This window comes from Lathamus discolor, chromosome 3, assembly GCF_037157495.1.
Source record: "Lathamus discolor isolate bLatDis1 chromosome 3, bLatDis1.hap1, whole genome shotgun sequence".
NCBI classification, from domain to species: domain Eukaryota; kingdom Metazoa; phylum Chordata; class Aves; order Psittaciformes; family Psittacidae; genus Lathamus; species Lathamus discolor.
The window spans coordinates 138,314,265-138,760,629 of record NC_088886.1 but is presented as its reverse complement, the minus strand read 5'-3'; the positions used below and the strand labels follow the sequence as shown (position 1 = coordinate 138,760,629).

The 446,365-nt window shown below is 45.0% G+C and overlaps 2 protein-coding genes across 9 annotated transcripts; one reads left to right on the top strand and one right to left on the bottom strand.

Annotated features, from left to right (window-relative positions):
* Positions 1-13,146: 13,146 nt before the first annotated feature.
* Positions 13,147-276,747, top strand: SH3PXD2A (SH3 and PX domains 2A). 5 transcript variants are annotated; one of them, XM_065672178.1, is made up of 15 exons: positions 13,147-13,302; positions 56,912-56,992; positions 86,484-86,559; positions 117,970-118,046; positions 128,102-128,193; positions 180,137-180,165; positions 195,223-195,270; positions 203,967-204,098; positions 238,959-239,072; positions 243,541-243,624; positions 253,744-253,861; positions 259,241-259,575; positions 260,434-260,483; positions 262,913-263,032; positions 263,165-276,747. In XM_065672178.1, the coding sequence occupies exons 1-15, from the start codon at positions 13,231-13,233 to the stop codon at positions 265,058-265,060; spliced, it is 3,324 nt and encodes a 1,107-aa protein (XP_065528250.1). In that variant the 5' UTR covers positions 13,147-13,230; the 3' UTR covers positions 265,061-276,747. The 5 variants fall into 5 exon arrangements, with proteins under 5 accessions (XP_065528250.1, XP_065528251.1, XP_065528252.1 ...); XM_065672179.1 differs by lacking the exon at positions 195,223-195,270; XM_065672180.1 differs by lacking the exon at positions 243,541-243,624.
* Positions 276,748-279,496: 2,749 nt separating this feature from the next.
* NEURL1 (neuralized E3 ubiquitin protein ligase 1) lies at positions 279,497-444,466 on the bottom strand. 4 transcript variants are annotated; one of them, XM_065672174.1, is made up of 6 exons: positions 444,237-444,466; positions 349,011-349,252; positions 341,886-342,207; positions 299,726-300,406; positions 283,668-283,787; positions 279,497-282,361 (listed from the first exon to the last, which is right to left on the bottom strand). In XM_065672174.1, the coding sequence occupies exons 1-6, from the start codon at positions 444,319-444,321 to the stop codon at positions 282,120-282,122; spliced, it is 1,692 nt and encodes a 563-aa protein (XP_065528246.1). In that variant the 5' UTR covers positions 444,322-444,466; the 3' UTR covers positions 279,497-282,119. The 4 variants fall into 4 exon arrangements, with proteins under 4 accessions (XP_065528246.1, XP_065528249.1, XP_065528247.1 ...); XM_065672177.1 differs by lacking the exon at positions 444,237-444,466 and adding an exon at positions 374,955-374,976; XM_065672175.1 differs by lacking the exon at positions 444,237-444,466 and adding an exon at positions 374,385-374,533.
* Between the last annotated feature and the right edge of the window lie 1,899 nt (positions 444,467-446,365).

Sequence of the window (446,365 nt, the reverse complement as noted above, 5' to 3'; positions counted from 1 at the left end):
TCTTGTGGCCAAGAAGGCAAATGGCATCTTAGGGTGCATTAGAAAGGGAGTGGTTAGTAGGTCAAGAGAGGTTCTCCTCCCCCTCTACTCAGCCTTGGTGAGGCCGCATCTGGAATATTGCGTCCGGTTCTGGGCCCCTCTGTTCAAGAAGGACAGGGAATTGCTTGAAGGAGTCCAGCGCAGAGCCACAAAGATGATTAAGGGAGTGGAACATCTCCCTTATGAGGAGAGGCTGAGGGAGCTGGGTCTCTTTAGCTTGCAAAAGAGGAGACTGAGGGGTGACCTCATCAATGTTTACAAATATGTGAAGGGGAGGTGTCAGGATGATGGAGCTAGGCTTTTTTCAGTGATATCCAGTGATAGGACAAGGGGCAATGGGTGTAAACTGGAGCATAGGAAGTTCCACGTTAACATCAGGAAGAACTTCTTTACTGTAAGAGTGACAGAGCACTGGAACAGGCTGCCCAGGGGGGTTGTGGAGTCTCCTACACTGGAGATATTCAAGGCCCGCCTGGACAAGTTCCTGTGTGATGTACTGTAGGTTACCCTGCTCTTGCAGGGGGGTTGGACTAGATGATCTTTTTAGGTCCCTTCCAACCCTTGGGATTCTGTGATTCTGTGATTCTGTGATTTATCCTTAGAGAGGGCTTGCTGCTGCAGGGGCTTGTCTGTTCAATTAATCTGTTTAATAGTGTGGAGGTGAGACCTTTAACTTGAAAAGAGAAGAAAGGATTGAATGTATCCTTCCTCTTTCCTCTGCACCTTCCCTGGAACAGTTGAAATAGCAGACTCCCAGGAGGCAGATGTAGTGGTAAAGCCCTATAAGGATTGACATAGCAGGGAAAAATAAACCATAGGCATGAGGAAAGCCAGTGAGTAGCCCCATGTGTGCCAGGTCTCTGGTTTGTTGTTATATTATATGCCTCATTCCAAGCTCTGGCTGCAGTGAGATATAGACTAAGAGAAAGGCATGACAAAATATTTGGCATTTGCATTCAGAGGCCTGTGGAAAACTCTGTCCTTAAAGAGATGGTGTGTTTGTTCATAGTGGAAAATGATGTATGAATCATTCTTTTGCTGTAAATTCCCTTCTTGCTGCAGGGCTCCATAATTTGTTTCCCTGCAGGCTGTCCTGCTCCCAGCACTGCTGCACTGGTTCGAGTTGAGTACCTGTTAGTCAGATCTTAATATGGGCCTGAACAGGTGCTGAAAGGATGTACTTGTGCAGGAGGAAATGAAAGAGAAGATGATTAATAAAGAATTGTAGAAGTCTTCTCTCCTCTTTGACTGCCTGTCCCATGTCTCTAGAAATAAGTGAAAGAAGTCCAGATTCAGAGTGAAGTGGTACTGAGGGGAATTGCAGCTTGAATTTGTGCCTCCAAAAGGTCTGGTTGGCCAGAGGGAAGGTTTGTTTTTCAGATTACTGATCAGTTTGAAGTGATGCTTAAAAACAAAGGCCATCTATGAAGCATTTTGGAATTTGATTCCTAAATTCATACTCACTTTGGGAGTTAACCATATGCTATTGCTTGATCATGTACAAGTCACCTACTTGACATGAGTTCAGGGATTTTTTTAAAGGAAAGTATGCAGTGTCTTGGGCATACAGAAGAACGTGGCATCTAATTTAAGAGACTGGCTTGGCCATTTCCTTGAAATGTTCTGTGTTAACAGAAGCTGATTTTGCTGGGTAAGGGTTAAAAGAACACTGCTGGCTCAGTGGGAAAGGTGATCTGCTCTCCTGGGTTAGAAGAAAGACTGACCCTGGTTCTCCTGAGGGTGTCAGCCAAGTGTGTGGGCTGAATGAGTTTGCTAAGTATTGGAGGAAGGATAGTCTGGGGATCATGTTGCTCTTTAGGGTCTCCTTAAAATAAATTCATACCAAAATAGGATTACATCTTTGTCCTCTGCAGCTTGTATAGTCATACACACAGCTTCTAATGGGTTCTGCTGCATCCAAGTTTAATGCTGCGCTTCCTGGGTTTTAGATGTCTTTCTGTGCGTAAAGTCTGCCTAAAACTCCATGCTACCTATTTTCTATGCATTGAAGATTCATGAAAGTGTCTTCCCTCTCTCTCCTGTCCCTGTTGCACTTTAAAAGCAGCTGTGAAGCCTCAGAGATGAAGTGAGAGGAACTTGCCTGTGGAAAGATGGATAGTCACTCTTGAAAGAACCTGTCCTTGGGGTTTTTAAGTTGGTCCTTGCTGGCAATGCTGGACTCATGTGATGGAGGGTGCATTCTGTTGGAGATTGCTCCCCAGGAACAGAAAAAAAGGGGATTTTTCTCACTTGAGTTAGCTCAGGGCAGCAATATGAATGAACACAAGGGAGCCTACAGTTTTTACAAGACCAAAAGGTTAAGGCAAAATTAGTGGAGGAGTCTAGATTTAAGTTACAGAAATTCTAATTCTGAATAACTGTACGGAATAGTTGTACCTTAAGTTTGCATGCTTTATTTTTTCCATGGTAGCCACCCAACAGAGACTAACACTCTGGTTGGGCCTGTTCCCTCTCTTGTACATACGAGGAATAGCATATGCATGTGCGTGCACAGAATTACCCAGGCTAGCTGAGCACAGAGCTCACTGTAGGTTGATTTACCCATTTACTCAGTATCTCTACAGTATGCTTCTGTGACAGCAGTCTAGACATATACCCGTATTGGTATAAGTCACCTTTATGTAAGTCTAACTACACACACTAGGGCTTTTACTGCTAATAAACTGTCTCTCTGTTTAAAGATCATATCCTTAACCAGGAGAGTCATATCATGCACACTGTGAAAACTCTGACCACACCTACAAAATATTGTGTGGAGTATACAGTGAAAGCACACTTTCTTGTTTTGTTTAGTTTGAAAACTTTGTTAGGCAATGCAGTTATTAGTGCTTTACTGAAGGGCTTTGAAGGTGGCACTCTAGTTTAAAATTGACAAGTGAGAATTCATGTTGTAGGACTGCTTCATGGCCAGTTTCAGTTTCCATAGAAACAGTTATGGCAGTAAAAGGCAGGTAAGTAAAATGGAGTTTTTAAAAGCAGTCAGCAGTTTTGTTACTTTAAAAAGGTATGTTTCCATAGAAATGCAGCACCTGAGAACAAAAGCTGCCAAAGAACCTCAATATTCTATTCTAGCAAAAGGCAAGGCGAGTGCTTTTCTGGTGAGGAAGCGAACTCTACCTTCAGTCCCCACCATCTGCTTAGGTGAGAGAAGAAATGAGGTGGTTCATGCCTCAGTTTAGCCCTTTTGTAAATAGGGAGTAATCCAGCTCCCTGTGTAGGTATAAGCCTCAACTTTTTTTAATGTTAGTCATTAAAAGCTCTTGAGATCTGTTGATGTGACCTGTTAAAGAATATCTCTGTGTGGGAGAGGGTGAACAGATATATGCTGGAGTGGGGCTTAGTTCTAATCCAAGCCTCACTTTTGCTAATAGCTTTATCTTTCTCCACCTCATTTTCCATGCATATTACTTGTCCTGGCTTGTCTTTCTGCTCTCCAGGTCCAATGAAGCAATGATGGTCTCCCTAGTTTTATTTGTATCCAGTATTTTTCCTGGAATCCTATTCCCCCCTTAGGACTTCTTAAAAATATAAATCCAGGTAAATAAGTCTTGGGTCGTCTCGTTCTCAAATCTTTGGATTGTAAATCTGTACCTCTGGGGTGTGTATTTTACACAAGCTAACTGAGAAATGAAGCTTTTCTTTCAAAGTAATAAATGACAAATGTAAAGATCAGCTGCCTGACTGAAAGCTGTTATTTTGTGGATCTGTGCACGCTTGTGTATTCCAGTGATGAACACCATAAATAGGAGTTTGTAGTTCTTCATTCAGAATGAAAATTCATCAACAAGCATTCAGTGAGGCGTGGAGCCACATGAAGAATTATGAGACAGAGTACTGAAAATCTGCTTGTCAGAGAAATGCTGTTTCGTTTACTTTGGGAGTAAGCCGATCCTGTGGGGAAAAGATGTGCCTAGCAAAGATTTGTATCTTTATACTTACTTCTAAATGGGAAAGGAGCAAGTTCAGACCCCATGGGCAACCTGAAGTTTGAAACTTCCTGTCAGTGCAGCACTATGTTCTTTATTGCCATCTTTCACCGCAGTCGCCAGCCCTCCTGCCCCAACCCTACAGCCCAGCGAGCAAGCAACAGTTCAGCTGCAAAGATAAAAGAATAGTTGTAATAATTGGTTACCGTCCTCCAGGAGCCCCGGCACGACAGAAACATTTTTGTGGATGCTTGTTGGCAGCAGGGAAATGCTGAGCCAGGGATCTTGGGTTTCATTCCCAGCAATGTGCCCTGTCAGGCACAGAGGCTTTCTCCCTAATTTCTTCCATCTATTTCTGCTCTCCACTCTCTCCCCTAACCGTCGTTTCTCAGTCCCTTCATTTCATTCACAGTCTCATTGTTCATCTCTGTATCACAGATCCTTGCCAAACCTCCTTCCTCTCTACTTTGTTCCCTTTTTCTTTCCTAACTCAAATATCCCAGTCAGCATCTGGCAATTGGAAGTTTCACTCTAATCCCCTTGCCTAACTGACCTGGCACTGTTCACAGTCTGTTCTGATTCCAGCAGATTATGCATCGCTTCTTGTCTAGGCACTAGAAGAGGCAGATAATGACTTTACTCTAGAGCTTTCTTCCTCATGTAGTTTGGAGCAGGAAAGAGTTGCAATTTCAGGAAAAGAACACTTTTTCCAGCCCACCCTCACAAAGACCCAGTGGTCCCCTCAACGATTCCAGGGGTTTTCTTGCAGGTATCTGAGTGCAAAATAAATGTACTTGCCCAAACCTAAGTAAGCACAAGTCATGCACAAGACAGAAGCTAGCTGTTTCTCCCTGCTGCTTTCACATCCTGGCAGATTTCATTGCAGACATGATCTGTAAAGTTGATGTGGACTTTTAGTTTGTCTACCAATTAGCATGTCTCCTTTTTTTCTGAGAAAGTGTGATTTTTTTACTTTAATGGTGTTATACTTTAATGGGATTATAGTGTGTGTCTGGACATTTGGCAACTTCTGTCCCACCACCTGAAGTGACTTTGTAGTCTGGCTAGTTAACAGGGGTGAAGGACCCTGAGCTGTTAGAGTCTTTAGAAAATGGATGCACTGATAGAAGAGGGAAGCCCAAATTCGTACCTCCATTAAGGGGAAGGAAGAAACTCAGTCACGTCACTGGAGAAGCCACACAAAAGACAGTCCCAAGAAACCCGTTTTCATAACCAGTAACTTCAGCTGTCACCAAGAAGCGCTTGCTCTGACTGCTCTTTTAAGAAATGACTGGACTGTTTTTCCTGAAGCTTACTCGTAGGTAACATCCCAAGTTTCCCATTCACGATAGGAAACTTCAAATCAAGTCATTAAAACCTGGTACAGTATTTACATCAGGGTACAAAGTTGAGTAACCAGTTGTTAGGGATGCCACCAGCGCATTACTACCGATATCTTTTAAATGTGCCACAGGGGCTACACTAACCTAGTCACAGTAATTTACAAGCTGAAACCAGCCCAGATTAACAAGTCTGCCTGAGCATAACATAACCTGGAATTTGCTTGTGAAAGAAATAACCTAAAGGAACAATTTTCCGCAAGTGTTGAACCACTGAACAGTGTGGTGCCAATTAACCTGGCACAACATGTCCTACAGCTCTTGTTTTAGCTTGCTTTTTGTTATTGATTGGAAGAATGAATGCAGCTCCCCAACCTGCTAGGACTGGAGCTCTCTGCCACCTTTGCCTGCAATGAACAAGCTGTGACTCTACAAGCATGTAGGCCAAAATGTCTGCTTTTCTTGCTTGAGAGCTGCAGGAGTGGCTGCAACTAGGCCACTGCTTCTGTAGGTTTGGCCTGAGATGCCTGTTCTTTGTTCTTCTTTCTAAGTTCCCCAAGTTAAAAGTAAAACGGACAGGAAACTCATCTCATGTCTGCTGTGAACAAGGTGAGATAAATTGTTAATGGATGTCACGCCATACTAACCAATGTGATTAAATGAAGCCAAGTTTTGACCTGAAATGCTTGTGGCTCCTCCCAGGAGTGGAGACCTCATCCAAATATATAATGCTGTTTGGAAATAAGAGGGAGGAATCCATTCCCTCAAATGTCTTCCCCAACAACAGGGTCATGTAAGCCTTGCAGGCTTGCCTGATTCTAACGTGCTTTTCTTGGCCAGGTACAAAGGTGGTAGGGAAATAAAAAGGGTGCTTGGAGTTGAGTTTTTCTCCTGTTGCCACAATTTAAGTCATTCACATTGAGAGTGGAGGAGTTGTCCTTGCATGCATGTAAAACTAAACTCTTCTTTGCTGTAATGTCCACAAAAAGGCCCAGAGCTGTAACAAGCCAGGTGGTGCTCTGAAACTACTGCCTACAGCTGCTGACTGCTAGTGTCTCGTTGTTTTCCTTCCTCACCTTGTCTTTTTCTACCCAGTAAAAACACTTAATTTCTTGTTTGGAGTAGTTATAGTCTCTCTCTTTGTCCTTCTGTGAGTGCAGTGATCCAGGACAAACGTTACGAGAGCAAACTGATACAGAGAGGAGTTTTTGTTGGAACTCTGAATGTAGGAAAGGATGAGAAATACAGAGGAAGCTGAAGGAGGAGGATTTAGCGCAAGGATGTTTGAAATTAGTCCCATTGGAAAAGGCTAAAGCAGTAATTGCCTAACAATGCTTTAGACATCTGTTTCAGGACAGGCAGCAGGTGTTGCATGTAATGAAAGCAAGTGCTTGTACTATTTTACTTTCTGCAATTAGAAAGCAGGGGAGGAAATGAGGGCAGGAAAAAAATGGAGTAAGAGAACATTTACCATAAACAGCTGGACAAATTTATACAGAGCACAGTAATATTTATATGCTCTTCCTCTGCCTTCCTTTAACAGTTCCTCTGTTCTGCAGGGTATTTTGCCCTTTCTATTAAAGACCAGTGCCTTGGATGCTCAAAGTTAGATGATAAAGAGCTGGCCTTTGAGCTCTTTTGTCTTTGAGGATGAAAATGTTCAAGATAATGTAACTGTCAATAGCCCAAATGCTGATTCTAACTGATGGAAACAGTTCTGAAGGAGCAGCTGCCCTTGTCTTGTAAGTGGTCTCTGTGCGCCTCTGTCACCAGATCAGTGGCTGAGAAAGACTCCTATTAATGAAATGGCCTTTAGGGTTGCATCCCTGGTGCTGTGTGGCCATAGCTTAACACATGCTTAGAATCATAGAATCATAGAATAGTTAGGGTTGGAAAGGCCTCAAGATCATCTAGTTCCAACCCCCCTGCCATGGGCAGGGACACCTCACACTAAACCATCCCACACAAGGCTTCATCCAACCTGGCCTTGAACACCGCCAGGGATGGAGCACTCACAACCTCCCTGGGCAACCGATTCCAGTGTCTCACCACCCTAACAGGAAAGAATTTCCTCCTTATATCCAATCTAAACTTCCCCTGTTTAAGTTTTAACCCATTACCCCTTGTCCTGTCACTACAGTCCCTGACGAAGAGTCCCACCCCAGCATCCCTATAGGCCCCCTTCAGGTACTGGAAGGCTGCTATGAGGTCCCCACGCAGCCTTCTCTTCTCCAGGCTGAACAGCCCCAACTTCCTCAGCCTGTCTTCATACGGGAGGTGCTCCAGTCCCCTGATCATCCTCATGGCCTCCTCTGGACTTGTTCCAGCAGTTCCATGTCCTTTTTATGTTGAGGACACCAGAACTGCACACAATACTCCAGGTGAGGAGTGCTTGGATGCTTGGATCCAAATGAATGGATGGGATTATGTGGATGGTGTGTACGCTGCCCCAGAATGAAAAGCACACCTGTACCTGCTAGAGAAACTGTCGTCCCACTTTCCAAATGATGTTTTCTGGTTTGGAATGATCTCATTTGTTTTTCCAAGCAATAAACATCTTTCATTTTTCCAAACATCTCCACTACTGCCCTGCGAAGTCTAACTTGAGAATACTGTTTGTGTGTACCCGTGGGATGACATTGCTGCTGAGGAGGTCCAAAAGTGCTCCCCCTAAAGAAGTCTCTCTGCTGGGAAAACCACTTGGCTTTTGCATGAAGGTAACTTTAATAAATAAATAAATACAAAATAATCAATGCACTCCACTGCTGAGTGGTAGAGGTTGCATGTTACAGGTTTCCCCTTATAGTGTCAAGCTTGTGGTTTTGTCGTCTATGGTTTAACAGCGGTTCCATGGTTCATAAGGTTTTATTGATGCATTTTTATCATTCACAGTTCATCCATCAAAAGGTCTCTGGTTTGGATATTGGCAGATAAACTCTTCTACCTTCTCCAGGGGATGTGCAGCCAAATAAAATTACTGCTTGCTTTCAGAATGGGTTGAATAAGTAAAAACAGTGAACAAGGAAATTCAGGTTTTAAAAGGGCTTGGTGGAAAATTTAGATCTGTTAATGCTGAGGCCTCGGTGTCTGAGTATATACTTAGAGGTAACATGGGAGAGAACATGAAGACTGCTTCTTCCTAGACTGACTTCATTTGTAACAAGCCTGCATTTTCAATAATGGATTGCCAAGTGGCTTTTTGCAGAGGGTGAGGCAGAAGCCAGTCTCAAAATGTGCTATTTTGAGAACAGTGAGAGCAACTGAAGTCAGAGATAGCATCCAGGAAGAAACGTGGGGAATCCCAGTCCAAACCTGTGATCAGTTTGATAAACTTCAGCAGTCTCAAACGTAAGCCTGACATGTATGTAACACATAAAGACAAGAGTGGTTTGGGCTTGCTTTGTTTCATTATTTTAACCATGTCAATGGGTATCTACAAAGCCTTCATGACAATGGAAAAATACAAGGTGTATGCGGGCGAAAAACAGTCTGCAATTTGCTGCTACTATCTTAAACAGAGCGTGCAGCGCACATACTGAGGTTGGAAATCCTTCATCCACAATTGGCAAGGAAGGACTGAAAAATAACATTAGTCATGAAAGTGTTAAATTGTAAGATAGCCGCTTCAAGAAGGGCATAATCTATAATTTAAGTCATGAGGGTAAAGCAGCTCTTTCATAATGTAAGTGAAAGCTGTTATGCCGTTGGGAAAGCATGTACAGTTCTATCAGGGGGAACAATTATTTTCCTTTTCCCATTATCCTGAATTGCACATAGGGGCTGCTACAGCAGCACTCTGATGAGGAGGCTGGGGGGAAAGGGGTACACTACTGTGCTTGGGGGGCTGCTCTGCCAGGACTGCTGCTGGTTTCTTCAGCTTCTTTTTCCCTAAACTGGGCCTATTTATCTCCAGAGTGAAGTTCATTTGAAAAGCAGAAATCTCTCAAGAAGATGAAATGCAATTGGCTTTTAAAACATAGGAGAAAAAGATTGCATCGTGCTTTGTGTTTCAGAGTTTGAGATTTGAATGCCAGACAGACTCTGCTATTCTTGTCACTCCTATCAAAAGACATGTACATTGAAACCCTGAAGTGGAAGGACTGCATGGAAAGCAGCCCTTTTAAGAAGCTGAGGTTTTGTAAGTACAGACGCTGAGATGGGAGTGTAACAAAGGCTCTGTGTTGTGGCGTTGCACATCAGAGCCAAAAAAACCCCTAAGGGGCACATCTCTAGTACTACGTCTAGCAGATTATGCATGCAGCTCTAGTCGCCAGTAATGAGTTGTGTGGCTAATCTGTCATGCACAGCACTGCAGCACTCCCGTTTCCCCCACAGGACTGGACTGAGCCTATGAGGCACTTTGCTTCCCCTCCAGGTGCTGAGCACCGTTAGAGCCTCTCCTGGCTAGTGGGACAGGAAAACACTGGGTTCAACCTGGCTGCCCAGCCAGAAAGAGAAGATTGTAGATAAGAAATAAACCTCATCTTTAACAACAGCTCCAGCCACAACAGGCAGGGCTGTTAGACCATAGGATGGTTAATATTCATAGGGGGTTACTTATCTACGGTGATATACCATGAATTAATAAGCAGCATTAGAAGTGGCCTTAATGGAGCACAGAAAAGCCTGCCCTTTGTTTTATTTTCTCACTGATTTTGTGACCCAAGTGTTTTCAATTTACAACCCAAATGCTTATTTACAAAACATTTGCAGCATGACAAAATCCTCATGAAATATGAAAGCTCGAGTCATGCTCCAGCTCTGAGGCTGTTGTGCACACATTCTGTCACGCATCGGCTTTTGCTGTAATTGGAGCACAGGCTGGGTGGCTGGGCTATAGCTGTAGTAGATCTGTGAGGCTAATGTGATTACCTGCTTGGTCAAAAAAACCCACCCTTTTTGCCCAAATAACCCACTTAGCAAATAAGGAGATTTAAAAAAAAAAAAAAAAAAGCTTTTTGAAATAGCTGGTTTCATCAGAAATCTGATTTTCCCAGGGTGTTCTCAGGTGAATTTTATCAGAACATAAGTCCGTAAAGGTGAATTATTAAATCAGCTTTAATATTGATGTTAAGATATGTATTAAATTTGATAATAAGGGCAGTGATTTTACCATGTAATGACAGGACTTCAGTAATAGACACTTTAAGAGAAAGATATAAATACTGGGAGATTTAGGATTTAAATCCCTACAGTTAGTTAGTTTCCTACAGATTCACAGAGCCTCAGCCTGTGTCTTTATGGTCCGTGTCAGGTACAGGCTCTTGGGCATATGGGGTCGCTCACAGACCAAGCCTGCTGTGCTTGGCTGTGTACTCCGGCTGTCTTTCGTCCAGCCCCAGCAGCCGGAGCCCGGCTCTCCAGCACAAGGCTGGGAAGCGCTGTCAGCTTCGTTTTCCCAGCTGCTGCCTAAAAGAGGAGCAGATTTTCCCAAGCCTGCAGCATAATAAGGGGTTTCAGTTATGTTTCTGTCAGTCTTGCAATAGTCTGGGGTTGGACTCCCACTAGCCGGGGTGTTGTACATATTTTAAAAGAACAATCCATGCCCCTAGCAACATATGTTTTTCCTATGTAGATGGAGGGATGCAGCAAACAAACGACGAGAGCATAAGGTGGCGATGAGCACAAACCCATCAGATGATGGAGGAGGAGGAGGGGAGCTGGAGCTGTACAAGGGCTTCACAGCTGGAGAAGGTCACCTGGAGTGGTGGAGAATTGAGTTATTCTGAATAGAGGAAAGGTAAACCATGGAGCAGATGTCGTGGAAGGATGGGGTGGGCACCAGGGGAGCACAAAACCCAAAGCATCAGGCTCAGGTTCCACTGAAAATAGCAGCTCCTTCCTTACGAGAGCAGATGAGAACACCACCAGTAAAAAGATGCCAATTAGTAAGAATGTCAGGAAGGATGGGGCAGGGTGTGCGGAGAATGATGTATTTGCTCTCTTTCGCTCACAATGACATGTTTTGAAAGCTGTTTTAAAACAAACCCTGAGTGTTTTTAATGATGGATGGGACCCTTTATTGTTTTTTGGACAGGGTGATAGGAGAAAGGCATGGAATGTGTGATGTCTATTGATAACGGCTCACGGGGAAGGGGCACCCAAGACCACTGGCCACGCCAGGCATATTTTATCAATGGGTTATTTGAATATTTACATTTTCAAGGAAGGATCTTCTTTGGTTCCTCCGCACACCAGGGACTTCTTGGCCAGTCTAAACAGTAAAGGTTTCTAATGTAAATAATTGCTCCGCTGCCTTGTGTCATGCAGGAGGGTTAGGTTAGAGATGGGAAGTCTCTCAAGAGGAGGAAAGAAGGTGTTGTGAAGAAGAAAAGCCTGAAAAGTGACCCCAAAGGTGGGCACATCAGCTTTTCCCCCTCTGTCACCCTCCCCATTACCAAAAGTCTGTTGCACGTATACCTGGGCACATCCTACAGTTGGACACCAGGAACTCTGCATTTCATGTCACTTTACTAGTGTGTGTGCTCTAGCAAGCTGAGCAGCAAGGAGAAGGCAGGCTTCGAGCATGTACATCCCTGGTATTAAGCAGTACGAACCTGCTTCCCACCTGGCAGCAGGCAGTTATACCTGCAGTTACTTATGGTGTTATCATTGTGAAGTTCCCCTCCTTTCTGAAAGGGGATCTTCCCTCCTCGCTGAGCAGGACCCAGCGCAGGATGGGACAGCTCTCTCGGCTCCCCGGTTTGCCTGTGCGCTGATGGGGCTGCTGCTGGTTTTCCTTCTGTTTTTCAGGCTGTTTGTGGAAACCAGCTATGGTTTGAAACCAACCGCTTTCAGATGTCAGCCTTTGGGCTCAAAGATCTAAAGCTTTGTGACTCTGGTGTGTCTCTCATGCTCATTGCTGCAGGGCCAATAGCGCTTGTAAAAGTTGTGATTCAGAAACTGTGCCTGTAATGAAACCAGATTGCGACCAACCGTCCCCACAGTAAATATGGGGCTTTTCTTGCCGGGAGCTGGGACCTTTCTGCGCTCCTACACTAGCAGGGCCAGAGCTGTCAGCAGCACTCTGGAAGCTTAGTGGAAACTCTGCATGGGCTGCTGCTGAAGAGCTTCAGAGGCATGAGAGATCTTAGCAATGTCAGTTAATTTGATGAATAGCTAATGAATGTCTTGAAACAAGCTGAAGGCTGGAAGATCCCATGTAAGTTTTCGCTTCTGATGTAACTTCCAAATAACCATATCAAAAGCAATGATGCATTATTGGGGAAAAACCCAGCACAACAAAACTGAACTTTCTAGGGCAAACTCTTCTGGAAGTGTGACTGGGGAACGGGTTATCACTCATGAATGGTATCGCTGGCATGAGTCTGTGTGACCTTCCTGCAGCTTTGTTCCTGCTGCGGCCCCATGGCCAGGGCAGTGTGGATCTCCCCAGGCAGTGGCCAGCCTTGAGCTGCCAGCTGCAGCCTGGCGCGCTGCACCCCCGGCTCCGCTCTCTTTCTGACCTTGTCCATCCCCTCGGGCCGGGTGTCCTGGACACTGCGGCGATGGAGGCCTCCGGAGGCCCCTGTGCTGTGCCCGGGGCCGTGCCGGGGGTCTCAGCAGGGCGCGGAGCCTGCTCCGCCGCCACCGGAGGGCAGCCCGCGCCCCCCGCACACGGGCGCGGTGGCTCCCGCTCCCCTCGCGGGCTGTCCCGGGGGCGGGCCCTGCTGCCGGGCCCTGCCCTCCCGCCGCCCTGGCCGCGCAGCCGGAGGGAGCGGAGCCGCCGCCGAGAGAGGGGGGGGCCGCGGCGCGGGGCGGAGCCGGCACCGGGGCATCCTCCCTGCCTGCCTCCCTCCGGCCCGCCCGGCGCGCCGGCCGGCATCGCCGCGGCGGGCAGCGCGGCGGAGGGTGCTGCCAGCTGCGGCGGGGAGCGGCGGAGCCGCGCCGCGGGGTGCGCGAAGATGCTGTCCTACAGCGTGCTGGACGCCAACGTGGTGGACGTGGAGAAGCGGAGGAACCCCTCGAAGCACTACGTGAGTGGCGCTGGGGCCCGGCCGAGCCCCCGTTCTGCTGCGGGGCGCGGCGCACGTGTGCGGGAGGCGGGCAGGGTCGGGATGGGGACGGGCGCGGAGCGGTGCCCGGAGCGCGGGGCCGTCCCCGACCGGACCTTGGCGAGGCACCCGCCTCGGCTGTAGCCCAGCAGCCCGTTTGCCCCCGTGGGTGAGGCAGCCGCGGGGCTCCGGGCTGCCATAGAAATGCAGCCCTTCTTCCTTGTCCCTCTTCATCCCGTTCGGCGGTTGGCTTTTTATGGTGTTCTCATTTTGAAGTTCCCCTCCCTTCTGAAGGGGGATCTTCCCTCCTTGCTCGGCAGGACCCAGCGCAGGATGGGACAGGTCTCTCGGCCCCGCGGTTTGCCTCCGTCCTGACCGTGGCACGGCAGAGTGGGGAGCGGAGCAAGCCTCTGCAGCTTGTGGGGTCAGTGAGCCGGAGGTGCTGAATGCTTCTTCCCTAGTTTTCTCCCATAAGTTACATTAAGGCAGATTTTGAGGGGGCTCGGTTTGCATGGTTATCTAGTCAGACTCAGCTTTTGGGATCTCTTTCATCTCTGTTTTGCCTTGCTCCTCTCACACCTTACTGCCAATGGCAGTAAGAGGATTTTTAACAACCTTCCCAGGCTCCAGTATTGCAGGGTGTCATGTAGAAGTGTCTTTGCCTGCAGGAGTTTGCAGCATACGGTGGAGTAGCTTTTGCCTGTCTGCATAAGCAGAGAGGGAATGTTTCGTTTCTGGGTTTTAGTTACACCGAATCCTTTAACTCTTTGCTCAAAATGCAGTTTGCATTTTAATACGTGGAAGGCTGGGTTTTGTGTTTAGGGACAGTAAATCATCTAGCTTTGGTAAGGTAGCGCCTGACGGGGTACTGTGGCTGGTGCGAAATCACTCTGAGTGTCCTGTGTTCCCTGGCATTGCGAGTCTGCCAGGTTTCTTCGGAGCCTGCTTGAAAGATAAGGCTGAAGACTGGACATAAAGCTTTGCATTAGTACTTCGTATCGCTGGGCTTTTTCCTCTAGAGCTTACACCGTAACCCGGTTCAAGGCTAGAGGGCACTATGTTGCTGAGAGATGCTGCTTTGTAGATGTAAAGCTGCAGCTTTCATCTCCCTTAGAATTAAGCATCTTGTGCCCGGTTCAGAGGAGTGGAAGTTTTAGGTCTTGTGTCCTCTCAGGCTGCCAGCTGGACCTGTGTGTTCAGGATATTTATTGCTCATTCACTGCTTCCAGGCTGCTTTAGCCTTTGCAAGCTGCTGATGTGAATTGTGGCTGACACCACCCCAGGCTGTTCTCTCACCTGAAAGGTGGCTGCAGTTCAGCATCAGGGAGATATATCTGCCAAGCACAAAGATACACAAAAGAGCTGGTAGCGATACCTTCCTTATCACCAAAAGAAATTGACATTGTTGATTTCTTATTTGTTGGAAAAAAAACGGAAAACATAGGATTTAAACCTTGTATTTACAGTTTTGAAAGGAAATATTTTTTGTGCTTGCGTGCAGAAACATCTCTGTATTTTCTTGATGATGACTGTCGTTGCAGTTTAATAACAGTAGCCTGAATTGTTCTAAGAAGCTCTCTTTAACATTTCTAGCGGAAAATCTACTTCTTCCTCTTCACCCTTCGCTCCATATACCTTTTCTAATACTGTCTTCTGCACAACAGTTCCATGTCCCTGTGTGTCCAGTTCTTAGCCAAAAATATCACAGATTGGTGATTAGTGTTGTGGCTGCCTTTTCCCCGCTCCATCTCTGACTGTACAGTATTTGGGTCTTGGTTCACAAATAAGCACTGGAGTAATTCAGTTAAAAATAATAGTCATCCATGTCCTTGTGAATCTCTTTCTTTCAGATGAGTGAATTAGCCCACAGGTCCAAAAGTCTTGGACACTTTTTGTTTCCTAGGTTGCAGTTTGCAGTGTGCTGCAGCCTTTGCCTTTCATCTGACTATGGTGGAGTAACTCACAGAGGGTGGACTTGTGCTGTCGAAGAATTTAATTCCCTGGGTCTGATCCGTGGATCGTTGTTAGTTTGGTTCTGTGCTCTTCTTTAACATTGTCGTGGTTTAAACCCAACCACAAACCTCGTCCACTCACTCCCCCCCCTTCTTGCCCTCCCCCTGCTTCTGGAGGGACGGAGAGGAGAATCAAAAAGAATGCAACTCCCACGGGTTGAGATAAGAACAGTTTAGTAACTAAGGTATAACATAGATCACTACTGCTACCACCAATAATAATAATGCTAAAGGAAATAACAAGAGGAAAGAATACAACACCTCAACACCAGCTGACCAATAACTCACCCCACTCCCCCCAGCCAAGCACCGACCGATACCTCCTCCAACCCTGCAGTCCCTCTACCCCTTCCGGGTCCCTCCAAGTTACATCCTGGGCATGACGTGCTGTGGTATGGAATACCTCTTTGGTCAGTTTGGGTCAGGTGTCCTGTCTCTGCTCCCTCCCAGCCTCCCCTCCTCCCTGGCAGAGCATGGGGCTCAGAAAGTCCTTGGCCACACCAAACATTCGAGCGGCAACTGAAAACATCGGCGTTATCACCACTGTTCCAAGGCCAAAAGATCAAAACACAACACTGTACTAGCTCCTAAGAAGGAGAAAAATGACTGCTGCTGCTCAACCCAGGACAAACATGAAACAACTATTTCCTTCTGAAATGAAGATAAACATGACTTGGGATTTAATTCTCTCCATCGCTAGCGGATAGTTTGGGAGAGTGTAAAGCCTAGTGCGCTCTGCCTTATGTGGCTCTGTAATACCAGAAAGCCTTTCTACCTTCAACATCCGTAAGCCCCCTCATGCCATGCCTCAAGGCCATGTAGCACATGCCTTGGCATCCGATTGGTGATGTTCTTCTCTGGTGGATGGTGACATAGGTATTGCAGGCATTTTAATGTAACTCCCTTTCTTTTTAGTTGTAATCTTTCAAGGCAGTAGTGGAGCCTGGAGAGATGAGGGCAAGTCTTAGGTATTGTGGGCATGTGGAGAGAGCTAAATGCGAGCCAGCACATGAGCCCCTGCATTGCTTGGCCTAGATGCCAGGAATCATTCCCTGGAGCAGATGTCTTTCATGATCTCAGCATAGCTTATGTGGCTTCGACTCGGGAAAGTAGAAGAAGATGGCTTTGCATGTCCTCTGCCATGATCCTGGTGTGTGAAACTTCTAAAGAGATTAATGCCTCACTGGAAGATTTGTAGTGCTTTGCACATGGGACGAGATTAAAATCTTGGATCCAGCTCTATTTGATAGGAGCCCAGCCAGCTCTCTTCCCCATTCCCCTTGGAAATCACTACTAGGGAAGGAATCTGCACTGCCTCCCTCTGCATCGCTGTCAGCAACTGGACAGCACAAGGCCCCCCAGTTGGCTGGGCACCCTGGATGGCAGCGTGTGAAAGGATGAACAGAAGGTTGGATCCATAACCACATGCCTCTTATATGGGATATCAGTAATATAAGCTCCTGGTGCTCTTACAGCTTTTGACTTTCCAAATTAATTTCCCATTCTTTCTTCACACTGACGGTCTTTTAAAAATTGATTGATGTTTGATAATACTTAAAAAATGTTAAATCTCCTTGCTTTCCCCCCTTCCTTTTTCTTTTAACAAGAACAATGTCAGGAAGGTGAAGTCTGGGTTTGTTGGAAAGACCCTTGATGCAACAGGGGTCATACACTGGCTGAGCAATGCTGTGGTGAAGCTGGGTGGATTAGGATGTTGCAGTTAATGGTTGAAGGTGTCAGTTAATCATTCTGAAGAGAAAAAGCTGGTAACAAAATCCAAATCCCTTTTCCGGCCCCTGCTAAGTTTATAAGTCTCTTCTCTGGGTTGTTGAAGTTTCATCTGTTTATGGGGTGGCTTCACTGGCTTTTAGTCTGAAATTGCGATTGTCTGGTTTAGATATGAAATGATCCCAAACTAGAAATGCATTCTCTATTTAAAAAGCCCCACTGTTGATGCTTGCCTCCCTTAACCATCCATCAAGGAGCTAAAACAAGACATCCTCCCTTCTCCTCTCTGTTGCCAGCTTATCTTTAGGCAGATATCTTACCCTTTACCCAAATGCCTAACTCTTTTAGAAGCCCTGCAGGGAGCCTCTGCCTACCAGATGTGCTTGATCCTGCGCTCAGGGAGGTGAGAGGAGGTTAGCACCTTCACCTGTTCACAGCTTTGCAGGGTTTGGCTGATGGCAGAAGTTTGTTGGAAACCAAATGAATGAGATCCCCCACCCTCTTCCCTGACCACTTGCTTTTGCGCAGAGGACTGAGCAGTTACTGATGAGCATTATCCCCCTAGGCGTTTATATGCTTGAGGTAGTTTCTGAGGTCTCTAAGTGTGCTTATGTTATCCCAAGGATACATTGGTACAGATTTCCTCTTCCAGCACTTCTCTACCCCTGTTGCAGTTAGGCTTTGTGTGGTTTTCAGCTTTGTATAGCATGGAGGGAAGGTAAAACACTGTTGTTTTACAACTGGCTGCCCTATCTCTTTCCAGTTGGAGTGAGTGCATTGCTGATTTTAGTCATCTGAGATCACAGAATCGTTTAGGTTGGAAAAGACCCTTAATATCATAAAGTCTGAGATGCCTGCATGCTGTTCCAGTTCCTTCCCTGGGTAATTGTGTCCTAATGCCATCTCTGAATGTCTCAAGGTTGCTCTTGTCGGACTCTCTCTGCTGCATGAATATGGTTGCTAAGCTCCTTGGGGCACTGACATCACTGAACTGTAAGGAAATGAGTCCTGTGTTGGGTCTTAGCACTGCTCCCCAGAGCACCTGAGTGTGCTTGTCATAAGTGACCTGTTGAAGAACATCATCATGCTTTGAACAAAAACCTTATACTGCTAGGGCCAAGCTCTGTTCCTTGTGTCTTACCTGCTCCTGCTTACTGCTTAGGCTCAAGCGTGACTCCGATGTTACCAGGCATCCTCACGGCTTTGTTTCTATTTGCTGCAAACTGCTGGTTATAAAAAAGCCATCACTGACAAGGAGGGTCTGGACATGTCATGGATTTAGTGACAAGGATCTTTGTTCCTATGTTGGTCCCTCGTTGCTACCATGGGAGAAGGAGCTGGGTTCCCCCTGCTTGGATCATCAAATGGGTTGTCCAGCGTGGCCCTGCCAGAAGGTCTGAGTTGAGGAGCTCCATATGCCACTTGTGCTAGCAGTACCAGGAGCTCATGGGTAAGGATGGCTTAGCCTGGGTTTGTTTGACCCTTTCAGTTGGCAGAGCTGGAGCCCGTGAGCCAGATCTCTTCCAGAGTGGACAGGATGTGACATACTTGAAGCTCACATGGCTTGTGGCCTGTGGGTAGAGCTCAGTAAGGGACCTGATGTGGATCAGAAGGCAGTGTTAGATGGGCAGATGGAGTACCTATTTAGGTCTTATGAACCATTTTCTGTTCTCCCTTTTCCCCCATCAAGACACCCTGTGTGGCTTTCCTTCCAGGGGCCATGATCCAGCTTGGCTCACCAGTCTGCATTGTTAATTATTATTTTTTCTACTATTATCTTTGCCTGGGGTGCTGGGAAAGAGCCAGAAAATGAGCAGGCTGCTCTGTGATTTCATCGTTCCTCAAAACTGAACTTCCATACATTGGTAAGGGTTAGGTCAAAGGTGGCTGTGATTCTCTGTGTGCAGAGCAGAGGAGAGCTCAGGAGGCAGCATATTTGGGTAAAACATTCCCTCTCCCTTGCAGTGGCTTTCTCTGTATGTAGACCACCATCCTGCTGCGGTAGATGGATGTCTTTAAGGTTAATTTTCACTCCTCTGCCTGTTCTAGATGCAAATCTTATGCTTTTGCAGACTACCAAATTTTCATTGTTTTTAATGTCTGATGAAACATGTCAGGAGAAGTCCATATTTCTGAAATCCCTGGAAGCTGTGCATAGACAATTCTGTGCAGATTGGTTCAGCCCTTTTCCCTTCTCCCAGATGGCCAGAGGAGCAGGGACAGCAGGAGGTATAGATCAGACCTTGCCAGTGCAAAGCTGCTGCACCCACTCGTACTCAGAGGACTTATCCCTTCCTTATCACTGTAACCAGCTCTTGATGGAAATGTTGCTTCTTGAAGTGAAATTCTCTCCTAACAGCAGAGGTTTTAGTTTCCGTGCCCTGTTGGGTTTTTTTTTTTTACTTTAAGGGCACCATTCTTTTCTGAGGCCAAAATAACATCCATGTTTTTTCTGTTCACTGCCTTGAGACATTCGCTTTCTTCCTTTTCTCAGTGTGCACTTAGCCTTTCAGTGCCATACCTTTACCTGATTCTCTCTCTTGGAGGTTTTTCACATGTTCCCTTATCTTTCAGAAGTGCCCAAGAGAGACAGTCCTTTGAGCTCGTTCAGAGCAGGTTTGCAAAGTAGATCAGACACTTTAGGCATCTACCTACTTTTCATAATGCACCGCCTGGATCTTACTGCTCTCTAACTCAAGGCTTCTTCAGCAGGCAGCAGGGCAGCCCAGCAGATTAAGAAGCACTCTCAGTTCTTTCTTCCAACAGAGTTGTGGGTTGGGTACATTGAGCCAAGAGTCGGTAGTATCTAAACTCAACAGTTTGCAAAGTAAATGGCTGTCCCCAGCCTTAGGAATAAATTAAACACCAATAGAGAAAAGCAAGTTGTCCTGATTTGTTGTAGTCAGGGCAGAATGAAAGAACGCAGGAGACTACATCCCGGCAGGCTGCCTACTGGCTCTTCTGGGGTTGAGTCTGCAGTGTGCCGGGAGGGCAGCCAAAAGAAAGCTCAAAGAAAAGCTTTTAGCAGGCCCGTGAGCTGGGGGCAACAGCTCCAAAAGCCTCCAAGTTCTATTTTAAAAGTGATGAAGATGCTGCTATTGACTTTCACCGGGACTTAGTTACCAGGGAGATGATGTCCTAAGAGACATCATAAATGCTTTCAGCCGCTGCATGCTGTGGGTGACCTCTGGCTTCGTAAGAGCCCTGAGTAGGGTGGTGGGTGGTAGGGCCCACTAGTACAACACAGCTTGATGGATTGTAGTCACAATTACACCAGCCTGAGTTAAAAGGAAGAGGAATGGAGAGATCAAATCACACCCTTTTCCCAAAAAGGGTGACTGGAGAGAAATGAACAGACATCCTAAGGAAGCAAGTGATGGAATAGGAAATGGAGCCCAGACTTCCTGCCTCCCAGAGCAGCCCTTAGAGAGATGGGCAGCTCAAAGGTATTGCCCTCCTCCTGTCCTTGTGAGGAAGGGAATATACCAGTACTCCCACTGGGGAGATGAGGCAAAGAGAGAGATTAAGTGGTTGGCCCGAGGCCACTCATGAAGCGCGTGGCAGCATTTTCTATTCTTTGCTTTGGCTTCTAAAGCGGTCTTGCAATTTATCTGATAAGCGTACACAGCCTGAAAAATACTACTCTTGCATTCTGTCATTGTCTTCCTCAAACCCCATTTCCCATTATATATGGATTAAACAGGAAGAGGGATTCAGTGTGACCCTACCTGAGGCAGGAGGTGACGTACAAGCTCTCTAATTTAGTCATTTGGGAGGAAACAGCTGGGCTTTCTAATGCGAGATGATTTTCTCTTTTTTTTGATCTTCCTTTTTCATGCCGTATCCTCTTAATCTGTGCCTGCTCACACAAAGGGAGCTGGTCCCCAGTAACCACAGAGAAGAGCAGGATCATTAGAGCGGGCTGACAGCTTCGTGCGTCAGCCCTATGGCATTGTGAAGCTGAATGCTTTCTTGTAGCAAGACCTGACACCACCTCGCCTGGAGCGTGCTGTGTAAATATTACATGAAGAAGGCAGCGAGCCGCACAGTAGCGTTCTGTTTGAAGCTGGTGGTGTCTGCTGCTTAATCAGGTAGTGTCAAAACCAAATACAGTCAAGTCAACGGAAAAAAAACCTCCCTGGGCCTTGTCTCACACCTCTAGACAGAAGCTTTATTGAAAGTTTTACTGAGAAGCTTGTAATTACTATGGGTTTTAATATAGTGCATCTCCCTTTTTCTTTACTTTAAAAGCAAAACCATGTTCTGCATCATCTCTTTGTTATTCTCTTTTAGGCAGGGACATCATCACACTTGGAGAGGGGGGAAAGCAAAAGGAAACCAGGTGGATTTCTTCACATGGAAAGACTTTAAAGTGGAACATCTTGCAACCTAGTTAGATTCTTCCCACTTAAGCTTACTCGTTCTTTGAACCACCTTCTAGGTGAATATATAAGAATAATCTAGTCAGTCTTTCAAACATTTCAAATGCGAATTCATTATGTGTCAGTAATATGGTATACTCATTGCATGTGTTTATAAACATGGGTGTCTCTTTGAATGCATAAGAGCCTTTATTACAAAGCAAGGATGCTTTTGGACTAAAATATGTGCAAACAGACTTGGAAGATGGTCTCTGCACTGAGCTGTGAAGACAAGCCATGGCGCATGCATAGAGGCGCGGGGGGGACAGTGAGACAATATCAACTAGCTGTGCAGGTAATTGTCTCAACATAACCCAAACTACTGCCTGGTGGTCATTTAGGCATCATTGCGAAAAAGGATGATCTCATAACACTTTTTAAATTGCACTGGGGTGAAGGTAGAGCAGAGAGAAGTTTTATTTTTTGTAGCACCTGTAAGTTCTTGAAAGTGCTGGTGTTCACTGGTGCTCTTGTGCTTGGGATGACCTTTGTGACAATTATAGAGATTCTCTTCTTGATTGTGTTGAGCTATTGATTTCAGCAAAGCTACTTCTTATTGCAGTTTTTATAAGAGGAGCTCAACGTGTACGTAAGTAACTAAATCCTTACACTGGGAGCATTCTACTTTCATGGGCAGAATACACATCCCCAAATCTGTGTTTTCAACAGAACTTCACATACTGCACTAGTACGCTGCAGTGTATTCTTAATTGGTCTTAATAGTGACTGACTACTCTGCACAGGATCTGGATGTACCATAGCTTCACAATATACTGCTATGTGATAACATTCATTATAATTCAGCTTCTTTTTTTTGGTATGGTAGACTCTTGGGTGAAATAAAAGGTTTGTAGAATGTAAGCGTCCATAAATATGTGTGTGTGATCTCATACATACTGTGCTTGAAACCCATGTTTCAAACACATATGACTTACATATGTTGCCAGCACTGTCTTTCTGACCAGTAGGCTATGTTCTGTTTTTCCTATAACCACACTGGCTAAACACAGTGGTGCACCAGGCTCCTGTACTCTCAACAGTCAGCAGCATGGTTTTGTAGGTTTGATGCAAACTTTGCCTGGAAAACATCCTTATCTATGTTCACAGGGAGAAACATACCAAAACTCTCCTAACCATAGCTGTGTAAACAAGAGTTTCACACTACCATAGAATAGAATCATAGAATAGTATCATAGAATAGTTAGGGTTGGAAAGGACCTCAAGATCATCTAGTTCCAACCCCCCTCCATGGGCAGGGACACCCCACACCAAACCATGCCACCCAAGGCTTCGTCTAACCTGGCCTTGAACACCACCAGGGATGGAGCATTCACAACCTCACTGGGCAGCCCATTCCAGTGCCTCATGCTGTCTACTTTACAGAAGTCTTCCATAGCTGCCCCTGAGATACTGGAAGCCTGATTCTCCACTGTCCAGGATATGCTTGTAAATGCAAACTTTAATGCATACAGTTCATAAATCATCCAGAAATCAAAAGGAGCGTGACCAGCAGGTCGAAGGAGGTGATCCTGCCCCTCTACTCTGCTCTTGTGAGACCTCACCTGGAGCACTGTGTGCAGTTCTGGTGTCCTCAACATAAAAGGGACATGGAACTGCTGGAACAAGTCCAGAGGAGGGCCACGAGGATGATCAGGGGACTGGAGCACCTCCCGTATGAAGACAGGCTGAGGAAGTTGGGGCTGTTCAGCCTGGAGAAGAAAAGGCTGCGTGGAGACCTCATAGCAGCCTTCCAGTATCTGAAGGGGGCCTATAGGGATGCTGGGGAGGGACTCTTTGTCAGGGACTGTAGTGACAGGACAAGGGGTAACGTGTTCAAACTTAAACAGGGGAAGTTTAGATTGGATATAAGGAGGAAATTCTTTCCTGTTAGGGTGGTGAGGCACTGGAATGGGTTGCCCAGGGAGGTTGTGAATGCTCCATCCCTGGCAGTGTTCAAGGCCAGGTTGGATGAAGCCTTGTGTTGGATGGTTTAGTGAGAGGTGTCCCTGTCCATGGCAGGGGGTTGGAACTAGATGATCTTGAGGTCCTTTCCAACCCTAACCATTCTATGATTCTATGATTCTATGATTCTATGATCTAATGTCCAGTGCATTACACACAAGACATAGTGTGGCATGTTAGAAGAGTTTGTGTGTCCTCTACTGGTGGTGTGGCTTTGGGTCGCTTGTTTAACCTTTCAGGGTTGACAAAGCCAACAGGATTTACTCACCTTTTATAAAGTGTAAAGATGCTTGTGTTACCTAAGGGCTGACTGCTTTGAAACCTCCACGTTTTGGCCATGTTCCTCTACCAGCAGGTCCACCCCTGGGACCAGCACTTGCCTAATGGCAAGGTCATTGTGTTATCTGGAAATGGGAGTCAGACTGTTGCTTACCTAATAGTTACTAATACCAGTACTACATGGTAATGAATGGGATGACATAAAAGCTACATTCCCCTCTGAGGAAACGTACATTTAGGATGCCAGCCATGCTTGCTGGCTGTGAGCCTGTTCCTCTAGGGCATTCCTTCCCATCTTGGAGTCCCAGCACCTGTGGAGCTGTTTGAGGTGAAGCATTGAGTAAGGGAGCAAGCCCCTCAGCAGTAGGCTGCTAGCTGCTGCTGTCTGATCTCTCTCTGGTATCTCTGTATTCCCTGTCAGGAAAGCTCACCAGCAGAGGTGAAATATTCTTGCCAGGCGTTCTTGTATCCTTGGGGGGTGATGCAACAGGAGCATCTGAATTACCATTTTCCTAACTGTGATGATGAGATTTTTTTAACGGCTCCCATTCAATGAGGTTTTCCTACCTCTTGGTTCAGACTGTTTTATTGTTATTTACAAATCAACCCATACACTATGGGTAGAAGGTTATTCCTGATTTTCCGCTGTCCGGCAGATGGCAAGCCCAGACTGGACCCCTGCAGCTCCAAGCGAAATACCGAGAGTCAGTTTTAAATGTCTTTCCATTCCCTGCCCTGCGGGTGCTTTGCTGCACTATCTCTGAGCTCGGTTTATGTCCTTTGCTTGAAAATGTGGCAAACTGACACCTGCCTCATCTCAAGCAGCCTGAGCTGAGGGTTGTTCATGGGTAGATGCCCCAAGAGGCCGCTGAGCTCTGGGTCTTCAGCAGAAGCAGGGCAGCTGGCACAGCCCCCGCTAGTGCGTAAGTGGGAGGCCTGCAGTTTCCCAGGGCTGTCACTCCAGCGACTTTCTCCAGCATTAAAATCACTTAGAATTTAAAAACAAACAAACAAGGATATGTGAAGTATTTTCCTGGAAGAAAGCCACGAAGAGCAGGTTTAAGTGCATCTCCCTCCTCCCATCTCCCAAACATGTCACAGGAAGAAGGACTGGAGTTCAGTGTTTTCCTAAGTGGGATTAAAACAGGCTTTGGAGCTGGCTTCTGGGACAGGGCAGAGGAAAAGCAGGAGTAGGAGGGGAGTTGTGTGTGTGTGTGTGTGTGTTTTATGTATTAGGCAAAGCTGCCATAATCCTTGAACCAGCACTGGTGGTAATATCTCTTTTTACTAACACAAGAGCTGCTCATTTTCTGTTCATAACAAAAGATCAGAGCTGCTGGCGGAAGTAGAGAAGAATAAAAGGTGACACATTCAAGAGGAACATCTATACTGGTTTTCCATGTACCAAGGGGTAGCAATCTTGTATCCTCTGCATTTTACAAGCCCTGGACATCCTTAACAAGTTCCTTCCTTTCCCTGAATCCGCAGAAGTTTTCCTTTAATGCTTCAGCAGAGGGCATTTTGTAAAGACAACAGATGATATTGTACTCAAAGGGAATCCAGTGCGGTAGCCAGCTTCTGAAATACTCTCACTTGAGGCGTACGGAGGAGTCTTCTGCCTGTTATTGCTCAAGAACAGATTTTCTGTTTCATCTTTTGCTGCTGTCTTTGTAACAGTGTCTGTCAGAAATCTGGACTGGGTTTGGGAAGCAGCTTTCCACCTGTTTTTGAGCTGGGCAGCTGTAGCTTGCATTTAATCCTTTAATACAGACATCCCTGATTTGTAAAGATAAGTATAAATAGCTCAGTTTAAACTAAAAATATGTTCGACTCATAGAATAGTTAGGGTTGGAAAGGACCTTAAGATCATCCAGTTCCAACCCCCCTGCCAGGGGCAGGGACACCTCACACTAAACCATGGCACCCAAGGCTCTGTCCTACCTGGCCTTGAACACTGCCAGGGATGGAGCATTCACAGCTTCCCTGGGCAACCCATTCCAGTGCCTCACCACCCTCACAGTAAAGAACTTCCTCCTTATATCTAACCTGAACTATGCACGTTTAAGTTTTAACCCGTTACCCCTTGTCCTGTCACTACAGTCCCTAATGAAGAGTCCCTCCCCAGCATCCTTATAGGCCCCCTTCAGATATTGGAAGGCTGCTATGAGGTCTAAGATGTTAAGTGAATGGATGGTCTAAGATGTTAAGTGAATATGTCATGGGTAACTACCCTTGGATATTGCAGTAGACATGATCTGGGCAGGAGAGTCCATCAATCTGTCTTTAGACCTCTCTCTGCCCTCTTGACATCTTTTCGTATAGTGCTAGTGGCACTGAGAGTTGCAGCATGTACTGGTGTGCAACAGGCACTGCTGTCTTGGAGGGAGTCTCTTTCTTGGAAGAACTGAGGCTCAGACCCAAGTGAGCAGGACCTGAGGATGCACAGCCTGGGAATGGGAGCAAGGCATTGCTTCTCAGCATGGTTATGGCAGTTTTGGGATTTCAGCTGGTCCTTTCAGCTGTCAGTAATGCTGCGTATCTGTGTGCTGTGGTGTTGGCCAAAGGAGCATTGGGATTACTGTTGTACAGAATTCCTCTATTCTTGAGCTGGGGGAGCATGCAGGTATTTGATAGGAGCTGGGGTTTTGATGTGAGGCTTTGTGTGTGCATGCATGTGTTTTGCTTCTGTTTTAACTTCTGTGCTGCTCTGCATTTGGGCAAGAAGAGGGCACAGTCAAAGAAATAGGATGAAAAGCAGAGGTTTGTAAAGGATCTTTAGGTTCCATTGGAGCTGATGCCACAGTCGTGGCCAGATCCTGTGAATACTCCTTTCTTCTCTCTTCTTTCTTTTATTTTGGTTTTCTCCCTTCTGACAAGCTCTAATCTTACCCACAGCATGGGGTTATTTCCCATTGTCGTAATTCTGGAATTCTAGGTGATCTTCCAAATGTAGTAAGGCTGGACTGGAGAGCATCCTCTGGGCAATCAGCAGAGCCTTTCTCTGGCTTTTGGGGTTCTGTAGAAGGACTGGGAGTACAGCCCTAATATGCTTACTTCAGCTTTTGCGCCTGAGGAGTGGTGTCACAAAGCTTTCCCTGTGTGCTGAGGGCTTTGTGGGGCTCTGCCTACCATGTTATCATATAGAGATGCTAAGCCATCAGGTCTCTAGCTCATGTGATTAGTAGAGTGAAAGTGTTCTCTACCAGGCACTGACATTTATGGGAGTCCGCTTGTCCTTGCTTTGGGATCTTGTTCGCGAGGAGCTAAAACTTGTTTGCCATTGTCTTGCTCTATGTGAGAAGTATTGGCTGGGTTATGATAAAGACTTGAATTCAGACCAGGGTGAGGGTGCAACTGGCTACATGATTTAGGTCACAGGAGACTTGAAAACATCCTAAGGATTCAAACACAGAAATGATACCCTCTGTTTCTGTTTGTAGAAAGGTAGAGACTTCGGTTAGTACTAGCACAGGACTGACAGGCCAAGCCTGATCAAATGTGTGTTTTATCTGCCAGCACCCTGTCTTAACTGGCCCCGATCAGTCTTCTGCATCAGGTTAACCTGAGCTATAGCAGATCTAGGTCAAACACCTATTTCTGAAAGGCCAACGTGTTGTCTTCACTGTATATTGTGACAGGAAGGGTTAAACAGATGGTGGTGATGGCAAAGAGCTTGCTTTAGGCAGTAACACAGCAGTAAATGCTGAGATGACATGGGAAAGCTCTTTAGCTGACGTCCTTGCGAGCATCTCAGTGACATCAAACTCCTGGACCTTTTCCAGGCGAGTTTGGCCTTGCCCCAGTGACAATAGATGTTAATCTGTTGGCTTGTCAAAAAGTACGTGTTAGTGGTTTTTTTACAGACCCATTTCCAACCCTCAGATTTCCCTGCTAGTAAACACAGCATTATGTCATTGTTTTGCCAGGAGCCAAGCACTGAAGCCAACTTTACAGTGCTGTTGTCAGCAAATGTCCACTCACTTTGGGGCTTTATTCGAGTTCCCAGGCATTTTCTTCCTACTGTTGCCTGTGTTCTGATCTCTGTGTCCATCAAAAGCCTGTGGATGCTGTATGGGAAAGGTGTAGGGTCTAGCAGTTGTGGCTAGCGCTTTCCAACCTATTTGTCTTAGATGGAGCTGTACCTGTTTAGCAAAGATGCTTTGGTTTGTAAAGTTTCATCTTCTGGTGACTTTAGCCAAGACAAGCTCTTGGATTCATGAGTTCAGACAAGGCAAAACAAGGTGAAGGGATTTGCAGCCCAGCCTTGCTTCTCATTGATGATATAATAGGCAACTCATAGCAGGGGCAATACCCCACCCTCTATAGCTCCTGTTTGTTTCAAAACCCAATAGCTGAGTTCATATTAAAGACTGGTTGTCAAATTGCTAACATTATAAATGAACTTCCTTAGCTTTCAGAAACAACACTCACCACAGATGATTTAAAGCCACTTAGAACATTCTTGTAACTGTTGTTCCTTGTTTTGCTTCTAGGCTTACTTCCATCTGTCTCCTTGAAGGATATGAAACTGAAGATTTATAAAGTTACTCAGTGGTTTAGAGCTAATCTGCTTAAAACAAACAGGCCTCTCATCCCCAGCTCTAGTTGGTCTTTCTGGGGCTGGCAACAACCCAATCCGTCTCATACTGAGACCTATCTGAAGTGATATCCTAAATCAGACTAAAGTAGTCTAGTCTAAAGTCTAGAAGCAGAAGAAAGAGGAGAGAGATGCTCATTTGAATGCAGATCCTGAATTCTTCTGATCCATGCACAGATAGATGATGGAAAGGAACAGGCTCAGCCTCTTGGCAATGGTGCAGGAATCACGACATTCTTGGGTACGAGGTAGAATAAAATGTGTTTTCTCCACTGTGCGATTAAGCTGTTTCACCTTGCTGAAAAGTGATGGGAAAGCTGAAGGTAAAAATGGTTCAGAAAAAAAACTGACAAATTTCTAGGGACAAGACTGACTGCTGTTAAACACAGCTGTCAAGATATGTGGTTGGGTCAGGAAGTCTGTCATCTACCGATTGCTAAAGACTAAGCACACTGTGCTCTCTGTGTTACTATTAAGCACTGACCATCTAGCCTCATTAACAACAGGGTGAGGAGCTATGATAAAACTTTCTGGGCTAGTCTGAGTCTTCTGATGCTTTCCCACATGTGTCCCTGCCCATGGCAGAGGGCTTGGAACTAGATGATTTTAAGGTCCTTCCCAACCCAAACCATTCTATGATTTTATGATTTAGGGGCTAGTGTTGCACATCAGGCCCTTGGCACATCGTTTTCTTCTTCCCAGCCTTAGGCCAAATGGCAGTTTATAAAGATATGATGTATTCTGTGATTAATCCATATTCAGACTTTGCACTTACGTAATACCTTTCAACAATGGGTCCCCCAACCCTGGGCATCAGCACCTCTGCAAGGCAGGCAGAGCAGACAGGTGGAGCATCCTGTTTGCAGCAGTATATCTCTGGCAGAAGTGCCTTCTGGGAGCTGTCGCAACATTAGGGAATAATTTGGGCTCGTGGAAACAAGCTTTTCTTTTATGGCTGAAAGTACTGCGAGTGCATCAGGAGACTGTAGAACACAGACCTGGGACAGACTTAGGTGTGTACGCATATTGCATTCCTACCTATGAACCTTCAGAGTGGTTGGGTTGGCTTGGTGGGAAGCTTAGAACCTCTGATGGTTAGTGGCTTCCAGTGTAGACTAATTTTATTCACAAGCATTCTGTTTGTTCTCACACCAGCATTGTCCTTTTGCATAAACACATAGAATCATAGAATTCTATATAGAACATCTCCACTCGCAGTTTGGCTTGACCTTCTGTCCCACTTCTCTCCACCATTTTGGGGAGAGTGATTGTGTCCCTTCTCAGCCTTCATTCTGCTGAGCTGCTTTAGCCTCCTTGTGTGGAAGAGGCCACTCTCCAAGGTGCATAGCAAGCAGGTCTCCCCACACCACACTTTTTTCAGTCATTGCATACTGCATACAAGTATGCCCAGGAACTGACAACAGTTCAGTCTGGGTAACTTCAAGCATGTAGTGGGTTAATTTGCGCTGCTGGGTACAGCCTTGCCCATGTTGGCAGGGGCCAGATGCAGCCACCTGGGAACAAGTTTGACCTCAATGAGATGATGTGCCAGGTGTAGTCAGGTACCATTTGGAAGAGACAAGCTCCTGGGTCTGGCCTGTCCCTGAGCTGTGTGAGCATGAAAGAGAGTGCTTGATGGAGAATAACTTGTGGTTCTTTCATGGTTTCATTTACTTCCCTTCAGGGAGTTTCAGAGCTAGTCCCAAAGCCTTGCAAGTGACACTCCACTTGTAAAAGTAGAGAAGAGAAAATGTGGCTGATTATGTTCCCACGTTAGCTTTAATGAGGGTAATTTTAAGCAGATGGTGTGTATTTAATGTTCTGAAGGCACAGATGAACTACTTTTCAGCAGGTCTTGGGAATGGAGTGGGAGAGACGAAGGCATCGTTTTAGTGGGCAGCAATTTGCCCAGATTGATGCTTGGCAGGATTGAAAGCACTTGGGTGAAGCCCTCTCATTTGGACAACCTCTGCTTGTTCTGCTTGGTTGAGAGGAGAGGTTTCTGTTTGAGCTTCAACAACAGTAAATAATTCCAGATTGATGCTGTGGAAGCGTGCTGGCTTTGTGAAGGGAGGACAAGGGGGGAGCCAAACAAAACAAGAGTTTCTCAGTGCCTGGGGAAGAGAGCCAGGGTCACATTTGGAGCCTGTAGTGTTGGCAGACACAGAAATGACGTGCCACATCATACGTGCGTGTATCGGTGGAGATAGCTAGGGTGATTATCAGCAAGCTTCTTTGTAGATTGGTTTGTGATGCTGATGATACGAAACTGATGCTGGGAAATTTCAGACAAACATCCTCTTTTCAGCTTCCATATCTGCTCTTTTTTAATGTTCTTGGCATTTGCCTTTGGGGTAAGGAAGAGGCCATCACAACCCCTGGGATTTCAATCCCCATGAGTCCAAGTTGTGTGATTATAGATCTGCTGCCATTAAAATCAGCGTCACTTGGAGTTGTCCCTTTACAAAGCTGGGAGTGACTCTGCTCCAAAGCACTGAGTTCCTCGTCCAAAGCCATCCTTGACCCTGGGTGTTCGGCCAGCCCTCCTCCTGGCTGGTGCCTCTCCATCCTTCTCTGCTGGGGAGCATTCTCAGGATCTGTCGTGGAGATTGTTCACTGTCCTCAGTGCCAGTTTTTACACCTATTGTAGGGCTGATTTGTTATCAGTGAACTCAGAAGGCTGTGGGATGGCTGCAGCTTACTTCATCAAAGCAGTCTAAGACTCATTTGCCCTTCAGATGTTTAGCTGTCTTAGAGGCTGATTTCTTTGGGAGACCCAAGAGGGAAGCACAGTGCCTTATGCTTTAAAGCAGTAGTTTTCACACTGAGATTTGTGGCTTGTTCCAGAAGCACTGGTAAAAGTAACAACTGGCAGTAGGTTTGCTTTTCTTAGGCTTGAATTCACTGTTCAGGGGGTGAAAAACGTGCAGAGGCCACTTGTTAAAATTCAGTATATTTGCACTTTTCCACAAGCATCAATGAAACTACAGAAGCACCTTGGAGTATGTACTTACTGTGAAAGTACCAACAATAGGTAGCAGTGAAGGGGGATCAGGAGGGAAACTATTAAAGTCTTTAATGTGATTTGCTAGAGGTAAAACCAGAAGGTTGCAAGCCATCTTTCTGGATGGAGTGAGACATTTGCGTGCAGATAGCAATGGTTGTTCAGTGGCAGGTCCTCTCTAAAGCTTCTGTAGAGGGTTCATGTGTAGAAAGGCTAAAAGACACGTGGTGGGGAAGAGCCAGAGCTGACGGCTACTGAGAACACAGTGATGCTTTATGCTTCCAGCTAACTGCTGCTCTGAGACTCATGAAAACCTCATACACAGCTGGTGAAACCTCTGTGCAGTCCTGCTAGGAGAATGATACAGACCTGTCTTGGGCAGGGGGCATGTAAGACGGGAGGAACCTGGTACAACTTGCCTGTTGTCACTGAGCACATCAGTGATGAACTTAGGCGAGAGTGGCCCTGAGATAATGGATTCGGGGTTTGCTTAGGGTTTTGGGGGACCTGTCTGAGACTGTTTTCTCAGGAGGTGGTGAATACCTGTGTGTTGGAAACTGTTCCTGGGAGTTTTAAGCTGCCTACCCGCAACATCTCTTCTGCTAGTCTTAGCCAGTATCAGATGTGGCCCTGCTTTTCCAGCCCTGCTCTAACTGCCTGAACATGTTCTGGGGCAAGTACAAGGATTATCCGTAGTACTCTCCAGTCATTCCTGAACACACTGAAGAGCACATCATTTTAGCTGCCAGCCTGTGGGACTGGGGTTGGCACTCCCAACCGACCAGTCAGGAGACAAGGACACACATGTCCTGGGCAGTTGCACAGCTGGGACCTTTCAGTGTAAAATGGGCCATGTTGTATTAGATGCCATTACAAGCATTTGGGGCAAGTAGGCAATGCCTGTCTCCCTCCAGCCGCCCAGAGATGCTGTGCCCATGAAGGCATGGAAACCAAGTGTAAAGTGGTGAGGCGGACGACATTAGTGATAAAGTGCCTGACATACTGGGCCCGTTTCCCGAGGCCATGTTTTACCTCCTTGGCAGATGGGGATTAGCAGGAGGAGTTGGGATGGGGACGTTGCCAGCAGCTGTCACTTACTTTAAAGAAAGAGAAGCTAACATTCAACAGGGTAACTCTGGCTGTAACATACTTACTAGGCTTGCTAGATTGTACTAAAGGCGGTTAATATACGTAACAATTGCATGAAGGTGGTTAAGATTAAGAACATTTATTGCAAAACTGTTCTCTCTGCAGTCTTTTCTCGCAGGAGTGCACAGTTAAGGAAAACCACCAATTGAGTCTCAGTGATTGACTCTGCTGTGTCTGGATTCCTGCTCGTGTCCATGGGGGGTTGCTGGGCATTGGAACTGAGGTTCCTCATGGTTGAGCAGTGAGCTGTAATAGCGATTTTGACTCCACACACTCAGCACTGATCTTGCAAAGAGATGTGATTGCCAAAATTACGGGGGCAGGAGTCGGTCTCCCTTTGATCTCAGTTAAAATCTCATGGGCAATTTACTGCGACTTAATAAGTAACAGTGCCTGAGTAGTGGGGTGCTCACTGCCTGCACACTCACAGTCGGCTCAGATACATGGTACAGCAAACTTGCTTTCTTTGCGGCGAAACTGAGACAAATGGGCTGGCAGTGCAGGTCAAGGTTTATGCAAGGTTACCATGTATTAACTAATGCATATAAGAAGGTAAATAATAGCCCTTTGGTAGTGTATCTGATCAATCTGTTACATGACGTCGTGAGCTGTCTGAAATGGCTTCAGCAATTGGGTGCTTTCGGTTGCATCTCTTCAATGTGGTTTAGTGTTTGCTCAACATGAAATGATTTGTCTGGTGAGTTGAGGGTGAATCAAAGGTCTCTTTTGCAATCCCTGCTGCTCCACTGGGTTTCCTTGGGGAAGATCTTTTCATTTCTGCCCTGGTTTAATTGATCCTTGTCAAGAAACATGTTAATGATGACTCTGGCTGCCATGGAGTGCTATGGATTTGCCAGCAGAAGAGTCTGTTATCACAACTTGAGATGCCTCCCACTCTCAAATTACAGCTCCTAATTTGTTTTATTTTGAGAGTGTTTGTATTTCAACAATCTGTGGGGTTATTATCCTGCGTTTGTTGCTGTACTCCGTAAGAGCTTTCCTTCATGCTGGAAGGAGGAGGAACAGGATATAAATACTATTATCATCACTGTTGTTGAAAACTGGCCAAATTTCCACACACCAAGTGTCTCAGTCTTATTTAGAGACACAGTAAAACTCCAAAGGATGCCCTGAAACTCCTCTTCCCTAGCAAAATACATTGTTAGCTCACTGGAGATGTCATATTCTGATAAAAATGAACTTTTAACTCAGGATTCAGCCGCATCTTTAGCATTCTCCAGGTAGCACAGACTGATGCTGATAAAAGTGACCTGGGCTGTACAGCAATGGGGAAAAGATGTACGTGTAGGGGGCAAGAAACTAAAGTCTCTGGAGCAACTGTTCCACAAACCTTTGCAGAACGCGCTGGCTCGGTCTCTCCGGGGCTCTCAGCTGGCCTTGCAGCTGCGATGGCTCCTTCAGCACATCCTGATGCCTCAGCAGCTCAGCTGTCAGGGTTCAGCACCAAGGCAAAGCAATGCTCCTTGCTGGCTCTGGGAACGTAAGGGGCTGTCCCAGCAGCACAGCTCAGTCTATTTTTATTCTTGGACACTGGCTGGATACAATTCTGCTCCATGCAGTGCTAAATTAGAGGATGGAACTATGGCCGAAGGGTGTATGTGTCTCTTCTGCTCCCTGTGAGGAAGACTGCAGAGGGTAGCGGCCTTTTCTTCTCCCCATTCTTCTGAGGACAGGATGAGCGGTGCTTTATCCTTTCTCCCACTGGCTCGTCTGGCACGTCTTAATGCTGGTCCCAGCCTTTCTCCACTCTTTGTAGCTCACTGGAGGAAGGATGAGTAGAGCATGGGAGCCCAGTGTCACTGGGGCAGGAAGCTGGGCTGGCTTTTGGGCTGCCCTTAGTCTGTGTCTGTCTCTGCAGCATCCTTAAGTGGGATAGAAAGCCATGACAGTCCTGCCCCTCTGTATGGCAGTAAGGCACCCAGCAAGGGCCCCTTGCCCTGCAGCACCAAAGCAATGGCTGTGAAGGACCTTCTGTGCAGTTTCGTCGGTGTGTGAGCTGTTTCCTTTGTCCCAGTCCTCCCCAGCTTGTTTCAGACATGTCTGTGCCCTGGGGAGGATTGGTCCAAGGGTCCTGCCTCCAGACATGGTGCTGCTGATGCACCTTAACCCCTTAATTTTGTTGTTCTAGTTCAGTCTCAATTAAACTTGTCATTTGTTGAGAGCAGTTGGGCTTTTGAAGGGAGGTGTTGCTGTCCTTTCACGTGTGTTGCTGGTATGAGTGACTCCAGGCTGTTGCTGCATATCTAGGAGCATGGTATATATCCTTTTTCTATGGCAGCTTCTGCCAGAGGACCAGATGGGTCTCAGAGCCAGTCAGGCTCCTGCTGTGTAGTGTGACAGTGGTGCTGAGCCAGGGGCAGCTGCCACTGAAAGCAGCCTTGGTCCTCCTCCTTGAGCCCTCTTTGCTTTGGCTCTTCTCTGAGACCATGGTTAGCCAATTCAGGGAGCAAAAAATGTCCCACATTCTTTCCTTTTTTGGAAGAGAAGCTTCCCTTTCAGTCAGTGGAAGCCCAGGGCTGTGCTCAGGGATGCTATCCTGTGTAGGGGTAAAGTGTCATCTCTTCCAGCTGCTCCTGGCCAGAGGTCACATCCTCCAGCAGATCCGATGGCTGGCACCCTCCCTTCTCCCATACCAGCAGGGATTTGCTAGAGCCCACTTCCTAGTGGGATTTTTCTCATCTGGATTTGCAGGCGACAGCACACCTGGTCCTTCTGGCATATGTGAGGTGATGGTAACCACTGGAGGGAAGGGCTAGCGACAGGCGATGGTGAGTGGTTGCCAGCTGCCTCCTACATCTGCTCTGCTGCAGCTCAAAGCGTGTCTGACCTCAGCCGGGCAGTGGTTGCGCCTCCGACTCGCCAGTCTCCATGACACACACGATGTTCAAAGTGCTTTTGCATATAGGAAGTAGTTTAATCATGGTTTTGTTCCCTGTTTCAGCAAATCCAACCAGAGTCTGCATTGTTAAGTGTAAATGTCACACAGGCAAATATAATAACATCTGGTTTAAAGTGAAAAGAGTGAGGAAATGGGTGTTGTGGTTAAAATAAAGTCTGCATCCTGAAGTCACTCCTCCGCAGCTAGGTTTTGTTTAGATAGACTGGATGTAACCTGTAATGTCAAGACTCAGCCTGTACACAGAGAATTAGAGCAAAGGCTGAGTGTTTGCCATAGCCCTGAACTTTCTGCCCAGGTCATAAACATTTTGGAGGCATTTTTCGTGTCTCTGGACATCCCTTTAGTAAGCTCTCCTCCACAGTTCACTGGGCTTTACTCTGGTGTGCAGCCCAATGGTGATACTCTTATTGACCTTCAAATTATGATTTAGACCATTAAGATAAATTGGGCCATGGCCCATCTTGGATGGAGCCCATTTATCAAGGAAAGAGCTCCTGACTGCAGGGAGCCGTGGCCAGCTGCTTCTCGAAGAATTTGATGCCATGTTCGTGTAGCTGGGGCATCCTCCAGCTTTTCCTGCTGCTGTGGGGCAGTGCAAAGGAGCATACACCTATATTTTCTTATAGGTTGCTGTGACTCTTACAAACCCCCACCCTGTTCCTGCCAGCTTTCAGAACTGTGTGCTTGCTCCAGATTGCTGGTTATCTCTGGTGTCTGTGGGAAGCAGAGAGGGTGTTTGACTGTGTATGTTATACAAGAGTAGATACGTTGTCACACTGTACAAAGGTTTAACGTCATCTTCATATGGCCTAGAAATTTTAACTTTTAGAACTAAAAGGGGAAACAAGTGAACTTAACTTTTATGCCTTTAGGGCAAGAAAGTTTTGGGTGCTTTTATCTTTCTTACTAGAAACCATTTTATTTCACTTTAAAGGATTCTAAGTACGTACACCGACTACATATTTATCATTTAGATAGAGGTCTTGCACTTCCCTGCAGGCCTCTTAAACTCAGTGTTAGCTTGCAAACACAATATATGAAACCCTATCAATGCAGCCTATCAAGATAACTAAATATTATGGATGGAGCAAAATATTTCCCTTTCATTATGAAAATAAGTGTTCTCTGCAGTGTTACGCTTCAAGTGTGTTGTTCAAAAGATGTGATCAAGACATCAAAGAGAAGAAAGTTATTAAGATAGCAGGAACTGAACCAGCTGCCTTTCTGTTGGTAATTAAAAGACGGTCTCATGCATTGCCCTGCTGAAATTGCGAGCTTTTTTTTATCCCCCAGGAGCTGTGTTCTGAAGTGGGACTCATTTTACCACTTTTAAAATGAGCTGTTTAATTTTACAGTCGGAATAGGACTTAGCAAGAAGCAAGAGTCAACTTCAGACCTGTGCTATAATGTGGCTCATTAGTACTCAGAACAATTTAAAGGGTCAATACTATTTTCTCCTCTGTTTTGGATGGGAGGAGATGACAAGTTCCTCACAAAAACTCCCTATTGAGGAGGGGTGAAAGCAGTCAGAGGCTCTGGCCCACTCTGTGGTGGTACTCAGCGTAGCTGCAATGCAAAGGTGTCTTGGATCCACTTCTTTATAAACTTGCATCTTCTGAGTTGTACCTGCTACGTCCTCCATAGCCGTGGTCCAAGAGGTAAGATGGGAAAGTAAGTGCAAGCCCTGCATGGGCAGTAATTCAGTGCATCTGTCAAATCTGGGGGTCTCTGCCTTGGCACGCCTGTGTGACCTGAAGCAGCTCTTTGGACTCTTGTGTATCTATCTCACTTCATGAATGCTTAATGTGAAAAGCTGTAGAAAAGATCAGAAAAGACTGACTGCTTTCAGTTGTGCTCTTAGTAAAGAAAGTGGGTCTTGGCCATGACACCACTTTGTGTCCGTGTCTCTGAGCTGGCTGTAGCCCTGGGTTTGGGCAGCTGGGTCAGCACAGGGCTTGGTGTATTTACTTGATTTCTCACCTGGATGTTGCGGTTTACACTGCAGTATCTACCCAGCCCCTTTGAGGCCAGCTTGTCTCTGAGCTGTGTCGGACTGCCTGTCCCCCTGCCGTGTCATTGGGATGTTACGGTCCTGCTTCTGGGAGCAAACTTCTGTGCTCAAAGCTTGCAGTTGGACAGGCAACCCAAAATATATTGTCTTTTCCTTCTCTGCAGTTTGGTCAGCTATGGACACATGAAACTGGCTCAGAAACAATCTCTTTGGTTTATTAATGTCCCCTTTTAAAATAGAAGCATCATCATCTCCAGGCAGCAGGAAGAACAACCTGAGGATGAGTTGGCATGGAAGCTCTTGTCTCCTCTGCAATTTCAGCCCCTTAAAGTGAGGGATGTTTAAACTGGGGCTTCAATGAGAGCAGTTTATGAGGGGAAAAAGCTATGGTGAAATATCTCTCATAGAGACTTAAGTGGCTGGAGCCACATGTTGCAGAAGCCTTGGGGTTTACTAGATATAAGGTATATTCTGGGGTAAGGATGCGCCTCCGTTTTGCAGGCTGGTCAGACCTGTGCTCTTCGTGACGATATCTGTTGAGGTTTCAGATGAGGGAGAAGGTCAAAACCACTCTGAAAAAACTCCTTTTATTTTGAACTGTGCTATCAGACAAGCCGTATCTGGAAACACAGAAACCGTTGCGTGCGCTGTTTGTGTCAGGTTGTTAATTTATTCCTGGCAAAGTTCCTCTTTGGGTTTTCTGGTTTTGTGCAAAGGCACAGTATAACCCTGTCATCTGTCACAGAGAAGCATTGCGTCAGAGGGAGCGTGATACTGTATGCTGCGCTTCAAGTATAGCCCCAGTCAAGCCTTGGGGGTCAGATGATGTCAGGGAGGAGAGAAGACAACACTGTTAGCTGTTTAAAAACCTGATTAAAGTGGCAGATGGAGCAGAAGAAAAACCTGTGTGGGAGCTGAGGCTGCTGGAATGAGCTGGAAATTTGGCTTCTTCAGTCAGAATTACGGCTTGCAAGGAGCAGAGTCCTGAAGTGATTTTTGATGCCATGTCACTGTGTTTTGGGGCTGAGCTGCAGCCCCAGATCCATTAAGCCTTGATGGAGAGAGGTGTGTGGGAGTAGAGCGAGCTCTGCAATTTGCAGGATGCAAGCTCTTGGGCAGCTTGTGTGAGGTAGGGTCAGAGCTTAGGGGCACCAGTGACCGGGTGGACAGCTCGAACAGGAGGAGCAGGCTTTTCTCTTTCTATTCACAGTCGTTCCCTCCCTCAGTGCTTTTTTCCAACTATAATTGTGTTGTTAAGTGCAAATTGGTCACAGTGAGGTACTTGTCAAAACCTCCATTGTGCACAACATAGCCCCCAAACAGTCCTTAATTCTGATTGTGAGAAAGCTCCTGCATGCAGCTAAAAACACCCTGGTGTGAAAAACGTGTATTGTTAACTCCCATTTCAGTGAAATAACAAAGCTGAAGAACTGCCATTGCAGTTCACCTTCAGTCAACACTAGTACCTTAAAACCCCCACGTTTTCTACATCTTCTGGAGTCAAATGCTGCATCTTGTGCAGGAACTCAGAGCACTGTTGAGAAATACCGAATGCAACAAATAAGTCATTTTACTTAGTTTAAAAAAATATTTTGGGAGGAAATCACTCCCAGTTTTGATCAGCCTTGCCATAGAAAAGAAGAAATTATCTCTATGTGTAACATAAAAGGGAGCTTAACCAACGGCCAAAATAACCAAGCCAAGGGAACATCCAGTGTTTAAAACAAACAGCCCGAGCTCTAACCTTCTCTCTGATCTTTTCTATTAAAATTCACCCTTGGAGACTGTTCGTTAGGGAGGCCGCCTCTCTCCTTGGATAAAAGAGGCTTTTAGCTGAAAGTAAGGTCTGCATGGGCACTCTTGCTCTGCAGCCATGCAGAAGAGGGCTGCAACGGCAGGAGGTGGCACCATGTCCTGCTGGAGCTGTTCAGCACTGGCCAAGCAGCAGGGGACATGCCGCCATCCACCAGTGTCCTCGTCCGTCTCCCTGACTCACGTGCCCGTCATTGTGCCCGTCATTGCTGCCTCCTGACTTATCAGGACGAGGGTCACAGAGGCAGAGTGCAGGTACCCACAGGGTGAGAAGGTGTCTGTGATGGTTTCTAATTCCAGGCATTTCAGCTTAGAGCTACCGCAAACCCTTTGTGCTCTGAGCTGCAGCAGTGGCAGTGAGTAGCATCCCAGTTGTGTCTCAGCTTGTAACCCAGTAGTGACCACGCTGGCTCCCACGTGGCTAGCTCAGGGTCTCTGCTGCCAGTGGTCACTGAAGCAGTTCCCATAGGCGATGCTGTTGTTGGGATCTCCTGGTCTGCCATGGGAGGTGCTTTCTCAATGAACAGTTTCTGATGCAGCACGAAAGGACACCTTAGTCTTTCTTAATCTCTGCTGCCTTCAGCCCAAGTTGGCTGATTCCTTATACCGACTCTGTCATTAGCCCTCTTGGTTATAACTTGAAGTCTATCCAGAAGGGAGCCCTTCTCCCGGTGCTTGCAAGCTCCAGCCTGCAAGCACGTTATACTCATGGTCATACTCATGGTAGTGCCTAACGTAGGGATGTTTGGAAATAGGCTGCTGCTGTGGGGAGCAGTTGTGCCAGGGGCAGCGGGGGGACTGAAATAGTGACAAGGGAAGGGCTTGGATGGGTGCTCCTCTGGGTGATGTATGTGACTTGAGGCAGCTGCAGACGCTGTTGGTACTTCTTGGTGGAAAGGGTTTAGAGGTTTTGCACTAAGCCCTTCCCACCTGAATGAGCTGAAGGAGGAATCTGGCTTATAAGTTTCAGGCATGACTGCTGTCTGTGTAGAAACCAAACGTGTTTTACGTGCCTGTGATCAGAGGATCCTGTTCAGACCTCTATCATGCTATTCACTTCAGCCTGGTTGCTAATCCTGGCACTGGGTTTGACCCTTAAGCTTTTTGTTTTTATCATGTGCTTTGATACGGTCGTAAAAATACTGACTGGCTGGCAGGGCTCCAGGGCATGGCTTTAGGTTCTAGCAACTGCGAAACGAACGTGCTTAAAGTGGTTTTATGCTTCAGAATAGTGCCCTGGTGTCGGCCCCCCCGCCAGATTATTTTAAAGCTCATGTTCCCTGTTCTGGGGGCATCTCTGTTGCTCTCTGCATGTTGTGCAGAGCAGGTTCCTCCTAGGATTTTCATACACCCAGGTTTTGCCCTGGGACTTCAAACCTGGGTGTATGAAAACACAAAACTTAAGTGAAAATACTGCCTCAGGCTTCCTGGGAGAGGAGATGGAGTAGGAGGTGGATTAGGACCTAGGAGGCCCTCTTTCCCCCGTGATGCTGAAGCCTGTGCTGCTCTCCCTATCAGGCGTGACTAGGGTTTGAACTTCCTGAAACATTTGATACTGGGGTATCCCATCCCCATTGGGCTGGGAGACCATGCGTGTCTGTGCCTGCACACGCAGGGAGATGAGAAGTGTTTTAAGAGAAAACCCTTGTGTGCGACTGAGCTGCTGGCCCCCCGTGCCAGGTGGGTCAACGGGCTTTTTATATCCCATGGGATTTAAGTGTGCCACAAAAAGGCTCTGGTGAGTGTATTCCACTGCTGGGAGGTGCAGCACTGGTTGAGTGGGGTGCACTGCTATGCTGCTGTGTATCAGCAATGTGCCCTCTTTAATACAGGTCTGTATTAATTTCAATGTTATCTGAAAGATTATTAATTTAAGTGTAAATGTGCCCTTGATACTTGCTTCTCCCTTCATTTCTTTGAACAACTGTCTCCAACTTCTGAATTTTGGTCTCTCATCCAAGGTGCCCCTAGAATGGATTCTATCTGAGTTTAACCATATGGTGCTATTTCCATATGGGCTAGAGTATCAGACTCCCAGATACTGCATCCAGATTCTACGTCCAAATTATGCCTCCAGCTGCTGCTGCAGGGAACATACTTTGTTTGCTTCATATAGGGAAATTACAGCTACTGCTCTTTCTCATTCCTGTGAAGGGTAACTTCTTCCTTGCAGAGAGGCAGCGCACCCTATAAGACTGTACTTGTTTATGTCAAAGTGGAGAGACAGGAGTTACTACTCTTTGAAGGCAAGTACCAAAAGAGAGCATCTTTTCAAGGCCAAGGTAGGACATAAAAGTTGAAGCAGGCATTATTAATCCTGGGAATATATCATGCCCTACTGTAGGCAGCTCCCCAGCACGCTCTGGATAGCCTTCTGCTTGTTCTGCTGTCCAGTCTCAGCACGAGGAGCTGGGCTGGAGACCCCAGTCCTGGCCCTTTATAGAGCAGCATATAAACAGCTCCTGGGCAGGGACTGCACTGGATTCTGCTTGTGGTGTCTAATTTGTTCCAAGTGCTGCTAATAATTAGGGAAATAAAATGATTAGTTAGAAAAGGAATTCAGTTTATTGGGAGCGTGTTCCAGGAGGGTTTTATAGCTCTGAAATAGTAACTTGCCAATCAAATAAGTATTGCAGAGTGAAGAGGAACACAGTAGCCAGCTTGGCAGTCAGTAGGAGAGCACTGCCTTGCAGCTCATGGCTCAAAATAAACTTGGTGTGAAAATGCCCTATTTTATAGACATGGAGCTTTTTTGGTTCTAGGGAAAAAAGTAAATCTTGCCTACAGAACCTTTTTTGTTCTGTCTTGTGCCCAGCAAGATCAAGTTTACCTGGATCTTGCTGGGTGCTTAAACCACGACGCATTCCCGAGGGATATTTGTGAATTCCCTCTGCATTGCACCTCGTAGCTTAATGGATCTTTAAGACCTAAGAACAAGGGAACAGAACTCTTTGGAAGTTGTTGTTGCTGGTTTCCCTGGGATGAGGGAGAGCCCAAGCCTTGCATGCCAGATGTGCTTTCAAGGGGAAAAAGAACAAAGTCACATGGCTGGTGTATTATTTGGATAGTTTTTTAATGTCACACCTTGATGGAGTCTGAGGTTATTAACTGGGGGATTGACTCTCAATATTGTGGCCAGATGCAGCAGCTGGCTGAGCTCCCCAGCTTCAGGGCTCACTTTTAAATCATGCTTCGATAATTTACCCTGTCAAGGAGATTTGCAGTTCAGTGGTGTTTTGGAGTCAGGTTTGGGGCTAAGGAGGGTTCTTGTGTCAGCAAGAAGACAGTCGGGTCTGCAGTTGGCCTGGCAGGTGTTTCCAAGTGGGCCAGTGGACCTGTTGAGTGGTCAGGTATGCACGTGGGAATTGGTACCCCTCTGCCATAGGTTTGCTGATCTCCTGAACAAACCTCCAGCCTCCTTTGCTTGTCATAGAATGGTCTGGGTTGGAAAGGACCTGGAGATCATCTAGTTCCAACCCAACCTTCCACTAGACCATGTTGCTCAAGGTCCTGTCCCACTCCTTAAACCCATGAGACAGAAATTGGACTATTCAGCTAGAAGAGGTGTGACATCTTTTCTATTTTCTGTATTTTTGCATACAGGATTGCTCACTGTGATAGTGATTTGCTGACTTGGAGAGCTGGTGACACGTTTGCTGGCTGTAGCTCTTTGTGGGTGCGAGTTAAGAGACACGGCAGTTGACAGACCAAAGCCATGTGGCAGCCTCTCCAAGGAGTCCTGGCTGCTGAGTGACTGCAATCAAGACCTGGCTTTCTCGCCACTGTGATGGGGTTGCTTCAGAGCATCCCCTGGGCTGCAGAACTGGCAATGTGGCAACCACAGCTAGTGTGGTTTAACAAGGGTTGGAAATGTGTGGAGTGCTGCAGCTGTGGCAAGAACCGAGCCAATCTGGAGAGGATTCAGTCATCTCCAGCTGAAACTTGGCAGGATGTAACTGATGTGTGAAATGAGGGTGTTGGAGCAATTCATGTGTGCTGGAGTTGGGGAGATGTTGGGCTGGAGGGCTCCTGCTCATCTGTGCAAGGCTGGAAGAGTGTTGTCATACTGGTCAGTCAGGGTTGCAGACAGACTACATGGGCCTGTTTTGGGAAAGCCCAAAATTATGGTGGAAGGATGATAGTTACCAAGAGTCAGGATTTTCAACACAGCCCGCAAATCAACAGTTGCACAAGTCCAAGGGACAAAGTGACAAAGATGACCTTGACAGTCGCAGACTGCAAGTCAGCAGCGGTTAAGTGTAGGCTTAAATCCCATTGAAATCTCTGGAATTCAGGCCCTTTCTTGAAGTGCAGCATGTCTGTCAGTGCCCTGGCAGGCTGAGCCTCCAAGGGGTCACTGTTGTCATCTCTGCAGACCATTCAGTGTGTGCCCTACGCTTTCTAGGAAGATTTCCTGTCCTGAAGAGTCCATGGGACCAAAGCAAAATGCTTATCGTCTCAGTATTGAGAATAGGGATGGTTGCTGGGGAGACCTTTTGTGGCCATGGAGAACTGGGAACATCAAGCCACCATCTCATGATCAGGTGAGACTTGCCTCCGTGTTCACAAGCCACGAGGAGCTTTTTGGCTGTCTTTGTGTTGCTGGTGGAGAAGCCTCACAGGCAGCTGGGGAAGCAGAAATTGCCTTCTCTGGAGTACAGACAGCATGGGTCTCAGGGTGCAGGCCTGGGTTTTGCTCTTGCCTGTCCCACCCAGGGTGATCCTGGGCTTGCTGGAGAATGCTGATGGGAGCAGTGGTTTTGCCCTGTGGTCAGCTATGTCTCAGGGTTAGTGGTTATCCTCCACTAAAACTATCGGTCAGTTCTCCAGCTGGCCTCCTTTGCTTACCCTCAAGAGCAATTTGGCTGGTTAACAGAGAGGAGAGACTGTGGGAGCTTAATGGTCTGTCTGTGGAGCCTGGGCCCGTGGCTTTGTCGTGTGGGAGAGCTCTTGCTTTCATTTTGTCTGACTTTGTCTCCTCCCTCAGGTGAGAGCAGCCATGGTGGCTGTATCAGCTTCGTGTGTCTTGCGGGAGAATTCCTCCCTGCTTGCTGCTTCCAGTGGGATTTGGTTGACCTGGGAGCAGATCCCTACCCCAGATCTTTTCGGGTTTTGTGTGTTTTATTTTACCTTGGAAGCTATCCCGTTGGCCTCCAGAGTGATGGATCGTCCCATCACTGCACCCAGGAGTGTCCAGGATGTCCATTCCTTCTACCTGAGACAGACTAGGGCAGATCCTGGAGCAAGTGGCCTGGTGGCATTGCTGAGGGCAGACCCTCTGCATCTGCTGGTGTGTGGGCAAGGGTTTATTTTACGTGGGATCTCCGTGTGGAGAGCCAGCTCATATTAGTTGGCTGCAAATGGAGTTGGGCCCATAGAGATTGTGGTGCTTGAAGCTGGAGACCTTCCTTTGCACCTGGCCTTGATTTGCACTGCAGCCCATCTACTCTTGGTACATGGAGGTGGATGGAAGGGGAGGCACTCTGCTAGAGCACAGAATGCTGTGGCTCTTACCATAGCCTGCTGATAGCACCTGATTGTGAATAGGGTGATTTTACTTCTGTCTTTGTGTTGTCCCAAAGCAAGAGTGGTTTATATTTGAACAGTATTAATTTAATCTTATTGAAGCCTTAGGAAATGGCACAGTGGGCCAAGCCCTGCTAGTTTTGCTCATGTTTCACAGGGCTGAGGAGAGTGAGATTTGATCCTCTTTGGATGTATCTCTACTGAAAGGGTGGTTGTGGGAAAGAGAAAAGAGGCAGGGGAATTACAACACTGGAAAAAGAATCCTAGCTCTGCCCTGAACCGTTTGGCAGTAAGACACTGCAGGGCGTGAGTTATGGTGCTGTAATTCACACCTCATGCGTTCTGTGGCATTCAGCCGACTGCTCCATGCCCTGCACATGCAGTGTGAGAGATTTTGGTTCAGCTTGCCCCTGGCTGGCTCAGCCCTCAAGTGGAGATGCCTGCATGAGGATGGCTGCAGGACTTGGCTCTTCCTCCACTGCTGTATATTCCCTTTGGCAAAAAAGCTGTGGCTGTTCAGGGCGGACTTTGCATCTCCCTAATCCAGCCTGACTTTCGTGTATCCTTACCTGTAAGCAGATCCCTGGTCCTAGCAAAAAATGAAGGACATGTTAAGTACTATAGAAGCTGCATATTCTCTGTTGTGTCAGCACTGCTCCTGCTGGGATCATGGGCAGTAAGGGTTGGTACCTGGGAGCAGCAAGCGAGTTTTGAAGTCTGAAGTGGGTCAAGAAGTTGTTGAGCACATCCATCTTTATCTCAATCTTCTGTTTCAAATCTGCTCTGTAAGAGTGAACACAGGGAAAGGATTTTCAGATCAGGTCATTATTAATGAAAGGCTTGGCAGGAGATGCATTCATCCTGCAGCTCACTTCAGGGATGGAGCGCCCTTGGCTGGGACAAAAATTGGTGCTTGCTTCTCTGTCTCTCAGGATGCCTGCAGGGTGGCAGAACGTTTGTGCCCTTCACCGAACTGACTGTCCATCCCGTCATCCCCATCGTATGCCGGTGCCTGGGGGTGAGCTGGCAAAGCAGCTGCATGTTGAGAGCTCTACTCTGAAGCTGGCAGCCGAGCCAAGTCAAAGAGGAAGCATCTCTTAAAAGATGCCTGTTCTTTTCCCAAACTCCATGAGCACAAGTTCCTGTCCTGCCCAATGTCACTAAATGCATGAGGTGACTCTGATCCATGCTGTGCCTATGTGGGCTGTTGGTGCGCTGGCAGCCAGGCCTGGCCTGCTGTCAGGATGCTGTTTCATACTATTGTCTTTGCATATCTGCTCTATGGTAAATTATAGTAGTGCCTCCAGCTCCTTCTTGTGTTAGCACTTCATAAATTGGAATTTTAAATTGCTCTGGGGCCCCATGTTACAAACTTTGCATCCTCTGAATGAGGGTTGGAGTCAAATCCCCATTTTTTAAAAGGGTTTGCCATTTGAAAGTGTTCTGTTGCTAGCACTTGGACCAAGTGGCTGTGACAGAGGCATATGGTGCTCAGAAGTCCCACCAAGTAGAACGGCCACATCCAAGTGATGCTGTGCCCTGCAAAGATGTGGGACTCTTTGGTGTGAGTGTGGCTGACCCTGCCAACCTGCCTTGCATGCACCATGCACTGACAGTGCTGCATCATGGAGGAGACAGAGGTCAGCGTCAATTTGGGCATCTCTGTGCCATGTAGACTTTTTCTTACTGTATGTGCATCTACCTCACCTTCAACCTTGTAGACAGAGGACGAGGCAGCTCCAGAGACAGATGTCTACTCTAGCTGTGTACCTGGAGAAGGATCTGAGATGGGTAGCTTTGACCAGTTTGTGAGCCTGACTTTGGAATGAATAAAACTAGGACTTCTTGCCCAAATCCTGCCGAGCAAATTCCTGCTGTCCCCAGTCACTGTATTGGAAGTATGTATTGCAGTTCTTGAAAGTCTGCTGTTACAGACAGTAATTTTTCTGGGCTTTTGGTGGTCACTTAAGCAGATTTAATAGAGTTTCTGTCTGCTGAACATTAATAATTGCCTTTAAGTGGCTAAGAGTAGGAGAATATTGAGGCTAGGTTTGTTTATTGTTCCAAGTCACTCTAAACCCTGAATTTGACAGAAATATAAATGCATGCAGTCATTTTGCTGATTCATACCTTATTACTGGTTTTGATAGAATGTATAATATAGATATAGCCCTAAAAGGCTTATTTCTAAGGTGACACATGCTGACTTGCAGCCACACACTCTCCTTCCAAAAATGAGCAACTCCCAGGGTATGTGTGGCTTGTGGCTGGGTTGTGGTAGGTAAACAAGAAGGAATTAGTGTAGTCTCCATCACCGCCTTCCATGACAGCTTGGGCAGACAGTGCTCTACCAAAGAGCAGTGCGTGTCTCGAAAGGGGACATGGGAGTTTTTTACAGAGGGATGCTGTGTGATCCCTAGGGATGTTGTTCTTTTCTGCACCAAAAGGGTCCAGCTGAATATATTTTCCTACCACAGGATCCCTATATTTGCAGGTTTTAAAGGGGAAGTGATGTTTTGAGCAGAAATGCCCATAGCACAGTATTGCTCCAGGCTGAAGAAGCATTTCTTCTGTATCCCTGTATCCCAGCAGGGCAGAGCAATGTGTGCCCATCTGCAGAACCCACAGCCCAGTGAGCTGACTTAACTCAGTCTGGAAACCAGTGAGGATGGCCATTTGTGTCTGTGTGTGGCCCAGGCTGCAAATTGCGGAGTTGAAGAGGGATGGGTTTTATGCTGACCGTGATGGTCCTGCACATCTGGGGTGGGAGAGGGTGTTCCTGCAAGCAGGAAGACAGGAAGCCAAGCGTGGGAAAAGGAGGGGAAAGGAGGATGACTGTTAGAAGAGTGGGAGGGGAGGAAGGGGCAGAGACAATAGTTCAACTTAGCAAAGAGGCAGTGATTGAGGGTGCGAGGATTTGGCAGAGTATCTTCCCGAAAACCCTGAAGTTCCACAGGAAGAAGGTAATTTTGTGTTTAATTCAGTGCCGTGCCCTGATGGGAGGGAATCTGCTCTGTGCACAGGAGTCTTGCATCACTTTTCCTGCCTGGGCCGGAAGCACAGCAGGGAATAAGGAGGGTGCTCTATGTTTGCCTCCTCCTTGGTATTTCACAGTGCAATTCAGGTGTTCTTTGCAAGCCCAGGACACAAAATCACTTTCTTCTTTCACTTTTCTCCCCACAAGAAACACGGATTTCTATGACGCCTTAAATCAAAAGTGAAAGATACTTTTTCCAGTGACTTCAGCATTGCATCTTCCTGGGGTTGGGGAAAGTTGTTCTCTTCTTTCCAAGAGTTGGTTTCATGTTGTCAGGATTGTCCTGTAAAGAACATCCAAATACATTCAGTCTTATGTATATATGGCCATGCAGTATAGTTGCATGTTTGCTGAGTGGTGTTTTGAGGATAGGTCTGGTTTGCAGTCACAACTCGTAGCATTCTGCAATATAATGCAAATCCTCATCTGTCAGCATGTTAAGCTGGCAGTTCTGTGATGCTTTGCTGGTTGATCTGTTTGATTTCACCTCAAGTTTTATCCTTAAGTCGTGCATGAAAAATGTGATTGCACAAACTGTATAAAAGTTAGAAGAGTTTTTCAGAGTTGTTTTGTGTCAGGGGCTGTAGATCACACCTGAAGTACTGTGCGCCTCAGCTCTGGCTTTGTGAATCCGAGGGTCTCCCGGTTTACATGAACTTTTTATTTCCCTCTACTCAAAATGAGAAGAAAACAAATTTATCCTTCTATTCTATGGCAAAATCCCAGGAGAATTTCCATTATTTGGACTAAGAATGTCCCAGAGCTTTGTCATTGTTCTGGAAGGGCCTGGAGGAGTTTTGCTCCCTTTCCCAGGCCCTTGCTTTGCTTTTCCAACACTGCATCTGGGGGTCATATGGAAGGTTACAAATCAAAGCCGGAAGATGTGCATGCTAATATAAACTACATGCAAGTGTTGGTGCAGAGCAGAAATCCCCAACACGAGAAGCCGAAGGGGAGGCTGGGATTTAGCAGTGCCTCTGTGTGATTGTAACACTGACTGCACAGGGAGCTTGTGTCATTTGTGGAAGTAGAGCCACATGCCTACAGTGTGCAAAAATCTGCCCTGTGCCTGTACATAAGCCAATGTCAGCGATATCATGGTGTGCTCTGTCTTCATGTGGCTACAAGCTGTGGGTGTTCTAGCACTGTATACAAGCTCCATCATTGGGGAAAAAGCACCAGTACAGCCCTGCTGGTACAATGCAGATGGGTCCTAGTTCTCAGAGCAGAAAGAAAGGTACTTGGAGAGATCTCACACAGGCATAAATACCTCTGTGCAAAGATGTGTGAGATTTGGTGTCAGCTGAAACTTACTTGAAGACTTTGAAATTCAAGGCTCTATTTTTTGATTCTTCTTCTACCAAGACATTCTCTTAGTTTGGCATCCTCATGAAACACCAACCACCTGCTGGGGGAGAAAGACCTGAGCACTGTCTATACAGTTTAGAAATCAGGTGGCATCCAGATTTAAGAGCCATTAAGCTGAAAACTTTTCACCTTGAAGTGCAGCTGGATTATTTTGGGTTCCTTGCCATAGACAGCCTCTTTTAGACCTAGAGAAGGGTATTTGAGAAGGCCACGAGGGAGCCAGGTTTCAGAGAGAACCTGTGTGATCGTGTTTCCGTTTTGTGTTTGTCACTCTACTATTCTAATGCTCTGTAGGCTTAGATGTGTTTTCTAATCATCTGTCAACTCTCAAATGGCAGAAACACAGTCCTGTGGCTATTCTCCTTCACAAGTATTTCCATCATAAATGGAAAGTAAATGCAGGTAGACAGAACCATTGGAAACAGAAATACAAGTCCAAGTTGTACTGGGGTCAGATGCTCTCCCTCCCTCATGCATGTATTGAAATCTAATGGGTGGATGTTGTCCACTTCCCTTGTCTGCTAATTCCTTGCAGGGAAGCTGCGAGGAGCTGGGAGGTGGTAGCAGGGAAATGACCCGTGTCTTACTAGTCCTGTTTCTTATTCTCTTTCTATAAGCTCCCCTTATTGAATGTTGGAGATAAGATGGGAGCCTTGACAGGTCTTTGATGTGACCCAGGATATCAGTTAAAAGACAGAGCCCTGCTAATGCAACACAGATATTGCATGTCTGCAAGAATTAGACACATCATTCTCTGCTCACACGTCCCTAAGAATGAAGTCAAATGAAGCAATCAAACAAGCTTAGCAAGAGGCTCGGAGGTGGTTTGTAACCAAGCTGTGGAGCTCCCAGCCGTTCCAGTTCTGCAGCTCTCTGGTCAACTTAATGTCTCAAATTATGGGTGCAAATTCCACTTTTTACCTTCTCATGCCTGTCATAGCCATGCAAATGACCATGCAAAGAAGTGTAGCAGGGAGGTTTTTCCCCTCTTGGCTTATTGCTCTGATTGTGTGGGACTTCTTCGCATCTTCTTAGCAGGAAGGTACTGGGAAGGCCTGAAGTCAGTGCTTAAAATCCCAAGTTGGCAAATGCCAAAAGCGTGAAGGGTAAAGAAGAGACTAAGTAGAAATTTGAACCTATGGGCTTTGAAACCTCATCCGTGTATAAGAAATATGGGAGGCTGAGTACTGGCTTGCTGTCCTGTGTAAACACCGTGAGCTGGATTCATCATTCAGACACAACCCTGTTACTTGTCTGGTCCTCACCCCTGAAGCTAGGAAACCAGCAAAATCATCTAGCCAGGTGCCTCCATACTCAAATGAGCTCCTCTTCCTGTGTTCCCAGGGATGTCTGCTGGCTGGCTGGCTTGGAGCAGTTGTTTGTTATTCTCATTTGTGTTTAAATACCAGGATTTGGCAAAGAGAAATGGATTTCATCCTAGTTAATGCTCCACCAGGAGGAAGGCCTGTGCCCTTATAGGATGGAGTAGTGGTGGGATTTTCTAAGCTGGAAAGGACCCAGCTTGAATCTCACAGTATGACTGAGTTCAGAGCTGGAAATGAGTTTATTTTTCTTGTGTACAGAATAGATTTGATGTGACGTGGCTGTAAAGAGAAGTGGCATTAATCCTCTTGCGTTGCTGTTCAGAGCTGAAACAAGATCCACAAAAGCAAGCAGTGAAGGAAGGAAAACTCTCCTTCCTCCCACCCTGTATGCTTAATGAGATTGTAAATTAGCTTGCAAATCTTGATGCAAACTGGAATTGCTGTGTCCTGCTTAATTTGCCAGTGTGGTGACTGCTCACAGATGAGAATTGGCAAGCTCTGGGGCTGTCCAATTCGTTCCCTCCCAGCATACTATAACTCTGCTTTGCTTCCAAAACTTAGGTACGTGTCCATAAGACCCATGGGCTGCTTTGGCTTTTTCTCAGTTACATTTCTCCTGTTGGTAATGGAAACACGAGCTGGGCAGAGAGATGTCCATGAAACCATGTGTGCTTCATGAAAAAGCCAGACGCTCTGCACCTGCGTGCAGCCTGCATCAGCGCTTGTGCTGGGGACTGCTCTAAGGCACCCTGCCATGGGCAGCAATCACCCTGCAAGAAGCTTTCCTGTTCAGGGCTGCTTGGGTTTCACGTTTCTTCCGAGCCTCATCTCTGTTTCTTAGCTCAATCTTCAAATTCCTGGTGCGAGAACAGCTCCAGACTGGGGCTGAAAATAGCTCTTCCTTGGCAGTGTCCCGGCTGAGCTGTGGTCCCTTGGAGACCGTTGTGCTGAAAGGTGACCTCATCCGGTGGTGGATTCGCCATGGGCTCAGGGCTGAGGGTCTGACTTCATCTCTGTGGGAATTTCTCAGGTCTCACAGTGCTTTTCAGGGCCTTCTGGATGCTGTGAGCTGGGCAGGGAGCCCACGCTGTGCTCACCGGGTCCTGTGTCAAACGTGATCCAAGCCGAGTGAAGGCACAGGTGGTGGGTGCAGAAGAGCTTACATTCTCCATGTCTTTTCCTGGAGCACTTTTCTCTCCCTGCTGCCACTCTAGGTCTTGTATAGGGCAGGAATTGAGGACACTGAGGACCCTCCCACTTGGGAAAACCTGGCCAGTATCTTCTGGAGTGGAAGAAGGAACCTAAAATCAAGCTACCTTCTGAAAAGTGAGCAGCTTTGTTGCCTTGACCTCATGGGTACCAGAAGTGCCGTCTCTAGGCTGTTATCACTGCAAATCTGGGTCTGGGCCAGCAGTGATTTGTGCTCATCAGCACATCTTTGACATTAAAATGGTTATGCAAACTAGATTGGTGCAATGCCTGTACCCTGGTAATTTAGGGCAAAGAGGTATGTTGAATTCATGGAGGGCTGCTGCAGTTAGAGCTGTTAGAGCTGTGAATGCCACCAGCTAAATCAACCTGCTGAAGGTGCTGCAAGCCTTGTGGGAGTTGGACTGAGTTTGATAGAAGCAGACCAGGAGCCTCCACATGCTGAGCTGTGCTGGTGAAGTTTCCAGCTCACAGGTGGTGATAGCATCTGAATATAGGAGGTGAGGAGTGCTCTTTCCAACTCTGTCATGACGCACTGAGGACAAACATCCAACACCTAAATATGAGACTTTGACGAAGCTGACGTTCTCCAGGATAAAAGGGACTGTTGTGATGGCATCTGCATACAAATTGCACCATAGCGTTGTTTTTTTGCATTCATGAAACCTTTCTAATAGCTGGTATTTACTGTAATTACTTATTAAAGGTTAACAGCACCCTCTCTTATGTGTGCAGGGATATTTCTAGTCTCTGTTCTTCAATCTTGTCTTTGCCAATAGCTCGTGTATTTGTGGATGTTCTTATCGTGGTCTCATCACACTGCTCATTTCAGGCACTTATCTTCCACTCCAGCTCATCTGGCTGTAGGAAACAAACCATTAGTCTCTAAAAAGCCAATTGAAAACCTGGTCACATGGGAATAACCTGAACTTTTTTACCTCTGGGGTTTGTGCCAGCTGGACCTGGATATTTTCCATTGGAAACAAGACATTCAATGATAAAGTCGTGCCCAATGACATTTGAGTGAATGCTTTTTGTAGTAGGAAGTCATCTCCCCTCATCGCTTGGTGTAGGCAGTAAAGGGAGAGCAATAACTTCAGTCTGCAGTAAATTTTCTGCTCTGTGATGGGTAAAATGGAAGTTTCCCAGAGCTAGAATTAAACACTAATTAGCAGCTGATAAAATCCCCCTCACATCCTGCACTTTCTTTAATGCAGCATGAATATTAAGAGCTGCTTATCAAGCTTAGTTCCTGATTAATATTCTCCAGTTTGTACAGGCCTGCTTCTTGCTTCTCTGAAGAAGGATCGATTTTCATATGCATAATAGACTAAAAAATGGTTGGATTTGTGAAATTAAAAGTTGAACTTTATTAGAGGCTGGAACACCCGGTAATTGTGCAGTGAGTTGTTTGTAATTTGCACTTCAATTAGTATTTATTTTTAAGGACTTCTGTTTGTTCAGGAATTTTGAGGGGAAGCCTTTGAATAGTGGCTGTGTTTGACTCCTTTAAGGCCATGATCACGGCATATACAGAAGGCAGATCTCTTTTACCTGAAGGAATTAATTATTGTAGTAATTCTTAATTTGCAGTCACGATTCCATGTGAATGTACAGTACAGTGCAGTGCATGTACTGACTGTAGGAAAACACGGTCCTTACAGCGTACTTGCAAGAAGAGCTTGCTCCAAGACATGTGAGATGCTTTGATTTTTGTCTTCTATCAAGTGCTGAGACCGGGGACTGTTGTGGGCAGGACCAGCTGCGTGCTGGAGCTGTGGCTTCTGTAGCTCGGTTCTAGGGAGCTGCTGGATGCCACAGAAAGCCCTCCCTTGGCCCTGCAGGCAATGATGCTGGGCCAGCGGGTGTTCAGGGCTTTTGAGCGTGGGACGGCTGTCCGTATTTATCTGATATTTCCTGCTGCCTCCCTGTCCCGTTGCGTTTGCATGACCTCGGGCTCCCCCAGGACCGCTTTTCCCATTCTCCCCTGGGACATCATTGATCGCTTTCACAGTGACCCTTTTAAGATCTGAGCAAAAAAATGACGAGGTAAGCTGATGTAATGCTTGCTGCTCACGGAGAGGTTATGGGTCTGACTAAGGCAGCAGAAGAGAATAATCACCAAACTCTGATCTCTGAGGGAGAGAAATGTGACACCGAAGTCTTTTGAAACCTCTAGACCTTGCTTTTAAAGTGTGGCATTTTTCAGATCTTTTTCAAGCTAACGGTTATTCCCCATCGTTTTAAATGGTGGATGTCAAGAAGCGATTTGATTTACGCGAGGAAGCAAAGAAAATCAATAGCCATTTCAGATTTTGCACCTGCAACCCACCAAGTACATTTTGAGCCCATTAGTTTCTTGCTTCACAGAGCTCCGGGTTATGATTAAAGGCTTTTCTTGCTCCTGCTATGATCTTCCCATGAAATAAAAAGTCAGTGCATCTGCATGCTGCCCAATTCATCACTTGCTAAGCTTGAAGACACCTAAGGCTCAAAAGTATCTAATTGCTGTTTTGAATGTGCAGCAAAATCCTGGCTTGACTGAAGTCAGTGCCAGCTTTATTCCTGCAGAGCCTGGATTTCAGAGCTGGGGTCCTTTTCCAGTCCAGCACCCTGTGCCAAACACATCCAGCCTCTTGACCAGAGCATGCCTTTGTACCCAGCTCTGCCCAGTCTCATGTGATGGGGGTGTTGTGTCACTCACTGCACCACTGGATGATTTTGGACTCTTAAAGCAGGATTAACTCCTGTCTGGACTAGGTCCCGATCTGCCACACTTGCAGGCTGTTAAAATCTGGGGGGATACACAGTTTTTGTGGGTACTGAAGAGTAGCATGGGGAAGCCTGCAGTGCCACGAAAATCAGAAAGCCTGGAGCCTGTGGCATATGTGTTTTGTTTCTAGCTTCTTGGAGAAAAAAACTGCATTATTAAAGAAAAAACCCAGCCTTTATTTGCATGTACAATATGTTTCTCCTATCCCTGTCTTGTCCCCTTTGTGAGAACCCAGGGCCAGAATTACAGTATCTGAAGTTGCTTTTGGATCCCAGTCAGCTCCCATCTGTCATGATCTGTTTTTAATCGAATGGGTTTTCCATCTGAAAGTAGCTGTTGGATGGAGAATGAGTAGAAATATTTGTGTTGTGAATTAGCTCAGAGTGAAGCTACAAGCTATTTTTTTTTCCCCTTCACAACAAACACATGGAAAAATATTCTTCAGTGTAGTGCGGCTGGCCTGAAAATTGGCAACAGCAGCTTCCTTCCCAGGCTCCGACCCCTCTGCCTTGTCTGCATGGACAGGGTCTTCAAAGGGGACCTGAAATCTTCATCTTACACAATCTTATCTCCCATCTATGTCACGCTTGTGTGTATGTGCACTGTGGGAGGGAGGTGGAGTGGCTCACTTTTCCAGGAGAAATGTAAACCACAGCAGAGGGATAACCTGGGTTTGCTGAGAGATGAGTTCTCACCACTATGCTTTTCTTTGTCAGCCTCGATTGTCTCTGTTTGGTGGGAGCAGCAGGTCGGTTTGATACGGTAACTGACTCAAATTCAGGATCTTAGTCCTTAACCTCACTGCTCTAGGAAAGGTCCCAGATCTCCTTAACAGCCTGTGCTCAGTAGGTCTGGTTCCCTAATGCCATGAAACTGAGCTGCAGTAGATGGGGAGCCTAGGGACTGAATATGGTCTAATACGCATGGAGGAAAGCGAGGCTGTAGGACCTCTGTGGTTTCCAGGACATCAGATTACACCTCTCTCCTACTGGGAAGGAGGAAAAAATCCCTCAGCAGTCCTTGGAAAGGCATTGTTAAGCCTGTTCTTCAACATCCCTCCAGGGGTTTTCATATGGTACCCTTTATCATTAAAAGCAGAGAAGCAATTACCCTGCATCAGTGTCATGGAAGATGGGCCAGTGTCCTTGGGGAGATGGAGAGGAAGGTGAAACTTATCCATCCCCCTGTGCTAGAGACAGAGAGCTTCGCTTCTGCATCTGTGGCAAAAGGGAGAGTTACTGCAGCACTGGTGCTGACGGAGGAGGGATGCTTTCCTGTTTCTTATGTCAGATCCTTGTCTTGCTCCTTGTGAAATCTGGAGATAGCTTTAAAGACCCAGGAGCTAGCCTAGCTGTGATTTCCGTTAGATTTGCATTGCGTAGTCACCCACACTGACTTTGTCCTGTGTTTGCTGAAGTTGTGTGTATCTGTCACCCAGGCAGAAGGGCCAGCATTTGCCCTGAGTGTATGAGAGAGTAGCATCTGGCTCGTTTTTACCTTCTTTTTCTTTTTTTTTTTTTTTTTTTTTTTTTTGTTTTTGGTTTTTTTTTTTTTTTTGTTATGTTTTGAGGAACTTTTGCCTAAAGGAAACACTTGTGGTTTATATGTGTCTGTGTGTGCATGCACATGCATATTTTTATCATCTTTTTATCACAGCTTCTGACAAAACAGCGTTTCTGTAAGATGATGGTTTTTGGGGATGGAGCAGGGCTGTACAAGGCAAATCCTGGGCTTGTTCTAGGCTTTTGTTTTTACTTCCCCTGATGTAACAAAACAGTGCCACTCGTGCTGACCTGGTTTACATCACCTTCAAATCAGTCTGATAGGTGCCAAAGGTGCTGAGTGGTATGACGTGGCTCAGCCAGGGCTGTGTGCTCTGGGGTTGAGTGTTGTCATACCTGTATGGATGTGTGTAAGCAGCTGTGTTGCACAGCTGTAATCCGACAACCCCCCAGGTGCTGAGTTCCGTTTGACTTTCCTTGTTTCACCTAGGAAGGGCCGTAGGCACATCTCCATATACAAGGAAAACCTGGAGTACGGGAAGGGAGATCAGCAGCTTGTGGTGGGCTGTTGCTTCAGGGATGGAATTGTTCTCCCAGCCATGCCTGCAGCAGGTCCTGGGACCCTCCAGATGGGCAGAGGTAGAGACCAGAGTGTGCTACCAGGGAGCAGTGAATGTGCCATCACTCCAAGCTTTAATCCCAGGGAGAGCAAAATCAGTGGGAGCTGGGGATGGGGATGGTGAGAGAACACTGGGTGCTCTCTCAAGACCTCTGCTCAAGGCTGCAACAGGGCAATGGCTTTAATTCAGTCTAGTGCTGCACCCAGGGTTATTTTCCTCATTGTGAGCAGGAGCAGGCAGTGAGATGTGGAATTAACCTAAGCTGACTGTTCAGCCTTTGTATGTACCCTGTGTTTCATGGCCCACGCTGACTTGTGTTTTCTTTTCCCTGAACAGGTCTATATCATCAACGTAACATGGTCTGACCTGACTTCCCAGATCATCTACCGGAGATACAGCAAGTTCTTTGACCTGCAGGTAAGTCTGTCTTGTCTAACATAAAATATTACTTCCACTCCCTTCTAGTCGCGTTTCCAGCTGGGTTAATAGTGCCTTTAAATAAAGCTTTGTGTGTGTTTGGTCTGTTACATGTCATGATCTTGAAACTTTTCAGACTGTGTCCTTGTAGGGTGTAAGATAAGTGGGTGGTATGCTCACAGCAAGTAACTCGCACTGTAAAGACGTTTAAAGCTGACATTTTCATGAATGGTTCCCATTGAAGAGGGGATCTAATTTTAAATACTTCAGATGCACTTAGAACAGAAAGAGAGCTACATTCTGGGCCCCCAGAAACTACTTACCCAAATCACTGAGAACAACAGAGCTTTTGCATACTCCCACAGCAGTTCGGTAATGGAGATGGTAGTGGAAACCTTCCAGACTCTCCTCCTAATCGTCTACCCAGCCAGCTGGTGTCCTGGCTCCTGCTGCTTTGTACAGCTCCTTTGCTGTATTCTGTGCCTGTATATTTAGATTTCATCGAAAGCTTTCTTGCTGGATAGCTGCTGACCAAAGTCTGAAGCCAGGAAATAGGAAAAGTCCAAATTATAAACTTGCAGTGTGAGCATCTTCATTTCTGGTCCTGCTTCCAGTCACCTGCATGGGTATGGAGAGCTTTCTGGCTCAGGACTATTTAGCAATAATCCATGTTCATTGATACCTTTGTATCATCATACCACTGTAGGCAGAAAAGCTGTAATTGCCTGGGGTGAAAACAAAAGCTGTGGTTTGACAAACTCCTGAACTTTGGGGGGAGTGTTGATTTTGGGCTGAAGATGGTGTTCGGAGCTGGGCTGTGGTTAAGTATCAAGTGAGTCCTCACAGCCAGTGTTAAGGATGTACACAGCTGACTGGGCTGTGTCTTGGGAAATAGCATTAAGCCTTTTTGCCATGATAAATTAGGGAAAACAGAGTTCTTCCCTTGGATAGCTGATCTGAGATATCTTAAAGAGTCTTACTTTCATCACTGCTCCCCTTTATGTGTCATTTCTGATACTTGAACATCTGAAGTCTCTAGCCTGTTCTGCAATCTGCATCGGTTATGGCCTCCTGGCTTTTCTGGTAGGAAACGGGACCATTTCTGTGGCCAGTCCTGATTTCTGTGTTTGCTGTGGGGCTGGAAGACAAAGGAGAGATGCTTCTCTTATGCCCCTCTCCACTTCTTACTGGGCTGAAGTGCCAGACCTTCCAGTCCTACTGCTGTGCAGACTAAATCAGTGTCTGATATACCTGCTAAAGTTGCACAGCATCCTAATCACACACGGTTGTTGTCAGCATGCAGATTGTGGCCAAAGCAGTTTCTTTCTCTCTTCTTTTTCTTTTTGCCCCAGTTCTGTTTTCATGTATATGTTCTTCTGGGTCTCCTGGCCTTTCCTGGTAGGTTTGAAAAGTTCCCATCAAGCATGGAGTTATCAATGGGGTTAGTGTGTTGGACAGGAAATGATGTCTCAATCAGGGAGTGAGTCCTGAAAGGTCCCATTGATAAGTGCAAGGGGGCCTAGCGCCAGTGGAAAACTCTCGCTTGCACAACGCTTCTCCCCCCACGAGAAAATACGACAAGAAAGTAACAAAATTCCCTTCCTTAACCCTTTTCTGTCCCAGGAATCTCTGTCAGGGCTACCACTACATTAGCAGAGACAGCCCTCTGCAATAACCTCTTCAGCTCTTGCAGCTTTAGGTGCACAGGTAGTGTAACTGAGCTCTTCACCTGGGATTTCTATGGCCTTGTCGTGTCTCTGTAAGCATCTCGCTGTGGCAATCTGTGCCTCAGTTTCCCAGCTGTAAGATGGGGACAAGGCCCTGTGTGCTGAGGCTGCAAATTTGCTCCAGATTAGGGGTGATCTGTTCTTTAAAGATTTTTTGATGTAACCTAGCACTGGTTGGACCTGGGTTTTGTGACCTGATATGATGCATGGTAAAGTGGCCTTAGCAAAATCAATCTACTTTGGTAGTATCCCTGCTTCTCCCTATGTGTCCCTCACAGCAGAAAATCAAGCAAGCACTCAGTGAGTGATGCTCAGCCGATTCACAGGCACCACTCTTGTCCAAAACAGCTGGAGTCTGCAGGTCCCTGCCAGCTCCACTCATCCCATTGTGCCCACGACAGAGCTGCACTTCAGGGCTTCCAAAGCCTGCACGTGTCTCATTTGCTTTTGACTCGAAGTGGAGGAACAAGGGCGGACTTGTAATGACTTAATCAGGGCTTCAGTGCCTGGTGTTGATAGTGACACTGGATAGGACCCACGGGGAAACGCGAGGGGGCTGCCCTAGCTGCCCAGAGGCAGCTGGGGAGGAACACAGATAATTAATTTCACTACTGCAATTTCATGTTTCTTTAAAAGAGAGCCCACCCTGCCCCGAACGGTTCTGTCTGTGGGAAATGGCTCAGTGGTTTTGAGAGCCCTTCCATTACAAGATGCTGGGGTTTCTGAAACACTTCCTAGCAAATCCTCTTAGGCACTGCAGTCGGTAAGAGGCTGCTCTGTCCTAAGGATTCAAATCCCAGAAGCGTTTGGTTGTGCTGTTTCAGCAGTACACATGCTTGAACTGGGAGTGAGGTTGCTTTCAAGATGAGTAATGGGGCAGCGAGACTAGACATACCGTGGGGTTTCGAAGCTGGAGTTTGCCCCATGAAGGCATGAGAAGTACAGCAAACAGAACCCAATGCAACAAGCCTAAGCTTAATGCCAGCCCTGTGCTTCTTCAGTGAGGGTTAGAGATCTAAAAGTACGGGCTTAAATTAAATCAGGATGCTGCTGCATCATTTAATAGTGCAATCAAGTCACGTCTGCTGCTGCAAATGGGTCAAATGATGGCAACAGAAGAGATGTGGGTGCCAGTGTCTCAGTAAATAGGATTGAAGGAATTGAATTAACTCTGCATAGATTAAAGCACTACAATAAATTGCTTGTCAAGTCCACTTATCTGTTGTCTGTCAGCCTAGGGAGGCATTTGCACCTGAGCACCCCATGGGGTCAAAGCCATCTCCTAATGTAATACTTTAAGTGTTGCTTTCTTGTGCACTTGTCCACAGTGCAGAACGGGGGAGTATGAGGAGCCCATCACTAGGAGAGCAATGTGGGCATCATCTGTGGGTACTGCTGAGCCTCATGACAGGCTGGTGGCTCACTGAGGCATGTTCCCTAGATGCCATTTGAGGTCTTCCATCATCGCTGATGGGTTTGCTGGTGGTGGTAGTAGAATCCCTGCCCTGAGCTGGGCAGTTCAGCAGTGCTGCTGTTGTCCCCAGAGGAGCTGAGAAAGAACACATTGGGATAGCAGGGATAACTTCTGGTGTTTCCACTCTGCAGTAAAAGGCATCTACAGATGTAAGTCCCATATTTTTCTTTCTGGAAAGTGCCTTTGGAGGCACTTAACCCTTTTCTCCCTCAAGAATATCTGTATTCACAGTTGAGCATGTGCGTAAGGTGGAGAAGGGTGGGGATGCAGCCAGCTCACCCTCCCAGTGGCTATGATGGGCTGGAAAGCAACAACAAAGTTTGCAGCTTGCAGTATGAAGGGTGGCTCTTTCCCCACTCCCACTTGCTCAGCTTCCACAAGCTCGCTTGGGCTTTTACAGATATTATGAGCCCAGGTGGTTGCTGCCCCTCGCTGCTGAAAAGCCCTCTCCCCAGCGAAGTGAACAGGGAAAATGTGAGCAAGGGTCAGTGCCTGGTGTCTTAGTTTGAATCACCATTGGCTCATCTTCTGCGTTTTATGCAGCAACTCCAGAAGTTCTGGTCGAGTTTCGTGCTTGTGTTATCTGGTGCCTGGAGTCAGAGTATGAACAGTGCCACAGCCTTGGCAGAGGGACCAAACCCTACGCTCAGATGCCAGCTCCTCCACTGCTCCCATGAGGATGGCTGGGTCTCTGTGTGTGGAGCTGTAGGAGGATCCTTTCTCAAAACAGCAAATACAGCTTTCTCCAAGGCAAAACACAGCAGCTGGCTGTAGCAGCGTGCCATAATCCCACGTTGTGTTTCTGACTGCATGAGAGGCAAACGATGTCCCCACTGGAGCTGCCGCGGCAGGAATGTTAGGTAGGCAGATCCCCGTCTCTGTGCACAATGACCCACGCAGACATTTTGGCTGCAAGGAAACATCTGAAATGTCACAATTTTGGAAAGGCAAATAAACAATGCTCTGTTCAAGCATTTGCTTCACGTATCGGTTAGCAAAAAGCTATCTGCTGCTGGGGTGTGCTGATCTAAGCAGGTTTTCTTCAAAGTGGGACAGAAAGAGGAACTCACTAGCAGCCAATTAGAACATGAAAAATAAAGAAGATCAAGAATTTTATTAGGGAGTGGAAAGAGATGTAAGTTGTTTTCAGGCTGATGATAAAACATCAAGAGCTTCATTTGTTATTGCTGGGGTCATCCTGATTGTTTATAGTGCTGTAATGGAGTAACTGAGCATTGAAGGGGATATTAAACAAAAGTGGTGCTATAAAGAACAGGAATTGCAGTCTGTATCGCTGCTTTTCTTGCTCAGACTGGGATTCGTCTGAATGCTGCCATTGCATATACCTCTGTACATACATCCCTTTCTCTGTTATCCCAAGCTGTATCAAGTATTGTAATGTCCACTCTTATTTGCGGTCAGGTGGTCGTAACTCTGCCTCATGCCTGAGCACCCTGTATTTCACTGGGTTGCTATGATTTGAGAAACAGGACCTTGGTGGCTCGAGGATGCAGGCTTTCTGGGGCAGAGCAAAGGGGGAATCAGTGCAGGGTACTTGCAGGATAGGTGTCTGCGGTTCTGATGGACCGATGCGATTCTTAGGGACTGTAGTGATAGAACAAAGGGTAATGGGTCCCCTTAAACAGGGAAGATTTAGATTAGATCTAAGGAAGAAATTCTTTACAGTGAGTGTGGTGAGGCACTGGAACAGGTTGCTCAAGGAAGTTGTGGGAGCTACATCCCTGGCAGTGTTCAGGGCCAGGCCGGATGGGGCTTTGAGCAACCTGGTCTACTGGAAGGTGTCCCTGCCCATGGCAGGGGGGTTGGAACTGGATGGTCTTAAGCTTCTTTACAACCCAAACCATTCTATGATTCTATACCTTTTGTATATTCACTCCATTAGTTAATTTTGGTTAGATACCCAAGTGGAGACTGTAGTCCTAAACCTGGTGGTCCATTGCAGTCTGACTTGGAAATTACTGTTTTTGTAGGACCTATATTATGTTGTAAGGTTGTTTCTTTTAGCTCTGCAGGAGCAGTGAATAGACAAGCTCAAGCATGTGTTACATTTATCAGTGGTGAAGAGTTGGGTAAGAATGCAACAGGGCAAGTGTCCTGCATTTGCAAATGCTTACCCCTAACCCTCAACCTAGTAAGCCTTTATAGCCAGATGAGTAGAGTCACTGCCTGGTCTCCTCAGCCATCCACAGCAGTGGGGTCACTCTGCATTGCATGATGCTCTCCTTCATAGGTGCTGCCCCACGTTTAGCTCCTGGCACTGTGGGAAGGGAAGGGAAGGAAGGCTGTTGATGTGGCTCCGGGCGTGATGCAGCTTGCCCCTCTTGCAGCGTGGGAGGTTTGTGTTAAAAGATTCTCAGCCTCTGATGGGCACAGGGAGTGTTTCTGTTGAGCTACGTGAGGGTGCGTATGGAAACAGGCAGGAAAACTGGAGGAGAAGGTGGGGTTGAGTAGGGCAGGGGAAGAGGTGGGGAGGAGCAGCATGACAGAGGGTTGTTGCATCAAGCTGTGGTGCAAGTGCACAGTGAAAAGGGGCAGAAAGGGAAGAAGGGAAGATTTTACTTACGGGCGTTGGTCCCACTGGGCTGCGTTGACAGCAGGGGGTCTGGTCTGCAGTCAAAGCACGTGCTTCCCTCTGCTCTGGGCTGTGCGGGCCTTGGCCAGGATGGTCTGGGTTGCAAAGATCAAATTTCTCCTGCTCCCATTCCCTCAGTGTGTGATGCTGAGCCTCAGCATCCTGCCCCAGCCATGGACGTTGGCTGTGAAATCCTTCTCCAGACCAGGGACCTGGCTCCATATCTGACTTGTGAGGTTCAACCCCAGGGCTTGGCTTCAGGGCAGTCCCTGGTAGTCACAGGACTGCAGGGATGGAGTTACTCCAGCAGTTGAGATGTAGGGTTTGGTTTGAAAACAGCTTCCTTAAGAGCAAGACTGAAACTGAAACAAGCCTGGGAAAATTCAGAGGAAATCTTAACATGGCTCTGTCAACATGTCTGTTCCCAAAGGTCAGCGCTGGGTCCTTGGGGAGGAATGGCACGTCCTTCCTACTGAGTAAACAGGGCCACTTGTCTGCTGCCGCTATCCCAGGCTGTGATCCCAGCGTGCGGAGAGGCCACAGTGGCAAGGCTTGCAGGTGATGCAGGAAAAGAGGATTCTAGGAGGAGCCCTGAGCCAGCTGTGAGGGCTGACCATGCCTCCCATGTCTCCAGCTGTGCTGGAGCACCCTGTGCTTGCAAGCCTCGGCATGCAGGATGCCTGCCCTCAGAAAAACAGCCCAGCAGCAAGCTTGCCAGTAACAGGGCTTGCTGGGGGAACTGAGATGCCTCGGGTGGGGAGCCGGGGAAATGAATAACTGATACGGTTATTGAACTGGGAATGGTTTCTCCAGCTGATTTAAAGGCTATTTGAATACTCTTTGTCCTTCTAGGCCTCAGTTAGTGCCTTAGGATACCAGCTGGCTTGGGGGAGTATCTTTGTCTTCAGTGAATAAATGGAACTGTTTATAATTCTTATTTCCATCATTTTTAAAATGTTGGCTTGGTAAAACAATCTGTTCAGCTTCCAGTGTTTGTTTCTAAAAGACTTTACATGTCAGACAAAGACAAGGGCTGTGATGGGGAAATTGCAAGGTGCCTGCCAAGCTACAATAGAGGCCACATTCAATGAACGTGGCAAATAACCTGCAGTCGAGAAAATGACCCAGCCTTTGGAAACCCTCTCCTTCTTACTTCTGCACTTGAGTGCTATTGATGTTGGAAGGGACCTTAAAGATCATCTAGTTCCAATCCCCTGCCATGCTCTAGATGAGGTGGCAATGAGGTTTTGGGGCTCTGGTTGGGTGGTTGTCCTGACTCTACTGTGAACAGTAATCTCTGGAAGCTGCATCTTTTGAGTATTGTGTCCTTCTCTGTTCCTTTGCTGTACCAAACCATGAGCATGGACCCCGCCATGGCATCAGTGACTGTGATGAATGCTGTCTGTTGTAATTGCACCACATAGATATTGTTCTGTACAATGCTGATAATCTCCTGGATGTCAACAAGTCCTTATTTCGCTGGTGTTCATGTCCTGTGTGTCAATCAGTAGTATTGAAAAGTTTCATCACACCATCAAGAAGCTTTCACCAGATCTGACCCAGGTTAAATGCTAATTCACTTCTAAGGTCTTAAAGGAGCATGACATTAAGTGGCATGCTGCTCTAAAGATGAGTTGTCTTCTCCATCCTCATGATCTCCTCATGTGCTGTGCTGCAACAATCTGAGCTGCTCTAAAGGGGCTACACAATTAATGATCTGCTCTGACTGCTGAAGGGAATTCACTGTCTCTGCTGACTTCCTGCCTTTTGCAGCCCCTGAGCAGAAGTTCAACACTGGTAGATCTCTGTTAGCATTGAATTTATAACTGTTCTTTAGGCAGGCTCCTCATCCTAGAAGTAAAACAAAGTTTAATTAAGCTATGGGCTGTATATGTAGTTGAACAAATGAGTGGGGTTTGGTTTGGTTTTGGGTTTTTTTTTTTTGTTTTGGAAGCATCACAAAGACACAAAGAGGTTGTTCACTTCTTTATTGCATCCTTTTAACTGTACATGATCTTCTATGATATGCTATTCCTCCACCTTCTTAGGAGGCATCTTCCTTATTCCATATTCATTGATAGTATTTTTGGACTAAGAAATTCTCTGTGGATATTATTTGGAAGCTATAAACAAGTTGCTTTACCTGCTTTTTACATGCATGCATTTTTAATGAATTATTTAGGAAGAGTTTAACTTGGGTGGGTTTGTCCAACACAAGAATCTCGAGGGAGTGCTGCAGAGCTGTACTGGATAGCGTATTTCTCAGTGGATGAATTCACATTGTCTGGAGTAGGAACCCGATTTTTAAAGGCTTAAAGCCACACCTCTGTTGAAACAGGAAGGTTAGATAATCTTGTAGTATCGGATACTCTGCATCCACCACTTGAACTACACAAGCTTGCTACCTGCAAAGATCCTTCAGGAATCCTTGAGGTATATCAGACTCCATTTATGGGCCTCTAGTAAGCACAGAAAGCAGTGGGATTGGTCAAAAGGGTTGTTTACTGTGAATTATTCCCTTGCTTTCTAGAGCTTTGGTTTGTGTAAGTTGTTCATGTTATCACTACCTGTCACTGACATGGACGCTGTCCACAGTGGGGACCCTGCAATGTGGGAAAGGCTCTCCTGGGTACAGCCACAAAGAGGAAAAGGAACAAGTTCTCCCAAAAGAACCAAGTCAATTTACTGCACATCAGATGAGGATTCAGACCTGTTTTCATAGCTGTTGGCTGCTTTTCATGTTAAAGATCAAATGCATCGGGAACATGAGTCCGTGCAAGGATGTGGTGCTAATGGAGGTCTAAAAACGCCTGAAATTTCCAAAAATTCTGAACCATGATGGAAAACTTTGGTATAGGGCCCGGGCCTGCTGGTTTTGTGCCTGAATGGTATCTCATAGAGGGGATTATGCAGAAACATGGTAAAACTGGGCTGAAAGTCTGTCTTCAGCGCAGTATGTCAAGGATCAATATATTATACCTCCTGTGTAATCCCTCCTCCATCTCTATTATTCTGGTGTTGGAAGGTCTTGTCATAGCCCATTAGGTCTCCATAGCAGGATTTAAAGCTCAGCCTTGGGAGGAGCCCACTTGTTTGTTAACCTTGTTCCAGGTTTTGTTTGCTGGAACAATAAAACACAGGAGGGCAGCTATGCTGTGGGACTGGCCCCGGCCAAAGCTACTGCACTGGGGCTGCTCTCGCACAGCAGTGAATTCTCCAAGTGCCGCTTTATTGGTGTATTTCCTCTTTTCGCAGAGATCAAGATCAGCCTTTTTATTTTCTTCTGGAATATCTGTGTGAAAATCACATTCCTCGGCAGGATTGTTTCATGGCCTTTCTTCCCCAAAGCACCCCAGCCCTAAAAGTTCAGTGGTGACAGTTCCACCCCCTCCACCGTTTCGCCGCTCTCCCCTAATCGCACTCAGCTTTCAATTATTTATACTGCCGGAAAATCGCACGGGGTTCGCACCCCCAGCCCCGGAACACAATTCCACTTTTGTGCCGGGAATACAATCCTTCACTTTCATTAAGTGTGCAGAGACTGAGATGAGAAGTGCCTGTTGTGCTCGCATCCCTTGGCTCGCGATGAGAGGAGTTGGTTGTTTTCGCAAACGTCCTAAATAGCCCTGCAAGGGTTATGGGGAGTTTATTTACATTATTGCATATGAGTGCAAATAGAAAGTTGCCCAGCCGTAATGGAAAGGTTATGCAGGGCTCTGTCAGGGCTCTTTTCCCTGCCACCTCACCCCTCCTGGCTTTCTGCTCCTACAGGCTCAGATGTGGGAAGGCTGTGTTTGGAAGGAGCCGTAGCTCTTAGTGCTGTTACACCAGGGTTGGCTTACAGGACACACAAAAGCATCAAATGGCATTTCTTCTGCTGTGGACTGTGTATAGTCATGCCTGCCATAGGAAAGGCTCCTGATCAGGCTCACACCAGCCTGATTTATCAGCGTTGGATGCTATTTGCTTCTTCCCCTTAGCACCTGAATAACTGACCTTCTCTGCAGAAGCAGTGTACAGAGTGTGAAGATGGGAGTTTGTTTCCTGCCTTATTCCCTTCTTCTCCTTTTCTGCAGTCAGGGCAGTTTCATGTCTCGTGCAAACACAAATATTCCCACTGCAGGACTGTCTTTTGCAATTTCCCCTTTCCCTCCTTCAGGGGAAGCATCAGTGACTCTCCAGTGAAGTGGTCAGGGCAGCAAAACCCACAGAGGAGCCACACTGCTGAGCAGATGAGTGGTGAAGTCACGCAGAAAGCAGGAATACTGGTGCTCTGGGGAAGCACAGCTTCAGGCATAGTCATTCCTGGGTGCCTTGTTTGAACAACACCCAGCCAGGGGGGCTTTGCTCTCTGCCTTTTGCTTTTCCTTTAAAAGGAGAGATCTGGTCTATAGGATCTGTGCAGGAAAGGAAGAATTTGAACGCTTACAACATGGAAGATCCTTTGGCTTTGCCCTTCATGGAGCATTTACCTGTACAATTGCCTGTAGCCATAGCTTTCTGAAGCTTCCCCATTCAAGTGGGGAAGCATCTCCATGGCAGAAGTTAGCATTTGCTCTTCCCTGCCTATGCCCAAAAGTGCTGCAGGGTTGATGGTGTGGTATGTGTGTGAGAGAAGGGTGCCCTGGAAGCATGACATGAGTGTGTTTCTGACCCACAGTGTTCCCAGGTCCAAACCCCAAGAGTTTTACTCAGAGTAGGAGCCACAGGTACATAGCAGTAGGTCTACTGTCCAGGCCTGTGGCTGCAGCTGTCCCTAATGGTGCAAGCTTGGACATGGGACTTGTTCAAGTGCAGCTGGAACCTTGGGAGGATACAAAGGCAACAGAGCAGGGAGTTGCAGTCCAGTGAAGGAGGTTCGTGCTTTGGAGCAGAGTGAGTTGCTGACAAATTCTTGATGGGCAGAAGCTGTGAACAGTCTCACAAGGGACTCAGCAGAGACTCAGAGAAGCATCCCTGTTTAAGTGTTTAAGATAAGTTCTGTAAACCTACAGTGCAAGCAGAGCTCTCTATCAAAGCCATTCGTGAGGCATCAGTGTGGATGCAGAGATGTCTCTGATTCACCAGGTGCAGTCAAGAGCAGATCCTAATCGGTTAGTGGTGTTCTTGCAAACTGAGTTAATGTGGGAGCCATGCACCTGGCTCTTGGTGCATTTGGGTTTTAAGTGTGTGTTAAGAAAACCAGTGGGACTTGCTGAGCTGCTGCCTTCAGCCAGGTGTTTTGAGAGAGGTGAAGGACAACCAAGAAAACACTGTGTGAGAAAGAGGAAGATGCCAAATGGAAAGGAATTAGAAAGCAAATCAGAAAGGGACCAAGTAAAATAACACGGAAAAAATTCTTTTGAAGGATTAAAGGGAGTTTAATGATTGAAGTTTTGCCTTATAGTGGGTGTATCTTATCCACCTTATCTTATTTCACTGGCATTTCTTTCTATCTGGCTAGTCTCTGGCTTTTTACAGCCCGGTAAATTGGGATGTTCTGGCCTCTCTACAGTCTGAGGAGCTTTAAAATCTTAGTTAAGGCTTGTCCTGGTCACTACAGTGACGTGCTGCTGCTACTTGAACAAAACTGGTACGTGTGTCTTCCTGGTGAAGAATGTATGTTGTGGGCTGGCACGTGGTGAACACCTATGTACCTGTAGGAAGTCTAGGTTGTCTTGTAGTTTTTGGTGTGTTGGTGGCTGCTCGTGCAGCTTTGCAAAGACCTCTGTAGCCATGTGCAATGCTCGTCGTACTGCTGTGGTGAGGGTTAAAGGGTGCCGGTCTCTGATTAATATTTGAAGTTTCAGGAGGTGGCAGAGACTTGTTTGCTGTTGGGACCTGGGAGTAGGGCAGACGGAGCAGTCAGGGGCGGTCCGCTCCACAAAGGTGGTCCCTGGCTATTCTTAGGCAAAGGGAGAAGTTTGCATGAAGTGTTTCCAGGGTGGGGAGAAGCCCTGCAAAGTTTCAGGTCTGTTCTGGATGTGGGACAGCCCTGGGTTATACAGCTGAGCAGGGGTGTGCTGTGGGCTGCAGGGCTGGAAGTTCCTGCCTGTTGCAGTTAAGAAACCTCATGTCAAATCCTGTTCCACTCTTAGGTCAAAATATATTTCACTGCCTTAGTGTGGAGATGGTTTTTTTGTGTAATGAGGAGCTGGGAGTCTGTGGTGTGGAACAAGGAGTGGGGAGCTGCTGGTGTGGCAGGAAGATTATCTGGAAATATCCACCCATGAAATGGGGGCTATAATCAGCCCTTCTGGAGAAAGTTTATTCGTTAATGTTTGTAAAATCCTTTGAAGTCTTCAACTGGGAGTTTTTTAACAGAGCCAAATGTTAGTTGTATTACAGTGGCTAACCCAGACCTTAATGACCGTGTTCCCTCCCCTCTGCCTGAGCCCCCAGCTATTTCTAATGGGGTTTGGTGAAGAAGTGAAACATCAGCAGAGTGACCAAAGAGAAGTGAACTGCTCAGCAGAAATATAAATAGTGCTTTTCTTTCTTGGGATTATGTCCTGGTCCCATGGACTTTTGCTGCCAGGAGTGCAATGTGTAGAAGGGATGAGGAGTTCATTTCTAGGCTTGTACCATGTTATCCCAGTTTGTAACTAGTTTAGGGTCCTCTTGCATTAGTACTCACCGGTGCCTTTTGGTGATTAAAGCCATCTCAGTTTGTCTTGATGGGAAGTCACGATAGTGAGACTGGCATGCTGGGGGGGGAAGGGAGCCTTAGCTGTCAGTGGGGTGCATGGCAAGCAGTGGTGAAACAATGAGGCCCTAGAGCTGGTTTGATGAGTGCTCAGCTCTGGCTTCCTGTAAGTGTCCTTTGTTCTGTGCCCATCCGTTTCCTACAGCATTCCGTATCCCTTATCAGTAACAGAATAGCATTTGCCTTTTGATTTGCTTGATTTCTGGTGTCAGGACATGAGTCTTGGTGATGGCGGTGGTGGCAGCAAGGGTCATTTTCTTTCACATGAAGGAAGTGGGGTGGATTCAGCCTGTGCTGTGTCCCCACAGTACCTGTGGATGGAATCGCAGCATGGATGGAGGCAAGCAGGTAAATGGGTGCACCAGGAGTCGTGGTGTAAGGATCCATCCCAAAGAGTGAGCTGCTATTACAAAATCAGTCTCCAGGCTTGCACCCATGTGCTCTGCGTGGCAACTGGGAACATCTCATTAGTGTGGCCTGAAGTGTCATGTGTTCGGACATGGCCGATAACATTCCCTGCGAGCTCTGACACACTGGTTCATTGTGCATCCATTCTCTGGCCTTGCCCAGGGTTAGGCTGGGATGGCTTCTGCCTTGGGGACTGCATTGCTAATCATTGCCTGAAGATCTGGGGTGCCCATACATGCCTTGGTGTGAAGAAGGCTGCTCTGTGTTGCCATAGAATCATAGAATCAACTAGGTTGGAAAAGACCTTTAAGATCGTCAAGTCCAACCATTGCCCCAGGACTGCCAAGACCAGCATTAAACCACGTTACCAGGGGCCTATGGTTTTTGAACACTTCCATTGGAATGGCACGGGGCAGTCTGTTCCAATGCCTGATCACCCTTTTGGGGAAGACATTTTTCCTAATATCCAATCTAAACCTCTCCTGGTGCAGCTTGACGTTGTTTCCTCTTGCCCTATCACTTGTTACCTGGGAGAAGAGATCGGTCACCCCATGATGGGTCCCAACTGGGTGAGAACAGAGATGTCTCCAGCTGAGAGGCAGTGTGCTATGTTGCATGAACCCTGTAGCAAGGATGGCAGGAAGGTGGCTTGGTAAAGCAGAGAGGAGCCAGCATCTTTGCCAGAAGACCTGGTGTTCCTAGTGACCCATCCTTCGAAAGCTCCTCATGGAGCTCGCAGCCAAAGACCAACCCACCCCTTTCCTCTAATCTCATCTTTTCTCTTGGAGTCCGGTCCCTGGAAAGATGTAGCTCTCCAAGAAGACATTCCAGGGGGGTTTAATCACTGCTCTCACTGCAGCCCTGCTGTGCTTGTGGTCTGAGCACCTGCTGTTTCATTTAATGAGCAACAAATGGGAGGTGTGGGCCGGGGGAAGAGAGCAGCACCCTGGTGAAGTATTTGCTGCGATGTAATGTGTTTTATTTTGGGTTCGGAATGGAGGCCATGAGGAACATTTTCCAGAGGGCTCCATAAACCACCTCCGTTCACAGGGTGATTATTTGAGGAGGGAGGGGAGCGTGGATTTAAATCGGTGCCACTAATTTCTGCAAACAACCACATTATTTTTAATTCATACTCCAGACTCCCTCCACCCATGGCTTGATGTTAGGAGCTGTGGATTTTCCACATCGTACCCAAGTCCCTCTATAAAAGAAAGCCCTTTACACATGTATGTTTAAAATTTGATGTCAGATACATCAGGCTCTCAAGTAAGTAACTCTTTAGAATGGAAAACTAATTCTTTCCTTCCCTCATGGCGACCTGTTAATGTATTTGTGTTTCAGTAGCGCATACCAGCTCAGAGCAGGGGTAGGTCTTTCTGGTGTTAAGGACTGGAAAATGCATGGAAAAGCTGCAAATCGTGATGAATATTAAATCGAAAGGAATATTCCCTTTGTTCACCATGATTAGTTAAGCTTGGGAGCTCTCTGTTGAGCTGAAAGCATTACACTGCTAGCAGCACTTTAGTGATGTGGGGAAGGGAGATGGGAACAACTGGGGTGGGATTTCAGTATCAAGGCACTTGTGCTGGACACTGACTGGTGTCCCTGCCCTTGGGAGATGAGTAGCAGCCAGAGCTTCCTGAAGGAAAGGTTACAGTCACAGTTTACATGTGCTCCAGCCTGCTAGCACTGGGGGCTGTTTTCCTCCACGGGGGTGGCAAGTTTAAAAGCCATCTCTTGTCCGTCTGCATTTGGTGCAAACTGCAATTCGTGGTCTAAAGACACATAAGGTTTATTGGCCTTCTATCTTATTTTCTTAGGATGGTTGAAGCACCATGAGGGCTGCAAGGAAGAACACAGTGGGGTTTTTTCATCCTGCCCTGGCTAAAGCAGAAAAGCTGGGGTTTAGAGATCTGGGCTTTGGATTTCGTGTTCTGCAAAAGTTTTCATCTCCCATGGATTTTGAGAGGATAAATTCATCCATGCCCATCAGGTGCTTGGATGCAGAGGTGTCTGGGGTTGTGTCGAGAACTCAGACTGATCGTTTTGTTCTCATGTGGAGTTTTAAATTCAGTCCTGGGAATTGGGTTTTGGTCCAAGGACAGTAAAAGTTCACGGAAAATTCTCATCTTGTGAGATTGTCATAATCTTGAACTCCAGAAATATGGAAATTTGTGCTGCATGCCCATCCTACAGGCCTTCAGCATTAGAATGGGGTGTTTCATTTGGAAGGGGCCTACAGTGATCATCTAGTCCAGGTGCCTGACTACTTCAGGGCTGACCAGAAGTTAAAGTGTGTTATTAATGGCATTGTCCAAATGCCTCTTAAATGCTTGACCACCTCTCTAGGAAGCCCGTATGAGTGTTTGAGCACCCTTTTGATAAAGAATATAAGCCAACTTGTTGTTATTCTTTGCCTATGCAATCCTGGTGTGCTCACTGCTGTCAGTGGCACTGTAATAGCCTCTGTGATTGAATCTGGAAGCAATATCTCAAAGGACACATTCAGCTTCAGGATATAAAGTTTAGAGTTCTTTTTCCACCTTTGACATTTGATAGATGCTTTTAAATAGATGAGATACTGTTACAGTGTCAGCCCATCTGTCATTGGAAGCATTGATGTTTGAATCATAGTCTTCTGCTTGGTTTTAACAGAAAGGCAAGTGAAGCTGTCTGGTGGTTTGCCTTGTTGCACACCTCAGTATGGCTAAGAAGGGGAATTTATTTTTGTTTCCAAGCTTCTGTTGTATTTGCACTGTTTAGTGCTGTTCAGTCCCACATCCAGGCAAGAGGGTTGCCTGCCGAGGCTGCTTTTGCCACCTGTAGTGGAGAGCAGCCCCTTTGCTTGCCCCTTCACCTGCTGGTGCTTGCTTTCGAAACATGAGCATCTTCCTCCAGCTTCAAATCCTTCTCCATGCTGATACTAATCTGCAAGGTTCAAAGCAGGGGTGAGATTTCAAAGCCCCCTTAACCATATTAGATCAGCAGTGTGACACTCAGGCCGTGTTGAAAGCCAATGTTGAAGCACATATAATCACATCTCTGCAGCTGTTGGAGCAGGGAAAATTTCTCCTGAGTTCTGTTTCTGTTTTCCTTAAGCTGCTCTCAGGTTTTCCTCCTGGCTCTAGTACGATGTTCTCCTGCATCTGACCTCATGGAGAGATGTGCTCCAGCCCCAGATGAAGGCCTAGAAACAATTGTCTGCACCTGGCAATGGAAAATAGGTTATTTCTGCATTTGCGTGTGTGTCGGGTAGTGTAATTTATTTGTTCAGTTACTCGAGCCCAAGTTTCCCCCCAAAGGAAGCCCTAATTAAGCGAGATAACTTTGCATCTGGGCTGCTGGCTGAGCAGATCACTGTGCTTGCATGCTTGGTGGTCACAGGTGTGCTAGTTGCTGCCTTCCCTGTCCCCATTTGTTGAGAGAAGTTAGCAGTAACTGTATTTCCATGAGGCATGGGTCTTACTGGAAGATGGAAGATGGGCTGTTCTGTGCTCTGAAGTAGCTTGTCTTACCCTCAGCAGTGTATATATGTGGAACTGAAGTTTAGAAGTTGCTTGTGTCCTTGTAGAAAGCAGCTGATGTGTCAGTCCTCATCCCACATCCTCCTTACTTCACTTCTTTCTTGGGATCCTTTTTTTTAAAAAAGAAAAATGAAAGAACTGCAGTTTTAGGGCTAGGTTCTGCAGATGGCTGGTGTGCCAATCCGCTAAAGAAGCTGTATCCTGATGCTTTTCAGCCTTAATGCTGAGGTGGTAAAGGCTAATCACATCCCTACAGAGCACACCAGGATCATGCGGGCTCATAAAACTAGCAGCCAGGTCTAGGTACTGCAGTGCCATCAGACAGCTTGGTTGCTGCTTGCAAGGGAATTACAGGGTCTGGATGTGGCCTTAATCAATTTGATTCATGTTACTGTGTTCCTGGATGCCTTCTGTGACAAAGCATCATCAATTGTTTTGGGGGAAGCGTCCCTGAAATATTAATTCCCTGCCCAAGCCAGGGGCTAGGGCAGAAGAGAGCTGCGTGGTACCTGCAGCTTATTGGTTAGACTTGGACTTTCAACACATCTGCAAAGATGTTTCCACATTCAAGGCATCCTTCTGATGTCTCTTTATTGTGGCCTTGTGTGATGAAGAGGACAACAGAATAGACATGCACAAACCCACAAAGAGGGTGAGAAATAGCCCTGATGCCTACACAGTGTCCAGCAGGGTCAAGGCAAGATGACTGTCATGCTTGTTTGTCCTACCTGTCTGCTCCATTGCACTCCTAGAGCTGGTCACAAGACATGGGGAGGCATAGAAATCTTCATCCTCACTGGTCTTGTCCCGGACAGACATCAGCCTGGCCACAAAAGCAGCTTGTAGGTCACCTTCTCCTCAGAAAGCCCCTCAGAAATGTTTGGGAAGGAGCTGCTGGATGGGATGAGTTATTAGGGTTGGCTATTCTCTGCAGTTTGCCCTCCCTTTTCTTGCATCACCCAAGCACGCCTGCATCATATAATCAGTGTGTATCCTTCACCTGGCTACAGTGGATTGCATGTGTGGCCAGGCAGGCTGGAGAAAACTGTTTTTGTTTTATGACAGAATATGTGTCCAGTGATGTGCAAACAGTCCCTGGTGAAACGCCTCTCCTCGTGTCATTGAAAGAGCATCTGCCAGAGGAGAGCAGGCATGGATGCTTGCTGGAAAGTTGACATGTAGGCAGCTGCCTATGAAGCAAGGGGTGGTAGTGTGCAGCCCATGTGGCTTAAAGCTCAGGAAGCCACTGTCCTGATGGGGATGTGAGAGTCATCTCCTGCACAGACACAGCAGCTCTGGTGTTAAAGGCAGTGCCATGCTCCCTGGCACGCAGCAGGTAGCAGCATACCCGTTATCTCCTGTGCCTGGTCCCAGTGTCCATGGTCCCACTGTCACGCCTTGCCAATGCCACCAGACAGAGATACAGGCTGGAAACCTTCTGATGGCAGGATGGAGCTGGAAGGAGCCCCTCTCCTCCTGGATGCAGGCGCCTGTCTCCATGTGCTGTTTGTCCCTTGCAACTTGTAGCAGTTTTATCATCTGCAAGTTTGGAAAAGTCAGAGCCCCAACAGTATTTCTTGACAATGTGCCTGCGCCACTTGAAAGCTACTGAGATTGAAAAGGACCAAAACCCCCCCCACCCTTGTCAAAGACCTCCATCGATGCTTTTAATGCCCTGCCAAACATTACATGTGATTAGTTGGTATAATACACAGAATACCATCTGGTCTACAAGCGGCGCGTCCAGGGATGGATGATTATTATCTGAATGAAACCCCTGGAGTACCGCACGAGCATGCAGAGCTTAACGTGGAGGCCCTGTAAACACTCACTGTGCCCACCCTGCTCCGAGCAGCACATGCACAGCCGCCGTGGCCGCCATCCAAACCCATCTACTTTCCCAGGGTTTGCTTTCGTTCTCAATTAAATTAGCAAAGCTCCTCAGGCAGACTTGTGCTTACGAAAACAAGGTTTCAGTCCCAGCCTCCCTTCTTAGGGGGCTGGGTTGGGTTTATCCTTCAGGACGTGTTGTCTCTCCTTTCAGTGCATTCTTGCATCATGGTGTGGTCCATCTGCATGGTCCTTTGGGACAGCTGTGCGCATCCCCGGGATCCTTCCTCTGGACATGAGCTTTAAGGACTCAGATGTTGCCCAAATCCCTCTTTTCTTTTTTAAAGAGAGGACGATGTCCATGCTGCATGTCAGGGCAGTGATTGGAAGGCACTGGCATGGCTTTGAGCGTCCATGCTGCATATCAGGATAGTGATTGGAAGGCACTAGCGTGCGTCTGAGTGCCCAGCTAAGGTGCTGTGTGATGTGGTTGTGCTAGCGACGGCTTTTTTGATACCCATAGACTTTGTCTCACCTACCCAGAAATAAATCTGCAGAGAGAAACCAGTCCTCGAGGTGTCATTGCAATAGGCACTGGTAAGGACAGATTGCTGCAAGCCTAAGTTTGTTGCTATATTCTAGCATGTAAATACTTCCCTCCCTCCTTTGCAAGCCCAAGCAGGCAACCATGGCTTAGAGGCTGTCCTTCCTGTGCACTGAGCGCCTCTGCCATCCTAACATGTCAGATGAGCATCCTGGGCAGATGTTGGCATCCGAGGCTGAGCAGTGCCCGAGCCCAAGGACCCACACTAGTGCTGGGAGAGTAAAGGCTGGCAGCTGGCTTTGGATTGTTGGAACCCCCTCTCCTGCTGGCTGCTTTCTTGCTTACCTCTCTCGAGGCCCAGAGCAGGATATCTGTTACACATGCAGCTCTGTCTGCCTGCTTGGGCAGTGGGATTTGTTGTCTGTACTCCTTTCTAAATCCCCCCAAAGACAGGCGACACGTGTTTGGAACCAGATATGCAGGCAAAACATCTCAGCGTTTGGAGGTAGAGAAAGAGGGAGAAAAGAAGACAAAGGAGTCTCCTCCCAGCATGGAGTTGAAACCTGTGGTTATGTTGTGCTTGGCACAGTTTCTTCATTGTACTGAGCTGGGCGGTCGCTCTCCCCCGTCACCCCAGAGCTACAAGCAGTGTCCTATGGAGATGAGTAGATACCATTTCAGATGGAGTTTCTGAAGTAAGATGTGCCATTGTGTTTGGAGCTATTGTTTCTGTTTTCAATATTGAAGTTACTCGTGGTTTCCAGGGGACAATATATCATGCAGAGCTAACATGCTGTAGAGAAAATGTAGATTATGAAAACAGAGGGATTAAGTTTCATACGTTTATTTGGAGCTGAAGTCTCATCTCTCTCATAGTAGTGCAAGCAGGGGAGTTGCCTTGCACTCTCACAAAACTACCAATTTAACTAAGGGTTTATTTTTACCAGTTTAACTAAGGGTGTATTTTTAAGCAGGTTTATTTAAAACTGTGGTCACCAGTGTGTGAGCAGCAGAGGTTTCTAAGGATGGAAGATCAGCGCGCATCCAATGTATAAATTGGGTTTCAGAGCGTTCCTGTGCCAGGCTTTGCACTGGTTCAGACAAATCGGGTTGTAAAGGTGGGGTCTGGCTGGCTGGATAGTCCCTGCCTGAAACACCAATGAGTCACCAGTTACACTTTATGAGAGGGGAGTAAAGGAAGGGTGAAAGAGGGCATTGCATGACATATGTGATTCTCCAGCCTTTGGCAATATTGCTTTATGGGAATGGGCAGACCTGAGAGGAGTCACACTGGCACATGAGGGGACCCTTAAATATAGAACCAGGCCTCCCCCTTGCAAGATACTAGCCTAAATCTGTGATGTGGAGCAGGTCAGGAGTTTGTTCCCTGGATAACCTGACAGCACTGGACAAAAGAGACTGTAGCAAAAACAGACCTGCAAATTCTGCTGATCTTAATATTTGGTTCATGGTTTTTCTAAGAGCAAGTATGTAACTAATAGCAGCACCCTGCTAATGGCTCTGTGCTGCTTTTAGGATGCAAGCTCCAGCACCTTGCTTGCAACTTCAGTGCAGTGTTCACCCCTGCTGCCAGGGGTTCCCTAAGGACTGGAGGGTTTGAAGCCCTGCATCTCCCACCAACTCATCCAGCCCTTGTGCTAAGCCAAGCTGTTCCTGCCTGATGAATGGTCTCTCCTGGTAGGATTTAGGCACTTGCAGGCCTTTGGACCCAAGTATCAGTGGGGCTACACTGTATTTCAATTGCTGGCTTGAAAAGGTTGAAATTAATGGATGGAAAGTAAGTATTTTTCACAATTCCCAGGTGATGTGGGAGGTGGTGATTAATGGAAGTGACCTTGATGCTCTGCTCCCCTTCACTGAAGCTCTTAGAGTTGTTATCATATTTTAAAATGGGACCTTTGCTCTGGCAGCACTTTTAGATGTAGCTCTGTTGCTGCCTGGAGGCCAGTGTTATAGGAGAGCTTGGTCCTGCTCCTGTTAATGTCCAAGGGCAATTATCACTATCACTGCATTGTTTGTCACTAGAGGATGTTGGTCTCTTGCTGCTTATGTGCAGTCTGTAAGAACGCTTTAAGGCCTGTGATTTTTGTAGTGATAAAAAGGATATAAGGAAAGATGCTCTTCTGCTGACATCAGCCCTTCTTCTCAGCCAGGACTTTTGCTGGGACCTACAGTGAGCCTCTTTGGACGCCTGGGCTGGCTCTGGATATGCCAGCTATGGAAAAAAGGCATAATGCTTGCACCCCATCATAAAATTATAAGCCTTCCTCAGAACCTAATTGACCTGATGGGGCATGGCATCAGCATCACTCTGACATCTCTGCACAACCCTGCTGTGCCACGTAACTGCAGCATTCATCTCTCTGCGCCTTTCTGAAACAGGCATTACAGGCATTAGGGTATGGCCTTATTTCCCAGGGATGCTGTCAGGACAAATCCACTGTAGACACTGGAGTAACAAGGGACATATAATCACCACGGATAGATGGAAAAGTATGAAGCAGCCTTTGTCCAAGCATCTTCCAGTGTGGTTAAGTCGGATGAGGCCGGTCTAATTTAGCTCTGGGAAAGAAAATGCTTCTGGCAGGAGGCATCAATAGCTGCTCTGTGAAAGGACAGTGTGGGCTTTCTGAGAAGCTCTTGAGATGCACCAAGTGCCTCTGTCATCCCAAAGCAGCACCTCCGAATGTTTTGCCAGTCTGTGTTAGCCACAAACGCTGGGCTCGTTCTGCAGAGCCTTTAGAGAAAGCTGCATTTCTGTATGAAAAACACCAAACGTCTCGACTGGGAAACTGCATTCCCTCTTTTGATGGATCATGTTGGGGAAATACCCCCAGTCTCTGCTCCCCCCCTTTCTACTCCCCTGGCTGTTTTAGTTGGATGCTGAGAGGTTTGTAAGATTTCCAAGATTTCTGGTGGAAATTTTCAGACCTGAGGAAGGCATTTTCCCTTTGGGGATTACACCATGCTGTAAACGTCTGTTCCCTTTACTTTATATGCATTTTCCTGCTTTTGTTTGACTTTCTCACGGATTGCACTATATTTAATTCAGAACATATCCTATAATGCTGTAATTGTCGGGCATGTCAGCCAGTTATCCGGGTGGGTTTTGCTTTCATTCTTTTTTTTTCTTTCAAAATAAAAGGGAAGCCAGTTGCTGCTGCTTCTCAGAGACTGAATTAATGCACTTCTCTTGCATGCTGTGGCATCGTGTAACACCACGAGAGAGGTAGTGTCACTGGCTGCCTGATATAATTATTCCTGCTGCACTGTGGAACTTGTTACTGCTTTAGGAAGAGATGGGGTTTCACCTCCTTCTGCTGTGTAAGGTGTCAGTTCTACATGTGAGCAGTTAACAGATGGGCTGTACTGTGCTCAGTCTGTTCCATGCCCTCACCCAAAGATCTCCAAGTCTTTTGTGAACTTCAGCTAACTGATATTGTGCTCAGGAGCAGCTCTGTTCTGGCTAGTTGTGAAGAGGTAGGAGTTAGGCAGGCATCCTTCTGTATTGCGTCTGTGAGGGTGAACTGGTTCATTGTTCCTGTGAGAGGGTGAAGCAGAGGAGGAATAAAAACAAGCTCAGTTCAACCCACATCTAGAGAAAATTCTCCAAGAGCTGTGTCCCGCAGAGGGATCTGCCCCAAGGACAGCAGTTCTGTTCCCTGTCGTGCATGTCCATCTCAGCAGGTATGGTCCTGGGCTGGAGTAAATCAGGTCCTTCCCCTTATGTCATGGATGCTCCACTGCTTAACCTTAGCAGAAAAACCCATCCTGAAATCACACCATCGAAGAAGTGATCTCTAGACCAGCTTATAGGAAGTGAATCTCTGGAGATGTGCTGTCATGTTCTCCACTCTCTTGCTTGGTTTCACCTGTTGAAATTTAAATGTTGATATATTACCTAATAGCATGAGATTCATGTGCTGGAAATGGTGGGTAACCATCTTCCTTAAGTGCAAGACCCCTTTGGATGCTCTGGTTAACCAGGATTTGGAATACGTTACAGATGAACAAGCCCACAAATGGGAGGAAAAGCATTTCTGAAAACCACCGGTAATACTTCTTCCATTTGTTTTTGTCCTGCTGATTTTAGATGAATATTGTTCCTCTGAATTCAGCCTGACTCCTGCTCAGGGCATTTGATGGCTTTTCATTAAATCTCATGCCAACTTCCTGAGATTCGCCATGCATTTTGCAGATGCAAAAGCAGACAGGACCAGAGAGCTTTCTCCATGAGGACGTTCCGGCAGATGACAGAATTCAACCCAGTTCTAGCCTTTCACTTCCTTCAGATCACACTATGTATAACTCAAAATATAGCTGATGATGCTGTAATCATCAGTCACGTCAGGGAGCAGCACAGCTGGTATTCAGCTTCAAATGAAAGGAAATTGCTGCTGCTCCTCAGGGTTTTAATTAATAAGCCTTCTATTCTGGTATCTTACCTCCCCTTCTCATCTAAGCTTGCATTACGTGCATCAGAGACTTTCAACCTACTCTGATTTGCAGGTGCCCTGAACCTCTCCTGCTGAGGGTGTGAGTTCCATCATCACTAGTTTCAGATCCCTGGCAGTACCTTTGCTTTTCTTGCAGTTTCTTTGGTCCCTGAGCTGTATGCATACAATCCCATGTGTGTACAGATGCCTCCTCTCCTCTGCCCCATCGCTCCGCTATAGCCCCTCTCTCCTCCTTGGGACTCAAAGCTCAGATCAGCCTCATGAGAAGGGATCACAGGGCTGGAATCACCATCTGCCCAAAGCATAACTGTCCTCATGTACTTTACCTTTCAGGTCCAAGTACCTTTATTATCAGCTTGCTTCATCTGTAATGAAAAATGAATTTTCTAGTGAGCACTTGGAAAATGGGGAGCTAATATGCCTCTTGGCATTCAGTCTAGGAAATGTTGTAGCCTTAGGACCACTTGGGTGACCGAGAGTAAGGTGACAAATTCAGGGAGTTTCTGTGCGCACCTTGACCAAAATCTGCTGCTCTCAGTCTCTTGGTTGTGGTTTGATTTTCATCCTCTGTTTCCCTGGGGCACAAGCAAATTAGACAATGCAGAGTGGGAGTGAGGTCTCTTCTCTCTCTCTCTGCAGAAGGTCAAGAGTCCTGTGTCCCTTTGCAGCAGTGGATGTTGCTTCGCTTGCCAAAGTAAAGGGTTTGGATGAAAGTCATCCTCAGGGTCCTTGTATGTTAAAACAAATCTCCCATGATTTCAGTGCCGACCTCCTGTAGGGCTTTGATTTTTATCTGTGCACATGGCAAACCTACATCCACTTGAAAAGGAACCAGACAGATATGCACACTGATAAGAGATTATGTGGGTGTCATAATTTGCTTATTTTAAGAGGTGTGGAGAACTTCACTCTTCTGACTGGGGGAGAGTTAAAGCTGCCGAGAGGAAGGAAGGGGAGGAACTAACAGCTCAGCAGGAAGCTTCAGCTAGAGTCTGTGGTGTTAGGCATAGGTGGAGGTTAGGTAACTGTTGCAGTGGGTTAATTTTAGGGAGTTAGATTTAGTCACAGACTTGCAAAACCTGGAGACCAAACTGGAAACAAAGCTCCTGCTGGCAAATGCCACAGGATCAGGTCCTATGTTCTTGTCCCCTGCATTGGTTGGCTTACAGCAGGGTAAAAGCCTCTCTTGCAAAAGAGGACTGGCTCCTTAGTCTCAGATACTGTAAGTCCTTATATCTGAAACATAAAACAATGTTTTGTGAAAATAAATAAAATGTAGTAAGTAAATAATTGTCAGGAAGATGCTTGGCTTCTCATCCCCAGAGATGCTATTTGTAGCATCTCAAGGGGTGCTTGTTTTTCATTTAGATTGTTAATCAGGTGATACCATTGCAAATCAGAGAGGGGCTGAATCTTATCTTCACAGCAGAACATACGTGACGTGACTGCAGATGCCATCAGCTGTGATTGCTGAGCCCAAATGGTCCTTGTGTGCAGGAGCATCTCTTTCTTTGTGGCATTGTCTCATTCTTAGGTAAAGGTGAGCCAAAGCAGAAGGGATGAAAAGGAAGATGCCCAGGGAGCTGGTGGAGTCACCATCCCTGGAGGTATTTAAAAGATGTGTAGATGTGGCACTTAAGGGCATGGTTTAGTGGTGGACTTGGCAGTGTTAGGTTCATGGTTGGGCCAGATGATCTTAAAGGTCCTTTCCAACCTAAATGATTCTGTGAACTAACAGCTCAGCTGTAAGTGAGGACACTGGCTACACCTCTTGTTTCCCATTTGTACATGTGGGGCAGCATCCAGAACTCCCTATGTTAATATCAAAAGGTGAGGGTTGATACCACTGAAATATTCCTATTCCATTCTTGCAGGTCAAGTGATTTCATGGTTATGTGCAGTTACTAAGGAGTGGAGTCGGCTAGTGCTCTTAGCCTGCTCTTATTTTAATGAGCAGCAACTCACAAGCAATTCCCTTGATTTTTAATGGGATTAATTGCATGATCATTTACTGACCCCTGTAAGCAAGTCATAACGTGGACCAACAAAGTTTATAGCAGACCTAAATGAGTTCAGCACATAAACAAGAAGGAAGTTGTTTGGAGCAGAAGGCAGGACTCCATGCAGAACTTACGCAGGAAAGCTGTTGACAAACCCAGAGCAGTTTGGAAAGACAAAGCCTGGGGAGGTGATTTTTGCAGTGACTAATTTGTGGACGTGTATCTATTATGGCAGCAGCAGGAGGTGGGATGTGTTTGTCCAGCCTGACTCCAGACATGCTGCCCAAATGGGCGGGAAGCTCACTTCCCGGTTTCCATATACCCTCCCTGTTTCCAAACGGATCCCCCACCCTGTGACGCAGTGACATGGCAATGGATTTCTTTCTGCTCATCACACTGCTCATACAACTGGAGGCTTTCCTGTGGTGGGATTCACTTGCTTGTAAGCAGATGAACCGAGTATGAGCTTCCCCAGGTTTGCCTAAATGTATTGCCCACTTGTGATTTCTTGCCTGCCCAAAGCCAGCTACAACCCTAGCTCCATCCTCCTGGACTGTGCATGGAGACTTTCCTTCTTTCCCTTCATGCTGGGATGGTTTCACTCTAGGTGATGGGATGACTCTCTCAAGTAGCAAATCTTGTCCTTAACGTAATTGTCATATTCAACATATAAGCAACAACTTGTGGAGACTGCCATGTCTGAACAGAATAACTTGGGGCGTTAAGTGAAGGATTTTTTTTCCACCTTTCATATGTATATTTGCAATAATAACAATGATAATTTCTGTTAATGGAAAAGCATTTGTCACAGACTGAAGAGTTTTTGACTTTAGGATGCTCTGCAGACATCTATTTAAGCAAACTGAAAATCTGTTTATTGCTCTTTGGCTGTTCCCGTGTAGGGAAAGTGCTGTGACTACCAGGAGGAGCTTCTGTGGTTCAGCCCTTATCTACATCCATTCCTTTCTGCTCTGTTTATCTCCATGGTTAGTGTCTCCTCTTATCCAAGCTAGGCTGAGTGGGGCTTAGGATACCACATCAACCCTGGGAGATTTCAGATGTTTCATTCAGACCTATTCCTGTTTTTTTCTCCTCCTCTGCATCTATCTCTTCCTCATTTTCTGCTTTGCATCCTTCTCCGTGGAAGAGAGGATGCAGAGTCCTGCTTTTCTAGGGTTTAGGTCTAACTTGCACTGCTTTTGAATGTCAGAACTGGGTGCAGGGAAGTGCTGGGAAAGGCTCCATGCTTGTGCTGCTCTTTGTTCGGCTTTAATATCATGAGAGGTTTCCTGCGCTGCAAAGTTGAAGGGCAGTCATCACATTCCAGTCTGTGTTGCAGGTTCTCCCTGCCATTAGTACTCATCCGTATAGATGCTGTCATGCTGGGAGTGCTTTTTTAGGTGTCAATGAGAACAGCCAGACACAGAGGCAGGGGTTTAACTGCTGGGCCTCAGTTATGTCCTTCCTCTGGTCCTTTTTAGGATCTGTTGGGTTTCCCATAGCACGCCTGAAATTGAGCCGGTAGATTCCTCCAAAACGTCCAGCACAGCTGCCCAAAACCAGCCTCTTGCTGGGGCAGCAGAAATGCCAAACCCAACTTGTTGGTCCAGGGGTTATCCCACAAGCCAGCAGCAAGCGTTCTCTGGAGTCAGGGGCTTGAAGAAGGACTGTCACACTCCTCCATGGGTACCCAACCTTGCATGGCCTTTTAGAGAAGCACCAACTTCACACCTTGTCTTCAGTTTTGCACAAACATGTGCATGTTGCCCACTGGAATATTGTCTTATATACCAAATATGAGAAATCTTCCATGCTTTCCAGGGACTTGGCACTGGGACAGGCTGTATCTCCATCAGTTGCATTGGTGACCTCCTGAATGCCTCTGCCTCCCCCCAGCTCCCTGACATCCAGACCCTCCCAGCCAGAGGCAAGAGCCAGCATGGAAAGTGTAATCTAGGAAAGCTTAGCCAAACTCTTCCAGCTGCAGTTTATTGTATCTATTTTGCTGATATCCACCCTTTAGATAAATAACACTAAGTTATACACGTTGTGACTCTCTTGATGTGGTTAAAAAGGCTTGTATTAGCCAAGCTAATCTAACTCCAAGAATAACCATGGGAATTTGACTGTACCTGTTCCAAGCTTGAATTAGTCACTGTGTAGTAAAGTGAGAATTGCCTTCCTGGCTAAAAGTGTAGCAACAGCAAAACTTCAAGTCGATCGGTGGGGATTCCTTCCCCCTCTTTTTTTCTTTTCCCTTTGAACAACGCTCCTGCCCATGCCTGACCTCAGGCACCTGGAGCTCTACCTCCGAGAAAACAAATTTTCCCATTTTCAATAAAACCCATGTCTCTGTTGGCAGAAAAGTGAGTTAGGTAACAATCCGCAAAGCCACGCTCTATTTATTTACCAGGCTGACTCCCTGATGGGGAAACGTGGGATCTTTTAACTTGTTCTGCTGCACAGATGTTCCTTCTACTCCTGAGCTTCCTCTTGATCTTCGGTTTGCTGTAACATATGGTGAAAACGCTGGAGATGTTGCGGTGTGGTTGAAGAGAAGGATCCTGTGTGCTTAAAACAAAAACAGTAAAAAAAACCCTGTTTTTTCCCCCATGTTAGCACAAACATTTTTTTTAAAGGAAATCTGTTGAGCTGGCAAAACCTCTGTTAACTCACACACCCTCACTGCTGGACAGGTAGCATTGGTGAGCCCCCACACCTGCAGTTTTAGCTGCCCCTTTAGGTGTTTGTATTGAGCTGTAGATCCAGTTCAGGTGAGGAGATAGGGATCCTGCAAGGTCAAGCAGCAGGACTGCTTGCTTTCCTTCCTTACCCTTCACAGAGGGCCTGGTTGACAGACATCTCTCCTGGACTATTGGAAGCGGGTCACTGTGCTGGCAAGAGATTTGGAGCTCTCCCAGCACAAGGGAGCCGGGGCTGCTGTGTAGGATCAGCAGGGACATAGAACATTGCATCATACATCGAAACATGGGAGAAAATTAAATAGAATATGAACATTTGAGTATTTATCTTGGTAGCACCATGGGGTGAATAACAGTTAAAGAATGCAGCGGGTAAATGTGAGGGGTGAGAGGCTCTGTCAGTTTTCAGGCTGGGGACAGTCTCTCTTGGACAGGTCCATGAAGGTGCCAATGGAGCAGCTTCTTTCCTTCCCGGCTGAGGCTGTGTGTGGCTTTTCAGCTGGTGTTCAGCCTCAGTGGCACTGGTCACTCTGGGCTCAACACCCATAGACAAATTATAGGGCTCATTTAGGAACATCAGGTCAGCATACTGCTTCCCTAGGCTTGCTTCCATAGAAAGTTACTGGTGGTCAGCAAGCTGCTCCCCTGTGCATGCTGACCATAAGCCATCAATACCCCTTTTGAGTTCCTTAGGTTGAAGGCTGATTGCAGTTCTGTGGTACAACAGAATCCTGAGCCTAGTCCGCCATGTTAGAAACAGATGGCTGTGGTGGTCAGGGTTTAGGAGCTGGTGGGGTAAGATCTTAGCTGATGGGGGCAAAACTCTGTCCATAACCATGCTTTGAAGGCTGCTTGTCATGAGCTGACAGCACACCCACCTTGAGCTTTGCTTTCTGGCCATTCCTATTGGTAGCATTCTCTCGGATGCTCTGCTCTCCTTCCTCCTTGCTTCCTTTCTCTGCTGCTGTCTCCGTGTAGGGACTGCAGTGGGAAGATCCTTCCAAAACTCCCATCTCCCTCCGTGGGGAAGCAGGAGTGCTCTGACAGACCAGGGCAGTGGGCAGTGCCTTGCCAGCAAGAGGGCAGAGCAGGTATTTTATTAAACACACGTTAATCTATCTGCTTGGACAGCATGTTTAGCCAGGTGGGTGGCCTGTCACACGGACAGGTGAAAACTGTGTCTCCACCAATGTGGGCAGGCTGTGGATTAGAGGCAAGGCGTGTGTTCTGTAACGAAGAATGAGAGCCTAATTTTAGAACAGCGGTGAGGCCAGGCTCGGATGTCTGCCTGGGCCCTGTCCCAGCTCCTCTGTGCTGCCAGAAACTTGCCCTCCCTTTCTTTGGAGTGAACTGTATCGTACCTTTTAATGTACAGACTCCCCCGCAACGAGGCAGAGTGTTTCCTGCAGTTGCTTTGCTTTGCTAATCATCTTTTGAACCACACACAGACCAAGAGATCCCCTGGTCCCTACACAGCCAGTCCATGTTTTCCCCCTAAGACCTTTCCTCTTTTTCCTTTGCAGATGCAGCTTCTGGACAAGTTCCCTATTGAAGGAGGCCAGAAAGATCCCAAGCAGAGGATCATCCCTTTTCTACCAGGTAATGCTGTGGGGAAAGCCTTAAATAAGATGTGTGAGAGCAGCTGGGGACTACAGTTCCCCAGCCACAGTCTCTAGTACTTTTTGCAACCACTCTCACAAATGCCTTTTCCCTGGGAGCTCGTATATAAAGCCTTGTGATACCAGACCTCCACCTCCTCCTAAAATAACTGGCATGGTGTTTAGGGCTCCCAGGGGATCTTGCATCAGCTGTTGAGGTTCAGGTTAGATCCTGCCCTGCCACACAAAGGGATTCAATGGTTTCTGGGGGGTGACAGGCTGGCAGCCCCCCCAATCTGAGCTTGGGCTGCCAATTTAAGGCCACTGGAGACCAGAGACACTGTCAGTTTTGTTTCTTAATGCTGTGGCTCTGCAGGTATTGTAACTGTACAATAAGGAATGAATAATCAGAGTTGCCACTGGGATATAAAGGGAACTGTAAGAAGGTTAAATGCAAACAGGGATTTCTGCAGTGTTGGCCAGAAAGATAAGTAAACATCTCTTTGGCCTGAGCCACTGTCTCTCTGACAGCTTTCAGAGAGGGCCTGGACATGATGGATATCCTCTCCTCAGGGTAACGGCTCACACTTCCACACAGCTTCTTCCAGCAGTGACTGCAGGGATGGCATGGGGGAGATGAGCCAGACCACAGCATGCTCTTGGAAATGCACACTCGGGCCAGCTCTCTATTGTCTGACTGCACGGTTCTGGCTGTTGGTTTGAAGTTTGGCTCGCTGTGCTGCCTGCCAGAATAAGTGGAGTATTTTCAGCCTCTGAAAAGGTTTCTTCTGTCTTTAACTATAAAAAGGAGATCCCAGCTCTTCCCCAAAGGTCTGTAAAGAGAAGCTGGGACGGGAGGGCTTAGTCCTCTCCAGGAGCGTGCTGCGGTCCCCAACACTGTTTGCAGGCAGAGCAGCTGCTCCAGATGTGTGTTGAGCACAGCTCTAGGGCTAGCAGGGAAGCAGGGACTTGGAAAGCAGCAGCACAGATACGTGACACAAGCATTGGAGCCACAATAGGGCAGCCTAGCAGCTTCCACAGGCCTTCTGGAAGGCAGCCCCAGGACTGGGGTTCGCTCTCTGCAATGCCCTATGCTGCATCCAGACTCTCTGCAGACAGGGAGAGGTGGTGTTGGCCTCCATTTCCAACCTGGCATGAGGAGAATGGTCCAAGCATGAACTCTCTTTCCAGCTGTGCCACCAACAGACTCACAGACACGTCACTTTGTGAAACTTCTGTATGATGAGGATGGATAGTGCTGGTCTGCCTTTCTTGCATTTTGAGATTGTTGAAAAGCACAATACAGGGGTACAGACAGCTTTAGGTGAGGTGCTGTGGGAACATTTCTGTCTGCAGGTGATGGTTGTTCCTTCTGGATTGACCATTGATGGCCCATTTCTTTTACTTTGTCCTAGAAAAAATGCAGTCTGAACGCAAGTGACTGATGCTCAGCCTGTGTGCAGTTCTTAGTGATGGATGTCCTGCTACATGGGTGGGTGATGCTTGCAGAGGATGAGATACATCCCATATGCCCATTACAACACTTCCTACCCCTCCCACCCTCCAACAGCATGAGGGAGATGGCATTGCTGCATATCCGTGAGGGGAAGAATTATATCTGGAAAACATTTGGGTTGACTTAGTATCCCAAAGAGAGAAGCTGCCAGAAGAGAATAGACCTCAGCTGTATTTAATTTAGAATTTTTGTGATGTACGTCCTACTTTTGATATCGAATCTCTGCCTTTCTCTTGGTGAACCACTGAAAAGCCCATGTTGCTTTACCCGGGAACAAGGTGACTCAGCTGAATGTCAAACAATGTCAAAGTCTGTTAAATAAACTAGCTGCCATAATTAGAATCCGCATGGCATTTCTGCAGCTGGAACCGTGGATCCCTGAAACGAATACCTAGCTATAGGCTGAGGATTAAAAACCAGCAGGGCAGATGTTTGTACTTAAATCCTACTTTTATGAAAATGTTATGATTTTGCTTGCTTATTATGGGCCTGATTCAGCCAAGCTGGAGTGACTGCATGCTGGGTTCTGAGTGCCTGGGGTTTGCCTGTGCCACTGTCAGGGTAGGGCAATTTCCCTGCATCAGGTCTGGTTTAGGAAGCTGACTGATGCCAGCCTGTGTCTCTTGCTTGTCGGCAATGCTGTGGTGCTCTCCTGAAATGAAAGCATGCACAATCAGCTGTGCATCTGGAGCAAGAGGCTGACCTGTCCAGATCCTGTTGCTTGGCCACAGTCATGCTATGTCTCAGCTTACTCCGTACAAAGCAGGGAAGGTGGTGCATGCATGATTTATGAGGAAAACGAAAGGTGTCCCACTGCCCTGTTCTGCCCCCAGCTGTACATCTCTCTTCCTTCCACTGTACGAACAAATTCTAAATCCCCTGGGTACTAGAAAGTGGTTTGGTGCAGGTTTCATCCCACCCTGGTGCAGATGGCTGCTGCTTTTCTGACCTGTTACATACTGGCAGTGATTTCTGCTTTACACACAGACGATAGCTCTCTTTGCACTCACCACTGCTGGTTTTGGGTGGTTTTATGGTTGCAAACTACTGGGCAAGGTGCCTCCCTGTTGGGTCAATCAAGGCTAAGTATTTGACTGTGTTGGAAGCCTTTTACCTGTAAAAAACAAGGGGAGTGTAACAGTTCAGTGCCCTGCAAGGAGAGACCATTCTGGGCTCAACAGCCGGAAAGCACAGTTTTCTTTCCTCTAGATACCTTTATCTTATCTTTAGCAATTTCTTTTCCCTGCTTACACAAGTATGGACTTTACAGCGCCACGAAGAGGAGCAAGGAAATAAGCAGTGTCAGATAATCCTGTAAAAGATACGCTGTGGATAACTTTGTAGTTTTGCTTACCTTTCTGAGGGTCAATCCCCTGCAATTTTTCTGCGAACCTCTTTTACTCTACCGTACCAAGAAGGCAAATCTGATATTTTCCCTCCTCTTTCCTCATTTTATCTTTTTTCCCCATGAGTTTTCCTTCCTTCTCTCTGATTTCTCTTTTTACTGTTGGAGAAGTTTGCATCGGGGAAGGTGAGGCAGAAGAAAACCATGTAAGAAACCATGTTTGTGGGATGGCCAGAGAGCATTTTTGTAGTTGGTGGTATGAAATTTTGGGTTTGAAGGATGGAGGGAGACTGTGGAAGAGTTAGAACAAAACTGGATGCAAAGCCGCCTTTCTAGACTAAAGATGGCACAGTGACTAACTGTGAGAAGACACAGATGAAAATGCTGTTTGGCTGTATCAGTGTGGCTTTTGGTTGAGCCCATTTGCAATGCACTGATTTCTCCATCACCTCTCCTGCTGCACATCTGAAGAGCAACCTTTGGAGTGTGGATTTGAAGCTTTGTTGATGCAGATACTGAAGTATTTGACAAGGAAGGAGCAGAGAGAAGAGGTTATAGATTTGCATTCCCTGTTTCAGGAATATTGGGGTAATTAATGAAGGAGCTTCAGCTGGAAGGAAAAGACTGGTCTGCTGAGCTTCTGGAGGACAGGGTGGCAAATACAAATGGCAGAGACAGGGCAATGCAGCTCTGGGATTAACAGTTCTGCAGTGGTTGACCCAGGACTCAAGGGCTTGCATTGTTTTTCGTTTCTTTTGGCACTACGTGGAAGAGCCATCTGGAGACAAAGCTGAAGTTGGAGGGGTGTCAGCGCTTCTTGCTCCTCTGTGTCTTCCGAAGTGTAGCCGTGGGGAAGACACGCTGCACAGAATGAAATCCTCCCATTTGCTGGCTACTGGGCTGCAGATCCCTGCTGTGGAGAGGGGCTTGGGCTTTCCACGGCACAGAGGGCTGGGCATTGATGGTGACAGCCCCCTGCACTTTCTACCCAGGTTCCAGCTTGGTCCCTGCCTGGACTTGAAACAATTTTGAGCCCTGCTGGAAAAACCAGGAGGTTTTTGCATAGTTCTGGAAGGGGAAAATCCTCGCAGGGTGCCTGCTCTGCAGCTTCCCTGCTGCCTGGAGAGGGAGACATCCCGCTTGAGGAGACTGCTTTGTTTGCCTGATTTTCTTTACCCTAGGGAAGCTGCGTCCTGTCCCAGGGGAACCAGGGAGTAGGTGCAGGCTGCCCTACTGGCTTGGTTAGGCAACTGCAGAAGCAACAGACCAGCCGGGCTCCAGGCCCTTCCTCCAGCACCTGAGAGCCTCTGCCAGAGAGGCACCTTCTCTCTTCCTTTCTTTTCCACTTGGATTTTTCAGCTCCCTTGATTAGGGCAAGGGAAGGGGAAACCATCCCTTTCAGGGTGCATGCTGCCAGTGGGGCTTGGTGGCTGTGTCCCAGGGCACTGGAAGGATGCCAGCATGGTGGATGAGATGTCAACCAGGCGTTGTCTGGACCTGCTGAGCCCTGGTGACCTGCTTTCCCCCAGGAAGAGAAATGCCCCGGCACCATCTCAAAGGGGTCACTGGAGCTTTCTCCTTAGCCCCAAGGCAGCAGGAACATGTGGCGCCTGCTGAGGCATTTTAAGGACTGTCAGCACATACAGGGTGGCAGGATGATCCCTGCAGGTTTGGCCCTGCTTTGCTCCTGAGCTGTGGTGCATGGTTCATGCCAGCACCAGCGGGTGGGGAGCAGGGTGAGCTGCTCCGTGCCGGGCTGCCTAATGTCTGCAGGGCCAGCCGCTCCTCCTGCCCTGTTCCCCCAGCAGAGCAGGAGCCGGGAGCGTGAGCCCCAGCCCAGCCTCATCCCATGTGTGAGTCAGGACGGCTGCGGGAAGGGAGAGGTGCAGTCGCAGAGGGCGCGGGAGGCCACCCAGCACCGCCCAGATACCTGGGGCTGGCCGGGGGTGCCGGCAGGCGGGGAGCACTGGCAGGAGCCTCCCCATTTTGCACAATGCAGGAGAATGGGGAATAATCTCTCCCCAGCACCAGCCGGGACGTTCCTTGCCTCCGCTCCTGCCACTGCAGTGGGGAAGGAGATCTGCCGATGAACTGCATCCCAGGTGGATATCTCTGCTTTGTGGTTTCGGTTTGGGGTACTGGGTGTCGTCGTGTCCCCCCCCCCCCTTCCCTTTCCAATGCTGTTGGGGAAGAGGAAGCTGAGGAGAAAGGCTTGAGCAGGTTTGCAACAGCAGGATTCTATCCATGGTGATGAGAGCAGCTTTTTTCCCCTCTCTGTTGTGTATATTCCAGCTTTGCTCCTTTTGTTTTGCTGGAACAGCATTTTGTTCAGAGCTCTTGGGTGGTTAAACTTGCGCTGAAGCAGAGATGATGGGTTCATCTGGAGCAGCAGCACCGTGGTGACCTTCAGATGCAGTGCTTCCTGTTCCACCTGTGTAAATCGAGACCAGGATCAGCAAAATTGGGATGTGGCCATGTGCAGCTTTGTCAAAGGCGCTGCGTTACAGCAGTGGTCAGGGCATGTGAGGTGTTTTCAACAACTGCTCTTCCCACCTCTTATAGGCTGTTTTCCCCTTTGGAAAGGTGGTTGCTGGCTGGGCATTTAAAAGGAAACGCATTCCCTCTCCTGATTTTTAGCTGGATTTTTATGTGCAGAACTATGTTTAATTTCAAGCTTGTTCTCCATTTTTTACTCTCCTCTCCTGCAGCTCTGTGAGCCGGGGCAACAAGGTGTTAGTAAGTGATTTTAATCTTTCTTTGGAGTCATTTTCAACCTACACGGAAATGAAGTGTTGCAGCAGTTCAGAGCCAGTCAAAAAGTAGCTTAAAGGTTAAAAAAAGCCAAAAGGAAGGAACTTTTTATCTTGAACCCAGTCATATCTTGCCTTTTAGATTAAAATATGAATTAAGTTATTTTAAACGTGTTCCTTTAATGCGCAGGGGGAGTCTCGCAGGCATAATAGGAGCACACACACAGTCTCAGATGTCTGATTTGCTGAGCCTTACCTGCGTAACACAAGTAATCAGGATACGCTGCTGTGCTAGCCTGAGTGTGAGGCAGCAAACTTTCTCACATGGAGAAAGAGGGGCTCTGCTCCTCCTCTCCTTCCACCCACCTGCAGTAAATCAGTGTTACAGTTTCCTATGGCCAACTCCAAGGAGATGTGGGGGTTTAGGGAGGTGACCCATGGCACTGTGGCATGGGATGCTGGGGGTTTGACCACAGCTTTAGAGGGCTACTCCATAATGCAATACCATTTCCCTTTAATATACATATTTTTAGTTTTCCTGCCTGTTCTTTGGAAAGGGAGAGTGCCTCCAGGTCGAAAATGAACTTAGATTTGAGCCAGGGTAGTGTGTTAGCAAGACGGCTAACAGGTCCTTGGCTTGTTTCCACTCCAGCTTATTTAAGACTTGGGTGATGCTGAGCTTCTGGCGAGCTGCTCTTCAGCAGCTCCTATTGTTTGAGAAAGCATTTTCTATTGTTTCTTTCTATTTTCTGCCTTGCTAGCAGAGCTATTGCGGAAAATTCATCTCCTGTCTCTTACAAGAGGAGAATGGATTTCCTGTCGGCTCCGGGCTTGAAGGGAAAGCAGGGGCTGCCGGGAGGAAGTGGCTGTTCCTCGCTGGGCAGCAGGGGGATTGATGATTTTGAGGGGGCCAGGCCTATTTTTTTCTTCAGGCTCCATGGAGATATTTTTAGGGTTTAAGTCTTTTCTATTTGAAAGACGAAGTCATCCAGTGTGAGGTCAGAGGATGCCCTTAGGCTGCTTCCTATTGAAGAAGCTGCAGAAAAGGCAGCCACCAGCAGCTGCCGGCTTTCAGAGCTGCCCACAGAGGAAGGGGCTGTAATGAGTCCTGTGTAATGGAGTGCAGGGGGGCTTTTGGCTTTGCATGCTGAGCCTGTACTGCAGGCGTCATCAGGTCTTCTGGAGGTCTTTGGTCATTAACAGGGCATGAGTCAAAGGCCTGATTTCATTACGTAAGGAAGAAAAAGGGGGAAAAAAACTCCTAATGCTGACATCTGCCCAAGTACCTGGTCCTATTCCCTCTCTTTCAGTCTCTTCTGAGTCTTTTCTCAGTGTAAGATCTAGAATCCACTCTCTGGCAGCTGAAACAAGAGGCTGGAGTAGGAAAAACCTATAGAACAGTGTTCCGGGCCTTATACCTGTTCTTCTGACAGAGGTCAAGAGCTGCTATTTTGTTCAACCAGAAACCACCTCTGGGCAGAAATCAGCATATGCAGAACATGACGTGCCTCTCATTAGACCATTTGATGAGAGTTTTGTAATGATCAAGCCACAGTTTCAAGGGAAGACAAAGACTGGAAAGAGGGTTTGGTCTGGGTTTGCTTGAAGGCAGAGCTAATGGGGGTTATTTATTTTTGTTTCAGTGCTGGATACAAGACCGGGGAGGCCAGGGCAGGTTTTCGGTTCGGTGTGGCTGCTTGGGCTCCTTGGGGAAATATACAGACGTTTTTGCTCAGAAATTAGTTGGATTTTGATTCTTGTTTTTAAAGGCAATAAATAAACACGATTATAGACTTGAAAAGCGGAGCTGCGCCGGGCCCGCCGTTTCCTCAGGCTCCAGATGAGTGTGCCCTCTACTACTATAATTACTTCTTAAAAATAACCCTGCAAGTCTGTAATCTCAAGTGGGTGGTATGCAGCAAGTCTGAGAGCATTCTGCATTCAGCCCACAGGCTGGGGAGAGGGTGGCCTTATATAAGGGTTTGCTTGTCTTCATTTCTGGGTTGAAATCTGACTTTTTCCCACAATCCATCAACAAATGGCCCATATAATGAAAGTGCTTTTTAACACGGGAGTCAAGCTTGCCAGGGCCGCGGATGGCTTTGCAGCCCCACAGGCTGGAGATATTCCCTCTGGATGTTACTTCTCTGCCTGATCTGGTCTCTGTTGTATTCAGATTTAAGCTGCCTGAGCAATAGAGGAGAGCAGAGCCCAGCTGAGATTCACAGCTAAGTAATAGTCTAAACCTCTGCTTGAATCTGTTTTCAGCACACTTTGCCTTTTGGCTGGGCCAGCTGATTTATTTATACACTCACATGCTTAAAATAGGTTGGGATTACTTTTTTCCTGTGGATTGGAAACAGTGAACCTGGGAATTTGCTGCTCAATCACAAGTGATTTCTCCTATTTTGTTCTATCTATCTATTAAGCTTTTGGTGGGCTGATGTTCTGAGGTGTAGTGTGTTTGCAGACCTCCCTGCTCCACAGTGCAGCTATTTTCAGGCTCTCATGAGCGCCTTTGTCCTTACTCATAAGAGAATCTTTATACTCAGGAGCAGAGTGAGAGAATACTGTGGGTAGGGTTTTGCCAAACTGAATCTATTTCCACTATAATGGAATATCCCATGGCAGTGTCTGCCCCCCTGTGTTTTAGGGTTTTTTTTTTTTTTGTAGAGTTTTTGTCCTGTTTAATGGGAAAGCTGAGGTGGAGAGAGGGAAATAACATGGGAATTAGAAAGAGGAAACCAAAGGTAGGAAGATGAGGAAAAGAAAGTAGGTCCTAGAAGTGGGAAATTCAATCCTCTTGAGCTTCTCCCATTCAGAGAGGTGCTAATACAGGCCCCAGGCTTGTACTCAGGATGGAAGTAATTAATGTTTGCTCTCAAATTTCCTTGGGTCTGAAGTTAAGCACTTTCACCATGTCACTTTCTATCAGGGTTTTGCCACCTCTAAGTAAAGAGCAGAAAATTACATTCCTTCTTCTTTCACGTCCTGAGCATCGTCAAGTTCAGACTGGCAGGTTACTTCTTGTATTTGGGGCTCAGAACAGCATAGGGATGACACAGACTAAGCAAAATATTTACAGTCTGGTTTGGCCCTTGATGGGGTTTTATTGCAGGTGTTGAGGCTGTGGGCAGACTTCAGCTTTTCACTGAGTGCACTATTAGATGTGATTCCCATCAAACTTCTAAATCTTCTGCCAACTCTTTCCACTGAACACAGGATAGCTTAGGTACCCTCTCAGGCAAGCAGTAAAGCCATCAGATGGGAGTACAGGGTAAAGGCATTTGTACCTGTTCCCAGTAGGCAGTGTCGTCACTGTTGGTCTATTTAAATCACTAGATGTGGAGAGCAGGAGGGAAATTATTCCTGTCTTAATCCCGTCTCCTCCAAAACAGAGCAATGCAGAATTGTGTGTTTAGCAGATTTCCTTTTGGGAAGAGAAGTCTCCTATAGATAATCCTTTTAGCAACATCTTCAGTGAACAAGGCTTTGTCCAAAGAACAAAGAAGTCGTTGCAAGCTTGAAATCTGCCTGGATATCCTGAGCGCACTCGTGGCTGCGTGCAGGCAGGAAGCTGTGCTGGGATGTTTGCTCTGAAGTGGCATAAACAGAGTGTTGGGTCTCCCGGGATCCTTATCTGACTGTGGACCAGGGACCTCTAAGCTGCAGCAATGAGGACTACCATAATCGTGCAGCTCTGTGCCCACGTCCCTGACTGTCCCATCTTCCCTCTGGCCCAATCCATCCTCTGAAGATCCGGGGTGGATGGAGGTGCTGGCAGCAGAGATGAGCAGTGCAGCCACGGTAGACCCAGCACACGCGGGTGTTAAGCTGCCAGCCAGCGGGGAACTCATTTCCTGCACAATTATGAAAACAGCTGATCTGTGACATTTTAAGAAGGGGGAGAAAACACAGGGCAGGGGAAGGAAGGCCCTGGCTACATAAATATTTACTTTTGCACAATGCCTCAGCTACCCCCTTCTCCCAGGGGCTGGGGGAAGAAGGTACGTGGTGACAGGGGATGGAAGAGCCACCAGTGGGTTGCCTGCAGCTGGAAGAAGCACGCTCTCCACAAGCATAAGCTCCTCTGCTGGAGTGTGATACTGCCCTGCTTGCCCCTCTGCTCCCTGCTGCATCCCACAGCCAGGGATGTGCTGCTGGACCAAGCCAAGCTAATGAGGTACCCTTCCTAGTGAGGTATATCCCTGCTCCTTCCCAGAGGGCAGGCTTGGGAAGAGGGGTGGGGAAATGAAGGCACAAAGCTTTCCAGGGTCAGATGAGGTGTCAGGATCTGGGGACTGCAGCATTTCATGTGGTGGCACCACCACGTTGCATGCCCACTACCAGCCAGAGCTGGAGCAGATGTGAGCCAGGTTGTGTGCAGGCACTTGCCAGACCTGATTGAAAAAGGGCCCTTGAACACAGGTCAAAACAAGACCCTCGGAGACAGTGAAAAGATTTTCTTTCGCTCATGGCATTGTTCACCCTGATGTAATCCCAGGTTTCAATTTCTTTCCCTCACCATAGACAAAACCATTATTTTTCCCAGCCCTGCCAAAGACAGGGTGAATTGACATGCTCTGGTCTATAAATGCTGCTCAGTTGTCCTTTCATTAGCCCTCCTCAGCTGGGGTGGCTGCTGCAGTGCAGTGTAGCTGCTGTGTACATATGACACAGTACCTGACTGCTGAGGCAGCTCTACAGTCCCTCCCACGTGTACTCAGCGGGTGGTTGAGGGAAGGCTGTGGTGTGCTTTGCCTGAGGTCCAATTAGGCCATGCTTGTAGCCAGGCTTGCACTGTCCAAGCCATGTTTCTGCAGTACAGAGGTCTATGATGTGTCAATGTGGGGTAGCTTGTACGTAAGAAGATGCAGTGGGTCCCAGTAATAGTGACACTGATCCACTGGTGGGTCTCAGCATATTCTGATTTCCCGGTGGTGTCTATGAAACCAGAAGAGTTGGATTAAGTGGGACTCAGAGATTTGTTGCGTGTGAATGGTTGATGTGGTGACAGAGGTACCTCCAGAGTGTTCCCCTCTACCCTTTTTGTCAAGGAAATACCGGCTAAGCCCACTCCCTACAACATGCACCATCACTTTGGGAATAAACACAAGGGATTTGTGTTGTGGGTTAATTCTGCTGCTGGAAATCAAACCCCATCTGTGGTCAGATGGCATCTTTTTTTCTTGGAAAGGGACCAAGGTTAAGAAGCCAAGGAAGGCAGGTTAGTTAAAATATGTGAAAGGCTGTTGGGTGTAAGTAAAGTCTATAAATAAAAGCCTTTTAACTTGGGAAAGAACTTTAGAGTGATATGATCAGGTTCAATTTAGTCCAAATATTGCTTTATGCCATTAAGCTGTTATCAAGTTTTGGTTCAATTGCAATAGTTTTATGGCTTCGGTGCAGTGGGAACAGTTGCAGCCTTTATGCGAGTAAAGCATTTCCCCTGAAACGTTTGCAGTGAAGACTGCTGTATTGTACAGGAATCTGGGAGTGAAACTGCCTGGAAACAAATAGCGGGGAAGGGGACCTTCTCTAGCTCTTTTCTTTCTTCATTCCAGAGTAGCTACACAATCTAAGGAGTTACATTGTGAACAATAGGGGGATTTAAATGTGGTTTACTTTTGCATCCTTGTTAATGAATCCACAAACTTAGTAATAGAAGCTGAACATTTTTACTTATTTCCTCTTAAGCTGCAAGCATGTCTGATTCAGCAGTGTCTTGAGATGATTTGTCAGGATGAGAAAATAAGTCACATCACTCTTCCTCTTGGGATTAATAGGGAACTACAATAATCCTGTATCCATAATATTATTTCAGTTGAGTTTGCACAATTGCCTGGAAATGGTTATACTCGATGCAATACTTTGTAATGATGATGCTTCATGCTTTGAAGTTAGGTTAATTCATGTCATAGTGTCAGATCTGCACAAATAATAAAACAGTTCCACGCACACACAGTTTTTCTTAACTAGCCCTCATTTTATGACCCAAGTTTTCGATTAGGGGGGAGTGGATTTTGATGCTGTTTCTGAAGCACCAGCACGGCCAGAAAAGTCTCATCTCACATTTGGTCTATTTACATATCTGTGGCTGTGGGCTGAGGAAGATCCTGATGTTTCTAAGGAGTCTTACTGTATGCATGCTTGTGCTCAAAGCTCTGCTGCAGAGCATGAGTAATTCCACCAGAATCACTGTAGCTGACCCCTCTGTGAGCCAAGGTTTTCCACATACATCTGGACCCTTATTCCTGGCTTACATTAGAGAAAGCGAGAGAAATCAGGCCCCCGTAATTACTTACAAGCTGTGAGCTGAGCACGTATGTAAATATTTTCAGGGTCACAACTTAGCTCTTTATTTTTAATATACTTTGTTATTAGTAATCGGTTTTGAAGAGATTGAAAATCCCACCCAAAAGTTTCTGTGCTGCTCAGCCTTGACCTCTGCTCCCGGTGGTATCATTGGATTTACTGTTGACTTCAGCAGGAGCAGTCTCAGCGAGTCTGAGGGCTTTTGAAAACCCTTTTGCTGTGTTTTTCTGTATAAAGCCCATCACTGTAGCTGCCAGATTATATGACACTAGGGTTTAAAATGACTTAAGAATGAAGTCAAACTGATAAGAAGGCTGAGATGTAATAAAGCAAAGTAAATTTGCCTTGTTTCTAAGACAAAGTGACTTTCACAAGGTTTTCATTTTCTCTCGCCCAAGTGGAAAAACAACTGAGTTTGGTTCATTCTGTATGTGCATGCTCCTGTGGGGTACCAGAGTTGACATCCTGCACCCAGCACCATGTGTGGGCTTACTTTGGGCATGTGGGAGCAGCGGAGGGGGGCCAGGGCCCACTTAGGGAGTTCAGGTTCAGTTTCTCTCTGTTCCCCAGCCGTAGTGTGCCATCTTGGGTATCATCAGTCAAGCCCATGTTTAGTCAGTAGTTGTGCCCAAGACTTGTCCCTAGTTTACCCATTGCCAGAGGTGCTTCACAAGTAGGGAACAGAAGATCTGAGGACTCAGGTGGGATATAAATGGTCCAGGTCTACACCCAGACTTTCTGCACTTCCTTTATTGGGGTACAAAGAGAGACAAACTAGAATTGCTGTATCTCCCTGTAATATTAAAAGAATAAATCCATAAACACTATGTGTCACTCAAATACTGCAGCATCAAAGACCTTCTGTAATTACGTGTGCCCGATTGGTGCCTTTATTGCTGTGCTTAAAGCCTCCATGCTCACATCTGTTTGCAGATGTCCTCTGGAGCAGGGTGGTCTCTTGCTGTAACAGTGATGATAAATACTTTGCTCTTATGGATTAGATTATTCCTCACAAGTTGTTCTCTGTTTCACTGGAGGTCAGCTATACTCATCATCTGTTAGGATTTTTTCCCCTGGGCCCCACTTTGTTTTTGGTAATTAGACCAGATCCTTTGTGCCATGGTGTGAGCAGATAGGAGTGTTCCTCCAGGCAGCCGTGAAGACAAACACGTGCAGGAAAGGGTGTTGTATCTCTCTGTGGCTTTCTGCTCCTCTTCTCCCATTGTCAGCTCCCTGTGCATGATGCTCGCTCCATGAGGTGGTTGTCTCCTCTCCATACCATGCATCCCCCGATTCACCTCATCTTGAAAAGAGTCCAGATCTTATAATCCTCTGGTAAGCCCTAAAACTGGAAGTATTTTTGTGTTTGTTTCCCTCTTTCTGTTTTATTTTCATAAGCCTATAGATTTCTCTTAAAGGTTTCTAGGCTGGGAGACTGCTATTCATCCACTTTTAATTAAAGCAATATAGGGAATTAGGCCTTTCACAGGGGTGGTGCTAGTGATGGCTGTGAGTGTTTTTGTTAGTTTTCCTCCCTTCTGAACAAATGCTTGGAAGTGTGAGTTGCAGCTTAAGCTTTTTAATTACAGGGGAGTAAAATTACTACACTATGGCGAAGTGATTTCTTTGCAAAGGATAAACTGTTTCTTGGCTGCTGCTGCGTGCAGTAGCATAACTAAGAGAGGATGTCATCCTCAGAGGACAGGAGGGTGGTGGGTGCAAGGGGGGAATGTGAAATTGGGCATCAAAGGGCTGAGGTGGTTGGTGGGGCAGCATGGGGTGATCTCTGGCTTTCGCAGTACAGAGTGAAGGAGGGGAGGTGGAGGGAGCCCGGTCCCTCCTCCTGGCAGTGCCCAGCTGTTTCCCACAAGAGTCTGGTTTGGATCAGGCTGCCCAAGGCATAGTTTCTCTTGATGTTGGTACCATGCTGAAAGAGCATTGGGTTGAGCGCAATCAGGGAGAGCGAAGTACTGCTCTGCCCAGGCGATTTACGGTCTCTCCCATTTTGTCCTACTTCAAAGCAATGCTCTGGGACTCATAAAACACAGCCTCATGCAAACAAGAAGCTGGTGCAGACAGGGTGTAGGAACCTCCCATTTGCATATGGGGATCACAGACTGGACTTTTTCTGCATCTTGGGGAAAGCAGTGAAAGCCTCCTTCCCAAGAATGTGAAGGATCTCGAGAGCAGGTCTCAGGCTGACCCAGGGAAGCAGCTGGCTTTTCCGCCTGGAGTGTTCAAATTATTTGAGGATAGTTTTACAGTGTGAAAGGCTCCAGCAGGAAATTTTCAGAAGAGCTCGAGTGTCGTCTGACCCCGGCTCCTGTTTTCTGAAGTGCTGGTGTGTTCCTGGCGTGTGTTTGTTGTGTGTTTGGAAATTTGACTTCTGTTTCAAATTGGTTCGCTATTTTAACACAATGGAAGGAAAGCTATTAGCCTCAGTGTCAAGAGCATCAGTATGCTTGCAGGAAAACCTGTATTTACCCGTAGGTCCTTGGGGAGAGGGGATAATCCTCTTCAGTCTCATTAACCACCGTCTCTTCCTTCTGTCCTTCTTGCACGTAGCTTTTTTCCGGCACAAGGACACAACTTCTCCAGCTTCCTCAGCCCCAGGAGCCGCATACAGGTTTTTGTAGTGCTGCGGAGTAGCCAACATGGGTGTTTGTGCCCCATTCTGAAGTCCTTTAAGTCCATCTCAATGACAGCACATTATGAAGGGACTGTCCTCTCCACACTCTTTTCTTCACTCATCTATAGCCTGAACCAGTTTGTTGTCCCCCAGAAGCTCACTGGTGCTGCATATGTTTTTAATCCTGTGGCATAGCCAGGCTGGGTTCTCACTGGCAGCAGCAAGACATTGTCTCCGATGTCACGCAGTTTGGTTCTGATCTGTGCTAGTCCCAGGGCCAGACTCTGCTTTCATAAATGGTTTCATTTGGAAACGTGTGCTTCCCTTTCTGCAGTGTTTCCCCATTGCAACACCTAGAAAGGGCCAAGAAAGAATTTTTCTTGTCACTGTTTGTGATGCCTGGGGTTCCTTGGGGGCTCTGGGTTTATCCTGTAGTTTGTTACTAATGCAGGTTTCCTGGCGGTTATGAGATGGTCTAAAGCAACCTGACTTGTTGAGCTGACTCAGAAGTGGCCCTCCTGAATCACTGCCCGGGAGCTGAGCTGTCTGGAGAGTTGACTGCAGGGGGATTGATCTGCTTGTCATTAAAACCAAACTGATCTGCATGCCTTCAGAAACATCAGAAATAAGTTAAATCCTTTGTTCTGTGAGTGTTTCCAAAAAGGTTATTTCCCTTTTGTCCTCTTTTGCCCTTCCCTTGTGCCCTCTTTGTCAAGTGCTAGTTATTTAATTAAACTATCTGAAATGCATCTGGCTTGTCCTCTTGGCACATGAACATAAATTAATAAAGTGTCAGTTAAAATAAATAATCTGGAAAAGCATCATCCAAAGAAAAATTAAACCCAACAAACAACCCTCCTCCCAAACCCACCATCTGCTGAACCACAAAAGAAACACCTGCGAAAAAGGCTTATCTAGTACTTGTCCTGGGTAAATAACACGAAAAAGAAGGTACTTGAAGGCAGATTTGTGTATTGACTCAGAGTGATTTTAATTATCTGCTTGAGATTCAGATGGCTCTTCTTTCAGAGAAGAGAAAAAAAGAAGATTGGAAAGTGCATACTTAGGAAATGATGAAGATGTGTGTGTAAGCTACAGCCTGGCACAGCACCAGTGAATGAAAAAGTCCTTTTAATTCCCCTACACACTGGCTAAGGTCTTTACCAAGTTGTCAGGCTCATTGCTCATGGTCCTTTGCCCCTTGTTGGTCTTCTCCTCACTCTCCCCCTTCCTTATCATGTCAGGTTCACCACAGAGAGCAAAGTCATTGCAACTAGTCGTTACTTGAGTGTGTGCTAAGGTAGATTTACTGCAGTCATGGGCTTCGACTAGGTGAAAGGGAGAAACACAGTCATAAATCAGATCTAAACTTTTAGTCATGTCCTAAATACACTGAATGTGCATCCTTCTTGTTCTGTAGTGCACTGGAGAGGTGATTTTGGATTTGGGCTGCTGGAGGAGATGAGGAATCTCCATCTTTGGAGGTCAATAACTACAGGTTATACAGACTTCTTCAGTAGTGCCATAGGTAGAGTTGTGCCATGAATCAGGGTAATGGATTTGCTGGTCTGTTGAGCTTCCTTTCAGTGCTGTATTTATGTGATTTGGTTATTTGGAGCCATACCATGAAAAGATTGTGATGAAGATTAATTGGACATGAAGGGTCAGTAGTTTGTGGTTGTAAAATCTCGACCTCAAAAAGAAGAATCTTAGTCTACCCAGTAGTAGAAACTTCTCAAGAGCTGATGTTTTCCTAAACTACTCCAGTTTTTTAATCCAAACCCCATGATTTCTGGACAACACCCCTCTGATTTGTAAGTGGCACAAACATAATTCTTGACAGCATAACACCAGTCCCTCAGTTGAATGTGCTCTTTGAAGTGTACATGTATGAATATTGCATTCAGAAGGTCTCATGTCACAGAGCAATCATTGTAGCAGTTGCAAGAAATACTTTTTATTTCCTCCTCTGTCTGTAAGGGAAAACCCAGTCTTTCAAATGAATTTGCAACATCATAGTTTTATGTAACACAGTAAGTAATACTCACTTGTGCATCTTGCAAGAGGATTGCAGTGGAAAGCTCTGCTGCACGGTGTGGGCTGTTGGATGCCTGAGGAATTTCTTTGCTGGGTTCCACTGGTCCTGCTACCTTTCTCTCCCCATCCCTTCATACACAGGACTTTCCCAGTGCCTGAATCTTACCCAGCGTTGCTGTGGCAAGTGCATCATCACCAAGCTGCTGCACAGTCAGCCTTTAATGCTGTGTGTTTCAGTCAGACAGTTTTGAGGTATGACCTGGATTTTGGTTTGCACAGGTGCCCTGTGTTAATTCAGGCACCTTTCTGCTGTGTATTAACCTGTTCAAAAGCCACAGTGGAACTGAGCATTTTGATAGTGAGCAAATTAATCTCAGGGACTGTCTTGTGTTTGAAGAGTGTCTGGTACAGTGAGTTTCTGCTCTGGGAATAGAAGTATTTTGGAAAACATCATCAGGTTCCTTGTAGAAGGACCACTCCTCTCCAGCCATCTCCCCATGCCCTCACACCGCTGGTTGGGAAGTGGCATTTGCACTGTGCTGTGAGAAGGGACCCACTCTTTCTTACCCTGCCCGGGGAAAAAGTGAGGGCTTATTCTGCTCAAATCAATATAGAAAAATATTGTGTGGGGTGAGGCTGAATTCCATCCAAACATAAATAGGGTAGCATGCCCCAGAATATCTTTTCAGTCTAATTCTTGCTCAGCAGTTGAATGTCCCAAGTACCAATAAAGTCACTGACTAATGAACATTACTCAGTTCCTTTGGGTGCTTGGCTAGGGGCACTCATAGTTTCCAGTCATACGATTACTCCTTTTTACTTTAAGCCATCCTGTTTTCCTTTAGTCTTTCAGCCTTAAAGAAACATTGAGCAACTCTGTGTTCTGCTTCTTAATGGCCAAGTCAAGGGATCTCAGAGACGCAGATCTTGCTGGGCTCCTTTCCTGCTACCTGGAAAGACCTTCTTTATCTTTGGTGCCAGCTGAAGTGTTAGTGTTCTGGTTTATTTTCCCTCACCCTTTCTGAGTCTCTCTTTCTTGCCCCTTTTCCACTGGAACTGGGAACAAAATTGGGAGTTTCTGAGACCTGTGTCTCTGAGATACGCAGTGGGGATGAATCAGCACCAGGACATGCGCTCTGCACACTGGATATTTGACGAAGAGAGAAGAAAGGATTAAAGTCCAAACCTGAACTGACATTTGGCAAATTATCTCAGTAAATCCTTAGGGAAGGTTAGCCCCAATTTCTGGACAGTTCATTCTTGAGTACCTGTGGGAAAACAGCCAGCTTCCAGATGACTCATTAGCCTGGCACATGGGGAGCCCTCAATTCTATTCTTTGTGGTCTCTTACCTGGAGGAATAAATGGCTGCACTGTGCATCTGAATGAGACCTCTGAGTCCTTGAGCAGTCACTGCTACCTTGGTGTGTGTCATTCACGACTGCAGCATGGCCCCAGTGCTTAGTGACCTTCAGCATCCTGCCACATCTCCAGGACTCATGCCTGGTGGTGTGTCTTTGGATGAGCAATGGCTCTGCTGAGAGGTCTTGCACCCCTGTACCAAGTGAAGCTGCTGGTGATGCGATTTCAAGTACTCAAACATTGCCTTAGCTAAATTCACTCCTGTTATACCCCCAAGATATAGGTACACATCAAGGGCAGGCCCATGAATGTTTTAGGTCATTGTGCAGCCCAGGAACTTGTTTCACACCTTCACATCAGTACGTGGGTCTTGGAAATGGTGGTTGGGCTGTGCTGGCAAGTGCAGTCCTGAGCAAAGCCAGATCAGCTCTTTAACCTGGCCTAGCTCTGGGTAATCAGTGTAGGTCCTCTGGTGGGGAGAGATGCGTGGCCTGCTTCCTAAATCTGACCTGAGTATTTCTTTTTCATAGAAGTAACACCAAAGTACACTCAGACTATACAGAAGCTGCAGTTGAAATTTACTGGGTGGCAGAGTCTGCAGTAATCTACAGTATCTGACATATGGCACAATTCAATTTTGTGGCTATGCTACGCTGACTTTTCTGACTTATTCCATTGTGGGCATTGCATAAAAGTATCACCCATCGGTGAAATATCTCCATCTTTGGAGTCTAGCACAGTGAATTTTGGCCGGCAACACTACACCTCAGATTATGAGTAGGGATAAAGAAGAATCCCACATCCAATTGACCATGGCAAATCCAATTCAAACTGCAAAGGGATATTTTTCCTCCCATTAGGCAGAATGTGATTAATTTCCCATGTGGAAAATTGTTCAGGACAGACATGCTCATAAATTATGGCATGAGAGATCCTATTACTACAAGCTCCATCAAAACCTACTGTGCCTCCCAAAATAGCAATAAGAAGATAATTATATTAACAGCCTTTCTTGGTATTTGATGTATGACTGACATAGGCAGTAAGCTTATTTTCAACCAGATTGGGGCCTTCATTTAAGGATGGATGCTTTGGCATTTGTGGACATTAACAGTAATCCTTGTTTTCTGACAATTAAAAGTGTTACAGGAATGTTTTTAAAATATGGAATTGAAAGTCAATAGGTGCAAATGAGCCCAAATGATGCATCCGCTGGGGATGAGGACTTGAAAACTTAGTATCCTAAAAGAAACATGGTTCTACCAGCAAGGATTCTTGAAGGATCTGTTCTGAAATCTGTGCTGTTCAATCCAGGATCTGCCAAGGAGGGTGTTAGTGGTATAATTAACTTAGCTGATCACAAAATTGACTTAGGATAGTCAAATTTGGAGCTGACTGCAAAACGTTGGAGGAGGATCTCATGATATTGATGGTAAGAAGGCAGTTTGGTGTTGGAAAGCACAAAGCATTGCTGGGAGGTAGGGGGAAGGACCATTGCAATCTAGAAAGGAGATTTCAGTAAGGATTCTAAAGATGTTTCTGTTCAACAGTGAGCAGCAGTCAGAAAGCCAAAGGTGGTGTTAGAAAGAATTAGGCAAAGAATGGGGAACAAAAGCCAGAGCTTCAGCTGTGAAAATCTGCTATTTCCCCATGTAATGAATACAGTGTGCAGGTCTGGTTGTGGCCTCTCAGAAAGGGTATGCAATAAACTAAGGTGCTGAGGAGGATGACAGAGAGGGTTACAGAGGTGAACTGGCTTCTGTATGAAGGGAATAGATAGACTAAAAGCCTTCCGTCTGGAACAAAGGTGATGATTGGGATGATGGGACAAGAGCAGAAGTTTGTGAAACCTCAATGAATTTGAGTGAGGAGACCACGATTATTTTATTTCTCAGAATGCAAAAAACAGGTGCAGGCTGTAAAATTTGGGAGGTGAGCTTAAAGTGAACGAAAGTAAGTATGTCATCACACGTTGTGTGATTAAATAATGACATTAATTTACAGAGAACTCTATAGGATCCACAGTGGGCTTGCAAACGCAGTTTCTAGAGGAGGTCCTGTAGGATGGAGCCAGCACTGTTTGCTAAAAGCTGTTTTCTAGTTCTGGAAAAGTCTAACCACTGATGTGCAGGAATGGGGAGTGTGTGTCAGGGAAAGGATCCATTACTCATGTCCTGTTCCTGAATTTCTTGCCTACCTTTTTCTCGCCACTCTTCTAGACAGGGGAGCTGGACTACAGGGATCTTTGACCTAACCAAAGGTGACACTCTTTCATTACTGCAACAAAGTGGACTAAATCTCCTGTCCCTTTTTAGTGTTATAACTACCAGTGAAGTTGCAATCTTGAATTGGAGCAGCTAAACCCATAGATGGTGATCCTCCATCTAGAAGTGGTGGAGATGGCATCTGTCCATTCTTGGCCTTCTACTTGGAGACCACAAGTCTGCAGGCTGGACCACCTCAGAGGGGTTATCTGAGGTACCCAATAGTGGGACTTTGTACCTCCGTCCAGCCCTTCGTAGCACTGCACTCCAGGACACAAAGACAAACAGCTTTTGGGGAGCTGCCATTCCTGTGTGGTGGCACAGGGAGAGAAAGACCAGTTTGTTTGGGGGGGGGTGGATTTTGTTAGCAGCCAGTCCCGTTTGGCGGCTCAGTGTCTCCGTGGCTTCAAATGCAATTAATCAGGGCCCGAAAGGGTAATTATCAGCTCACATTCCTAATTCAGATTTCTGTGCCTATTCATGTTACTGTTTTTTCTTTAATTTAGCAATAAAGTTGGGGTTATTTTCATGTTTTTATGCTGCTGGCCCAGCCATCCTTATTAAAAATAAAAAATAACAAAACATTAGTTTGCAGTCCACATTTTTTTTCTTCTCCCTGGGAAATGAAAAGGCCATATTAACTGTGAAAGGGAAACGAAAGCGTGCATAGGCCTAGGATTCTGCTGTCACCTTGGCTAAATGCACTTTTCCTTTCATGGGGTGAGTAATTGCTTAGAACATTAATCCCTGAAAGAGGCTTTTTATTTTGCAGTAGGTGAAGCTGTTGACATCTGACAGTGTTGTTTCCTCCTTTGATCAGACATTGGCACCTTTCTGAACCCAAAAGAAGGTGGGCCTGGAAAGCTGGGGATGCTCAGCACCCTCCGCCTTGAACTCCAGGGCAGCAGCTCTGTCCTTTGGGATACTCTTGCACCCTTAACGCCGCACTCATTTGCACACTGAGGAACCAAGAGAAGCTTTTCAGGGAGATTGTCCTCAGCTGTCTTCTGGCATCAGCAGGTACCGCTGGTGCCAAATCGCATGTGAGTGTAGTTTGGATTAAGTGGCCTAAGCTGGAAATGGCTGAAGCACTCACACATGGAAAAGCTGGATGCGAAGGAGACTGCTTATCTGATAAGTAATTATAAAGTAATTTTCCTGCTTCTGTGCATCAGCTGAGCTGTGGTAACTGCTGGTGTGAGTGCTCTTAGGTCTGCAGACAAGGTGGAGCAATGTGAGTGAGGTTTGCTGTCCCTGGGAGACTGAGTGACTGGATACTGGCTCATGTTGGTGCAGGCTACTTGTGCCCACATGGATCACTGTGTCCAAAGGATGGGTTAGCCATGCATCCATCAGCTCAGAAGAGGTAGTAGGGGTGGCTTCACAGTCAAGAGTTAATGAAGAGGTGTTGCTGGGTGGCCTGGCCACAGATGTGACCCAAAGGCTGTTTCATCAGGTGATGCAGTGTGGTGGATTGAGCTTGGCTGGATGCCTGGTGTCCACCAAGCTGCTCTATCACTCCCCTCCTCAGCGGGACAGGGAGGGAGAAAATAAGATGACAAAAAATGCCATGGATTAAAGTAAAGGCAGTTTAATAAAAGCAGAGGTTGCACATGGAAGCAAAGGAAACAAAAATAGTTATTCTCTGCTTCCCATCAGCAGGAGATGCTTGGCCACTTCCTGAGGAGCAGAGCTTCAGTACGCATAGCTGTTGCTCTGAAAGAGAAATGCTGTAAATAAGAAATGTCCTTCTCCTTTCTCTTAGCTTTTATTGCTGAGCAGACGTCATATAGCATGGAATATCCCTTTGGTCAGTTTAGGTCAGCTGTCCTGGCTGTGTCCCCTCCCAAGATCTTGCCCACCCCCAGCCTACTGGTAAGAAGAAAATGTTGGAGAGTTGATACTGTAGAGCACTGCTCAGCAGAAGCCAAAGCACTGGTGTGTTACCACCACCTTTCTACCTACCAGTACAAAGTACAGTACTATGAGGGCTGCTATGGGGAAAATTAACTCCATCTCAGCCAGACCCAATACATGTGGCCAGATCACACACCGCAGCTGGATTATTGCACTTCAAGCAAAGAGGAGTCAGGGAAAGGGGTCCAGGTCTGTCTTTGGAGTCAGTGCAGGGAGGTGCAAACATGACTGCACTGATCAGTCCCCTAACAAGCTGGAAATAAAAGTACCCATCTCTCTTCTCCTGTAATGCACAGAAATCAGTATTCCCTGTCTTAAAGCACATGCTCATGTGCTTTGAAATCAACAGTAGCTTTATCGGGGATCAGAGCAGGCAGAGAGAAAATCCCTACCAGAGATTGTCATTAATGACACAAAAAGGTAAGACCTACTAAAACGACCTGTCTGGAACCAGAGAAGGATGCCTGTGGTTTCAGATGGTGTAGAGATGTCTTGTCCTGCAGAGGACCTTCCTGACTCAGAGCCTGGCCAGCTTCAGTCTGATGGTTATTCAACCGCTTGTTTTGTGCTTATCACCTGCTGACGATTTAGCTTAAAACTAGTGAGAGGTTTTGCTTGGAGGGCTCCAGGAGAGCACTTCCATTTGGAAAAAGAGGACAGTGCTCTGTTTTGCAAAGCACAGGGAAATCTGAACACTGCTCTCTGAAACCCTAGGTGGTGAGTTCCAGCCTCTGACAAGCACAGACACCCAGTTATGTTTGCCACCACCCTGTTTGTTTAATTTTTGTGTTAATTGGTGCCTTCAAATACTGCTCTGAGGAGCAGCGTCCCTGCCAATCTGACTGCTGGATTTCACCTCCTGTAATGTGGGACCTGTGTACCTGGCAGACCTAATCAAGGCCTTCCACAAGACAGAGTTTTGCCTCATTTGTGGCACAAATTGAGCATTTGTTTTTGATTAGAATTAATGTTTGAACAGAAAGATTTTCTGGCCCCAGATGCCAAGGTAGATGTATTTTGATTCCTCATGTGATCTACAGAGCAATCTAGGGACTGGCTTTATTGCTTTCATTAGTGTATGCTCATTTTGTGACCTCATGAAGCCAACTTTGCATCCCAACCCTTCAATTTCTACCTGCAATGATCCTGCAAGAGTATATGCCATAGCACCACATTATTGCATGGCCTACCTCCTAGTAATAATAACTTTGATCTACGTGGTGTGAGCACAAATACTATTTCATTCACAGCTTCAGTTCTCAACCAGCTTAAGGGTGGAGTGTCCCAAGCAGTGTTATTATCAGGCAGGCCAAAGGATGTGGCTAGGTCCTTACTGTGCTTTTCCAGCGTAGTTTGGCAAGGGTGCGGTGCAAATCCATCTCCTTCCAGTGACCTTGCTGGAAGGTTTTCGACCCCAGTGGTTGTAGCTCAAAGGCTCCCTGTTGGTGAGGCTGGCGCTGGCCCAGTGTCTGTGAGGTCGTGTCTCAGGCTTAGTGTCACACCAGCACGTGCTTACTGAGAAGTCTCATAAGAGCTTATGTGCAAAACAGTGAAAATGTTTTAATAGGCTCAATTTGTTAAGGCTCCTGCTTTAAAAGATTGAGGCGGGACCATATGGTCCTTCCCTGAGGGTCCATACTACTGTCAGTAGAAAGACTCCTATTGACTTCAACAGACCCCAGTGAGCAAGGTGGTGCTTGATGTGTTTTTGGAAAGAGCAGAGGAAGAGTTTAGTTAGTGTAGCTACACAAGTATGGTCTTACCCTTCAGGAAGAACATTTTCTATGGTTAAGGTGGCACAAAGGCATTTGAAAAGCTCTTGCCTTTTCTCACTCTGTGGTCAGGAGCTGGAGTAGCTCACATGATACCAAGCATGTTCACCAGCAAATGTGTCATACAGACAGGGGCTGCTGTTTCTGACTCGTTGGATCAACATGCAGTGATCCACATCCTTCCCACACTGGCCAGGAAATAAAAGTTACTCTTGAACATAGCTCTACAGACTGTCTTGTGGACCACGAGTGATTTGGAAACCAGAGGTCAGGAGCCACTAAGTACATAGGTGATAATAAGACAGTGGCATCAGCTGATACAGGAGGAAAACCAAGTGTTTCAGCACTGAGACATAGTGGTTGATGTATCTCTGATCAGTTCAGTATAGGGTCCAGATAGTTTGATTGTTAAGCTCTGATGCTTCTGTATGTTAGATGACTTGGTCCTGGCGTTCTGGAAATGGATCTTTTTGGAAGATGTTTGGAACAAAACACAGGGTGCAGTGGATGTGAAATTATGCATACTCTTACCTTAGGGGAGAAGTATGCATAGGCAAGGGTGATGCCTTGGATCTGCATGTCTTTCTGTGTCTTTTGCTGCCAGCATAGCAAAGACTGTATGCAAAGAGGGGGACACTCCTGCATCATCTGTGTGAGGAAGCCCTGCTGTTTCCTAAGGCAGCATTTCTTGGACGGTTTGAAAATGTGACCCCTTTTTGGCTCCTCATCTCTGTGGGACTCGGAATTATCATCAGGTCAGTTCCTCCAGGTGAGGATGTGCCAGTTGCTGGTGTTGCTGGCTGCAGGTATAAATACCATTCTTCCTCTTCCCTTAGGCAGACTGACTGCTTTCTGCAATTAAAAGCAGTTGGTTATTTGCAGTCTAATACAGCACTTGGAACCAGTAATTACAAATGAGTTCACTTTCCATGTTGGAGAAGCTGAGCTCTGTAGTTCAAGGAGGCACCAGTTTCACTGCCGAAATTGAAGACTTTACTCGCTGACTCAACAGTCCCAACATTTTGCAAGCACTCACAGACCAGGAAGTTCAGTTTTAAGGGATCCAGGGACTTGTGCTCACACTGAGATCCTCTTGTGTGGGGTAGGTGCTTTACTGTGCTGTACTCTGGTGGTAAAGTTGGTTTAAGCAAGCTGATGGATCTGTTCAGGTTCACTGGTGCATATAGACCAAAGCACAGAGAGCTGCACCACAGTAAGAAAATTGAAAGGATGATTTTGTAGCATTTTTCCTGCCCTTCCCAGGCCAAACACTGCATAATTTGCCTATACCATGATTCCTGCCTTGCTTTGGAGAGGTGGGAGATTTGCAGCTGGGGCAGCTGAGGAGATTAGAGGAGCAATCGGTTGTTTGAGTGATAGCAGCAGGACATAGAACAACATCAAGTAGCTCTTGGCTTACACAAAATACTATACAAACAGTAACAGAGCTGTTAGCTTGAGACCCCATGGCCCCCATCTGTCACTCCCGAATTTCAGCATCAGTGCTCAGGGATTTTCTCCTTCTTCCAGCTGTGCCTGGTGCTTGAATTCCCAAAGTCTGTACTGGCAAAGCTGTCCTAGAGCTGATGCAGTTGTCCCTGGATGATAATAGACACTTCTACAGACAGAGCAAAGCAGCCAGGTTCAGAGGTAGGAGCTCTTTCCTGGTAGGGAATACTGCTTCGCCTCTTGCCTGTCTTTGGTTTCCCCTTGTAATTATTCACATCAGAGCACATTCTCCTTGTCGGTTCTAATGGAGGAAGGTTTCTCTTCCTGGTGATATTCTACACAAGCCATGTTACTTCCTATGCTTTATTGTTTCTTGGTGATTTTCTTTAACGTTGCAACTTATGCACATTAAAAACAGGATCCAAGAAGGACAACCTCCCCAGCATCCCCTGTATCTCAGGGCAGTGTTGTTATTGCATGTGTTGGCTTTCCTGGCTGCTCCATCTGTCTCCATCACCTCTTGTCACCTTCCATAGTAATTCCTGCTGATTAGCAAAAGCCATTATCAACTGAGGTTCTTTGGCAGCCAAGTTCAGCCAACAGTTCTGACTCTGTCACGAGTTTCTACTTATTAAAAACGTCCTTCCCCCTCCCACCAGTGGAAACACTATGAATCATTTCCCTCCCCTTTCTTTGTTAGGAGCAAATGCCATCAGTGTTAGGACCCTGGCACTGGCTTTCTGACCCCAGGAAATCATGGATGAAAACAATCCATGGAAACTGGGATCCCCAGTAAGACATTATTTTGTAAGGAACACACCTCTTTCTTGGCCACTGTCAGATTGCCATCTCATTGAAAATCACACGCACTCCCACGAGAAACATCGAATTGCTCTTCTATCCTATAGTGTTGTGCTGTAAATCATCGATTTTACACTGCAAAGTCAGCAGTGCTTATTTAAATGCTCTGTTTGGGAGTTGTGTGACAGATGCCTGGGAGTTTCGGGCAGCAGGGAGGTAGGTGGATGTCACCACTTACAGGCATTGAGGGGAATTTGTGTCATATCTGATCGCACATCTGTGCTTCTTCAGTGTATGAAAATAGTGACAGCTGTGTGTAAGGAGGAGAAGCCTTTATAAAAATACTTGAGCAGCAAAATGGTTTTAGTTACACTGGAAGATGCTGCATAACCCAAGAGGAGAACCTGTAGCTGCATGAGGGATAAATTCTTTACTCCTTTTACCAATGCAACCCCAGTGTAACTGCAAAGAGTCTGACCTCCTCTCATAAGCAGACTCAGTATCTGAGAAGTTGATCTCGTTGTACACATTTGTTGGCAACTTATACACAGACCTAGTACCTCTCAGGTTCTCACGTAAAAAGAGAGAACCAAGAGCACAGTAACAAGAGCAACATGAAGAGGCAGAAACAGGAGCTTTCCTTGTTCCTAGGAGACAGCTGACTGACAGAGCCCCTGCAGCTGGAGCTTCTGCAGTCAGAGGCAGCACATGTCTCTTTTAAACATAAATCAGATGAGACGTTACAGTACTTTTAATGCACCCATTACTCTTCAAGCTGCCTGCTGTTGAATACTTATCATATGGCTTGCTTTGTGCACTGCTTTCTGAAGCGCAGTGATGGTACTTAAAGATTAAATGTGAACATGCATTTGTCCATCACCCCTTTGGCAGTGGGTTTGGGCTCTTCCTAACCTTCAACAGATGTTCCTTGCATGAAGCAGCTGGTGTCCTTAGACCAATCCGTCACTCAGACATCCCTTGAAAAGAAAGTCAAGCTCAGCAATCAGAGAGTACGAGCAAGAGGTGGATCTGTTCTCTGGTAAATTTGGAAAGGAGCTAACCAGGAATTTTGCTGCCTTCCTCTTGCCCCTGCCATAGCTCCCATTCACTGCCTGGCTTCAGAGAGCAGCAAAGCTGGCAGCTTGGGGCTGAGCCACTGGCACATTCATGGGAATATCATGAAGACATCTCTAGAAGGTCCTGAGGCCTAGATATGCAACAGCTCTCCTTGGCAGTGAAAGGTATAATTATGAGATTTGCTTTAGAGGCTTTCTTAGAGCTTACAAATCACCCATGTATGGCAGTAGCTGCTGTGATGGCTGGCATCTGCTGTGATTGTAGAGTCTGTATAGGATATGTCCCCCTCCCTTGAAGAGAAAGGACTGGATTCTCCTGCTGGGCATCCCGCTGGGGACTTCTAGTGCTACTCTGCCTGGTCACATCTTGCCTCCAGACTGTGTTCCACAGTGCCATGAAGCCCACCAGGAGCTGAGTTTCTTCCCTGCGTGAGTGGTCCTTGACCATTACAAAGCATTAGGCTATGGACCCTTCCTGGTGTGTTCAGTACAGACCTATAGGCTAAGGGGAGGACCAGGCATGTTGGGATGCTTTTAAACCTGTTTGCTCCTAGGATCCATGCACTCGTTAAAATCTGTGCTGCTCTTAAGTATGAGGTTATATTAGGAATAAAGTGATATGCAGAGGATGCCTTTAAGAATCAGCAGCTGCCCTATAGACAGTCTCCTGCATAGCTTTATTCTTCCCACTTTGTGCACCCGCTGTGTATCTGAGGAAACTCAAGTCTTGTGGGAGAAGAGGTGTGTGGTCGCAGAATTAAAGACTACATATATATATATACACAGAGAGATGAAGGGATGATTTAAGATGTCCCCTACAATGCTAAGCCTGATACTTTGCCTCTTATCCAGATTAATTTCCTAGGAATAATATTTTCTTTAAAGAAAAAAGGATAAAAATAAATACTGTTATCCTGCATTAGCAGCAGGGCTGGAGCCCTGTGTCTTTCTCACGTCTCTCCTTCCAAGTGCTGCTGTCCTCGCAGTCCTTCCTAACATATACCAGGCTGCTCTTGGCCTGGTCTGAGCCTGGCACATCAGCGAATGAAATATTTTGCACAAGGCAGCATCATCCCACGTAGCCTACAGCTTCCTAACTGAGTCCCACACAGACTTCCCGATCTCTTCCTAGCTGGGCTGGAGCATGGTTAGAAAGCTGACCGTCCTGTAAAACAGGAGCATAGTGCCCGAAGAGGCTTAAAAAAGCTGCAGTAAAATTCAGGAGAGCCTCATTAGGCAAAGCTTTCTGTTAATGGGGTCTGTGTCCAGTGCGCCCACTTGGAGAGCAATGTGTCTCTTGGGTTACCTTACTTTTTCAGTCCCATGAGACCTCTCCTCCTTTCAGAGGAAGACCAATAGAAATGAGGGAAACTAAGAAAGCAGTAATAACTCATACTGGGTCTGCAGTGGTTCCTGCTGGTCAGTCGTGATGGTTTTGGCCAAGCTGCTGTCAGCATAGTCACGCTTCCCAGAAAAGGGGAGAAGCTGAACATTTGGGAAGTTGTTCTTCCCTAGAGGTACTTCGGTACTCCTGGCAATGAGACTCCTCTGTCTTTGTGAGGGGGTTCCTCCTTGCTGCCCACCAGAGCTGGATGTGCTTGCGGAGTGTCCCTGTTTTGGTTCTTGCTTTTTTCTCTGCTGACTGCTACTCCTCAGTGCTCCAAACTGCTCAGCCTTCTCCAGATCTCCGTTTTGAATGCCATAATGGGCTGGGCAGCTACAGATCTTTCCCACAGCCCTCGTCGAGCCTTTTCCAGCTTCCAGTAACAGAGGGGAAATCTTCCCTTTTCTGAAGGGATAAAAATGGAACCACCTTCTGGGCTTTGCTTCATCCTAACAGCACATTCATCCTGATATTTTCCATCTCCATGTAAGGACTGAAATAAGACTCATCATATCCTGGGGTCTTTTTTGTACTTTGTGTTTAATATAACATTCTTTGTTATTAGTTTTAGGAAAGCTGAAATGCGTTTACAGGAGATCTTTAATGTGTTTAAGTCTTTGGTTCCTTTATGTTTTTATATGGTCACAGGTTCAACTTTCGACTCATGGCTTGAACTGAAAACAGGAAAGCCAGAAAGTGAGAATGGTTCCAAAATGCTGCTTTCTCTTTGCAGTATATTTATAAAAGTTGCAAAGAAATACCAAGGTCTCCCACACCAGCATGTCTGGAGCACTGAGAAAGTGCTTCAGAAAGTCTTTTCTCTCCAGCTACCCTCACGCCTCTTGCCCCACAAAAAGCAGCTTACTGCAGATATACAATTACAAGTGCAGTGTGATCCTGGAGGCTGTCAGAAGGAAGAAGAAATGATTGGAAGTGCATTTACCAGACAGAGAAGCAGGAAAGCAGCAATGGTTTGGTGTGTCCAAAGTGGGTCAGTGCAAGGCAATGGGAACGCTGCTTCCCTTCTCCATCAGCTATTGACCTAATTGCTCAAGCTCAGAACATCTCAGACACTTATTGAAGATTTCCCTTGTTTTCTGTGACCGTGTGGCACCACATCCTACAGGGATGGCTCATCACCAGCTTTGTAATGAGATAACCACGGGGAACCCAGGGAGATACATTTATGGCACTGGGAAATGGCTTTACCTCGCAGGACAAACTGTTTTGCTGCCAGAATTGGGAATGGAGATAAACTACTTTGTTCTGTCTGAAACAAAAGGTTTTATCACCTTCCAAATTAGCAGCTATGGAGGAAAAGGCAACCAAAAGGGACAGAGTCTGGAAGGGTTTAGAGCCTCTGCTACTGGACTGTTAAAGGCTGCCATTTCATTAACCTCTCAGCTCATGTAATCACAACAAAATCAAAGCCACATATTCAGATTTTGCTTCTGATTTCATTTCCTAGTCCATTTTCTTATCCTGTGATCTATGGATGAGTATCGTATTTGCCTGTTGGCAGAAGTTTGGAGCAGGGAGCGATATATATGTCAGTGGTTTTCTTACGCAGACATTTTATGGACTAAATAATGCTGGCAGATACTGTTTTCTTCCACCACAAGAGAACATATAATTTATTTCTGCCTTATTACGTTGAAAGAAATACAGCGCAAAAGAAAAAGGGAAGAAACCACCAAAAAAGGATATGAAGACATAACCCCTTCTAGCCAAAAAAATACCAACTCTATGACATCCTTGTGTGGGGCGAAATTCAGCTTCTAGATTATTTTGATAAACTTTGTTACAATCAGTTTCACACAAAACCCAGCCGCTTGTTTAATCTTAACTGCTTGCAGAAATGTCACCCAGTAAGGACACTGAGGTCATTGGGTTTTCTTCCTTTCAAAAAAAGAGAGTTTGTTTATTTTCCTTCTGTTATTTGGTTTCCCTCTCTAGATTTATAAGGGCTCTGCCACCAACAGCCTTGTATTTGCTCATGAGCTGGCTGTGTGGTTTGTCTGCCTGCAAGAGCAGGAGCATCCGCAGTGGGAGGCAGCTGAGCGGGCAGGCATGGGGTGCAGACAGAGCCTGCATCCCACCCCAGCGATGCTCCCTGCACTGCCAGCATGGATGTGCCAGAACAGCCTCAAAGTAAAAGGGACTCGTAACGTAGTATCAATCCATTCCAGGAAAATGCCATCACTGAAAAGGAGCCAGATTTGCGCTATCTAGAGGATGAAATCAAAAGCCTCCCACTAGCCTGTGAGTCACTGTGGTCCCCTTTCAGCAGCTCACACAAACAGGATTTTGGTGGCAGTCAGTGAGGTTTCACAGAGCTGCTGTGCCTCTGGCAGTTGTTGGCCATGTGCTGCATCTCCTGTGCAAACTTAAGACCAGCAACATCCAGCTGCAAGAGATGCCATGCATGCCTCTTTTATAACTGTTGTCCAGCATCCGTCCCCTGCGTGCCCTTGCAGTGTGTTTGTGTGCAGTTTATTCCTAGGGCAGGAGTAGATCTGCTACTCACACCTCTTCCCAATGTGCTGCACTGTCTGTCTCATAGCAATGCGGGGCTACAGTCACACAAAGCTGCTGCTCTGTGAGCCTCTCCAGTACCAGGACTCCTCCGTTGGGACCATAACAAGGTTGCAGAGCTCAGCCACCAGCACTGCCGAGAGACATGATTAGAGCCAGGGATGAAACCCTGTTTGCTGACCATCTGCATGGTGCTGTTGTGTTATCCCACATGGCAGGCAATGCCTCTAACCCTCCTTTTTCATCTGTTCCCTCCTCAGGCAAGATCCTGTTCCGGAGGAGCCATGTCCGAGATGTAGCTGTGAAAAGGCTGAAGCCCATCGACGAGTACTGCAGGGTAAGAGCTCTGGGGGAGCATCTCACACCCCATCAGCACTGGACTTTCCCTTACGGATACTTCTGAGAGTTTCATCTGTATCGTGTCCATCATAAGGAATAAGGTCTTTCCCAAACACCACCAAAACTAAGAGAGCAGGTGAAAACAGGCCATTGTTTGCTCCCAGGGTCCTTGGGGCATCTTCCCCTGCAAACTTTATGCCTCATTTAATCAGTCAGACTAAGTCTCATCTGCCCTAAGTTAGTTCTACATCAGCCTTGTTGAATGCAGGAGTTGATCAGGCAGAGAGGCACAACTAAGATGGTGCTTTCTTCTGTTCCCTGCCTCTGTGTCCCCCAGTGCTGCATGAGGGACAGTGCAGGCTGGCTCAGCCCTGTGGGGACTGGTGGCTTCCAGGAGTGTTTCTCCTGGTGAGTGAAAGCCTGGAGGTTTACTTCAGGACCGAGGAGCACAGCCGTGCTGAGAAGGTTAGGTCACCTCATCTTCCCTTTCTAGTTTGGAGTTTACGGTTTGATAAGAACGCTCTGACAGTAGATTAAAAGTAATTTCTAAGCAAGGCAGATACCCTTTTCTGTAGAGGCATCGAACGCGTCAGTCAGCGCATAATTTAAACCCCAGACTTCCTCTCTTATTTCCCATGGGCTTTTCTTTCCGTTTTTAGAAAGGCAGAGGAGCAGGTGGAGGGGAAAAAAATACATTCCCAAGAACTTCTCCAGTCAGACATTTGCTCACCCCAAATTGGGAGCAGATCACCGAAGTGCCCGAGGCGTGCTGGGGCAGCCGGGCGGGGTGGGGGGGTGAAACCCATGCCATCTGCACCCCCCAGGCGAGGAAGCTGCGGTTAAAGTCTTATCTCATGAGATCAGGCTTTCTTGTGCGACAATTAACGCACTGTCTTCCTGCCGGCGGCCCAGCATCCCTCTCTCAAATATGCGGGGTCTCACTGTGTCCCCAGCCGCCCTCCTTCAGACAGGAACCACCGGCGACGCGCGCAGTGAGGGCTGATGTCAGGGTTCACCCAGCAGATGCGTGGTTGGGAACACGGTGACTTGTGCAGGGGGCAGCTCCTTCTGTGGGACCCCATTGTCTGCACCCCAGACAGACCCGACCTGACCCTGCGGGGTCCACTGGCTCCCCAGCCGTCACCACCAAGGGGTACGTTGTGGTGTCGGTGCTGGCACATTTGTTGACACCGTGGCACTGTGATTGCCACCCCCCTCCTCGCTTCCTTTTTTCTCTTCTGGAGAAGGCTGGCTCTGTTCATAGAATCGTAGAATGGCTTCACTGTGCTTCAGATGAGTCGGGGCAGATCTGCCGCTGCTGCCCAGCTCAGAGAGATGGCTGGGTGCTTCCCCAAAGCGAAGCTGTTTACTTAACCTATTTATTAATAGGCACTGCTTTTCTGAGCATAGACCCAGCCGTGTTGGGTTAGCCCTGTTTCCCCCAGCACAGTGTTTCCTGTCTCAAGCAGTAGCCACAGCAGTGCCGGGACCTCTCCAGAATATTATCACAGCTTCCAGTGAATTCTGTCTTAGGAGTTTCTTGTGCCTGATACAGTGCTTTTTTATTTCATGTGCAGTTTACTGTAATTTGTCTTTAGTTTGCCTTTGTACTTCACAGTAGAAGATCATAGAGTTTTAGAATGGTTTGGGTTGGAAAGGACCATAAGATTATCTAGTTCCAAGCCCCCTGCCATGGGCAGGGACACCTCACACTAGACCAGGTTGCTCAAGGCCCTGTCCAACATGGCCTTGAACACTGACAGAGATGTTTAAATCTGGATGGCATTGGAGTTTGAGACTTGTAGTCACCGAAAAGTTGGACCAGGCATTGCATCTTATGTCCGAGTGCTTCGAGAGGGCTGCATCCTCCATTGTGTCTTTCTGCATGGGGCGCCAGGTCTTTAAGGAAAAAGGCCGGGGCTAATTCATCCATCCCCTGGGATGTATCTTGATGTAGTGTGTATGAACATGGTTGTGTGTGAACAGCCTGGGCTGCAGGTAGGTCAGTGCTTGGCTAGTGCTGGGCAGTAAAGTAATGCCAAGCTTTTTTACCATTCCCTGCATTTGACTCTAAACCCATGCCCAGACATTTACTGTGTCCATTGTGGATGGTAGGCAAGCCTGTGCCCCCTCTTCAATAACAGTATAGAAGTAGCTATGATGTCCTGGCTGTCATCAGATTCAGTTATGGGCTGATTTCTTCCCCTTCTGCTACAGCTCCCTTCTAAGTACAGAGAGTAAATGAAGATGGTAGTTGGTAACGCCATTGTCTGGCATGGGGTGTTCCCAGTCATTCTTAAATCCCACAGCACACAGTCGGCACCCTGCGCAAATAATAAACAGAGGGAGCTGAAAGTCGCAGCTCATGCCTCTTCTAAGTGTTCACATTTTATTAGGGTAACTTTTTCTTTTGAAGGTTTATGGTTCATCCAATTTACATTTATTCAAAGAGTAATTGTCCTGTGCTGTTGCTGTTCCAAACCTGGCCCAGGATATGAAAGTCCACAAGACTGAGAATAGTTATGTAAATCAGGCACTGGACTTCAAAGGTACAACTAATGCAGGGAAACAGCTTGTAGAAGGAGATCTTGGTGAAGTCAGTGGTAGATCTGTTACTGACCTTCAGCAGGGAAAGGATTTCATCTCTGGAGCTTAGCAGGGGCTTAAAATTCAGAAAAGCTTTCTTGCTACCTTCACTGAAAGTCACCACTTAGAGGGATTCTGGGAACATGGCCTTTGTAACCTTGCTGTAATCTTTCCATCCCAGATGTAGTTAACCAGGAATGACAGCAAGCTGTGAACTGGGAACAGAAAATTAGGTGGTGACTCTGAACCAGAGTGGCGTCACTTCGCCAGCCTGAGCTAGATACAAGTTCTCTCTCTATTCAGCTGTTAACTACAGTGGGAATCTGGGTGACTTGCTAGCTTGTGACCGCATGATAACTTTTGGAATGCTGAAGTGCAGTGCAGTGAATCCCCTCTTGGTGTAAGAGGGATTTTTAATTTCTTTTGGCTAATAAAATAATATTACTCATTACTGTTTCCCACTTTGTAGCAGCCACTTTTGCATGCGCTTGACTTGAGAGTGGGACCACTCTGAAAACGCTATCTGTTTTCTGCATTTCTTCCTCTGGCCAGTGGATATTTTGACCCTTTAGGGAACTGTATACAACTGTAGAGCAAGAGCATAGTTTTGACAAGTTCAGTCCTGTTTCTACAGCAGAAGGGTGCAAAGCTCATGTCCCATGCTAGTTCTAAAATGGGTAGGCAGGCAACATGCTTGATTTTGAAAAATTTAGGGAATTATGCTGGAATGATGTGGGTGAAGCTGATGGAGAAAATGTGACGGGGGATAATAGAATGAATAAATGAGACAATGGACCTCTGTCCACTGGAATCTGTGAGGAAGCAGAGGAGGGAGGCAGGTTCAGATGCAAAGCTCATAGTAATTTTTTTGTCAGATGAGGGTTCTCCATCCATTTCACCCTCCCTGGAAAGACAAAGCACAGATGGGCCCTGGCAAATAGCGGCGCAAATGCTCGACCATTTGTTGTTTAGTTTTTGCAGGCTGTCTCTGACAGAGCACGGTGATTTGCACGGCTGAGAAGCAGGTCTGACTTCTGCTGTTTGTGGTGTTGGTTCCTGCACCGGGCACAGAAGCAGTGACAGGCAGAGAGTTTGTGGTGATGCTTGGCAGTAAAGGGAGGTCTGCAGAATGTTCTTTATCAGGGCTGTGAGCCCTCTGGACCTTACAGTATGGGCCTCCAAACTCCTCACACTTGGGCGATTCTTCATTGCATTGTACCAGCTTAGAGAAATAACATCACAGAGGTAGTCAGGCCAGTGTTTTTTTTCAGGCCACAAGAAACTTTGAAGTTGCAATGAAAAACAGAGGAGTGGGGGACAGAGGGGAAGATTTCCAGGACTTTTCCCATCTGTAAACATGAAAGTGCAGTCTGGATGCTCTTACCAGTAACCTGAGTGAGTTACCAAACAAACTGTGTTTTGCCAGTAAATGTGTGCAGCCCACTGGAGTTGGTATCTCTGGATGATTTCCCTCTTAGCTGTAGGCTTGGAATTAGTTTAGTGTGACTTAAGGTCTTCTGGGCTCATTGGGCCTGGTTTTCTGAGTTTGTTTAGGGGTTTTTGCCAATGTAAAAGAAAGAGCGGCTTCATAGCCTGCCCTTGCCAGGGGCATTTTATTTATTAAGCTTTTGATTTCTCAAACACACCTCTGGTGTGTGTTTGTCCAGTATATATCGTCCTGTGTTCAAGAAAGACCTCTCATGTCGGTGGTTCACAAAACCACTGCGCTGCCTTTACACAGCCCTCTGGGAAGACTCGGGCCAGCATTTGCAGACTTGCATCTTTGTGTGCATTGGTCCTAATTGAAAGAAGCATCTTTGTGCATGGAAGTTCTTAAGATGTGAAGCCCCATTGTCATAAACACCTGGATTTGTGACATGCCTTCATGCTGTCCTGACTGGAGGTGGCTTTAATTAGAAACTTATGGGATTTCCTATAGTGACTCTGGACTACCCAAATGCACATCACCTAAATAAAAATTAGAGGAGCAAGTCACATCAGTGCCAGGAAATACTGGTCACTTTTATTAGTGTTCAGAACTTGAGAGACCATACTTCAAAACCATAATTACCTCCCTCTTGGTTTCTTAGCCCTGCCTCTCTTTCAAGTTTTAATTCTTGAACTTGTCAAGACAGATGCATAGACATTTCTCTCTATCCACTGTACACCTCAGCTAGTGTTGATTGAAGATGGAGTAATAGTCCTGGTCAAGAATGAAAGAGTTGAAGTGGAAAACTTTCAAACTTTAGTTTTTTAATCTACATTTCAGAATCCTGATGCATTTAGACCAGCTGCAGTAATGAGAGTTAATTATTTGCAACACCCTTCTCAGCACCTGGAATAGAGCCGTGCTTTCCATTCACCTATGGTCCTTCCATTGCAAAGCCCATCTGCGTCCCACATATTTCCAAAGCTCTGCGCCCTCTTTTCTTCCTCCCCTCCCCTCTTTACTTATTCCTGTATCTCCCCACTTCTTTTCCAGTCTGAGTCACCACCATGCACTCGTCACCTCTCTGACTGTCAGTGTTTGCCATCCAACCTCCACGCTTCAGGTGCTATGAGTTCAAGCTTAGAGGTATTTGAGGCTCACAACAGAACAGGAAAGTGTTTTCACATAGATGAAACAATTTATTTCTCTGTTCTCAGAAATTTACTTTAATTGCACCTTCCCCCTTGCTGGACTCATGACCATTCCCAAACATCTGGCACTAATCATGATTAATGTTAATGAAAGCAATAAACAATTGAGAGCAGGATATTTCATGTGAAAAGTCAGGGAGTCATAACCACGCGGTACTATCAGCTGGCTCTGGGTATTTGTGTGCAGAGCTGGGATTAACCCCAGTGCACATTAGTGATTTAAAAGCTATGCATCTGAACTGCCTCAACAGGCTGTGGGGAGACACAATCAATGATTCACCCCATCCAGAGCTAGACGTCCATGGTGGGGTAGACTAAGCACCCCCTGAAGGTGCTGATCTTTCTCTAGCAATTATACAAGTTGATAGACAAGTGTGACCAGTCTCTCATTTTAGACACATATAGGTCAATAGGATGAATAGTATTCCGTGTGTATATACACGCATGCCTACATACACGCTGTATATCACAGAATCTTTAGGGATAGAAGGGACCTCTGGAGATCATCCAGTCCAACTCCCTGTTTCAAGGCAGGGCCAACAAGAGCAGGTTACACAGGAACACATCCAGGCAGGTTTTGAATGTCTCCAGACAACCAGAATGTCTCCACAACCGCTGTGGGCAGCCTGTTCCAGTGCTCTGCCACCCTCAACGTAAAGAAGTTCTTCCTCATGAAGGGGTGAAACTTCTCATGTTTTAGTTTATGAGCATTGCTCCTTGTCCTGTCACTGGGCACTGCTGAAAAGAGTCTGGAACCATTCTCCTGGCACCCACCTTTGAGATATTTGTATGCACTGATGAGCTCCCCATCTCAGTTTTCTTTTCTCAGGACTATTTAATAGGCCCAGCTCCTACAGTCTCTCCTCATAAGAGAGATGCTCCAGACCCCAGACCATCCTTGTGGCCCTCTGCTGGTCCCTCTCCAGTAGCTCCTCGTCGTTCTTGTATTGTGGAGCCCAGAACTGAACACAGATCTCTACATATGTATGTCTGTGCACCTGGTTTTTATCAATGTGTCTGCATAGATGCAGCACACAGCACTCGGTGCATCGTTGCAAGTGCCTGAGTGGTTTTACACCCATGTGCGTGTATTCCATGAAGCCTTTGAGCTGTAATATAGTGCATGGATCTGTTTCCAGTCCATGTAAACTTAAGCAATGGGTGCTCTGTTTGCTTCAAGAGGTGTGTGTGGCATGCAGCAGCCTGTCTGAGGATGAGCTGGCGCTGTGCGAGCAGCCAGCCATGCCCATCACCAAGGGCTGCCTGCTTGTGCTCTGCCTGACATTAAAGCTTTTCAATAGCCTTTTGAATCATCCACTCTGTGAGACTGTCTGAAACCTCTCATATAGAGAGACAGACATCGTTGCAGGCTGAAATGACACATAAAAGCCTATCCCCTAGGAAGTGCACAAGGTCTGAGCAGCGCATGTCCGCCTTTGCATGCTGAGTGAGGAAAACATGCTATTACTGATAGTACTTGACAGTTGTGCAAGGCTGAAGTCTGCTCACTGGCACTTTTTATCTCTCACCTTTCCTGTGCAAATTCCTTGCTGTCTCTGGATGCGTGCTGTTTGTAACTGTGTGCATTTACCTCTGGTTTCCACATCCCAGGAAGAATGTCATTTCCCTGTCCTTTCCACCCTCTTACCATCTGTTTCCCTCTTTTTCTTCACCCATCTTTCCTTGACCCTGCAGTCTTTCCATCAGGCTGATGTAGTTCTGCCCTGCACCCGTCTTGCTGGAAATACCAGAAGTGTGTGTTTTCCCCTTGCAGAGTGTCAGCAGTGTCCCTCGTCTCCTCAATGCACTTTTTGTTCCCCTTGCTGGAATCGCGTTGGACTTGGCTTGCTCCTGGGTGGATGTTGTGTGTTTGCTGAAGAGACGTTTGTTTCTCAAAACAGCATTGCTGCTCCCTGCCACTGTCCAAAGTCAATAGACTGGCTGTGCCTGGTTTTACACCCTCGTTTGAACTCTCTTACCCTTTTTTTTCAGTGTTTTTTACCCCTTTTTAGGGTTTTGTTCTTTAACAAAAACAAGTTAAAGACTTTACACCTGAGCCTCCCCAAAAAGCATGCAATGGCAAGTTACTACCTGGTGGATTTCATTCCACCTCTGTGCACAGGGCTGAAAATTGCAGCATTTCAGAAGGTGATTCAGAAGCTGGAGAGCCAGCCCTGCCCCAGGGTGGGAAGGTGGATGGTTGGGTGTGGAAATGACTTTGGCTGATTTTGATCCACTGCCTGCGAAAGCCTGGAGTCACCGAGGTGCTTTTCAGTTATCCCCCTTTGGCCCAGCAGGACCGCAGTGCTCCTGGAGATTTCCAGGCAGCAGAGCAATGATTCAGGCGGGTTTGGATTTCCTAAAGCTTCCCTTTATTTAGAAACACAAATCTCCAGGGCAGCTTGGTAGTATTTGTGTTCCTCCATCACTGAAAACCCACTCCATACTCCAGTTCAGTATTGACATCTGTATCCTGGTTTTTGGGAAGGGTGAATACCTCTGACCTGTGGGGAAGTGGTAACTCTTTGAGAAGGCGTCTGATGTCCAGGACCCCCTGTGATAGGTATAACTTGGGTATTTGTGTTTTTCTAGTAATGATACGTATCATTTGCTGTGCTTGCTCTTGCCCCATTTGACTGCACAAGTTCAAGCCCTTTGAGATTTCAAAACACACTGTAGATATTAAATATCTGAGCCTCATAACCTTTCTGCAGATTAGGTAAGTGTTATTGCTCAGCACTGTAAATGGGTAACTGAAGATACATCCCTGATGAATTTGACAGAAAGAGGTTAAGTAGCCTGCCCAAGCAGAGAAGGGTGTTAGTAATAAAGCCATCACTAAATCTCAGCCCCATCCACTGTTGGTTAGCATTGCTTCTCTATGTCTGTCTCCTGCTTGAGACACAGATGAATAAAACATGCTGTAATGTTGTCTATGTCCTTGTTTTCCTGTGCTGGCGAGGTATTTCTCTTTCAATGTGCTGTGATTGTTGCTATTCCTGGGTGGTTCTTGACTTCCCAGCGTTAGTCCTAATTTACCAGCTGCGTTTATGCATGAGGAATAAGGAAGGACAGAGAGCTCACACCTTTGTTATGCTTTCAGGCAAGATTGAGTAGATACCAGTGGCAACCAGGGCATTCTTCATTCAAATTAGAGAGCTTGAGTTTTCCAGCTCTTATGTTTCATCCTCTGTTAGTGCAGCAAGCAGTAGTGTTCTGTACACATGCCCCAGCACTTGGGCACACTGAGTTGTTGCCTGGCTTCTGCATCTGATGCTGCTTCCTTATTGCAATTTATCTTTTTCTGCTCTGTAGTGCATTTCCATGTGACCAAAGGCCAGGGCCTCATTCTTCACACACCTGCTGATATTAAACGGATTTTCCTCATGTTTTTATAACATCCCTCAGACAGGGAAAGAGAGCTGTAGGTATGGAAGCACTTGGCTTTGATTTTCAGGCCACCTCAAAACAAGACCGCATCATCAAATACTGGCCACGTGCAGTTTCAGGGGAGGAATTTTTAATTTTTCAGCTCTTTTCCTTCACATCCCCAAGCAGGAATGGTCTAGGAAACAAATCTGGCCACTTCTAAAGCCTGGTTAAAAACAGCCGTGAGGGTAACCAGCTGCCCTGTCCTGCTTTCATGCTTTGGCTGGACTTTCTGGTGTGTCTGACCAAGATCAGTCAGATGTCTCCTGGGTTAGTATAACCAGTTCACCCTAATGTACGTACATTTAGCTCTGGTTTCTCATCCATCTTTCAATTACCAGAAGAGCCAGACAATCTCATTTTGTCAAACAGGTTTACAGCACCTCTAAGAAGCTTGGTCTATGTTTAAACTGTGGCCTATTTTCAGTGTAACTTAGCACAGGAGAAGGTGAACTCCAGCCTCTTTTCCTCTCCTACTGATCATTTCTGGAGGCAATTTCATGTCCCATCTCTTTGGGCTGGGAACAGCTCTGGCTTCTGTTGGCACCAGCTCTAGAATCTGGACAGCAGTTTCATAGCACATTTCTACCTTTTGAAGGTTTTTGAAGTCTTGCTTTCCAGTGTGCTTCAGCATAATGTAGTTGCTTCCCAAATTGTACTTATTGCTGAATGCAGCAAGTGCTGCATACCTGTGCCTTGCAGAGTACATGGACAGTTAGCCAAGATATGCTGTGAAATTGTCTTCAGATAGAACGCAAAAGTGCCCTCTCTGTGATTTTGGTGGTGTTTGGGTGTTTTTCCTTTCAGACATTTAATGAAACTTCCTTTCCTGTTAGCTTCAGAGCAAACTGTTGTTTGATTTGGGATTGTTTGGGGTTTTTTTAACAAGCTCCACTTTTTGTGTTGACAGTGCTTAATGGAAAGCTTTATGGAGCACATTAATCTGTTGTATTAGTTGGTGTTGAGTCCATTGGTTTTCATTGCTTGAATTTGTGTGCTTTGATGTAAAGCTTGTAAGCCCTAACCACGTTGTTTGAGGTGTTGTTCAAACACATGGCACGGAGACTGTCCCAGCCACAGAGCACTTACCTGCTCATTGTTACGGTTTTACACATGTAGACCAAACTCTCCTCTTGTACACATGGCAAAAAAATTACGCTAGCTGAGTCTAAGAACCAATCCTTGTCTCAATTCATTTCATCCAACTTGACATTTGCAGCTGAGACATGCTATTTCCCTTCTTCTCAAGTAAGTAGCCAGATGTGATGCTTCCCTTTTGTATTCCTTTGCCGCCATCAGGACTGTTTTGCCTTCTCTTCCTTGGTAGTTTAGATGTTTGAGGCCATGTTTTGAACTTGACAGTTCTAAGTGCTTCTCCCTCCTTGTTACATTTTGCAGGCATTGGTCCGTCTTCCTCCTCACATTTCACAGTGTGATGAAGTCTTCAGGTTCTTCGAGGCTCGACCAGAAGACCTTAACCCTCCAAAGGAGTAAGTGTTGTGATGGATTCCCAATGCTGTTCGGTTCATTTTGACAAGCTGAAAAGGTCATTCATTTGTTTTTATTACTGCTGTAGGTGTGGGAACAGATTTTGTAGCTTTCAAGCAGTACCTAGAAAATGCCCAGCAATTACATACAACTGCGTTGGGTGTGTGGAGGACAGGGGAGTCAAGCAACCCTCAGACATGATTTTCAGCCATCCTCCACCCACCTTTGCATTGTTTCTTGCTGATGGTTCTAATGGGGGAACCTCCCCTGGCTTGTGGGTTTTACCTGATAATTATCACCAAAGAGTCGTTTAGTTCTCAAAAGCATTGGCTCAGCAGCAGGGGGAAATCCTGCCAGTAAGCACTTGGCTCATAATTACCAGCTGCTTCTGTAACCTCACTGCTGCCCAGAGATACTTAGTTATCTGAAGGGAGCAAGATTGTGGTCCAGATCCAAGGTTGTCCCTGGAGAGTCTGTTCTTCCTCAGCAGGAAGCCAAGAAAAGGCTGGGAGAAGTGTTCCCATTGAACACCAAACAGAATCGTAGCCTTTACCTTGGAGCAGACAGACTGATTCATGCTGATGCAGTCAGGGTTCAGGAACTAATTTAGCCAGGGAAGGCATTGGCAGGAGGGTATTTACAAGCAACCGCGTTGCCTCGCCTGAGATTTCCTTTTCTCCTTCGTAGCAAACAGGATATATTTTATTGTGCTCCGCAATAAGAGTTTGACTTGGTCCCATTGTGTTTTGTGCTGCTTTGTTGCACAATTTGAAACTTGGTTACAGGCTGTGTTACTGTAATTTGCTTTCTCCAGTGTTGGCACAGCCCGTTGGGCAAGGGGAAATGGATGTAAACCTTTTGGGGTTTGGCCACTTCGCTGCACGCAAACCTGTAGTTAGCGGAAAGATCTGTATTGGCTTCAGCTATCTGTTCCTGTGCTGGTGGAGGGGAGAGGACCTCGCTGTTTGACTTCCAGACTTTGCCTTGTGCACATACGTGATTTTATACCAGGGGATGTATTAGCATTTGTGCTAAAGAAAACATTGCTAGTACAGCTGAGAGCAAAGTCTTTTGGGTTTGGTGGATTGGGTTTTTTTGAATGAGAAAAGCAGTTTTTGAATCAGAGGTCAGGGAAAAAAAGCTGGGTTTTTTATTGTGTAGCCAGCCTTGTTTTAGAAAAATGTCCAGAGTAAATAAATACAGTTGTATGTTCATTGTTAAACACATACCACAAACTTCAAAACCATTGCGGCAGCATATGGCTATACCTGCTGACTATCACAGTTTCCATTTAGGGTCTGTAAGAAGGTCTGCAAACGTTGCTTGATCGCACAACACCTCTGTGATGCAAGGAGATGTTCCCTTGTGCCGGGCAGAAACAGGCACTCAGAAGAGGCCTGAGGTTCCCAGGGTTATGGAAGAGCTCCCCTGGGGGATCTCAACTGGACATTACAAGTCTGCCTTAAACACTGTCTAAGACTTGTACTTGATTTCTGTACTGATATGGACCCTATGGCATTATGCCTGAGTAAAATAAGAGTCAGGACTGGACATCTGCAAGGCAGGGAACAGGGACCAAGGCACATCCCTAGGCTGGCACTAGCCATTATGGCTTTCTTTCTCTTTACCCTCCTACAAGTCATTGGGGGCCTTTTGTTGAGCTCCCTGTTCAACAACCTTGCAGCAGCTTTCAAGTTATCCATTTGCTCCCCCTCGCCCCGGAAAAACAAAAAAGACTAAATGTGCTCAGCCCAAGCCTTGCATCTTATTCCAACCTAGTAATAAGTGTGATTTATTTCCCTGGAAAATGTAGAGCAATAACCTGATTAAATCTCACTTCACTAATGTCTGCAAGACATTAATCTAGAACGGTTTAAACAAATCCTACCTCGTCTTCTGTAAGCAAACAGATCTTAGGGAAGGTGTCTAAGGTTTCTGCTGGGAGCGCTTCACAAAAGATGTATTGTTGAAGCTGAAGATTAGGCTCTACAAAAAGGTGATGTAAATGCCAACAGAAACATCTTAGTGTTTTTCTTCTGTGAGCTGAGGGGGAAGGGAGGAGATCTGGGGCTCACTGCACCACTGTGTAGGGTCTGGGGAAAGGACACCTCCAGGGCGATTCTCAGCCTCAGCAGTCGCTGCAGGAAGGAGTATGATCAGCCAGAGAAATCCCCAGTTTATTCCCTCATTTTGCTACTCTGCCAAGCCCCTACAGAAGCAGTGAGCTAATGGTGCTCAAGCCCTATGCGTTCAGTCTTTCCTGGACCTCATGGTCCATCTCACTGGGAGTGGTAGGAGTGTAGCCTGGAACAACATCTAGACTACCCTAATTATTGTATCTATTTCTACAGCTGCTTCTTTTAGCCCTCAGTGGAGAGATGGCTTATATATTGCTATATCAGAATAGACATGGCATTCAGTTGGTTGGGTCAAAGCAAGGGACTCAGCCACTGAGGGATGGCAGAATGGAGTTGCTTGTGCTCCTTCATGTCTTTCTCTGTGCACAATGGGATGGTCTTTAGTTTCATGATCACCTGCTCTGTTTTTCTGCAGTAGCTCAGCCTTTTAAGACAAAGCCTGACCTAGAGTTTAATTAACTAATTTTCAGGAGGCATTAATTAACTAATTCCATGGGCATCTGGGTTGTTGAGCCGAGAGAGTCCATTGAGTTATTGCATGTCTGCAGAGCAGTGACTGAGCACGTGCTTCCAGCCAGAAAAACGTGGAAGCTTAAACTTTTGGGGAGGAGACACGGAGTCTGGTTTACCTTGCAGTGGATGTGCAGAGAGGTATCCATGCCCTTAATGGCTGAGCCATGACTCACAAGGATGCGCTTGCATTAATTCGGGTACGAAGCTGCGCCCTTCACTTCTGGTCCTATTGTCCTAAAGAAGCCAACATTTTCCTGTAGTCCCTTAGGCACTTTTACAGATGTGTTCCCAGCTTCTTCCTTATAACTCTTCATCTACCCTACTCTTGCCTGCTCTCTGCTTCTGTGTACCGTCCTCTCTGGGTTATGCTGTGTTTGGCTTGCAGGCTGCTCCCTACAGGGTCATTTCCTGCTGCTGCTGTGCTCCTATTGCCTGCAGTGCTGAGCAGCATGCAATCCAGCTGTAATAAAAGCTGGGCTTTCCCAACACGGTTATAATCCAGCCAATTTGTTTGGTTGGATTCTCAGCTTAGGTTTTCGGTTTCCTGTTTTGGTGATGGTCCAAGCCTTCGAGTCCTGTGACAATTGGCAGAAGGTATTCCTTTCAGCTCCATTAAGCCTCTTCTGGGTACAGCAGTTTACAGGCAGATAGCTGGAGAGATATCTCAAGAAATCACAGTGTTTGAACTAGCTGATGGTCTCCTCTGAGTCTGCTTCTGCTAGTAGAGCTAGCTCCAGGTCAGACAGCTCCCAGCAGCAGGTTTCCTTCATGCTGAATTAGAGGACTATAGCGGGACACAAAACCTCGCTGTGGGATAGTCTGGGATCTCTCTTGGACCATTTCACATGGTGAAATTGTGGCCTTTGCAACATGTTGGAAGCACTGATGGACAAGGCAGGGCTTGGAGCTCCAGTGCCAGTGTTCCCAGGGCAGCTGCTTCTGCTGCTCTTGCTGTGCTCAGCTGGTTAACTGCAGAGAAATCAAGTTTCAAGCCATCAGCTCTGGTACAGGAGGAGCAGTTTTCAACTGCTTAGTTTTGTAATATGTGGAATTTTATTCAAAATATACATTCAATAGATACATTGAGCAAATGCCAATATATATGTGTATAAGCAAATCATAGAAAAATGGCTGGGCTTATGTCATTTACCATGCCCATGTAAGACCAGATCCTGCTTGCTATGGGAAAAGATGCTGTGAGGTAAGAAGGAAGTGCACTTTTAGTTATCCATTATTCTAAGTTAAAACACCATGTCACTGAAAGCCATTCATTTACTGGGTACTTCTGTTAATAATTATAATTACTGATAACTAAGCCAGAGGTGGATTAATTTCAGACTTCTGCTGGGGATTTAAATTCAAGGCTGAGGTCGGGCCAGGGCTCATAATCAACAAACAAACCCATTTTTTTAATGTTTCTTTTTTACTAGAAATAACATTAATTCCCAAAGAGTGGGATTAATCAATTAGACATTGCACATGGTCTGCTGCTTTTAGAGCTTTTTTGCAGTCAGGTTCAAAATATCACAGCCAGACCACTCGTGGGAGTTTGCTTTTCCTTTCTGAGTCTGGATCCAGTCTAAAAAGCAGATCAAAAGCCAAGGATTCAGTTCTCCAGTACTCACCCTGCAGAAACTCATGCAGGCTCGGAAAAGACTTCTGTTTAAACCACCACTTATTATATATTAACGACTAAATTTAAATCAGTTCTCAATATCAAAGAGTATATTTGCTGTAAGAATATTAAAGCGATGTTCAAAGAATATGCAAATCCAGGAAAACTAGGGAATTTATTAGGTATATGACATAAAATTATGAGGGATGATGCAGAGAACAGACTTAATGCTGAGGGTGCCTATACTGAAAAACAGAAATGCTTTGTTGTGGTTTGTAGCCATGAGCTTTACTGATCATATCTCTATTGCATAAATACTGGTGTAACACTCCGATACTCAGACGCCAGGCAGCCACGGTAGAATGGAAGCTGGATTCTCCCTTTACTCTTCATGTACTACAAATTTCTTATAAGGAAACTGGAAAGAAGTTGCAAGGGTAATGCAGGGGCCATCTTAAGGAAGCATGTTTTAGTTTCTGAGTAAACCAGAGCTGGAGCACACCTAGTACACTTTTTTCTATCCATAAGCATGACTGTACTTACATAAGATTATTTCTGTTTCCTAAATATCCCTGTGATAACAATCCAATTACCTATTAGTAGAGAAGGAAAAATTTTCATCTGTAAAATACTGTATTTATTCTGTTTTGTTTGAAATTATGCAATTATTTTATCTTCTCTTTCTCCCCTTACATTTCTTTTCTATTTCGTCCCATTAGAATTGTGTTTCCCAACACACTTGATAGTTGAGTCTCTGAGCAGATGTGCTATGGAGAAAGCTTTCGTTCTTTTTTTTGTAGTTGCTCTTTCTTACAGGACTTAACTGTACAGATAGTTTTCATGTCCTTGAGGACTGTGGTCAGCACCATTTTATGGCAGTCATTGTTACAGTCTGCACTAGCCAGTGGTATGCCCCTGCTTGAGCAGGGAGGTTGGGCTAGATGACCTCCAGTGGTCCCTTCCAGGCTCAACCATTCTGTGATTCTATATTGTGACTGCTCAATGCATACATTTGATTAGGGAAATTCATTCCACCTGAAAGATGTAGAAAAGAAATTAATTTCCCTAAGGACAGAAAACCAAAGAAAAGATGGAAGTTTTATTTTTATGTGATTTATCAGCTGGGAATTAAATTGCAAAGCACAGAGCAGGAAAAGCTCTGAATAAAATGGTGGCCGGATAAGGCAGTTAAGACCCACTGTTCTGAAGGGAAGAAGAAGTTAATGTTTTCAAAGAATGACTGAATCACCTTCACTGGGATTTGGGTAGCAAAGCATGCAACAACCTGTTAGGGCTGTGTATGCCAAGAGCCTTGCTTGGCTACTCCTAATTAGTCATCCAGCTCCCACTGATTCCAGTGGGAATTAGGTACCAGGGCTCTTTGAGCAGCTGAGTGTAGCAGAGCACCTGTGTTTAGTTTTTCAAATGTGCTTGGTTTAGGGATCTATTTACTAGAAATATTTGGCCTCAGCACCTAAATTTGTCATGAAAATGGGGTCTTGGCTTCTAAATAGCAGGAAGTGCTTCACAGCATCCTGCTTATAGTGTGGGACTGTTACAAATCTGTGGCGGAGAGGTCAGGCAGCCTTGTGCCCCAGAAGTAGAGTAGCGAAGTGTGGCTGATTCCTGGTTGTGCCCCCTCTGACCTGGAGAGCAGGACCTTAGTTTCTGGGACCCAGCTGTTGTCAGACGGGGCTCTAGGTACCCCAACAGTGTAGGCTGCCTTTCGTCAATGCCTATTAATCCCTTCTTTGAGAAGTTCTCACTTGGAGATTGTTATCTTCGTCAGGGACTGTAGTGACAGGACAAGGGGTAACGGGTTAAAACTTAAACAGGGGAAGTTTAGATTGGATATAAGGAGGAAATTCTTTCCTGTTAGGGTGGTGAGACACTGGAATCGGTTGCCCAGGGAGGTTGTGAGTGCTCCATCCCCGACAGTGTTCAAGGCCAGGTTGGATGAAGCCTTGGGTGGGATGGTTTAGTGTGAGGTGTCCTGTCCATGGCAGGGGGGCTGGAACTGGATGATCTTGAGGTCCTTTCCAACCCTAACTATTCTATGATTCTATGATTCTATGATTCTATGATCTCAAATAAACTAAGGCAATTCAGGGATGGAGGAGACTCTAGGAATGGACAAAAGGAAATAACAGATGCATTATTTGTTATCTTCTTTACTTTCACATGGGACTTTCCATTTTGTTTGCAACCTATGAATGATTTGGGCTGGAATATCAAATTGACAATATTGAAATTTGCTGCTGGTTGCAGCATCGGTGATACCAGCAAATAACTCAGCCTTCCTGAGAGAATATTTGAATCTTTTAGCTACTCATCCAGAAAATGAAAGAAGAAATTCTATATAGATAAATATCAAACAATAAACCAGGGGGAACAGAAAGCACATTAAATGAAATAGGTTCAGCAACCACACAAAAAAGTTGCAGAAGAATGGCAGTTGGAACAGCATACGTTACTGCTGTTACTGTACAGCAAGAGGTTTTATTCCTTGCCTTGAATATCACATTTAGGTTTGCTTTGTGTCTGCCTGTGAAAGGACACGGTGCTGAAAGAAACAAAGATAGTTTAATGTACTGACAGTCAGCACCGGCAGCCAAGTGCACAGAAATAGCTTTTGCCTGGATTGGTTATGAACATGCTGCAGGGTCTAAAAGCAGCGTGCTGTCATGGGCACAAGATGGATTAAGAATAACCAGACGTATCCAAAATCCATCAGAATGTGACTTGAGATCAGAGCTTTGCTGACATGTGGCTCCATAAGCAGTGGCACTGGGCACGGCCGTGTTAGGGCTAAACACAACTATGGTGTCAGTGCTAGACAAAGGTTACTCTTTATGAGCACAAATTCAAGACATTGTTTTTTCTTTCTCTGTAGAAGAGTTGGGACTGAAGAGGTACTTTGAAATGTGGAGGTGTTGCCTTGAGAAAAACTAAATGCCAGGCCCTGCTGGCTCAAGGGCCTTTTTCCTGTCCAGTTTTGTTCATATCCTAAAGGAACAATCACTACTGATAATTTGCCAATGCCTATTTTGTAGATCAGAAAGTGATAGTTTGTTTAATGTTTAACTTAACCCATAAAATTGCTTCCTTCCGGAGAAGAAAAGTCTAGTGGTTTAGTGCAGGGGATTGGGAAATCTGCTCCTTACTGGCTCATTGATTTATTTTGTGATGTTGAAAAAGCCTCTTACATCTTCTGGCTGTATCTGCAGTAGGATTGCAGAGGTATGGTTTCAGAGATTTGTAAAGAGGATTTGATTAAATCTGAATGTGCACAAGTCCATGGGACCTGATGGAATCCATCCGCGGGTCCTGAAGGAGCTGGCGAATGAAGTTGCTAAGCCACTGGCCATCGTATTTGAAAAATCATGGCAGTCAGGTGAAGTTCCCGATGACTGGAAAAAGGGAAATATAACCCCCATTTTCAAGAAGGGCAAAATGGAAGACCCGGGGAATTACAGACGAGTCAGTCTCACCTCTGTGCCTGGTAAAATCATGGAGCACATTCCCGTGGATGGCACGCTAAGGCACATGAAAAACAACAAGGTGCTTGGTGACAGCCAGCATGGCTTCACTAAGGGGAAATCCTGCCTGACCAATTTGGTGGCCTTGTATGATGGGGCTACAGAACTGATGGATAAGGGTAAAGCAGTTGACGTCATCTACCTGGACTTGTGCAAAGCGTTTGACACTGTCCCACACGACATCCTTCTCTCTAAATTGGAGAGACATCAATTTGATGGATGGACCACTCGGTGGATAAAGAACTGGCTGGATGGCCGCACACAAAGAGTTGTGGTCAATGGCTCAATGTCCGGCTGGAGACTGGTAACGAGTGGTGTCCCTCAGGGATCGGTGTTGGGACCGGTCTTGTTTAACATCTTCGTCGCTGACATGAACAGTGGGATTGAGTGCGCCCTCAGCAAGTTTGCCGATGACACCAAGCTGTGTGGTCCGGTTGATATGCTGGAGGGAAGGGATGCCATCCAGAGGGACCTTGACCCGCTTGTGAGGTGGGCTGATGCCAACCTTATGAAGTTCAACCATGACAATGCAAGGTCCTACACCTGGGTCAGAGCAATCGCAGGCACAGCTACAGACTGGGCAAAGAAGAGATTCAGAGCGGCCCTGCAGAGAAGGACTTGGGGGTGCTGGTCAATGAGAAAATGAACATGAGCCGGCTGCAGTGTGCGCTCGCAGCCCAGAAAGCCAACCGTATCCTGGGCTGCATCAAAAGGAGCGTGACCAGCAGGTCGAAGGAGGTGATCCTGCCCCTCTACTCTGCTCTTGTGAGACCTCACCTGGAGCATTGTGTGCAGTTCTGGTGTCCTCAACATAAAAAGGACATGGAACTGCTGGAACAAGTCCAGAGGAGGCCACAAGGATGATCAGGGGACTGGAGCACCTCCCGTATGAAGACAGGCTGAGGAAGTTGGGGCTGTTCAGCCTGGAGAAGAGAAGGCTGCGTGGGGACCTCATAGCAGCCTTCCAGTACCTGAAGGGGGCCTATAGGGATGCTGGGGAGGGACTCTTCGTCAGGGACTGCAGTGACAGGACAAGGGGTAATGGGTTAAAACTTAAACAGGGGAAGTTTAGATTGGATCTAAGGAGGAAATTCTTTCCTGTTAGGGTGGTGAGACACTGGAATGGGTTGCCCAGGGAGGTTGTGAGTGCTCCATCCCTGGCGGTGTTCAAGGCCAGGTTGGATGAAGCCTTGTGTTGGATGGTTTAGTGTGAGGTGTCCCTGTCCATGGCAGGGGGGTTGGAACTAGATGATCTTGAGGTCCTTTCCAACCCTAACTATTCTATGATTCTATGATTCTATGATTCCGGTAGATAAACCCTGTTCTTTCTATAACATAATTCAAGAAATGACCAGTTAGAAAAATAATTTGTTTTTTAAATCCTCAGTCAACATTGGAAGAAACATTACTTCCAAAATCTGTCAGGAAAGCTTGTTCTGCTGGTGCTTCTGTATGCAACACCAGTTAGGGAGCCAAAAGAACAAATGTATTCATCTGGCAGTGGGGGAAACCTGTGCTAATGAGGCAGGATTGGAGCAGAACCAAAATAGCTGGATTCAGAGGTTATCAAGTTTGTTGGGAAGGCTCTAGGGCACCCGTTATTCTTGAGCCCACACTTCTAGAAATGTTTGGCTCAGCGCCACAGAATTTTCCAAAAGTCTCTGTTTAAAGACACGATGCTTGTTCTGATGCCCCAGAATAGAGGCAGACCATAGGGTTCAATCACCCATGCTGATAAACACTGAGGAGATCTTTAGGTCCACACAGAAGGGTAGCATCCGGTTCCACTATCCTTTGCAGATATGCCTGTAACTGAGGAGAGGAAGAGGGATGGGGACTTCCTCTTCTTATCTGGATTTCTTGTTCTGGTGAGCCCCTGCTAGCAGGTTAATTGCACTCACTGAGATATCTGTCACTGTTGACTCATGGCCTGCCAGGCAGGACGAGATGGGGTGGAGTTTTCATTAACATGACAGAATTGAATATAGCCTGTCTCTTCCTGTGTGTCGTGTCTCTGAAAAACAAGGATAGGCAGCTTCTGTTACAACTATAACTATATTGTGGAGAAGAATCCAGCTTGTCATTGCTATGTCTATGTTTAATATGGCTGCACTATTGTTTAATGAAGAACTTCTTCCACTCTGAAGAGGAGGGCACTAGGGACAAAGGTACTTAATGGGATGTTTGCTGCCAGGGTGATAAATTATGCCCCTGAGGTGCCTTGGGTCAGATGGGACTTTTCAGTACTCTGCACTTCCTATTGTTGATCACTGTGTAATTCTGACATTGCTTATCTGGAGAGTCCCTTTATTTTTAATGCTGTTGAGGATCAGTAGCCTCGCTGGTTATAAAAAGAGTGTTTTTCTCATGTGCATGTGCCTAGTGCAGCCCTAGATGTGATTCTGAGCTGACTGGGGGCAATGTAAGACATCAGGCTGTACTATATGTTACAAGGGAAGGCATTGCTTAAAATGTGTTTTATTGCTGTTGACTACTCACATTTATTGTGAGTTGACATCTCACATTTATTTAATGTGGAGCATTTCTGTCTAAACATCGGGAAGTAGAGGTGTTGTTCCTCCATAAAAAGGACTTTGAATGCTGAGAGTCTCTGGTACTGCTCTTAGCATCCAGCAGTTGCCACTGAAGAGAGAGCAGGAAGCATTAGCAATCAAAGTGCTGAACAACAGGTAAAGCAAGTCAGGTCTCTCTGCAGAGCCACCACCTCCTGCTTTGGGTCAGGATGAGAGACAGGCTTACCTTCTGGCTTGCCTGTACCATAACAACGCATTAGACAATTACTGATTGGTGCACCTGGCTTCACCTCCTCACCCCATGCCATCAAAGGATTTGTGCTGGAAAACAATTGCATACACAGGGCTTGGTGTTTTGTGTCCACAGAGTTTTGCATTCAGCTCCCAGTGCTGTTGCTGTTTAAAGTCTTGTTTGTAGAAAGCCTGAAAAGAGAAAAAAACCCATTTGTGGCAATAGGCAACCATCCCCTGGAGTGCTGCACGTGTCAGAGATGATCTGGTTTGCCCTGTCCTTCTGCCTCTTGAGGAATGGGGTGCCTTCTTTAGGATTTAGGATGTACAAAAAATACCAGACCTCAAGCGGCTCTGCCTGTATGAGCCCCAATGATCTATTGGTGGATTCATTTCCACCCTTTCCATCTTCTTGACTGGTCTGCAGCTGACTGTCTTTCATGCGTGCTGTTCCCAGAAACACAAGCAGAGGATCAAATAACAACATGTTTTGACTCCAAACTCTGGTGTGACTTATCATGTTATCAAAGCTTTTGATTTAATTGAAATTTCACAGATAACCCTAGACCTGCTTTTAAGTGCAGACTCAAGTGCCAGTGGGAATTCAATTAAACCTTCCCCCCACTATCACCTTTTAATGTCTGCATTTTGTTTGGGAGGTTTATGGAAGGGATTTGCTACTGCTTATCTCAAGCTAGAGCTGGGTGTCTGGGTTCAAAGATACCCTTTGTCTTTGGGCCACTTTCTTTTTCCAGTTATGCCAGAGCTTGATTGGAACAACCCCACTGACAGTAATGGACTATTCGAGATTGATGCTGGTGTAAGGATTGCACAATTTGTTGTGTTAGAAGTAGAATTCTTTCCTTGTTTCCATTTACATCTCTTAAAACAATTGGCCTAAGCTCAGGAAAGATGTTCGTTTAAACAGACCTCATATATTCTGAATAGGGGATTGACTGTGGCTTTGCAATACTTTAGTCTAATCTAATAAAAGCTGGTTATTTGCTAGATTCTTGCAAGCTGTATTTGCTTCCCAGCTCCAAGGAGTTTTAATAGCCACTCTAGTAATGCTGACTGCAGTGCACTGTGGTCAACCTCAGAACATTGTATATGTCTGATTACATTTGCTTTCAATTACAGTCTTGTGGGTTTGAAAAATCAGAGCAGTTCAGGCTCATTTGGGAACCACCGCAAAAAGTCACTAGTAACCTGAGATACCCAGTGCTTGAAAATATAAAAGAAGAGGAAAATGTTGAGTGTTGTGGGCCAAAAAACATCTATTTTGCTTTATGAGAAGAGACCCATTGTAACAACTGTGGGGTTAAGACGTCAGGGGCACCATATCTAACAGATAAACCTTTTCCTTTTCCATCCAAGCTTGTTGGGAATGAAGTGTGAATGACTCAAACCAGAGACAGAGTTCATCAGAGACTTGAAGCTGTCCTGGTTCACTAGTGAATTAGCAATGTTGCCATCTTTGCTGCTCCCTTTTGGATAGGTTGCTGGGTCTCAGTCCTTTTTCTGATGATAACTTCACCGACATTGTCCTCTCTTGCTAGGGGAGCTGTAGAATTCTTGAGGATGTTAAGTTTGAATTGATCTTATTTCGATCAAAATACACTATCTTGCGGAGTTGTTGATATCCTTCAAATCTGGCTAAACGAGGAGCTTTCTTTTCATGAAAATGTTTTTCCAGTAATGAACCCCTCAGTTGCTGTTGAAACATGGTCTCAAAACACAGAATTTGGGTTGTTTTCATCAGCCCTACTAGCAGCAGGATGGCGTAGAATGAACAGACGTGTACATCCTGCAGATGGTTTTGCAGATGACCCCTTCTGCTGTGGTGTACGGGTCCCTGGGTGCTGCGTGGCTGGGACTTGATCTGTCATTCGCAGTGCTGCAGTGTGTCTGGTCCTGCCTAATGCTTCACTCTTCCAGCTGTGGGAGAGCATCAATCATGTGGCCAATCCCTTTTCCCCCTGCCAACATCTGGCAAGCAAAGAAAGGGCTCATGAACATATGAAAGATCAAGCCCTGGCACAGCACTTCGGGACATTTGGGGCGTTGGGAATATTTGCTAAATAAAAGAGTGGGGAGGGTTTCACTGTATTAAAGCCCCGCCACAGCACTGTCCCACCAGCAATGGTGCAGTGAATTTTCACCCCAGGTGAGGAGAATCATTTCAGCTGTTCTGAATTTAGGACCAAAAGGTGGGGTGTGAGGCTGTCATCAATCTCCTGAAAATAATGGCAAATGCAAACAACATGCAGACTGAGTAACTGGGGTAGCTCTTAATCTGTAGTGGGGACCAGTATATATTGCCCATGTTCTACGTTTCTTCATACACGATGGGACAGTTTAGCATCACAGCTCCTAAATTTGGGGAAGCATGTGGGTAACAAAGCTGAATACTTTCCTTTCTGTGGTCCCAATAATAACGCTCTTCAGCTGGCACAAAACCTTTACAGTCCCAGTATCTGGTAAGCTGGGTGGTGAGGCATCTTGCTCAGTCTGGATTTGTTCCTTCCCCTCCATACATATCTTTATAGTGAAGCTAAGGGCCAGGGGCAACTAGAGAAAGCTGCAAGAGTCATTCACATCCCTGCAAACAGCTTTAAACTCTTCCAGCAAGAGGTCAATGGAAAAGTATCTTATTGTTTGCTGGGTCGTCTCAATGCACAAAGCAGAGCTCTGTTGGACATGCACTAACAATGTTATAAATGTTCATGATGCATCAGTGTCATCCCCTGAGGGGAGGAGAAACCCCCAGTGGCTGAATTGCATAGGCCATACTAGCTAATGAGATGCTCTTCTTGCCAGGCCTGACAAATAAGCTTCTGTTAATCTTCATTGTTATTGTTTTCATGCTCATCTGTGTGTTCAGGAGGGGGTTGTTTTAGGGATGCTTGGCTGAGGTATGGCAGGGTGACCCGGGCCAGTTAGCAAGCGGGCTCCAGAGGTGAGCTGGGACTTTAAGGGGCAGCTCAGCAGATGAGGAGGAAGACTTGAATCCCTTCAATAAAGTAGTATGTTGGAGTGTATAGTTGCAAGAAGTAAGAGTTCTGCAGAGGACGGAGATAAAAGGAGGCTTTCAGGCAAGAGAGAGGATTCCTGCCTTTTCCAGATGTAGCATTTGCATTTGGAGGAGAACTGCCAAAAGGCCGGGCTGATGAAGGATGCTTTGTGATACTTCCAGCCTGTGAAAAAAACACAGTGCTTTGAAAGTTAGGTGCTTTTGGATTATTAGGCAAGGGATGAAATAAGCATCGTTAAGATCCCTTTCCCTCTCTTCTTGTGGAAGCCCAGTCTCCAGTGCATTATATAAATACTGCCATTTTTTCCTTCCTTTTTTGTCTGCTTTCTTTTAAGGCTTTTTTTTTTTTTTTTTTCATTTTCTTGCCTCAATCATTTATCGACCTCATAAATCAGAAAATTTTGCCCATGTGGATTTATGACAAGTCTTTTATATTTATTTTTTTTGTTGACAGGCTTATAAACTACTGAGCCCTGGTTTACTGCCCAATAAGTCCTGATCCCTGGCAGGATAAATAATGTTTGTGAGAGAAGACTGAATTAATATCAGCAAACAGAGAACGTTTGGCTTTTAAAAACAGATGCTGCTTTCTATCCTAATATGTGCTCAGAAAATCTCCAGTCTTATCTGCTTTTCAGATACATTCAAATCAGATACACTCACATGCCAGGGAACTGTCTGAGTAGAAGATGTGACTATCAGTTTAAGAGAGCACTGACCCAAAATAGACCATTTAACAGCTTGGGGTCCTAATGGTACTTTGAAAGTTTCCTGAAGAAGTTTTGCCAGTCGTGTCTGCTTCTTCTTTTAAGGCTTTATGTTTAAAAGATCAAAGCAAATTGCTGATTTTGAACGAAGTAGGACACAGCCCTACAGAAAACATTTCACCTCCAGACTAATGCAACTGGGTAACGTTAAACTTGCTGTCAGTCTCATCCTGAGAGTGGCCCTCCTCCTCCAAACATTTAGGCACATGGGTAGTTTTCTACACAGTGAATAACTGTATTGAATTCAACAGGAGCACACGTGCACCCAAAATTATTTGTGTGTGTATTCATGGGTATGTTTGTTTGATGGGAATGAAAACTTCTGGAGAGGGCTGGGATATAAAGGAGGTTCATTCATCAGTAACCCCCTCTGCAAATCATATTAACCCTTCTCTCTTGCCTGGAATGGACATGTGTGGAATATGTGCACACAGGCTTTGGGGCCAGCATAACAAACTTGACTTGAACTAAGCCATCAGCTTTCAAGGGACAGGGGTAGGTAACATCTGTTCTTGGAGGCTCCTGAATACAGACATCACACAGCAGAACCACCAGAGAGGCTCTACTGGCCTGAACATACAGAGGTTTTGTACAGCAGATAGATACTTTATGTGCACCCTGAATGCTCTTTATATACATTTATTTTTACTAATATTTCATAAAGAAAACCAAAAAGGGTTTGAAAGCAATTAGGTATGTATCTTCATCTGCGTCTTTGAGGGGACCTTCTAATTGTGTAGCTTGTAAAATCGATGGAGCACCAAGACAGTCTCCATAAGGGAATGCAGCCACTCGTAGACAAGGCAGTAATCACAAGGCTATGCAAATACCTTTCTGGGACTGTACATGCTGTAAAATCCTGTCAGATACCGTTTTCACTGTGGTTTGTTCTCTTCAGCTCCATGATCAGAGGGAATTGAGCCACTGAACAGGGTTTGGCAGGTCTCACTCCTGAATAAAGGACTAGGCCATTGTAAGCTGCCTAGTGTGTGTTGTAGGCAATTGACTGACTGTCTTGTATTTTATGTACATACATAAATGTTTTACCAGACATTTTTAAATTGTTCTTTGTTCTTATCTCTTACTTTCTTTTTGCTTTCTTACCATCCCTGACTGCATCAGCTTCTCTGCCTCATATTGACACCTTTTCTTGTGTCATTAAACTGTATCTGCTGTTTTATTTTCCTTACATCCCTTGGATATTGTTTTTTTTCCTTCTTAATATGTTCTGCCCTGCTCCCCCCAGCATTGCTGCACTCATATCTATTTGTCCCAGTGGTACTCTGTATGCTGGGTTTATTTCTTCCATCATTTTCTCTCTCTTCCATATCCTTTCATCCCCAATCCCACATAAGAGATAACAGAGAGGTGATAAGAGTGTCCTGGACACAGGCAAGATCCTGAGGCTGAGGAGACATGTGTCCTTGCTGCCTTGCAGAAGTTGCCCTGTCACTGGATTTGCTTCTAGCATAGACTGCAGCCAGGACAAGCCAGTCTGGAGCCATAACAGAAACTGGGAGAAAGCCTAGTGCCAGAGACATGTCATACTTGGGGCGAAGGTCTATCCTCACCTATGTTAGTAGCCCTGATAACTAACTCCCAGCAATATGGGAAAACCTGCTCTTCTGCCCCACTGAAGTCAGCTTCTTTCAGGAGAAGCGATGGAAACCTCATTTGGCAGAAATAAAATCATCAAGGTCTTGTGCTGGTTTGTAACCTGTAATTTTTGTAGAAGTTGTCTCTGTGGTCTGCCAAGCAGAAATTCATCATCCCTGGCCTGAAGTTAGTGGGTAATGAATGTTCTGTGGTGGATAAGGCAGGCTGGGCTTTCAGTCTGCAGGCATGGAGAGCTGTGAGCTAACCCGCAGCACCGCTGAACCTTTTCTCTCTCCCCTACTTCTTCATTTTCCCATGACCTTAGGAAAAAAAATAAAAATCAGCACTTCATAGGTCTTATTTTTTTTTCTAAATCACACTTTATGGAACACAGTTTTAATGCTGCACGGTGCGTGTTTAATGATGTCCATATGGGTTTGTGGGTACAGGAATTAAATACGTAACGGTTCACGATGACATAACACGGAAATGCAACTCCTGCAGTGCTGGTGTGTAGGCTGTAAAGGGTTATTAATAAAAATGAAGGTTTTAAATAGGAAACAAGCTTAGCAGCACCGTTTTGGCCTCAGGCCCATCTCTGAGTGATGGAAAAAAAAAAAAAAGAGGCTGGAATATATGGTCTTTCCTTAGTACATGAAAATAAATACATTTTACCACCATCCCCTGCTAAATGTTTCAGAGAGAAAGCTGCAGGCTTGATGCATGGCATCTCTCTTCAATCAGAGCCTGAGCTCAGGGAGGTCTGGAGGGGATATTTCAGCAGGGTGCAGAACACATCAAACAAATACTAAGGGGCAGATTGATGCCTTAGATTATTAAAATGGGGTAAGGCCACAGTGTTTTGATTGGCAAAACCTTTCAACAGTCGGACATTAGTGTTTCAGAAGAGCAAACCGCTCTGTTTGTGGGTGAGCCAGGAAAATAACAACTCACACAGTTTGGGGGAATGACCTCAAGGAAATCCCATCCTGTCTTGTAACCAGAGTTGCTGCATCAGTAAGCCAAGGAAATTACATAATGCGCCTATTAATATTATAGACAAACAAAAGCAAGCTTACTCTTCTGTGTTCAGCCTTGTCCTGTCCGCAGTTGTCCCAAACCCTTTGTTTTAAGTGTTCAGAATTAATGAGATGGCAGTAGATGAAGCATCTCTGAAGATGCTGTGTCTGAGACATCTCTCATTGATTCCCCACCAGTTGTTAGTGACAGTAACTGCAGGGGCAGCGGCAGCAAAGCCTGAATGTGGTTCTTCTCTTGGCTGACTCTTTACCCCACATTTTTGCTGGAGTTTGAGGTGGTCCCAGAGCAGAACACATGGATGTGTTTACACCCAAACTAACTCTAGAGTCTGTGGCTTGGGATTTTCCATGTTGCAGGCATGTCTAAATTACCTCCAGGTTGTAGTCCAGGACAAGGTTAATGCTTCACAGCAGTTGCATGAGGATCAGGATTTTCCAGAACTAAAAGTGATCGTGTCCTGGTTTCTGTGTTGTGAAATCCCAGTACTCCCAGCTGCATCCCTCTGCTTTTCCTGCAGTCCCTGCTCTGTCTGCTCATGTCCCTCAGCTCCAGCACTCACCTCAGCCCATCCTTGCACCTCTGGATCCTGGCAGATGGCTTTCCCCAGCACATGGCCATGGAGGATGCAGTGGGAATGCAGAAAGAATAAGACTTTCCTGCTTTATCTGGTGCTGTCTGGGGCAAATTCCCACCATCTGCTACTTCCTTGGTGCCTCCAACTATTGTTAGTTGCAAGACACAGCTGTTGTTAGCTCAATGGCCTCTGTCCAACACCAGATACTAGCAGAGGAGAACTCAGCCCATTGTATGGAATTGCAATTCATGCTGTATACACAGCATTGTCTTTTTTCCCACCTGCCCATAACCAGGACAGTGAACAAAAATGTGGGAACGTGGGACAAAACACTCTCCCTGTGTGCCTGGCCCTGTGCTGCTGTGTTCACCCTTCAACCTCCTGGCTTGAAACCAAGATCCTCCTCTAAAAGTTAGTTAGAAAAACTACTCCCTCCTCGTGTTCTGCCGGAGAGATGGCTGGGCTCTGTCACACAGGGCATGCTTCCACCCTCTGCTCCATACTCTAGGTCATCTCAGGCTCACCTCAAGCTTTTGGAAAGTGATACGATGTCTGTTTTTCCAAATTTATTTGTGCTGACAGATGTCAGTTGTTTGTCTTTTCAAAAAATAGGTACTCTGTCCCTTTAAACAGCACAAACCACATGGGAATGGGATTATTTTTGTCCCTAGCTGCCTATAATCTATCTTTTTCCTTTTTTTAGCAAACCCAAAATCTTCCCAGGGATTGTTCCTAAGAATAATACTGAAAGGAAAGTGTCATGTGAATCATAGAGTAGTTAGTAACGGCAATAGTACCGCATTTCCCTTCTATAGAGCTAGCTCACCATAGACCTTGAGGTATGGCCCAAACACGTACCTGCTCTCTCAGCTTGACTGTGAAATACAGGTTTTATTTTAGAACTAGTACTGAAGTGGTTTTGAAAGGTCACCAAGGCTGGAACAGGAGGCATAAATCCTGAATTTTAGCTTCATGTTGTGACTGTCAGCATACTTTCCATTATTTGCCTTTGCAAACACCACTAGCACACCAACCATTTGGCTTGTTGATATACAGCTCCCTGGATCTTCAGGAGTGGGTCAACTTTCATATCCATTTTTGCAGATTGCTGTATTTGAGGAAAATGTGGCAAAGAAACATTGATCTAGTTTGCCCTAGGTTACAGTGGGACTAGGATTCAGGATGCTCTCTGCTTCAACTGCTTGCCACTCCACCCCACCCCGTCCTCCAAATGAACACACACTCATCCCTTGCTCATAAGCATGTTAGGGGGATCTTTAGCTCAGTGTCAACCTCACCCTGTTATCTTTCTGCCTCAAATTGTGGTCAGTTACTTAATCTAAAGTCACTCTCCTGAGATGAACCACAGATACCTGTGCAGAAGAGACATAAAGACCAGTCCATGCTTCTTCATACATCAGGACTGCATGGAGAGCTGTAGCTGTGATGTGGATGGAGCAGCTGCTTTTGTGCACAGACTCTGCCCCATGGCAGTTCTGGAGGAGATCAGTGTGAGCATGGAGGAAGAGAGGAGCCTGATAATTTCCTAGGTGTCCCTCTTCTTGCTCAACAAAATCTCTGTAAACATTGGGAGAACAATCTGCTGTAGAAGAATAGATTGCTCAGGAGCCTACACTCTGTTTCAGCTCCTGGCACATCAGTCCCTTTGTGACTGCAGGCTTGGCTCCCTGTGATATTTGTCCAGATTATTCCATCTGCAAGTCCTTGTCCAGAGTCAGCACAGGGAGGTTTGGCTGGAGCTGTTTGAGGTGTCAGGCAGCCGTGTAGTTTGGAGCTTTAGCAGAGCTTTCCTGGTCCAAGTTACCTTCCCAAGTGGGTGGAAGAGAGATGTGTCAAAAGTTCATTGCCCTTCTCATTGGCTTTGTTCTCTCCCTGCCTGTCCCATCCTGTGTTTCCCATCCCTAACTCTTGTGCCTGTTGCCTTGTGAGCTAACACAAGCATATCTGACTCCCATAGACACTTAGCAGCCTGACCTTCCCCTCAGGAGCTACTAAGACTTCCCAGTCATCCCAGTCGTTCACCATCCTGGCCCTTGCTTCGACATATCTTTTCCTCCCTCAGGACCCTTTACTGCTGTGCACCTCCTCACTAGATTATGCATTCACCAAATGTGTGGTCTTCACAGCAGTTCACACCATGCAGCAATCCGATCAGAGCCCCCTGCTCTATCCTCCTCTGGGGCCTTTGGTGCTGAAGATAGACCTTGTTCTATGGAAAGCCATCCTTGAGCATGCCCGTGCCAGTGGGTGAGAGAATGCGCCCTTGCATGTAGCTTTTGTTCTCAGTGCACAGCCCACCTCCCAGAGCAGCAGACAAACACAAACAGCCTTTTTTCTGCAGTTTAATAAGCAAAGTGGAGCAGTGCTTCTGAGCTGGTTCTTTAACAGCAAGGGCATCTTCACGTCCTGAGCCTCATGTAAGTAAATCCATCATCACGCTTTAGTCTTTCTTCTGTATAACTTTATGCAGCAGCTTGTCTTAAACTTGTAGAAACATTTTCTGGGAAATTGTGTGTGGGAGGTGGACAACTCCTTCCATGTATTGCCAGCTAATCCAGAATACTTTCCTTTAGCATAACAGTTGAGGCAGGTTTCTCAAAAGCAGCATCTTGTGCTGTTCTCTCTTTATTTTTGGCTTTAAGTCTGAGATGGGGTTCTCCTCTGAATGCGTTTCAGAGCATAAAATGTGGAGCCAGGAGCCCTGGCTTCTGTCTTGTGTACTGGGTGCTCACGGCTGTACTAAATCCTGCTTGTGCAATATCTTTGTGAACTGGAAGGGGCTGTAGGTGTGCAAAATACTGTGTTTAGCCATCAATGTTATTAAATGTAGAGGAAAAAGAAAGTGTCCAGTTTTCACTGGGAAACTGGAACTCTTCAACTGTTCTTCACCTTGGGAAACAGAAGAACTTTTACATCCCACCAGCGCCTTGCTCGCCCACTCTCCAAAGTGCTTTGTAGCTATGAAAGCCTAAGGTTTTTGCAGCTCCTTGGGACAAAATGTTTTGCACCCCCTGGGATCTGTCATCATTTCACACCTCTTCTCTTCTGCTGAGCCGTCACCGCCCTCCTCCAGCTTGGGAAGTGGCACAGGAGATACCACATCATCCCTGTGGAGGAAAATCAGCACAAAAGCATCTTGGAATTTGGCAACACAGCTGCCTGTAGCAGGGTGCATATCCTCTTTAATGGAAAGTAACTCTAAATCCTTGCGTCTTTCCCTCTTTCTCAATTTTACTCTGTGCTCCGGGATGAAGTTTTGTTGTGCTACATTTATTTCTCCTTGCCAAGACCTTCTTTATGGCTTTGATTTAAATGAAGTCCAATCAGACACAGTGGAAGGCCATCATGTTCCAGTGCTGGGGATGAGCTTCGGGGTCTGTTTATCTTTTTTTCCGAGGATAACAGCACATTTGTGTTTGTGTTGTGTGTATGTCTTGGGCTTACACAAAAACTTAAGGATCTGATTCTGGTGGGTCATGCTGGCAGGTATCCAAACCCCGTAAATCTGGTCACTGTGCTTTTCCAAATGTTTATTGTGCTGTTTAAGCTTTTATGGGCTCTTGTGCATATTACATATGGTCTGAATAAATGTAACGCAGTATTGCTGTGCTTAGCTGAGATGCAGAAGTGCCTCCAAGGGAACCATTAGACCTGGGGCAGCTGTTACTGGTATTTGGAGATGAGTTTCTTGGTTGAGCTTTGCAGGGTTGGTGGCTTCAGCCGTGTTCTGTTGGGTTTTAAAGGCTGCTTGATCTGAGGTTGTAGGGGCAAAGAAGCAAAGTTACAATTTCTTGGACTGAGACCAGGATTCTTGCAGCAAATCTCCCCTTTTTGAAGCGCTAATAAAAAGGCCTGGATTTTGCATATATTTGCCGTCTTTCCTCTGTGCTGCTGCTGTGGCAAAGTCTGCTCTGATGCCAGTGGCACTCAGGAGAAGCCTTTAAGGAATCAGTGGATGAACAGTGGAGGAAAAGACGCATTGCTGTGAGGAAACATCTACAGACTCCATCTAAGAGCCAAGGCTGCACTGCTCCTTCATACAGATGGCAAAGAGAATACTCCCTGCCCCTCTGAGCCTACAGCTCCTCTTTGATCCTGGAGATCAAACGTGAGCCAGTCAGACTGAGCCAGCCAGCCTCCAGCTGGTGGGAGCAGGGGCAGAAGCAGGCACGTACAGGACTTGTGTTTGAGTGACAGCGTATGGAAGTGGTACCCAGCCTAGGCCACTTCTTCCTCTCGTGTCATAGCCCTGGCAGCATGCAGGGAGTGTGCATGCTGCTGGGAGAGTGCCACGGTCCTGCTGCTTCGCATCCTTGCTCTCTTCTGTCCCAACTGGATTCAGGAAATAAACTGCAGAGAAAACCTAGCAAGGCTCTAACCAGCCCTAACAGCTGTAAAAGCAGCCGTGCCAAGACCTTGGGACCTTCAGATAATGTCCTGCAGTTCAGATGGGGCCTTTCCTGCTTCTGCTCCAAGCTCTCCTTCTAGCACTGTCACTTCACTTCCACCACTAACCACACTGGCCCCAAGAAAATATGGGCTTGCCGTGTAGCTCACTGCCAACACTGACTTTCTTCAAGCATGGGTTTTCTGCTTCCTCGCCCCTGCCCTGTCTGGCTATTCAGATTGCAAGTTTTGGGGCAGAAACAAAACAGGTTTGTGTTTCTGCAGCAGACATACAGGCCCCTGTTTGGGTTGGCCATTAGGGCTAATGTAACCTATACCATAAATAATTGCTCTCTGCTGGGGTAAACACTGAAATAGTGGAGGCTTCAGAGAGGCAGAGAGGGATGGAGGAGGCAGATGGAGATGAGACTGGAAGGAATGGGGGGAGGGCCAGAAGCCCTGGGAATCTGAGGCCGTCCTTTGCCTCTGGAGAGCTGAATTTGACACTGCAAAATCTGTTCCGATTGCTTTTTGTTTCTTAGCTTGTTTCTTTATTGCGACTAAAATTCAGATACCCACTCGATGTCAGCTCAAATGTAGCATCAGTGACAAAGCAGCTAAAAAAGAAAGCAATGGAGAAAAACATGCATTTGCTGCTGGAGCTAGCATGCTCCTGGCTGTAAAAAAGGGTGGTTTTCTCTTCCTTCCCCATTGCTTCAGGCTGAGGATTAAAATGTGGGTTACTGCTGGTTATGCTGAGATAGGAGCAAAACCTCACGTTTAGAGAATTTCTTTTGCTAGGTACCTGGTGTGTGAGGAGGAGTGACAGCACATATTGCAACCCACATGGATGTGAAAGTGTTAATGTTTTAGACCCTGATCCTCAGGAACACAGGGACACTGAACAATGTGGCAGTGTTTCGACACCTAAAAGCAGGGCAAGGAAAGAGGGCATCTGTTGGGCTTGACAGAACCTTTTGAACCATTTTTCTCTGGATAGAGGGTTTTTCCTATGACCTCTAAAATGTGAATACATATGGTGCAAGGTCATTTATGGAAGAAATCTCTTCTGCTGCACTCTCCTTTCTTCAGCCTTGAGGCTATTAACATCTCCTGGGTCAGAGACACGGGAAGGATAAATGTAAACAGTGGGTAGCACTAGCTCTCTGGTTGTGACAGGCTACAGCTTGCATGATACCGCCAGTTTCACTTCACCCTGGCTAGCTGAATTGGGGAAATAATAATAGGAAACAATAGGAAAATGATTATTCTGGCATGCAGATGGCCTGCCAAGCCCAGCATGCCACTGAGATCCTTCCTGTGCCATGCTGTGAGGACTTTCCTTCGGCTGCAGTGAGGGAGAGGCTGTGAACCACCTCCCCACAGAGCAAAGTCCAGCACTCGGGAAGATCCTGCAACAAACTTGGTTCTTGCTGCAAGGGCAAGCACATGGTGTTTGCCACAGAGAGACACCTCTTAGGGGGTGTATAATGGTGCGGGGCAGGCGCCGTGTGTGGTAAAGCTGTTGATGTCAACTGAGTTACCCCGGGGATACATCAGTCCATGGGTTTGGAGCTATGAGGTGGAGCAGTTTATTGCTCAGCTTTGCACCACGCTGTGGCACACATCCTGCTTTCCACTGCTGTGCTTCTGTTGTCGGTGGTGCTGCTTTGACCTGCAGGAAGGGTTTGAACCTGCCTGTGCAGAGCTCACAGAAGGAGAGGCGTTGCAAAGTGCTGACTTGGCAGGTCAGAAACATTCTCCCTCCCCTTGCTCAGCCCGGTGACTCCTCAGCAGGCTGTTCCCGTTAGAAGCTACACTGCTAATTCCATCTCTGTGTGCAGCTGCTCCCCAAAACCTGTGGCTGACCTGTGTTTTCTGAAAGGGGAAAAATAATGGTGACCATGAGCAGAGACTGAGGTGAACGTTATCTGAATCTGAGGGGGGCTCAGGACGTGGGATCACAGCAGTGGGTTTTGCCACCACAGCTGATATTTGAAATCAGGTTTTAGGGAGACCCGTTTACTGGGTTGATTACTCCCAGGTTTGGAAAGTCAGTAGTTTTGAAATGGAGAGCAAATCCCAGAGTCCTGCAGTGCTGCAGCCACTTGTTCAACTAGTATACAAAAGCATTTGAAAGTGTGCTGCTAATGGGAAATGCTACCCAGGGTTTCGTCACTTCAGGATGTAAAGCCTGAATAAAGCCTGTGGAGTGTGCTGCAGAACTGGGGGACACCTTGGCCAAATTCAGTATTTTATATGTCTGGGACTTGCCTATCTGTAACATTGAGAGAATAAGCTAAATTGATCCAACTTTCCTCAAAATAATGGGCTTTACTGGGAGTCCACCTGGCTATTTGGCTCCCTCAGGGTCTGGAGGTTCTGGCAGGGGAAGTGCCAAATGTGTGGAAAGTGCCATTACTGTCATGCAGTTTGTTGGCAGCTTCCTTTTGCCTGCAACATCCACCCATGGCAATCATCAGCACTGCCAAGTAGGTGCTGTACTTATGTCTGGAGTGTGTCTGAGAGCAGGGGAGTAGGTGGAGAAGTGGCACAGAGAGGGCTTTTTGATGGAATAACCCAATGAATTCTGTTTCTCTACTCCTCCATCAAACAGCCTGAGTGTGTAATGCTGAAACCTGAAGCCAGGAGTGACATGCTGCTGTTTGAGCCCCCGTAGTTCCCATCAGTCCTGTTTGAAAGCAGGAGTGAGGGCAGAAGGTCTCGGTGCAACCATGCAGTATGTTCCCTTAAGCCATTTCCAGTTGCTTTTGGGCTGCTTAAAGCCATGTATTCTTTTATTATCATTTAAAGAGGTTCATCCCCAGCCACTTGTTTCTACTTGCTGCTTCTTCTTCCTCACTGAGGTTTCTCCCATGGCTTCCTACATGAGAAGGAGTGGAAATGTGCATTTGCTGCTCTGCAGCACAGAGAGGACAGGAAGGAGCATAAGGAATGCAGAGGATCCACTTTGCAGGGAGAAGCACTTGGAGAGGAGCCCTTGAAGTGGGGAGAAGCTGGTTTTGCCGGCTGTTTTGTCCTGTGTCCAGCTTGGTGCTCTCACCTTTCCCCTCTGACACTGGATGTTGAATCAGCTGTTTGTGTGGCCCCGTGCAGCGCTAGGGACAAATGCTCTGGTAGAAGGGTGAGGAAAGGGAACAAATAAAGGGTTTATAGGGATAGTTTGGCCATAAACAGCCTGCTGCAGGCTTGTGCTCACAGGACAAACCAAACCACTGGAGCTGCTGTTAGGCTTTCTTCCACAGGCATCGGGGCTGGCTAGGAAGAGAGTGCCAGGGGCAGCCTGCTCCCACATGCCTCCTTCCTCTGCACGTCCCAGGGCTGCGACCTCCCCAGCCTTCAGGGAGAAGGGAGGGAGGTGGGAAATGGGGTGACAAGAACAAACTTCCTGCAGTGGAGCCCTGTTGAGGGCCAGTTGTTATCACAAGAGAACAGCCCTGATGCAGGCAGCCTGTCCCACTTTCCTGAGCCCCCTGCCCTGCTCACCCTCAGCACAGGAGCCTGCTGCCTCCAGCACATGGCTCTGCCAGCTTTGCCTGCAGGTACCTGTGCATCCCAGAAAGACAAGGGCTCGTGGCTTGGCAGTGCAGAGGGAAATGCGGTCCAAGCCACATGAGAGGAAGAAAGAGGCAAATTAGCGCCAAGCTGCCCAGAGCATGGCTGCCGGTGGAGCGGCTCCTGCTGCTGCAGGTATTGTGTTGGGAAAGCTGAGCTGTGCTGGGTGCTCATTGGCTTTGTGTGCTATGGCAGGTCGCTTCACCTCCTGCCTGGCCTCTGTCTGCCATGCACTGACTAGGTTTTGGCTCATGGCAGCTTCTTGAGACAGACCCCGCTCTCCTCCAAAAGCCAGAGACCAATGTATAGGGCTGACCCTATCCAAAGTCTGTCGCAACACACTTCAGTCCTCATTCATGTCTCCCAGTGTGAGGTGGAAGGAGATGGGGGAGTAAGCACATGTCCCTTCATCCCCACTGCCCAAGGGGAATATTACACTGGAGGTGGGAAGCAAATTGTGCTGGGCTGGAAGTTCCCCCTGAAGGCAGAGCAGAGTCTGTATTGCACAGTCCCCTGTTGCTAGTCTAGGGATGGGTCCCCAAAAGCCTTCTTAGCTCTGAAAGCAAAGTATGGTGCTGCAGGTGGAGTGTGTATCAGCAACCTCAGTGTGAGAGTGACAGCATCTGGGCCACCTCCGCAAGGTGGTGGCGATGCTGCCTGTACATCGTTTGTCAGATTGTTCGTGGGTCCTCTCCTCTGAACCTTGCTGGCTGAAAATGGCTCTTGAATCCAAGGTCTATAACATTTAGTGAAGTAATACCACTTGAAGGCAAATGCTGTGATATCTGTTGTGACTCAGCTGCTGCTGTTGGGTCTCCCTTTGATGGACACCTTGTCTCTTCTGTTGCCTTTTTGTTAATTGTTCCCCCATTCCAACTGCTGTTCTTGTCAGTGGTGACACAACTCATTTGGTTCTCAGCAGATCCAGCGTAGGGCCACCTATGGGCACTGCTTGTCAGCCTGAGGTCAGTGGGCTAAGGTGTCCTCCAGGAGCAGTGTCAGGAGAGGGCTGGTATCCTGAGTGCTGCTGCAGGGAGGATGCATGTGGAGAGCAGCATGAAGATCAAGAGGGGGAAGGCTATGTTCTTGGAGACCACGTGCCGGGAGATGAGTTGAACTCTATGTCAGCAGGAGGCCTCGCCAGTAGGGAAGGAACAGCTTCCTTTCCCAGCCTTGCACAAGCTCTTTCAGTGTGTCCTGTCCTTCATTTGTGCAGGCTACAGTGAGACTGTAGTAAAATGGGGCTGGTGTCTAGTGTCTTCCCCCCATTGCTGGTGTCTGTTTGACAAAGAGCTTCCTCTGGGAGAGGCCACTTCACTCCGACTTCCTATTCTTCACTAGCAATGGCTGGCACAGCACACCAAGCTCCCAGGTGGGCAGGGCTTCACCTGCCCCGTGTCCTTTCCCTTTCCAGGAAGCCAGGATAGGTACTTCTCAGCACACTTCATTGTGCTGGAGTGCAGCCAGTGACTTTAACAGGCACGTCCACCCCTTGTCTACAAGTGCTCCATGTTCACCTTTGCCTGAGAGGGCAGAGACTTCTGGCTGGTATTCACATGAAACTTGTCTTAAAGTCCATGAAGTCAAAAGCCAGTTCATGCACGGAACAGTATTTTGCTCTTGTGTGCACGGGTATGTATGTGTAGATGCGTACAGCCATTCTACCACAGCTGTAGCTCACCGTCCCCGTGTCTGGCTTTCTATGTAAAACGAATGGCAATGCTCACACTTCACAGGCAAGCTGCAGACCATCCTGGCTGAGAAACCTCACCCACGAGACATGCAGACTTAACATTTATCAAGGTTTTCACTTGGTGTCTCTTGCAGAACGTTCCTACCCTCTTGCAAAGCCAGATTTGTTGCACAGCTTGTTGCAGCCTTTATAAATAGCTCCACTTGATGGCAAGGGGTCAGGCATGGGAAGGTCCCGTGTTACGGGCTTTGCAGGCTGCTACTGCCACGTCGTGGGGAGATGATGCTTTACATGCGTTTACTGTGCCGCAAAAACGCATAGGCTGAGCTGTTAAAAAATGCCTTTGGTTGGTGTGGACGTTGGACACGGCGGCACGTTCCTTCTGATCTCTCTTGGGATGTGCCCTGTCTCAATCCTTTGCCATGCTCTTCTGGCAAAGCTCACTTTCTGTTGGCTCTCGTACCTCAGAGAGCAGGAATTCCTCTAGACAACAGTGGGAAAGCTTGTGACGTTGCTACGTACAGATCTGAAATAGCTTTTCCACCTGGCTTCTTATTAGGTGTTATAGTCCTATCTTTTTCCATTAGTCTTATGATAGTAATTTTTTTTTTCGATTTGATAACATTGCATCTAAGACTTAGTGATGGAATGGGAAAGAAGCAGACTTGTGGTCTTGGATATTAATACTAACGACTCCAGAACCACACCTGGATCAGAAATTCATGAGCATATGGAAGAGATTGAAGATTATCTAATTGTCTCTTTAATACTCACCACTGGACTGAATCATCTCTCCAGGCCTGGGAAGCTGGGCTGATCACCAGGCTCTCCTTGCTCCCGCTCCACTAAGCTGGAGAGCTGACTTGGAAAGGGAAACCCTTCTCATCCCCAGCTTTGGCTCTGCCGGGGCACTTGGCAGGGTTTCAGTGTGGAAGGTGTCACTGGCTTGCTTGCGTTTTTGGCTGTGAAAGTCAGTGGCAGCTCTTCTTACAGCCAGATTTTGTGCGTGATCCTGTTAGGGGAGTGTCAGCACCTAATCTGGGTGTTTGCTCTCGTCCAAATTGTATTGCCAGTGCATTGCATGTGCAGCTTGACACGCTGAATATTAATCTGGGTTTTGGCTTGCTTGACCCAGGAAGGACCCCACCCCACATCTGCTCAGGCTCCCTTGGGCTGCTGCCTAATCGGACTGATGCTCCCTTAGCAAAGCTCGGAGAAGGTCTTTCCCTTCACAGCTTCCCAGGCACAGCTCTTCCCCAGGTGGCAGGGACTGATCCTGCTTGTCCTATATGATTCCCATTTGTCCGTCCATTTGTCCGTCCATCTGTCAGTCCATCCATCCATCCATCCATCCATCCATCCATCCATCCATCCATCCACCCATCCATCCCTTCCTCTGCAGCACAATGGTATCTGCACATCACATACAGTCCTTACAGGAATCTGGCAGCCAGCAGCTGATCACCTCTTAGCCAGGCTGAGTTATTCCCTGCCAGGCCCTGCTCCTGCCTTGCAGTAAGACGAACAGCTGTCCACGTTGCTCCATTTAACCCAGCATGGGGAGCAGGTTGGAGCCATAAAGCCTTTGAAAACTGATGGAACAAGGACAAATTTCCAGTCAAAGCCATCCAAATGCTGCTCTGAAGGAAAATCGCTCTTCATTTGTGGGTGAAATGGAAGACTCCATGCAAGAGCAGGAGTGGTGCAGAATAAAGATTTAAGTGATTGAGTAAAGGAAAGAATGATGACTCCTGGGGAAAGAGGAGAGGGGCCTGGGACCTTTTTAACCTGATTTAATCAAGCAATTTGTGATGTTTTACAATTGCGAGCAACCATCTGACCCAGAGCTGGGCAATTTGCAAGCCACAGAGTTATGAACTGTTGGTAAAATGGTCTTAAGAGGCAAATACATTTGCAGTTATGAACTGAAAAACCTGAGCAACAGCTCTTGGGGTTTTAGAGCCATGTCCAGCTGCTGCTGGGAAGATTGGGGTCTCTGCCCTTCTCATGGCCTCCCACCAGTCAGCAGTGCCTGGAGCAGTTTCTGGCCAAGCCCCCTCAGGCAAGGACTGCTTGGGCCATGGGGTGCCTTGAAGGAGAGGAGCTGGGGCTGCAGGTCCTGGGCATCCTTATCCTATGCAGGTGGGTCAATGACCTGTGAAGGGAGGAGAGGCTGGGAATAACCCCCAGTGGTGGTGAGGCTGACCAAGCCTGTGGTGCTATGTGCTGACCAGGCTCTGATTTGAGCCAGCTGCCTGTGGTCCCCTGGGCTTGGGAAGAGAAATTTCTTCAAAGCTTCTGAGAAGAGGCACCAGTCTCAGTCCAGTTACTTAAATCCATTAATTTTGTACTAACTGGTTAGTTCTCAGAAGGGCCGAGCATTCCCAGCTATGACAGAGGCTCCCCTTGTTGCAGTGCCAGCTTCAAATGGGATGTGCCTGGGCTAATTGTTTCTGGATTTGACCAAGTGGAGTTTTCTTTCTCTTCTGGGAAACTGGCTGGTTTTGTGCCCATGGTATTTGCAGAGTGCTGACGAAGCCCCCTTCCTTCGCAGTGCTGCCTGCCTGCTTAAGGTGCTGTTCCCTGAAGATGTGCTTTTTCCCTTTCAAGGCTTTTGATCTATTTTTCCTATGTCAGAAAACTCAGGCAGCATGTGAAGCTGGCTGGGGCCAGTGAGCGTTGCTGGGGGTGCCACCTTTGATCCTCGGGGGGAGCTTTGCAATGAACTCGATCATGCTTTTTTCATCATTTGCTCTGTGTGCACGTGTGTGTGTGTGTGCTTTGCAGGGGGTACAGGCACTGATCCTGAGGCTGCACTCTGCACAGGGGTAAAACCCACTCATAGTTCACCACTGATCCAAATCCTTTGCACCCCAAGGGTAACTCCACCTTCAGTTACCCTACATGAAACTTGACCCTGACATCTAATAGCTAGGGAGCTGTTCCTGTCTTTAATCTCTCTGACAGTGCCTAGTCAGGGCTTTTTGAAGAATTCTATTGGTCTTTTTTTTTCCCCCATATAAGCATTAATTTTCTTTATCTGGAGTTTTGTGACCTTTTTTCCTTGGAAGCCTACTAGGGGAGCTTGAGTTGGAAGAGAGCTGGATTTGTGATCCAAGTATGAGTCTTTCACTGTTAATTGTATTAGCATTCATAATTGTATGCACATTTATAAGCTGTCACCATTGCCTTTCAAAACATGGGGCAGGACATCAAAAAGGTTATGTCTGCTCAGAGATCAGCAGAGAAGCAAGAAATTAAGTTGCCTGATACCTTAGAAGCTATGGTGTGAGCTGTTTTGTCCTCATTATATCAAAAGTGACATAGGAAAAATAAGTCTGGAATTAGGCTTTTAAAGCTCATTAGCTTTCAAGATTTAATTAGTAGGAAACAGGCTGTTTGATGGAGGTTTCAGGTGCCCTGTGCCTGCCATCTCTGTTGGGTGGGCATGGGCTCTGCGTATCCAGCTCTGTGGGAGAACTCATTGTTTAGGGCTACGGCAGGACACAGGAGATAAGTGGAAGGAAAGGGTTAAGAAGCCCTGAATTCACATTCTCTTTCTGCGTCAGGTTTGCTCTACTGGAGCTGCTTCATCTCCCTGTGCATGGCTTAGTCTGTGTTTTAGCTCTCAAGCCAACTCCCAGTAGAGAATACCTGTGCCTGATGGGTAACACAGCGATTCAGACTTTCTAAAGCCCTGCTGGTGACGGGAAACATCATCAAATCTGTGCTTTGGAAATACATATTTTATGAACATTAAATACATGGACATACAGGCATGCTTCATCCCTGGTCCTGCCAGCTGCATATATCTATAGACATTTGTCTTTTTTAGGTATTGTCAGTTTTGCCATGGCATGATCAAGCATATTGAGCTGAATACATTTCACCAACAGACCTTTTGGAAGGCAGATGGTTTTTGCAGTTATGGAACCCGGCTTGAACAGGGATATTGGCAGAAGAGATTGTCAGGGCAAGGGAAATGAAAGTGTTGCCTCTAACTGAATGGAAAACCTTTTGGTTTCCCGAGTGCTTCCCACTCACTGAACCCAACATGCCTTGGGCATGCTCTGTGCCTGGTGGTGGATCACATCTTATGGAGTTGACTGCAGGAACTTCTTGGTCACAGATGGAGAGTGTTTCTTGACAGCCTTGTGCCAGCCACAGCCCAGCATCTTTCACATAGGTGCTGTCACTTTCATACTTTACCTGTGTAGGGCAGGTCTCACTTCATGGTCGGTGCCCTCACAGATGTTGCCACAGTGCAAGTAGACATTAATCGGGCCTGGCCTCCATCCTGGGGAGAATCGTTGCCTCCCAGAGCCCCCGGAGGATGCTGCGTGCAGCGGATGCAGCCGGCAGAGGGAGCGTGGAGCATTGCACACTGCTTGTCTCCTGTTAAACGCAGCGCCCTGCAGACCGGCGTCTTTCTTCCCTTTTCCCGGCAGACTGCTAAGAGGAACAGAGCAATGCGATAACGGATTGTTTATTATGGAAACATGCCACTTTTAGTAGATTTACAAGCAGCTTTGTGGAGCTCCTGAGCAGTCTGTAATTTTGTTTTTAGTCCGTTACTCATCTTGATGCATCGTTGGTATATGTCTAACCATGGCTGTAGAAGACACTTGAGGGGACATGATGGGGCCAATGCATAGGAGATAGAATGCAGCTGTCAGGCAGCATTTCTTCCAGGGGTTTGAGGAGTACCAGCAGGCTGTGTCAGCCCGGCAGTGACTGTTTCTCAGTGACTGACTTTACAGTCAGGCTATTTTGTAGTTCCTTCAAGGCAGGCCCTGTGGTTTAGCAGCTTCACAGATGGTTGCGTTGCATTTAAAGCAAAGTGAAATAACACTGGTTCCTCCCATCCTGCTGCCTCACCCTGAGGAATTAGCAGCCTCTTTTGGGAGCTACTAGTCAAAATCCCAGCTCTGAACACCTCCAGACTTTCAGCAAATTTTGAAACCAGTTCAGGAGCTGAATTTCAAGTCTGCTTTTCCTATGCCAAAACCCCAGAGCTGAATACCTGGGAACTATGGAGGTGGGTTAACTCAAGGACCAAATACACTCGGAGCTTTTCATTGTCTACCTCTAATGCATCAGCTTTCCCAAAATAATATGTCTAGCATAGTCCATACCGCATTTGCTGCTGTAATCACCACTGAAACCAGGATAGGTTAGAAATCCATATGTGGATCTGCGTCTGGGTGAATTTGGCAGACAGAAAGCAGTCCCCGAAAGGCAATTTCTTCCTATGGAATCATCTGCCAATTTTAACAGTTTTGATTTATACTTTTTAATGCTACTGAGCTCTTTGCTGAAAGAGTTGAAGGCCATCTCCACCGGTGCTGCTATTGAATGAGCCACCTCAGGAGCAAGACCGGCTTCCAGAGTAGCTGGGAGTTTTGTATCTTTTACATGTGAGGTTTCTCTGCCTGTCTCATTGGTCTCCTGCACTTCCTTAGCTCAAACAAGGGCTTCCAACCAAAGTCATGGTTGGCTTTTGGGCACTGTGGTTTGAACGGAGACCAGGTACAAGGGTTAAACCTGCTCCCTTACCTGCTGCTGCAACCTAGAGGAGAGAAGCAGTGTGCCACGTGAGTGTATAACCCTCCTGGTTTCTCTAATGAAACTAGTTTGGTTTGGGTTGGGTTTTTCATTTTTTATTACTTGCCCCTGAAAGAGGAAATTAATTGGTCCAGTTGGAAGTGTATGAGGGCTGTTTTGTGTGTGGAGGACCAAAGCAGGTGAGCAGTTCTTGGAATTGCTTGGATAGTAGACAAGAGCATGGAGTAAGAGACCGTCAAGAGGGTAGTTAGTTTACATAGAAAGACTGAGTGCAGCCGTCTGGAAAGTAGATCATCTTTCTGAAAGGCACAAAGAAATAAAATAATGACTCCAGATTCATCCCTTGTGTAATTCTTTTGAAGTTGGTGGCTTACAGCAGGATGATTTAACCCCATTAATTTTAATGGGTCACTGCAGTGTCCCAAGAGTTGTTTTTTGCTGTGCTGCGTTCTGAGGCAGAGATAAAGCAGAGCCTCGGTGTCTGGGCTAAAACCCAAGCTTGGTGTCCCCATAGGGCTGGCTTGGGCTTGGCCACATTGTGGCTGACTCCAGTTGGAGAAAGAAAAGGATGCAGGAGAGGATGATGTGTCTGAGCCCCTGTCCCGTGATGGCTGGGTGCTGCCAGGACTTTGTCGTGAGCCATAATCTGCCTAAAAAGCTGTATCTGGTTTGAAAACCAAGGACAGCCAGGCTAACAGCACTCACTGGAGTTAACACTGACCCTCACCCTGCTGTGAGTCCGCTGATCCAAAGCGATTAACACAGGGAGAGACAAGAGGTGTGGAACAGTGTGTCAAAGAAAGGAGCCTGAAACTGAGCAGAAACCAGCAACAGAGGAGCTCTGGCAGGGCTCAGTAGGCAGAGAGGAGCGAAGGTCAGTGCCCTCAACACATGACAGGGACACAGCGGCTGTGTCTGGGGACAGGGATAAAGCACATTTACCACCTATTGATCAAAGCAAGCTATCATAGCAGGAGTTGGCCATGCATAGTTAAAAAGCCCATGTATCACAGCAGGGAAGATTTAATCTGCTGCCAGGAGGGAAGGATGCGTGTTTGTCACCAGTTGTCAGACAGCTGAAGGCATGGTGGCAGACAGAGCTGTAGTGCTCGGGCAGAAAGCGATCATGTCACAACCTCATCAAGCAGCAGCACATTGTGCACCGTGCTCAGCCCCTGCTCCTTGGGGACATCAGAGCCAGCCTTGTGCCTCAGCTCTCTGCTTTCTGCATGCCCCTCCTCATGCGCCTTCCTCTGAGGGACATTTGTAGTTTTCCTGTCCTCTTGCTGTCCCGTTTTGAGGGTGGCAGAGGTTTCACCTGACTCCCTGTCCTTTGCTGAAGAAGTGACCGGACAGCAGGAAATGAGCCATGAGGAGCAAGCAGATGGACTATAATGAAATCAAGTGCTAAATCTTCATGCAACTGTTCTTAGTAACATGGAGGAAGGGGAAGGCCATGTTTGGTGAAGGTTGGGTGTAAAGTAAACCCTAAGCAGCCTGCTTTTATCAAGGCATCATGTGTTCCTTAGTTTCTTGCAGAAGGAAGGGAAGACAAGCATTGCTGCATCTCTGGGCATTTATCTCTTGACAGACTTGACATAACCACACAATGGGTCTGGGGAGAGGGTCCCGGTAGGGAAGGACATATCACATGTTGCAGTAGGAGTAGCTCAGTAAACTCAGTAACTTAACTTCTTCTGATATTCTCCATTTAATCTCATTGGTTTGTAGTCTTCTCCCAGTCACATATTGTAATGCAGACTCTGTAAAATCACTTCCCAGCTAAAGCAGATCAGAAAATCCATCTGGATTAGCAAACTGATCTGTAAAAAGCTTTATAAAATAAAGATGCATCTGGCCTTGAATTATATCTTCTGCAAAACAGAAGGGAGGGGAGCTCAGCTCTGGTCCTGCACTTGAGTCACAACAACCCCATGCAACACTACAGGCCTGGGGAAGAGTGTCTGGAAAGCTGCTCTGCAGAAAAGGACCTGGGATGTTGGTGGACAGACAACTGAACATGAGACAGCTTGTGCCCAGGCAGCCAAAAAGGCCAGCGGCATCCTGGCCTGTATCAGCAATAGCGTGGCAGCAGGGCCAGGGCAGTGCCCTGTACTGGGCACTGGTGAGACCATACCTCAAATCCTGTGTTCAGTTCTAGGCCCCTCACTACAAGAGAGACATTGAGGTGCTGGAGCAGGTCCAGAGAAGGAGAGTGAGGCTGGTGAAGGGTCTGGAGCACAAGTGCGATGAGGAATGGCTGAGGGAACTGGGGGTGTTTAGTCTAAAGAAGTCATGTGGGAACTTCTCACTCTCTCTAACTACCTGAAAGGAGGTTGTAGTGAGGTAGGTGTGGGTCTCTTCTCCCAAATAACAAGTGATAGGACAAGAGGAAATGGTCTCAAGTTGCATCAGGGGAGGTTTAGATTGGATTTTAGGAAAAGCTTTGTGACCAAAAGTGTTATCAAGGACTGGAGCAGGCTTCCCAGGGAAATGGTGGAGTCACCATCCCTGTGAGTATTTAAAAGACATGTAAATGTGGCACCTGGGGACATGATTTAGTGGCGGACTTGGCAGTGTTAGGTTTACGATTGGACTCCCTGATCTTAAAGGTCCTTTCCAGCTAAGTTATGATATGATTCTATGAATATCAAAGGTTGTTCTTGCAAACATCTTGGAAACTTGTGTGTGCTGGTACCCAACATATCATAGTGTAATATTTACACGTGGGTGCGTCCTGTACGTGTGCCTCTCTCTCTTTTGGAGGGAGAAGTGGTCAGATATAAAGAGTGAAACTGAATTTGCCTAAGTCCAAGGTAAGTTTGCAGTTCACCCCAAGGGCTGGAACAAGTGCTGCTGCGGCTCTGCATCACCCAAGGAGGAATTTTAACTGTGCCCATGCAAAGACAGGTGGAAGAGTCCCAGCAAAACCTCATTTCTCCATCAGATTATTTTAAGTAACCACAATTCCCTTCACATCACACAGAGCTGCCTGCACAGTGCCTTGTGCAGCCTTTTCAAGGGTAGCATGTGCTGGCAGGATAAGGGAGTCTGAATGTGCAGGATTCTCTGGGAAATTAAGCCTTTTCTGTAGCAAATGAAATGAATGAAAAGTGCAGGTGCTGCTGAAATCCTGCCTACGTGTCCTCATCTGTGAGCAGCATCTCTAACCCAAATACATGCTGCAATGTGTTAGTGCAGTTTGCTACCACACCTCTGAGCTCCTGCAATCAACCCGTCAGAGCATCCTACCTATGGACAACCCAGCACTTCCCCACATTATATAGCAAATAATTGTAAGTAATGGGGGATTCTAAAAAAATGGCACGCTTTTTTGAACAAAGGAGATACTAAATATGCTGAGAAAAGTATTCGTTACTGCTCACACGCTCTGCTCAACAGTAAATGTGAACAGACCACAGCAGGTGTGAAGGGATGTGATACAGGCTTGGAAACTGTGGAGCGATCCAAGGGAAGGCCTGTGAGAAGAAGAGAAAAATGCAACATGATGATGAAATGCCGATATTTCCATGACTGTGTTTAAGTGCAGGATCGGGGGCCATCCAGCTGTCCATTGGCCACTTTCAGCCAAAAGACAACAGCAGGCAATGGATGATCTCACCCTGCTCCTCTTAAACCGACAAATTTCCTCCACAGTTGCTTGAATATCAGTGTTTCTGAGGTTATTCTTTGCCAGCTGTTTGGTGAAGCCTGGTGTGGGCTGAAAGTTTTCTTCTCTCGCTGCTTCCTCGTAATGCAGGAAACTGCTCGGGTGGTTCAGATGGCCACAGATGCGAGGTAGGACAGCCCGGATGTGTTTCAGAGGTTTGAAAGGCAGAAAAAGCCTCAAATGAGGCCAGCTTTTGGGAGGATAGTGCTGACATACAGCTTGCAGGGATCAAAGCCCAGGAGAAGCTCAAACAGGGCTGTCTTTGAAACACTGCATCCTGCAGGTATAATGTGGGGGTTTTATCTGACCTGTGAACATCTCTGACAAGGCATCAGGTCATTAGTCTTGTGCTTGTTATTGTAACATTTGCTGGAATGAAACCCTGGCATTTTTAAATCACAGTTATCAAAGTGTATCATAAATTGTAAGAAGTTTCTTTTCCTTTGAGTATATCCCTGTGCCAAGTCATTTGGTGCTCATATCTTCTAAATTGGGCATCACATTGCCAGTGAAAAGCTGTGACTGAGCATAAAATAATTATTTCTTTAAAAAACAGAGCTGCAAAAAGAAGTGTATTTCATACAAAAATGAATAGAAAGTGACCACTACCTCTTAAAACTGTTCTGCTTCCAGCTTCTGATAATAGCTGTGTGTTCAACTCCTGAGGAGCTAAAAGTCTGCTTTTTGTAAAATGGAATTTAAAAGACTGTTGCTCAAAAGGGAATATATATGTGTGTGTGTGTGTGTGTATGCTCTGCAGTTATTCCCACCCACAATCTGATTTTCTTGCTTCTAAGAGCTGTGACACATTTTTGAGAGGAGCGGTGTATTTTTAAACTCACGCTTATGGCATGAGATGAAGGTCAGCCCAACTGAGTCCGAGTCTTCGAGGGACTGACAAATTAAACCCCAGCCTCCACTCTTCCTTCATGGCTTTGGGCCAGGAGCTCTTTGCTTTCTTCTTGTGAAATGCCGTGGCATCTTGTCCCTGCTTCTGAGGAGAGATGCACCCAAGTTTCTGGGTGCTGAGCTGCAAAAAGAACATGGCCACAGTTGCATTAGCGACTCGATGCTCTGAGGTCCTTCAAGTAGGATCTGTACCGAGCCTGAATTGCAGTTTTCCCCCAGAGATGCTCCGAACTTTAACCAGTGAGCAAAACTGGACCTGGAGACACATTTACACCTCTCTTGTCATAGCTGCTGTTCTTTTTTCAAGTCCTCTTTGGAAAATGAGCTTTTTGTGAAGCTGGCAGTAAGCCATGGCCTCAGGGTATGTGCACAGTGTGGCCCACCCGTGTGCTCCAGGAAGGTGGCTGCTTTCATGGCTTCCTCGCCTGGCCTTTGAAGACCCTCAAAGCAGGGATAGGGTATAATGTATGCATTTTGAACTGTTTCTTGGCTGGTTAGAGCAGTTCTGAGACCTCTTGGGCATGAGGTGGCCTGCAGACTGGGGGGAGCGGGACAGAGTGAAAGCCAAAGCTCTCTGACTTTCCTTCTCATCACCATCCCAGATTTGCTTTGGTACGTGTAGGGCTTTCAGATTTTCACAACATTGTTTAAAAAATGCTGCTTCGCTGGTAAAACAGGAGCACTTTTCCCTTTTTTGTGTCTGTACTGAGAAAAGGGTCTTGGTGTCGTTATCACAGTAAATAAATGAATCAACTTACTCCCTACCACAAAACCTTGCATTCTTCAGCGTAAAAAATAGACACATAAATAACCAGCGTAGGGGATGTGCCTTGCCTCTAATGTGTGTGAAGTTCACTCTTCCAGACCCTTGGTTTCTTCTGGACAGTGATTTAGAAGGAAAAGCTTTTATCTAATCATGAGGTAGGTCTCTGCACAGCTCCCCAGACACCGCTAATGGATGGAATGCACAGCAGAGCTTGAAGGGTTTTTATTATAGCTGGGTAAGACAGAGAGCTGAGTTTCTGGTGTTGCACACACTATTGCTAGGTAGGTCAGAGTTGGGTTTTGTGCAGGGTCCAGGATGTTCGTGTAGTGATCAGAGCAATTTTGCATTACAGTGAGGTGTGTGTTGTAAGGAGGGGAGGACATCAATCAGCCACGGAGGGGATGACAGTCAAGGCCAGTGTGGCAAGGATGGCTGGGTAGCTGGTGCTGGAGAGGAAGCAGAGGCAAAGCGGAAGGTTCCAGGAATTAGCTTCAGTCCCAGAGGATGACTGGAGAAGAAATTGTTAATAAGTAGGTTACGGGCAGCAGGACACTCCATTTTGTGCTCTGATTCATAATCCCTACTGCTGCATCTTGTGGCTGATATACCCAGATCCTAATTTTGAATCTTGCAGTATTTTACAGTGATGAGAGATTATTCAAAGTAGTGCTGAATTCAGACTCAGTACTGGGAGCTAAGAACAATGCAGAGCTTTGCATTAGACATTTACAGGGGATTTTTATGCAGCACAGTTGCTGTATAGTTTGATATCCAGTGTATCTGCTTGGCTGATACTGCAGTGTGGACTTCAGGATACACAAACCTCCCCAGCACCTCGGGGATGCTCTTGTCATCTTGTGGTAGATGCAGCTCCGCAGGGAGGAGCTCACTGCTAGCCACAGCTCCCCACAACACCCTCTCCTGATAGGAAAGGCAATGCTCCTGCTGAGAGTGTGGTTCCTTATCATTCAGCTTCTGGTATTTCAGGTAATAAAGGAAGAAAATAGTGCACAAAATCCAATTGCAGGATGTGGCATTTGCAGAACCTTGTTGATATTCCAAACTTGTGAATTACTGAGTGAGCAACATCAATAGCCTAAAAGGAGGGGGTGTAATTCCTGACAATCGATGACATTTTCCCTTCGCCCACATGAGATATCTATATATCAGATAACGTGAACAGTTAACAGCAGTAATAAGCTGCCAGTGTCCATTTAGCTTTGAAGAGATCCTTCATGTTGCAGGCCAGAAATACCCCCCGAATCAGTGCTGATTTTGAAGGAACAAGTAATGTCTCTTTTAGCTGAATTAAAAGGACTTCTATAACTGGCTGAATGGATGGAAATAATTAAAGTCATTCATTATGCCTCTCCACTTCTGTGGACCTAAAACATGGAAAAAGAGATTGGAAATACCACACACACCCCCTTTGGAGATGTATGAGGTGAATTAAAAGTTAATGTCTGGATTGAGAATTGGACAGGAGTTACATAAAAGGAGCAAAGAGAAATTTACTGTTCTCTGCATGAACAGGTCTGAAAAACATCCAAAGTTGTATTTGAACTGGACTGCCAAATTTTTGGTCTATTCAGACATTTCAGTGTTTCCTGGTGTGTAATGGCACTTCTGTGCCTTGATGCCTACAATCTGCATAAGTTTTAAATGCATATAAAAACGTATTTTCTTATATTTTCCAGAGTTATTTCATATTTAATGCTGGACACCTTAGAAAATCAGCTGACATGGTGTAAAGTGTTTTGGGCAGGTATATAGGCATGTATCTGAGGTCAACGTGATTCCTTTTATTTGCCTTTTTAATTGAGTGAAGCTCAAAAGGAAGTATTAGTATGGATCCATATATTTGCTAACAAAAACATCTGCCTCTGCAAAGTGAGTTTTCAGTTCAGTATTACAATTTCTAAGTGTGTGATCAAGGACTAACCAAGCAAAGTTTACTAGAAGCTTTGATGATTTTCAGTATGCATCTATAAAACTTATATGAATCTTATACTATGAATCTTATACTGGTGCAGGCTGAAATAGCTGTGCTATTTTCCTTGTTTCCTTCCCAAAATAAACTGAGCAGTGAGACTAAAACAATCCCTTACGCTGTCTTGAAGTATAGGACTTCTTTTGTTTAATTATTTGATACCCACGCAGTATATAAAGAAATAAATCCTAATAAATATAATAAATCCTTGATTAGCTGGTCTGATATGTCCAAGAGTGGAGTACTCAGGAAACTTTGTGATGCTTCTTCGCAAATGCCACGTAACTTAGCTCCTTAACCTTTTGGGGTGCAGGAATAGTGGGACCTGTTACCAGAATTGAATATTTGAAAGGTGTTACGGTCATTACCTTGAAATGTAACCCTAGTGTTTGAAAGGTTCTATCTTTGGGAAGTTGGCTCCATTTTCTGGCTTAATTGGTGCCTGTCAATGATAATTTGAAATAATTTAATGAATCCCAACAGGTATTATTGGCTGAGACAAGTTGAAGACTTCTTTTCTCTTTCATGTTTTAGTGTTAGAATCACAGAGGATGTTTTAAGACTGCTTGATGCTGGTAGGTCATCAGGGAAGACAAGTTTGCTTTTAGTAGTTGCCAATCCAGGAAAATTTACTAGATGCATTTACTGGATGTTTCGGAGTTTAACAGTTTCTGAAAAAGCTCAGTTCAAAGGACAGTGATTAGAAAAAAATCCCAGAGTTCATGAACTCACAGTACATCTTACATGCCGTGATTTATGTCTCTTGACTAGTAAATTAAAGAACCCAGTGACTTGAAAGATCTTTCCATGTGCCGCTTTGTAGAAACAGGGAGGAAACAGTTCCAGGGTATATAGAATTGGTGTCTTACAGAGAACTGCATTACTTTTTAGTATGCTAGAAAGACATTTGATGTTGCAGGACAGTTAACTGCGGACATGCTGCTGAGGCAGGTTTGGGAAGTGGCTATGCTTTAATCTCACTGTTCTAACTGAACAAAATGTAATGAGGAGAGATTACAGTCACCAGATGAAGAAGCTGGAGTTCACTGTGGGCTTGATCTTGTCTCCCACATGCATTGTTATTTACCGTTCTTAGGGCCATATGTACAGCAGATGATAAAAAGTCAGGAGAGAGATCTACCACTAGAAGGGGATGTAAAACTAGCTAGGGCAATAGGGTATTTAGCAGTGCAAAGTAAATACAGATGCTATAGCCATCTGCTGTTTATGCACACTGTGATCTTAATCTTTCAGGTCCTACTGTCCTTGGACGAGTAGCAGGAGCAGCCAGACAGAGAGGCCCAAGCAGCGTGTTGCTAAAAAGCCAAATGAATACACTGGAGTGCTCGACCCTGTAAGAGCAGTACCAGAAAGGAATGCACAATTGTATAATACCAGGCATCTGGCACGCTCTCCTTTGTACTGGGAGCTCGGAGGTCTAGCAGGACCCGGGCCACGTCTGGGAATGCCTGTAACTCATTTCTTACTTTGCTAATTTAGAGCCTTTAAAATGTCAAAAATGCCAGTGGCAGCCTGGGAATTCCCTGTGCGAGCCTCCAGCATGTGGGCTGGTGCCAGCGCTTGCACCACACACTGGGACAGGCGGCAGGGAATCCCAAGGAGCAGTGCCAACACCCGGCACCACCATAGGGTGGTTTTGAGGCTGGTATGGGGCAAGAAGAGAATTCAAGGGAGGCTGTGAGTGCATATCCTTGCAGCTCGGGCAGTCAAAGGAGAAAGGCAGGCAGGAGGCTCTGCTGCTTTGCCTTCTTGGTGGGCTTCCTCCAGTGTCTTGCTTTTATGCAGCTCCACAGGGCTCGGTGTCACCAGCCCCTGCAGATGTGTCATGGGGAACTGTGCTCACAGGAGGGCATGTAGGCTGAGGGGAACTGCTTGTGCCAATGGAAGCAGGAGAGTAGAGCAGGAGGAAGGCAGCCTGGACCACTGTCATTTGGGTCACTGCTCCTTTCTTGGGTCACTCTGCCCCAAGATAAGAATCCAGAAGAAATGGGAGAAAAAATAGTTGGTTATTTTTATTGTTTCTGTTACTTGTTTGGCAAAGGAGAGGTAAAGGGGTGACCTAATAGCAACCTACTCCTTCTTAAGGGGGAGCTACAAGGATATTGGAATCAAACTCTTGCTGATAGTAGCAAACAATACAAACAGGTCCAATGGCTAAAAACTGGTGTGGAAGATTAAAACTGGACAATAGAGGAAACTCCACAGAAAGTAGTTCTTTCTTCCCATAGTAGTTACTGTCATTATTTTCATTGGCATATGGAAATGTAGGCAGAGAGTTGATGGGCTGTTTGAGATCTTTTACTTCAGGGACTCATCGATTTTGGGGTGGTTTTTTGCTCAGCAACACCACACAAAGCAGCTGCAGTGGCTGTAGCACTTAGCACCACTGGCAATACACCTCTTGGCCATAGGATCTTCACAGTGGCTCCTGTCCTACTGACATCTGTTCCCTGGTGTAGAGACCTGCTCTAACCTATGCCCAGCGCTGGTTGGATACCGCTGGCAGGTCAGGTCAGGCCATCAAAACTTTTGGGTTGCTGTTGCACCCCGGCGTGCTTAGTCATTTCTACATCTCTCATCTCTAAACTTGTGATGAGGTGACTCACCCCTATTGAATGCATGCTCGATTTCATTATATAGTCATCAGCATGTTTTGTATGCTTTCTATTAAAGAATTGCATGTTTCTTTCCTTTAATATCCTCTGGAAACAGCTTAGGTAAACAGCTTAGAGAGGGGAAGCTCAGTACCATATACCAAAAAAACCCTCTGCTATAGGTTGTCACTTGTGAAGTACCGGATGCTGTGTTTGAGAGAATTGGGAATGATGAAGTATTTTCTCAAATTGCCAGTTTCCGCTGCATTGAAGTCAGGGACACTGAAGGCTCTGCAGCATCTATAACTGATTTCCTGAACAGTGTAGCAAATAGAGATGAGAGCCCTTTTCTTGTAGCTCACATGTGCAACAGAAATCACTTAGCTGACATAAATCAGGGCTAAATTGCTTTTAAAGGCTCACAAAAACATTTCTGAAAGAGACAGGATGAGGAAATCATTTTGCCGCAGCAGAGTGCGTCCCCATGATGAGTACTATTAAAGCCTGATCAAAGAACCTTGTTGGCTTTTCATTAGAGCCTGGTTATGTATAGTTGAAATGCAGCAATGGTTTCAACAGAAGAGGCACAGAAATATGCACAGGAGGTAAATTTAAGCAGGAATCTAGACCATCAAAGTATGTGATTAAGGACAATTTAATGTGCTGAGTAATGCAGCATGATTTGGATATAATTTATCCTAATCCAGTCTGATCTTTTACAGGAGAATATATTATAGGTCCACAATTAGGTGAGACCAGGGCCCCATCTGGCCTCCTGTCTCCAACAGTGGCTTACGGCCAATACAAGAAACAAAGCAAATATAGAGTAAGCTTCCCCTATTTATCCTCTCTGCTTCTGGCATTCAGCCATTACGGGACTTTTGGGGTGAAAGCATCCAGAGTGTGAAGTACAATAGCCACCATTTATCTTTGCTGCATGGATATATCTCATTGCCTTTTGAACTCATGCCTAATTTTGATGATCACAGTGTCTAATACCAGTGGGTACCACGATTCAGCTGCCTTGCATACAGGAGCTCTTCTTTTAGTGTAATTTAAACTGTTGTGCTCCAACTATTCTTCCTAGTACAGTAATTCAGTGGAAAAGCCTTTCTGAGCAAGCTGTGTCTGGACCTGAGGCTTGGAAATCTGTAATTTGCCAGTGTTCTTCTCTCCCTTCCCTTTCTCCTTTTCCAAGGACTCTCTGGGATGAGGGTTTTGGGAGTGACACTGTTGGTCTCCATGCACACTCCAGAAGAGGTGATGGTATATTGCCCCCCATGAGCAGGCACAGCTTGGTGAGCAGTGGGTGATGTCTTCCTGCAGGGAGGTTATACACAGGGAGCAGTGCCACCATGAGATGGAGGGGACAGTGGCTGTGCACCATACATGTAGCTCTGGGCAAAGTTAGTCTGAAACAGCAGAAGGAAAGTGTCCCTGGAGAGGGACAGCAAAGGGACTCTGCCTTTTCTTATAATCACCATTTGGTCTGTAATTCAGAAACCCAGATGGACCATGTGGTTTCAAATCAGATGTCAGACCCAAATCTATGGAAGCTAGAGTTTGAGGGGCTCACTCTCAAACTAGAAAGGGCTAAAGAGAGAAAGAAATGAAGCAAAGATTCAACATCTCTGCTGCTTTCTTAAGCTCTTAATCAGTTTCGTATGATACATATGCAAGCTCATTAGCCCGACTAGTTTATAAGGTATGTTTGAATTTATGATTCTGATGTTCAGTACTTAATTTGTAACGATGATTAGATGCATCTTTTAAACATATATTGTATCTACATGTAAATGTGTATAATAAAATCCCCGAGTAAAGAGCACAACTGGAAAAGCCGCACATGAGAATGATTATTTTTATTACCTTGTTTTTATCACTCAGCATTTGTATTATCAAGGCTATAATAAAGTGGCACATGCTTGGTCATTGTAAGACAGAGATAAATTTGACCTCCTCACAAGGTCAGTGTAGAGGAGGTGAAGAGCACCTCCACCCGGAGTTCTTGCTAAGGTAAATACATTTTTCTGTCCTGTGGAGAAATTTGCCATCTGAAGGAATAAACAGGGTAAAACAAAAGCAGATGAGGATGTGACTCTTAGGCAAGATCTTGTTTTTATACTTCTTTCCAGGAAAAAGCTTGCTATAAACATTTGTGTTGTCTCTTTCAAGGCTGCTGAAGCCTTGCAGTAGAGGATCACATGGTGTTAGCTCATTGTCCCAGTGTCCTGCAGCTTCCAGGCTGTGCCAAAGCTGTCTCTCCCTGGTGCCGGAGAGGCTGGGCTTTGCTGTCAGATTGCGCTGCTCCGTATCTCGCAGCCCAGTGAAATGCTGAATGTGAGTTTCCAAAGCCCTGTCTTCCTCCAGGAGGAGAATTTCATCATAAAGAAATACAGTTGTGAAAAATTCAAGAGGCTAATCCTGCATATCTTTAGCCTGAGCCAAATACTGAAGTTGTACCCTGGAGCCAAGCGATCAACTTCACTGCTGGGGAATCTCAGGACAGAAATCTGTGAGATTCCCCAATCATTTAGGGAAGGGGCAGGATGCCTCAAACCCATCTCTCATCCTTCTACACCCATTTTACACAAAAAACCTCATGACAGCCACCCCCAAACACTGTGAATCTGCGTGAGGCTGAAGTGGTCCATGGAGATATCATTTATCTTGGAGCTGTCTGCATCCCCTGCACCTTGGCCTCTGTGGCAGAGCTCAGGCTGTGCTGTGCAGGGCTAATCTCTAGGATCCTTCAAGTGCAGAGCAGAGGACACTCATTTTCCTTGTCCTGCCCCTCCCCTTCATGATACAAATCACAGAAGCATAGAATCAACTCATTGGAAAAGACCTTTAAGATCATCAAGTTCAACATTACCCCAGGACTGCCAAGGCCACGACTAAACCAGGTCACTGAGGGCCTCATCTATATGTTTTTTGAACACTTCCAGTGACAGTGATTCCGTCACTTCCCTGGGAATGCTGTTTCAATGTCTGATTACCCTTTCAGTGACAAAATCCATGGATCCAGGTGCAGGAAGCATTGCTGGAGAGGAGGCAGTGTCCATCTCCTTCCAGTCTTGGCTTTTCTGTGCAAGCTAAGGTTATTGGTATAGGGAAGATCTCTTCTGCACTTACATGTTTCCAGTGTTGTGCTTGGCATTTCTCAGGAAGAGCTTGGGTTGACTTTTACCTTGTTGGGTTCAAGGATGCTGTCAGAAGTCAGCACTAAATCATAGAATCGTAGCATGGTTAGGGTTGGAAAGGACCTTAAGATCATCCAGTTCCAACCCCCTGCCATGGGCAGGGACACCTCACACTAGACCATGTCACCCAAGGCTCTGTCCAGCCTGGCCTTGAACACTGCCAGGGATCAGGGTTTCCAGCTGGGTCCTGGTAAACCAAACTAGGCCACCATTGTTATATGATGCAGAGAAAATCACTACAGCCTAACCAGAAGGATATACTATCTGAAACTATGCTGTTTGCTCTATGCCAGCATTACAGACACACTGTGAAGACAACAGAAAGGTGGCAGGAAGGCAAAAGTTCTCTTTTATGTTGTCTTCGTTCTCTTAAGGAGCTTGTTGCACAAGAGTGGCTTACCCTTCTTAGCAGCAATCAGACACTGCTTCCAGCCAGCAAGAAATGCCTGGGTTTGAAGTCAGGTCTCCAGATTTTCTCCTTGCCCCTCAAATCCCTTTTGCTTACGGCAAGGAATTGTGGAATCTTGGGTCCTCCACAATGGGGCCCTTTCTGACAGGGCTGGAAAGCTCGACCTCTGCTCAGAAAGGACAGATTCATGTTTGAGAGGGCTCCACAATGCAACGATTTATATCAGGAAATGAGCAGAATATTTTCTAAAAAAAAAAAAAAAAAAAAAGAAGAGGAAAAAAGCCTTCATCTGTTTATTTGGCTCAGTGAAGAGATCAGCTGTGCTTCTGTGATTGCAGAGGATGGAATGCTGGAGGGGGAAAATGTATAGCTGTATGCAACCATATGTATGTGTTCATGATGCATAATGTATAGAGTTAATTTTGCTTGATTATGTCTCAGAGCTCAATGGGAATGAAGATACCTTCATGCACATGGTTAAACTTTTGCACGTTGAGTACCATGAATGCAAATTTTAACCCTGCACTGTCCATATACCTCCTGTGTGTTTGTATGGTGTTACGTATTCAGCCATAGGCAGGCACCTAGTGAGAGTTCTTGGTTACGCTTGATATTGTACCAATTGTCTCAAGTAGAAAATGTCAGTCTGGCTGTTGAGGGAAATAAGTTAGGAGTTTCAAGACGCAAATATATTCTCAAGGCTCAGGTTTCTGTGCGCATAAAGAGCAGTAGCAAAGTATTTTTGTATTGGCTTACTTTAAAAACACTGTCACAGAATCTGATAGCAGTGCTAAGAAAAATAGTTTGTGGAAAAGTGGTCTTCATTACTGACTGCAGACTGTATGAGTGCTGGGAAGGAGAGTCTGGACTTCCTTGTTAAAACACTTCTGTGCTTCTAATCTGCCTGGCAAATCGTTGGCAATTAAATGATAATCTGGGTTGTTTGTTTGAAATGTCATACATCTCCACCGCAGCCTGCCTACACCACTAGAGACTTTTAGGAATTAAGGAGCATGGGAACATAAACACCTACAATGCATTTAAATGTGAATTAGTGAAAGCCAACAAATACGGAACAATTTTAATTTATGTATTAAAATACTCTGGAGGATACAGATTAACCTCCATTACTCAGGGTTTGTCACTGTCTCATCTCCTTTGGACAGCAAACACTGAGAAACAGACAGAAAGATGATTTACTCTTCCTTTAGCTTCTGTCTCGTCTGATGAAATGTCTGCTGTGCAGCTCCCCCAGCCCTGCTCCTCTGTGGGTCTGACAGCTCCTCATGCATTGCAGGCACTGTTTTCTCTCACGGTTGAAACTCACAGTTGTCTGAAAACTTTGCTAAATGAGTTGAAGCCAAGCCTTGCATTACTGGCAGACAGAGGCCCCAGGCTAAAAGGTGACGTATCTGAGAAAGGAGGAATCCCACAGAGAGAGCTTGCTGGGTCTGCTGCCGCGTGGCAAAGGGGAGAAGCTTTTGATAGAGCCTTTGCATCATGGGTACCACAGGGATGAAGTCACCTGACTTAACACATCACCTCTGAGGGGGAGCTGTGCTGGAGCCAAGTTGCAGCCTTATAGTACCTCTGTTGATGCACTGTTGCTCTGCAAACTCTCCTTGTTCCTGCAGGAGGCTTCTGCTGTCCTGCTAGAGCAACCCTCTGGGATAGATACAAATCAAACTGAATTAGAAGTACAGCTAAAGAGATGGGCACAGTCCATCACAGACACACCTGGTCACCTCCAGTCTTCTCCGCTTGGAATATTTCTTAGGCTTTATTGAGCAAATGTCAGGATATTCCTCATTTGTTAAACAACTTTTCCAATTGTGCCACTGCTTGTTTGTGTATATCCTTATGTGTTTAGAAAGACAAAGCCACGCCACACACATACATCAGTGCTTATCAACTCTCACTGGGTACAGCAGCCAAGTATGTCCCTAAAGAAAGATTGTGCCATAAAGCTTTTCCATAACATTGTTAATATAATGATCACTATTAAATTAGATTGCAAGTGACATATAAAATCAATGACACAAGATATTTTTATCTTTTCACAAATTTCCAGACTGACTGTGGATAGCTTAATGTGATAACAAGGCAATCAGCTCTGTAGTAATGCTTGTGGCCTTCCTCTCACATTCATTGCTCGTTTTCAAATGGGTAATGTTATCCTGGTGTAATGCTGATGAGAAAGGAGATCCAGCCTCCCTCTCCTTTGTCAGTAGAGTGTTTCGAGCTTGTGTGATGTGCTTGGCACCAGTGATATTTTAATATCGTTACCAGCAGGAAATACTTTCCTTGCCAGTAATGAAGTTCAGTGTCAGCTGAACGTGGTGCTCCACAGGAAGACTTTAGACAAAATTGCCATATTCTGATACAGAAAAGGCTAGAAATACCCTATTTTTGTGAAAGGCATGTGTTCAGTATGGAGTGATCCTGGCTAATGAAGGAGGAATCTGCCAGAGCTATTTTCAGATCTGCTGGTTTCACTGCTATTCTTGCAGCAATGGCTAGAAGGGAAATTAGGATGGTGGTATCTGTTCTCATACAGAAATAGGAGAATAATGGAAACATATGTGTGCTTATAAAGATAAAGAGGTAAAAAGAGGAAAGGCAGAACAGAAAGTAATCTTCTCTGGGTAGCTGCAGATGTGACAGTCGTCGTGCCTTTCCTTGGAAAGGTTCTTCTGCAAGGCAAGGTTTCTTGTCTGATTTAAGGTCTAGCAATGTGCCAGGCGCAGGCTGTACTGAAGGAGAAGATTGGAGTCTTGGAAGTTGTTAGAGTTATGAGACACCATTAAATAATTTCCTTAATTGTTTTGGAGACATAATCAGATACTTCAGCCTCACAATAATGCTCCTCTGAAAATAGGGAGGCCAAGAGGTATTCATCTTATAGATGGTCACTTGGGAAAGGGAAAAGACATCAATGAATCACATGCAGGATAATAGGACATAAAAATAAACATGGAGTCAGGCGGGGTTCCTTGCTGGATGCTATTGCAAAGCAGCAGCACAGGCTTTCTTCATTAGCAGAAAAGAGGAGAAGAGTATGTATACAGAGAGCACTTTACTCAGGCAGAGAGATAATTTGCTGTACCTTCTTTGCTTTCTATTTCAGCAGTGATTTTTTTCCCCCATCCTCGCTGGGAGGAGCAAGTTTTGACTTTCAGAGTTTCAGCGGGGAGATGAGGATTTTATTTCAAGCTCCATTTTATTTGATACTGCTTTGTCCTGATTTTAGAAGTGAAACGTGGATGTACAGAAAAGTGACAAGGCAGGGAGTACATGGGGTACATGGACTTCAGGAGCTCCAAGATCAGAACCTGATAAAGCTTGACTTTAATCCTTACAGCAATAAATGAAAAGATGAAAACTCGCCCAGTAGCTTGATTGGTTTCTTCATTTCTTTTTTGAGCAACCCCCCTCATGACTTTGGGGACAGTGAGGATTCAAATAAATATTTTGTAATAATAATTTCATTTCTTCTGTAAGGATGATCTTGTGCTTAAGACTAGGAACATAACCAGAGGTTGTAGGTTCAACTGCCTTCAAGAGCCTGAATACATTCTGTACCCTCCTATGATGCTAATTACCCTCCAGATCTCAGAGACATCACTGAGAGCTGCTTGCTACTTCATCCTATTGTAGCTGACCCTAATTTACTCAGCTGTGCACTTTGCAGTGACAGTAAGGGGCTTTTTCCCTCTTCAGACTAACCTCAACGTTGGTTTTCACCATGCACAAGCCATGAGAGAAGCAGTGATGGGGTTTGCTGGACAGAACTCCTGGCTCACGTGAACAGTTACTGCCTGTGTTGGCACCCTGCTTGCCATTGACCAGAAAGTTGGGACAGGCAGGAGGTACTGAAATGCTCATCAAGCATGTGCACAATGGAGACACTAGGCCAAAGCAAGTTATATGTGGGGATCTCAGCAGGGTTTCACCTTCTTACCATTTAGCACTGTCAGAAGAGAGGCAGTTCAGGGCAGGACCAAACGCAGACATTCGCGTGCCAAGAGAGCTGTATTGACAGCAACCACAAAGCTCCAAGCTGGCGTGGGAGCGGAGCTGGGGTGGAGGACTGCGTTTTGGGGATTGTGCCTTCCCTGGCTCACTCTGAGGGATCTCTGTTTTGGGCACCATATAGCAGGCATTATATTTGCATATGAAATCACTTGTGTAGAAAAAGCAGCCTATTCATGGACAGTAGCATCCTCATATCAAATACAACTGCAGACATGGCTGAGAAAACAACTATTTAATTGAATAAGAAATTACACTGGAAAATCCAAAAAGGGTGCAAAAACTTCCCCCTGTTTGTCTGGAAGCAAATCCTAGACATGTAAGGCATGGATCCAAGCATGGGATCCAAGGAAAGTGCTGGGAGAAATAGAATTTATGGGTGGCCATACCTCTGCCCTTAAGACATGTTGTTTCCTTAGATGATCCCCCAAAGTCTTGAAATAAAATACATAGTTTAGGATATTCCTTCTCTGGTTCCTCTGGAGTACACAGCATGCTGCAATGGACAAAACCCCACTTCTAAGAGCCTGTCCCCCCCTCCAAATTTAGAAGCTGCTGCCTGCCCCTGCAGTGGGATTCCTGCAAACACAGCCTGCCTCTACAGTGGTTCATTAGGTGCTATTCCCAGCATTAATGCCCCCGGGTACAGTGTGTGTCTGTGCCCCAGGCACTGTGCCCACACAGCAATGCTGTCTGCCCAATCTGTCATTGCCCAGGCTTCTGCCTGTGCAGACTATTTCAGAGCTGAGTCTCAGAGGCTGAGAAAGTGCTGGGAAGAAGCACAGCCATAGCAAAGCATTTCTGTCTTCAGCTCTGCTTACCCAAGATCAGCTCCTGCAGCTCCCTTCTGTAATTTCTTCCCAGCTCTGTAGCAGCTGTCTGAGCTCTCAGCTGTTCTGCCACAAGCGAAGGTGCCAGCACCCTTTAATCACTATAGAAAAGTAAGGGTGCATTCCCCATCCTGGAAGAAAAAAGAAGGACAAAGTTTGGGGTTTGGTGTTGTTTTTCCTTGCAGAAGACAAGCGCTTGTCAGAGATAACGAGGAGAGGTTCTGAGGTTATTCAACAAATTAATCAGCCTCTGAAAGGAGAGGACTGCAAGCAGTGCCAGACAAGCCTGTAGCAGCCGCACCCCTGCACCAAGCAGTTAATATTCCTTTTCCTCTCCAGGGGAATGTCAGGGGTTAATTCAGTAGCTGTGCATTTAATAGCTCAATTTAAAGGGGAAAAAATGACACCCTTCTCCCCTGCCTTGCTGGTTGTGGATGGTTTGCTCTGTCTCGTTGATCACATGCTCCCCGAGCCCCTGGTGGTGCAGAAGCCCCAGCTGCTGCTGCTGATGAGCTGGTGCTGCTCAGGATCCGTCCTGGTCCCTGCCTGTCAATGCCTTGCAGTCCCGACCTCCTCTTTAGAGGAGGGAGTGCACAGGATGAGCTCTTGAGCATATGGGTGGAAATCTGGGAGGCACCCATTCTATCACCACCGTTTCCAGCTCTAACCATGTCTATTTGTTGTTGTCTTTTTTTCAGGGACTATGGATCTTCAAAGAGAAAATCAGGTAAGATACCAGGCTTTCTGGCTTTCTATGTACTGCATGATTACAGAGAGGAGCTTCCCATGTGCCCCCTTCACCCTTCATCCCACCCCCTCTCCAGCACCTCTCCCCTTAAACCTTCCATTTACCTTGTGTGGTGTTAAACTGCATAGCAGTTTAACTTTTTGTTGCTGAAGCCTGCTAGAGACAGATATTAGCTCTGCAATGGAGAGGAGAAGAAACCCATCACATACAGTATTGCAGTTAAAATGACTGCTCTCCTCTGACTGTGTTTATACAGCTCCTTCTTCAGTCTGAGATGATAATTGTATTAAATTTCTCTCTCTCTCATTTTTTTTTTTTTCTTAAGTCATTCTTTACCTGAGCAAACAGTCAAAATGCAGCCTGAGAGCTGGGGTTCTTTTCCAGAGGGGAAGAGAATGCTTTTCTATTCTCTTTGGAATCTTTTACCTTTGCTTTTCCAAAAGGATCTGATGAAGCTTCTGATGCAAAATGCTTTCAATGCCAGTGTCTGGGTTTGGGCTGCTTCAAAAGCTGTAGCTCAGTGTTTTGTTTTTAAGCGCCTGGATTCAAATGTCCCATAAAACCCTAATCTGAAACTATATAAATCCAACTTTTCCCCTCCCCTTGTAGCTCTTAGTGATTTTTACAGATGTGTTTTCAATAGGGACGTGTAATTATGGGCCTCTGGGTTTGGCTGTGCTGCGCTGGATGTGTCAGGGCTTTCTCTCTTTTATTTTTTTCCTTTTATTCTTTTTTTTTTTCCCCAAGCAGCATTGAGCACCTGCAACTCTCATTGACTTTGTTTGGAGTCTTGGGTGCTCCCAGTTGTATTCAGGGCATCCAAAGAGAGGCCTTTCAAACCCATAGCAACTTGTGGAAAACTCTGGCCTGTGTACAGGGGAGAGGAGGGGTTTTTCTTCTTCTTGCTTTTTAAGATGATGAAGAAACACTGCAATGGCTTAATCTTCGGGAAGGAAAGAAGATGAATGTAACATACTGGTCTCCAATGAATGTCACTGCCTAGATTGATCTGTTGGTTAATTATGAGAGCTTTTAAGCTGCAGCTCTCTAATAAGCTAAGTGATGCACTAAAGCGAAGCTGTTGCTTCACCCTGGTGTCCTGTACATCAAATGGATATTGCCTATGCAGGCCAACACTTTAGGTATCCTTTCCCTAAGGTTTGTTGTGGTAATGAAAAGGCAAGTGTGGTACTAGGTGCTGGCCCAATGTGCTAAACTACGGTATGCTTCATTCTCCTAATCTCCTACAAAACTTATCTGGATTGCACTTCTAGGATCTACTAAATGTAGTATTACACGTGTAGTGTTTGTTCATGGTGGCCTGTGACTTATTTTGGCAGCGGCACTTTCTCTAAAGGAGCTGACCGTAAAGGTGAAGTGACCCTGTAGAAGGCAGAACTGAGTGTGCAGTGACACATCCTGAGCCCTGGGGGTTTTGGGCCATGTAAAGACCTTTGAAAAACAGCACTGAGGTCTCTGGGGCAACCTGATTTAGCAGTGACCTAGAACAGCATTAGGAAACCAGGAGAGCTTTGGGCTCAGTGCACCAGTTGACATGCACAGGAGTTGCAATGATCTTGTAAGAGATGTAAGGATTGCTTTGGGAGTGTGAGGAAACTGCTGCTCCTCCATTCTTGTGGCTCTGGAGGGAAGTTGGAGCTGATCTCCTACGGCATTAGGGACAGAGGGATTGAGTCAGTGTAGCTGAGATGCCATTTTTGGATGCTGCCCTGTTGTGTTCTTTTTGGCCTCCTGCCCAAGTGATGTGTTCCTCCATGCCTGTGAGTGATGGAGGCTCAAGTCAGGCTCCCTCCCTTGACTGTCCCACCTCCACATGCTGCCAGGTCTCCTTCTGGGGCTGTTTCCTCTCCTCTGCTTCTAGGTGCTTGGCCCCTTGCACAGCTACAGCTTGGAAACAGTGGGATTTAGGGATGCTCTTTCTTCACTTAGCTAGTATGAAGAGGAATGTGAAGCAGCTCTCTGACCAAATGAGCTGCATAAAGGGACTCTGTTTCCAGCCATCCTCTTGCCTGATTTTAGAGCAGAGGAGGAATGCTTCCTTCTGTTCAGAGCTGGATATTGTGGGAGTGCTCACACAATGAGCGAAGGAATATGCCAAGGGAGTTGGTAGTTGCAGCCTCTAACAAAGACCAGCTTTATGACACTCAAACAAGTGATGGGGTAAATAAGCACAAATTTCCAGGGTGTGCTGCGAGCGCCTTTTAAGGTAACAAATAGCTTTGAAATGTAGTTTCCTCTAGGTGCAGACACTAGTCTGTCTTTAAACAAGAGACAAATAGGCACTTTAAAATGCAGTCATCTCCCAACAAATCAGGCCTGTGAACACATCTTCTGCCTTGACCAAAGATGTGCTGGGAGGAGGCTCTGGGGCATGAGCACAGCTGTCCCACACTGTCCAGCAGGAATCCCACAGCTGCCGTGTCTCAGGCATGTGCAGGCACAACATGAGCACGGCCTGTTGCAGAAACATTTGGGGAATGCCTCTGACAGCCAGTGTCACCTCTACCCTGACCTCTGCCTTGCCAGAGTGCTTGTCTAGCTAGTCCTGTGCTCGCTCCTTAGAGCAGAGACAATTAATCCAAGTTCAGAGTTTAATAGGAGTTATGGAAACATTTACTGCTGCAGCTGATACTGGTTGTAAACATTTGAGACCTTCTGAACCAAATGCAATAGCATGGCATGTCTTTAACTAAACAGAAGGGAGTCTAGCACTGCTCTGGGGTACCTCTACATGCCAGCCCTGAGCCTGGCTTCCTCTTGTGCAAAAAGCTGTATAAACACACAGCCCTTTACTTGGATATGGTCTAATTGTAAATGATTTGACCTGCAGTCAGCTCACAGACCTGGAGCTTCACTGAAGCAACTGAGGCTCTGTGTAGGCATGGGTGTTTGTTGTGGCCTGAACTGCCACGTGTGCTGTTTGTTGCTTTGGATTTGTGGGGCTTTACTTGACATGCTGCTTCAGAAAGCTGCCTTCATGTTACCAGGCAATTGCTGCTCTATGACCATCTGTCAGTGCGGAAGAGACCTCAGTACAACTGTGAGGAATGGTTACCATGGGCATATTCTGTGCACTCGCAACAAATGGTCTCGTCTAGGTCTGTCCAAAGACCCTCTGTAGCAAAAAAAAAGGAAGGAATTGCTTTCTGGACTCCAATTTGTCAGTCGCATTAACCAAGTGAACAGCAACTCATTTGTCACTCAAAATAGGCACCGCTACCATCATTGTGTGGTTTCTTGTGCTCAAATCAAAATAAGGGCAGAATTGCTGCAAGTTCTAGTAATGGATATTTGCATGGTACATTACAAACCACAAATTAGGTTAATCCACTCCACAAACCCTACCAGCTGCCATCTGTGCCTGGTGAACTAATTAACCCTTGAGACATCTGCTAATCCTGATGTGGCTTGTAGAACCAGTTGGGGTATCTATCTTCCCGAAGATGTCCCCTGTGTGCTGCTCCCCTCTCTCCCTACCCTTGCTGGCTAGAGCAAGTTTCAGACTTCTGGAGTAAGATGATCTTGCCTTCTGCCCTTGCTGAGAATCTTTCCTGGCCGGTTTCATGCCAAAGTTGTTAACCCATTCCCCAGTCATGAAGCTGAAGGAAGCATCTGGGACCTGGTGTTTGGTGGCAGTAGTAGCTTTTCCACACTTGCAGCTTTTCCACGCTGAGTCTCAATGCTCCTCAATTAATGAGAGTGTTTTCCTTGACAGCAGTGCGGTTAGATGCAGCGGAAGAGATGCTGCTTTGCCTTAGCTTTCAAAGCTAAGGCATGGTTCTCTGCCACCTGCCTTGTAGGCAGCCAAGCCCTTGTGCTTACTGCTTTCAGTGTGCACTAGCAGGAGCACTGCTGGCCACCACCTTCTGAAATCCTAACAAAAATCCCCATTGCTTGCTCACTCCCACTGCCCTGACTGCACTACTTGCTGCTGGGGGCACAGCTTGCTTCAACTGCTGCTTAGTGGCTTTCTCTGGCAGCTTGTTGCTATGTGGTAGGATGCTCCTCCAAATGAGAGGGAATAACCTTAAAGTTCATGGCTCCATCAGCACTGCAGTGTCTCTTTCTCAGCTGACCAGAGAAGTACATCAGCTGGCTGTACTTTGGCTGAGTCTGCCAGCTGAAGTCTATATAAATAGCCCATGTAATTGAGCACTTAGAATATTAACTTAACAGTTTGGTCCAAGCCTCAATGAGGATGCTGATGAGGCTTGGCTTCCTCAGCAGAGAGAACTATACTTCAGCTTAGTTCCCATGTCCATTTTTGGACTAGTAGAATATGGCAGCACCCAGAAAACAATCTCTGCTTCCTTTCCTTCCTGTAATCTAAAACTAGGAAGGATGTCTTTGCTGGCAAGTAAATAATAAAAACTTCAGAGTCCATTGGAAGCTACTTCCCAGATTTTTTACAGAAACATCTGTAATGTGCTCCTTTTCCCTCGGAAGGGAAATCAAGTAGAGTGGAGAGAGTTGCAACAGTGACGAAAGTGAGAAACAAGCAGATCACTATAACACCAAGGGCTCTCCTGGGTGCTCACTTTGTGGGATTGCTTCTGTGGGCTTATGGGTAGAACTGATGACAAGAATTGTGTCTTTAGCCTGATTCTTCCTTACTAGGGAAACCTTCTTCACACACAGAGGATGTGGGCTGTCAGCTCCAGGGAGATGTCTTAATTGTAATTTCTTTATCTGGGATAGGGCTTTTTCCTGCTTCCCTTGTAATTACAAAGGGAAGTGCCTTACCTCTTTGGCTTTTTCTGTCTTTGCAGCTGAGCTATGCTCTTCACTTCAGAGCTGAACCCTTCTGGTCCTGTCACGCTGCATATGTCCAGTGTGCATTTACAGCACCATGGCATGTGATTGGTTTTGGTTCTGGGTTTGGGTTTGGGGTTTGTTTGGGGGGGTTGGGGGTGTGGGGTTTTTTTGTTTTGGGGTTTTTTTTGTTTGTGTGGTGTTGTTGTTGTTTTTAATAAATGAACTTTATTTTCTTCAGTTTGAGCTGCCTCCTTTGAGGCAATATGGAGAAATGGCCTTCTTAATCATTCACTGGGGTCACAAATGTGTGAGCCGCTAGCTGGACCAGCAAGGCTGTGGTGCTGGAGCTGTCTCTGCCTGTTGCGGGGCTGAGGTGCCCATCCTAGGGGCACAGCTTTGTTGGTGGAACTGAGTGTGGGACTTCATAGGTCTGCAGCAGCCATTTAGCTACACATGCGTACAGGGAGAGGACAACATACAGCCTCCAGCCTTGGCAGATATTTAATGGTATTTGTGGGGGATGGTTTTAGTGGAGGAAGAAGGAAGGATGAACCTCTGCAAGAGATGCACAGTGCTCCCTTTCCTTTGCCTTAAGGTTGTAGTAGTGTTGGTGGGATGTCATCTGGAATGGTTGATGCTCTTCTAATATTAGAAGAGCTGTGAATGCAACTGCAATCATGCTGCTGGCATGCCTTAACTTACTCAGTTGACTGTTAAATCTGTCTCAGTTTTCTCGTCTCAGGCAGAGGAAGTCTGAACCTTTTCAGTGGGTTCTCAAAGGGGCCAAATTTAAGAGTGTGTTACTGAAGATGATGAAAAAACCAACATTGTGAATCCCAGCATGAAACAATGCATGGTGGTGACTGCAGCAGATGTCATGTGGCTACCCACATTGAGTGCATGAGTAGTGAAGTAGGCAGTTGGTTATTGCTTAATGAATCTGAGCCCAGGTGATAGCAGCAAAGCTAGGATGTGTTTTTAAACTCCAATATTAGTTTGAGTCATTCTGCCATTGTGGTATTTGTCTCTGAAGTCTGCCTCCCTGTCCTTCGTCCGAAGGGAAAGCTTCAGCTTGGAAGGTTAATCTTTGAGTTTTTAAGGTGGTGAATGGGGATCTAAGTTTGTCGAAGCCCATGGCAAGGTCCCAGGAACATCTTAAGCCACGTAGCTTGGGCTTGGTGACTTAATCCGTGTAAGAAATCTGCGGTACGACATGATCCCTGCAGACTGAGGCATGTGCTCTTGTTTGCGTCCTGATGAATCACACGTGCGTGCTGTGTTCCTTGCATTGTTTTCCACAATTAGTGCAGACAGAGTGATGGTGGACTGGCTCCTTGGTGCCATTTGGCCTGTTGATGAGGATGGTTGGATGAGGGACTTTGCCAGCCGCTATTTTGTAACGCCACGAGCATGTACTGACAGGATTGCTCTTGATCAGAAATCAGGATCTGTTCCCCGCCATGCGATTAACCTTCTTGGCTGTATCTACTAATTACTGCATGGAATTCAAAAACAGCGGATTCTGGCAGAACATTTTGGTTCTCACATAGCTTCTTTTTTTTTTTTTTTAAGCAAGAGGTTAAAAGATTTAGTAATAAAAGAAGGATAGAGCAGGCAGAAGCATAGCAACCAAGGACTAAACAAACCTTAGCATATAATTACTGGGGATGTACATCTTGGGCCTGGTTCTGGAAGGAGTCAGTAGTTAATAATCTCAGGGTGAATCCTCAGTTCAGTCCTTGATGACGGATCTTCCTCTTCTCATGATGGAGAATTATTCTTTCTCAACTCACTAAACTTCCTCAATTTGCTAAACTCCAAAATCCATTTTATTGGCATTTTCCTGATGCAGCAATTCCTAAAACAGCCGTTTTCTTTCCTGATGTTTTTAATAAGCCTGTAAGTGTCTCTATTTTAAATTCATCATATAATCAAAGGGACATCCAATCTGTTGGGTTTTTTTCCAAAGCAGGACTAATGTGCTGTGCTCAGGTGCACTTGCACAGAGTGGTATATTTGAGGAAGAGCATCAGCTAAGTCAGGCAGACTTCATTCCGTGCAGCATCTGTGTGTGTGTATGTGACCTGATTCTGCATCTTCAGTCAAGATGTGACTCTGTCCACTCCAATCCCACTGCAAATCCAGCCTGTGATATTCTGGCAGGAGGAAACTGATCTCACACTTCTCCTTGTGCACTGTATTTTTGAAGTCACTGCTTAAACCAAAATGTTTTGGACTTCTGCTGAGGCTACTGGAAACAAGAGCAGACGATAGGAGATGTTTTTCTGCACCGCTTCATTTTTCTGTTGACATGTGGTCCTTAGATGTATAGGAACCCTGTCATCTTCTGGGTGGCCCATATGCTGGGGTGGGAGGAAGACGGGATAAGAGAGGGAAGAATTGTATGTGTGTTGTGTGGGTTTTTTGTTTTGTTCCTTGGCTTTTAAGCTGAAGTGAGGGGACAGGGTACAGGATTAGAGAAAGGAATGTGTTTGTGCTCTTTGCCGTTCCCAGTTCAGCGTCAACGCTGCGCAGAGCCCCGTGTCAGGGGGAGAGGGCAGGGAGGCTGGATGGGCAGGGAAGGACTGCAAGTATGAGGTGTGGCTTGAGCACAGCTATGGCAGAACAGCACGCACCCTTGTGAATGTCTCAGCCTTCAGCTGAGCACCAAGAAAACACTTGGTACCTTGGGGGATGTAGTGGCATTTCTCGTGGTTTTAAGGAGTTGTGTATTCTCCATCTGCTGCTCTTCTGCCTTCCTCCTCTGTCTGTCAGTGACAGATGGTATTAACACTGCCTGCGTGGGTTTTCCTCTTGCACAGAGAACTGTGTGCTGATGGGTTTTGATTTTGGCATGTTAGATAAGGCAGGAGAGAAATGCACTTGGGCGCTGGAGTGGAGGGTGATGATCCTCAGCCGTTGCAGTAATCTGTGCACAGCACAGACAGGTCTGGCTGAGAGGAGCAGACCTCTTACCTGTGTGTCTTAGATAACTTAGTCTCAGGCTAGTGAGCACCTGAAAATTTAATCTGGCTTTGCCATCTAGGTTTCCTTCTCACATGAGTGTGTCCTCAGGTTGTTGAGAGCACTCACCCTCTAAAACAGCACTCCTGAAGTGCCTCCAGCTTCATGCATGATTTTATAGTTGTCACACTCTGGCTGTGTCTGGGCTGTGTGACAAGCAAAGTCCTCTCCAGTCTGCTCGGGATGGAGTGGCTTATCTAACCAGAGACGGCTGGAAACATTACTTATAAAGGTGTTCAGCAGGAGTTATCATGTATGCATCGATTGGCCAGCTCAGTCTGCTGCCAATTAAAACAGGCTGCCTGGACATGCCGATCCTGTAGTACACTCTCTGTGCTTGGCAGCGTGATTTCTTCACAGTTGGAATTTGACTCTAGCTCTTTCTTTTCCTTTGAGCCATGCATGAATCCTAGTGTGCGTATGTACCTGTGACTTTCCAAGTGTAATGGCTGGGGTTTCTCTGTCCTCCTTGGCAGTGCTAGAGGCACTTTTTTCCCTTGGAGGGGTGATGCTCTAAGTTTGTACAGCTGTAGATGTGGATTAGCGTTCAGATATTCTAGGCACTTCCCAGCAAAACTGGGAACTGCTACAATACTGTATGTGCAGGGGCTGTACCACAGTGATCATGTGGGAAGCAGTCCTTGCTTGCCATGTGGAAAGAGTTAATGTGTGCTATGGATGCCAGAACAAAAGCTAAACAATCCTGGATACTTCTGGGTCTGTGAGCAGGATTAGGAGGGTCTTTTGCAAGAGTAAACAGAGTAGGAAATTAGGACTAACTTTTCTTTACATTAGTACTTCTAGAAGGGATGAAGGACTGTATGAGGCTGTGAAAATGCAGCTGTTGAGTGTGTCACTGTGCAGTTTGTCGGGCATACGATCCTCTTTCCTCACTGCCCCATCCTGACTCAGGAAAGGGCTCTCTGGTTGTGGATTTCTCCCCTGCAGGAGTGAGTTATCCAGATGATGAATTTCTGAGGCATGCTCGAGTCACGTGAAAGCCAGATGTGAACGTTTTCCAAGCAGTGTGTGTGGGTCTAGCGTACGCCAGGCTACGTGGCAAGTGGAAGTGGTCTGAGATTGGTCTGCAGCCTTGTGCTGGGGAGGCAGGGAGTCCTGGCAGCTCCCAAAGCAGCCACATTTGCCAAGGAGAGGAAGGTCCTCGTTGGGCTCCTCATTGTGGCTCAGCACATTTGCCCCTACCTCCTGCACAAATGCAGCACCTCTTCCTGAGTACAGGTCTTGCACAGGCTGTTCATAATGGGGATGAATGTGATGAATAGGACTAAAATTAAAGCCCTTATTTAATGGCTGCTACTAATCCTCTTGCTCCTGCACTTGAGCTGGATTTGCATGTTTGATAATCTACTACTCAAATATTTTTTTCAAGATGTAGCCCTTCAGGATGCTGTCCCTTGAGCAGATGGCATGGGGAGTGGAGGTGTTCTGTGTCAAGTGTATAGAAGAGATAGATATGTCTGCAAGGATGAGAGGTTTACTTTAAAACACAGTCTCACGGGGGGGAGGGTGTGTGCGGGAAATGAATAGATCTGTTTTCCTTCGAGAACTACCTTAAAACACTTGCTTTAAATATGATGTATTAGCATCCTACAGACATAAGAGCAAGGAAAGCTTATTTAAGCTACTCTGGTGAGGAGCAGGGGTGGCTGCTGCTTGCCCAGCTATTTCAGTAGCAAATAAACCTTTCACTGTGGTACCCAAGAAGTGCAATGGCTGACCAGGCCTGCTCTGGGTCAGGCACCGGGCACAAACGTTGTTTTTGTTTAGGTCTCTCTGGAGCCTGGAGGGAGAAACGTCAATGGCTCAGTTCAACAGGGTGCCTTGAGCAGTAGTGCTTGAAATAGATCAAAACACTCACAACCTTTCTGTGCCATCCTCCCGTTTCTCTGGCTATCTGTTTTTCTCTGCCTAATTGAATGAATTAATTGTGTGAGCTAGGAATGTGTGAAAATGGTTCCAGTTCAGATAAAGGCTCATCTGCATTTTCACTCTTTCCAAGCTCTTTTACACCCACATTGTAGAGCTACATGCACACTCTGTATCAGAGTAATTCTCTGATAAAAGCTCTTCTGTTCATGGCGGAGGTTAGCAACACCAGGTATTTCCCTCTCCCTTCCCAGGACTATTGCCTTCCCATTTAACCAAAGTGCCAATCCCCAGATCAATGGGAAGGAGCTAGAGGAGAGTAACCTGGAGACACATTGACAAAGGGTGGTCAGTGGGTCTGGGGTTGAAGGCTTTGGAAATGGCTCACAAGGATATGGGAGAACACTGACCATGGTGCTGTCTGCACATGGGAGCAGAAACAAGCCCTCACAGTTTTGGAGTTCTTCGTGGATCTTTCTACTTTTGATTGCTTGGTTTGCCAGCCTCACCTTGTCAGGAGGAGGCTGTTCCTCTGCTTGTCTGAAGAGAGCAGAAAGGAAGTGATGAGGGGAGAATTGGAGACAAAATCCCAGGAGGAATCTTTGGAGGAGCCAGAAGAAGGATTGAGTAGACTGAGCCTGGCCCCTGGGGGTTCTTTACCTTTTCTAAGCAGTAAGGTGTCTCCCCTGAGCATCCAGGGCAACAACATGGCACTTCATTTATACCAGCTTCTTGGCAGGCTTGACCTTCAAAATCTAGACTGAAATAAAGGCTTAATTTCTGTTTTCTGTTCTGCCATATGTGACAGACATTAGTGACCAAGGCTCTAGGCCAGTTCTAAGAAACTAATACTTCTAAGGAACAGCTTATTCAGCCTGCTCTTGCTGACTTATCAAATAACACTGTTGGGATGAGAACACCACCATTCTTCTCTTAATGCCTTTTATTTGAACAGTGATGAGTAAAAAGCAGTATTTACTTCCCCCAGCTCCAGCCAGTTACTGGACCACCAGTGAAGTTCTCTGGGGTGGAACACTGACTTCCCAAGAAGCCAGTATAGTTTCAGTCAAAGATTGTACTGCTTAGTCTCTTTCCACCCTTCCAATAAAGACAGGAAGGGTTTATGCCTGGGAAATGAATCTGCAAAATGCTCAGCTGCACTCACCACTGTGGTCCTTGAATAACTGAGCCACTAGTACCTCCTCATGGACAGGACTAATGACCTAGAGAATTGATCACTGTTGGAAAGGGTCAGTCTCTTTCACATGTTAGCATCTCTTCAGCATGGCCACCTGTTCTTATCATTCTTTTCTCAGTATTTTAAGGTGCACCTTAACAGCTGCTGGGGGATTTCAGTATTTCCAAGTCATGTTTAAGGCAGGGCTTCGTGAGAACAAAAGTGTTTGATTAGTTAAATGGACATAGGCCTGCTTTCTTCTGTGAAAGGCAACTTCCATAGAACAGGTCATGCCTGTGTAGTTAAACTACTTTTACCGTCCAAAGCAAGGTAGCCACATCCAGATCACTTGTGGGGACTTGTCTTTGGCCCATACTAACTTCTCAGCTATGCACAGAAATCATTTGTGGTGAGGGCTACATGGCCAGAATGACAACCACACTGAGACTCGTAAGCAGTATGATCCAACTCCGCATAACTACTGGAGGAATATTGTCGTGAAATATGTAGCTTAACAGGCTAGACAGCTATACAGACACTAGGTTTAAAAAAAGTTTATTATAAAGGGCCCTGATAGCCCCTGTTACGTGCAACCTCTGAATCTTTAGGAAGGTGCTCCTTCTGGCCTTTACAGCAGTAATACATAATGGACTCAACATTGAACTGAACGTTTCAAGCGCTGTTACTGACAAAAAGAAACCTGCATCAGTAGCTACTGCTAAAATGCCTATGGAGGAGTTTCTCTGCACCTGCTGGGCCAGGGACCCAGCTGGAGGTGCAGTACTGATGTGAACCATGAATGCAACATCTCCTGGATTTCGGTAGCACTGCACCTGGTGCATTTGACTCCTGACTGACTCTAGGTTTTGTAGCTTTTCCTTGAAGCTCACTTGTGTTCTGACTGCACACAAGACAAATAGTCTGCTGCTAAAATGACTGGAGCTGTATCGCAAGCGTAAAGCGTTAGTCCCCAGCAGTCTGGCGCCTATTCTCTTGCCAGTGGTGGGAGGAGCAGCAAAACAACCAGTTTCGCTGGCAGCAGAAAAGCTTCTGGTGAAATCTAAAATAACCCATTTCATGTGTTTCCATCACCACAGCAACCAGCTTAATTATGTCTTTAAAGCCTTTCCACCCCCCCCCCAACACCTTCCTTTGCTTCCCCACCTGAGGAGCCCGTGTGGGGTTGCCCACCTCTGTGGCGGCAGCTCGGATGGGATGGGGATCAGCGGCCGTTTCTAGCGACACGCCTGCTCTGTTGCTATTTCTGTGCAGCGCGGCTCCAAAGGGAGCCTCCTCTGTGCTCTTCACAACCGCCTCAGCCCTGCGGCTTAGCTGGAATTTACGGACCTGTGTTTCTTTTGAGCTTTTAAAAATAATTCTGATCAGAGGGGTTTGTTCTGGCTCCGGCTGAAGCTGGCAGCAAGGGCTGTATGGGGCTGGTGTTAGGAGCAGAATTGGGATGCCGTTGCCTTAGGAGTGGCTTTCTTTGAGCAGGCAACTTTAATTTCCCTTCCAAATACTGAGATTTCCCCACCCACCCACCTCCAAGTCATCTGAGACCAGCCAGTGCTTGGCCATGTGGCAACAGGGGAGAGGAGAGGCAGGAAGCGAGGGTTTGTTCGTTTACTGTTACCAATCCCATTGGAAACCAGCTCCAAGCCCCATGCAGAATTCCAGTAAAACTCTGTCCTAAAGGGGAAGCCAGGGGCTGTTCAAAGCTTGTGTTCAGTTGGCTCGGGCACAGCGTGCTTCTGGGGCCTTTGACCTCCTCCCCATACCCTGGCTCCCTTCGCGGCTCTTCATTTGAGCTCCCTGTGAAGTGGAATCCATCACTAATGTATGATATTTTTATTATTTGTAGGGGGGACTCTTAGAAGCTGGTAGCAATTAGAGCTGAAACGTCTTGGAATAAAGAAAAAATCCCCAAGAAGGAAGTTTAATGCTAAGCAGATGTGCAGGAGCAGCTGAAATATGCTAGCTGTCTTCTGCTTCAGAAGCAACCTCATCCACACAGAGCTGCTGTCAGGCTGGGGCAGCTGAGAAGTGCTGCTGCTTTTATGCTGCTTCTTGGGCCGGGGAGCCCATGTTGGGGACCTGTGGGATTGTTTACCAGTTAATCCTTAGATTGACCTTTTATTGTGGTTTAGACCAATGGTTTTGGCAAGGAAAAAAATACTTTGTTTAAAAATTAATTTTAAAAAAGGCTAGTATCTAACAATTGTTTTTTATGGTGAGCTTGATTCCTTGAGATCTCACACGGGGCGTTTGTAGATACGGCTACTGCAGATCGAAGTTTAAACTCACTCTATTCTTGGCCAGACAAGATGCAGGGTAGCCCCACGCTTGTGTTAAGCACAGCTCATTGTCTCTATCTTCAACTGCTTGGCTTGGGGCAAACTGTTTGAAATCTTCCCAATTGCTCCTGCAATACATCCTCTGCTTTATCACTGCCATATTCAGGTGGTTCTGTCTGGAAAAAGATCTGACAGCTGACTGAAGTTCATAATCCTGCTCCTGAAGGCAGTGGAAGTCTATTCAAAAGCCAGTAGACAAGTTGCTGACAACAACTCCTTCGCACCCTTTCCCGTGTGTGCCCTGAGTCTGTAATAGAAACATGCTGTATGTTCCCTCTATCAGCTAAAGCACAAGTTACTCTGCCAGATGATTTCCTGTTGTACTCGACCAATGCAGAGCTTTTTCTTTTTTGTCTTAAATGGTTATCCAAAGTAAATTGTTGTGATTTACCACAGTGTATTTTGTACTATATTGTGACAGTGCAGTGCATGGGCTTGGGACTTAGGTGGTTGGAAGATTTCAGGTTTTTCCCTGAATAGGCACTATTGGAGAATTTACTGAAAAGTAAGCGAAATACTGAATCGAACTGAATTACAGTTTTGCTCTAACACAGTAAAAATTGTGTGTCTGATTTAAAGAAAGGATTTCAAAACCTCACCATTCCTGTTGAGCTGAGGAAATGCAGTAATGTGTTTCTTGGACCTCTGGTTTCCAGTGGGAAGGTTTGAAAGCTGTTTCTTATGCTTTGTATCATGCTAGCAATTTCTCAGTTACGTACGTACTAGGAATCTATTACTGATTTTTGGCTGACTTGATGAAATTCTGCAGGTCAAAAGACAATAGCAAGTCTAGCAGAGGAGGCCACCAGTATAGCTTGCCCCTCTCCCTAGGTGATTCAAGGGTGCATCTTCTGTGCTGTTAAGTTGGTGGGTCCAGAGCTGGGTTCCCCGTTGCAAATGGGTTTTTAAATTGTTTTGGCTTTTTTTTGTCAGAATGCAGGAAGTTCTTAGCCTATCCTCATCTCTTCTCCTAGGCAATGTAAAAGTAACAGCTACCCTACTGCACCCTCATTCCAAGAAGAGGAGTGTTTGCTGGTTTTAATTTAAAAGGGGGCAAACCTGCTAAATTATGAAGCATGCTTCCAGGGTATTGAAACAAAAAAACCCAAACCCAAGCAATCAACGTTTGAAGATTATTCCCAGAATCCCAACTCGAGTATTTACACCTCATTTCATGGAGGGGGAGGGAAGTCTTTTGACCTTCTTGGTAGCAACTCTCTTAGCTTTCTCCTTAACTAGGTTTCTGTGTCGTATTCATTGGCTAAAAGAAAGTGGTATTTCGAGTGATACTTTGAATGTACCTTTATTGGAGCTTTGTACTTTTTTCCATGGAGCATTGTTTGTCTGTTGTTGTTTTCCTCCATGCTATTCCAGAGTGTAACAAAACACTTGTAGAAACTTGCATGTGTTTACTAAGCTCAATCTCTCTGAGTTGCCTGTTGGTCTTTTGGGGATTGTTAACAGCTGCAAAGCTAAATACTTTTGCAGGTCTGAGGCTTAATAAGTCAAACTGTCTCCTGATATGCGTTCCCTGTCCTATTGGGAATTAGCTCAGATCTCTTACTCTGAGATCTCAAAATGGGATCACTAAAGATCAGTTTCATAAGTCCTGCATTAAATTAAAACAAAAATTAACTGGATAGTTGTTAGGACTTGACCTTTAAGCGAGTCCCCATTATGCCAACACCACTCTTAAGAAAAACTTAATGTTCCTTTCAAAGCTGTCTTAGACTAACTTTCAGACTTTCTGATATGACTGTTTTCTTGTTTCTCTAATTACTTTCTCTTTTCATATCTGCCCTCTTCTTGGATTCCAAGTTTGGATGTCCAGTTTGTCTGAGACTCCAAAAAAGAGTGTCACTCCAGGTAAATTTCTTGTCTTGGTGTTCTGCATGCCATTAAAAAGAGAAGTCTGTAGTTCAAACTGTGCATGCTTTTGGAGTTGTTTTGAATGTGGGTTTCTGACAGTGGATATCCAGGATCTGTTGTCTACCTTGTCTACCTGTATATTTTTTTTCACAACGCACGCATTCTGACTGCTGCCTCACCTTGATGTTGCTGCTAGCAGGGGTAGTTTGTTGTGTTGTATCTTTCTTGCCCAAATCAAAGCCATAATCCAAAGCCTCTTGTGTGGGTTGACTCTGCACAAATACTTGCACAGCTGCTTTCTCACTATCCCATGTGGGATGGAGGATAGAAGAACAGCAAAAGTGAGAAATCTTGTGGATCAAGATAAAGGACAGAAACATGACTATGTGCTGCTTGTTCTTCTGAAATGCTCTTTTGTTTTTCCACAGTAAGTACGAGGGGGTTTATATAGAAAACATATGACGGAGGAAGATGCTAAATTTTCACAGGAGCATCAGATTCCTTGTCACAAGATGTTGGAAAGGAGGAGGGAGCACAGAGACAACTTCTAAGTGATGTCAGGGTCTGGTAATAGTAGTCCAATACAAGGAGAAAACTAAGCCTTATAGTATAAGGAATTGGGACTTCTCCTGAGTAACCAGTGGATTTCTTCTGCAAACACTTTTCACCTGTTGTGGAATGCCAGGAAAGAGGTCTTTTCTTCCTTCAGACATAGGAAAACTGATCACGAGCCATAGACCTTGTGTCTGTACAGGATGTTGGCCTGGTCATGCAGTTGGTTAAGGCCACACGTAGGTCTTGAGGCAAAGAAAGTTGTAAACACTCCTGCTCTTTTCCATACCTGCTTTGATAAATATTCAAGTTCATGCCCTGCTCAAAATATGTGAACAAAATCCCACCATCTTCCGTGGCCAAGTGGTTGCTTGTCTTGAGGGTTTTAATAAGCAAGACTGCTGTGATTTCAGAAATGCTATCCTTGACAGAGCTGATTATATCCCTGGGGGGAAGTTCTGCCTGATCTTAGCAGAGTAGGTTTAATTTCAGGGTGGTAGTAGGGTATAAAAGTGCAGAAATATGTGAAGTATTCAGTCACAGGAGCCTGGTGGTTGATAGGTCACCGGGGAGCTCAGACAGAGAAACAGAACGAAACTGAGCAGAGGTGAGGAGGAGACAGAAGAGGTGGTATCACTTGGGAAGAATGACAAGAAGCCCTCAGATTACCTGGCTGGGGGAACCCTTCTGCTGACTGCTTTTAGCTAAATGCATGTTGCTAGTTTGGCTTCAAAAACAATATGTGCATGAGGATGGGGCAAATGCAAGTGATTAATTGCATTGCATGGTGCTCAAGAGGGTGAATGCTGATATGCAGTCCTGCTCAGAGGTCTCCCGGTACATCTGGCAGCTTCTTAGCCCCGCCATGCTGCTCCAGTTCACATGGTCTTTTGTTGTACTTATCGTCTAAATTAATCCCCAGTTTCCAACACAGCTACTCTTCAGTCCAGACCTGCCATGGGCTATATCCTAATGTGGCAGGCTAATGGAGCAGACCTGAATCTGAATATGAACTTTACCTACGTAGTACATACCTGTGTCCGAGGCTGGCGGTCAGAGACTAGAACAGAAGCCATCTTTCCTGAGCTCCATTTGAGGGCATATGCCTGCTCCATAAACTGGAGATTCTAGCCAAGGATTAAAAGTGATTTAATAACCTACTTTGGAAAAAGACAGGTGCCATGCAGCCAGATCCTGAGAGGTGCTGCAGTGGGGCACGAATGTGGGGCACTCCAATTATTACCATTAAGTTCCTTGGCTAGCCTGCTTTGTGCCACGTGGAGTAACATGAATTCAGTGCTCTGCTGAGCAGGACTAGAGTAATGCCAGCATATGTAGGTGACTTCATCCTGGTGGAAGAGTGTGTCTAGCAGCTGTGTGAAAATCTCCGAGCAGTTTAACAGATATGTGTGCGAAACACTTAAGTATTCTTAAATGTTGCTACCTGTAACCTACTTGGGTGGAATCGCTGCTCAGAGAGCCAGCTTTCCAAGAAGAAGTGGAAAGAGGACTCCACTTTGTTTTTTTTCTTTTCACCCTCTCATTTTTCTTGGCTCTGTCTTAAAACCCAGCAGATCAAAAATGAAATTTAAAAAAATCCTGGGTCTAACAAGCTCCTTTGCAAAGGTCAGCACTAAATTTATCCATTTGTCAGGATTTATTTGGAAATGCTGCCGAGGACTTCAAAGAAGGAAGAACTGAACTGGAGCACTCACTTGAGAGAGCGCCTGCCATTTACCGTGGGCCAAGCTCGTTCCTGACACACTCCGCCACAGGGGTTGTGTTTTGCTGCTGGTTTTAGCTGTGTGTCAGACACGTACTCCAGTACTGGATGCCACAGTCTACCCTAAGGATGCCATTTGTCCCATCTCTTGGAAGCTTCTCCAGGTCTTCTTTCTTAGAAGTCCTAGAAAATAATGTGTGTGCCTTATGTTGGGGAATGAATCCAGGCATCAGGTTAATTTTCGGCTTCTGTGATTTTGGGTCATATTCCCTTCCTAGCGGCAACTCATGCTGTTGGCTTGTAGTAGCGATCCAGGGGACCAGGAGGGAGTTAATGCAGCTCATGGAGTTACTATCTGTGCCAGATTTCTGCGTATGTAGCCAGAAAGATAACAAGGAAGATTTTAGATACTCTGCAAGGAAGCCACTGCCCTATGTACTGAAAGTCTTGCAGAGCACATGAGTTCTGTGGAGTTGAGAAAGTGTATGTATGCTCAGTTAGAAACTTCTTGTACATTTAATCATGGCTGCTAACCTCGTGTGAGAGAGTTTGCACATGACCTGGCCATCTCTGGGTGCTTAGTGCTGAACCTTGTTTTATTCTCAGGCATTCTTTTGGATTTGGACAAGGTTTTAGGCCAAGCTTCTCTGGCTTTGTGTGTTCTGAATTATTAAAGCTGTTGGATTCCAACTGGCAAATGCCTTTCTGCTTATAGTCCCATCTTGGCCTAACTGCGGGGTGTCACCTGCTTCGAAACTCTTTTTCTGAAAACATAACAGAATTGCTTTGCTCTTCACAAAGGAGCCACCTGGCTGAGCTCAGGAAAGAGCTATGGAAATGATACTGTATTAACCCATTTGATAGACTTATCCAATATGTATATCATCAGTAATGAAGCGAAGGGATTTTTGCCAGTGCTGTTTTATTGCTAAGACCTGGAGACTGGATTGGACTTACTACTTTAGTTTAGAATCCCCTTTCCTACTGCCACAAGATGTGAGTTGCCTTTTACCACTAAGAATAACTGACATGCAATTACAGCATGCATTTTGGGAAATGGGAAAGGGGCTGAGGAGTGACAGGCTGCGGTGCAGGGCTAACCAGGAGATGAATCAAAAGCTTGATTGTTTAGGGCACATTAAGAACAAAGCCCGGAACAATGAATGAACAAAAATAGGAGACAAAAAGCCCCCATTGAATAGAAGAGAGATCTTGGGTTTAGAAACATTTTGATCTAAATCCGTATTGTTCCCAAGGAGATTTGTAGAAGGTTTCATCAGTCTCACCCCACTGCTTACTCTAGGAACTGGTTATTTTAGGAGCTGCTTTTCACAGACCCATGTAAGATTGTGAGTTCTTGTGTAATCTCGTGTGCTTTATGTGGTAAAGCCTGTTCTTTATCTTGTGTGCAGTAGACACTTAACCCAGTTTTTAGGCAAACCTAAGCTCTCTGTCTTAAAGTACTTGGGGTTAGATCACTGGTGGAAGGCTCAAAGAAAGTATGCAGTTGTAATATGTTTATTTAGCGCAGTGACATGGTCCTTTTGATAAGAAAGAAAAGGAGTAATGTCTTAAGGGGAAGAAAATCCCTGTGTTTAGAGCTGGGCATATGATAGTTGTGAGGGGCCAGACTGATTTGAGGATTTTAAGTAGGCTTGCTGCTGCTATTCTGGGTATTTTCTTCCTTCCACAAAAGGAGTTTTCCAGAGATAAGTAAAGGCTTACCCTTCAAGAATTGGCTTTAACAAGAAACCACAGCTCTAGAGCCAAGCTACCACTGTTACTCCTCCCTATGCGCAGGAAAGTGCAAAGCGCCGACTTTACCGTATGGAAAGCTGTGACGCTGGGGGATGCCTTCTGCCAGACAGCCGTGTGTGCAGACCTTGCATGTGTCCTCAGCCATTGTGCCCAGGTCAGTGGGGCTGGACTACCTGCCAGTTGGTTGGTCAGCCATGAGTCATCCTCATGGCGTTCGCTGACCGTTTCTGTGGTTTTGGCTGCTTCTGCAAAGCTTCCACTGACCAGCCCAGTACTAATTCATTTAGTCTGAATCTGTAAACACTCGATTGATAATCATAAAAGGGCTATATAAAATCCTGTGTGCTATATGGATTAAAAGAGTAGACATGTTTATAGCCTGATAACAACAGAGTACTCTGGCAAAGATCAGGAGTCTCAGATTTCCATATCCAGATGATTTTATTTTTGGAGTCCGGTTGGTGGTTTTAATTTTTGGCTATTGCAAAACCATCATAGGTCTTAGCTGTTGCAACATAGGAGGAGGAGGAGGAAGACGTTGCTTGGAACGGGCGCTCTGCGCTCTTATTTAGGAGGCTTTTGCAGTAGTTGCTGGTCTCCGAGTACAGCGGGAGGAATGATGCTCCCTCCTCACTGCCTGGTGAGGGGGACAGGGTGCAACTGTGTCACTTAATAGTGCCAGCTGTGAGGGGCATGGACAAGCTCCGATGACATTCCTGCCCAGCCCTGGGAAGGGAACCGCTGAGGTGAGGAACGGGAGGATTGTAAAGTGGAGCCCTATGGAGAGGAGGAGGGGTATCCTCAAGACTTTAACCAGGAAACGGACTCGAGGCAAAAAGAAATGGAGAGGCAAGCAAACTCTTATTTCAGAAGCAATCTGTCATGTGCTCTGCTCTGGGGAGGGCTTGCAAGTTGGAGCTAAACCAAAACACTAATTCTGCTTTTCTGGGGGATAGGAAGGGGAATTTTACCTGGCACATCAGCCTTACCCTATCCTCTGCTCTCTGTTTCTCCTTCCTGGGCTGAAGAGGCTTTTTGAAAGAGGGGTTGTAATGTCAGGGTCATTGCAGTGTGCATGTGAGCTTGCTGGGGAACTCGTGCCACTCTGCATCCCTCTTCTCTGGCATGCCTCACACTGAGCAGTCTGTTACGCTTCAGTATGATGCTGTGTCCTGTCTTACAGCCTAGACCTGAACTAATCGGCAGGGATGTGGAAGCACTCATGGCAGCGGGTATAACTGCGCTCTCTGTGGTGTTGCCTGTGTTGTTCCATTGTATCCCCTTTGGGGGTAAAAGCCCCATATCCTAACCTAACATATTGGCAATGTTGTGGGCATCCTGAGTACCATTGAGGAGTAATATATCTAAAGATGCTTGTGAGGGTTGGGAGGCTGAAGACGGTTGAAGTATTTTACCCTACTGACTGTTCCTGAAGGGAATGCAGGAACAACCTAACCAGGCTACCCAGAAAATGTTTAAGGCTTTTGATTACTGGGAGGAGCTATTTCTCTGTCTTCTTTCCTCCATCCCTTCCTCCTTTCTCTCTTCCTTTATAGTTACTGAAGTCTTCCCCACTCTGCAGTGGCTAATCCTGAACAAGCATCACTCCAGGAGCCGCAGGGACCCCATCCCTCTGAAGGGGGATATTCTCTAAGCGTGATCTGCTGTAGCTATAAATGAACAAGTTTGACTTTGATTACTTCCTAGACCAAGGAATGTATTTCTGCTTTCTCTTGTCTTAATGGGAACCCTGTAATGCTTACAAAAGCCTCTGTTAAAACAGTCTCTTACTTGTATATGTTGCACCAGCCACTGTAGTGACAAAGAAATTCTCTTGCAATGAGTACCTTATCCAAGGCAGGACAGAGTAAATGGCATTGTAAAGTTCTGCTGGGTTTTGGATATGTGAGTGCAGCTATAACCTATCTTGCCAGACTGTTGTAAACCCACTTTTTATGGAGCCAGAGTTGCGGAGCTGGATTGGAAGTGCTCCTTCTCCAGGTTTCCTGGCAAGGGTGCTTCCCTGGCGCATGGTCCCTGGCTCAGCTTTGGTGGCTGACAGCAGGGTGTTTGCCAGCCTGAACTAAAGCTTGGTCCTGTCCTTGTTCCCAGCAGGGACGTGTGCATCACGTGAGCACTGACTGCTCCTGCTACCAAGCCAATGTTGTGGTTTGGTGATTTTTTCCTTATTCGCATGAAAATTATGTAGGAGATTAGAGGAAAGAAGACATTTGGGCTGTCTCTTCAGCAGGTAGCTTCCTTCATTTCCCCTGCCTTTCCACCCAATGAATTTTCTGCATAAACATAAGGCCATGATGGGTTTTTGTTTCTGATTAGGGAACTAGTATTTATATTAAGACTAGAATGAAGTTGGGATTGTAGGTGTTAATTGCATAAATAGGTTGAAGGAAGATGATAGTGCTGCTCCATTATGGACTGGAGATGGAATTGTGTAGGAAGCAGTGTGAAACAGGGAGAAGCATTGCATTACACTCTGGGTAACCTAGTTAGCACTGGCTTAAACCGGAACACACAAGTCAAGTTGATTCATCATGAACAGAAATACGATGCTTATTTGGAATGAACAGCTATGGTGAAAATTTTCATTATAAATTTCCATGTTGTCAGTTCATGGTCATCTCCCCCTATTCCCACTGCTGGCTGTGGATCAGCTGTCTATAGAAATCTCTTAAACACAAACTTCTAGAGGAGATGACTCCTCTTTAAAGAAAATTAACCTGTGTAACCTGAGGCGAGTCAGAGGCACGCTTAGGGAGCAAGGAAGTCATCTAATTTTCAGGATTTCTTAAATCTGGTCCAAAGGGAGGCATTGTGATAGCGTTTCCTTTCAGGAAATGGTTCCATTAATTGCTTTTTGTTCTAGGATTTTCATTTCACAGGATGCTGTTTTAATGGCTGATGCATTCTTTACCTCCCTCTTGGCAGGGATGCCAATTATTTGTCTGTAGAATCACTTTGCATCTTTAGCCCCAACGCATATGAACATGCTGCGTTTGGAAGTACAGTGCTGAGTATCCTGTGCTTGGCGGTCAGTCTCCTGACTTGTCTGGTGGACAGTTTCAGACCATGCTGCTTCCTTCCCGTGTCTTGTAGCCAATTTGTCATCAGAGATTCAGGAGACCTGGAGTCTGCTCCTGGCTCTGCCCCCATCACGTGAAATGGGACTTTCAGCAAGTCGCACATCTGCTTCTGTCTCCCCTTTCCACCTTAATCTAGAGAGACGGGAGCTGCCTCTTAGTATTTAGAATGTATAATAATGCTGTTGGCCCAAACTACTCTGCCTCAATGCCCGTTGCTGTAATTCAGGAAACCTGTAAAATAATTTTGCATTAAGGCATGTTGGCTCCTAGAGAGAAGTTGTCAGTGCTTTTTGTTCTGGTCTGACACTTTGAAGAGTGTATAAGTGAAGGCAAATTAAGAAACCCTGATGTCTTAAAGGTTTTCATGACTTCTCAAGGCAGTTTCCAGGCAGAGCACAGTGGGTCTGTGCCTGTGCTTGGGAGTGCAGAGGCCCCTGTCTGCGCTGTTTATGTTGCATCAGAGAGCTGAGATGCAGCTCGTACAGCAGAGCAGCAGTGCAAGGAGGTCTCCCTCCTTGTCTGGCACGGTGGTGTGCCTGCCTTGCAGCTCCATCCCAAAATGCACGATTTCAGTTTGGGGATGGAAAAGTTAGAAATCAAAAACAAACCCAAGAAGAAAATCCAGGAGTGTGGGGAAAGGGAGAATGGTTTTTTTGGACCTTTTTTCACCCGTTTGTGTGAGAGCCCATTCCATTCATAAATGGCTCTGACACTCGAAAGCCTTTCATACAAAGAGAAACCAAACAACTGGAGAGGCTGGCTCCAAGGGCTCCAAAAAAGAGCGATGGAGAGGGGGAAGCCGTAATGTGCTGTGCCCCTGTCCCGCTCAGGGCGGCTCTGCCATGGGGAATGCGGAACTGCGGAGCTGGCGGGGGGCAGGCGGGGGGTGGCTGTGTTTGAGCAAGGATCTGCAGCTATAACTCTTTTTTTTTCTTCTTCTGTTTCAAGTAAACACTCTTCCCCGCCCTCCCCTCTCTCCCTCCACCCCACCTCCCTCTCCTTCAGTCCTGCTCATGTGTTTCTATTTAAGGGCTGCAGTGCAGACGAATATGATTGGCATCTACAGCCCCCTCTTGACTTGCAGCTCAAGTCTTTAGAGTGGAGAAGGAGCTGAGCCGCCAAGGGGAGAGCTGTTTGTTCTTTGGGTTTACTGGGGGGGATGGCTCAGCTGTGGATTTATGCTGCTTCAGCCCAGAACTTTTCTCTCTGAATGGGAGCAAGGATTGTGGAAACCATGTTGGGAAGAGGTTTATTTTCAGAATCCATCGTGAAACTTTGCAGCTAATTCACTGTTTTTTGGCTCTTTTTTGTATTTTTTTTCCCCCTCCCCTTTTTTTCTTCTTCTTCTCTCCAATGTCCCTCTGTGCTGCTGGGTTGTGGGCCAGAGGAGGCTGTTTCTATATGGCCAGCCATTTGGGGATATGCTGTGAGCCAGGGTTGTTTGCTGATTCGCTTGGCTCTGGTGACAACTTGGCCTGTTGTGAATCGGATGGACGGAGGTCGCTCTCAAGGAACCATGGCTGGAAGCTGGCTTACGGCTTGCTTTTTCCCTTCCCCAGGTGCTGATGCTAGCTCTGAACCCATGATCCTGGAGCAATATGTGGTGGTGTCCAACTATGAGAAACAGGAGAACTCTGAGATCAGCCTCCAGGCTGGAGAGGTCGTGGATGTCATAGAGAAAAACGAAAGCGGTAAGACACGTTTTCTGCTTTTCACTCATCCAATGGTCTGGGGTTTTTTGCATGTGTTCCTCTTCTTTCGGTTTCCTCATCACTACTTGTGGCTGTACTTTAGCTCCATCTGGTTCGGTTACTATGTCTGGCTGAGGACGTTGAAGTTTCTCAATGTTGATTTGGGCTGGGGGCCAAATGTTGCCTTCTACTGTAAGAATGTTTCATGGGTTTTGTGCGTTAATTAGCCAGCGTACGATAATGGAAAATGAAGGTGAAGGAGAGAAGGATCTGCAGCTAATGAAGCTGATGCATATTACACTGATATAGCTTCCCTCCTGTCTCTTCAAGTCTGTGTCAGCATTTCCATTACTAACTCCCTTTTCAGAGGATTTATAGGATGAGCGTTTAAAAATTGCTTGGGATGAAGCTTGGCTTGACAGCTTAGCCCGTGGCCCAGAGCTCTGTAGGGAGGGGAGAGAATGTGTGTCGATATATACGTGGCCATGCACAGTTTCAAAACTTGTTGCAGAAGTGTTAATTGGGGAATTTTGATGCAAGGAGGCAGAGGCTGTCGTGTAAAAGCAAGGTGAAATCTCTTCTGCCATCCGTGGAACAACCAGCTTGCACTTGGGAAATGAGATTTTTGGCAAGTGTTCGTATAGATGTCTTTTGTGTACTTTAACTCTTGGATGCCTGGTAGCTTTGAGTCAGGCCGAACAAATGCAGGAGCTGTGTATGTGTGAGTGGTTGGAGTGGGTTAGCAGCTGTTTTGAATAACTGCCTGTCTTCAGCAGCTCCTCCTCCCCTTCAGTGCTTCTTGTGTATTAATGCAAAGCATTTGTCCCGGACTGGTTTCCAGTCCACTCATGACTTGCATGTCCTCATCCAGAGGACCTGGAGCATTTGGAGATGCTTTAGCAAAGGCTCGTGTTGTGGTAGCTCCACATGCAGGGCTCTCACAACTTGCTGGCTCTGGAGCAAGCTGGGCACGCCAGAGCTTGAGGGAACCAGGTCACCCTGATCGGATCCAGCTTCCAAAGCTCTGAGTCTGGTCATCACTGTGAATAACCTTGCATTGTATTTCTCTTCTTTTAATGGAGTGGTGATTTCTCTGCTGTATGAAAGCCTAATGCTTGTTTGGCTCAAAGTGATAGAGCCAGTTTGCTGGCCTCTGATTTAGTGTGATGTCCAAAAGGATAGTGTTTGGAAATGCACTGGCTATGGTGAACAGAAATGCCTGTTTCCTGGGTACTGACTGTATCGCTTGTGAAACTGGTAGAGGCCAAAATGCTCATCTGCCCCATTTTAAAACAACCGTTATGACTGAAGGGGGAAAAATGTCTTAACTTCTTAAACTGTTTCTGGGCTGCTGGACAAGCATCCTCCTTCCAAGCCTGAGGGCTCCTCACTGTCAATAGTGGGTATTACTGTTGTCAGAACAGGGCTGGTTATTGTGGCAACTTGTATTCATACCCATGATGTCCCTGTCTTGGATAATGGCTTATGGAGCCAAGGGCACTGGGCTGTTAAATAATGCAAGAAGTGTCTGAATTCCAAATTACAGTGCTTTTGTGTTTTCTTTTAATGTGGCTTCTCTGCCTTGCATTATTCACATCATATTGTATTGAGCCACATGGTATGTGGAGATATAAATGGAGAGTGTCAGGGTTTGAATTTAGTGGATCCAGAAATGTGACTCTTCTAAGGAAGCATCCTTCAACTTGGATTACAGTTCTTAAGGCCATATTCTGATTCTTAGCAGCCAGATTTTTTAATGACCATGTAAACAAGGAAGGAAATGTGAAGTCCTGAACTCAATGCTATGATCTTGCCTGTATATATACATTTATATATGTGTGTGTGTGTGTGTGTGTGTGTATGTATAAAATGAAGATATAGATACATTTTAAAAAACCCAAACAAACATAAGTCACAGATTGGTGATGGAGAGAGCATTGTTTGTTTGGATGCTTGTCTAAACTATTCTGGCAGGGAAATCATGTCGAAGTTGTTCCAAGAACAGGAGTCCAAACACACTCTTGCTCTATCTTAGGTTAGGGATACCACAGGAATGACTTTAATACTATGACTTCTTGTCTCTTCAGCTATTGCTGAACCTACGAAGGGCATGTAATAAAGCTAGCAAAAGTTTCTCAAGTGCCAACTTTCAAAACTCATGAGTTATTGTTTGAATTCGGGTATGTGTCTAGTGTAGGCAAGCAAGCCTAGAAAATGTGGTTATAACTTCTAAGAAAATGGGGATATACTTTTCAAGAGAATAGATTATTGGAGTGTGCACACACGTAGTCATTCATCTGACTGTACGTTTAAGTTGGCAAGTGTTGCGAAACTGTAGCTGTGATTGTATAAATTAAGCTCATTCTTCTCCTGATCCAGACAGGCAAAGGTAGTGTAAGGTGCGATGTATTTCACCTGCAGCAGGAAGTTTCCTTAGTGAAAGGAAGGAAGTATGGCTAGATAGCTTGTTAGCTGCATGGCTGCGAAGTCCCATCAGTCTGGACAGTATGTATTGCATGTGCTGCTAGACCACTATCTGAAACTTCCGTGTGTGTAAACACGCATATGGCATATCATATGTCTCATTTGGGTTTTATAGCTGTACTTTGAGGCAGTTGGATTTGAAAAGGCAAAAATGACAGCTTGGTTTTAAAATCTTGCCTGAATAGGGTTGCTTGGTAATGCCTAGGGACACTTAAAAAGTTCTTTTGTTCCCTGGAATGGGGAAAACCTGGACTTGGTTCTGTTGCATGGCTTTGTAGGGAAAGAAACACCTTCCCCTCACTCATCAAATGGCCCCATGCTTTTCACATGGGAAGCTCAAAACTAGTTTCAGAACAATGGTGCCTGTTTCATGTCCTGATGGATGTTTTCTTCTGAAAGAAGAAAGGGCCTGAGCTAGATTTACCATCTCCTCTGATGGTTGCCTCCAAGTCGCATACCCCTCTGAAAGGAAGTAAGCTCTGCTTTCAAAGCCAATGTATAGGGCAGGGGGAGAGAATTTGGTGTGTGATTTATTGAAGTCTTACTTGGCTATCTTCAAGCTATGTTAAGTTTGTTGCATTTAATGTACAGTATTATTCAGTTACTTTTCCTATATAAGAGATGGTATTTAAGATGTCTCGTAGGCAGACATGTGCAACCCCACTTGGTGGGGCCTTGTCTCAGACTTGGTTTTCTTTAACTAAAAGAGTTGGGTAAGATTATCTTCATTATTGTGCCAATAAAATTAACGACTTGGACATCATTTGAAGCTGAAATTTCTGCTCAGTTTTATGACTTAAAAGCAAGGTCATTGTAGCATATGTGGTGAATAATTTCTGAAAACCTTCATCTCTTATGAAGCCCATGGGTCACTGTAACCTGGCTTGCTGCACTTGCCGGGAAGCAAACATTGCTAGACTGAAAGAAATCTGTAGGATTTCCATACTAAAGAACAAACTATTTAGTAATGTACTAGTTCTCAGACTTTGGTACTTGGGTTTTGCAGTGAATGCCTATCTTGGCTCAACAAAAATTGTCCTTCAGACCTTAATTCTGGTTCTATGAGCAGGGGACCCACAATGTGTCTGCTGTATCTGATGGATACAGCTCTGTAGCTGATGAGGAAAAACTGCATGTAGCAATGGTCACAAATACATCAGGAGAAAACCAGAGGTTTAGATTCTCTACAGGTGGTATCTGGGAACAGGCTGTGGTTACAGAGCTTGTTTTCCTTGCTAGAAGTGACTGTGATTTGTTTAAAGGCACTGTGTAACCAACCTGCACTGTCCAACACTACCTAAGCATTTCTGAGCTGTTTCAGAATAACGACGTGAGTAGCTGACATTGGTTTTGACAAGTTTAGTTGACAAATCTTGTCTGTCAAGTACGCAGGCTTCTTTTAAACCTTAACAAAAAAAAAATCAAAAATAAAGCCTTGTGGAATGACTTAAAAATGTATTTCTGCTGCAGAAAAGAAATGTTGAGTCTTTAAAGCAGGAATCTGACACAGATTTCTTTAAGGTAGAAGGGGGAGGGATTGGGCCAGAGCAGCTCCCTCTCTGCCAAGTTTTGTGTGGATGTGGCTGGAAATGGTCAAGCTATAAACTGTGGCGGCAGTGTTTGCAATGGAAAACCTGACAGATGGTGAAGTATAAGCGTAGTCCCAAGCACCTCTGCCTCCGCTGCTGCTCTGCTCACAGGCAGGACGGGTACTCTTCCCTTGCAGCCCCTGAGAGCCATGTCTGTGGTGGAAACACTGTGGGACAGCGTTTTCAGCAGGGCTGAGCAGGACCATAGCCATTTCCTTTGCAATTACATAACTGCAGACCAATTTCCAATATTATATTACACGGAATACGTAAAACAAAGCTATTATGGCTAGTGCAACTTTATCGGGATCTAAAGGGATCTCTGGCAAGGGAGGCTGCTTTTTGCTTCTTAGCTGGGATGTGGGTCATGGTACTGAAGTATCGTGGGAGGTCTCTGCTCATCAGGGTGCCCTGGCTTAGGGGCCTTGGGACTTGCCCGCTGTCCAAGCAGTATCAGGACACTAGCATGTCCCTGGTGATAATGCTCTGCTACACAGTTTGGTTTTACTTGTGCTGTTCACTGGCTGCAGTCGTGAAGGGAAGGAGAGGGTCATAAGCCACAACTTTCTTAAAACTTTGACTCCTGGGGATGCACTGGCTTCTGTACAGCAAACTCCCTCTATTTAGATTGAGGGCTTTCTGTGTTAGGCTTCTGCTTCTCCATGGGGAACACAGAATCCTTATTTGAAGGTATTGCTTTCCAGGATTGAGTGAATGGGCGTACTTGGTACCAGATTGGGCCAAGGGTACCTTTGTGGTTAACTGCTGCATCTTGGCTAAAGATGCACCCTTAAAGTGTTCCAGGTAGAAACAGAGACACATGGGTTTGTTGCAAATCATGGATCAGTCTTTCATGCCCATAGCCCTCTTGCCATGCTTGTTTTTACAAGTAGAACTGATGACTGGTCTCTTTTGTTTAGTGTTGCTGGGGGTTTTGTTTTTAAATTCTGTAAAGAACACTGCACCTGTCTTACACCTGCTGCTGTACTCCTTTCTTTAGGATGAGTCTTTGTAGTCCACCCTTTGTACTTGGGGGGAGCATGGCATCACATGCACTGCTAGCAAATGCCTCTGAGCATTAGTGTTATCTCCATTTAGGCTGGAGAAGACCTTTAAGATCATCAAGTCCAACCATAAACCTTGCACTGCCACTCGCCTCCCCCACTAAACCACATCCCTAAAATACACATTAAGTATTCCATTCCTGTCTGCAAAAGAAATCTTAATTAAAATAAGCAAAATTGCCCACAACTTTTCTGTATGTCATCCTAAGTTATAGTAGGCACTATGGTCTAGCAAAAGCTTGGTTCTGTTCTACTGAAATACTAGTTAAGTTAAAGTAACAGTAAAGTCTTGCAAACGCTGGCCAAAACCCAGTACGCTTCTGTTTATTCTAACAGATAAGTGACACACTAGCAGTTTCCTAGGCTTCAAATGTGGATGTAGCTCTACACCAAATTGCAAATGCAGTTACCATGTTTGCTTATGAATTGTCAATAACTTTGCACCCACTGATCCACTGTTGGCAGACACAGTACACCTAATTACAAACATCATGCTTTATTTCAAGTGCAATTGTGCATGCTGGCTTTCCCTGGAAAGCTTTTTTCCCTACAAAGCATTTGAGGAGAATGTGGTCCATCATATGTGGTGCAGGACTTGATTTCTGTTTGTACATCCAGCCCTGCCCCGCTGTTTGCTCTTCAAAAGCTACTTCAGTTCTCTGCATTTTCATTTCTTTCCAACATGGCCATGTATGTGAATTTTAAACTTGAAGAGACCATGGTTGTGATATAAAAAGTAAATATCAGTAGCTCCTTCTCTTCTTCAGTCCTTGAGCTGTGCCTGGAATTTGAGGAGGGAAACCAAACACACAGGTTGAACACCTTTTCTCTAGCACTGGTGGCTTCATCACAGTGGGCAGGTTTAGGTGAGTGGTCATCACTAAATAACTGGGATAGCTTGTGCAGCTACTCATGTACGCACTACTGTTCATAAGTCTCTAACAAGCAGAGCTGAGTTCAAGGGAAGACCACCGCAAACCCCTACTTCAAAATCAGAGGTCTGTACACTCCAGTGTCCTGAATGCAGTGCTGCCTTGACATGTGTCCTTCCTTTCGGGGCCTGGCACCAGCCCTGTAGCAGAGGATACCTGATCTACTTGTGAATCAGTTCCTGTCCCACCAATTTTCTGCCCAGTGTACATATTAAAGCAGACAAACATAGGCCATCTGAGGAGGCAGGGTGGGTGATCAGGAACTTTTGGCTAGGAGTTGTTGGAAAGTTTTTAATGTCCTAAAAACCAGAGTTTGTAAAGTTTCCCTCCAAACAGGGACAATGCTGGCAAAAAAAGAGATGCCTTTCTGCTTCAAATGCCTGCAGCTCAGGCTGGAGAGGTGCTTCTCTGTGCAGACAGAGTTTGAAATGTCTGTGTTGAGGGTAAGGATGCTCAGTGACTGTTGCTTGTCTCATTGCATCAGTGTCTTCAGGCTATTTGGAGATTGTGGTATACAACAATATAAGCAAAGCAAAGCATCCTGTTGGTGTGTTTGGTTGCAAAGGTGTGGGGGGTTTATTTTGAACTCTAGCTGTCTGGAAGATGGCATCTGTGAAGGGAACCTGGATGCCTTGTTTTAAACTGGCCAGTGATAGGATGGACAGGAACATTTAGACTAATCGAGGTTCTGTGCTGGACCTCAATCTTAGAGCAGAGAGGTAAAACTGGATGTGATGACTTGCTCTTAGCCAAGTTCTCACAGGAGATCAGCTCCTTTCTGGGAACACAGCGCTGACCAGCCCTGCAAACAGGCACTCCCTCTTCCAAGCAGTTTGTTTGCAAATGTTGAATGGATGGAGAGAATTTACACTCACCAGAAACAGTTTGGTCAGCAGGAGATGAGGAGGAGCCCTCCTTCCTCTGCTCTTGCCCCTGGGAGCCCGGGGGTGGGATGACACTGTCTAATGACTTTAGCAGCTGTACTAAGCTGGAAGCAGCCCTTGACAGCCTACCCTGACCTCTCTGGTGATTCTGTTCTGTAAACCATTTTCTGACCCCTTTTTTTTCTAATCTGATTGCATTTTTGAATGTGTGCCTGTGCGAGGGTAAGGAGGTGCTGGCTGTGTTCTTTTTCTGGCTGCTCAACTTTCAGTAGTCAAAGGGTTCTGGTATGGCTGAAGCCCTCATTTGAGTTTCAAAGCTTTAACTTAGATTTACTGTGCCCAGAAAGGAAGCATGCCACAACATTTCTGAAGCAGTTGCCTCTGGGCTGCAGTTCAAGGCTGCCTTGTACATAGGTTTAAACAACAAGATATTTGGGACTGATGTTTCTAGACCTGCCTATTGCTTGAACATCACCACACCAACACCTCAGCTGAGGTTGGGAGGTTGCTGTATAAAACAAAACGCTTGAATTAATTAATGTGTTGTAATACTCATGCTGCTGTCTTGTGATGTCTAAATGGCTTTCCTCTCCGTGCTTAGCAACTTACATGGCAAGTGATGTTTGTTTCTGTGTTTAAGAGCTTGGAAGGTGATTATGCTGGAACCAAAGCAGGGTTGTTAATCATAGAATCAGAATAGTTAGGGTTGGAAAGGACCTTAAGATCATCCAGTTCCAACCCCCTGCCATGGGCAGGGACATCTCACACTAAACAGTGTCACCCAAGGCTTCGTCCAACCTGGCCTTGCATATTCTAGTGCTTGTGGTCATCCTCTGTCCCTGGGGAAAATAAGGTTATTCTCCTTTGCCACCTCTGATATACCTACGATTTTGTGACTGTACAAAAGGATTGAGGTGTGCTTCTGCTTTTCAGCTGGGAATACTCATTCTAGCCCTGTGACAGGAAAGATTGTGCTGTCACATTTCCATCACTTCTGCATTTCACGGACATCCTTGCTTGGTTTTTCTTTGCCCAGATTTGGCTTGCAGTGCACACTTGCCCTGACTTATTAGTGACAAGCTCATTATGAACACTTGAAATATGGCTGTCTGGTAGCACTACTTTGCAATGGCTAATTCTGATTTCCTGGGACATCTCCAGGCTGCACTGAAGCTGTGCTAGTAGGGATATTTTGCTTGTTGTGATGGAGGAATTGATTGGTGGCCTGTAATATCTGAGTTGGGAGCAGCTGAATGTCAAACTCAAGTGACCTTCAGTGTATTCATAAAGCCTTGCTAAAGGTAGCTAGTAGTAATGTTGCCTTTGGTTCATCATGGAAGCTTTCAGTGCAGTAAGAAATCAATTACTATTTTCCAAGCAATGCTGCCTCATTTCATTCTCCTATAGAGGGAAAAGAATCATTAATAAGTGATAGGGACACAAGAGATGTCATGGAGTCATATTCCTTTTAAGCATTCTCCTCTTTAATAGTACCTATCAGATTCCCTCTATGTAGTGTTTGCTTTTAAACTGTTTTAAAGGGAAATCTCTCCAGATAGAGACACAATAAAACTGAACTTCCAATTTGAAATCATCCCTCTGGAGCATATTTTCTCAAGTGCTTTGGACTATATAGTATGTGGTTTGTGTTATTATATATATTTTTTTAGTCCCATTCGCATTGTTTGTCTTAATCTTGGTCAACTGATACTCCAACAAAGCTAGTTCACTTATGTGGGTTGGGTTTTTTCCGTCTTGTGGAGACATCTGAAGTCCAACCACTTTGACTTTTGCATTTCTTTGCCTTTTCTTTAGCTGATGTCATGTCTCTGTAGAACAACTCTTCCCCACCCCTAAATTTCTCTGCGCTAGGGGGAAGGGTTATTGCTGTGAATATATCTCGAGGGCTGGGTTTTCCCCATCTGCTTCTTTTAAGCATCCTACTGAAGTAAACAGTTTCCCTTTTAAACTTTCCCTCCACCTGGCTTTGATGTGGAACAAAATGCCACTCTTTTAGTTCTGCAGTTCTCTAATCTCTCAAGAAATGGAAATGGAAACCCACAGAGAGGAATTCCCGTGCCCTTGCAAGCCCACTTGCCAGGGCAAAGCCTTCAAACAGGCAGGGTTGAAAGAGGTCCCACGTGGCTGCCAGGTCAGCATGTGTGGAGACTTTTCTTGTCTCCAAACCACAAGAAGTGTAGTTCAAACAAGAAAAAATCTGTGTCAGCCCTTGCAAAAATTGTTTATCTGCAGCTGTTGTGACTTCCCGTATCCAAAGGATGGAGAACTTTAAGACCACCTCTAGAAGCAGGAGTGAGAGAACAAGCCTGTCTGGACTTCGTGTTTGGTCGCTGTGGGCATGAAGTCTGTTCCAGGACTTCTGAGACTGCCCTGTTAGTCTGGCTCCTGGAGAGAGGGTGGGATGTGACCACTGAAACCATGGACTTGAAGGCTTAGTTGTCTATGAAAGCAATTTAGCCTCAGAGGAACAGGGCACATCAGTAAGTGTGGAGAAGCCAAGACACAAGCAACTTCAGGCTTGGTGTACAACACAGCCAGGTACTCTTGAATAGTCAACTTTGCCATGCCTCTGAAAACTTCAATTCTGAAATTACAGCTGCCTGCAAGCAGCTCCCTCCGCTTACACTTCTCATCTAATCCTGCTGTGCTGAGACTCTGTACTTGGGCAGACAGTTAAATTCTCTGTTTCCACTGCATACCCTGTTTGGAGCCCAGGATGGCAAGCTGAAAAGGAAAAAATTTTACACAGAATCCCTGGTTGGAGCCTTTACTCATTACCTCCCCTGTTTAAGCAGTCACTGCCAGTTTTGGGACCCTGAAACCTGCCCCAGGAAAATGTTTCCAAGGAAAATCTGCTTTTCGTATTAGAATACATAAACTTTCTAATGATTGGGTTTCCTATATCAGCCAAATAGGTCACCAGCTCAGCACTGCTGCAAGAAACTACCTGGAGCCAAGAAGATACAAGAATATTACTGGGGCCTTGCAATGAGTCTTGTAGTTACCTTGTGGGCTACATTCCTTGGGATGTGACTGCTTTAAGAAAAAGGGGAGGGGGGCAATTATTTCATAGGTTTTTATTATTTCAAAGTTCATTTTAAGCAAGTCACTTAAATGGCTTTAAATAAGCTCCAAAAGTACTAAGCTTAATGCCCAGTGACTGATGTTTGCTGCCCTTTGTTCTAGTTAATCAAGAAACCAATTATACACAAAGGTTTTGGCTCTTGTGGTGACTTTTAGGCCTTCAAAGTAAGTTTTTGTTGTGTCAGATGAGGACAAGATTAATAAAGGATGGAAGAGAGAATTTTTTCCCCCCAAGCTGCGCGGCAAATGAGCAGTTCCAATAATACTTTGGCGTAAAATAGAAGCTGTAATCATTAGCAGACGTGTTTCAGTTATGACCAGCAACATAACTCCTTATTCTTGGGTTTTGTGTTAGAAAGAGTTCAGTTTCCCCACAAATCAATTTCTTGTCCATCTTCAGATTAAGCAAAACCTATAGAAGTAATTGTCTTGCTTGGGAGTTTCATAATACAATCAGATTTAGGGGGTGGCTTGACAGAGGGGTATATGTAGGCTCTTCCTATCCATCCCTCAGGGTGGGACATCAGACTCTCCAACATTCTTGACAAAGACTTTAATTATTTTTGTGGTAGAAAGATGTTGGCTCGTGGCTGGATTAGCTGAAGCAGTTCTGGAAGATGCAGGGGATGAGATGAACTCTCTTGGAGCTCTGTTTCACTGACTAGCTTCTCTTTACTGTTTTCATTGGCCAGTTCATCTCTTTGTATCTTGATACGGCGTGACTTCATCTGAAAGTTTCACATGCAATGGGACATCGCTATTTCAAATGAAGCTGAACTGCAGTTATATTGGCAATGTAGTCAAACTTCAACTTGGTGATAATGTCAAGTATTTCCCAGACCTTGCTTGAGTCTGTATCTCCTCTTCCTCCCTGCAAGGCAGACGCGTGCTGGAAAGCCTTAGCCTGTTGCTTTGAAAGTTGTTTTAGTTCTGTTCACAGAACTGCCTCCTGCTGATCTTTTCCTCTCTCCTATTGCGTGCACACACTCTTTCTGGTAAGCATGCTGGTGGATGGGCTTTTAATGCAAGGATATCTCCTGGTGGTTGGAGGGTAAGGATAATGCTGAGTGCACTCGTGCTGCAGATCTAGCTTCACTTTGCTCCTATATTAATACAGCTGCCACGTGTTTGCTTAAGAATCCAAGACTGGTTTTATACTTGGATAAAAGAGAAAATAAGTTGTTGCTCTTTCATGATTTAGCAGCAGGTAACACTGACAGGCATATATCTGCGCTATCTGACAAGTGTGAGATAACGCCTTCATGATTTGATGTCCAGGTCTTGAGGTACTCTACTGACTTCCAACAGTGACTGTATGTGCAGGTGAAACGTATCCTTAAAGGAAAATAGCTCTCAAGGATTCTAGGTGGCTGCATACAAAACCTGGCAATTGGAATAACAGCCCTGAGCACACAATCCTCCTCAAACATGAAGGAGATACAGGGTAGATCTCCATGCAGTGATGAATGTAAGATTGGAAGAACATTCCAGTATTCCACCTGAATCATTGACTTGAACATTGGTAAGCTCATAAATGCACCTTAATCTCTCACATGGGCTTTTGTAGTATTTGGATGTCATTGGAGGCCTCTCTGCGTGAGGGAAGCCTGACCTGCTTGGGGAGTCTTGACCCGTTAATCTTAACTGAGATTCAGCTGGAGATTCAGGATGGGTGATGTAAACTTGAGAAGATCTATCACTCAAGGCCGATTTGTTCAGAGCCCTGGAAACCACTGTGAAGAATCCGCATCTCTGGCTGCGGGCAGGGGGAATACTCCACACACTGACTCATGGGACACCAGGTGAAGCTTGCTTTTTTGCCTGGAAACAGGAATCTGAGACAGTTTCTTTGAGGTTTTGTTCTTAATCCTACTAAAATTCCCGATTGTTACCAAGAAGGAAACTCTCTGCAGAGTGTGAAGAACCAAAATTATGGGACAGCTATATGCTCAGGGTGAGCTTGCAAGTTATTCCCTTACTTTAAGTAGACCTTGACCAGAAATGCGATGCTATTTCCATCACCAGGCAATTGGGATAACTGAACGCTATAGAAAAAGCCTCTTTTGCTCCTCCTGAGCACAGCAAGCAGAACTGGTTCCTGTACCAGCTACAAGTTAAATTACACACTTGGCCATTCCAGACATCTTTAGTGTATTTTTGGAGCTGGCTATACGCTTCCTGGGCTGTTAGCCTCTTGGTTTTAAAATAAGAAGTGAGCCTCTGAGACTTGGCGTGTGAACCCTTCCCCTCAACTGAGAACTGGGAAGTTAAGTATCTCTTCCGCAGAAGTATCCAGGTTTGAGAGCCAGCCACATGAAAGGGCGTTGCTTTCCCCAAACCACCCCAGAGCCTCCCTTGCAAACAATCCAAAACAGAAACCAGTATCCCTCAGTGAGGATGCTATTCACAGAATGCACACATGGGAACTCAGGGATTGAATGGCTCTGAAAGAAGCTTGCTGACCCTGGTTTAAATTTGGCTCAGGCTAACAGGAATTGTTGTGTAGTGGCATTTGAGGGAAAATGCTGGTGGTTTTGGGGAAACTCCATTACAGATGAGATGTACCCACCCTTTGCAATGCTGTGACAGATGCCGGTGTCGAGACCTCCTTGTGTGGTGTCCTGGAGTTGCACAAGGGCATTTTTACCTCCGATTATGTGGAAACACAGCAGAGGCTGAATGCCTGTGCATGCACTTACCCTTGGCAAGTATGTCTTGAGGGCAATTCAGTGACAGCAATACAAATAGTGACTGGGCCAAACTCATCTGCACCTTGGCAAAGGCCGCAAGCTGCTGGGTGAGCTACTCTGGCTTCCATAAAATAACAGGTCCTTGGTACATCAGGAGCACCATCTGCTTCAGGTGAAGGTTGCCTAAACTAGTAATTCTTCTCCATATCCCCAGATTGTATAATCCTTCCTCTATTTCTTCTTTGTCTCTTGGTTAAGCAGACTCCTGGGTGGACTATCTGACTGGCCTCTGGTCAGTTTGGTAGAAACGTGAATGTGCAGGAGGGGAGACCTGAAAGGAGGATGACTGAGAACAGGTGGAGATTGGCGACTGTCTTCTGTATCATTTATTCTGCTGTAGTTTTTGTTCCTTTCCACTGATCTCCTATACCTTCTGTGGAGGTTCCCATGCGATTAATACTTTTTGATCTTTTGTGATAGCTAAATCCTCTGCTAACTTTACCTGTCAGGAGCAAATTCTGATCTAAGGAAATGTAACCCAGCATATTCCTCAGTTTAAGGGAATCAAAACCCTGTGTTTCTGAAATTTCGCCTTAACCTCAACAACATGAAGCTGAGGCACTTTTCTGTAGCTGTCTCAAAGCTGTGCCTTCAGCAGGTCTTGGTGGATGGACTCGAATTGCACTTATAAGGTAGAGCTCTGGAGTCAGACCGTCCATTGGTACTTAGTGTTTTTCTTGTAAGTTGGCAGGAAAGAGCCTTGATTCCTGTAGTTGAGTCTGACCTTAAAGGCAACGATCACTTAAGAAAGCAAATTTCACAACTGTAGTCACCCCTGTTCAACTGGAGTTATGGCTGAGGTCAGAACTGCTTATCTTTGGCTTCTGAAGCTGAACAGTAACTCTTTTTGGGGAAAAGGGGACTTGTAAAGGCTGCTTTCTGGAGATAACTAAGTTCGGCTAACTGCTTAGCTGGGGCCAGCTACGACTTCACACAGACCACTTCCATCAGTGATGTAACAACTATAGAAAGAATGGCAGACAGCAGAACAGTGAATGGTGTGAAGTAACTTGGGTGCTTCTATTTCAGTGATACATGCTCCTCCGGAATGTATCTTGTTACAAGTCCTGTGTGTGTTTTTGGAGAGTAGGGAGAAAAAATCTGTTATGAGCCACTGTTTTCTTCCTTCTGAGATTTTAATGTGGGATATAAAAAGAAAGATATAGGAGTGATTCATCCCACAGGCTGCAGTGTTAATCTCATGAAGTTTATATGAGCATTATGTGGCCAGCATCCTTGAAAACGCTCCATGTGTATTAGTTATGGGAGGTGCCTTGTGGCCTGAAAGGCAAAGGAATGCTAAAATTGGTTTCTTTCTTGACATCTCCTACTTAAATATAATCTTCTGAGATGCACCCTTTTCTCTGTTACTTTATGTTTGCTCCCTGTGCTCTATGGTGTCTCTGCTAACTTCTGGTATGGAAAAGGAAAATGAGTTGACTATGTGATCATGTTTTCTGTCCATCTTTCTCTGCTCTTTTGCTGCCTTACATTCAAGGATGCCAACACTGAAGCAGTGGTTGACTGGACGGGTACAGTTTTGTCAGTGAATGGGCAGCTTTGCTCAAGTTATAAAATAGTTCCTGGTTATCCTGGTTCCTATAACTGGGCTTGATATTCGTGTGCACCTTTCCGTCTTTCAGCATGGGCCATATCAGCTTTTTGTCTTGCTGGAGAGTTACAGCTTTGTAAACTTCCCTGAAAGGATAGAGCATGTGCCTCCTGTCACATGCTCATGACAGGCTGTTGCATTGGCATGGCATGTGGTGCCCCAAGCCATACAGTTTAATACTGGTGGGCACATAGTTGGACCTAGCTCTTTTTGACAGTTCATTAAATGCATAACACAGCAGTAGCCAGGAAGCTCCTGGGTGTGTAGGAGGCTGACCACTGTTACGCAGCTATCCTGTTTTGTTTCTACACTGTCCGGGATGGAAAACTTGGAAGTGGATGCTGGCAGAAGCAAAACCTTCTCACAAGACTCTGTGCTTGGAGAACTGAAGTCACGTTGTGGTGTCTAAATCCATAGTGGAATTTGATGATGTTGATTTAAGGGGTCCAAGAACAGTGGTAGAAGTACATTTTTATTCTAAAAATGTAAAGTGTTGACTAGTTGAGAACTGTTGAGACACTGGTGGAGTCTGTGGAGCAAGTGCTTTCAATTTGTATTTGGATGTTTGTCTGTCATCTTCACTTTCAAAGCCAGTAGTATCTTGCAGGTGGAATTTTGCCCATAAGTGTTCAGAAATTACTGTTTGAAGGCTGGTAGAAGGGAATTGAGAGGCGGAGGACTTTATGTGTGACCAAGTAGGGGCTGAAGAACTGGCAGCAGAGCAAACTTGCCATCTCTGCTCAAGCCTGGTTTCTGAATAAGTGGCAGAGACTCTGGAAAAGTGCAGTTTCTCATCAAAATGAGGAGCAGGCTTGGATTGAAGCTGGAGCTGAGTGCTCAGCCTCCCATCATAAAATTGAAGTTTTCAAGCTCTCAATTTGTCATCAAATTGCCTTTTCCCAGCATCATGTCTCTTCTGCGCTGCAGAATGTCCTTGGTGGGCAGCAGTGTTATGAATGTCATCACTGGTTGCTCCAGTTTACTCTGCGTTGCATTTTGTAGGCCATTTTCATGATGGTTCTCACTCTTTTATTAGTTTTCTTTAAAATTCACAGGAATAAGCTGTAAATGTCAAGTGGCTCCTGAACTACGCTGAAACAGCTACACATGGGTTCAAGATGAGAAATCAGGTTTCCAATCCAGACTTTCCCAAAATAGGAGGAATGTGGGTTGTGTTCTGTCTAGCACTTTTGTTTTGGATAAGAGGCTTTTGGTCAATGTCAGCCTTGGAGGGGAGGAAAGCTGTCAGATGCCACAGATCCCAAATGCTCTTTGTACAGTGGCTACAGCCAGACACTGGAGTGTTGGGTTTCAGCTGAATTCGTGAGCAAATTCTTAATCATGTGATGGCAGCTTCAGGGTTTCCTGCCAAAAAAAAAAGAAGAGTAAGCAAAAGCTAGTGTGTCCTAATAGGAATGTGCAGAAACAAATAATGTTCCCTATGGTGCATGCAGGTATCAAAAAGTTAACTTGTGGTCCTGTCTTCCAGCCTCCAAACCCCTACTGAAAACCTGACTTTCCCTTGCAGTTCTAGGGATGTAACCACCTTTTTCCCATCAACTCCTTCGTTCTTCGGCCTTTGAAGGGTTTCTACTACTTTAGCCCATAGTAATCCACTTTGAACATCATCATGGATTTGATGTCTTCCTGTGGAACATGGCAACAGACTTGCTTCTGTCCTTAATGCCCCAAGCTGACTGAACAGCCTGATGGCTGTTTGGGCAGGAGCAGTTCACATATAGATCATGTCTCTATGTAGCAAAGGGATGTAATTCCATCTCCCTGAAGCTGAGCGATCTGAAGTGTATCCACATGGACAGGACCTTACTATGAAGTGGTATCTTTTACTGTGGCATGTATCCAAGCCATCGTGGAAAATCCAGGCATTCCTACTGCTGGCTTTGGCATGCCAAGAGTGAAATTCTTGGAGCTCAATATCTTCTTCCATCTCCTCTTCAAAGCCTGTAAAACTGAAAAACTGTGAGTGGGATAGATATTACTACTGGCTTCTTTCCTGTAACTAGGACATAAAGTATTCTGAACTCTAAACAAAATAGAGCCTTTCTCTCCCACCCATCCCATATACCTCTCTACCCTTCAAAATCTAAATGTTTGGCATAATGGCTTATGGATGAAGTTTCCTTTGTAAGACAAGCTGGGCTCAAGCTGTTCTTCCATGACGCCTTTTTCAAAGCTGCCCGGAAAAGGGTGAGTAGCTGTGTGCTGGCAGGCCTCCTCACAGCAGCATCTCTGAACCCAGGGAGAGAATGGGCTGTACCTCAGCTGGATGGTCTGCTTGCAGCAAGTATTACTGGAGCAGCAACCTCCCTTTTCCAGCCTTGCAGGGACCGTGATTATGCTGTTGGACTACACAGCCAGAGAAAAAGCAAGATCCTAATGGAAAACTTCTTGGAAGACTGAAACTACTCCTGCGCATCTGTCCTCCTTTGGAAAAGGTATTACGTGCTGAAGTTATGAAATATTGTCGGAGGGGAAAGTGCTCTCTGCTCTCCAAAGATCCAAGAGCATCTAAGTGAACGTACACCGGTCAGCAGTGAATCTCAGGGTGTGAAGAGCCAAATACCATATTCTCCAACTGTGCAGGGAACACGAGCACAGCGTTGCCAAAGACAGTAAGTTGATACCTACTGGCCAGGAGTCGATATCTCTGTCCAGCCTCATCTAATTTCATATTAATGTGAAAAGCAAAGATTTGCTCAGACTCAGCAGGACTGGCCTCACAGAATGAAGTGGCACATGAAGATGTTAATACAGTGTATGGCTTTCTGTAGTCCAAGTTCCTGTGCACTTCCAATTAATTTATTATTGTAGATGTTATGTACCCATTTGGAATCCCCCTCTGTTCATATTTAAAATTTGATTGTATTGTTAAAGCACTGAGAACATCAGGGGTTTTGGGGAGGGGTTTTGTACTGACTAGCCTAGCTTTGATGTACTTGCCAAACATCTGTGTGTTTTCTATATATTTTCCCTTTGCCTTCAGAAAAAGGATGGTTGCGTTTATTTGTGGATGAAATACTTTGCTAGGAATGGCTGTAAATCTGAAGAGCTAAAAATTGTCAAGTGAACTTGTAGACAATAGCAATGGAGAGTAAGGAATTAAGCCTGGTATGCAGTCTGGAAAAATTAAAACTCTTTAAGAATCTCTTTTTCTGGCATGGAGATATCTAGAGATTAGAAATCCAGGAAACCTGATTTGCAAACTTGAAACTACTGCAAAGGGTGACCATTATGGTGAGACTAGCACAAGGTGCTGGAGTTCTTATTGGCCCAGGCTGTACCGCATGGGCAAGAGCTTGTTCTCTTCCTAAATCTTCTGGTGCCCCATCAAATAGCATCTGATTTAAATGGGCAGTGATATTACTAGTACTCACTGATGTTAAAGTGGACATACTTGTTATGCAGATTGAAGATTTACTGCTAAATCCATGAAAAAGCCATGGCATGTAAACCTGAAAGGAAGCTTGGTAAATGTAGTTTGGTTTTTGCTCTTAAATTCTGATGCAGTGTAAATTTTCATACTTTCTTGATGGGCCACCCATCAAGTGGCTAAAAGGGTGCTGATATTTGATGAAATAGATAAGGGAAATATATATTCTATTTTTTTATTATCTCATTAGATGATATCATCATTGTAATGGTAGCTTTTAATATTTTTTCTTTCCTTTTAAAACACTTCCAAAAGAAGTTTTAAACTACAAAAGGGAAGCTTGAGAAATGGGGCTGTTGCAGCCCTGTGTCTCTGGAGGATCCAGACTCTCTAGAGAGGTATCGTGGAGTGGCAACAGCTTGGTTCCAGATGCAAAACATGACTGAAATATTGGACTTCGAGATGGGGGCTCAACTTGGACACACACTGTATCTGTAGGTCTGTGTAGATTCCTCTAAGCACTTGTGACACTGATGGCCAAGGGCTGCCTTTGCTTGCAGCTGGTGCTCTGTAAATCCAGCCTCTTACTGAGCATTTCATTGTGATTCAGAGTAAGGATGCTTTTGGCATGTTTTCTGTGCTGGGATTTAGATAATCTGAATGAGAATATCAGCCCTTCAGGAGTGTTTCACAAGTCTGATTCCCAGGGATCTCCATCTGCCAGCCTGAGGTACTGCTGGAAGCGCTGTATCAGTGCTCTAGGGATGAGTGTCACTGGTGTCTGCAGTGTGGTGCTCAACAAGCATTGGTTCAGCCAAGGAATGTGCCCTTAATATAGCCAGGGTGCCCCAGATGTATTTCATGTATCGGTACAAAGAAGAGCTGTCTAATCTGCTGTGAGTCTCTCCAGCCATGCATGTGTTTGGCTTGGACGCTGTCGTCCCTGCTCTCAGAGCTGGAGTGTGTGTTGGCAGCAGGGAATCGTTGTCGCAGAGTAATTCTGAGCGCAGAGAGTCAAACCCAAGTTCATCTTGTTCTTTTCCTTCAAACTTACAGCTTGATTGAGTGGGCAGGGGGTGCGTCAGCTGCTTTTCTTTTTGGTGTTTTTAATCAATACCTCATCTCTGTCGTTAGAAGGCTTTTGCTAGATCTGAATGAGATGTCATGCTCCTGAGACTTCTGGCTCTGGTTAAAGACAGGGATCTTGCTTGCAAAGTAGGACTTTATGGATCTTGTTTTGAATGGGATAGCTACAGGCACAGAAACAACGATCTGAAGTCACATTTCACTCACTTTTTCTGCATTTTTATTTTGGTTTAATAAATAAATAAAAAACACTAAAGCAGTCTACCCTAGCAGTGCTTCTCAGAAGCTGAAGACCAAAAGTAAGTCTTAAGACCCAGTGCAGCACTTAACTGTGCAGCTATGAGACATATATACCCTAAGGTATGCTATAGCAGTGCTTGAAGGCAGGGCTGTCGGTATCCTTTATTCTTGACTTCTGTTACTGCTTGCTAACTTTGCAGCTGGATAGGATTACCAGCATTTTATCAAAGGAATGGTGGGTTTTCTCAGATGAGAAATCCCATGAACTCCGATCCGAAAACACACCCTGACCTTACCCCAGTGCTTGAAGTATGTAGGCAGACTATATTTTATATTTTCTTGTATGTTTGGGCTGGAAGTGGGTTCTGTAACCTCTCCCCCAGTTGCAAAGACTTCATCTCACTTTTTCCTTACTTGCCATATGTTACCTGTGCCCCTTACACACCCTCAGTTTGTAGAGGAAGCAAATGCAATGTTCTTACTTCACTGTATTGAAACGTTTGCAGCTGATTTCTAGAACCTCATCTGGAGAAGCTGCTCGGCTTCACTGGCATGGGCTCAGGATTTGAAAACTGAGCTGTGAATAAATAAGCGTAGGCTCATCCAAGAGCCTGAGACATAGTTGGAAGGAAAAAGCAAGTGAGGCTGGAAGTGACAGCACAAAGCTGTGATGAGTTAGAGGCCTAACAGCACCATGGTACAGGCATCGCCCAAGCGAAGGTACAAGTGGCTTCTCGCAGATGGGTTTTTTATCTCTTAAAAATGTTGCTCGCTGCTTGGCTGTGATCCTCAGCAGAGCAAAGTGCTTAAGCTACGCTTGACTAGAACATGCGGTTTGGGGGTTTTCACTGTTTTCCTGCAAAATACCTTTAGTGAATAGGAGACTATGGCCCACTCAGATAACCCAGCTTAAAAAGAAAGTTTCCTATTTATATAAATAAGAAAACTGCAGTGTGAACCCTTTTACAGTTGTAAAAATAGAGATGGAAATGGCATGAAAGATGAGTAACTTCATTCCTTTGTGGTGGTGGTAGAGCAGTGCTGACAAGCACCAGAGCTGCCTCTGGACAGAAGACAGGCCAGAAATGAAGGGATGGTCTCTGCTTGAAGGCAGATTTGGCTTCTTCTGACTCCCATGTTGTAGGGGGTTGCCCTGCTGATGGACAGGCAAACGTGGTAAGAAAGCAAAGTCAACCGGTTAATGGTTTTCCTCATTCTGTTTTCTCCAGAAAAGGGATACCAGGAAGGGTATCTCTTTTTCCATAGAAAGGGGTGTGGGTATGAGGTTTCTGCATATGCTGGTAAAAGGAGCAGGGGGAGATATCTCCTGGAAGCCAGTCTTAGGCCTGCCGACATCTGTGAGTCACATCAGCAAATGTATCAAATGTCATACTGAGCTCTAAGGTTACATTAATGAGCATTACCTTCTCCTTAGAGATCAGGACTTAAAAGAAATGAATGTGAGCAGAAATGACTAATTGCTTCTTGCAGTGGGAGGGTGCTCTTGAGATCCCCTCCCGCTGTCACACCTTACTCGTTGCTTCCAAATTGAAGCAGATCACATCCTATCGTAGGGTTAGATATTCTCGGGCTGTAAAAGAACAGGAAAGTATGAATTTGTTTTATTCAAGCTAGAAAACTAGTCAGGAAGTCAAACCGTACTTTTGAAACTTCAGTGATTGTGGTGCTCAGGGCTTTGGCTTGGTCACTCTGACCTTACTGGCTGATACAATAGGCTGACAGAAATATCTGAGATTTAGTCTGGATCATCCTGCTGAAATGTCAGGGAAGAACTGGAAAAACAAAATCAAAATCTGACTAGTCAAATGTTGCAAATGTTTCCACCTTCCTGTCACCTAAATCTTCCACAAGTATCTTAGGAAAGCAGGTTAGGTGTCTGGATGATAATTCCTCAGACATTGGTGGCCAGTGACTGTGTTTCTGGAATAGCCTCTGTACTATAGTTTCAGCTATGGAAAAAGCCATGTTCCTGAAAATGAGTAGTCTTGTGAAGGTTGTTAGGCAAAACACTGGTGAGCCAGGTGATGTAGCATTAATGGCCTTTGAGAAGGTAGATCAGATTTTGAATCTCCCTTTGAATCTTCATCTTCCTTCAGTTTCAAGTGTGGACTAACAAATAGGGACATAGCTTAGCATTGAGATAATACATGCTGGCAGATGACCAATAAATCTAACATTTGTAGGACAGAAGTTTAAGCCCTTAATTTTAGTACCATGTAAAGCTGGCTTCCAAATCTGATTAAACAAATTCCTATTATTGTTTGGCATCTGGATGAAATTGTTCATTAGCAGGGCAGATTGGGAAGACTCTTTTTTAAGAATTAAAATTAGTAAGTTAATACTGGGTAATTAATACTAAGAATTATCATGAACTGCTGCAAGTGTAGTGTGTGGCCATTGCCAAAATTAAAACATCATAAAGCTCATTTTGTGGTCCCAGCCCATACTATGACTTTGGTACTAGGCAACCCCATTCACTGACTTGCATCAGCAGCTGGTGACAAATAGGTCAGTCAAAGAAAGCATGATCTCCATGAAAAAGGCTTGTAAGCACAGAAGAGCTGTGCTGTATCTGATGGGATTGAGGAACATCAGGAGGCATTTTTGAGCCTTCAGGAGGTATCAGTTACTAACCAAGAAGGTTGACCAAGAAGTTCATCAAGGGACTGGTTTACCTGGAGGGTGGCTCCCTCATGCCTGGATTTGAGGGTCTCTGCATGAGTTAAAGGGTATTTGGAAGTGATGTTTGTCCTTCCTCAAAACGTGAAGTCTTGGTTGCCTCCTGCAGACTGTATTGCATGATGTTTTGTTGAGCTGGAATCTCGGAATGTGGTGTGTGTGTTGAAGAGCCTATGCAAACAAGGGAGATTGGGGTTAGACCTCTCTGAACTATAATGGGAAATCCCCTTCCTCAGTAGGGATTTAGCAGCCACAGGAGTGTGTATTTTCTACCCAGGTTGAGTTTTTTCCACTCTGTAATCCTTGCCTGCAGCCCTTGAGAGGGAAGCATGCCAAGGAAACTTCAATTCATTAGTCATCCTAAAATGTTCTAGCAGTCCAGTTGGTCTTGCTGGAGGTGCACTGTTGCATATACTTCACGTTAGTATTGCAGGGAACTCCAGCCTGCCCTTCCAAATGTGCACACGTTATTCACTAAATTGGATGTTTTAATAAATTTTCAGGCCTTATAAGCTTTTGCTAAATTCTAGCATTCCAACATTGTATTTAGCACGTCAGTTAACAGACCCATCCAAAGGCTTATTTACTATCCAGGCTCTTTTACATCATAAGAACCATGCTTTTGTGATCTGTTTGTTTTTTATGGCAGTGCCTAAGGCCCAGCTGAGATCAGGGTCCTGTTGTGCTAGACATTTAGGCTTTGTCTCCAGAGAATGGAAGTCTACATAAGGACAGACAAAGGAAACACTGTCTGAATTTTGGGTGGTGGGGGAGAGGAAGGGGAATAAATAAGACTTGGAAACTGGGGAGGGAAAAGTTTCTCCCATGAAAAGAAATGGTCTTGTTCTCAGTTCTCTTGTGGAGAACTCCCCAAAGCTAGGCCAGCTCCCCAGCAGCAGGACCATCCTCTTTCTCAGCTTGCAGTGAATGTGCAGCCTCTGTGCTTCATCACTGATGCTTCCCAAAATAAGGGGAATTCAGTGCCTTTTGGGGGAAGAGAGGCTATCAATTTGCCAAGAGCAAGATCCTGAAAAGTAGAAGGATACAAAATGCCTGAACTCAAGGTTTTCTATGATAGCATCAGAGTAATTGTGGAATAGCAGTTACCCATGTAAAGAAAGGAGATGTATGGAAAATGCAGCACTTGCAGCAGAGTATGGCCGTAGGTAGTTGCAGGCAGTCTGGTATGTCCTTTTTTGGTAGCCCTGTATTGTGGAGAGGGAAGAGTTTAATCTTGCATGCACACATAGGGTAAGCTGAAGTGACTCCCTGTTGAAAAGATAAACACTATGCCTCTGTATCATCTGTCTAACGGGTTTAGGTAATCCCTTACTGTGCTGCTTATTTATTTTAAATGGTGTTGTATTGTGTAATGCATGTGTGTTTGTAATGGAGGGTCTGCAAATCTCAGCTTTTTGCCCAAGGACAGCATTACTCTTGCTCTTGTTTCGTGGCTGGTTTATTCCTAATGGAAAGGAGTAAGTCTCACAATGATAAATTTCTCTTGTGAAGTGTGTGGAGATTGACAGTTCTTCTGCATATCGCATCATTAATTTGCCTTGCTAATCTTTGCTTAACATCAGAAGATCAGCCTCACTGATTATTGCCAGTAGATCTGTGCTTGGTGCCTGCTCTGGCTTTGTTTGATTAAGCTTGAAGAGACAGAAAGGAGAGACAGAAAATGAAAATTCTTAAATATTGGGACTTTGACTTATTGCACACTTAATGGTGCCTTCCTGGAAGCTGACTGGCAACAGACGTTGCCAGTGACACAGCCCTTCTCTATGATGAATGTATTAATAGGGGTGTTGCTGTTGATGTTCCCATAGTGCAAGACTTACTCACTGAGGTGCTTCTAGTCTTTCAAGGCAGAGCAGTTCTCTACTGAGTCTAGGCTGCCTTTCCAGTCTGTAAGGAACACCGAAGGCCAAATATCAGTCTTCAAAGTCAGTGTCCCAGGTGAGATAGACAATCAGGCAAGCTGAAGGGAAATCACATGCTTACTACCATGTAGCAAAAACCCTGCAAAGATGCCTGACCAAAATGTGCAGCCTTCTTATCCAGAGACTAAGCCAGAATGAGTTGAAACAAATGCTTAGTTGCCTGACTATGTGCAGAGTATTTTCTGCAATGTAAGAGAAGTGCATTTTTGCTGAGGCATCTTACCAGAGGTTTTTGCCTCAATAGCTTTCCTGTATTCACCTTCTCTTCTAATTCCGCTGATGCACATTTTTGTTAGAGCGTATGGAATCAGATACCCCATAATTCCTGCTTGCTTTATTGAAGTGTATGTGGATGAGCTCAGTTATCACCTTCCTAAAGGTGAATGTCCCCTTCTGTTTCCAGCTGCGCAGTCTGGGTCTTCTCATTGTCTGGGTCTCCGTGACAGATAAAAATAAAAATAAAAGGCAAACCTTTTTTTGCCCTTTCCCCCCCCTTCTTTCAGTTTTCCAAAATTCGCTCAAAATGGGGCCAGTTCATCTTCCTGCTTCCTGTATGTTACAAAATACAGTAACAAGTCTAAGCTTCTAGATTTTAGAGAAGCCTGGAAAAACCCTTCAAAAAATACTGAATTGGGTCTGTAATCTTCTGGGGAGTGTCAGTGATACTACTTGCCCATGTATGTCCTTGTTCAATACACTGTAGTTCATTAATTGGCAGCCCGTTAATGCACTGGCTGCTCTTGTAGCCTGCTATTCATCACTCTGGTACTCATTTCCGAAGCTGTCATTTCCTGCAGCCTTGTGCAGGCAGCTCTTTGAGGCTCAGCTCCCGGGGTCACTGCAGAAACACAGCTTGAATGGAGCTCAGGAGAAAAGCAGTGAAGGGTGTTGGAGGGAGAGCAGAGCGTTCGGTTTGGCTTACATCCGTATTTGTGATAACATACCATCTGGGCTACGATCTTGCCAAATCTAGCCAATAAATAGAGCTGAACAGGAATTGTATTTGGACAGCAGAGCTTCAAGGAACAGCCAGGATGTAGAAATGGCAACTGTGAGACAGTTATCCGAGTGCTGCAGAGAGATGTGGCTTTGCACACTGTGCTGGACACTGTCAAACTGAGGTGTCTCCGTTCCTTTAGCAGGAGTATTGTGGTTCAGAAGGATCCCATAAAAGCTGTTTGTAAAAGGCAGTGTTTTTTATCTGGTGACTCAGCTATGCTTCAGACTGAAATATATCACTGTTTGGTTGCTTTATCCTCTGATTGGTGCTGGATATAGTATAGTCTTTGTTCCTTGCTTCACCCTCATGTCCAGTGTTGCTTTGTTCTGCCCTGAGATAACCGAAGTCTCCTTTGGAGGTGGAAGATGTATTTTTCCTTGAAATACAGAATTCCTGTATGATTCGACTCTAGCACCTGAAATGTTATTTGGTACTCTGCTAGTTCTTCCTAATCCACAGAGTCTCTGACTCAGTTTCCTGACTGTATGTGGGTTTCCCAGTAAGCCACATAGGATTTCCCAGTAAGCAACTGGCGCTGTTCTCTACAGACTTCAGAATAAGAAATTAAAACAAAAGCAACAAAAGTCAATCTGTGCAGGAAGTAAATATTGGCTATTCTCTGCCACCCATGAAAGCCATTTCCTATCAGCTGGGGCTGGGGGTCTGTAACTCTTTTAAACCACTAGGAAGTAATTTGTAATCTTTGGACAAGATTACCATGAGGCCCATTTGAAAGTTTATTCATGTTTCCCTAAAGAAAGCTTGGACACAGAATGTGTTTGCTTTAAGATTAAGTCCTGTGAATGTAAAGGAAATTACTTGTGAGCTTGACTGTTGCACCCTGTTGGCTGACCGCAGAAAACACAACCCCACAACTGGTAATGACTAATAGAGTCTCCGTTGGCTCCTAGGGCTGAGGTCCGTATGCCCCGTGGGTGGAAAACCATCTGTTTGCATGCCTCTACTGTAATCAGTTGTTCACGGCTCTGGAAAATCTGCTGCAGGAGCTGGCTGTACTGGCACAGCCTTGCTGAAGGCAATGGGTTTGCCCACCTCTGTCTATTCTGCACTGTGTGCTAGAGTCCTCCTCTGTCCATGCCCCAGCCAAACACACTTGTGGTTTGGAGCTCTTGTAATTCACTGATTTATGTAAACATGGTGCCTATAATATCACTTTGGCAGGTTCATTAAAACCTCGGATCTATAGGTTTCAGCTTTTAAATGATGGGCTGCTGGGAAGGAGATGGGCTTTAAGGATGACAGAGGATGGATTTATTGCTTAACTTTCCTACTTGAGCTACATCTTCCTAACAATAGAAACACAGAAGGAGAGAGATCAGAAGTCACTTTGGAAGTAGAAGATTAGAGTCTGGACTATGCCATATGAACTTTTACATGAGCAGGGAAACTCCACTGAGTCATTGCTAGCAGTCAGTATCATCACTGCTCAGCTTTTGGGACCTACTGGAGTAAATAAAACATTGGGGTAAGGGAAGGAAGAAAGGAAGATACTGTCCAGTACCATGTTTTGCCCATAGAGATTTAGTGTACTTTTATACTGGCTGTTAACTGTGTGTGCCCTCTAGCAATCTTACATTGCCTTGTGGTTACTAAAATCACAAAGACTTCATCCTTGAAGGATGTATGTAAATGCATGGCTTTTCCGAGAGAAACAAAATTGCAAGAGAAGGTGGAAATTCATACATAGTTCTGTGACCAGAACTTGAGGTTGCACAGGAAATCCTGTTTCCAAGCAGATCTGATGAAGAAAAGGAAAATCTGCATCAGTAAACAGGTATTTTCTGAGTAATAACTGAGTTGGTATTGTGGGCTGGATGGCAGGACTATGTTGGCAAGTCAGTAACCTCTTGAAAGCCGTTGGGTTATGGGTGGACCTAGTTTTACTTCAATTACTGTACAGTACTCGGGATTCAGAGGCTAGCAGCTGCTTGCACAATATAGTATGCCCACCTAAAGATAGCTTTGTTCCTTGTCATGATTGATGAGATATTTCCTCTGAGTAAAGCACTCCCTCTCTTAGTTTCTTTTGTTCTGGCTGTAAGCCACAAACATGTTGGGCTATGTGGAATGCAAGCTTGCATTGCACAGACAATTTCAGCATTAGGTGTTCTTGAAATCAAGTGAAGCAGGAAGGGAAAGATTGTTTTAAATTTATTTTTAGAAGATATTAGAATGTTTGAGACTTGGCAAACCTTTGTTTGCAGCTTTTTTGGGTGCTGACTGGCCTGTAGGACCATCGGACTTCATTGCTTTGTAGATCCCCTGATTTCAGTGGTATGGAGATGCTGGCCAACACCTTGTGCATGTCAGCTGAATTTTAGAGTTGGCCATGGGTAGGCTTAGCAAGTGATGCTTTCCTCTGTTTCTGTCTTGGGGACCCCAGGCTTCTAGACAGTTTAGGAGAAGCTGGTGACCTGAAGTGTGATGTGACTCGATCTAGGATTTACAGGCAATGCCCAAGACTTTTCCATAACTGATAATGTAATAGGTAGCGCATTTACTCCCTTCCTTTAAGGGCATAACTTGTGTAATTTGTACTGGATTCTATGATGGCTTTGTGGATGTATGTGCCAATTCTTGAAAACGTGCTTGGCAGATTCGTTCATTCCAGCTGTGTCAATACACAAATCTGTGGCCCTTGTTTTTAAAGAGGGAGGGAAAACCCCTGGGTAACAATTGGGCCATAGCGAATAGCTTGCAGATACAGCACTTGGAGTTTGTAACTATTGGTTTGTATTATCAGAACTCAAAGATAAACTGTGTGCTTTACTTAAAACAACTCCCTACACACATACACAAGAAGTCACAACTGTAAAAAGAGATAAATATATTAAGTAGTTTGCCAAATGTGTACCTCTGGAAAGCTTGTCACCTACCAGCTTGAACACATGCAGCAATGTGGTATTTCCTAGCTGTCTAATACTCTGAATATCCATCGTCTCTACTAGTGATCTAACCCATAAAGTATTAGAGCTGAGTTGTATATTATCCAGTTTTCTCTTTTCCCATGAACTTTTCCCATGTTCTGAAAGCTTCTACTTTTTCCAGAAGTATGAGGAAACACGGTTCCAATCCCAGTAGAAGACTAGGGTTATATGTACTTGAATGCAGAGGTCAGGGTGTGAATTTCCACGTATATACGTGTGTGTTTATGCATATAATGTGATATGAAACCAATCCAAGCAAGCTAGATGTATAAGCCAGAATCTGAGATGCACTTTGGGACTCTCTATCAAGCACTTCTGTACACACCTAGTCAGCTGCTTTTGGTCCAGGAAAAACCTGTGTGGCAGCAATAACCAGGATGTTTATTAACATCTAGTGAGCCCTGTGTGCCAGCCAGCCCTGCAAACACAGGAACTGGAGTACGGCAGCAGAGAGATATGCTAACGCACAGCTGAGACGTCTCCATCTACAAATGCCACATTATAACTAGTAGAGGTGAAGGAAGACAACAGACTGGAAGGATTAGGATAGCAAATCCAAAACCATATTGATTTGAAACCACTACTCACCTTAATGGCTAGTTAGTGCAGGAAAGAACTCTCTTCTTCCCCTGTGTGTTACAGTACCCAGACTCTGGGATTCACTTCTACTTCCCTTAAACTCAGTAACACCCAAAGCACTGCAACAAATGTGATTCCCTGTGCTGCTGCTGAATCCTAAGCATTTGCAGATCAGAGAAGAGCAATCCATAGTCTCAGAAGCTTTTGTTCCAACTTTTAGTTCCATAAGGCAAAAACCTGTTAATAGCCAGAAAAATATCGAGTCCAGCCTTCTTGAAGTCCCCACCTCCTGCTCTCCATTTTCTCTCACCTCAGAAAGGCCTCAAGTGTTGTCTCCATCACCAAGTTAAGCAAGACCTGCTGCAGCCTGTGCTCTGATGAGAACACAGTTCTGCTTTCAGATCCTCCCTAAGGAGGGAAAGAAAAGTGTTTCCAGGGGCACTGCATGTGTGCTTTGTGTTGTCAGGGTTCCTAAGTGATGCCATTAAGATTTGGTTGCTGTTATGTTTTCGTAGGTAGTCTTGTAGATTTTAGTTGAACACTGGAACAAGGCACAGGAGTGTGCAGTCTCTCTCCCTTCCTTTTCAGTGTGTTCTTTCTTCACTAAATAACAAAAGCATTGCTTCAGTTTAAGTATGGAGGGTAGCTTGCTGAGCAGAATGTGGCCTGTAGTGTTTGTTATTATTAACTCCACTTTTAATGCTATGGTAGAAAACCTGTTCCATAACTCTTATAGAAGCTCTAGTTTCCCATGTTGGGCTACTATGAAAGGAGCGACAGGTATGATCTTCTCTCACATGAAAAAGTGAACAACTTTGCCCTATCACAGTGCTGTGGGGCTCTTGAGCTATTTCATCAGCAAATTAAAAATCCTCTTGGAGTTCAGCACTAACTTGGGGTGGTGAGTTTTATTCTTGAGTTCCTAAAGCTGCCCTCAGTACCTGGAGTGCAACCACAGTAGTTGCAAGCAGGACAGAAGCCTTCACTCTGGACTGTGAGAGCAATCAGGCATAGTCATTTGGGCTTGCAACGCTTTGCAAAATGAGTTTCCCATGGGAAGTAGGGTTGCACATGCAAACCATGCTCCTAGCATGTAGCTTTAGGATTTGAACTGGCTAGAATGATCATAAAACATGGTTGAGCTGGAATCCTAATATGTGGCCCAATCTGCTTTGGGTATGGAACATAAAAGGCTGTGAACCTGTGCTGTGGATCTTAATTGTGTTAAAGTAGGATGTCTGCTACAGGCACATTTTTCTTCTTTGAGGATGTCTTTGTTTCAGCCCCACTTCCAGCTTTAAAATGAGACGAATGTTGCTTCATAGTTGAGTGGTGGCCGCAGTGAAGTCTGCAGTGCACGCAGGCTTGGAAACGTTATGTGTTCAAAGATGAAAGCTGCCTTTAATATTTCACCAACTTGAATAATTCATCCTGAGATGACAGCCTTGGTCTTCTGTGCAGTGACTCACACACAGACTTCTGTAGCCCAAGCTGTAGTCAGCTCCACTCTAGGAAGATCTGTCACGTATATCTCCATATGCAAAAGAAAGATGCCTCTTCTGTGAGTCTAAGGACAAAATGCTCAGAAATCGGACACTGGCCTTCATAAAAATTCAAAGTTTTCAACCCAGCACCTTTGCCAAGTGTGTCGGGCTGAAGGATCCTTTTACAGAGAGCAGAGCCAGCATGTACAGTGATAGTATCTAACAGTATACGGACACTGTAGTGTATTTTTAGGAAGTGGGTGTGAGAATATGCTTACTGCAGAAAATCCCTCTTGCAAAATGCTACTTCTGGGGCCTTTGTATTTCTGCTTATGCATGGTCTTTGGAGGTCTGTCCAAGCCAATTTCGACTGATTTCCTTATGTGTATCAAATGTACATGTACTGTGTGGGAAGAGCTCTAGAGGGGTGGAAAAAGCAAGTGCCTTCATCTGCGTAGCAATGTGCTTACCTTAGCTGTTTTTTAAATGAAGCAGGGCACATGTCTGAAGGAAAGTAATAAGCTGTTGGCATGAAAAGTTCTGTGTGCCAGGTCTGGAAGTGACCTGATTGCATCTAGTACTGCTTTGTAGGACAATTTAAGTTGTTGGATCAAAATAACCCTCAAGAGTTAGTGCCAAGGCAGAAGGACTTAAAAAGGAGCAGCTCCCTGAAGTCCAAAGAGCACATGTCAAATGTACCAGACTGCTGCTTGAGTGGGATTTTTCCAAGACTCTTGAGAGGTGGAGTGTTGTTTAAGTATTTGTTTGGAAGAATGGGTAGTCCACTCAAGCAGGAGAGATTCCTGATCACTTTTACAGTGTTGCTGTCTTTCTTGTTTACTTTAGTTAAGCTCATAAATTGACAATCAAAGTCTGTAGAGAAATTAATGGCTGAGAGGAGAATTAGAAACCAATGTTCAGCATGATCATGCATTTTCACTTTAAGTGATTTGTAGCTTCTTATGATTAGGTAGGCTTCAACAGGAATAGCTAGGTTTCCTGTTGGTGTGGAGAAAGGGACAATATTGAAGCGTGGATGGGTGAGGATGTGTGTAAACTTGCCTAAAAGACAGTCCTTTAACTATGCTCTTGTAGTTTCCCATGGTGCCGGTTGTGGATAACACTTGCCTTAAGTCTTTTTGCTTTTTTGAAAGCCTTTTGGTGAGAGGACTACAAATACAATTAAAAGCAAGAATATGTTTTTTACAATTGTAGTATTTTAGTCATTTATTCACTTGTGTGACCGATGTGTTTGGCAACCATCATCTTGCCATGTGTATGTATATGTGAAAAATAGAACCTTTAGTCTCTTGCTAACTGTTGTAGCTCTATACTGAAAATACCTGAGGGTTATTGGAGTCTAGGTGGATTCTGAGTATAGAGGCATCTGGGCTGTTGCAGCTAGGGATGCTGACAGATGCCAACCAAAGGGTCAACAAATGTAGGAAGAAAATTGTATTTCTACCTTAAAAAAATCATATTATTGGATTAGTATTAAGGCAGGATTTAGAGTAATGTTGCAAAGCTCAAGGTGAGCTTGGTCTGCACACAGTGGCTGCAATTCCTTCTGTGCCTTCTGTGAGACTCAAAGGCCCTTTGCTCATCAGGGATGAGGGCTGATGAGTCTCAGTCTAGGCATCCATGCCACATCAGTTTTAGAGTTGTTTTGATGCATGAGAGGTAAGGGCATCTGTAAGGGTTAACACAAGCTGTAAAGCACTGCCTAATTTTTACAGATGGTGTGAGTGCAAGAATGAACCTCAGACTGGCTTGGCAGTGCACAGAGATAACTTTACATAATTCTCTGCAGATGTTGCTGCAGAATGGTTTTAATAATGGATTGTGAAGTTGAGCTCAATTCTAGCATACAGGGAGAACTCCAAATAAATGCAATGTTTTGTTCACTGTTTCAAAAGCGACTTCTCTAACAACATTTCTGTGATGCTCTGGGTTGGGAAAGATGGCAGGGGAGGGGACAACAGATTGATTGCAGAAAGTCAGGATTATAATGGCACGAACTAAGGCCAGTCTGTCTGCAAACTATGAACCCCTATGAACTTGGGGTTGGGGGAGGAGGAGAAAGAGTGGTGGGACCAAATGGCAGCTACCCTGGTCCGAGAGCATGGTGCAGAGCAAGTACTTCATGATCAGGTAGGCAGAGTTCTGCAGTTCACTGCTGTCATGCATGGACTGCACTGTGGAACTTGTCTGTGCTTCAGCCATTTTCTGCTAGGAGTTTAATTCTTGCACTGTGTTTTAATTTCCTGGCTTAGATATGCCATCATAATTCAGGTTTTTGCCTCATAGGGAGTGAGCTACCTCTGCAATCTCTGCTCAGCCACTCTTAAGACTGTGAACATCTTGCTTGTGAGCATCATCCGGTTTTGACTTCTCCGCTGCCAGGAGTGCTGCTGGAAGTTTTTCAGGCTTCTCAGTTGTTCAGGCTGTTTAAGTCAAACACACTTTTGTGTGTGGACATGCCATTCAGTGAGCTGCATTAAAGCCTTTATTTTGTCCTTCTGAGAAGCAAGCTTGAAATGGAAGAAGAGAATTCAAAAGCAGAGACTGGTTTTCTCAGTCTGGACAGATGCTGCTAATTTCTCAGTTGCTGAGGAGGCTTCTCAGATATACTTTACCCCTGCACATAGTTTATAAAGGGAATCTTTAGAAACAAGTGATAACTTTCATGAGTTTTGCGGAGATGAGGACCTTCAATCTTATTGAAGGCTTGAAGAATCAAAGCAGCTTAAAACCTCACTTGGACTGTTACATGCTCTGTCTGCACATTGCAATGAATTTGGTTGAGTTACTTGACTATAACCTTCCTCAAATGTGACTTGACTTCTAGCCAGTATGTGGGAGCCTGTTCTTGAGATCAGTGGAGTTGAGAGGCTTCCTTGCTAAGGCTTTTTAGAAGCAGTGGGAAGATAAGTGTATGCATGCCTAGGGGTGGTGGTGAGGGGTTGCCTTTTAGCAGGGAGCCCTGTTTAGATGGTTTGGATGGAGGCTCAGTTACACTATGGACCCAAACACAAGACCTTAAACTCGGCTCTGAGGCCATGATGCAGCTCAGTGAGCCAAACCAGAGGAGGTGTATTGTGAAATGGGCTAGCACTGTGTCACAAGTCTGGGTGATCCAGGCCTCCTAAGACGTTTTTACCATGGTTTGAATTTGGCCTCAGCACACGTTCTTAAGTGTAGGCAAGTTCTTTTTGTGCAATTGTGTTTAATTTCTTTCTGAGGAAGAGTTTACATAAACTATTCCAGTCTGATTTATATCAGCTGAAAGCCAACTTCTCACATTTTGTGCCAAATTATGAGTGTGTCCTAAACTGTGTTTGCTACGCATGTCGATACGTTGCTAGTAAAATAAGGAACAACCATGGAGACGTGTGTTTGAAACGGTCTGGCAGATCCCGCGTGTTCACCGCTGTGGGCTTCATGGCAGGAGAATCCACCTCCTGCTGAGGGGGAATAACTAAATTTAACTTTCCAACCATGAGCCTTGTGAAGCAAAGTTTCCAAACCTCTACTGGGCCAGAAAGTGGAGAGTAGTGTCTGGGGTTTGAGAGTAAATAGATAGAGCTACCTAGCAGCTCTGTGGTGGCAAGTGAGGGGTTTGTTGCTTGGGGCACGTTGTCTCCCATCCATGGGCCCCAGAGAGGAGAAAGAGAGTTTGTAACTACTGTTTTCTGGTAAAATCTTCCATGACGGGATTTGGGATGAACTTGGGTGACTTTTAGCATGAACACTTGAGCATTGTTGGGGTATTTTTTGTCCTCAAAGGAAGTTGCATGTTTGCAGAGTCCAGTGAAGCCTTCCTTCCCCTTGTTGAGCCCAGGACTGTGGCCTCCTGGCTGTGGCTGTCACACAGCCTAGGGCTTTGCCCCACCATAAATTAACTAGGGTTTGTGCCCCGTCTATTTACAGACCAAGCTGGCTTGGCCCTGCTGCAGGCTTGGGAATCTCCATTGAAATTTGTTGGGTTTATGACAGCCATCAAGGTCTGTAAACTGTTTTGAGGTGCATGCTTAGAAATGCTATTTTTCTCAGCTCCCTTTGGGGGGGGCTGGAAGACTGGGGTTGAACAATAGTTTGCATTGTCCTGACAAAGCAACCTGCATTTTTGGGGGAGACTGGGAGATTGTAGAAAACAACAGAAATGGTTTACCTGCTTGGCTTTCTATTGTCCTGTATCTTAACCCTGACCTTATCTGAATGGAGCAGAATCTAGTTATGCTCATATCTGAGGGCAGCAAGCTCTTGGATGACTGAGTCTACATCAAAACCAGTGGAGGATTCAATAAATCAATGTAGCCATCAAGAAAAGAGGCAAAGATAGTTATGGTTGGGATGCATTTACCCTGAAAATGGCTTACCTCTAAATTTTATCCACGGATGTGACCTAAACATTAATTGCATAGAGCTGGTAAATATTGACGATTTTTGTAGATAGTGGTAGAGGCTTGGATGTTCAGGTGGGAAAGCAAATAGCTGGTGCTTATGGCCTGAAGTCACATTTCAGTTAGCTTTCCTCTTGTATTTCTGCTCTGCGCAGTACTTCCCAGCTTCCCAGGGAACTGAATTCAAGTCATGTTTGTTAAACAATAGCTGTGGTGGAAAGTGCTCTAGAAGCACTTCTTTTGTATCCTGTTTTGACATATGTGCCCTTCTACTGAAGTCTTGCCTATTTCTATCTTTTGACTTCTGTGACCTCATCTGTATACATTGTTTTGATACTATAGAGGTACCTGTCACGAGACCTGCTTTGAGAAACTGAATTGGAGAACTCGGATCAGAGCTTTCATGGATAGACTTCAGGTTTCTTAAAATGAACTGAGGGTTTGCTGCATTGTACCCTTTTTTCACATGAGGCCTGCCTGCACATTCATTGACTGCTGTGAGAGTATCTCATAGAAATTATATAATAGAACTAAACCCCCTCTCTAGGGGCGTTAGAATACTTAAATACTCAAAGCTGCTGATTCTGCATTACCTCTTCTGTAGCATCCTGCTATTCTTATTCCTCTTAATGTTGAATGAGCAACTTTCTTTACTTCTTTTTGTAGGTTGGTGGTTTGTGAGCACAGCAGAGGAGCAGGGCTGGGTCCCTGCTACATACCTGGAATCCCAAAATGGAACCAGAGATGACTCTGACATCAACACATCCAAACTTGGGGAAGGTATGGAAAGCTTTTTGTTATCAAGGGGAAACTGATATTGCTTGCTTTCTGCTTTTTTCCCCATAGGAAAACTCCAAAAACTCTTGCTGCCACTTGTGGCTGTTCATCTAGTGCAATAACCTCTTCTCTTGTATCAGTAAAATTGTTGCAGAAGAAATTGAAGTACCATGCCTGTAATCCCTTTGTGAGCAGCTTAGGCTGTCAGTGTGACTAGAGATTCAAAAGCTGAAATGATGCTCATTTTAATACCCTTTAAAAATCACACAAGCAATTCATGTGCAAGTCCAACCACTATGTTCTGGTAGAGGTCTTGAACTTTCATGTCTATGGAAGGCAAGAACTTGCATGGCTTGTTTGCAGAAACTGTACAAGTGAAAGCTATTAACTGGAAAAAGATGCTCAATAGAGTCACAGGCCATTGAAAGAGCGAGATTTAACTTGAATGGCTGCTTCTCATTACTTTTTTTTTTTTTTAATTAATCTTTAAAACTAGTTTCACTGCTGCTTGCTGTGGTCTATGATTGTGTGAAAAGGTAATTTTATTTGGTGTGGTCTCATTCTGTTAGAACTGAGATGCCATTTGTCATGTATATGCATTTAGCTGTGCTGGCTTTTGGCTAAAGATGCTAAATTCAGGTTCCAGAAATGGAATAGTACAACCTCACATGTTCCTCTGTTCCATTATGAAAGACTAACCACATCTTAATAGACTTCTCATGTAGCAACTGTGTACAGAGGACACTTTCATTGTTATTTTCTCTATTCTAATGAATCTCTTGCTAAATTTCTAGGTGCTCTTGATGTGACACTTACGTAAAACGTATGTGAAAACTCAGCTGACCTTTCCTTACAGGCAGGAGGATTAGAGATGTGTAGGGGTGGCCATCTGTCCATTAAAATAGCACACAGGCAAAACATAACTTTGTGCTAGGCCCCAAGGGGTGACATCTGTGGCTTATTGAAATCTTTGGCTCTGTAGCTCATTTTTCCCTGCTCAAAGCTACCCATATCCTGGGTCACTTAGGGTTTAGAGACAGACTGGCTGTAGACTGGTAGGCAAGTAACCAATCTGGTATGATGCAACATCTTAGCGGATGCAAAAGCAGTTAGTAAAGTTTCCCTGTTAGTAAAGAACAAAAGCTTACTGCTCTTTCCTGAAAGAGCTGAAGAATGCCCTGTCTGTTGGTTTGTAGCTTCCTCCCTTTTCCTGACTCTCAAATATGATGTATGTTTGACAGCCTTATTGCTTTCATTTCAAGCTCTCCTCTGGCTTTCATGTTGCCCTCTGGAGCATACTCTCCACAGGGCTGTTGCCACACAGCAGTCTTTCCTGGGTAATTAAAAATCCATGAGGTGTTCCTTATCTTTTTCCCCTTGGTCCCCTTTAATCCATTATACTGATCTCCTTAGCTATGGTCAGTAGTCCTCCTTTCCTTACTCCAGATCCAGATATGCTGAAACCTGAGACTGTTCTTCCCTTTCTGTTCAGTTCCATCTCAGTGACAAATGTAATTGCATTACCCCAACCGCTGCTTTGATGTGCCCCAACTTTCGCTTGCTTTTCTGTAACTTTGTTTTCTCTTATTAACCACATAAGCTGAGACTTCTTTTGTTCTTTATTGTGTGTCCTGTCCCTGTCCCCCACAGTTCTTTACTTGGGCTGCTCTTCTCCTCTACTAATAGTTACTTCATAAGAGAGGAAAGAACTCAGATTCACTCTCTTTAAAGGAAAGCGTATGAAAGTGTACGTACACAGAAAACTTGCCAGGAGCTAGGGCCTCCAATATAACTGAGGAGGAAGGCACTTTAAGTGCATTAAGTGCCCTAGCCTGTGGATTTGGAGTTCATACAAGTTTCAGAGTGACTCCTGGAGATGTTGGCTTCCTGCAGCTGTGCAGTCTATGCTCTGCCTACTTTGAAAGGGTAGAAACACTAATGCAGGGAGCTTTCTGTATCAGCCTCGTAGCCCTCTCCATTTGCAGCAGGCCTGGAACAAGTCTGCAAGCCAGGCAGACTCGGAGGTCTGCTCCGCTGTGGCAGCCCCTTGTAAAGATAAGGAGGTGCTGAATGCAACTTATTAATAATGCTGCCCCTACATAGCAGTGATACTTCCCTGTGTGTTTGTTTGAATTGTCTGTTCCCTTAGAAAGACAAAAGTATTTCCTCCCTGCGCTGCAGCCTGCACAACATCTTTTGTCAGGATGAGGGTAGACAGTCGACTGCTACCTGGACCTGTGTTTAGACCAACACTATCTTACAAAGCTTGGAAAACGTTCAGAAAGCAATCTAAAGAAACATTTGCAGCCACAAGAGCTGTTAAAGTAAACATCTTAAAATGGTCTCTGCAAAGGTTTAGACACTTGTTGATAAATAACCTTTCTGGTGACTACCTCTAATATGATCAACTAAGTCCAAGTCTGAGGTCAAATGGCAAAATTCAGTATTGCTGAGGAGAAAAAAATACCTGACTCCTAAAAAAGCATCATGATGTAAAAGGGCTGTCACTGGGAGGTAGTCATATGTTTTGAGGAAGAGCGTGTGGTGGATCTGTGTGACCCACTGTGTCCAAAGGGTGCTCCTGGATGGCCAAATCCTCCAAACTCCTGGTGTGAGCAAGGAGCTGTGGGGGACTGCTCTGTGTTGACAGCTGGAGCAAATCCTACCCCTTCCACACCCCTCCTGCAAGCCTTTAAGTTTGATATCTTTCATTTCTTCCATTCTTCTGTAGAAACCTCCTAATACAGGCAGCCTTATCGTGAACTTAGCTTTAACTTCTCTCACTGCTATAATCTGTATGTCTAGTGAGGTGTCTTATGTTGCCTCTTGTGTAGTGTGTGTGTAACTGGCAGTCTAATGTCCTGTCGATTTGGAGAAAGCCACCAGGTTAAAGCAGTCGGTAAGAAAAACTCTACCAGTAGGGAGTGAAGACAGCTCATGTTCTGTGCCACCAGGGGCTTCCAAGAGGATCACTGATTTCCAGCTAAAACACAGTGATCTATAAGCTTGAAATCCAGCTCCTCTGAAAATCTGTGATTTTTCTGTGGTGCACAAGGCATCAAAGGGGAAGTACAGAGTACCACAAATAAGACATTGGGTCTGTTCAACAACACTCACCACCCTTCTAGTTCACTGGGGAAGGTTTAGGCCTTATAACATAGGAGCAAATGAGGAGAGTGAGCAGGGTGCAGTCTGGTCTGTAAGCCCCTGACAGATATAAAGGGCAAAAAGACAAAAGCCCCTTCTGGGGAAATTACCAATTTTTTTTTACTTGTTCAGCTAATCATTCCCAAATCAAATATTTTTTTCTGTGCCTGATTGTCCACAGAACACAATCCTAGAAGACAGTGGTTCTGCTCTCATGGGTGCACATGAGCAGAATCGAGTGATTATTGATGTCAGAGTTTACAGTTTCCCTGTATCACTAGCGAAACAGTTGTGTTTGCACCTTAGTGATAGCTGAAGTGTAATACTTCACATTGCTTTGTAGCAGCACCAAGCACCCTTGCAGTAGTTGCCAAAAGAGCATGGAAGCCTAAGAATGGAAAAGGGAAGCGTTTGTCTGTGTTTCCCTGACAGTCCAATGGTTCCTGTATTGTTCACACCTTCACAAGAATAAGAAGACACTGAATACAGTTCTATGTATGTAATCCAGGAAAAAGTGGTGTCCTCTGTGCACAGCTGCTCTCAATGCCATTTCCATAGGTGTCTTGTCTTTGTTTATAATTTAAGTATAAATTATTGTTTCAGTGTGTAACTAATTCTCAGTTCTGGCTTGTTAGCTTCTTGAGCCTGCTCAGTAACTGCAAGGTTAGGTTTTTCCTTGTATTTGTAATCAGTGTATTAGAAGTCTGGATTGTGACAATTAGCTGTGGCAGTGATTGAGTCATGTTATAAACAAGGAGACATCAGACACTTTACACCTGGCTTCTTTACCTGAGTGCTCCTGCTACAAGTGAACTCGCACAAGGCAGGCTGCCTTTTTTTTATTATAATTATTTATCCCCTAGATTTTGCTTATAGTGTAATAATTTGCTTAGAGAGGGTTAGAGCCCTGTTTTGATATCATACGCTATAGACTTGAAACCTCCAAAGATCATGCACCCTAACTAGGAGACGCAACAGCAATGATGTTCATCCAACCTCCTTGTGCACGTAGTCTTAAGTTGTACAGCTCGTTTTGGGGTGTGTGCATGTTTTGGCTTTCGGTTTGTTTTTTTTTTTTTTTTTAAGGAAAGCCATAACAAGAGTGGCAATTTATGACAGTTCTAGGTGGTTTGTGTTGCTCAGGCTCAAGAATCTAACTTGTTCCACTATACTATATAAACCAAATTGTCTGCATGCCACCTAACTCACTCCTGTTAACAAGACCAGTGCTTGCAAATGCCATGTTTTATTTTTATTCCTCACCTTCCCATCATTTTTTTTCCCTTTTTTTGTTTTTATTTTTTCATTCCATGTTCCAAACTAGTTTCTAAGCGACGCAAGGCTCACCTGAGGCGCCTGGACCGGCGATGGACGCTGGGCGGGATAGTCAACAGGCAGCAGAGTCGAGGTGAATTAATAGCTTCCTTTGGCACCAGCCCCTAAGGGTGCACCAAAAGCCATGCTGCAGCTTTGGCTGTGGTGTACCAGGGTCTGCATCTTCGGCACTCTGGTAGAGAGAGGCCAAAGCTCCAGAGTTCAGATGTGGATTTTGTACATGACAGCATGAGGGTGTCTTGGAACCCAGGGTTAGGCACCCCAAGAGCTGGAGGCTGATAATCAAAGGTAACTCTGCAGTCTGACTCCTTGTGCTGCTTGGGGAAGCTCACATCTGTTGTGTTTTAACTTTGGGCATATTTGTACTCAGTCTTTCCTACCTCAATAAGGACAAGTGATATTTCAGGGCTATTAAAATAAGAAGAATGCCAAAAGCCATGGTCAGAGATGTGTGCGCTGGAAAAGTGCTTGGAGTGGAAAGATGAGAATCATTCCAGTTTCAGCTTGCTCTTTCTTGCAAGCGGTGCTTAGTACTAAAGACAGACTCCTTCAGAACTTTTGGGAGCTTTTGGTGTCAGTCCCACAGTATCTATTTATTAGCTCTGCTGACCTGACACTGAGCCTTTGGAGGGGGGAACACTTTGTGTTCTGAAGCTGTGGTTGGGTGAAGTCTGAGGTATCTTCCAACCCAAGCACTTCTTCAGTGCGTGTGAATCGTCTTCTCAAGATCAAATGCACCTCTTTCTATCCCTTTCTTCTCTTCTTGCAATATTGTCCAGATGTGGTTGGTATTCATTACACTTCAAAATGGGAAGAGGTGGGGGGAAGCACAATGTTCGCTTCTGTAACTTTCAGCCAACCTTATTGAGGGGATGGAACCAAATGTAACCCCAAGAGAAGCTTCTGGGTTGAGGAAAAGGTGCCTTTTCCTGCCAAGGAGACAATGTACTTTAAAAGTAGCAAATTTGTCTTCTCCTGGATTTGGTGGTGGTTCTTTTTGCAGACTTGTGTGTGTGGAGCACATACGACTTCTCAGCAACCTTTTACCTTGCTTCAAAATATGGTTGTGGAAACCAAAGTCACAAGAAGGGTGTTCTTCCTACTGGAGACCCTGCACCAACTGGAACTACCCTCAGAGACAAAAGAACCTGTGCTTGTTTCTGTACCGCAGGGGTTTGGGAGCTACTTATTTTGCTTTGTCAAACTCTGCCAGATACTTCAAGGCAAATTAACTGGGATCATTTCTGGGAATCAGTTTTCTAAACAGCTTGTTTACTAGTTTAAACAAACATATCCTTCATATTCATACAACACTGCAAACAAAGCTCCATAAGATACTAAGACTGCATGATCAGTCCTGTAGCATAGTCTTGAGGTAAAACTTGAGGACCTAAATTGCATTCCCAGGTTTTATCTTTTTCACATTTATGCCCACCATTTGCAGGCTTCAGCTCCAGAACTGCCCTCTGACAGTGTCTTGTCTGGCAGTCTTCCCCACCACAGGCTCCCCTAATCTCTTCCATCCCTGCCTTTTTCTTGTTCCATAACAATTTCTTCCCTATTAGGCCCAAGCAATACTGGGGTTTTGAATGTGTTGGAGAACATGTGCTTTATCTCAAACTAAATCTCAGCACTTGAACTTGGCACAAACTGCAGCATCTCAAGGTTTGGGGCACCCTCCATGGCTGAGCTGCTTCTATAAGCTCTCTCCAGTGCATTTCAGCCACAGCTAGCCAAGCTGGCTAAAATCAACCTGGTTAATGTCATCTGAAATAGTAGGCTAGGAGCTTTTTAAAAAAAAAGCAGACTTATTGGAAGTAAAGGAAGTGATTTGGATACTCGGGGACAGGTTGGAGACAGTGGCTTTGTCATCTGACATAGCTGTAGTCTGTGCAGACTTTTATGCCTTCCAAAATGCAGTTGTTGAGAGTATGAGTCTCGCTGGGTGTCCAGCTTGCTGTTCTCTAAAAGAACACAGTTTATATGAGGTCAGAAGAGATTCTTTCTCCCTTCTTGCCCTCATCCCAACCCAAAAGACTTCCTAACAAGGCCAAATTTGGGTGGGTTTGCACTGAAATGACAGAATGCATGAAGTGTACACACACCCCCTGCCAACCTTCAAGCCCCTGCTCCAAAGCCCAGAAGAACTAGAAGAGCTGCTCAAACAGGAGCTTGCCAGAATTGTTCGATGCAGGCAGAACAGCTTCCCCTTCCCCACTTGGCCTCTCTCTTGGAAATAAATTCAATTAAACATTTTGGCTGCAATTCTCCCCACCCAGTGATATTCTGCTCAAGATAGTCCCTGCTGCTGGGTTAGCTCCAAGAGGTCACTGGAGTTTAAAAGCAAGCTGTAAAGGATGCTTCCCTTCCTATTTATGCTTGTGTTCCACTAGCAAAGTGTTTTTACCAACTGAGTCTATGATAGAATCGCTTTAAAGTGAGAACTGAAAGAATTGCATGTTGTTTCTGAAGACCAGGATTTTCGAAGTGACTTGGATATTAAAACCACTGGGAAAGCCTGAGTGTGGAAGGAAAGGGTGCTTGCTTCCCTGTTACAGACTCCCTAACGGGGGAGAATTATCAAGGACAACGTATTTGCTTCTACCCTTTGCAAAGCCATTTGAAGAGGCTGAGCATCCCTGAACTTCAGATACTTGAGAGAAATTTTATGGGGTCCATGAGTAAGAAACATGAAGGACGATGTATTGAATATCACGGTAGTGCTCCTTCTTAAAGCTGAAAAAAATCTGCAAAGAGAACAGCTGTAGTCTGTTTTTACAAAGAGAAACAGATGGCATTTGTTGCTAAACTTTCCTCTTTAAAATGGTCCATGGTGTACCCAGATCTAAGAGATTACATTGGTTTATGTTTCTTATGTAGCTTCAGAGCTTGTTTCTTTTACATGTTAAATGTTTTAAAATGTGGTACATTTTCTAAACTTTTGTCTATACATTACAAAACTCCAGTAATACAAATATGAATTGTAAGGAGAAGTCTGAACCTTTGTAGTTTTCCTCAGTCCTGACACTTGTCAGACCTCCAAGCTGCGGAGTTCATGTTCTCCTGTGCTGGGTAAAATGGTAATTCTGCAATGCATCTATTTGGAACTTCCCCTGGAAGACAATTTAGGATTGTTTACGGGCTAATTTAATGAGAAGTCATTTGTGCGATTTAATTTTGATTGGGAAAAGAGGGAGTTTACATGCCTGTTTTATATGCCAGATAGCTGACATAAGTTATTGCTGCTTTGGTTTTATGCCCAACACTTTCAACTGGAGCTGTTACAATGAGGGAAACTACTTTAAAGTTATTCATATCAACAGTATAGTGACATATGGGCTGAATTTCTGCCAAATGAGCCTGTTATTTAAGAGCTAGCACGAAAGATAAGCTGTTCAATGAAAGAGTTAAAGTTAGAACTTGGAAACTACAGGTCTTCCTCTTGCATAACTTATGGAGAGCAGGAGCTTGATGAGGGGAGATGGGGCATAAAGGGAGGTCAGTCATGTAACCCAATAGTCTTTGATACTTGAACCCCAACTTGAATTGGTCTTGATACTTGAACCCCGTCTCCTACCCTGGCTGAGTCATTCTGCAACCAGTTTTCTAGCTGTTGCAAGAGCCCTTGGTCAGTACTGGTGATAGAGCCTGGCTGATGTGCTTCTGCATCCCACCAGAGCTGCTCTGCCCTCATTGGCAGCCCCTCATTACCCACAGGATTTCTCTCTTTGTTTCCACTGGTTTTTGCTGCTTCTCCTTGACGCTGGTGAAGTGTTTGTCATTTGCAGCACAAGGCTGCTTTGCTGTGCATAAATCAAACCAGCACAGAGCAGCTTCAGACGTGGTTTGTTCTTTTTAGTTTTTCATCTGGGGTTGTTTTTTTTTCCTCCTCTGTGCTCCAAGGAAAGTAGTAAATGTTTATTGCCCCTTGCTGGTTGCAGAAAGAGCGTGCGCAGTACAGAACTGTTTAGAAGAAATGTCATTATTGTTCTTTTCTATCTGTTGGCACAAGGTTTTCTGTTGTTTAAAACAAAAAAGAGGGTGAGGGGCCTGCGGATGAGGAACAAAGGCTGAAGAGCTCCTGTCTGCAGATGAACACATTTGATAACTGTGGACAGTTGTTTTCTGTGCTGTGTATTTAGACAAGTAAAACAAAGTCCATGTTGAATTAATGCATCGCTTTCTGGAACAGTGAGACTTTTTCCAGAAGCAGGTCTGACAAAGGGGGGGTGGATTGGAGGAGTGGGGGAGGGCGAGAGCAGACTGCTGACTGAGGGGAAAGTATTTTGAAAGAGAATTCTTCTGTGGTTTGGAAGACGTAGGGTTGGAGCTGTTGTATTTTGCTGAGAAATCATTAATTGGCTAATTTCAAACCCAATGCCCCCCTATCCCCCACTCCTACTGGCTTATCGAACAAGGATGGGGTCACAGAAAGTTGGGGGCATGTACAGACACCAGCTGAGCAAAGGAAATTACTCCCTGACTTAGTTGGCTCCTGAAGTGCTGCAGATAACTTCCACACTTCTTTATGGAGGCAGAAAAGAGCAAACATATAAAATATAGGTGAAGGAGAGGTATGTGAAACGGGGCGCTCAGAACTTGGAAGCAGAAACGTTTGAGCGCTGGCCTTTTGCCTGGGAGAGATGAGACTGATTAGGCAGGGCTGGAAATGTGCATGGTATTTTAGCTGCTTAAAGGCAAGGTTCCTGTCCCAAATAGTTTACAGCCTAAACAAAGAGAAGGAAATCTGTGCATCAAAGGAACCTGGGCAAGTGGCAATTTGGCATGCATCTTACTATGACCAAAACGTTTTTCACAGAGGAAAGTGATATTTATTTGGTATTTTTAAAAGCTGTTAGAGAAGGGCTAAAGCCAGCCTTGCTTCGCAAGGCAGGAAGTCAGGGTAGGTAAGGCTTATTTTAGAAAGGATTTGAGAGTTTCAGGTTATTGGTACCATGGAGGAGGGAGCCTGCTTAGGTTGATGAGGCATCATAAGAAAGGCATGGGGCTGAGTGAGAAAAGATGGAAAGATTTTGAGGAGTGGGAAATACAAAGGGGCAGAACATGAGAGCATGTAGATGGATGTTAAAGCAAGGCACAGCACACAAGCTTCAAAATTTGAGATGGGACAACTGAATTGATGTACACTTGGTAGGAATCTGGCTGAGGTACCAAAGTACTGGTAAAGACCGAAGTCTGGCTGCTATGCCAAGAGCCTTTGGTGAGAGCAGTGTGCTTTGCTCCTTTGAGAAAGTAGCAAAGAAGGCAGGAGGTGACTGCAGTAGCTGTACAAAAGAGGCTGAAGGGCCAGATCAGGGCTCTGGTGGTGAGGAGCAGCAGTGATAGAGGATTTTGAAGATGTTGAGGAAAGGAACCGTTACCTTGGTGATAGACTAGGAGGAATCTGAAATAACCAGTGCCAAGGGAATCAGGAAGATTTGGAAAGCGCTACTGAAGCTCTACGTTACAACTCAAGCAGTAAAACCATAGGTCTGCTTTCCTTGACCTGACAGTAAGTATAAATCCAGACAGCCGGAGGAGAGACCAAGTTGCCTTCTCAAGACACCTCATAACTTTAATGTGTAGGATGTGTGTGCACAAACGCACGTGTAAAGTCTGAAATTCTGGTTTGACAGATGGGAAGGTGACAAGTTTGGTGTCTTGCTCTGTCAAGCAGTTAGGTACAGTTTCTTCAGGAACAGACAGAGTTTCATCTTTACTGTTCTGAGGCTTTTCCTGTGGGAGAGGTGTCCTAACACATCACCTGATATGGAAAATGCCATGCTCAATCCTTATAAATTCTTTGAGATTCCCCTTTTACTAGTAGACAGAAATACATCAGGTGAAACAAAAGAAAACCTATTTGGTTACTATGCTGTATAAAGGCAGTGTGAAGGAGTGGGCACATCTGCTGGCTCTTTAATTACAAGCTGCAGTCTTACACAAAAGGAAAAAACGCAAAGCTCTGTTATGGTCTGCCGTTATCCAGAAATAAATGTCATTGACATTAAGTCCTCCTAAAATGTAACAAGTTAAATATGGCATCCCTAGTTTTTCTACAACCAGTATGTTGTAGCATAGCTATTAACAGGCTGGGTGAGACAGAAGTAGTATTTCAGTCCCCAGTGGCTGCTAAAAGTGACCTTTTACTACTTGATAAGCATTGCCAAGGTGCCTACAGGTAATCTTGCTCTGCTGTAAATCATGTGATGGTTTAAGAGCTGTACTACAAATCCTATTTATGCAAAAAGTTGCACGTTATTAAGCGGCATCTTAAAATAGGTGGGAAATGATGTGTGAGCACACTTAAGCTGTGCTAACCTGGGTTTAGATCAAGTTTCATAGGGGTTGCCTTGACTCTACTTCCATCAGTCTCAGAAATAGGCCTCTTTCCTCAAAATTAAGTGAAGCTGCATTGAAACTGGCTTGGCTTAATATAGAGAAGAGTTTTACTCAGAGTTTGTGGTGCCACCACTAAAAGAACTATTCCCGGCAGCTACCCTTCTTTATGCTCATGCAGATCTGCAATGAACCAAACCAGACTTAGGGTCATACTGACTTTTCCTTGGCCAGGTTGGCTTCAGGTCCATCTCATGGAACAGCCATGAGCCGAGCAAGGAGACATGGTGGGTGCAAGGCAAGATGAAGGAAGGAAAGGGAAATGGGCTATTGTGAGGACATGGGGAACTGTCCTCTGCTGTCCACACTGTTTTCCCAGTGATCCACCAGGATCTGCCTCTATAGCCCCAAGCCTCTACTGTCTCTCTTCAGGAGACTTTGGGTAGAAGCAGAGTGAAATAGAAGCCTGCCTTTATTTGAGGGAGAGAAAGGGAAGAAGTAGAAAGATTGAAGGGAAAGTGAGGCTTTAGAATAGCTAGTGCACTGATCACTGGGGCAGCTGAGGTGTCTGGGAGGGCTGGGCAGAGCACAGCTACAAGTGCCTGAGTTGGGTAGCCCAAAGAGTGCAGAAGTTCTTATTGTGTATGTTTTAAAAGTTTCTGTGTTTGGGTAGGAGGGAGAATGACATGTACCAATCCGTCCTTTCTAAGCTAAGTGGGTTGAAGTTGGATAACACATGATGTGACAGATTGTAGCCCTTTGCCAAACAGACCTTGCTTCTTCATGTATGCCTTGTTCAGATTTACTAGTGCAGCTGAATTTCCAATAGAGGTACCTCCTTTAGTTTAGCTGGGGAGTTATCTTTGACCTGCAAAATAGTGGTAAAGGAGTATAAGTGAAGTTAGCTAATTGAACCATTAACAGATCTCCTGGTGTCAGGTGCTAAGAACAAAGGTGCCTTTATGCTATTTCTGTACTGAAGTGTAGTAGGACTCTCTTCCCATTATTTCCAATGTGTAGCCTTTTGGCTGATGTATGTACTTTGTAACATGTAGTAAAGTTTATTCTGCCCACTTGACCTCAATGGTGAAGTTGATGTAATAGAAGCTGCAGCTGGGGTATATGAATTATACTTTTGTTTGCCTTTTTTTTTTTTTTTTTCCTTTCTCCTCCTTTGGTAATTTTTAATCAAAATTTAATGAATCAAAATTAAACACTTCTGTATTCTCTGTAGATCTGGGCATACAACTTTGATGGTAGGTCTGGGGTGGTTTAGTGACTTCTGTCTTATACCATTGCCTGTCACTGTAGCTGGATGAAACCACCATGAAAGTTCTGATTTGTCAGTGTATTTCAGAGCAGTGTCTTTCTACTGACTGATGCTCTCCCGATTCTCTCATGAAGCCGTTTATCTCTGTTACCTCTATCTAGTAACTTTATCAGTTATGAAGTGTCAAATATCTTCGCTTAAAGACTGGACTAGTAATCTGATATGTTGAATGCTGCATCAGTTGTCTTAAGTAACACAGCCACTGAAAGCTCCACTGCTCCCTTAAGCAAATCTTGGTGCATATATAATATATATGTATGTATATATATATTATATATATATATATATTATATATATATTTGGTGTATATATAAAAAAATCTTGGTGTATATATAAAGACTATCTCACTGGCTAGAGATAGTCTTTGAGAGACAAAGCAAAATCACCCTTTGACTGCAAGGAGGCCCATATCTCTATAATACTGTTTAAGTTGCAAACCTCATGTATGTTTGTGGTATCCACTGCACTACTGAAAGAAGCCAAACATGTGTAATCTTGGAAATGGCTGTAATTTTTGCTGTGAAAGCACTTTGCAAGAGGAAACTGTAATGGTGGCTTCCCTGTTTTGATCTGTAGGCTTAAAAATAGAACTGCTAAACAAAAACATTTTCTAAATGGATTTTTAACATTTTTTATTGTCTTTAATTCATGGGAAAACTTCTCTCTTCCCTTCCTACTTCCATGCAGCCCTTCCTCCATATGGGGAGGAGTCACCTAAAGGGCTTTCCTCTCAACAAGTTTTCCTTTTTTCCCATGACTTTGAAGCCAGGTTTCAGTAGCCAGGTTTCATTCATCAGACCGCACCTTGTAATAGAGTATTTCTATGGGGACGGTGTCATATCCTGATAGTGCTAATTACAAACTACCTGGAATTTGTTATCAGTGATAGGACAGTTAAAGCAGCTATCTTAGGGGAGAACAGGAGAGAGTATTTTCCTCTTGGAAGCAAAGGTTTTGACAGGTGTTACCCGATCAGAATTGTAAGGACCCAAATGTGACCCATCAAGGGAAGTTGACTTCAGAGATGTAGCTTTGCTGAATTTTCTGCTATCAGATGCTCTGCCAGCATTCCCCCTCACCCTTTCTATGATATTATTTCTTACTTTCTCTCAGTAATGGTTTGCTTTTTTCTTTAAAGTTTCCATGCATTGCCCAGCAACAGAATGCAGTTGAGCCACAGGGCCAAACAGATAGATGGTTGGGTCTGCTTCACTCTCTCCAGAAGAGCGTTTGCCTCAAGCTGCTGCAGCCTTTTCATAGCTCCTTTGTCCTGCAGCAATCAGGAGCTCTGGATTTACTTAATTTCCTGCCTGTTCCCATGCCCTGACAACCTGCTATTTGTTCCTGGCCGTGCCTTGTGACTACCGGTAGAAAGTGCTAGGAAGGCTGGTGAGGGTGCGTTTTATTGCTTGCCTTCCCTCCCTTTGATCTAGCTACAGAAACCCATGCTGTTACATGCACTGCAGCTTGGATTCAGGAGAGGGGCTTGGTAACGCTTTCCGTGTCTGCCTCTGTAGAGCAAGGCCGGTAGTTCATGTTTTCAGTGCCATTTGTAATCTTTTAAACTAATGGAGGAGAACGTTGACCTTGAGTGTGATGGAAATGCTGCAGTAGATGACTCCTGGTGGGTGGAGGAAGATGCTGACAAAGTGTCTGTTCTGTTCTGCTCATTGGCTGGCTCTTAGGAAGTCTGCTCACCCCTGCCTGGCTGGGAAGGGGATAGATGCTGCAGATGAATAGAGATGCTGAGTTTTTGGCTCAGACGCCATACTTTAAATCTAGCCTGTGCTTTTGAAGTGTGTGTCTTAGTTCTGGCCCTTGTTTACCAGTGCCACAAATCTATTTCTCTGGAGTGAGGTCTAGGAAAAGTATGCAAAGCATTTCACAACTCACGAGTACAAATGCTGTATGGTCTCCTGTCAAATGCAAAATGTCTTTATTCCTTTATCACTTTTTTAATGCTGTTTCAAGCTCGTTGCTGTAGACCTGTGCTGTTTGGGAGGTGCCGGGAGAGCAGTGTGATGGGTCAGCCCCTCCGAGTTGGGGAGGATAAGTCCTTCTCGGGATGCAGGGCTAGGGTTTCAGTAATACAATGCTTTCTGCAGCCATGTGCGTGTTCAAAGAGCCAACTGGCTGGAGCTCCTGCGGTGACGCTTGGCTGATTTGGCAGCCGGGTTGATTCTGTCAAGTTACAGTATGGGAGTTAAGTCCAGTTTCAAATCCTCTCCCTTACCCGCTCGAGGAACTTGGAGATGGGGGGTGGGAAGGGGGGGGAAGCTCTCAGGGGACTTTGTGTCATTATTGGCATGGAAGCACTTTGTGATTATCAGCAGCAGGGTAGTGGCAAGGGGCTGATTATCTATCATGTCGTCAGCATAAATAATCAGTGGGCCCCTGAGCAGGGCTCCACCTTTTGTAACGGCTCCACGTAATCACTGCATAACAGTTTAAAAGCAAGCAGAACAGAAAAACAGCTGGACTAATTCTGACCCTAACTGATGTTGCCTTTTCTTCCCTCACTAGAAGAGAAATATGTCACTATCCAGCCGTACGCCAGCCAGGGGAAGGATGAGATTGGGTTCGAGAAAGGGGTCACCGTGGAGGTCATCCAAAAGAACCTGGAAGGATGGTGGTACATAAGGTAAAGAAGCCATGCCGCCAGGCTGCTGCAGAAACTGTGACGATGAGCTTTTCTGATCCTTCACTTAGTGTTTAAGTTATTCTGTAGCTAGGCAAGGAAGCACAAATTGTTCATAATGCCTCCCGCAGAAATGTAAAGAAAAGGCTATAATGATACAATGGTGGTTAAAGTAACACTACAGGGTCTGTGAAAGCTCTGAACCATTCCAGTGGGGAAATTCCTGAACTTGTAGATTATTTTCTTTCCTTCAAGTTAAAAGCCCTTATCTGAGTTAAGATCAGTGAGATCTATCAAAGCTTTCTGTTCTATGTAATTTTAATGTGTTTCTGGTATAAGAGTTATTCTGTAACATGTTTAAATCTATTGATAGCAATGCTGAAAGGCTGATTGCGATCTCTTGAGCTGTCTGGGGGAGGTAGTGCTATTTTCGGGGATGGAAGAGGTCAGTCTGCTGGCTATAGCCCTTGTCCAGACTTACTGGTGGCCTCAAATAATTTGCCTGATTTCTGCCTGTCCACCTTAGATATTCCCAGTGTACAGAGATGGATTCTGAGGACAGGTGAAGTTATCACTGTGTATCAAACTTTGTTACGCGTTTGAAACAGCAGTCATAGAAGATAATTGTGACTTAAGAATCCCCCTTTCAAATGCTTATGGGGAGGATGTAGGTTAGTTATGTCTTAGTAATATAAGGTCAGGATGAGTACTTACTGAGAGCTTTCTCCATCTAGGCATACACAATACTTAAGGTTTAGTGCTTTTTCTTGATTCTGCCCCTTGTTTTGTATCTGTACGTGAATCTGCCAGTACTGTGAAATCCCATTTCTCTTTAAACAAGATGCGATACAACAGGTAGCTTATAAGCAGAGGCTTCTCTTTCAGGCAGTGAAAAACATCTCATCTAGTCATCTTTTTACATTCAGCTTGTAAATGCAGTGATTATCTCTTCCCCTTTCCTTCCCCAAGCCAAAACTTGCTTTTGTTTTGAATTCTGCTTGATTTATCAGCTATGAATGAGGACTATGAAAATGCTGACTGAAGCAGTGGGGTTGTTTTTCTTGATGTCCGTTACTTAGAAAACTGATACTGTTGGGTTATGGGGTTTCTTAATTTTTATTTTTAACTTCTGTTTAATGTTCCCATAGAGGGAATAGGCTAATAAAGGTAGCAGGGGAGCCAGGAAGGCACTCTAGATAGGAGGCACTCAAAAATGCCTGGGTTTGGTCAGGTCACGTTTTTTTTCTCTTTTAATCATTCACAGAAGTGGAATCCAAAGTTGCAGATAGAGGAATCAAGAGCACATAGGATTTTTTTAGAGAGGAGAAACACTGCAAGACATCTTTAACTTATTTTGCTATTCTTAAATAAAGCCTTATGACTACTGTAGATCCCCCTTTGCAATATTAACAGTTCTACAGTAAGCAGAATTTCTTTTCTTTCTCCCCACTTTTCCTCACCTACTCCTTCAGGCCAACCCAAAACACACACTTTTCTAGATAGCAGAAGTGGATTCTAGTGGACAGTGACTCTTGCTGCAGTACCTTAAGTAGCCACTTCATGGTGACCTACTGCAAGGACAGTGGATGCTCCAGCCGCCCCCCATTGTAGTTGGGGAATACAGCATGCCCTTGGCTTTTTTGTAAGAGGCATTTTGAGTTGAGCAACCACTCTTCTTGTTGAAAGGTGAGTTAGGATCTCCCCGTATGTGTGTGACAAGTGTGTTGGGTGTCAGCCATCATCCTCTCTGCCTATGGAGCATTATGCCTCAGTCTTGCTGGAGGATTAAGCTGCTTTTAGAAACAGTTGGGGTTTTTAACTTAGCATCATAGAATGGTTAGGGTTAAAAGGACCTTAAGATCATCCAGTGGGCAACACTTTTGGAAATGTTGATATGTTGATCCATCCTTGGAAGATGGTCCTTTGCTGTTTATTAGACTTAAACTGCTCTGTGTACTGTTAGGTGCCACACAGAAAAGGATTCCTCTTCTGCAGAAAGACATTTTTGTGACTACAGAGTGCCTTAAAAGGAACAAATCTTTCTGCAGTGAGTGTGGGGGAAGAGCGAGCAGGAAGAGAGTGCAGTTGAAGCCTGCTGCCTTGTCTGCTGGGCTGGGTAATAGAGACTGAACACACACACATCAATGTGTAGAAATAAAAAACAAATCCTGCAGCTTACAAATGCAATCCACCTTAAAGACATTAGCTTGTTCCACCTTAAATATGTAATTTCCCCAAATTCCTGGCCATGTGCTGATCCTCATTTCCTGTCCTTTTTCCTTTTTTTTTTTTTTCCTTTTTTTTTTTTTTCCCCCTAGTTTGCTTCCCTCTGGAGTAATTCCAGTGCTCTGGAGCTGGAAAGCAGATGTGACTCTCAGACTCACAGAGGCACTTCTGACTCTTTTTTTCACATTCCTATGGTTTGAATCCATTTTTTCCTTCATGTAATATAAATAGGGAAGGTTTTGGAATCTCTGAGGAACAAAATCACTGCACCTAATTCTGCAAGCCTCACAGTTAATGCTGCAGAAGCTAGAGGCAATATTAGTGTCTTTATTTTGCTCTGTGTGCATTATGACTTAAAAATAAATAAAATATTTGGACTCTGGGGAAGTGAAAGAGAGGCTCTGACCTGGGATCCTTCTTACTGTTCTACTGAGCTCAGTGGATCTGTGCGCTTCCCAGAATAACCATGACTGGCATTAGCACCCATTATTAGATCTTGCTTTGTATCAGTTACTGTCGCCTGGGGGTAACCTTATGGTGCCCAAGTGGTTTGGAGGCCAAGTAAGAAGCAATATGCTAAATAAAACTTTTGCTATTTGCCTGCATCTTCATTTTGTGGTTGGTTGTGGGACCCAGCCCATGTGACTGAAGTGTAGTTGGGAGGTGTTAGTGGCACAAAAAGGAGGGGGAATCTAGGATGGGGTTTGAAATGTCTTCAGTAGGTTGTGAACATAAACAAAGGAAGTAAATTTGGGATTCATCTCTTGATGGAAAGATTGAGAAGTTTGTAACTTGTTCAGGACTTCTCTGAAGCTTATTAGCAGTTGCCCTTGCTCTTCATTCACCTATAAAATAGGGAGATAAAGTAGTCTTCTAAGGTGGTACGTGCAAAGGTCTTTGATATTACCAAATTCAAGAACTATTTGACTTACATAAGTGTTTTATTTGTGATGTTGCACAAATAAACTGGCAGTTGCTGGCAGTAAATTTCAGGTTGAATTTACTAACTCACAGGAAGAAATAACCAGCAACAGCTTCCCTACTGAGGCTATGTTGCCCAAAGTTATTAACTGTCCAGATATTGCTGCTACTATTCAGTAGGAGAAACTACGTGAGATCAGAGGTGTCTGAAGCAGCAGGGTTATATGGGCTGATCCAAATACGTACAGTTGGCAGGAGAACTAACGTGCCAGTACAGAACCTGCCTGTGGCTGCCTTTCTGATCTTAAACGTGTTAAGTCTCCCACAAACTAAGATGGATGTAAACTGTTTTTTCTTGCTGATTTTGCACAATCAGGCTCTGTTGAAAGTAACCTTTGGAGCTGGAGTGCTCAGTGCATTGGCCAATGAGGCTTTCTCACAGGTTAGAATCTTTACATCTCCAGTTCATATAAAGTTATAAATGGCCTTTAAAGAAAACTTCTGTGACTTCTGCTGCCCATGCAGCAGAAAGCATTGGTCAGTAGCTCTGCAAAAGGGCCTTCTACTGCAAAAGGGGAGGAAGCCAAAAGTCTTCAGGACTGGAAAATGTCATTGAGAGCTGCCTTGTCGCAACAGGGGATATGGCACATATTCAGGCCTTTTGCATCTTGACATAGTATCAATGGCTGGATGCTGTGTACCTGTTGAAAGTCAAATCAAGTTGTTACCATTTTGCTGCTACCTGTTAGTCTCCACGTGGCAAATAAAGCTCAGAGTTGTTGGGATTCTTTCCTTTTACACCAGAATCTTTGGGGAAGAACTTGTCACTAGGCTCTCTGAGCAGGAGAGATTCCATAACTTTGCTTTCCTGTGTGACAGAAGGCAGGTATGTAGGGAGAAGCAGCATCACTAGTATCCTGGGTGATCTAGATGGGAGGGGAGGAAAAAATCTTGCCTTTGTACAGGGCGAGTAATGAAGAAGTCTCAGGAAGCAAGCCTACACTGCATTTTCCTGTTCTTATAAAGCCTCTGTACCACTCTTGAGTGCCTGGATGTGGTGAATGAGCTGAATATGCCCTGGTGCAGGAATCTGACCATGACCCCAGAATCCAGGTGTTGGCATGGCAAAGTTGCTCCTTTGCCAGGGAATGATTTGCTGATATTCTACCTCACCTGCCCCCCAGCTCCTTCCTCTGCTGTCTAATGAGTCTCCATTTTAATTAAAGAGCCTTAGAGTCCTACAGTTTAAACTTTTGTATTTCCAGCAGATTTCTTGAGTACCAGGATGTTAATGGTGCCTGCTTTCCCACTGACAGTAAAGCTCCTGCCTTGGGTATTTTGAGAGATTAAAGAGAGAAAGTTTTCAGTGACTCATTCTGTAGCAAGTTAGTGTTTCGCTAGGGAAAGCAAAGTTCATCCACGTGGTCCTCTCTGGAGTCTGATTGTAATCTGAAATCCCTGCTGAGGTGTTAGGAATGGCAGGAGTTAGAAAAACCATCTTCCCAAAAGCCCAGTTGTGGAAGAATAACTTCAGTTTGAAGTGTATCATAAGCAGCTCAGGCTGGTGCTCAAGGAACATGTACTGGATTCAGGTGTCTGTTCAGATTTCCCAGTTTATTTCTTTAAATAGCCTCTAACTTGTTCAGAGGAATGAATCTCCATCAAAGCCGTTTTTCCTCAGTCAAATTGTTTCTTGACTTTACAGTGCTAGAGAAAGCTGCAGTAGATTGAGTCCCATATTCTCCGTAAGAGAAGCTGATCATACAAGACTGGGAGTTATGGGAGGAGCATCAGTGTATGTTAATAATTGCAAGGGGGGAGGCTTGCACAAGGGCCTTGAACTGTAGACACAAGGTCTCCGTACTGAGCTCCATACACCCTTAGTTTACCCCTTTTCCCTTTTGAGTTGCCACTAGAAAGTATTGAAATATTTTACTTGATAATTTGCTTTTTTGCTGTATGAGAAATACTGAGTTTGCCTAGTGCTGTTTGAGTGTGGCATAAAACACATAAGTCCTTCCATAGGATGATTAGTGGGTTTTAACAGCAGTCCAAAGCTCACGGCTACCTCAGCTGACATGTTTTGATCAATAGATAATAGAGACCAGAAAAGCTTATCCAAGAACCTCAAATTTTGGTTTATATTATCATCTATCACTTTTGCCTTCGCTATGATACCTTAAATGTGTGAGAAGACTATGTTTGATGTGCTAATGTTTCCGTTTGCCTCTGCAGGTATCTAGGCAAAGAGGGCTGGGCCCCAGCTTCGTATCTGAAGAAGGCTAAAGATGATCTTCCATCTAGGAAAAAGAACTTAACTGGGCCAGTGGAAATCATAGGAAACATCATGGAGATCAGTAACCTGCTGAACAAGAAAGCATCCACTGATAAGGAAACGCAAGCAGAAAATGAGACTGCAGAAACTCATATCACCAAGAAGGAAATCAGCTTGCCCATCCTGTGCAATGACTCTAATGGCAATGCCATGATGACCCCAGACAAGCAGATTTCCAAACTGGCCCAGGGATCCCCAGCCATAGCAAGGATAGCACCACAAAGAGCTCAAATAAGTAAGGCGGTAAAGTAGTTTGGGTTTCCACTGGCTTTCCATGAATTTTGTTTTCTACCTTTCAGGGCATGCATTGCCTAAGTCCCATGTGTACTGGCTTTATAGCTGAGCCCACATGAGCAGATCTTTGCATTGTCTGTAGATCTGCAGGAACACCAGGATATGGTCCTTCATTAATAGCAATGAAATGTAATTTCACTCTCTACAAGGGCTGGCTGGTGGCTCTTTATCTTAGCTGGTATGTGTTTGCTTTTTACTTTTTCCCAGAGAAGATGCCTTTCCTTTTGAAAACTCTAAAATGTGACCCCCGCCCTCAGTAATGCAGAAGATGTGATGGTGTGTTAGAGTCAAGGAGACCACCTATGTCTTCTCTTGCATTTGGTCTGTTGTTTTCCGGGGGGCAAATTGCTGTAGTGTTTTGACTACTTTGTCCGCAAAATGCAGATGCTAACACCAGTCTATGCAAGGAATGGCAAGATACTATGATAGAGGACAATGTGAGTGTTATTAATTTAGTGGATTATTTTTACCGCTGGGGGGAAAACTAGGTATTAGGCCAATTCTGTACTGGCCAATCTCCAATGGAGCTGGTCAGTTCCAGGAGAAAATACAATCCACTACTTTCTGGCAGTGATTTCCTCTTAAATTTGCTGGCTTAGCTGAGATGAATAGCTAAGCTACCTTGGTATTTCTAATATACCCTCATAGTTTCCTATCTTTTTTCATGCAGATGCCTTAAATATTACAAATACTGACAACCAATATTCTCAAACTATGTAACAGGAAAGAGCTGCTGAAAAGTGTGTTTAGCAATACTTACAAAGTTAAATAAATTGTCCCTTTTCCCTTTCCTGCTCAGGTTCTCCAAATCTAAGAACAAGGCCACCACCACGAAGAGAATCCAGTCTGGTTTGTATTGGTTTATGATATATGTTAGCAGTGGGGTAGGTGTGTGGGTGAGTTATGAGACTTTCTACAGCTGTACAAGGTGGGGGAGGGCGGGGGTATAGAATCATAGAATAGTTAGGGTTGGAAAGGACCTTAAGATCATCCAGTTCCAACCCCCCTGCCATGGGTAGGGACACCTCACACTAAACCATGTCACCCAAGGCTCTGTCCAACCTGGCCTTGAACATCGCTAGGGATGGAGCATTCACAACTTCCCTGGGCAACCCATTCCAGTGCCTCACCACCCTCACAGTAAAGAACTTCCTCCTTATATCCAATCTAAACTTCCCCTGTTTAAGTTTGAACCCATTACCCCTTGTTCTATCACTACAGTCCCCAATGAAGAGTGCATCCCCAGCATCCCTATAGGCCCTCTTCAGATACTGGAAGGCTGCTATGAGGTCTCCACGCAGCCTTGTCATGCCTGTTCATTTCTTGTTTATCTGTTGAGCAGACCTTTGGACATCCTAACATTAATTGGGAACTGCAGGGATAACATCCTAAAGTTACTATGTTGTGCATGAGCCTTTAAGCCTGTATGGCTGACTCAGCAGGATTAAAGTTCCTCTGTGTGTCTTTAGCCCAGACTGGATCTTTTGACTTTCTCTTGTCTTCTGTCCTCCTTCCATTCCTACTGTCTTTGAGATAGTTAAGCTTCACTCTTGTATATGTTTCAAGTGACTTGAGACCTTGTGGAAGGATGTGTACTATGGGAATGAGACCTCCTATGATTTTTACCCTCAAAGCTGGAAGTATGGACCAATTTGATATTAGGACTGTAATCTTCAGATAGAAAGTACTAAGTAATCTATTAGCACAAAGTCATGCTAATAACTTGTTTACAACTAGGCAATACACGGTGTTTAATCTTTGGACCCTTTTTTAGCAGTATGTGACTTACAATTTTTTGTGTGTTATCTGAGATCCCTGTTAACTAGATAAATGGCATATTGGCATTTTCTTCCTGTTTCTTTTTGCATTATTTTCAAATAGACTTTGTTTTGGCAACTCTATTACTCTTAATCTCATGCTTAAATAACAATGGTAATATATATGAAACCCTGAACATGTCTGCTGTTTTCAATTATCTTCATTTAATCCAAACCATGCTATTATCTGAAGGCATTTTATTATGCTGCACTTCTGCTGTGTTTCGGCATTTACAGTGCAGAAACATCCAATTATAACATTGTTAGACACGGTTCCTAAGGTGCAGTGGTGCATTCTCCATGAAATACCACATGCTGTGTTTCATCACATTCATGTGATAAAACTTGGGTTGTTAGTTACAACGAAGATATTTTAGAAATAGAGCAGCGTGAGAATAAAGCACAGTATGCAATTTGCCTTTCTCCCATTGATGGCTTAGGATCATTTTGTGTCTTTGGCTGTCCTGTACATGTCTGTGACAGGTCTGACCTATGGTCAAGAGATCCTGACACACTGCAATTCTAGTGTTAGAACCACAAGCTGTGAAGCTTCACCAACATCTAGTCATTCTGTAGATGAGCATTGTGCTAATCTGAAAAGCTTTTAGTACTGAAATTCTTGAAAGGACTCTTACCCCATTCATCACCTTAAAAATAATTGTTACAAACTCTGAAATGCAACAGCTCAATGTAAAGGCACTTGGCTTTTAGAAGTCTGGTATGCTGCAGAGTGGCTGTAAATAGCAGTGTCGTGCTTCTTTTGGAGCCTCTATACAATTTAAATGCAGGTTGTGTTGGGATTGAGTAGAGGTTCTGGGTCTCTGTTACATGGAGGAACTGGCATCTTGATCCTATAGTAAAGCCCTTCCTCCCTCTTACCACTTTAGCTGAGCAAACTTCTTCATGGGGTCTGTGGTATTATTCTTGTTTCTTGCTATAGCAGAATCCCATTAGCTCATATCACTCTTTCAGACGGTTTAAAAATCCCACAGCAGATTAAGAGCAATAATTCATTAGGATTACATTTTAAGGCAGTATATTTGGCGACAGGCAGAAACTGCTATGGGCCAGTTGCAGTGTGATTTTCTGCAGCTGTGGCAAGCTGTTCAAAACTGAGTCTTCCTAGACAAAATCTCAGAGTACATGGGCTGTTGTTACTGTGACTGGAATGGCAGCTCACACTTTATGGCCTATCAGTAAAATGTTTTACTGTTTAGGTAAAGATTATCACGGTTTTAATAGGTGGTGAAGGCAGCATGAACAGTGCGCATTTTGATAGGCTTCTCTCTTGTGGCCCATCTCAGCATATCAGCTTCCACTCTGGAGAACTGGGAAGTTATCATTAGGAAGTAGCAGAGGAATAAGGAAGAGTTTTAGTGAATGAAGGCAAATATTTTTTCATATTGCTGTTCAGCCACCGTTTCTTTGGTTTAATTGAACAAAACTCCCTGTTTTCTGTAGGGTTTTCAGTTGCCCAAACCACCAGAGCCACCCTCTGTGGAAGTGGAATACTACACCATTGCAGAGTTCCAGTCGTGTATTTCTGATGGCATAAGCTTTCGTGGAGGACAAAAAGCAGAGGTGAGCCTTAACAGTGCAGCTGGAAAAACTGTTAATATTTGGCGATTACAGGGAACTGGATTGAACAGAAAGGAGTGGAAAGGTTTTGGTTGAGACTTTTGTCAAAGTAACATGTTCCTTGTCATGTCCTAGGTTATAGAAAAGAATTCTGGTGGCTGGTGGTACGTGCAGATTGGAGAGAAGGAGGGATGGGCTCCAGCATCTTACATTGACAAAAGGAAGAAGCCGAATTTAAACAGAAGAACCAGTACTTTAACCCGCCCAAAAGTTCCTCCCCCAGCACCTCCCAGTAAACCAAAAGACCCTGAAGAAGGAACAGCTCCTGGAACAGTTTCTTCAGGAGATACCCAGGACTCTCCCCACAAGCTGAAATATGAAGAACCTGAGTATGATGTGCCTGCCTTTGGCTTTGACTCGGAGTGTGAAGGGAGTGAAAGTCATCGTGAAGAGGGCACTCTGGAAAAACGACTGTTTCAGCCTCTCAAGCCCTCTCCTATGTCATCACTTCAGAAAGCAAAGTTCAAAGTAGGGGAGTCTTCAGAAGAAGTTGCTCACGAAGAAGAGACCATCTATGAGAATGAGGGATTCAGACGTTATGTGGAAGATGCTTCTTCCAATAAGGAATCAAGTGGAGACTCCGATTCGCAGAAAAGTTCCTCTCTCTCCTTGATCCAAAGGAATTCTCCATCTTCCAGCTCTCCTAAGTCATCACTTATGAAGCTCAAGATGGACAAAAACATTCAGCCCGATCTTGGAAAATGCCATTATTCCAGGAGTGAGGAAACAAAACCAAGGTCAGCTTCAGATGTTGGTTTACGCAGTGTGCCAAGGACAAGCATGAAGAAAGAGCCTGGTCAAAGTCCTTCAATTAGAGCAAAGCCAATTGTTAGGCCCAAACCCTTCCTGAACAAGGCAGACTCTCAGAGCCAAGAAAAGATGGATATCAGCACTTTAAGGCGACAGCTGAGGCCAACGGGGCAACTCAGAGGTGGACTTAAAGGTTCAAGAAGTGAAGAGTCCGAGAGCCCCCCATATACAGCTTCTGAGAACCAAGAGGATCCTGTTAGGAGGAGCTCGGCTGATATCATTACAGCTCCTTCCCGTGGCATTTTCTGCTCTAGCCATACAGCCAAAACTGAGCAAGAAAATGACTCCAGATGTTTCTATGTGACCACTGACTCATACCAAAAGGTACAGGATTCTGAAATTTGCTTCCCAGCAGGAGTAGAAGTGGAAGTGCTGGAAAAGCAAGCCAGTGGATGGTGGTACCTGAAATATGGAGACATGGAAGGCTGGGCTCCTTCCCATTATTTGGCTCTCCCTGATAACCAGCGGGAAACTACAGCAGCAGAGACTGATGCCTCATTTGCCAGGAATAGGAAAAATGAAAACAAGTCAAACAGTTTAGAGAAGATAGAGAAGAGGGTTCAGGCTTTGAACACCATCAACCAGAGCAAACGTTCAACACCACCCATCCCAAGCAAACCTCCTGGTGGTTTTTCAAAGCCATCAGCACCAGTGAAAATGAGGAATGGTGTGAGGCAACTTGCCGTCCGGCCGCAGTCAGTGTTTGTGTCTCCGCCACCAAAGGAGAACAACCTGTCATGCTCCTTGCGCAGAAATGAATCTTTAACAGCTACGGATCATCTTAGGAGCGTCCGTCGGAATTCCTCCTTTAGCAATGCATGGTCACAGCCTGGTGACGCGAAGGGGAAGCAGCCCGAGCGGTCAGGTACAGAGAGCTCAGAGAACACCTCCAATCTCTCTACCCAGAGGAATGGGATTCCTGTGTCCACAGTCAGGCCCAAGCCCATTGAGAAATCCCAGTTCATCCACAACAATCTCAAGGACATCTATGTTTCCATTGCAGACTATGAAGGGGATGAGGAGACTGCAGGGTTTCAAGAAGGTGTCTGCATGGAGGTCCTCGAAAGGAACCCAAATGGCTGGTGGTATTGCCAGATTATGAATGGTGTGAAACCATTCAAAGGCTGGGTGCCCTCAAATTACTTGGAGAAAAAGAACTAATATTGCAATATCTTTAACCTCCCTAATTTATACTGTTCCTGCTGTGTACATGTGGAAAAAAAAACACAAACAATTGCTACACAAAAAGACGTTTCCCTGTGCTCCAGTTTGTACAAAGGGACAAAGGAGCCTATGCTGAGGACAAACCTGCTGTGTTCTGGAGAGGTTTGTGGGGCTAATATGTTGTAAACAGCTATGAGGAAGATGCAGCATAGTCAAATGCCTTTTTGTGAAGTTGTTAATAATCTTGTATGTGTAACAGGGTATGATATCCCATCTTTCCCATTATTGATAGGAAACCAAATGTGTGCCTTTTGTGAGAGAGAAATACACATGCATCTACTTGGGGAGTTTTGTGCCAAACTCTGTTTTACAATCTTGGCTCCCTTTCTCCTCATTCTTGTCTGTACATGGAATACCCAAGAGTTCTGGATGCATTTCCACAATTTACAGTGAGAAGGGAATGGAAGTTTCTGAAACACAGAGGGACTCTAATCCTTTGGAGGTGTTCACTTCTTTTTTTACTATTCTCAACAGTTGGTTGGCCCAGAGTTGGAGCCTTTTCACCGTGGAGAGATTTGGTCTCTTGACTTCAGCTGTGTTTTGTTGTTACTGCTAACTCACCGGAAAAGGCAATCAGGTGGTGTTGGTTGGGGGCTTTTTGTTTCCTTTTGTTCTGTCTTGTACTTTGAGTTGGGATTTCAGGTGTTCTAGGGCAGCAATGCCTACTGGTGCTTGTAAAACAAACCTACAAACCCCATGCTTAAGCACGTTGATTACTTTGTAGACTCCATATTTAGTTCTGTGCCTGACTCCTGCCAGGTGATCCTGGTTGATTCTCTTCTCAGAGTTGGGTTTCTCAAAACTTGACATAGTACGAAAATGTTCAAAAGTCCCTTAAGACACTAAAGACAAGGCTGTCAAATGTGTTACTTCTCGGTTTTGTGATCTGGTCCGAATTCAAGTGTGCTGACTGCTGGCAGGGCCCACCAAGGTATTAGTGAGAAATAGCCGTGACCTTCTGCAACATCAGTGTTTACAATAGGGGGTGGGGGGAAAAAGCCATCAAACTCAGTCTGCACATCCTTAATTTGTATATTTTTTGGGAATTGTTTTCTCTGTGTTTTGTTTTTGTCTTTTCTGTGCGTTCTGGGTTTACTTTTTTTTTGGTCTTGTTTTACCAAGAGAGACTTAAAACTGAAGGAGGAGTCAAATATGTGTTTCTGTTCCCACTTGAATCCAAAATGTACATTTGTACTGGAAAGTGTACCTGGGCTTCTCAGGCTCAGAGGTTTCATATCAAAGGAATTAGGCCTACAATGCATCTAACCAGGAAGCTGCCTCTTCTAATGCCATTTCTAATTGCCTTTATTGATGCATGCTTTGAAACGTGGCACATGGTAGGGATAGTGTGGTGGGAAACAGAAGAGGCATCCATTGAAAAAGGCTTTGAATATATTTTATTCAAGAGGTAGCCAAGTCTTTTACCTACATCCCTACTGTACTTGTGGAAGACATGGGGTGTTTTTGGGGGGGTTAAATGGCTTTGTTAATCACTCAAGATCAGCATCTAGTTCCTTTAAATAATAGGCAGTATTGCAGATCTGGTTTTAGGGGAGGGGCAGACCATTTCATTACTGGTTTACACAAAATTATACATGCCATTTTTTCCAACAAAATTTCAAACCCATTTGGCTTAGAAAGTAAAGGATATAAAGACTTAAAAATAGCTGGGATCAAGGGGCTGAGTAAAATAGCACAAGAATATCGTGTGTTACTGGGGATGTTTCTCTGCCAAAAAAATACTACACTCTTTATATGTTGTTCTTGTCTTTATTGTTGGGGTTTTTTTGTGGTTTGGGTTTTTTATTAATTTACCTGATAACACTGAGAGAGTTGCCTACAGCTAATGTGACTGGTGTCCTTTTGGTAGCTGAAACAACATCCAGGTGCCACTACTGGCTATGAACAGTGCTGTGGTTCGAGCAGCTCTTTACATCCAAGTGGGAAGGGAGGCTGTTCAGTTGGGATCCCTTTATATTGTGGTGGCAGGAGAAGGAGGGGTATCTGCACAACAGCTTCTATCGTAGTGTGCAGGGTCCTCTTCGTACCTTAATGTCTTGTCATAAAACATATATGTATATATCCAGTTAGCTACATCATACTGGATGTGTATCTGAGGCATTGTGGCCCTGTCTCACATACTTCTCCCCATTTTTAATTGTACTAATATGGTAGCAGACATAAAAGACTGCTGGAGCTGTTGTGAGATTATAATAGAAGTATTATATTCTTCTGCTGGACAGTATTAAATAGAGCAATACATAGAGTTATCTGCTAGATTGCAGTACTAATAGTAGTGACTTAGTGACTCGTATTAATGTTGTTGTGATTTATTTTAACAATAATGATGAGGAAGTGGTTCATTATTTTGAATTAATGCACTTTAACAATAAAAGAAACCAAAACGGAAGCCAATGCAGTGAAATAAGTGCATTATTTAAAGGTGCAGTATATAATTATCATTTTCTTGAAGCACATATTTATTAAGAATTAACTTATTATTTAAAATATTCTAAAGTTTTGTTTAAAGACATTCCCTCTAGGTCATCTCTTTGGGGGGATGTAAAAGCACAGCTCCCAGATCTTCTGCATTGAGCCACTGAATTCTCTGAATATGGTGCGGTGTGACGTGAGCTCCTACCTAGGGAGAGGAAAGCAGCACACAAATGGGAGAGCCCTGGCTACCACAGGTATTCTCACCTGCATCCAGCAAAGTCAAGCACAGAGCAGCTCTCAACTGCAAAAGTCCTTGGAGGGTTTGGGGTGGCAGAGCTGGTTTTGGCAGACAGTTGTGGTACCATGTCCTTGCATGAGGCTGGTCCCCGGTGGACACAGGCTCAGGCAGATCCTCACATTAACCTGCGAAATGCAGGCCACCTCCGTAAAGGTTATCAGTCTGTCCCACAGCTCCCTTTCCACCTTGCTGCTTCTTTTCCAGCTCTGGCTTTTGCAGGGAGATGGTTTGCTGAGCTCCATCAGTGCAGGGGATGACACCTGGTGAGGGTGCCTGCAGCGCGGCCAGGGTTTTCTCAAGCAGCAGCCCAGTGTCCTATGGCTCAGTTGCTCCTTTTTCATATCCCAAAGGTTTCATGGCCCCCTGAGGAGAGGCCAGGACCTGTAGATGGGCTGCAAAGCCACACTTGCTTCTTCCCTCTGCCTCAGGGCATAACCAACCTAGTTGATGCTAGAAATGAATGTGGGCCACCACGGCCTGGTAGGAAAGCTTTGGTTTGGGCTTCCCTTTATTTGGTGGCTGTTTTGACTGCTTATGTTTGAAAGGTCACTTTTAAAGCAAATACCCCCCCAATGCAGTTTTTCCCCCTCCCATTTTACCATTGTCACAGCATCTCTCACCAATCTCTTTTTTTATTCTTCCAACTGAGAGGAAAAGAATTACTTTTTCCATCAGCGAGCAGCTAATTTTGGTCAGCTCCACTGATACCTGAAATAGCAAGCCCTTTCCACTGTTAGCTGTGAAACAGAGTGAAAGGCCTTAAGCTAAATCTGACTGCAGGGCAGGAAAACCTGGCAGGGTGCCTCAAAGGACAGTGTAGTGCTAGAAGTGGTTTAGTTCTTTTCTAAAATGTTAATGTCGCCTTAAGCTTTTATTTTTACTAAATTTGTCGGAACTGACACTGGATCAAGAGCAATATTTAAATGTAACGTACACCTCAGTGAACACTCAATGCAGAAATCAACAGTACTGTTTAAATTTCTCTCTTTTCTTGGTTTATTCTTGAACCAGATTGTTAAGAGGAAGAGCTCTGCAGGGCTTGGGCAAAGCCATTTGCAGCTGAAGGGGGCCCTCCTCCGGGGGGAGAGGCGGCTGCTGTCACCGCGTTGCTCTCACCCGCTGTCCGTGCTTTCCAAAATGTCTTGAATTTGGACCAGCAGAAAATCCAAACTCTAGCGCCAGCGAAGAAAATTTAAGAATGTGAAAATTGTGTCTTGCTGTATACTGCAACTTTAATGATAATGAGCACTTCTGAGTTCGTTATTGAGGTTTATATAATGCCTGAAAAGTTTAATTCCTGGTTTCCCTGGTCTACCCTCTCGGAACACAAGAGTCCTAAGTTTTTGTCAGCAGCCCTTCCCTGTGGGAGGCAATTCCTGTTAACAGTTTAATCTCTCATGCTTTGCAGTGGGTGGGTATAGTCATACGTGCTCATCCTTTGCAAGCCACGCTTCTCAAGATAAACGATACGATGGGCATGTGTCAGGATACTTAACTGACGTGTTGACAGGAAGCCTTTAAATCAGTGTGTACAGTAATAGCAAACACACAATAATGAAGGATTGAAATTGGCTCACATTTACTCTTAAACATGGAATTTCACATCTGCACGGGTATGGCTGAAAAATGGATTTTACCCTTGTGGATACGCACCCCAAAGACTCCTTCCATTACAGTGCTATCAAGTTTGACGAAGGCATTATATAATTGTTTTCATCACTTTCAGATCTTAATGAATCGTATTTTATTGTAATATATATTCATTGCTTTTCTCAGTTAAAAAGAAAGTTACTGCTTTTATCTTATATGAAAAACAAGGGAATTTGATAAAGCATTCATTATTTTCATATTACTAGTATTAACAGAATAGAACTAGTACTATTTAATTTTAGATCTTCATAGCTAGCTTGTTAATAATTCATATTTTCCTGTGTTGTATCCTACTATTTTTTCCTATTTTTTCCCAAATACTCTGCATTCTTGAGAAAAAACAAATCCAATGAGTGGATAAGTGCAATATTCATAGAATAAACAGGCCCCTCATCCAGGACTTGGAGTGGAACGTGCAGTGTGAAAAGTTTGCAATTCTCTATTCATGCACTCTTAAGGAAAGGGGAAATGCAGGGGAGGGGATGGCTGGATGAGAATAGGACCCTTGGATAGGTAGGGACTGACAGGATAGCTGGGGTGGTTTGGGGTGGGAATGGCTGCTTTCCAGGAAAAATCATCACCTGTTAATGAAAGTATAAGGATTATGCAGCATGTTGCCAGGATTATGTTTAGAATGTTCATTAACATCTTTATCAATACAGGACTTCTGAGCTATGCTTGAAACACTCTGTATGCCATCCATGCATGATACTCTCTTCTAGTGTGTCTCTGCTGGTTATGTCCTCTGTTACACTTCGGAATCTATGGTAACTTCAGAAGGGAAAGTAATTCTGCTGGTGCAGTCCCAAGTTTTGATACTCTATTGTTACTTTATTTATTGCAAGAGCTGTGGGAATATTTTTGCAGTACCTTATTTCTTTTCCTTCCCTATTGTTAACCTAAGACAAAAAGTCCCCATTTTATCTGGCTAGTTCTCATCTGCAGAATTTCACAGCTGGTTTGGGTATTGATTTCATGTTTCTTGGCTTGCAAAGGCTGATCACTCAGGTCCAAATAATGTTGGGCAGAAACTTTGCTCTTCAAAAGAGGTTTTGTCTTAAATTCTATTGAATGGAAGGAGACCTTCCATCTGTCAGAAATAATGTGACTTTCCAGGTAGCAGAAAAATCTACTACCTTTGAAAAACTGGATTGTTTTCGTAAGATGCAAGAGAAATGTGAAAGCCAGAGCATTTGATTCTCTGAGCTGCGGCAAGTACATCTTCTGTGGCTCGTGTCGCTGGAGAGGGGGTGTACCTCAGCTTTCTGCTTAATTTTTGTCCTGCTGTTCTTAAGTTTGTAAAAAAGCATCAATATTACCAGAGACCTTTGCATTCAAAGAGGAAAACTGAATTCTGCAGCTGTACTGAAATAGTATCAATTACATGATTTTTTAAAACCTCTAATACTTTACAAATGAATTTGGTTTCGAAGAGAGAACTCTAATTCTTTCGCGTGCTCTTGTCTAACCTGGCAAGAAGTCCACAAGCATCAGTAGAGTTACACTGACAGAAGACCCGCAGAGGAGCAAAGCGCCTCGTGGGCACTCAGCATGGAATGTTCTCAGCAAAAGCAAACACCGTGCACTCAGTTTCTACACCTCCAAAGGGTGCACAGGCCTGCTAAGCCTTGGTGCTGTCATGCCTTGATCCACTTCCCTGCAGGTCTTGCAGCTTTTTGAAATCAACGGGAGCTTTGCTGCTATTTGCTGGTGGCTTCCCATCACCGGCAGCTCCTTCTCTGGCAACTGTAGATGCTACTTAGCCACATTGCAAAGTGCTATGTATAAATGCAGTGTTGGATAGATGTCAACAGTACCAGTAGGATGGTCTGAGAGCAAATGTTTGTGTAAGTTATATTTTAATTTGCTTGTAGTTGCTTGGTAGAAGCAGGGACCACCAATGCAGCGATGCATGAGGAATGTGTCTGCACACTTGAACTGTTTGATGGCCTCTGCTAGCTCTGCCCAGTGCTTGCATTTCTCTTTCCCTCTCTGCTGCTCAGTAGTCATGTCTGTTGTGTGTGTCTGTAACGTTCAAATAAAGTACTGTATATAGTGCCGGATCCAGAAGCCCCCACAGTCAGTTGGCTTTGGGTTGGGATGTAGGTTGATGGTGCTGCTTTTCCTCCTCCATCTTAGACCCAACTTGGAGCAAAGCACAGATGTTTGTAAAGAGTCACCCATAACTCTGCTTTGGGGTGTCAGTTTTGTGGGGTGTGCATGCATTGCCAAGGGTGGAATGATGAGGGGATCTTCTTTCATTGGGTGCCCTCACATCAGGGCTGGGGCTCCGCAGCGATTCCTGGAGTGAAAGCTGTGCTGCACTGCTTGCGGGCCTGACTGGCGTAGGCAGAACGAATTAGTTTCTCCCATTTTATAATGTCAGGGCTGGGCTGGTCCCATTAACAATGTTCTTCATTGTTCTCGCATCAAGGTAGCGTTGATTCTAGTTGGAGAGTGCAATTTTTTTGTTTTGTGTTTGTTTTTTTTAATAAATAAATTTGGTTTAAAGCTTCACACTGGCGTTTTTACAGACCTGTTCTTGTCAGCATAAGCCACTACTGTCCTGAGCTGAGACTCCTGTTTGTTACTGAATCAAAATAATTATGGGAATTGTGTTGATAATTTGGAAATAAATGAGAGGTAACTATATTGGCAGAGGAGAGGTAGATAAAATATGAGGAAAAATATGTTTCTAATAAGGCCATAAATTATTGGGTCTGACACTGCAGGTGCTTTCTCTGTATAGATGGGTTTAATACATCACTGCTCTGCGTTTGGCTTTTTCATTAGTGAGAAAAGTTGAAGTTTTTCACTCCATGATATACTATGACAATCTGTATCCTGAAGCCAATGATTCACCTAAGGAAGACAAACATAGGTTATGTGTTTGTTGTAACTGAGGCAGTTTGTGTGCCTGGGAGTTTACAGACACTGAGGTTCAGCTGATGGAGCGGGCAGGGGTTGCTGTTCCAGGTCTGCCTGCATTGGCCCTCTGTGAAACAGCCCTGTGCTAGTGGCACTTCTGGGAAAACACTGAGTTTGGTGGTCTCCCCCTGATGCTCAGGGTTATTTGGTACAGTGGTACATGTCCGTCTGCTCCCTGCTTGGTGGAGGAGAAAAACAGGGGAGAGAGAATCACTTGGCACTGTAGGAGAATTTTTGAAATACAACATCTGAAACTAAAGTAACTGTTTCAGGCTTCTCCAGATGCCAAAGCTGTGTTAGTGATGCTGTGTTTGATGTCTGAAATACAAGCACTGTGGCAGCTTTCTCTGTGCAAACAGTTCTTTTGTGGTTTAAGAGCTTGTTCTTGAACTGCTTCTGGATCCCCAGGGAAGCAGTAATAAATAAACAAAATCCCATCATCACCCTTGGCGTTTAGACTGGGGGGGGAGGAGGGCATCAAATTCTGTTCTGACTCTGCATCCCCTTGAGCATCCAGATTCAGTTTGTTTCTGTCCCCTAGGAGCAGGCCAGAAGAGAACAGTGCAGTCGCTGGAAGTTAGCCTGGAACAATTAGTAAACTGGAAAAAAATAATAGAAAAGGAATTAAAAGGAAACCTGTTAAAAAATGAAATATTTCAGTGAATAGCTGACTTAACTATTTCCTGCCTTGGATTTGGGGGGTGGGGGAGTTATAATTGTTTCCAGTCTCTAGAAGGAATTTTTCTGCAGCCTGCTGAATAGGCTTGCTGAAAAGACTTGCTCATTACTCATGATGAGCTCAAACCTGGAGTATTGCAAAAGCAAAGTGTGTGTAGCATTACAATGACTTTTTTGTACTGAGGGTCCAAACTGGGTATCGCAGGGTCAATAGTGTACGGAGTAGGGGCATTTCTGCTGTCTGGCTAACCACATTACATCAGTGCTGTTCCTTTATTGCAGATTTAATTGCAGACAGCAGTGCTCGTTACTCTGCAGTGTTTGGGGAGAATCAAGCAGATGAGCCTCCTCAGTTAAGACTCAATATCGGATTTCATGTCAGGAGAAGTCTTGCCAGCAGTTTGATTGATTGCTGCGGAGGCTAAAGTTCAGATGCAGATAACTCAAGGTGGGTGTTGAAAGCAGCTCAGCTGGATCTTTACATCTGTAGCTGTTTCCAGAGCTGTTAATTAGCCCAAATTGTCTCTGGAACTGGTGGGTAGTCAATTACAGAGAGCCTAAACCTGTTGTTGAATGAAGGCTGAAATCTGTTCAAGCAGTTGTGCTCCGCTGTGTTAATGGAGCAATTGCATGTGTCTGGACTGGAAACTCCTACAGGTTTTGCTGTGCCAAATTTGTGATTGATAAATAATTGATCTAGGCCTGGTCCAAGTGAGGTTTTGCAGTGGGTTTCCTAGGCGGTTGATGTTCTTAATGTGACCTTGAATATTAGATGCTGTTGTCATTTCTGTGTTGGTGTAGCAGTCCATTTTCTAGTGGTTAGGTGGTGGGAATGTACCTGGTGGGAGCTTGGGAGAGTATGTCGGTGACCAGAGACAGAGAAACGTGTGGCTGGTTTTAGTGTGTATGGTCAAGTTGGTGACACTTTTTTGTCGTCTTTTTGTTTGGTTGGTTTATTTTTAACATGGGAACCATTCTGTCTGTTCTGTGTGGGGAAAAGCTTAGAAGTCGGTGTGGTTTCTGTGGCAGTACATGTGAGAAGGAATAACTGAGAGCTTTCCTTTCTGTTCTTTTTGTTCTTTTTAAGAAAGTTTATGGGCGGGAGTCCGTTCAGTTTGGGTTGGGTTGGGTTGGAAGTCAAGCCAAGAGAGGAAGAAAATGAGTCTGGGGAAACCCTTTATTTTTTTGGTGGTAACAGTTTTGGACTGTATTTTGTTGTGGCCTCTGATCCCGCGCCTCCGAAGGTAGCGGAGCAAATATCGTTCATCACGCAAATGTTAGAGCTTTTGGCAAAGTACTGATATCCTCAGAGCTGACAGGTATTCTGAAATTCACGGCATCAGTCCTTAATATACCTATAGCAAATGTGAGCTAGAGACAGAAACTGTAACTGCGGCCTCGTGCGTTGTCCAGTTTTTGTTTAATGAACTTGTGATGGTGACCACTTGGATGAAACTGTTTGTACAGTGAACAACTGCAAGGTCCAGATGTGCTTGGGTCTCTCAGATCTTTCCTAGAAAAGGAAATCACATGCATGATTTTGCCTTTCACAGTCATCCCAGTAAAACTGAAACCCAGAAAAATGACATTTTTTGCACTTAACAGTCCCTTTTGCCATTGATGACGAGAGTTGTCGTTAATGAGGGGTCCAGATGCCCAAGTCTGTTTGAACCGGCAGAAAACAGATCTTTTTGTGACCAGTCCCTGAGTCTGCATGCAAAATGGTAGATTTGATGCAGAGTAGGGTACTAGTTAACACAGATAAGTAACTTCTCTGTGGGCCAACGCTAAAGATGCATTATCAGTGGGGAGAACAGAGCCCTCCTTTTTGCCAAGTGACCCTGTAGAAACGTCCCTCAGGCTTTAGCACAGATCATCTGGGGGCCTGTGATGATTTAGCTGGCACATACAGTACTGTGGGCCTGGTTCTGTGACTGGGACAATAGAAGTGCATCTCTATCATATATATCATCAGTGAGAATTAGTGAAGTTATCATAGCACATTGTTTTGTTTGCTTTGGATATGACAGTGGTGGGGGAAACAGTTGCATGAAGCATTAGCTTCCTCCTAATCCAGACATACAGACTTACTTGACTTTAGTGTCCAGCCCAGAACTGGTTTCAGAGCTGTCCTCATGGTTATGTTGCAGACCAAGTGCAGTAAATGGGGGGTGGAATATCACCAGATTAACCTGTGTCTGCTCATGTCACTGGTGTGGGTGGCTGGGTCAGGGTTTTGCTTGCCCTTTGTGGGACAGGGGCTGCCCTCTTCTCCATGACTGCTGAATAGCCAAGTGCCATGCCCAAATGCTTGCTCTTTATCATGTCTGTGCCTGTAAAGGCGAAAACTCTGCATGGGTGTCTCAACACAATGAGAAACTCACATTGTCTTGGACAACTGTGCATGTGAACATGAAGAGCGAAAACTGTGCCTGAAAGTAGATCTCTGCATTTCACTTTAGGTGTTTATTAGAGCTGATGTTATCTCAGAATTGAACAGCATTTAATAATGGTTAATGACTGTTCAAAAACTTCTAAACTTCTGGAGGAAAAGAAAAGACAAATTGAGTTCTGGTCACTTGTAGAGGAGGGAGTTGCAATAAATGTAAAATATTGCTGGCTGCTTTATCAATTTCATTTTTCTGCCAGGATTGTCACTTCTCCGTGTGGCTATCCTGGCTCACATTGGTGCTGTGGCACAGCAGCTCGGTAGTGACACTTCTCTGCATTTGTGATGGGCATGTCTGTATGCGGAAAAGATGAGCCTAAAAAGGGCCTAGAGTAAAACTATACTCAATAAAAGAGCTCTTAATTTGCATGTTCTAGATACGCTGAAATAACTCGGGTTTAGGCAACTTCAGCTCCTTCCAGGCATCTGCTGTCATACACCCTGCTGAGTCTGCTGGGGTTTGGAGGATGGCAAATGCTAGTGGAAAGGGGAGTTCGGGATGCACACTGTCACTGCTCTTCCTGTTCCTCAGCCATGCCTGAAGTCTAGCAGGCCAGAGCAGGATCAGACCCTTGGCACAGTGTTTGCCATGTACCACAGGGCCAAGCTCAGCTTGACAAGCGCTTTGAGTGATGTTGGCTGGCACTGCGTGCTGCTGCACAGTGATCATCCTTTCCTCTCCACAGCACCTGGGGAGCTTGTAAGGGACTGCCAGAGTTTGAGGGCCGTTTTCTCAGAGTTGTTACAAGTTCTTGCAATGTGAACCTCTAACGTTTTCAAAGACTCAGGCAGAAAGGACTTGCTAAACAGACTGTACCTGTCATCTCCCAGTTCATTGCTTGCTTGGACCAAAGGTGGTGCTAAATCTGATCTTTGTCTGTAATATTTATATTTTGTTGGACTTCTTTCTTTAACAGTGTTTGATAACACAGATGCAGTGTCCTTCTTACATGAGAAATCTAGTGCCCGACTTCAGATACGTCAGAACTCAATGGACCTTCACGGTCCGGAATTGTTAACATTTGAGCAGGCTGGCAGTGTTCTGGGGGGAGGGGGGAAAAGGGTACTCTATCTTCAAATGCTTGCAGACTGTAAGAATTGACTTGTGATTTTTGTTTGTTTGTTGGTATTTTGTTTACATTGCCTCTTATGCCCTAAGGAAAAATAAATTTTTGACCTTTTTAATTGTGATCCATTTGGTTTGTTTTGGGCTGGGAGTTCTTCTTCAGTTGTGCAGTACTGTTGTAATTCCCTTTGCGCTTGTCAAACCACTGAATTTAGCCTTCCCAGAATAACTCACAACTTACGTTTACATGCAATTGCAAAATTCAGCTGAGGCTTAAACAGATAAAGGCGTTTCTCTTGTCCCTGCTCCTGAGTTGTTACTGTATGCTGTACTTTTGTCTCTTTTCTAGTCCACAAGGTTTTATGGATGGCTCACCTCTGCCCTCAGTCATGAAGACTTTTTATCTGTGTTGAGTAAGGTCTTAAGGTTTACAACACTTTGATGGGATGTTTTTTGAAGAGGGATGTGGCATCAGATGCAAAATAAGAAGGAAAGCATCCTTTTACAGGAGTGGCCTTTTGGTTCTGTGATAAGAGGGTTGCTCTGCAAGTTAGAATGAGCCCTTAACACCCTTGTATGCAGGCTGCAGAGCAAGTGATGCTTGAACATGGGATAGTAAGGTCAGATCCTGGCAGGGTTGCTAGATTCCTGCTCCTTATGCAGGATGTGTCTTGGGGGTGCAGAAGGCAGTGAATTACGGGATGTAATGGGGGAGTGGATTGTAATAGGGGATGTAATAGTAGAGAGGAAATGAGGTTGTTTTCTAGCACTTCAGTTCCCAACTCAACTGTGAGAACCCTCTATTGAAGTGTTGTTGTCCACTTGCTCATTGTCTGTTAGGTCTGCAGATCTGCAGGTAAAAGGGGTCATGCTTAGTGCCAGGCTGCCGCCTTCGAAAGCAGGACTGCAGAGGGGGGTTGGCCCTCCTCAGCTTTTAGTTCCTGCAGCACAGAATGACCTCCCATGAGTGTATCCCTCATTTTAGCATGGGGCTATGCCTTCACCACATGCTGTAGCACTTCACAAGCGTGCTGTGGAGAAATGAGTCCCACCCAGGTCCTGAGATGAGCTGTCTCTCACTGGAGGCACAGCATTTGCCAGCAGCACCCATGAGATGTTCCTCTGTGCTGGCATGTAGGAATGTGCAGGGTAGGTCACGCATAGGGTGGTGCCTGAGGGTCATTCCTGTCTCTGAATGTTGTCAGGAATTAGAGCTGAGGCAGCACGCAGTCCTGGACGTTTTAAGGCACAAACTTAGTGACAAGTGTGCCTGGGAACCTAAGCCCCCTCTTCCCCTGCGTGTATAGTGAGCCAGCTTAGGGCTGAAAGGGTTTTTCTGAACTGATACAATCACCGTGTACTGATGTATCCCCTTATATATTGTAACCACTGCTAGTTGCTCCTTTCATTCCCCATTTTAATTCGAGAGCCATTTACCAAAGTTATGCTACACTCAAGCTAAATATTTCTGGTCCTACTTGTATGTATTTGTAGCATTTGTGGAAAGGAGTAAAAGAAACCTGAGGAGGGAGAGAAAAGGGACACGCACAGCAAGAGAGGCTGTGTGCTGTGCGGGGAGCCGAGCACCAGGTGGCGATGCTGGACCAGCGCTGCGGCTCCCGGATCCCTTTCAGAGCATCCTTATCCCCCAGCGCGGTCGGCCGGCTGTCCCTGTCTGAAACAGAGCGGGAAAGCTGCGGTGATGGGATGCCCTGTCGCCCGGACAGGTCTGTGCCGTGCCATGGTTGGTCTTGGTGGAGAATCGGTTGGGAGCGATGGTAGAATTGCAGATCTGGTTTGGATTTGGTGATGTGAAGGAGATGGCCAAGGAAGGTAAGGGAAAGGCAGGGCAGGGTGACTCCAGCGGCGCTCAGCAGAAGAGGATGCAAAGCTCACTGGGGCTATTGCGCCTGGTGGCTGCAGGAGGGAATGAACAGGCTGAAGGTGTCAAAGGGAAGCACAGGGTCCCTGTGCTATTGCTCTGGTCCCTCTTGCTAATGCCAAGGTAGGATCTGGGTTTGGCTCAGAGCATTGGCATCTCACGTGTCCTAATCTGTGGCAGGGCTTGGGCTCAGCACCTCTGGCAGGTCAGTGCCCCAGTCTGCAGGGACAGTCTCTGTTTTACAGCTCTGCCCCTTGCTACTGAAAGGACAAGGAGGCTGTGGCCAGAGAGGGCTTTCCAGACCCACTGGAGAACCTCCTGTCCCTGGGAAACCAGGAGCTGGGAATGGCTCTTGGAGTGCAGCACACACATGCGCAAACTTGCCGTGTCCCAACAGCTAAGAACTGCTCAGGATGGTAGTGGAAAAAGCTGGGAAATCTCACATGGCTGTTGTAAGAGTGCTCCTGAGCACATCCTGCAGCAGCAATGCTGTTAGGTTTTGGGGGAACTGACATCACTGGAGAATTCAAACCCCCTTCGGGTCCCTGTGTCCCTTGATACATGTCCAAGAAGCATCTGCCTCTTGCCTCAGTATCTCCCTTGGCTGGACCTGGGCTTGTCAGGGGGCCTCTTCAACATGTTGCTCAAGTCAGGGCTGGGATTCTGCTGTCAGGTGTTGGACTGGCAGATCTCTGCAGAGCTGGGATGGGGACACCAGGCTGTTTTGCTACTGCTCTTCCTCATTTTCAGCCACCTTACCTGGCCCCTAATGCTGCCTGGTTTCCCCACAGCGTGTTTTCTCTTGCTTGTTGGCAGGGAGCTTTTTTTTGTGGTTACAGGCACTGCCTGAGCTCTCTCCTTCCAGCTCCCCACAAGGCAGAGGCCCTCGTGCCACTGTTGCTCTTACCTCAGCCTCTCGCAGCTGCACTGCCCATCATGTTTTGCCACGCTTGTGGAAGTGGTAAACACTCAGTCACGCATGCTGCTGCAGGATACCTAAATCAACTTTATTCACAATCACAGTTATCCAATCTTGCACAATGAGTTATTCTCTTTAAACAGAACACAAAACATCTTAAAGTAAAGCAATGAAATGCGAATGACACAAGAACACGGAGGTACGTGGGAACCTACACCAGTCAAACAAAACAAAAGGTTAGAATTGTTGTTACTGCTTTTGCTGTTGTTATTTTTGTCTCCACAGAGAGCCTTGCTCTCCTCCTCCCTGCTCACAACCAGAGGCCAGCTGATGCCAGGAGCAGGACTTGACCCCAATTTTTTTAGCTCGGATGCTGGGGGAGTTTTCAGCTTCTGCTAACTCCTAGAGTTTGGTCCACAGTAAAACAAACACAGTTATATATTAAAACACTCTGGATTCAAAAGGTGAAAAGGGAATTCACACCACTGCACTGGTACCCATGGATGGAGTTTCTTGAAAAATAAAATATACCCCTTGGCTTGCCCTGCGCGGAGGGGAACCGGTCCCACTGTTGTGGGGAAGGCTTGGGAGGCTGCTTATTGCACGTTTCCCCACATCCACTATTTCATCAACACCTTCCCACTCCTTCGCTGCCTTCTTCCTGAAAGCTTTGCACTGGAGTTTGTATAACCGCTGAACCAGGCTCCCTGTATCTGCGGGTCATGGCTCTGTCCTGGGGCAAGCTGGAGGCTGGCTGCATGCTTGCTGCTGGCATGGTTGCTGTGACTACCCCAGACTTGTGCCAAACAGGCTTCCTCCCACTCCTCGGTGAGAGCATCTGGGCACAGGACCCATAATGATCTAGGGCTTTCGACAGCAGCCTGGGGAGCAGGGCTGGGTTAGGGGGGTACATGAGAGGTATGCAAAGAAATAATGTAAATCCCTGTAACCAGAATATCAGCGTTCAAGTTAGTTCTGCCCGCCGGGATGGGCTGGGGGTAGCTGCAGACCCCTGTGGTAGGCTGCAGGGATGGTGATGCCTTTAGAGAAAGGCTCTACAATGCTCTCTCCAGCCAGTAGCCTGTTTTGTAGTTTCCTTAAGAGGACAAAGTAAGGATATGTCTTTCCAGGTGCTCTTGTGAGCAGCTTCTGCAAGTGCTCCTTTACCCACCCGTTGCCTGGGGCATCCTGCAGTGACTGTCTACACACATTAAATGCTTTTATCCCTATGCCACACTGTTGCCCTGTGTCCTATCAGTGGCCATATGCTGCAGCACAGGAAAAGGCTTTGCAGGAGGGGTGCAACTCCATGACCTTCTCCAGCCTGACCTTATGGGCAACACAGTGTGGCAAACACCACTGCTGCTCTGCCTCAACCCTGGTCACGGCTCAGGACCCAGACACTGTCTCTACCTCCTGCATGGCCCTGGAAGGCAGAGGAGACGCTAGGCAGCTCCTGCTACACCAGGCTCAAGGGCCAGCAGCCATGAGGTTGCCATGGCAGGCACCCACCATGGGGACAGCACAGTTCCCAGCAGGGGCAGGAGGGACAGGGATTTATCTAAATCAACCAAAACAAACCAAAGCTCTCAAGCTGGGTTGAGTTTTTTCTTTCCTTTCTTCCTAACACGTAAGGACAGCCTTGGCTGTGAAGGGCTGAGTACCACCCGGCTGGTTTTGTCTTGAAGCACAGTGATGAAGTTACCAGTAAATGAAACCCGCAGACAGGTGGGTTTATACATTCTTCCCCAGTGAGGCTGGGGTTTTTGTTTCTTTTTTTCTCTTTTATTTTCTCCCTCACAAGTGCTGTCTGGATGGTAGGGGAAGAAAGGTGAGGGAGACATCCCCCTCTGCTGCAGGCCCATTGGGGCAGAGATGCTGCTGAATCCCTTGTGCTGCGTGAGGACCACACGCAAATCAGTGGTGGTGGGCTTTGAGAGCCGCTTGTCATGCAACAGGATGGCAACAAGAGGTGGCTGGATACCACTGCGAGGAAGCAAGGCCAGTGCCAATGTTGGCTGCCAAACCTGCCATGAATGCTTCTGCTAGGGAGCAGCAGGGGACAGCCCTGAGGAGCTGCTCATCTGCCTGCAGACTTGGGGCGGGTTTTGCTTCACAAATATTGGGTCCACTTCTGCACTGGCCACAGTCCTTCTGCTGTGAATGTGCTCACTGCACCTTCCTCGCTGGGTCAGAGCTTGCTTCACTCCATCCTTTCGAAGGAGTTTCCTATAGTCAGGCTGCTTGTACATGGAATCAGGCTTGTTTTGTTTCTCCTCTTCTGCTAAGCTGTCCTCTGTATGCGCAGTGTCTCTGGAAGGGGAGGCGTAGCACTAAACCTTCTATCGCTTGGTGTCCCTGCTAGACACTGGAGACTCCTGTCTGCTGTGCATGGTATAGAAAAGGGATGTCTGCAGCAGCTGTTTTTTTGAGATAAAGGTTAAAATCCACAAGGGAGAGTGGTCCATCGCAGCTTCCCTGACACACTGGAGTTCAGCCCCAGGGCTTGCTTGGAGGGTAGAAGAGCAGCGTCTAAGCTTGTCTCATCTGTGTTCCATGGAAGAGGGGATCAGGGTGGTGGTGGGTGATGTTTTTTGAATCTCCTGGATGATGAATAGAGACCAAGACCTGTGTTGTTACACAGTCTTTTCCCCACCTGCCTAGTCCCCACCACAGCACTTGCTGCTGCTCTAAGTGCTGCGGTATGTTTTGATGATATCTTTGATGGCCCGTCTGCAGATGGGGCAGCAAGCGTTGGCCATCTTCTTGAGCTTCAGCCCACACGAATAGCAGAGACACATGTGTCCACAGGAGTAAATGACTGTGTCTACCATGTTCTCGTAGCAGATGGTACATTCATCTCCCCAGGGCCCTGAGACAGACGGGGAGATGGGTGACTCAGGCAAGCTGACTGGAGAGTTGGGAGCTGTGCCTGAAACACAAAGAAAAAGGGTCACTCCCGCTTAAAAGCCTTCCTGACATCCCATGGTAATGTCTGCCCTGAAGCTGGTTACAGAGGGAGGATCCACGCTCCAGCAGAAATGGATGCTCCACAATCAGGGGTCCTTCCTGAGACCTACTGTCCCATTCCCTGAGCCTTGGCTCACATGCCAAGGCTTAGGCAGCAGAAAGGTATCTATCTATCTTGCTGGGATCTGCTGTCCACGTACAGCAAACCAAGAGACAGCTGCTCCCACACAGCAGGGACAAAGAGCATGTTTTCAAACCGCTGTCTAAACATTAACAAAGGAGGAAAAATCAGGAAGGGTGGATCAAGCCATCTGCTTTGAAAAGCGAAAGGCTGGGTGGCACATGGTGGCAGCAGCTCCTAAGACAAGGAGCACTTCATCTCTAGGGCCAATCTAGGGATGTGGGACCGTAACGCCTGGCTGCAACTCACCCCATGTAGATCCTTCAAGATAGTGGTGGGATGGTACATGCATGGACAGCATCTAGCTCATAGTGGGTCATTGCTCTGAGAGCTATGAATGGCTGCAGTAATTATGCTCACCTGCAGTGAGGCCTCACCATGAGGCCAGATGAAGTAGCAAGATAATGAGAAAATTTATGGGTTTCTTTCTCCCTAAACCCATCAAAAATCTGAATGTTTGCTGTCACCAGTTATTAGACTTGAGACTGGTAGGTACCTTCAATGAAAACCACTCTTGGTTTGGACAACAAGGATTTGGTAAGTTATATATCCCACCATCACTGCCTTGGGATCATGCAGGATCATGCTTTAAAAGTGCTGCAGAGCAGCCTATCATTTTCTAGTGCACGTGCATTTATCTAAATCTCACTGGAATTGACTGGCATATTAGAAATATCAATACTGCCTTTTCCTGTGGGGGGTACTGAAGGTGTGAGGAGCGGGAGCATGGGGCCATAGGCATACCCATAGCTCCAGTCTAAGCTAGCATGCAACATGTCACTGCCGCACAGCTCTCCAGAAGGAGCTGTGCGTCACAGAGCCACGCATACAGCAGAAACTCCGCTACCTCCCTGGGGACCTTTCATGATGAAAAGGGTTGGAGAAATATTGCTGTCTAGGCATTTAAGCAGCTTCTGCGTAAAGCAGGCTGAAAATAGCCTTCGCAGAGGCTCTCCCTTCCTTCCCAAAGGAGCTGGCAGGAGTATCTATTGATCACTGCGGTTTTAGAGTCCTTCTGAGAGACAAGTGAAGGGAGGCAGTGCAGGGGAGCCAGAGGAAAGGCCCTGGGGGATCCCATCATACTTACCACTGATAGAGCTGCAGAGGGGGCCAGAGACACCGCTGCAGAGGACGGTAGGGGAGCTGGGAGTCGATGTAGGCAAGCTTGGTGTGGACAGTCCCAGCCGCTCTGCTAATATGGTGGAACCTGCACCACAAGAAGAGAAACCTATGGTTACTGTTCAAACGTGGGGCTGACAAGGCACCGGGGTACATGGCAGGGGGTGCAGCTCTCGGTGCTTGTCAGGATTTGTGTCTCATCAGCATGGAATCTGAGGGGGAGATAAAGGAGAAAAAGAAAACCTCATACGCCTTTTTAAATGCTTGCAGCTGGTCCTGAAGAGACATCAAGCTCACGCAGCCCCTGAAATTCGCTGGAGCTCCTTTAGCCACCATAACCCTTTGTTTCTGCCCTTAAATATGTCCCAAGCCATTAAGTGCAGTTACTTTCCGTATGGTTTCATGCTGATATGCACCCTCTGCACTATATCCAGCGATGGGCTTGTGAGGACACAGCCTGCAGCAGGGTGGGCTGGACTGCAGCACAGGAACACCTTGTCAAAGCACTCTTCATTAACCCAGTACAAACTGCATCATTCCAGGCTCCAACGAATTTGTGCCAAGTCACTCAAGGCCTTCCCAAAGACAAACACAAGTGTTTTCCTCACTCAGAAAAACAGCTCTGCTCACCGCTCTGCCTCTTTTGTAGGGTGGCTTCTGTCAGAAGTGGGGATAAGTTACCAAAACACATTTAGCTCTGGGATGAACAAGGATACCTCTCCCCCCATTCAGGAGCATTATCTCCACTCTCTGCATGTCTGGATGTGATGGCTCAAGAGTGCAAAGCCCCTTGAAGTCCCTTCTAGGTGTCCCCAGCTCCATGACCTCCTGCTTTCACTGCCCACCATCACCTCTGTGTTTGTTAGTGTGCTGTTTGCCAGAAAAGCCAGTTCTGCCACATAGCCTGCTTGGCACCCCCGCTCCATCTCAGCCTCTTCTGCTGTAATAAAAACAAGTATCTTTAAATCCTTTCCAGAAGGGGAAAAAAATAAATGCTTCAAGCCAGCTGTTGCAAAGGTTTTGCAGGGGAATTTCATTGTCAATGATGCAGTCTGGTCTTCCATAAGACAGTGGTGAGACAACAGCATGCACATGCTTGAACCAAGGTATGGCTTCTTGGTGGCTAAGAAGTAGTTTGCCTGTGATGTTAAAGTTTCTAGTTCCTCAGTTGAGAAGACAACCAGGGTAAATGCAAATCAGAACTAAAATGCTAATGCTTCTTCATGTCACCATATAAGGAGCTGAGAGGCACAGAGGATTTAGATCCACGGTGTCCTTGAGGAGTCAGAGGCTACTCTCTAGAGAAAAAGCAGCAGCAGGAGGCCAGGAAATGCCCATGGTCCTTTAGTTCCTATTTGCAGGGATGTAGTTGCTACTGAGCCAAAGAGGACCGAACCTGGGAGGCAGGGACTCCAACAGCCAAATGTGAATTGTGCAAACAAAGCACAAGCACAGCAGGAGCCAATGCCAGATTCTCCTGCCCTTTTTTATCAGATTAAGACAGAGCAGTTAAGTGTAGCACAGGGAAAGGGGGGGGGGGGGGGGGAGCATGTTTAGGTCAAAAATCTGTTCTGAGGACTGCATATGGGAGAAAGAGCAATCAGCTTCAGCCTTCAGTCCTTCACTTTTACCCCAAATCAAAGGAGGAGCACTTTGCTCGCAGGCACAATCTGAAGTTGATTTGGCCTATAAAGGGCTTTGGGGCTCTCACACTTGAGTTGCTGTAGAAAAGCACCTCCTTTATCACCCAGATGGGAGCTGAGGCTAGAGTTTAGCTCAGTCAATATGCAAAAAGACTGATGCAGTCTCTAATGACAACCACTAGCAGTGGCCCTTCCCTTCCAATCTGACAGATGACCGCAGCAGAAAACTTGCCCTGTGGGTAGCACACACTGTAAACAGGCCCAGCAGGGGCACGGATTTCAGCTCGTTCCCTGCACACAGAACAAATATGAACACTGAGCAGCTGAACAAGTTTTTCAAGCCTTCCCTCTCCTCCCTGCAGCCTGGAGACATTTCTTCCATTCGGCTGACACGCAGCACATTGCATTTGTAACACCAACCTGATCATTTCATTCGGTGTAAAATAAAGACTATTAGGAGTATTTTCCTTCTTGGAGACTAATAGGAGAATTTGGAGGTGCCCCAGCTGTCACAGAGTATGAACTGATCATGCTGGCAGCACTGAAAACAGCCTTTCCACAGCGCGAGGAGAGCTCATCAGTGCAGGAACCACAATCTTCTGGTTGTAGCTGGTCTGAATCCCAAAATGGCCTTACCAAAGACCCAAGGGCCAGCACACACCTTCCCAGTTCTTTCTCCTAACACAAGGCTCAGCTCTTGACTGTTCTCCAGCATAAGTATAGAGCCTTGTTCAAAACAATGAGTTCCCTACCAGACAAGATGCACTTCTCCCTTGGTGACAGAATAATCAACATAAGACACGTTACTCACGCTGTTAATATATTGCTGGATGGTGTGCAGATACCATGACAAGGAGCATGGAATGAGATCATGTGCAGGGTGGAATGAGTGTGGCCAGCTTGGTTTAACTAAAACCAGATACATGTGCTCAAGGCCAAACATGCTCATTGTGTGCACAGAGCTCCCACCAAGAGCCAGCTTTCAAACCACAACTTTAAAAAATTAAATAATTCTAAATAAATCAATTTAAACATTCTTCCTCTCTCTAAAGCCCCCAGATAAATTGCCTTTGCTGCTAACTTGTCTCATGCTTGATCTCAAACATGCTGAACACACTGGAATCACCTTTAAATGGATTTTGAATCATTTCCATTTGCTGTTTTAACTTTGCAAAGTCCAGTTGTTAGCAAAATCCAGTGCAGATTGACTTTTTCTCTGCACTTCTGTCATTGCTCTGGGAGAGGTGCAAATAAATGAACCTATATGTCGACCCACAAAAGGAAATAGGGTATTATATTTTCAGCAGAAGAGAGCATTATGATGGAATGTACAGACAACATCATGCCAGGAAAGGCTGCTAGTATGGTAAAGGCTTGTAATTCAAAATGGTCTTGTCAAACTGGAAATAGGATCAGAAATAAATGGGATGGTATTCAATATGATCAAATGCACAATGAAGGCCTTAAGCAGACATAATCAGCTACCCAAATACAAGAAAGGGAATTAGTCTATTCAATTAGAAATACAGCTGTCCTACAGAAAAAGGCCTGGAGATTGCTGGAGGTCACCAGATGATCATAAATCAACAACTCCATCCTGTTACAAAAAGGTTGCCGGAACCCAGCATCATATAAGGCTGCTTAAGGACTGGAGCAGGAGCCTGGAGGACTATGATATCTCTGTCCCTGGAAATACTCAAAACTCGACTGTACATGGTGTTGTGCAAACTTGGAAGTTAGCCCTGCTCTGAGCGGGAGGATGGATTAGGTAATTCCCAGGGGTCCCTTCTGGCCTAAAATGTTGTATAATTCTATGATTTTTAGATGTCAACATTTTTCACAGGCTGATAAAAGGAGAGAAGGAACAGTCTCTTCTTCATGTAAGTTCTGGATAAGACAAGAATCATGGGTTCAGACTCCTAAGGTATTCAGATTAGATGTTATATAGATAGTGAAGCACTGTAAAGCAGTCAGAATTCCTAGAGAGACCATGGCATCTCCATCATCAGAGCTTTTTAAGAACAGGAAGGTGAATTAGGTAGTCTCTTGGGATCCCATCCAGCATTCATAATTTTTATAGAATCATAGAATCGTAGAATCAACTAAGTTGGAAAAGACCTTTAAGATCATCAAGTTCAACCTTTACCCCAGGTCAAATACACTTTACTCTTATAAGCTCTTTTATGACAGTAGTTATCTGTATCAGTAATTGCCCTTTTATAGAACATCCTAACTGTCACCAAAATACAGCAGCTGTGGCTGTCGAAGATGCTTTTGGCTCTCTGTGTCTATTGTGGCAAACAGGGTGGTTTCCCAGAACATGGCAATCCATTCCCAGAGGATATCTATCTCCCAAGGCTGTCCTAACTTTTAAGCTTCTCTCTTAAGGACAGCTGTCTGGGGAAAGCTGTAGAGCTGACTGATTCACATTGGAAATAAGGCCAGATACAAATCAATACTTTTTAAAAATACAGAAAATTTTCTATTAACTCTCACCCTTGATTAATTTATAAAAATCATAGAATCACAGAATGGTTTCAGTTGGAAAGGACCTCAAGATCCAACCCCCCTGCCATGGGCAGGGACACCTTAAAATATTATTTCTGTATCTCTTTCTTCTAACAAAATGATTATGTTGATCTGCTTATTACAGTGCAGGCTCCAGGGAAAGAATTGGAAAACAACCACTACAACAAAACCAGGTGGGAAAAGCATCATACTGTCTGCATTTTCCTGCTGAATATGCTTATGGGCATTTGCTATGATGCAAGTAAATCCCCAGGGAATCTCTGTAGCCTAGAACAAAGAGTATCTTCCACAAATCTGTTCTGCAGCTATTCCCAACCCATTGCTAGCAAGCAGTATATCAATACTCCCAGATTCAAACCACAGCTGAGATGGAGAGAAAAGTAGACTAATGCCAAAGAGCATGTTGCTTCCTTATCACTGTTGACTTTGGATCACTGGAGGTTGGGGAAACTGCCAATTTAAGGTGTTCATAACACATTTCTTAATCTGGTATCTATTCCCAAGAGAAGTGACAGCAGGGCAGGACTGATCTTGGGACTCAAATAACGACAAAAGGCTGAACTCCACCAGATTATGAAAAACATCCATCAGGTAGTGAAAGGTACCCAGTAGCTTCTTGGGATATATTAGGATATTCCTCACACTGTCCCTGTGTGGGGAGGAGTGTTCATGTTCATAAGGAGATGAAATCAAGACTCAATCCATTTTACTAAATCTCATCTCCTTCTCTCATTCTTTTTTTCCTCATAATTAAATTCAACATTATATAGTCCTTTTGCACCTTATCTTAACCTTAAAGGCCTGGAAGCACAATGTTTCCATCAGAGCACTGAAACTGTGCTCCGCAGGCTGAAAATGCCTGCTGCTTTGCAGTGGAAATGCAGTACTGCATAGTCTGGAGACTCTGCTTTCAAGACTTTGCTGGTTGCAAACAGGAAGAAATATCATTATTTCTGCCCCCAGAATGTTTTCTGGCAATGCCAAACACCATCTCAGGTGTTTCACTCGCCTTCTGCTATTACCTCTCTAGGCTCTTAGTAACTATTTCACAACAGCATGAAAATAATGCATAACCACTCCAGACCTATCCTTTTTTCCCCCTTTGAACCTATCCAACTAAACGTTTGCTCTTACTGGCTTACATGACACTGTCAGTAAATGACCATTACTGTCCAGCTCACAGTTCACAGTTTGATCTTCACCTGTTTAATGGGCATTCCTTACTCATAGCCATCATAAGGACTATACTCAGATCTTAACTGAACATTGTACCTAAAAGACAAAATATGGGAGCCTTCTGCCATAGTTTCTAAGGAAGATAAAGGTTTATGCAACATACTGACTTGCCCATATGCTGAGTATCATGTGAAGCACATTGACAGCCACTTCTCTTTTTATAACACATTTGCTGCATAAATAGGTCAGTTAATACAGATACGGTAATTACCAATAGTAATCACAGATTTTTGATGTTGTTCCATGCAAGGTGCCATAGCTTCCAGCACACAGTGAAAAACATCAGTACAGCTGCTGGAATCTGGCTGCAGCCTTCAACTGGCATATCTATGGGTGCTCAAGAGAGCTGTGCACATCTCATACATTTCAGTCCAATGAGCACTGGGCAGAGCCATATGTCATAATGACATTCATAGTCATTTAGCTGCCTTTCAGAACTCAACTAGATTTCCTTTTGTTAAGAGCCAGATTTTTGAGCCTGTCAACTCAAATAATTCCCTTATCACAAAAACTGTTCAATATCCATTCTCACATTTAACACTATCAATATATCAGGCCCACGGCTTTTGTTATCTAAATAGGATCAAGGTCCATTCGAAAATCTGGCACAGTCATGGGTACTGAGCTCATGTGAACTAAGGCCTAAGGAAGTCTGCCCCATAACATGTGAGCTCCTGCAGTGTGAGTGGGCTGTAAAGTTGCTAAGACTGGACACTAGAGCAGCTTAACCCTGTGAGTCATATTTTTGCTTAATCTAATCTACTACAGATCTTTGGCTTGATAGTAACCACTAGCACGTGAACACCCATGGTAACTACCCATGTGCAAGACTGGTAGGACGGGGAACTTAATTTTGGTCCTTACTATATTTTTACTGAAAAATCTTCTACATAATTCTCTCTTTTTTTCTGCTCACTGATGTAGCTTGGGTAGAACTTCCCCACTTCATTTATTCCTCTATTCATCCACCCATTGCAGGAAAAGTTATGGATATACTTCTAAGAACACAACTCTTCTGCATATTACAAGAGCAAAAGCCCATATTGAAGATGCAGTAGGGAACCTGTAACAGTACACTAAATGTGTATTCTTTTGACCCTCCATTCTAGTGGCAAGACACAGTGTACCGAGGTCTCCTGGGTTCTTTCCTCCATCTTCCCTAAGAAAGACAAAGTTTCTGTCTTTGGGTGCTCCGCAAGCACACGTCAGACTGCAAACACCTCTCCCTTGACATGAAAACTGGTATTACATCAGTGGTAGATCCACTAAAAGGTGGGTGTTATGAAGACAAGCTTTGCAAGACTTCAATTTTTCCACTTTTTGTATTTTAGTAACTGGTTTTCACTAATGCAAATACAGCACCAGATGTACAGGGAGCTGCAAATACCAAACAGCAAGATAGTCTCAATGCTAAAATGACAGCCCTCCCCACAGCATGCTTTCTACTCCACAGAGCAGCCATTTCAACACATTACCACACTTTTTTTGCCTTCAGTGAAGGCTGCAGAAGAGCTATTCTGTCTCTCAGGGCCACTCATGTCTTGCCCAACAGGGATTTTTGAATCCATCATCCTAAAACAAAGGAACAAAGCACCTGTTACTGACTGGGTATATGTAGTTAAAGATCAACGATAATGTTAGGGAAGGCTGTAAGCATATCCATCATTCCTGAATGCTTTACACAGCCATTTGTTATGTTCCCACGGTGATGGCAACAATACTGCATTGACCAGAAACCAGAGCTTCCTTCCCCTTGGGCACAATGGGTTTTGGCCAACCATGGTCTCAGAGCCTGGCCTCTGTGCTGCAGCTCATCTCTGCCCCTCAGGTGACTGACATCAGTTGACGATCCATGAGATTTTATGTATCCGAGTATTTCCTGGAGGATTTTAAAACTGTTCTGAATAGAACAATATTACATTTTGTTCTTTACAAGCCCATCAAAACATAAAAGATTTTGCATTATGCTACAGAAATGTCCAGAAATATAGGTCAAAAAGCAGCCTGGCAGATATTGCATGCAAAACCATAAGCCTGTACTTGCAGATGGATGTCAGACAACCACTGTTCAGGGAAGTAAAAGATCCAAACCATATGGAGAACAACAGTTGAGACTCTAGTGTGAATCAGAAAAGGAGTGTACTTTATGGCTCCACTGGTGCCTTGTTGTCTGCTGTGTCCAGAAGGGCAGCAAGGGACCAGCACATCGATTACCCTCTTGCAGTCATGCACACTCCAGCTAAGCAGGTGAAAATTAAAGCTCCAAACACTATTGAGGTTTTTGATTCAGCAGCTCTCACAGCCCACGCCCAATGCGCTGTCTGAAAGCAAAGAGCACACAGCAAACTCAGAGGACATCTTTCCTGACCTGTCAGGTAAAGTTCAGTGGTTACTCAGCACTTCATCCTGCAAAAACCTGAGGGCACGCACACCATGCAGTGAACATCTAGCTGAACTGAAGTGAAAGAGCCTCTGCTGGGGCTCCACCTCTCAACCTGAGAATTACTAGACCAACACAGCACCCAGACAGATGTCTACATCAGTAAGAGGTAAAAAAAAAAAAAGAAGCCTGGATTAAGTAGCTGAGCCACATGAAAAATGAGAGTTGGAACTTTCATCTTGTTTAAGAAAAACAAAACAAAAAGCCCTCTACAAGATCACAGGTATTAAATACCCTGACCAAATATGTTTCTGTTCATAAGCAGCACCTTTCCAGATCCATCTTGAAAAGGCCAGAGTATTGAGGACACAACATCTGGCTCAGAGTATTTGGTGCACCACAGCAAAAGTAGTTCTGTGAGCAAAAGGAAAATCACTGCCTAACCCAGCACCTCCCAGCTCTGTGCTTCAGGAGGGACACGTATAAATAGAATGGTAGATGTATACAGGAAACAAATAGTTTCACTTTCCTTTGCCAGCACTGCTCTGAATTTCTGTGGGGCACTTTGCTGGATGAAAAAGCACCTGATAAAGAAAGAAAAGAAAGAGCTTAGTCTGCTATGTGACTTTCAAGGTAGCCAGAATTACTAACTCATGCCAGAGGTAGTTCAATGAATAGGCAGATTTGATCTGCCCTGACAGACAAGTTGCAATTCAAACAGGCTGGTATATACCCTGTATATTCACTATAGGCAGGCAAAGGCATTATGAGATGAGGGAGATCTATACATCACCTGCTATGAACATCATACTGCAGGCAGGGATAGTTTATTATCCTAGTAATGATAATCATTTCTGCTCTTGTGGAGGAAAGCATGCAGAGGATGAGACATTTGCAAGCCCTGTGACTGTTGCCCTGTTGCCTAAAGATCTGCTTGCTTTACCCAGCCTTTACCCAGATGCTCACTGATACCTCAGTACACAGGCTAATACTCACTGACTTACCTGTGGCAAGCGTGGGTTAGTTATGTGTCACCTGTGAAGAGGTCCTTAGTGAGATAGTTCAAAGGTGCCATTAGCAGGTATTAACACTGCATTTACCAGAAATGACAAGCATTTGATTGCATACAACTCCCTGTGACTGTGGAGTTTTCCAAGGCACAAGTTATAAAGCAACTTGTCCTAACACAACAGTTTTGGGGGCTAATTCTCCTTTGAAACAATGGATATAAAATGGATGTGAATGGAGAACCATGTGCAGCGCTAGAATCAGACCCAGAGGTTACAAACACTGTAATGCTTTTGTGCAGTTCTTACAACTTAACATCAGTAATGTGTACATCACTTGGAATGAAAGATAAAACCATGCATGATAGGAAGGTTTATAAAGAGGCATCAATTAATGCAAGTGGATTTCTTTCCAAGAGGCACTGAATGTTAACTCTCTTCCTCCCCCCCTAGTTTCTAACACCATAAAATACCATATACTCTGCAGTGCATAGGAACTCAAGGCAGTTAAGTGCTACACAACACAGGCCTGTTAGATCCCAATCAGCTTAATGAGGTCATTTCCCATAGAAGTGGGAAATGTTTCCAAAATTAAATTAAATTAAATTAAATTAAATTAAATTAAATTAAATTCTAATAATTTAGGGAAAAAAACCACAGACAATAAAACTCTGGGGTACCTCTAATTGAATGCATGTTAAAGGAAGAGATTCATTACATGCATTTCTGTGCGACAATGTTATATGTACTTATCAGGCTTCTCATGTGCTGTGTTTAACTCGACAGTTCCTACATCACTGGAATGAACCAAGGTGGAGAAGGACCAAGTTCTCAAATGGGTAACATGGCATGCTGGAGTCCTGCGACAGCCAAGGGGCAACCACAGGCTAAGAAAATTGTTTACATAGGAAGGGACAAAAGCCAGGGAAGAGAGGGGGTAAGATGGGATCAGCTCCCAAAAAGCCCTACAGATTCTTAGGAGGGTTGGGCCAGACAAGTGCCACAGAAGAGACCAGAGAAAACAGGAGAGGCTCCCTTGGAGATAATCTGGAGACAGTAGTTGCAGGAACTGTATCAGCAAGATAAGGAGAAGTCCTGGGACATCATAGAAAAATAATCCTGATTAGAAAGGAGAGGGCAGTCTTTAAGGCTAAGCTATGGCCTGTGAATCACTAGCAGTGCAGGAACAGCTGGTGACTCACCTGGGATGGAGCTAAAGTCAAGGGCAGGAGGGGTGGAACTAGATGATTTTAAGGTCCTTTCCAACCCCAACCATTCCATGATTCTAGGGTTCTATGAAAACCAAATGGCAATATGATGAACATCACGGAATGATTCAAAGTGATTACTCCTGGTAAACCATTGCTCTGCATCACCCAAGACACTACTCTGTTCACCCATGAAACTGCAACTCTTTTCCAGCTGGATGGCCGCACACAAAGAATTGTAGTCAATGGCTCAGTGTCCGGCTGGAGACAGGTAACGAGTGGTGTTCCTCAGGGATCGGTGTTGGGACCGGTCTTGTTTAACATCTTCATCGCTGACATGGACAGTGGGATTGAGTGCGCCCTCAGCAAGTTTGCCAATGACACCAAGCTGTGTGGTCCGGTTGATATGCTGGAGGGAAGGGATGCCATCCAGAGGGACCTTGACACACTTGTGAGGTGGGCTGATGCCAACCTTATGAAGTTCAACCATGACAAGTGCAAGGTCCTACACCTGGGTCGGAGCAATCCCAGGTACAGCTACAGACTGGGCAAAGAAGAGATTCAGAGCGGCCCTGCAGAGAAGGACTTGGGGGTGCTGGTCAATGAGAAAATGAACATGAGCCGGCTGCAGTGTGCGCTCGCAGCCCAGAAAGCCAACCGTATCCTGGGCTGCATCAAAAGGAGCGTGACCAGCAGGTCGAAGGAGGTGATTCTGCCCCTCTACTCTGCTCTTGTGAGACCTCACCTGGAGTATTGTGTGCAGTTCTGGTGTCCTCAACATAAAAAGGACATGGAACTGCTGGAACAAGTTCAGAGGAGGCCACGAAGATGATCAGGGGACTGGAGCACCTCCTGTGTGAAGACAGGCTGAGAAAGTTGGGGCTGTTCAGCCTGGAGAAGAGAAGGCTGCGTGGGGACCTCATAGCAGCCTACCAGTACCTGAAGGGGGCCTATAGGGATGCTGGGGAGGGACTCTTCATCAGGGACTGTAGTGACAGGACAAGGGGTAACGGGTTGAAACTTAAACGGGGGAAGTTTAGATTGGATATAAGGAGGAAATTCTTTCCTGTTAGGGTGGTGACGCACTGGAATGGGTTGCCCAGGGAGGTTGTGAGTGCTCCATCCCTGGCAGTGCTCAAGGCCAGGTAGGATGAAGCCTTGTGTGGGATGGTTTAGTGTGAGGTGTCCCTGCCCATGGCAGGGGGGTTGGAACTAGATGATCTTGAGGTCCTTTCCAACCCTAACTATTCTATGATTCTATAAGGGTTCTATTGCAACACAGAGGGCTGCACACAGACTTATACCAGCAAGAGTCCTACCTGTAATGGGATCAACAGCAGTTTGCCTGTACACACTGTCGCTGTGGCCACTTCAGATCAGATTTCACTGTTGACTTGAAAAGACCTTTGCCAGCACCTTTTGTCCCCCAGTACTCAGCTGAACTAACTCCTAATTTGGTCCTTTGCCAACTGTTATTCGAAATCCCAAGGAACCAAGTATTTATAGTTGTTCTGTCTGCAAGTTCCTGGTAAGCTCTTTCTCCCCTCACAACTCTCACCCAGTTTTCAGCCCATTGACGAATTTCAAGGAAGTCTTAAGGAAGGACAGACACCTCAGCAACAATTGATTACTAAATATTTTGCAGCTAAGTAGTAGCATTTTGCATATGCCCATGGTAAAGGAGGCAGGATAGCTTAGCCTACGCAGTCTGTATGCATTCACTATGGAAGTGAACACAGACTTACCCACACCAAATGCTGGCTCTTAGGTTGGGGTTTTTTCATGCCTAATGCTGCCTCTTGGCCAGAGAACTGCAATATTGTGCAGCTGTTCTGATGAGGCTGAAGTTATTGAAGTGTATGGATAGAAAAGAGACACATAAGTTGGCAGCTCAGCTTCATTGGTGTGACTGTTGATGGAACATGTTATTTCATTGCTCAAAACAAACTTCAATATTACTGGAAAGGATGAAATCCACAAGGGAAACCACACCAAAAGAAAAACCCCAAACAAATTAAACTCAAAATAAAGGAGACAAAAGAAAATGAAAGAATATCCCCAACCATTTCGATCCCCAAATACTAAATATATGAACTTACTGCTCTGATAGCTCCTCCAGACATGAGTCATACCTTTTAAAGCCTTATGGGGTCAATCAATTTAACTTCATAAATTAATTACACCACCAAAACCAGACTGATGCATCCAGACTGGCTCATTTCAACCTTTCAGAGCTGTTGATAAAACTGTGAGTGAACTGAAACGCTCACCAGCAAAAGCTGAAAGCAGTAAATCAAATTTAATAGGCAGGGTTTGTCAACTGTACAGGAATGATGCCTGAAAAAAACCCAACCCAAGCCTGAACTAATGGAATTCCTAACGGATATGCAAAGACTGATCACTTCTACATGCCTAATGATCTGGGTTTCTATTTGGTTGTCTTCATGCGCATAACCCACAGAATTTCTGAATTAAGACTATTAGTTTGCATAGAAACTATTTAGAAGGGCTGCCTATCCTGACAAAAAGATCTATTGCCTCCCTCACTAGCTGGCTCCTGTAGTTAATTACCCTCACTTATGTTTAATTGAAATTTGTGTTCCTTCATTTTCCAGCAGCTTGGTATATTGTATGCTATTATCTGCTACATTAAAGTGCCCTCCTCTTTCATTTATTTTCCCTCCATGTGGTCAAGTTGCCTTTTATCCTTTTCTTAGCAACACAGTGACATCTTTCCATCTCCCACTACAGATGACTGTGGCCTCTCAGGTGCTACAGTGTTGGTTCGGTTTAATTTGCTTTCCCTTTGCTGGGGTGACGTAAGGAAAAATAGTGTTTCCAACCTCATCTTTCTTTTCTGGTGTTTTTTATTTCTCCTGCAGCAAATATAGTCAGTATATGATGCCAGATCAATAAGATGGAAACAGAAGTCAGAATTCTTTACTATCAAACCAATCCGATGCTTCCCTCCACTCTTTCAGAGTTCTGTAAGACTATCGGTCTTGGTAGAAATGGGCTCCCCTGGTATTTAGATTAGGAAATAAATGTTGTATCTATCTCCAGTGCTGTGCAATAACTGCATTAAGCAAATGTCAGCTTTTACAATAAAGCCACAAGCCAGGAGAGACCTGAGCGTGATTCTGCTCTGGGTCAGGATCAAATAGCTAATCTCAAGGCATGAAATTTAGTATACAGTGATCAATACCCTGAGTCAAAAATAAAGCTTCTCTAGGTGAAAGAGTTTCATTGCTGTTCTCCACTTTTTCCATCCTTCAAAAGAGGAAAAACTGGAGAAGAAGCAAACCCAGCAATTTTAATTTCATTTTTATAGTCAGCTGTAGTGCTGATGTTGCCTTAACACTGCATAACATTGCTTTGATTAATCTAATAATGGTATGCCTCCAGAAATAGAATGACATCTGCTATTTAAGATAGGTTTGGTACAATTATGCCTCTTGCACTATTTGTGTCTCACTTCTTCCAAGGATGTGGAACTTTACTTTTTCTATTAAAACTAGAATAAGATGACTATAAACACATCTTCTCCTTGATATAAAGCTCAAACTACAAAAGACAGATCACACAAAATTATTCTTGTTTCCATTCTGAAGATGGAGCTTGTCATTAAAAAGATGAACACTTCATATTCTTCTTACGTTTTCTAATATTATAATGACAGATACTACAGCAAGCACTATAATCTGTTCAACTGCAGTGGAAACAGTGCACACACACTACCCCCCTTTCCCCCCCAATAACATTGCCAAAGCAAGAGATGGAAGTTCATTATTTGCTCTGCCTTCTGTTGAGATATTGTTGATCTGTATAATTACTGCAGTTGCAGAGATGTGCAGTGTTGGGACAGTGTCAATGCTCTTCTCTGGGCAGTTGCACCTTACTGATATGGTACTGATACTGGGACTGTACTGCTCCCATCATTGTTATACTGGAAACATAAGTCTGAAAATCTCTGTTTGGATTTTTATACCTGCTAATGGTTATAGGTAAGCCCCAACTTCATAGCTTTTAACTGGGAGAAAGCAGCTTGCTGCCCAAGCTGACGCGGATAAAGCTGTGCGCTCGGCAGGGTCCTACCGTTTCCTTGAGAGAAGCAAGGTCAGCAAGTCTGGTTCTTTTCACTTACATCTCTCTTAAGAACAACAGCCCATTTTTAGCTTCTCTTCCTGTGACCAAGACCAGAGAAGTCTGTTAGGTGGTCACAAATACAGGTAGTGAGGAGTTTTCCAACTCAGCAGATTTCATTTAATGCGGATTTATCTAAAACATGCACTGGAAGTATAGTGGCTTGGGCTGAGCTTGTGAACAGGTAGGGAGGACACACACAAGGTATGCACAACATGAGGTTTGCCCAGGATGCAGAGTGCCTGTGTTCAGGTCCATGCTCTGTTGAATTCTGTATAAGGACATGATTCTGTCTCTCTGGTGAGACAAATCCTTGACGTCCTCTTTCAAGACCCATTGCAAGCAAGCTACTCACTCCCAGAACTGCCAGAATTAGTGATCTCATGTGAAAGGAAGCACTGGTCGATGAGTTAGTTTTACCAGCAGTTCAATGACCTGGGGATGTTTTCCTTCTAACATATACAAGAGCATTTAATCTCCTACTTTACTGGGACATGTTTGACTTCACCTACCATTAGCACAATGACATGTTGGTGGAGAGCAGAGCTAGCCATGGATTATGGTAAAGTGCCCACAAAAAATGCTATCAGGCTGAATTATCACGGACTGAGATTGGGGCGCCTGGAAATAAATTGCAGTATTACATTTTTCATCTGTGAGGCTTTAGCAGCCACAAAACACTCACAGCATAGGCCTGTGGTCAACTTTAAGCAAATTATATAGGACACTTCATACTGTTATTAAGGTGAACTGGACCCTGCAGATAGATATGAATGTATACCACATATTACCTTCAAAGACTGTCTATAAATCATAAAAAAGGAGGTGTTGGTTGGCTTTTTGTTTTGTTCTGGGTTTTGTTCTTTTTCTCCCTGTTGTGTAAAAGGGGCATTTTAATAGTGATGTTTTTAAGCAGTAAGGAAAGTAAGAATATTTAAAGTTCCATGAATATAAAAGTATAAACAAGAAAGGAGCATCTTAAAATCAGCTCCAATTAGAGGAGTACCAGGAATTACAGCATCTTCTCAGAATCCACCATTTACTTTCTGACACTGACACCAGCAGAACCATGATATGCTCCAAATTCATGTCCAAACACATCCTACACTTGTGTACAACATATACACACACCAAGAAAAAAGGTAAATTTGATCCTAAGCAAATGCTATCTCAATGCTTTTAGCTTGTGCACCTTCAAATCATGACTTTCAGCATTTAAAGCACTTCATTTAACAGAGCATAAAACTAGAGCTAAAATGCCAAGAGAAAGAGGCCAGGTTTTCAGAGGTCCGTCAACCTCTATGAGCTACACTGCCTTAAATAAGGCTGGAGGACAAGGAAACCCCTGTCCAGTGCCACGCTCTGTGTACTGCTGCAATTACAAGGCAAAGGGCTTCTCTGCTTGCTGGCCTGCCCCTCACATACAAGTCTGAGGAAATCAAGGGACTGCTCTTTCTGAGAATCAGTCATGCCAGATAGCTAACAAACACACAGAAAAGGGCATCAGATCTCATTTTTCCTGCTGGCTATGCCCTACATTAGCTCAGCCCAAAGCACCTCTCCTCCCCCTTCCTCACTCCTCCTAGGTCAGCGGTGACTCACCTGTACTTTAATGGAGGTCTCTGGGGCTTAATTCATTACCTGAAAAGAGCTTTGAGATCATGAAGTGAAGGATGCTAGAGAAGTGCAAAGAGGTGAGTCTTGCAATTCGTATGTGTGTGCTTCTGTATGGTTGGGGTTATTTTCCTTTAATAAAACAAAATCTGTACCTCATCCTAGAGCAGGGAGGGAGCCATTCATTCCCTCCACCCTTCCCCATGATGTATCCCCCCCCCTTGCTTTCTAGTGCATGAAGTTTGGAAAAAGGAGTTCCAACATACCCAGCAATCGAATTTGCATGACTGCGCCGTGTAAAACGAAGAACATCCAGAGGGGCTGGGAACAGTCTGTGCAGACCTGCATGCCAATGCTGGCACCGTTGTGACTCAAGTGCAGCTCACCATCCGAATTCACCATAAATCCCAGGATGTCTCCACTCTGGAGGGGCACCACGACACGGCAGATGGCCCAGAACTCCTTTCGGTCGACCAAGGACTCGGGGTTATAGGGGAGGTCGCTGGGGCGCAAGGTGCTGGGGTCGCAGGATGTGACCCCGTAGGACAGCGTCCCCGTGCGCACAGCGTTGGACTTGTTGATTTTGACAAAAATGGTTTCATTGATCCGAAGGGGTCTGCTGGTGAAAACCAAAGTCCTCTCCTCCCGCGCGTGCTCCAGACGGGCCACGGTTTGGTCGTCGAGGATTTTGACGTGGGGTCCCCGGAGGTGGTGGAAGCGGAGGTCGCTCTCCAGCTGGGAAGGGAGGAGGTGGGAATGCTGGGAGTTGAGGGAGTTCTGCGGGATGGGACACGTGGTGGCCGTCACGTGGAAGGTCTCCTCCTGCAGGTTGAGGTCGCACAGGCTGACCGAGAGGCGCGTGTCCTCCGTCTCCCGGCGCAGCGAGGGCCGGCGGATGGCGGTGAAGGAGCGGGGCCGCAGGCAGTCGGGAGGGATGATCTCACTGTCTGCGGGGAGAGAGGAAACAACAGAGGGGCCAGTTCAGAGGAAATGAAAATGCCCAGGAGTTTGCAAATCGCTATCGGTTTGATTGATGTGTTTAAAAGAGAAAAACAGAGACCTGCTGCCATTAATAAAATTCCCCTTCAAAATATGGAAGTGGAGTGTCATAAAATGTATTTGCAAAAGATTGCTGTTCTTGATACCTTCCCCCGCAGCATCAATATCTTCAGCTTCTCGGCAGGCAGACTCAAAATCAATGGAAAGAATTGACCGTGGAGGCCCTCCTTGGAGAGCGGAAGGACAGGGTAAATATCAGAAATGCACCCTGAACACAGCACTCAATATCTCTACAGGCTCACAGTTTTCATGCCCTCTTTTTTGTCTACAGCAATTCTCATAGATGCAGGAAATAAATTCCTAACTACACATTTTTTGTTGATTTTAAAGGCTGCTATGTTCAGTTCTGATTTATTTATCATCAGATGAAATTTAGTAAGTATTCCTGTATATAATTAATCATTAGTCTTCAGGTGCTCGCTGCAAATTAGTAGAGATATGGATTTCACAGTGCAGAACTTGGGAGAACGCAGTTTTCTATAAATAACACACAATCATTTATTATCTCCAAGCCAAATAATTAAAAATCAAATCCACAGATACGCAACAAAAGGAAGATGGTGCTTACACATTCAAATCCATCAGTGGAAACAGAATTGCACCTTATCCTCTCTGATAGTCTCACCTGCTGTTTCAAGAGCTAACCATCGATTTATTTGATTCTTTTTCTAAGGAATATAATCACCTGCCTCGAACGCCTGACTTTAATTTAATATATCCTTAGCTATGCTGTTGCCATAGAAATTTTTAAGGGCAATATACTGTCAAAAACCTCACATTATTTAAACAGATTATAAAAGTAAGCTGAGATAATGCAAAGGTTTATCCTTATGTCTGACTTTCTGAACTCTGAGATGCCCATAGCATCAAGAGACTATTTGCTGTGAGAAAACTGAGTACCTGGGTAATTCTCTGCAAACATTGTAACAGGCTGCCACGCATACTGACTGCTCCTCTGCAGGAGCTATGCCTGAAGGCTGTTGTGGCTTCAAGCCTGAGACCAAACAATATGAGGTTGGGACCACCCCTACAACACAAACCTGTGCAGCTGGCACAAAGCAGCATCGCCAGACCCCAGCCTGGACCTGCCGCAAACATTGCACAAGGTGGAGCTACAGGAAGAGGCAGAGGAGCAGAGAGTTCTTCCTAACCAACCCCCCTGCTAGGCCCTTACAGTGGGCACCTCTCCCAGCCACTTATCTTTGGGACTTTCTTTTATGACAGAAAAGAGAGCAGGAACTGAGGATTTCCCCTAATGGGGTGCACCCTCTCCCGGTACACCAGAGTAGGGGCTCTGTACTGGTATGCCAAGAAAAAGCGCCAGCTACTGAATAACCAACATCTCCTGCAACATCTGAGGTCTGACTAACAGCCTTTTCTGCCCTCCTCTTCTGGGAGCTCTGACAAGAGCACACCCACACACAGTTTGGCTTGAGCAGAGATCTTTGCTTTGCTTAAACTGGATTATTCCAGGCTCCTCTTGAAATAAACTATTACAAGGGAAGCAGAGTTTCAAAATAAAAATGGGCTTTGTTTCTCATATTTCATTTTCCCCATACTGATTTTTCAGCTTCTCCTCCAAGAAGTTCATTAAAGGAATGGAGGAATAAATAAAAAAACCCAGAAATTACCGCAAGTAGGCTAGAAGTGGGTCACATTAATGCTTATATGGGCTAGCATTATTATTAATGCATATATGGGCTAGCATTTGCACTGAAAATGTTTCTGCTGGATGGAATTAGACTTGTTTTACCCTCCTTTTGCTGAAAACCTACATAGGAGAACAAATAAATAATGGCAGCTGACAACAATCCTATGGCGTAGGTGAACGGGTAGAGACCTTTCTGAATAGGAACAGAAGGTCCTCTCTATTTTACTCCCTGTAACTATGCATGTGCAGCCTGGCTGACAACAGTGATGTGTGGGTAGCTTGCAGCCAGGGTTTTGAAACAGCTTGTTTTCCACCAGGATGCTTGCATTTCCCTTTGGCTGCTGAACAAAATATCTTTTTCCATCTGAAAAGAGGTTAAGAGAGATGGAGTTCTGCAGACAAGACACATGGCAGTGATAGCAAACCATATCCAACTGTTTTACTTAAATCCATCAGTAGCTCAGATGCCTAGCTACTTAAGGGATAAGATGTCTAAAGCACATGGGAATGACTTGAGACTTGGTTCATTAATGCCTGCAAATACCCATGGAACAAAGAATTGCAGTTTACTGGTATCTGGAGTGGGTCCGTGAAAATTTAGAGGTGAGTCTCTATGAGATGCTAGCCTGCTCCAGAGCTCTATGTTTTTATAAATCTCAAAACACCCAGTCAAAGAAGAAAACAAATAAATAACATTAAATATAAGGTAAAACAGGAGTGGATTCATCTTTTGGGGTGGTAGGTAAATTGGAAGAGATATGGAATGCCATTTGCCCAGAATAACTAGGAATGGACAAGGTCTATAAAAGAACAATTCCGGTGAAATGTGAAACAAATGAGACTTTGAGCAGTTTCTTTCACCAGAAGATGCCAAGGAATGAAGCTTCCTCTAAAGCTTCAATTGCCACTTTTTAAACAGAGACCAAGCTGTTCATGCTGAACACAGATCAAGCTGTTCATGCTGGAGTGGCCCACAACGCCGCATGACTCCTGCAGAACATTTACAACTGACCTTTAATGCTTACAAAGGAGGGAGTCTTCATGCAGGAGTGTTCAGGCATATTTATATTTGCAGAGACAAACCTGGGTACACATCAGAAAGATGGAATGTCTTTATGTTACAAGACTCTAAAATACAAAACAAGTCCAATGGCCCATTACTGAGGAGATCACCGGCTTCAGCCTGAAGAATTCAGAAATCATCCCTTCTTGCTAAATATTCAAGGTTATGAAATTTCCTGTATAAGGCAGTTGGCAGTATTTCTTTGGGAAAACTCAATTGGTAAGAGACCCCCTTGGGTGAGAATAGATGGACTTGTGAGTGAAGACCACAGCTCTCACTGAGTCACCAGAGCAAGGTTTAACCCAGCTGGTTGAAGTACCACCAGCAAGCTGGCTGTGACCATGGCAGCTCAATGGAAGCTGACTGCCCAGGCTACTTTCCAGAGAGCATTTGCTGAGCTCTGCATCACTGCAGTTATGGTGTTAATGATGGATTTAGAAACTTAAAGCTTCTGGTAGCAATACAGACACAGCCAAAGCAAAAAGGATTTCTACTAAATTCACATTTTCCACTCCTCAGTTGGAGAATCTGAGACACTGAACTTTGATCAAGGAAGTCTAACTTCACAAATCTCTTTGTATCTTTTAATGGCTTTGTTTAACAACAACAACAAAAAAATAAGCAGGAGTAATTCATTTAGTGAAGTAGAAATGAAGGGCACCTGTGCAGTTCAACCGTCTTCTGTTTTCTCATCTCCAGTGGGGTTTATCCGCACTATTTAGATTCTTAGCAGCTGACTCCTTACACAGAAAATTAACTTGAAGTATTTTCCTCAGATCAGAGGCTTCAAATCTCTCCCTTTTCCTGCTCAGAGGGCATGGAAAAGCCTCCCACTTCATGCAGGCTCAGTGTGACTGCAGTAACACTTCAGAACAGCATTTAAAAGGAGCTGGTGAGCAGCCAGATACAGCTGTAATCACTGCATCCAGATCAGAAATATTTCACTACTAGCTTTTTTTGAACTACTGTTGTCTTCTTAAAATCATCTATTTATTTAAACATGTATAATACGTACAATATGAATTTATTATAGATATATTAAATGTGCACATACATGCACATTTAATATAGCTACATGCACATCAAACACAAACACAAAGTTCTGTCCACCGCATTCACAGATCATCTCAGCCGCACACAAACCCGAAGGGGATGTGCTGCTGTCAGACAATCAGATCATTATTTCCTTCCTCTTTTTCTTTTTCAGTACTGTTTGTTACTGCCTGGAGGCTTGACTTTCCAAGGTCACAAGCAGTCAGTATTCTCACACCTGTAAAGGAGCTAAGAAAGCAGAGCAAATAGCATGCATACATGCACACACATGCTGGAAACTTGCAGAGTCCAGTATTTAACTGCAAGCTCTAAGGTAACAGATCTACACCTCTTGATGTGTTTCCTGAGACTGGTGCAATCCTAAGGCACCAACTATATTTCTTCAGAGTATGAAGGCTGCAGCCTCTCTACAGAATAAGCTAAGAAAGACATAGTATAAATAAACTAGGGAAATCAGATTGATAACCGAAGAACCTGTCCCTTGTCTAATGAGCTTCCCTCCCAGGAGAGAAAAATGCTGAGATGTCAAAGAACAGCCTAGTGATTCCTTGCATCTGGAGAACATTTCTGTCCTCAGCTACTAAGCAAAGAGTGAAAAATTGGTAGGGTCATAACTTTGCTGGCATGCTCTTTCCCTTCCCATGCAAAGCCTCATGTTTTTCCTTATTTCTGTTCTTTGTTTTACTTCTTCCAAGCGCATTTTTCTTCTCTTAATCCCCCACTTCACTGGATAGTAGTATTTTTAGTGAGTACTGGCGCTTATTGCATAATTTCTGTGACCAAGGAACCTCAGAGGTGCTAAACTACCAAAGACATATTGTAGTCAGTGCCCCCTACAAGAATATTCTATGCAAACATACAACTGCAAAAGGATGTATACTAATGAAGGGGTTCCATTCCTATTGAGGGATGCAGATGAAGGCTCCTTTTCCCACCATCAATGCTACCTGTCACAAGGGGTTAGGCAGGGAGGACAGTTGGCCTTCTGACACCTGGAATCTTGCATTATCTCCTCCATGGTCTACAGCAGACTTATGCAGCTAACAGTCCATTTGGCAAGACTTTGACACTGCAGGGAGACTTGCTTGAAATATGTACCACACCATAAAATAACATCACACTCAAAGGCAATTGGGAGAAGCGAGCAGTCATAGGACAAGAAATAAACCTGTGCTTCTGGAAACCTTCTGTCACTCACAAGCCTCATACTCCCTGTTGTGGAAGTGCAGGTATTATCCCAGCTCAGCTGTCTGCCTTGCGAGCTCTGCCCGTGTCATGCTGTGGCAGTCTTTGCTCCCTTGCTGACGCAGTCCTAGTGAGCTGATGTATGTATACTGCTGAGGAACTGCCTCACTTCAGCAAGAAGTAGCCAGAACCATTTCTGTATGTTGTTTATAGCTGAATTTAAGATATACTTTAAGGTGACTGGGACTTAAAATTTGGTAAGATGGAAACAACTTCTGTTCTCATTTACCGCTCCTAAAACAAGGATGAAGATCACTGTGCCTGGGGGCACGGAGCAATACCAATTCCCAAATCCCTTTGGTTACCAGCTTGCCTTGTCTGCATATGGCATCCAGTCCACAGTGTCACTTCCAGTGGAAAGCAGAGCAGCTGTGACTGGTTCTGGGAAGAGGAGGACTGCTGTGTGCCCCTGGGTTCAAAATCCACCCAAGTTAAAGGGCTACTGGAAGCAGATCTTCATGCAGTGTGGAGTACTCATGGCAGAGTATTCAAGATGTCCTCACCACCATGGGATGCTCTGCTGTAGGCCCTCTCAATCTCTGCCATCTTTGTTTTATTGTACCAGGATGAGCTAAACAGGATAGTGAAAATTGCCCTCACTTAAAATAAACACAGGAGAAAGACTGAGAAGCGAAGAAAGTCGAGGCCACACTTGCAGTCATTAAGAAGAAAAGCTCTGCTCACAGAGCATGTCCAAAGTGCTCTCGCCTGCTGGCGATGTGTCTGAGCAGACACTCATAAAACTATTTGTTTCTCTGCAAACTTGTATTCTCCATGTGAGGTCTGAAGAGCAGGCTGGGCTGTGCCTCGCTCAGCGTGACGCTGCAGAGACCCATGCTCCCACGTGAACACGGCTGCTGTGATGCTGCACACAGGTTTCCCCCTGCCCTCCCTGCTTGTTACTGTTAAATCTTGCAATTTATATGATCCGAGACCACTCATTGCATTCATTTCTCATAAACCATCAGGCGCCAGAATGCAGCTTCTCGGATCATACAACAAAGCCACTTCCATAGCATTATTCTAGCATGTGGGAGGCAAATGTTTAAAATCCCTCAAAGGAATGATTCAGACTAAAAATCTCCTTGGCTATATACTTAGGAATTCACTTCTACAAAGTACATTTCCCTTATGAACAACCGAGAAATCAAACTGCCTGAGTTATTGCGTCAGAGCAACCATTCCTCCTCCTTGAAAACACCCACACCATATCAAGGACACCAGTTAAGTAAATACCTATTTAAAAAATACCTGCATATATGCATGTCACTATTTCATTGACAGTGTAGCATCCCACTTCAAATAAAGCCGCTTCCTTCTGCTTTCACTGCTCTACCTCCTCTGTTTATGCACACGAGTACAGGAATGTATGCAAGACTACAGCCAACAATGTCACTTGTACCAGCTATATATATGTGAGATGCCCAGGCTGCTCTTTAAGAGGCAGTAAAATCTGTTCTGGGTCAAACATCATCTGAGATCATGACAGACCATATTTGTTTTTCAGAATTCCTCCTTCACTAACACACTGACTTGTTATTACCGCACAGTCAATTGAGGGCAAACACGTTTCATGTGCATTCATATGGTTAAAGCAAGAGTTACTGGCTATATGCAGATTTTGGCTTCCTGCTCATTGCAGTCTGGAAGGCAAGGTAACTGGTATTTTGTAATTGCCATTCTTATTGCAGGAGTGGCAGATATTTAAATCAACTGAGTGCATTTGTTTGCCTGTAACCAACACAGTCCAAATCAGCTTTCTGACAAGATAGGTGCTTTTCTACTATTGCTGAAAGCAGTTGAGAGAAGGGGAAGAAATCAAAGTTCATGCTGAGGGCTGAGGCTAAAGCTGAAGTTCATCTGTGGGGAGAAATCATTCATGTGTACACTAAAAATTGTCACCAGATTTTTAAGCTTAAAAAAGAAGGTAGACATTTGACTCTATGGAATCAATGGCAAGGCTACAAACATCTGTCACTTTAACAGAAAAGAGTGAAAATCAACAGTGCTTAACAAGCATCTCACTGGACTTGTCTTTGCTCTGTGTTTGCGTTTGCTTGGATAAAAATCAGCATTTCTTTCCAGGCATCTTGGGAGAGATTGAGCACTAAAGCTATTTGGTTTGCATGATTCCGTTTCGGAGAACTGATGAAAAATGGATGGAAGAGAACAAACCTAGCCTTTGAGTTGTTGTCAACTGCTAAGTGTTTGATATATCTATTGTACAAATCTGGTGGCTTCCTGGGGCCGTTTAGCACCAAATCCCACTTTGAAGGAACACTGCTTTTGTACCGCTAGGCACAGAGCAACTGGTGTCCTGCCAGGTGGATCTCAGGACAACCCCTGGGATCTGTTCTGAATACTTTTCTAAGGATAGAAATAACCTCCATTGGCTTATTGGGATTATCACAGATTTCTTATCATGGACCGTCGATGCTGTACCGATAATATGATAAAACATCACAGTAAAAGAAATCAGAAACAAACAAAAAAATCAATGCTAAAAGAATGTGAGCTCATGTGCTGCTAGTCTCCAAGTTGAAATATTCAGAAAGAATAAAAAAACCAAACCACAAAACTAAACAACCCAGAGCTTTAGGGAATCACAGCTGGTTTTAAGCCAGAGTGAAGAATTGCGGTTTCCAGGCCAGCTTAGTAATTGATTGATCATCTGCATATTCTTCAATAAAATCTAAGGAATGAAAGCATACAATCTCAAACATGAATAAGAATAGTTGAAGGCACAAAGGTTGAGTGCTGACTGATAAATTGTAGTTTTGGGATACATGCTAGCTAACAAAGTGCTCTGAACAGACTGGTTCATAACAAACATTCATGCGATTCTGCCTAACATCTCTAAAGCACGTCAAATTGATTTGCACATATGAAACTGCACAAAGAGCACAACTAGCCTCATAAAATTGAAATAAATTACTGTTTTCCTTAGCAAATAGGAATGTTCTGAAGGAGTCTGACAGTAGATTATGAAGAACAAACTTCCATATGCTTTTTACAGTTGTGGATTTGTTTTCCACAAAAGCTGATACTCTCAGAGAGTCTGCAGGGTGCTGGCAACATTTATGTTACAAACAACACGTTTGGGGTTTTTTTCAGAGAGCCTTTTCATCTGAGTATCCTCATCTTCCCCATCCAGTGGCCCTGAAGACTGACAAATGTCTTTCCGGTTGAAGATGTGCTTAACCACTGCCACAGCCACCTCTGGATGTTGACACCTCTTTGCCTCATTCCCTTTATTGTGTTCATGGGTTTTCCATTTGATGTTTTTCAATACCCCACAAAGTCAGGGAAATATGGTTTGAGCAAAAATCATGTGGCTTGCATTTTGTGGAGACCACCTAATCTCCATTATTCACTCCTTAATCTATCTTCCACTCACGGACATGAAATCTCTGAACTTTACTCCCATCCCAATGCAATGATTTTCACCTCCCTTGCCCCAGGCCTCCTAGACTCCGTGATCAGCTACTATACTCCCTCTTGCACCAAAACCATCATCACTTTAAGGTCCATACCAGCATTATTTTAATCTCAGTCCTACCTCTCTCTGTATAGTGCCCACCTTTTCTTTCCATTTCCTTTTATTTTTTCTACAGCTGGCAAGTCTTTTAGTACTTCCTTTAATTACTTGTGCAAGACCTAGTTCTCTCTGGAGACTGGCAATTGTCACTTCATCTGATTCTTCCTGATCTTTCAGATGTACACTTCTCTGTAGAAAACTTTTGTTTTGTTGGGCTTTTTTCTTCTTCCTCATGGGAAATAAAGGCAATAATTGCAATTTTGGGTTGTCTAACAGCTGTACAGAGCTCTCTTCTCATACCCAGTGACTCCATTGCTTACTTCTGGCACTATCATTCCTTTTACCCTCCTTTCTCCTACAAATTTCAACCATCTTACCTCACCTATTCATATAAGTAGTTCACCACTGCATGCAGTGCTAACCCCACAATTTTACCTTCATGCATTGTGTTGCAGATTGCTACAGGTCCTCCAAGAACTCTGTTTCCAATCCTCCCTACATTACTGTGTGAATGTTTCCATAGCATCTCAATGGCCCCAGGCCCCAGGCAATTCCCAAGCTACTTCAAACACAAGCCATCATCCCCTGAATAATCTGACAGCAATTTTCTTCAAAACGTGTACTTTCTTCCTCCTTCCTCTTTGGGCAAAGAAGAGATTCAGAGCGGCCCTGAGGAGAAGGACCTGGGGGTGCTGGTAGATGAGAAAATGAACATGGGCTGGCTTCACTGTGCGCTGGCAGCCCAGAAAGCCAACCGTATCCTGGGCTGCATCAAAAGGAGCGTGACCAGCAGGTCGAAGGAGGTGATCCTGCCCCTCTACTCTGCTCTCGTGAGACCTCACCTGGAGTATTGTGTGCAGTTCTGGTGTCCTCAACATAAAAAGGACATGGAACTGCTGGAACAAGTTCAGAGGAGGCCACAAGGATGATCAGGGGACTGGAGCACCTCCCGTATGAAGACAGGCTGAGGAAGTTGGGGCTGTTCAGCCTGGAGAAGAGAAGGCTGTGCGGAGACCTCACAGCAGCCTTCCAGTACCTGAAGGGGTCCTATAGGGATGCTGGGGAGGGACTCTTCGTCAGGGACTGTAGTGACAGGACAAGGGGTAACGGGTTAAAACTTAAACAGGGGAAGTTTAGATTGGATATAAGGAGGAAATTCTTTCCTATTAGGGTGGTGAGGCACTGGAATGTGTTGCCCAGGGAGGTTGTGAGTGCTCCATCCCTGGCAGTGTTCAAGGCCAGGTTGGATGAAGCCTTGTGTGGGATGGTTTAGTGTGAGGTGTCCCTGCCCATGGCAGGGGGGTTGGAACTAGATGATCTTGAGGTCCTTTCCAACCCTAACTATTCTATGATTCTGTGATTCTATGATTCCCATCCATCACCCTCCCTCACGTGATATTTATGTATCTCGCATTTATCCCTTTTCACTTGCTTTCATTTACCCCTGTTTCTTTGTGCAGGCAAGGACATGACAACTCCTTCTCCAACTTGTCCCCACGTTTCCCAGTGAAAAGCTTCTGCTATTGCTGACAGTTTTACGCCCAGCTGCTCAGGGAGAATCCAACCCACCAACAATCCCTGCCAAGGTCTCCCCAAGGTCCAGCATCTTATCTAGCACCATTGCTTATCAAAATGAATTAGTGCCATTGGGTCTTCACCCTTTTCCTTAGGAAACCCAGAAACACTGCTGGCAATCACCTTCCTGGATTCACTGTAGTCCTGTTTGGTTGCCCAAAGCCACTGTTAAATGATAGATTTCCTGGATTTTGGTGCCCCGCGGATACCCCACAGCTAAGAGCACAACATTTTCTAATGAAGATGCAACCTGTAAAGAGCAGTGATAACACATAATGTTTCTGTCAACTGACTGAAGAAAAACGAACTAAAATTGGAAATAAACAGTGTTTCAGGCTAACCTGAAGAAAAGGGCTCAGTTTATCTAGTTTTCTTTGATAAAAGCAAATAAATACTGGATCAAGAGCTTCTCCAGCTGATTTCTGGGTCTTGTTTGGAAATAACTGTTGTTGTTTCAACACTCAAAAATGAAATACATAATTTTGAAAATAGTGAAAGGAAACAGCTAGAGCTTGCCAGAAGTGTTTCTATTTTTCAGCCATGATTAACTAAGTTTACAGAGCATTTCTCCTGCTCCAAGCTGGTTCCTCACCTAAAGATTCAACAACAGTATTTCTGAAAGAATGCACATAATGCTGTTTTCTTCCAGAATATTTTCTGTGGTTTAATTCCTTTAATATCTCTTTCTTGGAGAATTTCCACCCCAAAATCCAGCAGGAAGCAGCTCGCAAAAGATTTCTGACTTATTTTCCACATATACGTAATGACGGTGCAGCCATTACACCCCCATCCACCCCACTCCTATTCCAGAGCTGGTGTGGTCTGCAAGACGCACTCTCCCAGTTATGCATGGGAACAGTAAATCAAGTCTTTGTTTGATGAGCTTATTTTAAAATAGCACAATTATTGCAGTCTGCACCGATTTCTGACCAGAAGTTCAGCATGTGTTTAAGTCTGTTCCATTTCATGACAGCGTTTAATAATCCACTTCGTCTAAACAAGTGTTTATATACCACTGAAGGCAATGGGACGTACACATGAGCACACCAGTCATCCCAAATCAGGGGCACAGGGTAAGGTTTAAAAACTGCATCCCATGTTTAAAAAAGGTAAGTTCTTATGCTAAACTCCACTTTCCATCACTGTCCCATTGTATGGTACCAGAGGAACAAACAGCAAATGAGATTCCCTGAAACAGTAACCCTAAGTCAGTCACTCTAGCTGTCACAGCTGGACAAAATTACGGGGTGGAATCACAAGGAGAGTCAATGCCCATTTCTGCCAAGGTACGTAATTGAAAAGCTCCTCTCTTTAATAAATTCTTCATATATTCTGTCACTGCAGATGCCCATTAGGCTTGTGATTTCTTTATAAATGATTTTGATACCTGAACTACAGGAACTAAAGAGCTGAATCTTGTTTCCCAAGCTTCAGCTAACTCCTTAACAAGAAAAGAGACACATTCCGCTCTCTTACCCCAAGGGAAAGCTTCAACACCTTGGCTATCAGTAAAGCTAATTTAAATGCACAGATCACAGGATGTGGCCTCAAAAGGTTTAGACAGAAAGACAGGAGGCTTTTTTGAAGCTTCAAATTGAAATCAGAAACAAGAATCTGCCGGAGGGCCACAGTCTGGCTGCCAGTGAGGGCAGGGTAACCTTGCTGAAGCCGCAGGGTTCACACAGAGAATCAGGTCCAGTGTATAGTGCAGAATGCTAAATAGTGGCCAAATCTTCCGGCCTCTGAAGAAGAGGACCCAAGGCCTTGATTCCCAAAGGTTCCCACTGTCACCACATCCCATCTTCATACAGGACCACATTTCTTCCTCTTCCTCCTCTTCTTTCTCCCTTCCCCACCTCACTGTCTAAACACAAACAAGCTTGGTCATGCTGGGATCCCATGGATGAGATAGAGGATGGTCTTTTGGGAAAATAATCTCAAAACTGGGGCACAGCCCCTGTGGTGGACAAAGATAGACTGTCTGATGGGAGCCAGGCTGTGACCACCTCCCATCATGCACAGCCGAAACACTGCATCAGTGAGACGCAAGCTATAGGCATGGCACTGGGGAGATACCTGAATTTGCAACTGGTTTCTGCTATTACTGACCCCTGAGACTTCTCAAGGAGGGCTCAGGGGGTGGGTAAGACACAGGCACTTAAAAATGCAGTGCGTTTTTTGGCTTTCTTCACTTTATGCAGGGTGATTTTCCTTTTCTTCTTTGACCTCTCATTAAGCCCCCATGACAGATGTCTGCCATTTCTCATCAAATTCCTTTTGCCACATGATGCCCTGCTGTACTGTCAATGCATTTTCACTAGGAATTTACATTTTAGCTTATGCCAAATGTTGCTGTCTCTGACTGACACACACAGAACCTCTTTCTTACCTGCTGGTAATGCCTTGGGTTTTCACTAGTTTGGCTAGGAATGGGTACCAGTGTTCATTCGTCCACTTGCCCGGTTTCAATCTGTTAAACTCCCGTATCTTCACTTTTACCCTCTATTTCCCTGAGCCCTTGATGCTACACTTTGCTGGTTGGGAAACAGCCGATCAATCCTCTATTCTTTGATAGTTTTTAAAAGGTAAAGTTTAGCTCCAGAATGTCATGGACAAGCTTAGTTTTGGAGATTTGACTGAACTGGGTATAATCAGCAATAAAAAGAGCCAATACAGCAATGTTATAGCAAGAACCTCGCAGAGATCTGTATGAGGTAGAGAGATAGTAACAAACATAGGGGTGCCTCTCCCAAACTCAAGGATTTCTCATTCATTTATAGATTCATTTCCATTTCTGTCTCCTTCAGCGTCGAGGTTTATAAGAAGTTTTGGTGAAAATGCTATTGTGAACCTCTCCACACATACCCTGGACTTCTGCAGGGAACTACCAAAGCCTTGCTACACAATAACAAAAATTGCTGGGTTTACATCAACTGAAATGTCATCACCAACACCAGTGATGTCTTTCTCAGCCTAAGGAATCTGGGATCGATCACAGGTCTGTCTGGGACCTGGTTATCAGACAAAACCAGTCCCTCTCTCCACTGCGCTCAGTGCAATCCCACTGTTCCTGGTACTGTAACAGCTCTGACTTTAAAAATGTGTGCTTTACTTTGCCGTTTACAACTGGGTAAATATTCTTTGTTTCCAAGCACAGATGTAGTCCAGTCACCAGAGCAAAAGCCTGGATAACTCAGATTGGCATTTGTTCTTGCCAACCACAGGATCGTACTAGGAAAGTGCACCGCTACAGAACCACACATTTCTGAAAGGTAAATGAGAAGAAAAACCAGATGATGTGCTCAAATTATCCTGACATCTGAAACAGAGGAGAAAGGTTATCACTGGCTGTATTTCTGCTCTGCAACTCTTCTTCACACCAAAGTTAGCAAGGGGAAAAAAATCCCCAAAAGGAGCGTAGATGACTTTTGCTTAGGAGGAAGCCAACGGATGCATGCAGAAAGGGCCCCACGAAGCTGTACATGCTCTGCTCTAGCCCAGGCTGAAGCCGCGTTACCAGCCCCTTTCACTGTGTGTCCATAGGAGACACAAAGCACACTGACAGCTGTTGCCATAGCCACCCTTTTACGTCCCAGGGTCAAGTTTTCCTCTGCATAGAAACAGTATTTATAAGGTAGCTTAGGTGTGCCTTGCACCTGACACTTAAAAATGGCAAGTCCCATCCTAGAGGAGCTTATGGTCCAAATCAGACATATCACAGCAAGAGAGCACCATAAACACAAGGGTGAGATGGTGAGGTACTGCATGTAGAGCCTGCCAGCTCTTATTCTTCCTTTCAGACACTGTAAGGGCTCTGCATCCCCATGTGTACTTTTACAAGTGTCCTGCTGGTCTGCCCTGCTGCAGACACTGGGTGATGACACGGCCTCAGCAGGGACACGCTCCCTGTCCTCTCCTGGCAAAGCTGAGCACTCAAGTCTGAAGCTAAACAGCCCTTCTGAGGAGCTGCCAGGCCCATGAGCCCCCCCAGCCGAGCGTCCTTCCCTCCACTAGGTCGCAGTGGTGCACAGGCACGTCCTGCTCCCGGGTGGCCACGCTGCAGGAATCAGGCAGGGGCTGCTGCCAAACCTACCACTTGCAACAGGGCCTGGCAGCTAGGGGGAAATGGGGGCTGTATTTAGTCCCTGAATGGCATGAAAAAACCATGGGGCTCGTAAGGACTGCTGGAGTAGGCAGGAACTTGTCCTGCGATCAACAGCACTTAACAGCAAAGAGAAACCTGACTTGAGTAGACTCTAACCGCAGCCTTCTCCCTACACCCAACGTAGCACACAGACTTTACCAGTGGGGTGGCAGACCGACAGTACTGAGAACAGAATTTGCCTCCGTTCTGGCTTCCCAACAGCTAGCGTGGTGCATCCCAAGCTCGCGCATCCCGCCAGGAAGATGTGAGGTTCACCCAACCCATGCTGCTGCCTCTGCCATGATGGCTACCTCGCAGCTGGGAGAGCTGCCCACAGCAGAAAAACTGCCCCATCTGCAGAGAAATGATGAGAAATTGCCACCGTGGCAAGAATCTGCAGGAATGGTGATAAATGACCCCATCTGCTGCGTTTCACTGCTCTGTCTGCCAGAGGCATGTCACTCAGGTCTGTTAAAGCCACCACAGTTGCCCATGCTCTCCCAGGCTCAGGCAATGTAAATTCCTTCCCAAATGAAGTTTGAAGCACTTCAAAAATCCATGTTTAAGGGCAATATGAAGCAAACAGAATTTAATAAGGAAGCAAATAACAGGGTGGCTGCTGGGTTCCCTTTTGCATCTGCTACAATCAAAACATCTATGGGGTTAGCAGGTGTTTTAACTGTGTGTGAAGCTGCTGCAGAGCTGAGAGTGCCAGTTCATTGCTACAAGGTGGCTTCGCCTGCTGCAGCACCTATGGGTGCAAATCAGAAGGGACAGTGTGGCTCATGTGCCTGTTTTGTGCTCTCCACTTCTGCATTAAGCCTGAGAGAAGCTCCCTAAAGGCTGACAATGAGAAGGCACCATCCTCCAGCTCTGTCCCCAGGAGGAGACGATCACCTCCACATTCATGTCCTGCTGCTGATTGCCATCCATGCCCCAGCATCCAGTTTTGGGAAGGGAGTCCCATTTCAGGGTGCCAGGGTGGCCCTGCCCAGAGGCACCAGTGCTATGACAGGATTCATGCTCCATTTGAAATGAAACATTCCAAGTAACCTCGAGAGTCTATTTCTCCACCTCTCTGCCCTCCAGGAAGCCTTCTTCTCCCTGGAAATTTGACATTTCTTAATCTTGGCTTGTTTTCCAGGTCAGCAGACTTGTCCCCCGGCACTCACAGTCATTCAGCAGAGGCGTGTCAAACACTGTCACCATCTCTGTGCCTTTGCCATCCTGCCAAGCATGCCTGCTCCATGGGTAGCTGGAAGCAGAGAGTCAGCTGTGCACTCACTCAGAGGATGTTCTGCCGATGCGGTACCTGCCAAACCACCTCAAACCCGTCACCAGCAAACACAGAGCCAGTCCCAAAAATTGGCAGGAGTGGAATGATTCAAGGGGCAGACTCAAGCAAGCCAGGCATGGCCAAGACTAGCTACTGAGCCATGCAGCTCCTTCCCTTTACCTCCTTGGCCATCTCAGTGCCATGCCTGTGGCCATGCATTGCCTGCCTGTCTGAGCTGCACAGCTGCTTCTGCCTCTCTGGAGCTTGCACTCCCTGCAGCTAAATTCAAGGCCACGCAATCCAGCACCATCAAGGAAAAGGATCATGATGTTGTCAGCAAGACTGACTGCAAAAAATAGCACTGCTGCAGTGAGTACCCAAATCTCCGCCTGCTGGGCCTGGGGCAGGGTGGCACTGGAGTTCACTGCTATCTGAAAACTGCAAAAAATGGTTATTTGCCCCTAAATTAAATGTAGTTAGCACTGGCACCATTAGCCTGGGCAAACCTTCCTGCTGTGGATCTGGAGGAGTCTCGTGCCCCCCAAACAAGGTGCTTCTTGGTGGACTTTTTGGGTAATAGAGAGTCACTTTTTCCACAGAAAGAGCAATCCCCTGTGAGTACATGCATCCAAGCACCTCCAACCATCAAACTGCATTTCAGCTCCAGACCGAAAGCTCAGCTTAAGCTGCAGTTTAAAGCAGGACCATTTCTGCCTCGCAGCAGCTCAGTATCATCATCAGTTTTCCAGCCGTGCACATGGGAGTGTAAATGCTCATAACTATTCAGCTGCTTATGTGGTTTTACATTGAAAATATGTTGCTATGGAAAGCACAGCACGGGAACGTGCAGCCACCACAACGCACCACGGCAGAAGCAGCCCACAGCTTCTGCTGATATTTGCAGGCCCTCCATTGCCATCCACACAACAGCTGAAAATAGACTCAAAGCTCAAATGAAGCATCCGTAATTCTTCATTTCTGCTCGTCCCTCCCCAAGGCACCAAGACTCTTCACAAAAATCATACCAAGCATCCCACATACGCTCTGACGTCACCTCACCCATTTCTAATTCCTCGCTGCACACGTGCCTTGAAAAGGAAATTCCTCCCAGCCCCATTTTCATTCTGTTTCTTATTTTTGCCTAGGAAGCAGGTTTCCCTCCCGAGCCAGCTTTCTGCCAGTACCCACAGGTGCTGCTCAGCCCTTACTACCCTTTAGCCACAACATAAAGCAAATCTCTTGTGCTGGTCCACCTTGCTGCCCTGCTGACTGTGAAGAATCTGATTTCTGTCGTTTAACTCTGACCTTGGCAAAGGTCATTCCTCATCAGCAAAGTTATCTGCAAATACACATTCAGTGCAGGGGAAACCTGTCTGTACCATTAAAGTCCCAGCCTTCACAGTCTCCAAAACACATGGGCTGGGTCCTGAAGGGTGCTGAGCATTTTCTGATCTCAACTGGGAGAGCTTAGCCAAAGCAACACAGATCTGAGCCCGCAGCACTGTGGATGATGAACAACATTGGGTTTGTTCTTTCCTATGAATTTTTAAAATATCTGAAATACTGTTTGTTTTCTTTCTCATATTCTGGCAGGATTTATGAATCCTCAACTGCACCATAAACACACAACCATCAGCCCTCGATTTCTAAAAAAGTATTTGCATTAAGCTATGAAATTATTTACAGTGGTCATAAACATCCTCGCAGCATTTGGCAGCTGGGAGAGGGCCTTGGAACTCACTAATTTACTTACACTGTAAACAACTTTCTAATAAATAAATAAGCTCTTAATATCTCACCCACAAAAAGAGACACATTGTACAATACTGTATTCAGGGGTCCTTTGGAGGTCAAGGATTCAGCAGCTGAGTTTCTCTCAGGATCTTTCTTTGCTGACTCTATGTTTATGCCAAATGAATGTCTTTATTTTGAAATCAGTTTAAAATTGTCCCATTGCTTTGAACGCTGGAGAAGCAGCTGCTTGTTTCCTTGTTTCGCCTGAATGGGGGTCAAATTCTGATGTAAGGGGCAAAAAGGAGCACTTACAAAGCCGAGTAAATGTTTGCTGATCCTTTAGTAGTGACCATCCCGGGAGGGACTGCTACATCGCCAGAATGGCTGCCAGGGTAGAAATGCTCTCCAGACCAGGAGGATGCTCCATGCCAGAGCCCATGAAGCAATGAGAAGGTCATGCAGCATTTGCAAAGAGGTGCAAAATACCATGCTGCAATAGCACTGCCTTTGTGTTTTACTGCAAAGGGGCAGTCAGAGCATCCTCCCTCCTGGCTCAGCATCCACAGCTCAGGTGCTGCCTACTAGGAAGTATAGAGGAGGGAGAATGGAAAACAAGTATCCCACACTTCTTGTCTGCTGCTGTGCAAAGGATGAGCCATATTAGGGCCCCTAATTGATGCTGGGAGTTTTTAAACTGATAGAAATGTGATTTTCAACTTCTGTGAAAAATACCACTGTGCCCTTGAGGACAAAGGAGGACGAGTGGCTGGTTCAAAGCAATCGTGGATTGAAAGCAGTATTGTCATCAAATTTGGTCCAAAATCTGTGTTTTGTAAAAAACAGCAATAGCCTTTTACAAACCTAAGGTAAACAAGGACTGCTTTCACATACTGCTTCACTTATATAAAATCAAAATCAAACTCTTCCCCTAATTTCAACCAGCGCTGTTAAATTAAAAGGTTAAGTAGCAAACGGGGGAAAAAAAATGTTTCACTCACTTTCCCTGCCCCAGACATGGAAAAGAGGGAAGAATGCATCAATTATGAAAATCAGTCTTGTTTTAATCATGTGAGGTTATACTCACAGACAGCTAGAGACCTGAACGAAGAATTTTAAAAGAGGAGTCCCAGTGTAACCAGGTCCTACAATATCATCACTGTTCAGGAACAAGCTCTCTGTATCTGCTCACCCTATTTATCTACAATTGCAAATGGCTTCAGAGATCTGATTAACTACAGCACAAAAAAGCTTCCTCCCTCTGCCCTGCAGCCCCTATCTGCTCCATTGGGAAAGATGAAGCTGCACCAAGACGAAGCTGGATAATGCAGAGTCCCCCACTGTGCATGGTATGGGTACTTGGCACCCTTCCTTTCTGGTGGCACAGCCAATGCTCCTTGGTGCCCTGAAGAAGCTGTCCCTGCATCACAGCGGTGATGGTCTCTCACCTCTTCTCAGGCATCCAGGGGAGAGGGAGTGGGTCGTGAGGATGCTGGTAGCAACCACCGTGGGCATACAAGCATAGCCAGAATGCAAAGTAGCTTCTGTAGATGCTCCCCAGTTCCTGTAAGTTGTCTCCCCTACATATTCCCCTGTTTGGGGAAACCTTTCTCAAATACAGTGAGCTACATTTGGCTACATTATTTTTTCTTTTTTATAGCCAGTAATTTCCAGCCAACAAGGGACTATTCCAGTGAAACTAGGCAGAATCCACTGTTTTCTTAAGAAAGATAAACAAAAGGAAAATGCAATGGGATGGCTGCTGGTTTTCAAGAGAAAGACATGTGATTTTGCATGTCGTTACTGCAATACTTGAAGCAGCACAGACTGCTTGCTGTTGGCAGGACAGACCTGGGCAGAGGTTGAATGAAAGGGCGGCTCTGTGCCTTCAGGAGCAATGGTCTAAGTTCTTGTAACACTGCTCCGCTGACCCCAAACAGGAACTTGGCCCTACAGTTTTGAAAGTATGGGTGGACAGCAGGAATAAATCTCATCACTGAGGGTTTCCTGCCATTCCTGCTGAATATCCAGCCCTATTAGTCAATGTCAGGCCCTAAGCTACATGAAAAATTGCAGAAATCCATCCTGGCTGTCATTGGAAATCAAAGGTCATTCTCAAAACCTGGGAGACTTCTTCCAGCCTTGGAAGGCATTCACGTTTCAAGACCACAAAGTACAATTGTCAAAGCTCTGCACGTTCATGTGAAACAGGAAGCAAAAATAAGACCCCGGACAATGGGACCCTAGAGGAGTGGTGGAGGAATTAGGCTTTTCCCGGGAAGCCGTTTGCCAGAATATTAAAATAGAACCCATTCACACAATAGATTGGAAAACCTTGACAGCCAAAAACGTGTTAGACAACAGGATTTCAGATTAGAAACACTGGGTGGGTTGTCCCATGAGCATGCTGTATAATAATTTATGGGTTCTCCAAATTGAGCAAAATTAATATTTTCTGTAACGATGCTTTTGGTGAGGTTTATAGCTCTGCTTCTGCTGTTAAGGTTCCCTCCTCTCCATACTCACAACCACCTGCCTCCATCTGCTCCTATTCTCCTGTCTCACCCTGTGTGTCCTGATCCTACCCCTGCCCAAAGCTTCCCTCCCACTGCTCTCCTACCACATCTGTAGTCATCAACTGCACCATGTGAACCGGCTGTGCTTTAATTGTGCTTGAGAATAAGAGGCGGAAAGTCAGGCTCCCCGGTTTCTATTCCTGTCCCTAGTCCTCCCCACAGAGCCTTCAGGAGGTCATTTCATCTCCACAATCTGTGACTCGAGTCCTCCCACAAGCAGCTCGTGATGCTCTAAATACCCCTCGGGTGTCTGCGGGAAGCAAGATCCCAGAGCTCTCAGTGACAGATCCCACACCGTGTGAGTTTTGGATTAAAAAGAAGAAAGAGCCCTTTTAAGTGCTCCTCTGGGAGCAGATGGCCATCAGCTGAACTCTACTGGAATTCCGTGCAGCTCTAAGTGGGAACCACGGCCTATAAAACCTGAAATAAATCTACTGTAGGCTGCGTAGTAGCCAGTGACAGTCACAATTCATCCTGTCCTTGCTCTTTCAGCAGCCTTCTTATGGCTGAGCGTGAAGTGCTTTCAACATACCTGTGAGCCTTCCCAGGGCTGCAGGGGACTCTTGTTCCCTACTTTTGAAGTAAATCCTTCCATCGTTCTCCCTCCCCAGACGGGTCTCTGCTTTGAAATTTCCACAGTGGCCAAATTAATTGTCACCATCCAGAATCCAAGTAAAATCATGCAAGATTTCAGGTCTGGTGACACAAGTACTCAGACCTGAGACTCTGCTTTTAGCAGGTATCTCCTGGCTCCCTGAAGTGGAACTGTGCTAAGCACTGGCTAAAAACATTGCTGCTCAGTTAAGATGATGCTGACATACAGGCAGACAGAGAGGAGGCACCGAGCACAGCTTTTAAGTGCTTCTTCATTGAGGATATCTACCATCCTATGCTACAGTGCTGCAATGTGCTTCCCAACATGACGGTCTACCTTGGTCATGCTTGAATGTTCTCCTGATGGATCATTTTGTAATAGGTGATGGACTTCGTACTGGTAGGCAGAGTTATGTTGCTGAATCTTCTGCCCACATTAGAAATAAAGAGAGTCGTTTTGATCTACAGAATTCTAGGATGCCTAAAATTCAAGCATGCCATGTTCTGCTTTGATTTTTATACCCTGCGTTGCATGTGCTCAGCTGAAAAGATTTCATCCCATGCCTAAAGCTGAGTCGGGTGAAGAGAGAAGATAGTCTGCAAGAAGATGTTTGCCTTCACACTTGCTTCTCCTGTAAGAGCCACCCAGGTCTGAAAGTCTGAATATTTTCTCATGGCTCCAGCTTTGCCCAGGCTCACCTGGCAGTGCTGGGTGTATTTCTGCCTGGGGATGCAGTGAGGAGAATGAAAAGAACAAGATCATTACTGTTGCGTGTCCAGAGGGAGGAATCAAGAGGCGTTTTAAGTGTTAAAGGGAATTACCAGACTTCCCCCTACATAAGTTGCATCTTGTGCTTGTTGGGCAACACAGGGAAGCACAGAGCCAGGAGAACAGTCCCAATACAACAGAAGCAACAACAAATGCACTCTTCTCCTGTTTCAGATCATTACAGCATTGTGCATATATAGCCTATAAAAGCTAAACTCCCATCTTTTGCAGATTTATTTTCATCATGGGTAATTATTTATCAGAGAAGCAGAGAGGAGGCGAATTCTGCATCATTTGTATTTTCTGGAGGTGCAGAAGGTTCCAGCACAGCAACTTCTACGAACGCAGTGCCAAGGATGGCACTGAGCACTAGGAATGGCTGACAGCCACTTTCAGCTGCAGCACCCGTTCTGAGATGTAACACCCAGGTGGAGAGTGGACAGCTTGCTCTCACCATTTCCCAAAGCCTTTCAACAATTCCTCCTCACTGTCTGCATGGGATCTGCAGCCTCAAGTGAATTCCCTGTTGAGCTAGACACACTGTGTTATTTCAGTATAGCACTGTCTAGACAACTGGAACAAGTGTGAACAATTTAATGTATTACTTTCCCTAGTTTTTTTCACGAAAATGGTGAAAGTCTGGAAGATTTCTGGTCTTTGTGCAATGTGTGTATGGGAGTTTGTTTTTACACACACATATATACAGAGCTGTAAATATTTATATAGAGAGCTCCAAAAAGCCATTCTTTTCAGTTAATGAGAGGGCTTTGTCTCACCATCAGGATTTCTGTGAGATTCAGTAATTTGTCTTCGTTCAGGCCATTCTATGAATAAAATGGTCGCTGTCCTACCAGATAGAAAGCAGATACTACCCCATTTCCCCTCATAAAGCAACCGACACGCATCGGAAACAAGCAGCAGCAGTTATTAAACGCAAGAGAACCATCCCCTTCACCTCTCTGAACTCCATCCAGCCTCAACATTTCCTAAAACTGAAAGAAAAGATGACACTGCAAAATGTCTTACATAAATTTTGCCATCCCAGGAGCCTCCACAGCTGATCCAACAGGTCAAAGTACTTAAAGAAACCAGATTCTTATACGATTTCTAGCTCCCACTTCCAGATCTCAGCGATTACAGAAGAGGCAGCCAGCATAACCCTTGACAGGTCCCCACCACTGCAGCAATTACATGCTCAAGTATTTTTGGGTGCCTGAGCTTCTCACAGGAATCCTCCAATGTTTTCCAGTGAGCTGTGGATAGGGAAAAGCCAGCCAGCAGCAACAGCAGGAAAACAACCTTGATCTATTCAACTTCTACTAATTCCTTACATTCTCAATGTCTGCATGAATATATGTGGATAAGAGAGGAAACCCATGTGCTTCCCCAAGTCTTGAAGCCACCAGCAAGCCAGCATCTTCAGCACCAATGTGAAACCTTGCTCAGTGCTGGCTGGAGACTTTCACTTCAGCCCAGGCCACTCCAAGAAACACAGAAGGTGGAACAAGGAATTTTAACCTCAACACTTGGCAGAGCAGTATCCTAGCTATCTAAGCTTACACAATAAATACAGAACAATTTAACTTTTCCTGCTCCACTGGAATCCCAGAGGTGCTTTTGGGAATCCACTGTGCTCCATGCTGTAATACCAGGGCACGCAGGGATGCACACAGGGAGCAGTGGGCAGACGTGCTGCAGCCATGGTACACAGGTGGGTGAGCCCCCAAGTATTCGGATGCTTTAGTCCTTTGCATCCACATGGACTCAGGGGCGGGAGCTCCAAAAGTGCATACTTCCTGCTGGTATTTCTGCTTCTCCCTGTTTCCATCAGGGCCAGGAATAACAGGAGAGCAGGCTCTTCCCCAGCCCCTTCTGGTACTGGACATGGCCAGCGGCACGAAGAGCGGGGCCTGAGGAACACGCTTGAGTTACTGAGGCAAATGTTTTTTGGTGTCTCTGGATGTTCCAAGTTAAGCTCAGACTGCACTGCACTTAGCTTGCATGTTATCCAAATTAGTCCAGCAGGACCTAATCCTGATGAATAGTTGGGTAGCTATTAAAATTGTTTTCCTTGAACAGCTAAATGGAAATGTGAGGGTTTGACGCTTGAGCTAACATTTAAAATGGGATCAGGTAATCAAAACATCAGATTGGAGTGTGCTGGGGAGGTTGGAGGAGCTGAGATTCAATTCAGCTTTGAACCTTTAATGTATTACACCAAACAATTCCCAACCCCAATAAAATTAGCCCCGGTCCCTTACAGAGACTGGTTGGACCTGATCACACGGGCTCACATTCTAGCTGCTTACACCTTTTTTGGTCAGCAGTGCTTCTTGTGCAGCCTAAGACCATCTGTCTGTCATTCTGTCATGCTACCTTGGGGTGCCATTTGGGAAGAAACACGTCACTGGTCATCTCGTGCTGAAGACATCTGAGATGCCAGCATCCAGGATTGCAGGTTTCTCTTTGTCCAGGCAGCAGACATCCAGTACGAATTTAGAGCAACAAATGGCATGGAGCCAGCTCCAGTACCTGCAAATTATTTTCCTGCATACATGGCCAAGCTTCAAACCATTATTGGTAAATGTAGTAAATAGTATTTAGTATTTATTTAGTATATATTTAGTATATATTTAGTAAATATGATATTCTGTCTAAGTGACCATGGGTAGTTTTTACCTGTCACACACAAGCAGGGCAGATGCACAGCAGAACAATGGATAAACATGCTAAATGCATTATTTTTTTCTGCTGTTCTAATTGAGTCCAGGCCCTCTGGCATGGGTCATGGTGGGGAAGTCAGTGAAGAGCTACTGAGGAGGTGACAAGGTGCTGGTAAAGTAATTGGAGTAAAAGTCACTGTGCAGGAGGAGCCAGCTTGAGGATGGAGAGCCCGTGGGTCCTGCATGCTGCTTCTGTACCTATCCCCAACCACTCTGATGGTGACGTATGTGGGGACAGGCCCATAAAGATAGATCCCAAACCATACAAAGTTGGAGGATGAATGGAGGGAAGGTGACCTCAAAGCAGCTTGTTTCCTGAGCATGGCAGGGCTGTGTGGCTCCCCAGGCAGAGCTTCCCCCTGAGCACCACTGTATCGGACTGGTAGGTGGGACAGGGAGCTCCAGCAAGCTGAGCAGGCACTGGAGCCACGTGTCTCTGCATGCTTCTGTCCAGAAACACCAGAAAAACCTGGCTTGCTACATCCAAGCAGATGCATATTTCATGAGGAACAGAAACACAATTTGGGCATTCCAAGCAAGTAAAATGGACTGTATATTCATATGCATAGAGGCAGGCCTGCTGCAGGAAGAAAGCCATCAGATACTGAGCCTCACTGATCTAGTTTCCTGAGCAGACAGAGAACAAGCTATAAAGGACTCCTCTCCAAGCCACATCCCTACAAAGAAGCCTATATATTAAAAAAGAAAAAGGAAGAAGGAAAGAAGAAACCGTGTTCTGAGCTCAGCCAATGCTATGCACACTTCACTAATTGTAGCTATTCTGGAAAACACCATCCTGGGCTTATCATGACCACAGAAGCAGTACATCAGCAGTGCGCCTTTGTGGCAGCCCTAGGTGGCTACAGAGGCAACACGCATGCTAAATGCAAACTTAACAAGGGGAAAGGCTTTTTCTATAACCATAGCCACGTAAAACAATCTGGTACCAAGCCTGACCCTTGCTAACAGTCTAACCTTCACACTTGCTATAAAAGCTAATAAAATAACAGCAATTTTCAATTCCCAGAATGCGTACATTTCCGATAACCTGCTGTTGTGTAACACAAGGAGAGCAGCTGCACTGCAGGGGCTGGACAACAGGTAATCCAGGAGTTAACTGAGAACAAAGGGATAAGAGCCACAGGAAGAATGTCAATAACGTGCACAGATCTGAAGCACTAAGAGCTGTGACTCAGGCTTCACCTAGGGACCAAAGATGATGCAAAGATGTGTTAAAAGCTTATAATCTCTCCTTATTTAACCTTCACTGGATTCGTCAGGACAGTGCATGCCAGCTAAGGGTGTTCTGTGTGCCCAGGGGAAGCAAAACCCAAGCACTGTGTAGGGCTGACAGGGACACATTAGGAAATTTGGAGGCTGTGTGGCTACAGGGCATTGTGCGGATGCCTTTGGTACCCAATGCCAGCTATGGGGATGGAGCTGTTCTCTTTACAGGTGTGGGTGGTTTGAGATACTCCATGCTTTTGGGAAAGCCCCCATGATAAGCCACAGGTCAGACACAGCAGGGCAAGGAGGGCTTTTCCAGCTCTCGCTGCTGTGATTACTGATGGATGAGCTGCAGGGGCAGCCCCACATCACAGCCCATCACCCTTGCAGCCCCTTGAGGGACAAGCCAATCACATACCTCCAGCACAGCAGCTCCCTGAGCAACATCAGAGCCATCCAGCTGTGCAGCACGCAGCTTCAGCACGCCGTGGCTGGGGAGGCATACGGCGCGAGCCAGTTGTGGAGCCTGACATTCAATGAGACTTGACAGGTCCCAATGAGGTCTGCACGCAGAGAGAGAGCCCAGGGCCCCCAAGCCGGCGACAGCGCCTCAACTCTGCCCAGCCCCAGCAAGCCCAGGGCATGTGGGATTCAGCATTTGGATCATCTCACAGCAGGCTGGCAGGGACCCAACGGCATGAGCATCATCCTATCTGCAAGAGAACAGGGCTGGCTCGCAGTGCACTTTTACCCTTAATGTGGGGGTGGGAAGGGGAGATGCACATGCAGGGACATTCTTCACTTGTCACCCCTGGGCTTTGGCTGTTTCTTTGCAATCACCTAAAGGTGAGGAGGAGTTGAAAAACACTACACTGACAGCGCTGTCGGAGCTGTGGATTATAGGGCCTTCCGCTCCCCACCAAGCAAACACTCTGGAATGGTTTGGACACGATAGGTAAACAGTGTCAGGCTTGCTCAGCAGGGAGACATTTGTATTTAGATGTTATAGATAAGTGGTGCATATTTGAGACATCTGAAAGTTATTATTCCAGGCAGTTTCTAAACAGAGAATCACAGTTGCATAGCCCCTGAACTCCGAGTTGACAGGGAGGATAATGATTTAAATTATTGTTAAACATAGGCTCTGTTTTAAGTGGATGGAATTCAACATCATGGTAGGTTTGGGGGAATGGGGGTGTATTGCAAAACACAACATTTCCAATTGCTGGAGCTCCGATCCATGGGAGCTTCTCCATCAGCACCAAGCATCACTATTCATGCTATGAAAATGGCAGCTGTAGAGATCCTCAAAAGGCAATATCACCCAGCTATTTTCTGAATCATTACCACTCCCTCTAATTGTAACAACTCTGATTAAGAGAAATTCCTTTTTGAAAGCACAACATAGAAAGTTTTCACAGACTGTAAAACAGAGTTCGTCAGTGAATCGTAATTGTTTTTATAATGCTTTTGAATTACAAGTGATTTATGCTTCCTTGAATTCAATGAGGTTATGTTTATTATACTATCACTCTGTTTTTAACAAAGATTACACTGATTTGTTCTTCATTATAAGTCATTTGAAGCCCAATTATTAGGTTGTATTAAATCAGAGTGCCTTTGTTTCATCTGTGAGGAGTTTGTTTCCCAATGTTTCAATGTACAGCTGGCCCCCTTGCACTCTGCTTCCACCAGGCCCCCTCACCAGGACAGGCACTCTCCCCAGACACCACCATCAGAGAAGGGTTTTAACCCCACCATAAGCTGCCTTCTGACACACCAAAGGTTAAGTGTGATGGCACACACACTGGCTCCATACCACAGACTTCCTGCAGGCAAAGCTCCAGCAAAAACAAACCCATCTCTTATGTGGAAAGGAGAAAGGGAAGGAAGAATTAATTTCTTGCTTATTCATCATTTCATTGTCTCTTTGTGTCACGAGCGAGCTCCCAGGCAGTACCTCCAACCTGCAGCATCCTCATTTCCCAAATGGGTAATTCACAATAATGCAGGCAAGAGGGGTTTGTCTCTGCTCATAGCATGAAGATGAAATTGGGCCTAAAAAAAACCCAAAATCTCACTTGTTGCTTAAAGGAAATTACATGGCTGATTAATAATGGCTGAGCCTCACAAAGGCCACCCATTCTTCTCAGCATACCAGCATCTTATGCTAATTATCCTCACCAATAATACCTCAAATTGTTTGGAAATTTTAGGTGAAATTGAGTTCACTCACCTAAGCTTTAATAGCCGTTGCACCTAGCAGGGCAGAAGCATCACAGCACAGCCTTTGGCATATGCAACACAATGTAAAATAGAATCATGAAACGGTAACTCATGTCTCTGCCAGAAACCCACTCACAGAGCACTGAAGTCAAAGATAAGGCACTTCTGTTGTACTGGTAGTTTGGCTTGCCCACTTTAGCACATGAGGAGTCCAATAACTCAGATGAATTGAAACCCTCTGGAAGAAAAGTGGTATCTCTGTCCTGCAGAAAGGAGGCACTTGTGTCATTTGTCTCAGGAAGATGAGAAATCTGAGCCTGAATTGGGAGCTGAATCCTTTACCACTAAAATTAAGGACAGCTTTTTGTCTCTTCCTGTTAACCACTAGTTATTGATCTGATGTACTCACACCAGTGTGTAAAGGCTTTCCCCTGCAGGCAGTGTTTGGTTGCTTTTCCTGCACAATTAAATCCTAATAAATATTCTTCCCTCATAAAAGTAATAGGCTAATCGCTGTCTGGGCTTCTTTTTTTTTCTTTTTTTCCCTCTTTTCATATGAAAAATGAAATAAAAAGAAAAAATCCTAGAGCTTGGTAGGAAACAAAAAACCCAAGTATTTAATATCTAGTGGGTATTAAATACTGCCTTATTTGAAGAACCCAAGAGAGCCACTTCCAAAGGAAACTGCAGCATTCAATAGAAAACATGGAAACAGTTCCTTAGTCTTCAAGCTGAACACTGAATTTGTGCAGAGACAAACCTCATGGGGCAGGCACAGGGATCTCGCCTGCCTCCTGTGACTTGCAAGAAGCAATGCCTGCTCCTTCCTGCAGCCCTTTCAATTACTGCTCAGCCAACAGCACAACTTTCAGGTTAGACAAAGGTACAAAGGCAAGTGGAAGCAGGATTTCCTCCCGCATTTGCTTCCAGAGTCAGAGCACTGTGTAAGGAATGGGAAGCTTCCTCATGCCTCCAAACCCCTGCTGACGACAGCACAACCCAACACAGAAGAACAGACTGACAGCACTTCACTCTTTCAATGGGCAGCCAGCACGGTCCTGGCCTCCAGACATCAAATCTGAGACATGAATATGTATTGGAGAGAATAAATGAATTATAAGGGCCCCAAAGATAGTATTGCCCACTTATTTTTCATTCTGGTCTACTTTCAGTAACTTCAGATAAGCTACCCATTTATTCAGTTGAACCCAAAAGGATTCAAAACCTAACTATCTGAAACATTTCATGAGAGTCCATTTTTGACAGAAAATCTCAGTGCAATACGGCCAGTCTGAAAACCCCTCACTGCTAAGTTCTCATGTCCTGGCACAAGCTGATAAAGCCACTGTGTTCCCTGCCTACCTGTGAACCAAGATTTACTGTTTCCAGATAAATGAATCTGCAATTTCTGTAGACACCTTTATGCTACAGAGCCAGCATGGACTCAACTACCTGATGATTGGAAACTGCAACAGTAGAACTGGTCTGGGATATTCTTTGGTGTCACCTTTCCCATGTGTGGCATCGAAGGCCAGAACAACAGCCGGGTGTCCAAACAAAATCACTGCAACCTCCACTGCTCAGCTCCACTGCAGTAAGAAAAAGGATATTAAATATGGAGACAGGGTTGCAATCAGCCTTTCTGAGGAAATAATAACCTGGGAAGTTCTGACTCATGCTGATTTGTGATCAAGGACTGTGACTGAGGTACCAAAAAAAGGAATTGAATCAGATTTTCATGACTGTGTCAGAATGAATTAATTCTCATCATACAACTGGAAAAGATTTAACATCACAGAAGCATTTTTAGAATGACAGCAGGATATGGAGGCTGTGGTAAAGAAGAAAACATGATTATTGGGCTGGAGAGACTGACAGTGAGAAAAGATAAAAAAGAACTAAATATACCATAAAATAATAGCTTGGTCAAATAGCTGCCAAGAAGAACAGGAGGGAAAAGGAGGAGGGAAAGCAGTAAGCATCTTGGACTGGTGGCTATGAAAATGCCCCAGACAACACTTATGCCAGAATAACCGACGGTGACACATCTGCAGCAGTGATGGTGAGGTTATCTTTAGGTGTGTCTAGAACAGTTTGAGAAGCTCCTGTCATTCACTGCTGGTTTTATTCATCATGGCTGCCTAGGTTTCACTAGTGGCCACCATTTACTCCTGTGCCTATCTCAGAGAAAGGCTGAGGTATATATTTTTTCTCATTTTTGTGGTTGCCAGCAAAACTCCTAAAGTAAATCAAATGTCAGCTGAGCTCACTCTGAATCTACTACATGAATGTCAGGCTATTTTAATTCTAAACTCTTGCCCATAAAAATATTCGGTTAGCATAACTAGTCCTTTTTAAAGCCATGTTTGCAATTAATTTGCATTAATTTTCTAGGGTTTCCATTGTAACTAAACCCTCCCCAGGAAAACACTGCACTCAGTACATATTTTAAAGAGGGTGTTGGTTTTAACTCAGCCAAACATGCTGCTTGGATGAGATGCTAGAGATGCTGCTAAGTGGAAGATTAGACTCTAATGTAAAACTCAATAGATAGGAGTTTATTTGGCAGCAAAGTCAACAAATGCGGAGTGTGAAAACCCCACTGCAAAGTACTGACAAACAAGAGAGTACCTCCTCTGTCCTCAACACAGCCTGCCCACCTTCACTCAAAACATCCCTTTGATAGATCAGTCAGTGTTTGTTATTAGCAGAAGACTTCTATAATAAATTAACTATATGATGAAAAGAGCTGTTGCACAAAGAGGAATAGGTGTCATCAAGAGCAGAACAAAAAGACACCAATCTAATTTGGGATGTAAAAAACACATCTGAGTCAGATGTTTCCCCATGTGTCATTTTGCTCCTGTATCTTCATGATCCCTTTTGATAGAGAGAGTGTCAGTAGCATGTACTTGACCTGATAAAAGAGCTCACTTATCTTTAAGGAACATACCAGGCATCCACAGTGACCCATGCAAAACAGTTCAAACACCCTGTGCTGTCCAGATAAAGGGGGAAAAAAAGGAAACCAGAGCCTTTGGGTTATGAATTATCAACACAAAGTCTAAACAAGCCAGTGATTTACAAGTGTAAACTGAACCTTGTTTTAAGTGAAGAAACCAGGCAAGAAAGGGATGGTTTCTTTCCTTTCCCATCAATATAACCTGATCTCTCTTGGCCAAACCTGTCCTTCTTCCATTGCTTTCAAACAGTAGTTCACCGTGTTTCCATGTTTTCATCTCCCTGCTCCCCTCATGCTTCTGGACCCCTTCTTAAACACTCCCGCACAGAAACTAGTCATGTTTTCCAAGAAAAGCAAGCATTGCTGGGAGGCAACCTCTCTATGGCCCCTCCAACTTCAGCAGTGTGTTCCAGCGTCCCCTGCTCATGCTCATCTCTCTCCTCTTCTTCTTCCTCCTGAAAGAGTCTTTGCTGCTCAGAAAAACCATTAAGTACAGAGTCTAATCCCTGCATAACCACTGATTACTGATTAAGCACAGACCATAGGTTTTGACCTAGCAAGCCCTGCACAGAACCCAGCAAAAGCAGATGGCAAAGGATCCAGCAAAGCACTTAAGCACATGGCTATCTTTAGGAATGTGAATTAACATACTTACCCAAGCATATACCTCATTTCTGGCATACCAAATACAACTACATATGCATTAGAGGTGGTTAAATAGTTAACCATCCTGTTGAATTCAGGCCCTGCAGCCTATGCAGTCTTCCGTTCTGAGCAACTGAGAAAGCGTAATCTGCCTATACACACCTTTAAAAACAGTATTTTGCTTCCCACTTGAATTTTTCCTCCATCAGTTTGTTGACTTTTGGTTTTTGTTGGGTGGGTTATTTTAGCCTGCCAACATAGAGCACCCTCAGCCTCACTATTAGGTTGTTACTTTGATACTTTGGAGCTTATCTCCTTCTTGTGGAGCATTGGTCTTTTAGGTCTCACATTGAAAACTGAAGTACTAGTAATTATCATACAAATAGTCCTAATAGTGATTATGGCCTAAGACTGAATTATTTATGTATTTCTTGAGTGAGTCAATTAAGCTGAGTTGAAATTGCAGTCCCTGCAGCTCTGCAGTGAATTTCTCCATCAGTTCAGTTTTCTTTCCAACTGTTTCTAGCACTGACCTTCAGCATGAGGCCAATTTCTCTCCACCTGGCCAAGCAGCATTACAGTCACAATCTGCAGTTTCTACCATGTTAGGATTGAAGCAATAAAAAAGCGTTTTAACAAATAAAGGCAACATCAAGGCTTGTCTCAGACATGAGCATACTCCAGCATACAGAGCCATTGAATCAGATCCAGCTACAACCAACCAGGCCTACAAACAGGGACAGAAGCCAACAGGACCAGTGTTAGATACTTTCACACAAGCAGAGCTGGGATAACACAGCAGCCTGCTGATGCCTGCGAAAGGCTCAGGAGGGCGATGGCTGCTGCCTACAGGGAGCAAAGAGGGCAAAGAAAGTCAACCAGGGAAACACCACTGCAGAATGAGGAGGAAATGCAAATGATTACGGAAATACATTGAATAAATTGTTATCAGTCTCCTGTTCAAGTAAACACATGGCTCTGAGGTGCTGGAGTCACCCAAACTCAGGCATGCAGAGAAAGAAGGAACACTCTGCATTAAAGATTTTGGAAGCTGCAAATCTTTTCATGCAAGTGCTGTGGTATTTACTGGCATGGTACTGGAGCAGGAATAGGATTATTGGATTCTAAAGGCTTTTTCCCTGGAGTGGTCTTTATCCTCTTAAAAGAGGATAGAGCAATTAAACATTTATTTTTTTCCCTGAAGAGCATTAATTGTCTGTGGTCACACCAGTGGCAGATGCGTCACAAGAGATTTTCATCTTAAATACACCAGCCACAGCCAGTGAGTGGCACAAGATTCGATTCAGTGGCCAGCAGGCTGATTTATCTTTTATCTTTAGCTACAGTCTAAAAATTTACCAATCCCAAAGAAGTTTCATTTCAAAATCTAATAGGAGCAGATGGAATAGAAATTTCTTTTTAAATATTTCTGTAAAGATCTTTAACCTCAAAATTATTCAAATGGATGAGAATCAAAACTTGTAGACAACTAGCCTATGTACGTGGAAATGCTTTCTATAAACTTCACAAAGTTCTGCCAACAGTACCCTGCTGTAATTCCCATAACAACAGGAAGAAGCACTTACTTAGCACATGTCAGTAAAAGGGATGATATTTTCACCATAGCAGAAACATGTAATAGAATCACAGAATGGTTTGGGTTGGAAGAGACCTTAAAGATCGTCTCGTTCCACTCCCCCTGCCATGGGCAGGGACACCTTCCACCAGACCAGGTTGCTCAAAAGCCCTGTCCACCCTGGCCTTGAGCATTGCCAGGGATGGGGCAGCCACAGCTTCTCTGGGTGAGCTGTTGCATGTCTCACCACCCACATGGTTAAGAATTTTTCACTGATATCTAGTCTAAGTCTACCCTCTGTCAGTTTAAAGCCATTACCCTGTCTCTTATCCCTACAAGCCCTTGTAAAAAATCCCTCACCAGATTTCCTGTCAGCCCTTTTAGGCACTGGAAGCTGCTTTAAGGTCTCCCCTGAGTCTTCTCTAGGCTTAACAACCCCAACTCTCTCAGCCTGTGTTCATAGGAGAGGTGCTGCAGCTCTCTAATGATCTTTGTGGCCCTCCTCTGGACTCACTCTATCAGGTCCACATCCTTCTTATGTATTTTCCTGGACAACTCCAAAGTTGCACTTTCTGGTTTATACAGACACACAGTTGTATGCACTGCATTTTGTACACACCAGAAGAGTCACATACAGCTGGTGAATAGAGAGGCTCTTTCTGCTTATGAAATCCCAATTAATATCTTTGGAATAAATGAACAAATGGATCATGCTAGCCTGTGTATTAGCATCATGATTTAGTGTGAAACTTGGTGTCTAAGGCTAGTTCCTGGTAGCAGGTATCAGGCACAACCTTACGCATCACACATGGACGAGAACTTTTTGATGCAAGAATGCACCGTAATTTAGCAACAGTTACTTGGATAACAAAGCTTGGTGAGTGTTTAATGCTGTGGCAGGCAGCACTGCACACTCGACTGTCTTCTGAGTCTGCACGAGCAGATGATACCACCTGCATTTTTGCCATCTTTCAGCCGCTTGTGAGCAGTTACACAGACCTCAAGGGGCTCATTTCTCCTGGCCTGGACAAAGGTCCATGGAAGGAGAGGTCCTAGCTTGAATCAACACAAATTCCCTGAATCAGAATGTTTTGTTTTCTTTGAGGCTATCCAGCCAAGGTGCAGAGGAGCCTTTTCTGCTCAGTGTTTGGCCAAAGAGAAGTGATGAACGAGCAAAAACCCAGGGCTAGACTCTGCTCACAGTGTAAAACCAGAGTGACTCCACTGGTGGCTGCAAGATGAGGTTGGTAAAACTGAGTAGAGTTGGGCTATAGGTAAGGATTTCCATACTGAGCCCAACAACAGCAGTTCTGTACATACAGCTTGGAAAAAAATTAGCGGAGACTTTGGAGTACAAAGGAATCTCATTTTTAGCTCTGTTACTGATACGGATGGGACGAAAAAGCCCATTTAATTTTATTAAAGGTGTCAAACTTTTTAACAACCCAGACACCTACAGGGACAACAAAATCATATCCTCTCTACAGTAAATTGCACATTCAGCAGCTGTGATACCAATTACACATTGAAATGACAAAGTGCTATCTCACACCAGCAGAGACATACGGTACAGAACCAGTGTTTAGTTTTATCATATAAGCAATGTTTAGCTGTCATCTGTCATACAGGCTTAGGGGAAAGGGCCTCCACAGCCAGAACAGCTGGAACTGCAAGATTAGCACAGTAAATTGTTATACTTTTACCACATCATCTACTCAATTCACATCCAAAACTTACCTCCAGCTCCAACTGTCTCATACCACAGCAAATGCACTTTTTTAATCAAGCTATTGCTTTATGAATGAAGAGGAATTAACTTTCAGCATTAAAGCCAAAGGTTTGTACAGTTTCAAGTGTATTGCTGTATATTTTGGAGAAAGGTATTAAGCAGGCCTCAAAGATTAATTCCCTGCACCAACACATTCTCTCCACCTTTCCTTTTAAAGACATTTATTACTTACAGAATTACAATAAGAACCACATTAGACAAGCTAAGAAAATATAGAAATATATGCAGCATTAAGCATCAACTAAGAGAACGTATTTTTGGAATAAACAGCATAGTTATATTAACCTAAAGGTTTAAATCAAAAACACCAACATATTTACTAGCATAAGGAACTCTGAAATGTTTCTCAAAAGAATACACTGCTCCATTAGTGGTGTGTTATTATTCTCTAAGGCCCTGACTGTACTAGAAACTTCTGTAACTAACTATAGCTGTGCAATAAATTCAATATATGTTCAACTATTCCAGTAGTTTATACCTTCAGTAGAAGTAAAGGAAGGTCAAAGCCCTTTTAATTGGAAGAGCTGTTTCCAGACTACAGGTTCCACACTTCTGCTAAAAAATAACAACGCTTAGCAAAGGCAAAATAAACTTCTTAGTGCAAACCAGCAATATTCACCTCCTTAAAGCAACAGCCAAATAAATCATCATAACAAATATTTAATGTGAAGACATCACTTTTTTAACTCAGGAGCCTACCTCTGCAGTGTCAGCGTCTGAACTACAGCATACACATAACCATAATGTAAACACCACTTACAATTGTCAGAGTCTTCGTATTTCCATGGGCTTTTATGGGTAACATGGAAAATATTACTATATAGCCCTTATTGCCTGTGTTACGAATATTTCAGCCTACCAGAACTAAAGTAACTTTATGAAGCACAGCATTTATTTTTCTACTGGTTATTCTGTTTTGTTACAGCCTTCATTTTCCTCACGCTGGGCAATAACAGCGCGACTTCTTAAATTTATTCCTACTCAGGCTCATTTGCAGGCTCTCCTGACACCAGTGTGGTTATTTTGTGGATATAATGTGCCCAGTGGCACATCGTGTGCCAAATTTTGCCCTTTCTCTTCACCTGTAGCAATGTCTCAGCTCCACAAGCAGTCCTGCTGAGGCAAAGGTGGTTCAGGTGAGAGCAACAGGTTCACCAGTGAACACCAGCAATGAAATATGCGTAATGCACATAGCATCTGTGCAATTTTGTCTTTCAGTACCTCATCAAGACCCGGTGAAGCCTGAAATGCTGATCCCTCAGAACCTTATTTTACCTGGCATCTCGCTGTTCTGACTTACTTGGTATTTGCCATTCAGCTGCACAGCCTGACCTTCCCAGCGCAGGCAGCATGGGCAGTGGGACAGGGGGAAGTGCTGGGGAGATGCTGCACTCCCCTGCAGGCCAGCCCAGTCTCCTCGACACAAATTCTCTGCTGCTTACAATCGAACACAAAGAGAAGGAAAAGAAAAAAGGAGCTGCTGCATTCCCATGACCAAGATGAGTTCTGGACTGCTTTAAAGCACTGCGTCCAGCATCCTTATCATCATAAGGAACACAGACAGACCTAAAGGACAGACGGACCTTCAAGGACAAGAAGCTGCCTTTGGGATGTGAGCTAACTTTCGAATACCTATCACATCCCTCTAGAGGTGTTAAGGCAAACCAGGGATTAACTGGAATGGCAAGAAATGAATTATTTATTAAACTGGTTTCTCATGTTTAGCAGTGTTAAAGAGCTTCCTGCAGCTGCCATAGAGACAACAGCTACAGACAATAAAACTTTATGAGCAATTTGAATTTGCTTTCCCAGTAGGAGATACAGAAAAACAAGGACAACTGACGGTTTGCAGGTCGTGTATATCTTGCCTTCATTAAGTAGGGCTCTGTTTAAACATGTATTTCTCTTTTCCATCAGATAATCACAGACTTCCACAGAGAGGGTAAATAGTTTACAGCTTCCACTTTCAACAATAGACTATAAAAATACATTGCGGTCATTTTGATTATCCAATTCTGTTTAGTGCAAAGCATTCTCTGCAGATCAGTCTGCTTATTTGCATGTGTCAGAATAACAACAGAAATGGATTCCCGTGGGCAATGGAAAACAAGTTTTGCACTTGGAAAACAAAATTGTAATAACCACATGGTAAAACTGCAGATGCAGGCGATAAACAAGATTTATCATCAGTCTTATACCATTCACACCTGAAATTTGCCCATAAATCCACCTCACTTGAGGCTTATTTAACGTTTCCTCGAAAGGTGCCCCAGAGCTAGAGATTTACGTAAGAACTGAGAAGGATGAAGAAAGAAAAACATGTTTTCTTCTTTCCTACAAAGTGTGAAACTTCCTTGCCAAATATACACCAAGATGAGTAAATTTCCACCCATGATCAGTTTACATTGTGACTTATTATGCTTTGCAAACATGAAGGAATAAGAAATTAGGAAGGGAACTGGAGAAATTTTCCAAATACCTAATATAATATACAGCACTGCCAGCTAATTCTACTAGGGTATCTATATGTATTTATGACTGATGTATATATTTATACTGTTTCTAATTCAAGTAAACGTAGCACATGCACATTTAATGTAGATGCATGTAATTTTATTCCCAGTTTGCAAGGTCTTACTAGTTTTTCACATTTTTGTCATTTACAAGAGGTGGTGAAGCTTTGCTTTCAACAGGTGCCGCTCAGTGTGCCAATCTAAATAAAGTTATCCTTGGTTTCCAAATCTGTGCTGGTAAAAGACCAAGATAACTTTGAAATACTTCATGAATGAAAATACAGATGGATGGGAGGAAAGTGTGAACAGCATACTAAACAGTAAAGGGGTTTGGTTGTTGACCATATTAGTAATGAACAGGACTAAGGAAACTGAATAGACAGTTCCTCACTCTCCCACTGGAAATACAGGATAGGTAGAAGGGAATGCTGATATCATTTCTTTGCAGTCCCATTTTTCCATACTTTTAGAGCATGTGTTGTGCTTCGAAAGACAAGACACTAGATGGTAGAAGTAGACAATCTTCATAGGTCCTGTCCAACCTTAACCATTCTGCAATCCTGTGCTGCAATGCTGCTGCCAAAAACAATGGGGCAATTTGCAAACAGGCACCATACAACAAGAAAACCTGGAATTCCCCACGAAAAACTATAGGGAAATGCTGAAAACACACATTATATCATCATATACACATCACTGAGGAAAGCTGCACCCTTGCTGTCCTGCAATGAGTCCATAGAAAGCACACATGAACATTTCTTAGACTATGCCAGGCCCACTAGCCAAGTGCTTGAAAGAAGCAGGTTAATGTGAGACATGATTTGGCTCCCATGAGCTGCCATCCCTCCTCCAGGGCTCTGAAGACCATAGGATTTAAACAGCTGGTCCTCTTTTTGATGCTTTACTGTAGCAGCAAGGCAGCAGATTGCTTATATTCCATTTTACTCGGACTCTTTTTGAAGTGTGAATGAGTATGTGTGTATGTTGAAGTGATAACATAAGGACAAGCCACATTTCTAGTAAATACTACTTTAAATTACCCTGGAATGTAAAAGTGCACTTGTGCAAAACTAGCTGCCCAAAAAGGGAAGCAGAGCTGTAAACCATCCTGCCTGCAAGTTGAGCATGTCAGCAGGAGAGTCACTGTATAAGGGCATGTTTACAGGTCACACAAGCCTGCATCTATGCTGAAACTCATGCCCTAAAACACAGAACATGCATGCACTCAATTGCAACAACCTCCCCCATGCAGGCCTTTACACCACGGCAGGAAATCAGCTGAGACCTTGTGGTCAGAGGAGACCAGATTCCTGGGTGAGTTTAAGCCTTCTCATCTCTATAACATGAGTAGAGGCAAGGAGAGCAAGGAACAGACTCTCACCTGTGACCAAGCATGTTAGCGCTGTGAACCTCACTGCTGAAGCCACCTTCAAGGTGGATTTAAGCCAGTATCTCATTTTGACTCATTCCAGCAGTGACAAGCAAGACATGGTCCAAACTCAGTTCTGAACTCCCCTTGGCTGAGATACAGGGGACCACACAAGCCCTTTTACCTGTTTCAGAACAAAATCAAGCAGGCAAAGATGTTGCTTAAAGGGCTCTGCTTCTGAGCATAAAGCAGCTGGACCCAGGAACATCTGCGACAGCCACATAAACCTGTGTACTGGCAGCAGTAATGACATATGGGTAATTATCAGTAAGGCTGATGCTATGGGCAAAGCTATAAACAGAAGGAAATGAAAAATTAAGGTACAAACCAGCTGTTTCTCTTTCATCTACAGGCGCAATTTAGTGGTGCCAGAGTGTTGTGCAATGCCTGTGGCGCTGATGGAGAACGTGGCAGGACTGAGCTGGGCAACAAGGCTGATGGCATCCCTGAATCAGGTAACACTGCTGATTTGCCTCTGGCAAATCATTTAATGCTTCCAAGGCTTTGGACCCTGTTTTGTTCAAGTCTCTATTTAATCTGTCACACAGGAATCATGTCACTGGACTTGGTCATTCCCCTGCTTATTTTGGTTCCTTATTTTGGCTGGAACTGCTACTCTAACACAGATAAGCAAAACAAAAAACATGAAGTTTTGGAAGTTGTAACTTTTGGGATCATAAACGCACACTGTGCATTTCCCTGTAGAGCTGGGATCTTGCAGTGACACAAGACTTAACTGCTGCACACCTTTGGACAAGTCTGATTTTGGATGGGAAGTTACATTCTTGGGAGTTGGGAGGGAATAATTCTGCAATAAACAAAGACTGCCACAAGAAATAGTAAAGCTTTTGGTCAGATTCTTGGGTGAAATACATATAAAAGCAAATGGAGGCAATGCAGAGGTGCAGTATGAGCCTGCGACCCTACAGTTATTTGGAAAACAGTGAAGTTCAGGAACAAGGAACATGTTTGGGGTTGAGAGGAAATAAATCATTGAACTGGAATCTGAAATACTAGGCTCTTCTGTTCAACATACTACTCTAGCATACCCAGCCTCCATCAGATGCCCTGCATGCCATACCAGGCTGAATTCAACCATATGTTTGTAGCTAAGCTATGAAATTCATTTGTCAAGTCCTGGGAGTTTCTGGCAAGTTGTCCTGTACTATATGTGTGGTCTGCTACACTAAAACAGGCGTGCAGAACATTGCAGTGGGTATGCCTATAGGATCCAAAGGCAACACAGCCGATGATTTCCCTGCTCTGACTTTTAGTGCTGTGTAACAATGAATGAAGATAGAGAGGACTCAAGTCAAAGACATTTCAGCAGAGTTTCTAGGCTTAAAGTCTGCTGAAGACTGCTGGAACAAGCTATAAATACATATTTGAGCTCCACGCCAACTGTGTAAATTCAGAAGCTGCTTGCTTTATTCAGGGACTTTATAACCACCAGAGAGTCCAGAGCCTGTAAGACGAGAGGCAAGTCAGTGGCTGGCAAGAGTCACATTTTCCTTGTGAAAGGGGATGTGGAAGATGCTAGCACAATGCAGGGGTGGATGATGGATAGGAAATACTTTCTCATGTATTTTGAAAGGAAACACATAATCCAGAGTTATGGGTCCCCATTAATCAGGTCCAGAGGTGCCAAATCTTGCAAGAACAGCCGAAGGACTTGGAGTCATTTGTAAGCTATTCCTAACTGACCCCTTAGCGTGATATTTGCTCAAATTCTAGATCTCAGTTCAAATATCACCACTTTGGCCTACAAACAGTTGCCTAGTGGCTCTGATTGACGCTGATTCACAACTGAAGATAAATCTTTCTGCTCCGAAATGAAAGCAAAAATCTACTGAGAAATTCAGATCCTCTGTCTTGTGCAGTCTCGGACCAGTAGTTTTTGCAGCAAGAAGAGATCAGCCCTCTTTCTTCACCTGCTGAGCCCACATCCTCTTCCCTGCCATGTAGATTGCTACAGGCAGTTCTGCCACCATGGTTTTTCTTACATGTAGAAAGGAGGCAGAACTGTCAGAAAGAAGCTTCATGAAATTTTTTGATAATAGCATGAAGATTTCTTTTCAACAGAGTTACATGACAGGCTGCATGACAGGAAAAAGCCAGGATCTCAGCCTAGCAAGATCATTTCATCTTCAGAAGGCCTTTCAGCTCATGAAGGTCAGCAGGTACCATCTAACCTTTTCCATAGTGAAAACAAGATCCATGAAACTACTGCTACATGGAGAAGAGCTGTTGTTTTCCCCCTGGTGACAATGCAAATCCAACTCTAAGGCTGCATGCTGACACCTCTAGTCCCCCAAGCAACCTAGCTGCCCCTTAAGTTGGGTCCTTGTAGACTCCTTTCAGTTCTGCTAAGATGTATAAACTCAAATAGCCCAAACCTTGACAGCCTACACATTTAGGGCTCGATTGAGTCCTCGTGAAAGCCAAACTATCTCAATTTCAGCTGAGGATGACAGAAGACAGAGGCACTCAGCATTCCTCATACTCCAACCCCAAATGTTTATCCAACCTTCTGGCTCTAGAGGACAAATCTAACTCCTCTGTGAAAGCAGCATCCAGGCAAAACCAGCCACAGTTTCTCCCAGGTAATTTGCAAGATATTAATGTTTGAAACCTTCCCTTTAAACCAGAGAGAAAATCATAACAGTGCCATCCAGGAAGGATTTATCCATACCACGTAAAATGCATTTCCTCCTTCTGGCATAGGGAAAGCAGCAGACGAGATAAAAAGACAGTTTGCAAGGTATATGCCACACTCCAGACTATGCCCTGACAGAACAACATCTCTCAGCAGAAATCCACTTACAGATGGCTTCTAGAGCTACATTTTAGTGGTTGTTTCCCACCTCCCACTCATGTTATATTTATGTGCTAAGTTTCAAACACTCAGTGATCCAGGCTGAGGTCATGGGATGCTCTGGGGAAGATAAACTGCTATTTCCCTGCCCCTGTCCCAGCACAGCAAGGGGGATGGCAGCATCAGGCTGGCCTTTCTATGGGGATGGGTTAGCATCATCCCTGTGTGTTTGGACCCAGGTACTCACCTAAGAGCTGCACTCCACGGGTGAGTCCATAGACATCGATCAAAGCCCAGAGGGGCTCTGCCGTCCTCACCCCACTGAAGAAGAGCATCGCAGCAGAGTCATTCACGCGATAGAAAACCCGTCCCTTCTTGTCCACCCAGAAGGCTATGATGTTTCCCTCATTCGCAAACTCTTCTGGCAGAGCCTTGGCCCAAAAACCGCTTTGGGAAACCAAGTCAGGGCACGCATACTTCGGCAAAGTGTCAGGGTTAATCCTCGATGGATCCTTGGAAGTAAACCCAAGCCGAAGAGCCCCACTCCAGCAGCACTGCTTTTTAGTGATCTGAAAAGATAACAACAGCAATAACAGCATTTGGCACTTGAACATCTATTTGCACACTACAAGCTTTATGTCGTCAAGCACAGATGGCCACTGTGCAGATGAGCCCTCTAGATTTAGGAAACATTTTACCCACTAAACACCGCTGCAGCTTTTTCAGTTGCAAGCAGTAATGCTGCACCCTTAGGATGCAGTGTACATAAAAAAAAGGAAAATCAAATCTATGCAGAGAGGTGAAATGTAATTACAGCTGCATGATGACTCACTTCTATTTCTAGGGTAACTCCTTTTGGCCGAAGAATCATCCTCTCACAAAATATGCCAAAAATGGCCATAAGAGCTTTCATCTCAGCACCTGCAGCAGCAGAGCTCTTTCCCCATAGTGCTCACATGATGGGATCTCTTGTGACCTGAGGGAAAAGCACTGGCTCCAGAAGCATAGTCACCACTACAGGGTTTTTCTGGGTTTCCCAGCCAACTAAAAGATAGTCTTACCCCTGTTTAGCTTGTCAGATTGGATGAAATCACAGCCTCACAGCAGAGAACATGTGTGCGGGAAAGCACAATTTAAAGTATTTAACTATGTTAAATACACAATTAGGAAGCAACAATAGATGTTGTCTTATGATGGGGGAAACCTATTTATCAAGATATGTTGCACACCCCTGCACCCCCAGTCTGGGGTCAGGACCATCTGTTATAGTTTTGGGGATGGCGCATGTGTCATTTGCACCCCTTAGCACCTGAGAGACAGCAGGACAAGGAATTACAGATTGCACCGGAGTCACTGGTGCTTTCTCACAAGAACCAGTCTCTGGACTGAATTGGATCTGAGGGGAACAGGCAGTGGGTCCTAAACAGATGCAGCACATTTGAAACATCAACAGTTACAAGGTCTCTCTCTTGCCACGGAAGCAGGGAGTCTTCCAGGGTTAGTATGGTCCCCAGATGGAGACGATGCCCTTCAAGAATTTTTTCTCTCATTTTGTTGTTTGAGTATGAACCTGGTGGGAATCGTCCCTCTCAAAGGGATTCAGCCTGTCAGTATCCAGACTATGAACTGAAAGACCCAAGGATGCTGGACCCAGTCATTTGGGGCCAGGACAGTTCTTGCATGACAGTTGGCACATAATCGGTGTTTCTGTTTGTGCACTGAACCTGAAGCAAACATGAGAGCACTTGAGATAGCCCTCTTCCATCAGAGCATTGGCAGCCTCAAGCAATGTCACTCTTGGCTCAGGACAAGACCAGAAACATGGATGGTACCACCTATCAGATGTCACACAAAACTCACTACCATACTGTAATTTCTTGCTCTGCCAATGTGCAATGGCTCAGATGAGTGGCATTGCCAGAGACTGAACTGTCCAGGACTGTAGGATTTTATCTTCAGATGCATGGCAGCAGCCCCTTCTATCCTAATTTGGAAACCCAAGATTTTCACCAAGGGATTGGCCAAGACATTTTCTTTGGTCTTCTGAATTCTCTTCTAATCACATTTATAAATATTGCATTTTTCTTTCACATTTTCCTTTCTAAGGTATATCTGGAATGCGTGCCCTTGGGGGCACAACGATCTCACAACAAAGATATTGTTCAAAGCCTAGAGATTTCTATTTATAATTAAACTATTGGAGAAAACTCAGAGCTTCAGTAAAAAGTTATCAACCATGGGTGGCACTAAAAAGGACTGAAGCAGATTTGCTCTTTTGTATGTCTAGCCAGGGATGGAGTGGGATCATGCATGTCCCCAGTGGAAAGGGGCATGAGCCATGCATGTGACAAAATGGGGAATACACACACACTCCAAGAAAAAGCCTGGTTTATTTATTGCAGCAAATTTACTGAAAGACCTAAAAGCTTTTGGGTCTGAGATAAATATGGCCTCATTGTTATTTGTACAATTTACTCTTTCACAGTCTCTTGCCAATACTTCACAGCAATCACAGGCCACATGAAGTAAATATTCATATGGTAATCGAGGCTGTACATGTTCCATGTATTAATCAGCACTTATAAACAGTTCTCAATACAGCCTGACCACAGGCAAACTAATATCCAAATTAAAATCTAGTATAAAGCCTGCCAAGAATTAGACATAACTGGACAAAGGGTACACAGTTTTGCTAAAAAAGGCAATGGTTAATGATGGACTAAATTCTCTCCAGCAGCCACTGCTAGCAGAAAAGCTTGGGAGGTCTACTGGGTACCAGGAGGGGAGGGAAATCTGCATCCACACTGCTAAGCTATGGCTGCTTCCACAGATTCAGGCTTCTGCTCTTTACTGCCTTGTGCCACTTTTGACAACCTAACTCCACTCCCTAGCAATTCCCTAAATTACATGGAAAAAAAATACTGGGATATATATCTTAGAGGCAAAGAAAGGAAATCTGGCAGCTTAATGGCGTTCCCAAAGCTGCAAAGCAATCTCAGAATAAAACCTGGGTTACAATACCAAACAGAATGAAATCTCTTCACGTCTTTCCTCTGGTTTTCCAAAGGGAGTTTAGACTTCATAGGACCTGAATGACTGGGTCCATGGTTAGTCTTGCTGGTAAGAAGGTTTCAGATGCCATTTTCCACAGGCACACACAATAACAAGGCAATTGCAGGATGGAATTATCAGAAAAGTCACGATGTTTTTACATTTCCACCCATCCCTAGAGTACAAGTTTTGCTGAAGCCCATTGATTCCTCCTGTGAGACCTTCCTATCGGACTCAACAGCTCTGCTGATAAATCCCTTGTGCAGATTTGCGTGTATATTCTTCACAGAATCACAGAATCCCAAGGGTTGGAAGGGACCTAAAAAGATCATCTAGTCCAACCCCCCTGCAAGAGCAGGGTAACCTACAGTACATCACACAGGAACTTGTCCAGGCGGGCCTTGAATATCTCCAGTGTAGGAGACTCCACAACCCCCCTGGGCAACCTGTTCCAGTGCTCTGTCACTCTTACAGTAAAGAAGTTCTTCCTGATGTTAACGTGGAACTTCCTATGCTCCAGTTTACACCCATTGCCCCTTGTCCTATCACTGGATATCACTGAAAAAAGCCTAGCTCCATCATCCTGACACCTACCCTTTACATATTTGTAAACATTGATGAGGTCACCCCTCAGTCTCCTCTTCTCCAAGCTAAAGAGACCCAGCTCCCTCAGCCTCTCCTCATAAGGGAGATGTTCCACTCCCTTAATCATCTTTGTGGCTCTGCGCTGGACTCCTTCAAGCAATTCCCTGTCCTTCTTGAATTGAGGGGCCCAGAACTGGACGCAATATTCCAGATGCGGCCTCACCAAGGCTGAGTAGAGGGGGAGGAGAACCTCTCTTGACCTACTAACCACTCCCTTTCTAATGCACCCTAAGATGCCATTTGCCTTCTTGGCCACAAGAGCACATTGCTGGCTCATGGTCATCCTCCTATCCACCAGGACCCCCAGGTCCCTTTCCCCTTCACTACTTTCCAGCAGGTCAACCCCCAACCTGTACTGGTACATGGGGTTGTTCTTCCCCAGATGCAAGACTCTACACTTGCCCTTGTTAAATTTCATCAAGTTTCTCCCCGCCCAACTCGCCAGCCTGTCCAGGTCTCGCTGAATGGCAGCACAGTCCTCTGGTGTGTCAGCCACTCCTCCCAGTTTTGTGTCATCAGCAAACTTGCTGAGGGTGCACTCAGTTCCCTCATCCAGGTCATTGATGAAAATATTAAACAGCACCGGTCCCAGCACCGACCCCTGAGGAACTCCACTAGTCACAGACCTCCAGCTAGATTCTGCGCCATTGACCACAACTCTCTGCCTTCTTCCTTTCAACCAGTTCTCGATCCACCTCACTACTTGATCGTCAAGCCCACACTTCCTTAGCTTATCTATGAGGATGCTGTGGGAGACAGTATCAAATGCCTTACTGAAATCAAGAAAAACTACATCTACCGCTCTACCCTCATCCCTCCACCTAGTCACTTCCTCATAGAAGGCTATAAGGTTGGTCATACATGACTTCCCCCTCATAAAACCATGTTGGCTGTTCTTAATGACCCCCTCATCCTTGATATGCCTAGTGATGGAGTCAAGAATAAGTTGTTCCATCACCTTTCCAGGGATGGAGGTAAGGCTGACCGGTCTATAATTACCCGGGTCCTCCTTCTTGCCCTTCTTATAGATTGGTGTGACCTTTGCCATCCGCCAATCCTCAGGCACCTCGCCCGTTTCCCACGACTTACCAAAGATGATGGAAAGTGGCCTAGCAATGACCTCCGCCAGCTCCCTCAGCACCCGTGGGTGCATTCCATCCGGACCCATCGATTTACAGATGTCCAGATTGCATAGCTGATCCCTAACCCAATCCTCATCTACCAAAGCAAACTCCTCCTTTGTCCTGACTCCTTCTGGGGCTATAGAAATCCGGGGCCCTCGGGGAGAGTCTGCAGGAGTAAAGACAGAGGCAAAGAAGGCATTCAGCACCTCTGCCTTCTTTATATCCTCTGTCTCCAGGGTACCCACTTCGTTCAGCAGTGGGCCTATATTGCCTCTTGTTTTAGTTTTATTTGCTATGTATTTGAAGAAGCCCTTTCTATTGTCTTTAACCCGACTAGCAAGATTGAGTTCCAAGGAGGCCTTAGCTGTCCTAATTGCCTCCCTACATCCTCTAACAACTGTCCTATATTCCTCCCAAGCGGCCAGCCCCTCCTTCCATAATCCATAGATTCTCCTTTTCCACTTGAGTTTGCCCAGCAGCTCCTTGTTTAACCACGCCGGTCTCCTAGATCCCTTACTTGACTTCCTACTTATTGGGACGCTCCGATCCTGAGCTTGGAAGAAGCGGTCCTTGAATGCTAACCAACTATCTTGAGCCCCTTTACCGCCTAGTACACTTTCCCATGAGACTTCCCTTAGCAGTTGACTGAAGAGGCCAAAGTTGGCCCTTCGGAAATCCAGAACTGTGGCTTTGCTAGGTATTCTATTCCTCCCACACAGGATCCTAAACTCCACCATCTCATGGTCACTGCAGCCAAGGCTGCCATTGACCGTCACCACTTCGACCAAACCCTCCTTGCTGGCGAGTACTAAATCTAGCAGCGCTGCTCCCCTAGTTGGTACGTCCACCATTTGCATTAAGAAATTATCATCAATGCACTCGAGGAACCTCCTAGACTGTGAATGACTGGCTGTGTGAGTCTTCCAGCAAATATCGGGGTAATTAAAGTCCCCCACGACGACTTATATACAAGCTAAAATCCTAAAATACACAGTAATAAACAAGTGCAAGTTTCCAGAGTTAGCTTGTTTCAGAACGAAGAAGAAATAACCCCAAATCCCTGCTTAAACCACTAAACCCACTCAAATCTTCTATGGTGTTTTCAAAAATGAAACACTGCTTTCATCTCCACCCAAATAATTTTTTGTGGTTGTTTGTCCAGACTTCTGGCCAACATGGAAAAAAATCCCACTAGGCAATGTGAGTGAGTCCTGCTGGGTTTCTAAGCTGAATAGAAGCAGCAAGAGCTCCACAGGAAACATAACCCTGTAGGAGGTATTTTCTATGTATGGGCCCAAGCCTGAAATCTCTGTATGTTTTCAAAAGGAGGCATCTTCCTCATTTCTTGCTCCTTTGCTGGCTGTAAGAGAAGAGGCAGGGAAGGCTGATACACTGCTGTATGTCCCAGACTCAATAGATATATGCAGCTAAACCTCCTGGAAAACTCCTTGTGCATAAATGAAGGATTTGCAAGTAGATCTTTCATGTGTGCCATCAACTAAAGTTGCCAAAGATGACAACCTACTTTGTGCCAATTAAAGGCACGAAATCAGCTATGAACAGAAAAATGCAGTCCCACAAACTAGAGGGCATAAAGATCAGAAAGGATCTTCGGATTAAGTTTGAAGTGCCCCAAGCTCCTAAAAAGTGTTTCAGTTCCTAAGAGGACTGATGAATTTCTTCGCTGGGAAGCGGTTGTCCTGCTGTCTTAAAGGAGCTGAACTTTCCAATGCCAACTGCAGCACAAGGGGTGCTAACTCCATCCTCCTGGCTACCACAGACACAAAGGAAGTGAAATCCGCCTCTGCCAGCAAGAAAAATGTGATGCCTGCAATGTTCTCTCTTCTGACCTTAATGCTATCAGGGGACTGATCCAACAAAGCAGTCAGCAGACCGCTAGGAAGATACTTTTCTTACAGCTAAGATGACAACTGTGACAGAATTGACTGCCTCTTTCACCCTTTCAGCCAAACCCTCTTATCTTCCCTGCTAAGCCTATGAGCAAGCACCTTCACTTCCAGGTCCCTTTCACCTCTTATCTTTCGGCTCTGGAGAGGCTGACTTCCACATCCATGAGACCAGCCATCACTGTTTGCCTTGTTTACAGGAAGAAAAGGGCTTGTTGTGGAACTGAATGCATAACTACTCACCTCACCTCAGCCCATTCATGCAAAGCCTAGAGGACACACTGGCTGGAGAGTTTCTGAGGCTGCAGTCTTTCCAAATGACTAATACAACCCTTTTTTCTTGCTGTTTTCCATGGAATCTTAACTTAATCTGCTGTTTCTTTTCAAACATCAGGATAAACTCTTTTGGAGTATGGATTTCCCTTTAGTCCCCAGTTTCTACAGCAGTCTGTACCAACGACTTAAAAAGCTATGGTGACAAAAGCAGAAGTACCAACAAAGACCACAGATCTTTAAGGCCAAGATCAGCCTATTGTGCTTTTCAATGAAGGGCTAAACATCTGGTGCAAACACCAAAGCCTGGTACACCCCAACTTTTATTCACAGCAGCTTCCATGGCAATGAGGAGAGGTATCATTTACTCACCTTAAGCCTGACTTGTTCGTAAATAACAATGGGCCTGTTGCTGAAGGTAATGGCATTGCAGAAGCTAGCCTGGCGCTTCACTGCCTTCTGTGTTGTGTCCATGATGATCTGGGATCCCTTTGTGTGAGGATGGAAAAGCAGAGGGCTGATGGACAGAGCTCCACACTGCGGGATGGGGAGACAGTGCTTCTGCTTGTGGTGGCATCGGTGGGAGGAAGTTGAAAATGACCCACCTATGGAATCTGAAAGGAGAACAAGGAAAAAAGGGTTTCACATCTGCTTTGAGTAGAGAAAATTTGCAGTGCAAAAATAAGCAGAAGTACTTCAGAGGGAAGCTACAGATAAAGATAAAAGTCAGTCAAATCCCTACTTTGTGTGTTACTGTGGGTTTCTAGAGCGTCTGAGATAATAAAAGGCTACAAGGATGTAAGATGCTCCCATCTGTATAGAGCACAACATGGAGATCACAGCCCAGGACTGAAATCACAGGCCATCATGAGGCCACACATCGGAAAAGGAGGAAGAATTGGTTCCAAAACTGGAGCAAAGCACATGTGAAGCTGCTGTATCAAAGTTGTCACACTCTGGGAAAAATCTTCCACTTCTAAGGAATCCCACACAACTTGACCTTTCATCTCACTCCTCCTTTGCAACAGCAGCTCCATTGATCCTTGCCTCCATGTGTCTTTGGATGCTGTCCTATCCACCCATGCTAAGTGCCGGCTCAGGCACATACATTGCTTATTTATACTCAAGCGCCACTCAACAATAATCCACCTGGATTCCTCCACCAATCACCATCCATTTTCCTCTCTCCTCCATAGATGGGAACCTCAGCTGAGTTCCCACTTGTCACGAAGGTGTTGATCAGCATGCTATAATTATGGTGAGGAAAGAGAAGTGGGAGGAAGGCTACGAGGCAGAGAGGAGGTTACATCTTTCTCTAACCAAGGCCCTACACAAACAGTCAATGCACAAACCACACAGTCATGACAGCAGCTTTGTTCATGAACAAATGGATTCATGAGTTTCTTTTCATTAGGGAGCCTGCAGCAGTTCAAACACAAAACAATCATTATACCAAACGCGAGTTGTCTGCTTCCTTTTCCTTGCGTGCATATACACACTATATAATGCACATACGTTTGGGAGGACATACTCATAGATTTGGAAACAGAGTATCAACAGAATAAAGGATTATTCAGCGATAGACTCAGAGATGCAACAAAAGCAAATATGACCTTAACAATGTGCCAGTTTATGCTGTAAAGATGCATGACTAAACAGTATGGTTAAAAACATCTATTCCTCGAACACACAAACTATAGAAACTAATTATGTACACTCTTCATGCAAATTATTTGCTGACAGTTATGTCTTTATATAGCTACTATAAAATAATGCTGACACCACTAACATAACTCCTTGTAATAAAAAGCCTGGACTTATTCCTCCAAGCCTTTGGGGTAGTTTTAGCTTGTAGCTACATGAAGTTGTAATGGCACATCAATAGGGTGAGCCTGAATAACTACTAACAGAATATCCTGGTTTCTGAAGAGAACATTTAAATTCAGCTTCAACATCAGTCACTTCAGCCTTCTCATCTCCTTCCTGGATTTAGCTCCCATTTTCAGCAACAGCATTATCCCTTCAGAACAGAGCAGCAAGGCTAGACAAACAGGGCTGTTACTTTAAAATGCTTTCATTAATGTTTTTAAGGGAGAGATGAACCCACTGGGAGCTATTTGATGCTAAAAATCTTGTGGAATGTAAGTCATCTTCCTACTCCTGTTCCCACCACACACAGGAGAAAAAGTAAGGAGCTTAACATGGGGAAAGGAAGGTCAGGATGGAGTAGATCTACGTGAATCTGACCTTTTCCTTTTGTTCGTGCTACTGACATGGGGCAGTGCACCCTGCTCTCCCCACAGCCCAGACCAGGTGGTCAGAAGACAACACAAGCTGCAGCAGCCCTGCAGATAGAACCTTCTGAGGTTACTTCCTAAGATGTGTTTAATTGGAGCCTGTCTTGTGCCCCAAAGAACAGAAAATTGAACTTGATGATCATAAAGGTCTTTTCCAACCTAGTCAATTCTATGATTCTGTTATGTATATAAGATTGAATCCCTTCCAGTGTCACTAGCTTTTCTCCTAGCCAGATACGTTCTGTACTATCACCACGCTAAGCCCTCATCTTTAGCAACACCTTGCCAATGAATTCGTCAGGCTTAATGGCATTTTGCAAAGAAATACTTCCTTTATCATTGCAAACATGATGCTGTTCATCACCACAAACAGTTATGAGTCAAAGCCAGCAAGAGCAGCTGACTTCATCTTTCTCCACTCCACCTTCCCCAGTGGGTCTAGCTGGTCTGTAGGGACAAAACTGGTGACAGACGGTCAAAGCAAACCACCCCAGCCTCTCCTTTAGCAGAAATTTTTTGGGCCACTGGATCTCCTCATTGCTCATCTCTTAGCTGTCTCTCCATTTCTGCTATACCCCTTTTTATAGGTAGACTAACTAAAAATAAACATCAAGCATAGAAACTTCCATTCCCAAATTTTTCACCTGCTCTAAGATATATATGAGGTCACAATGATCTCTGAAACATATTGCATATTGAAAGATATATTCAACTGTCTGAGATAATTTAAAGTAAAGCACTTCATGGAGAAATATGAAAAACTCTTTTACTAGTAATTTCTAGTCTTGTTTTATTCAACATATCTTTGATAGAGTGCATATTATGTGAAAGAGAAGAAGCTACCAGTGAATATGCATTCAATTCATGAGATCTTTACATCCAGACCTGAATTTTATAGCTCAAACTTTTTGCTGGCAGTCACTCACCAAAGCAAACTTGTGCAGTACAAAGGCACACACACTTTAACCTGATTGCAAATCTCAGTGCTCTAATTTTACCAGATAACTTGGCTGTGATAGTAGCTGTTGCACCTCTCCATAGGCCATTGTGCCCTTTTAAAATGCAGTAATGGAGTTAAGAAAGCTTCCCACAGCTTCCAAAACAGGCTCTGATAACAACAGTGTATGTCCAGAGCATCTGCTGGAGCAGCATTTTGGAGCCATAGGGTCCTGCCTGGCCCCACGGGAAGGATGCCAGAGGAGTGTTTATTTGCTGTGATGGTCCAGCACTGCTAAGTGGGAATGGGTCAAACTCATGCCTACCAGCATCTGCAGGATGAGTGCCCTCCATGCAGACAGCTGAAAAACAGGACTATCATGCTCTATGGGAATAGAAGAAACTACCCCAGGATCAGATTCCACCATTATCCATGAATAATGCAAATAGAGAGAAGGTCTCCTTCATTCTCCCAAATACTGTTACACGGCAATGACTCTTATATGATGAACATGCTCAGGAAAGGACCAGAAAAAGTCTTCATTTTAAAAATGTACAACTATTTAATAATGGGGTTTTGTACTTTACAAGTACTTTGAGATGTTAAAGCGATGGGTCAAATACAAAGGCCTTTGTTCAACATCTTCAGGGCAGCATGTCCACTCCAAAAGGAGGAGACACCATGCAACTTCAACACCTAACACTCTACTTAGACAAGGAAAGGGACACTTTAGCAACACAAGCTGGTGAGATAAATTGCTTTCCTTACTTGGCTGGCTAAAAATAAAATAAATCATCTGCTTAAAGTTTTTGTTCTCACTGGGCTGGACCTGGACTCCAGCCTTCTCCCATCCCTGGTTTAAACTACTATGCATTTTGACATCCTCAGCCTTTGCTACCAGCAATACTGGTACACTACAGCTGGAGCCCTTGCTGTAGGTTTCAATTACTTTTTTTGAGTGAAACTCTCAAACCCAGAGTTTCAGCTGGCAAAAAGAGTCAAAAGTCCTCCTGATTTCACAGCAACCATGCAAGACTCCACTAACTGAGAGTCTGTCCCAAGACCCCTTCTCTGCCACAACCTGACTTATCAGTCACCCAGCAAAGATTAAGTAATTGCTTGAAATAAAAATTGCAAACAATTAAGTATCTGAAAGAAGTCTGAAATATGACAGCATGTTCAAGGACACTAAAAGTTTCCCATTCCACAGTATAACACAACTTCCCCCCGACAAGCAGGAGTTATAACAACATGCCATGATTACACAGACTGGTATCTCATGACAAAAGTCACAAAATGAAAATCATGCCTGTTTGCAAACAGCCTCTGTGTCAAAAGGTTACAAATCTAGAGATGCACCATGGACCCAGTATAGCCTTCCAAATTTCATGTTGAAGGCCACATAAAACAGCATCTGCTCACTTGGAAGATTGGAGAGACATCAGTTTTCAATTCATGCCCAGTAATAGATGCTGTTTGAACCATTTCTGTCAGTACTGGCTTTGAACCCCAAACACAACCTGCCCCTAATGCCATGAGCCCTGCCAAGAGAGTGGTAAAAGTGGTAATGTACCCCTTGCTCCCCTGAGCCACAAACACATGGGCTGGATCTTCTGAAACCTTTAGTAAACCAAGATGAAGGAGACGTTAACAAGAACCACAACGTGAAACAGTCTGAACCACTCAGCCTTCATTGTCCCACACGTAAGCACATCCTTTTTGTGGCCCTGTTTGAGAAAGCAGAATATTGTCCCAAAGGTGCTGCACTTCTCCCTCCATGTGCATTAGATGTCCCTGGTCTTCTGGATCTCAAGGCCTGATCAATATCCACATATTATATAGAAGGCAGCACTGGATGTTCTCAGTGTAGCAAAATGCATCCCAAAGCCTGTTAGGGGTTTTCACCAGAAGTGTCCATTCTCTGCAAATATTAGGCATAATCTTAAAGGCTTGGGATTTCTTAAAGGCTGCAAGAAATGACTGGATTTAAGTTCTTTTTAAATGCACTTTTTCCAGTTGAAAAAATCTCAATCAGCACAATCAGAATACTGTCAAAACTCATTTCAGGCTGAAAAGTAACTGCGAGGTATTTAACATGAACTTCTTGGAGCATTTGGAGTAAGTGGCATTCAGAATTGAAAGAAGTAGAAAAGCTTGTGAGGTGGGCTGATGCCAACCTTATGAAGTTCGATCATGACAAGTGCAAGGTCCTACACCTGGGTCAGAGCAATCCCAGGCACAGCTACAGATTGGGCAAAGAAGAGATTCAGAGCGGCCCTGCAGAGAAGGACTTGGGGGTGCTGGTCAATGAGAAAATGAACATGAGCCAGCTTCAGTGTGCGCTCGCAGCCCAGAAAGCCAACCGTATCCTGGGCTGCATCAAAAGGAGCGTGACCAGCAGGTCGAAGGAGGTGATCCTGCCCCTCTACTCTGCTCTTGTGAGACTCACCTGGAGTATTGTGTGCAGTTCTGGTGTCCTCAACATAAAAAGGACATGGAACTGCTGGAACAAGTCCAGAGGAGGGCCACGAGGATGATCAGGGGACTGGAGCACCTCCCGTATGAAGACAGGCTGAGGAAGTTGGGGCTGTTCAGCCTGGAGAAGAGAAGGCTGTGCGGAGACCTCATAGCAGCCTTCCAGTACCTGAAGGGGGCCTATAGGGATGCTAGGGAGGGACTCTTCGTCAGGGACTGTAGTGACAGGACAAGGGGTAACGGGTTGAAACTTAAACAGGGGAAGTTTAGATTGGATATAAGGAGGAAATTCTTTCCTGTTAGGGTGGTGAGGCACTGGAATGGGTTGCCCAGGGAGGTTGTGAGTGCTCCATCCCTGGCGGTGTTCAAGGCCAGGTTGGATGAAGCCTTGTGTGGGATGGTTTAGTGTGAGGTGTCCCTGCCCATGGCAGGGGGGTTGGAAATAGATGATCTTGAGGTCCTTTCCAACCCTAACTATTCTATGATTCTATGATTCTACGACTTCAAAACAGAGCCCAGGGACAAACACGCAGTTGCAAGTGGGAACGACAAATTCCTGTCCACCTGGGGAGGAGAGGAGAAGTCTGGGGCTGGTGACAAAGGTGCCTGTCCTGCAGGCTGGTGACAGCGAATAGAGAGGACAGGGCAGAACGCCACACTACGAAAGCAGAAAACGGTTTCAAAATCGTTACATTATCAAAAGATGACAGACAGTGCTTTACCTGGCAAGTGGCCTTACTGTATAAGCATTTAAAAGGAAGGATTCTGAGAAAGAAGAAAAAGAAACCATGTGTAGATGTAGGGAATACAAGGGAGACCTTATCCCAAGGATGCACACACGGTGGACAGAAAAGCTCTAGCCCTGAAAGAGTACCTCCACAGCCTTTCCAAAGCTGGATGGTTACTAGCAGCACAGGGAGGAAAAAACCTCAACTATGAGACAAATGCTTATAAGCCTTATTGCTTTCTGAGGTGGTCCCGTACTTTCAAGAATTATCAGTGAAAGACAGCATATTTTGTTAAACTGATCCTTCACATTTGTTAATAAAGTTCAGAAGGAGAAAACCATGATGAATTTGTTGTGCTAGGCTTTGCAAATGGGTTCTTAAAAGCACATTACAAGATACAGTTTACTAAAAATAAATATTAGCTTAACACCAGTGGAAACTGAAAAAGGGTTGCTAGCCTTGTTTTCTCACATGCAGCCTGACCCAGGGCATGTGCACAGAAGAAAGAGAACCATAAATTAATGTAAATTAAAAACAAGGGTTTCTTCACTGCCTTTAAAAATGCTTGCTATTCTTGAACGAATAAGTAATCATCCATCCCCTGTCTATATCCAACTCTTCCTGCGCCTGTTACGATGGCAACAACCTTATCAGATTGCTGTCACCACAGTCAACTCCTCATCTTGGCATTAAAAGATGACCAGGAGGCGAAAAAAAAAAGCATTGATCTTCCACAAAGACCGACTACCGCTTTGCAGGTGTTGGAGCACTCAATGACAGAAATACAAGGTGTTAATTCTGGAGCACTAAATCCAGAAATGAAATTATGGAACATCTTGGGTTAAACTTTAGTGAATTAAGGACATACCTACAAGGTGGATCTCAGCCAGCAGGTCAGATCTAGCACTCCCATCCAACACTCCAAGTCAAAGCCAAAACATAACTTATTTTCATCTGTGCTATTTTAGCAGTGACAAGATGCATCAAGGGGGTAGGTTCGCACATAGTGTAAGATTTTCCATTTAAATCGCAAACTGCAAGACAAGAGGCAGGTGCAGACAGACCACATGCACATGAAAGGAGATAATACCAGCCAGGGTGGGGCTTGAAGTTGTGCTTTTATTAGTCCAAAAAGAAAAGCTGTGTTTAGAGTAGCGGATCTGAAAGACAACAGGGGTGGCTTTATAGACACCTATGAGAAACCCCCTCAGTACAAAAACCGGGCAACGGCAATGATTTGATCCACAATGGACTCATCTGTCAAACCTGACTGGTGGGTGGTAAGGAGTTTTCAGTTTGTGAGGAGCCTTCAAAGTGAAAAAGCTGATTTTCAGTTTCATAGAGAAAAATAAAATTGGTGAAAGAGATGCAAAAAGTGACAGCAAGGGCAGAGGGTGTTAATATTGATTTATAATTCCAGCAGAAATTTGGAATAAGTACAAGTGTGGCAAGACTCAGTCAACAGTGGAAGAGAAAAGACAGAGGCTTTTAGAAAGAAAAGGGGAAAAGCTGTGTCCTGAAGGTGGGACAGATGCAGGCAGCATCTGCAAGACTCAGGACAGTGATGTATTTGAGTGGGTTTAGGTGGAAGGGCTGAAACAGAGACTGCCATTTCCTCTGCTTCTGCTCAGCAGCATTTGCCCTCCATCATGTGCAGTGCAGTAGCTGTGGAGCAGAGATGTGTCCTGTTCAACAGCTGCTCCTCATGCAAAGCCAATAACCTCTGCAGGAGTGCCAGGGAGTTACCTGGCCGTGGGGCTTTTTTAGCAACATCAGCTGAACCCATGGACTTCCAACTCAGATGTGAGGCCTTATGAAGGCTTGAAGAGAATGCTGAGGCTGCGGGCATTAGTAATAATCAGGATGGTGGCAATTCCTATAAAGCTTGAAAAAAGGCGGTGAAAGAGCTGAGGAGTGACAGGAGAATCAGAACTCGGCTCCAGTTTTATTAAGCCAGAGTTGCCTGTAATATTTTATTACAAAGAAAAAAGAAACAAACAACCAAAAGCAAAACTTTAGGTTGGCCAAAGGAGATTTAAGCACTACAGAGGAGAGGTGAATCTGTTCATTGACTGTAGGAAGGATATGGCTGAAATTACACAGAAAGAGGTGAGAAATTGCTCCTGGGCAGAACCTAGAGGAGACTTTGCCAGATGTGGGAAGGAAGGTGAGGAAGACTCCTGAAATGCAGGAGAGGCATGAGGAGAGAACAGCCGGGCAGGACCGAGGAGGATGCAAACCCTCACACACACCAACTCCAGGAGAAGCAATCCAGCTGACGGCAGTGCAAGCAGTTGAAAATACCAAGCACCACGAAGGTGGCTGGTGATGCCCTTTTTGTCTGTGAAGAAAAGATGACCTCAGAAGAGAGGTGTGTGAACATGTATTTCTATGTGCGCATAAGGATGCTGAGAAGAAACCCCTTCCCCTTATAAATAAATTTTTAAAGTTCACATCTTCAGCAATGATGCCGTGTAATCATTAACCATCTCCTGGTCCCTAAGTAGGTCCTGTTTACTCAGCACCTCTCACAATCATTCACAGCAATTCAGTCACTGATGTAGCATGCCACAGAGGACGGCCACCAGATCTCCGGCACTGCTCCACTTCTCCTGGGTTCAGCCCACCCTTTGCAGGCTCCTTTCCTCACCTGTCCCCGTGCCAATCCCCCCTGAGCCCCTGTGGCTCACAAGTCCACTAAGCTCATAAGAACAGTAAGTTGTGCGTAAGTAAGCAGCCATATGCTCCTGTCTGCTGGGTAAGGAAAGAGGGGGTGAGCAGGCCACCAGAAAGATGCTGGGTAGCAGCAGGATGAATTCCCCAGGAGCCATTTCCCCCAGGGTCCAGCCAAGTCCATATAAAGGAGACTGAGATCCCTTCACCAGCAGCAGCTGCTTCTCCCCATACCATCTTCTAGCAGCTCTGACCCACAGGCAGAGCGACTTGACTATGCCATATAATTAGTTATTTTTGAGAGCAGTAATACACTTCTGACCTTATTCTCTTTTCATCTTGGTGCATCTTTATTATTATTATTATTAAGGCATTGTAGGTTAGAAGTCGTAAGTAGAAAATGAGAAGATCAAAGTAAGAAATGGTGCTCTGGAAGCATCCAAGATCCCTTTCTTGATTTAGAGTGTTTTTGCTGTGGTGATCAGGTCAGCTCTGTCAGCAGACTAACGAGAAATGTAAAAACATATTTATGTATTCTAACAAAAGAAAGCAAGAATTGAGTCCAGTTCTGTTTAAGATTTAGGGATGTGTTAAAAATTCTGTTTATCTTTCTCTTCCAAATGTACCATTTGGGAATCTTCTCCTTTGCTAATATCTGATGATTCAAGAGGAGGAGGAACAGCTTGCCCAAGGTGGCGGCTGATCTGTCCATGCTGCAGATGGTGGCACAGAATTAATTAAAAAAACCCCAAACTTTCCATGCTACCTCCTGTTGATAATCCTTATCTTCTCCAAGGTAAACTGGTACACTGTTGGCCATAAGATTTTGTATACTTTATAAGCTAATTTGCTTCTCTGTATTAATGAATCAGTTCCCTGCCATAGCTCCTTTTCCATTGTCCACTTCGGACAAGCCAGTGAACTCTCCCATCTACTGAATTCCAGTTAGTTACTATTCTTGGTGTAGATCAGAACTACGCACAGAGCATTTTACACCTGTATTAACATCACAGAGTTAATATAATGTAATGTAAACTAACCCTAACTAGTTATTGTAGACATGTAACTACGACCAGTGCTGCTGAGATTAGGGCCAACAGCACCTCTGCTCCTCTCTCTGACCTTGTATGAGCACACACAGAGGTCAAGTTCAGCTTCTGCCCTCGCCCACATCCTCCTGAGGGTCTGCCAGGAAGCAAAACGGTGGCTCCACGTGTGCTCTCCCCAGATACCACATCCCCTCAGCCCCTGACAGAGGCAGGCACCTGAGCTAGAGAGGTCCCAGGGTACAGTACAAGCACAAACCTTGCATCAGTTTTGAACCAAAGCTTTATCTTTACCAGTCAAGTTTCCACTCTACACTGCTTTTTCCCTTCCCCTCCTGCCATGCCAGGCACAGCTGTGATGAACAGCTAAACTGCTGCCCCAGAGGTAGCCATGGTTCCCTGCACAGCCCGCAGCCAGCAGAGCAGCCACTCTCAGAAAGTTCATGACAGTTCACACTGCAAAAACGTAGCTCCATAGAGCCCTACTGCAAATATTTTATGGCCACATAGTATTTCCATGCTCTACAAATCAATGTAAAAGATGTTTTCTTCTGGGGCCTCATATAGACACTGTTTTTAAAATGCATTCCCTCTGCTAAATATAAATCAGTAAGAGTTTTTGTTCTTCCAAAAGATTAACTAGCCTCAGTATTTTGGGATCTAATTCTGGAATACTTGCAGAGGTGCCAGCATTCTCTTCCAATTTAAATACAGTTTAATGGAAAGTCTATCCTGGGCACATTTTCCATGTACAGTGTAACAGCTTGGAAGTCTGAATATTGAGATCTCACCAGAAACTGAAGTAACCTGTCAGGGTTAAACTTTGGATGTTTATCAGGACAAGAAGGAAGGTGGGAGCAATGGAGAGCAGGATAAAGGCAAACGTAAGAGTGGTAGACACAAGCAAATGGACTTGTAGAACCAAAATCCAAAAGACAGTAGAAAATGGAGGAGCCTATTGACAAAGCCATGCAAAGAAAATGTGAGCTAGAGAAGCTGTGGTTCTCAACTCAAGCTCTTGAATCAGCTTCGAGTTATACCTGTGTAAAATCAAAGATGTGCCTCTACACTCAAGACTCTCAGTTGAGCCCACAGCAGCCTACTCACACTGCATATTTACAATACCATGAGCTAAATTAGGATGCCATTCTTTATACTCCCTCTATCACCAGTGGGAAAAGATAGGGTCATAAGAGGGTAATGAAGAGCATCTCTGAATTATGCTTCTCATCTAGATCATCAGCTGAAGCACACTCTCCCACTGCTCTACCATTCATCCCAGTGCATGAGATGCAGAACACAGTGGCCCAAAATCTTCTGTTTCTGACCTCCCATATCCTAAGTGTATTGTTTAGCCCAGCTCCCTAATCAAAGACCACCTCTCACCAAGAAAGAGTAAAGTCCCAGGCTGGAGATACCATCCTGCCTTGCTCTCTCCAAAAATTTTGGCTCTGCCATGTGTCCTCAGAGTAACGTAAGCGAACGGTAAGACCCCGGAATAGTGCAGACTCTCCAACATAGAACAGAAAGCAGGAACATCTTACAGAGACAGTATTTGCAAGTATTATGAACAGGCTCTGTTCATAGCTCCCGAGCAGAGAACAAAGACTGCTGGAGGGATACCTCTAGAAAGCCTGGAAAACACTCCAAGACAGGACAGCACCATTCATCTCACAGCAAACTCTAGAGTTGTACTAACTGAGATATCCCTGAAATTATAGTGATTTAACGCCCAAATACCATCGGTTCCTCAAAGCCACGGAAGGTTTAGAGACCAGCATACTAGGTGAGCTTAGATCACAGCAAACAGCAAAGAGCTCCTTCCTCAAGAGTTCAGAGAGCTCGTTGCTCAGGGCTCAGCCACACTGAGGATTCAGCACCACACATGCTTTGTGCCTTCCCAAGTATGTGTCCTTGTGCACAGCACAGCTATGGCCAACACAGCCCTGATGTGCTCTTGCTTTACAGCAGAGCATGTTAGTATGGCATAACATTTCAGTTCAGAAACGTTGTTGACAACTTTGGACTGCAGTTGTGATATCTCCAGTGGCTTTATTACCTCTTCTGCCTTTTGCTGCTTGAATTTATTGTGAATGTCACATGTGTATGCTCTCACTTTAATTCAGCATGTGGATGCGTTAGGATGTACAGAACCAGAGCCTGTTCTTCTACTTCTCTTACCTGACTGGACAGTGTAGATTATGTTTATCATTCAGTACAACATACCATGAAGTCTGATGCTGTAATGCTATTTCTAAAGAATCTCAGGAAGCAGGTTTTCTTTTACCATGCATGACATTTAAACTCGTAGTGTGGTTTTTTTCCTAATACAAACCATCCAGTAGAGTCACTTTGAGGTCCTGTAAAGCTGAGTCATTTTGTGTGTAGTCTTATTTGAAAACGCAGTGCTCAAGTCATACTTGTTTCACACGCTTCCTTCTGAAGTCTCTCCTTGCAGGGTCTCTTAAGAGCATGCCTACCACAAGCACTTCCTTACTCCCATCCGTATTTAAAACTTAACAAACACTTCTGAGATGTAGTGGTTATTTTTCTAGGGCCCAAGCGGTACTCTGCCCAAAGACTTACACTCCCTCCTTTCAGTGTTAGCTGTTAGTCAGTACAGTCCAAACTATTTCCAACCACACCAGTTACCCAAATATCAAAGATTTTCATTCAATATGAAGTCCAAAAGCAATCTTAAAGCCCTTTAAACATACACCTGCTGAGGGTCTCCTGGCTGCAAGGCTTATGCCATTGTGAAATGGAATATGAAATTTCTTTATGGACAATGAAAACTGCACCTGGAATTCTAGTTTTGCTACACAGTGACTACACCCAAAAGATACTGATTCCAGTGGCTTTTTTCCTGATTATATTTGGCAGCAAATAAATCCTTACAGTGTGGGGTTATGAGAGCAATGAAACTACTACTGCCTTTACTATTTGGCCATGTTTAACATCCTTTTTAATGTTTCAGAATTATAGGAGCCATGTACTTGCCTGAATTCCTCCTTTCTGTTCTCTCATCTCTCCCTCTGCCCATTTCTCTTTGAGGAAAACTCACCCGAACACACGACCTTCCGCTCTGCTTGCTTTGCTATCCCTTCCTCTCCAAAACATCTTCATCTTCCTCCTCTCTTTTCACCAGTGTTAAAGTTTGTCAACCACTTCCCTATTTCAAGTGTTTCACTTCCTTCACTGACCTCATCTTAAACAGCAAATTCTCCCTCATTTAGGATCTCTTGCACTCTGCTGATTTCATCTCCTCAACACAGACACTCTTCATATCTTCTTATTTTGAAAAAATAAAAAACAAACTAAAAATCCCACCACCACTCCCCTGAAACAAAACCGGTCCTACTGATTATACAGGCCCTCCAAGCGTAAAAATTAATAATCAGATGGATTTATTTTGGTAGTACCCACTAGTTAATCTGTAATGTATTCCTGCAAAGTAATTTGCACCGGCACTAAGCAAGGTTACAGAGTTTGACATCAAAATGGCATTTTTGCAGGGGCACTGCTGGGATTAAAGCACAGGAGCTCTACGCTTGACTCTAGCATGCAGCACTGAAGTAAAGCTGCCAACCCAGCGCAGGACACCAGCCCCGCTCTCCAGCAACTTCTCACTACACAAATACAAATTCTAACCAAGAACTTTTGCTCAAACCAGATTGGTCTCCAGTAGCACTAGAAGTGTTAACTACTACATAATTAAAATACTATTTCTTTTCCAGGCAAATAGTTTGAGTACTGCTGAGGCAAAAGCAGAAGAAAGACATCTCCTTTTACGCAAGAATTTGGCCATCCACACACACATTCCTTCATTAATCTGCACTTTCTGTCCCACAGTCAAGTGAAATCTAAATTACTGACTTTCCTACTCTTATCTGGCTCTGAAGCACATTGCTTGCACCAGTTTAAACACCCTCTACCAGTAGTTAACCCTGTTTCTTTAGCAGACCAGCATCTAAACCTGGGCCATTGAATTAAAACATCAAACTTCAACAGCCAGTCAGGGCATAAAGTTACAGTTTATTTTAACAAAGATAAACAGCATCCCTGGCACTTATTCCAAAGAAGCAGCATGAATACTATTCCATCATCCTTCCTAGCAATTCCCATGCCAGACCCATGAAGTTATTAATTAATGTTTTGCTATAAATAGCTGCTGGAGTAGTCCTTACAGGAACTTGTTTTCCTTAGCAGCTGCTTCAACAGGTCAGCCAGTAAAAGACTGAAGCTGTTGAACCCTTATTTCCTGAGAACAAGAGCACACAGGAATGTTTTATTTCTCTAAATGTCATTCTACCTGGTAGCTATCCCTTCAGGTCAAATCTCACAGACAGAAGATATGTCTTAACCTGAACTGCTTACATAAGAAACAGCAAATAAATGGGAGTAAGAGAAAGATAACTTTGTAAGCAATAGCATGCTTCCTCTGAATTTCAGTTGATTTTAACGAATCTGTCAGAACATATGCTGCTCAATACCCACAGCCAATGCTTGCACCAGCGGACAGCAGGAGGTGTCTCCTCACCTCTTCTGCTACTGTAACAGAACACAGTAACTCCAGTCCTCTGATCTGCACAGGCAAAAAATACACTTCAGACCGAAGCTCAAAGCTTTTTAATTACAAACCCTCATAGTACCTCACAAACTTTCATTATTATTTTCTTACAACTTGGGTAACAGAGTCAACTCCTCAAGTCACTTTGTAGAGGCTATCCCAATGTTTCCTATGAAAGGATGCCCAGGAAGCTTTGCCACCCCTTGCTCGGAAATTGTGTTAACATCAGCGTGTGCAAGCTATGCAGAAGAAAATTTCCCAATGATTCAGTCTTCAGCAGCTTTATACTACCCTGATCCTTCCTGACTCAGATGACCACTTACCATTTACTGAAGTTGGGTAATGTGACTGAGGAGGAACATCACAAAAATAAAAAGATGACTGCATTTCTAAATAGCTGAAGGAAGAGACATGCTAGAAAAGCAAGCCAGCTTGGAATAGAAACAACACACTGCTTGAAAATGCATGCAGAAGGGCATTTTTGTATATTGGGGCATTGATCAGAGTGGAAAGAGGAGGAAATTCAATGTCACGCAATTCAGAGCACTGTTCCTGATGTAGCCAAATTCATGGCGTGACTCCTCTGTCACAAATAGGAAACAAGCCTAAAGGCTCAGGGGCTTTATTCTCTTGGTGGAAAGACACCTACACTGTTTCATAGGAGCAAGGAGCAATTAAGTGCAGATGCCAATTCATCCATTTTACTTGCTCTTTGTAGCTTGAAAAATTTGCTCTTTGTCCAGCTAAGAGGCATTTCTTCTGATAGCACTAACCACTGGATTAGTATTATTATTATTTTTAAGTGTATAACTGAACCTGATTCTCTAAGCCATAGCTCTAAATTATAATTTAATAAGGACCACACTGCATCCCTGACAGATGCTCCTTCCTGCCAGCACAGAGAGGTGCAGCTGTTGAACTGGAGTCTGCAAATCCAGACCTCTGGGCTATGAAACATTTCCCTGATTAGTTTTCTGCACCCAAAAGCAGATGTCAACACACGATCTGAACTTATTGCTGTGAACACAGTACATAAAGGAGAAAATATATGTCAAACTGAAGTTGCACAAATTCAAAACTGCTATCAAGCAATATTTTTTTCCTAGAGGATGCACTGCAAAATCACTTCTCTGGAGTACTGGGGTTATTTAAGGTAATTTGCCCATACTTACGCTTTATTACAGCTGCCCACACAATACTAGATACCTCCTCCTGCCTCAACTGAGCCAGCAGTACCAGCCACGTATGTGTCATAAGACTACAGCTTCTGCCACGTGCTAAAGAAAAAAATGGATAAATTCTGTCCCTGAGGGTTCAAGCACAGATTTCCCAAAGCAGAAGATTACAAGAAGATGGAAAGTGTGTATTGTCATGTATATATAACCAATGAATCTGAAAACATTCCAGTTGCTACATGCTAAAGAATTTCTTCATCTACTTCAAGCAATTGCCTGTAAACTGGTCAGTCTGAAGCAGCAATCAGTTTGAGATGAGGAGCTACATGGAGTCCCCATGAGCAGCTTTGCTGTATGGGGATTCAGAGCAGAAAGATCTCTGTGGGATAACTCACAAGTGGTAGCCACTTTACAGATAATGGGATAGAAATATCTTCCAGCAAAATGGCTGAGGTTATCACATCTCTGGTGAAGAGCATTGCAAGAACTGCAGTCATCTCTTGGATGAATGACTTTAACACTCTTTCAAATTTACTTACAGAACATTCAAAGGATATTTCTCTACATTTTCTCCTTCCTACCATGGGAACAGATAGAATATTTCATCCTTTGTATGATAAACACTATTGCACATCTGCCTAGGAAAGATACAGGGAGCTGTAATCACTGCATCTCCATTTCAGAAATTAATTTCTAACATGATGCAAGATTTTCTACTGCATCCCAAAGACAGCCTTGCTTATTTTCCCACCTAAGCCTGATTGCTAGAAGCCATCCACAGAGTAGCACAGGCCACGGACGGGAAGATAATTTTACAGCAAATAATCATCTGAAATCCAGGCAATGAGATAGAGAGACAGTATCTGGAATCACTCACTTTTGCTCAAGCAATAGAACCTTGGGCTGGACAGAAAGGAGTCAGGTTGTCCAAGAACCTTGTCATAGCAATGCTGCTTGATCAAGATATCTTCAGCCAATTTTGCAAAGCCAGTGATAGAAAGAGGGATTAAGAGCAGAAGGACAGCAACTCCTTCCATGCTGCAACCCCAGCTCCATGCAAGACGGACCTGCACCCATCAGGACTCCCACACTTGCATGATTTCTAAACACATAGCTTCACTCAGAATCCGAAAACAAGAAAGCAGCATGAGGGATGGTCTCTTTCCCTTTGGAGATTAAAAAAATCAGAACTAGCTTAGGATAACCAGAAAATAAATTAAGCAATTTTAGTCTTCCAAATTGCACGGAATTCACAGCATCAATAATGTCTTTGTAACAGGAATTAGATTCTTAAGACTATTTTATATTTGATAATCTGATTCAATTTGGTGTGCAAAGACAAAAGTCATTTTGATCTGGGATGCTGCAGAACATTATAGGCACCCACATATTTCTATCTTCCAGAGTGACTTTTTTCTTTGAACTTCTTTTTTAATCTCAGTCACTTTGTTAACCTCAGTCTCTTTGTAAAATGCTATTTTTCAACCTTTGAAAAATGCCAGTTCTTAACAATCCTTATGTCTCCAGTCACTCTTCCAGCAGCTCTACAGAAAATTAAGGTTTTATTTAAAGTACTTTGAGTCAGTGAACATTAAAGATAGACAGATCAGAGCTGAAGTTGTAGCTTCCAAAACTCTCCCCTCAAAAGCCCTTTCCTTTCTTTCTTCACCTCCCAAAAGCTAAAGCCAACCAAACATTTCTGTCTGTCTGCGGACCAAAAGCCTGATCTGTGCAATAAACTAAAATCCGATCTTTATTTCATTCCAAAACCATACCCCCAGCGCCCTTGCTACCAAGTTGCCATTTGCCCAGCTTTCTATCATTTAGATTTACCAAGAAAAAGCAAAAAAATGACATTTTCCTCAAGCAAAAGATGTTTACCGGAAATCTTTGCTTTAAAGCAGCAACCAACCAATAGCGCATATCGCATTTACGCCAGAGCTGTGACGAATGCCTGTTGAGCTGCAGCACTTAAACCACTTGCATTTTAAACAGCAGTTTGTCAAGAGATGTTAGTTGTTTGGGAGGCCTCTGCTCCTAGGAACATAAACATTTCTTTTTATACTGATCACATTTTCTTTTCCATGTGGTGCTTCCAGCAGAGACTGAAATTAAAATGGCTTCTTTGTGTGCCACAGTGTGGTTTATGGCTCAATTCCCCCTCTATGCTTGTGAGCAGGGGGTAGCATCGCACAAGAACTCTGCACAGCACATTCCCCATCCTTGCTTTACAGGTGGAAGCCTCCTCTCTACAGGTGGAAGAGCTCTCCCAGGCTCAAACCCATCTACCCTCCTCCAGGCTACACAGCTTCCCTCTGCCTGATAACAGGCCTGGGACTTGCAGCAGCCTGAGGACCACTTGAACTTTGAAAAGCACACAAAAGGCTCAGTTGCTAGGAAGCACTGCAAGAAACAGAAGAAGAAAAGGCTCTTGCAGGAGTCCGAGTCAAAAAAGAACAAACAAAACCAACCTCCAGACCTGACAAGGGGCAACTCAAACAAAGGCACATGTTTCCTTCAAACCACCTCCCAGCTCAACCAACACTTTTTGAGGTTCCATCCTCAATGCCTGAGCTCTGCTTAAGCCAGGCCACAAGCCTCACAGCTCCTTGACAAACATATTTTCAGCCCTGCCCTGGTATCTCACAGCAGGTCCTGGTTTCACTGACCAGTCTATTGGCTAAGATCTTCCAATGCTGCATCCATGCAATGCCAAACGGCTGCACAGCAAGGTCTATCACAGAGAAAATATGACAGTGTCAGCCAGGGAAAGCTTCATGAAACCACAGCAAGCAACCCAAAGTCTTTACCTGTTTAGCCACACTAAACCAGCATTTTCAGAGTCCCACTGATCCATCTGTAAGTCAGTTGTAGGCACTGTCATGTTAGGGCTTTGTGTGCTTCGATCCATGAGTATGTATCTCCAATGGTAGTCAGAAACAAGAAGAGCCTCTTCTATCCAGGCAAATTTTACAGAGGTCACTGCACATCCATCCTGCCTGGGACAAGTGTTGGGCTCTTTTCTATTCTCCAGGCTTCATCAACAAAGCCTGCTGTGAGCAGCTTCTTGAGCCCTCGGGGCTAAACCTGGGTAGGTCACCTCATGTGGACCAGCCTCACTCTGCCCCTATGCAGAACTGCCACATTAGGTACAACATGACTGGGCGAATTCAGACTATGGGTACTCAGCATCACTTGATGCTTCCACTCTGCATTTGGATGCATTTACCAGTATAGGCAGAAAAAGATATAAACTGAACCACAAAAAGCAGCTGATTTTCATAGCAAGGGGCCTTGGTTTATCACAAAGGCTTCTCACAAAAAAGTGATTTTAACTCAATGGAGAGATTGAGAATTCCGGATTTCTGCTGACACTGGCTATTGGGAGGGAGGCAAGCAGAAGCACACTGTTTACATTCTTTATCATGCTCATGAATATATATGGTTTTTATTATAGCTCCTTTTTACTATTTCCCCCTTTTTTTTTTTTTTTACATAAAATTCAACATTTCTAACAGGAAAAATATGTTCATGCATCTGATCAATTGCCAATGCTCTCTCTGAGCCCACCCCATTTGCTGTGCTGTTGTACCCACAATAAATCTCAGATAAACCAAAGGACACCTCTTCCCAGCCCCATCAACTGCAGTCATCTTGAATGTAAGTTTTAATGCCAGCAAATTAGAGTGTCCCTTTAAGAGACAGTCAAGGACAGAGTCAAGGAACAGAAATACCAGTGAGACTAGGTGACACCAACTCCACAAGAGCTACAGAGAAAGTGGCTCTCATCCATTTTAGACCAGCTTCACTCAGATAAATACATTTTTCAAAGCAAAACACTGATCTAGAGGGAGATAGACAGGGAGAATAATGAACAGACAACAACGCTAATAGGGATGAACCCTAGAGCAAAGCACAGCAACACGCAGGGCTGCAGCATATGCTCTGACTGTGGGCACTCACACCACAAGGCTTGTGGCTGGCAGCCACGCTCTTATTTAGCCTCTGGAAGGCAAGATCTCTCCTGACCTCCAGCTCAGTAGCCTGCTGTGCCATCAGTAATCCCTGCCAATTCCCGAGGGCAATCTATCAGGATCAATTTTTGCTTTGCTTTCACTTTCCAGGAAACTCCCTTTCCTTCAGGATTAATGTTTTTTTAGATTGATAATGCAACACTCTCCGCATGTATGGATATCATTAATGTAAAATTCCTTAATAAAAAGAAAGCAGCCCTATCAATTTTGAGATTATGTGTCTAGAGCCGCCTCTTCTTAATGCCTGTTAGATGTCAGCAATGGTAATTATATTTGTTTCTCAAATCTGTTTTATACTATTAACAACATTAATCTTCTGGCTGCAAGAGTACTTGTTCTGATTAAGCATGCAAATGACTCCCTAGGTTACGTCAAGGGATCCTGCAAACCTTCCTGAACAGACACCTACTACCTCTAAATTAGCTGAATGATAGTTAAAGATGTCACCCATAATTCTTAAGAAAACAGGAGTTCAGTAAGGAAGAGGTGAAGAAGGATCAGAGGTAAGGACGCTTTCACGTCAAGAAGGGAGAGGATCAGTCAAAAAGAAGACAAAGTAAAACAACAAAAATCTGACAAACAACATTCAGTCCCTAAGTCCCACCAGAACAGAGCATCAACTTGACACAGAAAAGCTAGCAGGAAAATGTCATGAAAGCAAAGGACAAAATGAGAGCTCTTTGCTCTCACCACATGTAGCAAGACCCCTACAGTCAAATACTGCCACAACTAATGAAAAACTCATTTGCCTTTCACAATAAATAGAACAGTTTTCAAGCATCAAGATGGTTACCCATAAAATCTCTACATACAGAGGTAATACACACTTCATTTTCAGAAGTGTTGCCAGCAGTCAATACGCTTTTCTATCAGCCACCTTGAGACACTGGCAGATGACCCACAGGTCAGAGGCATGAATCGAAATAATCTCTGGGAGCCCCACTTTTAGCAAATGCCAACTCTGCTTTGGCACCTTGCCCTGGGTCTTCTGCACCAGTTAATCCAGGATTAATTTCTCATACACACACATACTCATTTGCTTTCAGGGCTATGTACCAATTGTGCTGAAAGCAGAGTGAGCTTAGAAAGAGCCTTTTCTCCACAGTCCCATACTAGTTCTTAACAAGCAATTGTCTGCAGAATATGGTAGATGTTAAACCCCTAAGGAGGCTGATCCCATCATGCCATCAAATAAGAAGTTATTCCAAAATCTAGGCAATAACTTAGACATGATAAGAATATAAATTAATATTTATTTGCAAAGAAATCTCTCTTATGATTGGTGTTGTCAGGTCTTCATTATTTCCACGATTGCTGCTTCTTATTTCTTCTGGGATACTTGCAGGGGTTGGAACTAGATGATCTTTAAGGTCTCTTCCAACCCAGACCATTCTATGATTCTATGAGTTAGGTATAGGAAGATGGACGTTATTAAATTCAAAGATATGTACAGCAGTGTGCACTGGAGGACAATGCTACCTAGTGATATTAATTGCAAGGGTAAAATGTGGTATTTGGAACAGTTATTGCAGTATAGGCAATAAATAAGAAACAAAGCATAGGGCTGTTTTCAGCATTTACATATAGATATACCATTCCCTACACTACAAGGCATTAAAAGAAAGCTAAAAATAGAGCTCTATTGTGCAACATAAGAATAAACGAATTTGCACACAGTAGCTATTTTACACTGGGGAGATGGCCTCCACCCTCTGCTGTTCCCCAAAGCCCTACAGCAGCAGCTCAGCAGCTCTTCCTAGGGCTGAGTATCAGCAACTGAATATCCCATATCTCCCACCAACAAGTGTGAGCAAGACCCAGAAATTATTCTCCAGAATAACAAAACGCAGAGGAAGGACAACACCAGTTGTCTTTGCACAGGAATAAAGGACCAGCCAGACGCAGGAAAGTCTATGGCAAATAGATCCTGATGAAATGAGAAACGAATCCAGCCAGCCACCAAAAAGACTATTGCCATGTAGAGTGGACAGAGCCCTTCTACATCTTAACTCCTGCTTTTTCTCCATTTTTTCAACATAACCACATAACTGTGGCTGTATTGCTCACCAGGCCTATATACACATGGTAAGGGGAAAATCTGGCCACGCACAAAACTCATGTGGGCCTCTACACCACATGAAGACGCGTGAGCCATTATTTGTATTGTATCCACAACTTACGGAGCATTATCTGCAAGCAGCTTAAAACCTCAGCTGTTCAAACTGAAAATCACATCCATCAGTACCTCTTCCCAATCTAAAAAGCCAATGCTCTCTCACTAGGAACGTCTTTTCAATTATATCAATGCCATACAATTACAGTTTGGAAAATGTAGCCCAAGATACCTTTTTTCCCGCTCCTCGTAAAAATTATTCTGCCGCAAAACACTGATGGATGCCTGTAACATGCAATTAAAGCAAAGATAAAACAAAGCTCTGCAATGAGGGACTTATTAGTAATTATGACTTGTAGGAGGGAAGGTTATTGAGCAAATGTGCAGGTATGCTCAAGCTCACATATCCCCTGAACATGAATTAATCTACTATGCACACCATAGCTAGTCAAAAACCCTCTGAAGAGACGTGTGCATGTTAATCACTAACCTCTGCACATCTACATACACTGAATCCCTCTCCCAACGCAGTGCAGCAGTCTCCTTAGCTAAACCATCACGGTGTGTTAGTTTGGCTCTGAGTGAAAGAGAAATAAAAAGTACTCAGGTGGGTTTTTTTCTCAAACAGAAACTCATGAAATTAAGAATAGGATCTAGGTGAAAAAGCACCTCACTCATAGCCATAAGGAGGAATTAAAAACTACTGCAGCAGGTGACGACTCAAACACGTAAGAACATATATATTATGACGTATGCATCTATTGGAGATACATTTCAAGCATTATTAGGTAGTAAGTAGTTTAATATAAGTATTTAGTCAACTCATCATATGAAGTCATTCTTGAAGAAATCAGATGAACCATAAGCAACCATACGAAAATTTCCTGTTTAAAACATTGCTGAGCACTGCATGTATAGATATAACTTTTTACATAGCAAGTAAACATCCTGTCCACTAAGATTGTGTTACCTTTGAACTTCCTATTTCAAATTCTTTTAGCATAGAGGGCTCTGGAAAGCACTCCAAGGACTTCTGTGGATGGTGGTGGGAAAGGAAGAGGGAACAGGGAAGAGGAACAGAGACCATCACAGCACCAAGCACAAGGATGTAGATGGAGACTTCATGAGTGAGCTTCATCACTGCACATCATTTCAGAGAGAAGAAGGACCAACTCCCATGTCCCAGCATGTCAAGCCATCAGATGTCTCCTTTTCAAAACAAAGGTGCTGCCTTTTGCAGCAGAAGCCCATTGGGATTTGTTTGCTAGCAAGGAATGACATTGGAGGTGGGTCTCTCCTGGGAAGCTCAGGCAACTGATGCTTCAGTGACCATAGTTCAAAGCTTATTTTTCCTCCCAGTCCAACCAGATGGGAAACTTTCCTTGAGGTGAGTCAGGGCCCATTCAGCACCCACCAACTCCATCATTAGGACAGACTAGCATGGCTCTCCTTGTGCTGCCACCGTAACAATGGAAAAGCAACATTTTCACTCAGAGATGCCTACCCCAAAGAGGGTAAATGATGTCAAGTGTTCCTCGTCATGTCAGCGTATGGTTGCACTTGACTACAAACCTCTGTCCTCACATAGGGCACCCACAGCTTTTAAAATATCATCACCCTGATTTTATGACTTTTGATAGGGTGCCTCCCTCATCATCCACTTCAGAAGCTTCTCTCTCCATTTACTTTTTCAACCCCACCAAGGTCAGGGTGGGCTCTGGAGGAGGCAGGGACCTGGCACACGTCAGGGAAACTCCAACTTCCTCCCTAGGACCAGCTCAGCAGAGCCACAAGCAGCCAGCGCATGCACTCTCTCCCCATCTGAGCTAATTTTCAGTGAGGTTAAATTACATAGGAGCTTGTGAAAATCCCAGCCCATCCTTGCAACATGGAGAGGTCACCAGGCATTTCTGGAGGACATGAATTTATGCTTTACCTGAGCTTTCTAAAAAGAAAGAATGCCAACCCCCAGGGCTGTTAATACAGCTCCTTTCAGTAGTTTTACTTTGAGTTTCAATTTCATTTCAGAGAAATGGATAAGGTTTCCGTTCTCTTTCCATGACTATCTTGAGACACATCTGAAACAGAAATATGCAACAGAAAGATGGAACTGGAGGAACAGTAGCCACAGACAAACCACAAGTGCAGATGCAGTCTGTTTTTGCTAAATGTGCTTTGTTGCATGACTTTTTATTATTTATTTATTCAAATTATAATGCATGTCCCTTTTTTTTAAAAAAGCATCACTGTGCTAAACACAGAGCGCATCACCCCTGACTATAACACTGCCTGTATCCCCTCTGTATGAAGAGGGAAATTTGAGTTCATTACCCACATCTCCTCACTTGTCTCCCTCTCCCAGCAAAACAAAAACTAGAGAAGCACGCTTCCTGGAGTAGAACCACTGAAAGGCAGAAGTTGCAGGATTACTGTGCAGTGCGCTGCCGGCTGCAGGCAGAAGAAAGCCCCAGCAGGAATGCCAAGTCCCTGGCACACACAGGAAATATATACAACTATTATTCTTTCCCAGCCAGGTTTGGGATTTTTTTGCAAATTTATTTAAATAACGCTTCAAAGGGGTAAAGGCACTTACAATCACAAGACAAACATCTTGGTTTTTTTCACATTGACCCAACAGTACTGTTGTTCTGCATATATTATATGTATATCATGAGATTAGAGAAGAAATAAGGTCTGGCCACAGGAACTTCAGAGCACAAACAATAAACAAATAGAAATCTCTATTGAGGCATGCTTGCTCAATGTCTTTAGGATGAAAGTCATCTACTTCCTATACCCATTTGTTCCTTAAACTGTAGGGTTTGGATTTTGTGGAAAACAGGAGAAGAATCAGGACTGTAACTTACAGCCTAAGCCTATGCACTTCATCTTTATTCAAAGAAAGGATACAAGATACTTCAAGCCCACAGGATGCTTTACCTGCATCTTTCATAACTATGTTTACTACTGTAACAAGGAAGTGTCTCTGAAAATACATTCATACCGCACTGACACACAGCACATTTACTATGTCCAAAGTTAAACAGAACAACTCAGAGCAATAGGCAAGTTTAATATTAAAGGAGTGCAGTATTCGCACAGAAGTATTTATGGCATGAGATTTCCAAAGACAGGGACATGGCTAGTATTGCTCATTATCTGTAGATTCAAATCCTGGTGTAGCATTGGCTTGTGCAGGATATTCCAGTCCCTTTCCAGCTCCCCCCTTTTACACTGCAAACGCAGCGAGCGTGCTGCACTTAACGGCTTTAGCTGCGCCTAGCATCAGCCAATTCAAACCAGCGTTCATCCCAGACCTTATCAATTTAAAACGAAATACACCAGAGTGCGTGTTAAGAAGAAACTGCTGGTGGAAAGGAAGAATCAGGTTTGGAGAGCCTGCTAAGCCGCCCCGCAGTAACCTCTACCATTGCTTAGCTGCTTTTTCCCCGTGGGAGCTGTCAGACATGCACACGCTTACGGTTACTTTCTTTTCGCCCCTGCCACCTCCCCGCAACCCGCCAGCGCTGCGCGGGCAGGTGCTTATCCCTCCTCCCTGGCGACGCAGCGAGCCCAGCGCACCCCAGCCCGGCGGCCTCCTGCCCGCCGCTCTCCGCCGCGGGATGCTCGGGAGGACGGGGCTGACCCAGCCGCATCCCCCCGCCGCACCTTGCCCTGCCCGCTGCCCCGGTCCTTACCGTAGAGCAGGCTCCTCGTCACCTGCCCGCCCATGGCCACGCAGTCCTGCGGGGCCGCCACCGGCGGCTGTTCCCTTCCCGCAGCCACCGGACCAGGCGGGAGCCGCTGCCCCGCGCCGGCCGCAGCCACCCACTCCCGCGCCTCCCGCCGCGGCACCGGCGCTGCGAGCTGTCATGTTTATTTACATAAGAAGGAGGAGACTTCGCGGCTTCCTGAAATAGCCGCCGGCCTTCCATCGGTGCGGCGTGGCCCCCCGCCCCCCGCGCACGGCGCGCACCGGGCCGCGGAGCGGAACGCGGTCGGCAACGGCATCCACCCGCGATGCCGCCGCCAGCGGTGCTGCCGGAGGGGGCTCAAAACCCGGCGGTACCCGGCGCCCTGGCAACACCACGGACAAAGCAGGAGGCGCTGCCAGCTCCACGGGGAAAAAATGCAAGAACTCGTTTAGAAAATCAGACAACTTGGGCGATTTGAAACTTTCACTCCCCAGGGGCTGGTATCCCAGGGCAAAGCCCTGGAGCGCACTAGAGTGGGGGAAAAAAAATAAAGGAAAAAAAAAAAAGTATTACCAGACATCACCGCACCAGAGTCTTCGAACTGGCCTCTGCTGGTAAATTATGAATTACTCAATGGCAAAGTGCTTGAAATGCGGAATGGTTCGCCACGGACTGTAATAATAAAAACATTACCCCCGCTAAACTCTTTCTGTGCGAGGCTTGCATGCTCAGCCCACATACAATGCTTCCTGCTCTCCAGCTCATTACCTCTGCCAATGGATAATGAATGGCCAGCGTTATTAAAAGCAGGGGGATACCGAGGGTGGTGCAGGGAGGTGCGCAGGGTACCACAGCCAGGGTTGGTCCTCGGTTGCTCTTTGCACCTCACAGCTCATGCAGGACCTTGCTTGATCCCTCCTCGCCATCTCCAGCACCGTGCCCCTGCCCACACTCACACCTCCCTGCATCTCTCCAATCCACTGCTCTAAGGGTAAATTAATACAGCAGGCACCAAGCTGCCACAGCCAGCAGCGGTACACCCCAGTTTAAAACTAGCTCATGCATCTTTATGCCACTCCGCAGTCGCTCCTTACTCCGCAACGGAGCAGGAGTCAAACTTCTGCAGCCACGAGTGCAGCTCTGCCTCCCAACTCTTACCATGGTGCTGGGCAGATCCTGTCATCCTACTGCCTCGACCCTGCCAAGTCAAGAAATAAGATTTTCTCTTGCCTGTGTTGTAAAGGTTATTGCTTAGGATGGCTGGGTGCTGAGGTCTCAGCTCTTCTGGAGAGCAAAAAATAAAAATGCAGTGCAAAAAGAGCCCAAGCCGAAAAGCAGGGTGTTTGCACTAACGCTGTGTGCGTGAGGAAAGCTGTGCCCAGCTTTCCCAACCTGGGAGAGGAAGCCCTCCCAAGCCCCCAGCAGCAGCCAGGCACAATTACAAGCTCACCCACCAGCTCCTGCTTGCCCAGCCGAGGCAGCTTGCGCCTGGACTCCAGAGCCAGGCAGCAGCTCTTCTCTAGCTGAGCCTGCTCTGCTCCTCACTGCCCAAAGTCACACTCTGCAGAGCTTATGGCAGTTTCTTGGCAGAAGAATTCCTTTTTTTTTTTTCCTCTTCTATTCTTTCCCCCCTCCCCTTTCCGAACGATGCTGCATTTACAGCAGCAGCAGTGCAGGGTGAAGGCACATCCCTAGGAGCACTACAGCGTGGTCCCCACACCCCAGCAGCTTCAGGACATCTCTTGGATCACAGCACCCTGCTCTGCTCCCACGGATGCCACAAGGACATTGCCTGTTATGTCTCATGGCAGGCAGCCCACGCACTCGGGTGACGGCACGGGGTCTGGGCGCTTACACCATCAACCACCACATTTCACTTGGAGGAATGGGGATTGACTTGGACATTCTCCCTCAGTTCCTCATTTCAGCTCTGCTTTCCATCCTTACCTTAACCTTGCTACAGCTCTGTGAATAATTGACTTCTTGGTTCACTGCCTCAACCAAGAGATTGCTAGGAAAAAAAATATCATTTCATGTGGGCCCAAAACCGAATGCTTTGTGTGTCTCACTGAACAAAATGTTTCTTTAACTCAAAATGAAGCATTTTATTTTCAGAGTTATTTTTACCTCATTTTTTCAAGTTATGGTCATTGAATCCAGCTCTGAAATGATGTCTTAAAAAAAAAAAAAAAAAAAAAAAAAGCAACACCATTAAGCCCTTTGTTTTGAATACACCAAAAGGAAAAATTTGGATTGTTATCTTTTCAGATTATTTTTTGCAACTTATTGGCTTTGTTTGTTTGTCTGAGGGGGAGGTTCAAGAGGGCAAACTGCCAAAATGAGTCAGCCCGTTTGGCAGAAAACGACAATTTCAATTAATTTTAAAATTGGTGGTTTCTTGATTTTCTTTTTCTTTTTTTTTTTTCTTTCTTTCAGAAAAAAATCCAGCATCCCCTCTCCTGTGCTTCCCCCACTGCTGTGGAGCAGCTCCTGGGGGACATAGTCCCACAAGGCCATCCATGGTAGTCAAACAGCCTGTCTGCCCTGTTGCATGATAATTCCTCCAGGATTATCTGCCATATGGTAAATCTTTCCTTCACAGCCATGTCATGCTGAAACCTACTCCTGATTTGTGCTCATCACCTCCAAGTCCATTTCAGACCTTGCCCTTTGCCAAATTCCTTTTCAGTCTTTTGTGTTTCTGATTTTCCTCTAGACAGAGAGAACCAATCTACAGCACAGTTCTTATTTTACAGATCTCTGCTGATACCTCTAGGTCCCCTTAGGGTATTTCTTTGCCCTTGCCAATACAGGCAAGGCCTCTCAGTTTGGCATCATGTTTAAAAAATCAATATCATCCCCATTTGTGCTCCCTTCAAAATCACTGACAAAGGTATAAGGGCTGGACCCAACAGAATCCCAGCCCCTAAATCCATTCCCATTCGTGAATAGCATCCAGCAAACTCCAGCCAAGCAGCAGTGCTGCTGTCCAAGCCAGTAGGAATCTGCTGCAGGACTATTTTGAGGCAGTGTCTGATCTTGCTAAATATACTTATTAACTGCAAGAGTGGGATGCTGAGGCTGCAAAAGACTTCTGTAGGTAGATTCACGGTCATCAAGCTGCTTATTAGACTAAAACCTTGGATCTTTCCAAGTGGCCTTGAGCAGACAAGAGGGCACATTCTTCATTCCTCCTGGGATAAAACCCCCAGTGCTGCACATTGGAGGGCAGGTTTGGGTATGAAGTCATGGGGTCACAAATACCTTCACTGCTTCCCTGGTGTCCTGGCTAGAAGGCTAACAGTCAAGGAAGGAGGAGGCAGAGGTCCACCACTGTCTGGGAGAAGACATCCCTACATGGCCAAACAGCACATTCCACCTCAGATGAGGGAAAGCAGCAAAGATACCTGCAGGGGACCTTGGCAGGGTAAACCAGCTCTGCATAGATGTGCTTTGCACAAGAGGAGACACAGAAAAAGGTACAAAGAAACAGGAAAAGAGAGGATGAAGAATCCATCTCATGGAGATCGAGGAAAAGATTACACAATACACAGGCCAGGCCAGGAAAATGGAATTGCAGTTCATGTGAGCCTCACACAACTAAAACTCTTTTGGGACTGGATTTGGGTCTATGGAGAACTGGAATTTACTCTTCACAAGCAAGACGAAACAAGCAATAAACCCTCTCCTGATGGGGGTTTTAATGGTGCTGATCGTAGAGACCTCCCCCTAAAGAAAGGGTTGAAAAAGCTTCCTTGAATATCAGTATGGAGAAAAGGAGGGAACTGTGGAAATCAGATATGTGCCAATAATCTACTTTTAATGATTTTTGTGTTTAAAAAGGTGCTCTCAATTTCTTTATTACCACTTGCACTTGACTTTATGGTAACAGAGTGATTAGAAATTGTCCTTTTTCACTCTCATCTCATCTGGAAAGACAGGAGAATTTAGGGGAACACATTCTCAGGTCTTTTCTCAGCACAAATCTCTGACTGCTATTAGGGGGAGGAAACTTCACTTGTACCAAAAGCAGATTTCCTCCAAGAATCTCTGCCGCTGTAACTCCAAAGAAAAAATTATGTTCTCAACAGTAAAGCATCCAAAAGAAAACATCTCACCAGCACGCTAGTGCTCAAGAAACAGGGACCAGAGCTAGGAAATCTTGCATTCTATGCATCCTTTTGATATTAATTTATTGGCATTAATGGAGGGGGTTTAGATGAAAGACATGTCTCTACTTTCAATTCTCTATCTGTAATGCAAGGGTACAGGTACTGCCCTAGCAAAAGGTATGCTGATTAGTTGATGTTTATGCAGGCATCTGAGAATATAATGACTTGGCAGCAGGTTGGAACTAGGCGATCTTAAGGTCCTTTCCAACCCTAACTATTCTATGATTCTATGTCATTATTAAGCATTACTGTAAAGCTGCAGCCCTGGATGAAAGCCACATTCTCAATGTGTAAGTCAAAGGAAATTCAAAATCCTGGCTGAAATTCTTAAAATCAAAATCACCGCTCGAACCTACAAACTACAGCACCATGACTGCTACTGCAGGCATTCAATTACCCTGGTGGAATTCTCTGCAGGAGCAGCAGGAAGGGGAATTTAAGGACAGGGAAAATCTTTACGTGAATGTCCACCTCACATTTGCACTCAGCGTAAATGAGACTTCAGCTGTGTTTGCTTCAGTGACAGGAGCTGCAGCTGCGCAGTGGTAAAGGCTGCCTCTTGGTAGGGCAATGAAGACATCAGCAAGGTGTTGTAATGGATGTCCAGGATGCAAATTGATTAGGTGAAGATGGGACAGCAGGGATAGGAGACCCTGAGGTCTCATGTAACTGCTTGGGGGCTTCAACCCCTGTTCATGAAAAGCCAAAGCTGGCAGAAGATTAACCCTGGCCCTGCCAACACTCCGTGTTTTATCCTGACCTCCTGTGCTACCATCTGCAGGATCAGAAGAGGGGAACAGCAGTGCTGGAGAGGGGCAGGAGGCTGAGCAAGAAGAAGGAATTCCAAGCCAAGGAACTGAACTGACCTCAGGCCAAGTTTCACAATGTTTTTCTGTCAGCAATGTGAACACTCGCAAGCCCCCACTGGAAGCTGAGTTTATCTTCAAAGATTGTGCCTCCATGCACGAAGGTGTCAGGAAAGAAATCAATGCTCCAGAAACCAAGAGTGCCCCTCCTCCTTGAATACTTTTGGGATAATCAATTGAGAAAACCCAGTAGCGGAGACTGAAAATGACAATTCAGTGTAAGTTGTGCCTTGCCATAAAGCATTGCCTTGGACTAAATCGTGTTTCTCAAAAGTAGCTTTCAGATAATACAGAAAACCTGTGCCTGCTCTGGGGCAAGATCACCTGGACTCTGCCAAAAGACCATTCCTGTGGGAAAGCCTCATACTGTGCATGACACCAAATGAGCCTTCAGATGCCTCCAGTTCTGACCTTTATTTATACGCTAAATTAACATGAATAACTTAGCCTCTTGCTGCCATTTCAGACTAACTCTTCAAGCACAAGATTCAAAGGATCTTAGGCCTATCCAGATGTAATGGAAAACAAAGATAAAAGAATCATTGTAATTAAAAAAACATAAAATGCCGACTTATTCACCCAAGGAAGCTGGCTTGCCATCAGAGCAAGCATAAGAATCAGAAAGAAAACTAAAGTTTCTATCTTAAAGCAAAGATTTTCTTTAGTCTCATGTGAATATCTTTACTTTTTCTCTGGCTGGGGTCACAGCACAGCACCAGCAAGAGTGAGAAATCTCTTAGTTAAAGCCCATTTCTGGGGTTATTAAACTTCTGGAAACTTTGAACAGTACCATCCCATGTGATAAGGCACTATGACAGCCTTTAGCTATACGAGCATAGTACTTTTCCACAGAGAGCTACAGGGAATACTGGTACAATGTATCTACTTTTTATAATACAAGTAACTCATTCACACTTTATCATAGGCAACATGCAAACTCTGCACTGAAAAATGAAATTACCAGCTGGAATCATCAGCATTTTTATGGCATTTTCCCTTTAACATGTGACTGTTGAGCAAACACCACCTTTCTTCCCACAATATTGCTGTAGGAAGAAGTGATGCCTCTGCCTGAGCTAAAGAAGCAAAAAGTTAAACAAGGACGATAGGAACAATGGGTTAATTCTTTCTAACAATGTTCTTTCAATGCCCTCTGTAAAGAGCACAGGCAGGAGCTCTGTGAAACCAAAGAGGTAAATAAGGTAATCAGAAAGCACGGGCACCAGGGGCAAATGAAGGTTAGATAGGCAATCTCCACTCCAGCATGCTCTGGGAGCTTGACTTTGTAATCTTAATAATGTTCCCTCAACATAGAAGTATAATTTCTAAAGGGTTTTCTCAGTAAATACAGTAACAGGAGGGAATAACCTCTGTTTCCTGTCCCACCCTTTTTGAGAAAAGCCTCTCACTTGCATGCACTGATGTTTGTCACCAAGCAAAGGCACCATATGTGTTTGTGATGTAAATATTAGCCCAGCAGAGAAACGTCTTTTTATTACCCTGTAAAATGTCCTTCAGAGAGGGTGGTGAAGGGCAGCATGGGCCAAAATTAATCATCTGGAAGGGCAAGATGGGCAGGCAGGACCACACCACACGTCCATGAGACAGCATCCCCCAGCATGCCCCCCCACAACCCAAGCCTGGGCTTGGAAAGGCTCCTGGGGTTGCAGAATAAAGTCCTTAAGTCCTACTTAAGGCTCCCCCTGCACCCCTTCTCACCCCAAAACTTCCTTGCCTCCTGCTACAGGGCTATCCTACAGGAAATGGGGTTTATTTACAAAACTTGCCTTTCCAGGGCTGCTTTCGCAAGCTCTTTTACCTTAAACTTCAAGGTACCAACAGAGCTGGAAGTCAAATACTCCAAGGGCAAAACATATGGCAAGGTTGAATTTTCCAGCCCAGGCAAGATGAATCTTGCAAGTATAAATACAAAATACATCATGTAACACCTGTTACATGTGTTGGCCGTTCCCACTCCCTCTGTTCATCTGTTGGTCGCCCTTCTCCAGCCTCCTGCTCTCATCACCAGATACTGCTGTCTTGTACCTCCCCATCCTAGACTTTTCGTGGCTTTTCAAGCTGTATCTGAATTTTACCCTTCCTCACTGCTACATCTTTTAACTCCTTTCTGCTATTACTCAGAAGAGATTTTACATGCAATTAGGTCTCACAAAAGTATCATGAAAGATCAGAAGCCACATGCAGTAGAGTGGTGGCAGCTATTATTGGATTGAGAAATGAGTTTGGTTCTTCAATTAAGGAAAACAGGAGTTAATCAGTACAAAAACAACCCCAAGCTTTACCTTCACAAAATACCACTTGTTTTGGACCTACATTATCGCAGCACAAAGCAGATGAATGTAAAATGCAGATACTGTACTGAGTAGAGCAGCAGTCATGTTCTCCTCCATCCAACATCCCAATTTCCAGGAGGGATCAGATATCAATAGGACATGAGCTTCATAAAATTACCACAAACACAGAAAAATGCCTGTATGCCTAAGATCTAAGACATGCTGATATATTCATCACTACAGCATGTAGACTGAGTGTCTCTGACCTACCACAGCTTCATCTGATCTGCTGCAAACTTTTGCAAACCAAAACAGAGCCGCCTCTGCCATTGCTTCTCTTCTTCCCATACACCGTGCCTCCAATCCAAAGGTCTTTTTCACTTCTCCTTCGTCCCTCCCTCATTCTTTGTCTCAGCATCCTCTTCTGCACCTCCTACGCACTTGGAGAGCAGAGAGCAGATCAATCTGGCAGGCTCAAACAACAACAAAAAAAGCAAAGAAAAGGGAAAATAATCCTCTGTATTTTTATCTGGAGGGAGCAATCAAATCCCTTTTCCTTTCACCGGGAACCGAAGGGAATGGCAATGGCTCCCAAGGTCTCATGTTCTCACAAACCAACCCCAACAAAAACAAGGGGAAGGGCTGGCATTTCTTCCCAACACACAGGCACCTCTGAATAGGAGCATTAAGCTTGTTTTTAACTATGTCTTCTTCCAGCACCAAGCATCAGTTAAAAATACCCATTTTTACAAGGTGAGGGTTGATTGCCCAGTCTTCTTGTTTGCTTTTCTTAGAAAGGGCTGAGGACAAACTCTGCTGCCTGAGGGCGGTTTAACCAGCTAGGCAGTTAGCAGCACTATGGGAACTGCTGGGCTGGTTGGGCAAGTGACCACACACACAGCACAAGAAGGGGGCTTGGAAGGGTGCAGATCTCCATGTGCAGCATGCACCGTCATCGTGCCAATACAGCACTGGCAGCATTTACTCATCAAGGTCCCAATCCTGCAATCTCATCAGCATGTGCAAAAAATCCACTCTGGCATAAAGCATCTAATGACATTAATGGCACACAGCACAGCGATACAGTCCAGGCATGTGGAAATAATCACAGGCCCAGAACCCAGGATGACTGACTTTTTTCCCATTCAACATATGTTTTACTTAGATTCTGCTTCTTCCCACCCTTCTTTTGGTCTCCCAAACTAGTATTTGTTTTTGGTGAAACACAAGAAAATGTCTTTAACACAGAAATTGTAGAGGTGAAATCACACCTATCTGAGAAACAAAAACACAGTTTACTTGTGTAAAAACTAGAGATATTATTAAATTCATATATTCCTAATAATAGGCAAAATATGACCCCAGCACAACTGGTCAGTGAGCAGATAAAATGCATCTGAACTCCATTCAGCTTGAGTATCTAAAAATAATGTTTGTGATTCCTACACAGAATTAGAACCAAAGACGCTGAGTTTCAATGAGGTCTAAATAATGTTTATTAGGACCAAAGTGTATGCTTCACAGGATGACTCAAAACCCCTAAGCTTTTCTGAGCAGTTGTTTGCTTTCTCAAGGTGACCCGTGAGCTGTACCCCAGGGTGGTAAAAATCAGCAATGACATCATTTACAACAAACAGAGCGTCTCTCCTTCCCTATCAGGTCATCTTAACTCAGCTGTTCTTGTGTCCTGGAGATGTTTTATCTGCACAAAAGCATTTTACCTGTGCAGCTATATGTCAATTGTGACGACTTTTGTCACTTTCGCTTTTTGTAACCACACATTAAAAATGCCTATATTCAACAGCTTTAGCAACACAGTTGTAACAACAGAGACCTGATAATGCAGGTATAGTCTTTAATCAGCCTTACACCAAGTATACAAGTAGACTGCTCTGTTGAAAACAAATCTGCATGTTTCTGTCTGGAGTCGGTCAGCCACCACACTCTGCCAATGTTTCCGACCTGTCAGGCCCAAAGTGGACATTTTCACACATCCTGCCTTGTAAATTTAGGAGCCAATACCAAAGCTTTGGTGGCAGCAGCATGTCCTTGACTGTAGGAGACTGCTGCTCTTTCCAAGGGAATCCCCACTTGATTCTTACTCAGCCTTAACCTCCAAAGAGAAAGCACAAACAGTTGATGCTCAGTGCTCCCCAGCTTCAACCAGTTCTTTATCAAATTGCACTGTGATTCACTCCTAATTCACATAGAGTGTACGCAGTCCACTGACATTACCAAGACCTCTTCAAGGTCTGACCGTGGTCTCACTTTCACTTCAGAGACTATTTCCCCTGCAGCTGCAGAGTGTGTTTGGAGGACAGGAGAGAAGAATTTTTTTCATTAATACAGAGTAGCTTAGAAGTATAAGTCTTTTCCATCCATCTAGATTAAGATAGGAACATTATACATAGGCATAAGAGATTAGTATCTCTGCATGTTCAGTGTTAGCAGGACAGGCCTGTACATTACATGGACATTATGTTATTTCAGATAATGGTCTTTTTAACAGTTAGAAGTCTACTCAAGATCCATGTCCTAGGAGTTTGTGGTTTTCACAGATCATCAAGACAAACCCCAGTTACCACCTGTCAAGACAGAGGTTTATTTAAGATCTTATGTATGAAAGGTGGGCAACCCATGCCACAGTGACCCTAGTAAGTCCCCTACAAATCAACTGCTCTGGTTGAGGATGGAAAGGAGCTGTCTGTCCCTGGATGCTCAGAAACCAGAGTTTCATTGCTAATTGTTCCATTATGGATATTGTTCAGGCAAACCTAAAGATCAGAAACTTGTACTTCTTTAACCACAATCTGCTATATATTGCTGATAACCATTTAGCAATCTGCTGCTTTTCAAGCCTGTGAAACACCTAACAGTCTGACCTCAAAACTCAGGTGACACAGAAAAACATTGTTATTCAGCACCTTATTTCACTTCCTAGCAAACAGAAGCAGTCTCTCTATCACACAGCCAGGATGGGCACTTACCTGGGTAAGGCCACAGTCTTAGCAAATACTTGGGATTTAGACAATGGGATCTGAGGAAGGAGACTTGGAAGATGCCAAAATTTCAGTGGGAGAGTTTTGTAAAGACGAGAAGAAATATTTACAGGAGATGAGATGGGCACAATAAAGAGGGAAATACATTTTTGCTGGCTCATGAAAATGAAACATATGCGCGGCTTAATCTGCCACAACTGAAATCAATAAGAATTTTGCCAGTGAAGCAAAATAAAAGCAGAAATGAAAACAACAGCTGACATTTGCACATTAGACTCATACAAATCGCTGTAGTTAATAGCCTATGAGATGAATAATATACTATAAGCAGCAGATGATTTTAAACTTCCATTTTCACGGTACAAAGGTGTCATGATCTGAAGAGTTTTGAACCTTGTAAAGGCTGATTATGCTGAGTCATATTTAGAAGGAGATTTTCCATTTGGAGAGCCATGCTGAATCTATGAAGGCACAAAACAAGAACATATGAGAGGAAAAAAAGATAAAAATACAACATAGAGATTAAGATGCATGCTCAAGAATGGAAAAGAATTTGGGTAAAATTTGTTGTAAATAATTTGTTATAGAAGTAGCCCTCATAAACTTCACTTCTTGGAATGTAAAAGGCAAAATATTTCTCTAAATTATTAATGTTTGAGAACTGATCATATAAGCCCCAGAGGCCAGCATCTTATCCAGTATAAATGAAAGCAGCTGGCCTTCTATCTTGAAGATCATGTGATGGCTGCTGAGCAGTCACCATGGAAAGCTTGGTATTCAGAAATTATTATCTTTCTGAGCACAGAACACATAATGAAGATAAGGCAGAACAGAGAAACAGGCCTTGGACTATCACATCAGAACCTAGGGATACTTTGTCATGCAGGCAACAGACCTGCGCTGGGAAACAGCAGAAGGAAGACATGAGGAACTGGGGATCAGGCGGATCATCTCCCACTAACCTCAAATAACCTTTGGGTAAGGAGCAAAGCATTATCAAACACCACAACGAGATCCAGCTCCAGCTTTTCAGGGCAGTCAAATCTGGGGTTAGGTCCTATTCTGAGAACTGTGTTTGTTAAAGACATTTCACAATTTACAGCCCTTAGAATGCAACAGGCTCTGATATCATCCTTTTCTGAATGCTATCTGCATAGCAGATGTTGTGTGTGTGCACACTATCCCTCAAGCTTCTACCATCTGCTTTTTACCTAGTAGGTCAGGTGTTTATGTTTTTTAGCCAAAAGAATAAAATGTGGAGGTTTCATCTTCAGAAGAAGAAAGTGTGGGAGTTCTTCAGTTATTCCCTGCACACTTGCAAAACCTTGTTAGAGATTTCTGAAAACACATTTACAGCAGAAAGTGAAATGATGCCCCTTTAATCACGTACAAAAAATTACAGAGTAGGGCTGTAAGAGGGTGAATTGGCAGCATGCACAATGGAGCCTGACACCACCTGGCTTTCTTCCCCCTTCTTCAATAAGCAAAGAGTAATATGAAAAGGCACCATGGAGACAGAGAGCTCTGATACCCGGCAAGGTGTGGAGGAGGAAGAGTAACACTGGATGAATGCTGACATCTAGTAAAAGTCAGGGATGTCAGAAATGGGTCAGAACCCGAGTTCTTTGAGGACCTCAGACTGCCATCCCTGTCCAGCAGTGGGTCAGACCCCAGGTGATGGGAGAGGTAACCAGCACCAGATGCACAGAACCAGGACCACAGTGCTCGAAAGCTGCACACTCCTCTGCCCCTCTTCCCACAAGAGAAGCAAGCCTAGCAGCAGACATTTTAATGGACCATTGCTGGTGATAGACCAGCTGTGACACTTGTCAAGTTCCTCATTACCAGCCCCAGAGAGACGGTAATCATTGCAAATCTCATGGCTTAAGCTCAGCATCTTTTCTGATTACTGTTTGTGTACGGGAAGCATCCCTGCTGGAGCAATTCTTTTACCATTTCTTCATATTCAAATGGTGTTTATAGCATTAAATTAAAAAAAAAAAAAAAGAAGTTTTTAACCCACTTCAGTGTTGAAAGATGTAAAAAACAAACAGCATGAATGCCTCACCCCATTTCCCAAGCCTTACAACACAGTCATGATATGATGGTTCTCTCTCAACTGGATCTTAGACATTTGCAATGCTCTGAAACACTAGAGGCAAATAAAAACCCACCATATGTGGAAATAAGTTGTATTCATCACTGATAAATGCACAGACAAGCAAAACTGTGCTAAGAAGAATGTTTGGAGAAAGTATATTTCCCACCCCAAACCAGACAGCTACAATCACCCAACCAGTAAGTAGAGGCACTACCATGAAGATATCTATCATGTGCCAGGGAGGTGAGCAGTGAATGAAAACTCATTACTGACATGTCAGAAGAGATTAATTGTTCAACCAAGGCAGACAAATTTTTGATAACAAACATGTAAACATCCCAGTTCCACCAAATGGGACACCTCAAACTGTTCACTGCACACAGTGCACCCAGTCTGATGTGCCACTGAAGTCCAAAGGGACCCTTCCCACAGTTCCCAGGCCACCTTCTATGGGTAACCTTCTGTGCAGCCACTGCTTCGTTGCTCATGCACTCAGCAAAGCAGCAATTTCAAGGGTGAGTTTTCTCGCCTATAATGTGAAAATAGAACGGGATCAAAAGCAAAATCTCTTTTCCCAGAGGTCACCCATGCAGCAACTTTAGTCAGCACATGCTATCTTCAGCATCCAGAGGGACTCTGAAGGTTGACTGACAGCCAACAGCAGTGAAATCCTGAAATAAAAGCCCACAGCTGTAATCCTTGGTACAAGTTACAGGGTTTGTTCCATGTCCAGTCCACAGAGGGTAACATGTCCACAGCACCCTCTTAAACTACAGCTCACCCCTTTCACTGTGTTTACACCCTCAGCTGTTGGGAAACATGACTAATACACTTTCTTGCTTTGAGGCTTACGAGCAAAACATTTTTTGCAGGCTGGAGCCTGCTCTGCTGGTTGCCTGCGTCAGACCAAGGCTGTGTACGGGGACCAGGATCTCACTGGTCATTCGTTGCTCCTCTCTCCATGTAGAACAGAGTCCCCTTCCATGTCCACCTTCCTCCCATCCCCAAACCAGTCTCTGCTCACCCCTCTGTGGCCCCGAGGATGAGACAGGGATGCAGAAGGTCACCCCTACCACTGCTCTACCCAAATGGGAGGCAAGGAAAAACCATAGAGAGAAAGGCTTTCTCCTTCACATATGAGGATGGGTGCCAGTGGGGTGTCAACCACTGCCACAGCACGTGCTGCTCATTACACATTCCTTTTTCTTTGAGTCAACTGTATTTTCCCATTTGTGGAGCAGAACACTGTTTGCTATGTCATATATAAAAAAATAGAGATAAGGAAACTAAAAGCACCTCTACATCGTTGTATTATCCAGGGTGGGTGTGAGTTGCATTGCTCAATGTCCCAGTTTGCTTTGTGCTCTTAGGCAGCACTCTGCCACAGCTCAATAAATAAGTAATAGCAAAACAGATCCCTCAGTCAACTGCTCGTCAGTAAAGGGAGAATGCTGTAAACTGCACCAGAGCATCTCCCAGGGGCCCATGCCTATCAGAGATGCTTGAAAAGACTACACACAAATAAATGCTATCCTGGCTCAAAATGGTGAGAAGAGCAAGTTACCCTGCTCAGATAACAAGCAATCGGTTTGCTCTCTTTGAGCACAACAACTTTGCAACACATCCCTGGATCCCTTGCAAAATTCAAGGAAGTCTTCCAGGCACCACAAGGCAGAAAGTTCTCCTTTTGGGAGGAGGATCATCATGGAAAAGCTAACATCAGAAGAGAAAAAGAGGAGCAACAGGGATTTGCTAGCATCCAACTTGCAGAGACTACTGCATGCAGGTGAAATGAACAGGTAGTGCTGGAGTAAACAGCTCTTCATCTCACTTCTGCTCCCCATCCCTGGAAAATTTATGGGAAAAATCAAAAGTTACATGACTTCTCCCACAGAAAGAAAAGAGGCCATGCAAACCATTGGCTTTGTGGGAAATGACACTTGGGATTCACAGAGCCCTGAGGAAGGAGAAAAAGGGAAATGTTGTTCTGAAGTCCCCATAATCCTTATGTTAAGGCAGGGATTCAAGGAGCTTTTAAAATACACGATGAAAGGTCTTATTTATATGAAGAATAGAAAAACATTAAAAAACTGCTGTATTTGCAATGGTCTACAGAGGCAAAATGTGCAATCCTGTGGTATGTAAAGATAAAATAACCTTTCCCTGTTAGCATTGCTGCAATCTGACACCTTAGACCTTTGGAAGGAGCCTGAGAGACAGCAATCCTTTGCCATGCAGTCTGCCAAGCAGAGACCACAGGAGACATTCAGTTGCCTAAGGAGAGGATGAAGGAAGTCCAGCACAATGATGTCTCCTACCCTCAACACTGCCCAGCCCAGCAATAACCTATCTCACTTGAACATCTCTCACATGGTCTAGTTCAGGTTTCCTAAATACAAGCTAGCATAAAACCATGTGAGTAATTTGCATTTTGAACAGGCCCTGGGTGGCATTAAGTCAGCAACGTACCACACTGAGTCCGCTTCCAGACACACACCCTGGGCTTTGGTCCTTTCTCCCTGCAAAAGGGTAGGGAGTTCAAGGATGTTATTAATGAACAGATCTGCCCAGAGGTGATGAAAACACACAGGGAAGGGCACAGCCTTTCCTTCCTTCTATTGCCAGCAGCAGTTATATGGGGGAAACAAAGAGACTACAGAAATAGCACAGGAAGACCTGGGGCTGAGGGGAGGCTGTAGGGTGGTACCCTGGTGGTCAGGAGACCAGTCTCCCTTTGTGTGTTGAATCCTACGGGTGCTAAATCCTACCAAATAGTGCACTTAAATGAGACATAAAAGCTCGTGTCAGGGGGGAACAGGCAGAAATAAAAAACCAAACCCCACCAAAAAAAAAGAGCATTTTTACCTTGCTTTTAAGTTAAGTGAGTTTAGTGGCTGATCTCAATGATGTTACCCCATGTGCTTCTGCAGTGGGTACCTATCTCCATCACAGATAGTCCCACAGGTCAGGAGCTTCATTTGGGAAATGAGTAGTAAGAAGTTAGAGGGGATGAGCATAGATATGACAGTGATGGAAAACACCTGCCTTATTTCTACAACTAGAATAGACCTAGGCCATTCTCTGAACCATGAGCTATTTCTCATACTTTCAAGCAACTGAGAAAAACATGTGCCAGAGAGAAAAACAGACGTGTTTTGTTAAATCCCGCAGGTACTAAGCGTTTTCCAGTTTAAGAGACCAAGGTACTCAGTACCTTACAAATATATACATACTTCCACAGCTGGAAGTAATTAAGTCAAAAGTCTACAGATAAAGCACCAAATATTCAGCTTCAGTTTAGCTTCATCCTAAATATGTTTCCTACTGCTTACAGCGTCTACTTTGAGAGAAGCAGGGCTGCAGGAGAAAAACTAGATACAGATAGACAAGAGGCTATCTGATCCAGCCCAAGCAGAATGTTGTTTTTCCTGTGTTGTATCAGTCCTTCAAATCCTTCAAGACCCTTGTACATCTATCAGGTGACCTGAGACACTGAGCAGAACATGATCAATAAACTTCTTCCGAGAGATTCTACTGGTAAGTTATAAAACACCAACAATGGCACCATGAACATCAGTTGTTGATCATCATGAAGGCTTTCAACAGCCTAGATGATACAGAATGACTTGCTTTGTTTTCTAGCTCGGTTTTGAGCTTGAAGAGAGGAGTATGAAATCTGACCATTGCTGGTTGTGTTGTTGGAGTAACCCCAACAAGCACCAAGCCTGTTTGTGATGAAGATGATCAAAGGGAATTCAAAAAGTGTTTAATGTCTAGGTCAGGAATCTGAACTCGCTATTGGATTTTGGACTTCAGTGGATATTGATCAAAGAATGTTTCCAAGCAATCTACTTAAAAATACTTCACCCACCAGATCATTGAGATCTCAGTTTTCCTCTGCGTGCTTTCCCAAAAAGTAAAAACTGAAAGAAAATTAATAACAAAACAAACAGAACCTGAAATAAAGGCTTTTAGGTTACATACCATAAAATAGAAAAGACAACACACTAGGACGGCCAGCTCTTCCACGAGCTATCTTTAACGCAACAATTCTGCAGGGACATCTTGCAGCAAAGCACAGCAGACACCTTCACTTTGCTTTAGACTAACAGACCTTTCAGGAATTTTTATCACCTCATTTCAGCAGCAGCTTGCACAAATGGTCTTGAGTGTTCAATTAGCTCCCATTTCAGAAATAGAAAAATATATTCCCAGCGCTGTCAAAGAGAAAAAGCAAGATATAAATTGTCTCTTAGCTCCAGAGCTGCTCCTAGATGCATTGGGATGCACCAATATCTTCAAGCCAAGGATTTTTAAAGTTGCCTATAATGTGTCAGTATGCACAGGACCATTTTGTTGTGTTATTCCATATAAACAAAACCCACCGTCTCCAATCAGATCAAGGCCCCCTCCGTTTCAGAGATGACTTGCCCATTTGAGCAAAGGAGTCCCATTAAGTTGCTGTCCCCAAGTCCACCAGACTGCACGCTGGGGTGAACATGCAGAGGGAAGCAGCGAACGCTACCTCTTCATACCATTATACAAATACCTGGTAACAACAATGGCTACAAAAGCTGAGAATTTAAATGACAACATCTAAGCGAATTCACTGGAAATACTTTCATAGCCTGAAGATATGCAGAGGCTGGAAAGTGCATTCAAGATGATGAATCTGATGTTGCTGTCTATTTACATCAGTACAATTTCCAAATCAAAACACCAAAAGCAAATGGTCTTCCCCAGGGAGCAGACATTTGAACACAGTGATGGGAACCAAGAACATAGATACAACTGAAATGCTTTCCTTATGTTGAGACTCCAGACACCCCCAGAGAGTGTGTTTCCCAGGGAGATGCTGCCTCATACAGCAAGCCAGCATGTGGCATTTTTAAAAGCAGCAGTAACGTTCTCCAAGCCAGTTGCGTACAGAAGACAAAGTCTCTGCAGCTCTTCTGCACAAAGAACTATTTTTCTCTTGTACTTGGTTCCAAATTAGGTTTGTAAGTGCTTCCCTGCTTTATAACAGCAAGTGAAATGGTATGTGTGAATGATTTGGGGAAGCAAGAAACTATAACAGGTTCACTGGATGCTGCAACACATGAGGATTTTCCATTTGCTTCTTTAAAGTTCACTGCCTTTGCATCTAAAATACATTATTGTGCCATTTATATTCCAACAGCCTCTTGGATCAAAGCAGGATAAAGGCAACATTTTGCCAAGGCTCTGTGCATTAGTTACAGGTAGAGAATCCCATTCCTTTGGATCCAGCTCTACAGTTGAAGCTGCCTTAAGGGACAGCACTGGCCCACATGACTTGACCCTTCCCAGAGCACACAGAGGCACTCCTAAGCTACACAGAGATTTACTGCACCTTGTGTAAAGGGGTGTTTTGGGTTACAGTGTGCAAACAGCTTTATATTGTTGCCTTGCATGGGTAAATAAGAGACCATGGCAGCCTAGCAACTTAACTGCAACAGAAGATATGTTCAAAAGTAAATAATTGTTGGTTTAAGAACCATTTTCCTTTACCCACTTGTGATCTAGTTTTTAGCAAGATCATAAACCATGACTCAAAAAAACTGGGTTCTATTTCCAGTGCTGGCAATGGTTTTCTGACTGAGTGTGTCTGTTTCTAGTTTCTAAATTTACAAAAGAGATGATAAATTTCCTCCACTTTAGACAGATTTGGAGATCTCCAAATGACAAGTGCTATATAAAAGAGTGTAACTTTCTGCCTGTGTACTGCTTAATAGATGGCCTCTTAGACAGCAAAGCAGCAGGCAGAGTAAGCAATACCTAAGTCATACATCCTCTTCAACTAAGAACAAAGAAGAACTTATCTTTTAGGTGAAGTCAGAAAGCCCTGGGCAGGAGGGAAAGGGCTTCTTTATCTATTCCAGCCTTTTTTACCCCAAAGTTTTGACAAGTGGAGATCCACCAGTAAATATTTTGTTGAGAGGTATAGATTGCTACTGTGTTATCACTGATGCTCTGGCTCAGAACAGCCCTCATTCTCTCTGTGGTCATTCTGAAATTAAGACAACAATCAGTTTGCCAGCGAGTTGTCTCTGCAACCAAGTCTTCACCACTTTTGAACAACACTGATTTAACTGCTGTATCTATAGCAGAACAAAGTCTGTGCTCGTGCCATAAATGAAAGGGGGCTGTAAACTGAAACTGGACACAAACTTTAAATTACATGTAAATACTCACCAAGGTTATAAAAGGGCCACTTGAATATGAAACAGAGATAGTGAACAAATCCTGGAATAAGCTTTTAAAGAAAGAGGAATCCAGGCCAAATGGAAACACACTAAGTATAATTTATAATGAGCAATGTGTAAAAAGCTATCCAAATCGTGGAACTCAAAATGAGAATAAACAGTGATCTTCCAACAGGGACAAGTACAGATAAGCTAAGTATCTGCTAAAAGGCTGAACTCTGAGTAACCCTTGTGGAATCAGCTCTAACACCCAAAGTCATCACTACGTTTCACTAATGGCCAAATGGACTGTGGCAAAAATAGTGCACACTTCAATACGGCCAACCTGGAATTCAGTACTTGCCTCATGCATGACAGAAAAAGATCGTTGCTGTGCAGTAAATTATGTAAAAATCAGACACTCAATCCACGTCTGCTTACAATGAGCATGGCTGATCCTGCAAGATAACCAATTTGCCCAACAAGATGGAACAATGCCTGCAGCCACCGAGCTGCTGCAACAAAGAATAAACAAATGAACAGAAAAAGCTGAGCCTCACTGTGAACACACATCATGTACTCGTCTCCATCTTAATCTGCACAGGCATCAGCAGACATCAGCATGATCACTTTGAGATGTGAAATGCATCAGGTGATCACCTGAAAGAATGCTGCTCACAACAGAAAACAATAGAGAATGCATCTTTAAAGTATGAAGACAGGCTAATAAAGTTGGGGCTGTTCAGCCTGGAGAAGAGAAGGCTGCGTAGAGACCTCATAGCAGCCTTCCAGTATCTGAAGGGATCAGGGACTGTAGGGGCAGGACAAGAGGTAATGAGTTTAAAGTAAAACAGGGGAAGTTCAGGTTCGATATAAGGAAGAAGTTCTTTACTGTGAGGGTGGTGAGGCACTGGAATGGGTTGCCCAAGAAAGCTGTGAATGCTCCATCCCTGGCAGTGTTCAAGGCCAGGTTGGACAGAACCTTGGGCAACATGGTTTAGTGGGAGGTATCCCTTCCCATGGCAGAGGGATTGGAACTAGATGATCTTAAAGTCCTTTCCAACCCAAACCATTGTATGAGCCTATGATTTTTATACACTTCAGAGTGTTTTTACAGTTAAGGCTCTTTGACAGACCGTTTCACCACTAACTGATGGAAATAAAAATCAAGCACCGAGTGAAGCTATTTAGGCATGACAAGGAAGAGTGCAAGGAGGCTCTCTGAGCGCTACTGGGCAGCAATGGAGAGAGCAGCCTGGGTGGTTGGAGAAATGCAGTCCCCAGGTAGAGCTGGGAGTCCTTAGGTAGGGGGTGAATTATTCAACTGTCATGTTTATTTTCAGAGTGATAACTGCCTTTTACTAGTTACTTGGTTTCAGAGGGCACAGCCTGTGTCATTAGCCTAAGACAGGTTTAATTCTTAACTAGGTAGACCCTTAAAATATAGTGACAACGTGACAACTTTAGTGTACAAATCTTGCCCCATGCCCCAGTCTTCTCTGGAACTCTGGGAATAGGAGCATCCTCCAGCACTTCATACCTTCCTTGAGGCAAGTCAGATGTTCACTGAGTGTTTATGACATCTGACCAGCAAGCAGTCATTACCCCCACCAAGGGAATAAGGAAATGTGCAAACACACCAGAAATACAACCATGTGTCATGCTGGCACCAATCACTTCCCACCAAAGACAGCAGTCAGCACTGCTGAGAATGAACCAGCCAGGGCAACAGTGCTCTTGCTGCAGTCTGTAACTCTATGTGGCTTTCCCCAAGCCTTCTCACGGAAAACAAAAGGTGAAACAGTCAAAGACATGTGAGATCACACAACTGGCCATTGCAATCACTAGGCATAGCAGCAGAACTTGGCCAGCTCAACAAGTATCTTGAACATCTCTTGCCAGGTACTTGAGTTTCCAGCAGAGATGCTGCAGTTTCTTCCAAAAACGTTGCCACCTTAAACAAACTGGACAGATTGTTGTGGAGATGCAAAGAGAATGTCAATCTGCTAAATGTCAGAAAGATTTTGACTAAACTAGGAAGAAAAACAGTCAGGAATTGCAGCTACATAATTAGTAATAAGTCTTTAATTCTGCGTGCTTGGAAAGTGAGGCTGATTTAGAATCAATTGCTGAAGTGAAGCAGCCAAGAGGACCGATTCAGATCTTCTTTACATCAATGGAAATGCAGAGTAGCTCCGCTGAAGCCAAAGTATGTAATGCTGCAACAGGCCCATGCCTTACGGTTTGTTAAAAGCTAATCTGATGCAAAAATTGCCGTCATTTTTTTTAATCATCTTTTCACCTATTTATGAAAAGCCCGGGAAGACTGAAGCTCGTCAAAGGCAGGGGCTGAGCCAGGAGCAGGTCCTGGGGTGACAAATCTTCAAGTGAGCTGCTTGTTCCAACACATGAGAGCTCAGACCCTACATTTTTAATTGAGGAAACATACTAAACATAAAAAAATACCTTCAGAGGACAGTTTGCTCCTGCTTGAATGATTGAACCATGCAGCTGGACTTCCACGGCAGACACTGGACTTCAAGCAGGTTGTTAAGACACAGTTAAGATGGAAGATCTTTTGAAATGCATTAAGTTTCTTTAAACTCACAAAAGAGCAAGCAAATCATAATCTGCATATGAAAGTGGGTTTGTGAGCTGGCACATCTTGTATTTATACGTTGTTCGTACATGATCTGTAGAAGAGCGTCAGTAGTCAACCAGCACCAAGATGTTGAATATCTTGCAGCCTAGAAATGATGCCAACATCCCAGCTGCTTCATCAATTGCTTCTTGAGTCACAAGGACTAAGCAAAGGTGGTGCATATCGCCACAGAAAAGCTGCTGTCTTTAATTGGACTAAAATATTATCTTCTCCCCCTTGAAATTGCTACAGCTAGTAACTCTAGGCCCTGCCATCACCATCTCTCTACAAAGGAAGCAAGGCCAGAAATTTTTGCCTCCTTTCTCAGGTCAGGAAGGGTCTTTTTACAACAGATGAACAAGGCTGGTGAAGGAATTAAAAATAAACCGGCAACACTGAAATAAAGCTAGGACCAGTCTCTTTGGACACACAAAAAATGTCTTACAAAAAATGTATTACAGAAACATACCGCACACAGTCTCAGACCCTTTCATAATCTCTTGTTGATGACTTTAACATGGTCGTCTTGGATGAGTCAGCCGGAGATTTGCCCAAGTAAAAACCTCAGGATTGCACCCTCCAAAATTCTCTTCACCAAAATCCAGTGAGCTTAACAGCCTTGATGTGCTCCCACAATGCATTTTGTGTCATTCCAAAGATGAATTTTGGCTTACCAAAATTCTTTGGCTAGCTAAAGCAAGGACAAAAATAGTGGCGTCTACCAACCTGAAAGAAAAACAACAATCTCAAAGCCATTTGTCTTTACAGTAATTTCAGTGGTATGCTACAAATGCGTAGGTGGCATATGGCATTCACAGAAGGTCTTCGTCACTCCTTGGAGCACTGAATAAAAGTGAGGAATGTTCAGGATGCAGATTTTGGTGGTTGAGTATGGTGCAAGGAGGTAGGGAAGAAAAAAAGTACTGAAGGGCACCAACAAAGAAAAGCAATGAGATAGAGCTTAGATTTTGACTTCTGATGAGGGTATGTTTTATTAACCATGCAATAATGGAAAATAACACTTTCTAAAGGGTCACTACTGGCTTGTATGTGGAATATCAACTAAAGCAAGTAGCAGAAAGGTCCCAGTTTCCAAGTCCTTGTTTCAGACTGTTAACAGCATTGGGGTCCCTTCCATATTCTAGAACAAAATATTTTGTCCAAGGTCACATAGGAAGTTTAGGACATAGCAGGGAAATGACTGGAGGTGTCAGACCATCCTACCTCCTGACCACCCTCCTCCTCCATGCTATTCACAATGCAATCGCACAGAAAACTTTCCTCTGTAACTGCACAAGCCAGATGCATCAGTGAAAGGAGTGGTTTTCCGTGGAGAAAGATATTCCTTGTGCCAGCTCAGCTCACACCACGAAGCTTTTCCCATGCTATCATCTCATTCGTTCCTCACCTCGCACTGCCATCCCTCTTTATTTTTGCCCAGTATTTTACTACCCGCTTACACATGTAACTGCTAGGAATGGCACTCAGCATTCCTGCAACACAACAGACTCCAAGGACCTAAAACCACACAGGACCACTTAGCTGTACTCAGCAAAGAGTCTCGCTGTACCACAATGCTGGCTGTTGCCCAGGGCTCTTCCAGCATGTCTGGGTGGCTTTTCAGCAGCAGCACAGAGAGTTTCTTCAGAGCAAAGCAGCTCATGAAGCCAGTGACAGAAGCTGAGGCCACCTGGCCCTGAGCTGTGCCTAATGGTACAAAGGGGATTTTACCCAGGCTGTCCTTAAGAGGATTAGGGAATCATCTGCTTGCAGAAAACAACAGTCACATCTGCTGCTCCAGTGCGAGTCGCTCTTATCTGCTCTCACAAAGCTTATTTCTGCTCGGTCCTGACTTCTCCTCATATTACAGGATCCTAACACATAACACAGATGCTCACAAAGAACAGAGGTTGGAAACAGGTGGAGAGTGGGCATCAGATCAGCTGTATTCCGAGCTCTCAGCAATTAGCTCCATCCATCACCCAACAGTTTAAGCAGCAATACTCAAAGCAAATAAACAAATAGGCCGGGTTCTCAGAGGCTGGATATAACTGAGCAGTTATGAGGATTCAGAGAGGATTTACGAGGACTTCGGTCTGTTCAAAAATTGTGAAAGTTTAACCAATTACTTAGCAGTTTAAACAAGCTAAACCTTCAAGCTCAGCTCTCAAGTGATATTCCCAATATACTTCCTGTATATTCTTCCTCGTGCCAGACACAGAGAAGTATAAAATGGTACCAAACTGGTACATGTAAAAGAAAGAGGAACTCAAATTCACTAAGGAAAGACCTAAAACCTGCCTACTTAGTTTCTTGAACACTAAGATACATGCAAAACAGCCACTTTGATTGTTTTTCCTCCATTCCTTTGGCAAGAGAAGATCAACAAAGTATCTATAAATTGCTTTTATGGATTTCACAAATAGGGCTTTTTCATTTTATAGATTTTATAACTAGAGTTGTGATTTAGATTTCAGCTATGGCTTCATAAAAGAAATCCAGGATTGCCCATTTGACCCCTAAGCAAATCAACCCTAATCCTATAATATAATACTCTTCCACAGGATTGAGCACCCTTTCACCCCCAAGGTGTTCCATCAGGTCAGGATTAAACCACTGTACTCTTGGTCATCCCACTGGAGCAGTGGCAGTATACCTGTTGCATGGATTAGCCATGGACTTTCTCTGCCAGGACTCAGCTTGTGATCATCAGTAAGACTGGCCTGGTTTTACAGTGGATGAGGACAGATGTGAGGAAGCAGGGACAGAGAGAACAGCAGCATGCATAGGGCATAAGGCATGGTAAGGAGCTGGACCTGGTGGATGTTGTCTGACTTGTTAATCAAACCACCTATGAAACAAGCTTCTCCTGCAGTAACCAGTCCTAGTGCTCAGCTACCCTTCCCTTGAGACATATTTTCCCAAATATTTGACTAAAATATTCCACCAGAGTTGGTTGCCCCATCCCTGCTGCTGACAGACTGAGGATTGCTCTGTGCTCTCTCACAGCCTTCTCCAGGGAAGACTTCACCTCCCTTCGTCTTCTCAAAGGAAATTACTTCTTTCTACAGTTTTCTTACTGGAAAAAGCTCCCTCTGCCTCATTGTTCTTCTTTGCCTCCTCTGAGTTCTGTTAAGTCTTCCTACATCTTCCTCAACACATGCTGGCCGTAACGGGCCATGTTATGTTATTCCAGCTTAGCCCCTACCACTGAGGGGAAGTGCCCCAGCCCATTGGCTTCTGCTGACTCCCCTGAGAATAAAATTTCATTCTTTTGCAGCAGGATTACACCACTTCTCACTGCTCTCCTCCCAGATCCCCATTACACTAATATTAGTCTGCACCCCTGGATTCTTCTGTCCGAGAACAGCATTGTGCTGTTGTCTCTATTGAGTCACATCTGCCAATTTCAAATTACTTCTCAAACTTCATCATCAAGATCGGTTTGAGTTTCTAGTGAGTAAAGCACTTCCAGGCCTGGTCCGCTGATATAAAGGATACAGCACTTCCCTTCCCGCAGATCTCACTCGAATGAAGCCTGCTTCAGAAATTAAGGCACTAAAAATCTACACAGGCAGGCATTTTTCAGATAATCATCTTTCAAAATAAAGCTATTGAGGAAATTGTTAATTATCAGGTTTTAAGGTGACTTAAAATCAGTTAAAAAAAAAAAAACACAAAAAAACAACAACCCCCCCAAAAAAAACATCTCCAAACTCTCCAGCAGTCATATCTTTGTTTTAGAGCTTAGCTGTTCAGGGCAAGATCAATATCCTAAGCAAAGGGATGCTGCAGGCATTTGATCGATCCAGAGATTTTCTTGGGCCAATTCATTGCTTTTAGAATTATTTATTGCACCTCAAATAAGAACAAATATTCCTTTAACATCACTCTTGACACCAGCTCTAAAGGCTGATATTAGCTGCTTTCCCAAAAAAAACACTAACAAAAAAGCAGGCGCATCTTGGACTAGAGGGAGTTCAGGATCTCAGCAAAGTTTCATAAAGGAATTAGGAATTTCTGTGCTAGGCTAAAACACTGATCCAGTTAAAGGATTGAAGACATAGGCACATAACCAGTTACTTTAATTATCCCCCAACAAGTGAGCCACACTAATTGGTGAAGCCCAAACTCTCAGCCTGCTGAAACACGTAATATGTCAGATCTTTCCTCATCACAAGGTGGATGTATTCCCGAGGGAAGGTTTGTTAGCAACATTCATTTCAGAAGCATCACTGCAACAAAAGCCTGCCCTAAGTGGCATCTTAGTTACCACACACAAGGGATAATCAATACCGCGAGATCGTGACAAGTAGGCTACTTCACCAAATAGCTCGAATATTTTAAGAAGAGGCAAAATAAAGGAGCTTACTGGCTATTTCAGCGCTATCCTGATGCTGCCAGATACAGCACTATTTTTTTGCAACAGCGAGGAAAGCACAAGCCAAATGTTTGGCTCCTCAAACCCTCAGTAATGATCTCGGATGCTGTTAACTTTGGAAGTCAGCTAGGGAGAAGACACAGCAAATACTTTTACAGGAGGGGTCATAGTAAGGACAGTGGGGAGGGTCCTGCTGCGGGTGGGTGCCTGTCTGGCAGCTTCTTTGGGAACACAGGGCCATAGCAGCGAGTGCTTGACCCAGCAATGCCATCACCAACGAACTCCTATGCACATCTCCAAAGACCCAAGTGTTTCATTGAAGCTAAGCTGTAATCCAAATGTTCACCTTCTGAGATCTCCATTAAGGGGAGAAGTGCCACATCAGATCTCATCTTCACACAGAAAGAGGAGTTAAAGAATAAAAATAGTGGCAGCCAGGTGCTCTGGTTCCTCAACTTGATTGCATTTGGCATGTGAAATATAGTAAGTTCAAAACAGTAATTACAGAATAATGCATATGATAAAAAGACCCAACTCATGAAAATGAAAGCAATTACAAGCAAAATTAGCTGGGAAAGAATTAATGGAAAAATATGACTGATGATGGGCATATTTTACCAAGCATCAGAAGGGTGACAATTACAGGAAAAAAAAGCCTGCTCAGAAAAAAAAAAAAAAAGAAAGACTTGTTTCATAAAATAAATGAAATCAGCTAAAAACCAAAATTATGTGAAAATTAGGTGAAAGGAATTTAATAGAATTATTAAATAATTTAATAGTTGGGAATCGTTTTAAAAGCTGATTGAGAATAGTGCACATACCATCAGTCAAGTCCATTAATAGATATAAGTAACTGAGCTGACAGGAAGAAACCAGCAGCTGCAAGGATATTTACGACGTTCTCCTGTAAGTACACCTACAGAACAGACACCTCCGCGATTGGGAGCCAGTTAGCAGAGCTATCCATAGGAGCACTTGATGGACAGATACATGTTCAGGCACATCACCCGAAGAGGGCCACAGCGCATGAAGTGAAATGAGAGAACACATTAATCAAGAAATACAATCAGTAGGAAGAGCTAATAAATAAACAGGAGGTGTTCAGAAGGCTGGTAGAAGACAGCAGAGGAAGAGCAGACTAAGGATAAAAACTTGGTACATCCTGAATAAAATACCCCCTAATAAATTCCATGGGGAAGGGAAACCTACCCATTTGAACAGTATTAAAAACAATCATTAAAATAAATTTCTTACAGGTGTGAAAAAGGCCAGCATGCTAAACTGGGAGGACTGGGATGATAGGATTATTTGCATGATCACGGTCCCCATGATCAAGTATGATGTATGATCACACCTGAAATAATGTACTCTCAGGAGAGCAATTCCAGTCCAGGCCACTCTTACAAATGGAAGACCTCTAAGATTATTTATTTAATAAGTAGAAATAACCCTGAAGACAACTGAGGCAGGCTAAATCTGCATCATCCAGCCAACAGTCTCCCACCCAAGATAACACACTGTTGGGTAAAACATCCTGTTTCAGATTCCACAGTGCTGGGATTAGGGACAAGTATTTTCCACCATGGTGAGTCTTTTAGGTTTTCACTGGTGTTTACTCTTTAAACACCTGTTAGAAAACAGCATTGATACAATTTGAATTCACAAGCCATTAAGCTGAAGCACATTCTCTGGCTGCACTCTAATTGCCATGCAGAAAGCATTTAAATATTAACAGCCTTTCAAAGTGTATTCAAACAGTAAAATATTTACAAGCGAGCAATGATTTTTAAATGTATTACACAACATTAAAAGACAAAAATCAGAGCGCTATTGGAAAGAGGTGCCTGCCACAGAGGGAAACCCAGCTGTTGCTAGCAAGCAGTAACTTTGCTTTATCTCCTCTTCAAGGTTTAATGTAATGGACACAATGCAACCAAGTGTGCCATGTTCACTGAGCAACAACTAGTGTTTGTAGATCTGTTTAAAACAGCTTCACCTTGAATGCAGATAAAGTGAGATACCCAAAAGAAGCTCTTTTCTATGTATACAAACTTCCCAATATTCACCCGTCCTGTATGGCCCACCCTGGATCAAAAGAGGAGAGCCCTGGGTGGACAAGTAACAGATCACGTCTCTGCCTTTTAAGTGAATGCTTGCTATCCTGAACCTACAACACAACTTCGAGGTCACCTGAGTAAAACTCCAGAGACACATCCACCAGGAAGCTGCTGGGAACACAAACTCTTTTCACCGACTATAAACATTCCCTGCTTGGCCCCGATGAATTTTAATGTCCACAGAATGATTCGCATTGGAAGGGGTCTTCAAGATCATCTTGTTCTAACATCCATGCCGTGAGCAGGGACACCTTCTAGTAGATCAGGTTGCTCAAAGCCCTGTCCAGCCTGGCCTTGAGTAATTCCAGGGATAGGGCAGGCACAATTTCTCTGGGCACCCTGTTCCAGTGTCTCACCACCCCTACAGTTCAGCACTGACTATATCTCAGTATCTGCTATTATTCTGAAGAATAGTCAGCAAATGAGAACAAGTGACAACAGTTAATTGTATGCTTAATTTTCAGTGAAAATGACAGCAATTGCTGTGTGGTAGCTCAAAACGATAAAAATATGTACGAGAATGGGAACCAACTGCAGATAGTCCACTGCATGTTGCAACCATCAGACAATCACTGACGTAGGAAACAATAGAGGAAAAAAGCATATAACAAAGCCATAACGATCACTGAATATAGACAAGTGCTGCAAAATATCTGTATTAGATAAGACTCAACAGAAGTAATCCCTGTATCAGAAAAGCCTTCCACTTCTGTAGGAAGCAAACACCCTGGCCTTAAATTAGCAGTACACAAAATTTAGGAGAAAGTTTCTTCCTCAGTAATTTTTGGTTGGGAGAGGTGTCCAGTGGAGCTCACAGCCCAGATATCCAACAGTCATGCAGACCAAAACACAAAGCCAGGCAGCACCACCCCCCCCCCCCATTATCTAAAGTATCAAGAATTAATTAGGACAGAGCTCATTTTCCATATATTATTCAGTGGGACCAAGTGAAACGTTTTGATCTGATTAAAAAAATTAGTGGTGTCTACCTAACAAATCACAGCTCTGCAAAGAAGGAATTTCATACCTAAGCCCTGTCACTGAATTCAGAGTGGACAAGATTTCAGCTGATTTGTACAAGACCAGAAGTAGATCTTCCCATCCTGCGAGTCTGGAGCGGAGGACCAGAGGACAGACTACTCTTTCAACATAGCATGAGCAGCACAACTTAGAATCATAGAACCATAGAATAATTAGGGTTGGAAAGGACCTTAAGATCATCCAGTTCCAACCCCCCTGCCATAGGCAGGGACACCTCACACTAAACCATGTCACTCAAGGCTCTGTCCAACCTGGCCTTGATGCCAGGGGTGGAGCATTCACAGATTCCCTGGGCAACCCATTCCAGTGCCTCACCACCCTCACAGTCAAGAACTTCCTCCTTATATCCAATCTAAACTTCCCCTGTTTAAGTTTTAACCCGTTACCCCTTGTCCTATCACTACTTCAGCAGAAGCTTCCCAGTATAGCCACAGTACTGGCATGAGACATGTTTCTAGAGGAAGCTTCGACTTTTGCATCTCTCAAGCACCGCAATAACTGTTAGATTTGGCACTGCTAAGTTTTACTATTACACGGCAGCAGTGCTGTATGCTGAACTTAAGTGACCAGGAGGAGGTCACAAGAGACTTCACAGGTTAGGAAAAGAGAAACCTGCAACTGTGGTCAGCAGAGACCAAGGAAAGATAACATCCCACAGCAACAGGGATCACTGAAAGCTTACAAGAGCAGCTGAATGCAGCAGAAAACAAGACCTGAGGACAGCAGAGAGACAGCACCCAGCCATCCTTCTACACAGCACTCCACATTTATTTTCTTTAGCGATTCCCCATGCAACTTTCAAGGCTTTTAAGGTTCATTAGATGATCCAAAACTGGCACCACATTCCTCGAGCTTTCTGCAAGCCTGTTGCAGATGGTCAGGAGCCTGATAACTGCTGTATTGAGCCTGCCTGCAAATGCAGCACATACCCAGGGAAAAGAGAGTATCACTGCATTTTAGCTCACACTTACGCACTGCATGCCCTCTGCACTGAAAGCACAATGCTTTCTGCGCAACGCAGCAGTTATCCAGGTGTCAAAAAAAGTATTTTCTGTCTTCTTTTACCTTCTGCCCTTCCCTTGTCTCATGGTTAAATGCAAGCATTTAACAAAAAAACCACTGTGTATCAGCACCACCACAGAGCACACACAGTCCATCCTGCATTTCACTGTGCTATCCTCTCCTGCCACTCAATGAGCTCTTTAGGTAAGCATAAAACAGGAATACACATAACAATTTTTCTTCTGCTTTATGAACTCCAACTAGTTTAAATACAATTGCAGTGACTCGGATTATTCTTGTGTTTATACTGTGCTGGCCTGTCCCAGCACAAAAATTAAACAATTAATGGTAAAACAAATGAAGCCAGTCCTAGCCAGGGAATAAACACCTTCTGGGTGCTTGTCAAAAACACAGTATTTGTGCACCTAAAACACACACCCCTGACTATTTAACGTGCTGAGACTGTACAGCTCTCATTCCATTTCAGCAGAGGACCAAGAGCTCCAACCCCCCACGGTTGGGTCTCCAGTCGCCTCCTTAGTGGTCCAAGTACCCACAACACTGAAGATTTCCAGACTGAACAAAAACTGTGTACTGCAGTCTTATTTCAATCTTGTTAATGCAAAACCAAACCAGGATTACTCCACAGAAGTCAACAGCATTTTAGGGAGGCATCACAGTCAGGCACCCACTGAGCAAGGAGGCTTCAAAAAGTGGAGACAGCAGGGAAGGATGCTACTGCCCTGCTGCTTGGCTTAGACAAGGCAGCATCATACAGGTGATTCTCCAGGTCACAGCATGATGGGAAAAGCAGGCAGCATGATGGACCGTATGCAAGCAAGGTGCAGAGCAGCTCCCAAGTGAAACATGTTTCCGTGAGCAGCAGAAGCAAGACACATCACTCCCTCACAGTGGGCAGCACTGGGCTGATGTTTTGGGCCCAATCTGCTCCAGCTGTGCTCCAAGTTTTCAGCTGTTGGAGTTTACATAAGGAAAATGGTGAGACACTCAGCTCTGAGCTGGAAGTAGGATTTGCATGTCTATAAGAACCTCATCAACAGATAGCAATACATCCAAGCACAGTTTTGTGGAGATTTATCAAGCTTTTCCACAACTGAGAAAGCACTTGAGAGCACACAAACATCCATGCTGTGAATGTAAATCTTGTTTTATGTATGCGTAATTTGCTTTCCTGTATACACTAATGGAGAGAACAACGACGGAGAGCACAGGAGGCATGAGGGAGCCTGAAACCCTACAAGTGGGCAGCATCAGATATTTAAGAAAGCAGCTTCTTGACTGAGAGGCAAGAAGTTTGTCTGCAACCTTTACCTGTATGAGATGCCGGTATACATACTGTGTCTTCTAGTAAATAACAAAAAACCAGGTACATGAGTGTCCACAAGATGTTCAAAGCCCTAACAAGGTGCTTTGTACATAAATACTGAAAAAGCCTTTGCTTGTTGAAGGTGTTATTTTTGTAAGGCTCCACAAATCTCATGCTAGTGTCATAGCGTTTCAAAGAAGTCTCCTTTCTTTTGACAGAGGAGATATAAACCCAAAGATACTTGAGCAGGACAGGTCCTTCAGCTTTCCTGTGGGAGAGATGACAGCCGCCCAGGAACGTGCACAGGCTGATTCTGTTTGCGCACCACTCACCTAGAGGATGCTGCATAACCTTAGCTACTGTGCTGCTGCTGTGCACCACTCCAGACGCAGTGCTACACTTGGAGGGAATTCAAAATAAAATAGCCTTGAAAATTTGTGAAATCTACCAAAGCTTATAATGAAGAAAGATCTGGAAATCTGTCAAACACTGGTAAAAATGATGAAATTGTTCATAATACCTTATTATCTCCTCAAAAAAGAAAAAAGGAGAAGAAAATATGGCTTGTTACTCTATTGAAAAAAAGGAAAACAGCTTGTATTAGCACTTCAATAGGCAGTGTTACAAATAACACCACAGCACTCAAGAAAAGTCACCCAATTGCAGGCTTTACAATGAAAATGTGCCCCGAAGTATAACAGCAATTGCACTTGCTAGAATCATAAAATCCATCAGTGAGAGCCATCATATGATAAACTAGAAATAAAAGCATTATTCAGGCAAAGCTGGGTTCATTTTCTGCTTGTGTAATACAGCTCCCCGTTTGCATTGGGCTGTATTACAAGTTGGTGTTCAGCCACAGCTCTACAGTTCACACCACAGCTATGCCAAGTTATTCCCATTCACTTAGAGCTGGGTTTCAAAACCTTTGGTCATGATGTTTACCATTACTTTGGTCATGATTTGGCCCATTAATGTGATGGAGACACAGACATATAATACACCGTTTAATGAGCTATACAGAATCTGGCCTACATGGTTATGCACTCAGTTCTTGATAAAGCCACAGCTCCCCAAACACTCCTGAAAGCAGCACCATAACACACCCTTCTGTGAGGATGCAGTAGTATCTTGGAGGACCATGAGCCTTAAAAGGACTCTGATGGAGAAAAGCTGGAAATTATATTAAAAGCATTTAACCCTTCCCACCACATATTGAAGACTCATGCCATGAAACTGTTCCCTAAGTGGGGAATGCTTATGCTCTTCAGACCCCAGCAATGGCATTTTTAATAGCTGCAGAATCCTCAGAAGGTGTTGATTATCTATCCAGTCACCAACCATACTGCATCTTCATCGGGATTGCAGATCATGGTCAGTAATACATTTTACTCTACTGGACCTGAATGGGGCACTTGCTGCTGGGTACCTGGGTTCAGCAGAGCAAGAAACATGCAACACAGCTCCATCAAGCACAAGAACAGCCTTTGGCAACTGAGATCTTGTACACTAAACAAGATAGAGGTTACAGACAGTAACATGCAAAGCTATATCCTAGCCCGAGCAGCTGCAGAACACTATCAAATTCCATTCAGATTCAACTCCTGAAGGCCCCAGGGCTCCTAGGAGATAACACATCTCACGGAAGGGTAATGCTAGAGAACTCAGCTCTGCACGTCGATGCATCGCTAACTCCCTGAGCACTATATGGTAGATATCACAGTCACTATCATGCTCCGAGAATGTATCCTCACTGCAGCGCTGGCTGTTTTCTAGTCCAAGTTGCTTTTCTGAAGTCACTTTTACATACCGAAAACATTTTTTGTGTATGATTCAGAAACATGCTATAGTAATAGAGGGGAGACAGGGAGTCTGCCCAGCTCCGTTCAGCTTTATCTCTACCAGCTGCTGTACAAAGCACAAGAAATTCAGGAATCATGGCAAAAACATTTTTCTAAGCTGTCCTATGGTCTATTGAGAGGGACGGAAGTTTATTACCATCAGTGACTCACTCCCTGCTGAAGCTTTTTCCTGGACGAACTGTGCTCTGCGTTATTATGTTCCAGTAACAATAAATTAATAATAGGCGAGGGAATTCATAGTTCGCCTCACAAAAATGTAACTAAAGCAAGGAAAATATGGAATATGCTATAGAGATCAAGCGAAGTATTTCATCCCTCCCCCTCCAATGTGCAAGAATTATAGCCCTTCATAACAAATTTCAGTCTTTCTTTGTCACAAGACACGCACGAACACCAAGTATTGAGAAGGAATTGTGTTTATACCAAATGTAACCTAAAAAAATAACCCCTTTTTTTCCCTACCAGTTCCTGTAGTAAGTGCAGAAAATTTGCTTCCCCCACCACAGCTGAGAAGTCAGAAGAGATCTTAGGATCAGTTGCTGACCCTACCAACCTTCCTCTTTGATCCTTGACAAACCATTTCACCTCTCTGTCTCTTCCACAGCGTGTAAGTTAGGAGCAAGGAACCACACTTTCACCTCATCAGAAAGCTGTAAAAATAGCCTATGATAATGATTTTTAGGGCCAGATTCACCTATAAGGAGGCAGAAAATTCTCTTAAACCCAACAGCAACAATTAGCCAGGTTGCTATGTATGTGGAGTAAGAAGTTGACTTCACCTTTGCATTAAAACCCAGGTTCATTGTCCGGGTTCATATGTCATTGTCTGTCTTGGAATTTCATTTCATTCCACTCTATCATGCTAGAAGTTTTTGATTTTTTCACCCATACAACAGTGTGGGGAGCTCAGGGGACTCTGCAAAGTATCTTCCAATTTGTAAAAATAAAACCTATTTTAACACGTGGCTCGCACTGGAAACTATAGAGTTTCACAGTACGCCAACAGGGAACCTTTGTTCACAGAAGAAATAGAAGCCTTTAAATTTGGGAAAGATACTTTGAGCTTCATGCTCATCCACATCTGAGTCTATCAAAACAAGGCTTCCCCAAAAACTGACTCAACCCTATAATCTATCAGCATCTTGTCTCTTCCATCTATATTGTTTATCCATCTTATATCCATCCCTAGAACACCCTAACAAACACTGATGTAGCTATGAGCATGTGTACACCCTACCAGTCCTGTGAAAACAGTCCCTATTTCACAGGTTCAGCCCTAGGGGTATTGGTCCTCCAGGCTGCGGCTACCATAGGTTTGCTTGAAAGGAAGAGTGCCTCCCATTCAGCCTGTGCAGGAAGAGATGTATCTATCTACTGCCACTGAGGTATGACACACATGCAGCCTATTTACAGGAACAATCAAGATTCAATAAAGTAACTTCAAAACATGCCAGATGTCAGGCACTGTGTTTACAGAGAGAGCAAAGCAATCTGAAGGCATCTGTAATTATAGCTAGCTCTGGAAGTGGGAGTATTAAAGGGAAAGGTGGGTGGAAAGTGGGAATAAACTCTTGTGGTTCTGACTGCCAATTAAGAGCCAGTTAGTAATGGAAAGATTAAAAAAGGAGCAAATTTACAAAACTTCATCCCACCCATCTGAGTAAGCAGGCAAAAGTAGAGAGCTTGGCTGCTCCAAAGTGATGTGGAACCATGCAGTCTGAACTGGACCAGGGGGCTCCTAGAAACACCCACTGGCCCCCATCCCCAGAGCCACAACAGCTTCCACATTGCTTCATCCTCCAAGCACAGAGCATGAGCTAATTGCAGCAATTCTGACAAAACTCACTGACAGAACAAGTGCTAAACAGAGATGAGCTCTGGCTCCCCCCATCCCATCTTAATTCATTCTAGAACAAACCTTGGGAGTGACAGTGTGGCTGAAACTCTGGGCAGCCGGCTCCAGCATTCACAGTAGTGCCTCAAGATCCACTAGTTAGCTCAAGGGACTTTGAGTAAGTTCTTCTGGGTCTTCTCCTGTTTCTGACATGTGAACTTGGACTCATTCTCTTGTAGCAGGTATAGTTACGCACTTAAATGCATTGTTAAAATGGGATGAATTGTTGAACTAGATCCAGAATTTATGAAGCACCTTGAGCAGGAATACAAGTTATTATAGTGACTAAAAAAAGCTGTGTGAAAAGGAAACATTTCTTCATGGCAATGCAGATTCCCATTGTCTTAGAATCGTCATTAGGACATGAACACAGTCTGTGAAACATTTGAGATGGCATGGAAATAATTTAGACAGTACTTAAAACTCCATTTATGGAAATTTGGTTAGAAGACTACAAAATGATAAATATGCACCTATGGAAGCAAATTTATGAAAAAAATTTAATAAAGACACTGCATTAAAACCAAGCTGATTGCTACTGCAAAAACTCCTGGGAGAACACACAGTTTGGGATCTGAACTTGTTGTTAGTGCTTTACTGAACAAATACAAAAACTAGGCTCTTTCAGTGATGAATGCATATCTAAATATCATCATATTCTGAGTGTGCTTGGCATCTACCATACAGTATTAGTGTGCAGTGCAGTTCCAAGAGAGCAAATAAAGGTATTTTAGCAGTGGAAGACATGGAAGAAAGAAAGAACACTCTCACCAGCAGCAGATGAAGGTTCTTATACAATCAGTGAAGAGAGAAAGACAGCAGTAGAGCAGAGTGTAAATAGACAGTTCAGCATAAGGGACAACAATTTACCCTAAAAGCCATATATAAAAATGAAATGCATGTGGTTTTTTTTTTTTGTCAAAGGTAAATAGTAAGCAGACCTCAAACACAGAGAACATGCCACAGTTCCAGCAGGACCCAGCTCACCAAAGCGTAATTCCTATCGCACCTTCAGCAGGAGCCCAGAGAATTCATTCCCTTTTTTGATGGAGACAACAGGATGTCAGACCACAGAAAGTTAGACATGTGAAAGGTTTACAAGTTCACACCATTAGCAAGTTACTGAAAATCTGGTGCTTGTAGAGAAAAATAGAGCACAATAAGGACAATATAATGTGCAAAAGGGATGTTATGTGCTCCTTTCAGCAGGATCAAAACCCTTCATCAGGGACTGTAGCAATAGGACAAGGGCTAATGCGTTTAAATTTAAACAGGGGAAGTTCAGGTTGGATATAAGGAAGTTCTTTACTGCGAGGGTGGAGAGGCACTGGAACAGTTGCCCAAAGAACTGGCAAACACTCCTATCTGTGGCAGTGTTTAAGGCCAGGCTGGACAGAGCGTAGGGTGACACAATCAAGTGCGAGGTGTCCCTGTCCTTGGCAAGGGGGTTGGAACTAGATGATCTTAAGGTCCTTTCCAACCCAAACCATTCTAGGATCCTATGAGCAGCAGGGAGAGAACAGCTATTAAGAAAAGGAGGAAGGAGGGCAACAATAAGGGAGGTGCTGGGCTGGTCCATAGCCATCCCACCACTGCACCAGCCTGTTCGCAGCTGTGACACAAGGATCCTGCGAAGGTGGCACCTGCCCCCAGGTACCGGACTGGCAAGGACAGCAGCTGTTCCTGGAAGAGCTTGTAGGATGTCATTATACATTATAGAGAGAAAGCAGAAAAATCACAGCCATGGAAGTTACTTTTCTATTTCATCCTTCCAGGCCCCATCCACAGCACAACCTGCTCCTACAAACTGGGTGCAACAAACAGGCAGAATCCAGCCCATCGTGCTTCTTTAAACGTGTCCATCGCCGCTGCAATTCCCCCAACAGAGCCCTGTGATGCATCATCAGATCAGCCCGACCTCCTGAGCCCCACCAGGGTGTGAGAGTCCCACGGCTGCCACATTACAACAGTGACTGTTATTCCAAATAAGGGAACTTGCTGCAAACTCCCCTCAAGCTGCCTTGTTCTGGCTGGTTTATGTTAGGGAGACAAGACTAAACAGACCTTCATATTTCCAGAATTAACCACTAAAAATGAAAAATTGGTTGTTTGTTTCCAGAGCACAGATGAAGGAGAGTCCTGTGGCCAGCGGCCTCTCTTGGAAACCACACCACAGTGAGCCCAGCGCTGCGTTATCTCTTATTTCTTAACAGTCTTTAGGACAGATGCAATGAGGAACAAACACATGCAAGCACTGAGACACACTTCGGTGCAAACCACACCATCTCCCTCCAGTTACTCCCAGTGTGAACCAGGCTTAATGCGTGGCCCCATGGCGGTCTTTCTACTGTGTTTACCCATTATTTTTGCTAGTGTGGAAGTCAGTATGGTGGGGGCATTTTTAAGCTTATCTGTTAAATATCTGATCAGGGGAAGTTTCATTGCTTTGCAGCAAAGTTATACCACATAGCCTGTACCTTTTAACCACTGCCATGAATGCAAATAGGAGCAGGTCGCTTCATTTTCCTCTTGTTATTTAAACTGTTTCAGTTTAAACTGTGTTTCAGTCGTCTTTCTAATTATCAAGACTGCTATTTGGTGAAGCAAAGCTTGAATTAGGTGCTTTTATGCTGCAGTCCTTGAACAGATGCACCCTTCTCTATCTGTCCCCTAAGCCACGTGGAAGCTCTATGAGGACCTTGTGCAGTGCTGAGCTCAACCTGATATTACCATCTCTCAGCAGAGCTTATTTACTCAGGTTCAGCATAGGCAAACTAAATTCGCCTCTGCCTAACACGAGCATACGCTCACATCCCAGCTGGCAGTATCTGGGTATCACCTGATTAACCCTTCCTTTGCTTTTCCCCATCTCTGCACAACCACAGGCTGTTTATTCAAACCTGATAAAAAAGATAAGCTTCAATGTGGCAAAGAAATATGGAAAACAAAGACAAATACTGCCTGGGATGTGACATTTATTCAGCAACAGAATTTCAATACAGTGCTTGTGGTTAAGCAAAGAAGGAGAAACACAGAAGAGAAAAAAGGGGAGGTCCTGTGAGTCAACAAGGGCACAGACCCTGTCATTCGCCACACACAGAGGAAACCTGTCCCCAGCTTCTCTTGCATAAATCAAGACTAAGTCCCATCAATCCCATGAATAGGTTATTGCCCCATAGTTGAGATACTTTTCTTCCCAAAGTCCAATGCAGTGGGCTGCCAGCTCCCCACCCTAAATGGGGAACACTAGGGCAGAGGACTGTTGCAGCCAGAAAGTCAAGGAGGTACCCCAGCTAAGGACCGACTCCACCGTTACTGCTGTGCAGGGAGCATTGTATTACTGCTGGGTCCCTGGAGATCCAGACAGAAGTCAACGCATCAGTAGAAAGCAAGCAAAAGCAGTCTGAGCAGCAGCACCCAGCTGCAGGCAGGAAAGGCAACAACAGGGCTTGGAAAGGACCAAACTCCTTATCAGCCCACTTCCACATCCCCAGCTCCAGTGTTGTTTTCAAAGCACACATCAGGACGCCTCATTTCTGACTGTGTTTATTTGAACTGCACATGTAAATACCTTATTAGAGAAACAAATGGCCTTTTTGATCATAACTCACTTCTTACACATTCCCAAGCCCACGTTACAGACACAGAGACATGGACAGTGCGCTGTGAGCACAGCTACTCAACTGGCTGCAAACCAGACTTCTGTGCTGCCAAATTAAAAGCAGAAATGCAGATGGGAAAGATGCCTTTCACCCCTCTAGTTGCACAGCCACCTAATACAAAAGGGGTCTGACTGATGCAGTAGCACAGATGCACAAGAAACCCATTTTAAACTCGACCCAGCTTTTCCCTGGAGATTCCCCATGCATCTCTGGCTGCGCACAGCCACATGTTCCCACAAATTCTTCCCCTTTGCAGTCAGCTCATCTAATCTGGTCAGGAATTGAGAAAACTATTGAAAAACATCAGTTTGCTGTTCTTAGTGCTTAGCTTCAAGGGAGACAATCAACAAGAAAACACAGGTTGGAAAGGAGACAATAGTAAGTACGTGAGCACAAGGCAGGTGCTGGGATTATCTATCTGTCTCTGCCAGGAGCTCACTGTCTCCTCTGAATTAATGTTTGTATGAGGCAGGATCTAATCTAAATGGATAAAGTTGTGTAGATTGGTGTTTGCTTTTACCAGAATTAAATTTTAAAGGCCAGATGCTGCTCTTTGCTGCAAATCTAGAGCAGCACTGCTGAGGGATGGCATGACTTCCAGTTTACCTCTGTAGCTCTTACAGCAGCATCTGGTTCAGTAATATCAGGACCTCAAATCGAAAACAAGGTTACATGTAAAACAGAGTGTGGCGAGGGTTTTTTGCTGCTGCATAATCTCCACAAAGTACATCAATAGTTAATTCAAGTAACACTATGCTAACTCAGTCCTCCCAGGTATCAAGTTCCGGATATCTGAACTCAAGCAAAACTTGATTACAATATAGGTGTATGATCCATAGGGTGAATGTCAGGCTAATTTCTGATGACTCTTGTCTTAGGTTGTTGAGTACCAATTGAGTTTTGCATCTGTCAGCTCAGACAGTAAATGTGCAATACCTTGAAAGGATGTTAACTGCTTCTACAAGTAATTCTAGAGCAGCCCTTAGGAAGCACACACAGGAATGCCTCCATCCCTGAGCCTTTTCCCACTGGGGAGACAAAACTCCATCTCCTTCACTTTACAAGCACAAGTTCTTATTAATTCAATTAAATCACAGAAATACACACAAAATGAAAAGTGAAAGAAGTTGAGTCCCCATGCACAGAGATAGGTAAGTGGATATGCATGTGTGGATATGCACACTGCCAAAGCCTGCCAGATCCTGCCAAGATCACTACTACTAATTTACTATTACTTTTTTTCCCCCTTCAGTTTTACAAACCACTGTTTAATTGAAGGAGCAGTTTGAGGGAGCTTTAGTTCCCTAACAACCCCTCAAAAAAAAACCCAACAAAAATCTCTAAAATGGTAACACCCAGAAGGGGGAAAAATGTGTATGCACTAAAATTGTCTCTGGAGCACTTACAGAGCCTTTTAATAGGCAATAAAGTTGCATCTTCAGGAACAAGTTGTTAAGCTGAGGCTAAATACTCTCACACTGTGAATGAGCCTAACATGCTCAGCCTTTTGGGCCAGCAAATACCATCTTAAGCACTGCATGGTGTCCATCCCGAGGGGCCCTGGTCCAGCCTGGAGGGGCGTCAGTACTGAATGGCTCAGCTGTCAATCACAGCCCGACAAAACGCACCGCCCGCCCGGGTGTGCGCAGCAACAGTGACAGCTGGCGGACACGGGGGGAAAGCCCCCACACCCTCCTCTACTTAGTCTGAATTAAGACCCACAAGCTTTGGAGAGAGGAGCCACAGAACACACACTGTGTGCACAGGGTCCTGCGCCCAGGACCGAGCGCTCAGAGCTTGCTGCTGCAGGCAGTTTTCGCCCCGGTGCTTTTATCACCAGGGCTGGACACCCTCCCTCTGATGAGATTTTGAGCAGTTGTACTCTAACACTGCACTAACTGGGTGTTTGAAAGAGTTATTAGCATAGTCAGGGCATGATTTACTGACTCGCAGTTTGCTTGCCACCCTCTCTCACTGCCTGCAGCTCTTGCCTGCATTTACACATCATCTTTCTGATGGGACGAAAACGGGCTGCTGAAGGGACAAAGTCTGGCTCTTCATGAGTCTCAAGTTACTGTCAGCAGCCTCATATTATAGAGGAGAAAGCGAGTGACAAGTGGTGGGAGCCATGCCCAGGATCACACCAAGGAAGCCACCAGCAGTGTGGGACAGAAGTCCCAAGGTTTGGAAAAACCCACAAAGCAACAAGTACCTTTGGGTGCAGTCAGGCCAGGGACCAGCAGGAAGGCAGTGCCAGGAGGACTGGCAGCCATTCACCCTGCAATGATGGAGAGTCTAAAAACTGATTCTTATCCTTCTGGGGAGAATATAGCTTTTTGAAATTGTCCATTATTTTCTCTCTCACACCAAGCAGGGAACAGACTGTACATCTTGCTTCTGATTCACAAATATTTAATCCCTTCTTCCCACTATTGGTGACTCATGAAAGTGACTCATTCACCTCCAGATAGTTTTATTTCCCCCATGTATGAAATATTCAAAAAAAAATCCCCTATATTGGCCTCTTGGAAAAAAAATAAATTAATAAAAATAGCCTTTTCCTTTACCCATCAGCCTTTGCTCACAACACCGGTTAAAAAAGAGTTCATCTTAGACTCCAGACACAAACTCACTCCTCTGGCTAATTCACAAAGTTAGCAAAGCTACAGTACAGGAGGAATCCTGATCCTGCCCTGGCATTACCTGTATTACTCTCCCCACTAGAGGCTGCTGAAGCAAAAGCAACGTGACAGCTCTGCTCCGAAGCAGGGTGGCCCTTCACTTCCCAACCCACCTGCATGCAAAGCCAGAGCCCTAGAAGGAAAATAAGAAAACTGGTGGAAAACAGTTTATTTTGCAGGTTGCTTGGGTAGGTGTGGTGGAGTGTGTTTGATTTTGGTTTTGTTTAATTAGGAGAAGTTCTGCACTGAATCACAGATTCACAGAGGCTGTAGCCCAACCAGGCATTGTTTAACAGAGGGTGGGAGAAGAGGGCACTGATACTCTTGTATACATAGGGATGGGCAGGAGGACAAGGCAAAAAGACAATGGTACCATCCCTCAGGAGGTTAGGGTGTTTTCTGCTGCACAGGGCATTGTCACTGCCCCATTGACACAAAAGGCAGAGAAAGGCATTCAAGCTGAAAGCACTGAAAGCAAAGCAAGAAGGCTGGGCAAGAGTTCAGGGGAAAAGAAAGCAACATTAAATCCTTGCGAAGATCCTAAGAGGATCAACATCTGACGACCTGGTCTTCCCAGCCATTATCTGGAAAAACACAAAAGCATGAGAGGATGTGCCACACCAACTTCCACACCAACAGCCAGAAGAGCTGGTTGTAACAGGGATACACCAAAAGTAGGGCAACATAGATCAAACTCCTTGGATAATTATACAGTGCCTTCCAGACATAGATATTGGAGCTTTTCACCCTGTTATCCAGGAAAACCCAACTCCCTGCAAGACTAGCATTGGTCCCCTGGCTGCACACTATCACTGAGCACACAGGGAGGAGAAGGCTTACTATAGCAGTGACCAGATCAGACTCTGATCTGGATCAGAATAGCTCCTTCAGGCCCGAACCTGTTAATCTTCTCTACTAGAGAAGGATTTTTCCTGTATTGAACTTATTCTCCAAGAGCTGAATCAGTAAGTCTAATGTTACAAGGCCTGTGGCACTGTAGAAGTTACTAGATCTACAGCACAATGATGTCTCAAAGTTTACCTGCTAATCACATGAAGTCTTCACCTAATTTCATCTTTGCTGTATCGGAGCACATTAAATGAGTCTTCCTCATGTTTGCACCCATCAAGTAGAGTAAAAACATACCTATTTATTTAGTCTTCATTTTCAAAGCTACTCATATTCAGCTCTTTTAATCTTTGCTCTTAAAATCAACCTTTGCAGTCTGATTGATAGCCACATACTTACTTTTTTCTGTATTTGTTAGCCTTTTCAGTAACCAGGCACCCAGAATTGATGCAAGAGACTAAATGCAGCCAACTGCAAAAGAGCATCAAATCATTGTGCTAGAAATAAAGGCTGTGCTGAGGATATGAGCCATGAGCCAGAGCTGAAACAGTCGTGGGATAATAAACATGAGAAAGCAGGGTCCATGTCGTTAAACCACTGCCTACATGAGCTTGTCAAGCCAGCTTTTGTACCTTCTCCAGAATCACACATCAGCTATCCTTAATGTAAAACAGTTGTATAAAGTGAAAAAAGGATCTATTATTTGAGGTACAGTTTGCCCTCAAGGGATGCTTCATTTACCATCTTAACTATCATTGTTAGTCAAGGTAATAAAGAGTTAAAAAAAAAAGAAATTAGTCTTCCTGCAGCAGAGAGATAAAGAAACCAATTCTTAGGGGAATCAGAGAGATACCTCCTAGCTAAAGAAAGCTGTAAAATTGCCACTTCTCAGTGTCCTTAGCAAAGCAGTTCTCCCTGTCACACTGAAGACAAACAGAAGCCACAAGTCCAGACACAAAGCTCCAGCACAATTATACAGTTTTCATTCAAGGATCTCATTTCACTGCTAAGTGAAAAACCCAACACCCTTAGGGCTAACATCAACCATGGTTATTTCTCAAACACAGGTTACATTTGGGGTTTTATTATTCCAGCCCTTTAAGTTGTACATCTTCCCTCCAGTCAGAAGATTTGGCCATGCCAAATACCAACAAGCTTATGTTTACTAATACTCTTGCACTGTGTAAGTGTTGAATGGGTAAGTCTTTATGCAATAAAGGAAAGAGACATGCAAAAGAATAGAGATGTTTCCAGCAACACACATCTCAGATTGGTAAATGCCTGGAGGATGAGAGAGGATATAAAAAAACAATATGTATTTCCCTGCTGACTAACAGTTACCACTTTTAGCATCCTAGATTTAGAACCCGATTTTTGTCACCCAAGACAGTATGATTTATTAGCTGAGTTGGTACAGTTGGTACCCAACACTCGGCCAGTTGGCACTCCAGAAAAACTCCAGAGCTAGGTCCAAACTCAGAAGCTGAGCCTCATCTCTGCTTACAAACTTGGATGGATTCCCAGCTGAAGAGACAATATAGCAGCAGGCATCAGCAGGAAAGCTCCAGGCAAACTTACACACAAGAATTGGCCATCAGAGAGACTTAGTGAGGTTCATCCTGTGTTATTGCACACAAACCTCATTGCAAGGCTTGGGGAAAGAGGAAGAACGATGTAATACTGAAATATCATTAAAATTAAGTGTGACCAGCTGTTTTCCTCTCCATGAGTTTGAGTGGTAAGTCTGAGATGTCAATGATTTCTGATTCCATGAAGATGCAAGAAGTCCATGATACAGATTTGGGTACTACCTTTTAGCTTCCAGGCTCAAAAAAAGCTGCCAGATAACATTATTTTTAATGCACTCACACACAGGGACAGAGTTTCCAAGGAAGCTGCCAAATCCAGCAAAGGTTTGCACTTTCCCTTTCCAACACTTTCTTAGAAAGCTGGAAATAACATTACCTTACTTAAGTGGCCATTTTAATTTATTTAGTTTTGCTTTAAAACAACCAAAAAGAAAAGCTGAAATTCTGGGCACTTAAAACTGTTTCTTTTGACACAGAGCTAATGCCTGAAAGGCAAGTCATACAGATCTTTATGAGACCATTTTAAGAAGGGTGTACATTCTCCAAGGCAGAGCCTGCATATTTCTTCCTGCACCAGAGCACATGGACCATAATCCTACATGGGCCTTCTGGCTTACGGTAAAATAAGCTCCAACAACACTAGTTATTACCACTTTGAAAGCCAGAGCCTGTTCCCATCCAAGTAAACGAGAGCAGGTTTAGCCTCTATGTTCTATTCTTTGCCCTAAGAGGCATTATTGAAAAGAAAATAGGGCTGAGAATTCATCTGAGCTACAGATTAGGATCTGCACACTTGCAGTTAGAAGCGGAGCTCCCAATATCTCCTCACTGCTCAAAGCAAAACTCTCCTGGGCTAGTCACATAACATCAGTGTCTATCTGGGAAAAAGAAGTAAAGATGCAGGGTGCCTTGGCTGCCACCAGAAAAGGCAAAGGCAAAGCAAATGTATTAGTGGAAAGCAGCATTTCCCAGCAGTCACCACACCGCTGTAGGGAGCAAGGACTCAGCTTCAACACCCACCTCTGCCACACAGATACTGCCAGACACTCTTCTCATCCCTCCGTTTTCAGACTGGATGGGAAGGGAAGAGGTGGCATTAATATGCAGACTTGAGGTGATGACTCAGCAGCCCATTCCAATTATTCCCAATTAACTCCACCCAAAGCAAAATAATTCTAAGTTTTTAATGCCATAAGGTATGCCTGGGAAATACAGGCAGGTAATGAACCTGCCACTTCCCACCTGGTCAGATGCAAGCCCTTGCACTCAGCACTTGGTGTTTAGCCAAGTTTATCACCTATCTCCGGCTCCTCTTGGTCATTAAATAAGAAAAACACACAATCCATACTGCTGCCCAGGGTTGCAGAGGCCCCTTAGCACTAGCAAATGCTATTGATGTAGTAAAGGAGAAACAGATTGCCTTGGTTGCTATCTCACTCTTTCCTCCTTGTTAGAGAGAAACAATCCTCACATTAAACATGGGAAGGAGGTTGCTGTTTTCCATACAATGGGTATAACGCATCAAGCACAAAGGTTCGGGACATAGAAACAGGGTATGTTAAGAAGGCTCGAAACAGACCCAAAAGTGTGTGTGTGATGGTCCCTTGTACAGGCCTGAATGTCATCCAATGACATCCACACACCTGACAAATGGCAGAAAGGAACTTTCTGTGCTATTGCATTTTTCTCTTCAAGATAGATACAATCACACTACATTAGTCAAGCTAGAGCTTAACTGTCACAGCTCGTTCATTATTATTTACCAAAATGGCTATCAGTCAGATTTACACTATGAAATTCCTGTAGCATAGATTTACCCTAATACCCAGGAAATGCAGTTTTACGGAAGTGCTGTTACTCCCCAGTTTGCTTTTGCTTATCTCTTTTACAAGGCTCTTTGTGTGCTGTCTGCCCTACAGGAGACTATGGAAGCCAACCCCTGTACCCAGGGGTTTCACCCTGCAATCCTGGGGGGCTGCTGGCTCTCACACCACTCTCTCCCGAACCAGCCCCCATCTTTTTAAATCAACTTAATTTCTGAACCCACATAATTCAACGCAAACATGAGCTTGTTTAAATGTTTATTTTTTCCAGCAGCCACTTTATTTCCTACAATAGCTGACACACACTAGCCCTTTGAGCTGACTCAATGAAGAAAGCACTCCCGTTTTCTTTGCAGAATACTAATATGGTCTTTGGAAGCAAGTTCCTCGATTGAAGCTTACAGAGGCGGCATAATCAGGCCTCTGTAGTGAGATGATGAAGAGGCAAAGTACTGTCTTGCAGGAGGCCCACTCTCCAGCAAACTGAATGACCTTGCCTGACCTCTGCAAGACAGGAGATTGGTTCCTGCGGTAGAGATACATGGGAGGAAGCAATAAGGCTGCCTTGTTGGCTCCATCTGCTGAATTCATGATGCACAGTTGGACTCTTGGTTAACAAAAAAGTGAAAATCACAGCCCTGGGCAACTGGCCTTCAGGAGGCTGCAAGGGACAGCCTTCAAATCAGCGCATGTACCAGCATCTCCAGGAAGGTCCTGCTTGCACAGGGCTATCGCCAAGAGAAGAGGTGTCAGCAGGAGGAGAATCTCCCATAAATTGCACAAAAGCTCATCAGATCAAGGCAACAGGCTGGTCAATGATAACCCACACCCTGAGTTCAAACATGCCTTCAGTCTTCAGTACAATCCCTCCAATTTTCAGCAAAGCCACATGAGACAATCCTTCCACAGGGATGACTTGGCTTCTCTCCCTGGCCAGACTACCCCACCCCATCCCTTGCTTCAGGACACACTGCTTGTCACAGCAAGCCCATTTCCATTCGCGGATCCAGCTGAAACTACCTTTCAAAACAAGAGGTGGGGGGAAAAGGAGTTTCTTTTTGGCCAAAAAGGATGGATTCTCTCATGTGGCCATCAGTTGCAGGGGAGGAAATGGGGGCCTGCAACAGACCCAACACTAATCAGCTCAAACCTCCTTTGAACTCACACTGAGTCACTAATTTGGGTCTAAATGACGGCAGCAGGAACCGAGAACTGCCGTCTCTTTCCTGCCACTTGGTTCTGGTTAGAATTAGACCATAACAACAATAATGCAACTCTGCGTCTCTCCTTCCTTCATCCCTACACATAGCCACTGTGAAGTGCAGAGAGGTGAAATGCCTTGGTATCTGCGTGGGAGAGCTGGGAACATCAAGTGGAAGGATTTATCTTCACTAAACCCTGCTGTGACCAGCAGACCATGCTGTCTTACATTAACAAGCAGATTTCTGCAGTGTTCAGATTCTGGTCTCCTGCAGAGACTGCTGCAAAGGAGACGATACGGACAGACAGTGCTTCGCAGTCTTTAGGACTGCCTCACCACTATGCACATGTCCAAATCAACTGTAAGAAACAGTGAGACAGCTCCTGCCCCCCTGCATTTCAACTGACTGCAGCGGTCCTGGCTCCCTCAAGAGATCAGATAAAAGCAGCCAAGAAAACTGCCCAGAACACAGTAGAGGACCAGCATGTGCAGTGGAGGCACAGCCATTAGCCAAAAGGGCTGCTTGCTTTAATAATAATTTCCAGGCACTGGGGATTTCCTAAGGCTAGGTGCTGGTTAATGAAGTCATGGAGCAGCCATTCAGAACCTGTCCTACACCGTTTAAAAGTCATAAAAAAAAAATAAAATAAAATAAAATAAAATAAAATAAAATAAAATAAAATAAAATAAAATAAAATAAAATAAAATAAAATAAAATAAAATAAAATAAAATGAGGGACTTGTGCCAAAGCAATATTGCAAATTATGCTTCCAACACCATTTCCCATGCTTCTCTTTTTTTTATCCCTTTCTGGCACATCACCACCCACATGAAGGCCAAAAAGAGACTGTAGTATCTGGTTACACAAGCATAGCCCACCACAGTAGCAATTCAAAAGCTTGTTCCACAATGCAGCAATTTTTTTTAATCCAGATTCATAGAATGGAAAGGACCTTAGAGATCACCCAGTTCCAACCCCACAGCCACGGGCAGACACACCTTCCATTACATCAGGTTGCCCAAAGCCACGTCCAACCTGGCCTTGAACACTGCCAGGGATGAAGCAGATACAGCTTCTCTGGGCAACCTGTGCGAGTGTCTCACCACCTTCATAGTGAAGAATTTCTTCCTAATATCTAATTTAAATCTACCTCATTTCAGTTTAAAGCCATTTACCCTTGTCCTATCACTACATGCACCTTGTAAAAAGTCCCTTTCCAGATATCTTATAGACTTCCTTTAAGTACTGGTAGGCTGTTGTAATGTCTCCCTAGGGCTTTCTTTTCTCCAGGCTGATCAAGCCCAGCTCTCTCAGCCTGTCTTCACAAGAGAGGTGCTCCAGCCCCCTGATCGCCTTCATGGCCTCCTCTGCACTCGCTCCAACAGGTCCACATCTTTCTTATGCTGGGGTCTCCAGAGCTGAAAACAGTATTCCAGGTGGGGTCCCATGAGAGTGGAGTATGGGGGATAATCACCTCTCTCAACCTGCTGGTCACAGTCCAGCACACGGCTGGCTTTATGGGCTTCAAGTGCACACTGCCAGGTCATGTTCTGCTTCTTGTCAACCAACATCACCAAGTCTTTCTTCTCAGGGCTGCTCTCAACTGATTCTTCCACGGCCTGTATTTGTGCCTGGGATTGCCCCGAACTAGGTGCAGGACCTTGCGTTTGGCCGTATCTACTCAGTCTTCCTCATCAGGGGGCCTGTAGCAGACCCCCAGTTAAATGTCACCTGTCCCCAGTCTCCCTTTAATCCTTACCCATAAGCTCTTGATTGGCTCTTCATCCATCCCCAGGTAGAGCTCCATGTACTCCAGCTGGTCATTGACATAGAGGTCAAAATCCCCTCCTCATCTCCTCTCCCTGAACTTCCTGAAGAGCCTGTATCCTTCCATTCCAACACTCCAGTCATAGAAGCCATCACACCATGTCTCCATGATGCTAGTAAGATCATATCCCTGAAGGCATTTGCACATCTTTAACTCCTCTTGTTTATTCCCCACGCTAAATGCATTTGCATAGAGGCATTTAAGCTGGGCCCCTTCTGTCTCATTATAGATTGATTGGCACATCTACCCATCCCAAAAGCCATCCATCCACTACAGCAGCAGCTTCATCAAGTGCTCTAAGAACTTTGCTGTTGCATGTCCCTGGTGCATTAGCTGCAGTTATTACATACAGCTACACAGCGTAAAGCTACAGGAAATAATTTCATTCAGGTCCCATCAGGCTTAGAGTAGAGGGGGAATAGCTTTGGGCAATCATCTGAATGCATTGCTAAAAGCATTATCCAAACAAGAGATTAATATTTACAGACACAGCCTTCTACCCATCTCACAGCATCTCACAGCAGCAGTTTGGGGTCTGGTATTTAAAGCACGGTGGTACTGGCAGCAGTTTCTCCAGGTTCCTACAGGAGCTTTAGGCACCATGAGGATATGAGGAACATTCCTGCTAGTTCACTACTTTCTGAATAATTCCTGGAAGCTGCCACTAGGCTGGGGAGGGACTCAAAGAGAGAACATCTGCTGCTGGAAAATCAGCCGTGCTTTGCTTGGTGCTTTGCTACTTGGCTCCTGTGTAACTACTGTCCCACCCTGACCCAGCAAGAAAGCTTAAAGGCCACCCTTATTATCTTGATTTAGGGTAACCCTGTATGGAAAATGGTGCACATCTAAGCATCCAACTGCAAGAGATTTTGATTTTTTTAAAAGGATAATTCAGTGTATCTGTTCAGCTAAACAGAAAACCCTGTGTCATAATAAAGCTGTCATGATGTTCTGGAAATATGGTCTCACTGGAGGAACACATTGTAATTTTATATCCAGCTATTTAAGAAGATGAGGCCAAGCCCTGAGTGACAGACACTTTGATGAAACAACACATGAATTAAACATAATTACACAAGAAAAACAGTAAAACAGAACTAATCATCGAGGCCCCCATGTTGTACTGCGAGCAGTGACATTTGCATTGGCACAGGGCATTCCCATCCGGAGAGCTCCAAATCCTCCATGAATATCAGTAATTAAATAGTCTGCAGCACAGCCAGAGAGAGGCAAGTTTTGCTGCCCTCAGTTTTGCAGAGAGCAAGGTCGACATCCCACCAAGACCCACAGGAGCACTGGCTGCCTGCATTGCCCCATGTGCTCCCTGCTACCTGCACAGGCAGGGGACTTCTCCACCTCCTCTTTGCTCTTTGAAATGTCTTCCACTTTATTAGGCCGTTCCCACTGGAAAAGATGCTGTAGGCTCCACCTAGATTGGTCTCAAAATTCAGACCTGGGATCTGCAGTCGTGGTCTCACTAGGGAAGACTCGATGTATTTCCCCTCATAAAATTAAGATGTAATTTTACACGGGCCTGCCTGCTATAAACCTGTCTCCATATGCAATGTTCTCCCTATCCATATTTCGTCTAGAAAAAGAGAATATAACTGGGTTCAGGAAATCTGCTTTTTTCTCTAGGTTTCTATGCAAGCTGGATCTCAAAGCCCTTCTTTATGTCAACAGTAGACAACTGTTTCATAGACTCCATCTAGCAGGGTTGGTAACTAACCTAAAAATGGCAGATGGAAGCATTAAATATTTATTGGACTAGAGTGCACTGATTTTGGAAATTAACACTTTCCAAATTACATCTGTGTGAACAGTAATTAAGCAGTCAGGCACAGTCCAGTCCAGGTTCTGAGTAAGCTGCAACTCTTTTTGCAAAACATATGTATACATAAAAAATGCTAAAGCGCAATGAACTAACACTTCTCTGCTGATTTCCATCTGCACACACCAAAGTGCTCTGCAATCAGGAATTAAAAATAATTAAAACTTTGGAATGGTTTTCTGCATAAAGTTGGAAGAGAGGGAGCCCTTGTGGCAGGCACTCAGGCATCACGCCAGTTAAGATTGCAGACAGCAGGAGTAGATGATGTATTGCTTTAAAATATCGAGGAGTCCATGACCTCATGTTCCCTGTGCTACTAATACTAGGATTGAACTGGTGGTAACGGTGGGATTGAACTGCTGCTTGTAGCAGCAGGAAACCATGAGAAAAGTGCAACTGATACAGTCCTTACAGGCTCCACACGTGTTCAATTGCAATTGTAAATAGCATACAGGTGCTATTTGCTTTTGAGCTCTCTTCTTCATGTGGGAATAGATTTGCTCAAGAGATATTGGAGTTTTATTCCCTTAAGCAGAATACTAACCTCCCACTGGTGTTATTGCACTAGCAGTAATGAGACTCATGTGGCCTCTTCTCTAACAGACCCTTTTCAAAAGAAAACATGCTTTAAGACTGCTTTAAAAGTAGCTTCCTTTTTCAGAACTGCAGGTCTTCCTTTCAAACACTGTTCAATATCCTTTCCAGGACTATTCCCAGTCGCCATGCCTGCACGACCAGGATCTCATGAAGGTAAGTGTGTCCTATTCATTAAAGCAATAGCTGAAGCCTGATTAAAATTAATGTTTGATTGAATCTTAGTGAATTGGAAGCTTTGAGTACCACTCTGCAACTTTTCCTTCTTCTTCAGAGACTGCTATACACTGTATTTTGTTACCATAGCTGGATTTTTTCCATGCTCTGACTACATCACTGCAGTTTTACTTTCTCCCTTCCCCCAAAACATATGTACTTAAAAGCCCACCAGAAATGAACAAACCCACCTACACAGGGATGGGGACTGTGTAAACCAGAGTCTGAGCTCTCCTTGAGCGATGATGGTGAAAGGGCAGAGGCTCCCCACAAGCTGTGCTTGAGAATAAGGAGCTTTTTCTTATTCTACAGGCAACGCTGGGCTTTGCCCTGGTGGTCCAGCCAGAGAGCAATCCTGACCCCACGACAAAGCCCATCCCCAGGTACCAGCTGCCTGCAGCAGTACGTAGGAGGGAAATGTGGATCTGGCTCCACAGCAGCACCAGCACCTACAGCATGAGCCCCAACTGGAGCATGGGACAGAGGAGGAGAAATCGAAGAGCTCCTTTGGCTTAGCCCAGCAAAGTCAGAAGAGGGGTCTTGGCAAAAAACCCCTCTGAAAGCATAAGAGAGGGGTCTTAGATACAGTGAGTGGTAGTACTCTGTACAGACACAGTTAGGAGCTCAAATGGGATGTGGATGTGCTGGCAGGGTTAAATTCATTTTTTCTGTGTACACATGCACACAGGCATCTGTTTGCTTTCTCTTTTTCCCTCCCATTCCAAGGAGCAGATTGGATTCGGGTTCCCAGGAGCTCCTAAAAGCTTGTGAGCAAGTTTGCAGGAGATGAAGAGACCAAGGCTGCTAGGGGACTTTAATGAGAACTACTTCTATTCTCATGGTGCAGTTAAGAGTCACATAATGAAACAGAGGCTGGCTTGTTTGTTTTTTAATGAGCTCTATTTATATTTGACTTTAACTATCCTCATTCATTTTCTCTGAATCAAACCTCTACTGCTGCAATCTTGTGCGCCAGAATTAATAAAGGGCAGCTATAATCTGATTTACTGCATAGTTCCAAACATGAACGTACTCGCAGAAGGGGTTGACAGTTTACAGTGGCAATGTTTTAAAGCAGAAGAATTGACAGCAAAATTGAATATAACTTCTCAAGTACCTTGCAGAAAGCTGGAGTAATCCTGCAGGCTTGTGTGGAGGCATTTTTCTTCCTGCTTGTTGTAACACCAAGAGGTTAAGGCTGCTGTTAAAGCTAGGTTTATGGTTTGCAACCTGGAAGCAGGTGAAAAGCAGGTGCCTTATCTGACAGATTTCATCTGGCTGTTAGGGATGCAAAAATCAAGGGGGTTTGTGGTTCACTCCCTATGTAGAGGATTAGAATAAAAATCAGCAGTGCCATTCCCTTGCCTTCTACCCCTCCTCGAAACAGAGAAGCCACAGTTTTCAACACAGCTAGAAATTTGAAATGGAGTTTTTCTCCTTGGAGGAAGAAATTTTGCCCCTATCTATCTCCATATTTAAGCTTTTAAATTAACACAGGGAAGCAGCTGTGTAATTAAGTCAGCTTGGGGATGAACAGTGTAATTCAAGAGAGAAATACTATCTTAATTATATACATTAATATTCTGCTAAGGAGATGCTTATCACAAAAAAAATATATAGATAATGAATGTTATTGAGCAAGGAAGGCCACTAAAAATATAGAAATAACAGAGAGGGTGCCAGTCCAAGACACAGCAGATGACTGCATGGTGTGAAAGCAGCTCCCAGCTGCAGAGGAAGCACCCAGTGAGTGACAGATAACACCTGTATCTGAACAAGTAGAGACTGGTCAAAAGTCATCTGTTGTCAGAGGTGAATACTGAATGAGGGACTTCTGTGTCAAAGGGAGAGTTGCCCCATGGCTGACCCAGCTGCTTGGGAAGGATTTCTGGCTGCAGTCGCATCTCTTTTTCTGTGAAGAAATGCAAAATGGAGCATATTCACAGAAACAGGCAGCAAAGGGAGAACTGGAGGTCAGGATGGGGGGGTTAAAGAGAGGAATTTCGTTTGCTGAGTTGGGGACTGGGATGCCCTTCTGTTGCAAGGACACACTTGAGTCCCCATCTACAGACCACCCCAATCGTCAGGTGGGGATCAGCATCTGGCACTGGGGGCTGGCAGGGGAGACTGGTTTGCAGATATGGAGCAGCCAGTGCACATGGGACAGGAGCAGCGAGGTTTAGGAGCTGGGGAATGATGTCTGTCACTGCCCGAGATGGGATGGAGCATCCCTCATCAGAGCCACAATGTGATCCCACAGTGTTCCCCTGTCTCTAACTGAGGCTTGCATTGCAAAGCTACAGCATCAGCTGATCAAGAGAGGAAAGAAAGGAATTCCTTGTGGGTTTAAAATGCCACAATGTGGTGTGAAAATCCCAATTCCCAGTACAGACCAAGAAAAATAACACAAAGTCTCAGAAAAGCCAGAGCTGCCTTGCTTGTATTGAAACACTGATTTAAAGGGAGCTTGCAATTGGACAGCACAAAGAGCCCTCTGGTCGCAGGTGCATGAGCTGAGATTTGGGGTTTTCTTGCTCACAGCCTCATCACAGGGCCCTGTGCTCCTGTCAGCCTCAAGAAGAGGGGCAGGCTTCGTGTGTGAACAGATCTCCAAGGAAAACCCAGGTGCTGAAGAAAACAGGGCTGGGAGTATAAAAGCATTGCTCTTTCTGCTGAACGGCCAATGAACCAACATTGCCAGGGGTGCTATTTGGGATGGGATTGCAGTGCAAGTGCAGAAATGCCTGAACCGGCTCAGGTGAAGGGTGCAGCATGGCTGCATTAACCACCCCAGGGGGTGGGCAGGACCAGTGCACCCCTTGAGATCCCCACAGGTGACAAAAGGGTGGCACACATTCAAATGTGTGGAACCGAGTCTCAGGCTGAACTCCACCTTGGTCTGTGACCAACAGGAAAGTCACACAATGTCACATACAATGGTACTTTGCATTTTATGGTGTTTGTAGGAACAAAATGCCAGCCTACTCTTCAGCTAGACCAGGTCTGAATCAGGTCTAAATCATGCTGGATTGATTCACATTTGGTTTTGAAAATGAGAGCTCAGTGAAGAGCCACAGGGACATGTGTGTTAAGCAGTGACAAAGAGAGGATTTAGGTCTGTTCTTGCCCTCCATACATTTTTATTTGGAGACCTCAAAGTGCCATGAGAGGGCATGCAGAAAAACCTCATTTACCCCTCCTGCTCTTTATTCTTCCCAGGAAGCTTAAGCTTTATGCCGTCTCTCTGCAGCAGAAATATGCCAGGAATATTGGGCGAAAAAGATCATTTTCCTATCCCAAGCCAGTTTAAAAAATTATGCCTACAAACGTTGAAGAACTCAGTATCAAAATGGCATGTGTCAGAAACACAGCAATTCAGCTGTCCTGGAGAGCAGTGCTCTATTCTGCACACAGCAAAGGGAAGGGCGGGTTGAGGACCGAGCTCCCATTTAGCAGAGTCATTCGCCAAAATTCCTATGTCCTACAAAGCCACGGGCCAAGGTGGTGAGGAGCAGCTGCTCAGTCCCTCTATTGCAGAACAATTTGGATGCAGAGACAAACTTTGCCTTCAAATCAATCCCAAGATCCACTGCATGAAAGTCGTTATGCTGCACAGGAAAAGCAGCAACATTTTGCCTTAGGGCTGGAATGGCATCCTGTGGTCCAACCACCCCAATGTCTTCTTTACAAAGCAAAAAACTCAACAGTGCTCTCCTGTGGGCTCCCAGGAGCCCAGCACTTCAATGGGATGGGATGGGACAGGCTGGGATGGGGCAATTCAGTAAGAAGAGCCCAGACTTTCCATTTTAATCCCTAAAAGGTTTAGGAAACATTTCTCTCTCCCAGCTCTTCATCTGCGTGGTTTTGACACTACAGAGGTAGGGCAGTGTTCCGGACTTTACCTCCTGCAGCTTGTTACACACAAGGCTAACAGCCCTACTGCCTTCCCCTGGGAAGGGCACCCATATCACAAACAAACGTTGGATTGTTACTCATCTTAACTATAGCGAGGACCAAGGTCTCATTAATTAGCATGGACATTTACAATGGAGGCCATGAGATATGAGTGAGATGAAGATGGATGAATTCCAAGAGGATCCGGGAGCAAAAAGGGGCTGCGAGAAATGATTGGGCATTTTTTATTCTGTGTTTTCCTTGTAAAAAGACATTATTAATGTTTGAATTCCCTTTCATGTTAGAACAGGACAACTTGCAGTCAGTCTTTTGCCACGTATCTAAATTGCAAGCTGCAGTACACTGCTGAAACGAAAAAGGGACCCTTGTACCGGCCAGTCTCCAGTCACTGGGCTTATGTGTGGAGCTGGAGGTCACAGATCAGGAGGTGTTTTCCTGAAGGGTCTGGCTTAGCTTTGGTTCAGAGGATTTGAAAAAAAAATCAATGCAAAAGTTCACCAATTGTGTGATTCTACTGAAGCAAGGTCAAGCTCATGATAAAGTAAAACCATCTGCTGTTTCAGACTTTCACCCCAAACCAGAATAAACCTATTTTGATGCTCTCATGGACTTGGCTCCTTCCACTGTCTTCATGTGCTCCAGTTTGACATTATCAGGCATTCAGACTCCTTGGATGAGATCCTGAGTCATTGACCAGTGGGATTAAAATAAAGATCAATTGAAAACAATCATAGAATCATAGAATAGTTAGGGTTGGAAAGGACCTCAAGATCATCTAGTTCCAACCCCCCTGCCATGGGCAGGGACACCTCACACTAAACCATCCCACACAAGGCTTCATCCCACCTGGCCTTGAGCACTGCCAGGGATGGAGCACTCACAACCTCCCTGGGCAACCGATTCCAGTGTCTCACCACCCTAACAGGAAAGAACTTCCTCCTTATATCCAATCTAAACTTCCCCTGTTTAAGTTTCAACCCGTTACCCCTTGTCCTGTCACTCCAGTCCCTGACGAAGAGTCCCTCCCCAGCATCCCTATAGGCCCCCTTCAGGTACTGGAAGGCTGCTGTGAGGTCTCCACGCAGCCTTCTCTTCTCCAGGCTGAACAGCCCCAACTTCCTCAGCCTGTCTTCATACGGGAGGTGCTCCAGTCCCCTGATCATCCTTATGGCCCTCCTCTGGACTTGTTCCAACTTGTTTCCAACAAAACAAATGCATTGGTGTTTCTTTAGTACATTTTCTGATGGTCGAGTCATTAGGTCATATTCCCTTTATACCTTGCAGGTTTTATCTGTAACAGAGAAGTATATAAAATTGAGGGGAGATTAAACAAAAGCTAGGATTCTCATGCAATCCCTTCAGTCCAGCAGCTGAGGCTTTAAGATAAAAGATCAGTTACCATGAGAGCTAGGAAAGCTGCCTCAATTCATGGCTCTTTTCTGTAAGACAATGCCAACAGCAGAAACAGCTGTCCTGTTTCTGAGCACTGCGTAAAACCCCATTTCTCACCTTCATCCCTACTGTGCTGCTAAGCCCTAGGCAAGGGCTTTCAGAATTTAACAGAGAAACCCAAATCTGGTTCTGAAGATGCAACCCTCTGGCAGAGGTACTGGGACAGGGGAAGCTCAGCAGAAGGGGAGCAGATGCAAAACTCACCAAGTCATGAGTATGCCATTAGGGTAGAGGGCAGAAAGGCCTGCAATCTACATCACTTGGAGAGTCAGGAAGACACTTGGTCTATGACTCTGATAAGTGTCATCAGTGGGCAGGGACACACTCTCACTTTATCTAAAACCTTTTTTAAAACAAGCCAGAAAATCCCATTACCACTGGTGTGGGGCTTTCTGACTTGGGTTAAAAGCACAATATATAAAACGTGAGCAAGAACTACGATGCTCAAAACAGCTTTCCTCTGTCCTTTGCTATCCTGCTGAGCATGTCTGGGGCTATAAAAAGGCACTTCATAGATGAGACACAAGCACAAGAGCATGTCTCTCATTCTGATCTGCTTCTGTGTTTATAACCATCGCTTATCTAATGACACTTAGGAAGTGTTACCAAGGAGACTATTTGCATCCTGCACCATGTTGCTAAAGCAACACTGATGAATTAGATGCAGCTCTCTTAGCCTTCACCTACTGTATTTGTATTGCTATTAAAATGAAAGAGTCACAGGCTTAAACTATATTTGGGTCATTCGCTCATCCAAACACCTGAAAATAGTCCAGTGGCAGCAGCTACGGAGTTCCCACATAAATCTAGCACATCTAGGTCTCCATCTCTTACATGTATTTCTAGCTTGCCTGTCAATGTGACCTGCAGACAAAGCAAGCCATCTTTTCTTTCATACTATGACCTTCCTCCACAGCACGTGTTTTCCCTATATGCCTGGCTTTTATTTGAATACATCAGGAGATTTTAACTGTCATAAATAATTACAGCATCTCAGTATTTGGTGGAGCATGGCAGAAGGCAATTTGTACATAGCATTAATTTTTGAGGCACAAGATGGCTCAGAGGCACTGGAAATGCGACAACTTGCCTGAAGTTTATGGGTCAACTGTTCAACCTCACCCTGAGTCTTGGTTCAGCTGTAAAGAGGCACCATTCAAGGGCTTCAAGAAGGCCCATGGAAAGATTAAAAGGCTAAATAATGACTAATAGGGTAAAATACTCTTTAATGAGGTGATGATAAAATCAAAAGAATTTAAAACCATTAAGAGCTGGAAAAGAGCTATAAACAAAAATAAAGAACAGGGGCTTTTTTAGGTGAAATAACAGAATAAATTAATCAAAGAAGCACAAAATACTGCTAGGAAGGAGAGTGAGCAAAAGAGGTGTGTTTGCAATGGTTTCCAAAGCCGATAACAGCTTCTCTAGAGTTTGGACATTTGTCAATATGCTAAAAAACATGTTTAAAATTAAAACACTCTCCATGTTAATGCATAAATATGGGCAACTGTCAGGAACTTTACAGCAAATATTACAATTGTGTAACAATATATTATATGCAGTTGTACATATACAATAAATTGTATTCTTTAAGATACCAAGGTCTCTGAACTCAAGTATTCTGGTGTAAATATAGAGCAAACTATTGCCCCCACAGCATTCTATTCTGATGGTCTGAGAAGTACACTCTTGGGCAACAAACACATAATAATATAATACTATCCTACCAGCACCAAGCTGGGACTCTCCATCACTATTTAATATGTTTATTCCAAAAATAAGTCCTGCTTTTAACACTTTCAAATTTAACAGATAAACTCAGGCAAGGACATAAATACTTGGCATCTGTCACTGAATTCAATCAGCTCTCTGAATCAGAGCAAAAGCACCCTGTTCCAGCTCTGCTTTAGTGCATAATATAGTTTGGGTGACTCTTATTAATAAATATTTGCTTTAGCCCAGAAGCATTGCTAAAAGCACACCTGGGAGCATTTTGCTATATATAAAACCTCTGTTCCAACAACAAATTTGATATGCCCGCAGAATCTAATCACAAGAAAGTAGCTCTCCTTCCTGCTGAATAGGCTACAGCAAGAGAAAGCCCAAGTCCAAAAAGCATTTCACCGGCCAGCCCTTGTAATTGCTTATGCCTGGGAATTTAAGATGAAATACCAGAATCTGGGCTGGTAAAAAGTTTGCTAACAGTCTCGGGCGCCAGTTCAGCCAGGCAGGTATGTCCTTTGGCTTTTAACAAGATTTAAGGATGTTTTTCAGAGGGCTGCAAGAGACAGAAGAGCCAACTGCGTGAGTCAGTGGTAGCTGAACGCCATCGCCTCCTCTCAGAAGGATGCCGCCGATGCTTTGCCAAGCAAGGAGGGGGTGATGTGGGCAGACGGGGGTGAGTGCTGCTCAGCTGCATTGAGAAACTGGGAATACAGGGGGAAGACCTCAAATCCCAGCATTTCCCCAGGAGACAGAACTGGATCACATGAACTCTATGGTGATTAATGGATGTAGGACTACTGTGTTCAGCAGATGAATTGAGTCTTTCTCCTGATGAATTGTTGTGCAAAATATAAATAAATCATTTCACCTCCCTAGACATCAGCCTATTTTAGGATGAGGGGATGGCACAAGCTCTTTCTTGCCTCCCTTCAACAGCGGCAGTTCCTCAAGTTTTGTCATTGCCTTAATTCCTCCATAAGAAGGTGTAATAAAGGCACAGAGAGGATTTCTGTAGCTGGCAACAGCTGCAGAATATGTGTGTGCCCACCATCACACTTTGCTGAGCTGCCTGCACATGTGCTGACATGGTGCTGGTGAAGAGCGTCCTCCAAGCCACATGGTGGAGAAGCCACCCTGCAGCAAGTGAGCAGTGGGGTCTGAACAAACATTCAAACATTCTTCCTAACTCCCATCATAAAGCAAAAAGAGGATGGTTCAAGTCTCGTGGGGCTACAACAGCTGTATTCCCTCATGCTTCCTCCCATGGCCCCAAGAAAACTCCACCAAAACTGCCTTGTAGAATGCAGTCTGCAGTCCTGTGGGGGAAAGAGTTATTCTTGTCAACACACAAAGGCTGCAGAAGGTCAGTTTTAGCTGGGAATTTCAAGGGAAGCTTTCCCAGGACTCAGGCTTCCTCTCTGACTTCAGGTGCCTTACGTGAAATGGGCCAGGGAAGGCTCCAGGGAAGGGTTAGAAATAAGGATTTGCATCACCAGCAAGGCAGAGAGAGAGGAGGAGGGGAGGTATCACCCTTGCCATCAGCCCACTCCTCTTTCTGCCACGGGAAGTAAGATCAAAAGGAAAAAGGTTTTCTCTGTGCTTGTTATGCCTCTGTGAAATTTTCTAAGGACTTTCTGTTGGTTTTGGATCAGGTCCTAGACCCATGTGGACAAAACCCATAGTGTATGATGTGTCTGGATTATATATTAGCAAAAGGGTTCCCTCTGCGATCAATCAAGCATGTAGAACACTGTACTAAAACATGCCCCGCTCCATATCTGACCCAATGGAGTTGGCATGAAGAAGTTCTCACCACACCCTGAGAAACGCCGTTGGACTATGAATTGTCATTACTTCCCTCATCTCAGTTCCTACATAGCCTTATCTAAGCTATGTCATAAATCTTCTGGGTTTTATCTGAACTCTCCTCCTCTTAGTGACATTCTGTACTTCTCAATAATGTTGTCTCCATGTAAATTACACGGGGCACAGCAGTAATGCTCCAGCAGAAGCAAGGGAAGCAGTGGGAAATAGCTAAAAGCTATGAACTGTATTCCTACTTGTAATCTTCTGTCATATTCCAAGTTGGAAGATTAGATAACGAGACTATTTATAGGGGCATTGCTGGGTGTGTATCACAAAACCTTTATTGTAAGACCAGGGGCAAGTACGAAATTTCAATTTTGCCTGCCATTTCCCCGTGTCACAGCTTCATTTGCACCACCGCATCTTTTCTTTCACGGGGGGCTATTAATAATAGATGTAGCATTAACATTTCCAAATTGGGAGTTTACCCTCGGTCTCTGTTCCCACCCATAGCTCAGTAAATTTTCATGTTGGACTGACAACCGGAGACTGACAGTATCTGCTCAGCCACCAGACACACATTGTGTGGGCAACAGCAACCAGAGCTCACTTCATTCACTGCTAGCTGCAGGACTTCTCTGGCTGAAATCTCAAGCTGCTTTCTAATCTCTCTGCTAAGTCCTCCCCTCATACCAATAAGTTCTGAGAACAACTGTCCTAAGAAAAGGCACTGAACACCAGATGATGGCTTTAAACTGAAATAGGGTATATTTAGACTGGACATTAGGAAAGAGTTCATTACTGTGAGGGTGGTGAGGCACTGGAATGGGTTGCCTAAAGAAGCTGTGAATTCTCCATCCCTGGCAGTGATCAAGGCCAGGTTGGATGGGGCCTTGAGCTACCTGGTCCCTGCCCATTGCAGGGGGCTTGAAAGGAGATTGTCTTTAAGGTCCCTCCCATCCCAAACCATTCTATGGTTCTATGATTTAAACAGGGAGAAGGTTTTGCACCTTTATTTTATGCCTGTTAAGAGGTGTAAACATATAAGGGTTGTCCATTAAAACAGGAACACATACAGAGATGGGAGTGAGAATGAGAAATCCAGTGCTAACATCACAGCTTACTCAGGTCCCTTTTAATGCCTTCACTGCATTTTTTAATAAAGAAAGTAAATTATTTCAACTACTTCTTTCTGTATTTGCTGAAATTCTGCAACATAATCAATTAGTGAGGCACATTTTCTCTTTTCCATTTTCCATCGTATCTATTCAAGTGACTCACTCACGTAATACGCAGATTCTGTTTGCAACATTTACAGTTATTTGTATCCTGTCTTCTACAGTGACTCAATATTTCTATGGGAAACCATCTCTTCCCTTCCTACCTAGTAATTACTTGTTAAGTACAAAAAAAAAAGGCATTCAGCATCCACAAAAATGGTCCTGCAAGACAGACAGAGAGATAGATAGAGAAAAACACAATGGCACCAGTTGCTCAAATCAAAGAAATCCCAAGTGATACCAATACAATTAGATGTTATATTAAACAGGCATCTCTTAAGGAGGAGATTTGAACTAACCTATGATGAAGAGTTGAAATCTGGGTGGTAAAATAAGCTTTGGATCTGTGGCTGCTTGGCTTACCTGACAAAAGTCTGTCCAGAAGCAAGTTAAAACTCTAACACCAAGCTTTACATTAAATGGTGTTGATGAGCAGCAAAGCACAAAACACAGTCACGTCTCCATCCAAGTAGCAGTTAAATGGAAATCAAGCAGAGCTTTATGCCTAACAGAGGATGAAAGATGATCAGTGCAGTTTTCAAATTGTATGTTGACATAAGGGAAGTAAATGTAAATTGGAATGAATCAAGCATAACATGATTACATTTCTTCTGCCTGGGTCAGGGTGAGAGCTACAGCTTTCAAGTATGGTGAAGCCAGAGGGATGTCCAGAGAGGGGCTGCTTGCAAAGATTTTCAAGCTCCTTTTCAGCTCTTAAAGTAGGAAACCAATACCCCAAAACTGCCCCTGATTAATTTCACTAGGACAAAAGATCCCAGATTTCCAGCTGTGCTTAGCATCCGATGGTCCCTTGTCCCTTCAGAAACTGGGCTACTTCTCTGTTACCTCGCTGGTTAGTTTCTGACACTGGCACTGGCTAGTTCCAGAGCTACCCAGCCATTGTTTTGCTGAATCGATCCTCTCAAGCCCTGATGCTAGACATCATGTGTTCTGGCCATGTCATAAAAATGATGAGCTCAACAATCAATAGAAAATCCCTGCATATGCCCATGCACTTGCGGTAAGCCCACACATGCCGGAACATCTGAGAGTTACCCGTGACCAGTCTGAAACTCTAGTACTGAATACAAAGGAACAGAGGAAGGGGACTCTGCAAGTAATGCCAGTACCTTAGAATTTCGTTTGTCCAAAATTTTCTTACTGGCTCTTTTTTTTTTTTTTCCAGAAGAAGTATTTCTATGAAGTGGAGTTTTTTTAACTAAAAAACCTGCATGCATTTTATCTCTGGGACTGGCTAAGAACTATTTGCATTTACTTTTCAGAGTTTTGTATTGAATAGCCCTGAAGTTTAACCTGACAGTTTTCTGAGAGATGAGACTCCTTCCCTACGCTTTAGCAAAGAATAGAACCAAGGTGGACTAATGGAGAATTGTACAAACATAATCCCACCGTAGCATACTCCACCCTGTAATTTTAAAACACAATCCCATTTTAATCCTGGAAGGCCAAATATAACTAGGAGTGTAAACATTAACAAGAATCTTATATACAACATGCTTTTATCAGCTGGAGTTCCCCAAGAACAAATGGAGATGAAAACCTACCCCACCTCAATTTTAACCACATAACTTCATCAACCTAGATCTTAGTATGAGTATCCAATACTCATACTAATATGTCAGTATTCAAGTAGCTGCTTTCCTCCCCAGCTACATAGCTAGCAATACCTTAGTTAGCTAGTCTAAAAGGTAGTTCAGGTTCATGTATACGTGTCACAGTTACAGCAGAAACCTTGAACATTGCTGGACCCAAAGTTTCAGCTAAAATTCAGCTCACATCCTCAGAACTACTTTGGGATTTGTCCATTTGTGGTACATAACTGAGTACCTCCACAATTATGTTACTAAGGTTAATCTTAGACCAACCATTTCTGGATGGAGACAATCACAAAATACAGACACTGCAGACTGCACTCCTTGGGACAGTTCAGAACGGGATTAACTCAGATGTCCTAATACCTCAAGGCAGACCAAGTCAGAGCATGTGTGGATCCCCAGCTTGAAACGAATAGCCACCAGGAAGAGAAGCACTTCAAGTGCCACATGTACTTATGCACTTGCCATGGGCAATAATTTCAGTGGTGCAGAAGTTGCTGATTCCTGCAATTATCCCAGCAGCAGTAGGTAAGAACAGCCACCAAATCTGAATTTTTCCAAGCTTTTGCATTAGAAATCTTCTCAGATAGGGGGATAACCACAAAATCTGCTACATCAGCAGTCTGGGAAACAAAATGAAGTGGGGGCTACTTATGTCTTCATTATTCAGGAGGTCAATGTAAGAACCTGCTTTCTCTTACTCCAAAACAGCCACAAATGCAAAAGTACCTTTATTTGTCAAAATCACAGGATGCAGGAGACAGAGCCTCATCCAAGAAAGCTTGAACATGGACTTTGTCACTATCTCTGCTGTCCCCTGGATAAAGCCTGGACTTCGATGCTGCCATGGCAATGAACCACTCTTTAAACACCCAGGCAGGGACATTCATGGAAAAGAGGATGAACCTAGCTAGAAATCGGCCAACACCAGAGCAGGCTCTATCCCTCCCCATCTACCACTACTATGTCTTAACAACCCAGCTCCAGCTTTCACTGACATGGAGAAGTTTTATGTTCTCATTTCAGCATTATCTTGAGCATCTAAACACACGTAGCCTTAGAAAGACACCCTTGGGAAGCTCATATGAGCAGGACAAGTGTGTGGTCTTTGTATGTAGCAAACTTCAGATGATTTCTCTTTCATGGCCTCCTCCAATCTCTCATAAAATTGGACCCCTTTTAGCATCCATAACATCCACTACTAATGAGCTCTACAGAGCTGCTAGCTACTGCAGATGGCTAAAGTCTCCTTTTGTTCAAAAGAAGCTGGAATCTACTAACTTCATTTGATGGCCTCCTAATTCTTGTACTGGAAGAGATAGTGAAGAGTGGAGCTTTGCTCCTTCTTTACGTGCCAGTCATTTCCCACCCTAGTTGTCCCTTTTGTCCAGACATAAGAGTCCTAGTTTATTCAATCCTTCTATAATCCAGGCTTTTGACTGTCCCTGTTGCCCTCTTGTGAATGCTTTCCATTTCTTTTTTATCTTTTTTAAGATGGTAAAATGGGAAGAACCAGAACTACACAAAATACTCAGATTTATACATTCTAATCATGGCCTCTATTTTCTTCTGTTTGGCTTCCCTTATAGTTTCTAGTATTTCGTTTGCTTTTTTTAACTGCTCCTGAACCTTGCATTAACATTTTCAGCTCCATCATCCCACTGATGTTTTGGTTCCTACTGGTTTTCAAAAGCAGCCTTTCTTGCCCTTGAAAAATAGTGATCATCACCTGTGGGCAAAGCACCCCATGATTTCCTGGGGAATTTCTGACAATGTGCAGCATTACCTGCTCCACCAACAGCCTTCAGGACCTTATGAAAAAGATGATGGGAAAGGAAAAGTAGGATTGATAAATTGCCGTGTGTGAAGGACTGAGCCATTGTAGGCAGTTTAAATGCAATAAATCAAAGTTCAACAGCTTGGGAAAAAATCTGGTGCTTGGGAAAAGGTCATATAACCTGAGAATCTCAGGCAGGAAAAACTTTATACCTACAACCCAGCCACACCGACAGGTCCGAGGGAAACAAGCACGAGCCAGGACAAAATGAAAGCAGAAGGGCAGGAAGCAGGAGGCATCCTTCAAAGCCTTGAGCAATGAAACTTCTGAGTCTGTAGGGCCGGGAGAAAATGAAATAGTACTTCAAAGAAGAACCGGTTATGACAGCAATGGGAGCTGAGGCTCTCTCACAGAGTTACTACTGGCACCACCCCCTGGTGCCCTGCTTGCACCCTAACTTCTAATCCCCACAGTCATCAGCTGCTGATGTCCTTTTACTCCCCGCTTAATTTTATCTAGAGAGTGCACAAAATGGAGCTGGCAGCAGAGTAGGCTTTCCTATCAACGACATACAGTTATTAAAATGCCTACAGCAGATGCCAGATTACTATCTTCTGCATGTATTTCAGAAGCTCATAAAATACCGGTGAAAGGAGAAAAATGTCTGACATATTTATGTGTCAGTGGGATATAAAGTTTGGAACAGCAACTTCAAAAATGCAAGCAAAGACTGTATAAGCATGACTGGTATCCCCTGTGGGCCAGGAAAAGCAGCAAGGCCCCTGCCTCCTTAGTGAAGTGTTGTACAGCAGGCTGTTTCTGGGAGCTTGCAGCCAGAAAGTCAGTCACATCCTTCAGCAAATAACTGCTGACTCCAACTCCAGGTTTCCTAGCAAAAGACAGGACTAAGAACCATCCTGCCAAGGTGCCAGTCTGCTTCATGAGATACTCTGGAATTATAAACCCCAAATCATCCTACAGAGATCACCCAGGCACATGAGTAAGATCTATCTGTATGAATGAGCAGTAAGTACAGGGGACCGTGGAAGAACACAACACAACATGACTCAGATCTCAATGGGAGCCTCCAGATGCCAGTGTAATACAAATAATAAAGAATAACCCATGAGTAATCAGCCACTGATGAAAAGAGGATCTCTGACTAGCTCAGGCTCTCTGTATAATATAGTGCATGCATTCTTTTGCATAAATATCACAGGTGTATTAACCCATGAGAAAACCAACAGGAAGAAATCCTGCTTGCTGTCACTCACTGTGGAAGTTTACCTTCCAAGGCAAGATAGGCCTCAGGAAAGAGAAGCAAACCTGAGTAGGAGGCTGGAGGAAAGGATTTAAGAGAGGAGACATTAATACTCCTTAGCTTTCACAATGTCATATAATGTCCTCATAAGTGGCTAAGCCTTCCTGAAGCTGAGGACATGGAGGCAAGTGAGAATGAAGAGCCGCTTGCCCGTGGTGCATGGCAGATTGCATTCAGGTCCTGTGCCTCACCTCTGGCCCAAGGGCTAGCAAAACCTGCATTTCTAGCATCCTGGACCAGCAAATCTGAGTGCTACAAAACAGCCTTAACAGGTTACACAGTCCACACATCACAGTAGGGAGAGTTAAACTTATCCTGCAAAGCTGAGGAATAGCAAAGAAAGAACTGCGATAGCCACAGAGATTTGCAAGATGTAACGCTAGGAAAGAAGGGTAATTTACTGAGCTACACCAGAATTAAAAAGGAACATTAAGGAGATTGAATAGACTATTTTGGAAGAACCCTGGGGCACAAAGACAGGTTGAACTGATGTGTGTATTGAGAAATATTAGATGTCTCCTTGGTTGGTTTAGTGTGAGGTGTCCCTGTCCATGGCAGGGGGGTTGGAACTAGATGATCTTGAGGTCCTTTCCAACCCTAACTATTCTATGATTCTATGATTCTATGGTTGGGACACTTCAAGCCAAACTACCCTCCACTAGTAAATGAACAGTACACAGAGCATGTAAAGGTTATCTTTTTCATCTCAGAATCCAGAAGAATACAGCTGGAGTTTCCCCACTCCGTTCCACTCCAAACAGCCATACACACCTTGTTTGATAGTTATTGCAAACCATATTTCTGAGAGGGTGGACAGCAAAAATACCTGGAGTTTATCTGGTGGCATCATTAAGGAGATTGTTACCAGATACTCATTATCTTTTGCTCATCATGAGGAAAGTACATCACTGTCCACCATCCCAGAGAAATAGCCATGTCTATGAAACACTGAAACACTCACAGGAATGCTGGAATTAATCTCACCTCAACCTCCCCATCGAGTTAGCACAAAGTGACAACCTCCTTCCAGCCACTAGCCATGAATTCCAGATTAGGTAATTCCAAAGTGCTCGTGTCTAGCAGTTCCTAGTGAACAGCAATGTGAAGTCCTTTTATAAAGGGCTGGACGTATCAAATTTTGAAGAACTGTCCTATGCTGAAAGCAACTCTAAAATCATCTTCCTGGGGTTCCAGGTTCACTGTTGCTTGCACCTTCACTAAAGACCTGCCTATTTCAGTTACCTGGTTTTAAAACTGCAGCTGAAACCTGTGAATCAAGTTGGGTGCTTTCCTTCTTCCCCACCACCATCAAAAACAAAGCAAGTGTTCTGCCAGCCGTGCCAGTCTTCAGTGATATTTCTGTGTTGTGCCTTCAATGCCATCAAAAGTATCACGTGACCTTCAAAAGATTTATTTATCTAAAGGTGACCATTTTTAGCCCGACTAACAGAAAAGTATAAAATTTGCCAGTACACGTGGGCGACTGTTCTACTGTGTGTGGAGGTCTTATTTCTTGTACAGCAGAGATGAAGTTGTAAGGTTTGGGGACTGACTTCAGAGTCCCCAGACCACTCAGGAAACTTAATGCCATCATAGCATCTCCTTTAGCAAGAATGAGCCTCAATCACCCCCGGCACCAGGTTAGGAAGAGGTCTCGCCACAGAAGGGAAGTACTGGATGGTGGCCAAATTATCAAAGTTCAATATCCCTAACACTGGGCCAGATACTGAGGGAAGAACTGGGGACCTTCAATTAAAATACGCTCTACAAACTGTTAAATGGCAGATATGTAACAAAACTGTGTGACATTCATACTTTTGCTGCTATGCCTCCAGACCATTCTACAGGAACCTGTCAGATGCAATCAGACTTGTTTATTCTGCATTTAAATGTAGGACCTGAGGCAGCCCAGGTTCAAAAAAAGACAGAAAAGGCACATATTGTCCCTGGCAGTTGCTTGGGTTTTACAACAAAGGCAATGTGTTGTTAACTATTTACTCTATATCAGAAGTATTTCAGTGTTCTGCTACATTACAGTCTCGAGAACATTTCTGCTTGCTTCCCCAGCACAGGTAGAAATGTAATTACAGCGTAAATTAAAGGAAGAAAGAAAGAAAGAAACAAACTGACATTAACAAACACCCACCCCCATTCTCCAAAAACAAAAATCAGGTGATTCATGCAGAGCATCTTCAAAATCTCACGTAAGCCACAGATAATGGATTAAGTGGCAGTGTCCCTTCTGGCTCCAGTTTATAAATTCTTATCTGCTTAAGGTTATTCCAGAAAGATTTCCAGCTGACAGCATGATTCTTAAGAGACAAATCCTCCCTGGCAGTTTGCAATTGCATACCAAATACTACAGCATTGCGTGTGCCTTCATGTTTGCATTGATAGAAGATGATGGTTCAGTGTTTAGGGTTCAGCAGCCCCCTCCTTGCAAGTCTAATTTTAAGCACAGCCATTGTCTGGTCTGAGTTTCAGACTGACTTAGTCCATCACAGAGCAGTAAGCATTCTAGTGTCTCCTTACATGACCATTCAAAAAGCCACGATACAGTCATCCTCAGTTCACACAACTGTTTCAAATCATCCAAGTACAGAGGAAGGGAGCAGAGAGATGTAATGGAAGAACAATGTGAGTATCAGAAAATCCTTCAGTATAACAACCAGTTGCCCAGCTCATCATTAACCATTTCCACTCCCCATGACCATGCCAAAAAAAAGTATCCAACTGCTCATTAAACTGAGGGTGAACAGGAGCATCCCTGTTTTCCATGCTGGTGCCCGCAAATTCTGCAACATACTGGGGAAGCTGCAACAAGTTTTGATCATCTGAAATGGCTGTGGGTGCAGCAGCTTCCCTCATTCCCTGCTTAGAGATGTCTGACATCCTCTAACCACCATCCAGTGCTCTTGGCTGTAAAAATGTGCTTAGTAGCCAGGTAGCATTGAACACTTACAGCGTATGAAAGGGAAATCCCTTTCAAGAATGACAAGTTATTTCCTGCTATGACCCTCCCAGCTTATAGCAAAAGGCAGCAAAAAAGGGCATGGTCAGAGGAGACCTTGGGAAGTCACTCCTGCTCACCTTATGATTTGATTCCCATCCAATTTGACCCCAAGATTGCCCCAACATTTCAGAAAAGAGATTTCATCCTCGTAAAAAACAGAACAAACTGGACAAGGAGCCCCAAAATACCCCCTGCTCTCCTCCAAAGAAGGCTGACTATCTCACTCACATAGATATATTCCTGACGCACCCAGAAAAGACACCAAAGGAAAGCTTTTGTCCACTAAGAAACACTTGAGGACTCTTTGGAGGTCCAATTCCTCTGACTTGTTGTCCCTTGCTATCCTGGGGTGCCACTGCCAGGGGAGCCTGTGCACCAATCAGCCACCCATGGGGCACTGTCAGGGAAGGAGAGGCAGGGGTGGGAGCAGGGCTGGGGTGCCCACACTGCCAAAGGCCATAGGGTGCCAGGCATGGAACCATCCCACTCCGAGGTGCCCACTGAACCCAGCCTGTCCCAAGGTGCCCGGGATACCCGTCCAGCGTGGGGTGCTCAGGGTGCTGTGAGTGCCTAAGCGACTCATCCCAATTTGAGGTCTCTGGGGTGCCAGGGTTTGTGCTCTGCCTGGGTACCCATCCCACCGCGGGGTGCCTAGAGCACCCATCCCGATTTGGGCTACATGGGTGCCGCAGGGTACCGCGGGTGCTCTTCCCGCCGGGGATGCTGGGGGTGCCCGGGGTACCTGTCCTGCTGGGGATACCGGCCGGGCCGTACCTTTGAGGCGGTGGTGGCGGGCGCGGTGTAGGCGGCCCTGGCCGCCGCGGGGCAGTGCGGGGATGCTGGAGAAGCGGCTCCCCATGGTGGCATCCGAGCCGGGCCGGGCGGCACAGCGCAAGGTCTCTCCCCGGGGGCTGTGGCGGCGGCAGCGCTCACTCCGATGCCCACAGCTCCGCTGCTGCTCGCCGCCCGCCGGGCCCCATGCCCCGCCGCTCCGCCGCCCTCCGCTCGGCTCTGCCGCGGCTCGGCTCGGTACTGCGGGGCGGGGCGGCGGCACCGCGGCCCCCCCGCCGCGCCCCGTCGCCATGGAGACAGTTGTTGCGCCCCAGGGTCGAATGGGGGGGGGGGGGGGCAGCGCTGCCGCGCGTCGCCCAGATGTGCCACCGCTGCTGCGACAGGTAAGGGGCACGCAGGTCCCGGTCCCCACCTTCAGATCGGTGCCGGGCACACGGACAGGGGACCCCCGGGAGGGCGGTGGCACGGCCCGGTGCGGGGTCCCTGGGGTACCGGCAGCGAAGACAGTCAGCTTTCCCCCCCGCGCCAAGAGCACCGAGCGGCTCCGGCTTCCCCTCAAATCATAAGGATGCCCCAAGAGGCAGCCGCAGCATCAGGGACACCATTGCCCTCCCCGGCCCAGGAAGGAAGCACCTCTCGGGGTGGCTCACTTCCACCCTGGCTCACTTCTACCTCCCTGGGACAATGCTACTCCTCACTTCTGCTGGCCCTGCACCCACTTCCCCAGCACCCTTCCAGCGGGGAAACTTGCGGCCGACCCCAGAATCCAGACCCCTCAAAGAAGCTGCATCATGCAGGAACATCCAAGCAGACGTGCTCTGCTGAGATGCAACTATCCTAAAGCAATTAGGATTCTCCTGGATGCAAATATGTCAGAGCATTCAGGGGAAGGCAAAGCAGGTAGGCTAGCAGCCCACTGTTCTCTGAAGCTACCTAAGTACATAACTTTCAGAGGAGAATGGGAAGTGTTCCGAGGTTACATATAAGACTTCATAAGAAACATCAAAAATCTCAACCAAAATCAGATGCTGAAATCTGGATGAGCATTTCTTTTGGTGCCTGTGATGCAGGAGGAATCATTACTGTCCTCCCCAGCCTTAGATTGCAACATGGGTGGGATATACACCATGGTTTTGCATCCTTTCTAATTCTCTCAGAGACAGAAAGGGGTGACTACACCAGTCAGAGTGCTGTCATTGTAGTGCAGGGCTTGAACTTCTGCTCAAACACAAGCCTCTCAATTTTCAGTGCTGCCAATATATCGGATCCTGCTCTAGCTCCACCAGCTGCCTCTCCAGGCAGGAAGCTCATGAGGAGAGTTGAGACAAAGATGAAGTGAGACTGAATCATATCTTTGTCTCCTTTGTCTCCAGTCAGCTCATTACAGTGAGCCCACAAAGAAACATGGGGCTGGAATGGCTCTTAGGTGGGCAGTTCCAGTTTGTCATCATATCATAGAACCATAGAACAGTTAGGGTTGGAAAGGACCTTGAGATCATCAAGTTCCAACCCCCCTGCCATGGGCAAGGACACTTCACACTAAACCATGTCACCCAAGGCTCTGTCCAACCTGGCCTTGAACACTGCCAGGGAAGGAGCATTCACAACCTCCCTGGGCAACCGATTCCAGTGTCTCACCACCCTCACAGTAAAGAACTTCTTCCTTATATCCAATCTAAACTTCCCCTGTTTAAGTTTGAACCCGTTACCCCTTGTCCTGTCACTACAGTCCCTGATGAAGAGTCCATCCCTAGCATCCTTATAGCTCCCCTTGAGATACTGGAAGGCTGATAGATACCTTCCATCCTGCTGAGCCTGATTATCTGCAACCAACAAATGAAAAACACCCCTGTTCTTTCTCAGTTCCTTTTCTCTAACCTCTCTCTGTACCTGTCCTTGAGTTGTAACAGGTCTGCAGTCACATTTCTGTGAAGCTTTATGTTTTAGGTATCAGAAAAAGGTGGCAACATAAAGCAAATTATATTGGAAAGAAGCATCTTTCCATCGTATAAAAAAGGTCCCGAAAAAAGAAAGGTATCAGAGTTTCGGACTGGAGGCACAGGAGACATCCATACAGTTGCACAGGGAACATTTCTGTGCAGTCATTCATT

What these genes read in the sequence shown, in the direction of transcription:
- SH3PXD2A (XM_065672178.1), top strand. Translation starts at nt 13,231, where the DNA reads ATGCTGTCCTACAGCGTGCTGGACGCCAACGTGGTGGACGTGGAGAAG. An exon ending in GGAACCCCTCGAAGCACTAC is followed by an intron (nt 13,303 to 56,911) that starts GTGAGTGGCGCT and finishes TTCCCTGAACAG; the next exon opens with GTCTATATCATCAACGTAAC. An exon ending in GAAGGATGGTGGTACATAAG is followed by an intron (nt 253,862 to 259,240) that starts GTAAAGAAGCCA and finishes TTGCCTCTGCAG; the next exon opens with GTATCTAGGCAAAGAGGGCT.
- NEURL1 (XM_065672174.1), bottom strand. Translation starts at nt 444,321, where the DNA reads ATGGGGAGCCGCTTCTCCAGCATCCCCGCACTGCCCCGCGGCGGCCAG. An exon ending in CCGCCACCACCGCCTCAAAG is followed by an intron (nt 349,253 to 444,236) that starts GTACGGCCCGGC and finishes TTCTCCTTTCAG; the next exon opens with ATTCCATAGGTGGGTCATTT. An exon ending in CCGTGGAGTGCAGCTCTTAG is followed by an intron (nt 300,407 to 341,885) that starts GTGAGTACCTGG and finishes CTCTCCCCGCAG; the next exon opens with ACAGTGAGATCATCCCTCCC.